Source organism: Lutra lutra, chromosome 4 (genome assembly GCF_902655055.1).
Source record: "Lutra lutra chromosome 4, mLutLut1.2, whole genome shotgun sequence".
NCBI classification, from domain to species: domain Eukaryota; kingdom Metazoa; phylum Chordata; class Mammalia; order Carnivora; family Mustelidae; genus Lutra; species Lutra lutra.
The window spans coordinates 35,849,067-36,305,590 of record NC_062281.1 but is presented as its reverse complement, the minus strand read 5'-3'; the positions used below and the strand labels follow the sequence as shown (position 1 = coordinate 36,305,590).

Below are 456,524 nucleotides of genomic sequence, written 5' to 3'. Positions count from 1 at the left end.
ATTTAGTAAGGGTTAACAGGCTGAGCTGTCCATAATTTTGAAGTATTTTGACCATGCCTTCTAGAGAACTCTTAAAAATGCCATCTATTTCTTGGAATAGTGCTGAGAAGAGAAGTCATGAAATAAGCCTCTCTAAGGCCCTTCTCCACTCTGAGCTGCCCTAGGGGGTTAGCTCCACACTATGGAATGTTCTCCAAATGGCCATTTTTTTTTTAAGCCCAGGGATGTCTGGGACCATGCATGGCACATTAGCACCGGGTATGGCAAGGTCCAGGACCTATCTAAGTCACGGTCAGCATTCAAGTGTAGAGAAACCTGTTTGACATGAATATACTATCGGTTATACCCTTGGCCGGAACATCTTTTCACTATGCAACCACCTTTCTATTTTAGGTGGATTTAGCTGATTTACTACTGCCTCAGAAAATACAGGTCTCAGTGTTCTTTCTCTTGTTTCTTCAGCCACCTCAAAACAAATTTCAACAGAGCGCCGGGCCGAGAGAGGCGTGTGAAGCATCTCCATTCCTTCCAAAGACAGTTCTCGTGATCTCTCTGCCTCAACTTAGGGGAACACTCAGAAATCCTCCTCAACCAGTGGGCCCCCTCCATTCCTCGACTAGGCTGTGAGGGGATCCAGCTGGGTTGGGTATTAGGACAATGCTCTGAAAATAGGAGTCTCGGTCTTGGCAATTTGCTGGAAATTGCCAGGTTGACCTCCAACAGGTGCGGGAGTGCAGGCTCCCGATCAGGTTGGCTAGCCACCTCACCGTTGGTGCCAGGAACGACAGGGGTGTTGTTCACGTTCAGTACTCATGAGTATCCATTGCTGGACCACAGGGACAGACTGAAGCAAGGCCAGATCCCCTGCAGGCCAACTTAATTCCTACAGGAGGTCAGATCAGCCCACGAGTCACCTACCGTGGCTGAACTTCAGTGCCTTTTTCCTGGATTGATGGAATTCCGTGCTGCAGGTGAGGCCAAGACAACGACCAAAAAAAAAAAAAAAAAAAAACAACCAAAAAACCAAAAAGCAACCCTCATCTGAATGTGCTTTGAGGCTGTGGAGTCTGCATCCTGTCATCTTGCTTCTCCAGACCGAGAGGGTGAGACGGGAGAAATGGATGTTCATTTGTCACTGAAGAGGAAGTTGCCTTCCATTGCACCCAATGTTCAGACCAGAGTTTGCAGCTGCAGTTGTGAGGAAGGAGGGGAGGTGAGAAGAAAGTGAAGGCCGACAAGGATGTGAGTGGAGAGAAGGAAGCCCAGGCGCAGGAAGAAGAGGAAGAAGAGAGGAAGGAAGCCCAAGGATGCTTTGGGACAGGGCTTTGGGCTCAGCACCGCCTCTGGGCTCCCCTCCCAAACCCTGGCTCCCGTGTCTCTAGGGCAGAAGCCACACCTGAGCAGGGGTGGGGGGTGTGTAGGCACCTGGACCCTCACTCAGGCAGACTCCCCCCGGGGCAGCAGTTTAAGCAGCAAACCCAAAGGTCCCAGACACCCACACGACACAATCAATGTGCTTGAATGCCAAGTTGTTGGTAGTTAGTTAAATTCTGGGGAATCAAAAGTTATATGTGGATTTTTGACTGCACAGGGGGTCTGTACCCCAAACCCTCTCATTGTTCAAAGTTTATCTGTATCTTATTAAATTCATTTGTAGAAGGGGTCCCCTGGGACAACAGAAGAGATGCAATAGCACCCTTAGCACCCCTCCTCCACCCTAAGCAAGGGTATGAACACTCGGCCACTCTGTATCGTCCTTCAAGTCATAAGCCACTTTATTCCAGTCCCTTGAACATCACAGACTGGCTTGATTTCAGACAGAACAGACTCCGTTTCCAGAGGTCCCGCACCACAGCAATGACAATGAACAGCCCGGCAAAGGAATGACCTAAACCTTTAGTCATTCAGCCTTCTGGGTGCTGCAGAGTCCCTTGGCCAAATTTAAGTGCATTGGATTAGACATGCAAAGCCCTTCCTGGGAAGGAGTAGAAGGAAAAAAATAACCATCGAGAAAATACAGACAGGGTCAGCGGTCGGCCAGGACAAAACTATTTGTGTTCGTCCCAGGCGTGTCGGCATTCATTAGCCATGGGTCTGGCTCTGTCTTCTCTCCTCAACAGCTGGAGCCCCTCTTCCTTGCTCCTCAATCTAGCTCTCAGTTCTAGGGAACTGTGTGAGTCTGGCTCAACAAGATGTCCTGACCGAGGGTAGAGCTTAGGCAGGCTTGCCCAAACATTAACTGACTCCCCTTCTAAGGGGAACTGGAAGGGGGAATTAGGTCTTCAGTCCAGAGCAGTGGTGGGAGGCAATGGGATGTACCACTGACCATGGCCAGCACCTCTGCTGGGCCCCTCACTCACCTCTTAGTTTAATTCCCTGGTTTTCAAACCCAGATCTTACCACTCGGCCCATGGAGGAATTTGGCAAGTCTCAGGACGGACCTGTTGTGAGGAACGGACACTCAGAGGAAGAGGAAGACGATTTTACCATGTTTAGGTCTCCAAATTTCATCCTGGCAAGTTGGTTCATTTTGGTCAACCATGGAAATTCAGATTTTTGCTACCACTTAAAAGGGACTCAAGTAATAAAGAAGAGTCTGGACTTGGAATGGGCTCAGCGTCATCTTCCTCATAGTTATGTTTGTCTTTCTGGGGGTTGTGGTCTACAGGGTGTAGCTTGGCTGCAGATAAACCCACTAGGGATCTCTCTGCCTCCTCCCTGGGCAGGTCCTCCCCATCTAGGTCCTTAAGTGCTTGGACTTCCCCAGGCCTACTACTTGTGAAACTATGACTGACTGACTTGTGATCAGCAATTTGTACTCTTAACTTTCAATTCCAATTAGTGTATGTGAGGTCACCAGCCAAAGAGTGACTCAAATTTGCGCTATCCCTTCTGGAAACAGAATTTGGCATTCAGAGAACATGGTGATGGGAAATACTTTTGGATTCCCCACCATGGGCCCTGGAAAGCACAGATACTCTGGGCCATGCCTTCTTCATGAAGAGTCAGCTCACTGCCCAACCTTGAACCCTCTGAAGAGCCCGGGGGGCATGGAAAGGTTAACACTGCAGATACAGCTCCTTACTCATCATGTGGATTAAATCATTGGGAAGTCCCAAGAATTTGTGTTTTTTTTTTTGTTGGGTTGACAGCATATTGATCTACTCAGAAAAACACCGGACTTCCAGTCTATTCCCATTGAGCTGCTGGGCTGAGTGGGCTAATGGTGACTTCACATCTCTTGTAAAGACGAACCTTCTGATGGCCAATGGACATGTCCCACTTAACCGTGCCCTACTTCTATCCTGTAGACACTACCACTCTGGAAATGCACTCAAAATTAAGGTTGGGCCCTAGTCATGGTGACTTTGTACTTCTCTGGAATATATAAAATATACCTGTTGACTGGTGCATTTGTGCAAAGACAGATATGACCTTAAAACAAGACACAGACATTCATTATAGTTGGCTTACTTCACATTAAGCTACTAAAAACAGTCTTCTGTAATAAGATTGTATTAGTGCTCACTAAACATGCATTTCATTTAAACAAGGCAAAACACTTAATTTGGTCTGCAATACCCAATATTTTATATACAGCAGTCTTTTTTTTTTTTTTTTTAATCACAATAGGCAACAAGATGGGTCTGGTTTTGTTAGATAAGTTACCATTTGTGTTTAATTTCCAAAGAAACTCATCTTAGCTCAACTAGTGTAAACCATGTGAAGAAACAGCTGAGCCATCTTTTTTCCTCTTCTCTATGAATTTACCTTGAAATGTTCACAGCTTAGACACTACAGCCTGCTGGGGAAGAGGGTGGAGTGGAGGCCTCCAGGCCCCTCTCAGAGCCCGGCCCCAGGGGGTCCCCTGTCCTGGGCAACCTGGGTGCCACCACCCAGAGGGCATGAGTGGCTCCAGACCCAGGTGGGGAGTTTTGTTTTTCAAACAAGCCCCTGGGAGCTGGCCATAGAATCCCGGGACTGGATTGCTTGGCCCTCTCTGGCCTCCCCGAGTCTTCGGTCTGAGAACAGAAACATTGGAATCAGAAGAAAAATAACAATAGGAATGATGAGACATCATAGAACGACGAACAGCACACAGTCCGTGCACGACGGCACGTCCATGCTCTCCACAAGCACGTTGGGGCTCTGGGCATTCCCACAACAGAGGAAGCTGAAGGCGGCACGGAGGAAGGTGCGTCTGACCGCACGGGGGGACAGCATCACCATCAATATTGTTTGGCAAAAAAAAAAAAAAAAAAAAAAAGTTTTGTTAAAAAGAAAGGTGGAAAGGGAACAAACACAAGCAGCAGCTCTACAATCCGTGGGGTGCGGAGCTCAGAACTGGCCAGCGCTGCTGGGGTCGCACTGCAGGAGGCGCACTATGGACGGGTCGCTCTTGGCCCCACGGATGAACTCCTCCAGGGACAGTTTTCCTAGAAAGCAAGAGGACAGGTGAGCTGGGGGCTGGTGGCAGCTACACGGATGTAAGGTCCCACCACGTCTAGGTGGCAGCAACCGCTCACCTTTTCCCTTCCCTCCTGCTCCCCCACCCCACCACCATGAGAGCCTGGGCCCAGCCAGCACCTAGGACAGCGGCCCCCAAGACAACACGCTGCTTCTGGGAGCCCCTGCTCACAGGGGTCAGATGGCCACACAGGACAGGTTCCCAGGAGGGGGCGGGCGGTTCTCACTCGGTGTTTGTGCAACAGATAGCTGACCTTTGCCTTTTTAAGAGAGCAGGCTGCACTCCTAAGGCACCACAGCCGTCACGGGGTTTCCCAGGAGCCTTCTGGCCTCTTTGCGGTAGCCTTAGCTTTGCAGCAAGAGTCCCTCTCCCTCCATGGGAGCAGAGGAGCCCACACAGATATCTGGGGGGAGGGCCCCTTCTTTTCGACATGTGAGGAGGCTGCCCCTCCCTCCAAAGTAAGAAAGTAATGAGGCTGAGGGGAGCCCTCAGGTCAATCCAAGCAGGCTGGAGGACACAGACTTGGCCCTCTGGGATCCCACTTTTATCCGTGGATCCCTTTCCTTGTTGAGTAAGCTGGGATATGTATGGGTCTCCCTTCTGGAAGGTCCCTTTGTCGTATAGATGGGGAAGGCAAAGCTTCTTCCCCTTTCCTGGTGCTTCCAGAAGGTCCCATTCTCAGGGGAAGCTGCTGGGGCAGCTCTAGATAGGAGCTCCCAGAGGGGACTTGCTCCCTTGGCCCCAGTTAACACTGAACTTCAAATAAATAATTTTTTGTTTCATTTAAGTGTATCGCAAATATTGCATAGGGAATACTTCTCTAAAGATCATTTGTTCTTCATCCAAAATTCAAAGTTGATTGGGCCTCCTATATTCCATCTGCGTCCCAACATCTAAGGTCCACTATTCTTTTTTTTTTTTTTTTTAAGATTTTATTTATTTCGGGGCGCCTGGGTGGCTCAGTGGGTTAAGCTTCTGCCTTCGGCTCAGGTCGTGATCTCAGGGTCCTGGGATCGAGTCCCGCATCAGGCTCTCTGCTCAGTGGAGAACCTGCTTCCTTCTCTATCTCTCTCTCTGCCTGCCTCTCTGCCTGCTTGTGATCTCTCTCTGTGAAATAAATAAATAAAATCTTTAAAAAAAAAAAGATTTTATTTATTTATTTGACAGAGATCACAAGTAGGCAGAGAAGCAGGAAGAGAGATAGGAGGTAGCAGGCTCCCTGCTGAGCAGAAAGGCCCATGCGGGGCTCCATCCCAGGACCCCGGGATCATGACCTGAGCTGAAGGCAGAGGCTTTAACCCGCTGAGCCACCCAGGCACCCCTAAGGTCCACTATTCTTGAGTTTGAAATCCAGCCTCCCTTTTCACTTCGGATTGTTTGGAGTCCCCTCCTTGGTTTTGAACTGTAGGGGGCACCCTCCGGGCAGAAAGTGCTGGCCACTTCAATCCCCTCCTCTCCTGGCCGACACTGGCTGGGGAAGACCACGTGGCTCCCGGAAACCCAACACCTCCAGGCATGCGCAGAAGAGCCCAAGCCCACGCCCTGGGCAGGCTGGGGTGAAAGCTGCCAGGGTCTGAGAGGAGTCACACCCAGTCCCTCTCTGCTTTCCGCGGAGCTGACCTGCCTGGCTCCAGCCTGCTGTGGTCTCGGCCTGTCCCCACCTTGGTCCCTCTCTGTCTTGCACCTCCAAGGAGCATGTGGGATGAGCCCCTTTCACAAAGACCTGTGAGCCAGGTCCTTGCGGCTAGTATCTTGTCCCTTAGTGGCATCTGCCTGCCTGAGTGGCCCCAGCCCCGCCCGCAGTCCCCACTCTGAGAGAAGCCAAGCCCCCACAGCCTCCTACCATCTCTGTTGGTGTCCATCTGGCGGAAGATCTTTTCTGTCCTTTTCTCTGGGGTTGACTCATCTTCAGGCATTTTCATTACAGAGGAAACCATCTTATAGATCGCCTAGGGACAGAAACGATGTGATAGTAAGACAGAAGTAAGCATAGTAAGACAGTAAGATAAGAAGAGCTTTATTATTAAACCTCCCAGAGAGAGGGGCGAAGGGAATGGCCCCGATGAGCCCAGGGAGCCAGTCCTGTTCCTGTTCATGTGCTGTAGAAAACCAGTGTGTGGTGACCAGCAAGGGAGGCCTGGCCAGTGGGGCTGGCTCCAGCTGTGAGAAGCCAGCAGGAAGGCTGTGTCGCCCCCTGTGTCTCAGACTGTCACGTGCATACAAATCCCCCGGGGATCTTGTGAAAATGCAGAATCTGATTGAGCAGGGTTGGAGGTGGGGGGTGGTCATGGGGCCTGGGATCCTGCATTTCTAATAAGCTTCTGTGTGAAGCTGCTGTTGCTCCTGAGAACCCCACTTCTAGCAGCAAGGCTGAGGGGGACATTCCTCAGGCCAGAAAGACAGGCCGGCATCTCTACCCAAGTCTCTCAAGGATTATAAGTGCCTGACGGTCTGCAAGTGTCTGCCTGCGCCTTCTCCCAGGCAGACATTACCAATCCATCCCGATGCTCCCCCACCCCCAACCCGCCAGGCCCGTAAATGCAGCAGTAGCCTCACACTGCTTCCCAGCATGTTCCCAGGCATCCCCAAGATGAAGCCGTATGCCATCCAAGTTCTGCACTAAATGATTATGCAACTCGAGGCTTGAGATAAATCGGGTACATCTTAACTCTGATGAGCAAAAACAGGGTTCTACTGAGTTTTTTAAGCAGTACTGAAACGGTCTCCCCCAATGCCAGGGACCCCCCACACTACTCAGTAAAGGCCCTGGAGGCCTGTTGTCAAATGTAGTTTGGTAAACGAATGTGTTCTGGGACACTTGGAAACAAAGGGACATGGAGGACTTGGATCAAAAAGGCCTTTCAACGTTCCTCCCTGCCTACTGTATCTCATTCTCTCATTCATACCGTAATGTTGTTCTTGGGGGTGGTGGTTCTCGTCCTGGATTCTCTACCTAAATGTTTTTAGGCAGTTGTGGGAGAGGTGTTCCTGAATCTCCTGGGTTTCAAGAGCTGTTCCTGAATCTGCTGGGTTTCATCTGCTTTTTAACTCAAAATAATCTTCCTGCTGAAGTGCCCATCGTGGGGCAGCCTGCCCTTGGCCCCCAAGATTGTTTGGTCTGTCAAAAGCTATGGGTGCTTCCCTTAGAAACGAGGCACACACTGTGGCAGACAGCTTCAGGGGCTTATGGATTTGGGGGCTCCCCCCCGAAGACCCCAGGTGAAGAAAATCCCTGATCTCAGTTTCCCCCCTCCCATAGCTCATGCATTCACCCCTTCCTTGGGTCATTCCCCAGCTATTTATTGACCAGCTATTACATGCCAGGCCTATCTGTCCCAGCCTGGCCCTCATGGGATCACTGTCAAGGCAAATGTAACAGGGGAGCCTTCTTTGCCGGGAGGATTAGAGCAGGCTTCCATGAGGAGTGAGGCCAGCAAAGAGACGAAGGAAGCGGAGAGCTCCCAGAGGAAAAGGACAGAGGGAAAGGCCTGCGTGGACCCCCAGGTAGGAGGAATGGTAAAAAGGTGGAGAGCATGAGCGCGGGGGAGCCTGCTACAAGATGTGGCCCCACAGCAGGTCAGGATGGACCCATGGGGCCCCTCAGGGAGCACGGGAAGGGATCTCTCATTCTCCAATAAGCCACAAAAAGATAGAAGTGATATGAATTTGGACTTACCTATTTGCATCTACTCCCCAAACCTCCCTCTTACTTCCAGGCAGCGGTATTCAGAGAATCAAAAAATTGTCATTCATCAGTTTTACTCATCAGTTATTTATTGAGTGTCTACTGTGTGCTAGGTGGCGGACAGTCAATTGTCAAAATGACCAATACGGTGTTTCTTATTCTATATCTCCCCAATCCTCTGCCAAAGTGCTTGGGAGACACTGTATTGGTGACCAAAAGCACCCCATTTTGTATGACCCTCATTTAGACGGGTACAGTGATTCCAGTGTGCCTTAATAATTCTTGGGGAAGCCTTCATCTACGCCACCTCTGGCTCCCGTGATGGCGAGGAACTCTAAGCCTCTAAGAGTTGGGTCTCATGAAATTCTCCTTCTTGGAATTCTGATGGGAAGTCAACTGTGTACTAACCCAGAGATTAATTCTCCTGGTTGAACAAATTAATTAAAGACCACGCAAACAGATGACTTTGTGTGAGAAAACGAGGCCCCTGCATTCAACCCAAAGTCTTCAAGAGATTTAGCCTTTAGCGCTCAGGCCAAAGAAGTGGGGTTGGGACAGAGAAATAAAGATGGGTTAATATAAAAATCAAAGAAAGTCAGGATGCCTTTACATGAGTTTATTTGCAAACAGGACTTCTGGAATGGGGCAAAGGCACAATGTCTGAGTGTATCACAGGGCTTAGGAGGAAGTGAGGGCTCACATTCCAGACAGCTCTTTCATAACTCTAGATTAGATTTTTTTCTGTTTAATGCGCATCAACTCACAGACAGGGATTAGTGAATTATTCACAAAACCAGGTCTATGACGTGTGTGGCACCAGAGCAGTGAGTGAAGAGCTGAGGTGACAAATCCAATGGTCCCAAGATGAGTAAGTAGATGGCAGCCTGGAAAAAACCACATTTGGGAAATTGTCCCATTGTCCCTTTGTCCCCTTACCACGGCATCAACAACCCAGAGCCGAATGCACTAGAACTTCAGAATCTAGGGCTCCCCAGCATGGGGAGAGAGAAGACACAAGGCCAGGCAGCCATCTGAAACAAATCATGTCTTTTATTAGCCCCAGTTCCCCGCCTTCCCCAAATTTAATGGGATTAAACCATGAAGAGGCCAGGCTACTTCCCTACTTATTTTTAGCAATGTCAATGAGAGCCCCAGCAGGGACATCCTGTTTTTAATTAAACTTGAAGAGCCTCATTCTTGAATCTGGGTAAACACAGAGCTAGAGGACACCCAAAAGCCCAGCTCTGGCTCTGCTCCTACATAGGCTTGGGATGGCGCCTGCCCTGTGGCTGGGGCTGTCTCTAGCTTCCTCATAGCCTATGTTTTTCTTTCTTTTTCCCTCTGAATGAACCACCTCTTGGGATGCTGGAAAAGGAGTCACATCTGCACTGATAAAAGTTGTAGAATGATCTCAGGGTAGGCACAGTTCCAAGAGTTAAAGCGCAACCTTCTCTCTGAAGGAAACCAGACCACTTGCTTTCACCAGAAGAGGGAGGGTCTCCTGACAGGACATCCAAGGCCCCATGACAACCAACCAAAGGCACAAGAGGTTAGGCAGTACAAGGTTGTGTTTAGATTCTAGATAAAGAAGAACACCCCGCATAGAAGGATATTGCCCACCAGGAAGTGAGGGTGGAGAGAGGCCATGAGGATCTTTCTTGGAAACACTTTTGAAATAGGATCGATGTCCGTGTTTCTGGAATGGTGTAAGTAGTTTCTTGTTTAGTGCTCAGAAGAATACATGCAGTCAGGAACTTTCCTAATGTTCTCCCCAAGGAGCTGTAGGTACTTTCCTGGGAGGGGAGGAGATGACAGGAGCCCTGCCCCCTTTCAACCAAAGCAGCTCCATTCTTACATTAGGTTTCATGGAAGACTTTGCCAGAAAAAAAGCAAACTCATCATTTCCCTTCCAAACTTGTCCACCCTGTGGTCAAGTCAGACATCTTTGGTGCCTCTCTGCCATCTATCTTCACTTCTAGCAGTCAGCAGACCCATTCAATCAGCCTCCTTCATATTTTCTGAAATCTGTCATTTCTCCTGCCATGGTCTTCTGTCAAGTCCATGGTGGTACTCATCATTTTTCGATAAGGACAGTTAATGTTCTTTTTCAATCTTACCCAAAGTGCAATGCAAAAGCAGCTTCAGATAGCCCCATCCAAAGGGCCCTTTTATTACTGTCCTAACAGACGTTCCAGAGCTGTTATATTATAGGCCTTCATGTGTGGGGGGTGAGGGGGGTAGGGATGAGTTTGATTGTGGAATGCCGACTTTGTGAAATACCAGAGCAACAGCTCAGTGAAGATGTCACAGAGAGTAGGACATAACAGGGGTGCATGGCTGGCTCGGTCGATGGGGTGTGCAGCCTTGATCTCTGGGTTGTGAGTTCCAGCCCCCCATGGGGTGTAGAGATTACTTAAAAATAAAGTCTTAAAAAAAAAAGTTGGACCTAATGAAGCTGGAGATCTGGAAGTCATCAGCTGTTTCCTCCATAAAGTGGGGTTACCAAGGTTGTTGTGAGGATTCAGTGAGAGGAGGCACGTGCCCCAGGTGAAACACTGTCCTGCAAAACGTCATGTCCATCCAGAAGCTGGCAGAGGAGAGAAGAACTGAGGTGACCTTCTTTGGAAAAAGGGTTTTTGCAGCTGTAATAAGGTTAAAATAAGATCAGGCTGGATTAGGACAGGCCCCAACCAATCCAGTGACTGGAGTTCATGTAAGAAGAAAGAAATCTGGACTCAGACTCACAGGGAGAGTATCGTGATTGATGGAGGCAGAGGCCAGAGTGACATGGCTGTGAGCCAGGCACACCGAGGGTTGTGTCACCACTGACGCTAGGAGAGAGGCATGTAACAGATGACCTCCCCTCCCGACCCCCAGGAGTCTCCAGAAGGAACCGACCTTGTCCACACCTTGATTTTGGACCTTTGGCCTCCAGAACTGAGACAGAATACATTTCTGCTGTGTGTCAAGCTGCCCAGTCGATGATAATTTGGGACGGCAGATCTAGGAGTCAGACACAGCGTGGAAAGCCCTTGGCATGGGGCTAGCCCTTGGCGAGCACTGAGGAGAGGAGACTTCTGCAGGAAACACGGGCTGTAGCTAGAACTCTGCTTGGGAGTGTCCATGTTCGGGTGGCAGAAGAAAGACGAGGAGGCCATGAAGGCTACGGGAAGGCCACAAATGCCACAGGGAGGGACCCGCCAGAGAGGGGTACCTCACTCACATCACCAGATGGCACACTCCATGCTAAGAGTTAAACCCTTGTCATAAAATTAATCCCCTAATAAGAGGGTAAATCAAACACAATGGTGCACACGAAGATTAGCTCTTCCAGAAAGTCAGTGGTCTAAGCAATGACTTTACAGCTGCCTCCAGGAGAAAAATTTTAAGTTGCATTCCCGGGTCACATCTGTGGTCCACGTTCAAAAATGGGAATTAGGCAAAGGTGTGGAGCTGAATTCCCGGGGGCCTATCAAAACGGATTAGAAGCTCTTGTCCCATCACCCACTCCCCCTGTCCCCGGAATCAAAAGAACCCAGTGTTTAAAGCCTCCAAGGAACATATTAAAATTGATAGAGAATCTATGGCGTCAACTTAGAAAGATGATCCGGAGAAAAAATGCAAGTGCCACTCAGGAAGTGGCTCTGAAAGAAGGTAAAGAAGTTTCTCTGGTCCTCAGTGGCACAGACACTCACAAGTGGGCTGGTGATCTTACCACCAGCTGGGACTAACCCATGCCTTTGTTTGGTGCCCCTGGGGCAGACATTTGCCTGGCCCCCACCGTCCCCTCCTTCCTCCTCATCCAGCCGCTGTGTAGGTATGTGAGCCTTTCATCACATGAGGGAATGAGAAAAAAATTTCTAATACTGCTAAAAAGAAACAGAAATGAAATCTTCCATGATGAGCTGCCAGGATGTGCCCAATCTCCTTCCCTCAGGTTGCACTCATTCCAAAATCCATGAAAAGGTAGATTAAAGGTCAGTCAGGACTGACATCCGCCCAGCCTTCATTTAAAATGCCAGTTATCCTGTGTCACAACGAGGAGGGCGAGTCTGATTCTAAGACAGTAATGATTTGAACACCAGTATTTTCGAAGCAATCATTAACATCCAAGTAATAAATATGCTAATTAGAAAATTTCCAACCTAGTTTTCAAAGTAAGTTTCCTGAGAACTGTTCTGGGTAACATGATGTCAGCCTGGGTATATCATCTCAGAAAGTCTCTAACTTGAACTTGAGAACCAGTCCAGCCTTGGGGCATTCCTGGTGCCAACCACATTCTCTTCTGGAAAGCTGATCATTCTTTCGTCAGAGTCCTGTGAGCATCAGAGTAGCCTGGAAGTTTTAGTTATTCCCAGATGGGCTGGTGTTTGGTAGGAAAGGTAAGAGATGAAGAAGGTCAGGAACTCCTAAAGTCATCTGTTCCAGAATATCTGTGAGTTCCCATCAATTGAGGGTTTCGTGGGGTTACCTCCCTCCTCTTTGTTAATATACATTTTATGACTAGGAGAATTCAACTTAAAAGTTTTTTTTTTTTTAAAGACTTATTTATTTATTTATTTGACAAAGAATGAGACCATGAGAGAGGGAACACAAGCAAGGCGAGTGAGAGAGGGAGAAGCAGGCTTCCCGCTGAGCAGGGAGCCCAACACGAGATCCCGAGCTCCGGGACCATGACCCAAGCCAAAGGCAGACAGACACCTAATGACTGAGCCACCCAGGTGCCCCTTAACTTAAACTTAATTGAAGATTCTATTACCTCGTCCTTTGGGAAACCATCTCCCTTGATTTAGCAGGAAAACATCCTGTCCTAGCTCTGGAAACTGCAATAGAATAATGGTAGCCAACATTTACCGAGCTCCCTCACAACCCAGGGAGTGTCCAAGCACTCATGGGCAAATCAGCAACGTCCCTTCCCCACTCCCTTGGCCCCTTCCTCAGACCCTGTGCTGGGACGGGTGTTTGGTGCAGACCTGTCTCCAGCTGGGCTGACAGGTGGCTACATGAGGCAGAAGGCTTCTCCCAGGTCTCAGGGCCCCCATCTGGAGGAGAGGATCTGCTGTAACAGGAGGAAAAGGTCAGAGCTGTAATCTGTCTGGCTTATGACTCCTGAGAGGCGGTTTTGACGCAATAATAAAATACTGGGCCTAAACCGTGTTCCTAAATTTGTCACTTGAAAAAAAACACGTGAACGTGAAAATGTTCATTTAAGGCTCTAAAAATAAATCTGCATATGGTTTTGTTTGTTCATCCAGATGTTGATAGAGCACAAAATTATTTTTTTAAAAAAGGAACATAACTGCATTTTGGCATATGTGGTAGACTGAATAACAGTCCCCCCAAAGATATGCAGGTTGTTACCCCCCGGAACCTGTGAAAATGTCACCTTACATGCTAAAAGCGTGATGGGAATTAAGTTAAAGACCTTGCGATCACAAGGTTCTCCTGGCAGGCAGCTCCCAATGTAATCGCAAGGGTCCTTCTGAATGGAAGAGAGAAGCAAAGGGAGATGCCCAGAGAAATGCTGGTATGAGAAGGACTCAATCCATCTAAGCTTGCTGACTCTGGACATGCAGGAAGGGGGCCACAAGTCAAGGAATGCTTCCAGAAACCAGGAATGGCAAGGAAACACATTTTCCCCTAAAACCTCCAGAAGGAATGCAACCTGTGGACACCTTGATTTTTAGTCCAGTAAAACTGAGTTCAGACCTCTGACCTGGAGAACTGTTAAAATAATAACTTTGTGTTGTTTTAAGCAACTAAGTTTACAGTAATCTGTTAGAGCAACAAAAGGAAACTCCCAGGGTGTTATGTTAGTATTGGAGTCTACAACAGAGACCAAAGCTCGGCCCATAAACAATATTATGTGATTGCCAACGCTAAACTCCGAGAAACAACCTCAGGGAAGAAAAACTGGAAAATTTACAGAATCCCACACTCCATTCTTGTCGAGCCTAATTATAAACTCGTTTGGACCCCAATCCACACCCTGACCCGTCTTTAGGGTCTGTCAGTGAACACCATGAATTTGCCTTTTATTAAACTGCTTGAATTTCTGAGTCTTGGAGGAACAGAAATTCACCCAAGAATTCACACGTTGGTGCCTGCCATCGAGTTGCAGGTTTTACTCACTTTAACAAATGGAAGCGTCCTTTGTGAATGATTCTGGGGCCCACATCTTGCCCCCGTCTCATCACCCCCTAACATAGATGTACCTAACACAAAGCAGAAACCTAAGGGACAGTTACTGGTCTGAAGTAGGCGCAGCTCTGCAGAGGTCCTTGCTGGAGGGCAGGAACCAGCTAGAACCAGCGCCCCCCTTCGCCCCCCGGCCCCGCAAGAACACGCACACTGGTACACGGCTTCCTGGGACAGGCCCAGCGCCCGGGAGTGCAGGCTGTCGCTTTCCGGGTGGGGAGAGAAAAGAGGAAACGAAAAGAACGGAAAGTCTGATAGTGTCCTCCACATTCCAGTTCACCCTGTCACCGCAACCCGGGGCTCAGCACAAGAATGAGGCAGAACCCGGAACTGTCCGTTTGCAAAGGAGCAGAACAGAATAACATAGCCCTTCGTAGGAAAATGATTCTAAATTTAATTGAATTTCTTTGGCAATTTGGAAACCGCCCCGGGGTGCTGCAGTGTTTCCTCCCCACGGTCATGAATATTAATCACCGGAGGGCAGGGCTGCAGGAAACAATTACGGAGACTTGAGGTTTCCATTTGCAGGCTCCTCAAAAACCCTGAGTACATAAGCATTTATTAAGGACTCTGAGTCCTTCCTGTGATGACCTGGAAACTTCCCCTGGGCCTGTGAACGGACTGAGCTACTTATGGGGGGGGGGGGAGGGCAGAAAATGTCTTGTGAAGCCGAATGGCCCTTCGTTTCTATGGTCCCTTTCTACATTTCGTGCAGAACACAGGGCAGGGACTCAGCAAGTGCCTACTAGAACCTTCTGTGCGTCCTCTGCCAAGTCCCCACCCACCCGTGCAAACCAAATTCCACAGCCTGGGGAGGGTGTCTGTGGTGCTGCCCACACTCTTTATTCCCGGGGCCAGCTACCTAGCCGGTGCTGAACTGTAGGTGTGAGCCAATGCTTGAATGGTCTGATGTTCAGAAGCCCAAGGGTTCTGGAGGGTTCTCCCTGACTGAGGGTCAACATCTTCATCAGTACTGTCCACCAAACCTCTGAGCAGGGGCAGCCAGGAGAACTGCGCAAAAATGTTCCACAGGAGAGAACACAGTGGCTAACAAATTTTTTCCCCCTTAAATCCCAATCAGGAAGTCATTCTCTTCAAAAGGAGAACAGAGTCACCCCGTTTCTCTGCAGTGGGGCAGAGGACATGGGGGCAGAGCGCAGCACTCCCCCACCCCCAAAAGGAGAGACAAAATAAAGCTAATTAAAACGAATCACCTTTGAAATTTAAATGTTTAATTAGCAAAGATGAAGAAAAACCGGAAAAGTGCAATGCCACGGCACCTCCTTCATTCACTCAAGCAGCGTGTTTGGGAAAATAGCTTGGCAGAGAGCATCCAGCACCTCAGAAATCAGTGCTCCTTCCCTTTGGCCCAGTAATTGTACTTTTAGGAACCCATTCTAAGGGGATAATGCTAAATATAGAAAAAGCAGCACGCACAAGAATGATCTGTTATTTTATACTTAAAAATTATAGTATCATGTATATTAATAAAACCTGGAAACAAGTTATATATCCAACAACAGAGGAAGAGAAAGTAAGTTGTACTGTATGACTATTACGCAGCTATTAAAATATCATTATTAAAGTTTTTATGACACGAGAAATGCTTGTATTATTACGTTTGAGTGAAAAATGGCAAGGAACAAAATTTCATATACTTTATGAAATCATTTAAATGACGGAAATAAGACCAGAAAATATTACTTTCTAATACTAGAAATTAATAGCAGTGATTCTCTTTGTATGTGGAGTGGGAATATGGAGAATTCTCTTTTGCTTTTGTATTTTTCTGTACTGCCCATATTTTTACCGTTGACATCATATTTTTATACATTTATCCTTGGGGGAGGGGAGAAATTCTTTATTCTTTTTTTTTTTTAAGATTTTATTTATTTGGCGCAGATTGAGAGAGAGAGAGAGAGAGAGCCCAAGCAGGGGGAGCAGCGGCAGAGGGAGAGGGAGAAGCAGGCTCCCCACTGAGCAGGGAGCCTGACAAGGGGCTCCATCCCAGGACCCTGGGATCATGACCAGAGCTGAGGGCAGATCTCTTAACCCACTGAGCCACCCCGGTGCCCCTGAAATCCTTTATTCTTGTTTAAGATCTTGGCTCTGACGGATTAATTTAACATACCACATTCAGATAGTCGTGGCTCAAGGGGAAGGAAGAGCCACAGAAAGAACTAGCGGGCAGATCTGGGAACCGGACTCCTGTTCCACCTCCAGCTCTGTGTGCACCTGTCCTTCTCACTGCCCTGGGGGGTCAGGCCCACTGCCCCAGGAGCAGACCCCAGGCCTCAGCTACAAGGGCTCGATGACAAGGCAGTCATGTGGGTCTCTTTCGGCTCTGACATTAGGCTTCTGCAACGGGCTCTCCCTGGTTCTTTCCTTGAAAGCAAATGCTCCTCTGACTCCACCCCCAATCTCACCAGCAGAGGACTGCTATCCAGTTTCCTTGTGTCCTACCCGCTCCCTCCCTTCCAGCAGCCCCACCTGTCCTCCCAGGGGCTGTAGATCTATCTCGGAACCTCAAAGCTCTGGAAGGAGTGCTGGCTTCTGAGATGAGCCCTCCAGGAAGCCAAATGCCCACTCTCTTGGACTGCTGTCTGCTTCCAGATGCTTCCTTCTTGTGCCCATTCTCCTGCCAAGATGGTGAGTGATGGCCAGCCCACCCACCTAGTCCTTTTTATTGCCTGCAGCTGAAGCTGTCCTGATCATCCCCTGAGCTGTGTCTCAGTCCCCCTAAGTTCCTCTCTGAGTCCCACTCACTGCCGATCAAGCTGGTGGTGGCACGACCACTTACGGCTCCTCGTGTCCCTTCCCCACCTTCCCTTGGGGTCTGACAAGGAAAATGTGGCCAACACCAGGGCCCCTTCACCTGGCCTGTTCAGGGTATTTACTCTCGGTGAGTGATCTGGGGAAATAAAATGGAGTGCTTCCTTGATTCTACAATGTTTGCGTTTCTGACGAGACAGAACCCAGCCCAGTCCCTGCCTTTATTCAAGAGTCTAAGAAAGTTGTCAATTAATGATAGTGGGGATGATGAGCTTTTCTGCTTTTCTGTATGCCTAGTACTGGCCTAAGCATTGAACAGGGACAGTCACACCTAATCTTAAACTAACCCCAAAACATGGGTGGCAGTTCCCTTTCACAGATTGAGGCTCACTTAGGTGAATTAAGTTGGTCAGAGTCATAGAGGTAGTAACTGAAAGGGGCAGGGTTTGAACCCCAGGTCAGAGACTTGATCATTAGATACCACTCCAGGGGATATAACCCCAAAGGCTCGAGGTCTGGGCAGGTCCCGGGGATGGGTGGATGGAGGGGCCACAGTGAGCAGAATTTGCTAAGGAATGTATGCCCATGTGTGGTGGTGGGTAGGGGGGGGAAGTCACCACAAAGCAATCAGGTAACTTAGGCCAAGCAAGAATGGGGACCCAGGGACGCCTGGGTGGCTCAGTTGGTTGGACGACTGCCTTCGGCTCAGGTCATGATCCCGGAATTCCGGGATTGAGTCCCACATCAGGCTCCCAGCTCCATGGGGAGTCTGCTTCTCCCTCTGACCTTCTCCTAGCTCATGCTCTCTCTCACTGTCTCTCTCTCAAATAAATAAATAAAATCTTTAAAAAAAAAAAAAAAAAGAATGGGGACCCAGTGTTGCCAGATCTGCGTTTCCAAGAGATGCCAAAAACTCTGCATGTTTATGTGTACTCTTCTGTTTGCAACTATGGGTTCAGCGTTTTCAAAAACTGTGCAGGCCAAACCAAGGCTGCACCTTGCCCCACGCTGGACGGATCCCCTGCGAGTTCTTACCTGGGACTCATGCCCTTGGCTTTGTAAGAGGGGAGGGCTACGTACCTGCACGATCTCTAGCATTTCCGCCTTGCTGATGTAGCCGTTCCCATCCAGGTCATACATGCTGAAGGCCCATTTCAGCTTCTGCTCCAGCTTCCCCCTTGATGTCACGCTCAAGGCTATGATGAATTCTCTAAAGTCTATCGTCCCATCGCCATTGGCGTCGAAGGTGCGGAAGACATGCTCTGCAAATTTGGAAGCATCCCCGTAAGGGAAAAAGTTCCCATAAATTTTCTTAAACTCTTCCATTGACAAGTGTCCACTGGGGCAGTCTCTCAAGAAGCCTTTATACCACTCCTGGATCTCGTGCTCCGTGAAGTCTGTGCTTTCCAGCAAATCCTGCATGACCTCTGGGCGCAGTTTGCTATTCTGTTTCCCCATCCTGGCAGCGAGGATTCAGCTGCAGAGACAGAAGAAGACACCTCGTTTTTAGACCTGTTCTTTGGAGGCACACTTTAGAATTTGTACCTGTTCCTCTGGGGAAAAGAAATGGACTCTTTGAGTCCATAACACGGTCTGGTTGTCCAATTCAGCCAAACAGAATGATAGAAAGACAGGCGGTCTGAAGATGTCAAGTGGAAATACCATGGACCAGAAAACGGATGCCTTCTCTGTACTGAGCCATGAGAAAACAAGGGATTCATCATGAAAGAAGAGGGAGAAAAGGAGGGAGGGGGAGAGTCAGAACCAGGGCCAGAGAAATGCGCTACTTAGTTCTGCCTCATCTATTTGCAAGAGGTCTAGCCTGACATTAAGATGACTGAGGCTGTAACACCCAATCCCAGTATTAGCAGGGAGAATTTAAGGAGGAGAACAGGAAGAGAGAGAGAGACAGAAGAGGTAATTTATGATTTATTGCTAGAATACGTCCAAGGAAAGTGCTGCTTGGGGACCTTCTGAATATTAAAAAACAGGTATGAGTAAGGACAATACAAATCCATCTAATACCATTAAACGCTACCAAGCTAGATGGGTTCTTTAAATTCACAAGGTCAATTCACTGTCAGCGTTGGGTTCAGATGGTAAAGATGAGGCTTCATAAATGGTTTACATGCGTGCTTACGGAAGAGGCCAAACTTTCCTTTTTAAATACAATCAACTTTACATTGTATTATAACAGTGGTACACTGTTCAAAACAAAGTAAGACAGCACAGCAATGCATAGAGAAAAAAAATAGAAACACTTCAAATCTTCACACTTAGAGATAACCTTGCGGGCATTTTGGTGTGTGTCCTTCCAGAATTTTTATAGGCATGCTTATGTGAAATGCTATTAACATGTTTTAGTATTTTTCACTTCAAAAAACCAAGAATATATACACTTTTTTTTTTTTTTTTTACCTATTTTTAAACTTAACATAGTGTGGGGAACAAAGGCAACTTCTGTTAGATGGAAAAAAAAAAAAAACCCTAGAATTATCATCTTCCTATTCACAGAGCCATCACCATTAAGTAGGTGAACACCAGGCACCAGGCATGTGTTGCATGCAGTGGATTCAAAGAAGAGTGAGATGTGGCCCCTCCATCTTCGGAGGCCCCCAGCTGTGTAAGTTCAGAAATGGTGGTGGCAGTGAGGGGACAGACAATACAACAGATATTCAGTTCATTGTTACCAGGGGAATGGATGTGGTACGATGAGAGTACATAGATAGGACACCCAAGCCAAAAGGCAGCATAGGTGCTATCAGGAAAGCCTTCCTGGAGGAGGTGGTATCTGAGATTTGTTCTTATTTCCAAAGTCTTATGATTTAAGCACTGTCAAGATAAGCCCCTTCTCATAAAGGGGGGCTCTACACTTTGCATTTTTCCGATACTGGAAAAAATCCTGAAAATAAAGCTTGGAAGATTATAGGCTATGTGAAAGACCACACATCCCCATTTTAATCATGATTTCCAATTTTCTTTGAGATTTTCTCTTGTGGTGTTTATTTAATGTCTGTCTCCATCTCTCTGCAGGGTCAGCCCCTTGAGACACAGTCTCTACTGGGACTACTTTTCCCCCTCTGGCTCCCACAAATAACATTTGGCGAGTCAATGATAAAAGCAATGACCCATGGACAGCTGAATCATCACAACATGGAAATCTGTAATAATCTTCCCAGAAAAGAAGTCTTTCCCCTACAGTGATGAGGCCCTGGACGTGCCGTAGGATTTATTTATCTTATAACTAGAAGTTTGTACCTTTGACCCCCTTTACCATGCCCGCCACCCGCTCCAACCCCCAGTTCGGAAATCTCTTCTATTGAATTGCCTGCAGCCCTGTCTTCTGCCCTCACTAAAAATAAATTCCTAGAGGGCAGTATTTGCATCTCACACTGCTCCAATATCTTGCATTATATCCAGAGTTCAAGAAATGCCAAGCAATCTTAGTAATTGGCAAGGTGACTGATTTTGTTTTCTGAGTATCGCCCTGGAGGCAGAGCAGGCTCCACCCCTGCTCCTACCCTGGGAGCCTCGGAAAGGGCAGGGAGAGCAGAGCACCCCGTCCTATGAGCAGGACCAACAGTGGCAGGGGCACGAAGAGCCCTCTTCGCGTGGAATCAGGCAAACACCGTTTTATGCAAGAGCAAGACTAAACTCCAGCTACAGATGAAGCACAATTTATAAATTGAAACTTCCAATAACTTTCCGTTCCCTCATGTGTCCCTTTTTTTTTTTTTTCTGGAGGGAGAAAAGCGAAGTTAGAAGGGCTGGTTTGTATTAGAATTTGAAAACGGTCATTTAGTTGCTAAGTTGGCAATTTGCCTGAGGCAGGAATTCAGAAACATGAGGTAATACATAATACATGGCTTTACAGAGCTCCGGGACATTTTTGTGAAATTTATAAGTAATTTCGGGTTTTCCTTTTTGGGGGCTCTTTAAAGTACAGCTCTTCGGTGTGGTGTTCAATCAAATCACCATCCCTGTACTTTGCTTCTGTGCAAATCACCGTGTGCCCAGCCTTAGGAAAAAAAAAATACCATTCTGCCATTTAAATATACTCTCTTAAAGAATGACTTCTTTTTTCTGGGTCTATACAACACCGTTTCTTCAAAATTAAGCTTAAGTTCCTTTCCCAATGTTTAAAAAGTGCTTCTCACTTATTAGCTGTTTTTGCACTTGAAAGAAATTGCCTCAACATTTTGGCTAAGTCTCCCACTGAGACTGATCTGTGTGTAGCTATTTTTCAGTAAACAGTAATTAAACCACATTTACAAATTCATTAGCACAGAAAGGCCATAACAAACAAGGCAGAAGAGCATGGCATAAGTGATTTGGGATGCCGGGTTTGCAACTGAGTCCAGAATTTGTTTCCATAGATAAGTACAAATACTTTACCAAGTATGATGTCTGAACTTGAGAAAACCATCTGGACTTGGTTAGACTGTACAACAGAAATCTCAGGGGACATATGATAGCATTTCTTTCCCTGGGGGAGGAGGGGAAAGATAGAGGAATGCCTGACAATACCTTTTTCTTTTGGATGACGGGAATTTCTGCCTGTTTGAGTTGAAAAGGGGATTAAAAATACCATCAGGAAACTGCTACGTTCATTAGCAGTCCAGAAAAAAATCGTCTGGAGACAAAAGTTGCACGTTGGGTCAAACCCTTTTCATTATTCCATTTGGTTAAGACATTAACTTTGTGCTAGTAGAATGTAGTGGGGGAAAAACTCAGGCTGTGGAATAAAAATGCTTGGGTTCAAAGCCTGGCTGAATTGCAGACTAGCTCTTGGGCAGTTAGGTAATTCACTGAACTTTTTAGTGCACCTCAGTTTTCTTATATATAAAATGAGTTCAGGGGTGCGAGTTTGTATTTCACTGATTTGAGAATTAAATGAGACCGTCATATCCATAAAGCTCTGGCGCTGAGCCTGGACCAGACGCCGTGGTAAATGAAAACTACATCTTGTCTTTGATGGTCCTTTATTCATTATTCTGTTGAGATTTCATGGCAACCCTGAGTGACAGACAGGGCAGCTTCCTCCATTTTAGAAGCAAAGAAATGAAATCTCAGGCCAAGCTACTTATCCAAAGTCACACAGCTTGGGAATGAGGCAGCCAAATGCTAAGTTCCGTTTGCACTTGGCTGTCCACTGGTTTTACCACTGTGTCGTACTAACTCCATGGACAAAGCACAGACAGGAGTTAAGACAACAGCTCCATAGGAAGTCAGAAAGAAGTAGTTAAGAGAGAGGAGACGACTTCCTATTAGCAGGCATTCGTTTCATAAAGAGGTGCCAGGTGTCTCCTAGGAGGGAGGCATGGCTGTCACATCAGGGAACAGACAAAACCCTAGTTCTCATGGAGCTGACTGTCTAGTGGCAAGAGACATACGATAAATAAGATAAATAAGGGAAATGTTGGAGGGAGTTGCTCCAAGGAGAAAAGTAAAGAAGGAAGGGGCTTGGGGAATGCCAGGAGTGGCTAGGTGGTATCGAAATGTTAACTAAGAAGCCAGGGAAGGGGTCGCCTGCATGGCTGAGTCGTTAAGTGTCTGCCTTCGGCTCAGGTCATGATCCCAGGGTTCTGGGATCGAGCCCTGCATCAGGCTACCTGCTCAGCAGGAAGCCTGCTTCTCCCTCTCCCATTCCCCATACTTGTGTTCCCTCTCTCACTGTCTCTCTCTCTTTCTGTCAAATAAATAAATAAAATCTTAAAAAAAAAAAAAAAAAAAAAGAAGCTAGGGCTGACCCCATTAAGAAAGTGACATTTGGAAAGGAAGAGAGGAGGTGAAAGAGGGAGCCTTGGAGATGACTGCAGAAGGCTATTCCAGGCCGGGAAAAACAGCAAACGAGAAGGGCCTAGACAGAGAGCAGGCTTAGTGTGTCAAGGATGCAGCTGGAGCAGAGGGTGGGAAGGAAAAAGGATGAGACTAGAACGGTAACAAGGGCCAGGTGACGTGGGACCCGCAGGAGATGCTAAGGGTGGTGGCTTCCACTCCAAGTAAGACAGAGCTATGGCAGGAGTTTGATTTCTATTCTAACAGGAACTCCCTGGCTGTTGCTTTGAGAGTAAACTAAAAGAAGGTAGCGCAGAGGCAGGGAGACAGTTGAGAAGCCACAGCAAGGACCCAGATAAGAGCCAATGGTGGCCAGGACCAGGGTGGCAGCAAGCAGAGAAGGTGATAAATGCTCGGATTCTGACTCAGCTTCAAGGGAGAGGTCATAGGATTGGTTGATGGTACGTGAACAAAGAGAATGGTCCAGCATACCCAAGGTTCTGGCCTAAGCAACTATAAGGATGAAGTTGACCTTGAAATGGGAAAAATGCAGAAGGAGGGCTCTGGGCTGAGGCAGGGGCATGCCTGTCCGTGTGTCTGGACAGGTATTCCTTCTGGGATGCCCAGCATATATCCAGGTGGAGATGTCAGATGGGAAGCTAGATGGCAACGTCTGGGGTTAGAGGAAAAGGTCAGAGAGAGAATCAATTCGGGAATCATCAGCATACAGCGGAATTTGTAGCCAACGACTGGATGGGAGTCCCAAGTCAGTGGCGGTAGGTAAACAAGAAAAGGGGACAAGTGAGCCCGTATCCGTTCTGACATGTAGACTTGGAGGAAGGAAAAGGACTTGGTAAGGGACAACGAGAAGGAGGCCAGTGAGGCAGCAGGAAACCAGAAAGCTGACTCTGCCTGCTTCTCAGCTATGTCCTCCGTGCCCAGCTCAGGGAGCACCTGGAAAGCATTCAGTGCAGAACAGAAGGAACTGTGGCTCTTGGTTCCCTCTCCAAGTGTCCCCACCACCTGCCCCGCATCTGTGGTGGATGCCATCTGCCACCCAGTTGCCCATTCCAAAGCCCGAGGAATCTTCTGTCATTCCTTTCACTTTTGTCACCAAATTTGTTTCAAATCCATTGACTTCTCAGCATCTCCATTGTCACCACCTTCGTCCAAACTGCTATCATCTCTGTCCAGGATTCTGGATTCCCTCTATCCAATGGGATATCCCGATCCCCCCACTCCCTACCACCACCATGCCCCAGTCTCTCCCCATGGCCCCCCAGAGTGACCTTTTAAAAACACACAATAGATAATGTCACTCCTCTGCCTAAAGCTCTAAGAAAATAAAATCCAGATTTCTCCATTGGGCCCCCAAGGCTCCGTGTGAGCTGCCCTGGGCCACCTCTAACTCATCTCTCAGTCCCTGTGCCCAGGTCCCCTGGCCTCCCACATAGCCCATCTTTTACCTCTAAGGACCTTTGCTTTAGGGCCTTGAATAAGACTTTTTTTTTTTTTAAAGATTTTATTTATTTATTTCACAGAGAGAGATCACAAGTAGGCAGAGAGGCAGGCAGAGAGAGAGAGAGAGAGAGAGAGAGGAGGAAGCAGGCTCTCCGCTGAGCAGAGAGCCTGATGGGGGACTCGATCCCAGGACCCTGAGATCATGACCTGAGCCGAAGGCAGCGGCTTAACCCACTGAGCCACCCAGGCGCCCTTGAATAAGACTTTTAAGTAGTAAGTATATCTCAACACTTTAGTTCATACACCTATATATATAAATTTTAAATATATATATGATATATAGAATATATGTTTACTAAATATATATATATAAAATATATATCCTATATCTTATAAACGTATAACTATTTATGTAATGATATATATTTATACATATTATTTTAAGCTGAATCTGTGCTGCATTTCATTAGAAATGCACCCTAACTCTGTGAGAATAGGCATTTTGTTACTCAGTAGTTTACTCTGGGATGGGCAGTGTGTGAAATTTCCCAACTTATTTGGGTCACATCCAGTCTCCCAGGGTCCAAAACATAAACCTAGGGTTAATACTGACCATAGATGAGAAAGGAAAAATATACAAGATGAGAAGGCACCAACCCACCAGCAAACAACGATGACCAGGAATCTAAAACATAAAGTCAACTTTCCTTTTAAAGCAAAGAGAAAAAGGAATAGCTCCTAACAACAAGTCCCCAAGGAAAGGAAATGGTGAGTAGTGGATGCTCTTTTGGAATCCAGGCGCTCCCTTCTTTATATCTTGCTTTTGGGATTCTTCGTCCAGTTCCACAAACTCTGTGAATTAATTCTTGAAAGCCCAGAGTGAGATTTTTCCAGAGAAAAGCCCAACTTACTCTGGAAAGCCTGGTTGACTTGAGAGAAGTCTCAATGCAAACTGCACCGAGGGCCCCTAAAATGGAATTTGCAAGATGCTAGCGGCTGAAGTCAGGTCGAGCGGCAACAAGGAACACAGACCCCACAGTGATTCCAGAAGTAGACCAGGTTGATTAAAATGTGTGCCTATGTGGACACGTGACCTTGTCCTCTGTGAGTTGCTTTGAATTTCTGACCGACCGAATGTCTACATTATGGAAATATAACCAGGAAAAGTTTCCTAAAATGTAAGGAAGGACATGGTAAGAATTATAGATGCATGGGAACATGTGTCCATTTGTGATGACATCAGATGTTGTGGCCATCTGAGTTTTGTAGGTGGCTAAGATCCAGCAAATTCATTTCCAGATCAGTTGTCCCTGATTGTCACTGAACAAAAAAGGGGGGGGGGGGAGGGGACTACAGAAAAATCTGAAGCTCATTCTGCTCCAGAAATTTCTTTTCAATGGAACTTGTCTCTTAGTGGGAGTTTAGGAAGAGAACTTAAAAATAAACTGACGTGTTTATATATAGTGCACAAATTAGGAAATAAAACAGTGGTTCATACAAGGAAGTATTAAAATATTAAAGAGGGAGAACAGAAGTCATATAACAATTTCACTAACTTCCTTTCCTGTTGCCCAAAGAATATTCTCTTCTCTGGCCTCTGGCAAGGGTAGCTGAGACTTACTTCCTACAAGTCTTGTGCCTCACAAAGGTGGCCTTGCTGACATTGCCTGGAGAATGGTTACCTTCCAGTGCTGCCCGAAGGCCACCGCATGCGGGGAGGCCTTCTTCCCCATGGGGGTGGGCAGGCAGACCCACACCTGTGACTGATTGCTGGTCACATGCCTGGGGCTTGCTTGCTCACCTTGCTGAGCGGTGACAGGGTCTGAGATGAGCACTGAACCCATAGCAAATGCAGCGAGCAGGGGACTCACTACTGACAGCCTTGTTCTCCTTGCTGCCTTTGCCAGGCTGTGTGGCAAAGCCCAGAAGACACAGCTGGTTCTCTCTGGGTGAGCAGGCCTTATGGTCTCTGAACTACCTGGGCTCTAGTTCTATGGGCTCTGCATTTCAGACTGCAGAGGGCCTGGTCTTGGGCTCTATCCCAAGTTCTACTTTCCATTATCACTGCCAATAAAACATATTTCTCATAGAATCTGAAAAGAACATTGTCAGACAACAATCCCCTCCCCCAAATGGAAATATCATTTTTGGTTTTGCTCTTTACCAAAGTGATACATCATTATTGTAAAAACTATAGTTGGTAAGAGAATGATACAGACATTAGATAGAGATATAGATACAGAAATTAGAACATGGACATTCCCCCCGTGATCCAACATTACTCTACAGAAGATAACCGCTCTTGTCAGTTTCATGTGTATATATCCTCTTAGGCATTTAAATGCACATAAATGAAATCTGTACCCTCCAACCACAAATGGGAATCACATGATACTATTCTTCAATCTTTATTTTCACTAGAAAGTGTGCTGTGGATATTCTTCCATGTTATATATATGGAGGTATCTCATCTTTTTAAATTGCTGAATTTTCATTGATTGATTCAATGGACAGTACTGAGTAATGACCTCTCCAAGCATCAAATTGGGTAACTGAGATGTTGCTAAAGTGAGGCTTACTTACAGTCCTTTGGTGTTCCATTGCATGGTATTCGTTTTAACTAATCCCTCTTGAGGGACGTTTAGGTTGATTCTGCTTTTCTTTTATTCTCTTGGCATTTCCCTTAGTCCTGCTTCCAGAATTCCCAGGATAATGCATATGGCAAAGAGGCTCTTGAGGTCTTCATTAAGTACCATGATCTCGGACCGCCCCTTCAAAATCCTCCAACATTTTCCTCTGGAGCCCTTACATCCTCACTGTGCATTTTGCAAGAGTTTACACATCAGCTAGGATTAGACTCGAAGAAGCATTGGAATTGGATTGGGAATTCCATCCCAGTCCCTCTGGGCTGCCTGTGTTACAGGCACACATGTAAGAGTGTAGCCTTTACTATGTCTAGCACCGAGGAGGGTACACTCAGCCTGTTCTCTCAAGAGTGCATGACTAAGAGCATGGAAATGCCCCTTCTCTAGGTTTGGCCTAAAGAGATCTTTTGTCCAAAGGGCACCATAAGTGCTCTGTTTTTCAATGGCCTGCCTGACCTTCATTCACACCCACTCCTCTCCCTGATGCTTCTCATGCAGCTCACGGCTGACTCCCCACCACTCCCTCCTGGATGGCCAGCAATTAGAGATGAACCAACACTGTATGCTTCACGCGCCCTAGTCAGTAAGTGGCCAGGGACTGGACTCAATGGTCACCTTTCAGGCCTGCAGAAACCACAAAGCTGTCTCAGAGATGGAAACTGCTGGCGTGCCTGAGGTTGAGGGCTTGCAGATATTCCCTTGTCATCAGACCTGCCTGGCTGGGCTGCTTCAGGCTGGGGACCAGGTCAGTGCTAGCTGCCATGGTGGAAAGAGGGGGGAATCTCTGGGGGGGAGCGGTCCTCAACACTCCTCCAGGGCTGTCATAGGCTAAGACCCTACCATGGCTGACTTCTGTGGAATTCTGATCGCCAGAAATGTCTACTTAACTAAAGGTGCTAAGTATTTGCTCATTTAAAAGATAGGTATTATTACCTTGGGTTTTGATCAAACAAAGAAGGAGAACAGTAAGCCATCATGGGCTGAAGAGGACAAACAGGTCAGCTATGGGGATCTAGGCCTCACCAGCTCACCAGCAGCCAGAAGTACCAGAGGAGCTCTATTCCCTGTTTTTAGACATCCCCTAGGGGCCACAGATGCATTTAATTAATTGCTACAAGCCCCTCCATAGAGTCTAAGAATAGTTCATCATTCTTCTTCTTCTTCTTTTTTTTTTATTCAGCAAACATGTGTTTAACATCTACTGTTTCCTGGCTTCGCATAAATATTCCTATTAAAAAAATAGTATCCTGCATGAGATAGGAAAAGGAAGGGAATCTGGGATTCGGGTTGGAGCACAAAGCAGTTTTCATGAATATTTTGTTTTCATGATGTTGGTATAGAGTTGGTGAGAGGGCTATCATACCTTGGTTTTACCGGAAGGACGAGGGGTGACTGTCAGGACAAAGGTGTGCAGCCTGTGACCACAGAGGGGCAGGATCGGAAGCACCCCTGCCATTCCCCAGCCCTCCTCACCCCTGCTCCATCACCTGGGGGGTTTGAAGGGCTGCTTCTGCTGGAATGTACCGATCGAGCACTTTCTACCCCGGCCAACATGGCTCAAGTATGAGTGTCCGTCCAACAAACGTCTGGGTGAGAAGACTAACAAGAAAACGATGAAATGGCATCTTTTTAGCTCTAGCTCCTTTTGTGCCCTCTAGCAGGATGTGGGGAAACAGAGTTGGATTTGCCCGCAGAAGAATGAAACAGAAAGCTTTATTATCGTACCGGGTTATGTGGAACTTGGGGAAGTCATTTGATCTCTCCCTTTGTCTCACTCTTCTCCAGAAAGTAAGCATAATGACACCTTTCTCCTAGTGCTCTCTGAAGGATTAAATGAGAAAAAGGAGTTCCAAGGAGCCGGGAAAAGCTCAACATCGTGTCTTGCATCCAACAGATGCTCAGGACACATCCACTATTAATCTAAATGAAATAAGGGTTCAGTGGGTTGTTTATAAAGATGAGCCTTCCAGTTTTGGGAACATTCTCCCCCTTGCTTTAATGGAGAATTAGGAAAAAAGAGACAACTGTCACATGAGGGAAGAAAATAAGAGAACGCCAGTAAGCTTCCAACCTGACTCCCTTCCCTGGGATCACTTGCCAAGTGTGACAGGCATTTGTAGATTTGTATGCAGAGAGAATTCCTGCCAGACCCCCATGGCTGACTGTTTTCCCTGCGTGGAAGTTATTATTCTAACCTGATATTAAGCAAGAGGTCCCATTAGAGAAGCAGCAGATGGACAGCAGGGCACTATTTCTTTCTCTGGTCTTCTGTCCTGAGGCTGGGGAGGGCTAAGTGGGGTTTGGGTAAAATCAGAGCAGACTCCAAGAAACCCCAGAGCTTTAGCCATCCAGCTCTGGAAAGGTACTAGTGCTATAAGGAGGACTCTAACCCAGGGTCTGGCTGGACAAGACTGGTATTTTCAGAACAAAGTGGATACATATTAGATACCACTAACAAACACAGGATATCAGTGATCACCTGAATCAGTTTTTCCTTACCTGGGGAAAGAAATGATTCTCAGTTTTTTTATTATTTTCTTAAGCCAGCTTTTCATAAGAAGATCAGAAGTAAACAAACAAACAAACAAACAAACAAACAAAACACACACACACACAAAAACAACCCACCCCAAACCTCCATTTATCATCGGGCGGGGGGGCGGGTAAAAAGAGCCACAGAGAAATCCTTATATCTCAAATTCATTTCTAATTATTGCCTAATTTCTTAATCCAGGCCTTTAGTCTCTCCTACCTGAGCTCAGAAATAGTAACTGCTCTCCATCTTTAAGACTCCATTTGATCATGTCATGTGTTCCTCAAAAAGCTTCCATGTTTCCTACTGATGATAGATTAAAGGCTAAACCCCATAGCCTGGCATTCTGCGTCCTTCAAGGTCACACCCAAACTCACAGGAATCACCTAATTCCTCACTCACCCCTGATTTGTGCATGTGCTTTTATTGCCATTCCAATCCTCACAATGGCCAATGAACAAAACTCATAAGAGAATAAACACAAAACCCTTTGTAAACATTGAGAGGTTTCCTAACAGTCAATAATATAACTGTGACTTTCTCCTTCTCTACCTGTTGACTCTTACTTGGTGTTTGGATGGAAGTTATTGCTTCTGCCACTCAGCTGCCCTTCTTCTTCTGAGTGAGCATTAAGCTACTCATGGAGTTTCATTGGTATTTTTCTAGAAAGCTCTGAGGAAGACATAGGTGTGTGAGGATGCTCAAGAAAAGATGGCTTCCTTCTTTGAGATGATTTCCCATTGACCATTGCTTGTGTCACTTTTAAGAATTCCATGAAGCAAGGACAGCGTGGATATTCATAGATTTTGGTGCTAAGGTGAATGGCAAGGTGGCTGGCAAGCATTCCTGGTGATTGTTCGGTTGGTAGTAACCAAAGCTACTGTGCATGGATTTCTCCTCAGTGATCTTTCTTCTACTAAAAATATCTGGGGAGCTGACACCTTCTTTGTCTAGGGCCAAAGTTCATCAGGAATTGTATTCGGTTTGGCTTTCTCCTCACATTTTGTTTTGCCTAGGAAGCCGAGTGCTCCTGGGATTTTCTGGATGGTAATATTGTCACTATAAGCCAGCAAAGGAAAAGACAAAGTCTCCCAGAATACAACAGACACTCTTTGGGCTGAGCTCCTTCCACGGGAGGGGCGACAAATCACAATGGTTAAGTACATGGGGGTTGGAATCAGAGGGCCCTCAGATCCAATCCCAGCAACAGGACGTACTAGTTGTATGACCCTTAGGGACTTCAGCTTCTTCATGTGTCATTCCCCTTAGCTGTAAATTGGGGTTTTTGTCAGGATCCAGTGACACAATGTAGCAGAGTTGGCACTTCCTAATATTTCTTCAACTCTTCCTCCTCCTCATCCTCTATCATCACCGTCATCATGTTATCATCTCTCTAACCATACATCCTATCTTCAAACTCTTTCCCTCCACTTCAGCTTCTCTGGTCTCTTTCCTCCAATACACAAGCCATGTTCCCTCATTAGGGTCTTGTCCATGCTGTTCTCTTGGCCTCAGATGTCCCTGTTTTCCTGCATCTTCGTGGTTCAGATGTTTCCTATAACCATGGCTTAAATGCCACCACCCTACATCCCATAGCTGGAATGCCTCCCCTCATCTCCTCATGGTTCTGATCTTCCCCTCACCCCCCACCGGATCCTCATGCCTCCTTCCTCACCTGCTTCAGATCTACTCCCATGTCCTCCTCTCCGCGGCGCCTTCCCTTACCTCCTAGTACAAATTTTAATACCTTCTGTTCTACTTTGCTGATTGCCTTAACACTTCGAACACACCATCACCTTAATTCTCACATATCTTATCTCAGTAGATCCTTGGAATAGTATGGGAAAAGAAAGGGCAAGGTGAATTGTCCCCACATTAAACCGAAGGCGAAGATTTAAAGGTTTTCCCAAGGTTACATGGCTACTGATGTTAAAGGGGGAATAGAGCACAGATCTTCGTACTTTATCCACAGTGCCTCACAGTGAAAAACAGAGCAGGGCCTCAGGGGGCATGTTGTCAAGTGTTTGAAGATGTGTGTATGTTTGTGTGCTTGAGAAAGAGCCTTCCTGTCTAGCTAGTCACACGCTGGTTACTATTTCCACTTCTTGTTAAGAAAAAAAATGGAAAAGGAAGCTTAATCTGAAAAGAGAGAAGGTGAAAATATATCTGCAAAATGAATAAAATACAAAAAATCTAAACAAAGGATTCCCTACTATCTCTGAAAGAGACGGTGTACAACCCTGTGTACAGTTTCTGTGTCTACGCAGGCAATCTCCTCCTTTAAAGGCCGTATGTGCCTGGGTGGGTTTATTCACTTATCAGCCTGTTACACCCACCTACCCCCTTCCCCACAGGAACCCCCTCACACTTCTGCTCCTTCTCAATTCCAGCCGGAACGGTTCATTTCTATTGAGCTGTCTTATCTTTTCTTGTCCTTATGTTACAGCAAACACTAGCCAAGACGGTAGTGATTTCCTGGCATCTCACTACCCGGGTTAGGGTCCACTGGAGTAATAAAAGGTGGTCTCTACCCCCTGCTAATGTGGCAAGGACAAGCCGAGGAGGCGTCCTGCATTCTATGTCGCCCAGGCACACACAGAGGGACCCACCCCAGGCATCCATGTCGCCCAACCACAGAATGTCCCAACATCATTAGAAGAAACTGTAAAGAAAATTACATCCTGCCTTTTCCTTAATGAGTTGACTTCTGGCCTTTTCTACTTAATCTCACAGTTCCAAAGGGCTTATTAGTACACGTAACTTAGTTGTTACAGTGTCAGCAAATAGGCCCCAGCGTGGAGCCACAGGCATGAGTTAAGGAGAGCAGACCTTCCCGCTGTCACGCATATAGTGTGTTTCTGTATCGTATCTGTGTCTTTCAGAAGCACCTTTATAATCATCTTACAAGGGACTGGAACTGACAACCTAAATCCTTCTCCTTGCTGGCAGATCCAAAGATTCAAATATGTTTACCCCAATAGGAAAACTTAGACTTTATGGATAGGATTGGAGCAAAAATGACTGTCCTAAAAAAAAAGTAATGAAAATCTGAAATGTATCCAAATAGCTTCATTGAAGAAAAAAGCAGTAAGAAAGTGTTGCATTCTATGTAACTATTCTGTTTGAATAATGGTGAAGATAAATTTGCCAAGACTCTCTCTCCCTTCATTAATGAATTATGATATGCAACAAAGTATGAAATGATAACCGAGTATTATTCCAATCCTCTGAGTCAATCACTTGTTTCTTTAAGAGCAGCATTTTCCATTATAAGAAAATTATGCAAAAAATCGGACAGAAAGTAATAATAAAGAACACAGAAGCACAGCGAGAGCACTAGAGTTGACCCACTTCAGTGATCAAAGCTGAACTGGATTCATTTTTACCTAAAAGCCAAAAATGAAAATTTAAAAATCGGCATTTGACCCGTGGTTTGCATGGAGTTTAAATCATTTCTTTCCTTTAGATCACAGGGCTTTCCATTTGCATTCCAAGGTGTACCTGTAAATATTTAAATCTGTCTGCAATAGATCAAATAATGGGATTGAAAGTGAGAACAAACACCACTCCTGGCATGAAACAGAGCTCAGTGGGATAGTGTACAGAGGCTTAAGGCAATGTCTTCATTCCAGGAGATGCCATTTCCCTTTGAATGATTTCCCAAGAATTTCCTAAGCACATGCTGAGTACCCAGGGTGGTGCAAGACGTGACAGTGGATTCAAAGCACAGACGGAGTCTAATGGCATGGCATGGCTAGGCAGACAGGTCGCTGGCCGGCCCCAGAGCCCACTGTTTCCCGTCACAGACATGGTCCCTACACTCCAGGAGCATCATCTAGGCAAGCCAACTAGGCGTTACCCAGGAAGCACTGCGGGTAGGAGTCCTTTCCACTGCGACATGGGGTTCAGGGCTGGTTAGAATGTTGGGATTTTGCCTAGAAGCCTACTCATTAAAAAAGGTGGCTTCCCAGTCCCAAGGGAACAAGGCAGTGCGCCAGGTGAGTACAAAGAGAAAGTGGTGCTCTGCTCTGGAACCTTCCAGGCCCCTCAGTCCTCAGACTCCCTCAAAAAACACGGAGGCGTGGAGGACACTACAAATTCTGTCTGTTTTCGTTTGTCACAAACACCAGAAGAAATATGATGACAATAAACTAATCCCTTCACAGATTTACAAGGACATGCTATCAGATCTGAATTATAGGAGCAGCCTGAGGATGAAGCTTGCATGAGAGCTCTGAATACAGCATCTCCGGGCCAAATTTTGTGCAATACCCGTTCCTCTCTGCTTGGGTAGGCACTGAAGAAGGGATGAATGACAATCCCCCCACCCGATACTTGGTACAGCAACAGTAAGGGGGAGAGGAGCCCTCCACACTACGGTGTTGGACAGGAAATCACAGAGGCAGCTTAGAGTCCTCACCTCACTCCTAAGAGAAGGTGGAAAAACCCTGAGATATAAAGATGACTTGGAGCAAGTCCCCCCGTGTGACTTCCAAGGAGAAAACAACTTGTTGGTGGAAGGACTGAAGACTGATCAAGGCTCAGTCCCTGCGCCATCATCCCATTTCCATCTCCTCTTTCTCCCTCCACAGCTCCCACTGTGCCTGGCATTCAGGGTCCTCATGATCCTGCTCAAGAACTCCAGCCCAATCCCTCTGCATCCATCCAGCTTTCTTTCTGACATCCTCCTTCTACCAGTGTTCACTAATGGGGGCAACACAGCTTGGTAGTTGGGAGGATGGCCTTTTTGGATAAACCTAGATAGGTACCCTGGCTCTGTCTCACCAGAATCTCTCTCACCCCGACCCCTTCTCAAAGCAAAAAAAAAAAAAAAAAAAACCACACAAAAAAACACAAAAAACAAAGCAAAACAAAGAAAAACAAAACCAGAAGAGAAAAAAAAATTTAGCTTCTTGAAACTGCAGCATTTTAAACATCTCCCTTTCGAAAAAGAATCGTGGCTTCACATTTGCATAATTCAAGGTTCACTTGGGTGTTTTTCGTAGTCAAAGAATTAGCCCCAAAGTAATACAGGGATCTCCGTCTCTAGCAAGACAGATAGTATTTGCAGATTTTCAAAAGACTTTTTTTTTTTTTTTTTTTTTTTAATCTTCTCCCTGTCAAGGTTTAAAGAAATCTACAGTGAGAGTTTCAGGCTGAGCAGGTACCCTGTCTCATTAGTTTATTTACCATAGATCTTCATTGTTCAGGTCAGGCTTGGTCCAGAAACTACCTGTGAGAATTTTTATTTACCATGTGTTCCTACTGCGATGGGACACACGCAGCCAGTGTTTCCTGGCCTTTTATAGGTCTTGGCACACACAGAAGATAAAGTCATGTGTGCAGCACCCTGGGGTAGGTGGGTGAGGGTGACAAAGGCTCTAGGAGGTCCGAGGACTCCTGCTACCTGGAGGGGGGTGTGTGAGACTTCTTGGTGCCACAGAATAATCATTGTGTAACATGGGTGTGGTGTCCTTTGCTCCTTTCACCCTGGAGTGTGTGCATGTGTGTGTGTGTGTGTTCGTATGCCAGGTGTCCGTGCAACGGTGCAATAGTGTCTTGCCAGCTCTGTGGGTTTGCTCTGCGTGTTTTACAGTCTCCTCAGTAAAACTTTTGGGGCGCCTGGTTGGCTCAGCTGGTGGAGCTTGTGACTCTTGATCTCTGGGTGATGATTTCGAGCCCCACATTGGGGGTAGCGATTACTTAAGTAAAAAAATAAATCTTTAAAAAAAACCCACCCAACCCTTCAGAGCTGCTCCTTTGTCCTCTGACATTCATTTTTAACAAGGTTTTTGACTGTTGATTAGAAAGAAGCCCTTAAAATAATTACATTATCCAGAAATAAGATCATGTGTCTTCTTTTAAAACCATTTTCTTGTTATAATCACTTCAATTGTTTCTAAATTAAGCCTTATGAATGGCTCAGCAGAATGGATGGTCTCCATGGGCAGAAATGCTTCCCAGAAGAACCAAGCCTTAGTGCTAGAGTGGACCTATGGCACGGGCCTCCAGCCTAAATCATCCACTCCGACCTGATCCGTGGAGCGGCCTGTCCCAGCAGTCTGGCTAATGATAAGGGGCACTTAGATTTCCCGAGGTCTGTATGTTTATAGTTCCCAGGGGGAAGGGGAGGGGACGGACAGAACAGGATTTGGGTATTTCCAGGTCTCGGTACAACATCGACTAACACTACCTCATGGAATGAAATGGTAGCCAACACACACCAGAGAGAAGTTTCACTCTCCCAACAAAGGCCATATGCAGTCCTCCTCCAGATGTTCCCATTCTAGAGACAGGGACGCTTGCACTCCCTCTGTAAAAATTCCCTTTCCTGTGTTAGCAACCAGATAGTGCTCCGCGGCAACTTCCTGTCGGAACCTCAGCCCTTCCTGCCTAGACGTGGATGGTGGGAAGTGAGCAGCCTCCTGTCTCATCTCTTGCCAGGCAATGAGGCAGGCCTGCCTCTTCAGAGAGGTGTTTGCATTTGGCCCCGGGAAATCTGAATGGTGAAGATGTCACCCTTCCATGCAGCGGGCTCTCTTAGTAGGGAAGGCAGGCTGGGCTTCTTCCTTTCTTTCTCCCTTCCACCCTTCCTCTTTCTTTCTTTCTTTTCCTCCCTCCACACTCCCTCCCTCTCTTCCTTCCTTTCTCTTTCTTTCCTTCCTTCCTTTCTCTTTCTTTCCTTCCTTCCTCCCTCCCTCCCTTCCTTCCTTATCAAAAATGAATTCAAATGCAGAAACAGCCAGAGTGTCATTACGCTTTTATGCTCTGTTAAAAGCCAAGGTGGCAACAAAGCAAAGCCCATCAACAGATCAATAAATAAACAAAAGGTAGAAGATACACACCAGGGACGCCTGGGTGGCTCAGTTGGTTAAGCAGCTGCCTTCGGCTCAGGTCATGATCCCAGCGTCCTGGGATTGAGTCCCACATCGGGCTCCTTGCTCGGCGGGGAGCCTGCTTCTCCCTCTGCCTCTGCCTGCCATTCTTTCTGCCTGTGCTTGCTCTCTCTTCCTCTCTCTCTGACAAATAAATAAAAAATCCTTAAAAAAAAAAAAAAAGAAGAAGAAGATACACACCACAACTATTATTCAGTCTTAATAAAGAATGAAGTTCTTATTCATGCTACACCATGGATAGACCTTGAAATATTATGCTAAGTGAAATAAGCCAGCCATAAAAGGACAAATATTGCATGAATAGTCAAATTCAGAGAGACAGAAAGTAGAATAGAGGTTACCAGTGTTAGGAAAAATGGAGTGAACAAGGAGTTAGTGCTTACTGTGTATACAGACTTTCTGCTTGAGGTGATGAAAAAGTTCTGGAGATGGGCTGTGGTGATGGTTACACAACACTGTAGATCTACTTAATGCCACTGAATTGGGCACCCAAAGATGGTTAAAATGAGAAATTTGATGTTATGTCTATTTTACCACAAGAAATAGAAAAAGAAATAAAAACAGAAAGAAAGAAAAGAAGAAGAAGAAGAAAGAAAGAACTATCCCGCGGTCCTGGATACCAACTCCATGGAAAAGAAGGGCCCCAGAATTCTGCCCTGACTTCCCATCATCCACATGTCCCTGAGGGCAGAGCTTTTCTGAGTGGCCAAGACAAGATCAAAGCTAAGGGAAACAATGCTCTTCACAGGACCTGGCAAAGAGCACTTATTAAAGCAGTCCCATTGACAAAATAATGACTCCATGATTGTTTCTGTTCATTCAAGGGGACAGCAGGCCCCAGAGGCAGAGAGGGGCAGGCAGGAGCCTGCTTTCAAAGGCTGCTTGGACCTTTGACCAAGTAGTCACCCAATAAGCCTGTGGTAGTCTCCAGCACATGATTTAGGATCATAGGTATTATTTATTTTTAAATAAAACTGTAAATTCTCTAGATGTTTCTGAAAAGAAGAAAAAAGGATGATTTCCATCAAACAATGGCATTTTTTGACTACTATAACTACAAAACTTAACTCCCTCATTTCTGCTCATGAAATATAAAGAGTTTCTGATTCTTTGTGCCATTATAAACAGATTTCCCCCTAAAATGTTTCTAGAATATGTTAATTTTTTTCGTCTCCTTAATAATCCTGGTTAAGAATATCATAACTGGTTATATATACATATATATATGTATATATATATATTTCTTTTATCCATGACATAAAGCAACTGCCAGCTATAATTCAGTGGAGTTAAAGAGAAAGAGCATAATTTACATCTGCATCTCTATTCCTAATAACAATTGTAAAAATAACTAAAATATTCTGGACCTTGTAGTCATGGAGACACTTCTATCTCCAAAGCGTAAAATATAATTTGTTGAGGAACGTCTAGTAAGACAGAATGAAAACTAACAGAGACAAGCAAACCTAATCAAAGTCTTTAAATTCTAGTTTCTTCTTCTTCAATTTGGATTAATTCCTAAGAATTTAGTGCCTGGAAGTAATCACAACAGAAAATACCTGGCAAATTTAAAAAGCTTCAGACTAATGAAAACAGAAAAAAGAAACCCACATGTCAGAAATCCAGAAACAGCAATCACATAACATGAAATCATTCTGCGTTCTTTCATCTGCAAATGGAGTTGTCTTACACTTTATTTTAAGCAAGTAAGGTATTTTGACCAGATTCCAATTCTGATGGACCCTGAAATGGGGAAGGAAAGCTATGTGATGAGTAATAGAGAAATAAGATGGAGCCCCTATTCTGCAAGAGCTAGCTGTCTAGTGTACCCACACACAATGAAAGCTGCATGTGTGTACCTTACAGGTAATTTAAAATATCCTAGTCATCACATTAAAAATTAAGAAGAAACAGGTAAATGGATTTTACTAATATATTTCATTTAGCCAAATGTATTCAAAACATCATTGCAACATGTAATTGACTTAAAATTTATTAATGAAGTATTTTACATCTCTCTTTTTTGGGTCGTTGTTCTAAATCTTTGAAACTCAATATGTATTTTGTACTGACAACCATCTCCATTTGGGCCCGCCACACTTCAGATGTGTAATAGCCACATGTAGTCAACGCTACTGTATTAGATGGAGAAGATGGCAGGAAGCATAGAAAATATGCAGGGCTCAAACACAAGACCAGCCTCACCAGGGCTATCTATAAGAGCCCTAAATAAAACATCTGCGGTGTCTTCAAAGAGGTGGTTGCATCTGAATTGAGTCTTGAGAGTCTTTAAGTTAGGAAATGGTCTACTCTGACTTGTACTGTATAAAGAGCTGACAGGTGGCCGAAGGGAAGATCAGATGGTTGGGACAAAGATAGGAGTCAACAGTCTAGACAAGAGATGCTGGGGACTAGGGCAAAGGTTAGGGTAGATTTAAAAGCTATTTTGGTGGGGCGCCTCAGTGGGATTAAGGCTCTGCCTTCAGCTCAGGTCCTGATCTCAGGGTCCTGGGATGGAGCCCTGCATCGTGCTCTCTGCTCAGCGGGGATCCTGCTTCCCCTCCTTCTCTCTGCCTGCCTCCTGGTGATCTCTCTCTGTTGCATAAGTAAATAATATCTTTGGGGGGGAAAAAAAGCTATTTTGGAGGTGGAATTAGGAGATACAGTGACTGACCAGAAATGACGAGACAGTGTTGAAGACATCTAACAAGGTTACCCAGCAACCATTTCTTTGAACTTCTCTGTTAACAGAAATGTGATTTTGTTCAGGTGTTTGGCATCTTCTCCAGTGCCTCTTTTGGGGGATGGGGGAGGTGGGAGGAAGATAAGAGGATTCCTAGACCCAGGAAGGTGGATCTTATCTAGCATAAGCCAATTACAGTCACTTTATTTATCATTGATTGGCTTAGGAAGGAACATGAAATCCAGTTTTGGTCAATGAGACTTGTAGATTAGTCTGCAAGGGTGAGGGTGGGATTCCCAGAGGGGCTTCTTAGATCTTAAGAACAAATACAAGGAAGACAGAGTATTCTTCTGACTCTAGTGTGGGGTGTGGTGAGGATGTAATGGCTGAAACTACTGCAGCCAGTGTCATCCTGAGCTGAGTCAACCAACACTGGAGAATGGCAGAGTGGGTATATGGACTCTTGATGACGTCATTCAACCATGGAATTACCCAACCTTGGAAATGCTCCACCTCTGGACTTCTTGTTTTATGAGAAAACATACGTATGGATTATTTCAGACATAAGGGAGTCATCACTTATTTGCAGATGAGAGCAAATATTCCTAACAGTTGGAAAAGGGAAGAATCTAGACAATGCCTCAGCCACTGGTAATAGCCATGTCTTTCCTCTGTGCAGCATGTTAGACAGGATGTGATAGTCCAAAAAAGACTGCTATCACTTCTTGAGCTTTTTCTACGTGTCAAAAACCGTTAAATGTTTTATATACAAAATCTCATTTACTTCCTCATTTTATCTCCTCATTTACAGAGCTGACAACAGCTCTCTGAGTGGGGTATTATCATCACCATTTAACAGATGAGGAAACTGATATTCAGAGGGGTTAAATTATAAAATCAAGGTCTCAACGTTAGTGACTTGAACCCAGGTATGTCTCTCTGTAAAGGTTATATCCTTTACCACCATAATATAATAGCACAGAGCAAATCCCTATGTTTACTGAACAAATGAACCAATCAACTGAACGAAATAAACACGCTCAAAGAGATTAACACCTTGCACAAAGGCACCCAGCTAAAGACAGGTCCATGACCTGACACAAGGCTTCCAACCCCAAAGTCATTGTCATTCCTACCACATTTTGTGACTATCATCTCTTCCCCAGCTTCACTGAGATATAATTGACAACCCATGGCTATCATTTATTTGGCACTTAGAGACCGCTTTGAATGGTTCCTGGAAATTTCTTTGTGTATGAGTCTTTTCTTTGCAACCAGATTAATCAATTCCTTTGGGTGGCACAGCTTTTCTTAGCTCTCATGGCAATCAGAATAATGTATTCTTTTTTTCCTAGCCAACAGCTTGATTTTAAAATACAGTATCTTTAATATACAGATCTATCATGGTTAGTATGACCCTAACTCCTGGTTTGCCCACAATCGTCTTGGTTTATACCTGTTGCCCCAGTTTTATTATTAATAGAGTAATATCAATACTCAGAAAAGTAATCCTGTTTGGACAATAAACTATATGGTCACTTTAATCACAGTAAACGAGAACTTATTTTGGTCTGTTCAGCTATGCTCTGTTAACCACGCCCAGCATAGCTGTTTTCGAATACAGATTGATCCAACAGTCATCAAGGTTCACAGTCAACACTGGAATACAGACATCTTTCATGCAGATGAAACCATACCTCCCCACCTCTTCTGTCCCTCACTTATCCCATTTCTCCTATCTCTCAAAATCTCTTCTGCTTTGTATCACGGGTTTCCCTTCCAGCAGCCTCTTTCCAGCCTGCATCTCACATTCTAAGGCTTGCCAGTAGAAATGGGGTAATAGGTTTGAAAAGTCAGGGAAATGCATTCTAAGAATCCTGTTACTGTCCAGCAGCTGTTTGTGGCTGAAATCTTTGCATCTAAAGATTGACACCCCTTTCTAAACAGTAAGATAGGAAAAAGCAAACCTTTAGTGGCTAACATCTACCTTTTAGCCTCTATATTGTATGTGAATATGTATATACTCTGGGAATGTGGGGTCATATGGTCAACTAGTATATATATATATAATATATATTTTTAAAATCTCTTATTTTTTATTTTTTTTTATTTATTTTTTTAAAAGATTTTATTTATTTATTTGACAGAGAGAGATCACAAGCAGGCAGAGAGGCAGGCAGAGAGAGAGGAGGAAGCAGGCTCCCTGCTGAGCAGAGAGCCCGATGCAGGGCTCGATCCCAGGACCCTGAGATCAAGACCTGAACCGAAGGCAGAGGCTTAACCCACTGAGCCACCCAGGCGCCCCAAAATCTCTTGTTTTTTAAATATGTCATCTAAACCAACAAAAATGTATCATGGTGGCAATAAGAGATTCCCAAAAAGTTAATGCTATTGTGAGCTCATCTTAAACTATTTTAGTTCTGGAATTAATTATGACTAATGAGGTGAGAATAAGAAGTAAAATAATTCTTTTTAAAAAATATTTATTTATTTATTTATTTATTTATTTATTTTATTTTTTTTTTTAAAGATTTTATTTATTTGACACACACAGAGAGAAATCACAAGCAGGCAGAGAGGCAGGCAGAGAGAGAGGAGGAAACAGGCTCCCTGCTCAGCAGAGAGCCCGATGTGGGGCTCGATCCCAGGACCCTGAGAACACGACCCGAGCCGAAGGCAGAGGCCTTAACCCACTGAGCCACCCAGGCGCCCCTATTTATTTATTTTAGAGAGAGAGCATTAGTGGGAGAGGCAGAGGGGGAGAGAGAGGGAGAGAGAATCTGAAACAGACTCCATGCTGAGTGCAGAGCCCAATACCAGGCCCGATCCCAGGACCCTGAGATCACAATCTGAGCCAAAACCAAGCATCAGATACCCAACCAACCATGCCACTCAGGCACCCCAAGACGCAAACTAATTCTTAAATACACTATGCATATTGAGGTATCTTGTCAGAGGGGATCTACCAGAGATTAAATTTTTGTTCTCCCTCTTTTTTATTAAGACAAATGGCAAAAATGAGATCCCAGTGGCCTCATTTAATAAATGTAGAGCTAGAGGCCTTGCTATCTATGGAGAGGAGTGTTTCAAGATCCTTTATTCTGACAATTTAATAAAAAATCTGGTTCACTGTATTAAAAACCTTGGCAAAGAGATTCCATGAGGTGGCAGATGCTTTAAGAGGCCTTGACACAGCACACGTGCAGCTCACTGACAGCCTAAGAAGTGGCTGTGTAGGGGAACTCTCTTGGTTGGGACATCCTCTTGCCTGACTTGTCTGCAGAACCAGCGAGGAGTCCCTGAAGCAATGAACGAGCAGAGACTGTCAGACTAGTAGGTCAGTGTCCAACATCACCACTGTGTGACAGTGAGAAGCAACTATGGGAAGACCAGTGAGACCTTAACAATTTAGGGTAGGAATGGAGAAGTCAGGGCCACTTCTGAACCGAATAAACCCCGGAAATTGCTGAACAATTGAAGGATCAGCTCAAGAGAGACATAGTAGCTTGCCTACTTGTATAGGATAATGAGAATTCTGAAAATTTAACTAAAAAATAAGAGTGTCATTTCATTTCCCCATGTTGTAGAATAGTTCCCCCAGTTGTAAATGCATCTGACAAGAGAATCTGGCTGGATGAGATTGTTCTGGTAAGAATCTGGCTCAAACAGGGCGCCTGGGTGGCTCAGTTGGTTAAGCAACTGCCTTCAGCTCAGGTCATGATCCTGGAGTCCCGGGATCGAGTCCCACATCAGGCTCCCAGCTCCACGGGGAGTCTGCTTCTCCCTCTGACCTTCTCCTCGCTCATGCTCTCTCTCACTGTCTCTCTCTTCTCTCAAATAAATAAATAAAATGTTAAAAAAAAAAAAAAAGAAAGAAAGAATCTGGCTCAAACATACACTATACATAGTGTGTTTTGTTTCATGGTTACTGAATTTATCTTACTAGAATCTCTGCTCTACTATGCACTGTGTATGTTATTGACTCTTATTCACCCTAACAATAAATTACACCACAGTACCCATGATAACTTCTGGAAGGATTCATGCCGTCAAAGGCAATAGTGTCCCCTTCTCACTTGCCTATGTCTCTGTCTTCTCTTTAAGATTTTATTATTCCTTTGCCAACAACATCTTTCCAATAAGCAAAATGATCTCATGCTGTAATCCTTTTTTCTTTCCTTGCTTGCTCCTGGGCTCCATGTCAATATTTACACATCAGCACTCACTCCTACTGTTTGCCTATGATAGCCTTCAGATCTTGTCCTCAACCTCTCATCAAATAACCTCAGATTTTCCATTATTTAATATCATCACACATAACATTTCCACTTTGACAGGAAAACAACTTTCCGAAGTCCAGTGCTAGTCTCTCTTTTTAAAAAAATTAGCTGAACACTCAACCATGGTGAACCATGAGAATGTTATCCAATGCTGTCTGCTAATTTCTCATTGTTCCCTCAATTTTCACTGTCTCTTGGAAGCCAGTAAAGAACACAGCCCAAGCTCAGAAGGCTGCTGGACCAACTGTTCAGAAGGGTTTGCCATCACTAACTCCTATGATTCCTCTTCCCAAAGAATCTAAGGAAAAAGGGGGAGAAGAAAGGTGAGAAGGAAAGTTGGCTGTTTTTCTTCCTTTCCTTAGCCTGATAAGTTATCTTGAATTCCAACAGTTCAAAAAACCTCATCTTCCCATGACATTATTTTTCATTGGTCCTCCATCACCCCCACTTTCAGATAGTCCCTGGTTTTTATCCATTCTATTCACCACAGACATCTGCTATCAATCCCAGAAGAGTTCATTTTATTGTTTCCCCTTTCTCCATCCATTGGCCACACTGCCTTCATTTCTTTCTAGAAAAATGCCCAGATACAATCAGCCTTCAACAGATACTGACAGAGTGAATGTGAACATAATTTCTTGTTTGCACTAGTGTATTCATTTCCTAACTAGTCTTCCCTCAAGGCTATTCCTCACACAGCTACCAGAGAGGCCATTTTTAAAAAAAAACTCACATCTCTCTATGCCACTTTGTTGCTTGCAAGCACCAACAACACCCCGTTGTCTTCAATGTCAAGTCTAACTTCTCGGTCTACATGACAAATTGCCTCAAAGTCTGGTCCCCACCTCTCTTTTCTAAAGCTTTTGACCCTCTCTTTACTCACTCCTGCTGCAGTCACAGAGAGGGGTAGGCTCTTCTTACATGGCCGCGAGTTCTTGCCCTCACTGCCCTTCCTCATACGGCCCCAGCTTCTACCAAATAAAGCCCCAATCAATGCTTAGTCTCTAGCTACAAATGATCACTCACTGAGCATGTTCTGGCTGTCAAATGCCATCTGAGCACATTATATACCATTCCAGTATTTCTTTTATTCTAGTCTATTATTATCCAATAATAACAATGAGAGTTGGGCATTAATTCATTCCCTAACTTGTGCATCCACTTGATAATGCCAAATCCAGGACTTAACCCCACCCCCCTGCCATCAAAGACCAGCTACTCTTACCCACCAAGTATACCATCTCCCACTCCACCCCACCCCATGGCCATTTGTCTCTAGCTAGTGCTCACCACATTATAGGAGAGCGGCTGTTGCTAGAGGAAAGTTCCCTGTGGGGATTGTGAACGCCTCAATAGCAAGGCTGGTAGTTCTGTATCTGTATACCTCTAATACTCAGCCTAATGCTCCACATAGGTTGTGCAAACCCCTTTCTATTAGGTAACTGAATTTGAGTCTATGCCTCCAGTAACAGGAAGAACTTCGATCCCAGTTGGATCAGATAGTTGAGCCACATGTAGATCTCAGAGCTCTTTTACCAGAAAGAGCAAATCCAGTGACTCAGTTGGATAAGGAAGTGAATCTCTACTTCCATCTCCAACCTACTCTGTAAATTATTATTTTGAATTCATCCAGAGGAACCTGGCATTGTAATATTCACGGCAGCTATCTGCAATTCGACCAGCCAGGCATACAAGCAGAAACCCCACATTTTCCAAAACAGCATTACTTAATCTGAAACGCTTTTTGGAAGACAAAAGAAGCATTCATAAAATGAAACAGTAGTGAATGTTGATAATGAGAAAGTTGTACAACAAAGTGTCTTGCTGATTTATACAGTGCTTCCATGCCAATTGCTAGAAGAAATTTTTATAAAGATTCTGTCTTCTAAGCCTCGGCAACATGCCAGAGAGGTTGTCAGTGTCTTTGAAGAGGAGGAAACTGAGGGAGAGGAGGTTGCGGGGAAGGAAGGAGAAAGAAGGGAGGGAGAGAGGCAGAGAGGGGAGATAGACTGGCTTGCCTTTAATCCCCTAGTACATAGGGGAAATTGTAAGCAGTAAAATGAAGAAAACAAGACCTTATTTTTCCCCCCTGGAAGGAGCACTCATCTGAATTCCAGACTGGTCTTGAGACTATCGCAGGGACCTGCATACTCTCAGGGCTGGGAGAGCAGTGTTTTCTTTTCCACTCTTACTTTACTTCGGTCGTACAACAAAGGTTTCTAAAGAACAAGCTAGACACACATCCCCAAAGAAGAACAGAAAAAGTCGCCAAAGTTTCAGGTTGCCAGACTGAATTTCCAAGGACAGCAATCTCTATTAATAATTTCCTTCCCCAGCTACCCCCAGAGCCTGACATGGGTAGCAGTATCTGATGCTCAGAATGCTGGATAAAAATGTATCATCAACAGCTCACATCAGAGGGGAGGCTGGCCTGGTCCCTGATGAAACACTGCCCCGAACTTAACTCTCCCTTAGCCATTCAATAAAGGGCGTTCACTCTTGCGTTCTGTCACTGGCCATACCAGACCCCAAGAGCTAAGTCAAGAGGGTAGACAGTAAACAAGCTGGCCCAAGGTCATGGCTCCAGTCCCACCAGCTTGGTTCGGACATGACTTTCTAAGAGCTGCGCACTGATAATATGAGATTAGGCCTGGTTAGAGAACTTGTCATCTCCTTTCCCCCGGCGGAACACCTCAGATACTGAAAATTTGTCATGCTAGGAACACACAGCCTGGATTTTCCACTCCTCCCACGCTGCTTGGCTAGCCTGGCTAGCAACAGACTTTATTTTTACAGTGCTTATCACCACAGCTTTACCTCCAGGCCAGGGGGCCCCGAAGCAGCTGGGAACAAGAGCCAGCTGGGGGCCCAGCTGAGAGCCAGCCACTTCGAGCCTTCCACACCAGGAGAAGAAAAGGACTGGCCAACGGCCATACCACTAAATATTCTGGGAAGGACAAATGACAACACGAGGGGGAAGGGAGCCTGTTCATCCTAAAGCAAAGGCAAACCGACACGTGGATTAGGGGTAGCTGAGGTTCTGGGAGAGCCCTGGACTGCCTTCTCCAGAGGCAGCAAACTCCTTGCTAATTCGGATAAATGAAGAAAGGCTGGTGTGCATGAGTGAAATTCCCAAACCATAGAGCACAGGCTGTTTCTTTCAAGTCCATAAAGCAACTCAACTTCATTTTAACCACGAGTTCCAATGTGAGGTGTGGCCGTGCCCTCTGCTACTGACTCTGACTCTCACCAGGCAGAAGCAGCAGGCATTGAAATGCGGTGGTTCGTGAAGTTAAGCCCTGCAGAGGTCTGATCCCGTGAAGATGGTAAAGATCATCCCTGATACTCTTGTTTGCCGTATTTATTTATCCGGGCTGGCCTTCCTTCAGAAGCATCACAGAGATAAACCCAGGGTCAGTTCAGTTCAAATGATCGCCAACTGCCAGTTCCCGGACGAGGTTTTTCCTTTACGGCTCGAAGCCTTGTGCTCCGTCCCTTCCTCATGGGAGCTGGGAAAAGTTTGAACAGATGTTCAGATCCAGGAGGAGCGACACTTTACTGCAGCTCTATTTACTTCCTCCAGCAGGATCCGTTTTCATTTCCTTGTGGACTAGAGAGAACAATTCTACCCGCCTGACGGCCACCTGGGGGAGGGGAAGCCTGGGATCCTGGTTCCCATAAAACATGATGCATTGAGAAAGGAGTGCAAGTGTGCCCCGAAACCACGCTTACCTCTGGCTTCTAGTTCCCAAAATGAGGTCAGCAAATCTGCTGCAGCAGTAGCTCAGTGTCTGGGTGCATTCGTGAGGCAGACGACCAGCGGGAACACGAGCTCATTTAGTGCACCTTGCGCCTATTTTATCACAGGCGGCCTCTCCAGCAGGAAGGGGTGTGGGAGTGTGCGGAGAACCTAGCTCTGACAGCGCTGCCCTTTGACATTTATTTTCCTTTAGTATTTACCCTGGGATTGACTGATGTTTGTTTTGGGCATTAGAATAAGAACTCTCCGTAAAATCTCTTGGATGAAAGTGCATTAACCAAACCACCCAATCAACAAATATTTATTGAACATGCCCAGGATGCGAGGTACTGAGAAAGGAAGGTGCGGCTCTGCCCTTCAAGACCTAATTTAGTTGCAGGTGGCAAAAATATTTATAGACACGGCCAGGTAGGGACTCTCAGTTGTCTCCCAACATCAATCTCTCCTTGGTCTTAGTAATAGAATTGCCCAAGCTGGGCACGTGGCTACAGACACGTGTTTCTTGGCTTATCTTCAGTCTGGTCATGAAACTAAGTTCTGGCCAGTGGATATGGGATGTGAGTAGACGTGAGATGTGCAATCGTTACAAGGAAGCCACTTGTTTACTTTTCCTACCCACCGCCCCCTCCCCAGGGTTTAGCATGTGTATGTGGGAGAGGGAGCTACATTCTAGCATCATGAGAATACAGTATGGTAGGGCAATGACATGGAAGGAGTTGGGCACCATATGACCCTGGGAGACCATCTCTGCTCCCTTGACAAAGCTGTAAAGGAAAAACCTCGTCCACTTGCATGCCACTAACTGGCAATTGGCAATTATGCCCTGATAATTTATCAGCTAGAAACAGAGAGAGAAAGAGAGACTCCTTCTGTCTTCTTGAAGCCACTGTTATTTGATCTCTGTTAAAGCAACTGAATCACTATCCCAACTAACATATATATATTTTCCCTAACAGATGAGGAATTTCTGGAAGCGTCTTTATTTCCCCAACCCCAACACGGAGCCCACATAGAATAAGTGCTCATCTCATATTTGTGCATGATGATACAGATACAGTTCATAAAAATCCCATTTTGCTCTTGTGAAAGACTTTAATACCATTATATGTATTATAAGAAAATAAAAAGATTACTTTGTAAGGACAACTCTAGAATGATGTCTAGCTTGACTTTTTAAGAGCACAACAAGAAAAGAAGACCCGGGGAACATAACATTAACCTGTTAATGTATGAAAGGTGAGGCTATTTCACAAGAGAATTTTATCAGATGACCAAAAGGTATAGAAAAGAATAAGAGAACAGATTAAGCATAGTCATATCAATTAGTACTGGTCTACAGACCCTGCTATCTGCACAAGGTCTACTTTTAATAAAAAATGGGAAACAGATGCCCAACAAGAGTGCTACAGAAAGGTACCTCGAATGGATCGGTGCTTCTTGCCTGTGACTTTGTTAAGTACTGTTTTAGAATCGCTTTACTCCCTATGAACTGTGTCGCCTTGGCAAATTCTTACTTCCTTTGAGCCTAATCTCCTCATCTCAACAATGGCAATACATGAAACCAACATTTATTGTATGTATATCTGGCACTGTTCTAGGCCACGTACCTGAGGCTGAAAGAAAAAACGACAACCAGCATGAGTAAGGAAATTATATGGTCTGTAAAAGGTGAGGAGTACTTACAGATAAAATGAGAGCCAAGGAGAGCAAGAAGACGGGTGGCAGCAATTTCAAGCATGGTGTTCACAACAGTGCACCATGAGCAATGACAGTGGCCCAGATTAGGGTAGTACCAGTACAAGTGGCAAGCTGTGGTTGAATTCTGGATCTGTTCTGTAGGTAAACAGGATTTTCAGACAAGGCTGTATGTGGGTTGTGAGAGGAGTGAGGAATCAAGGGTGACTCAGGTTTCAACTCAAGACAAACTGGAAGGATGTAGTTTTTAAGCAGTACAAGGAAAGGTGTAGGTAATCTGGTCCAGACCAGGAGTAGCCCCAAGGTGCCCAGGTATTTGGTGTAATACTATTCTGGGAGTTTTTGTGAGGGTGCTTTTGGATGAAATGAACATTTGAATCAGTAGCCATGGGTGGGCCTCACCCAATCAGCTGAAGGCCTGAACAGAACAGAAGGACTGACTCTTCCCCAAGTAAGAAAGAATTCCTCCTGCTTGACAGCCTTTGAACTGGGACATGGGATTTTTCCTGCATTTATACTCAAACTGAAACATCAGCTCTTCCTGGGTCTTGAGCCTGCTGGTTTTCAGACCAGAACTAAACCATTGACTCTCCTGGTTCTCAGCCTTTAGCCTCAGACTTGAACTAAACCATCATTCTCCTCCCTAGCTTGCCAACTCACCCTATAGACCTTGGGATTTGCCTGTATCCATAATCCTTATAGTAGAGAAACATCATCCATCCATCCCGTTGCTACATTCATCCATCCTATTGGTTCCATTTCTCTGGAGAACCTGATTAATGTGAGGTGCTAAATACCAAGGGGAAAGCCCAATAGGCAGTTGGATGTGAGTCTGGAATTTGGAACTAAGTTTAGGGCTGGTATTATATATTTGGGAATCAATGGCAGAGACAGTCTTTAAAGCCAGAAGACTGGGTGAGATGACTGAAGGAATAAATACTGATAGAAAAGAGGAACAGTTCCTGAGTCCTGGGTCTCTGCAATGTCTAAATATCAGGGACCTCAGCCACAGGGATTGAGAAGGAGTGGCCACGAAGACAGGAGGAAACCAAGGAAGCGTACTGTCTTGAAGCCAAGAAGAGAATCACATCAAGGAGGAAGGAGTGTTCTCTTCTACCAAATGTGGCCGATTGGTCACTGCCATTGGTAAATGCCACTGCATTTAGCAACTCAGTGGCCATCAGTTACCTTGACAAGAGACACAGCATCGGAGACATGGCATGGGGCCAATGCCTGGTGGAGTGGGTTTAGGAGTAAATACGAGAAGGGGAGTTGGAGATAGTGAGTATGAGCCGTCTTTAGAAGAGTTTTGTTCAACCTACTGAGTCTTCCCCGTGGTTTTGCAATGCAGACATTAATACCTCTGTCCTTCATGCAAGGAAACAGACGTTAAGAGAAAGTGAGAAACTTTATAAAACCACGTTTAGTCAGTGGCCAGGCCAGGATTCAATTCCAGGTTGTTCGAACTCGAAAATAGGGATTCTTCACCATGACAGTCTATTTATTGCCTCTGGTAATAGCCTGCTACTCATGAAGCCTGCCTCCCTCCGGGAGCTCAGGCCTGTAAGGCCTCCAGGGCAAATGGTGACTGTCCTGATTTCCAGGGGAGGTGGGAAGCTCCTGGCTGTGAGCAGTGTGCAAAGAGAGTTAGATCCTTCTCCATTCCCAACCTTTAGGAAGGCAGTGGACAATACAACATCCTTACGTGGACTTCTATAGACAGCACTCCGTGAAAATGGCCCTTACATCCCATCCAAGGAGAGGAACAGACAGTAAGCTACAAATTCTGTTTTCAGAGCAGGTGGGGTAGTGGAGACCAGTCCTGCCCTTTCTTGCCTAGCACGCTGGTATGGACCCAAGGGGCTTCAGAAATAGTTGCTGCTCCTACAGGTGCCACATGAAACAGAAGAGGACGCTGTTCTGGAGATGGGGGGCTGTGGGAAGAGGCTCAGGGCTAGCCTTGATAATGAGAACTCCTGGGGTCTCTGGCTACTGTCAAACCCCAACACGTACAAAAATCCAATATACCAAGATTAAATCAGGCTGCGATATGACAGATTCCTTCTAAAAACTGCACGATTTGTTTTTTTTCCCCTTAGTGAAAAGTAAGTAGCTCCTGGATTCTTTGTTCATGCTCAGCGTAAGATTTGAGTATAGAGCCGTATAGAAATTCCCTGAAGAGAAATGGGGTATATATGTGGGGGAGGGGTAAGAATTAGGAGAGAGCCCAGTGCTCCTGGTAAGACGACGATCCTGATATCTCGATTCCAGGGACAGCTAGAGTGAGCAGGTGAAGAGCTTAAGGAAACTCCCTCGGTTAAGACAGGACGGCCTGGAAACAGCCATTTCAATTAGTGCTAGACTGGCTTAAAATGAAGATTAAGAGGTCATTTCCAAACTTGAGGCTAATTTGCACAGCTCCTCTCATCGGCAGTGTGGCACTGCCGGTTCTCACCTACAGAGCTCCCCCAAAGCCTTGGGCACCCTTCCCATTCCCAGGGGACAACACTGATAATTCTTTCAGAAATGCCCTTTATGCTTTCCCACACACACCTACTTATTTTCAGTTACTAACTTCGATGGAGAGTGGGTTTATTTTGTTTTGTTCTGTTTTTCACAGAATAGCCCATAGGTAGTGCATTCCCTACACATCACAGAGGCATTCTCCACAGCTTTTCCGAGGTCTCCCCATCATTTCTGTGTTATGCCACAAACATTAGAAGCCTGGTCATCGGGAGAAAAATAAGCAGTAAATTCCATTTTAGGTTGGAACAAATGAACTTCATTCATAATCTTAAATTTTTTTTTTCTGGGTTATAGATATGATGCACGCTCCTCACTGGAAACAAATTCAGCCAACCCAGAAAAGCATAAAGGATAATGTGAAAAATTTCTAACAATCCCATCCTTCACAGAGAGTGATTAATAATTTATGTATATCCCTCCAGATTATTCTCTGTAATACATGTATGTTAGAGATCCCTGACCTTAACTTCTTAGACTTGTGTGAGAAAGCTTGTGGGCATGTAAGCAGATGCTTTTTTAAGGATAAGGGACTATAACTTCCATCAGTTTTCAAAAAAGCTCACCATAAATATAAATATGTATATACCTAAAAATATACAGGTATGCAAAGTATATATATGTATGTAAAATACATATATGACTATATAACATATAAAGCATAACATATATAAATATATATATATGCATTTACACATTCCTATTTAGTTCATAAAAATCTAATCATAACCTATATATAACCTTGCAACTCATTTTTTCCACTTATGGATATTTTTCCATTTTAGAAGTAGCTGTCGTTCCTGCTGTCATTTTATTATCACTTGGTTTTTCCCCCTTTAAGTGCCCAGATCTGGGACTTGGGGACAGAAAAATTTAGAGTGGACACCTGGCTCCACCATTTACAAGTTCCATTAAGTTTGGAAAGTTCCTCAGACTTTAGAAGTCAGTTTTGTCGTCTGTAAAATCAATCAGAATTATAATAGCATTAATGCAAGGAATAAATAATGAAATCTATTTTAGGCAGCTACCACTTGAAGTGTCTGGCACAGAGTAAATATTCAATAAATATTAGTGCTTTCGGGAGGTGGAATGCACTCGGTCCACGTTCTTGTCTCTGACAACATCTGGAGCAGGTTTTTTAAAGTCAGGATTTAGGATGACAATAAAGTGGATTACTGAGACTAAAACTGAAGGCACATTCTGGAATCAGATGGTATTATCCGTTCCGCAGAAGTAAGTTGGCAAGCAAATAATGATTTGTACAGCTGTAAATCTGCCAGGGGCTCAGGTGTCAGCCGTGATCAGCCTCCCAGCATGGCTAAAGGAATTGCCCGTGGACTGAGATGATTGGGACCTTCTGGGATCTTCCTCTTCTGTCATGCTGGGAAGGCCTTGATCTGCGCCACGTCTCCCCACTCCAATGGGCTTGTGCTGCACGTTCAGTGACAGTGCAGTGTCCTGCCTCATGTGTTAACATGCATGGCTTTGGCCTCCCAGAGCTCTCTGCCCTGCTCATGTCCACTCTTGACCTCTGGTGTGCCTGGCAGCTCCACGCCACGGCAGGCCGCCATGACCGCCTCTCACGGGGAACAACTAGTCGCTAGGCACATGCTAAGTACTTTGCACCTTAGATGGAGAGTCGCAGGCGCCCCCTAGAGCCCCAGTGCTTGTGAATGTAGCCCCCACAGCTTTTGATGCTGTGTAATGAGTTACATGTTACACCTGCAAGACTGTGGTGGAAAAGGAGAAAACACCAATTTGGTACCCACTGGAAGTGTCCCTTAGAGCAGACTCCACAGCAGGCTTTCTTCTCCTAGGAGGTCTCTCTGCTGCATGGTTGGTTCAAAGTCATGGTCCACCCCTGCAGACCAGAGCTGCAATGAACTCCTTGAGCTTTGGGGGAAGACCAATGAGAAAACCGATTAGAAAGGATGTATTACTTTGTGTGCGTCTGGCAGAATAATGGGCCCCAGAGATGTCAATGTCCTAATCTCTGAAACCTGGGAATTTGTTGCCTTACGTGGCAAAAGAGGTTTTGCACCTACAATTGAGTCAAGAATGGTGAGATGGGAAGGTTATCTTGGATTACCGAGGTGGGCCCAGTGTGGCCTCAAGGATGCTCATAAGCTGGAGGCAGGAGTAGCAGAGTTGGAGAGAAGTCAAGACAGAAGAAGCAGAGGTCAGGATGACACGGGCAACCTCTAGAAGCTAGAAAAGGCAAAGAAAGACCCTCCTCTACTGTCTCCGGAAGGCAGCTCTGTTCTGTTGACCCATTTTAGGCTTCTGATCTACAGAACTGTAAGATAATAAACGTGTCGTTCGGGCCACTACATTTGTGGGGATTTGTTACAGCAGTCACAGGAACTAATACAATGTCCATATCCCAAGTATCTTATAACAATATTGTCCAACATTAAACTCGAAGTCCTATACCAAATTTATTTGAATCCATAGGTTAATGTTTTCTGGTGCTTCAAAGAGCCCATCCATGATGTCCTAATTGATCTGGTTCTCCCTCTTCACAAAGAAAATGAATTATAATATATTACCCGTGAGCTTTTAACTGGACACTGACTGTAAACTCTACATATTTCCAAAATCTAGTAGTAGAAGGCCTCGGCATGCTATCCTCTAACTGAGATACACTCACTCACTGATCCACAGCTTTACAAATCTAAAACAGGCAGGCATGGTTGGAAGTGAATGCAATCCCCCCCACCTTTTTTTTTTTTTTTTGCTGAGACACTTGTGCACATTTTCAACATCCACCTATAATAGCAACTTTCATCAGGTTGATTGTATGAAGGTTAAAAGGTCTTCCTAATTTTGATTTAAATAAATGATTGAAGAAAAGAGTGTCCCTGTTTGTTTACAAATACAGATTTAGAAGCACTGTGAAATCTCAAACAAAATTAGCCACCAGGGAGGAAAGAAATCAAATAACCTAATTAACCAGGGCCGAGCCATTTACGTTCACAGGACTCAGGGTAATGCAGGCCAGCCGGACCGAACAGAGGAGAGACAAAACTGATGGAAGAACCAGCAGCCCAAGAGCAGAATTCAAAGAGCAGAGTGAAGATCATTAGCAGATTGATGAGGCTTTTGTTGTCCTGGTCACTGAACATGAAAAAGAGTCCGGTAGCTCTGGAAGGTTCCTAACCATCATCATTGATATTTGAATAAGCCAGGAAATGTCAGATTTCAGAAATGCATCCTTTGTGGCCATACACTTCAGAGAGTAGGCTTTGGTTTTTGGAAAACCTGCTGTGTAACCCTGTGCTCTCAAGGCAGACCCCACTATAATTGATGTTTCTGTGTAGATACAAGATTGCTTTGAAATAGCCAAAGCAACATCAGTTGGTTCTCTTGTATTATTCATTTCTCCAGTCAAGAGCTCCAAACAGCTATGTGCCTGGCACCCTAGACTAAGTCTCTTAAAGAAATCTCATCTAAAGCTGGCAATATACTGGTCAGCTTAAATTATTGTGATTACTTTCTTTTTCTGGATTCTCCCCATCATCTACAGTCTCCTTGTCAACTGCCTCCTTCTGATAGTAACAATTTATACTGAACAAATGATTAAAAACGCCAGAATCACTACACAAACACCTTGTTGCTTTCTTACAAAGAAGTAGGATGGCAAATAGTTGCTATTTCTTTACCAGGAAAAAATAAAGTTAGAGCAAGTGGCTTGTCTCTGTGTGCCAGCTGTCCTCTGGGACACCAGGGCCTCTTGACCCACTTGGCAAACAGCATGAACTTCCAAGTCTCTTTTGCGCTCCCAGAGCCCAGGGCAGAGACAGACACAGCCTAGATTTCCCAAAAGTCATGATTTCAAATAATTTTATTTTCAACACAGTGACTTGTTTAATCCTTACACAGGTTGAAGACTATTAATATAAATGTTTAAAAAACATGGGGTGCCTGGATGGCTCAGTGGGTTAAAGCCTCTGCCTTTGGCTCAGGTCATGATCCCAGGGTCCTGGGATCAAGCCCCGCAGCGGGCTCTCTGCTCAGCGGGGAGCCTGCTTCCTCCTCTCTCCCTGCCTGCCTCTCTGACTACTTGTAATCTCTATCAAATAAATAAATAAAATCTTAAAAAAAATAAAAAAACAGATAAAAATCTTTAGACTCTGTTACAATTCAGGGTTAAAATAATATGGTCACTGTATTTTTATACATTATCATGTGCATTAATAAGTTTTAAATTTAACTCCCCAAGTCAAGCATAACTTACAATGCACAAGAGTTCAAATGAATGAGTTTTCTTTCCTTGTCATCGCAGCCTGTGGACCTGATAATAGTCCCAATTCCTCCCTATCAAGTTGCTTGCCCTGCTTCTGCGCACCCTCTCCAAAAACTAAAAAATAAAAAGTGACTGCCATCGAATGAGTGCAGATGCGTGAACCCACAAGCGATAAGGAGCCCCCATCTCCTTGCACAGCAGTGCCACGATTAGGCTGTGTGTCTGATGTGACCCTTTGCACAGTTTTAGCAGCAATTAGTTTAGCATCATACTACCTCTATATGAGCAAGTCAAGGTGGGTCAGAATGGGAGAAAACACACAAAAATGCATCATTCCTGGGATGCAGTAAAGTACAGAAGAAAAACTTTACATTATTTGGGAACCTGCTGAAAATAAACACTACTCACTATAAAATAGGCAAAGAAAATAGTCCAGCTTGTTCCATCTCTCTTCTCCATTTAAACATGCAAAGCCTATGGTTATTTATTTAATTTTTCTGTGTTGAATGCAACTTTCTTTTTTTAAATTTGAATCCAATTAGCCAACATATAGTATATTATTAGCTTTTGAAGCCTATGGCTGTAAAACATACTTGGAGGTAGCCTTTACTGCGTATGCCTAGATTTTCAGAAAGGTTCAGACTAGATACAAAAGGGCCCAAGAGGACATTAACAGATGGATCTAATTCATAAGGGAATCATTTAGATTATATTTTATATTTGTGGAGTTTAATTATTGCAGACTACTTCCATGACTGTTTTGGAGTGGGATGCCAAGATTATTAAGAAGTCATTTTGGGTAGGTGGAAAAGAATGGCACCAAGTTGAGACCATAACTCACATCTCTTCATTCTTGGTCCTATTAACAAAATAATCTCAGAAAACACTTCCTCCATCAAGAATGGGTCAGTTGAATAGTTAACCCTGAACACCCAAGGCACTTTCTATGGCAGTAATTGGAGTTATAAATAGTAACTAGATTATTTCATTCATCCATTTAATGAATAATTTATTTGACAAATAAGCACTATTTGAGTCCCAACTATGTGCCAGAAAGAGGATCAAGACAGGCACGGGCCTGCCAGCCTCTAGTTAATAGCCTCATCTTATTCCTTCTGTGAATGGTAGGGAGCTGGAACGAGGCCATAGAGGGTTCTACACACCCCTGAGAGGGAGCAAAGGGTGTTAAGGCAAAAGCCTCAGGACTTAAGATGGTAAAAGAACCATAGGAGTTAGGTTCCAAGAAGAAAGGGTTCCATGGCCCAATTAGTTTGGGAAACACACCTTACCATATATTCCCCTTAGACATTTACAAGCAAATTAAAAGCACTGAAAAGTTTTTTAATTAAGAAGCATGCTAAATTTCTTTCACCTAGCAAGTACGTTTGTCATGGAACATCCCACAGAACCTGCCTTCTGTGGGTCCCACTGTGGGAAATGCTGAGAGGTCCACGGTCTTCGAGCAGAGTCAGAGTGCTCTGCTTTAGAAACCCCAGTCTTCTCTCAGTACACATGCTTGTCAGAAAGACCTGCTAAGACACTCAATTCCAGAACCTCCTTGGCTTTAACCAACTTTCAAAAGAGGCAGAGATCAAAGAAGCCTTGCTGGTTCCCAACAGAGGCTTTGGAAGCGTTTTCCTACAACCACCTCCTTCAGCCTCAGGCACCTTCCCTGGTTTCTGCATCAGGGATTTTGGGGGGCTTGGCTCTATAACCTCTGACTTTGGTAGATGTCCATCCTCTTTGACCCGAGTCTTGTCATAACCTCATTTGGCTTCCCAGTAGCTGTTCTCATTCTTTGGTCCAAGGACATAGCCTCACCCTGGACCCCGCAGCTTCACCCTGCAACTCTGCGGCCGAGGGGTCCTCTTATAAGGTTTTATTGCTTCTGAATCAACATACGGCTCACTACCTTAAGTCTAACCTTGTGCTGCCTTGTGAGAATGAGTTACCTTGAAGGCAAAGGTAATGGTCCACCCCATTTTAATCAAGAAAATTTCATAGTGATCTAGTTATCTTAGAAAGATTGAGGGGTGGGGCACTGAGGTACAATATATTATCTCATTTCAATGTCCCAACAAATGATGAGGTAGTTGCAATTTCTACCTATTTTCCAAATCAGGAAACTGATCATTTGAGAGATAGTAACTTGCCCGAGTTCACAGAACTTAAGTGATAGAGTCAGAATTGTTTGAACCCAGGCAGTCTGACCTCAGAGTGCACACTGCTTGGAATCAATAAGCTTCCCTTGATCCACCCCCCAGGGTCCCCAAATAAGGTCTACCTATTTACCTTCTGAAACCACTGCCCAGGAACATGGCACTCTTCTGCGGTCATGATCCTAAGGCAGCCTGGGTTCCCAACATCACCCCTCCTTCAGCAGTCTGGTCAGCACACCATCCCCTGGCTCTGTTCTCCTCTCCCTGTCCCTCTGTCAGAGCAATGTATTTCTACTAGAGTTAACTAGGAAACTACTCTGTACTCATGTTCCCTTTCTGGTAACTAAATGGTTTTAAACCAAGCTAAGTGTCCATGTCTCCAGAGACTGCATATGCAGGGTCTCTAATGGACACTTACCATTACTGGGTCAGGTTTCAACTTCAGCATCCCATGAATCCCTGTTTGCTTTGCATGGACTAATATTCTCAACCCCCCTGCACCTGAGCTTCCTGGAAGCTTTTTTTTTTTTTTTTTTTTTTTTTTAATAAGAAACCTATGCCATGGCCACACCCCAGACCAAAGGACCAAGAATCTCCAGGAGTGTGACCCTAGCACTGGCAGTTTAGGTAATTCTTATATGACATGAGAGTTGAATACTCCTGCCCCACATGTAGGGCTATGTTCTTTTTTTTTTTTAATATTTTATTTATTTGACAGAGAGAGATCACAAGTAGGCAGAGAGGCAGGCAGAGAGAGAGAGAGAGGGGAGGAAGCAGGCTCCCTGCCGAGCAGAGAGCCCAATGTGAGGCTCCATCCCAGGACCCTGAGATCATGACCTCAGCCGAAGGCAGAGGCTTAACCCACTGAGCCACCCAGGCGCCCTAGGGCTATGTTCTTAAGTGGAAACACGTTTTCTAAATTTGGGTCTTCGTACATCCCACAGTGCTGGTGAAAGATGATGATCTGCTTATCGGAGGAGGGAAGAGGGTTTAAGAGTCATAGGCCTAACTCTGATCACCACACACTATTGGGTCAGAATCCGCTCCTTTGGGATTTGGTTTTCTCATGAAATAATAAGGGATTAATACTAACTTACCTCGAAGGTGGGTAATGAGAAATGATTATTTCAGGTGGTCACCAGGTACTATTTAGGCCAAGTTAAAATGTGATTTTCCTCTTAAATATTACTAAGAAAGCCCCAGTAGCTGCACACGAGAACCGGACTTGATTGCAATGAAGCAGATGGCAGACTCACTAATCACCCGTAGATGGCTGCTGCTCTTTCCTCCCATTAATATCTGTCTTCTGGAGAGCAATTTGGGGAAATAAATCAAAAGGAAAGGACACAGGTTCTTTGGCACGCTCCCAGAAAACTGATGCCGTCTTGCTGACAAACTGTTTCCTGAAAACAGGTGTGCCCCGACTCAAAGAGCATGGGGCCCTACAATGAAAGAAAATACCCAAAGCATTCTTCCACTTTACAAAGTCTTCTTGAAATAGAAACTCCCCTTGTGCATAGGTAGTTAACTTATTACTCTTGGGGTGAAAAAAATCATTCCAAAACAGAGATGGAATGCTAAAACGATCACGTTAACCAGTGGGGAATTAGGATTTAGCTTATAAAACCTTTACAGGAACTCATGATATTTGAAGTGAGGTTTAATCCCATGAAGCTAGAAAAAGCTCGAAGAGAGAGAGATATATATTTAGGTTGCAAGACACAATTTTCAGGCCCTGCCAACCACCATCTCATGTCACAAGCGATGGGAGCATGGGCAGTGAGCCAGGGTGGAGGCTCTCACCGACACGGATATGAGGAGGCCCACCTGTGGCATATCAGCCTCCGTCTACAGCTCCTAAGAGGTCAGCACCAAGGTCAGCCTCCTTTGAATAAGAACCATCTAACACCAACTCCTCGTGTATTTATTATACCCTGAATCCTATGCACTAAAGAAGGCTTTCTAAGGAAGGCATGCTTTCCTTTCTAAGGCATTCCTTTCTAAGGAAGACAACAGGGCATGTTCCCTGCCCTCCACTCTCTTGTCAACTTCTTATGACCAGATATTCAAATCTAACAGCCTTGATCTTTTGGGAAGTGTCCCTAAAAAAGCAGAGGGGTAGGACTGCCAGATAAAATACGGGAAGCCCATTTAAATCAGAATTTCAGATAAATACTAATTCATGTTAGAACGTAAGTATGTCCTAAATACTTCATGGGATATACTTATAATGAAAAAAATTCTATGTTTATCTGAAATTCAAATTGAACTGGGTGTCTTGTATTTTTACTTGCTGAACTTGATAGCCCTACTTAAGAGATCTGTAGGCTCTGTTGTAAGCTTTGTGAGTTAGTCCCATCCTTAGGTTGCTCCTCACAAATAAGGAATTTGGAGTTGTTTCCTAGTTGTGGTAGTGATCTGGGCAGATGACTTTCTATTTGCGTCCAATCTTTTGTGACCAGTGGCATATATCCACAACAAGAGTTTTTAGTGATGTGAGTGATGCTAAGTGGCCATGCCGGGTTGAGAGTGCGGATTGTGACTTTATAAATTACCGATCCCTAAAGGCCAGGGTTGCTTGCAAGGCCTAAAGCAGTGCCGGTATTCTAGAATCACTTGTTAAATCCAAGGGCACAGCCATTTGCAACAACATGGATGGACCTAGAGGGTATTATGCTAAGTGACATAGGTCGGACTGAGAGAGACCAATACCATATGATTTCACTTAAAAGTGTCATTAAAAAAATCAAATGAATAAAACAAAAGGCAGAATCAGATCTACAAATACAGAGAACAACCTGATGGTTGCCAGAGGGGAGGTGGGGGTTGGATAAAATGGTGAAGGAGAGTGGGAGACACAGGCTTCCAGACAGAATGAGTAAGTCACGGGAATAAGAGCCATGGCATAAGGAATATTCAGTGGTATCGTAATAGTGATGGTTGGTGACAGATGGTAGCTACACTGTGAACACAGAATAATGCATCACTAAGATGTAAACCTGAAACTAATGTAACATCATATGTCAACTATACTCAAATAAAATAAGAATAAAAATAAATACATAAATACATAAATAAAACAAATAAATCCAAGGGCACAGAGCTTGCTTCCTCCTGCTATGTGCTGAGCAGCCACATGCTTGACTGAAATTCCTGGTGCTGGGCGGTCTGTCCACAGCAAGAGATCCTTGTAGACGGAGAAGACTAAGAGGTACTAGTGGTTGTCAAGGGTTAGCTGCCGAGAGTTAAGAATCACCTTGAAAATCTTGTAAAGAGGCAGATCCCAAGCCCCAGGCTTCTGGATTCCAATTCCAAAGTCCTCACTTGAGCTTCGAAGTCCTCACTGCAATTCGGACCCCATGCTGGGGCTTGTGTTTACACCTTGTGCCTCTTCCCCCAGGCTCCTGGGAAGATCCCAGCCAAGAGCCAGGTGCCCCCACCCACTGACCCAGCAGCTCAGATCCCATCGGGACTTTGAATAATGAGAGGACTTGAACTTCTCTTCCTGTGTCCTTTTCGTGCAACTATTTCTCTCCTTATGTCTCCAGGCCTGACTACCGCCAAGGCTGCCAAACACGTGGCCCTTTATGCCAGTTGCTTTATACCGTTAGCATTCCCGGACCTGGCTTTCCTATTAGCACAGCCTGGCATTTCACTGATGCTTGTTAAGGTAGCTCCTGGGTAATACACCTGGGGATGTCCTGCCTTACACGGTCCCACACCGAGCACCACACAGCTTCACTCTTAAAAACAAGCCCACTGCGATGCTGAGAAGTTGGGGGTGTGATGACGAGCCCTTTGAGTCAGGGTCTCCGTCTTAGCAGGTGAGGAGCGAGCCCACTGGGAGTGACATATTTCCCAGACTGTCTTGTGTTAGGAACAAATAGAAGGGCCCTAGGGAGATGTGTTTAGTGAGACTCTAAATTGGAGAGTGGATTGGCCCCAAAGACGAGAGATGGGTGATGGGGCGGAACAGAAATGACTGAGATGGAAGCAGTAAATGGCCTGCAATCTGAAGCAGATGCCGGCACCTATCTGGGGTAACTGTGGGCAAATGTGCTCCTTGAGTCTAATTTCAGAAAAGGTAAACCTAATCCCTCTTGGATTTCATTCATTCTTCCACCCGTTTGACAACTATTTATGGAACACCTGCTATGTGGATAGAATAACACATCTTGAAGTGAAAAGACTTGTATTAATTAACCAGAAATCGAGAGCCTACTTGCCCTGAAAATCAGTAGTTTTTTATTAAGTTACCAGAAATGGGAGGCGAGGCCCTCAGACTTCTGGGGAGGACTTCCAGGTGGTGAGTGAAGTCAGAGGCACTGGAGCAAGGAAGTTCTGCCAGGTAATCGTGTGAGAGGCAGAGCCCTGCAACAGAGGGGCTCCTGCTGTACCAGTTTCCAGCGAGCTACTGGAATCCAGTAGGGCTTGGAAGCCCCATTCTAAGCATCTGTGTTTTCACTTCCTGCAAAGTGAGGGCTCAACACAGGTAATGCTATTGAAAACAAGTGTAAGTGGATCTTTTCATGTAAACTGGCAAAGAAGACTGGTGTAGGTTTTAACTTGTGATTATAAAGAACCAGGAAGGATCCTTTATCAACACCTAAGGAATTGGGGAACCAGCATTTTTGCCAAAATAGTATCGTTCTAATTAGATCTGCATTCCCTGAACTGGCAAAGATCAAAGAAACTCATAATAAGACTGCCACTGAGCACAAAAGGATACAGCAGAGATTAGAGATTGTATTTGGATGAATCAATTATCTATAGCAACTATGAGAACCACCACCACCAGTACCCCCAAAAGGCCATGCCCCAGTTTGCCTTGGGTTTTTCCCCATGATGCTCCTCCTGCCTGAAACACCCTTTCCAAAGCTTCTCCTGACAATCAGGAGGTCAGTAGTCTTGTTTTCAGAAAAGAAATACAACACACCTGTTTCCAAGGTCAACATCAAGCTTGTTCATTCCCTTGTTCATTCATTGAGTTATTTTGTTCTTTGACCTGTACTGGGCACTTAATGGCATGTCAGCCCCTATGGGGTACATTGAGGATACAGACATGAAACAAAGCACCTCATTTATCCTCGGGGAGCATGAAGTTTAATGGAAGAGACAATAGAAAATTATACAACTATGTGGTTAGTGTTATAATAGCGGTTTGTATTACGCAAGAATACTGGGGAGGTTTGGAAGGCCTCTTCGGAAAGGCAGGGCTTGAGTGGAGTCCTAAAGGATCAGGAGGCACCTGTTGGAGAAAGATATTATGATCTATGATGGAATCAGCTCATGTGACCCATCTTCTTTCACTTTGCTCTCTGTATAAATGATCTCTCTGTATAAATGATCATATAAATGATCTATCATATATCTAACCAGGATACGAAGTGCTGTCTGAGGCCATGAAAGAAAGAGAAATGGCCTTGCAGAACAAAAGACACGTGCCCTGGTCTCAAGCGCTAACACACGGGGATAAACATTCTGCATGTTAATATAACTTCACTTTAGGATGGCAGCCTAAGCATGCAAGTTCATGTATTCCATCTCCCAAAGCTCCACGGAAATGGCAGAAAATATGTATGAGAAAGAATAATCTGTAACAGGGATGGAAATCAGAAAAGGTTACCATCTGTAGACAGAAATTCTTAAAAATTTCTGGAAAATAGTGAACAGACATGGTTGGATTGAGCCAACAAAAACCATCAGAGATTAGGTTTCAGAGAGAGATGATGTAGAGGTGAGAGCTATTCTTCCCAACAGAACCCCTCCGGAGAATGCAGGTCTGGAGCCACAGAAAGAAGGAGCAGACAGGGGAATTAATAGAAGGGCTCTGCAGAATGCTTTTCACCCCACCTTTTTGCACCCATCCCCAACTCTGCACGAAAGGGCAGTACACCTATGCAGTTCACTGCTCAAAACATAGTCTTGCTAGCTTGGGCACTTTGGACAGTCATAAGCTTGCCTACCTGCTTCTTATTCTCAAATGAGAATAATATTAATAATAATATTCATATTCATAAATATGACTGGTCCACTCAAAAGGCAACAGTTATTTAAGAAAAACCAAGGCATAAAAGAGAAGGATCCAGAAGAAAAACAGAACAACTGATGTCAAAGGAATTAGAGTTGAAACAGGACATAGAAGATAACTTTTTTTTTAAAGTGTTATTTCTGTTTTCAGGGAAATTTAGGAGAATATTGTATCCATAAAAAGGATATCCTTTTTATGTATCCTTTGAAAAAGGAGCCATTAAAAAAAAAGAAAAATTTTTCCTAAAACTAAAGATTTTAAAAAGACCCTGAGTAGAAAGGTTGAATTACTGACATGAAATGACACAAAAATAAATCTGAAATCTGGAAGACAAATTTGAGGAAATTCTTGGAATCCACATAAAAGAAAAAAGAGAAAGGGACGTCTCGGTGGCTCAGTTGGTTAAGCGTCTGCCTTCCGCTCAGGTCATGATCTCAGGGTCCCGGGATCAAGCCCCATGTTGGGCTCCCTACTCAGCTGGGAGTCTGCTTCCTCCTATTCCTCTGCCTCTCCCCCTGACTTCTCTGCTCTCTTTCTCAAATAAATTAATATATAAAATCCTAAAAAAGAAAAAGGAAAGAGAAAATATTAGAGAAAATTTAGGAACATAGAGGAGAAAGATCCAAGATCCAAGAGATCTAGTATCTTCTGGGGCTAAACGATATAATATTCTTCCAAATAAAAGCTATTGGAGGAGAAAACACAGATGATAGAGAAGATGAATATTTCAAAGAAATAACAGGATATTTTCCTGAGCTGAATAACCCTTGAATCTTCAGATTAAGACAGCTTGAAGGGGACTAATGAAAAAATGACATACCTAGACATTTCCCAGGAAATTTTATGATCTCCAGATACAAAGAGAAAATTCTAAAAGCTTAGGGAGGGAGTAAAAAAGCTACCTGTAAAGAAAATGGCAGTAGACTTTGCATCTGCTTTTCGGTTTGCTAGAACACATTGGAACAAAGCCCATAAAATTGTGATGGAAAGTTATTTTGAAGCTATATTTCAATTACAAGGGCAAAATGAAATCTATAAGGAGTTAGCCCTTCTGCTGTTTTGATGAAACAACTCAAAAATATACTCTAGAAAAACTGAAAATGAATCAAAGAAATAGGCAGACCTGGAAACAATGGAAATAATCCAGTTCTGATGGAAAGATATCTTAGCGGAACAGCCTATTTAGTCAGAATTAGGAAACAGGGCTGTGAAGAAATCTTCAACAAACAAAAGGTTTTCACGACCGACTGGATAGTTAAGAATCAAGAAGTAAATGATGACAGGCCATGTATGAACTTAATTTCTCCAAGTCAACCAGAGAAGAGAAAGAAAATGAGAAATGCTAGAAAGATAAATATCAATACAAGGGACTCACGGTCTCAATATGAAGCAAACTAAAATACAGTTTGTATTTAAACAATGGACTCTAAAAAACACTGGTGTCTGAAGCACGTGAAGATAAGCCTCTATGGTCAAGGTTAACAAATACAGTGAATCCCTCTAATCTCTGTGAGTTCTAGTTCACCGGGTAAAATAATTGCTTCCCTATTGTATGATTTACGAGTTTTTTAAAAGAAGTTTGTAAATTCATGGACTATGTTTCTTACAGACTATGCTTTTTTCTAGTTCTTTTTTTTTTCAGGATAGTACTCCTAAGGGTGGAATTAAGTTTCAAATGCTGGTTAAAAACCTTTTATTTCCCCAAAGGTTATCTTTGTTTGATTACTTATGGTCTTTTTTGATCTTCATGAGATGGTTAACTAAGCTTCAGTAACTGAAAATATAAACCTCTACCTATTAAGAAACAATTAGCCCAATCTCTTTGTATTTGATTGGTTTAAAATTTTTAAAAGATTTTATTTATTTATTTATTTGACACAGAGAGATCACAAGTAGGCAGAGAAGCAGGCATAGAGAGAGGAGGAAGCAGGCCCCCCCGCTAAGCAGAGAGCCCAGTGCGGGCTCGATCCCAGGACTCTGGGATCATTACCTGAGCTGACGGCAGAGGCTTTAACCCACTGAGCCACCCAGGGGCCCCAACTGATTTAAAATTTTTAACTGGCAATTCAATTTCATTGAAATCCAGTAATTCCTGCTTTAAAGAAATCAATACCTGAAGTTCAAATCCTCAGGTTCATTTTGGAGTTCTTTTTCTTCTGTTAAAGTAAAATGAATTATAATGCTTTTTATTTTATTTTATTTTTTAAAGATTTTATTTATTTATTTGACAGAGAGAGATCACAAGTAGACAAAGAGGCAGGCGGAGAGAGAGGAGGAAGCAGGCTCCCTGCTGAGCAGAAAGGCTGATGCGGGACCCAATCCCAAGACCCTGAGATCATGACAGGAGCCAAAGGCAGCGGCTTAACCCACTGAGCCACCCAGGCGCCCTATAATGCTTTTTAATTTGAAAATATTTAATTGTGCTTATTTTAGGCAGTAGAATATTAAGAGTGAGGTTTATTTTCTTCTTTATGTCCTTCTATATTGTCCAAGTGTTTTATCACAAACATGTATTGCTCAATACTTAAAAGTTACGTAAAATAAACATTAATAGAAGGTTAAGTATAAGACTATTTAAGTATATCACTGGGACCAGAAAGTCTCAGGTTCAATGGCTTTCTTTTGTCAAGCAAAGTGGCAAGCTGAATAATTATGCAAAAATTATACTGAATAAGATTTAAGTAGGTGGTTTGGGAAAACATGTTTCAACCCATCATCTCCACTGTGTCTGAAATCTCTGCATCATGGAATTCTGCATAAACGCTGCCCACTTGTAAACCTAAGAAACTTCCAGTTACTTGGGAACTTTTAATAGGGATTTTACTAACTGAAGAGTGTATATACAGGAGAAATTATAGGTTCATTTTAAACATTCTTAAAATGCACCTACTTAAAGAAAGTAAAATGGTGATTAGCAGGGCCTGAGATAAGGGGAGAATAGGGAGTTAGTCTACAATGGCTACAGAATTTCAATTTGGGAAGATGAAAGAGTTCTGGAGAGGTACGGTGTTGTGGGTTGCACAACACGAATGTGCTTAATGCCACCGAATTGTACTCTTAAAACTGTTAACATTTGGGCGCCTGGGTGGCTCAGTGGGTTAAGCCGCTGCCTTCGGCTCAGGTCATGATCTCAGGGTCCTGGGATCGAGTCCCGCATCGGGTTCTCTGTTCGGCAGAGATCCTGCTTCCCTCTCTCTCTCTCTGCCTGCCTCTCCATCTACTTGTGATCTCTCTCTGTCAAATAAATAAATAAAATCTTTAAAAAAAAAAAAAAAAAAAAAAAAAAAAAAAAAAAAAACTGTTAACATTTTTAGGTTAATTTTATGTTGTGTATTTTTTTTTAAAGATTTTATTTATTTATTTGACAGACAGAAATCACAAGTAGGCAGAGAGAGAGGAGGAAGCGGACTCCCCGCTGAGCAGAGAGCCCGATGCGGGGCTCGATCCCATGACCCTGGGATCATGACCTGAGCCCAAGGCAGAGGCTTTAACCCACTGAGCCACCCAGGCGCCCCTGTTATGTATATTTTATCACAATAAAAAAAAAAGTCCCTGTTTTTAAAGTCCAGACGTGATTTAATGTGATTTCAGTGAGAACTTTCCTTCTTTTTTTTTTTTCTTTTTTTATGCAGTATCTCAAAATCAGTACCTTTTTGTCAACCTGTAGCATAACAAAGTTTTGTGCCCTTGACCCTTTGGGAGTTTAACAAAGTAATCCTCCTGGCAAGGATGCCCTGTCAGAGCAGTAAGGCACCTTGGTCTGGGCTGTTTGGAAGGCCAGAGGAAGAAGTCAGTTCTTTTCAGAAGAGCAATGGACTGGGCTTTTAAAGTTGGACGTTAGCCAACATTTCTGGAGGTGACTATAGCAGATTTTAATAATAGTTATTTTTACAAAATGAAATTTGGACCAGGGGCTGCCTCTTTCTTAAATAGCTTCTATTCTGTGAAAACATCTTCTGGAGAAACCAGCAAATAATCTCATGAAAACCGTAACTTGCAGTTAAACTTCGGCTCAGTTTCTCTATAAAGAAAGTTCCCGAGAGAGTGAGGGGTTCGAGTTAACTGCCCCCAGTTCAGGGATCACCAAGGGTGCCATGGCCGTTCACGGCCAAATAGCCAGGAGGCAGCAAGGAGCAACTAGGTGTGCAATGGACTCAGGAAACAGAATTGATTTCCAAACAGGCACAACTGCCAACAGCAGGGGCAAGTCATGCTCTGGAAGCACAAAGCACAGCCGTTACTCTCTGTCCTCAATTGCGTTAAAAACCTTATGTGGTTGGACACTTCACAACTATATCACGGATTCAATTCCTGACAGCCACTGGACCTTGGGGACAATACCAACCTGCCGGGGGCCGTGGCAAAGTTATCAGCAGTATGACTCCGTCACATTTCACTGGAAGGATTAGCAAATGATGTTTTTGTTATTCTTTTATTGTGTGTGTATAAATATATGTAATATTTATATAAATATACATATAAAAAATATATATATAGTGCACAGCTCTGTATGTATAATTTACAATATTTTTCTTGAGAATGGGATATTTTGATTAAAAGCATTCTGATAGTGGGGTGCCTGGCTGGCTCAGTCAGTAGAGCATGGGATTCTTGATCTCAGTGAGTTCAAGCCCCATGTTGGGCATGACAAACCTACTTTAAAAAAAAAAAAAAAGGGAAAGCAAAAACAAAAAAAATTCTGATAGTTGCCAAACACATCAACTGATGGTCAGTTTTCAAAGAATAGATATAATGAAACATGCTTCCAACTAAACTTTACTGAATATAATTTAGTCTTTCATTGGTGACTCAATTAATTTTTTTTTAAAGATTTTATTTATTTATTTGACAGAGAGAGATCACAAGTAGACGGAGAGGCAGGCAGAGAGAGAGGAGGAAGCAGGCTCCCTGCCGAGCAGAGAGCCCAATGCGGGACTCGATCCTAGGACCCCGAGATCATGACCCGAGCCGAAGGCGGCGGCCTAACCCACTGAGCCACCCAGGCGCCCTGGTGACTCAATTAAAAAACATCAGAATAATGATGCAATATCCCACAGGTTTCATTATGAATATCAATTATCACTACAGTATAATTCTATGGAAAATGTTAGGAAGCTTCAATCTTTCATCTGGCTTGGGTTTTATGTGACTATGACTTTGCTAAAAACAGATTATAGTTTTAAAGCTATGACATTACATAGCTCTCCCTACAGGTATCACCCAGCTAATGGTAAAAGGACCACTCACACAGCATTGAAGGCAGAAGATAATTCATATTTCTTTTAATTTAAAAAGTTAGAACTTTCCTATGAGAAAATAGAGAAAAAGGAAATACTTAACACATACTGGGATTTTAAAATAAATTATATAAAGCAAAAGTAAACAGGGTTGTTAAAATACTGTAACACCATTTGACACATACATCACTTACTTACCTGTTCCCAAACTCACTAGCTTCCTGCTGTCTATCTGGTCAAATCCAGCTTACCTTAAATTGGTCAATTCTAGATCACCACAGACCCACCTCAGGTATTGTATGTTTGTTTTTTTTTTTCTTTTTCCAACCATTTTCTCAATCCCAGATGGGTGTCAATTTCTGTTACCAGGATGTACTCATGATGTTTGTTATTCATGGATGACCCTCTCACTTTTGTAGTCATGCCAAATATTCTCCATTTATTAAGACCCAGTTCAAAGCTTAATTCCTCCCTGAAGGAAGATGCCTTTCAATGTCACATATCATTCTAGGGTTAATTCTTCATTATTACCAGAGGTTTAATGAGTACATACAATGTGTTGCATGCTACAATAAGCATTATGAGAGGTTGTAACCTAGATACAGCTCTACAATTTGTTGTATGTTGTATGTTGTCTAGCCTCCCCAGTTGGACTATAACCGTTTCAAAGACTGGCTGGTCCTGTATTATGCTTGTAGTTCTGCTTAGCTGGGACACCTTGAATGAAGTGTGACATGTATTGATTATTGAAACATTTGGGTCATTGGACAACATCGGCCCAGTGTCAATGGTAAGCAAATGAGAGACAACTGGAGGAAACTTACCAGTCCTTGGACACAAAAGAGATCTTTCCATGGGTACGTGACAACAGGGCCCACTATATAGAATTAATAAATGGTGAATGAACAAATGAATGAGTGAAAAAAACAATTAACCTTCTAAAGGCATGGTGGGAAGACCATCAGGAGAGGGTGGCATTTTAGTGAGAAGACAATCAGAGGTATTGATATCTCTGCAGCAGAAGACACAGCAGGGTCTCTTTGAGTGAGGATATAAGGGTTATAGTTTGAGTATTCCCAGTGCTAGATTTCTGGAGCCACAAGCCAGTGGGACAGTTGCCATTTTGGCAGCTTTGTAAGAAGACTTTGCTGAATGAGCTTCATCGTACCTGGCCAAGAGGAATTCCCTAGCTTTACTGTAAACCATTAGAGCAGAAAAACAGGCTTAGAAGGATTGGAAATGAGCCAAAGGAGAGTGTCAAGAAGACAGCAGGGCCTAACAACAGAAAACTGGGCAGCAGATTAGCAGATTAGAGTAGGTGTGAGCGAGGGAGACAAAAGCAGGTAAGGAGGGCTTCACAGTGACCAGGGAAAAAGAACACAGGTACTACTGTCCACACAGCCTCTCCAGCGGAGAGGATCCTAGGTGGCAGAAGCAATGAGGGAGATTTTACTAAGGCAAACAGTCAAGTCTCAGAGTAGCCCAAATCTTCCAGAACCGGCAACAGCATTAATATGTAGGACACTGTTCTGAATTTACAAACAAGATGCCCATTTGTAATTTGGTAACTGAAATATATTTTCCTCTAGAAATTATTTTAATTAGGTTAGGTACTTTTCCCAAATCATAAAAACCTATTTAAGTTATATGTACCTGAAGTTTAATCCCTTATACAGGTATTTAAGTCATATCTAATTATCCCATATGTCCTAGCTACTCTGGCTGCTTAAGAAATAATGCCCAAACTGATGGACTTAAAACAACAACAATGTTTATTTTGTTCACGAATCTGCAATTTAGGGCAGGGCTCAGCAGCGATAGCTCATCTCTGGCCCACTTGGCATCAGGAGGGAGAGCAGGACTTAAGAATTAGGGCCTGGGATCCTCTGAAAGCTTCCCCACTCCTATCTCTGGTGGTTGGTGCTGGGTGTTGGCTGAAACACCTACATATGGCCCCTCCATATGGTCTGGACTTCCTCACAACATGGCAGCTGATTTCCAAGAGCAAATGTCACGTGTGAAAGAAAAAGAATAGCCCAGAGACAAAGAAATTGTATCTTTTTATGATCCAACCTTGGAAGTCATCTAGTATTGTTTCCACTGTGCTCTATCAGTTGGACCAATCACAAGCCTATGTAGGTTCAAGGGGAGGACAACAGACTCCTCCTCTTTATGGTGAGTGGCAAGATTCTAGAAGAGTATGTGGGAGCTGATATAATTATATGGCCAATTTTGGAGAGTACAATCTGCTACAATATATTAGGTATAAGGAAAATAAAATATATCTCAGCTTAAAAAGCAACAGAGCAGAGTGAGTAAAGAGCCAGGACTCTAGGCTCAGATACCTATATCTGAGCTCTGTTATATATCCTTGTGTAACACTGGGCTATCTACTTAAGCTCTCTGTACCTCAGTTTCCTCATTTGTAAAACTGGATGCTGAGAAGAAAAAATAGTTATTTTGAAAAGAGCTTAGAAATCTATCTAGCTCCCTAAATGTTTGCTACTATCGTAACACCAGGAAGATACCCAGCCCATTTTGGGCAGTGGTACTTCATAGTTTCTGGGGAAATGGTGGTGGTAGCAGCACTATCAGAGGAAGAAAATTAATGATAACAGTTCACATTATTGAACATCTAATACCCGTCACTTACCATGCCAAGTAAGCTGGCTTAACAACCAGTAAGGTAGGCACTGGTATTAGCCAGGTAAGAAAACCATGACTTAGGTAACTTGCCCTAAGTAACATCTGCAAGTTGTAGATGTAGGACTTTCCCCAGATTAGTTTAACTAGCTAGAAGTCTGAATTCCTGGACAATTGTGTGGAGTAGAACCTTTCTCCTAGGGGTGCCTGGATGACTCAGTTAAGTGCCCAACTCTTGATTTCAGTTCAGGTCATGATCTCAGAGTCACGAGATGGAGCTCCATGCCTGGCTCCACACTCGGTGGGGAGTCCGTGTGAGATTCTTCCCTCTGCCCCTCCTCCCACTCATGTTCTCTCTCTCTTTCTCTCTCTCTCAATAAATAGATAAACCTTAAAAAAAAAAATCTTTCTCCTAAATCTGATTTGCAGGTGAGCAAAAAATGAATGGTATTATGCCATTGGGAGTACTACGCCATTGGGATTTGGGATTATGTAGTAAACCTATCTTGACTGGATTAGTACAAGAAAGATAAGAGAGATACACAGTTGACCCTTGAACAACACGGGGTTTGAACCATGCATGTGTCCAATTACACATGGATTTTTTTCCTGATAAATACAGTATAGTACTGTAACTATTTTCTCTTCCTTATGATTTTCTTAATAACATTTTCTTTACTCTAGCTTGCTTTATTGTAAAAATACAGTGTATAATAATATAACATACAAAATATCTGTTAATTGACTGTTTATGGTATTGGTAAGGCTTATGGTTAATGGTAGGGTATTAGAAGTTAAGTTTCGGGGGAGTCAAAAGTTCCATATGGATTTCCTACTGCATGGGGGGCTGGCACCCCTAATCCCCATGTTGTTGAAGGGCCAACTGCACTTGGGCACTACTAATTTAAGGATTCCTTTCTTAAAATAAAATAGCTCTCCTTTCTTAAAATAAGATAGCATATTTGCCTAAAAGAAAATCATTCTTTAGGTCAGTTCCTACCAGTCTCATTTTTTGCTGATTTAGAAGACAGCCAGCCTTTGGCCTACTGAGAATAGGGCTAGGCATACTGATCTGGAATGCCTGACACTGATAAGAACAGATTGCTTACAAATCAGGCCGACTGTTCACCAGCTGAAGAATGCCCCTTTGAAGGTTTAATTTGGGTGTAAAATCTAATGGCTCCCAGTTGTTTGCTTGTCTCTTTTGTTTTGAATTATGTTTGTTTCTGTTTTTAAAAGTAATTCTCATTTTGGGGCGCCTGGGTGGCTCAGTGGGTTAAGCCTCTGCCTTCGGCTCAGGTCATGATCTCGGGGTCCTGGGATCGAGCCCCGCATCGGGCTCTCTGCTCCGCAGGGGGCCTGCTTCCTTCTCTCTCTGCCTACTTGTGATCTCTGTCTGCCAAATAAAGAAATAAAATCTTTAAAAAAAAAAAAAAAGTAATTCTCATTTTGTCTACACTGGCCAGCATAACCATGAGGAAGAAACTGTGGCTGTTGATAGACATAGGATCCCTAAAAGTGGACTGTAAGTTCCATGATGGTAGAGACCTTGCCTGTCTTGTTCACCATAGCATCCCTGGTGTCTGGGCTAATGCCTGGCACACAGTAGGTGTGCAAAGCTTGTTGAATGTATGGAAGACTCAGTGCTTGAGTAAAAGCTCAAGCAAACAAAAATCAGAAGTTCAAAAAATAAGCTGAGTTTTCTATGCCAGTGGCATATATCGCTCAAAACTATGTGAGGGAGGGGTCCCAAATGCTTCCTGTATTATGGAGATGCAGCAGCCAGTTAATAAATGTTTGGTTCCTGTGGCATCTGATGCCTGGGAAGGCATAAGATGGGATAAGTTTTGGTGGGATGCTATTTTTTATCCCCAAGGATGTTGTAAACATGGTCATCACAAAATTGGTTGTAGTTTTCGTTGTATGAATCACATGAAGGTCTGTGGGAGTCAGCTGAGCAGAGCCAAAGAATAGAACACTTCTCAACATTTGCCCCTAATGGATAGGGTTTAAGTTCATAAAAGTAAAAAAAAAAAAAAAAATCTGGAATCATCCTTTAAAAGATTCATCTTCGCACAAAAGCAATATGCAGCCTTAGCTTTTCCTACAGTCGTTGGGAGAGAATTCAGAAAATATGAATGATCCTTCCATTAGGACAAACAACAGCTGAGTATCGTTCAGATTAAGATATTTCTTTCCTGCAAATCAAATATAGAACTTTAATGTCAGCTGAGTATACTACCTTTGACATTAGTGTAAACTAAATTTTGAAGAGATGCTGTGTCTCTAATTAAAGGCATTTATAGAAATATGTCCCAAAAAACTAAGGTTCACTGCAGAGATAGAAAGAACAGACTGTCTTTAGTTTGAAGAACATGGCTCCAGCGAATTTAAATATTTATCATATAATTTTTATATAGAAGTTTTAATGAGCACTAACTTTTATGGCATCACTTCTGGAGACAATAAAAAAAAAAAACTATATTTTGGGATGCTATTTCTAGTCAGATTTCCATCATGGGGCAAGATTTAAATAACAGTTGATTTCATGAGGAGTAATGGCACATTCCTTTCTGAAGTGAAAATTTCAAACACCTGCCATCAAAGAGGCAAACAGTACAGCTGGGAGTCAGAGATTTTTAGACTTTTTCCAAGTTTCTTTATCAAGTTGCCTCTGAGACTCAAAACCCCCAAACCAGGTGTTCTCTTCTTGTCCAATGACTAAAATTTGTTTGAGAAAAATCCTCTCTCATAATTCCCCGAGAACACATGAAGGAAAATTGCTAAGCTTCCATTTCAAATGTTAGGGATTTGGATTGAGTTTAGACAACAGCTTGTACAAAATGTCATGGCTCCAATTCTCTTACGCTGAGACGGGGGATGCTGATGTAATAGAGCAGCTTTGGACAATCTAGAGGCAGGGTTGGAAAGGTAATGATACATGATGTCAGCCAACCAACTGCAAAGCTACCTAGTAGGTTGGAGAAGAATGGTAGGCAATATCTTCTGCAAATTCAAAGTTGACAGGAGAACAAGACAATGGCTTACACAGTCATGCTAAACAGTATCAATACCTCCTGTATTGTTCTCAAATAACCAATAAGTCAAATAGAATTCTGAGTTCAAATTACTTAGGAAGTGTCTCCATTCTCCATTTCATTTTGAATGTGGCCCATCCTGGGGACCTCTGGTAGATATATTAATAGGCTCTATCCTGAGTAACGAAGTTAATATTACAACTTACGGATTCACGCAAGTATGTGCTTTACATTACACTGGGAAGTTATGTAAGTTCTTGAATGATCTCACATAACATCCTGCATTCTTCATCTGAGTATTCCTGGCTTATTTTCTCTGAGTGGATAAAAGCCATTTTGTAACTAGCTTTAGTCTTACTTCTGTGGTCCATGGTTTTAACTTGCATAACTTACGTTAACACTCTAAGTCCTTCCTCTTCAATCCTTTCTAATGAGGTAAGAGTTTCCCAGTCCATGTAACATAAGAATGTTTATGGATTTCAAGGAGGAAAATGAACGAAAGTTATAGTTTGGTAGCTGTCTGGATATACCATTCCTTTTCACACAGAAATTCGAGAATACTGTGAAATTCACACATTCAGAGAATAAAATCAGATGTGGAACTGGACGTGGAAATGGTGGTGTTTTGTCCAATGCAGTTCTACGAACTTTCGGCATCACTTGCTTACCTATCATTTAATTCAGGGGTGGACAGAATTCAAGGGAATCCAGGAACTTGGATGGGAAAAATATGACACTTTCAGTTTTGCCAGTCTCAAACTGAAATTTAGTATTTCTTTTCATTAAAATGTAGGCTACAAACACAGTACCTGTGATTTTGTCACCAAGAGAAATCACGGATGTTCTCACACCACATTACAGTTGGTACAGACATTCCGAAATACCTTCTACCCTCATCACTACTTCAAAATGATGGTAGTTATACCTGCTGCTAGTTTGTATGATTTAAGAATAAATTATTAACAAAACACATATCACAATTTCAAAAAAAATCTGGTTAATGTATTTCAATAAAAGTGGTTTCCTCTGTAATCTTGCATACTTTAACATACATAAAAGCATCATTCTGAGAAGTCTATAGGCTTTCCCAGGTTGTCAAAGAAGCTCATGACATGAAAAAGGTTAAAAATCCCTGAACTTATACACAAAGCAACAACCAGGTTTCAAGCAAATCATTCCTCACTGCTATCTTTTGAAGCTGAAACAAACTTGACCTTGCAATCAGCACAGTCTAACTGCTGTAAGTAGATGACTCTGATGAGAGTCATTTTCTTTTTATTTTGCCACAAGGAAAAACCTGTAGATTCTAGAGCCTCTCTGAGATCATAGCATAGGGTGCTCTCTTCTAGTGATAAACTTTATCATTGACATTTTGTCATCAACGTGGACTTGTTCTCTTATATTTCACACTGCTGAAATCCAGTGTATTTTATAAGGGCACTGAATATAATCATTTTATGACTTTAATTTAAAATATCATAGAGGGAGATATATAGAAAATCTTTGCTGTATCTTTGCTATCTAAGCTATAATGATAATTACTTATTTTTCATAAAAAGAAGCAAACATCAAAGTAGTCTATCAAAGACAGAGTTTTTAAATGCAGTGCTAACGGTCCTATCCATGTTCATTTGAAATGCTGCAAATCAATTAAGATATTTCTAGGGGTGTTAAGAATGTGGTCTCTGAGTTCCTAGAATTATGAGATCAATTAAATGATGAGATGATGCCTCAGTAGATGTACCTTGATTGTAAGCACATTAGACTTTTTGGAAAATCCTCTGTGGGGTCTCTGGCCAAAAACAGATTTACCAAATGTCAGTCAATTCAATGAATATTCAGTCATTGAAAGTAACTGAAAAATTATTGATGCATCCACAATTTTTCACTTATCACTGAAACTAAACGCTATTCAAAATTCTTATCTTCAGAAGAAATATAAATGCAATCAGAATTCTAAAACTAATAAAGAACACAGAAACTAAGAACAATATATTCTTGCATTACCTTGAGATATAAGTCACATATCACAAAATACATATTCATATACACAGTGAAACCATTATTTTCTAGCCATCAAAATAGTAAGTATATTAAATGTGCTGCTCTAAAATTTTCCTATTTCTCCTGTTGAATTTGTAAGATTTAGAAACCTGATTATAAATGTAGGCTTCAATGAGCTTAAATGCCAGAGGTTTCCTCTGAATTATTAGCTTCAAAACTACCCAATCTATCCAATGATAGAAAAATCCAAAATTACTAAACTTGGGAAGAAAAGGAACTACAACAGTGCAAATAAAACAGTTTGCATTGTATACTGTGCTAGGAATAAGGAGATAAAAAGTCTTATTAATCACCATTACCAAATTATTCATTCAAGATCTGGAGCAAATTTCAGTGACTATTTATATCTGGATTTGAATTAAAGTAACATCTACTATTGTTTCCTTCTGTGGGCAAATTTCAGTTCCTAAATACGAGAACAGCCTGCATGACTCCTTAGTGAAGACTAACCAATGCCATTCTCTTCACAGCTGAGTTTTCAGAGGAAGATCCTGAAAACGGGCACTTTGCTCTAACAACCAAAGCCAACGACAGGCACACACACATAAGAGGTTCCTCCCCAACTTCCCTGGCATATTCCAGATTATTTTTCTCTAAACAGGAAGCTGTTGACAGTTTCCCTGGTATTTTCAGACTACCCTATTTACAAGAAAAAAATCCCAACTTTTGTTTCAAAGTATAATGTTCTTTCCCGCTGTGCCTATTGTTGCTAATTATGCATGCTGCAAACAAGATAGAAACCAAATTCCAAACTATTCTAGGCTGATTCAGAAGGGGTAACAATTGTAAAAAAGAAAAAAAAAAAGCAGTTAGTAACATATTGCAAGACTATGCTGGAGTCTTTAAACCCAAAACAATGCTGAAGGGAGGATTCCTGGAATTCGACAGGGAATGTTTGGCTCTGGCTGTAAAATCCGTATCTCTGAATAATGTCATGTTAGCAAGTGTTGAGCAAGAAAGGCGATTATATTTTAACTTACTTCGGAGAACATTAATCCAAATTTAACCGAATTCCAGAGACTCCGCACAAAATTAGCAACTAGAAGCTGCTTCACATTTTTTCCCCCTGGTACAACAATCATTGCTCATGACTATAAACTTGTAGGAGGTAAAAGGGGGGGGGGACCACAGTCATCTATAAAACATATAACTACTGTGTATAAAGCAGGCTAATTACCTCACACCAAAGAAGTGCAAGATTTAACAGTCCATGCTCTGCGGCCCCGGGGGAAGCAGGGGTGCGGCGGTAGGAGCAGCAGCAGGAGTAGAGCAAGCAGCAGCAGCAGCGGCCAGCATCCACCAGATTCTCCCAGGCCTTTGACTGTGTGGACTCAGCCACAGACTCTGCCTCCAGCTGACGTCAAAGTCCCTGTCACATGGCCAGATGAAAGCCAAGAGAGCATTGGTTGTCGTAGCAACCACAGACCGGCTCTGAAATTATTTCAATAGGTCATCTGTCACTGTAGGGTGTGTGTGTGTGTGTGTGTGTGCACGTGTGTGTGCGTGGTTGTACACATGCACCCCACAATCATCACGGACAGCTCCCCAACACCCTCAACCTCAGAGGCTGCGACTCAAACGTTGCCTACAACTTTCCTCTTTAAGACTTTGGTGTCTGTTCGTTATAGTTCCTTTGCAGGAAAATGCATCTGTCGCTCTGAAGTTGCCACTGGTCTCCTTATCACCAGAACGAAGCATGCGTGTCTCTCTCTGGAGCAGAAGGAGAGAAACTGAAAAATCCTGGGGGTGGGGGGCGGTAGTTTTCTGAGCTAATTAAAGCTATTTGTAAGCAAAGGGATAAAAACAGAAACTCAAGGGGAGTTAGAAGAAAAGATGTCTTGACCCCGCAAGAATCCACGTCGAGGTCCTGAGACCGCGCTAGCGATGGAAAGAAATAAAAGAAACACAGGCGTAGTGGCTCAGAGTCGGCTGAGAGGATCTAACGACCCCGACACGGAGTGGGATGGGGTGGGGGGAGCGGTGAGGGGAAGGGGGGATGAATGCCGGAGTCCCGCACTATAAAATGTCTATGCAAGAATGACGAGTAGTAAAACGGCACCACTTTAAAACGACCTCGTGAGTACATTTAGAACGCGTTTAGACCCTCATGTGGAGGTCACCCTACAGGGGCCAAATCCTCTCCTTCTAATGCTCCCAGGCACAGCCGTTTGGGGCTCTGGGCAGAGTAAATGGGGGACTGCCCCACAGACTGCCGACTGCAGTGACAGCCTAGAGCAGGGAATAAAGACACCGTCCTGCAGGGTCCTGCACATTTTCTAACTTCAGCTTCATTTCCTTCAGCACCATCCCCGCGTATTTCTAACTCAGCCCACGTGCTTATTTCCCAGGGTCTCCTCCCTCTCTATTAACAGGAAGTCAATTAAACAAAACGAAATGAAGGTATTCTGGAAAATACACGCAGAACATGTATACTCATTCAGAGGGCACAAGGGCTAAAAGGCAAGGGGAAAGAGCCTGCTCTCGGGACCCAAACGAAGGACCTTTCCATGCTAGTGTCATCAGGATCTCTATTCTGGCTCTTAAAAAAAAAAAGTTGCTCCAGGGTGCTCCAAAATATAAAAGGAAGCTAAACCACCTGAGCCACTTGAAAAGAAGGAAATCTCTTCATTGTCAGAAACTGCTTCTTGTTGAACAATAAGACCAATGTCCAAACCGTGGCTCTAAAATCCTCGTATTCCAGCTTCCTCTTCTTCCACTTCTGTACCAGCCCCAACTGGGAGAAAAGACAGATTTGCATCTGAACAGCTACCCTCCTGATGCTATTAGCTGTAGCAGGGCAAAAGTCAAATCAAGCTGCCATGCTACAGTGATTTCAGAGACCGAACAGGCGGGAATTTACCTGTCGGCACAACAACAAGGGGCTCATTGAACCCAATGTCCATCTAGATGGATGGGGAGGTCTCACCCGGGTCAGATTTCTGCAACAGCCACAATTCATCGTTTTGCAGTTTCTTCCAGCTATCGTTCTGGGTTTCTGTTCAGAAATGCATATCATAGTAATGCGTGGATGGGCAGAGAGGAGGGAAAGCAGGTCCTTCCAGACTTCCAGGGCCCCACCTCCCATGAGCTGCCTGCTTTAACACCTCTCGGACTCTAGATCCTTGGCTGCCTAACTCTTCCTCTTTCTGCAGCTCGAGCCTGAGGAAAGCTGCAGTACCCAGCTCTGCCGATAGGTGATGTCCTCTGAAACAAGAAGTTCTTGGTTCTGAAAATGCCGACAATTCAAGGGCTTTCATTTGAAATTTAGCAAAAATCTAACACCTTTTCGTTTTGAATTTTTGATCATTTTTAAGACTAGGTATACCTTACTATATATTGATTTGGGCTTAAACTCATTATAAGTTAGAATACTCAGTGGACTGACCTTCCAAATGAAAGGTAGATGCGCTTAAATCCTTCTTTCGGTAGAATGCTTGCCACCTGTTATCACTCATTTTCACTTTGCAAACTACCTAGGATTAGAAATTCTTCTTAGCTAAAGAAGCTACCAGTCACCTGCTGCGTTGAAATTGCGGTGATAATCTCTTTGGAGCCAAAAGTTTCTACCAATTTGGCTAATTAATCCAGATGTAGTTGAAAATATTATAGGAAATACAGAAAAGGGTTTCTCCATTCACAGCCCCCATCACATTGAGGGAATATATGTCCCTTTACTTTTTGAATGACAACTCATTTTTTTTAGGTGAAAATGATTCACTGAACTTAAAAATACCCATTCAAAAATAGTTCTGCACCGTAGTTTTCACTTGCTGTATGAACGTCAAGGCTGCCTATTATTAGTTTGACCACTTTCCCGGAAATAATTGATAAATACCAAAGAAGGAGTCTGACTCAGGTTCACACACCTAAAATAACAGGTAGTATGGGTCTCTGAGTAGAAAACTATAGACGGACTTTTATTTTATGTTTCTAGGTAAAAATGTTCCTGTCTCCCCATCTTAACATTAGTGGGAAGGCCGTGGAGCTATTTTTTGGAGACACTGGGTTCAAATCTCATCTGGGCAAGTTACTTCCATCCTCTGATCACCAGTGCCTACATCCTAAGATTGTTGTGAGGGTTATAAAGTTAACGTATTCTAAAATTCTGACTCCCTGCCATAGGTTAGATGGCTTAATGTGTATGTCATTTTGGGTTTGTCCTTCCTACTCTGATAAGTCTACAAAGACTTAGAGGCAAAAGACACACTCTTATTCATTTCTACAACTCACGAAGAGTGCTCAGTAAATGCTGAGTGTCTTAACTATTGGGAAATCACTGCTGAGCAACAGAAAGAAATGGTTCCTTTTTCTCCCCCCTAACAGAGAAGAGTGAGCCTCCCCTCAATGCCCCAAAAAGGCAAAGGAAGGAAAAATAAAAATAAAACTGTGGAGTTATCACAAAATTTTCTAGCAATGAAAGGGTTCAAATAAATTTCCCAAGTAAATCAAACTTATCTCTACTAAATCATGAATACTTCTCATGAGTGTTCATAAATTATATACTGATGTATTTTATGGCTATTACTGTTGATGTTGGATAATCTTTTATAGTAAGTGACATTAATTGAGCACTTAATACATGTGAAGCATTGTTTTAAGTGCTGCAGAGATATTAAATCATTCACTACAATAACCCTAGGAGGCAGGTGTTATTCTCTTTTTCACATTTCACAGCTGATGAACCCTAAGCATAGAGATGACAAGTACCTTGCCTACCTAGTACATGACAGAGCCAGGATCTATACCTGGAAAGCCTGGCTTCATAAATTCTGGGAAATAATTTACATTTGATGTATTTTTAGAAAGAACTGAATTGTTTCTTGTGTTTATTTTATACATGAGGATTGTTTTTATTTTCGATTTCTTATGAGGGAAAGAAGGCCAATTTATCTTTTCTGTATCTGAGAACTCTAATGATCTCAATCTAGTTTTGGCCTAATGAGTAATATGGCAAAAAAAAAAAAAAAAAATCTAATCAGGAAGATTTGAATCAAGGAAAATGGACAAAGTGCAAAGTAAAAATATCTGAATAAAACTGTGCCCAAATTATTATAGTTTTCACTGAAGCAACTCTTTGGATTGAACTCGCTTGGGTAACTTCTGTTGCTCATTATGATGGAGTTTCATGTGTTCAAGCCAATATTCTCACTGAGATAGCAATAAAAGCTGGAGTTAAAAAAAAAAAGTGGTTGGAAGGCATCAAAGAGCAGCAAAGGCAGAAAAATCCTTAAGTTCCAAGATCTCAGATAAAAGGAAAAATCTATTCATAGAAGCCCAACATTCTCCACATTATCTGTTGCTTTTCTCCTCAAATTATTTGATAATTCTTAAGTGGTGTGGGGCTTCTAGCACTCTCGGAGACTAGAGAGATAAAAATTAGGAGTACAAATATTTAAAAGCACAGAGGACTTTTGGGATTGAGATCCTGATTTTTAAAAAAAGGTATCAGAGAGAAGTGATACTAACTTCCTGAACTGTTTTCCCATTGAAGTATTTGCCAATTCCTAACTGATGTTAAGCAAAAGAACAAGAAGTAAAACATAAAACTGCAGCAAAGAGCATTAAAACATGAAGGGAGAGTTTAGCAGTCTTATAGTGCTGGGGAGATAAAAATTAGAGTTCAGGATTCTCCAAGGAGTTGGAACTGGTCAACACCCCGAGTTTTCAAGCCTCCTAACTCAAAGGCTGTGCCATGGAAGTAGTGGAAAACAGGAGATAGAGGCACCCTCACAAACACCAGGACCCATCCTAGAAATTTTACAATGCTTAGTTGGATCAAGGTAATTTGCCCCTATTCTAACTATCTTCTAGAAAAAAAAAATTAAAGATTTAAAGAAAGATGACAGCATATAGAACCTCTGTAATTTTTCACACACCACTTCCACTTCAATCCAAAATCATTAATCATGCCAAGAGATAGGTCTAACTGACCAAAATCCAAGAGGAAAAAATAGACAGTAGAGACAGATCCAACGGTGATTCCCCTTTTGTAGTTATCAGACAGGGAATTAAAAATAGCTGTAATTTTAATATGTTCAAGAAAATAAATGGCCAGAAGGATAATTCCACCTGTAAAAAAAATTAAATCCATGAAAAAGGAACATATTCCAATAAAGAACTGAAAAGTACAATAACTGAAATTAAGAACATAATAGATTGGTTCGAGAGTACGGAAGATATATCAAAAGAGAAAAATAGTGAAATGAAAGGTAGGTCAGCAGACACTATCTAGACTGAAGTATAAGAAGAAAAGAATGGGAAACACAGAAAACAATGTAAGAGACATGTGCGACATGATGAAAAGGCTAACATGTGCATTTGGAAGAGGAAAGAAGAGAAAAGAGGTAGGACAGAAACAATATTTGAAGAGAATTGGCTGAGACATTTCCAGAATTTACAAAACAACAGATTTAAGAAGCCCTATATAACCCAAACAGGATAACTAAAAGAAAATCACACATAAATACATAATGACCAACCTGCTGAAAGCTAAAGACAAAGACAAAATTTCTTAAAAGCAGTGAGACCATAAAGTCATATTAACTTTATAGGCAAAACAGAAAACTTTTTAATAGTAAAACTCAACAGTAAGACAAACAATCTAATTAGAGAATCAGCAAAAGACAAGAAGAGACATTTCCCCCAAGAATATATACAGATGACAAATAAGCACATGAAAAGATTTTCTAACATCATTAACCATTAGGGAAATGCAAGTTAAAAAAAAAAACAAAACCATAATGAGATATCACTACACAACTATCACACAACGACTAAAATAAAAAGTAGTGAGGATACTGAATGCTGGCAAGGATGCAAAGAAACTGAATCACTCATACATTGCTGGTGGGGTTGTAAAATGACACAGTCACTATGGTAAATGGTTTGGCAGTTTTCAAAAATATTACACAGGCAACTACCATATGACTCAGTAGTTGTACTCCTGGTATTTCAGAAAAATGAAGACTTAAGTTAAAAGCTTGTACACAAAAGTTTATAACTTTGTGATGGTCACTAATTGGAAATAATTCAGATGCTTTTTTTCATTTAAGATTTATTTATTTATCTGAGAGAGAGAGAGATCATGTGTCTGTGTGTGTGCACTCACCCAAGTCGGGGGAGGGGCAGAGGGAGAGAGAAATCTTCAAACAGACTCTGTGCTGACAACGGGGCCCAGTGTGGGGCTGGATCCCAAGACCCTGAGCTCATGACCTGAGCCAAAATCAAGAGTTACTGCTTAACAACCTGAGCCACCCAGGTGTCCCCAGATGCCTTCAATAGGTAAATGGATAAACAATTTTAGTATATCTACACCTTGAGATACTACTCAATACTAAAATGGAACAGACTACTGATACACACAAAAACCTGCGTGAATATCCAGGGAATTTTCCTGAGTGAAAAAACCAATCTCAAAAGGTCACATACTATATGATCCATTTATATAACATTATTGATATGGCAAAGTTATAGAAATGAAAAACAGATTGGTGGTTTCCAGAGATTAAACTGGCTATGGGTGGTAGAGAAGTGCTTACGTTGTAAAAATACAACATGAAGGATCCTTGTGGTGATGAAAATTCTACACCTTGACAACTTCTGTATCAATGTCAGTGTCCTGGTTCTAATATTGCACTATTGTTTTGCAAAATGTCACCTTTAAGGGAAAGTGATAAAAGATATTTGGATTCTCTCTGTATTGGTGCTTTCAATTGCATGTGAATCTACACTTAATGCAAAATAAAAGTTTAATTACATTTTTTAAATGACGATAACATGAGACATTTTCAGTCAAAAACTGAGGGAATTTGTTTCAAAAGAATTACAATAAATTTCTAAAGAGTTGTTTAGGGAGAAAGAAATAATCTCAGATGGAAACACAGAGATATAGAAAGGGCAATTGTTATATAGATAAATCTAAATGATTACTGACTTTCTAAAGTGATGTCTTGTGGGGCTTAAAATATATGTAGATTCAAAATATAGGGCTAAGTTAGCACAGAAGGTAAGAGAGGATAGATAGAATAAAGATGTTCTAAGATTCTTGTACTCTGATAAAAATACTAATTAATAAGTTTCTAATAAGGTAAGGATTCACAGTGCAATCCTTGTATCCACTAAAAGAATAAAAGAAAAATGCATAGCTAATAAACTAATAGATTAGAAAAATCATTTTTAAAATTACTCGATGCCCAAAAGAAGCAGGAAAGGAAGAAAGAAAAGAAAGAAAATAATAGGATAAATAGTAACATCAAAGATTTAATCTCAAACATAAATCATTACCAAAACTGATGAAATATTTTGGTTAAAAGACCACAAACGTCAGATTGTGTTAATAAGCAAATTCTAACTTTCCTGAATATAAGAAATGGGAAGTGATATACAAACTACCAAGCAAAAGCTGGTGTAGCTATATTACTATCAAGAAATAGTAGTTGATAGCCATACAAGCAAGAAATACTACTAGAGATATAGAGGAAAACTTCATAATTCACTTTTCTAAATATGTATATGCACTTAATAAAATAACATTAAGATAGAAGTAGAAAAAGCCATAATCATAGTACTGATTTATCATATCTTTCTCAATAACTCATAAAACAAATAGGAAAGAAAGGTAGAAATATAGAATATTTCAATGACAAATTAACCAACCTGGCTTAATTAACATATGAAGGATAATCTCAATTACAAAATACACATCTTTTTCCTCAAATCTATTTAACTATATTGACTACCTGCTGGGCCCTAGGAATGTCTCAACACATTGTAAATGATCAAAATCACAGAGTATATTCTTTGTACACAGTGGAGAAAAGCTAATAATCAATATTAGAAAGACAAATAGAAAACCTCTAAATGGAAACCAAGCAATACATTTCTAAGTAACCCACGCATTAAAAAGGTTACATTGCAATTTAGAAATATTTTGAACTGAGCAACAAAATACCATGCATCAAAACTTGCATGCACCAAACGCACTAATGGAAATGTGTAGATATGTTAAAACACACACACACACACACACACACACACACAAAGTTCTACTTTTAGAATGGCACTTCGAGGAACTCCATGGACCTGCTCCCCAGTGAAACAAGTATAACCAGTGAAAAATACTTTAAAATATCATGAAGTCTCTGAAAATCTTATTTACGACATACAGCCAACAAAGAAACATTTATTCAAGAAAATGTACTAAACTTGATAAGACATTGAGAGTCTGTGGCACTTGAGTCATGACCCACTTCCTCCCCAGTCCCTCAGCTCAGTTTGATGGAAGCTAAACTTGGGAAGTTGTGACCAATAAGATAGAGCTCCTTCTACCTCAATCAAAGGATATAGAGCCTCAATGGAAAAGGCAGGCCATCAGCATTTCTCTTATTCTGGTATTAATTCTTGATGAGTACAGCTAACAGGTTGGCTGCTCCCTTCCTCTACCTCAGCCCCACTCATGGAGAGAATAGGTTCTACTCCAGGTACAGTAGGTAAAAAAATAAAAATGCCAGGGCCTTATTGGTCTCAACCCAGTTCACTTGTAGGACAGAGAGTCTAAGTCAGAGGCTATCTGAGAAGCCCAGAAGCTACCACCATTGTCCAGTGACGAGAGTAGTTATTCAGAGTTTTTTTCAGAGGCAGTCCATAAGAATACTCTGACGATCTTCCCAAAGGAAATGACTTTATTTGAAATAGAGTGTGGGGAAGTTCAAGTTTAAGGGTGCTCTTGAAAACAATGGAGATTTGGGTGGTAAAAATTCATAGGAGGCTGAGAAAAGGGCAAAAGCTAACCTGCAGACCAGTAGTTTACCAGAAAGAACCAGCTAAGAGGCAGCTTAAAAAGAGCCCTCTTGGAGTCAGAACAAACCTCAAAGACTGACCTTAAAACCCCTTTGATGAATGTAACTGGATGATTATGGAGCAATTTATGCCCCAGAGCATCATAAGAAATACTAGCCCAATCAGCAAAAAATGAGTGAAGCCTAACAGTTGGGTGTGATACCAAATGTGACAGACAGCATAGCAGAGATCAGGGCAAGAGACAAGGAGAGCTGTACTAAAACTAGTCTTCCCAGGGTGACTGGGCAGTCACTGAAAACAGTGGTATGAATAGCACCTTTGTATTGTGCTCTAGGGTTTACTTTCATGATTCTATTTCATTTGACCCTGAACCAATACAAGCATTTAATTTTTTTAAAGATTTTATTTATTTATTTGTCAGAGAGAGAGCAAGCACAAGCAGGCAGAGTGGCAAAGGCAGAGGTGGCAGAGAGAGAAGCGGGCTCCCCACTGAGCAAGAAGCCCAATGTGGGACTCGATCCCAGGACCCCAGGATCATCACCTGAGCCGAAGGCAGCCCCTTAACAGACTGAGCCACCCAGGTGTGTCCCCCGCTTTTTTTAAAGATTTTATTTTTTTGAAGCATTTAATTTTTTAAAAGGCTGAATATCCACACCCTAAGTCTCTACCTCAAGTAGTTAGGGAGAAAAAGGGCAAAGTAAAACAAAGAAAGTAAAAGGAAGGAAATTATAGAGACAGCAGAAATTAATTCAGTTGAAAACAATGTGCAATAGAGAAAATGAGAAAGCCAGAGTTGATTCTTTAAACAAATTAATAGAATTTATAAGCACCTAGAAGTATGAGCAAGAAAAAAAAAATCACTAATATCTGTAATTTTTAATAAAGACATCATTATGGGTCCTACAGATGTTAAGAAATAATAGATTTCACAGGTTCTTGGACTAGAAGATATCTTAGTGGTCACCCAGTCCTATCTCTCTTCCAACCTGCTGCTAGAATGAGCTCTCCACTACAATATGTCAAGTCATCCATTGTAGGAATGTTCCAGCTGTTAGAAAGTTCTCCCTTATAATGACCCAAATGTCCCTTTCCTATCACTTCTACATTGCTCCTTGATGTTACAAAGAGTAAATAGAATCCTTTGGTTCACATTATGGCCCTTCAGAGATCTAAAGGAGCAGCTATTATGTCTGCAGCTGCTAGTTGTCCCCCAATATCCATTTTCTCCTTCATAGAAATAGAATCCTTAGCCGGGAAATGGCTGCCCAGAATAAAGACTTCTCCAACCTCCCTTGTAGCTCTGTGGCTTAAGGACAAGTGGATTGGATGTAAATAGATATGTCACATGTTGCTTCTAGGAACTTCCTTGAAAAAAATAAATAAGCAAACAAACTCATCTGAACCCTTAGACTTTTCTTTTTAATTCCGTTTACCATCCTACTGCTTGGGAGCATGGAGGCGATGGCCACCACTGTGAACCATGGGGAGGTGGGCTATATACCCTAGAGATGGATGGTGAAGTGAGCTGGAAGAAGCCTGGGTCCTGAAGCCTTCATGGAGAAAAGCTGCCGTTCTAGTTCTACATTACTTTTCTCTGGACTTGTGGCGGTTGAGGGGAGAAAGAGTGAGAAAGGGAAAGTCCCTAAAAACATTTTTTGGGAAGATTTTTTTTAAAGGTTTTATTTATTTATTTGACAGACAGAGATCACAAGTAGGCAGAGAGGCAGGCAGAGAGAGAGAGGAAGGGAAGCAGGCTCCCTGCTGAGCAGAGAGCCCGATGCGGGGCCCGATCCCAGGACCCTGGGATCATGACCTGAGCCAAAGGCAGCGGCTTTAACCCACTGAGCCACCCAAGCGCCCCATTTTGGGAAGATTTTATTTATTTATTTGTCAGACAGAGAGAGAGCACAAGCAGGGGGTGTGACAGGCAGAGGGAGAAACAGTCTCCCCTCTGAGCAAGGAGCCCAATGCAGGACCCCATCCTAGGACTCTGGGATCATGACCAAAGCTGAAGACAGACGCTTAATGAACTATCCTGGGAAGGGGACACCTTGTTTAAGCACCTGGCTGGCTCAGTCGATGGAGCATGTGACTCTTGACCTTGGGATCTTGAGTTTGAGCCCCATGCTGGATGTAGTGTTTATTTCAAAAAAAATTTTTTTTAAAAGTTGGGGATTTTGTGCAAGGAAGTGCTACATGTTAAATAAACTTGTGGAATTTCATGAAACTCCCAGGAATCCTTTAGAGAAGAAAACAAATTGTAATATATCCAAAAGCATTGCAGAAGAAGTCCTAGATAACAGCTCTTCATTTCTCCAAATAATGAAACTACTACTCTTTAGTTATAGTATTCATGAAGGACTCCTTAAAGTCTTTCTAGACACTGAGGAATCACATGGCTTGAAGATAAAGAAATAGGAGAAAAGAGAAAAGAGACAACAAAATCATTCAAAGAATAAAAATGGCGTTTTCTTTCACCCTGCCTGCCTTTTCATAGATTGAATGAGAGAAATAAATTCTTTTTTCAAAGAGAGAGAATTTCTCATAGCAAACTAACGATTTCGTTTTATGCAAAAACTGTCCACAAATCATCTTTATATTTAATTTCCCATACAAAAGAAAAGCTGCAAAATGCCACTTTTCCATCAGCAGCATCTAATACATTTAAAGCAAATGTTGTAGTAAGATCTTTGGTTTTGCTTTTTTAGAAAGATTGCTTTAGAACCATAACTCTTTCTTTGCTGTCAGACTGATACTGTTGCACATTTATAAGCCTGACTTTCACAAATCATCAAGGATTCTATTATTTCCTACTTCCAAGGGATAAGGAAATAAACCCAAAAGGAGTGAAGAATCTAGATGGTTTCTTTGTGGCGCCTGTTGAAAATGCAGTTCCTATCAACAAGAGGGAAGCAATCCTGAAATTCATCTTCAGCCTGAAGTCATACGTTTTGCTGAGTTTTTGTGCAAATTGTTGGCATCAAGGATTTTTGCCATGTTAGAATGGAAAGAGTATGAGCTTTGGGATCGGGTACACTCACTTAAATGTAGGCTTCCCCAATATGACTTTTTATCTCGTTGACTTTGGACAATTTACTTACCCTCTCTGAGCCTTGATTTTTTTTTTAATCTGTGAAATGTAAACATGAATAACTACCTTGCAAGGTGGTTATAAAGAATGATTTTCAAATAAGTAGTGCATCTGCTATAGTTCAAGAGACAAAGCTAATATTCACAATTAATTAAATAATAATTAACAGAGGTGCTTATTAAGGTCCAGTTTACCCTAAGTAGTGCTTTCTAAAAAAACTAATTTACTTAGAGTGTGACTTTCTGTTTTCATTGAATTCCTTAAAGAGTAAATTATGATAGTTCTTAATATCAGAACTATGAATCTCTATTTCTATAGCCTATATTTCTATTTAGTAGCATTTAATGACAGTTAAAACCACAGCAAAGAATCCTCTTTAGCCTATTAAATTATTTATTCCTCATAAAAGAGTGAAAATAGGACACTAGTTTATTAATTTGCCGATATTAGCTTCACTTCTAAAAATGCCATCCCAAAAAAAGCACATACCACATATTCCAAGAACTGCAAATTTATAGGTTTTTAAAAATGCTACTATAGAACAAATGTTCTAACACTATAAAATATGTGAATCTTGCCTTAATAAAATCAAATGTATCTAAATCTTAATGTAGCACAATAATTAATTAGAACATTTAGAGCATAACTACTTCCTCTGGTGCATATAAAACCTAATTCAATTACAGAAAAAAAATGATTGATTACAAGTTTTTAGAAAGACATTTTACTAAAGGAGGTATCCGTCTTCTTGACTATTGTCTTAATTATCAGACTGCTAATTTCACTTATTGTGTTTGGATAACATCATAGATTGATACGCTCCCTTTTCCCCACCCTCCGAGACCTCTCTCTTCTAATCCCAGGAGCATGTGAGTATGTTATTTTACATATTACAGGTGCATTAAGGTTGCCAATCAGCTAACCTTAAAATAGAAAGACTATTTTGGATTTCTCTGATGAACCCAATGTAATCACGAGGGTTCTTAAAAATGGAAGACGGGCAGAAAGATGGCAGCTTGTAAAAAGGTCTTGGCCCAATGTTGCTGGCTCTGAATACAGAGAGAGGATCCATGGGCCAAGTATGCAGGCAGCCTCTAGAAGCTGGTAAAGAAAAGGAAATTGCTGTCATCTGAATGTTCATGCTCCCCTAAAATCCATTTGTCAAGAACCTAACCCCCAATGTGATGGTATTAGGAGGCAGGGCCTTTGAGAGGTGATTGGGTCATGAGGATGAAGCCCTTATAGAAAGGGTCCAAAGAGCCCCATTGCCCCTTTAACCACCTAAAGATATAGCAAGAAGTGTGCAACCTTAGAAAAGGGCCCTCTCATGACCATTCTGGCACCCTGATCTTCGACTTCCAGCATCCAGATCTGGGAGAAATATATTTCTGTGCTCTATAAGCCACCCAGTTTCAGATATTTTTGTTATAGCATCCAGACTCACTAAAACAGAAGTGGACCCTGCTCATCCTGTTCTAGAATCTACACAAGGGATCACCGCTCTGTCTATACCTTGAGTGTACCCCAGTGAGACTCATTTCAGATTGCTGACCTCCAGAACTGTTAGACAACAAATTGGGAAAATTTGTTATAGCAGCAATGGGGTACTAATACAGGTGAGAAACTGTGCTGCGCACACCTTCTAAGCAAGACTTTACAGAGGAGATGAAGATGAGTGTAGACTCAAGGAGCTAGTAAGACAGAAAAAGGAAGAAAGCACATATCCCAAGAGAAGCAAAGCAAAGTGCCATGAGGCCTTAAGGGAGGGAAATGCCCCTCCCAACTGGAAGCAAACCCACTACTAGAAAACCTGCTGTAGTGTCTTGACAGCAATCTTCCCAGAAGGCAAAGGGTTGCCCTACTTGACTTTTGGTCATTCCATCAAGTCCTCTGATTCTAGAAATTCTATCTACAAAATGATTTGTGTTACAATAACACTATTTTCAAGAGCTGGCCTGAATGTGGCTCAGGTCAGAGAACATGCTGAATGGCAAGCAAGAAAAGAAACCAAGGGACCACACTGCTGTCTTGCTATCATCTTCAGTTAGGATCTGACCCAGAATTACAGGAAAGGGTACATTCTCCGACTGGCTGGGATGAGATGGTTCATGGCCAAAGCCATTCTGGATGGCTGTCCTATTGAACCCACCTTGAGGCTGTTTTAGTTTCCTGTACTCTTACCTGTGGGAAGCCACAGCATTGTCATATTGGTATCAACCAACCAACCAAAATATAGGTTCTCTCTCAAGAGGCACAGTGACCACTAAAAGGACACTGGGTGGAGATTCAGGAGATCCCCAAATCCCAGCCCCTCACCACCACCACCAAAACAGTCTGTGAGTCACGCTCCTCACCAAAGCTTTTAGGGCCTTGACTTTTTTTTACTTGTAAAATGGGATGTTTAATCAGTAAGTTTCCCATAATGTTAAGTTGCCAGTATCCCCAGAGCTCAGCCGTGGTATCAGCAACCTCATCAAGAAGAAGCAAGAGCCCACAGTGCCTAGATGCGCTTGTGCCCCCAGGGCTGGAAGGCGTTCAGAAACATTTGTGGAGCAACAAGACTTCATGCTCGCCTTTTCTCCAAACAACTTTTTGTAAGGGATTTTACTATGAAATCCTCCATTGCCAGTAGAGATTGCTGAAACAGGGATGGGAGAAGCAATGGTTGGGGTGGGGGTAGTGAGGGTAACCCTCACCCAAGGAGCAGAATCAGGAGTCAAGATGAAAGGAAAAATTCTGACAAAGTGATCCACTTGGGAATGAGTAACAGTGGGACCTTCCAAAAGAAGGAGAGGAGGGGTCTGGAGTCAGAGGCGCAAAGCAGGAGAACGCGGTTACAGCCTCTGAGCTCCCCTGGGGCCTCTCCAGTCCCTACAGTTCCTCCATGGGTTCCACTTTTTGCAGAGTCAGCTAGAGTGGGTGTTCCATCCTTTGAAAGCGAATGAGCTCTAATACAAATACAATCAGCACATCTTTGTCCTTCACTGAATTAGTGTCATTCATTTCTCAAAACTGGAAAAGACCCTGGAGATCATCGAGCTTGATTCATTCATTCATTTAAAAATCTTCAGCGAGTGCTTTCTGTGTGCCAGGCACTGTGCTAGGCCAGGGGAAATGCAGCAGTGAATAAGAAAGACACCAACCTTGGCCTCATGGAGTTGACAGCCATGAAGAATTACAACATTTCATAAATAGTTTGTGCAACAGAAGAGCTCCCTGGTGCTAGCCCAGGAGGACCTAACTCTGCCTGGGATTTCAGAGAGAAGCTCCCTGAGACCATGACCATAACCCATGAGTGAAAAAGAGAGGAGGGAGACAAGCCGAGGAATTATAAGACTTGAGAAAACAGTGAGTTTGAACCCTCAGGGCTGGGAGGTAACCTGGCATGTTAGAGGGGCTGAAAAGGGGCCAGGACGGCAGAATGCTGAGAGGATTGAGTGGCGCACCGGGAGTGAGCGACTGTGGAGCTGCGTGTGGGGGCTTCGTAAGCCAATATAGCAATGGAACTGAGCCCTTGCTCAAGGACACACAGCTGGTGGGTGAGGAGAGCAGCCTAAGTCATCTGAGCTCTAAGATAAAGATCAATTAACATTTTTAAAGTAATGTTCATTTAAAATTTCTTTTTTTTTTTTTAAGATTTTATTTTTTTCTGATTCTAAAGGCAGCACATGCTGATCATGGAACAAATGTGTCTTTTATTGGCACAAAGACCACTATGCAAATGGCCCTAGGTGGGCTCAGGACACACCTTGCATGATGTACAGTATCACATGACGAACCTCAGCAAATCCATCCTCCCCAGACCTCAGACATCTTCAGAATGTCTTTCATTATCAGATTTGTCCAGATTGAGCCACAGAAAAGTCGGCTGCTTGCCCATTTTTACTGCCTAAAACTGGAGACTTGAAGATCACCTAGTGAGTCTACTCAGAAAAGTATCTCCAAAAAACAACATCCACACATCTCTTCATTACTTCATGACCGGGTCTCCAGAAAATTCCTATCCATTTCAAAATTGGAAGATGGTATTTTAATCACCGCACCCCAGAAGCCATTTAGGACGCCCCTGCCTCATCCCCGCACTCCTGACAGCTCCTGTTCCTTGGTCAAACCTGAACTGCCTGCTTCTGATAAGGCTTCCTGTGCCAGCGCAGAAAACCCCTGTTCTTCCCTCTGCGGAGGTGCCCAGCAAACCTAATGGAACCAGCATTTTCCCCTTAGTTGACGTGGCTAGCAGACAAGCTGGGGAAGCCTGGGGAGCAGATAAAGTGCTCGATCAAGATGCCGTTTTCTTCACAGTTAATTGGTAGATCATTTTAGGAGTTCATGCCTTAGAATTTGTTCTTTCCCGATTGTCATTTTGTTTCCATGCCACCATGAAAAGAGTCTCTTTGCCCGTCCTAGTGGTTCCCAACCTAATAATAATTATGGTTTCAGCCTCTTGCCTTGAGCTTCTGACAGCATAAATAATGCAGGTGCACAGGAATAAAGTGTGGCTATGCTGGCTTTTGCTTCTTTAACCAATCTGCTACCCCTGCCCCCCCCCCAAAGTAAAGAGACTGAATTGATAGAAAGATGCATTTAGCGTCCAGCTGCCAAGAGGGCATGGCCAACAATGAGGATTTCAGAATAATAACCCTAAAGAGAGGAGCTTCAGAGTGTCCCATTCACTGTGGCTGGCGGGCCTCCTGAAAGAGGCATTGTCCCCAGCAGGTCAGGTGGAAGACCCCTCCCATGAATGCCGCATTCTGCGGAAACGCGAAGCCATCCATTTTTTTAAAAACCGTCTGACACCAGAAATTTCAAACGTGATTCGGTTCTCAGGGAGCAATATTATCCCCTCACAGGTGTGGAATAATCAGGCATCTAAGAACAGCAGTCTCTCCGAAAACAGCTGCAGACAGTATAAAGATACAATTCGTCCATTTTAAATCTGTGCGGTGGACTCCCCAGCTTAATGTTTGCATTCTGAGTGCTGTGGGAAGGCTGGGAAATCTGGCTTTCCAGCTGCTGGGAAGAGGAGGGGCCCTGAGAGGAGGGCTTTGCCCTGGGCTTAAATATAGTTTTTAAAGTGCTCAAGTATAAAAAGGATAAAACGTGACACAGAGAAAGGCTCAAAAATAAAACATTCCCCACCATTCCATTATGCTGCTCAAGACCTTTCCCCCATTTCCCTCCCGCCATGTTCTCTTCTAACCTTTAATTTGACAAATAAAAAAATAAACATAGAATTTGGGGGGTTTGTTTTACACTTGGCACTGTGCTAAGGGCTTTGTGTAAATTATCTGTTTGATCTTCACAATGGCTGCATGAGGTAAGAATCATTATTATGGGCTAGAGAAAACTCAGTCTTAGGAGAGTGGTCATCATTTGCTTGAGATGCCTGACCTAATTTGTAGAGTTAGACAATTTATGCCAGAGCTGGCACTCAAATCCAGAAGCCAAATGTTTTAGAAGCCAAAGGTTTTCCATTTTTTCCCATTCAATATGGGTTAATGAATACCTTTTACAAGCCTTCAAAGTCTCCATATTTATCCCTTCCAGTTGTTCTGCAAATGCCAACGAACAGATACGCACAGTATAGTTAACCATTCCCTGCTCTTGCAGAATTCAGTTACTTCTAGACTTTCCTTATCATAAATAGCAACAGACAAACGTCATACACTGACTTTTTTTCTTTGACTTGTATCCTTAAGAATGATTCTAATGAGAGCGATTACTAAGTGATGGTTATGAAAACTGTTGTGCCTGCTGATACTACTTCTCTTCAGACTTTTTTAAAAAAGATTTTTTAAAAATTTATTTTAGGAAGAGAGAGAGAGTGAGAGAGCATGAGTGGGAGGGGCAGAGGGAGAGGGAGAGAGAATCTCAAGCAGAATCCACGCTGAGCGCTGAGCCCAGTGCAGGGATCCGTCTTACAATCCTGAGATCATGACCGGAGCCGAAACCAAGAGTCAGTCACTTAACCAACTGCACCACCCAGGTGCCCCACTCTTCAGACTTTTAAGTAAACTGATGGTTTTAATTGCCACTAGCAAGAAGCAAATATACCACTTCTCCACAGCCTCATAAGCTCTGTACCAGATATACATGTATATGTATATATACATATATATATGTTTATATATATAAGTCAAATATAACATATACATAAATTCATATATATTTGTTTATTTGTTGTTTCTAGCTTAATAAATACCAAATAATAACTTGCCATCACTTGCATTTTTATCTCCTGAACTACTGGACAGGTTGAACATGTTTTCACATAAGTGTCTATCATTTGTATGTCCTTGTCTATTATATTTAGGACCTCTGTTTCTTGATTCACTGAGGCTCAGATTTCAACCCCTCACCAGACAGAGCTTTGCACATTCCAAAACAGATCTTTCTCTCCTCTAGTCCCAGTTTACCCTGGTGAGATGATGATGATGATGATGATGGTATCAGCTCAACGTTAATCTCACACCTAAGTCCCTGCCTTCCTCATGGGTTTTGTCCAAGCAAAGAAACACTACAAAAGGCATACAGAACCCTGTGCTATAAGGAGATTCAAGCAAAGAGCTCTAGAAGCTCAGGATAGGCATCTCCACCCATCAGAGTGTATACGGTTTCTTTGATCTCATAGTAACATTACAGTGGGAAATATACGTTGGCAACCTCTTTATTAATCCTATTCTCTCCACATCCAGGTATTTCCGGGGTTGTGAGCAAAAAACTCTTAATGTTTTCCAGGAGATAGGCCACCACATACTGGCTGGAAACTGGTTAGGCAGAGTTCTTGCCCCAACTCTGGAAATGAAGAGCTGTGAAGCTTTTTCTGAGACATTGCTTTCTGGGAGGATAAAAGTAATTCTTATCTCACAAGGCTGTGTAAGTACTAAATGACAAATATCTCTGTATCACCTGGCATCTCTATCAAAGCACAGGTCAATGTCAGCTGCCTCCCTCTAAAACCTTCCAAAGAAACAAGTTATAAAAGATAAACTACAGAATATATTGCTTGATTTTTTTGCAGTCAGATCCCAACCTTAAATATCAGATAAATGAAAGCTATTGAAAATGTAAAATATTTTGCAGGATGAAAAGCCATGTGAGCATCTCCTTATTCATGAAGTGGGGCTGCAGGGAGTGATACACTGGGTTGTTCTCTGTCAGGTTCATCTAGAACGCATTTCACCTCTGTGCAAAGGAGAGAGATGAGCTAGTCACTCGCCTATTTGCCCTTATTTCCATTCCTTCCCTTCTGTGCTCAGCTCTGTTCTGCAGGGAATGGACCCTACAAGCTCCACTCTCCAGAATCCTGCCAACTGATTTCCAGCTGGATCAGGGCAGTGGGAGACAGGAGAGTGGGGGAAGGGCGTGTGTCTGGAGGAGAGAAGCCATGTTCCCTTCTGCTTCCGGCTGAGGTCCAGAGGGGTGGGTGTGTTTTGATGGAGCCTGGGTCCAGGGGGTGCTGGCTGTTCCAGCAACATCAGGAGGTTTGGAAGCAGATGCAGACTCCAGTAGCTGCAATGAGTATGTGCCTGGACCCTGGGGCACCCCCGCTCGTATCTTCCGGTAGTAGCAGACTTACACTCTCATGTCTGAGTTAACCGCCTCCCCCTTTTTGTTCCTTCAGGCCTTACTTTTAAAATCAGTCCCCTCCTTTAAATCTCCTTTGTGTGACATACCTAACATAGTTTCTATTTTTCTAATTAAAACTGAACTGATGTAATTAGTCAAAAAGTGAACGAGAAATCCCTTTCTGAGGACTGGAATCATATTCAACCCAAACAAAGCCCATGAACTACGGTCTAATTGTTTTTATGAGCCTTGTGGGGATATAAAAATGACCTTTGATATTTTACGTTTCTGTAGAGTTCAAAAGTTTTCTGATGACAAATGGCACCTCCTCATAGAATGACAGGATATTTTTTGGCAAGTAGTTACTGTTTTAGGAAATTAAAATATATTAAGCATGTAAAATGCGAAAAAAAATTTTTTCCTGCTGTTAGCAAGGCCATGAAATTTTCTACGTAATCAAAAGAGAAGGAAAAGAGAGAGCTTGGAACTGGCTGAAAAACTAGCTCCTGGAACTTCCGTTTACCCTCAATGTTCTTTCTTCAAGTCTAGGTTTCTATATGTAAGGCCTTGCCATTGGCAAATACCATTCCAACCAACATCCTGAGTTTTGGTTCACCTTGTAATTTCAAGAGCTCTTTAGGACAAAGGTATTAACAATCTTTGTGGCCCATCCTGGAAAGACTTTGAACAAATACAAACGTAAAGATCATCAGTCTCCAGGCTTCTGAAGGTCAACAGCACAGAGAAAAATCATTTCTAGAAAGAAGAAGGAGCCAATGGGTATTTACACATCTGATAAGTCCTCAAAAATACTAGAAAATTCAAGACTGTACTCAGAATGTGTTGTTCTTAACTAGGGGTTAAGATCAGAATCCAGGAAAGCCCTAGAGAGAAGCCATAAACTTCTGAGTGTGGTGGAAGATGACAACCACCCACGGGCAGCACTGTGGGAGTAATTATATAGGACAATGCCAATGGAGTCAACTGAGAGAAAATTCTGGAAATTTCCCTCCGTCTGCCTTCCAAAATCCTAGGAAGCAAATTAAATGTAGCAGCTTACTTATTGATCTACATGGGGGCAGATTGCCTTTCAAATTTTTATTTCCTTTTGATCAGCTGTCAAAAGGAAACAGTGCAAATCCTACAATTATCTTGAACAAAATGTCATTTAATTGTCATGTAACTTCTATATCCAGTCAATTGTTTCTTTGTTCTGATCTCAAAAATAAGGAAAGGAAAAAAAAAAAACCTTCTGTAAGTAGAGCACGGAACCTATGCTCTGTTCTAACTATGATCTTGGCCTGTTCCCAGCCTCCATATAGAAGCTGGAGTAAGTTATTATTACTGGCAGTATTTCTTACTGATAAGTGCCAACTTCCCTATCTACTGAGCCCTCTCAGTTCCCACTGGCCTTTTGTACCATGGTCCTGATGGTGTCCAAGTCTGTGTCCATGAAGGAAACATTCTCATTATTCTCCCAGCATGACAACAGCTTCCAAATCACAAATAAAACCACCACACTGGGGTACGAATATGCGCAGATCCTGTTTTACCTTAATAACCCGCTATAACTCTCTTTTTATCCTCCTGCTTTATAGATATCCTTACTTTTTGTTGTTGTTGTTGTTGGTTGAGCCACTGTTCCTGCCACCTCTTCAGACTGTGAATTCATTAAATTTACTGCTCTCCTTCATCAATAAGACCAGCTGAAGAGGGCAAAGAACTGTGTTTCTCCCCTTCTTCCATTTGCCCAGCAGTGTGGAAGTCTTTTGTATTAACTTTTTTACTAAATCCTGACATGAATGCTGTGAGTTGAAAGTACTATCCCCTCTTACAGGTGACAAAATTGGAGATAATCAAATTGACGCAAGAGTAGAAGTAGAATGGGATGAACCCGGTATTTGAACCTGGGTCTGTTTGATCTGAAAATGCAAGCTCTTTTGAGTGTGCCAGCACTCTGGGAGTCAGGCTGATCAGAGGCCATCATCATTCCACACAAACTAATTGTAAAGCACATGATACTGAGAAGAAATCTGGATGTTCTTAACTACTGGCATCACTACACTGTGAACTTTGCTTCTAAAATGTGACCAGGAATCTTTCCCAAGAGGCAATTATATGGGCATTTTTTTTTCCTCCTCTGCTTTCTTTGTGAAGTGTCCCAGTGGGACTACACCCACAGATGGAGCTTGTAGAACTTGCTAGTCTTGTCCTACCCTATAGTGATTCCTCTGGGCTTGGAGGTCACCACTGTCTTCCAATAGCAAGCATTTTCCAGAAGGCCAGCCTCGGACTGCTTCCCTCATCTGCTGTCACCTCTGAGCAGAAGGATGGGTCATCCAATTAACCCAGCACACACAGTAAGGGTTCTCCTCCGTTTCCAGTGTGCTCAGGACAGGATGTGGGGCGTCATTGTCTGGAGGGTTTGTCCTTGAAGATCTACCATTCACTGCACTGACACAGGGAACAGCCTGAGGGCTAAGGAAGTGTGACAGCACCTATGAAGACAGGGAGGGGCAGCCCCAACTGTAGGGTTCTTGAGTAATCTTGTTGGATCTGGGCCACCTTAGAATGTAGCTAAGTGGAGAATAAGATAATCCTCAGGATGGGTTTTTCCACCATACCTGGGATAGTTCAAGAAAGAAGCTAAGGGTTATTCTGAACTAGACCTAGATCATACTTTGGCCTCCAAGCTAATTCAGACTCCCTGGAACCTCTGGAACTAAGTGGTGGGTTATCCTATAGCAGGATAATATGCCAAGTCATTTATTTCAGTTCTGACCTTGCTGTACTTTTCTACCTCTGTTAAAAAACAGTCAGCAGGGTCTGAGTTCCCTTGACTGAAGCAGGGATCCACAATCTTTCTGTAAAGAGCCAGATAGTAAATATTTTAGGCTTTTGCAGGCCTGTCTATCTTTGTTCAAATACTTAACACTGCTGTTAACAGCAAAAAAGCAGCCCTAGACAATAAATAATGGGCACAGTTGTGTTCTAATAAAACTTTACTTAAAAATTAAACAGGAGGCTGCCTGGATTTAGCCACAGGTCATAGATTTCTGACTCTTAACTAAAGAGGATTTAGACGTCAAGGCCAAAAGATGTTAACTAAAGACTATCTCCTTATAATTTTTTGTTTCCAGAAATTAAAGCTCATGGAAGTTTCTCAGGGGAAGGGAGAGAGGTTAGGGCTTCGGATGGCAGGAAATGCATCTAGTTATATTAATAAAATACTACCAAGATTCATGGGGTTCTGTAAGTAGCTAGGACCAGCACCTTCCCCAGGATTTGAAATAAATGGGGAATGAAAATAAAATAAATGCGCCCTTCCCCCAAGTATTCAAAATAAATGGGCCCACAGAGAGGACCATGAAGTGGTCCTGGGAAACAAGGTATTTATCTCTGGTAATCAGTTCCATGTGTACAAAGGGGCATAGTAGCAAACAACAACAATGACAAAACACTTCAGGAGAATATAGGAACTCAGTAATGAGCATTTCAGCCAAGACTACTTCACCATCCCCAGGATTTTTCTCTGCAAAAGACTTCCTGGGTCTTTCCACGATTCCTGGGTTGGAGGGTTACAAGGTATTTGGATGAGGGACACTCAAATATAACTGAGATTGAAATACTTAGACTTTTTTCATCACATGTAGTATAAAATCATCTGCTGATGCCCAGTAGAGCATATTACACCAGATAGAAGCTTGCTCAATTCTTTTACAAAAAACAGGGAGAGAAGGAGGGAAAGAGGGCAAAGGAGAGAGAGGAAGAAAGAGAGCAAGAGGGAGAGACAGGGATAAGCATGTAGATGCTTTGGAAGCTTTGGATAGATTGAATTTTAACCATAAAATAAGAAAAAGCATAAAGCAAGATGGCTCAGTAGTATAATTTCCTTTCAACTACTATTTATTATTCATAAAAATGCTAATTGGCAAGCAAACTTTTCATAACCTCATTTAGGAGGGTCTCTGTTTAACAGTTGAGCGGACATCAGGATACCCCATAAATCACCATGCCTTGGCTTTAAAAGCACTTCTGTGTGTAGAGTCATTATGGAAATATTCACAGAGAAATTTCAAGACAATCTAACTGCTCTTTGGAAGCACAAATAGCTATACAAGAAGTAAATTAAAGCTTAGTTCACTGCTTTATCAATGTATTAGTTTCCTGTGGCTGCTGTAACAACATTACCAAAATGTGGTGGCTTAAAACAACAGAAATGCATTTTCTTAGAGTTCTGAAGGCTACAGGACTGAAATATGCATGGCAGGCCAAAAGTAAGGTGCTGGCAGGGCCAAGCTCTCTATCCAAAAGCTCTAGAGGAGATTCTGTTCTTGCCTCTTAACAGTTTCTGGTGGCCGTCAGCTTCTTTGGCTTATGGCCCTCTCACTGAAGTCTCTGCCTCTGTGTCACCTTGCCTTCCCTTCTGTCTCTGTCAGATCCTCCTCTGCCTTTTGCTTAGAGGGACATTCATGATTGAAGTTAGGACCCACCCAGATAATCCAGGATAACAGCCCACCTCAAAACCCTTAACGTAATCACATCTGCGGGCACCTTTTTCCACATATGGTGAGACCTACAGGTGAGGACCTGACGTTCTGAGAAGGCACTACTCAATCTGTCTTAATTCTCGAACAAGTCACTAAGCCAACAGCATTTGAGATTGCGGCTTTTGCTTTGTCTCTGTGATCATGTGGACTGGCAAGAGACTTCCAAAAGACATAGACAGATAGCTATCCTTCAATCATCGCCACATCGGCCACTTCGAGGATCCACGCTGCATTCGACAGGAAAGGGGTGTCCTGGAATTGTGTGGTACAGTGGCTCCAAGTATTATATCAGACCGAAATGGTTTTCTGCCTGACCCAAACACCCAGAGTTGTATTGGGAAAGGAAGGATTCCTTAAAAATCAACCTCTGTGGGCGCCTGGGTGACTCAGTGGTTAAAGCCTCTGCCTTCAGCTCAGGTCATGGTCCTGGGGTCCTGGGATCGAGCCTCACGTCGGGCTCTCTGCTCAGCGGGGAGCCTGCCTCCTCGTCTCTCTCTCTCTCTCTCTCTGCCTGCTTGTGATCTGTCTGTCAAATAAATAAAAAATCTTTAAAAAAAAAAAATCAACCTCTGTGACCAAGAATATATGCCCCCGATCATCCTCTTTCTCATAATAACACACTACCAGCCACTACATTTTCCCTTTAATTCTCTTCTTTCTTCCCCAAAGATTTTATTTATTTATTTGAGAGGGAGAGAGTGAGAGCAGGAGTGTGGGATGGGGGCAGGGGGAGAGGGAGAAGCAGACTCCCCGCCTGAGCAGGGAGCCCAACACGGGTCTCCATCCCAAGACCCTGGGATCATGACCTGAAGTCAGAAGCTTGACTGACTGAGCCACCCATGTGCCCTTCCTTTAATTCTTAAACAAATTACGTTTCCTACTTCAACCCCTTGCATTCGCAACTTGAGAATTCTGTAGAATCCCTCAAGTGGGCACAGTTTATTTCCCCAAAGGAGATTTTATGATTTTTCTAAGTGAGGCATTGTGATAGGTGCTGGGAATGCACAGTTCAGTGGAGATGAAAGAGTAAGCCGGTCATTTACATATAATCTAGTGATGGAGCGCATTCAACCACCTCCCACTGCTTCCACTCTGGCCCAAGCCACCTCAGACTGTTTCTCACCTGGATCTCCGCAAAGTCTCCTACCAGCCTTTGTTTCCGCCCTTGCCCCCCCGCCCCGTTATGGACTGAAGGTCGTGTAGCCCGCCACCCTGCCCAAACTGGCACTTTGAAAGCCTGCCCCCTGATGGCATCAGGAAGCCCGGTGTCTGGGCGGTAATGAGGATGCGACGAGGTTGTGAGAGTGGAACCCTTGTGATGGCGTCAGGGCTCTTCTTAGACTCACAAGAGGCCTTGCTCCAGGTCTCTGGTCTCCACTGCGTCTGGGTAAGTCAGCAGTCCAAAAGCCTGGACAAGGGCTCTCCCCAGATCCCAGCCATGCTGGCACCCTGTTGGACTGTCAGCCTCCAGAACTATGAGAAAGAAATTCCTGTGGTTTATAAGCCACCCGGTCAGTCTATGGCCCTGGTTACAGCAGCCCGTTCGGTCTATTCTCTACAACAGCCAAAGCAGTCTTGTTGAAACAGAAGTCTGACCAAGTCATGTCCTCTGCACAGAACCTGCCAGGAACTTCCCATCTCACTTGGACTAAAAGTCATAAGCTTTGCAAGGCCCACAAGATTCTGCGTAGTCCGCCACTGCCAGCCCCACCCCCCACTGCTTCACCTGTCTGACCTCAGTTGCTTCCTCTCCTCCTAAACCCAGCGCAAAGCACAATCCTTCCTCAGGGCTTTTGTCCTTACTGTTCCCTCTGCAGCATGAACTCTGTCCCCAGACACCTGCAGGACTAGCCCTCTCACCTCCTGTAGGGGTTCATTCAAGCATCACACTCTCAGTGATGCTTTCTCTGATTACTGAATTAAAAATTACAATGTACTCCCTGGCACAAGCTGATTTCCTTCTCTCCCTTGTTTTCCCCCCATAACATTTATCATTATCTAACTTACTAAATGACTTATTCATTTTTAAATATGATGTATTTCCCCTACATATGATGTAAGTTTCATGAGAGCTGGGATTATTGACGGTTCTGTTCACTGCCTATCCTGTATGCCCACCACCTAGCACGGTGACTTCTAGTAAATGATGCACACATATTTGTTGGATCAAAGGGTGATGAATGGATGGACGGATGGATGAGAGGATGGATAAATGGAAATACGGGTGGATGAATGTGTGAATGTGTACACAGGGCATTATGGGAGTGAAAGACAAAGACACATGACCAGGCTTTGGGAAGGCAAATGCCCCCTTTACCCGGTCACACCCTTCATGAGTCAATCAGACAATGATTATGTCTCTCTCCCACTTTTACTCTTCATGACATTTTTAAGTGTTAATTTTCTTTTTCTCAAAGCTCATTTTCCAGATAGTATAATTATCACTGCAGAAAAGGTCAGCCTATGTATTGGGTCTCATATTTTAATAAAAGAAAAATGAGTAAGTCATCCCAACTCGAACAATTCCTTTAATATTTTGACAGAAGATAACCTCAAGGAATTTACAGAGAACCTCTCTGTATTACACAAGATTGTCACGGTCACCATCCATTTCATTTCACAGTGTTATAAAGACTCCACTATATTTTAAAGGTCTGGTTTTTATAAAGTTAACATTTTGTATATTTTTGGTATTAACTACTTTGTTATAAAACTTTGCTGTGTATGAGTCAGGGAATGACTTTCATCTGGCCCTATCTTTGTCTTGGTGGGCATATTCACCTAGGCTTTCCAGAAAATACTTTTTAATTAAAGAAGCAATTGAATTGTTGAAGATGTACCCTTCCCAGTACATTTTCCCATACATGGTATACACGCATGCACACACACGCACGCACATACACACGTGTGCACACTCACAGTGTAAAGTAGTTCTTTAAGCTCTGAATTAAAATTCTCATAATTCTGGATTGAAACAGCAATTGAAAATAGCAGATACTCTACTCTAGGCTGAATCATATCGACAACATATATGCTTTTATTTTTATTTATTTATTTATTTATTTATTTATTTATTTTAAAGATTTTATTTATTTATTTGACAGAGAGAGATCACAAGCAGGCAGAGAGGCAGGCAGAGAGAGGAGGAAGCAGGCTCCCTGCTGAGCAGAGAGCCCGATGCGGGGCTTGATCCCAGGACCCTGAGATCATGACCTGAGCCGAAGGCAGCGGCTCAACCCACTGAGCCACCCAGGCGCCCCAACAACATATATGCTTTTAAAGCAGGACACAGCAAACATCCCACCCTATATCCTCTGTTCTAATCCTTGCTTCTTCAGCCATTCTGCAATATTTTCTACTTCTATTCCAGTAGTATTAGTTGACAAAAAAGGTATTTTGTCACTATGTATCTTTTTTATTATTTCAACATTTTAACAGCATTAGGAAGAGCAAGTATTTACCCAGTCATATGTGGCTTTTTTTTTAACTAATAAATTTTTTAAAAATCTCTAAAGAGACTTTTAAATATTTGTCAGTAAATGTGGCAAACACTTAAAGTACTTTTGGGGAGCACCTGGCTGGTTCCGTGGTAGACAGAACTATGGGACTCTTACTCTTGGGGATCTAAGTTTGAGCACCACGTTGGGTGTAGAGATTTCTTTAAAAAAATCTTTACCCACCACCGGTGGGTAGGGGATTGTAAACTGTGGAAGCTTGTTTACATGTTCAGTTTGTAAGTGAATTGTTAATCACGATGGCTTCCTAATGTCCTTGAGCTTGTATTATAAGATACAATGGATACTTGGGTGACATTCATCATCAAGAATAGTGAAGGTAATTCACTTTGCAAAAATGTTTTGGCAACTTGTTAGCTTAGATGAGATTGTTTTCAGCATCAAACAAGGGCTGACAACAAGCATATACCAGGAGTAACGAAAGCATCAGCTCTTCTGTTTTCTGGGCTTGGTGTGTGCTTGCCTCATGAGTATTACCCCCACTGATCATTTCTTTGCAAGAAACATTTTAAGTTGCTTATCCACTCTGTCAGAGGAAGGAAGACAATGAAATCTATAAGTTCACCTCACCAGATCTAAATAAAGGGCACCATGAGGCCCTGGGCTGAAAGTGAACAAGCTAGCCAGGGAGTCGCTCTGACCCTCTGAGATGTGGGAAGCCCCTCAGTCCTCAGGAGACCGAACCTGGGAAAATGCGATGCAGGCTGCCCGGTGTACAAACCAATAGAAAGTGTCATGCTCAGTCCATAGTTAAAATGTTGGCAAAGCTTATTTTTTTTCTTTTTTCATTTCTTCTTTTTTTATTTTTTAGAAAAAAAAAAAATCTAAATTTTTTTTTTTTTTTTTTTTTTTTTGCAAGCAATGGATTATCTTGTATACTCTTGAGAGTATAATGGGCTGCCCATTTTAGAGGCCACTGGTCTAGTGGGAAGAGTGCTAGCCTTAGAGGGAAATTCCTCATTAGACTGCCAAGAGAATGGGCTGTGAACTAAAAAGCCATGCCAGTGAAAGAAATGAATGTTACTGTCAGGAAGATCTACCTGTGTCATTCGAATTTTCTTAACCTAAGTCCATTAACTTCTATGTACACATTCTCAAATTAATCTCCACTTCCCTAGAGAATCAGAATTTAATAACTCAATGGAGGAAACTTACCAAAGGATATTTGAAACTCTAAGTAGATCATTGCCCTTCTGTTCTCCTCCCCATTTTTATACCTATACATTTTCTTTAAAGAAAAACTGTGATGCATTAGACAGACTTGTTTTCCCCTTAAAGGTTGTTTGCTTGGTGGCTCAGTGTAGCCTATTTTATGAACCCTGAGAATCATCTCCTGAGAGTACAGATACCCCGCATCTTCCCTTCTGCTCCAGGAGTCAAACCCCACTGAGCCCTCAGCACAGGGAACTAAGAGGGAATTGCCATGTGCTCCTTCTGACCTCATCTAGAATATTCTGGATCCAGATGGCCAGTTGGGGATTACAGTGGGCTCTGCTCCCTTCATTTTAACCGGAACCCACAGGAACCCCAGTCCTTGTCAGGAAGTCCAAGTTTCTAATGATCCCAGAGGTATGAAGATTCTGCCTCTGCTGCTACTGTTCTCACAAAGCAGCCAGGATTCACAAGTGTCTCTTTAATTAGCAACAATGGAAACATTCTCCTTCATGTTCACCAGTACTGATCGAGTCCTCTCCAACAAACCAAATCTGCCTCTGGATTTTGCCAGGACTGTGTCATCAGCCTGACTTTTCACACCGGAGAGATTGAGGAGTGAGGAAAGAACATATGTTGAGTGGTTCCTGTGCCCCAGACTTCTCAGCCTGCTCTGCCTTTGAAGGCAGGTTCTGCATCGCTTTTAGGTACCCTGCCCTCAAGAGCAAAGGAATGCAAATCTTCCTTTTTCTACCCCCCTCTAGGGGAAAGAAACATTCCCCCTCTCCCCTTCTCCCTTTCTGCCACTTTGCAGGCCCATAGATCCTATGGGCCACCCTGCAGGATCCCAGATCCTATGGGATCTCTAATAGCCTGACCCTCGTGCCTAAGGCAGGGAGTTTAGATCCATACGTGTGACAAAACATCTTAACTTCTTCCTCTCTCATCAAAAGTACATGACATTTTATTCTCTTTATCTTGATTTCTACAATAATTGTTTTCCTTGTTTCCCAACCCATAGGAAGGTTTGACAATCAGAAACAATTTCGTTTTTATAATGAATGTAAAATGTTAGAATCTATACATGGGTGACCAATTCTATTGAATTTATGGCTCTATTTACAGTGAAAATAAAATCTAACACAGCCCCCAAAGAACAAGGCTGCCTCAGGTAGCAACTGCATCAAACGTGAAATATGAGACGTAGGTTATGTTTATTGTTTTAAAGGAACACCTGTCTCCAGGACCTACTCAACAACAGACTTGGTGGAGATTAATGAGGACGTTTCCTCATACAAACAGGGAAAACTCCAACATAAATATCGCGGGGTCTGACCTCCAGATTCCTTGAAGAGTCGAGACAACTGTGCTCCTGCCCACTCTGAGAAACTGGTCCCTGCCAGGGGTCTGAGTACATGGTGACTCATCGTTTACCCACCAGGTCTGCAATGCCAGCCCCTACCTGTCCCCCAGGGGTAAGTCTTTCACCATTGTTTTTAGAAAAGGGCCCTCCATGGCAAACCATTATGGAGTTTTCCACCACCCTGTGACCTCACACCAGGGGAGACCACAAGTTTCGTGGAAGCTTGCTTTTAAGATTTTTCCTGTGCCCTAGCTTGCACTCTGAGAACCTACCTGGGCCTCAGTTTCTTCATATGTCAGATGAAGGAGTCAGACTAGACAAGTGTGCTTCGGATTTTCATGTGTAAACAAACCACCTGGGGATCGCACAGAACCACAGATTCCAATACCATTGGTTCGGGGTGGGAGGTCCAGCAGGATCTCGGGGGATGGTACTGCTGTTCTCAGTCCATGGACACACTTTGAGTTCGATGACTTCTAAAGACTCTCCTAGTGCCACTGGGAGGTTTTCCTATTCAAAATGTAGTATTTTTTTCCTATTCAAAATGATGCAGAAAGTAAAGCAACAAATGTTGCAACATAATACAGAAAACAGAAAAACTGGATATCTAAAGACTGAAGTCTCTTAACTGTTACCCAGTTCAGCAGACTGTCCAGCCTGCTCTGGCCAGGACTACTAAGAGTTTTCAGTTTAACAAAGCATGTAGGACCTCAAATGTCTGCAGAGTTTGGGCTGAAAGGACTAGTTAGCAGAAGAGAAAAGCAACTGATCTCAATGAATTTGGTAGTGGTAAAGCCGGCACTCAGCTTTCTCGAACAGGGGAGAGCCTGGCTTCTGCTACTGGTGAGAATTTACAGGAAGTTAACCACCTGGGACAGATGACCACGGTTTCGTAACAACGCCAGGGAAAGCAAGTCATTCTTCCCTCCATAACTGACAAGAGAGAGGGAGAAAACAACTGCATTACTCGTGACTTCTGGGCAGAATTTGTAAATCCTGGAATGGTGCCAGGGCCCACAAGTTCAGAACTGGATGAGGGGAATAGAGGGAGTATGGAACCGAGGAAAGAGGGTGTGAAAGCGTGTGCAGGGTGCATTAGTTAGCACAAGTACTGCACAGCTGTCTCCAGCGTTCACCTGTCTCAAGTGTGAGGACATGCCAGGGTCCCCCTGCTGGGATGAGTACCACCCAGCTGCCCGGGAAAGGCCTGTAGGCTCAGCATGCCCAGAGCCTGAGCCAATGAGAGTCAGGCTTCAACTTCTGCTATAAACATCTTTTCTACTAGCAATGAGGCTTTTCTCTGACTCAGTGCACATAGCAGGTGTGGACAGGCCAACTGCCAGGCCCTTGGTTTCCCCGTTTCCTCAGTCCTCTCCTCATGCCAGCTGCAACTCCATGCTGGCCGTGCTTTAGGGACTGATCTGCCCTAACCCCGTCTTAAGGCCTTCCCCATCCTTCTGGACTAGCTGACTAATGCAATCAAGGGATCTAGATGCATGGGTAGCGTAAGTAATGACATTATCCCTTCTAGGAATAGCTTGCATTTGAACAAGGTCTTTGAATACCCCCAAGGAGTGACTCAGACCATAGAACACAATGAACAGGGAGTGACACGTGATGGCAGAAACTAATTGACTAACTCTATCTACCCATCCTACCTGAAGGATTGGGTTGATACTGGCCCAGGTTTTGGCCAAGGGTTTTGAGACAGTTCTTCTTTTCAATGTGGCTGGCTTTATCACTTCCATCTGTTGTTGATTAGAGAGGACTAGAGGTAGGTGACTGCACAGTTAAGTCACTGCTCAAAGCATCTGGAGGCCTGAGCCTTTGCCTCTGCTTCTCATCAGCTGTGAGATCCTGGACAAGTCAACTCACGTCTCACCAGCTGTGAGATCCTGGAAAAGTCAACTCACTTCTCACCAGCTGTGAGATCTTGGACAAGTCATCTTGCTTCTTTGTACCTGGTTCTCATCTCTAAAGGGAAGAGGCTGAACTACGTAAAAATTTTCCAAAAATTTTGTTCATTTTTATTTTTCTTGAGGAAAAACCCTTTCTTTAAAGGAAATCTTACACAGAAGTTCAATTCACAAAGCAGATCAAAGCACTGGGTTTGGTCAGGGGCTACCAGAGGCTTTGTAACAGATCTCAAAAACTTGCATAGCTTAATAATCCAATGCAGTAATTCCTGGTTAGCTTTCTATTTCATGATAATGCAGGGACCCATGTTCCTTCTCTCCTGTGGCTCTGCAATACTCCATGCAGTGGTTCTCAATTGGGGGTCATTTTGTCCACCCTCTTTCCCCTAACTGGGGGACATTTGGCAGTGTATGGAGACGTTTTTGATTGTTACAAGGAGAGGCAGGTGCTACAGGCTTTGAGAGAATAGAGGCCAGGCATGCTGCTAAACATTTTACAAGGCTCAGGACAGGCTTCCTTACCCAAGAATTCTTCAGCCCCAAATTCTAATAGTGCTGAGCTTAAGAAACCTCAGTGTAGGTCCTTGAATTCTATCCATTCAGCCAACAGATTGGGAAAGAGACCAGGAAACACCACATGGGAAGTTTTGATGGCCAGACCTTAAAAGGGGCGCACGTAACTTCTGCTGACATCTCATGAGCTAGAACTTAGCTATGTGGCCTCACTCTGTGTGTGTGTGCATGCAGGTGTGCGCATGTGTGCGGGTGGGTGGGAAGTGTGGGGGTGCAGCGTGGCAGAGATGTGACCTCTGACCGAGTAGCCACTTCCCAGAAACAAATCTATGCTACACAATTGGGGAGCATGAAGAGCTGGTGGGCAGCTACCAGTCTGCCCCCCAGAGTCTCCTTAGCTAAATACGCTTAGTAACAAAGAAGACAAATGATGGAATGGAATGAACTAAACAGGTAAGGCAGAATCACATAAAGCCTTGGTATCCAAAGGGTGGCAGCAGCTGGGAGTCTACAAAGGACTCCTTGGTGTTCATAAAAGCAAGGTGAGAGCAAGCCTACTCTAGCCAGAATCACATACAAAGTCTCAAACAAAGACATGGAAATCCACCTGAAAATAATAAATCCACGGAAATAATATAAACATTATTTATCCAATGTAGAACTGCATTTCACACTGAGAGGAGGAGGATGGGATATGGCTCTAGGAAGATTCTCTTTTTCTATTTGAAGAGAGAAGATGAACACAGTCAAATACAATAATGGGATAAGAAAGACACGGTGGTTTTAACCTATTTCCTCTCTCCAGACAGGACACAGCAATCATTCTTTTCCACAGTTACTATCACTAATCAGATAGTGGCCCAGTTTCAGAGGACACAGGCATTTAGGAATGCAAATGAAAGGATATACAAATGGTGTTAGGTTTTCATAGGAAAGCTCAGTGAAATAAGTCAAAGTATCTGAACCTAAACCTATTTCTGCTTCTGACAAGCAGTATTTGTGGGGAGATTCACTTCTTCTCCTGGGCTTGGTGTCCTCATTGGCAAAATGTGGAAACTGGCCTGAAGCAGTGGTTTGCAAACTGTGACCTGGGGAACCCCTTGGAGCTCAAATGGAGCAAGCCAATGGAAAGTAGATATTCATATTCAACTACGCTTTGTCTGTATACACACCACACTTCAATGTAATATTTTGTTTAAATAAAGGATTCTATGGCTAAACAACATTTGAAAACCCCCCAGCAGGTATCACTGTACATTTCCGATTCTAACATTCCATGACTAGTCCTCATGACTAGAACAATCTTAGTAAAAGCCTCTATTCATCCCGCAAGAAGACAATTTTTCACCCCTAAATTTTAAATTACCAGTAAGAAGGCAAGATTGGTTGGCCCTATCGCTTGATTCTCTATTATGTGTCTGTCAGGAAGTGTTTAAGTTTAAAAGTTAGTCTCATTCATGTAGAAGAATATACAATAAAATCCCTCATGGCCTGAAGAGAAGAATCTGGGTAAATTTCAAATAATTGTTGGTTAAATTGAATTTTATATATGAAATGTAGATAACCCTAATCTCAAAAATCTCTAATAAATTTGATTTTTGGTGTGACCTCTGATAGTTGTTCTCAAGCCCAGTACCTGCTATCCTCAACCACATTGCTTTGATAGGGTTAATAGATCCTTCCTCTAATACTAAGATGTGGGGGGACTCTCCACTGCCAATTGCTCCACTACAATGGGCTTTTTACAACACCCCAATACAACAATAATCTTGTTTTCCCATCAGGAATCAAGATCTGCTTCCATTCATGGTCACTATTCTTCCTGTGACTTTGAACCTGCATGCCCTGTGTCCTTGGTTGATGCCATTCCTGAGCTGTAAGCCCACTGAGAACAAAACAGAGCCCCCTCAGTATCTAGCATGGTTCTCTGCATATAATAGATACCCAATAAATAACCAAACATTAGTGTAAGATACATGTGACAAAGACCAGTAGGTATAAATCAAACTATTTAATTCTATTACTTACTAACATTTGGATATCTATGCAAGTCAATCATATCTTATTGTATAATCAAAATGTGCTTCTAGGAACTCTCCAACTGGAACCTTTATTCCAACTTTCAACAGCAAAAATCACTTCCTACTTTTTTTACTTGGGCACAACCATTGCCATTGGAGCTCCCACTGGTGTCCACCCCTTCTCATTACTGATAGGCATCACCATTCTCCTCCACAGACAAAGCACTGAGACTACAAATATTAATCTTGCTACCCTTAGCCAGCCCTCCAACCGTACCTGCAAAAAATACCAAAAAATAACCAAGTCTAGAGAGATCACTGTGGACCCACACTGAAACCCCCTGATCCCTGCTCCTAGAGCATACAACTAGCCCCTGTCTGGGTTATTACACAGTCTCACAAAACAGTGATGGAAAGTTCACTGGAATGCCAAGTGACCTGATAGAGGTGGCTAATGTTTTATGGGCTGGTAAAGGTCTCAAAACTGAAACACATCTTCTGTTGCAATTCTGCTTGCTGCTCTGACTCTTCTCTCTACACATGAACACCTCGAGGCAGGAATCATGTGTATCTTTTTCTGTCTTAGGTCCCAAGGTCCTAGCACAATGCCTAGCCCATGGTAATTGTTGAATGACTGGATGGATAAAAGGCATACAAAGTCATTTGGTGAGCCATTATTAATATGGTATATAGCCATTTTTGTTGTGATAACAATCTGAGTCTTTAACAGAGGTGAAAAAAGGGAATATATTTCAAAGTCACATAGCTTTCTGTGGTCATTACTATCTAAAAGTTTCCTTCCCCCAAATTTCAGAAACAGGGTGAATTTTGGAGAAGTTCACACTAAACGATCTAGGGAAAGATCAGTGTACTCAGATGTTTTGTAAGTCAAGTCAACCTGCATTCATTCATTGAAATAAAAATCTATCAGACTAACATTTGGCGCTTCATTGGAGGGTCAATGGATGGATCACCATGTTGTTTTGTGAATACATATTTTTTTTTTTTAAAAACACCACTCCACAGCACTTTTACAGGCTATGGGACACTGATAATATGAGAGCTGAGTGTAATAACTAATGCTCACAAGATTCCTAAATCAAGAAGTGATGCATAGGCCAGGCCCTTTTACTAAGGCAGGGATATACTTAAGTTTTCTTTTATCCAGAAAATGGTTCAGCATTTATAGGGTTATGTTTTAGCTATCTGTTCACCAGGCTATTGGGTAACACCTCCTGCATCAATGCTGGTAAAGAGAGTGCCACAGTAACAATGAGAGCTCAATTCAACAGGCCTTTACTGAGCACCAGCCAGAAGTCAGAAACCATCTCGGTGCTGGTGATGTCAAAGTGACTAAGATAATGTTCCTGCTTTCAAAGACCTCAGAGTCCAATGCTGAGGAAAGCTGTTTGTCGGACAGCTGGAATTCCATGCCAGGCCTGTGCTGACCAGTGGGGTGGAGGAAGAGCTGTCAGCATACAGGAGGGAGGGTGTAATTAATTTGGGGGCTGGGGTTGGAGAGGGTTTCTCAGAAGAAGCAGTATTTACACAATGAGAGATCACTTCATGAGTGTTGGAATCCATCATCAAAAAGGAGATAAAAAATGCTGGCAAGGATGTGGAGAAAAGGGAACCCTTGCCCACTGTTGGTGGGATTATAAACCCATGCAGCCACTACGGAAGCCTATGGAGGATCCTCAAAAAATTAAAAGTAGCATTATCATATGATCCAGCAATTTCATTCTCTGGGACTATATCCAAAGAAATTATATATAATGGAAAATTATTCAGCCATAGAAAGTGAGGACATTCTGTCATTTGTGGCAATATGGATAGATCTTGAGGGCACTATGCTAAGTGAAATAAGTCAGATGGAGAAAGACAAATACTATTTGATCTCACTTACATATAGAATCTAAAGAAGAAAAACAAAAAAACAAGAAGCCAGCAAAAAAAATCCAAACATAGAAAAAGAGATCAGATTTGTGGTTTCTAGAGGCAGGGAGTGGGAGGAGGGGGACTTTGAGGAATGTGGTCAAAAGGTACAGCCTTCCAGTTATAAGACAAATAAGTACTGGGATTACTAAGAATGTGAGGTACAGCATGGTGACGACAGCAAACACCACTATCGGCTACATGCGTAAGCTGTTAAGAGAGTAAATCCTAAGAGTTCTCATCACAAGGAAAAATTTTCTGTTCGTTTCCCCCTTTTTCTTTTTATCGTATCTACATAAGAGGATGGACGTTAACTAAACCTATGCGGTAATCATTTCACGATATATGTAAGTCAAAACCATCATGCTGCATGCTTTACACGTATACAGTGGTGTATGTCAATTCTATGTCAGTGAAATGGGAAAAAATAAAAGGACGTAGGGTTTAGCCAGGTTTTGGTAGAGGTCCTGGGTGGTTGGGGAGGGGAGAGAATCTAGACTTTGGGAACACTAAAAACTAAGGAACAGAAGAGAAGGGAAGGCTCTGTGTCCTGTTCATGGAATGATCATAAACCTTGTGCAGTTGCAGCCTGGCTATGAGGTAGGCTGGGGTGGGTAGGACAATGGGATGTAAGGCCCGAGAGATATTATAATGACGATGATAATAATATTATAATCGAAAAAACCACTTACTAAGATAACTGACCTTCTGTGGCAGCACCAAAAGGACATTTCCATAAGGAGAATGACCAGCTGCTCTTCCAAAGGGTGACTCAAGGGCCTTTATACTCGTCCCCCCACCAAATATCCATCGGAAAAAAACCACAATTAAAATAAAACATGCTTGTCCTGCAAACATGCATTCCAGAAAATTTCCCTAGCCTTCTTCTATGGCACTACCCCTAATTATGCAGAAATCCAGGAGCTGCCTTGGGGGGCTTCCATATTCCTCAAGGATGGGCAGAGTCAAGTCAAATGTATCTAGAATAACGTCAAACCCAGGAGGGGGCTTGCCCTCTTATTTCAGTCATGGCACCAAACCAAAGGTAGCTGGAGTAATAAGGGATACTGAGGTCACCGAGAAGAAAACTGCCTGAGAAGCTTGTCTTGGATTCCGTCTTGGAGGGCAGGGATCTTGTCAATTAGCTCCAGACTCCCCGTGGCACAAGCTGTATATATTGGCAGTAGAATAACTGAGAACCAATTGTGTCACCCCAGGCAGTGCTAAATTAGATGTACTGAGCATCTTCCGCAGCTATTAATAGTAAAGAGCCTGGAGCCATTAGAAATATGTCTGTGTCATAAGTAAATGAAGTGCTCTTAAATGTGTAAAACATCATTATCTGTCATCTATAGGCACCTAGATAGAAAAACACAGCTTAAGAGCGTCTTCAAACTGAATGAATATTCCCGTGAAGACTGTTTAAGTCTATAATAAACCAAAGACTGGAGGAAATCCTGGTCTGCTTCTAGACCATGGCTAAAAGAGAAGAAGCAAATGCAGAAAAAAAAAATATGAATGCAGAGAACCACAAACAAGTGACTGTATTAGTGACGATGCTTTAAAAAAATGAAGTCCAAGGCCAACTGATTAGGAATGTTTAAGCAAAAGTGTTGCTTAGCAGATTCTGTAAAGTGTAGCCTATAAACAGAAAATGCCTGGCAATTTAAGCTAACTATGGGCTTTTTGCTATATCCAAAGCTAACAGATTATAATATACCTAAAAGTAGGCACATGGTCACCTTAAACAAAATCAGATACCATGACATTGTAAGCCAACTTGGCCTATATCTTCTATGTCTTCTTTTTTTTTTTCATTTTTATTTGAGGGAAAAAAATGGGATCTTGCAAACAGTAGCCATAAAGCAAACAGGACAAATTATATATTTGCAAAGGAAATTGCAGGTCACAGTATTGATTAAAAAAAAAAAATCTAGCTACCCTTATAGAAGCAAATGTGCCTATCATTCACATCTATACATGTATAAATTGTGTTTGTGAAGAAGTCAAAAAAATTGTTGAGGTATTATTTAAACCATAAATATATTTTATTGTACCATTTATTGCTTATGGTAAAATGTCAGATGAGTGGATATAAAAAACCTAATCATTGATTATAGCACTTAAAGGTCTAGTCTTCAAAATTATGAAAATAATTTAAATATATAACAACAATATACTTTAGTATATTGTTTTAACGAGGTCACTAATGTCTTTTAAATATAAAATGGCATTAATGTTACCCAGTGACGAAGGTATTGGAATAATCAGAGCAGTGAAATCTAGTGACTAGGCTGATAGGCTACCATATTTTTATATTTTTAGTTCTATGTGTGTGTCTGACTACAGTCTCAGGTTCTAAAAAGGCATATTCAAATTTATTTCCAAATCATCATTTGTTTTCTCTTTTCTAATTTTAGTCTGCACAAATCCTTCCAGTTCACTCACGTCTCTGACACACAGTTGTGGACAAAGGGTTATTTCTGGTCAGTGTAATCAGATCAGCGGCCAGCCCTGAGGGGGGCTGTGGCCTGCAGCCAGCTAGACCCACAGGAAGGCGCTGCACACATAGTTCCATCCACAGCAGATACTGCTTCTTGCCTTCCCACAGCCACCCCTCCTCGTTTCTTCTACCACAGGGTTCCTCGATCACAGCACTGTTGGCATTTTGGCTAGATAATTCTGTTGAGGGCACTGCATTTAGTAACATCCCCAGCCTCAACCCATTTAATGCCAATAGCAAGTCTCTCCCCTAGCCCATAACCAAAAATGTCTCCAGATGTTACCAAATGCCCCTTGAGTTAGGAGTAGGATTGAGAAACCATCCTGGATGATAACCACTCTTCTTCCAGAACCCTGTTTATGATCTCATCCCCATCATTCTCTGATCATCTACTAGCTGTCAGGGAAGTGGCTTCTATTCCTAGCCAAAGAAGGCAAATCTTTACTGGTCTCAATCAATTATGGTGGTCCCAATCCCTTCTCAGCTCTTGGTTTACACAAGGACATGTGACACAACTCTGACCAAGGAGACAGATGCAGAAGTCTGCTGAGGGAACCCGGTGAGAGGATTTTTCACTCTTGGGTGTCTCTTGAGGGAAAACTACACACACACAAACACACACGCACACACATACGCATCCATGTGGACAGCCCTTTGGGCATACGACAAATAAAGGAAAATAAATAATAGAAATAATAGAGGGTGAAAAAAGGGGAGAAAGGTGTATATCGGTTTGCTTGGGCCTCCATAACAAAGTAGCACAGACTAAGTATCTTAAACAACAGAAATTTGTCTCCTGTTCTAGAGGCTAGAAGTCCAAGACATAGGTGTCAGTCAAGTGGTTTGCTCTGAGGCCTCTTTCCTTGGCTTACAGATGTCCATCTCCTCTGTCTTCACACAGTCTTTCCTCTCCATCTCTGTGTCCAAATTTCCCCTTAAGGACCCATTCTAATTATTTCATTTGAATTCCATTACCTCTGAAAAGAATTTGTCTCCATATACAGTCACATACTAGAGGTTAGAGCTTCAACATATGAATTGGGGGAGAGGGATGCAATTCATCCCAAAACAAGGGAAGAAGAAAAATGAGAAGGGGAGACAGATGACAAGAAGACAAAAAGAGAAAAGGGCATGTATCTGTTGGGAATTATTTCCTCTGCGGGTGATAGAAATTAGAAGTGTATTCAAATAAGACTGCTTTTCTCACTGATATTAAGTCTAAACACAGGTGGTCTGCTAACATTGGTTCAGTTGGTGAAAAAAAAAGTGTCAAGAAAGAGCAGGCTCTTTCACTCTTCAACTCTGCTACCTTTGGATTTGCATGCTATCACTTGTTGTCTCGTGGTCCCGAGATAGCTAGATAGCTATTACTACCGCAGACATCGTGTCTGCCCTCAAGGCAGGAAGACAGGAAAATAGCCCGTAACAACGATCTTCCTCTTATTCTTGTTCCTTTCTATAGACACAAAACCTGTCCGAGGAGCCCCCCTTATGTCTCATTGGCCATAACTGGGTCATGTGACCAGCCTTGGCTGCCAGGGAATCTGGCGGAGCAAGTATCTGGCTTTCTAGAAAGTTTTAACAGGCAGCAAGAAGCCGTGGGATTGAGATGGCTATTGGATTAGTCAATCAACCATGTTTATCCAGGGGAGGGAAGGAGAAAGGAAAGAATAGGAGGGGGCTGGAGGGAAGACAAGAAAAGAAGAGGGAAATTATCTACAAACATTATTAATTACTATATACAAAGAAGCTAAGTTTCCATACACAGCTCTCCCCCGGGTGTTCCCCTAGCCTGTTAATAGCTATTATAACACAAAACAGTTTACTTAAGCATTTCCATGATTTCCCATCCTTTGGCATAAACATATAAAATGTATTTAATCACTTCTTTTTTTTTTTTTTTAAGATTTTAGTTACTTATTTGACTGAGAGAGATCACAAGTAGGCAGAGAAGCAGGCAGAGAGAGGGGGGAAAGCAGGCTCCCCGCTGAGCAGAGAGCCCGATGCGGGACTCTATCCCAGGACCTTGGGATCATGACCTGAACCAAAGGCAGAGGCTTAACCCACTGAGCCATGCAGGTGCCCCTAATGACTGGTGCTTGATAAGGAGTCATAAGTGTACAATGAACTGCATATCTACTGTATGGAACATGGGACTCAGCACATAGTAGATACTTACTAAAGATCTGCTGAATAAATGAATTAAACCAATCCTGATCATTGTGAAAAGAGCTCATACTCCACAAGGGATCATTAGGATTTCTTTGTTGTGAAAACTGATTAGGAATGCAAATCCTCAAGCCTCACTCCAGACCTACTGAGTCAGAAGTAGGTAGTCAGTAATCTGGGTCTTAAACATTCTACAGGGGTGTGGATGCATGGTAAATTTTCTGAGCGCACACACATGCATACCGCGCATGCACACACACACACACACACACACACACACATCCCAGTAAACTAGCTCCGTCCTTCATAATTTTAGGGCCATGAATATTTTATTTACTACACTTACTCTTCTGTGTTACATTGATCATCTCAAGGCAACATTCTGTTCTAGGATCTTATTTAAATTTCTTCAATGTTATGAAATATTAAAACATAAAGAAAAGTACAGAGAAAATATAAAACACCCACGTACATACTCTTACGGTTTAACAACTGTTAACATGTGCCATAGTTGCCTGCATGTCTTTTTAAAGTTGTGAGGCCTGGCACTGTTTTCTCCTATCCTTCCAACCCTCTCCGACAGATGGTCTCTGTTCTTAAGCATCCTGACCTTTTCCTGTTGCTTCCTAAATCCTAGGCTAAGAGACGGCAAGCATGTGATGGGAATGCATGTTCTCCCTGGCATTCCCCCAGAGGCCTAATTACTAGCAATTTCCATCACCTGGACTTTCGTTACCCCTTCCCTTGGGTTCTGATGGTAGATGCTCAGACTGATTTTTTGTTCAGACACTTGTGAGGGAGGTTGACAGTGAGCTCAACTAGCAATATCACGTCCTTCTCGTCCTAGTGCAACTCTTAACTTCTTTTGCTTCTTCTTAAGTTCAAGAGTAATGTTCTAGAGCACCTGGGTAGCTTAGTCAGTTAAGCGGCTGCCTTCGGCTCAGGTCATGATCCCAGGGTCTTGGGATGATCCCACATCAGGCTCTCTGCTCGGCAGGGCACCTGCTTCTCCCTCTTCCTCTCCCTCTCCCTGCTGCTCTGCCTACTTGTGCTCTCTCCATTTCTTTATCAAATAAATAAATAAAGTCTTAAAAAAAAAAAGAGCAATGCTCTTTCACATGAGATCCACCACTGAGAGAGAAAAGAATGAAGTAAACTCAGACAATGGCAAAGATGCCGGGAGTAGTGAGTTCTAATTCTGGCAATATTGTGTGGGGTGCTGGTTCTCACTGCACCTTTTATTCCACTTAATGGAGGAAAGAAAACACTACTGATTCTGAAATATAGTTAGGTTTATAAAGTCCTCCCACACATACTTTGCCATGGGATGCTACCATTCAATGACAAAGGATATCCTTACAGAGTGTCTCGTTGCCCACTGTGTCACCAGCACCCAGCATGATGCTTGCTACACAGTGGGCCCCAGATAAGTGTGTGTTAAAGAGATGCACAACAGAAGGATGCCTAAGGTGACAGGTTAAGAATTTCCAGGAAGGAAGGCCCAGGGTGGCTATCTTGCTGGACTCGAGGCATTAGAATAGTGCTTTCTCAATGGAGCCAGTTGGCAAACTATTTGTTTCTTCCCTGCTCTAATTCCTCTTTTGAGAAAATCTTAATATGAAAACAATGTCAACTAAGTGAAATAAACAATGAACTTAATAACACACTTGATTTACATTCTAGTTCAAGTTCTTTATCTTGTTGCAGACCAGTAAAAAAGAGTTCTTGGATTGGATCTGCGGGGAACACACTTTGGGAGGCCTGGGCCAGAAGACCTAGCTTAGAGCTCCAAGTACTCTAGGAGCAGTTTTTACTTAATAGTAATTAATAGTTATGCGGAGGAAGTATGGATCAATATTACAGAATAGCTAAAACCTCCTTCCCACAAGCCACTGAAGTTTAAGAATGATATATTTCAAATAATCTTTAATTACAAAATCCTAGAATAATCTTTGTTTTGCTATTGAACAGGATAGAAGTCCTTCAAATGAGTAGTAAGGAAGGTGGCATTTGAAGGAAAGAAGACTTGGACATTTGTTGTCATGCTAAAAAGTTGGTTGACCCGATTCTACTTTCATATAGGTCTTCCTTCAACTTCCTCCTGCACCTAGCAACAACATGATCCTGGATTGTTCTGACTCTATTTGGATAAACTTGAATTGTTTTATAAAGATCCACTAGTGTCCAACAGTTACCAACACTTTCCAGCCTACTCTGGTGATGTCAGGATAGGAAGAGCCTAGGCTTGGGGGCCACATTTGGAAAATTATTCTTTTGGATACTCAACACAGTCCATCTGCAGGGGGCCTTCCATTTTATCCAAAGGCAGTACTTTTGCATACTTATCTTGGTAAAGACTTCAGGTTGCCTACCAAATGTCCACAATCTCTTTTTTCCCCCAACAGAATGTCAATTTTATTAAGAGCAATAACATACCTAGCTTCAAGAATACTGTATTTTTCAGGCTCCTTTCAGCTATGGATGTCCACGTGACACAGTTTTGTCAATGAAAGGTAAGTGGAAGTAACAGGTGGCACTTCTAGGAAAGCCTTTTAAAGGGGGTTGGCAAAAAAAAAAAAAAAAAAAGGAGGGGGTTGGCTTACTGTTGCTTTGTTGGTATTACCACCAACCAGTCTGTCCACCACAAATTGCCCATCTTCCTCCTTCTTGCCTGGAATGTGGATATGACAATAGGAGGGGCTTGGGTGACAAGCAAGTGCCAAAAATGCTTGAGTGGACAAAGGTCCTGGGTCCCTGATGACATCATAAACTGTCGTGCCAGCTCTGGACTGCCTACCTCTAGACCTCTGATTATGTGAAAAAAAGGAAAACCCCTGATTTATGTAAGCCATTGTTTGGGGATCTGTGTTATTTGTAGCCAATGAAATTCTTAAATAATGCACCTACCATTTTAAAGACCAGTGCTAGATGTGAAGACGCAAAATATAAGACATGTTTCCTACCCTCCTGGAGCTTATGGTACAGTTGTAGAGACAGGAAGTAGACACTGCTCCTGGATGAATGTGAGACACAAGAAGCCTGAAGGTTAACAGCAGCCAGAAAACCTTCCGGGCATTCTGAGAAACTGTTTTAGAAAGATTTAGATCAGGGAGTATTGGGGAGAGTGAGGTATAAGGTTGAATTTAGAAATCTTGAGATAAGAGATCCATTTCAGCTCATGAAAAACAGTGATCCTACATCCCTACAGAGGATGTTGGGAAATGTTCAGGTCTGTAATTGGGATATAAATAGAGAATCATCCATGGTACAGAAGAGAAATGAAAAGGAACATGCATTACCAAAGTCTAAGAAAGGCAATGTCTTAAGAAAGAAGAGAAATGATCCAAAGTTATATAAAGAGACTTTGGAAGTCAGGCAGTAACGCTGAGCGCGATGAGCCTATGATTTTGATGGGGGAGAGCACTAGTTTGCAAACATTTTAAGTCCATGGAGCCCTTATTTTAAGAAAACCATAAGAAAGCTAGCCAAAAATGGATCTATTCTAGCTAAATAAGTTAGAGAACCCAAAGGAGCAGCTAGCAACCTCCTTTCCCCTGTTGTATCCTGGGACCTCCACAGAAGACCAGCGAGCTACAGGGACCAACTTATGGGGGAGAAAATAAAGGTACAAGGGGAAAACGGAGTAGGCTAGATACCATGATATAATTCAGAGGTGAAGGAGCAGGAGAAAATTTGAGAAAAAGTATTGTTTGGGAATTTGAGACATCATGAACATGTCCTAAGTCTGCTGAGTTTATTAACTCTGATACTGACACAAGCAAGCTGTTAGACCTCTCAGAAGACCCATGTTCAAAATGCTCTCCAGACCTAAAAGCATTTGATTCTACGTCTGGGGAAATTATGTTTAGAAAAGAAGAAGTCATGGTTCCCAGATTCTGCGGGTTTGCACGAGGAGTCACACTGAAACGCTCCTCAAATTTTTAGCATTCAGTTTTTCTTTGTTCTTGGGAGTTAAGAAGTTTCTTTCACTGAATCCCTTCTCTACTTTCTGTACTTAAAGAATACGATCTATGATACTGACTTTGAATTTTTACACGTGTCTGACATTAACAAAGAAAAGATGATTAAATCCAGCCTGGAAAATGATGTTCTACAATATTGCTTCTAAAAATTGTAAGGCAAATGAGTAGGATTTAATATCTCCTTCAAAGTGTGCTGAGAATCTGTGACCACTCTGTTTTTTTCATGAGATAAAAAATTAGATGTTGATACTTGGCCTGAATATAAAGTTATTAATTTGTAAAGTGCCCTGTAATAATTTTTTTGTCAATTATTCATAATGTCACTCTATAAAAAGTCTTCATTTTCCTGCTCATTTTCCAGACAGGAAGCCAGAAAACATGCCAAGGTGAAATTCATTAACTATAGTTTAATGGTGCTAGCAAGTAGCTTGGCTTCATTAGCATAAGAACGGAAGTCTCCTGCATTCTAATCTTTCTAAAATTAGCCAACACAGCTACTACGATGGAAAGAACCATTCATTTCATAAACCTGCCCTGGACAGAATTATAAGTGAGCAGAGACAAGCTCATGCCAACTTTTATCTCTGCTGCTCTGACTGACAAGGAATATGAAAGGAAGAGCAAGAACAAAAGGACAAGCTTTGAGCAAGGCAATGTAGTCCATTCACATGAAAGACAGGGACCCTTTCTTGTAGCTCCCCAACTGCCCACATAATTCAGGACGTTCTTCTACATTCAGTAAAACTGATACAATTTTTAAAAAGAGATTTCATTTATTTATTTAGGGGAGAGAGAGGGAGCACAGACATGGGAGAGGGCAGAGAGAGAGGGAGAAGCAGGGGGGAGAAGCCTGATGATGCAGGGCTTGACCCCAGGACCCCGGGATCATGACTTGGGTAGAAGGCAGACACTTAACTGACTGAGCCACCCAGGCACCCCAAACTAATAAAAATTTAAAAAAATTTTTTTTCAGATGGTATTAATTCAAAGTACCTTCCCTATCTGATTAGCCATACCCTGTCACATCTGGAAAGGTCTTCAGACTGAGCATATACACAGTCTAGCTCTGACCAGTGTCACTCAGAGGGATCCATACTGCCCTTTGCAGTACATGTCACTTAAGAGGCCTTAGGCTTCAAAGAGCCAAAGGAGAGCCACAGGCCCTGGCGTCAGCCACCTGCCCTGCAGAGAAGACTCACTGTATCTGAAGTCTTAGGTCCTCTGGGCTATCTAATACCCGGACATTCTTCTCCTATGGGGCGTAACCCAAATGAGCCCTGAGTCAAAGCATTTCCAAGATATAGGGAGACAGCTCCCCACATACAGCCGGTACACACGAGCTGACCTGCTGTGTAAATGAACCTAACACAGAACAAATCGATTCCTGGGAGATCATATTTTCTGTAAGTCAATGAGAGAGAAGCACAAAGGGACACAGAGGCTGTGAGGGGAAAAAAAAAAATGCTACATACCTGTACTAAAGAAAACCCTGTATCAGGCTATTGTTTTAAATGGAAGGCCACTTAGGGAAGAAAAGCAATATGTGAACCCATAGGTTATTGGAGAACCCTTGAATGTTTTAACAAAATGAAACAAAACCACATCCTGAGCCATTAGAAGATAGAAGATAAAATGGTGAAAGAGTTGAAACAATTTCTACGTATGCTGTGTGTGTGTTTTCTCATCATGTAGCCTTCTATCTTCAAAGATGTGTGACGTAGAGAGTAGAAGATTTGTTATTCCGATTTTCTTCAAGTGAGGTCTTTGGGAGTTAGATAAATCGAAAAGTACAGAGTGTGACACCTTCAATGAAAGCAGCAGCGACAATAATCAGTCTAGGGCCAGGGTTAGAAAGCCATTTAATGAGTAGACCTAGCTCAACAGTTCTCCAAGCGCACCCTGCAGGGTGTTAACAGGGCTTACGTGAGAAAGGAAAAGCTCCATGGAAAACCAGGTGGTGGGTATTAGGGAGGGCACGGATTGCATGGAGCCCTGGGTGTGGTACAAAAACAATGAATACTGTTACGCTGAAAAGAAATAAAAAATTAAAAAAAAAAAAAAACTCTGCATTTAAGAAATACCAGATTAAAAGTTTTTTGGTTTTTCTTTTTTGTTTTTTTAACTTTAAAGCAATTCAGAGCCTTGTATACATGTTAACATGTGTAGCAAGTCTCAGAGAGGGAGATAAAACATGAAGCATTTCCCAAAGTTATTTGTAAAGCCCTTTAATTCCTGGAGAATCTGGTGGGATTAGTGTACCTTGGTTTACATTTTAGGAAATACTGAGCTAGATAAGACCTGTGAATTGAGATAAAGAAAGAAGGGAGTGAGGGAGAAAAGAAACGACAAACTGTGAAATCTTAGGTGATTTGAGGTCACATGAATCTTATAAATCACTGTCCAAGGTGTAAAAAGCAAGGGAAGTGTAGGGCATTCTAACTAAACTTTTAAAAAAATATAAATAATAGTTGTGATTTAAAAAAAAAAAAAAGTATTTATTGTTGTCACCCATTAGTCTATCATAGCTTTCTCTTCTAGCCCATTTATTTATTTATTTATTTATTTATTTATTTATTTATTTTAGATTTTATTTATTTATTTGACTGAGAGACAGCTAGAGAGGGAACACAAGCAGGGGGAGTGGGAGAGGGAGAAGCAGGCTTCCCACTGAGCAGGGAGCCCAATGTGGGGCTCCATCCCAGGACCCTGAGATCATGACCTGAGCTGAAGGCAGACACTTAACAACTGAGCCACCCAGGCGCCCCAGACCCATTTACTTTCGAAAATAAAACTAAATATAAACAAGCAACTAAAAACGGAAATAAAACACAAGGTGGCAAACCTTGTTTAGGTTATGAATAATCGATGTCATGGATTTGCCCCTGAGAATGCACTGGATCCCCCCACAGCCCAAGCACTCCCTCCATGTGTCAGCGAAGTGCAAACACCCACTAGTCTTCTCAGCGGTCACTCAGGACCTCCAGGCATCACCCGGGGCACCATACTCAACGCGGAGAGCGCACTGATTTATGGACTGCCTACAGCAGCGTTGTGGGGCTGGAGCATTGGTTTCCTCATGAATAAGTCAGTGTAAGCTCAGAGGACCTGAAATCACCTTTTCAAAGGACTCCTGGCTTCCCGACTTGAGTTCCTCCTCTACTGCTACTTCATACTGTGTTCTTTTTCTTACTCTCCTAACTCCTGTGCTCTACTCTGAACCTGTGGCCTCTGTGTTGCCCTTGGTCCTCCAGAGCTGGGATTTGTATTGGTCTTGGAACCTTGCTTTTCACTACTGGATGCCAGTGTGGCATGTCTCGTGATCCGGCTGACTGTGGAGAACCAACTCATGACATCAGCCCCTTTGCTAGAACGGGCTCCAGAACAACAGGAGTTTGAGACCCCAAGCCAGAGGGAGTGACTCCCTTCCGTCCAGTCTTCTCTTTGGGACAGATCTACCATTACACAGAACTTAATGGAACTATGGTTATAGGATGAAGGGTGGAGATTAGGAGTCTACAAGATTGAAGACCACATTTTGGAGCTGGCGCCTGATGGACTGGAGCAGTGTCCAGACACATAACAGCCAGAATAGAGGTCCTAAGCTCACAAACTTGTAAGAGCTTGGAGGCTGTGGCCATTTGGCATGTGTGCGCCTGGTCCAGCTCAATTGTTGTTGCTGAGTTGGAAAAATAAGCTAGCAAACATACCATGCCTGGTGTCCCCATTTTCAAAAGAAGTAAAAAAAAAAAGTCCAGATTTCTAGGTAAATTTTCTAAAATTTTGGATTGTGAATGGGCCACGTAAAACATATTTGTGGGCCAGTCTTCATCCTCCGATCTCGAACACTCAGTAGGAACCAAGCAAGCAATGTGAGAGGCCGCAGAGCGGAGCAGCGAAGACATAAAGCTTAGAGCCAGATTTCCCACGTCCAGATCCTGGCTTCCTCCCTCACTAGCTCTCCTGCAACCTCTCTTTGCCTCATTTTCTCCTCTGTAAAATGAAACTAATATCAGTCCCTACTAATAGGGTTTAATGAGCATTAAATGAATTAACATTCATAAAGTGCTTTTAATAGTATCAGGCATTTAGTAAAGGGTTAAATAAATGTTTATTTGAAAAGATCTAAAAAACATATCCCAGGAAAGCCTGCCGAGGCCAGCTCTGGAACCTCCCGGATGGCAGATACATTCAAATTTCTTACTCAGGCTTAAGCTCACCAGGATGGAAAGACATTTTGGAATAAAAGATTCGATAAAACAGGTGGAGATAAACAAGGGACCGTCAGGACGACATTTTTGGTGGCAGCAGACTATCCCAGTGCTAAAACCTAGTGGTGTTCTATGGAAATGAGAGGGGAGTTGATTTAAGAATGTATTTCTTACTGGTCTTAATAATCCTCCCCAAGACTTGGGCAGTTCTGAAAGAGAAAGCAAATGGTCTCTCCTGCACACAGGAAGAAACAAATAATTGCTGAAATGTTTGCATCTGGACTGCGCTCAGTTACTGTGTCTGCTTTGGGTGGGAGGCAGTGTAAAGTTAGGCCCAGTGGCTGGGGAGCTGGTGCTCGTCCTTGGCTAACAGGCAGAAAAGGAACAGCTGACTGTGAGATGGAAACTCATTCGCTTCCTCTCTTCTCAAGAGACAAGGACCGTCCATCTGTTAAAGCTTCCCAGGGGACCCCGACATCCCATTTAACCTCCTTTCCACCAACCCAGTGTGAAGTTAAGAAAACCAAACCCAATGGAAACACAGGCCCTTACACATCGGAAGTCATGGGAGAGGACTGGTTGACCTCCAGGTCACTACATGAGACACAAAGAAGCAAAAAGGGACTTTTAGGAAAAACTGCTGACTCGAGGACTGTAGTAAGTCAGAAGCCTAACATCTGCTTTGACCTAAGACCCAGCTTGAGCCCCACAAGATGAGAAATATAAAGTACATTAAAAAAAAAAAAGTTATCTTTAGTTCCTGCTTGTAGCTTAGAAAAAAGTGCAGAGGTCTCTCTGAGTGCTTGGAACTAGGGTGGCAGCTGCTGCTTGGGGGTCCCTCTGAAGTCTGACTTGGCGTGGACACCAGCTGCTGGCCCTGAGATGGGTGTTGCTGCCTGCGGACAAGGAGCCTCTCCTTTCAACAGAGCAACCGAGTCTCATGAGGACAAGAAGGGAGACACCCACTTCTAACCAAACGGTTTGGTTCCTTGCAATCCAAGACACCAGAAGTATTTGCAGTCTTGAAGCCTTTGGGCAGGAAGGCCTAGCCCTCACTTTTCTACTGCCCATTTCCTTTTTCTCCCCCCTTCCCTGCCACTCTACCTTCCCTCCCAGCCCCCAGCGTCCTATTCTATTTCTTATTTCTGAGTTCCTCCTCTCTCCAGTAAGCCTTTTCTTATTCTTGATGTTTCATTCAATCTAGCACAAGACCCGCAATCAATCAATAGTTTATTTAAATTCAAAACTGTATTTTACTCCTGAATAAACATAGTTTTTCCAGTCTGCCCCGAAAGAATACATGGGCCTTAAACACAGGGTTAACTGGCACAGCTATTATCCTGGAGTGTTAACAGTGTGTTTTGATACAGCTTCCTATGGCTTTTTAAAAAAATTTCACAAGATACTAGATTAAGCGGGGCACCTGAATCACTCTTTTAGGAATTTACAAGATTCATCCATTCACCTTACCACAGCAAACCTGTATGCGTACCTACATGTACCAAGCACTCTTAATATCCCTGACAGGATCCTGAGATCCATAATGTAGCCACTGAGCTGGTACAACTGGAAGGTTGGTATGCCCCACACAGACAAGCAGTGAGAGCGGGCTGGGCTAGAGGTAAGCCCAGAGTGCCTTGGAAGCATGGGTCCAAGCCTCCCAAGGAGCTTGTGGGGGATGAGGGGGAGAAGCTGGAGAAGACACCTGAAAACAATGTTCCAGTTGAGCATGGAAGATGAGTGACAGGCCAAGTCAGAGGGGACTGGCATCCCTAATAGAGAGAAGGGCAGGTGCAAAGTAATGGAAAGGGAATGTACAAGGCTTCGTGCAAGATCTTCTGGCTACTGAGTCTGGCTGAAGTGTGTGGGAAAGTGATGAGAAATGAAGCTGGACAGGTCTGAGTGAGTCAGCTCATGAAAGGAGACACTGAGGGAAGAGAATTTATAATGAAGGAGATGGGAGCCACTCAAACATTCTCCATCGTTCTGGAGGCAGTTAGAGGATGGATGGGAAGAGAACCAAATGACAGGCAAGTGCACATATTAAGAAATTATTTTTGTAATCTAGGTGAAATATAGTAAGGGTCAAAATGAAGGTGGTGGTGATGGGGATGAAACAGAGAGATGACTGAAGGAGACATATTTAGAAGCAATGAGGAACAATGACACTAGGCTAAGTGGCTGATTATATGTAAAAGGTCAAAGAGAAATTCAGAATGATCCTAACTGTTTGGCTTGATAATATGATAAAAACTTCTATTATTCCCCCATATCTGGCTTTTTTCTCCTTTAGGCACAGAGGAGGGTAATACCAAATGCTGTTAAGTAGGACCACATGATTAGGTCTAGACAATGGATTGTGAGAAGTGATCTATGTCATTTCTAAGACAGATTATTTGATTGCTAATGTGAGCTCCTCCAGCTTTATCTTTCCTTGGAAGCATATGCTGATAAGAAGTTTCCATAAGATGAGGAGCAGCCTGGGGGTGCCTGGGTGGCTCAGTGGGTTAAAGCCTCTGCCTTCAGCTCAGGTCACGATCTCAGGGTCCTGGGATCGAGCCCTATATCGGGCTCTCTGTTAAGCAGGGAGCCTGCTTCCCCCCCTCTCTCTGCCTCTCTGCCTGCTTGTGATCTCTCTCTCTGTCAAATAAATAAATAAAATCTTAAAAAAAAAAAAAGATGAGGAGCAGCCTGGAATACTGAGCCAACACATGAAGAGTCACTTGAACCCACAAGAGATTTCACATGGGTAGGAAAGAAACTTCAGCTGTGTTGAGCCACTGAGATTTGGGACTTTCTTTTTAATAACAGCATAATATAGTCTGTCTTGACAGATACAGTCAGCACTACTTAGAGGAATTGACATACTCAAGAAATGGATGCTCAGGTTTATTTTTAATTATATATATTTCATATTTAATTATTCTCTTTTTTTCTTGGTCTAGAGTTTTGTCAATTTTGATTATGTTTTTAAAAACCAGCTCTTAGTGGGGTACCTGGGTGGCTCAGTTGGTTAAGCATCTACCTTCCACTGGGGTCATGATCCCAGGGTCCTGGGAATGAGGGTCTGGCTCCCTGCTCAGTGGGGAGCCTGCTTCTCCCTCTCCCTCTGCCCCTCCCCACTCTTGCAAGCACTCTCTCTCCCCCACCCCGTGAATAAATAAATAAAATCTTAAAAAAAAGTTCTTAGTTTCATTGATCTTTTCTATTGTTTTTTAAATCTCAATTTCATTAATTTCCCTCCCAATCTTTTATTTCTTTTCCTTCTCTCAGTTCTTTTTCTAGTTCCTTGAGGTGTAAAGTTAGAGTGCTTATTTGAGAACTTTCCTGCTTCTTAATGCAAGCATTTATCACTATAAACATCTTCCTCCCAGAAGTGCTTCTGCTATATTTTTTCACTGTAAGGTGCTATGATGGGTAGAAGATATAATTCTTGCTCTTGGAGAACTTATAATCACTTAATGTCTCATAATTATATAACTGTCATTACCAAAAAAATTCCTTAAATTTGCAAAAGGGTTCATCACCAGGTTGCCCTTGAATATCAAACAAGACTGTTATGTTTCCTAATGCCACTAAGAATTCATTTATAGGCTTTTAACTACCACATCTGACAAAGAATTAGGAATTACTGTGAATTAAACTCCTTCAGAAACAAAGACAATGTTGCACAGATATTATAATGTATGTTAAATGTGAAACAAATTATAAAAATTCGTGTTAGGCACAGTTGTTCAGAAAGAGTTTTTATGTAAGTTAAAGTATATCTATATAGTAATTAATGCAGTACTATGCAATTATCACACTTTCTGGGACTTAGTGGATTTTCCCTAACCTAGTTATCCTTTTGAGGCCATAGGCACAAAGCCTATAACTTGGTAGCTGGTTCTAAATGAATAATGTTTTCTTAATTATGATCCATGAAGTCATTCTTAGGCTTGATCTTTCTTTTTAATTTTTTAACATTTTTTAAAAGACTTTATTCATTTATTTGATGGACAGAGATCACAAGTAGGCAGAGAGGCAGGCAGAGAGAGAAGGAAGCAAGCTCCCTGCTGAGCAGAGAGCCAATGCGGGGCTTGATCCCAGAACCCTGGGACCATGACCTGAGCCAAAGGCAGAGGCTTTAACCCACTGAGCCACCCAGGCGCCCTCTTTTTTATTTCTTTTAAAGATTTATTTATTTGAGAGGGAGAGCATGAGCAGGAGGGGCAGAGGGAGAGAGAATCCCAAGCCCAACTTGGCTCGATCCTATGACCCAGAGATCAGACCTGAGCTGAAACCAAGAGCCAGATACTCAACCAACTATACAGCCTAGGCACTCATAGGCTTGCTCTTTCTAAGTCTTGGACAAAAGTTAGAAAATGTTCAGCATGTGCTTCACTTTACTATGCTTTTCCTAAAAGTTATCTACTCAAATGACAAGCAAATATTAACTAGTGATTAACTTCTAATAGCATAATACAGAAGGACCACAATTTGCATAAATATTTTTAAAATGAGAAACACCCAAGTACAGCTTTGCACATTTCTCATAACTTCAACTACTGTGACTTAGTGTTTATTTTAACATTACTTTCCCCTGACAGGGACAAATAGAAAACCCTTTCAGTGTTTTGGAAGAGCCAAAGACCGGTCACATGTCTTGGTCCTGGCTCCCTGGGATTAATGCCACATGACTAAAAGAAAACTTTTTTGCCTTTCTCTGGTAGTTCATACTTTAAAAAAAAAAAAAAAGGCATTAATAATGGTAGATGTTTGTTAAGCATTTGCTATTTTTTAAGTACTCTGCTGAAAACTGTCCATATAATTTCATTAAATCTTTGCAACCGGATATGACAGGAGCTCCTGTTATGCTCACCTTATAGAGAGAAAGTGAATGTTCAGGAAGGAAGGTCAAGTCTATAAGTCCTCACAGCTGCTCAGCAGTGGTGTGGGGTTCAAATCCAAGAAGGCTGACCCTGGAGCCTGCTATTCTACCAGCTCATGCTTGGCTTCTCCAAACTTGTGCCAAGCTCCCCAACCCCTCACTCCAATAACCTTCTCATTGTCTTTCATCAAGGATGTGAGGTGTAACTTGGAAGAATGCAGCATCTCTGTCTCATTCGTGACTATTTTTTTTCTCAACTCCGAGGTTTTCTTTGACCAACCAGATTGATTCACTCAATCTGGATATTGGTTCTGTAACTGTAGGGATGAAGTTTCCTTCCATTTGTCAGCTTGGCCTCTGCCAAAGACTTGCTTTGAATTTTTAGAAAGATTGGATCTCCTCCCCTTTCTTTTGAAATGACTCAAAACTATGTTTCTCACTTGGGGGGGAAAAAAAACAGGCTTCCTCTATCATCTGCTTCTTCCCACCAGCCAGAAGGATTTAGGCTAGCATTACATTCTGCGGTGGATATTCTTAAAATAAATAGGGTATTGGAAATTAAGGGATGACACCTTAGGAGGGCAGGTTCCTTTTCCTCCATGAAAATGGAATTTTAAATTCCTTATCTGTCCACATATATTAATATCATGCCGGGTAGCCATTAAGTGCTTTAAAAAACACAATAACATTTTAAGGAGATAGAGGTAACTCTAACATGCAGGAGGACAGAGAACTGAACTACGTTAATCAGCAATCGGAACACCCCCTTAAATCAGCAGTATTATATAATTTTGAAAGCATTTTCATATACTGTAATCCCAATTAATCTCAATCAACACTATAAGAGACATAAAGCAAGTCTACTTACTGCCTTATGGTGGCTTAGGAAATATAGAACTTTTCAATTCAAGTCGCTTGCGAAGTCAATTCTAAACTTCAGTCTCTTTCCAAGAGGCTAACACAGTGAGTGAAAATGCATCTACTCTTTATACACGGATGTCAACAACCAAGAAGAAAACAGAACTATGACCAATAAGAACCACCATGCATATTAAGTGCTGGGATGCCAGTGCTGATTAGGGTCAAAGGTATTAATTATGAACACCTGATTGGAAGAGTGCACTCTCAGATGCTGGCGGAGGAAACGGGAGCAACCAGGAGACAGAGGGGAGCTAGGTATTTGAAGGTAACAAGAAACAGCTTCTTTATAAAGATTTGACAAAAACATCCATATTGTATATGACCTGATAGCATTGTTCTAAATTCCTCAAAGGACAAAGGGTGCTTGTAATCTTTATGACTCTGGAATGAATGGCTCTAAATGGAATTTGTTCATGGGTTTAATATGAAGATTGGTTAAAGTGATGTAACTCAATCTCTCCCAACAGCACGTGGGACTCAAGGAGTCAATGTGACAGGGGCTTCCGGTTTCTCCTTGGTCGTTGACAGGCCCATACACATGGCCATATAAGGATTATGTGCATTGATACTCCACACCCAGTGCTTGATTTTCCAGAATAAGAGAGATTCTGTAGAACAAAAGCTTACTTGTTCCTAATATCATCTTCCCCAGTGAAAATTTTGCCATTGTTGTCAATCAGACTTAAACGAATGAGAGTCCACCAAATATAACAGTTTGAATTTCCTTTCCTGTTGTGTTTGTTGGCACTTGGAGTGTCAAGGTCAAATCACTCTTCCTCCAACTTTGTGTTTATGTGAGGACCTCTCGAGGACTATTCCTAGCCTCTCTCCTCCCTGACTCACAATCCCAGGGGAGAAGCAGTTTTCTCGAATCAGAGCTTTGAAGATAAGAAGCAGGCATGCGTAGCCTCAGACCTTCCTTACTTTTTTTTTCTTTCTCTTTGGGGTATTAACTGCCTACAGGAAGTAAGCACTCCTGTATGCTCTCACTATATGGTTAGGGATGCAGGGCTCATCCCTGTGGGGATCTCTACCCACCCACCCCCAATAGTGGTGTGTATTTCTCCCATTAAGTTTGAATTCACAGGTTCTGATCTCCACTATGGTAGATGATAGACTTACTAAATTCTGGCAAAAGAGAAATTAAGATTTTCTCATCCAGGCTTATGGCTTTAAATAAAATCTATATACTGATAATCGCTATATTTATATCTCCAGCTTGGCCCCTCTCCCCTAAACTCCAGACCCATCTGTTCAAATGCCTGCTCATGCACTTTTGCGTGTTTTAGTATCTTAAATACAAACTCCATAAGGGAATGGGTTTTTTTGTGTTTTCCTCACTGCTCTATCTTCAGTAACTAACACAGTGCCTGGCACATTAGAAAAGCTCATTAATTATTTGTTGAATGATTAAATGACTGTGAAGTAATTTCTCAGAAATTTCTGAAGTAATTTCAAACTTAGAGAAGTAATTTTAAACCTTAATGGTTAAAACCTTGATTTCCTTGGACTTTTAACTCTCAAGTACAAGAGCTTTTTATTTGGGATCTTAATTCTGTTGGACTTTAACTTTGGAGTTTTCATTCGTAGACTTTTTCTCTGTGAAATTCACAATGGGAAAAAGTTTATACCAAATTGAAGGCATTGCCATATTGTTGGCATTTCGTTAATATTTATCTCAAAATTGTCATTTAATCTTCCTGCTAAATTTCTGATGAGTCTATTGTACAATGTGGCACAATTAGAGATGGATTTTCCAGCTTTGAGTAATTTAATTAATGCATCCCCTCTGAACTTAGCATCTACATTCATTGTTCACTCACACAATACAGTGTTGTCAATTCCTAGGGAGCCTGTGCTTATTCCTTTAAACTAGAGGGCAATTGCAAACTGGAGAGCTGAATGGCCCTGTGCAGTTTTTTCCCCTTATATGGTGTTTAAAATAAAGCGAAAACAAAGTTCTAGCTTTGCCCAAAAGAACCAAAAGATGCAGCAACATGGGGCCTCTTCCTCCAAGATTGTATTAGTGTTGCTTCCTTTAGAAGGGGCAGGTGGTCTCCGTTTTACAGTCTACCTCCCGACATTCACTTATGTCACCCATCTGGCTTTGGAGGCAAGACTGGTCCTGCTCTGAGCCTCTAGCTTTAGAGGTCTTCTTTTGGCTGTACTCCTCCTCATGAATCAAGGAGTCCAAGAGCCAAGGGCATGTGCCCACATCAACTTTGCACTGACCTTCCTCTAATTCTAGACTACCTTCCAGCCAAGGATCCTAGAATGTCCTGTCTGATGGGTCTGAGCCACTTCTAGGACCTGTGTGAGCCCTTGCCTGCGTTGGCCCTCCCAAGGGCAGACCAGCAGTGCTGCTGTGGTCATTAAGAGCAGGCAGGACAGCTCTTCGTGTGTGTCAGTGGGTGGGTAAGAAGATGGAGCTTAAAAATGCAGGACTGGAAAGTTCACATGGATGGTTGGCCCCCTGAAAGAAATCTGTGGCCTTGTCCCTGGAACCTGTGAATTTGTTACCTTACATGGCAAAAGGGACTTTACAGACATGAAGAGGTTAAGGATTTTAGGATGAAAAGATTATCCCGGGATAACTTGATGGGCCCAATGTAATCACACGAGTCCTTATAAGAGGGAGGCAGGAGAATCAGAGTCAGTGGTAGAACATGTGATGAAGACAAGAGCTTGGAATGATGAGACAAAGGGGGCCATGAGCCAAGGAATGTAGGCAGCTTCTAGAAGCTAAAAAAGGCAAGGGAATAGAGTGTCCCCTCAGGGCCTCCAGAAGGATGCAGCCCTGCTAAGACCTTGAGTTTAAATTTCTGACATTTGGAATGACAAGATAATGAACTGGCATTACTTCAAGCCCCTAAGCTTATGGCAACTGGTTACAGCAGTTCCAGGAGACTCATACAACAGACTCGCATGGGAGGCCTCTCATGAGGGTCCAGAAATGGGAAGGGAAGAGACAGTGAGGGGCTGTCAGGCTTCCACCTGTGCTCTCGCCTCAGGCAGCATCAAATACTAGTTTGTAGTGATATGGGCTCAAAAGATACTGTTTCCATGAAAGACTTAAACCATAGCCTACACATATATTTTAAGTTTTACATGTTATGTCTGTGCAGTGGCCAAAATGCCAGGTATTGTTAGCACAACAGTATTCAAGTAATCCATCCACTTATGTAGAAGTTACAAAATTATTCAGGATGGGCTCTAAGGAATAATTTCATCAAATCATGATAAACCAGATACAAAGAAGAAAAACATTTCATTGGGACTTTCATGCATCTTTTTGACAAGCTTCAAACCAAATATTCCTGTATCAAATTTCTCAAATATTTACTTACTTTATTTACTGTTCCCAGGAAACAGACATCATAATAGGTTATTCTACAGTTTAAAAATTAAGGAAATGAAAAACAGAAAATACACCAGGTCATCAACAAGGGCAGAATACTAATTCACCGGGAGAAAGGAGAGCTGTTTTTGATGTCCTGATCTTTTTAATTCAGACTCCTCAAATCCATATCCTTAAGGAAATTTTCCCCATCATAAATGTGATTACTTCAGTGGCTTAGGTCTACAGAACAATGATTGTTTTCCCTCCTAGAAAGCAGTGCTGGAAATAAGGGTTTGGGAGGATAGGTAGAAAAAAATACCTAATAAGAAAACATTTTCCCACAGTTTCTGCTTTAGCTCAGGAGATTCTCTTCAATTTTTATTTGGTTGTACATATATTTGCTATAAGTCACTTTGTTCACATAAAGTTCATAAGAAATAAACAAGAATCAAAGAATGATTGAGCTATACAAAGCTTTGACTTGGTCAAAGCCTTGACAATTTCTAGAAACTGTTGAAAGTCAAGGCATGTGCAAAAGTGCTTTCATGTGTCCTCTCTCTTTCTCTTCCTCCCTCCTTTTGGAGGGGAAACGCCTGGAGAAATAAGACTTTGTCCGTGTGTCTGTGTCTAAAGAGAGCTAAGTATAAAATGTAGAAGAGAAAATAAATAGGTAAAGAGTAGAAAGGGAACTTCAAGGTACAGTGCTCTGACCAAAAGAGGAAAAAAAATGAAGAAAGAAAAAAGTTTTCACAAGTTATCTAAAGAACATCTGGCAGAAATTGACCAGAAAATGCAATTTCAGATGAGTATTCGCTCAAGTCTGGAAGGAAACCAAAACCTTACTATAAATCTCCTAGTTGAGGTTTGAGAAGAATGGTATATGAGGCTGCATTTCGTGTACTTTGAGTGTAGTTTAATTCTTGGGTTTTTCCTAATTTCATCTCAGGAAAGGGTAATTAATCAATAGCATTCTTGTCTCAGCTTGAGCTTCTTGTCTTGGGGCTGACTCTATTCTCTTGAATGGATGGACCATACCCAGTCTCCTCCTCGTTCCTGTTCTCTTTTGGAAAGGATAGAAACAATTTCAGCACTCCCTTTTAGAGAGCACTATTTTTAAATAGAAAAATCTGGAAAAATACAAAGCAACACAGAAATTTTTCCTGATTGGCCTTTGTGGATCTGACTTGGTTCTTAATATACCCCTCTCCCCCCGCAAACAAAATTCTATGCTATCAGGACTCAGCAGCTTTTATGGGAGTCCAACGTAATGCATGTTGGACCCCAAAACCATGCACCCCTCCAACACACATACAACAGGGCTGTGACCATCTGTAGGCACTTACTTCAGCTGTGTGCCAGAGGAGTTGTTCCCAAACAGAGATATTTTAATCCTCTGGAATTCAGATTAAAAAAAAAATTTACTCTTCAAATATGATTGACCCTTGCACCTGTGTGGGTTTGCATCAGATCTGTATTATCATGAAGATCCTTCCCTCTCTTTATTAAGTGTGAAAGGATGCTAGAGAAAATCTAGACTTTTTTCTGTCTGATCGTATTAAATCCATTTTTCATGCCAAAGCCATGCATCAAGGAGGAGCTCACATGTTCAGAGCATGATCCCATTAGCAGCAAGTTTACTGAGGAATACCATTTCTTTGGCCCTTCAAGCTGCCCTCGAGTGTACCGAATCAGGGCTCACACCATGAATGAGATCCTGGGAGCCAAAAAAAAGGAGGCTCTCTACAAAGTCTCCCCCACCTTTCATGTAATGCTCTGCTTCTGCGAGCACCTCCATTTCCCTCCAGTATTCTCCACCACCACCCCCCTTTGTTTTCCTGCTCCTTTTTCTTATTCTAGTTCATTACTTTCCCTTCCACACTTTTCCTCTGCTATTCAGTCCCATTTTTTAAGCCAGCAAAATATCTTTGTTTCCTCCTTCCCGCTCCTTTGGGTCTCTTCCACAAAGGGAAGACTAGTCACTTCTGTACTTCATTCCAAACCAAAATAAAGTGAACAATCCCCAATGTGTTAGAATGGGTTCCCCAATATTTTCATTGAGAGGAATGACTTTTTCTGTCTTCCCAAGCTCTAAGTTCACTGGGGGAGGGACGTTGACGACAATGAAATCTCCAGGGCTCTGCCCCTCACCTTCACAGAGGTGTTTCCCAAAGTGTGGAGTGCATATCACTAGTGTTACTCAAGGCAATTTTAGATAGTGCAAGGTTATGGTAGATTTTGGTTGTCTGTTCGTAATGTGCATCATGCAAAATACAACTGGCATTTCAAATCTGTAACTTCACAGTTATTACTGCTTAGAGCAAATCTAAGTTCAAATATAAAAAGGGAGTGTTTTAAAGAAAGATATTAAGTAAGAAATAGTATAGATGGAATGTGGATATAGTAAAAATCATGAAGACGGGACACAGATGACTAAAGCTTGGGAAACTCTGTTTAATGGAAATGATTTGAAACCAAGAAGAACCGGGTATGATGTCAGCTTCTGGCCATACTTTGTCCTTCCTCGCAAAGCCCTGAGCTCAGGGCAGAGGGTGGAAATGCAGCTGTTACCAAGGCTGGGATTCACAATTTCACACCAGGGACCATACGAGAGAAACATTTCTGAACGGATAAATCAAATTCATATCCTGCTATAACCAAGGATAGTATTACCATTGACTTACAATTAGGAGCACTCTGATAAAATCCTTTCAGTTGAGAAGCTAAAAAGCCCAGAGAGGTCACATGATTTGGCTAGTTATCATCCCAGTGAAGAGTAGCAGAACTAGAACTCAAAGCCCAAAGTCTGCTCATTCTAAATCTTTCTATACTACATTCTTGTTGCCAGATGAGTCTTTCTGACACCCAAGTCTTACCTACTTCTGTTTCTATCTAGCTAGACTTAAGAGAGTAGCAGGAGGTAAAACCAGAGGGACAATACAAGGGGGCAGGGAAGACTCTACCAAGACTTGGCCAGTATGAAATCTTTTCCAGGATTCAGCCAAAAGGTAGAGCTAATAATTGTTATCTCCTCCAGGCAAAAGAGCCAGAGGAAGTGACATAAGAAAAGAACCGTCACTAGGACAGTCTGAAAATATTGCTATCGATAGAGTCCTCTTCACAGAGCCCTCTTTTAAAATGTTTTATTATGGAAAAAAAAGAAAAAAATAAAATGTTTTATCTTGGAATAATTTTAGTTTGCGGGAACGTTGCAAAAGTAGTACGTATAGATCATTCTCATATCCCTTACCCAACTATTGCTAACATTTTACACAACTATGGTGTAGCTATCAAAACTAAAATTCATATTGGTACAACACTATTAAGTAAACTACAGGCTTTATTTGGATTTCTTCAGGTTTTTTTTGTTTTGTTTTGTTTTTTCATTGTTTTGTTGTTGTTCTTCTAGGATACAGCTTAGGATACCATACAGCATTTGTCACGAGCTCTCCTGAGACTCCTCCAAGTTGGGACAGCTTCTGGTCTTGTTCTTCATGACTTTGACACTTTACAAGAGGCCAAGTATTGTACAAACTTTCCTTCAATTTCAGTTCATCTCATGATTAGACTGGGATCAGGGTTCTGGGGAAAGAAGTGCCGTTCTCATTTGCATCAAGGCAATGGATACATGATACCGGTATGATTATCAGCAGCGACATTAACCTTGATCACTTGTTTAAGGTGGTGTCTATAAGGCTTACCCAATGAAAATTTTCTCTCTTCCTTTCTGTGTTCTGTTTGTTAGAAGCATGTCATTAAGTCCAGCCTACACGCACAGAAAATTAAGCTCTACCTTCTGGATGAAGAATTATCAAAGAATCTGTGATGTACATCAAAACTACCACAGTCATTAGTAAATATTTGAGAGAAATACATTAAGGCTGTGCAAATATCCTCTTTGTCCTTAAATGTCTGCCGATTGACCTTGGATTCACCAGTGGATCTTGCCCACAGCAATTATTGTTGTGATGTCCCAATGATGATTTTCTATCGCCCACATTTCTTCTACATTTATAGTTTAGAATTCATGTTTAAAAAAATGCTCTTTCTATTCCATGTATTTATTTAATCATTTATTTATATCACTATGGACTCATGAATATTTATTTTATTCTTTCAGTTATAATCTAATATTATTATTACTTATTTTTTGCTCAAATTGTTCTAGCTTTGTCTATAGAGATCTTTGAGGTTGACTCCTGTATCCTTTTGACATGCTCTATCCTTTAAAAAAAAGAAAAAAAGAAAAAGGTTTTTTTAGCACTTTCAAACTTTCTAGCATTATAAGGTGCTCCACATTTATCTTGCATGTTCTCTGCCTTAGCTCTACAATCAGCCATTTTTCCAATGATCCCTGGTTTCTTTAATTGGAGAAAGGTATTTAGAAACCAAGATGTGGAAGCTGGGTGCATTCATTTCTACTGGGGTGTCATGCTTCCAGGCTCTCTCAATAGACAGAAAATACATGTACATATATGAACCCACATATACACACATATCAATATTAATTTCTATGTGTATTTGTTTCTATATATAAATATGTACATATGTGTTTATGAGTATATATACATGCCTACATACATATATGTGTATGTATTTGTGTAAATGTACTATAAATATATATATAGATATACATATTTCAGTATAAATATAAGATTATACTGAAATCCCCAGAAGTACTCTGAATATAACTGGCCTAATATTGACAACCAGTGTCAACCTAAAGGCTCCACCTTGTCTTTAAAGTCCTAGATTAGCAACTATTATGGGTTGAATTGTGTCCCCACAAAAGATACGTTGAAATCTGAAGCCACAGTACCTCAGAATGATCTAATTTGAAAATGGGGTTGTTGCAGACGTAATTAGTTAAGATGAGGTCATACTGGAATATCCTTAATCTAATATGACTAGAAAAGGAGAAGGTAGAGACACAAAAGAAAGACAGCTATGTGAAGACAGAAGTGGGGATTGGAGTTATAGTGTCACAAACCAAGGAACACCGGAGGATATCAGAGATGAAAGAGACAAGAAAGTATGCTTCCTTAAAGTCTCTAGAGGGGGCATGGTCCTACCAACACCTTGATGGCAGACTTCTAGCCTCCAGAACTGTAAGAGAGTAACTTTCTGTTGTTTTAAGTCACCAGTTTGTGATATTTTCTTATGGCAGCCCTAGGAAACTAATACAGCACCTATATATTTGACACTATTCCCCCCACTGGAATACTAGCTTTTCTTGTTTGTTTGTTATGTTAGTCCCCATACAGTACATCATTAGTTTTTGATGGAGTATTCCATGATTCATTGTTTGTGTATAACACCCAATGCTCCATGCAATACTATTTCTTACCCTTTATATTCTTATAACACACAGATTATCCACTTTACTCCAAAGGCTATCTCAGTTATGTCACATTTAAGACCATCTAGATGCTTCCTAGACCTCTGTCCTTGGTAGCAAAGATAGTATCTTATTTTTTGTTACATCGCTATCACCTGGTTCAGTGCCAGGTATAGGTGCTCACTAAATGTTTGCCACTTGAACACCTACAGGCCTCCTCTGTCTGTCAACCTATTAGAGTATCCAGGAGAGTCCTCTTTCTAATACCGCCCCCCCGACCTTTTTTCTTTTTGGCCTTAAGATTTACTAGGTAAGGTTCATTCATCTGTCATTCCTTCCTTTTTCCCTTCCCTCCTCCCTTCCTACTATCCTTCATTTCTACCTTTCTCCCTCCCTCCTACTGTCCCTACAACTACTGTCCCTACAAATATTCACTGAATACATACCATGCATAGACTAGTTTTAGACACTAGAGAATTAACAGTGAACAAAAGAGACAAAAATCCTTGCTGCCTTGGAGGCTTACATTCTAATGAGGGAGAAAAATCTACATTCTGAATGGCAAATTACCTATGTCTAAATGACATATAAGTAGTGGCACAGAATGATAGACTGTACTTTGGGAACGATTCCCATAGGTTACTTAGCCAGCTGTGCTCTGGTAGCTTCCTTCCCCAAACCAAAGCCCTTGGCTGAACAGCTGCACTGTTTTTACTCAATTTTTAAATTATTCTCTTCTCCCTAAGAAGGAGAGGGGGCTGAGGGAGAAGGGGAGAAAACAAACTGGCCAGAAAAAAGAGTAGAAAGGAAGGAATGAGAATATTGATTCTCCGACAATGTATTTTTTTTTCCATAAGGAAAATTTTTGTTTATTATGATGCAAAAGCAATAACTGTTACATCTGAGTCTGAAGAAATTTCTAAACATTTCCTAAATAATTCAGCAGCTTCAGGTGTACTGGGTCACATTACACAGTAAAAACCAGAATCCACACATCATTCAATTCTGAACAAACTGACACTTAGAGTTATCATTTTAGCCAACTCAACTTTCCTCTCATTTTATATGATTCCTTCCCCAAACTATGCCTAATGTTCCTACAATCTATTTTAACACCAACCCTTCCTGAGCTGTGTCAGGCCTTACCTATGCTAATGTCTTTGTTATAATTACATCATTAATTGAAAACACAACTGTATAACAATAGTGGCTAGACAGAACTGAGAGTTTGCTATGTGCCAGGAAGTGGTCTAGACACTCACCAACTTGATCCCACTTAGTCGCCACCACAATTCTATGAGACAAGTACGATCATTTTTCATTTCACAGATGAAGAGCTGGATGCTCAGAGAGGTAAAATCATTTGCTCTGAATCTCATAGTTAGTAAATGGCAGAGTCCAGACACAGATGTCAGTGTGTCAGATTTCCAAGTCCTGACCCTTCCTCCTATTTTTAGGGAACCCTCCCTCCCCAATGGGCGGCACCAGCTGGCCAGAGCTCCCACCCAACACAACCTTCAAACAAAATTCCTTCCATGAAAATGTTCTTCTCAACAAAGGACCCTCTTGCTGACCCTGTCCCTTTCAGCACATCATTGTGAGGATTTCTTTCTTTCTTTTTTTTTTTCTGAACTGCTCTGTCCCAGTGCTCTGTCTCCCCTGGTTACTGGGGTAACATATCTTGGGTAATATCTGCTGGATTTCCTATGGCCATGGCCTCTTTATCTTTCCCAGCACCTCTCAGCCTTCTAATTGTCTCCTTATTATTTAAGCCAGCATGAAGCAATTTTCCAAAACATCCAATTAGCAAGTGCACAGAAGGAACTGGGTCCATAATTAATTAGTGATTCTAGGACACAACAAAGCAAAAGTAAAGCCAAGGATGTGGAAAGCATTGAAAACTGAAACTACAGGAAGAAGAGACACATTCCAGGACCCTTCCCCACGAGGGGCAAAGAATCCAACAATCCGCTCACTAATTCAAATCCCCAAAGCCCCTCCATACATTTTGGGACTGAACAACATCAATCATTGGGTGACAGTCCTAAGTGGAACATCTCCCCCTCAGGATGAATAGCTACTTCTGTTTTTTAGCAGTGAACTGATTCTTTGCCCACTGTTTTCATGCGAGAAGGTTGGCCCCTCTTTCCTCCCACAATTGTTCAAGCCTCTTCAGAGACAGTCTTCCCTGCAAGATGGCCCCAACCACAGGATTTCTTGTTCATCAGCAGAACAGAGGCCAAGTTAGAACATCAGGATTTAAGAGTCCAAGCTAGGATGACTGTGGCAGCCGAGAAAGGGAAGACAGTAGAAGAATGCCAGGATCCTCAGATGTACAGTTACTATTCCAATTTGGAGAAGAAAGGAAGGCTTCGGTAGAAGTTTATCCAGATCAAATTTTCCCCAGACACCAACTCATTCTCAACACACTTGTGAAGTGTAAATGGCAGGGGAGTGCTAGAACTGCTATTAGTGAAAGAGTTACCTTTTCATCAGGAGGAAATATGATTTCTTTGGGTTTTTTGGGGGGTTACCTTTTTCTTAGAAGGAAATAAGGATTATCCTGTATGGTTTTTGGTTAATATGGACTGTCATTATTGCCTGGAAGGCCAGAGCCAACAAAATAAGAAGTCTGAACGGCATCGCAGCAATTTCCCACATCTCACAGGGATGACATCACCACCATCACATACTTGCCAGTAGGGAAAATTAGAAGACTTATATACTTATATAGAACACTAGAGTTGTAGGAATCTTTCACTACTTTTTCTTACCCATAGCCTAATTTCCTTTTGGCTCTAGACTGAACTAACACTAGCTTTCAGGGCTGATTTCTGTACTTATGGGACTATACCCCCAACCCACCCCACCAAGCCACAATCTAAGCACTTTGATTACTACCATGGCAATGAATACGAGCAAGGTTAGATGAAAGGAAAGTGAAAATAGACCCTAAGACCTTTATAAGACAGACTAGCTGCTGCCACTGCTGCTCAAAAGAGTAAATAACTATGATGCATGTTGCTAAGCAATGTTGCATTTTCAGTCCTTAATAACTCCATTAGTAACAAAGGATGACAAACTACATTTTGAGATTGATGAGATTCTTTACCTTGCTTCTGTGAATAATCAGCCTAAGCAACCATGGCTCCTAACACAAAGCAAAAATGGTTGTCCTTTGTCCCCTAGCTGGGATGCCTATTAGAACTCAGTGGCATATGTCCCTTCGGAAAGTCTAAGGGTTCTCTGCTAACTCATCTCCCGTGGTACTTTAAGTCTTAAAGAAAAAGAAATGAATTAATAAATAAGCACACATTCTTTCCCCAAAATGCTGCTTCTTGCTTATGATATATGTATATGTAATGAGTGCCTGAAAACTGTGAATTTTAAATACCATACCCTCAAAGGTTTGTAGTACAATGATTGTGCAAATTAACCATCCTTCTGATTCAAAGGTAGTGCTGTTTTGGGGATTCTATGTGAAGGTGACCAACTCTGCAGACCAGTCCCAGATCCTATGTTGATAACTACCTGTTGGTTTATAGATGCTAGAAAATTGCTCAAAATGAGCTGCCAACTAATGGCTTCTTGCCCCTTTCCTCCAGTTACCCAGAATTCCCAGTTACTAAGTAAGTATTAGAGATAGTCTGCAAGAAAGTAACCTCTTCGGCAGGATTCTACCTATGCAATTCTGGAACTTTTCATCTCCTTAGATAAGCAATGCTGCACAAGAGACACTATAATGTGAAAGAGCAGAGTCTCGAGCCAGACTTTCTAAGGTAAATCTCAACTACACAATTTTCCATTGAAGTGCCTTGGGCAAATTCACGTCTTCCTGCCTCTATCTGCAATGATTAAATAAGTTGATATATGCAAATACATGCAAAAATAATATGGTATATGTTTAAAACAGTGTCTTCTTCTGGCCCCTTTTGGCTCTGGAGCAGAGCTATATAAGCATTTGCAAGAATCTTCAAATACCTCCTTGAAACAGGCAAATACCTATTTGTAAAGGAGGAAAAAACTGACTCCAGAATGCAACCTTAGGATCTGTATTTGCTGCTTTTATATTTCAGAGGAAGTCACCGATCTAGAGAAGCTAGAAATTGCCAAAATTTGCATTCCTATAACATCAAACTGTTACTAATTATGGTTCTGGTCATATGCCATATGTTTCCCAGAAATAACAAATGTTCCATGGAAAAATAAGTGGCTAATAATGGTGGGAAACACATATAGTAAATGTTCTTGTTTTTCTTGGCTGTTAACTTGAAAATAATGAAATACTCAATGAAAAGTGTCCAACTGCAGTGACTTCTTACCACTTCAGAAAGATATTCTTGAGCTACTGAAAGTTAGAAATTTATGTTCAAATAGCATCATCAAATAATTTATTCTGAATCTCTTACCTTTTAAATTTTGAAAAATTTAATCTCCCAGGTGTCTTTCCCAGTAGAAATTACAGTGGTAGATGTTAAATTAACTCCAGGTGATTCTCATTTTCAGAAACACAATTTTAGACTAGTGAAGACTTTCAATGTGTCCCCTTGAGCGGCATGAAGAAAGTCTTTAAATATAGATTTGTTTTTGTGTGTTTTTTTCTTCTAGGAATACATTTCTCTCAATTTCTCAATATTGCTATTTAACAGGCTAAGTGTTTTAGACTTCTTTTAAACTCCTTTTATTTTACTTAAGTGAATATGAGTGCAATGAGTTTTTGCAACTACCCAGTGAAAGAAAATTAAATTACTGATCAAGTGCTCTTCACTTATAAAGGCCATACCAGCAGTAGGAAGAAGAGGGTGCATTTTATTTCAGTAGCTTTTACACTAAAGAGCAGAATTTTTTTTAATAAATCAGTCTGGTATTCTCATTCATTCCTATTTTCTGATATAAGTAAGGCGTGATAATCCTGCAGGTGCTAAAAATTTATCAAGATCTGATCCAAGCTACTTTGCAGACAGGTGCTATTACCTATAACATGATACTTCTACAAGTAATACGTGTGCTTACTAGGTGACAGGCGATGTCCAAGGCTAGAATTATAATGATGGAAAAAGCAGACGCAGGCCCTGTCCTCATGGAGCTTATATCTGGGGCAGTGCTATTTAAAGTGCTGTGGAGCACAGCGACCCCACGAACTATTCTTATCAGACTGCAATAGGGTTAGTATAGATATTGCACGTAATTGTTTAGACATTTTTCCAGTAGTTGGACATCACTGAAATACCCAAACGTGTGATCGAGTGAACTCATCTCACTGGATAGAGTACAGATGAGGTACATGCAGAACTGACATAATCAGTTTCCCACAGAGAGGTCCAAGTACTCATTGTAGATAAGAAGATATGTATTGTTATGTGACGGATTGGAAATTAAAAAAAAAGAAATCTAGCCCTCTCCAAGGATAGTTTGAAAAGCACTAGTCTAATGCTTTCTAAGCATTATGGGGAAGAGAGAAAGAGGGATGGAATGGAAGGAAGGAGAAAAGAAGAAAGGAAGAGAGAGAGACAGAGACAGGGTGGGGTGGAGAAAGGGAGAGAGTTTAATTCCAACTGAGAATATCTGGAAAGTTACATGAAAGAAATGATTCTTACGCATGAATTTGAATTTCAGAGGTTAGAGATCACAACATGAGAAGAGCTAAGAAGGCAGAAAAGGGCAAGGAGATGCTCGTTATGCTGGTCAGGCCGCCTGGTTCATGGCTGTCGGAGAGCGATATGGAGACAGGAGCAAACGGAGTTAAGATGATGAATCTGAAAAGTTGGGCTGTAGTCAGTTAGTAGAAAGCTTTGAGCACCAGGAAAAAGAATTAGAACTTTATTTTTGAGACAATGGTGGTTTTTAACTATGACTCAACATGACAGGGAAATAAAAGAATGACTGGTGTCATTTGAAGTATATGCAATATTTTGAGGCAGGAGGCATTAAGGTAAATAATAACAGTAAAATATAATTTTAATAAAAACTAGTTTCCCTAATAGTGCCAGATATTAGTCACATGTCTAAGTAAATTTATGCAATATTAAGTCTTCCCAGCACCACAGCATAGTAAAACACCACTGTAGAAGATCTAATCATGCATGATTGAAGTGATTTTCAAATGCCATTGCTTCACTTAACAGTGACAGAGAGAACGCACACTCTTCCCATTTTCAGAAACTTTGATTAAACCACAGATACTAAGGGAACATTAAACCACTATATTATTGTAATAACTTATACTTAAATGTCAAGTACCATCACCAAAGAACAAAAGAGTGGCACTTTTTTCTCTCTGTTGTTCTAAGCTTCCCATAAAACTACAATTGCACTCATTAAATGTGTCTCATTTAAGTTTCTCTGTGTCCCCAAAAGGCTATTAATTCTTTTTTTTTTAAGGCTATTAATTCTTGCAACTGATTGAGTTGGAGTCTTTTTAAGATTCCCATAAATGTATCTTAAAAAAAAAATAGGTGAGCCACTAAGTAAGTTTTAAACTTTGAGGATAAAATTTTATAACATTGTAACAAATAAAACAAGGCTCTCAAAGTATAGGCACCCTCGCCCCACAAGAAACTGTATTGCCATGTTAGGATTTCACATGTTTGACTGAGTAAAAATCTAATTAGTTACCCTTCTAAGTCTGGTTTCATAATATTATTTTTAATTGTGATGTAAGAACTATAGAATTATAAATATACCATCCTGTAAAACTGAAAGTTATGCATTTAGGATTGGACATGTTTGCAGTACAATCATAACACAAAGCTAGAACACAGTGCTGGGAGTCGCTGATTACATATACTAAGGCATTAGCAATACAAGAGATGACTGTCATGATGGTGGGATACTACTGGCACCAGAGTGCTCCCAAACATTCTCCACTGCATAGGACAGCCCCTTGTGACAGAATGATCTAGTCCAAAATGTCAACAGAGCTGCAGTTGAGAAACCCTGTACTAAAGGACCCAAGGATCCCACTAACATTTCCATTATTCTTCTTGGCATATCTGGAAATAATCACTTTGATTCATGCAATCTGAATATCAGAAATAAAGACATTTCCAGAGACTGAAACAGATTATTATTATGACTCCCTTGGCTCTAATGAACTCTCCTCTGATTTCTGCAAGCAAGACCTGAAGGTGACTCTCACAGGTGCCCTGGTTTAATTCCATTAATGGTGATACCTTATCTGCAGATATGGAAACACTGCCAATCAGGAAATCTTCAAGCAGAGCTTCAGAAAAGACTCAAACAAGGTTCCAGATATGTCTGTTTTTCTGAGTTGTAAGTCACTTATTATTTTAAGATACATCATCAATTAAATAACAGCTTTTGGGAATGTGACAATGAAATACCTTTCCTTAAATGTAAACATTGATTTTAAGATGTGTATGTTTTTTGGAGATGGTAAATGTGCAGAATCTACAAAGTATATTAAGTGTATAGTAAGACCTACCAAGCTCTGTGTTAAAACAAATAGATGCTGAAATACTCTCCTTCTTGGATCCTTCTCCATCAATGTTAGCTTCCATTGTTTTCATTTAAGTCTTTTTATTGCTCCCCTTGTCTCCTGCCCACCACTCCAAGACGAGGAGGTAAGGTGCAAGGTGGGCTGTGGTATCACTAAATCCTCAGAAACAAGTATACAAACCTCACAGCTTCCCTCTCTTATGTCCTCTCTTTAACTGAAATTAAATCTCCAAAATCTTTAACTGAATTAAGTGCCATGAAGAACACCTGTCTAAGCATGGTCTTCGTGCCGCTAGAACATATCACTTTACTTAACTAAACAAAGGAATCACTACACTTAGATGCAATACAATAAATATTTGAAATTATTTTTTAAATTTCACCTAAAGACTACCCACACCACTCATGAACAAACAATTCCATTAAGACCTATACATTTCCTTATTGGCATATTATCTGCTTGCTCCATTAGAATTTAGGATCCACGTGAAGAGGGATTTTGTCTTGTGTGCATTGGCTGAATGAGTGAATGAAAGAAAGGATGAATGAATATCATCTCCCAAAGAACACAGTCGTTATAAAGTCACAAGCTTCTTTTTTTTCACACTAGTGATAGAAGACAATAGGACTCATTCTGTTAGAAACTATTCATGTTCATTCATGTTCTACGAAGACTTTCATGATCTACCGCCGCCACTTTTCTAGCTTTCCCTCACATCATGTCCCTCTTGCTCTCCAGCAACACTGGCCTGGGTGCAGTTCCCAGTAAGTGCTATGTTCTCTGCTACCTCAGGTCCTCCCAGAACACTCTCCTCCATGCTCCCAACCTCTTCCAATTTCTTCAGGGAAGTCTTCTCTAATGACTACTTATCTAAATGTAGTACCTGTGTTTTATGGTCTCAGTTTCCCATGTTTGGTTTTTTCCCATCATAGTAGTGATCACATTGGTAATGTGCACAGTTATTTGATGACCATGTCCATCCCATCCCACAACACTCAACTGTAGGCAGAAACCCTGCCTGTCTTGTCCCCCATTAATATCACCATGATTTAACATAGTGCCTGTCATAGAGCAAGTATTCAATACGTATTTATTGGATGAATAAATGAATTATGTTTCTAGGAACATTATGTTATAGAATATACAAGTCCAGTTTGGATTGTATCATTCTCCACTAGGGCTCAAATTGGTATGTGCTTAATCAACACTTTTTGGTTAATTGCAATCATTTATCTACTGTCACTAAACAATCTGCTCCTAAGTCTATATGACACTAAGTCTACATGTCACAAAATTGCTAGAAATCAAGTGCTCTCTTTCTATTCTCCCCCCCCCCATACTAATAAGCACGTTGGTTTATTATTTTTTTCACTGAATTTATTGGCTATTTTTACATTAAGAACATGACTGTGTGGAAAATGGTTTTCAGGGAATCAATTATTTGGATGATCAGTATTTGTCTCTGAAAACATGTGGAAGCATACTTTAATTATCCGCGAGATATTTGGCATCTTGTGTTCTTAGCTTCTGAGATAATCTCTCCTCATGACTGTTCTTGAATGAAAGACATTCTGTTGACACAAGAGGTGTTTTTTTCTTGTTTTTTGGGTTTTTTTTGATAGAGGAGAATTTATAGGACATTGAAAATAAAGAGTGGTGAGCTCCCAGGCTAAAAGGATCAAAATCATATTTTTTAAGAGGAGAAGGAAAAGGGTCTTTAGTGCAGAAAACTATAGAAAAATAGAATTCCATGCAATGTCATGTAACTGAGACGGTAGTTACACAGGAAGCCTTGGGGAAGCTAAGGATTTCTTGAGGATCTAGATGGAATGACTCCAGCCTAAAGGAGCTAAAGAGAGAAACCCAGGTGACAGGAAATCAGAAATCATTGTAAACCTGGACTCTAGTCATAAACTTCACCTAAAAATAGTTTCTTTGTATATATCTTTCCTATCTATTGCTATCAAGATCTCTGTCACTAGGTAAGAGTATCTGAAATTCTTGAACAAGATTCCAGAAAGCACAGGAAATGGGAGAGTATTTGCTAACTTCAGCCATCCAGGTGGAAGGCCCCAGTTAGGAGGTTTAGTCTCCTCATCCCTGCTGTACCCACTTTGCTCTCAAGACAACAGTTGTTGAGCAGGAAGTGGCTCCTTCACTGCCTCAAGACTTTTCCTATCAATTTCTCATTCAAATTGTCCTTTTTTGATTCTTGAAGATGCCTTGAATGTGCGGCATGAGCTCCTACAGCCTAGCCTCTCTTTGCTCTACAAAAACCAGAGATGAAGTTGAGTGTAGCTGGGGCTCACTCACACAGAGAATCTACAATAGGGACCTGTCCCCATGATCACAGAAGAGAGACCTGCATGCTTGAGGAGGGGCAGGGACACCAGAAGCCAATAGCAGACATGTTGATTCTTTGCACCTCCAGGTCAATCGGAATGGTTCTTATATTAAATCTTAACTCATGCTTTCCTATCCTTTGGGCAAGAACACACATTTTCCTTATTTAGTTTGATGTCAGAAAGATCCAAGGAACTCATGCAATGGCTACTATCATGTTTATGGTTGTGATGATTATAAGTATTTCAACCAGATTATCACAAGAAGAAAGAGCCTCTAGGGCTGTCTGATCACTACCAACTTAAATGCACAATTCTATCTTGGTCTCCAGGAGAAATATATTGCGGTTTAGGCTCAGTTCTCAATGATATGAAGAAAAAAAAAGTTAGAGTTTGTTTAGCATGACTTCAAATATTTCATTACTGTCCTATGTATCTCATTAAAAGGACTGTCCTATCAGATTTGGAATACAGACTTTTTCACTTTCACTTTCTTGTTATATACAGATAAGTCATGTTGTTCATCTAATACCCAAACCAAAGAGACGTAATGGGGATAAACAAAGTGGGATGAAAAAGAGATGAGTCCACTTAAATTTCATTTTACATCAACTTATTTCCTTTCCCTGCCACATCACAAAAATACAAAATAAGGTTCTGTTCTCACCCACATTTACTTTATTTTTGCCATTTGTTCTTCATTTCAAACTACCTGGGCAAGTAAACGTTAGATTAATATTGATGCCTTGTTTACAAACAGCCATAGAAAAGTATTACCAGGGACTAAGCCATATTATTATCTTGCTTATAAATCTTATCTGGCTCTCATCTGGGACCATTAGTATATCTTGAAAAATTTCCAAGAACTTCATATACCAGTAGATTTCCCTTCCTGAAAAGCCAATTTCCTAAATATTCAATGAGATGGCTTTTGAGACCCACCCACATCAACAAATTAGGAAAGTAATGATGTTCCTATCTTAACAGGAAATCCACTACGCGGGTGCTGCTGCCCTAATTATACCATAATAGAATTTCAAAAGAATTGTTTCTGAATTTAAAAAAAAAATCCCATCTACTTGCTGTACAATATCGGCTTCAATTTTCCACACCAAAAGAGTAGATTTAGAAAGTAAGGAAGGGTACATATATATTGCTTTTTTTTTTTCCCCAGGAAGAAAGTCAGGTTTTTACCTTCGTGATCATGTCTCCTGTTTGTTTTTTTTTAAAGCAAATTTCTCACACTTAAATAAGGTTTCCATTTAATCAGAGTCACCACAGAAGAGAACAGATTTTTTCAAAAATGAGAACGTGTCATAGTTTTCTTGTCAGTAACATACAAATTCAGCAAGAATTAAAGTGGAAATAGATACCTTGTGGCCAAGGTTTAATGGCAGATTAATAAGCTAGCATTTGTTATTTACCAGACAGCAGACATAAACACGCAACAACCTAGCAGAGATGCAACATTTTTGCATTCTGAATCCTAACTTAATAATAATCACAATTTAAAACCCACACATTCGAGAGGTTAAAAAAGGGAACTCACAATGTACAGTCAGGCAGCGTCTCGGGTCACAGAGCCTTCCACAGGATCACGACAGATTTTATCACCAGCAGCTCAAGGGCCCTGCAACTGAGATCACTCATAATTAATGAATATTTTACTTGAACATTTGACAGTTCAGTAAGCATTATGTAAGGCCGTTACTTTTGTTTCTTCTGCAGTTGCCTTTGCAAACAGGAAACAGGAAACACACCTACAAGAACACTGACATATCTCAGCCTAATTGGTTTTTGGCTCAAAGTACCCAGGGAAAAATCTTCTATTACAGGGGTGCTAAGTATAGTCCCCAAAAGTATGGGACTTAAGTCCTAACCTTTCACAGTTTAAAATCTTCTAGATAGATGCTATGCAGGCCATTTATTACAGAGAGCGACAGGCTCTCTTAGTAACATTCAGACCTTATGACCTTAATCTGGGAAGGACTATAAATCTCAGAATAAACTCATGTATATACCAATATGTATGTGTACGAATACATATTATATATGTAATATACAGACAGGTTTGTGTATATTACATATATACACATAAATATGTACTATATTAATATATTATTTTAAAATATATAGATATATAAGTAATGTATTATTTTATTTTTTTAACATCTTAATTTTATTTTTTTTATGTTCCAAGATTCAATATTTATGCACCACACCCAGTGCTCCATGCAATATGTGCCGTGCCCTCCTTAATACCCACCTCCAGGCTCACCCATCCCCCCACCTCCCTCCCTTCCCAAACCCTCAATTTGTTTCTCAGACTCCACCATCTCTCATCTTTTATCTCTCCCTCCAATTCACCCCATTTCACTTTTCCTTTCCTTCTCCTAACGTCCTCTTTGTTATTCCTTATGCTCCACAAGTAAATGAAACCGTATGATAATTGACTCTCTCTGCTTGACTTATTTCACTCAGCATAATGTCTTCCAGTCCCATCCATACTGATAAAAAATGTGGGTATTTATTCTTTCTGATGGCTGCGTAATACTCCATTGTATATATGGACCATATCTTCTTTATCCATTTGTCTGTTGAAGGGCATCTTGGCTCTTTCCACAGTTTGGCAATTGTGGCCATTGCTGCTATGAACATTGGAGTACCTATGGGCCTTCTTTTCACTACATCTGTATCTTTGGGGTAAATACCCAGTAGTGCAATTGTAGGGTTATAGGGTAGCTCTATTTTAATTTTTTGAGGAATCTCCACACTGTTTTCCGAAGTAGCTGCACCAACTTGCATTCCCACCAACAGTGTAAGAGGCGTCCCCTTTCTCCACACCCCCTCTAACACTTGTTTCCTGTCCTTTTGATTTTGTCCATTCTAACTGGTGTAAGGTGGTATCTCCATGTGGTTTTGATTTGAATTTCCTTCATGGCTAGTGATGATGAACATTTTTCATGTGTCTGTCAGCCATTTGTATGTCATCTTTGGAGAAGTGTCTGTTCATGTCTTCTGCCCATTTTTTGACATGAATATCTGTTTTTTTGGGTGTTGAGTTTGAGATCTTGGATATCAGTCCTTTGTCTGTAGTGTCATTTGAGAATATCTTCTCCCATTCAGTGGGTTGCCTCTTTGTTTTGTTGACTGTTTCCTTTGCTGTGCAGAAGCTTTTGATCTTAATGAAGTCCCAAAAGTTCATTTTCACTTTTGTTTCCTTTGCCTTTGGAGACATGTCTTGAAAGAAGTTGCTGTGACTGATATCAAAGAGGTTACTGCCAATGTTCTCATCTAGAATTTTTATGTAATATATTATTTTAAATAACATATATATCTTCCTGGAACATATATGGAAACTATCATTCAGGAATCTTTTGGCTACAAATAACAGAAATCCCAACTCAAACTCACTTATTCAAATAAATAACAAAACAAGGAAATATTTTGGTTCATTGAGCTGGGGAAAAAATATCCTGATGTAGGGCTGGTTTTGGAAAACAGAGGTTCACTACATCATTTGATTCTCTGAAATTCCCTTGGCATAGGCATTCTCTGCAGAGCCATTTCCACTTCAGGCTGCCGCCCTTTGGTGCAAAAAATACTCCCTGTAGGGTGCCTGGGTGGCTCAGTGGGTTAAAGCCTCTGCCTTCAGCTCAGCTCATGATCCCAAGGTCCTAGGATCAAGCCCCACATCAGGCTCTCTGCTCAGCAGGAAGCCTGCTTCCTCCTCTCTCTCTGTCTGCCTCTCTGCCTACTTGTGATCTCTGTCTGTCAAATAAATAAAATCTTAAAAAAAAAAAAAACCCTCCCTGTAGCAGTTTAAGACTACATATGTGTCCCCCAAGAAGACAGTGTCAGCACTTAGGCAGTCCCAGGTTCTGAGGCCTCTCAGATTGCCCATCACTGAATCAGTCACTATACTTTGCTGAATCACTTTGAACTAATCAAGCCTTATCCCTGGAGGTGAGGGGAGGATCATTCCAAAGAAAAATCACATGGAAGGTCATTCAGGATACTGAGAGGAAGGGGAAGAGATTATTGTGGAGGAAATCAACCAATGTCCACCACAACTTCTGACAATAGTCTGAAGATAGGTATTTGAGGATGCTTATTCGTGAAAACACAAGTTCTTGCACTATTTAAAGATGTCAACAAGAGAATGAGCTGAGGTTCAAGAGATAGTGATTACCCAAATCTTTACATTCAGCTGGACTTCCTGTTAACATCGGATTTGCTCTCTAAGAAAATAGGTCAGAATATTTCCACTGGGGGTTTCTGGGTGGCTCAGCTGGTTAAGCCTCTGACTTCAGCTCAGGTCATGATCCCAGGGTCCTGGGATCAAGCCCCACATTGGACTCCCTGCTCAGCAGAGAGTCTGCTTCTCCCTCTCCCTCTGCCCCTCCTTCCTACTTATGTTCTCTCTCTCACTCTCAAATAAAGAAATTAATTAAATAAATCTTTTTAAAAACAGAATATTTCCACTGTGTTTATGAAATACAATTTATAGTTTATGAAATGTTCTTGCATTTGATCTTCCATTCTGACATCCAAACAAACAACCCTGCAGGGGGAAGGGGGTGGCGGTGTGTGTGTGTGGGGGGGGGACAGGCATTCCCACTGGAAGCTTAGAGGGTGGGGCAGACACTGCTGGTTACCAATCCAATGCCCTGTCTACTGTTTTCCCTTACAGAACCTTGGTTTTGTTCAGAGCAGCAATTTGCCCTGTAAAAACTACAGCTAAGGATGGGCAGGTGGCATAGTTTGGGCCCTGGCCACGTAAGCTTAAGTAACTATGTGGGGCTCCCGGAAAAGGTCCTTAAAAGAGCTCTCCACTCGCTTTTTGATCTTTGCCCTTCCTCTTCTTCATGCCTGAAACATTTATTCAATGCCAGAGATAAAGACATATTTGCAGTCATGATGTGACAAGCATGAAGACAAAAGCCACATGCTGTGAAGATTAAACTGAAAAAAAGCGCCAGTACACTGGCCCTGGTTTGCCTGCTCCTGGGCTGTTAAGTGAGAGAAAAAATAAAGAGGAAGAGAGGAGAGGAGAGGGGAGGGGAGGGGAAGGGAGAAGAGAGGAGAAAAGAGAAGAGAAGAGAAGAAAGAGAAGACAAGAGAAGAGAGAAAAAATAAAAGAAAAGAGAAAAGGAAAGGAAAGGAAAGAAAAAGGAAAAGAAAAGAGAAAAAAAAGACAAGACAAGAAAAGAAAAGAAACCCCTCTATTTGGCTAAGCTACTGTGGAATGATTCTTGTTACATGCAGCTGAACACACTTTGGCTACAAGGAGGTTTTGCAAACACGTAATGACAGATCAAGGCTTAAATCCCGGGCTCTTGACTCCTTGTCCAGCGACATTGCCAATGAACTGCAGGGCATCTGCAAAAACAGAATCTGTCCTCTGCATACCATACAAACAGGCATTTTAAATTTATGCTTTCTTTCTCAACAAATAGCTTCTTTAAATGATCTGAACTGCAGTTCAAATGGTGAGGACAGTTTCATTGTTTTTGTTTTTTTGGTTTCTTTAGCTTTTTAACATGTGACAAGCACTTGGAGAACTGCTAAGACACAAATGCCTTGGCTACTGTAAAGAAGCCCATCATTTGACCAAAATTTCTTTCAAAGCTGCCTAGGGAAGAACTGGCCATCTTCCCAAATCTTGCCATGTTGGACGTTTCTTAATGGACCTTCTCAGTCACTCGGGTATAAAAGACAAAAGAGGAGATTTGGTGTCTGGCTCCGCATGTGAGGAGCTTGGAAATCACCATTCTGTCCTAACAAGTAGAATTCAATAACTCTTCTTGGGTCTGTAAGAGAGGGAAGGACACAGGGAAAACCTCTGCCCCCAAGATTGGAAAGAGGAGCAGGGGAATACAGGGAGTCTTGGCTTCCCTGGGCAGTGACTTACCCACAGAAACTGCCATAGGAAGCAGATCTGAGTTGTCATTTCTGAATTGCTGCAATCTCTGTGGGGATAACTAAAGTGCCAGGGGAACCCATCAATAAAAAAGGGGGGTCCTCACAACACTGTGAGATATACTTCCAGGACATCTACCAGATTCCCACAGTCAGTGTCAGAGGAAAACCTCCTCCAGCTTTCAGAATGCAAAGAGGGAAAGGAACCATTTTGAAATATGCCAGAGTACTCTGTTCTTTTTTTTTTTTTTTTAAAGATTTTACTTATTTATTTGAGAGAGAGAATGAGAGAGAGAGAGAGAGAGAATGAGATGGGAGAAGGTCAGAGGGAGAAGCAGACTCCCAAATGAGTAGGAAGCCCGATGTGGGGCTCGATCCTAGGACTCCAGGGTCATGACCTGAGCCAAAGGCAGTTGCTTAACCAACTGAGCCACCCAGGGGCCCCAGAGCACTCTGTTCTTAACAAAACTTGCCCTCAGAGTAAACTAGTTAACTGGAACCTAACCTGCTGGAGTGTTATGAAGACCTAACTGATGTGGGGAAGGGAAATACTAGATCCAGTCTCCTCTAGCCTTCCACTGTGGGAGAAGGGAAATACTCAACTGCAGCCCACGCTAGCCATCCTGAGAAAAGGAGGAGAAAAAAAACTAGAACATTTTGAAGGTCACAGTCCAGAGACACGCGCTCACTAAAAGACTGAGACCTAATCATAGGACCTGCAGAGTACCTCCCCTCCCTGAAAATCTCACCACCAGGATACTAAAGATCTATTTATAGCAGTTCCTATCACCTGGTACATCATGTCTGGCTATCAGGAAAAAATTACAAGGCATACCAAAAGGAAAAAAAAAATCACAATTTGAAGAGATAGTGCAAGCAGCAGTACCAGTCAAGGGTGGGAAGATGGAATTAAAAGACAACAGAGCTCTCACAAAGGATGAAATAATTCACTGAGCCAAAAGTCAAGGAGGAGCCATACCCAGAGATCAATCCCAGAGGGATTGCAAAATGTTAAAACTTGTAGAAGAAAACATGAAGAACATGTTTTGGATCTCCAAATGGGAAAGGAGTTCTTAAGGCACAAAAGCACTAATCACAGAAGGAAAGACTGATAAAATTGCCCCATTATACTATTAAGATCTTTGTTTATAAAAATGTACAACAAAGAAAGCAGAAGGCATGCCAACATCTGAGACAAGTTTGCAACAAGTCAACAAAAGACCAGTATTCATATTATATAAAGATATGTTACAAATCAGAAAGAAAAAGACAACACAATAAAAAAATGAGCAACACATCTGACATGTTGTCACAAAAGAGAAAAACAAGAATAGTAAATGTACATGTAAAAATATGAGCAAACTCATTTGTAATCAGGAAAATGAAAATTAAACTGATGGTGAGAGTAGAAGTTGATAGAAGACTTGCAAACAATTTAACCTTAACTCATGAAGCTGAATGTTTATATGCCTTCCAACTGAATAAACCGACTCTTAGCGTATATTCTCTAGAGAAATTCTTATATGTTGACCCTGGAAGACACGCACAAAATGTTTATAACAACTTTCTTTATCATAACAAAATGCTGTATTTAACACAAATATCCTCAACTGTTAAGCAATTAAATAAACTGAGTTATATACATACAATGAAATACTAGACAACAAGGAACATCAATAAATCTGAGCTATAGGCAACAACTTGGGAGAACCTTAACAGCATAATGAATGACAAAAAGCAACTATGAAGTAACTACATACAGATAGAGACCTTCCCTCCCTCCCTCCCTCCCACCCTTCCTTCCTTCCTTCCCCCCTTCCTTCCTTTTTCTTTTTTTATAAATAAGACCGAAGAATAGCAAATGCAGACAATATTTTTGTTTAGGTAAGCCCATATGTGATATATATTTTACAGTTACATATCATTTTGTCACATGTGAAGATTTGTGTAAACAGCACTGCAGTCAAGATGCAAAACTACTTATCACCCGAATGTTTATTGCAGCAATGTCTACAATAGCCAAACTATGGAAAGAACCTAGATGTCCATCAACAGATGAATGGATAAAGAAGATGTGGTATATATACAATGGAATACTATGCAGCCATCAAAAGAAATGAAATCTTGCCATTTGCGATGACGTGGATGGAACTAGAGGGTATCATGCTTAGCGAAATAAGTCAATCAGAGAAAGACAACTATCATATGATCTCCCTGATATGAGGAAGTGGAGATGCAACATGGGGCGTTTGGGGGGTAGGAAAAGAATAAATGAAACAAGATGGGATCGGGAGAGAGACAAACCGTTAGTGACTCTTAATCTCACAAAACAAACTGAGGGTTGCTGGGGGGAGGGGGGTCGGGATAGGGTGGTGGGGTTATGGACATTGGGGAGGGTATGTGCTATGGTGAGTGCTGTGAAGTGTGTAAACCTGGCGATTCACAGACCTGTACCCCTGGGGATAAAAATACATTATACGTTTATAAAAAATAATAATAATAAAAATAAATAAATAAATAAATGATGCAAAACTACTTATCGGCACACAGAATTCCCTCCTACTACCATTTTACAGGTACACCCATCCCCTCTGCTCCCACCCCTTATCTCTGGAAATCACTAATCTGTTCGCCAGCTTTATAATTTTGTTATTTCTAGGATGTTAATAAGTGGAGTCATATAATATATGTGACTTTTTTATAATGTCCTTTTGATATGTGACCTTTTGATATTTAGAGGTCATATAATATGTGAACTTTTTTTTTTTTTTAAACTGAGCATAATGACCTTGAGATCCAAGACATTGCTTGTACCCATGTGGTTGTCTGTATCTGGTTTGCTCCCTTTTATGGCTGAACAGTATCTCATGGTTTGGAAGTACCATGGTTTGTTTAACCACTCACCTACTGCAGGGCATTTTGGTTGTTTTTGGGTTTTGGTTTATTGTAAACAAAGCTGTTAGGGAAAACTGTCCTTAGGTTTTTGTGTGGATATAAGTTACTTCTCTGGGATATATGCCCAGGATAGTGACTGCTGGGTCAGATGGTTCAGTTTGTTTAGTTTTTAAGAAACTGCCAAGCTATTTTCCAGAGTGGTTGTACCAGTTTAACCACCAGCAATGTATGAAAGATTCAGTTTTCTTTGCACCTTCCACGGAGGATTCCCATCTTTTATTCCTTGATCTAATCATTTGTCCATGACCCATATCAAAGCTCCCCTACAGGAATAGAAGGAGGGATCCTAGATTCCCTGAAGACTTTCTCTCTTTCCTTCTCTTTGATGCCTGCTGGCTTTGATATGTTTAGAATAGAGCAGGACTTCATAACCTGGGGCCTGACTTCAGGGGGTCAAAAGTTTCCCTGAAATTCTATACAAAGGTTTGTCTGCATGTATTTTTCTCTAGGGAATGAGTTTCTAGCTCAGAGAGATTCAGTTTTGCCACATCTTGGCCAGTATTTGGTATTATTGCTATTTATCTCAGGCTGTTCTAATAGATGGATAGTGGTATCTCATTATGGTCTTCCTTTGCATTTCCCTAGTAGTTAGTAATGCTAAATACCTTTTCATGTGTGTATCTGCCATCTGTACATCCTCTTCAGTGAAATGCCTCTATCTTTTGAACATTCTCTAGTGGAACATTTTTATCTGTTAAGTTTGGAGTTCTAGATATAGTGTAGGTATAAGTCCTTTATCAGGTACATGTTTTGTAAGCATTTTTCTCAGACTGTAGCTTGCCTTTTCCCATTTCTTGGTATATTCTTTCAAATTAATGTTTTCGTCCTCTTTGGCTACATATACAGTAGTGCGATTACTGGATTATAGGGTAGTTCTATTTTTAACTTTTTGAGGATTCTCCATGCTGTTTTCCACAGTGGCTGCACCACTTTGCACTCCCACCAACAGAGCATAAGAAGTTCCTTTTCCTTCACATCCTTGCTCACACTGTTTCCTGTGTTTTTTATTTTAGCAATGTTGACAGGTGTGAGGTGATAGCTCACCGTAGTTTTGATCTGCAGTTCCCTGATGAGTGATGTTCAGCATCTTTTCATATGTCTGCTGGCCATCTCTTTGTCTCCTTTTCATATAAATTTTTACAATAATCTTATCTGTATCTACAAAAAATGTTCTAAATTTTTAAAAGAATTTCATTAAACCCAAATATCAATTTGAATAAAATTGACATCTCTACTATGTTGAATCTTCCAATCTATGAATATAGTATGGATCTCCATTTATTTAGATGTTATTTGATTTCTTTCATCAGCATTTTGTAGTTTTCAGCATACAAATCCTATACGTGTTATGTTAGATTTACACTTAAGTATTTTATATGTTTTCAAGCTATTATAAATGATATTGTATATTTAATTTCAATACCCATGCACACACTGCTAGTATACAGAAATACAATTGATTTTCTTTTCTTTTTTTTTTTAAGATTTATTTATTTATTTGACAGACATCACAAGTAGGCAGAGAAGCAGACAGAGAGAGAGAGAGGAGGAAGCAGGCTCCCCGCTGAGCAGAGAGCCCAATGTGGGGCTCAATCCCAGGACCCTGGGATCATGACCTGAGCCGAAGGCAGAGGCTTTAACCCACTGAGCCCAGGCACCCCTACAATTGATTTTCTATGTTTATTTTATATCCTGCAACTTAGCTGAACTCACTTTTTAGTTCTGGGTTTTTTTTTTTTTTTTTGTAGATTCCACTGGATGTTTTTCATGCCATCTGCAAATTTTATTTCTTGCTTTCGGATCTATATGTCTTTATTTTCTCTTCTTATTTTATTGTACTGTGTAGAACTTCCAGTGGTATGTTGAATAGGAATAATGAGAAAGGATATCCTTGTCTTGCTCCTGATATTATGGGGAAAGGATTCAGTCTTTCACTATTAAGTATGCTGTTAGCTACAAGTGTTTGATATTCTTAAATCAATATTAAGAAGCTCCCCTCTATTCCTATTTTTCTGAGGCTTTTTTTTAAATCATGAATTACTGAATTTTGTTGAGTAATTTTTCTGCTTCAATTAGCATAATTGTGATTTTTTTCTTTAGACTATTTACACAGTGGAGTATACTGTTGATTTTCAAATACTTTTAAAATATTATTTATTTACTTGACAGAGACAGAGAGAGAGCACAAGCAGGGACAGTGGCAGGCAGAGGGAGAGGGAGAGGGAGAAGTAGGCTCTCCTCAGAGCAGTGGGCCTGACATGGGTCTTGTCTTGATCCCAGGACCCTGGGATCATGACCAGGGCTGAAGGCAGACACTTAACCAACTAACCCACCCAGGCACCCTCATTTTCAAATGCTGAATGAGCCTTGCATCTCCAGAATAAATTCCACATGGTCAGGATATATAATTATTTGTATATATTGCTGAGTGGTATTTGCTAATATTTTATTAGGGAGTTTTGCATATATCTTCATGAGAGCCATTAGTCTCTAGTTTTCTTATGTTGTACTGTCTTTTTCTAGTGTTGGTATCAGAGTAGCCTCATAAAATGAATTAGTAAGTGTTCTTCTATTTTCTGGAAGAGATTTATAGGGTTGATGTTATTCTTCTTTAAATATTTGGTAGAATTTCCCAGTGAAACCAACAGGGTCTGGAATTTTCTGTTTTGAAAGTTTCTAATTACTAATTAAATTTTCTTAGTTATAAGGCTATTCAAATTATCTGTCTTTAATTGTGTGAGTTGTGGTAGTTGTGCTTTTTGGGAAACTGATCCACTTCAAATAAGTCACGAAATTTATATGTGTAGAGTTGTTTGACATATTCCTTTATTATTATTTTTGATGTCTGTAGGTCTGTAGTGATGGTAAGTCTTTTTTATTCCAGATACTGGTAATTTATGTCTTCTCTCAGTGTGTAAGAGGGTTCTCAATTTTGTTGTTCTTTTCAAAGAATCAGTTTTGGGTTTAATCTATTCTCTCTATACTTTTTTTTTTTTTTCAATTTTATTGAGTTCTGCTCTTTATCATTACTTCCTTATGCTTGATTTAGGTCCATTTGCTCTTTTTTGCAAGTTTTTTTAAAAATAGTTTTAGTCGGGATGAGAATTTTGATTATTAATTTGGGATATTTCCTCTTTTCCATCATATTTAGTATTATAAAATTTCCTCTTAGAACTGCTTTAGCTGAACCTCACAAATTTTGATATGTTGTATTTTCGTTTTCATTTACTCCAATGTACTTTAAAAAATTCCCTTTTAATTCCTCTTTGACCCACAAATGGTTTTAGAAATTTGTTTCAGTTCCAACTATTGAGATTTTCCTGTCCTTTTTCCATTTTTGATTTCTAGTTTGATTCCATTGTAGTCAGAGAATACATTCTGTATGATTTTGATTCTTTTAAGTTGAGGTTTGTTTTATGGCTTATGGCCTATCCTGGCATATCTTTTGTGGTGCTTGAAAAGAATATCTTTTCTGCTGTTGCTGGGTAGATTCTATGAATGTAAATTAGATCTGGCTGATTGATAGTGTTGCTGTTCTCTGTACTTGCTGGTTTTCTGTCAGTTGTTCTATGAATTGTTAAAAGAAGTGTGTTGAGATTTCCAACTCTAATCATGGACTTGTCGATTCCTTCAGATTTATCAGTTTTTGTTTCACATAATTTGCTCTACTGTTTGGTACATATTTAGGATTTGCATGCAAAGTATTATGTTTGCTACATCTTTTTGGTGGATTGATCCTTTTATCATTATGTAGTGTCCCTCTGTCCTTGATCATTTTGTTTGTTCAGCAATCCTATCTGTTCTTAATATAGCTTCTCCTGCTTTCTTCTGATTAATGTTTGCATGATATATCTTTTTCAATCATTTTACTTTCATCCTCCTATACTGTATTTGACAGTAGTTTCTTGTAGATAGCATATTGTTGGGTCATTTTTTTAAAGTAAGTTCTACACCCAATGTGGGGCTTGAACTCACAAGAGTCACATGCTCTACCAGTTAAGTCAGCCAGGTGCCCTTCCTTGGATCTTTATAAAATCTATCATGTCAATCTCTGCATTATAATTTGTATACTTAGGTCATTTACACTTAATGTAATTACTGACATGCTTGGGTTATATTCTACCATTTTATTTTTTGTTTCCTATGTTCTTTATTTTCTCTTTCCTTATTTTCATTTTTCAGCCTTTTTGTGGATATTTGAATGTTTTTTAGAATTCAATTTTTATTTATCTTTAGTTCTTTCAGTATATCTCTTGGTATAGCTTTTTAATGGTTGCTCTTGATATTCCCTTAAATATGCATAACTTGCCACAGTCCACTGCTTTCAGTATTATATCACTCCACTTAGAATCCTTACCTCCCTTTACATCCTTTTACTCTTTCTCATTTATAAAATAACTTTCTTAAATATTTCCTTTATGTACATTGATAGTCACATCAGACAGTGTTATAGTTTTTGCTTCAATCATCTAATTTAGAAAACTTAAGAGAAGTAAAATTTATTTTATTTATCCCTATTTTTACTCTTTATTTTATTCTTTCTTCCATACTGATGTTCCCTCTTCCATCACTTCCTTTTTGTTTAGAGAAATTCTTTTAGCCATTTTTTAAAGATGAGCTTGTTGGTGACACATTTCTAGGTAGTCCTTCAGCTGAAAATGTCTTGATTTCCCCTTCATTTCTGAAGGATATTTTCAGTTTGGGCTGACAGTTCTTTTCTTTCAACATGTGAAAATTTCTGCCACTTACTTCTGGCCTCCATGCTTTTTGATGGGAAATTCACTGTCATTCTAATTGTTTTTGCCTTAAAAGAAAAGGTCTCATTTCTCTCTTGCTGCTTTAAAATCTTTTCTTTGACTTTATTTTTCAGAAGTTTGACTGAAATATGTCTTAGTGTGGATTTTTGAGGGTAATCCTGTTTGGGGTTATAATCCACTTTTTGACACTACAGGTCTCTTTCTTTTGCCAAACTTGAAAACTTTCAGCAATTGTTTCTTCAAATACTTTTTTTTAGCCTTGTCCTCCTTTTTCTCTCCTTCCAGGATGTTGATGATACATATGCTATACAATTTTTATATTCCCTTAGGTCCTGAAGGCCCTGTCATTTTTTTTTTTTCCTTTCTCCCTTCCTCCATTTTCAGTCTATTTTCTCCGTTGTTCAGATTGGGTAATTTCTGTTATTTTATCTGTAAGTTCACTGATTCTTTCCTCTGTTTCTTCCATTCCATTGTTGAGCCCACCCACTAAATATTTTTCACTTCATTTATTACATTTTTCAATTTCTAGGAAGCTGAAAAAGACAGAAAATTTTTAAAGAACACAAAAATCAAGCCAAAACATTTTTTTTTTTGAAGTTGCAAAAGGAAACAACTCTTTTCTGCTTCCTACGAAATGAATACATTGATGTACAGACAAGGAGTTCAATGTCCATGCAGATTGATAAGGTCTTGCTTTTATTCAACACCCCTCTTGAGAACATGTCCTGAGGGTTTCTCTCCAGAGCAATGTGGCTGTTCTGGGCATAAGTGACAGCCAGAGACAGGGCAGGCAGTTGAAGCAGGAACAAGCAATGCTTTAGTATTAAGCTGTAACATACTACAGTACTATGGTGATATAGAGCTTTCTTCCTCTGGCCTTTGCAATCCTAACTCTACCCCTTCTTATTTTAACCCTTTCCTCAGATCCTTTACTCTTTGCATGGATTTTTACATTTTTCTCTTCCCTGGCATCATCTTCCTCTAGCATCCTTCTTGTTTACCTGGTTTACCAACACTTTTTACCTGTTTTAACTTTTACCTGTTTACCAATACTTTTTGTGTGTATTATGACATTTTGTGCATGTGTTGACCCCCTGACCCAGCTCCTTGACTGGGGCTCTTGCCTGGCTAAACACCACCTACACATTTTAATGGGTTCACTTTACCAGTGCTTGTGGAATACAGATCTTTATTTCTTCTCTTCAAGGTGGGGGTGGGGGAAATTGAATTTCAAGGTCCAGAGCCTCCTCTCTCTAGGGGATGTTTCTATGAGATCACCAGCTGCTTCCTGTACATGCTCCTTCCATCCCAAGCCCAGCAAGTGGAGGCAGGAAGAGAAATGGGTGGGAGGACAAATTAACACTGAAAAGCTTGATAAATACTAATAGCAAATACTAAAAATAACTAGGCAGAAGTAGTCTACTTTTAGGAATTTCATTTGTGCCTTTGTACTGGGGACGAGGAGGAGGGAGAGAAAGAGGGCTGTGGAAAAGGGGCTGGAAATGTTAATGTTCTCTGGAGGTGGAGGCACTAAGAGTTTTCCTGGGCAGGCAGCACCACCCCAACCCCTCCCTGAAATAACTTTCTCAGCTTTCTCAGGCTTCCACAGTTCTGCAAATGGCTCCCTCCTTGTGCTGCAAATGGCATGCCTGTTCTTGACAGCAGAGAGGAAAAGCAGCTAAGAGGTTACAGGCTGCTTTGCTCCTCAACTTCATGCTCTCCCAGCTGTAGAATAGTCTGGCCATATTTTGACCTCAGCTCCCTAGAGTAGAGGGTGGTTGGGATCAGTACTGTGTCACTTGTATGTCTCTGAGTCCCTGGTATGCTGGGTGTGACATGACACATGGTGGATACAGGATCTCACAGACTAGGAATTCCACATGTTCCCCCAAAATGACTTTTATATAACATGAGGTAAATAAATGGTTCCCACTTGGATGAATTATATGCACTTTTGGGCTCTGCATCATATCTGTCCCATGCAATTAGCAAACAGGGAGTATCTTGAGCCTGAGTTTTCCCTCGTGTTCCCCTAATCCTTCCTCCATAATATGTACTCTCAATAGCACAATCAGACAGCAGAAAGAAATAAAAGCCTTCCTTCCTCTTCCCTACTCTCAAAATTTCCACATCTTTATCTCCCCCTCCTTCTTTCATGACTTGGATGAGGAGGGAGCATCCTCCATACAAAGGTTAATCCCTCCATTTATGTCCTGATTCTCCCCTTCAGCATCATCCACAGCTTACTCCATTCCTTAACCCCATCACCCCTCTTACATCTTCAGAATGCCACTACCCTGGGCTCTTCAGAGGCTGGAAAACAGCCCTGGCCTTTCTAATCCTGAAAACCTGTCTTCTATTTTGTTTTGTTTTGTTTTTTTACCATATCATATCTCCCTTCTGTTCTCCATCACAATTTCTAAAAGAGTCATCTACATGAATTATTTCCATCTCCCTTACTTTACTCCTTAACCCTTGTAACCAGACCTCCATCTGCTTTCTCAAAGGTTCCTAATGAGTTTCATGTTGCCAAATGCAATGGCCTTGACCTTTTTGTTTAGCTCTTTGGAAACCCACTCTAACCTTTGATTTTGTGATAGTACAATATCCTAGTTTTCCTGGGATCTATCTGTCTACTCCTAGGCTCTTCTACTATCTCCTCCTCTTCTGACCATTCCATAATTATAGGCCATCCCCATAGTCAAAGGTTGCCAGATTTAGCCAATAAAATACAGAACATTCTGTCAAATTTGAATTTTAAACCAACAACATATAAATGTTTTTTAGTATTGGTATGCTAAATATTGCATGGAATATTCTTATACTAAAACATGATTCTTTGTTGAACTGAAATTCAACCTTAACTGAGCATCCTATATTTTATCTGGCAACTCTACCATAGTTGTTTCTTCAACACTCATCTCCTCTCTCTAACTTCCTCCCTTAAGATGTTTTTGATGCCCAGGCTTCAAAGATTTTCTTTCATCATATAATTTCTAAACTTCCATCTCCAGCAGTTTCCTCCCTCTCTCTTTCTCTCTCTCTCTCTCTCTCGTGCACTCCTCTGTTTTCTCCTGGATATTTTATAATATATACAATTCATTTTATGTAAAACCAAACTTAGTATTTTTGACCCTAAAACCTACTTCTCTGCCTGGCTTCTCTATTTCTACTAATACCTTCTCTACCCTCTCAGTCACCTCAACTCCAAATCCAGAACCCCTTCCTAATCAAGTACCTGAATATTGGTTAATTTTACTACTCTCACTAGCACTCTCAGATCTGTCTTTCTTCTCATTCCCATGGATACAACTAACTAGAGGCCCATGTCATCTCTGGGGACTACAAGGCATACTAGGCTACTGAAATTGCCTTCTGATTAGTCCCCTTACTTCTATTTTCATCCACCCTCCATCTCTCCACACTCAGTTAACATCCTAACTAAAGCACAGGTATGGATATGCCATTTCCTTGATCAAGGAATTTTCTACTGGCTCCTGGTTAAAGTTCAAACTCCCTAGCCAGCATTCAGAGTCTTCCATAAGTTGACCTTTCTCTTCTTTATCTCCCTGTTGTCTCCTATATGCACCCCAATCTTAAGGCACATCAGAACACCATGTCTGAGGCTTTCCTATCCCTGCTCACACTCCAATTTATAAGTAGACTACTTTGAGGGTGACTCTTAAATTTCCTGCATATAGAGATGCTCACTAAATGCTTGTTGAATATGTGAAGTCAGTTATCCATATTAACAAAAATGAAGTAATTAAATCCAAAACCATTTATGTGATAATACTAATGAATGCATTTTTCAGCAAACCCATTTTTCCCTTCTACCAGTTATGGGAAATATCAAACTCTCATAAACATCTCATGCCTTGTGATGTCAAGTCACAACTAGACTCTCACAGAGGACCCAGAGGGGCACAGACAGACATAGATCTCACCCACTCTTTGCTGTCTCTCTTGATTTACTTTTTGATCTCTGATACCTTCCCCATTTCCCCCAGTTCTTACAAATGAAAGATTATAATATTTTCTGTAAATGTTCTTGAATTCTCTGTCACATAAATTTCCAAATGACTATATTCTAAACTGTTACCAACCCCACATACTGATCCAACAACATTTGATTGCTTTACAAATCTAAATCAGAGGTCCACATCAGGCTAGATCTTTTTTTTTTTTTAAATTTATTTGACAGAGAAAGATCACAAGTAGACAGAGAGGCAGGCAGAGAGAGAGAGGAGGAAGCAGGCTCTCTGCTGAGCAGAGAGCCCGACGTGGGACTCAATCCCAGGACCCTGAGATCACGACCTGAGCCGAAGGCAGTGGCTTAACCCACTGAGCCACCCAGGCGCCCCCACATCAGGCTAGATCTTAAATATGTTCAGGTTTGCAAACCATATGGTCTCTGTTGCAACTACTCAACTCTGGCATTGTGGCCCCAAAGTAGCCACTGATGACACAAAAACAAATGAACAGGTCTGTGTGCCAACAAAAGTTTACCTACAAAAACAGGCAGTTGGCCTGTGGGTCATTGTTTGATGATACCCCCCCACACACACCTCAATCACACTTCTGATGAACCATTTAGTTCATGTTTTCTTTCCAAACTGTATTTCACTGTGGTAATCTCTTAATTGGAAAGAAGCCTGGGATTTTACCTGATACAGCTTCCTCCCTCCCCACAATTATACTGAAACCAAACTCGAGACCCCAAAGTGGGTGGGGGAAATACAAAGTGGGAACCTGAAGCCAGCTCTGGGACTTTCTTCTCAGCCCAGTGGATATCACCCCAGGGTGAGGACAGGATGAGGCAAGTGGGGTGAATAGCATACCCTCTTTGGGCACAAATCTTAAAGAGGCACCAAAAAACCTCAGTAATCAAAATACATAATACTTTAATGCAATATTTTAAAAACCAAAAACATCCACAATGAACAAAGCATCAACATTTTAAGTAAAGACATGATCACTATTACTGATTTTTTTCTTTAGTCTCGGGCTCTAACATGGCTCTGCATAGCACTGTTTCTGATCCTATCTTTATTTAAAATGTTGATATTTTGTTCATCATGAATTTTTTGCATTAATTTTGATTTAAAACATAATGTATTCAACATTATTTATCTAGATTATGGAGTTTTACAATGCCCTCTTCAATTTTGTACCAAAGTGACTGCCATAGTCGCCTCCCTCCCCATCCCTTAGAATCAAGCCCATGTAGCCTTTTGCACTATCAAAGTCCATGCCCATTTCAGAGAATGATGTACATCTCTTTAATGTTACCTTTCAACTAGGTCATTCCTCTTGGCTGCTTTGATACCATTTTAGTTACTGGATCTGCCACATATACAGGTGGATTTGAAACATGTGGAAAACCTGGTACCAGACTCTAGAGTCACTATTTTTTTTTTAAAGATTTTATTTATTTATTTGACAGAGAAAGAGGGAACACAAGCAGGGGGAGCAGGAGAGGAAGAAGCAGGCTTCTTGCTGAGCAGGGAGCCTGATGTAGGGCTCGATCCCAGGACCCTGGGATCATGACCTGAGATGAAGGCAGTTGCTTAACGACTGAGCTACCCAGGCACCCCTCCAGAGGCACTTCTTAAGAGACATATTAAGATGACAGGGAACTAACACATACCAAGTGCCAAGTGGTACTGTGCTAATGAACTTTATATGCATCATTTCATTTAATCTTCATGACAATCTCATGAGGTTTGATTATATTCTTTTGTATTCATGATGAAACAGAGGCTCAGATAAAATGAGATTATAGAAAATGCTAAAGCCAGGCTGAAGCTTTCTGCTACCTCACATTATCTGTCATTCTGCACATGGTTAAGGTACTTTCATGCCTTCCTACCTTATATTTGCACAGAACCACTCTCATTTATAAAGAGCTTTCACATGCTTCATCTCATATGAGCTTTATTGTAATCGTAGGTGAAAATCTTATATTTTAAGGATATTTATTTATTTATTTAGAGAGAGCATGAGTCAGAGGGAGGGGGGCTGGAAGGACAGAGGGAGACAGAGACTCTCAAGCAGATATGGCGCTTGATCTCATGACCCCGAGATCATGATCTGAGCCAAAATCAAGAGTCAAGACACTGAACCGATTGAGTCACCCAGGTGCCCTGAAAATCTCATATTTTAGATGTGCTAGACATCAAATACATTATATGAGTGAGAACATATTCAGAAACATTAAGTGACATAACACAAGGTCATCAGCTAATAAGTGGCAAAACTAGAATTAAAACCCCAGATTCTCTGAGGTCTGGTGAGTTTTCATTATATCCTTCGTAATCCAGAGGAACACACCCAACATGGGTATCTTTGACCCAATGTTATCCATGTTCAGATCTCATGAGTAACCTAAGGAACAGTATCTGGGAAATAGGAAGAAATTAGCACATGTGGGAAGAAAGCTATAAAGTATGGAGTACTATCTATCCTGATGAGGAAGGTCTGGGTCTGAAAAAACAGAGGCATCAGAAACAGAGAAGTTTACCTATGTGCTCAGGGGTTTAAAGCAGTATAGGGGACATTAGGAGCCTCTGGAAGGATGGCACCATGAAGAGGCTCAGAAGGGCAACATCAACCTTCGCTGGCTTCTCCTCTGCCAAATGTCATTCCTCTTGGGCCTAGGAGCCATTGTAATTATAATCAAAGCAACTTCTTTTTTTTTTTTTTTAAGATATTATTTATTTATTTGACAGACAGAGATCACAAGTAGACAGAAAGGCAGGCGGGGCGGGGGTGGTGGCAGGCTCCCTGCTGAGCAGAGAGCCCAATGTGGGGCTCGATCCCAGGACCCTGAGACCATGACCTGAGCTGAAGGCAGAGGCTTAACCCACTGAGCCATCCAGGCACCACTCAAAGCAACTTCTGTTCAAATGCCCCAACCTTTCCAGATTCCACGCTACAAGAAAGCAAAGGAATAATTTCCAACTTTCAGTTGCTCCACATGCCACCATGATTTTGTGATCAAGAGGAGCATCACACAAGACACTGTGGAGACCATTCAGATGGGGGAGAAAAATCAGACCAAAGGGAGGACAGGATACAGGAGCAGAGGAGAGGGGCACAAGACATTAGGACATCATTTCCAACCCAAAGCTGGGGACAAAATGGCAGGCACTCCATTTTGGAAAGAAATCACATTTCATGTTACTCCAGGCAACTTCCAAGGAGGCATCAGCCCACATGAGAAGTCACACCTGATATTATATCTCTATAACAAGATGCACAACGGGCACTCTCAAGTGTTTAAAATACTTGAAAGTGCAAAGTTTCACAGTCAGTCACAAGTTCATAAGAGCTACATGCTTCTTTCATTGGGGAGAGGCTACACCGTGCTGGGATTCCAGAGGGCAACATGGCTTCCCCACTCTTCAAAATAGAACAGCTCAAACCATCCTCTGACAATTTTAACTTCAGAGGAACAGAAAACACCCCAGGCAGAGAGTGAAAGACCAATTTTGTAAACAGCAGGATGGCAAGGTATAAACAAGAATGGAAAGAAAACATTCAACTTAATAAAAAAAAAAAATTGCAATTGACAAGGATAATAAGATGGGAATAAATTCACTCTCAAATATCATGGAACAACAAAAGCTCAGAGAAGTGTTAAATCACAAGCCAGGCGGCTGGAGGAATTTACAAGGATCCATTCCCATCTGCCAACTCGTCCCTTTTGGCACCAGGCAGGATGGCACAGACTCCTCTTCCAGTTTCACAAGCTTGGGGGTTGTTTTTTGGTTTTGGTTTTTCCTTCCATGCAGCACAACCAGCATTTTCAAGGCTGGTGCAACTTTCCCAAGTCACATCTTTCTTATTCTCTGACCTCACAAACGAAGTTGCTTTGGAGAACCACACACCACAATATTTCCATCTTTCATTTGACTGAATCATGTTCTTGCATGCAAGGAAAATATGTTCACATATTTATATTAAATCATAGTAAATCTTTTATATAATCACTTGTGTTGTTGGAAGACGTAATGCAGCCAAACGCCAGCATCTTCCATCCTTTCAGCCATTCTACCAGTAATTAAGCGCTGAACACATACTCTCAACAGTGGCCTAGGGGTAAAAGAATGAGTTGGGTCCTGGCTTTAAGGACCACACAATCCAAGGAAGAGACAGACTCAAAAATAAATAATTCAGAGAAGGGGTGAAGCTCCCTTAACCCTCCTCTGATATTTTTTCCACTCCCCAGCAGTCTGCTTCCAAGCCAAATATGCCTCTGTAGGCCAAGTGATCAGAGGATTGAGTAGCTATGGCTAAGCAAGCACAGATAGATATTGAACAGACTCATGTTTTCCTGTGAGGAAAGGAGGTCCTTTCTAGAAAGTTCTCTTTCATCTTCCTCCACCTCCATCAATGCTTTGCTCTACAAACCTGTTCTCAACCTCAGACCTCCAAACTGCCTTGTTGGACTTACAATCTTCCCTAGCTCTAGTTATTATTATCGATGGCACCCGTGTCACGCATACTTATTATATGCCAAGAATGGCCCATATAGTAGCTTGTTGAACTTTCATAAAAACCTCAGGGTGGGCTTCGTTTTTGTTTGTTTGTTTTAAGACTTATTTTTAAGTAATCTCTATACCCAACGTGGGGCTCAAACTTACAGCCCTGAGATCAAGGGTCACACGCTCTACTGACTGAGCCAGCCAGGCATCTCTCAGGATGGGCTTTGCTATCCTGGTGTTACAGAGGACAGAAATGAACCTCAGAAAAATTTGGGGACTTGCACAAGGACATAAAACTGATCAGTAGAAAAACTGAGATTAGAAGGCAGGACTGTGTGATTAGACAGGTTCTTAAACAATGCACTAGTCTGCCTTGGCAGGCATGCGTAGTCCGACTCCCCTGCTAGGTTATTCACACTGTAAGGACAGAGGTTAGCACTTCCATTTTTTTAACAGTCCCTAGGCAGGGTGGGACTATGAGCAGGCAGAGTTAGGCATCTGCTTGTGTGATGTGATTTAAGGGAAGCTGGACAAGGATGAGTTAAAAATATATCCACCATTGCCCAGCACAATGCCTGGACTTTCACCACCGGAGGTACATTACTTTTGGCCTGAAGTTTTTCTGGTCTCCAGGGTTGCTTTATTAGAACATGATTGCCCTAAGAGGAGTCATACTCAGCTGAGATCTCAGTGAGGGTCAGGGCCTCAGAGCATGAGTCACAGGAGTAATGCCCAGAAAGGAGACTGGCAGCTCCAAGAGGGTACAGTGGTCCTGAGGGGACAACGGGAGGTTCTGAAGACAGGAGTGGGCATTTTGTTGGGCTGGGCCCCCAGCAAGGAGGGAGGCAAATGGAAGCTGTATAATTCCTTTGGTTTGAGGAAACACCATTTGATCAGGTCTAAGAGTTGCAGGCATGGGGCATGGTGGCCGGTGGGCATCAAACACTCAGGAACCCGCGCCTTGTGAAGTCATAAAAGACAAGGCAGTGGAATCCTTGCCCTCAAAGAGCTTATAGTCTCTCTGTGGAAGGTAACTGTCAATAGCAAACAATGGGTATGTAAGACAAGACAGGAATGACCAAGCACAGATATATACGTGTAACAGGAAACCGGGGAAAAGAAGATCTCAGTGTGGAAGAAGGCAGTTTCAGCTTCATTTGGGGTACATGGGGCCCCCAGAGCAGTACCAAATAAAGAGATTGAATGACTCGGCGAGAGCCTAGCTTATGCCAAAAGACCAAGTCGGCCACAACCAATTGCTACCTCACCCCTCCAAACCAGGAAGTCCGCCCCGGATTTGATCACCATGAGGCACAATGATGTTAGGATGATCTAGAAACAAAATCTGAAAACAGTTCTAATGTACAGAGATACTATTTAGAAAATATATTACTGCAAGTTAAGTCCAGCTTTTTAAATGAAAAGATCTAATGGTTGCTCCAATCGTAATAAATAAATCCAGAATTTCAGTAATAGGTGAAAGTATCAGATTTATATATTAAAACAGATGGCAAAGGCAAGTCTCAGTCTTTCTGAAACTGAGGGAAAGAGAGCGATGACCACCATGGGCCAACAACTTTGGCAAATCCCAAGACCTTCCACTGAATTCAGCTCTGATAAAGAACGGCTTTATCCTGTGACCTTCCAGCAAACGCCAAATGCTCTTCTTCTGGGCTTTCACTGAATACTTCCTTCACAAGCAGGAAAGGTTACTTCTATTTACTCTAACTTATTTGTTATTTTTTTTTTTAAAGATCCCTTTATTTAATTCTCACAAAGAAAACAACCCGAAGGAAGAAAGGAAGAAAGCAAGTAAACTTTGACCTTTCTATGCTAAATGAGTGATTTTTACCGATAGCTACAGGTGATTATGTTCTCACCCTGCTGAATCACACCCTTTGTATACCTATCCCAAGAGAAACCAAGAGCTACAGCCTAAGGCTTGCTTGTGAGCCAAGCAGTGAAAAGAAAACAAAAGAGGTAGAAAGACGTGAAAAAGAGGTAAAGGATGCGAGAAGAGAAACCACAAGAAATCCCTCCTCCTTCGAATTTCTTAACTGAATTATTGCAATATACATACTTCCTTTTCATTTCAGCTTGGTTGCTAATAAGCCTCCTATCCACAAATTGCCTGTTTTCAAGGCAGCTGCATATTGGAGACACAAGCAGCAAAGGTCTCTGGCTCAGTCTGCTAATAGGTTTGTATCGATCTCTGTGGAGATGCACAGACCCAGCAATCGCATGATACAAACCCGCAGTTAGAAACGGGATCTAACAAACGATACGTGTGCTTTATTTCCAGATGTAAGCAGCAACTTGGCAACTATTGCTCCAATGCCAAAAGGCTAGGATTTCTGGAACATTTAGTGTTACAAGGGGCAATCAGAAAAAAAAAAAAAAATTTTATTGTCCAAATTTCTGAAAATCTGGGTGGTGATTACAGCACTGGAGCAAAATGAAATACCAGTATTTCTGTATATAATATTTTATGAGAAAAGGATTCAGAATCCAGAAAAACGAAGTCAGGGAAAATGAATATTTAATATATTTAAAATACACAAATTTTAAGCATCATGTAAAGCGTAAAAATTACTACCTAAACAATATCAACCTATTAATAATTATTAGTAAACCAAATTTAAAAACATAAGTATTAAAAAACTACAGTCTCAAAAAAGATACAAATTAAGTCATGAAATGTTGAAAATGAGATCATATTATTTAAGCTTTCATGAGAGTTCTTAAAATGCAAAAATATTGTTGAAATTTTGTCCAAATTTCTTCACTGCTAATAAAAAAGAAAACACCAGTTAGGAAAATGTGATGTATTTATGAATGATCTCCAAATATATTTTTCTGGCTCCTTCAGCTTGAATAACTGGAACTCTCATTTGATAACTTTGAGGAATATTTTTAAATTTTGCAGAATATTTTAAAACATAATTATGTGGTGGGGGAGGGGGTGGGGATGAAATGTATTTATGTCCTTCAAGATGTAGTTTACTTGAAAATAAGAAGCCAGCCTTTGCAGTTTGTTCTCTTCTTCAGTTTGCTCATCTATGCCCAGCTGCTGGATCTGTTTCAAAACTCTCCTGTGGTAGTGGATATGTTCTAAGGCGATCCCCAACGAGCCAGGCCCTAGTGTTATCCTCTCCTCTAGGGAGAAGGCAGAGCCTGTGACTTGCTTCTAGCCGATGGACTATGGCAAATTCTACGGGAGAGTAGCTCCCTTGATAAGATTACATTATGCAAGTCTCCACCTTAATAGACTTGAGTAAGAGATTCTCCTGCGGGCTCTGAAGTCAGCTACCCTGAGAGAGGCAGGCAGCCCCATGGCTAGGAACTGTGAGCAACACCTAGGAGATGAGAGCACCCAGGTGACAGCAAGAAGACGGGGACCTCAATCCTCCAACCTTAACTGAATTCCACCAACAAGCACATGAACTTGGAAGAAAAAAGCTCCCAAAATGACCATAGCATAGTCAACCTCTTGATTATACCCTTATGAAACCTGGAGCAGAGGACCCATCCAGATTCCTGATCCAAAGAAACCGTGGGATAATAATTATGTGTTCAATATATAACTAATGCACAAATCATAATCCACTTGGAGCTCCAAAAACTGTTATTCTTGGGGAAAAAAAAAAGTTTGTGTTGCCAATTGTTATCTTCTTCCTCCACTTGGAGATAGCAGAAATATAGTAGAATGCTTTAGAGATATGTCTACCTTTATCTAATTCAAAATGTTAATGTGGAATATAATTCTCTGTGTAGGATTCTCAAAATATAAATTAGTTAAATTCAGTATTTTTCAACATGCTATTATTTTGGTACTTAGAAAATGGAGAGTACACTTCCAAACCAGTTTTTTTTTATGTGCACACTTATTTTTTTAAATAAATGTTTTATTTCAAACAGCTTTAGATTTGCAAAATTATCAGTATATGAAGAGTTCTTGTATATCCCTTACTCAGATTTTATCATTAACATCTTACATTACTATAGGACATTTTTTCACAATTAATGAACTAACACTGATATACTATTAACTAAACTCTATAGTTTATTCAGATTTCCTTGGTTTTTACCTAATGTCCTTTGTATGTTCAAGGATCCCATCCACAATGCCACATTTACAGTTAGTGGTCTTGTCTCCTTAGGCTTCTCTTGGTTGTGACTGCCAGTATTTTTAATGACCTTGGTAGTTTTGGGGAATAGTAGTCAGGTATTTTGTAGGATGTACCTGTACTGAAATTTGTCTTGTGTTTTTCTCATGAGGAGAGTAGGGTGAGGTGTTTTGGGGAAGAGGACCAGAGGTAAAGCATCAGTCTTATCACACCCTGTGAAGGACATAAGATGACCCATCACTGGGGATGTTAATCCGGACGACCTGGCTTGAGATAGTGTTTGTCAAGTTCCTCTGTGGTATGTGGCTCTTCTCCAGCCCCCATCCCACCCCTTTCCTACTGTACTCCTTGGAGGAAAATCGGGGTGTGCAACCCCCATGGGGAGTCATCCTTTACCTCCTGGAAAGCGGAGTAGCTACATGGAGTATTTGGAATTCTTCCACGTGGGAGATTTATCTATTCTCTTCATATGTATTTTTTTTTCTTAAGATTTCATTTATTTATTTGTCAGAGAGGCAGAGAGAGTACAGGCAGGCAGAATGGCAGGCAGAGGCAGAGGGAGAAGCAGGCTTTCCGCGGAGCAAGGAGCCTGATGTGGGACTCGATCCCAGGATGCTGGGATTATGACCTGAGCCAAAAGCAGCCGCTTAACCGACTGAGCCACCCAGGCGCCCCTATTCTCTTCATATATTGATCTAATTATTAATATCTGAATATATATTGATTTTATGCTTTGGGTTATGCCACTACTTTATTCTGTTGCTCGAAGTGTTGTGGCTTTGGTGGTTGGGAGTACTTTTGTTAACTCCTATGTCCTTGTGACATACTTTGTGTCACACTGTTGTGAGGTGTTTTTTGCTTTGTTTTGTTTTTCATTTTTCTTTTAGCATTACCTTACTTTCTGGTACTACAAGATTCTCCAGGCTCATTCTGTGTATTTCTTGCCTTAGTCCTAAATCAGCTATTTCTCCAAGAAGCTTGGGTTCCTTTTATTGGAAAATAGTATTAAAAGCAAGATTTGGGTGGTAGGTGTGTTTATTGCTACTGAGGTGTCATTGCTTCTAGGCCAAACCAATTTTTCAGTCTCTAGACATGGGACCTTGGAATGTTCCTATATGCATCATGTATTTTAATTTATTCAACATTTTTACAAAGATTACTATGTGTCAGGCATTATTTGAAGCCTTTTGCAAATATTAACACATTTAATCCTTGTAAAAACCTCTGATCAAGATAGGTAGTATTAGTAGTCCCATTTTATAAATGAAAAACCTGGGATACTGAGAGGTTTAAACATGAGGCCAAAGTCATACAGCTAGTAAGTGGCAGAACCAGGAAATGAACCCAAGCACCTTGTTCCAGATTTGGGGGAATAACCAGCACACCACATTGCCTCACAGTGGCAAGGACCTCATGGAGCAGCGGATTAATGGATGAATGAGTCCACCTACATTCTTCTCCAACCAATACCTATTATGTGCCCATTAGGTGCTAAATTCTGGGCTAGATGTTAATTGGCTTAATGCCATTTGAGATACTTTCTTGGGCTGCAGCCCAATTTAAAATGAAGGAAGAGGCTTTTGTAATGTCTCCTCCCCTGAGAGGACTCTGGCAGCTGCGAAGGATGAAGATGGTGAAATGAAACCACTCCACTCAGGGGCTGCAAATACACTTTCTTCAGCTATAGGTAATATCCCAGGGTGAAAGGCAGTGCCTGCTTTATTTCGTACCTTCCCAGTATCTTTTCCGCAAATGTTAAAGAAAAGGTTTATTATCTTTTCCTATATATGAAACACCCAGTCATGATGCCACCGTTCACTGATAAAATATTTGAAACTGTCTTTTGTGAAAATCATTGAACAAAACTGAGATTTCTATTGACAGCTGACTGAAAGAAAATTTTAAATGTACACTACTTTATGACAGTCACTAATGGGTGGTTCCCAGAGACCAAGCCGAGATAATCTGAAAGGAAACAGGCAAAATAACCATGCTGAATGGAAGTATCTGCAAGGATTACAATATTATTTTTCCCTGTACATTTAGTGGCAGAGCTCTGTGAAGCGTCTCATGGCTTTAGTTGCCAATAACAGGTTTTGGGAACGGGAAGACAGGAGAGATGGAGATGGGTTTGGCAGAAAGGACTCACCTAGAAAAGAAGGTGGAGGCTGACACAGTGGGGAATCTTGCACTGACCTCTTGCTGATATTTATAAATTCCTTGGAAGAGGACACGGATTCAAGGGAAGGGATAGTCAAGAATATGGACCTTCATTTTTCAGGTCAGAGCAAGGATCAAAAGAGCCATCTTCGAGATGTACCAAGGGTTAGGGGTATTCCAAAAAGAATTAGCAAACCCAGTGCCTTAATGCTACAATAAGAAATCACAATATAATAGGTCAATAAATGGGAATAATGTAGTGATTAGATTCATAGTTCAGGGGAAAGGAATAATCAAAGGGTTTAGTCTGTGAGGAGCCAACTGAGTTCGGCTGAGTGGGTTTGATTGGGAAGACTTCAAGGAGGGGGTGTGATGCCTTGAATCCCTTTGCCAATGGCCATGGGAGAGGGGTGGTCTCTCAGATTTTGTTTCTGGCATTTACAACCTCTCTCTGATTTAAAAAAAAAAAAAAAAAGTGCATTTGGGTATCTCTGGGGGTACCAGTATAGACAATGTAAGTAGTCCATCAGATATAGTTTCAAAACTATCAACAGGGTCAAAGCCCTCTTGGGAAACTCACATCAATTAATTCTTAAATATCAAAGTATCACTTTTATCAGGAATTGGGCAATTGTTTGGATTTCTAAATAGCATCCTTTTTTAATTTAAAATATTGTAATAATTCAAGGAAAAGGTGTTCCGACTGACATGTTAGAAAAAAAAAATATTCTACCAATTTCAGTGTATTTGATGATATACCAATCATTGCAAAATGTATCTGTCAATATACCAAGGACTCATATTCCTGCAAGCATTTAACAAACTATTGAATATACTTAAACCAGAACTAGGAGTTTTACCAAAGAGTTAATAGATTTGTCCTTTCGAACATAGACTAGAGGCAAAATATTTCAGTGTAAGGACCTCAAGCAGGTTATTAAACCTCTGGATGTTCCACAAATAATAGTTATAATGTTATTCTTAGTGCCAGCAATATAAGAATTCTGATCTAAGATAGGTTCTTAATGTTTTTCTTACATATAATAACCTACACACTTTAATAATACAGATATTTAGAAGAGACTTTGGTTTAATAACATGTAATCTTTCCAAGCATGATTTTTTTTTAAGATTTTATTTATTTATTTGACAGAGATTACAAGTAGGTAGAGAGGCAGGCGGGGTGAGGGGGATGTGGAAGCAGGCTCCCCACTGAGCAGAGACCCTGATGCGGGGCTCAATCCCAGGACCTTGAGATCATGACCTGAGCCAAAGGCAGAGGCTTAATCTACTGAGCCACCCAGGCACCTCTCCCAGCATGTTTTTTTTAACTGGAAATAAAAAATCTGTGAAATGGCTTTTATATATTTTCCTTTATCTCATAGTTACTTTGTTGACATACAAACAGATTACAACTGTAAAGGGGTATTTTATAGGTTTTCATTGTTAGGATGTGGAATCTAGTCAACATGAATTCACAGTGTTTTACATTTTGAAATATAGTTGACTCCATTTCAGACTTTCCGATTTTACTGAAACAACAACAACAAAGGACACTTGGTTACAATGGCAAGGTAGATAAATGAGCAGTTACTAGAGCTGACCTGGCATAGGACACCAACAGCTGTCGTTAGTATCAGAGTGGACAGGCCATTAAAGACCAAGCTTGTTGGAGGCATCTCAGTCAGTTGGGCTGAGACCAGGAGAAGAGAACATCACATGAAAGGTATCAAAAGCTCTGCTTATTCTCTAGGCCCCCAGACAACTTTCATTGATCTGCGCACAGGAGTACATTGAAACAGTCTGTCTTACCTAATTTTTCTCAGAGATTGCTAAAACAATGCTGGAGGTCGGGTGTGAAGGTAGATAGGAATGCAGCTGTAAATAATGAACAGGGTATAGAATCTATTTTTATATAATAGCAGCTTTCGTTGAGACATACATAAGGGAAATTTTGTAGATTACATACATATCTTGCTAATTTAAATGATCGCTTCAGGGAAACAAGGAGATAAGGTGCAAAGGACAGGAATTCCGGAGTCTAGTCCCGACTTGGCCATTACTAACAGTCGCTTACTATTACTAGGCCTCTTTATACAGAAAAGCACAAGTATTAACTCTAAAATCCCTTTCTGACATCCATTTCAAGTTGGCCCTTACTTTTCCTATAAGAGTTCCATCAGGAAGTTTATGGTTGATGAGCAAATAAATACAGATGTAGCCAAATTTGGTTTTTCAGAAGCTTGAAGTGAATCTTCTTTTAATTGTGTCAGTGCATGAAATAGTTACTTTATGTATTTGGGGTTGCATATACAAATTTCAAGGCTTATGATATGAATGTCAGAGAACATTCGGATAAAAACTGCTTTGAAATGTTTTAAGTGTTGTATGAGGATACTGTTCAGTTACCAACACCAGTATTTCTTTAACTATCTTATCCGTCAGCCCTAACATCCACTCACGTTAATGATGAATAAAATGGTTTCTGGTCTCAGTGTCGGTATCTAGTTTTTCAGATGCCAAAACATAGCATTTTCACTGAACAGTATATTGTGACATGAACTTGTAAATAGAATCAAATAGCTCTTTACATTTTCATTTTAATATGATTTAATAAGTCTAGTAATTTGAATATCAGAATCCAACCCTCATTTTCCTCAGGAAGTGGAAAAGGCTTAATATTTATTCATCTGGAAAAAAAAATGTGCCATGCTCCAAAACACAATTAAATTAGAAACAGATGATACTCATCCTCTCAGGGGCATTTAGCACACTCTAAATATATTCACAGCACAGTTGATCATTTATAAACACAGCTACCATCACGACCAGAGAGTCGTGTCTACTGCAGTTCATTCATGATCTAGAGTGAAAAGCCATGAATTCTGCGAGGCTGGAGGCCACCTCAAAACAACAGGCAATAGATATTGCTGTTTTACAAAATGCTTAATAAAAATATTTTTTAAAACATTCTATTCTCTTGTTTTCTACTTTTAGACTGAGTGCTTAAATGAGGATTAATCTAGTTCTCTCCACTTCAGTAAATATGTAAATCAAGCATGGAGGGAATACGCTTAATAGGATTCTAGTTTCCATGAAAGGATCATTGTTTGTGCCCTTGCTCCTCATAGCACAACTTCACTTACACAAGGTGCTGTCCAGAGCTCCTTTCAGAGGCCATGATTCATTCTGATGCCATGACTCTGTGACTCAAGTTGGGAGGAATGGATAGTATTCCCATTTCTTTCTTAAAGCTGGTCTTAAATTCAGAAGGCATGTTATGATTAAAAATAATAATAATAATAATAACAAAAAGAAACCAAATTCATTCCAGGGACGAGAGACAGTATAAATGGAGGTTATACAAATGTTTTTTTTCTAGCCAACTGGTCAGTCAGCAACATTTATAGAGAATCTACAAGGGCAGAGCCCAGATGGAATTACCATCTGCAATGTCCCATGTGGGAGAATCGTAGGCTGGGTCACAAGCAGAAAAATACAATCATCTGATAGCCATACTATGAGTTTATCCATTCCTTCAACAAACATTTACGGAGTATCCACCATGAGGCAGGGGCTAAGGGCTAGAAATGAATGCTATGACTTCACCTTTAAGATACTCACTTCTAGAGGGGAGAACCCGGCTAGTCACGCAGGATAGACAAGAAAACAAATAAAATAATCAAAATGTGAACAGCTGAATGACAGACTCACATAAACTTGAATTGCTGGTCTGAGTAACACCTGCACACACACCTTGCTCCTTCCCTTTCTGATGGTTTTTCTCATTACTGCCTGGTCATGAGTACTGTCATCACTTCATATCATATGTTTATTTGTTATTTTGGTTTTCTGCCTCCTTCCTTGAAAGCAAGAGATTTCTTTGGTTGACTGAGGTCAACCAGCCCCCAGAACAGGACTTAACAACAAGGAGGTGGTCCATAAACATTTATAAAGGAATATATAAGTAAATAATCATTATAGAAGTCATTCAAAAGAAGGTATGATTATCTGGAAAGTCGGGAGGCAGTGATATTGGGTGATTACAAAAGGGGAAAGGGGATTACATTTTGGCAAAGAAGAAGTTGAAAGTCGGTCGAGAGAAGTTTGCTGGGCAGGTCCTTAGGGACACCCAGCAATAGGTCCATGGAGTATGGGCAATTTTGTCTGCCCAGTGTCCTGACCTCCTGGAACAGTCTCCCAGTTCCCTGTGGCTTTAATAGGGCAGCTACTCCCAAACATCTACTCCTCTGACCAAGGGGGAGGACGCAAACCAAGCTAGGCCAGCTGGTTCTCCCTCCTGGGCCCTGAAACCTGGACAAGAACAAGGAGCAAAGGCAGCCATGCCAGCAGCATCTCAGAAGGATGGTTTCCGTGTTCCGGCTTCTGAGACCCCAATTGCCCTGGTTCCTGTCATCCCCAAAACCTGTTTGGTCAGCTCTTCCCTCAGCTCCTTAAGCTATTAATATCCTTCCAATTAACTTTTTTTACCCCCTCTGGCTCTGGTAGTCTCAGTTTATTTCTGATGATTACATTCAAAGCGCTCTGTGACCACAGCTGATTAAAAGATGAATGTGGTTTGGAAAGACTCAGAGTGAAGAATTTTTATTGAGCACTCACCATGGGCAGGTACAGCTCTTTATAGGAGTTAGCCAATTCAACCTCTACAACCATCTCCAAGAGTGCCTCTTCCCATTTAAAAACCGAGCCAAGCTCCCACTCTATACCAAGTGGCTGAGCCAGCATTTGACTCTACAGACCACAGTCTTAAGAGTTCCCCACTGTCCTCCTGGGAAACACAATTTTGAGTGTGCAATAAGTAACTAGAAATGCCACTGGTGTCATGGTCGGGTTAGGGGAATTCGGGTTAGGGGGTAGGTGGAGATGGGTATCCTTAGGGAGTGGGTAGAGTTAAGGGTAGTGGCACTGACTTCCATGCTTGTAATTCAGGACTCTGACATTCCGAATTGTGGTATGACTCTTTTTTCCTAAGTCATGTAAAGAATTAAGTAGTTTCCTAGTGAGAACTGCTAAAACAGGTGCCTAGAACAGGTGGTTCCAAAGTTTGAAAGACAGCTTAGCATAATTGCATATTTTTATTAATTAACCACCAGATACATGTAAGTCAGGAGAGGTCAGGTCTTCAGATCCAGAGTCATCAAAATGTGCTTCCTCCCTCATGGAACACAGTGGAAACTGCACTGCAGGGTGCATTTGCATCACTCATCCCACTGGAGCTTAGTGAAGTCTTGGCTCTACCCTATCTCCCCGGGATAGAGATCAAAAGAGCGGCCTCCAAACCATCCTCACTGGTACCAGTGTGTGGGAGTAGGATGGAACGAGGCCCTCTGTGGCCAGGTTATCAACTGCCTTGGCCATCACTTTGACTTCTTCAACTCCAGGGAAGTGGTGGCATTGCTGCTCCAGCAGCCTCTATTTCTCTCTCTTGCAAGGCTTGCACAACTCCTTTTGGGGGGATTTCACCAGTGATGTTGCCTTATGAACTAGAAACTCCTTATCAGTGTCACATAATGAGGAGGAGAAGACTGTGCCCCAACGCCACCGTTTCTGGCACTGCTGAGCCTGAGGCCAGCCTGGACTGTTCCACCAAATTTCCTTGTGAACCGCAAGGTCAGCTGGCCTATGGCAGATTAAGTACTGATGGTCTGTATTCCAAGGACCAGTGAACAAGCAAATCCATCCCAAGGTGAAAATTGCTGCCCGGTGGGGATTTGCACTCACAAGAACCTGGCTGATGACCTACAACAGTTCCCTTATCTTTGGTCTGGACGCAGAACCAAGACTCCTCCAATGGATGAAGGTCAGGCCTGTCGTCTCAAGGCTGGCCAGGTCATGTTGGCAGCCCTAAAGCAACCCCAAAGTGGAGAGTGTGTTTCTGAAGTCAGACACTCTACTAGAGAAAATCCAAGGAATTGCAGTGGAAAGCCAAAGAAATCTGGAGTCAGGACTCTAGTAAAATGTGTGCATGACTTTATGTTCTGAGCTATGAAATAGTCACAGACATTATTCAGCAAGAAATATGCACATGCATGACTTTTCTTATAGCAGATGCCTCGGGTGACAATAACCTTTCTTTTCTTCCTATCTCTCTCCCTTTCTTCCTTCCCCCCTTCCTCCCTTCCTTCCCTTTTTCCTCCCTTCTTTTTTCCTTCCTTCCTTCCTTTTTCTTTTTTTTTCTTTCTTTACTCTTCTTTCTTTCTTTCTTTTTCTTTCTTTCTCCCCTCTCTCCTCCTGTCTCTTCCATTTTCCTATTAGCATAACTACCTTCATTTATGGGTATAGGCATGTCCCAGTCATCTTGCAAAGCATTTTGCATACATTACCTCTTTTACTTCATATAACAATCTCAAAAAGGAGAAACTGTTGTTCTTATTTTACTGTGAGGAACAGAGGCTTGGGGACATGACAGCTGTACTAATGGGGTGTGACCCCATATCTGTCTCACTCACAGCCCTCTCACTCTCTACCCTGACTCAGAACCACTTGTGGTAAGGTGAATAATGGCCCTTCAAATATGTCCATGCCCTAATCCCCAGAACATGTAATGCTACCTTAAAAGGCAAATGTGACAATGCCACTATGGTTAAAGTAAGGACCTTGAGATGGGGAGATTACCCTGGATTATCCAGATGGGCCCAATATAGTCACAAGGATCCTTATAGAAAGGAGGCTGGGTGCCTGGGTGGCTCAGTTGGTTAAACAACTGCCTTTGGCTAGGTCATGATCCTAGAGTCCCGGGATTGAGTCCCATATCAGGCCCCCAGCTCCACAGAGAGTCTGTTTGCTCTCTCTCATGGTCTCTCTCTCAAATAAAGAAATAAAATCTTAAAAAAGAAAGAAAGAAAGGGGGCAGGAGTGTCAGAGTTAAGGCAGAAGGCAGTGGAAGCAGAGATTGGAATGATGCAGCCAGAAGCCAAGGAATGCTGGAAGCTTCTAGAAGCTGAAAATGGAAAGGAAATAGATTCTCCCCTCAGAGCCTCCAGAAGAAACCAGCCATTGACTTTAGTCCATTGAAACTAATTCAGACTTCCAAAACTGTAAGAGAAGAACTTCGTGTTGTTTTAGTCTAAGCTTGTAGCATTTTGTTATAGCAGCCATGTGAAACTGATGCAACCACCTTCTTACCCTGACACTTCTTTTCTATGCTGACCTCACCAGCACTCACCTTTGCTTCCCCCGCAACCTACACACTATATCCAAATGAGGGATTTAGAAGTAGTTCTCTCCTCGTCAACCCTGAACAACTTGCCCTGGGTGTTGGAGGACTCAAGGACCAGAAACTCTGTACCATGAGGATAGGAAATGCTTGCATGCAAGGGGTAGGATGTGCAGAAACAATTTAGGACAGTAGTAAGGACTACTGAAAAGGAGTTAAGAGTCATTAGCATATAGGTGATGGTTAAAATCAAACCATAGCTCGACCATGTAAGTACATGATAGTGACCTTGACTGAACTAGGAAGTGGAACAAGGGAATTAACTTTCCAAATAATAGGCCTTCCAGAGATACCATAGAAGGTTAAGAGAAAATGTGATCTAGAATATAATTTTTAAAAATTTAAAAATTTGAAAAATTTAAAAATTTACCTCAGCTAGGTCAGGAAGAGGATTATATCTCAGAGAGAAGCAAGACTCAAAGAAAGCTCTTGAGTCCTGTACTGGTACAGGGATACAAAAATGGTCATAGTTCCTGAGCTTAAGGAGATTACAGATAATTTCATCATAATGTAATGCATGGTGTGATAATGGTGTCAACAAGTGTACTCTGGGGGCACAGTGCAGGGGACAGTTAATCCAAAGGATAGACTGAAGAAAACTTTCCTGGAGGAAGTAATAACTCATTTGTAGAATGAGTAGGAGAGAGAGAAAGCAGGGGAGCATTCATGGTAGAGGAAATAGCACAAAGTCCTGGTGGGGGGGTGGTAGTTAAATCAATATGAGTGGATGAGTCTCCCCAGGAAGATTATGTATAGTGACAAGATCAGAGGAGCAAGGCCAGAACCCTAGAGAGGAATAAGTGTTGAAAAGAAGCCCACAAATAAGCCAAAAAAGACCAAGAGGATCTGGAGGGAAATCAAGAGAAAATGGTGTCATGGAACCCAAGAGGGTAGAGAGCTTTGGGAAGAGGGAGTTGAGGGAGATGAGTACTAAAAGGGTCAAGAGAAAACAAGAAGTGAGTTCTCTCAGAGCAGGCATTAGACAAGGAGAGTAAAACTGGATTGCAAAGGGCACAGGAAAGAAATGGAAGCTCCATGTTGAGACAACACTTTCAAGCATCTTGGTTGACAAGAGAATGAGAACCATGCCTCCTTGTCAGGTCTTTAAACTTTGGAGACAAAAATAGGTTTTACAAGCTGCCACTGAAATGAAGAGATAAGATTTAAACACACAAGGAGAAGATAAGAATCAACTTGGATCTTTCTCCTCAAACTTAAGACAAAGCTGAAGTGCGTGCAAGTACAAGAAGAGAGGGGCGAGCTGGCTGGAAAGAAGAAAGAGAAAAACATTTTAGAAGTAAAGAGACTATATATTAAAAAAAAAAAAACTTGTAAAAGAAGTCTCAAATTGAAGATCCCAAGAAGAATAAAACAGATCTGGAAGCAGATGAACGAGAGAAATGGAGGGTTGGGGAAAGAGTTAAAGATGCTTAGGCCAAAGGAGTGGATTCCACATCAAAGAAGCAAAATCAATAATAATTACACAAAATTTTATAAAAACTACAAGGTTAAAAAAGTAGAAATAGATGAAGAATTTCAGACAACTATGCTATAATGATAAAGTAGGAGATAAAGGACTATTCCAAAACCCAGTTTCCATGGTCATCCTGAATTCGGCAAACATTCACTGAGCACTGACAAAGTAGGAAAGGATTACATTTACTTAATAGCAATAAACACAAAAATAAAAGATTTTGCTCAAGAATTACATTAAAATGTTCTTTCATGAAACGAAGTGGCTGGATAAGATTTTGAGGGATCTAGTATAAAACTAAAGAGTTTAAAGTTTGCAACAGAATTCAAACAATTAAAAAGATAGAGAAAAATAAAGAACAAGAAAAAAGGAATGCTTAGTGGTGTCAAAAGCTGTTGCAAAGTCCACAGTATGAGTACTGAGAAGTGATCATCAAGAGGTCACTGATGACCTTGACAAAAGGTTTTGGGAGCTTTCAAGTTATACATATTTAGAGAATATTGTTAAGAAAAGATCAAAATTATAACATCAGGGTGGCAGGCAAACAGCATGATCCAACTCAGTGCTGTCATTTCTAATCACTTCTTAATAACCCTGAACAAGCAAAGAAATAATGGTAAAAATTCATAAGTAGCAATAGAAACACGCAATAAGTAATTGCATCCTGAAAATGTCTTAATAATGATAACATATAGTGTACCCATAAGCCTGAAGTTGAGGTCAGTTGATCACCCATGTCTCTCTGGCCTCACCTAAGGTCTGGGTCATCCCTGTATTCACTTCTGGATGTCAAATGATTGACTCTTGACATGTCCTTATTCATTCAAAGGATGGAGTAAAGTGTGCATGAGATGAATTATTAAACATCTTGTTAAGCCTGGTATCTATCAGTATTTGGATCTGATCAAGATTTGCAGATAGAGGGAGAAAGCACATTTTCACTGTTAGAGAAGGCAAGTTTTATCTCTTTCCCTGATGCCAGAAGAAAAATTCTTCTGTAACTGAGTGCTAGGTCATTGACTGGCTGTCAATAATGTTCTATGAATTAATGAAGGGCTAAGAAATAGGAGTGTAGCAATAATTAGCCCAAGTGTAGTGTAATGTAAATGTAATGTAAATTTCCATAATTGAATAAAGGTCTTTCCCACAGTTTTGGTGAGGGATGGACAGCTCTTTACCTGAACTCAATGTTCCGTTTTTGCAATGTCAGAGAAACTCACGGATTCAGATTAACTGAAAAGGAAACACATCTTAATTGATGAGATGCCTGAAATACAGACTAGTTTTAATGAGGCACGCCTTTGTAAGTCACACAGAAACTAATTGCGTACAAATCGGTGGCAAGCATTACTAAATAGGTTGTCTCCCTAACCCTTTCAGTGACTTAGATAATGGTTGTTTTTAATAAATTCTTTCTCTTTATTGCAAGTAGGAACTTTTAAAAGCTGTAAGTAGCTTAACTTTTCTCCTTAGCGCCATTCCAGTTGACAGAAAAATTTGCTGAGCAAATCCCTTCTTCTCAGTAAGAAAAATAAACTGCTCAACCTGGTCTAAACAGCTACAAATTCTGATTTAATGTGTAGTTTGTTAAAAATTAAATTGAGTGTACTTATCATTATATAGCATTACAGTCACATTGCATTAACAAATGGGGCAGAGAGAAACCAACATTGTAGAATGGCTACCATTTGGGACGTACTTTCCATTTGATGATGTCATTTGATCCTCATGACAACACCATGAGGTGGCTACCATTATCCCCATTTTACTGAAGCTGAAACTGAGAATCAGAGATGTGAAATAGTGGCCTTAAGATTAGACAGGTAGTAAGTGACAGTGGCCAGTGTGATCCTAGGGCAGTCTTACCGAAAGCCCATGAGTGCTTTCCTCATCATATGGTTAAAAAACAAAAGACCCGATTCTCTGGGAGCCAATTCATTGCAGAAGTGGAGCTTCTAGGAGAATGGTAGTCAGCATGCAGTTAGTGCCATCTTTTATCACTTATATTCTTTTCAAGGTTCAAGGTGCGCTCTTTGAACACATATCGACATCTTGAGCCTAGCAGATTTTGTTGCATTTGTAATTTTGAGAGGAAGACTACCTGGATGAATGTTCGGGAGGCTGGCATGTTGAAATGAATCTCAAATAATTCTAGAAAATGATTTATTAAAGCAGAGACAAAGGAAAATCAGTTGCCTTGGATTAGATAGGAAGGAGAAGCTCCTGACACTGAGACAAGATAAGCACTGAAATAAAACAAGGACATTTAGTGGCACCCTTGTGCGAAGATATATGTAACAATCAGTGATTCCCCCATCAGTCACATGGAGTACATAAGGAAAAGCAAAAGCATAGTCTATTTTGACTGACTCCAACATGACTCCCTCAAATGTTGACACGACTGATGAAAATGGAAATTGTTTTGTGTGATTTTGTGGGATGGTCTGTCATAAGGGGAGACACAGGAGAGGTTCAGGAAGACAAAAGTTTATTATACTCACAGGTCCTGAGGACAGGAAGTACACCACACCATACAGGCCACATGGGGGAAGCCTCGGGATAGTCAGGAGGCAAAAAACAAGAGTGAGGGGAAAGTCTAGGCCACAGTCTTTACTGGGACTTCCATGGGAAACGCAAGGCAGGGCAGGGGAAAAACAGTTTAGGATTGGCTAGTTTGAATAACTCCAGTGGGTTTGGGGCTATGGTGGTGGTCTTTCATTGCCTGGTACTAGGCCCTGGTGTGAGTAAGCAGGGGAAATGTTGGCTTGGTGTGAATGAGCTAGATGGAGGAGGCATGGCTCTAGATTGGTTAGTTTTCTTATCAAAGGCATGTTGTCCCTGAGTCCTTTGCTATGGCTAAGAACTGGTTAGCCTGGGGAGGGGCAGTGTCTCCCCAGCCAGAAAGGTTTTGAAGGTTTCAAAATATCATAATATATAGGAAATTAAAAATATAAACCATACACAAATATACCAAAAATAAGCACCAAATAATAGAATCTAGATAGAGCCCTGGCATCTGCTTAACCTTTAATATAACAGAGTCTACTGGTCCCCAGAGCCTGGACAAATAGCTGTACGCACAGCTGGTTTGGGGAAACTCACAGGACAAACACAGTACAATGACCACAGCTCTTAGGCCAACAGACAATCCCAATCCAGAATGAGACAAGCTGAAGGTTTGGATGAAAGATATTAAAAAGCATCACAACATACAGATAAACTGTACAGAAGCTAATTGGTCAGCTGCTGAATGGAAAACATACAAGGTCAAATTGTCTGGAAGTTAAAGGCACATCACACAGAACAGCTAAATCCACCGTTGCCACAGAGAACACATTTGGATGCCCACAGAGGCTACAGAAAAGAACCCACCACCAAAGTTATACATATTTAATGATAAAATTAAGGCTGCTTACAAATGTGTTTTTAAGAGAAGTACCAACTTTTTACCAACAAACAAAGCCAACACATTTAAGATTTTAATCCAGTCTGAACACATAGAAGGGAGAAATTCTACTGGATAAATTCCTTTCTATAGTTTGGCTATAATACATTTTAAGCCTTGAAAGTAGTCTATGCTTCTCTTCTATCAGAAATATAACATTCGTTCATTTACTATCTATATGAACTAATGTTTAAGATTATTCTGATGTATAACATAAACTTATGAACCAGACTGCAAAAATAGCATCTATGCATCCTTCCAACTGATACAACAAACAAGGGCTCACACTGGGCATTTTGTGGTGCCCTTGTCATGTGTGTGCACCTGCAAAGATGTTTACCAGCAAGTAGGGATGACAGCTTGACACAGAGTGTTGACTGAAAGCATCATTTCAGCCTAAGTATAGCAATTTCTCAAGTAAATCATCATTTGATGTCAATTCTTTTATAGTCATTAATTTATCACAAGCACAGGTCAAACCATTTCAAGTCAGACAAAGATATATTTCTTTTTACCGCAGGAAAGCCCCAAACAGAAAGTGAAAAATTGTTACTTATGTTCTTTTTCTTTTATCCCCAGGCATCTCAAGTCATAAGCTTGGGGAGGGAATGTAGTTAGCCATCACCTGAATGAGTCATCTTTGGGATATGGCTGTCTTTATAGAACAAGCTTTGTGGTGGTAGAATTCCAGTTTGTGTCAAGGGTATGACAACTACATTTGAAAGCAAGCAAATGTTTCACATAAAGGGGAGTGAAAAGGAGAGGCCCCAACTCTCACTTAACACCATTCATTTCAAACACTGCATATCCCTTACCTGAAGAATAGGAAAAGACCCACTCTTAGCACCAGAATTTGTGTTCAGCCTATGTACTTGCTAAACCACATGAGCTAATGAGGAGAGGGAGATGCACCGAAACCAAAAACCCATTTCCTGCTGGCCTCTTGCTAATCCAAGAATTCCACTGACAAGCTACCAGTGTCAATGCTGACCAGCTTAGCAACAAAAACCTTATCAAGGTATAGCCATTTTTCATATTAAACAATTTCAAACATTTATTTCTTACTTATGCTTGCCTGTAAGGACCACATAGTCCAACATGAAAGACAAAATCCAAACAAGGACAGTGTGAAAAATGGTCTTAGAGGTATTATTTATATACTGTAGGAACACAAGAGACAGACAACCTCTCTCTGGCATGTTGGAGAATAATAAGAAAAATGCAACGTAACAACTACCACCAACATTTACTGAGAACTGACTTTGGGTCAGGCACGATTCCAATGCTTTATATGTTTTACCTAACTTAATCCTTACAATTCAATGAGATAGAAACTAATAAAGCACAGCATTCATGAAATATTACCATGTGTGAGGCACTGTTCTACAGGCTTCTTCTTCAATAAACTCACAGCAGATCTGTACAGATCTTATGACCTCCATTTTCCAGGTGGAGAAACTGAGGCACTGAAGGGCTCATTAATTTTCTTAAGGCCATACAAATAGGAGGTGGTGAAGCCACCATTTGAAACCAGACAATCTGGCTCTGCTGCCGACACGCTCAACCACTAATACACGCAGCCTCACCCAATTACTCTCCCATGGTTACAGATAAAGAAATTAAGGTCCAACTGATGGATGGCTGGACTAGATAGAAAGTGTAAGTGGTCTGACTGCATAGTCTGCCTTCCCAAGCCTGGAAAGAGTCATCTGAGCTGATGCTGAAGGATGAGAATTTCACAAGATTGAGAGAAAAAGGAAAAGGTGTTCTCACAAGGGAAGAGTATGTGCGGAGAGTCATCCATCGTGGCAAGTTCTGACATGGAGAAGTGGTCTGGGATGGCTCAGTAACTACTCTGGGGTTGGCCCCACCGACCTGTTCTTGAAGGAGGTGACTTAGAGGAGACGCCACACCAAGGAGAAATGGGCACTGCGCAAGTAGAACATCCCTGCCACCAATCAAAGTGGCCATCCTGAAACTTTTGCAACAGCTGCTGTCATTTTTTGTAAATTCAACTTTCAACATAATCCAAAATGCCAGAAAACACTCATTTCCTATTTGCAGGAGGTTTCGCAGAGCTGATTATGAATAAAAACCGTCAAGCCCTGTTCCTTTTATCAGGAACCTCATTGACAGAGTCATTTACGTTTTATGAAGACAAATGAATGTGGGTATTCTGATTAGAAACAGAACAACATCAGCTCGTGAACCAGACTCTGAACATAACATCTGGGACATGACAGCTGTCAGAGGCGGATGCTGAAGACGCATCACAGAAGAAACAGCAACGCTAGGCACATCTGGTGAGTCCAACTGACAGAGGCAACTTGACCTGTGTTAGGGGACTCTAACAGTGAGCATCAGCCTGTCCCTCTCAACAACTGGACATTGATATTATTATCCTTCATTAGGGAGGATGGTCACCTTGGGGTGGAAGTGGGGGTGACAGATTGGACATGCAAGGTGGCTTCAGTCAGACCATTTCTTCCGACAAGTCTACCACCCACAACATTTTTTGAGACATTTTTCACTCACAGGCCAGCCTGCTTTTGAACTGGCTAGCTAACTGAACCAGAGACAAGTGCGTGAGCCAAAAGCAGGTTTTATAGGCTATCCTATTAGTAATCTGTACAATACAAGAGAGTGACACCATTAGATTTTTTCTGGAAAAGTTTAGGCAAGACATATAAAAAATAGTAGACCATAGAGTGGCAAAAAGGCAGAAAGACTGAGGAGTAAACTCATGTCAGGCAGCAGCAGGCACCGTGATTGATCTGGGTGGTGGGGAGGAGAATGAAGTTGGCCACAAGCAGCCTCTCATTATTTGAAGAAAGAGTCACTTACAGACAACAATGGCACATGCTGGCTTTCCTCCTGCTCCTATCCAGATCCACCCCACACCCTTCTATACCCCAGGAAGCTGATCTCTACAGAGTGCACCACCTGAGACGCCTTGCTCTCTGGCTTCCTGCTGAGCTGTGCCAGTTGGAGACATAGCAAGAGATTAAAGGTTGGGAGGAGAAAGAGTTTGGGGCATTTCTTCCTTTTTTCCTCCCTGCCTTGCATTGTGCTTCTGGCAGTGACACTGTCCTTCTACAAGTATGCCCCTGTGAGTGGCCCTTTCCATACCTGCAGTGCTGGCCAGCTCTGGCTTTTAGCTTTAGGCGCAAAGGTAAGTCTCACTGTTAGTCCCTGGCTGCTTCAGCACTTGCTTGGGCTCCTCTGCTCCTGCCCACCCATTTACAGACAATCCCTTCATTAAATTACTTTCAAATCCCAGCCTGGGAGCCTTTTCCTTCCATGGGGGCTGATTTGTGGAAGAACACAAAATAGAAAGCAGTAAGACAAGAATGAGTGGAATGAAGTCTGCTACGAGGTTCTTTACTCTTCCCTGCTGGGAAATAAACCCTTTCACCTAAGGTAAGCTGTTTAGACTCTGGAGAGCCTCAGGAATCCACAGGGCGGTCGGGCATCACCTACAAGCCTTTCCTCATTATGACAGTTGTTTAACCAGTGATATTTTTACATAAGCGTTTATTGAGCTTCTACTATATGCCAGGCATCATGCAAGGCTCTGGGGGACCAAGTGGCAAACAAAAAGGGCACAGTCTTTGCCCTTACAGATCTTACAGTGGTCGGGCAAGTAGGGAAGGCAGGGTTTGAAGTAGTCACGGAGCAGAGGGTAAACAAATAATCATGTAAGCAAGCTTATAATTACAAACCTTGATAAGTGACTCATTGGAAGCTAAGAGAATAATAGGCAGTCTCGTTTAGAAGATTGACTCTATTTAATGACTGGAGTTGTTTCATCTTATAGATGAAGAGATTGATAAAAAGTGAATATGAAGAAGACTGTGACATAAGCATGTTTTAGGTAAAAATGCCTGGGTTCATAGGGCAAAGCCATGTCCCCTCCAACACCTCCTTTTGATAAGTAGGTTATGTGGAGGACAAGTACTATGGTGACCAGGTTAGTGCAGACACCGTCCTCAGTCCCTGCTTCCAAAATTTCCTGTCACCAGAGAACGTGTCTCTAGATAGGCAAGAATTTTAGTGTTTGAAGAAGTGTGAAATGAGGCCAAAAGGGATGTCAGCCACCATATCTACCTTATCCACTGTTGTCTCAAAGCTGCATTGCTTGAGGTATGAGCGATCTGAGTTAATGAGTGACCTCATTATGGGGTATGAGTATTCTGAGTTAATGGGGTGGCAAACTTTTTCTTTTTAAAGATGTATTTATTTATTTGAAAAAGAGAGACCATGAGGTGGGGGACAGAGGGAGGGAGAGAGAGAGAGAGAATCTCGAGCAGATTCCCTGCTGAGCGGAAAGCCTGATGTAGGGCTCAATCCCAGGACCCTGAGATCATGATCTGAGCCAAAACCAAGAGTTGGAGCTTTAATGACTGAACCACCCTGGCACCCTGGTAGGGAGGGGTCAAAACTTCTGAGGGAAAAAGGAAGAAAGTCCTCTTCTTACTTTCTTTTGTTCCCCAATGTCTTGGATAACCAGCAGTAAAGATATGTCTTCAGTTTGCCTTCTTATGTGATAATCCATTAGTACAAAAAAAAAACATCAAATTTTGGGGGGTCTTATTTTGGGAATGGGCAATTTGAAATCTTTGATGTTTTTATACAATATTCATGTAATATTCAATTAATAATTACTGAGTTCCTATTAGGTGCAAGACCTTGTGCTTGTCTCAGGGTATATAGTAATGAGCTCGACCTACATGGTCCTTGCCTTTAAGGGATTTCTAGTGTGGCCAGAAAGACAGATAATTAGCAAGCAGTTGCAAAAAAAATTATAGTAAGTGTTACACAAGATACTTGTAGGACACTTAATAAAGATTAGAAAAGTCAAGGAAAGCTTTCCCAAGAAAATTGCCATTTTAAGTTAAGTACCTAAAGGATTTATAGCTGAACAGAAAGCTGTAGTAGGTGAGGGATTGAGACTGTTCCAGGCAAAAGAAACAGCTTCATGTGCAAAGGTACTGGGGTGAGACAGAGGTGCATAGGGATATTTACTGAAGGTCCCTATGGCTGTAGGAAGGGATGTAAAAAAAAGAGATGGGAGATAGGTTGAAGCTGTCATGACCATGCTTGGAAGCCCAGTTCAAGGTGTTGGCCTTTATCTTAAGATTATCATAACGATAGTAATTAAAGCCTGAATTGCAATTGTTTAACGAGAAGGTAGTGAAATAAGAATAGAGTCTGCAGAAGAACACTGGAGACGATTTAGTGGATTATCAAAGGAAGAAGAGCCCAGAAAGGCCTGTCTAAAGAGAATGGGAGGTACACATGGAGGCCACCCTGCACCTGAGTTCGTATGGCAGCTACCTGGCGGACCTCTGAGCCAGGCTGCCTGTCAGAAGGTCCTGGCTCCACTCGTAAATGACACGACCTTTAACAACTTACTTAACTTCTTTGGGCCTCAGTTTCCCTCATTTTAAAATGGTGGCAATAACATCTATAGAGCCCACTTCATAGAGCTGTTCTGAGGATTACGTGACTTAATATTTAGAAAGTGCTTAGAAGAGGGAATGGCTCTTACCAAGTGCCCCTCAGGTGTTAATTATCATTAACCATTCCTTATAGTGAAAACTTGCAGACTGTGAACAATTTGCTGAGTTCATTCAGCTCGCCAGCAGTGAGGTGTTCCAAGCAATGGAAGATATAAAGAACGGATTTCTTACTACCAATCTTGTATTAACTACTTACGTTCATAACTTCCCTCAAATAAAACTTGTACTGGAACAGAACTTTTATTTCACAAACAGCTTTCATTGTCTTTCATTTTCCCAGCAACCCTGTGAGCAAGAAGGCTTGTTTCCTCATCCAGAAGAACGAAAAATTACCCAAGAGAATACAGAATGTAAGAAGTAGAATCAGGGTTTGAACACCGGTTTTCTGGCTCAAGGTTCACTAACTGTTACAAGCCAGTCTCCCTTCCTCCTGTGCTTGGATGTACGTTTGGAGGTCCTGTCCCAGTAGCACTCCACCATGTTTCTAATCAGTTTCCAGATGGTTTTTACCTGCAACCACTCCTTCTGCTACCTAGCACTGTAGGGAAGCTTGTGGGTCAAATGATCTAGTACATAAATATTATTACTACTACAGCACTCTTGTCCTCAGTCTTCCCACCGGAGGGTAAGCTCCAATAGTCAATCCACATTTAGAAAGCATGAGAGAACTGATCAAACTCTGAGTTAACAGAGCATCCCTCCTTCACCTCCATTATTTCAATGAAATGATAGGAAAAAAAGAATGAAGGCAATCAAAACAGAGCAGGTGTTGCATTTTGTACTCTTTGGCATTTCAACTTAGTATCAGAAAATCCACCTTGTTATTACACACTTGTGCACATGTATGTGTTCAACTGAATGAGTCCTATGACTTAGGTTCAGGTAAAAAAAAATAGCGATGTAGATTCAGAACTCTGAAAAGGTAGATGGCTTCTTCCAATGCATCTGTGTTTATGGACACAACACTGAGTCAGAAAGGGTTATTCTGCAGCTCACATCATGTTCCAACCACCAGCCAGACTGCGAGGTGAGTCACCACCCCGTCAGGCACTTCCTCAGAGTTCCTCCACTCGGTTGTCTCCGGGCAACAAGGGGCTCTGAGCAGCACATAATTAAAGCCAGAGTAGTTGAAGAGGGAAAGGAGACTGATCATTAAGGTGTCAAGGAAGAGCCAGGTGGGAATGATGATGGATTGAAAACATGCATTTAGCCTTACGCTCTCCCCAAGCCCCACAAAAATGACAGTAAAAGGATTTTATTATAGGCCTAAACTCACAAGAACAAAGAAAATATGAAAAGAAACAAAAGCAATGAAATTTTGGAAGCTGGAAAGCAGATGGGTGAGTGGTAATTGACTCAACAAACCTGAAAATATGAACCCTGAGGCGGTAGTGGGAAAGACAAGAAGCAACCAGATTTACGCAACCCCCCAAATGGCCCAGGAATTGGCAGGACCAGGTATTTCTGGAAGAAGGAGTTGATATTGGGGCTAAAAGAAAGAGGATTAACTGAAAGTCTCCTTAAGAGACCACTGGATTCCCCAGATAACCTCCCTGTGCAGCAGGATAACTGTGTATTATAAATTTCATTATCTTCTCAATTCCTCATCTCTCCCTTTGGTGTGTCATTTTGTAGGTAAAATCACTAAAAACGGAGTATGCATCTCTGCCTCACTGATGTTGTGTTGGCCAATGCAGCAGGTTCTGAGTCTAAGCCTTAAAAGACATTGTATGCTGGCCCGTGTCCCTGCTGAACCTCTGACATGGCTGTGGGAAGGCTCTGCCCCCGGGAACTGCTGGTCCAAGAAGAATGAGACACACACACAATGGACCTGATCTAAGCCCACAGTCTGGATCCACGCCTAACCAAGCCCAGCTGGGCTGCAGTCCCGTGATCTGGAAGCAGGTGCTTGTTGCTGTGATAGGCCATTGATATTTTGTGGTTCTGTGTAGCCCAGCGTAGGTGACTGCGATGCAACAGGACTGCTCAAGTGGAATGCTGCCCTAACGAAGGTAAAGGATGTAGTGTTTGGCTTTGGAAAAGGTTACAGGTGGTCATATGGATAAATATACTAATATATTTATATATGGCAATATATCTATTTTGAGAGGCCAAGAAACGATGAGGAAAATACTGTAAAGGATAAAAAAATGGAGCACCATGTTTTGTAATTGAAACATTTGGTATAATTGTAACATATGGTAATTTGGAAGATAGAAAATACATCGAATGAACTCAAAGCCTTGAGCAAAGAGGTTTCCAGACAGGATATTAACAGGACCGAGCATCCTCAGCAACCTCAGGCCAAAGCACATAAGGAGGGGGCCCAGATGCAAGGATTTAGAGGCGAGGCCATGCTCTGTGAATGTATGGCAGCTGGATTCAGGGCACAAGACTGAGTGCGGACCCTACTCCTACCTCCCTCCATTGGGGCTTTGACGGTGTTTCCGAGCTTGATTTGGAAGCACTAGGTTTGAAAAGGCTCCTGTGTCTGCCACTGGGCACGACTGCAACATGCTGGAAGAGTGATTCCTCAAGCACATTATTCCTATCACATTTTACCATTTCTCCTGGTGCCTGGTACTCAGCAAATGTTTCTTGAACAAATAAATAAACAAACTGAAGCCACTTAACCCCCTGACTTCAATTCTCTTGGTCTTTTCCAATGTTAGGTTTCCACAATGGATACTTGTCCTAATTCTCTAGTTATAGTGTCCTATAGTGTCAAGTTATACTTGTCCTAATTCTCTAGTTATAGTGAGGCCTGGGAACTTCTGGGATCTGTTTGTTCAGCTTTACACTGTCCCTCAGGCATCTGCTGTAGGACCCAAGAGGTCTATCTCCCCCAAGCTGAATCCCTGCTTCTCCCAAAGTCAAGGCACCACAGCCACACTTGACGAAACAAAAGAGAAGAGAAAGAAATTGAGTTTATGTATTGTTTAAAGACCATTAGGTCTATTTCAACTACCAACGATTTTTTTTTTTTTCTTTTTTCGGTCATTACAGCAAAAAGGAGCAAGTTCTTCAGAGGGCAGTGTTAGATCCAGGTGCTTCTTAGCATCCCCGAAGATGCCAGGCAGGAGGTAAACAGGAAATGGCTGCTGTGTGGATGCAGCAGCAAGCCCCTGACAGCTGCCCCTCACGGCCCCCACCCCTGTGGCAGCTGTGGCCCCCGGGTGTTGTCCACACAAGAATGCAAATGCAAGCTACACGGGCCTCCAGATCTGTAAAATGAAACTACTAAAAAGCTCACATGTTCATGTACTCATCTCTTATGCTCCATGCTCATCACACTAGACCGGCTTACAAACTGCTTCTCTTCTCCCAGCTCAGGCATCTCTCTCTGATGCCAGCATCTCCCTTTCCCTGTGACCTCATCCTCCTTAGACGGGCAGAACCACACTTCCTTTTTACCTGCTGGTTTCCCTGGCTGCAGGCAGGGGGGCGGGGCCACACAGGCAACACCCACCAGACACACCTCATTCCCAGAGAAAGGGTCCCCGTGCTGACCCCTCCCTGAGCCCACTTAGCCCGCCCATCAGAGCTGTAGAGCACACCTGTTACCTGAGGCTCTGGCTGGGGACTCTTCAACAGCTCCATACCTGGTAGAGGAGAGGCAAAAGGAACCCAGGGAACAGGGGGAGGCATTTGACATGCATGGTGTGATGATGAGAGAGATGTACACGTGGGTGACCCTGAGAGGTTTCCTGGGGCTACTTTTTCCCCAGGGTGCTATGAGAGCCACGAGATGTCCACTTTGTCAAGATGAGAGAACCTGTCTCCATGGGGACTTACTTGCTGCCTGGCAGCTGAGCGCGCATGTGTAACAGAGGCGACCAGCGGGAGGCAACAGCCATCCTCTTCTTTCGAGAAATCACACCTTCTCTTTCCCAAGTTCCCTTCTGTCTTCCTTCTCTCCTTCATCCCCACAGGTTTCGAGGCGTTTGGGTGGCTTCACATCCTGGATCTCTCTAATGGGCCTGGATTCCTTCCAGGAGCCCCTCTGCAGCTGGCCAAGGACACAGATTCCGCGCTTAAGTGGAAGGGAGCTGTCAGGACAATCGTGCATTTGCATTTGGAAGAACCACAGCATCTCTTTCACAGTGAAGTAGATATGGGTGGGTGGTTGTCCCTCTGTCACCCACTTAATCTGTCACTACATGAAGAACAGCCACTACTGATGGTGACAGGGTCCTCAAACTGGGACTATCTGACTGCTGGCTCTTTTCCCAACCTAAAGAACATCATAGGAAGCATGAGGTTGCCACAGCCCCACTGAAGTTTTCATGACATAAACAAAGGGTCAGCTGATGGCTCTTAGGACCTTGCATTAATTCAGCTGTGCTTAATTCAGTGTCTGTCTTGTCTGCAGTCTGGGGAGACACTGAGTATACAGCAAAAATCTACCTCGCACTAAATAATTTGTAGAACAAAGAGGTCAGTGCAGCTATCACTTGCCCTTCTCAAGAGCCAAGGAAATCTTGCTATTTTGAAATGAAGGATCAGAGACCTCAGGAGGTCCCTCAATAAAAACCACTTTTGTGGAGGATGGGGCCCAGAATCTTGCTCATGAAAGGCACTCGATAAATGCATGCTGTTTCCGGTGAGCCAGAAGGAGATTAACGCAGGTTGTTTATGAAACGTTGATGTGAATTTCAGAGGGCGTAGCCATCTCTGCCTTACAGCATTGCAACTGGCTTACTTCTGCTTGGATGTGGAGGGCCTTGGAATAATCATACCTGGAGAACTTTTCTTAAATGCTTCCCTTGTACCTGCTCTTCTGTTCAAACACCTTCAATGGCTCCTTACTGCCAATCGATTTAAGCCCTGGCTACTCAAGGCATAATCTGATTCCACTGGCCCTGGGCTACCCATCTCGTCCTACTCCCTGCTTCTCCCTCATGTTCAGAGTCACATTAACAGTAGGCTAGCCAGATGTCCAGTGCAAAAAGGGTACACAGTGAAAGATCTTACTCTCAACAAACGCAAGCAAAATCTGCACTCTCAGTATGAAGCTGCTGGCATACAACAAAACAGGATTTGGCAGAGGCTGGGAGTCTGTTAGTTGGAGTAAAGGACAGAGAGATCCAGGAAGGGACAGTCTGAGAAGGGAAGGACAGTCTGAGTGTGGGAAGGGGGAAAAAGGGAGAGGTAACCCAGCAGATGCAAGGTGGAGAAGGAAGTCTTGGGAGAACAACCAGATCCTTTCAAATGAAATAATTCAGACTTTTTCTCCTTGTGCTTTTTGAAATGGTAGCTAAGAAGGATCCCTGGTATAGGTAATATGGCAGGCAGTGTGCTAAGTGACTTATCTATACAAGCTTGTTTAGTTCACACAAGCCTAGGAGGGAGACACTGCTGTTATCCCCAGTGGTTTAGTGGCTTATGCAAGGTCAAAGAGCTAGTGAAGGATGAAGTCAGGGCCAACTCCAGACTCCAAGCTGTTCTGCCTTTTCCATTCACCCTGTGTTGCTCACACACTGCTACAGATGGTAGAGGTAGAATTTTGTTTTGGAGAAGGCCAGAGAAGGGGGAAAAGGATCCACTGACATGCGGATGAAAATATAAAGGAAGGAGTAAAGAGTTATTAATAGGAAACTGACTTATGGCCTCCCTCACTAAATACATATTGAAAAAATACCCACATACCCTTTTTAAGAGGACATAAAATACGGACCTGCCCAGAGCAGACACACATTTTGAGATGCTGATGATGGTGCCTCCAACCCTTATGCCCTGGAAACACACACACTGAGCCTTTGCTCCCCCCACCCCCGCCGAGGGCCTTCCTATCCTCCCTCCTCACCCTGCCCCTTCCTGTCCCCTCTCCACTTCCTGCCTGTCAAAACCCTCGGTCATCCTAGGTCATGCAGATGCCACACTTTCTGTGCACTTTAGGCATGGCACCATTCCTACCAGGCCTCGTTTTATGGGTGTTAATAGACTCACCTTTTTTTTGGACAATTTTTTTTTTTAACACTCCTACTGTATAATAAAGAATTGGCCTTTGTCCCTGGTTCCTAAAAGGGATCCTCTCAACCCTTGGAATTTCCCAAGTGACAGGAATGTCCTTGTTGCTCTTGATGGTTCCTTGGACCATACCTGAGTTTATGCTACAAGGTGGCTAACGGTAGCCCCCAGGATAGTTTCTGGATGGAGGATGGCTATACTAGGAAAACCAACCATGTGAGCCTCTGGTTTCCTTGTCTTCGGGCTCAGCTCCCGATAGCAGTCTGACCTCCAGGGAGGGGAGGGAGGTTGGAGGTAGAGTTCAATCACCTAGCCAATAATTTAATCAATCATGCCTATGTATTGGAACTCCAATAAAAACTTGGCACACCGAAGCTCAGTTGAGTTTCCTGGTTGGCAATATGCATTATTGTGCCTGGAGGATGATGTACCTTGTTTGGGGGACCACCCAGACCTTACCCTGTGTATTCTTTCCTTTGACTCGTCCTCATTTGTATCTTTTATAATAAAACTCTGATCACAATGATAGCATTTTCCTGAGTCCTACATCATTCTAGCAAATTACTGGAACTGGAGAGGTAGGGGAAGCCCTACAGTTTTACCCAGTTAGTCAAATGTGCAGGTGGCCTGGGAATCCTAGAGCTTGTGCCTAGTGTCTGAAAAGAGGGTAGTCTAGTGGAGGCCTGAGCCCCTGCCCTGTGAGATCTGACCTAACTTCAGGTATTAATTAGTGTCCGAGTTGCACAGCAACTCCCAATAGATTCTGTAGACACATGGTAAGAAAGAGACACATACCTTGGCCCCCTTCACGGGGCTGAGGCTGGCCAGGATGGCAGACACTGACTAGGCATCAGTAATGTGAGGAAGCTTTGTTTGTTTGAAGTGAATTACAGGGCATGGTGGGGCCTATGGCAGAAGGAGCCCCAGCACCTAAGGACATCACACGAGGACTGTCTCTTATTCATCCATATTTGCAACAATTAGGATGATGACTTGGACATCTCAGGTGCTCATAATTATGCCTAATTAAAATCAATGGAATACAACAGCACTTTGTTCGGATCAGAACATTTTCTACCTTGAAAATTCCTAGATGAGTGACCCCCTCTGACCTGGCCAGGTGGGTTATGCCACATGGAAACTAGAGATATTCCCAGTCCTAAGGGCCTCCTCATTTGCCCTGACTCTCCTGGCTTGTCTGACCTCTGCTTTTAGTTTCCTATTCAACTCATCCCCCTACCACATCCCCCGCTTGTGCTCCTTCTCCCTCTCATCAAAGAAAAACATCCATCCTCACTTGGGAAGGAATAATCATCACCCTCCTTCAATCAAAGGGATGGCTAGTTGTTCTGCAGTAAAAATCAATAGGGATTTGGCTGTGAGAGGAGAAGAGAGGACAAGAGGAAGAAAGGGGAGAGCTGGGGTCAGAATTCTCCCCCGACCCACAGTGCTCTGGGAAGGCCCTACAAAGTGATCCAGTTAACACTTGAAATGAACCCTGCCTGCCACTCCCAGCAGCATAAATAGACGGGTACCCTCGAACTTGTGCTATAGGGAACAAAGAAATGAGAATCACCGTCATCATCAGTCTAAATAATCACTATGAGCCAGGCATGGTGCTAGAGTAATAATTAATGTTTTCATAAATGATTTTTCCAGGAAGACCTTGTTCTTGTAAGTGGCAAAGTGAAGACAGGAGTCTTATCTATGTAAAAGCCTATCTGTGACTTCAACAAGTCCTTGATTCTGTCTGAGCCTCAGTTCTTTATCTGCACAGTAGAGCTTAGACCCATATCCAAGGTCACGCAAACAGCCAGTAAAGGAGACCGGGCTAGCTTACTTGGATGATAGTTAAGAAATAATATGGACCATCAGTAAAATCCTAGTCTCATACCTAATCTCACAGAACTGAGCAAGGAAAATGACTGAAAAAAGAACCTGCTTTAAAAGGCTGAATATCCTTTTACCTAACCCACAACATCATGCCCAACCAGAAGGGTATAATCATGTCACAATTACACTTCGCTTTCATTCTTTAAACACATTTTACCCAAAGTTCATTGTGCAGCTTAATAAAATACAGAAATAACTGGGGAAATTTTAAATCTGAACAAATTTTTTAAATAAAAATTTCATGCTTCCCCCTACCCGAAGAAATAAATGAAAACAGGAAAGGCTTCTTCCTTAATGGATCTCAGAGATAAACATAGATACTATCATTAACCCACTGGGATTTATGAAAGTAATTTTGATTCTTGCATTATTGAAAGGGCTCTAGTTCTGGCATACTCTAAATTCTAATTAAACAAACAAGGAAAAAAGTTTTTAAAGTGAACAATGCAATCAAATATAGACATTCTATTTAGACACAGTAACGTTAGCATAACAAGTGAGTTAAAAAAAGAAAAGGGAAAATAATTATTAAACAGATGGGTGGTGAAAAGAAAAGTTTCTCTTCTTTTTTTACTGCACAGAGCCTTAATCTGAAGCCAAGCAGAGATGAAGATAAACAAGAAGTTGCCCTCCACGGCCAAAGAGCATAATACCCAGGAAGTCAGATGAAACCAGTCTAAAGAACTACCTGCAGTTAATATGAACTTAGCATCCTGATGCCAAATGAAATATTAAAGCTAGTTCCCTATTTTTAGGGCTTTGTATCTTGATGGTTGTATAATGAATCAGGATGTGTCTTGGCAAACTTGCCGGTAGCCTGGAGAATATTTGTTTTCTAACCAAAAATAGTTGGAGTCTCTTGAACTATGGGGTGGACATTAAGTGATCAGAGCACTTACATTGGACTTAACCGCTGAAGCAGAAAAATCGGTCAGGAGCTCAAGACTAAGGAAGGGCCTGACACCTTGCCTGACCATGCAAGAACCTGCTGGAACACAAAGACGGCCATGAAAAGTTCAGGCATCCCTTGGTTTATGGTGTGCGAAATCTGATTTTTACGGACCTCTGGAGAAAAACTGGGAGCTTTTCAGAGCCGAGAGCTTTAGCAGGCTGTTGGAGTGGACCCTCAGGCCGGAATGTAGCAGGCACCCCCACAGCCAAGACCTTACTTGGAACCTGGTCAACCCTTTCACGACCACCTGAAAGATGTGCATTTCTCCACTAGAAACACTTTTCTCCTTCTGTCACCGGACCTCAGCATTGCCCAGGATTCTTCACCTCTATCCCACAATGTCTCCAAACTCCAGTGCTACGATCCTACCTGGACAACTTTTACCTCTCTGTGCCTCAGTCCCCGCCCCCATAAAATGGGAGGATCGAGCCTATTGAATTCTGAAGTCCTTTCCAGTTCTAAAGGTGAAATCACAATGAGCAATTCTAGATTCCAAACCCCCCCCAAAATGAACTTTTTGGTCTTAGACAATCTTGGCCATGGGTGCTAGCCATCACCATGTTTTCATCTGGCCAAATCTCACAATTATGTTTACTCAGCCAAAGATGGAAAAACGGCCTCCCCAACAGCTCTTAGGAAGTTTATAACTCTGTCACCAGAATCTGATGTTTGTGGGAATTTACTTTCACAGCATAATTGGCCATATAAGGTGGAGCTTAGTTACACCACCACTGAACATAAGAAGCAGTCCAGTACAAGGAGTCCTTCTTGGAGCTCGTTCAGGGAGTTGGGTTGTTAAAGGACCAGCGGTAAGTTACATAGATATTTTACCAGCTGTTTACCATATGCCGGGACCTGTCCAGAGTCTCTGCCTGATTATTACACTGAAATCTCCTCTCAAACCTTTAAAATGGGTTATTATGCCCCATGTGCTCAAATAGATGAGAGAAATGGATACCAAGAGGATACATAATCCACCCAAAGACACTCAGAACTAGAATTAGAACCCAGACAATCTGGTTTCAGAACTAGCACATTTTTTTTTTTTTAAAGATTTTATTTATTTACTTGAGAGGGATCACAAGTAGGCAGAGAGGCAGGCAGAGAAAGAGAGGAGGAAGCAGGCTCCCTGCTGAGCAGAGAGAGTGATGTGGGGCTCCATCCCAAGACCCTGGGACATGACCTGAGCTGAAAGCAGAGGCTTTTTACCCACTGAGCCACCCAGGTGCCCCAAAACTAGCACATTTCAAACAAAGCTTCTTTTTTTTTTTTTAAAGATTTCATTTATTTATTTGACAGAGATCACAAGTAGGCAGAGAGGCAGGCAGAGAGAGAGGAGGGGAAGCAGGTTCCCTGCTGAGCAGAGAGCCTGACTGGGCTCATGACCTGAGCAGAAGGCAGAGGCTTTAACTCACTGAGCCACACAGGTGCCCCACAAAGCTTCTTTTTTTAAAAAAAATATTTATTTATTTGACAGAGAATGGGAACACAGGCAGGGGGAATGGAAGAGGGAGCAGCAGGCTCCCCACTGAGCAGGATGCCCGATGCAGGGCTCAATCCCAGGACCCCGGGATCATGACCTGAGCCGAAGGCAGAGCTTAATGACTGAGACACCCAGGCACCCCTCAAACAAAGCTTCTTTTTAAATACAGCAGTATGGCGTATGAGGGACAGCAGTCCCTTTATCTTCTAGTCTGCTTTTACTTAATTAAAAACTTTTTATTTGGAAACAATGCCAAAATATAGAAAAGTTGAAAAACAAGTTGAACACTTGACCGTAAGTTGCTAGTATTCTGCCCCATCACCTCCATGAAGACTAAGCTTTAGTGCATTTATATTGTAACCAAAACACAACTATCAAGAGCTGGAAATTAACACGAAAGTGTTATCATCTCATCCTCAAACCCCACCTCTGTTCACCCATTAGTCCCAATAATGCTGCTTCTAGCAAAAGGATCCAGTTCAAAAAGCTCATGTTGCATTTAATTCCTTTGCTATTACTTTCCTTGAAGCTGCAATTGCTGCTGCATTTTTTTTTAAGATTTTATTTATTTATTTGACACAGAGAGAGAGACAGCAAGAGAGGGAACACAAGCAGGGGAATGGGAGAGGGAGAACCAGGCTTCCAGCTGAGCAGCCCGACCTGAGCTGAAGGCAGACACTTAACAACTGAACCACCCAGGTGCCCCTGCTGCATCATTTTTCATGACCTTGGCATTTTTAGAAGATTACAGATCAGTTATTCCAAAGAAGGTCCCCAATTTGAGGTTTTCTGATGTAGTTTCATGACTGGATTTGGGTTCTGATCTCTGGCAGGAATATTGCAGAAATGATGCTGTATTCTTCTCACTACACTGATCAGGTGGCATGTAATTTTGACATGTCCCATTACTGGTGATGCTCACTGCGGGAACCTAGCTGCCATCAATGTAAACTACTAGTTTCTCCTTTGTAACTTATAAGTTTTCCATAAAAAGATCCTTTGAGACTGTCAACATCCCATTCCTCAATAAGCTTTAAGTTATGCATGTATGGATATGTTTGTATTAATGTGGACTCAAAGATTCTTGTTTTATTCACTGGGTTATAATCTGCACATTTTTTTTTTTTTTTAACGCTCAAAGTATCCCAGTGAGTAGGAGAACCCTTCAAGCCAGCGTCTGTATTCTATCATTCTTCAAGCACCCTCTGACTTTTTGGCATAATATGACGTTCCAGGCTCATCTTGTACTTTCCCTGCCAGAGTTCTGGAATCAGCCAGCTCTCCAAGGGGTCCCGGTTTCTTTCAGTGGAAAATGGTTTCTAGAAACCAATACGTGGCCACTGGGTGTGCTCACAACTATTGTTCCCTGCTGCCATTGCCTTCCCCGCCCCCAGTGTAGACATGCTTTTCACCCCTCTCCAGCTTCAATACCCCATACTGTGCAGACAGCCTTCTCATCCAACCTGAGCTCCAACATCCTGCCTGAGCCCCTTCAGCATCCCTCCTCTAATCCCATGATGCTCATCCCCACCATGCACACTAAATAAATACACACCTTGCTCAGCCCTATCTGATGGTTTTTGGACTGCACTGTTCAGGTAGAACAGAGGACAAGGACTTAGCTTGCCTTCAGATCACCTTGTTTACTAATTCATTCACAAGTCTCACCAAGAAGGAACACCAAAGAAACGCCACATTATTAATTTCCACATTCTTTATCTTTCCACTGAGATGCACCAGTACCCACCATACCATTCTGCTGCCTTAGCCTGGTCAGTGTCCAAAAGGTAATGGCAACACCAGAAGAACAAAACTTATTGAAATAACTGCTAGAAGACTTTTAAACATCAGAATTTATCTAAGGAAAACATGTTTCTTCACTTCTTTAAGAGCAGAATGCAGTAAAGCATGCTGTCCCTGACCCTTTTTTTGGTGGGGGTGGTGGCAGAATTAGCTCAATCACTTAAAGAAAAAAAGAAAAAGAAAAAGAAAATTCATTGAATGTACTAGCATAACTTTTTACACGTAGGAATACTGTGAGTATTGGGGGGAGGGAGATGGAAAACAGCATAGCATGGGACCTGCGGGTGTTCAATTCAGAGGGCATGCCACCCTTGCCACTGATCAGCTGAATGACCTTGGGTAAGTCACAGCACCTCTGTGTACTTCTGCTTCTCATTTATAAAATGAGAAAGTGCTAGAAAAGGACCAATGATAATCATAAATTGGATCATTTCACTTCTCTACTTTTTAATCACCCCCCACTACCAACCACTCCAAGGTTTCTGACTTTTCTAAATTCTTTACCTTGGCCTTCAGGATCCTTCATACCTCCTACCATATTTCACTTTTACCCCTTACCATATAATCTGATCACTTTGATATGATTCCTACCCTTTGAATATATTAAGCTCCTTCCCCCCCTCAGGGCTTTGCACTTACTGTTTCCTCTGCCTGAAATACTCAGTGACACTCAGATGTCAGCACAAATGTCACCTCCTCAATTAAAGGCATCTTCCTCTACCCCGGACACCCTTTATTATACCAGCCTGTTTTATTCTCACCACAGTCCTCGTCACCATCTTAAATTATCATACTTGTTGGTTTACTTAATTATTGTCTTTTGCTCTCAATAGGATACAAGAATATGAGTGCAGTAACTTTAATTGTATCCCCAGCACCTAGGACAGTGGTTGGCCCATAGTAGGTATGTATATAAGTTTGAATGGCATAAATGAATGAATAAATGGTAGTTGTGTCACATAATTTCATGAGAATTAAGTGAGATAATAAATGTAAAATATTTAGCATAGAACCTGGTACATAGTAAATCAACAATCTCTGGTATAATAAAAAAGAACTGGATACCAAGTCCTAGTTTTGGCTCTTCCTCCAGCTAGCAGGGTAACTTTGAGCGAGTTATAAATTCCCTAAGCCTTAGTTTACCATCTATAAATGCTGCAGGGTGGGTGAGCACGTCTCTGAGGTCTCTTCCAGGATTAAAATTCAGTGGTGTTGCCTGGCTCATGGTCAAAGTTTCCAGGGTTGCCCAATGGCAAGTTAATTCTTTGCTGGTAAAAACTGAACTACTGTTGCCTTAGCAGCATCTCAGAAAGGTTCATTTTAGTATTGCCTGGATATTCCAGTTTCCATTTGTTAACTATACTTTAGCTCAAGTTTACAAGGGGTTTCCAGGCAACTTTGCAGAGTTCTTGCATTTTCCACAGCCCCTCCACTCTTTCTCCCTTCCATAATTGCCAGACACAAAACAGAGGCTGGTTTTAGCGTAACAGTCATTTGGCCTGAACCATAGGAAAAGATTTATCAAAACAGGATCCAGGAAACTTTAAAAAGATCAGTAAAGATTGGTGTTTCACCCAGAGAGTCTTCATGGAATTTCTGAATCCTGGATAGAAATCTACAATCCTGGAGACATCAGTTTATCTCCAAAGAGAGAGCCTCCTAGAAACACTGTTAAAGTGGAGAACCAAACTGTGGGCTCATGCATTTTGGTACTCCCAGGAAAAGTGCGGAAGTCTATACTACCCGCACAAAAGCTCATGAAAATCTCCTCCATGACCCTGAATTCACCAGCTTAGCAATCATCCACTTTTGAAAACAGATCCAGGGCAACAAGGTTAAAAACAAAGCAATGCATCTGATAGACAAAGCTGTGTGGTGGCAGAGTCTGCCAAACCCAAGTTGGGAGCCTGCATTTGTCTTTTTACCTGGGTCGTCCAAAGAACATATGATCTACCTACTACATAAGATAAACACAAAAGAAAAAGGATAAGCATCTCTTTCCATTCAGCTTGCTCTCATTCCTTGATTTGTTTGCACCAATCGAGCCAATTTGGCTGCTGGTCTGTTTGGTAACTAACTAGCTTCAATCAAATCATTTTTAGTGCTTCCAACAGTCTGCTTCCCTGGTTTATACCTGGCAAATCTCCTTCCATTTAATCAACTTAACCAAAGGCAGTTTCCTTCCAGAACCAGACATGAAAAGAGTAGTTCCCTGTTCTTACTGCAAAATGTCACCTGAAGAAAGGACTCCTCTGATCTAACATTTCTGTTATATAATAATAGTCTCCCCCTCACCCTTTTCTCCTGAAACACATTTTAAAAATTATGGATTGAAGCCCTGCTACTCAAAGTCCCCAGACCAGCAGCAGTGGTGTTACCTTCAGGCTTGCTAGAAATGTGGAATCTCAGGCACTTCTCTAGATCTACTGAATTAGAACTCATATTTATAGGATCTCCAGGTAATTGACATGCACACTAAAGTCTGAGAAGGAATAGATTAGAATAATGCCTTTGAAGTATTTACTTCAAATGAAATAAACTTATTCGCAACCAATCCCTATTCATTTGGGAAGAAGGAGAAGAGATTATTAGAGGCTTGTTTATCATGGAGCGATAACTGACTGTTAACCTCATAAAGTCTTTTTGTGATATTATTTTGGTCTTTGAATTTATTTTTCCTTTTTATTTGGTAGGATTTCTCATAATCCTGGAGTAGGTTAAGAAAACCAGATGTACTAAGCAATATCAATGGTGTGCTAGTAAACTGGAAGGGAAATGTGCTGATTTGTACTGCTTGCCAATTTTCATGGTGTAAATACTCCATAATGAATTTCAAGCTACCAATGATTTAACAACTGTTAGGCAAAATTTCAGAAAATTTAAAAATTGGCTTTTACAAGCTGTTGTGAACTACAATGAACTATTCCAACACATTACTGAAAGACCCTCATAAAGGAAATTTATTACGTCATGGCCACTACTCACTCAACCCTATTCAAAATGAAATAACATCAGGTTAGACATCCTAAATATAAACTTTTCATTATGCCATGCCTCTGCTCCAGAACCTAAGAAGCTTCCCTAGTAATTATTTGGCATATATCTAATCTTATTTTCCCGTTTTTTAAAAATACTCTCATTCCTCATACTGTGTTTATCCCATTTCATTTTCTAGATCTCCTTAACATGCACCATATTTCCCACTTCTGTTTCCTGCAACCTGCCAATTCTTCAGGCCATGATTGAGGAAGCATGTCACTCCAGTTGTTATCATCTAACATTAAAGGACAGAACTGCCATAGGATAGAACTAGCAATGCAAATGGCAGATGAAGAGATGGACAGCATCTGGGTGTTGATAACATCTTCAAATTTCTGAATCAAACTTTGCTGAATTTCTCAGTCTTATGGACTTTCCATTATATTAACCAATAAATATCTAGGCTTTATGCCTGCAACTGAAAGGCAACCTAATGGTGGGCCTAGAAGAAAGTTCCTTGATGGAACAATAAGCCACATCACTGTGAAACCAAATAAAGCCATCATAAACACAACTTGTAATGGTTTCTACCAGCCCTATAATTCTAGGAAAAGAGAAACTATTTGGAAATATATTAGTTCAACTAAGGAGTTGATTATAATAACAATATGTTATAGTAGTTGATAGTCTCATTGAAACTTAGGTATGGAAAGGATCTGAATTGTCTTATAATTCTACTTCCTACCAAAGGCATCCATGACAGGTAATTAAATTACCAGTCTCTTAGAGTGAATGGGAATTCATGTCCTTCCGAGGCAGTACATTTCCATTACTTTAAATTCTTTGTGTTGAGCTAAAATATATATTTTTAACCCACTGAGCCACCCAGGAGCCCCTAAAATATATATTTTTGTAATTTCTAGTCACTAGTCATAATTCTCCTCTCTCAAAGCACACCCAAAAAGGCCTTGAGATATATGAAAATTTTGATCATGGCTCTCTTCTAAGTACTTTATTCTCCAGTTTCCAGACATCTTACCACTTCTTATCTACAGAAAGGACAGACCTGAAAGCATACCTCTAGACATGTCCCTACACATTGGTATCGGCTTGCATTAATCTATATTTTTTGTACAGAGTGTTTCCACCTAATACAAATCTACATTTTCTCCAACTTGACCACCAAGAATTTAATATTAGTAAAGGTGACACCAGTTGCTGCTACCAAATTTCAGTGGTTTAATCTAATAGTTTATTTCTTCCTCACAAAGATAAAAGGATTCTGATTGGTTATGATTCATCATCCAGGATCTTTCCCTCTCATGGCTCCACCAACTTCAACATCTGGCTTCCAAAACTACCATGGAAACAAAAAAGACATGGAGACTCTAGTAAAAGGTGTCGTTACGGACCACGTCTAGTTGACATCACTCCTGCTGCCATTCCACTGACCATAACCCAGTGATACACCATACCTGACTAAAAACACATACCTGAGAAATATAGTTAGCTGTGTGATCAGGAGAAAGAAGACAGAAGCTTGGTGAGCAGCCAATCTCTGTCACAAATACCATATGAAAACATCAAAACACTTATCTAAATATCTTGACATTAATAAAAATCCAAATTATTCATAAGGACAGTCAAGGACTCGACTAATTTTGAAAGAAGAAAAGGAGAGTCCTACAAGAAAAAGAATGGGGACCTATTTTTAAAATTTCATAAAAACAGAAAATATTTTGACATGAACAAGAATGCTTCCAAAGGTTTCCTCAAGAGTATATTAGTAAAATTCATTTCCTCTACAGCATAATAAAAGAACAACAGTAGGTCAAAAGTAAAAACATTTGTTTTTTTAAGAAGATTTTCAGTTGCCTGATCTGTAAAGAATAATAATGGTATGCTGTTATTCTCACATCATTATTAATACTCATTATTTAATAAAAGGAAAAACATCATAAAGGATAGATCTGACTATGTGAAAATTAAAGCTTCTGTATGTCAATAAACAGTGTAAAACTGAGAAAATATTTGAAATGATTGTGACAACGAGACAATATCTCTGGGATATAAAGAACTCTTGCAAATAATGAAATAATGAAAAATAAATTCTCTGATGGAAGAAATAAAGTAAGATTAGACAATTCACAAAATATAAATTATCAGTATAATAAAATAGTTTGACAGTAGCAATCAAAATTAAAAGGGGGAAGTTTTTCCTCATATTTTACAAATCAACTTAGTAAACCATTTTTTAAAGGTTAGTAAACCTGCTGACAAGAATGCTAAACCGGGGTGCCTGCATAGCTCAGTCGGTTAAATGTCTCCCTTTGGCTCAGGTCGTGATCTCAGGGAACTGGGGTGAGCCCTGCAGGGGACTCCCTGCTTAGCAGGCAGTCTACTTCTCCCTCTCCCATGCCCACCCCCATTCCTGCTCTCTCTCTTTCCCTGTCTTTCATATAAATGAATAAAATCTTTAAAACAAAACAAAACAATGTGCTAAACCATTCTCATTTAGAACTGTTTGACATAAGTATGAAGAGGCTTAAAACTGCTTTCTGATCCAGACATTTCAGATTTGGGAGCCTACCTTAAAGAATAATCAGAGATGGTCACAGAAATTCCCAAGTAAGGATGTTTATCATAGCATTATTTTTCATGGTGAAGTTAGCCAATGTTTCTAAAATTTGGTTAAATAAATTATGGCACATTTGTACAAGAGAATACAACACACCCACTTGAAGTCACACTTTTGAAAAATATTTAATAACCCTAAATACTGTGACATGGGAAAGCAAATTAGGAAACAAAATAATATATACTACATGATCCTAATTTTATAGAACATATGTGTTCAGTAGTATACAATAACATATCTATGATAAGAAGCAGTTGGAACACTTGATAAAGAGAGCTAGAGCTTGGTAAACCGCTGCTGAATATTTCTGGAACAAACTAAATCCTAATTATTTCTACTTCTTATTTATCTGTTGGTGATCACGTAGTGCTTACTTATGGTATGAACTTAAAATTTTTAAGCTTTGCCAGGGATCCATGCACAGTGTTATAAACCACAATAGAGACTACTGAAGCACTGTGCTGAATTCCCATTTCTCCAAGAGGAGGAGAGCAAACAGGGTTAAGAAATTCAAAGACATTTATTTGGAAACACCAAAGTGCTTCTTCCGTACCTTCAGAGGTGAAAACAATACAACTACAGGCCTGCTTCCTCTTTTGGAGAGGTCCATCTTCTTGAAGAACCCCTGCCTATATGGGGTGACAATCCTAGGGACCACTCTTAAATCCAAGCAGTCAGATATGATTACTTTCTCTTTGCCAAGGAGGAGGTCAAAATTTGGATTGGCTCTTTGAAGTTCCCCATTTATCGCTACTATAGACAGCCCACAGTGATGCTGCTAAAAGCCCACTCACTCCAGCACCAGGGCCTGCCAACTGGTGGGTGGTCCAGAACCAGGTTTATCAATGCCAGCAAGGCTGTGAAATCGAGGCCCACTCCACAGCCAGTAAGACAACTTGAGGTGAGGATTCGCTCCCACCCTCACTCTCTTGGACACTCCACTCCAAAACAGGCCTGGGGTCCCAGCATTAGAGCTGCTTGTGGGTACAGCGCTTACAATTTACACACACAAATGCACACATGCATACACACAGATATTTTCCGGTCAGACCCCTCTGCCAAGGCAGGTTATTCAGAGGAATTTTAACATCAGAACCTCCCTTCTAATATCTCCAACTTAGTATGGAATCCACATCACTAGCCAAGAGAAAGGGTTAGATCCTCAAAGGGAAATACAATATGGAAGGTTGCCCCTTAAGAGGCCTTATGCAAATCTGTCCAGCACTCTGCCCAGGAAACTTTCTGTTCTGCATAATAATGAGTTTTGGAGAACTTACAACCACATCTATCCATCCACAGAGCTCCAAGCCAGTTTTCTCGAAGCCCCAAATTCTCCTGTTATATTCAAGGAGTAGTGGGTGGGTATTTGCTTTATATCTACTAAAGCCCCCCACCCATGATGTGGGACTTCCCAGAATAAAGACAGATTGCTCCCAGACAAGGAAATCACAAAAGCTGGAAGGAGAAATAGTTAATAACCTCAAATGGCAGTTTGACTTGCTTAAAAGGAAAAAAATACATAGACTTAAGTTCCACTTCACCAGGCCCCCTGTATCTCACAACAACCTTTCTGGATCCAACAAGGAGATCAATACGTAATTTTTGTGGCTAATAGATTTTTTCCCCCTGCTGCAGTTTTAGCCATCTAGGACTAAGTTATGGTAAACAAAGGTCAACTCTTTGAAGTCAGTGATGGAGACCATCGAACTGCCTGGAGTTCTTCGCTGCTGAAGCTCAGTCTTTTCATCTGTCATATGAATCATAATGCCACCTGGCTCTCAGGGTGCCATGAATAGCGTGTGATGTAATTGACGCATGTGTGTGGGACACATGATAGTACACATGCACAATAATCTGGCACAAAGAAAGTGCTCAGAGTTTCCTTCCCCACTCCCCACACACCCTCCTACCCCTCCACACCTTCCTCATGTACAACAAAGAAAAACAAAACTAAAACACAAAATGCTAATCCAAATGGCATGCATGTGCTTTCTATATTGTGCCTTCAAACCCCATCAGTGATGTTCTGCCTCCAAATAAAATCTCAGCAAAACCCCAAAATGTCAACAGAACCGATGAGCCTGTTCCTAAAGCAGCTTGCTTAAAGCTCCATGGCCTCAAGTGAAAAACACCTGCTAGCAAAATGCAGTGTAAGTATCCCTGCAGACCCCAGGCTGTTTCTGGAATACAGTGCAGGACACTCTGTGCTGGGATTCTCCTAGGTTCACAAGAGGAAAAAAAAGCAGGTGGGAGCTTCCATTGGCTCAGTCATTTAAACCACCTTGGAATCTGGCAACGTCGGTGTTCTCTGCATGTGAGGAAAGCACCCAGGGCAAAGCTGAACACCACCTGTCTCCCTTAGATCTGGTGACATGCAGAACCATTTGTTCCTTGCTGTTCTCAGCACACAGCTAGAGATATTTTTAATTAAAAAAAAATAATATGGTGCCATCCAAATGATGTCTTCATTTTTATCTAAATCAAGCTCGGCAGGCCTATTCTCACACGAAGGGGAGAAAGCCCCCACCTGCGTTAGCTGCGGATACAGGGCTCAGGGTGGACAGAGAAGCCTGCGTGGTTTCTCCTACTGGAGAGTCCATCCTCCTGGCTCTGAGCAGCCTCAGTCAAAATCCCCCACACTTAGCCGTGGTGATGACACGATGTTAGCTACCATAAACTCACTTCCCAAAGCCCTTCAATACTTCTTGCATTTGACTGAGAGCTATAGGTTGGGGGAAGGTATTAATTACACTAATTATCATCTCTTTGAACCCAGGTATCCTGACTCCTGGCTGGGCCCACTGAGCCCCCCCACGACAGCCCAGGACCACTTCCACTTGGCAAAAGCAAACAAACAAACACCCCTTGTTTTAAGATAAATCAAAGAAGAACTTTTTTAATTTCTTCCGATGTGAAGCTTCACCCTCGATAACTACCACCAGTTAATGGATGATATTTCATTACATTTTGTGACCCATCTAGAATTTACCAAGCCCTTTCGCAAATTATATTAAATCAGATGAAATGCTGCTATCTGACATCTTTTGACTTAAAAAACAGCAATTTCATATGATTCAACCTAATACTGTATCACTTTCAACCTTCTGTAGGATAAATAGGTTCAAGCTCTTAGTTTTATTTCAGGTCTGGGAAATGTACAAAGCAGAAATAAATCTAATTACACGTGTGTGTTTATAGATAATAAAGCATCAATTATTTGACTTAGCCACTGAGATACAGCTCCTGACATGCTATCAGAATAATGACAGTATGTCAATAATAAGTAAATAAACAAATACAATTATAAACATTAAGCACCTTGCCTCCAACTTATTTCGTATTAGCTTTATTTTTCCAATCAGTTTTTCTCCTAGGTAATTTAGCTAACACAAACCGTCCCCAAGCAGGAGTCCCTATTTATTTCTGCCTGTACTCTGCAGATACTGAGAATGCAGGTGATAACAGCCTTCTGTATGACTCTTATTACTTATTCTTTTTTTTTTTTAAGATTTTATTTATTTATTTGACAGATCACAAGTAGGCAGGGAGGCAGGCAGAGAGAGGAGGAAGCAGGCTCTCCACGGAGCAGAGAGCCCGATGCGGGGCTCGATCCCAGGACCGTGGGATCATGACCTGAGCCAAAGGCAGAGGCTTTAACCCACTGAGCCACCCAGGCGCCCCTTATTACTTATTCTTAACAAGGAATATGGAGTTTGGTTCATTTATTCAAACTGCTTCTGTTGACTTCTACTTTTCTTTCCAAGCTTTTTTTAGTCACATGGATTCTTTCACTGCATTACTGTATTGCACTGTAACTGTATTGTAATAATGAATTTTTTCCTTGCAAACTTCCCATCACCGCTACTGCCTGGCCCCTCCGAGAGGAGAGATTTCCACCATTCAAAGAGACTGAGCATTTTGCAGAGTTGGTGTGGCCCCAACCAGTAAAGCTCTATCTGCCCCCAAATAGTTTTACAAGATAACCATATTTTAGCACTACGTTACTCCATATAGTGGTTAAGTTTCAGGGCTAAAACTTGACATGTGGTATAACATAAACCCAGCTCTTCTTAAGAAGGCATATTACAGAATTCTACTTCTGTCATTGTTGTATTAGGCTTATGCTTTTGTTTTTTGCTTTTTTTAAAAAATATTTTTTATTTTTTTATAAACATATAATGTATTTTTAGCCCCAAGGGTACAGGTCTGTGAATCGCCAGGTTTACACACTTCACAGCACTCACCATAGCACACACCCTCCCCAATGTCCATGACCCCACCACCCTCTCCAGACCCCCTGACCCCCAGCAACCTTCAATTTGTTTTGTGAGATTAAGAATCTTTGATGGTTTGTCTCCCTCCCAATCCCATCTTGTTTCATTTATTCTTTTCCTACCCCCCAAGCCCCCCATGTTGCATATCTCCACTTCCTCATATCAGGGAAATCATATGATAGTTGTCTTTCTCTGATTGACTTATTTCGCTAAGCATAATACCCTCTAGTTCCATCCACATCATCCCAAATGGGAAGATTTCATTTCTTTTGAAGGCTGCATAGTATTCCATTATATATATATATACCACATCTTCTTTATCCATTCATCTGTTGATGGACATGTTTTTTGCTTTTTAATTCAGAAGACATTCATAAATCCTCCATGTGGTATCAACTGTGCCTGTTATAGTGTTAAATTTCTCCCCCTGCTGAGGTCATTGCCCTGAAGTGTTCTAAAGATACAAAGCATAAGGCTTTGGTGTCTATCATGGTCTTTAACTTCCCCTGTCTTTGCAACATTGCCCCTTTCCTGAGAATACAAAGGTCACAGTGGTACTGGACCCACAGTGGGCACCAATCAAAGGCTTGTCTCCATCAAGTTGTTTACTTAGATGGCTGAATGAAAGATTAAGACCCCAGACAACTGATCTGGCCTCTTCCCTCTATTCTTCTCCACCTGGCTGCTGACCTAATTCCCATTATGCTCCCCTTCCCCTTCATCTTCTAGGTGCCATGTATGAGAAAGTTAGAAATGGTATGAGAAACTATGTAGTTGGGCCAGAAGACAGCCATTCCATCTTCTGTACTTGGGAGAGAGGACCCTTAGGGAAGATACTCAGATCCAAATAACCTTTCCAAGGTATTCTCATAGAATCCCCAGCAGGAATCCACTGATTCATGTAACGAAGAGGAAAATGCTGCTGAGGACAAAAACCCACGTGCAAAGTAAAACTTTAATTTCTGTAGAGCACTGGCAACAATGAAAACACAAGCCAGGGACCCGAACAGGATCAAGCACTTCCAGGGACAGAGATGGCAAGGCTGATGGAGGGCAGTGTCAGGAGACAGCACAGTGAGAAGAGGCCAGGATTAGGAGTCAGGCAGCCCTGGGCTCTAGACTGGGGCCCACTCATGGGCTGCACTAACCACCACATGGAGTTCATTCACCTCAGCTTCCTCATCTACAACTGGGACAAAACTATCGACTTCAAAATGTCATAGGAATGAAATGAGATTACCAAGGGACTGCTCCAGTAATGTGGGGTTAAATATCCATTCCCTTTTTTTCTCTTCTTTTCCTTGGCATGGAGTTGAGAAGAATAACATGGATCAGAACCTACTTTGCAACCTGAAAAGAACTTCTGCAGGAACAATGAACTTTGAAAGCTAATGTGAAATCTGCTACTCACTGAATTCATTTTCTTTCCAGAGCATTCAGCGCTAAGCACATTTTTCAAGCATCCCCAGTGTTTTTTCCCAACCTACTCAGTTTAGAAGTATTTCAGTGTTAAGTTTTGGAGGAAAGCACATGTAATTAATACTGAGAAAAAGTCTTGAAAGAAGAGCAAACCCTTTTCTCCATAATGAACATGGACTCCCCAGTACAAGTCAGCAGTCCTGAGCTAGACCACACTGGGAAACACTGTGACCCCAGAACCCCCATGTACTTTGTAGTGATCAGTGTTAGTGCTAGTAATCAGAATCAGCACTAGCCACCACCTCTCAGTCAGTTTGCTTGGTGACTGGCACAGGCAAGAAACAATGATAACTTCAAGAGCAACTGGGTGAGCTAGGGCGGAACAAAGAACTCCCAAAGCGCTCCATGAAAGAAGTTACTGATGATAGGGGAGGGAGACAAAATTTAGAGGTGCCCCAAAGCAGGAGAGGTTTGAGGAAGAGAGGGGCAGTGATGTGGTGGGGCAGGAGGCCAGGGCCAGCACCTAACCAGGACTATAAGAAAGAAAATTGGCAGAGAGAGCTTTCTGTTCCAGATATGTGACTAGGGACTTTTAAAATTATTATTAATATTAGACTTTATTTTTTAGAATAATTTTAATGCATAGGGGCGCCTGGGTGGCTCAGTGGGTTAAAGCCTCTGCCTTTGGCTCAGGTCATGATCTCAGGGTCCTGGGATTGAGCCCCACGTCGGGCTCTCTGCTCAGCGGGGAGCCTGCTTCCCCCCCCCACTCTCTGCCTGCCTCTCTGCTTACTTGTGATCTCTCTCTGTCAAATAAATAAATAAAATCTTTAAAAAAATAGTATAATTTTAGATGCATAAAAATTGAAGATTTATATATATACTGTACCCCTGTTATTAATATCTTATATTAGTATGGTTCATTTGTTACAGTGAATTAACCAGCATTACTCCATTATTATTAACTCAAGCCCATAATTTATTAAGATTTCCGTAGGTTTTTACTTCATGCCCCTTTTCTGCTCCAGCTAACACTTTACATTGAGTTGTTATGTCTCCTTAAGCTCCTCTTGGCTATGACAGTTTCTTAGACTTTCCTCGTTTTGCATGACCTTGACAGTTTTGAGGAATACTGGTCAGATATATTCTAAGACGGCCCTCTACTGTGATTTGTCTGATGTTTTGTCATGATTAGACTGGGGTTATAGGGTTTAGAGAGGATGATCAAAGAGATGAAAACGTACCACATACTATCAATGTTTTATGACTGTCGATGTTGACCTTGACCACCTGGCTGAAGTTGTATTTGTCAGGTTTCTCCACTATAAAGTTATTCTTCACCTACATTTCCATACTGTCCTCCTTGGAAGGAAGTCATCATGTTGTAGCCCACACTTAAGGGATGGGAAGTATTTTCCCCCCAGGAGAATTTCTAAGAACAAAACTAATATTTTATCCTAAAATATCTATGTGTGGGGTGCCTGGGTGGCTTAGCCTTTGGCTCAGGTCATGATCCCAGGGTCCTGGGATCAAGCCCTGCATCAGGCTTCTTGCTCAGTGGGGAGCCTGCTTCTCCTCTGCCTGTCATTTCCCCTGCTTGCTCTCTGTTTCTGTCTCTCTCACTCTCTCTCTCTGTCAAATAAATAAATAAATCTTAAAATAAAATAAATTAATAAATTATCTATGTGTTAATAGCCCCCAACTGGTATCTTTGAACACTTAAGAGAAGTCTACTGCCCACAAATGCCAGGTTTGAGAATTGTTTGGGGAAACCAAGGAAAAGGGGTAAGAAACTACATGTGGGTCCATACAGAGCAGACAGAGGAGAACAGATGAACCACATGAGCTCAGGAGCAACCAGAAATCAGAGCAAGAGTGGGCCATGAGACCATAAGCCTCCAGGATTTTAGAATACCTGGGATGGAATTCAAGTCCATTTTATGTATATCCAAAAGAACAAGTGACCCCAGGTGACATCTGAGTTACACATTTATCTGCGCTTCAAGTATTTTATCACTACTAAAAGACAGGCACTGCACTGGGTGTAAGGAGCTAGGGACACAGTGATGAACCAAAGACTGCTTCTTCTCTAAAGAGCCTTAAGGAAGGGGTACCTGGGTGGCTCAGTGGGTTAAAGCCTCTGCCTTCAGCTCAGGTCATGATCTCAGGGTCCTGGGATCGAGCCCCACATCGGGTCCTCTGCTCAGTGGGGAGTCGGCTTCTCCCTCTTTCTCTGCCTGCCTTTCTGCCTGCTTGTGATCTCTGTCAAATAAATAAATATCTTAAAAAAAAAAAAAAAGAGCCTTAAGGAAATCTGAATGCTACCAGCTTGATAATCCTCCCATTCATGCACTTGCTCAATTCTTCCATTGGCTTATTATCTTCACAATATGCCGGGTTCACTCAGAAGCATATCAAGAAGTGGCGGGGGCAAGAACTTTGGTCCTCCCTGCCCCAATTTCCCCCCATAGCCAACTCAAATATTTTTTAAAAGAGTGTTCTTTGATATAATTCATCACCATTTTATCAATTTTCTGCATCCTGTAAATAAAAGCATCTTTGGAAGATTTTTCTTTGGAAAATTTGGATAATTTTACGGATTTTGATAAACTAACAAAAACAATGTGTGCTTCCTTTACAAATTAACTTTCAAGACAAGTAAATCCGATCTCACTCCCCAGCCCCAGCAATAAGATTACTGCCCCCAACTCTCTACCATGTTGAAATTCTATAGCCACTACATGTGATATTGGAGGCAATATACAATTACGGTTTTCAATACATAAGGAAATGCAAACACAAAAATGATGGGCGATCACCCAAGATGTTGGATTTGTAAATCACATTCAGAAACAGGATTAGAACAACTGTGAGCCTGCCTGCTGAACCACAGCCTCTCCATTTTAAAATATTTAATAGCTTAATGTATATACGGACAGCTCAGGCACGTGAGATAATGCAAGGAGATGTACAATGACACTTTCTGCAAATGCTTTGTGTTCAAAACAGCAGCAGGAGATAAAGCCATTAAGGCCGTGCTGCCAAGGAGTGACTGCCATTCTGAAAAATCACACATGCGTTCAGGACAGAAAGGTTCATGGGCACGTCCCTTTGGCTGTACCACAAAGGACAGGTAGTGGAAAAATAGCACCTCCGGCCATAAGTTAATGCTAATATTTTGAAATAAACAAAATATGCATCTATGTAAGCTACAAATATAGATCCCATACATACCGAATCAGTGTAATTGACACCCGTACACACGGCGCCATAAGACATTTGAACAAGAGGAAATCTTGCATCATCTCAAGCCAGGGTTTTCAAATGCTTCTCAAGCATTCAAATGTAATATTATAAAAATAAATTTACCAAATTAGTTGAGTGGATGGCCCAGAGACCACCATCCCACCGGCTCTGAGAGACTCAGATAAACACTGAAAAACCATTTCTTTAATCCAATTTCCTTATTTTATAGGACTATTTGAAAATATGCCAAGATTAAGATAACAGTGTGTGAGCAGCAACTGAAATAAGTCAATCAGAGAAAGACAATTATCATATGATCTCACTGATATGAGGAATTTGAGAAATAAGACAGAGGAGCACAGGAGAAGGAAGGGAAAAATGAAACAAGATGAAACCAGACAGGGAGACAAACCATAAGAGACTCTTAATCTCAGGAAACAAACTGAAGGTTGCTGGAGGGGAGGGGGATGGGAGGGATGGGGTGGCTGGGAGATGGACATTGGGGAGGGTGTGTGCTATGGTGAGTGCTGTGAAGTGTGTAAGACCGATGATTCACAGACTTGTACCCCTGAAACAAATAATACATTACACGTTAATAAAAAAAAAAAAACTGTGTGAGCAGCAGTGATGTAGGTGTGTGTGTGTGTGTGTGTGTGTGTATGTGTGTTATTCACAGCCTTGAGCTTATATCTTCATGTTCCAAATGTTTATAATATCTGCTGAAGTTTTTCAAACTCAGGGCTGGATGGGAATCACCTGGACAGCTGACAAAACAGGTGTCTAAACCCTAACCCTGAATATGCTGATTCAAAAGTCAGAGTGTGGGGGGGCCTGGGTGGCTCAGTGGGTTAAGCCGCTGCCTTCGGCTCAGGTCATGATCTCAGAGTCCTGGGATCGAGTCCCGCATCGGGCTCTCTGCTCAGCAAGAAGCCTGCTTCCCTCTCTCTCTCTCTCTTCCTGCCTCTCCGTCTACTTGTGATCTCTCTCTGTCAAATAAATAAATAAAATCTTAAAAAAAAAAAGTCAGAGTGTGGTCATGGGTTTGCATTTCTAATCAGCCCCTAAGTACGGCTGGTGTTGCTGGTCTGGGACCCTCAGCTCGAGATCTGCATTAAAGGACAGTGTCCAGATATAGCGTTGCACTACTGGAAAATGAGGGCACCAAAAAAACCTCCCTTCCAAGCTCTCATCTTCAACACATTGAGGTACTTGCAAATATTTGCTGAACAAATGACCAATAAGTGAGACCTCTAGGATTTCAGGTTAGCAGCCACCACTGAGCAGCTCCATGACATTGAATACAACACTTCTCATCATTGAAAAAGTGCTCAGGTTGACCCTCCAAGGCCCTCCCATGAATATCCTCATTCCATTATGTTTTTCACACTTTCCAGGTTGTCTGTGTTCTCTGGCAAGTTTAAGGAAGGAGGCTCAAGCTGTATCTTCTATTATCTTTTACCTTACATCTTCTCTTTGTACCCCACATACACTCTCCACCTTGCTCCACCCTGTTGCAGGCCCTGCACAACTGACCTTTTGGACTAAACCAATGGGTTCCCTTATCCCCTGACTTCTGGTTGGGTTGTACCAATAGAAGGCACTGGCAGGAGGTTAGAGGTGGCAGAAGAGTGAGGTTTCCAGACTTCTCCCTACCAAAGTGCACTGAATGGACTGTGTTCGGTTACCAAAGGGCACAGCCCCTGTCAGGGGGCTATCTTCTGTCACCTACCCTCCCTGGGGGTCTGGTAACTCTCCATCCTCTCCCCTTCAGGACTAGCGGGAGTACGGCTCCCAGCTGTAGCTAGCCCTGGGCCACTGCTCTATCAATGGCTCCTATAAACACTACCCTCACATTAGAAAGTCATCATCTGATTAAATTCTCCTCAACTTACCAGTTCAAGGGCATCTTCTACTTCCTGCTAGGACCCTGACTGGGACACAAGCAGTGTACCAGCTGGGACCCTTGACTGCTGTCATGAGAGACCCTGGCATGGAGACCTACCTCTACCAATGACTTAGTCTCCCTGTGCTAGTCCCCACTTAGTAGAACTACCCACCCCTTCTCTTTCTCATGTAGGGATGAGAAGATAAAATAGCCTATCTGAAATCAGTTCACACTTTCAGAAACTCAAATGTTCATATCTAACTTAATTGTAGCGTTTGACGTATGCCAAGGCTTAAAAAGCCAAAGCTATATACAAAACAAACATCACGCATGGGGTTTTTTTTTACTTTATTTATCCGATTGTTTGCAAGTGTTTTGTAAGGAGATTGATTCTTTCATTAGCAGGATGCCCGTCATTCAATAAATGTTAGCTATTAGTCAACAATGTAAACTGAGCTCTACAATGTGCCAGGCACTGGGTCAGGCCCGGTGTCCATGAAGGCAGACAGAACTGTCTCCTCTCCTGCCCTCATGGAGATTACAGTCTGGCAAAAGAGGGAGATATTAAAAAACGAATTACAGAATTTATTCTTAGATTACTATTGTGATAAATACTGTGATAAATGCTATATAGGATCATTGCTAAGAGGACATCAGGCAAAAGGGACAAGATGGGAGGGAGGGTGCAGGGAGGGTAGCCTACACTTGCCAAAGAAATAGTAGTTTAAAGAAGAAAGACATAAGGAATGCAAGTTCTTTGAAAAGGACGAGGCAGGGAATTCAAAGAGGGAGAGAAGGAGAAACAACTGTCCAGCCTGAAACATTATTCAGCAAAGGTTATGGTGAAAAAAAAAAAAGACAAATATTGTGATTGTCACACGTGTTTTCGCACCCGGAGAACAAGTCTATTTTCTATTTTTGTCCTAAACTATTTCTATTCCATATTCACACTCTACTATGTTTAGATACCTCTGCTGAAAAAGTCAAAGTATTCTAAGAGAATGAGGAGACTTTTTACTTTCCTTTAGGACGTTTTGTTGGAATTGTCATTAAGTTTCTCCAAGAGTCATTCTAAGAGCTCAAATTACTTAAAAGGCACTAAAAAAATGAACCAGTTGGCAAATAAGCTGAATTTTTTAAGCAACAAGCTTGGCGTCAATGAGGGGATCTCAACATGGCCCTTTGGACACTAACCTGCTCTACACCTATTTCAAACAGACACCGCACTGAAGGCCACACGCATGTGAACACTCACAGGCAACACCACTGTCCTTCCAGGTCAATCTGCTCTGCCCTAAGTGTGTCTGAGTCTTCTCCTCTCAGGCTGTCCACACCCCCCCTCCCGCCTCCCGCCTCCCGCCCCCCGCCCTGCCCCGGCCTGCTCCAGTGCACACAGGTACAGGCCTTCCCATTTCCTAGATGACACATGGCGGTCCTCCTACACTATGATACCCACACTGCAATCCAGTCAGCCCTGGGCCATATGACATATTACTGATTTTCATGCAACTTACAGAAGGTCATGGTACTTAAGATGGTGTTCAATTATTTAAAAATAAGGCTAAAAAAGCTAGAGGCAAGTCATGGTAAATAGAGCAGGAAATGAGAAAGCCCAGGAGCTTTATCTTCTCTCTTCCTTCTCTCCCTGCTCTGGAGCTCGTCCTCAGCAAGCCCCTTGTTTTCCCTCCGTAGCTTTTTTGTCAAGAAGATGTGGGGCCCATATACAGAGCGACCAGAGGCCCAGGCAAATCCTCGGCCCCCTCCCCAGAGAAATGCATACACATGCATGTCAGACTGCACCAGCTGATTGTTTGAGCTCAGAAAATATGGTCACTGTACTCATATGTAACTATGTTTACCTCTTTTTCTCTTTTGTGAATTTAGACAGATCCTATTATCATAACCTCTTCCGAATGGTTCCTCCAGGCTCCCAGCCATTATTACCATCCTCATTCTTATTTCCAACAATTATTAAGACTCGGGTCCTGCCCTAAGTGCTTTATATCAATTGTATTTCATCTTCTCATGAATTCCTTAAGGTGAATATTAGTGTTTTCCGTGTTCACCAATGAGGAAGCTAAAGCTTTATATGGTTAAGCTGCTTGTCCAAGGTCGCCTAAAAAGTGGAAGACCTGGGATGTCAGTCCATGTCTGTTTAATTCCACTCACCTATCTCCACATTGTAATGATATTTGTTAAACTAGAACTTAACCCTCTAACTGAAGCATGTATCGTGCACTGGTGTTCGCGGGGTGGGGCGTTGTTTTTATGGTAGTCTCTGCTAAACATTCATGACTGTAAGCTCGGAGAGGGCAGGTATCCTGTTTATCATACTTACAATGGTATTCCCAGAACCTTAGCTCACGGGACTTTGTACACAGAATGTGTTCAGCAAACGCCTGCTGAAGAGAAGAAGAGAGAGAAGAAGGGAAGAAGGAGGAAGGAGGTACATACAGAAGAAGGCAGGCAGGCAGGTAGGCTTTCGAGATGAAAAAGTATATTTCATAAAGAAGCAGACAGAAACGTGTAACTCTCGGAAGCTCAACTCTTGGATGTAAATTCTGTGGCCCCTTATGAAATAAGGACGCGTTTTTATATTGTACAGGCAGAGAAAGGAGTAATGAACAAGACTAGGAACAAAATATTTGCCAGGTAGTAAATACGGCATTCAGATCAATCTGTTCGGATCACACAGAAATGGGGAAAACCCCAGGGAAGTATAATGGAGCAGGCAGAAGATCCCAGGAGCCGGGGTACACAATGACTGGTGGAGGGACACTGGGAGCAACCCTAAGGGGCTGGGAAGTAACCAGGAGAGTATCTTTCAGATAGCACTTGTTCTCAAAATTTTTCTCTTTTTGCTAAAACCAAACAATATTCAGAAGGCCACCTGCACTCCAAAGTATGGAGAAGAAGGAATCTGACACCAAGAACGATGTAAGCGACATTCAGTGCACAGATACTTCCTGCAGGTCTACCATGTACAGATGCCAGAGATGGACGGAAGGATAAAGACAGCGTTTCTACTCTTCTGCAGCTTACAATACATCCGCAAATCGGCATGAGAATACCAGGAAGTGATGAGTCTGTGCATAGAATTAAAATAGCTCTCCCAGAGCCTACAGCAAATCAACAACTAAACGTGAGCAATATCGGAATGGGAGAAGAGCTCTGCAAGAAACCACGCTACCGACTTTAAAATAACAAACTTAAAACCGGGAAGTCATTCTGAGTTTCCTCAGTAAAGCCAAAAGCTACAATCTACGCTTCTTCCCTGAATGTATAGACAGACTCCTCCTTCCAGAATGCTGCAATAAGCGTACTGAATTGGATGACAGCAGCTCAAATCGATGTGAGACAGAGCAAGGTGAGCAAACAGGAAGGAGTGAATGGAACTCAGTCTATCTCAGTGTTGAGGATAGACTCTGCGGGCCTTGGTCAGCTCTCTTTCCAGGAACTAACCTATTTTCCCAGCCAGTCTAAATGTCACGGAAGACCCTGCTAGCTTCAAGGAGTGGTGAAAATCAGAAACTCAGCCAACAAAGCCTTTGCATTACATCAGAGCCTGAGGGCCCATAGGAGCTCACACTGAGCACAGGGGTGGTAGAGACACAACCTTCAACAAAAACTTGGCAGCTATGAGGAGCAAGACACAGCACTGGGCTGAAGCCAGAGCAGTAGGAGTGTCAGTCTGAGGGTTCCTGGGAGCCCCCGACAGAGGCCAGGAAAACAAAAGGGCAGAACCTAGAACACTCAGACAGTAGCCTTGCTCCCTCACCAAAGGAAAAATACCACAATCCCAAATCTGCTGCTCCCTCTCCATCCCTCCACCATCAGAACATTACTCTGCATTAGCCAAATCCACTCCCAGGGAAGCGCCAGTGGGGACATATGAGAAGCTGCATCACAGTTACCCTGCGTCTTCTGGCTCGGGTGCCATTTTATAGAACCAGGGACATCGTGCTTGATTTTTGGCCCCAATTATGTCACAGTGCCAGGTAACGAGAAGTCTGGGTGCATTCTGTAGGCATAGGAGAGCCACTGAAGGTTTTCGACAGTGGAGAGACCAGCTCCGTGCTCTGCAGGAGAGAGATGGATTGGCAAAGGCAGGGTGTTGAGATACAAGAGAAAAGCGACCAGGATGGCAACTTCAGGAAGTAATGAAAAATGAGGAACAGCTGAAAGCCCTGGGAACAAGAAGACTGAGGGGACACAACACAGTCCCCTTCAAATACTTCAAGGGCTCCAATCTAAAGAGGGATTTAAGATTCCCTGTAAGAACTCAAATGGAAATTAAAGAGTTGGACTGAAGAACGGACATACATTTCACCTGAAGACCAAACAAAAGTCATTTCTGGTGACTAATGCTGAGCAAAAATAGAACAGGTTCCCCACAGTGGCTGTGACTCAAGGGAGGTATTCAAGAACAGTCCAGATCACATGACCACGAGCAGCCCTGTTCATTTAAAGCTTTCTTATTTCATGATTTTCTCCTATCATGTCCAAGGTCCTTCCAAGCCTATCAAACCCTACCCACCCTAAGTTCCATTTCCAAGTCGTTCCTGGCCCTTCCATAATCATCTCTCCCTTTTCTGAATAAAGTACTGGTCACCTCACACCACTTGCCTGGGAGATAAGCAGGAGCAACCTTGTGATATTGTTTCCATTGCAATTACTTATTTCTTGCATATCAGTAACCTCTGTAGTCAGACGATAGCCGCTTGAAGGCAATAACCTCAGCTTATATTTCTAGAACCGGCCCTGCGCCTTGCACATAGTAAATGCCCAAGACTTCTCCGTGCCTACTCTGTAAAACTGTGGAACTCAGTATACATTTCTTGTGTGCATTCATTCAAAAAACCCTGTGGGCCCTTTCAGACGTGTGATCCTGATTATTTTATTTCCTGATTAGACTCAGTTATATTTTAGTTTTATTGAGCTAAATTTTTCTTCCAACTAAAATAGTATTCTTCCACAGCATATTTTTAGAGAAGGGAAAAAAAGATTGACGCTTTTAATTAAAAACATTTCTAACCTTTTTTTCCATCACAAAATAAAAGGAATGTTTCAGCAACAGAAAATGTCATCCAGAAAACCAGCCACTTATGAAAGGATTAATTTTTCTCATGGTTGAATTAAACAAGTGCAATTAACACTACTGATTTATTCTCCCACACAGAGGCTGCCTTTGTGAATATTTGAATTCAAGGCCAATAACAAATTAAGGTGACTTTCAAATTGAATGACCATAATGAAATTTTTAGCCCTTTTGTGTCCTCACATGGCTACATTTGGTGAATGTGGGTCCTCCAAGGACTCTAACCCATTTATGTGAACATTTCTTTTTCCAAACACATCCTTCAATGCATACATATTTCCACTATTGGAAGATAGTCCACCACCTTATTTTTTTGGATAAAGAACCAGCTTAATTCCAAAGCCTAAAAAGCTAAAACTGCTTTAAGATACTGCTTTTGCACAGTCACCATGAACTCATCATATACCAAGTCCTTTTGCTCCTTTGGGATTAAGGCAAATTGAATGGGAAACACCACAGACCCACTTTATGTGTTGTAAACCACTGTGTGTGTAGTTAGGTTTCTTATAAAAGCTTATAGTCTTGAAAATCCCTACAATTTCTTTATACATAAAAAATTCCACATACCGTTTCCATGTGATATATTTTCTAACTAGCATATGTTGGAAACTGTAATGGGCTCAGTAGACATATACTCTTCCTTCTATCTTGCCTGACCCTACTGGGCAAGCAGCATATCAACACTTCCATTTTTAAAGAAGAAACAAACCACGGTGTGAAGAGTTCTAAACCCCCAAAATATCCAGATTTCACCAGACAAATACACTTCTGAGATATAGGCTGGACACTTCTTAGAGCTTATTCCCCCCTTTGAGCACACTGACCACAGAGGTTCACCTGACTCTGGGGTCCTGTCTCCCTGCACCAGGAAGCTAGGCATGCTGCATTCTAATTGATGGGCAATTTTCCTCCTCATCCCCATTCCTGGCCTTCTCGGAGGATCTGCCAAAGGTTTATTTCCTAGTATGGAACCAGTGTCTCCTTTTCTTTAGGAAAAGTTGGTTCCAACTACCTCCGCTATCTACCCTCAGAACTCCACCTTCATACCAAGGCCTGAAGGAAGCCAGAAATAGGAAGACTCGAACTCCCTCTGTCCCCTAGCTAATGAATTTGGGGGGAAGTACAGGGCCTGGAGGGGCAGGGGGATGGACATTGAGGAGAGGGTAGATTGTAGGCAATCTGAATTTTCACCCATATCCTATTCAACAGGAGCTTATGTTAAATTCATCATGCAACTAGGGCTACCCAATAAGCTTGTCTTTGGGAAAGAATAACTAACAAACCAAAACCATGGGGTTGGGTTTATCTGCTGTGGATATTTTCCACTGGCCCCTTCAAATCCACTATCTATTCTTCTCCACTCTGCCCTGTACCCTAGAAGGTTAAATTTTATGGAATGTAGCAATGGGCTCCTTGCCTTCTCTTTTGAGTTTTGCTTGGGATCTGCTAATAGAAGGCCCTGGCAGATGATGAGTAGGAAAGAAAAGAGAAGTTGAAGGGTTTACTCCTGCAGCCTTCTTCCTGATGGCTGGATGTGTTCCTCTGCCAAAAGCATAGCCCCTGCCAGTGGCTTCTCCCACATCTAAGCCTGGTTCCCTCCCTATGCTCCTTCTGGCCAAAGGGTAATAATGGCTCCCCAGGGTGCTTTCTTTGTTCTTTGCTGGTTTCCCCTAAGCACGCCTGCACTTTTATAAATAGGTTTTTCCTTAAACTGTCACAACTACCCTACTTGAGTGTGCCATCCATTTCCTGCCTGGACTCTGTAACATCACTTTCAAGCCAACATTGCCTTGAAATGCCTCCACCTGAGGTTTCTACAAACCATGAGCACCAAAGGAACAGGTGAGAGGAAAGAAATCAAGTGGTTATACATTATTTATAAAAATGACTCATTTCTTATTCTTTGGACAGTTCTCTGTTTCTAGTTATTTAACATTTCTAAAGATTGTGATGCCAAAAAAACTCTGCACAATTAAAACATCATATACCACAATTTTAAGCTCTGCATCCATTAAACCAAGTTTCTGCTCGTAAGACTAATGATAGAGATAGAGCTCTCTGCCAGCATATGGTTTTGTGACATAGTCTTAATAAATATCAGCATACCGCATATATCATTTTGACAGCCAATAGCATTATTTAGAGAAGAAATGGTCAAAGCCTTTAAGAATAAAAACCTGCTCTACAGGAAGCTCTTAAGGGAAAGGAGTTTGGAATTTAATACAGAAATTGTTCAGCTATTACTAAATGACTCAAAAACAACTCTCAGAAACCTGGGAGATGGACAAGTACTGAAGCACGTTCTTTCCATCAGTGGAAAGGGCTTGAAGGACTCTCTAAATAACATCTGCTCTCCCCCATATTTGAAACTAAAGACAAGCCAGAAGCTATCAAGTATAACTTCAGCCATGCAGAACCGATCTGAAGAAAACAGAGCAGAGTAACATTCTCTTGATTAACTTTCCTTTAAGAGCAAAGTTAAAGAGTGCTGATAAACAAGCACTTGACTTTGAAATCACAGAAAATGGCATTTTACGATTGACTCTGTGACTCTCCGAGACTAGTCCACTGAGGGGGTTCCCGCCAACAGCTCAGATCACATCTCTGTGATGCAGTTTCTCATCTCTGCTGAGAGCTCAGGAGTCCCACATTCTTTGGGACTGGAAGACCTCAAATGGACACCAGTCATCCAAGTAACCTGTGACAGTGGACACCAGAGTCAAGGACAATGATTTTATGGAAGCTGAAGGGCCTATGTAGCTGAAGGAACTATCCAGAAACTATCTACTTTATTAGAGCATGAAATATCTCTTAACAAGGTCAGTCCCATGCTCCCTTTAATCCAGCATTCTGCCACTCCCTGAGAACTGTTTCCATTTCTGATTGATCAAAGATCGTATCATCTGCTATCCTGCCCTTAAAAATAATCAAGTAGGGGCACCTGACTGGCTCAGTCAGTTAAGTGTCTGACTCTTGATTCTGGTTTAGGTCATGATCTCAGGGTTGTGAGATGGAGCCATGCATTTGGTTCCACACTGGGTGTGAAGAATGCCTAAGATTGATTCTCTCTCCCTCTCCCTCTGCCTTCACTGCTCACCACTTACACTCACATGCATTCTCCCTCTCTCTCAAAAAAAGAAAAATATCAAGGAGACGAATTGGACAACAACAAAAAACAACCTTGTAGCTTCCCTCATGTAGTCAGATGTTCTAATCCGGTGTCCTGGGGAGGGTGGGTCCAACTCCTTTAGGTGAAGCAAGTCCTTTTTCTCCTTTATACCATCCCACTTTACTTATCTACATGACCCATCTGGCCCTGTCAGAAGTGGTGTTCTAGATTCATTCCTAGGAACACTTAAAGATATAACTAAAGAGAGGGGAAGATGAACTGAAAGGATGGGGTTGGGGACAGAATCCTGTAGGTGCTGTGATGGTTTTAAAATATGTTGGCAAATTCCAAAGAGAAATTGAGAAAACAATCCTATTTACAATGGCACTAAGAATAATAAAATGCCTAGGAATAAACTTAACCAAGGAGGTGAAGGACTTGCACTCTGAAAATTATAAAACTTTGATGAAAGAATTTGAAGACAACACAAACAAATGGAAAGGCATTTGGTGCTCACGGTTTAGAACAAATACTGTAAACGTGTCCACACTACCCAAAGCAAGTTATACATTTAATGCAATCCCTATCAAAATACCAACAGCATTTCTCACAGAACTAGAATGGACAATCCTAAAATTTGTATGGAACCAAAAAAGATCCTGAACAACCAAAGCAATCTTGAAAAAGAAAAATAAAGCTGGCGATATGACCATTCCAGATTTCAAGTTACGCTACAAAGCTGCAGTAATCAAAACAGTATAGGACTGACACAAAAATAGACACAGAGATCAACAGAAAAGGAAAGAAAGCCCCAAAATACCCCCACTATTATATGGATAATTAATTTTCAATGAAGGAGGCAAGAATATGCAATGAGAAAAAGACAGTCTTTTCAACAAATGGTGTTGGGAAAACTGGACAGCTACATGCTAAAGAATGAAATTAGACCATTTTCTTATACCACACACAAAAACAAGCCCAAAATGCATTAAGGACCTGCATGTGAGACTTGAAACCATAAAAATCTTAGAAGAGAACACAGGTAGTAAAGTCTCTGACATTGACTATAACTGTAACAAGATTTTTCTAGATATGTCTCCTGAGGCAAGGGAAACAAAAGTAAAAATAAACTATTGGGACTACATCAAAATAAAAAGCTTCTGCTTTTTATTGAAGGAAGCAATCAACAAAATTAAAACGCAACTTAGAGAATGGGAGAAAATATTTACAAATGACATATCTAATAAAGGGTAGGTATTCAAAATATATATAAAATGTATACAATTCAACACCCCAAAACCAAATAATCCAATTAAAAATGGGCAGAAATCATGAACAGACATTTCCCCAAAGGAGACAAGCTGCTCAATGTCACTCATCATCAGGGAAATACAAATCAAAACTACAATGAGATACCACCTCACACCTGTCAGAATGGCTAAAATCACAACACAAGAAAGAAGTGTTGGCAATAATGTGGGAATAAAAAAGGAACTCTCATGTACTGTTGGTGGGAATGCAAACTAGTGGAAAACATTTCCGTTGTAGAAAACAGTACAGAGGTACTTTAAAAAATTAGAGATAGAACCCCCTATGATCCAGTAACCCCATCACTGAACATGAAAACACTAATTCGAAAGGGATATATGCACCTCTATGTTTATTGCAGCATTATTTACAATAGACAAATTACAAAGCAGTCCAGGTGTCCATTGAGAGATGAATGGATAAACACACACACACACACACACACACACACACACATACACATAAACACACACTGGGATATTACCTAGCCATAAAAAAGAATGAAATCTTGACATTTGCAACAACGTGGATGGAGCCAGAGAGTATACTGGTAAGTGAAATAAGTCAATCAGAGAAAAACAAATACCATATGATTTCACTCATTGGTGGAATTTAAGAAACCAAACAAATGAAAAAAGTGGGGTTGGGGAAAGGAGAGGCAAACCAAAAAACAGACTTTAAACTACAGAGAAGGAACAGAGAGTTCCCAGAGGAAAGGTGGGTTGGGGGATGGGTGAAATAGGTGATGGGGATTAAAGAGTATACTTATCATCATGAGCACTGAGCCATGTAGAGAACTGTTGAGTCACTATATTATAATCCTGAAATTAATATAACACTGTATGCTAACTATCCTGGAATTTAAAAAAAAATATTTTAGTAATAAACAAAACACATTGTCAAATGCTGTGACACTCTCCCATCTAGAAGTAGAGTTGAATTCCTTTCCTCTTAAATATGGGATGGCTTAAGTTACCCATGTACTGAATAAAATATGGTGGAAGCCATGCTGGTAATATAGGTCAAAAGGATGATAGAGCCTCTGCTTGGCACTCTCTCTCTCTTACTCAGGCTGTTTGCTTTTGGAACTCATCCACTAGGCTGCATGGAAGCCAGGCAGCCATGGAGAGACCCCTGTGAAGAGGAACCAGGACTCTCCACTCCAAACTTCTGGCTACTCCACCCTTCCAACCAAACCCCATAGCCAGAACCCACTTGCTAGCCATATGAGTGCATCTTTGAAGTGAATCCTTCTCCCATCAGGTGACCTCCCACCACCCCTCCACTCCCCAGCAGATGCTGCATGGAGCAGAGATGGGTCTTCCCAGCCCAGCTCAAACTGAAGATTCATGAGGTATATATAAATGATTGCTGTGATATGTCCCCAAGTTTGGGGGAGATTTTTTATGCAGCAATAGATAACCAGAACAGATGCTTAGACTCAAACTTTTACTGGTAATTCCAATATAAAACTTGTTAAATATGTTCTCATCTAGTGAGAGGACAGAGAAATGAGGGATGAGGCAGATTCTATAACTGTCATATTTCTTAAAACCATGAGAACCTAAATATAATGAAAAAAAAAAAGCACCTGTGACCTTTTACAGTTTGACACTTTACTCACTTTCAAGGGCTAGAAAAATTAGAAGAGGAGAGGTGTTCAACATTAATGTTGCTAGGGCTGGAGAAGCAGACCGAGTGGGCATGCCAATCCCTGTCCTTTCACTTTAAGATCCCTCAAACAGTTCCTTTTTCTTCCCAAGCTGCTTATTTTCACTGGCAAGATTATTTATAGTCAACCCTTCTTCCTGGAAGGACATCAGATCAAATTTCCAAAAACACTCATTCAATAACATGCAAGAGGTAAGGGTTGAAGCTCTGAAGATTGAGGGGCTGTTTTCCTGAAAACTATTCTGCATACCCCTGTCACATGAAGTTCCTGACATTTGTCCATCAGCATGTCTTCCTCTCCTTCAATAACAAATGATCACCTCTTTTTATTTACTGTATTAAATCTAATTGTCTTTGTCCATCTTTTGTGGTACTATGGTTTCACCTTAAGTATTAAATTCTTTCCCAGTGTGCCTTGGTTATTCCCTCCTCTAAGCTTTGATTCATAGCCCTTTATCTACGTCTTTATCAGTCAACCATCTTTCAAAGGCATGTTCAAGCCTCATATCAATTTTTAAATAAAGAAAAAAATTCCCTAAACACAGCAGGTGACCACAATCCCTCTCCTTCCTTCTTTATTTTTTTAATATTTTTTAAAAATTTATTTATTTGACAGAGAGAGAGATCACAAGTAGTCAGGGAGGTAGGCAGAATGGGGACAGTGGGGTGGGGGGAGCAGGCTCCCCACTGAGCAGAGAGCCTGATGTGGGGCTCAGTCCCAGGACCCTGAGATCATGACCTGAGCTGAAGGCAGAAACTTAACCTACTGAGCCATCCAGGTGCCCAGGCACCCCAATCCCTCTCCCTCTTTGAATTCTTATAGCACTCAGAGTCCACATTGCTCTGACACATGAGCAGATCTGCCCATTCCCTTCCACTGTTTATAGGTCCTTCAGGGGCAGGACCATGTCTTCAGGGTCTTTGAATTCCTCCCCTCTACTCCAAACATACTCAGAGCCTCATTTGGCGTCTTGAATACCTTCTTTGCTAAATTGCTGCTTATTAGATTAGGTAAAAGAACTAGATAATGTGGCAAATAGCTTACAAAACTCCTTCTAGGAATATTTTTATTATAACCACAGCCTACTCTTAAAGAATGAATCTTTAGTTATACAATTTTGAGTCTGAGCCAGCCAGTTAGGGTCAGTCAGTCAGTCAGTTTCTGGGGGAAATGGGGATGCCCTCAACAGCGAGGTGGTGGCCCAGGTGTTGCTAGACATGCCCAAGAAACCCCTCAATCCTACCAGCATCAAATGGGCAGGATCTTTAAGATTATCTAGCACAGAAATGTTATCTTGTGTTTATGATGTATGAAGAAACTGTGGAAATTAATGTCAACCTCATTTTACAGATGAAACCTCATTTTATAGTCTCCAAGTAAGACTTGGGGAGGATAAGTAATAGGCCCCAAAGCAGCTGGTTATCAGCATGAACTTGATCTCAGGTCTGTGGACTCCTTTTCCAGTATTCTTTCCAAAACCAAAACCAGGAGGACGGTTGCCTTTTCTCAATGAATATTCCTCTTTGAAGAGTAAACTAGTGTTTTAAGCGAACATCTGAATGATGGCTTTAAAGTCACTTTTTACTATGTAGGGTGACCTTAATTGCTAGACATTTTCTTCTTAAGCACAACAAAGGAAAAATCTATTTTATCCCCTCTGACTGAGAAAGATGTGTTCAGGTACCTGACTTGCAAGCAATTTTTCCAAAGCAGAAGGGGTCTTTTCTGAGCACTGCATCACACACTGTCTCTAGGCTAAAAGCAATGAATTACACCATGTAATTGGTATATCTAAAAGAAAGATACAGCAATCCCTATCAAAATACCATCAATTTTTTCAAAGAAATGGAACAAATAATCCTAAAATTTATATGGAACCAGAAAAGACCCTGAATAGCCAGAGGAATATTGAAAAAGAAAAACCAAAGTTGGTGTCACCACAATTCCAGACTTCAAGCTCTATTTCAAAGTTGGAATCATCAAGACAGTATGGTACTGGCACAAAAACAGACACATAGATCAATGGAACAGAACAGAGAGCCCAGAAATGGACCCTCAACTCCATGGTCAACTCATCTTCGACAAAGCAGGAAAGAATGTCCAATGGAAAAAAGACATTCGCTTCAACAAATGGTTGCTGGGAAAATCAGACATCCACATGCAGAAGAATGAAACTGGACCATTTCCTCACACCACACACAAAAATAGACTCCAAATGGATGAAAGACTTCAATGTGAGACAGGAATCCATCCAAATCCTTGAGGAGAACACAGGCAGCAACCTCTTTGACTTCAGCCACAGCAACTCCTTCTAGAGACATCGCCAAAGACAAGGGAAGCAAGGGCAAAAATGAACTATTGGGACTTCATCAAGATCCAAAGCTTTTGCACAGCAAAGGAAACAGTCCACAAAACCAACAGACAACTGACAGAATGGGAGAAGATATTTGCAAATGGCATATCAGATAAAGGGCTAGTATCCAAAATCTATAAAGAACTTACCAAACTCAACACCCAAAGAACAAATAATCCAATCAAGAAATGGGCAGAAGACATGAACAGACATTTCTGTAAAGAAAACATCCAAATGGCCAACAGACACACGAAAAATTGTTCAACATTCACTTGGCATCAGGGAAATACAAATCAAAACCACAGTGCGATACCAACTTACACCAGTCAGAATGGCTAAAATTAACAAGTCAGGAAATGACAGATGTTGGTGAGGATGCAGAGAAAGGGGAACCCTCCTACATGGGAATGCAAGCTGGTGCAGCCACTCTGGAAAACAGTATGGCAGTTCCTCAAAAAGTTGAAAATAGAGCTATCCTATGACCCAGCAATCACCCTACTGGGTATTTACTCCAATGATCCAAATGTAGTGATTCAAAGGGGCACATGCACCCCAATGTTTATAGCAGCAATGTCCACAAAGCCAAACTCTGAAAAGAACCTAGATGTCCATCAAGAGATGAATGGATAAAGAGGATGTGGTATATGCATATATATATAATGGAATACTATTCCATATAATAATACTATTCCAATTATATAATGGAATAGCAGCCATCAAAAATGAAATCTTGCCACTTGCAATGACATGGATGGAACTAGAGGGTATTAGGCTAAGCGAAATAAGCCAATCAGAGAAAGACAACTATCATATGATCTCTCTGATATGAGAAATTTGAGAGGCAGGGTGGGGGGCAGGGAGGGAAAAAAATGAAACAAGATGGGATGGGTGGGGAAACAAACCATAAGAGACTCTTAATCTCAGAAAACAAACTGAGAGTTGCCGGGGGTGGGGCGGGAGGGATAGGGTGTCTGGGTTATGGATGTTGGGGAGGGTATGTGCTATGGTGAGTGCTGTGAAATGTGTAAGACTGATGATTCACAAACCTGAAGCAAATAATACATTATATGTTAGAAAGAAAAAGAAGGAAGGAAGGAAGGAAAGAAAGAGAGAGAGAGTGTGTGAGAAAGGAAGGAAGGAAGGGAGAGAGAGAAAGAGGAAGGAAGAAAGCAAGCCCATGCCTTAAAAACCAAGAACATAAACTAGATGTGTGCATTGATATGAGAAATTGATAAAAGCAACTTAAACTATGAACCCTATTCCCTAAGAGGCTCAACAATTGCTCCCTATCAGTATACTAGCAAATCCTTATTTACCACATTTTATATTCCCAATTCTAAGATGAATTACATCTTTCTACTGACCTTGTCAAAATAGGCCTTTCTCATAACAAGAAGTAATAAAAGCAACTCCACGGTCTAGATCAATAAGATCAGACAGGTGGGCTGACAGAGACAGTAGCAGAAAGTCCCCAAGTGATTTTTAATTTGATCCAGACATAGATCTCTAGATCATATATATGTTAAAACTGAATGAGTACAATAGAGTAGCTAAGGACCCATACTCTACAGCCAGACCGTGTAATTCAAATCCCAGCTTGGTTACTTAACATTGAGAAATTTACTTAAAATACTTTCTAGTTCAGTCTCTTCATCTAAACACAGAGTTTATAATATTTGCTAATTCATAGGCTGTTGTAGGCATTCAGTGACAATACATGCCAGGGACTTAGAACAGTGCCTGGCCTCTAGTAAACATTCACAAATATTAGCTGTTCCTATTATCTGTGACAGGGACAAGATTATTGATATGTGAGTACGTATAGTTTTCCCCTTTCTTTCCCTTCCTGCTTCTGAGAAGGGTATCTTTCTTGCTTGTCGGGTCAGCTCTAGAGTGTTCTCTTGCTGTGTGAAGTCTGAGTCTGGGTTTGAGGAAATCTACCAGAAAACATTTAGACTGTATTACTTGGGGGAGGTTCTAGGTAACAGAAAGGGTTATGTGCAGGGCGTGTGGGCTTTTGCGGAGATGGGTGAATGCTTGATCTAGATGATAGGCGTCAACAGAAAGGGAACAGAGAAGACTTTAGAAATATGGTAGCAATGTGAAGAGAGAAGGAAAGGCTTCTAGCAACTGCACCGTGTCATAGAATTGAAAAAGACATGTACGTTTTCATGGTTGTTTTTTTTTTTTAAAGATTTATTTATTTATTTTAGTGGGGGAGGGGCAGAGGGAGAGGGAGACTCTCAAGCAGGCTCCACGCTAAGCATGGAGCCAGACACGGGGCTTGATCTCAAGACCCTGAGATCATGACCTAAGCTGAAATCAAAAGTCAGACGCTTAATAGACTGAGCCACCCAGGTGCCCCAAGACACTGTAGTTTTAAGAAACACCATTTAAGTTTTTCAAGAAATACAACAAAGATAGGAATTAATTTTCTGTAATTGCTTTCAGTTGTTGGATGTTGTTCTGTGAATGTGATGTTGTACTGAGACTGGACCTCATGAGAACCTAGATTTTATATGTATAACAAGTTCTACAGAGATAACAGTTTGGAGCACATGGTTTCAGGCGGAAAACAAGAGCAGATTAACACAATGTGGTAAACATCATGAGTAGAGCACACAGCTTTCAAAAGGAACTAAAATATTCCCTACGTGTATTCACTATAGCCCTTTAAAAAATATTTTGGCAATAGGTATCCAGAGCCATAAAAATATCTGTCTCCTTTTCATGCAAGGCTAATTCATCCTAAAGGAAAAAAGTTTGGTATACAAGATGCTCATGGCAACATTATTTATAAGAGTAGAAAATGGAAACAACCAGCAAATTAACCATAATAGAGCATGTTGATTGAATAGAAAGGTATGACTTGTTCAAAATGGTAATACTGAAACTTAGAAAAAAATGTTATGACATAACATTAAATTATAAAAACTCAGAATAGTAATGCTAATCCTGGAGCTATCTACATCCAGCTTAAAGGACACAGAAAATAACACTGCTCTTAGAATTACGGGGGATAGCTCTGTTTGCTGATGCGCTCTAGCCATCCCAGCTTCTCCAAGCTTTCATAAGCCCTTTATTTTCTTCAGACTAAATGACTTTATAAAAGTAACCCTCATTCAACTGGACTACTATCGGCAACTGCCTACCCAACTTAAAGAGACCTGAGCCTCACCCCTCTAGCTCTCCTTAATTCTAGTACAAGAAGAACAAGAAAGAGAGGAAGGAAGGAAGGATAGAAAGAAAGAGAGAGAAAGAAGCGAACGAGCGAGAGAGAGAGAGAGAGAAAGAAGAGGGATGGAGGGAGTGGGGAGGGAAGGGAGGCAGAGGGAAGGAGAGAGAAAGCAAGCTTTTGTACTTATTCTTTTGGTTTTAAAGCTTTTTAAATTTCACATTCTCTGACAACGGGATTCAGAGGGTAAATAAAGCCTTTCAAAACACATTTCTTGAAATAACTGTCCCAGCATGCCTGAAACAGCAAGTAGAGAACCAGGAACAATGCTTTTTTTGAGAGCCTGTGTGATCCCTTCCGCACAGTCTGTAGGATTACACCTAGTTTTTTATTTAAGGAACTTGCAAAATAGGTGGAAACATCTTAACACCACTCATTCATCCACTCATTCATTCCACAAGTGAGCACCAACTATGTTGCAGATACCATTTTGGGGACAGGTTATGTCACAGTCCCAGTTTGCAAAAGATGATGAAACAAGTAATTCACAGAAAATGTGAAGGGTGAAAGTATAGGGAGACCAAGGAAGCACAGCTAACCCAGGTTTGAGGAAGCCAAGGCAGAGATAACATGCTCCCTTAGTTCAAATTCTAATAAATTCATGTAGGAAAAATGAGGAATCAGGCCAATTCAAACTGTATTTGCGTTTCTAAGTCATATTCTCTTAGACTGTCCTGGCATTCGGGTGTCAGTAATAGACACCATAAAAGTAATTTGTGGAACCAATTTCCCTCGGCAAATAGCAGATGAACTAACATTCTCCAGCTGTCCAAAGTAGGCCAGGCCCTCAAACCCACTTCCATTCTTTCCATTTTGCTTTTCTCTGTCCTGGATGAAAATATTCTTTCTCTCCATCTGGCTCTGTGAATGACAGTAGTAGGAAGTAGTTTATTTTGGTTTTAGGAAATAGAGAATATATTTTGTTATTTTTTTAAAGGTGGGAGAGAGCATGCCGGATCATATTCTTTTGCTGACACTGTATAGACAACATTATTTTATGGAAAAGATTCATCTTCTCCAATGTGATTGTCCTGAGTAACCTCAGTGTGATAAGTCAGAGAAACCACACATTGACACAGTCTTGTCACAACTGCTATAAATTATCAGGTGCTCCCAAATCTCTCACGGAAAAACCACTAATGCTACTTGTTCCCATGAGACCAAGACCCTTAGAGCTTCACATAGGATGAGAATTCAAGAAGAAAGGGATTCAACACTGATCTATCTGCATTGCAATCCTACTAATACAAAACCCCTAACCTTGAAATATTCTTACTTTGGCCTTTTTAGGAAAGAAAAAAAAATTTTTAAACATGTAGAAGCTTGCAAAAGTTATCTATTTACCATAAACAGTACTAACTTGTGTGCCTGAGTTCTCTCCTCAGGCTTGTAAGAGCCAAGGAAGTTCAGGGAGGGCCAAGAAGGGCAAAGGTTTGGATGCCAACCAAGAAAAAGACAGGGCCAAAGAGACAGGGAAAGAAGAGCTCAGCAACCCATCAATAGCAAAGGGGTCAGGTAGAGAGGGGGTGCCATAGAGAAGAGAAAACAAAGGAGAATGGAATAAATCTGGAGATGCTTTTTTATAGGTTGTCTGTGGACAAAGAGGGAACCACAGAGAACCCGAACCAATTCAGAAGGCACTGTCAGTACATTAAAACACGTGCTATGTGTCTGACCTCTCACTGCTCACCACCTAGGGCAAATGGGCTCTCTTAAAGCAGCAGTGTCTCCCTGGGACCTTGCCATACTATTTGTTAAAAATTCCAGCACAGCTAGGTTTTGTTCTGGCACTGGAGTAAATAAACCTGTTTCTTTGGTTGAGTACCAGCTGAACTACCTGGTTTCATTTTGGGGCCATGTTGCATGAAAAATACATTATTAAAAGTGCATGTGGCAAGACACTCACCCCATGGAAGTCATGTGAGAAGTGAGCCATCTGATCAAAGAGCATGGGCTATGACCCATCCTGATGGAAGGATAGATAGATTGTTGGTATTACGCAAATGTTCAATGGGCTTGTTCTTTCTCTTTCTCCCCCACTTCCTCCTTCCCTCCCTCAATTCTAATCACATAGAATTCAATTATGATAAGGAATGTTGTATAACCTTTTCCCAAGATCAAGTGAATTAATGAATTTCCATTAATGCCAAAAAATATTGAAAGACATATGGACAACCAATGCATTATGGATTGATGAAGAACACCAGGCTACCAAGGAGCTCAACCTTCCATTTTGTGGCTGTCAACCATGCTGCTCCATGTCATAATAATATGAATGACCAACATCCCAGCCTTGCCACTTATCAGCTGGCTAAATTTGGACAAGGTAATTCTCATCTGTGTCTACATTGTAAACAGTATTAATAACTGGCTGTGATGAGAATTAAAGGTTAAAAAACATATAAAGTGCTCCAGGTGGGTCCTGGCACAGTGCCATTACGCTGTGTGACTCTAAGGGTAACCTTCCCAAGGCTGTCTATGTGGAAGGTTCCCGTGGGAGTTGTGCCATGCCCCAGCTTGGTACAGAACAAGTGCTCACTCAATATTTGGTTTTCTTATCATTTACTAAGTCCTTATTATGAACTGAGTCATGCTGAGCAATTTTCAAGGATTTTCTTGCTTGATTTGCAAAATAACCCTATGAGGCGAGTACTCTTATTAGTTCCATTTTAGAAATGAAGAAACTGAAGTACAGAAAGTTTAAGTAACTTGACCAACATAAGTCAAGCATCAGGATTCAGACTCTGATGGCATAACTCCAGCTCAGGTCCTCACTGGCCACATTATCTAGCATTGTCACTAGTAGGGATAGGCCAAAGGGACTTGGGTTAAGTCAACTAATTAATACAATTAATCCACAAGCATACTCTATAGAGAAAATGGTAACAAATCACTCCTTTCATTTCCAGAATGTGCAGTTCAGGCTAATTAGCTATTGCTACCACTTTTTCCCTGATGCTGTGAAGAACTGGAGTACCACAGCCAAAATTAACAAACATAATCACTTAGAAAACCAAAGCTGGTGGCGTCACAATTCTGGACCTCAAGCTCTATTTCAAAGGTGGAATCATCAAGACAGTATGGTACTGGCACAAAAACAGACACATAGATCAATGGAACAGAACAGAGAGCCCAGAAATGGACCCTCAACTCCATGGTCAACTCATCTTCGACAAAGCAGGAAAGAATGTCCAGTGGAAAAAAGACATTCGCTTCAACAAATGGTTGCTGGGAAAATCAGACATCCACATGCAGAAGAATGAAACTGGACCATTTCCTCACACCACACACAAAAATAGACTCCAAATGGATGAAAGACTTCAATGTGAGACAGGAATCCATCCAAATCCTTGAGGAGAACACAGGCAGCAACCTCTTTGACTTCAGCCACAGCAACTCCTTCTAGAGACATCGCCAAAGACAAGGGAAGCAAGGGCAAAATGAACTATTGGGACTTCATCAAGATCCAAAGCTTTTGCACAGCAAAGGAAACAGTCCACAAAACCAACAGACAACTGACAGAATGGAAGAAGATATTCACAAATGACATATCAGATAAAGGGCTAGTAACCAAAATCTGTAAAGAACTTACCAAACTCAATACCCAAAGAACAAATAATCCAATCAAGAAATGGGCAGAAGACATGAACAGACATTTCTGTAAAGAAGACATCCAAATGGCCAACAGACACATGAAAAAGTGCTCCACATCACTCTGCATCAGGAAAATACAAATCAAAACCACAATGAGATATCACCTCACACCAGCCAGAATGGCTAAAATTAACAAGTCAGGAAATGACAGATGTTGGTGAGGATGCAGAGAAGGGGACCCCTCCTACGTGGGAATGCAAGCTGGTGTGGCCACTCTGGAAAACAGTATGGCAGTTCCTCAGAAAGTTGAAAATAGAGCTACCCTATGACCCCGCAATTGCACTACTGGGTATTTACTCCAATGATCCAAATGTAGTGATTCAAAGGGCCTCATGCACCCCAATGTTTATATCAGCAATGTCCACAATAGCTAAATTATGGAAAGAGCCTTGGTGTCCATCAACAGATGAATGGATAAATAAGATGTGGTATATATGTACAATGGAATACTGTGCAGAGATCAAAAATGAAATCTTGCATGGCTAAAATTAACAAGTCAGGAAATGACAGATGCTGGCGAGGATGCAGAGAAAGGGGAACCCTCCTACACTGTTGGTGGGAATGCAAGCTGGTGCAACCACTCTGGAAAACAGCATGGAGGTTCCTCAAAATGTTGAAAATAGAACTACCCTATGACCCAGCAATAGCACTGCTGGGTATTTACCCTAAAGATTAAAACGTAGTGACCCGAAGGGGCACGTGCACCCGAATGTTTATAGCAGCAATGTCTACAATAGCCAAACTATGGAAAGAACCTAGATGTCCATCTACAGACGAATGGATAAAGAAGATGTGGTATATATACACAATGGAATACTATGCAGCCATCAAAAGAAATGAAATCTTGCCATTTGCGACGACGTGGATGGAACTAGAGGGTATCATGCTTAGTGAAATAAGTCAATCGGAGAAAGACAACTATCATATGATCTCCCTGATATGAGGGAGAGGAGATGCAACATGGGGGGTTGAGGGGGTAGGAGAAGAGTAAATGAAACAAGATGGGATTGGGAGGGAGACAAACCATAAGTGACTCTTAATCTCACAAAACAAACTGAGGGTTGATGGGGGGAGGGGGTTGGGAGAGGGGGGTGGGGTTATGGATATTGGGGATGGTATGTGCTATGGTGAGTGCTGTGAAGTGTGTAAACCTGGCGAATCGCAGACCTGTACCCTTGGGGATAAAAATATATGTTTATAAAGCTGTAAAAAAAAAATGAAATCTTGCCATTTGCAATGGACATGGATGGAACTAGAAGGTATTATGCTAAGAGAAATAAGTCAATCAGAGAAAGACAATTACCATATGATCTCACTAATATGAGGAATTTGAGAAACAAGACAGAAGATCATAGGGGAAGGGAGGGAAAGATGAAATAAGATGAAACCAGACAGGGAGACAAACCATAAAAGACTCTTAATCTCAGGAAACAAACTGAGGGTTGCTGGAGTGGACAGGGGTGGGAGGGATGGGGTGTTTGGGGGACAGACATTGGGGAGGGTATGTTCTATGGTGAGCATTGTAAATTGTGTAAGACTGATGAATCACAGATCTGTACCCGTGAAACAAATAATATATTATATGTTAATTAAAAAAAAAAAGATCATCACTTGTCCAAAGTCAGCAATGATCTTCCTGTGCCCATGTTCCTAATGAGGGCACTTGTCATTAGCTAAATAAGCAAACCTCTAAAAATCACTTTCTATTAAGAAAGGTCAATACAAATGCATCTACTAATTGGCTGATGAATTCATGTCCCAGAAAGCCTAAGGAATCTCCATTGTCCATGGAAGGCCAGAATTTCAGCCTCAGCTCTTTCGACCATCCCTTTGTGTCCAGGGAGTAACACTGAGTTAGGATACTATTTTAAACTAACAAATATCAGTTACGCATGCAAAAAGGGGCAGGTCTGATACAGAATGGAGAAGGGGAAACTGAAGCTATTCTAAGTCCCCCCTCATGTCCCTTCACTATACTTTGCTCTCTTGTATACCAACTCTCTAGGCATTTGACTGCTTGCACTTTTACAAACTAAAAGGACACAGACTTCTGGAGGCTATATGGTAGAACCGTCTCTGGAACCAGACAAACCAGGTTGAAATCTTGGCTCTACCACCTCCCATGGTGTGATTTGTCCCATGAGTCCTCTGAGCTTCAGTTTCCTTATCTATACAGTGGGGACATGAACAGTGTATCTACCTTGTGGGATTGATAAAAAGATTAAATGCAAGTCAACTCCCAGAACTCCATGAATAAAAGCTCCAATTAAGAACTCTGGATTGATTGAAAGTGATGACTTATTTTTTGTTAATTTTCAAGGACATAGACATTCAAATGAATATTATGCTCTTCTAAGCAATCATCTCAAGGAATCTCTAGGCAGCAATTGTTTCCTCTAAAGTTTCCTTTTCTTAATACATTTCTGGAACTTCACCTTTGGAACTGCCACTAGCATGAGTATCGGTAATGACAAATCTCTTTGCAGATGTATTATGACCAGAATGGTCATTCAGAGCCAAGTGCAGTATTGAGAAGAGGAACATCTTTTTGGCCAAACATAGGCCAAAGGAATGACTGTAAAGTCCCAACCTAGTCCCCGTACATATGCTTAGCTCTATCTGCTTCAATCACTCCCCCATCCTATGCACTCAAGGTTCCTCATTCCCTGAACAAGTAGAACCTTTCCTGCTCCCGGAGTTCTGTGCAGGCTACTCCTCTTAAATGGAATGGCACAGCCTTTACTCGCTAGTCCTCCCAAAGACATCCAACTTAACCACCCCACCCAAGCCATGCCAACCCTTCTACCAGCAGTTAAGAACACAGAGGTGATTGAATATTCTTTCCTGCTTTGTCTCAGATTAGTTGGCCATATGGTTGAGGGTCCATTTCTGCATTCTCTGTTCTGTTCCATTGATCAACGTATCTGTTTTTGTGCCAGTACCATACTGTCTTGATGATTATAGGTTGAAGTCAAGAATTGTGATGCCTCCAGCTTTGGTTTTCTTTATCAACATTACTTTGGCTATTTGGGGTCTTTTCTAGTTCCATACAAATCCTCAGAATTGCTTGTTCCAACTCTGTGAAAACTGCTGTCTCTTCCACAAATGGTGTTGGGGAAACTGGACAGCAACTTGCAAAAGAATGAAACTGGACTGCTTTTTTACACCATGCACAAAAATAACTTTAAAGTAGATGAAAGGTCTGAAGGTGAGACAGGAATCCATCAAAATCCTAGAGGAGAACACAGCCTCTTTGACCCTGACTGCCGCAACTTATTAGACACAACTCCAGAGGCAAGGGAAACAAAGGCAAAAATGAACCACTGAGACTTCATCAAGATAAAAAGCTTCTGCACAGTAAAGAAAACAATCAGCAAACTTAAAAGGCAACCTATGGAATAGGAGAAGATATTTGTAAATGACATATCAGATAAAGGGCTAGTATTCAAAAAGTTCTATAAAGAACTTATCAAACTATCCCAAAAACAAAAACCCAGTCAAAAAATGGGCAGAAGGGGCGCCTGGGTGGCTCAGTGGGTTAAGCTGCTGCCTTCGGCTCAGGTCATGATCCCAGGTCCTGGGTTCGAGCCCCGAGTCGGGCTTTCTGCTCAGCAGGGAGCCTGCTTCCTCCTCTCTCTCTGCCTGCCTCTCTGCCTGCTTGTGATTTCTCTCTGTCAAGTAAATAAATAAAATCTTTTAAAAAAAAAATGGGCAGAAGACATGGCTAACAGACACATGGGACAGACAAACGGCTATCAGACACATGAAAAAATGCTCAACATCACTCATCATCAGGGAAATTAACAACTCAGGAACCAATGGATGTTGGTGAGATGCAGAAAAAGGGGAACCCTCTTATACTGTTGACTGGAATGCAAACTGGTGCAGCCACTCTGGAAAACAGTATGGAGGCTCCTTATAAAGTCAAAAATAGAACTACCCTATGACCCAGCAATTGTACTACTAGGTATTTATCCAAAGGCTACAAAAATAGTGATTGAAAGGGACACCTGCACCATAGTATTTGTATCAGCAATGTCCAATAGCCAAAACATGGAAAGAGCCTAAATGTCCATCAACAGATGAATGGATAAAGAGGATGTGGTTATTACATACAATAGAATATCACTCAGCCATCAAAAAGAATGAAATCTTTCCATCTGCAACAACATGGATAAAACTAGAATGTACTATGCTAAGTAAAATAAGTCAGCTAGAAAAAGACCAAATACAATATGATTTCAGTCATATGTGAAATTTAAGAAACAAAACTAATGAACATAGGGGAAAGGAAAGAAAAATAAAATAAGAGAAAAACAGAGGGAGGCAAACCACAAGAGGCTCTTTACTATAGAGAACAAACAGGGTTGCTGGAGGGGAGGTGGGTGGGGTGAAGGGATAACTGGGTGATGCGGATTAAGGAAGGCACGTGATGTAATAAGCACTGAGTGTTACATGCAACTGATGAATCACTAAATACTACCTCTGAAACTAATAATACACTATATGTTAACAAAAATTTAAATGAAATCTTAAAAGAAGAGGAACACAGGGGTGAGAAGCCAAAGACAAGGACTCAAGACAGTCCTTGTCTTTGCAGCAGATAAGGCAGTAATGCGCAGGCCCAGGTCTGAACTCCGCCTCTGTGGCATGGTCACAAGCTGTGACTTAGATGAATTACTTCACTTTCCAATGCCCAGCTTCCTCATTAGTGAAATAAGATAAAAAGCAGGAGCTCCTTCAAAGGTAATTTTGGAGATCATGTAAAGCACCTAGAACAGTATCTAGCAAATGTTTAATAAAGAAGAAATGTGCAAAGAAGTTAAATAACGAACTCAAATTGGGCACCTAGCTAAGAGATGCTTAGATCTAGCATCTAAGATCTAGCATCTCTTAGCTAGGTGCCCAATTTGAGTTCGTTATTTAACTTCTTCACATCTCAATTTCTTGCCTTTAAATGAGGATAAGAAAAGTAGCACAATTTCATATGGTTGCTGAGGATTAAACAAAATAATGTATGTAATTTGCCTTGTATATCATATATAGAGCTTGGTATATATAGGATTTCAACAAAATAGTAGTTTTTTCTTAAAGTTATTTCTTTTGAACTCCGTTACACTTTATTTATATCTCTGTTCTGGAATATATCAAATTACATTATAGAAGTCTAGACTGAGAACTCTTTGAGAACAAGAACTTTGTCATTATTCTTCTGAAAAAGGGGAAAACCAGTTCAGCTGGCCATATGATGTGAGGGGGGTTGAAAATTGAAACAGAAACCACAACTTGCAAAATTGTACTATGACTCACGAAAATAGAAAAATTGTACCAAACCATGACACGCAAGACAAACTAAATTCAGACTCTTTAACACCAGCCCATTCAGACCCACAGTTGTTCTAAAGAAGACCACAGACAAACTGGTCTAAGAGTAATTCCCCACAAAGTCCAATGTCTGAAAGACCACTGACGGTTTCAGCAATTTCGTACTTCATAAATTCTTTTTTTTATTTTTTATTTTTTTTAAAGATTTTATTTATTTATCTGACAGAGAGAGATCACAAGTAGGCAGAGAGGAAGGCAGAGAGAGAGGAGGAAGCAGGCTCCCTGCTGAGCAGAGAACCCGATGCGGGACTCGATCCCAGGACCCTGAGATCATGACCTGAGCCGAAGGCAGCGGCTTAACCCACTGAGCCACCCAGGCGCCCCAATCGTACTTCATAAATTCTAATGTCTAGCCAAGACCATTCTGTGACTAATGCCAGTTTTACAAACTCTGTAGATAATTCTTCCTTAAAATCCATCTCCACCCTGTTGAAATGCCCCCAAACCCTCCATGGTATATGCTCTCCCTTGCAGCCTCAAGCGAATAAATAAACCGAAGTCCGTTTGACTACGGTGTGTCCCTGGTAGTCTTTGTTTGGTGGACTCCAACAAACCTTAGCACGCCAGGGACTTGGCATGGCACCTGGTACAGAGCAGGCATTCCGTCAATTGTGTCTTGAACAAAAGAAGGCAGTAATGAGACTCTTACTTTTATAAGTTAAGGGTTCAGAAGATAGTTTTAAACAGAGCATTTCAAAAATATTAGGAGCCACGTCAAGCAGCCTCAAGGGGATGATGTATATAATTTTCCAAGCTATAGATCTTAATGAGCCATTGCTGAAAATATGTGATCAGGAATGCTGGTTAGAAGCCAGTCTTGCACTGTGCTCTTATGCACATCAAGTATCATCCCTGCTTGATAGAAAATGATAAATTAATCGAGGACACAAGGTGAACAGGCAAGTGGACATGGTCTGTGTTCCTACAGTACCGGGCACAGGGCCTTGCCCACAGCAGTTGCTCATGGAAATTTATTCATTGGTTACTGACAGACATTTTACTCTGCAGGTGATAAGTGGCTGAGAGCTTCTATGCAGAGGCAGATCCTGATAAACACGATGGTTTAGGAAGCTTCCTTTCCAGGAGCAAGTTAATACTACGAGCTGGCAGCCTTGCCGGAGGTTATCGCAATAACCAGGCCATTAGAAAGGTCCTTGCTCTTTGAGATAACAGTGGAAAGGAAATGAATCTCTTTTGCAAAGCTTAGCACCATGGTGACTAGCTGATTTTGAGGGAGCGTGGAAGGTACCAGAAGGTACCAGAGTTAAAGAAAGATGCATCAATGTTTACCACCACGGGATCATTGGAAAACGATCCTGATGGAGACAGAAATAGCTGCGAGGTTGGAAGTGACCTTGATATCTGTGCTAATGCCTGTTACTACAGATTCGGGTTCTTTAAGTAAATAGCATAGACTTGCACTAACCACTTCCTACCTGCTCTACCACCCTGCACAGGTCAGATCAATAAGGGCAAATACATCTTTGTATCCACTTAGAGTAACTATCAGCAGCCCATTGATTCTAACTACTCAAAGCAATGACATTCCCTTTGTAAGGCATGATTGACAGATTTTTTTTTCTTTAGTTTTGCTCAAAATGGCAATTAAACTCATTTAAGCTATGAAAGACCCTTGAACTTAAAGCCAGTCGACTTCTAGAATAAATAGCTTATGACGATTTTTTTAAACCTTTTTCTTTAACATCTTCATAATTTAAACAGATCAGCCACTGTGGCAGAAGACAAAACCAGGCCAGACATTTTTTGAAACTAAGGAAACAGGAAAGACAGTTGAGACTGATACTAGCAACTAACTAACCAAGATATGTAAGTAAATACTATTCTCAAAGAGCGTGATTTTATTTTTTTCTGGAGCCTTTTAGATAAAGGTAGCCCTGCCAAGAATTCATCACAGATTTGGAAAGAAAAGGTGGGGTTATATAGAAAAAAAATTTACAGTGACTAGAGGAGACTGATAGGCTGTCACTGCATCACATTTAAAGATTTGATATGAAGCATTAAAGAGAAATAGCCCACAAGGAAAAGGAAAATCAAATATGAATTTCTTTTCCCAATAACGCAATTTTCTGGGCACCGCTGACTTGTCACTCACTAAAAACCCTCAGCTAAAGAAAACATTTTCAGGTCCTTTTTCTGAAATTGCTGCAACCGGTCTATTTTCAGCTCTCTGAGCCTCCCAGAAAAAAAAAAAAATCCTTAAATGATCTTGGGTCCAGGTTTAGTTCAAGCTGCCAGAAGCTTTTAAGATGATTTTGCTACTGGATTTATTAAACAATTAAAAATCTAAAAAAAAGAGATGGTTTTGCTACTTTGCTTTTGTTTGATTTTCAACTCATGTTCTGACTGAAGGTATATATGGGCTAGAATGAATGCTTTTCCCCCAAAAATGAGCCTTTCTGCCACTTGGTTATCTGGGTCTGTTCTCATTAAATAATTCATGCACAAATAATCAATGAACAACTGGAAAAGATTATTTGGTAATTTCAGTTAGCCTCAACAGAAACAAGCCATTGAAACAATAAAAGCATATAGTAGTCTCCCTTTATCTGTTGGGACCATGTTCCAAGGCCCCCAGTGGATGCCTGAAACTGCGGGTAATACAAACCCTACATATACCATGTTTTTTCCTGCACATACACACCTATGATCAAGTTCAATTTATAAACTAGGCACAGTAAGAGATTAACAGTAACTAATAATAAAATAGAACAATTATAACAATATACTGCAGTATAAGCTACGTTAACGTGGTCTCCCAAACTATGTTACTGGACTCATCCTTCTTGTGATGATGTGAGATGACAGAATGTCTGTGTGATAAGTTGAAATGACATGAACGACACAGGCACTGTGATGCACTACCTGATGATATTCAGAAGGAACATACATCGTCAGCCTGTGGACCACAGTTGACAGCAGGACACTGAAACCATGGAAAACAAAATCATGGATAAGAGGGAACTACAGGGGACGCCTGGGTGGCTCAGTTGGTTAAGCAGCTGCCTTCGGCTCAGGTCATGATCCCAGCGTCCTGGGATCGAGTCCCACATCGGGCTCCTTGCTCATCGGGGAGCCTGCTTCTCCCTCTGCCTCTGCCTGCCATTCTGTCTGCCTGTGCTTGCTCTCTCTCCCTCTCTCTCTCTCTGACAAATAAATAAATAAATAAAATCTTTAAAAAAAAAAAAAAGAGGGAACTACAGTACCTGTTATAATGACCATTTCTAACTCTGAAAATGGCAGTTGGGACAACCAATAACACGAGTTATGCTGGTCACCCTCCATCAGGACCCCTGGAGATCAAAATGAGGTTCCCATTATGTTAAAGGTCAAATGTTTCTCACCACAACATGTTTCTCACCACATAGTGAGGCTAAGAAAACTTTAGAAAACAGAGTTGTTATGTGCTAAAACTTCAGAACAAGCAAGGGGAGTAGTAAGTTTGTAAAGTGTTAAGAGTGGCTTTACAGAAAATTAATTTGTTCATGAATTTGATGCATCCACTTTTCATTTTCTCCAAACTTAATGTTACAAGTAATCATTTTGGGGCTCAATGGCAGTGGACCATTTTGCTAGTTATTCCCCATCCGCCCATCCGCCCCCCCGCCCCCGCTTCAATACCCCCCACCATATTCTACCTCTCCTGCCCAGGGCCGGAGGACAGGAGGGTTGTGATCACCTAGACTCCCTGGGCTTCAAGCTTCCTGTTGGGTTTGACTACTGGGGGGCACCAGTCAAATATGGAAAGGTGGGAGAAAAGCAGTGTGGTGCTATTTTTCCTATTTTCTCTCCGTTTTACTGCAGTGTCTAGCAAGAGTTCTCTCCCTGTGCAGCTTTGGCTTCCATTGAGTGACCCTTCCTCCATAATTATAGCCCTCACTGGACTCCACCATCTGTTCCTCTTGTCCCTTCAGCCTGGGCAATGGCATCCCCTTTGCTGTTAGTTCCTGGGAGCTGAACCACCCCTTGTTTTTCCTTTAACATAGCCCACAGGTTTGCAACAGCCCCGTCATTAAACTCTCTTCATTCAAACCCTTGGAGGTAAATTCTGTTTCCTGCCAAGATCCCAGTGCAGCCACTGTGCAAAATAAATACAGAAGTGTTTGTGTCCTGGCTGAGGATGGTGTGCAAACACAAAAGAAGACTAGTATCTGTGAAAAACATGCATGAGCAGAACAAACCTCTACCCAGCTGTCTACCGGGGCAAATGTCAAGCTTAATGTCAAAACCAGCAACATATACCTTATAGTCCTCCTTTCTAACTTCTCCTTTTTTGAAATGAGGGGGAAAAATATAACATTTTCATCTTCACTATCAAAATATTCCCACTAGATAAATCCCGGGAAAGCCAGTTCGGAAGACTAGAGATTCTCCATAAGTCACATGGATGTCTGAAAAAGATGAGCTTTTATTCCATTCCTGTTCTTTTGCAATTAGAAAAAGAACATTGTCTGAATTTTTTTCTTGGGTGTCCAGAATTCACCTTTCAATGCCTTTCAAACACTAGGGTCAATTAACAGAATAGGAAAAAAATTTAAAGCACTGTTTTATCCAAATCGTACAAGGTGGTGTATGGCACTCAAAATCCATTATCTGTTCTAAGACTATATCTCAGATGGCACTCCTTTTTCTTCAGTCTGGATATTCCTTTATTTAGCTGGAGACTGCCATTCTCTTTATCTCATTAACCCAGCAAAGAGGTATTTGTTGAATTTGCAACAGGCTGATAAACTATACAGTTTCCAAGACTAAATGTAATGTTTTTATTGGATCCTCTTTTTTTTTTAATTTTATTAAGCTATGGGTTCCTAATGACATAAGAACTATGGATTAAGAAGCAGAGCAGACATTTTAACTCAGGCACAGTGAACTAATCAGGCCATCTCTTCTGCATTTTGCTTTACACAGTGCTGGTTCTCACTTCCACCTCTTTCTAAATCCATTCTCCAGACCCATTCTCCACCCATAGTCCCTCCTCTGTGCCCAAGAACAATGTTGCCCATCCCCTGCCTTCTGGTTCCTTGTGGAGTTCTGCCAATGGGAGATACAAGCAAGAGACCAGGGCAGAGGTGAGAAAGACCCGGATGTCCCTGCTCCATGTCCTCTGTACGTTGGAGTCCCACAGTTCTGGCAGTGGCTGGCTCTCCAGTGCATACCCTGACCACTGCTCCACCTGAGCAGGCCCTGCTCTTCTTGGCCCCATCCCCAAGACAGTAGAAGCTTCTCATTACTAAGCATTCCTGGTTGTCTTAATATCCCTTATGTGCTCCTTTCACTCTGTCTATACCTCTTTTGCCCAATTCTCTTCAGAGTCCTGCAGTATATGCCTTCTGTTTCCTGCTGGGTCCCTGACCAACAGGAGCATGACTTGGAAGGAAAAGCACAAGGTTTCCTCAGGCAAGGGGAGGTCCCCCTACCCACATTCCCTACTCCCCCCTACCCATCCCCACCACATGCTTCTGAACCCCAGGATTAAAAATGCAGATCTGAGGAGAAGCTGGGAAACCAATCACAGATCCAAGGAGACAAAGGAGGTAGGATGACAAAATGGACCATGGAATGGAATGTCCTAGACTGAAGAGGAAAAGGATGTTAGTGTAAAAGCTGGTAAAATTGGAATAAAGTCTGTACCTTAGTATTATTGCTGGTATTAATTTCTTAATTTTGACACATATATTCCGGTTACTTAAGAAGTTAACATTAGGGGAAGCTAGGTGAAGGAAATAAAAGAAATTTCTGTACTATCTTGGCAACTTTTCTATGAATATAAAATTATTCCAAAAGAACATGTTTATTGAAAAGGAAAAAAAAGCAGATTCCCAGACCCTGCACCAGACCTCTGAATCACAATTTCAGTAGCAGGTACTTTAGCAGGTGGTTTGAGGACTGAACCTTGAAAAGCACCACCCCTAAAGAACTTGGAAACTATTAGTTCTGGTTGAGATAAGGCTGGAAAGAATTGTTTGCTGATGCTAAATTACAACATAATTACTTGACTATTTAAAGAAAAGAGCCAATTGAAGCTTTGTCAAAGTTCACCTTCTATCCCAGTTAATTAGAATGATTCATCCCTCGACCAATCTCTGCATTTAGTTTCTGGCATAAAAACACTTGAAAAGGTACAGGTAATTATAGAACCAAACAAAGAAAGTGACAGTAGAGTTCTTCCACGTCCTCCTCCCTCTGAGATCGAGGTTTTTTTTGCAATGTGTGTCCTTTCTATTTCTCCCAACTGAGTTTCCAAGAGGGCAGGGCCTCCCAAACAGACTGTGAGTGGTCTTCTTCATCTTTCCCATGGTGGGCTTCTCCAGGCTGATTTCAAGCTCTTCAAGGCAGGGCCTATAACTACAGCATCTTCTGTGTTTTTCTATAGCTCAGTTCAGTATTCTTCACCCATTACATTCATAGACTTCCCCACTCATCCACATCACTATTTATTTTAGATAGCCTGTAATTCTTATATTCAACATTTTCTACTCCATTGGAGTTTGTAAGATGGGGATAGGTAGAGGTGAAAATGTTAATTATGTTATTATTATTTGTTAATTTGCAAAAATGTTAATCGAGCCAGGCACTATTCCAGGCCCTGGAAATTTAACAATGAATAAAAAAATTTCCACCTTCAGGGAGCTTGAAGTCAGATCAGGGGGACAGATGACTAAACAGGTAAGTTCCAAACAAGCCATGGGTTCTCCCTTCCCATCCTCACGCTTCGCTCACTATGACAGGGCAGATGGAATCTGACTTAGGAACAGGAAGAACTGATTTTAAAGGAGACATACTCTTTCTCACTTTCAATCCCCTCATTCAAAAAAAAAAAAAAAAAAAGAAAGAAAGAAAAGAAAAGAAAAAAGAAAAAAAGATGGAAATAAAAAAAAAAATCTCTCTGCTGTGAAGTGTGTAAACCTGGCAATTCACAGACCTGTACCCCTGGGCAAATAATATATGTTTATAAAAAATAAAAAAATTTTTTAAAAATCTCTCTTTGCCTTTATATGGTTGTTACATAGCTCAAATAACAACGGATGTATATGGGCTCTGAATATTGCAAAGTGTTACAAAAAATGTCAAGCAATGCAAACTAATGACTTAAAAAGCCCCTGTCCACTAACTCTAAGGCAAAAAGATAATGGTCCCGTGGCCTTTCCATTAACCAGAAATTTCAGACAGTAAGATTTTATAAAAAGCAATCCTTTCAAAGATCTAAACTCTGTTGCTTTGGAGTTAGTGATTAGTGAGAATTAGATTAACATCAAAGAACTCTATCAGAGGGAAGAAGTATCCTGTGGAGAAAGCAGGCCTGCCATTCTATTCATGGTACACCCATTTTTGCTTCACTCTCCCTGAACAAACAGGAGGGCTGAGTTACTTTGACGCTTCTCTAAAATTGAAAGGGGTTTCTCAGCCAGAGCCATTCACATTTCTATTTTACTTAAAAAGAAGCTTCCAGATCAGCGACGAAAGAAAATCTGCTAAAGTCAGTGCGAGCACATATAACCTGTGAGCAGTTTTCAGCAGATATCTTATCAAAGATTATGGTTGAGAGAAATTTTGAAAATCAGATTTGCTGTTGCTGATAAATATAGTGTCTATTCTCAGCTTCTAAGGTAGAAAGTGTTCCGCTGGAGCAGTTTACCATCTTTTTCTCTGCCTGAAGAAGTCGATGAGCTCTAAGGGCTCTCTGGATACCATGGTAACCGCATGATTCTGATCAAGTCTGCGGCGTCTGAGGTACAGGTTAAGGAACCTTACAATGCTACCTAGGAAAATCTGCATTAGAGACACTGCTGGTGTGTTTGAACTGGACATCTGACACACCGCGGCAGGTGCACATATGGCCACGAGCCTCCACTGCATCCCAGCGCTGGACCAGCGTGCAGGTAACCTAGTGACTGGAGGACACCACTGCAAAGAACTCAGAGTGGGCATGGCGCCCAGGCAGCAGCAAGTTCATTATAAAATATACAAGAGTATATAGGACTATCTTGTAAAGTTTTAGCTTTTATTCCAAATTGGAATTTTATTCTCTAGCTTTTGCTGTGACTTCAGGTGTGGAAGTCTTTCATGGGGATGACTTTGGCTAAATAGAAACCGAAGAAGTAGTTAAATAGAGCAGGGGGGACAGTAAGAAGATCAGAAAGAAGCTGAAGTCGTTCCTGTGGGACTTCAAATGCACTTAGCCGGAAAAATCATGAAAAGGAAAATGAAAACTATTGGCTTCTATAAAGAAACAGCATTTTTAGCTTTACCGGTGAGGAGAAATCACATCCGGCGCGTGGGACTCTCTGAAGTCTACCTAGACTGTCTCCCTGGTGATGCTTTCCCTTTCCCCAACAGGAATGAACAAATATCAGATGACAGAGATTTCCTCACTGCAGCACACAGTGTGCATGCTCACGCCCTCAGATTAGACCAGGAATCACTTTGGGGCTCACCAGAGACATAAACCAATGAGCACTTCAATCATTTCCATATGTGTGAAAGAAATTTGATCATTGACCCCCAACTGATCTTCACAAAACCCATGAGTGAGCTGAATTTCTTCAGGAAATATTTAGGAAGCACATGCTAGAGCATCAGAATGAACCAAGAGCTAAAAGAGACATAAAAAGAAACACCAGGCCTGGCCCCGTTTTACCCTCTGGTTGAAGAGATAAGATAAGAGATAGACTTGCAGGAAATAGGTAGCATTTTGCTCTATCTCTCCCACCCCTTAATACTCTCCATGTCTTTGTTGACCTCATGGAGTCCTTCCATCCACCCACCATGTCCATTAATCACTTCCTCCACCTTCATGATCCTTCCCACCCCTCTCCACCTACACACACCCCTTGGGCTCCTTTCCTTCTAGGAATAATCTGATGCTTATGATCTCTCCATAGAACCCTCAGTATGTTTGTCCTCTTCTCTTTTTAACCCTGGATTCATCCTGTATTCTGTGTTCTCTGCTCCAACACTCAACACTCCTAGAGAAAAACCACATAATCACATACATTGTTTGAGGAAGCCATGCAGAAAGGACTACTGGAGAATGTTAGTTTCCCAATTAGAAGGTAAGTTCTTTGAGGGAAGGAGGTATGTCTCATGCTGTTTTGGGAAACCTGAGGGCACCCTATCAGACTTAATAATCCTTATTGCAAAGCAGTTAATACCAAAACCAAAAACTTCGGGAAAAAAAAATACAGTCCATACTCATTAGACAGATAAACTGATTTTTTTTTAACTTTCACACGTGGTTTATGTGAAAATAAACACAGCTATTCCAAAATAAAGCATTCAGTAAAGTAGCTTTAGAAGGTAGTCATACTTTAAAAACAGCTGGTAAAAGTTATTCTGTGGATTTCAGTCAGTCTGCAAAGAGTTATAAAGCTCTCCAAACTTATTTTATGATTCAGAATAGTTTCTAATGTAAGCGCATTCTTCTTGCTAATTAAAGCAACGTAGTTAAGATCTCACTTACTACCGCTCTCATACTACATGGAAACCACCTCTAAAACTTCACCAAATAGGAGCCATCCTTGGTCATACCTGTATTTCTCCAGGGAAAAAAATGGAAGCATCTTTCCATGTCAACCAGAAAGGTAAATATCAAAGGAATCCTGAACTAGCTCATTGCAGGGAGAAGAGAACCAGGATGCCATCCAGGGCAAGAGCCACTGTAGGCATTAAGTTTCCGTGTGACATTGCTTATGAACATGAGGCCCCAAGGAGCCTTGCATACTTGAGCCCACACTGGAAATGTAAAATGTTCTCCCCTCACACCAGTGGCAAAGCTGACTCAGAGTTGGGTAGGGGGTCACTGCTTTGCCAAGCCAACTGCACCGCAGACCACGACCCTCATACCCAACTTGCAGGAAGAAACCCAAATGTTGCCTGATTCTCTTAACAAATGTAATAATATCCGACAAGAGACTCAGTGGACAGCACGCGATGTCATTTCCTCTAATTAAGGAATGCTCGAGAAAAACCAAAATAGCCACAAAGCACTGTCAGCAAAGTAATCAGCAGCGACAATTAGCTGTCAGCTCACAAGCCTGAGCTGAGCCTTGTGTAGGGAGCTGGGCTTGTTGTGGGTTTCCAAATCGGCCTGACAGCAGGAGTCAAAGATGATAAGGCTGCGGAGAGCGGCCAGAGCCTGCTGCATACCAGTGGGTGAGGGGAGTAGTAGCAGCTTGTTCGTTGGTTGGTGGGTTGCTATGTGGCAGTGGAGGGGACCCTAGGAAGAATCCTATGGGGGCTTCCAAAGTAGCTTGAAGTCTGCTGGCTACAGCCCATGCTGCATTCGCCACGAATCACCCTTCTCTACCTGGGACAATACTACCCAGTCTTTACAACATATACACAGTTTGTCTGCACCTCCTTTGTGAGGAATTCACAACTTCAGCACGTGCAAACTCTCCCTTTTCTCAACTCCCATAGCCAATGACTAACTATACTACAAGGTCATTAACAGCAGGAGTTGAGAAATGTATATAAAGAAACAAATATAACACAACAGCATCATTCTACAGAATTATACTGAGAGAGAGAGAGAGAGAGAGTGTGTGTGTGTGTGTGTGTGTAACACACACATATGTATATAACAATTATCAGGAGAAACACCATGCTCTTCTCCCCAGGGCACATAAGACCAAACCCTTTGTCTTCTTAAAACTACTGGAAGGTGACAGCTTCCCTTTGCTTTATCCCTTCACCCCTCCTCCAGGAAGTAACTTGTCAAGGGGTTGAGACTGAGGGAAAGGACTTGGAGGTCTGGGCACCCTCCCTTCAACTTCTGGCCTTAGCAGTATTTATTTTTCTTTCCCATGAATGGCTATTTCAGCAGCAAAAGTAATAGGAGGCCTGATAACAACTGACCGTGACCATAATTTAAGCTCCTTCTCCAATCCAGCATCCCTGGGAATAAAGCCGACGTTTAGCTCCCTGTCTGGAGTCTGCATTCAGTTCCCCACCCATAGCAAACCCAGCAGCAGTGTGCCCAACTCCAAAGATCCATTTCCCAGACTCCCTTGCAGCTAAGGGTGACCACTGACATTAAAGCAGAATTTAGTGGCCTCGGGCAACTGAGACTACTCTTTGCCTGGGTTGGCTCAGCAAGGAGGCATGTCCTTGTGCCTTTCTCTATCTACATGCTGAGAACACACACACATGATGGTACCACATTGAAAAAATTATGTTAAAGCAATGTAATAATATCACCAGAACTCTCTGACTTCATGTCAGAGACATGGAAAGACAAGGAAAGGGAAAAGGAAAGCAGGCACTATATTCTAGCGATCATGGCTGGCTTTTTTATGGTATCAAAGGAAAGAGGACAACTTAAGAATTGGGATAAGTGTAAAATTAACTTTTATAGAAAGTTGAGGAAAAATAAAAAAAATCAGAATTCTGACAGCATATTCCCATCATTTCATCACAAGGTACTCAAAGTTGGGAAGATTTGAAAGCTGAGGGCTCTTGGCAAGGACCTTCACAGAGGGATGTGTCCTTGCTGGAACCCTTCAGGTCAGGTTTTGAAGCATCAATAGAGGCTTCATGAAGGAACTTCTTTCTTAAACTGAAGAGAGGAAGGCCAAAGTGCCCCTATGAAACCAGCTTCATAGGTCTAAAAAGTACCTTTATAAGAAGAAGCAACAGAAAAATCCTTGCTACAAGAAAAAGTCAAGGTTTTTGAGGGCTAGGAACCAAAACTCAAGAAAGCTTTTGAAAATAAGAAGATTTTAAGTATGCATATCAATGATCATTGTTCAATTAAATTCAGTAACTTAATTAGAAAATTCATTTAAATGCCTTAATTTTATGCATTATGTCCCAGTTTATTCTTAAGGTAGGACTACCTTCACAATATTTTGACTTTGAAGGATTTTAATCTCATTATTAAAAGCACAGTTGGCTAAAAGGGAAAAGAAACAGCGATTTTGTAAAACACCACTTCTCAAAGATCCAAGGGCATAAGAAGCCCTCCGAATCTTGCTAAAATGTAGGTTCTCATTCATGGGGTCTGAATGGGATGTGCACTCCGCATTTCTAACCGGTTCTCAGGGGCTGCCGCTGCCGCTGGTCCCCAGACCACCCCTGGAGTAGCAAGGATACAGAAGGTTAAGTGTATCCAAGCCCTAAGTCGACGTGACTGCCTGGCATGCTGGGGAATCAAGATGCATCTGGAATCACGACACTGCACTCCTAAGTGCCGTGGCCATCTGGTCTTCTTCAGGACACTGTACCTCACACCGCTTTTCTGAGACACTGCAAACCTCCGCAGTGCCTGCTTGCAGTCTCTTTCTTGTTTTCTTTTCCCGGGCCTCCCTTTCTCCTCTCCTTCTCATGAAGGCAACGAGGGCAGGGAGAGGCCACAGTCAAGCTATTCTATTATGCAGTTCCTGCCCACGTAGGCAGTCACTTCCTGAGAAAGAAAAAAGAAGAATGCCAACCCAAGAGAAGAAGAAAATTTAAAGCCTCTCAGTTTTCCCATTAAGTTTTGGATTGTGGTTTTATTGCCTTCTTTTGATTCGGCTTTTATCCATTTTGGACTGGATTTACAACCCAAATCTCCGTTTAAGACCAGAGACTCTTAAAAAGCTACAACATCGTTCTGCATCCACTGAAGATACACAAAGCCACAGAAAAAGCTGTCTAATCAACAGAAGCATAATTTGCCCTGAGCCGGTCAGAGAGCTAAGGTCACAAGACAACCAGGTGAACTAATTTAGAGAACAGCATGGATCTCCAAGGCTGATGGGACACCCAGACTGTGACCTTTGACAGAGTATCATAGGAAGGAGAGGCCATCATAAAAGCAGGGAAAAAGAAAACAGCCACCATATTGATGAATCTTATGGCGCTAGTGTGTACTAGCGTGACAGTATGGAATCCCCGAGACCCTCTCTCCAGCTTCTTTCCCCATAGGTTTCCAGTGCTACTCCTGAGAAGGACTGTCAGGGACTGAAGAGTGATCCTTTAGAAGGACACAGGCCAGAAACCCATCCACTTCCCATAATTCTGTTCCACATTAAGCAAGAGCTTTAAACCACTGGGAGAGGAGCAGAAAACCATCCCACTCCCAAGATTCAAGCAAAGATCCACTGATTCTTGAGAAGGGCAGAAGCAAAAGCTATCTGCCCTGATGGAAAGACAACAAACTCTCAGACCCAGAGTCCGGTAATGACATGAAGAAGAGGTCCGCTAGCTACACCCCCCACCAGGAAGGGGCAGGAAAGTCTCTCTCCCCAAGATACCCGCAGACACAAGGCAGAGATGGACCACCAGAAAGAGGAACAGGAACAGGGACAAAGACCAGGTCCCGAGGTGTAGACACACAAGGCCTGCCCAAGACTGAGGCTGGACTAGGAAAACGGACAACTCCACCACCACAGTCCCTGCATTACTCTGAGCACAGAGCAAGAATGGTCTACTTCTAGATGAGCACCAACGTGGAGAGAGATCCCTTCAGCGGAGCAGGTATGGCCAGTCTGCTGAAAGCCGAGGATAGAGTTTGACAGTGAGAAAGACCCTCTGGCACACCTGCCACACTAATACAAGGTAACTACAGGTTACCACTGAAGAATGCTGGCGTCTGGTGGGCTGAGGGTAACTCCAGCAGCCGGGAGCCCAATCCCACCCTACTAACTCCCTACTAACTACTTACTGATCTTGTCATCTGCTAACAAGATTAACATGACCCCTCACATCAATCACCTTACAAAAGAAGAAGTGTGCCATTTCTGGATAGCAATATTATTTACTACTTTTCTAAAAGCAATGTCCAACATTCAACCAAAATTATGACATATTTTTAAAACTAAGGAAAATCAACCCACCGTCAAGACAGAGCAACTAGACAGAGATGATTCAGATTTTGGAACACTCAGACTGAGATTTTAATATAGCTATGATTAATATGTAAAAGGTGCTCATGGAAAAGAAGAATAAATGCAAAAAAAGATGGAAAAAATCAGGAGAGACATGGAAACTTTAGGAAACAAAGAGAAATTCTAGAAATAAAAAATGCCTATCAGAAGTAAAGGTTTCATTTGATAGGACACATTTAAAGAATCAGTGAACTTTCAGATTGATCAATAGAAATTATCTAAAGAGAAATGAGAATTTTTTTTAAGTATCCGAGAACTATAGAGCAATATCATATAGTCTGATATGCACTTAATTAGAGCACCGGAGGAGAGAAAGAAAGAGTGCCAAGGTAATTAAAGAGGACAAAGTATAGCTTTTTTAACACATAGTGCTGGAAAACCTAGATGTCCATATAAAAAAGTGAACTGTGACTTTTACCTCACACCAGATACAAAAATTACCTCAAAATATATCATATAACTAAATGTAAAATTTAAAACTATATAATCTCTACCAAAAAAAAGTACGTATTTGTAGTCCTGGTTTTAGGAAGGATTTCTTAGGACACAAAACTGATACTCATAAAAGAAAAAAAAGGATAAGTTGAACTTCATGAAAATTAAAAAGTTCTGCCCCTTTTTTTTTTTAAAGATTTTATTTATTTATTTGACAGAGAGAAATCACAAGTAAGCAGAGAGGCAGGCAGAGAGAGAGGAGGAAGCAGGCTCCCTGCTGAGCAGAAAGCCCGATGTGGGGCTCGAACCCAGGACCTGGGATCATGACCTGAGCCGAAGGCAGCGGCTTAACCCACTGAGCCACCCAGGCGCCCCAAGTTCTGCCCTTTTAATGACAATTTTAAGAATATGAAAAAAAAAATGCCACAGATTGGGAAAAGGTATTTGCAAGCACATATTTGATAAAGGGCTGGTATCCCCAATATATTCAATTAAAGATCTGTAACAGAAAGATAGGTAATATAAGTTTAAAAATGAGTGAATGATTTGAACAGACACTTCACCAAAGAAGATATACAGATGGTAAAGAAACATGTGAAAAGGTACTTAACATCTAAGGGAAATGAGAATGAAAGCTACAATGAGGTACCACTGTATACCAACTCAAATTTCTAAAAGTACAAAGACTGATTAATACCAAGTGCTGGGAGGCTGTGGAGCAAGTAACATGTTAATATATTGCTGACTGGAATGCAAAATGACACAGTCACTTTTGAAACAGCCAGAGGGATTGTTCTCAAATAATACTAAACGTACAATTGCCATACTTACCTTATGACCCAATAATCTGACTGCTAGTAACTTAACCAAGAAAAGTGAAAACATAAATCTATACAAAGACCGATTAACTAATGATCACAGTAGCTTTATTCAGATAGCCAAAAACTATAAATAACCCAAGTGTTCATCAATTGGTGAATGGATAAACACATTGTGGTACATCCACACAGTGAATTCCACTCAGCAATAAAAAAGAATGAACTACCAATACAGGCAAAAACACGTATGAATCTCAAAATCCTATGCTAAGTGAAAGAAGTCTGAAATGGAAGTCTATATACTCTATGACTTCATTTACGTATATGAAAAAAGAAAAATTCTGGGACAGAAATCAGATCAGTAATTGTCAAGGGCAGCAAGTAGGGAAAGTAGATCTTCTGTGAACAATACTCTTCCAGGTGTAGAAGACCGTGGTAGTGGCTGTGGTGGTAGTTACATGACTGTATACATTTGTTGAAACTTATCAAACCATAAACTTCAACAGAGTGAATTTTACCATGTATTAATTATTCCTCAGGAAGCCTAACCAAAATAAATAAATAGATAAATAGTACTTCGGCCAAATGATGGTGCTTGGTCAAGTGTGTATCCACATGGAAAAAATTAATCTTGACCCTCTACTTCACATGATACACAATAAAATCAATTTCAGATGTATTATAGATCAAAATATAAAAGTAGAATGATATAGCTTTCAGAAGGAAATGGAAAATATCTTTCTGATCTTGGAATAAGGCCAAGATTTCTTAAATAGGACACAATAGTGCCAACCACAAAGGAAAACAAAAAACAAAAAAACAAATACTTTGTACCATTTTAAAGGAATTTCTGTTCATTAAAAAGAGAGTGAAAGATGAACCACAGGAAAAAGAGGAGATATTTACAACACATATATCCTAGCAAAAGCTCAAATCCAGAGTACATATTATTAAAAATGTCTACAATTTTAAAAAAAGATAATTCAATAAGACAACTCAATTTTTAAAAAAAAAAACCAGAGTAATCACCTCAATTTTTTTTTAAGATTTGAAAAGGACTTTCATAAAACAAGATATATGAACAGTCAATTAACATATGAAAATGTACTTCACTTTACTGGTCTATAGGGAAATATAAATTAAAACTACAATATGATATTACACACCCACCAGTAGAGCTTAAATAAAAAGCAACCAATCAAACTAACAAAAACAGAAAATATCTTGTATTGGGAAAATATGGAAAATCGGAACCATCACATATTCCTGACTCGCATGTAAATTTTTAAATCAATGCAACCGTTTTGAAAAATTCTTTGATAGAGTCTGCTAATGCTGAACATATACCTACTCCAAGACCAGAAATACCCCTCCTGCAAACAAAGCCAACAGAAATGTGTGTATGTAGCCAAAACCATAACTTACCAAAACTGACTCAAGAAGAAATAGAAAATCTAAATAAGTCAGAAATCCAAACTAGGTGAAAATTCTTCCCTCAAGGAAAACACCACACCCAAACTGTTTTGGTGTCAAGTTTCATCACACATCGAAGTAGCCAGTAATTCTAGTATTTTGAAAACCATTCCTGATAGTGAAAATACTAGACAGGAAAATTTTAGCCAATCTCAGGACTATAGTTTAGCAAACTACATCTCACTGAGTATAGAAAGGGTACATATCATTAGCAATGCATGATAGCTTAACATTAGAAAATCAATTAATGGAGGAGGGGGGATAAATTACCATGAACAAAATATTTATCAAAGGATAAAAATCACTTGATCACTTCAGTAGATTAGAAAAACATTCAATAAAATTCAATGTACAGGTAAACTAATTTACTTTTAACAAACCAGGAGTAGGAAAGAAATTTCTTAATCTGATAAAGAATATTGGTAAAGTACCACCATCAAAAATGATGTACCATAATTGGTTTGATACAATTTAACTACTGTTGGATGTTTAGATTCTCTCCTTTTTGTTTCATTCAGCTACTGTAATTTATGCTGCCATAAGCACCTTTGTGCATGTTGATAAAATTGCCAGACCTCTCTGTGCCTCTACTTCCTCATTAACAAGATGGAAATAAGGCAACACCTGACTCATAGGGCTATTCCAAGGATTAAATAAGATGTTGAATTTAGGTCTTAGGGAGTCTTGGGAGAGAAGTGTGGCTTATAAATCTGAAAGCTCTTGTTCTATATTTACCTGGTGGAAGATTTCTCAAAGCACGCTGTAGGCTCAAGTCAGAAGAAGTCACTCTGTCAAAAACAAAGAAAGTTATTGTGTTAGATTATCAGGAACTAAGGATATAATATCTGAGGAATGCAACCAGTGATGGGAACTATCGCTTACTCCAGGATTCCCCTGCATCATTTGATAACTTCTGCCCACCCCAATTTCCTTCCCTCGAATCAAGTGAGAATGGCTACTACCATGCTCTTGTCATCTGCTCTTGACCTACAGCCTTCAATTTTTGCATGGCAGCCAGAATGGCAATTCCAAAGTTTGAGGACACAGACTACACTCCTCCTGAAACCCCTTCCATAACTTCCTCTTATACTTGGGCAACCTTCTTGTCATGTCCTATAGAGCCCTTCATCATCTGAGGCCCACCTACATCTCTAGATTTGTTTCTCATCTCCAGACCACTGTCCATGCTCCAGCTACCCTATACCTCCTTCAGCTTCTCCTTCCTTGCCACTTTCCTGCTTTCATACACAATGTTCTCTCGCTCTGCCAAGATTATCGCCCCCTCCCACTCACCTCCACTTGACTATTTCCTACTTGTCCTTCCATTCTTCACTCAAGTGTCACTTCCTCAGTCAGCCATCTGCTCCCCTCGACCATCTTAAGTTCCTCTCTTTACACTTCCAAAGAAGCCAGCACTTTTCTGTAACATCACGCATGCAACTCATAATTCAGTAGACCTTGTCTTCCCTGGGATCCCAGGGATCATGACTGTTTTGCTCACAGCTATATCCTTATGCCTCGCCCAGCCCTGGTCTCACAGTAAAACTTAATAAATATTTATACAGTAAAAGAATTTCTAAACCCATTCCTCACTCCTTAGCTTTCTAACTCATCTTTTGATTCATGCTGCTCATTTAACAGACTTCCTACTTTCCTACCACATATCATTGATTGTTAAGATTCTCTGATGGTAAGAGACAATGCTGTTTTATATAACAACAAGGAAGGAAGAAAATCAGCTGCACATTAAACTGTGACACACTACAATTTAGGACTTTTATTTCACACTTATTGAAAGAGACCTACTGGACTTATGCAAAGCCTGGGTTTAACATATCCTTAAAAGAGGAAAACACGAAAAAGTGAGTGGAATAAATTGGTTAGGGATGCAAATTTACTTTAGTTTAGGTATTCACATTCAGAAGCCATTCTTCGACTCACATTTGACACAATATCCAGGGAGTGCATTTTCCCACATAATATTGTCCTCTCTGCCACTAAGAGCTTTAGTAATATAGCACATCCTAAAAGAGTGTTCAAGGATTGTATTCGGGATTTTTTTCTAAGCTTCTAATACTTATCCACAAGCGCTGGCAAGAAAATCTTACTAATAGATGGCAGAAGATTGCAGTCAACACCTGCGACTTACATTCCTTTCCCAGATGGTCATCAAATGGATTGCTGACTGAAGCAATAAGGGTTTCAGTTGTTGTCACACTACCGGAACTAGCAAGTTCACACATGCCCAGGCAATGCAGCTACAGCACAACCACCACCCGACTAGCTGCAACAAAAGATGCTTCTGGTTGTAGGCACATTCTGGTATCAGAGTACCAAAATGTGAGAAAGATAAAACTTGAGAATCAATGAAATATGAGAAGTTATAAAAGACTCTTCAGAGAACTCAGGAAAGTTCTTAAAAGGAAGAACGTAAATTCTTTCTCTCTCTTCCTCTCTCTCTCTCTTTTATGCGCACATACACACACACACACACACACACACACACACACAGTCAAAAGTATGACCAGAAATTTTGAGTGGTCACACACTGAAGTAAGGAGATGAGTGCTCGAGGCACTGGGCTAAAGGGGAGGGGAGGGATAAATTTAAACCCCCTCCTCCAGCCAGGCCCTGGCCCAGGGGCTTCCACCCTGGAGCAAGAAGGCATTTCCTGACTTTCCACTAGCCCAGCCACACCCTCACGGACAGAGTCCTCCTCAAGGTACGTCTTCTCTCTAATGACTTTTTAATATATTAAAATACCTCTTCTTCTTCTTCTTTTGTGCTTCTTATTCTGTGTGTATGATTAAAAAATAGAAGAGAGAGATCTACCCACTTGGACTTTTAGCTCTATAATACAGTGTTGTTAACTATAGGCACAATGTGGTACAGCAGATCTCTAGAACTTGTAACTAAAACTTACATTCATTGAATAGCAACTTTCCTTTTCCACTTCCCTGAGCCCCTGGCAGCCATCACTCTACCTTCTGCTCTATGAGTGTGAATACTTTAGATACTTCTTACAAGTGGAATCATGAAGGGCTGGCTGGTTCATCCATGCTGTTGCAAATGACAGGATTTCCTTTTTTAAGGCTGAATACTATTCCATTGTCTGAATACACCACGTAAAATACCATTTTTAAGAACATCATTTTTAAGTAAAAGGAAATTTCTTAGAAATGTGCCATCACATTAGAGTAGAGCAGACTACAGTTCCCTCATCCGCAGTCCAGCATTCCAGGGTCTTGGAGTCTCAATTTACGAATGCTCAACCACGGCAGGGAAAAGGAGCAGAAAAGAGATACCACCGGAAAAGCCAGTAGGCCTCTCTGTTCATCAGTTTCCTCATCTGTAAAACAGTTATATTCAGGGTCCCAGAAAGAAAGAGATTACAACTCAAATAGGAGTTTTAATGAAAGGGATTATTTACAAGGCATGGACAGGGTTAAGGAAACTGCCAAGGAATGGTGAAGCGGGTACCTCCCAGTGGCCAAATCCAGGAAGAAGCCACAGGCCAGATAAACCCATCGATGTGATCCTTGGAGATTATGGTCCCAGGGCTCGGAACAATGTGAAAGAGGGGGAAGACTAGATCTGGGAAGACAGGGAAGACCCAGCACACAACATCTCTGAGTTCCCATAAAATTCCAATATTCTATGACTCTTTGGATATAGATTTAAGCTTTGCTATAGCAAGGAAAAAAAAAACTCTGTTTACTCCAAGGATTTGAGGATAATCCACTAGGATGCATTTTCTCATCATTCTGTGTGATTAGCTCAGCTAACAGAACTCATTTGTTGCTCTTGGAGACAGCTCAGGTTGAGAACATCACACTTAAGCGGTCCCTCTTTGCCTTTAACCGAACTCTTACAAAGGTGGCAGGATTTTGCTTTGAGCTAGTAATTAATGTTTCCCCCTCCTTGTCTTATCCCCTGAGACCCTCCCCTTTTCCAGAAGGAGGATCCTATGGTGTCCACAACCTCACAGAAGAGATGCTCAGGCAGGAGCAGAGAAAAAGGTTTTGGCTTTTGAAACCCCAGCACTTAGTCTAACACAGACAACAAAGCCAGAGCAAGGCTTAGCACCTGCTCCCACGTGCTCCCCGCCCAACCCCACACCCAGATGATTATTTTGCTGGGGGAATGTGTAGAGAGAAAGGACTGAGCGGACATTACGTTTCACGAGCACAAGGCTCCCAAATTCTTTCCCCACAAGCTGAGACAGTAAACAGCAAGTTTCCCTCTTCTCCCTCAAACTCATTTTCAAATCTCCCATGCGTTCCCGTCTGGGCCCTGCTCCAGGGACCACCTCGCCTACCCCATGCCCTCCCTCCAGTGGCAGCAAAGTCTACAGGCCTCAGGAGTCACAGGGGTGCTCAGTCCTAGGACACTTGTGTGAGATTTTTAATTTCAAGAATCAAGGATCTTTTCAAAAATTTCGTTTTGATAAATGGTTGCTTCTGGAGAAGTTCCTAGTATCATCTGTTCCAAGGGCTCACGCAAAGGGGCCAACCAGTTTCTAGCAACTCTCCTTTCCTGAACTTGGAGGCAATGCCGAGCTCCAAGTCCATGGGGTTTGGCTGTAACTATTCTGCAGACATCCAGCAGGGCAGCGCTGGCCATTAGAGAGATGTCCCGCAGTGCTGTGAAAGCTCTCTCAGAAGAGAGGGGAGTCACACTGGGTTAGAATGAAAACCCATTCGGGAAAAAAAACAAAAATAAGTTGCTGAGTAAAACGTCGTTTCTCCTTTCAAAGGAGATAGGTTATTTCCAGGTGGCTTCATAATGTGAAAAAACACTAACTTCTGGCAAAAAAACTAAAAAGAAGAGGGAGGCTGCCATTCTGCCCATTTGGAAGGGGGAGTCTGGGAGGGCTGGAGAGTTCAACAATTATCTGGATGACTACGGCCAAATTCTTTAACCTCTCTGTGTCTCATTTTTCTCATGTGCAAAAATGCCACGGTTTAGATTAAGATAGTTACTGAGGTCCCTTCCAACTCTCAGAATATATGACTGTCAAGCAGGAAAGGAACTTTCCAGTTCAGAATCCCAGGATTTGCTATTGAAAAATGAAGCCAAGAAAGAAGACAGAACTGCCATTATCAGCCGGTGGGGCTGTAGTCTGACAAATAACAGAAAAGAAACGTTCTATGGATCCCGTCACTCGACATGTTATAGCTGCGTTCCCACCCTGGATGATACCACACGAATGGGCCATTCCATGCATCTCAAGAATGCTCCGACCATATTAGGAATTCTCCTAAGTGGCTCCTCTGTGACATTACACAGTGCTGGTCCTGACATGGCCATTTCAGTCAGCTTCAGACTGAATTCTAGATGAAAATATTACAGTTGGATGATTTGTCAAGTGCTAAGTCTAATCCTTGCAGCTCTTTTTCCAGAGTCCTTAAAAAGAAGAGTGCCAGATGTTATACTTGTATATTTAATGGGAAGCTGAATGGGAAGCAAACAAAACACAGCAAGCTTAGTGGTAATATGTAACTGTTTTTGAAAACCCACCATCAAAACATACCAAAAATAACATATTTTTCAAAAACAGTGACAAAGTCAAATATCTCTCAAATACAAAAAAATAAGTCTGTCATCAGCCATTTGGAATAAAATCAATCTGTCGGTTGTAAACTGTAAGTTCTCCTTTATAAGTAGTTTACATGCTTCTAACTCTCTCAATAAATACCATGTTAATACATCAAAAATATTCAAGGAGAATTTCATCAGTGTCAGAAGACACTAACTAATCAGTTACTTGGGTAACAACAGGCTGATCTCCCATAAGCACTAGCTCTTATCAGGGATAAATATAACTCAACCTCTATTGCCCCAAACTGTTCCCCTCTTGCTATCCCTTTCCACTTACCACACAAGCCAGGAACCTGAACATTATTTAACACTCCTCCTCTCGTCAATAACCAAATTCTATAGATTGTGCCTGCTGAGCATCTCGGTCCCCTGTTCTCTATCCTTATTGCCACTGCCTAGGTCAAGCCTTAATCCCCACCTACTGGACAGTTTCAAGGTCTTTTAGCCTTCAATGACTTCAGTTGATTCATCCATCCTTGACATTTATCTTTTCCAAATACATATTCGATATGTCATTCCCCTAATCATACTCACTCCTTAATGGGTTACTTATAGGAAGAATTTAAATTTCAACATGGTGTCCCTCCTCATACCCCATGTTTCAGCCTGTCACACTGTTTACAGTTTTCCACTGAGTGATATCCAGGTCTCTGTGTTCTCTAACCAACCAACCCCTCCCCATCCCACCTCCAAAAGGGTCCATCTAGCAACTCTGGTTTTTTCAAGATGGAAACTCCTCCCTGGGCCAAGGCAGTCTGTCCCCTGCCTCTCCCTTCACTTGACACTACCCTCCTTCTGCACTGCTCAGCCCCAGTTGTACCAGCCCTCTGCAGGGTCTGCTTCCCTCCCCCGGGCAGCCATCGGCATATGCAGTATACCCTTTTCTAACTACTCTACACTTGCATAACTTGAACTCTTTCTTTGGGTTTCAAGTTCAATGTGACTCTCTCTGAGAGGCCTTCCCTGACCTCCCAAAAGAAAATCTTGTTCTTCTGCTACGTACTTTGTAGGCTACGATTTTTTTCCCTTATGGCACTTAAGCATAGCTGATGGTTATGTTCATTATCGCAGTTCTTACTACTGTGAAGTAGAGATGGTCAGGTCCAAAATTTATTCCCAGGGGCTACCACAGTGCCTAGCACATAAAAACGTTTTTCAACAATTCACAGTACTGCCAGCTTCACTTACTTTGCAAAATTTCCTCCCATTCCTCTCCAAGCCTCCATAGCTTCAAGCTACTGGGTTGGGTGGGCTATAAGGAGGATCCCTGGCCTTTCTAAAGGCTTAGGGCCAACTTCCAAACCACCTACCTTTCCTCCCACCTCTCCTTGACCCCAGCCCATTAACTCATCTCAGATTCTTCATCACTCAATTGTAAAAAGCAAGGAGCAGACTTGGCAAAGATGGAAATTTCTTTAGAGAATTGGAGAGAAAGAAGAAACTGAGTAGGGAAAATCAAAATTCTCTGAGGAAGAGAAGGAGTGGAATTCCAAATATTGGTTACACACACATACATACACACACGCACAGAGGCAGAGAGACTGCAAGACGAAAAGAGGTAGAAGAGACACAATGGATCAAATGGCTTCTGGATCCAAATCCTGCTTAAAAACATTTCAACATGGGCTGTATATTAGGTGATTTTGGAATTACTGTTAATTGTCTTGGGTATAATCGTGACACTGCAGTTACGTAGATTAACGTCCCTATTCTCAGGAGAAGCATGTGAAAGTATCTAAGAGTGGAGTATCATGATGTTCTTAACCTATATTCAAGGGGGTCAGGAAAAGAATGTGGACATTTATAGATCAATCTTGCTTAAACACAAACCTAATCCAGTGTGTGTATCTATGGAACAAGCAAGAGAGAGAAAGCATACAGAGCGAAATGAAAAATTGTGACTACGTACTGTTCTGTCAACTATTCTGTAGGTTAATTTTAAAAATAAAAAAGAATGAAAAATAAATAAGTAATAAGTAAGGAAATAAAGTCCCTTGTACATGAGCACTGAATATTCTCTTTTGAAGCTCTAACTGCATTGACCTAAGGGGGAACAATGTCCACAGCCCTTCATAGAGAAAGGAATTGTTCATTAACCCTTCAGAGAACCCAGCCTTCTGATGGAAGAGTAACAGCATCTGGGCAGTGCCAGTAGGAGGACAGGCCTGGGAGGGATTAAACTAATCTCTTCAGCATTTCCTGATGGCTTCAGCACAATGGCCCCAGCACAAGGCAGTCTCATTTCTGTGAAATTCCTTTTTTTTTTTTTTTTAAATTTATGTGAGAGAGAGAATGAGAGAACATGAGAGGGGGGAGGGTCAGAGGGAGAAGCAGACTCCCTGCTGAGCAGGGAGCCTGATGTGGGACTCAGTCCTGGGACTCCAGGATCATAACCTGAGCCAAAGGCAGTCACTTAACCAACTGAGCTACCCAGGAACACTCATTTCTGTGAACTTCTTTGCTTTTATACAGCCCCTCCTCATAAATGACGGGAGATTCAACATGAGTATAAATGAAGCCCTAATCCTCCAGGTACTTATTCTAACAGTGACTACTTAATTTATTATTCAAGTGAAGATTCTTTGGAGAGTGAAAGGGGATGCTAACCAGGCAGGATGCTAGGACAGACCCAGGAAAACTGGAACTGTCTCAGGAATATTTGGATATATGGTCATCCTATTTATCTTCCATGAGTAGGTATATGAGACAAATACATAAATGATGGCAATAGCAATATTAATTTAACCATAAAACAAAGTAACACAAAGCAACTGCCATCCACAAATTGCTTGGGAGTTCAAAGGCAGGGATAAAGTAGTTCCTTCGGAGGAATCAGAAAGAAATTCATGAAGAAGCAGCATTTTAATTTTTTTTTTTCAGCATAACAGTATTCATTATTTTTGCACCACACCCAGTGCTCCATGCAATCCGTGCCCTCTACAATACCCACCACCTGGCGCCCCCAACCTCCCACCCCCCACCCCTTCAAAATTCTCAGATCGTTTTTCAGAGTCCACAGTCTCTCATGGTTCACCTCCCCTTCCAATTTCCCTCAACTCCCTTCTCCTCTCCATCTCCCCTTGTCCTCCATGCTATTTGTTATGCTCCACAAATAAGTGAAACCATATGATAATTGACTCTCTCTGCTTGACTTATTTCACTCAGCATAATCTCTTCCAGTCCCGTCCATGTTGCTACAAAACTTGGGTATTCATCCTTTCTTTTTTCTTTTTCTTTTTCTTTTTTTTTTTTTTTTACAGCTTGATAAACATATATTTTTATCCCCAGGGGTATAGGTCTGCGAATCGCCAGGTTGACACACTTCACAGCACTCACCATAGCACATATCCTCCCCAATATCCATAACCCCACCCCCCTCTCCCAACCCCCTCCCCCTATCAACCCTCAGTTTGTTTTGTGAGATTAAGAGTCACTTATGGTTTGTCTCCCTCCCAATCCCATCTTGTTTCATTTACTCTTCTCCTACCCCCTCAACCCCCCATGTTGCATCTCCTCTCCCTCATATCAGGGAGATCATATGATAGTTGTCTTTCTCCGATTGACTTATTTCGCTAAGCATGATACCCTCTAGTTCCATCCACGTTGTCGCAAATGACAAGATTTCATTTCTTTTGATGGCTGCATAGTATTCCATTGTGTATATATACCACATCTTCTTTATCCATTCGTCTGTAGATGGACATCTAGGTTCTTTCCATAGTTTGGCTATTGTAGACATTGCTGCTATAAACATTCGGGTGCACGTGCCCCTTCGGATCACTACGTTTGTATCTTTAGGGTAAATACCCAGCAGTGCAATTGCAGGGTCATAGGGTAGTTCTATTTTCAACATTTTGAGGAACCTCCATGCTGTTTTCCAGAGTGGTTGCACCAGCTTGCATTCCCACCAACAGTGTAGGAGGGTTCCCCTTTCTCCGCATCCTCGCCAGCATCTGTCATTTCCTGACTTGTTAATTTTAGCCATTCTGACTGGTGTGAGGTGATATCTCATGGTGGTTTTGATTTGTATTTCCCTGATGCCGAGTGATATGGAGCACTTTTTCATGTGTCTGTTGGCCATCTGGATGTCGTCTTTGCAGAAATGTCTGTTCATGTCCTCTGCCCATTTCTTGATTGGATTATTTGTTCTTTGGGTGTTGAGTTTGCTAAGTTCTTTATAGATTTTGGACACTAGCCCTTTATCTGATATGTCATTTGCAAATATCTTCTCCCATTCTGTCAGTTGTCTTTTGGTTTTGTTAACTGTTTCCTTTGCTGTGCAAAAGCTTTTGATCTTGATAAAATCCCAAAAGTTCATTTTTGCCCTTGCTTCCCTAAGAAGCAGCATTTTAAGTTGGTCTTTAAAACAATCATTGTATTTCTGTACATAGAAATGGAAGGGAAGGTCATTCCAGATGAATAATGTGAGCAAAGGCCAAAGTAGGAAAGCATGAGGGTATACCAGAGAAATGGAAGCAACCTAATATAGCTGATCTGAAGAGATGTCCATAGGAAAGACAGGCAATAAGCCTGGAGAGGTAAATTGAAACCACAATGAAATGTGTGTACTCAGTCCACCAGGCAACAGAGAATCACTGAGGGTTTCTGAGAGGGACAGTAATAAGGATGTGGAGGGCCTTGAACATCAAGCTAAAGACTTACGGCCAGAAAATCAGATAGATCTTCTACTGAACAGTCTTCTACAATAAGAACACCCTTAAGTGTAAACCCATGTTAGCCAGTCTATACACATGAATGATATAAACCAAAAGAAAACTGCCACAGACACTGATATTATAAGCTTCTTAAAACCACCTTTAGGGACGCCTGGGTGGCTCAGTTGGTTAAGCAGCTGCCTTCGGCTCAGGTCATGATCCCAGCGTCCTGGGATCGAGTCCCACATCGGGCTCCTTGCTTGGCGGGGAGCCTGCTTCTCCCTCTGCCTCTGCCTGCCATTCTGTCCGCCTGTGCTCGCTCTCTCTCCCTCTCTCTCTGACAAATAAAAAAAAAAAAAAAACCTTTATTCTCTCTTGTAGGTGGTTCTGTTTTTGTCTGCTGGGTCAAGTTCTACTTCTGTCAAATTTTCTCAGGAGTCCTGCTGCCTGAAAGCCACAGAAACAGAAATGAGAGTTAAAATGTTCAGAACTGTCCAAGCTCAAGAAGATGAAAACCAAAAACACAGCACTTGAGTTAAAGGAAAAGCAGTTACCAAAAGAGGAGGGATGTGATAAGTTTCCTTTGAAGGTGGGAAATTACATTTTGAAGGCAAAAGTTAATTTAATGCAAGTTCTTCTACCCCACACACACAAAAAAAGCCTGAGGTGATCTCATATTTAATAAAATTAATTAAATTTTCCCAAAGGTTAATTTATAGACATTTATTGGATTACACAGAGAATTTCACAGGGGAATAATTAAAAGACTATGTTTCAACTGTTTTCAATTTTATCCCAGATATTGGACTAGACAAGAGAACATGCCTCAAAGAAGAATACGTCACTCCAGAAAAAACTATTAATATCAAATCTTTCTGGAAAAGGTGAACAACACTGGCAAAGCAATCTCATTTCCAGAGAGAATGGCCCAACAGGAAGCCAGTGCTCTGGTCCCTAAATACAAAGCTTAGAATATTTGTAAATAGAAAAGCACATATTCCGTTTCTATAGAGCATGTGCCCTATTCAAAAACTATTCCCTGGTCAGTTTAGGCCATAAATGAATGATAAAAAGGCTGATCTAGAAAGTAATTCTCGAATTTTCAATCCATGGAATTTTATTTCTATAGGAACATCCAGGGAGTAAAGAGGAGCCAACTTTAAAAGGCTGCCACTGGGCTTTGAGCTTTCCAAAAGAGAATTGCAACTAAACGCAGCCCATCATATGTGCCTACATTCACAAGTCACACATGCATATACACCTGTGGAGGATGAAAGGGGATGACTTCATCATTCTGAAATCTGATAAACAAAATAGAATCAAATGTTTTTCTTGTCTCTCCTATATGAACTATACCACTGGGTGACCAAAAAATAGAGGAAGAGAAACAATTCTTTACAAAGTATTCCCTCTGATAAATGGGGGGGGGGGGGGAGTCTAAACTAGAATATCACCATTTTACTGATCCTAGTAAGTAAGTAAATCTGAGCACTGAGCATTAACGATTGTTAGCGAAACAAGTATTACATGCTTCCTGATGGAAGAACACTCCTCTAATATTGCCCCCAAAATTGTCTGTGCATCTGATCAAACCTGGAAATCCAGCTACCACATTGCAGGAAGTAGAGAAGACAGAGGAACACAGTGAAATGTACCAGGACTATGCAATCAGCAAAATCCAGACTCTGAAAAACTCTATAGGCCAGAGGGCAGGATTCATCCACACCTAAACTATTCAAAAAAGAAAAAGATGGGAGCGGAAATCTGTATAGGAAGAAAGGTGCATCCATTTTTTAAATGTGTGAATATTTTTAAAAAGTATTATCTAGGGATACACGTTTGGGTGATTACTGTAAGTCTGATCACTTATGAAGGAAAGTGGAGGGTCTGTGATTGAGAATGGGCACATGGAAGAAAACTCTGGAGTAGGTGGCAAATTTCTATCTCCTGACCGGCATGGTCATTACAAATATTTTTGCCTTATGGACATTTATTAAGTTATATATTTGATTTGGAAGGGGGGAGTATATTTCTGTGCTTTGTTTTTAGAATGAAGTTGATTAAATTTAAAAATAAGAAATTTCCAGTAAACTCACTGGAAGCATGAAAAAGCCTCAAAAGAACCACCCAATATTTTCCAAATTTGGGGGAGGCATGATGGGTAAATAAGGCAATAATGATTCCTATTGGGGCTAACATACTGTCAGTACATTTCTACAATCAATAGTAGAAAAAAAAATCAACTAAAAAGGAATATAGTTCAACTAGAAAAAATTGAAAAAAAAAATACATTCACTTATACATAGAACTCTGTGGCCTCTCCCCTCCCAAGGAACCTCCCTGTGATTCCCAAAATTGTTGTAGCCCATCTTCCATGTACAAGAAGGGATGGTATAACAATCCAGAGGCAAGCCCTATATAAGAATCGCAATTTAGAATACTAGCATTTTGGAACAAAATTAGCCTTTTCTGCTAATTTTCTCTCTCTGAGAAATAGCTTCTGCTATTTACCCTTGAAAACCAGTTCCTAGGCTCTTGTGGAGGTAGGACTCCTAGCCTTGGAGACTGTTGACCACATGACCTGAACTGCCTACGATAAACTGTGTCCTTTGACCCACCCAGCTATAAAATCAGGTAAATGCAGACACACTGGCACCAAGTGGAAGGGATATGTAAGATGGGTCTGTAGCATGTCCTAAAGGTACAAATAAGTTGCATGATTAGACGACTCTGATTTGACAGTCCCACCGATTGTGGCTACATTGCTTTCTCTCAACCCACACATATGACCTCATGAGGAATGCCCTGTAACCAACTGATGGTGGATAAAAAGACTCAGTCATGTTTTACACATGATTCTCCATTATAGATCAGCACTTTGTAGAAGTATGCGGGGGGTGGGGGGTGGCCAAAAAATACTGGAGCAAGAAACTCCCCCCAATTGGTAGAACTCCTACAGTATATCTGGATATCCACTTTTTCTAGACTGAAAGATGGCCAGAAGTACAAGTCTATACTAACTCATAAATAGTGGTTAATGATTTGGCCAGATGGTCAGAGGATTAGAAAGAAGAGAATTAAAACATTGACCAGAAAGAGGACTGAGGAATGGGTATATGAATGACCCTTTGGAATGCGCCAAGGGTATGAAGCATTCATATCTCATGTGCATTCTCTCCTACAGAGCAGGCAGGTAGACAAGGGAACACATTCTGAGGATGTCAGTCTGCCTTCTTTTCTCAGCCACCCCAGTGCTCTATCCAAGTGCTTCTCTTTCGAGTATCCATGGCAGCAACCAAGCAGGTTATGTAGGCATAGGCTCACCAAGGCCAATCTGGCTCCCAACATTACTGAGTGCTCAACCCTCCAAGAGCAGAAGCCAACAATGAGCCCTGATAGATGAGCTAGCCATCTGATGGGGGTGGATTTACACTGGTTCCCTTCCATCACGGAGGGGCCAAAGATCTGTCTTCACTGGAATAAACACAAAAACATTCTGCATATGGATTTGCCTTTTGCAAGTACCACCAACCACATACTCAGCAATGCCTTGTTTTCCATCATAGTCGCCCTCACATTTCTTCTGGCCAAGGCAGTTTCTCAATGAAGGAAGTAGAGCAACTGACTATGAACACATAATTCTATGGTCTTGCCACATACTCCACTGTTCAGGAGCAGCTGGCATAAAAGAGTGGTGGCAGCACCTAGTGAAGGCTTAATTATATCACTCACTGGGAGATAACACCTTGAAACCCTACGGCACTACCTTACACGATGCAGTATACACTGCGAGTCAACACCCCACAGGGGACATTAGTTCTTCCCTAACTAGAATACGTAAGTCTGGGAACCAAAGGTTAAAGTTGGAGAATCTGCTCCTACTATTACATCTAATAATCTAATCACAACAATTTTGTTCCTTGGCCCTGAGATTTGGGGGTCTGCTAGTTTAGAATTATTAGTTCTCAAGGGAAAATGTTTCCATTGTAGGCACAAGAATGGTTCCACTGCACTCAAATTTGAGACTGCCCCGGTTGTTTTAGACTCCTTGTGCCATTGAACCAGTGGACAAAGAAAGGTTTTACTATATGAACTGGGGTGATTGGTCTCAATTATCAAGATGAAATAGGCTGGATGCTGAACAATACAGGCATGTCTGTAATCCAGAGGATTCTCTGGGGTTCCATTTATTACCTCTATGTCTAGTAGTAAAGTTAATAGAAGATTTTACCAGACCAATAAAGGAGGGATGTCTAAGGACAGATCCTGCAGGAATAAAGATTTGTGTCAACCCATCGGAAAAAGAATTTTTACAAAGCAAAGGGCTAGTTAAGGAGAAAGAAACATGGAAATGGATAAGGAAAGAAGGAAAATATATAGCTATAGCTATAGACCAATATATGTAGATCCTATATCTGTATGCAGATAGATATAGATATATACATATATATTAATTATGGCTTAGGATCAGTTACAGAAGTGAGAACTGTAGCAACTACATGTGTTTTCTTTCTTGTTCTTCATGTTCATATTTGTATATAGAAATCATCTTACCCTTTTTCCTTTTCCCTATGTCATGTAAGGAATGTTGTTTGATAGTTCACTGTACAATTGAGCTTTCCAGGTTATAAAGTAAGTAGGATTTGGGTCTATGAACAAAATTAACACCACCCCAGTATGGATACACTGACCGTAAACTTAGTATCTCCCTTATCAGGGAAAGAGTGAGTATGCTTTCAGTTATGAAAGGGATAGTACCATCCACAGTAGCATTATAATCCTGCTGTTGTTATTTTCTAAGGTGTGGGCAGAAGGCTGTGTATGGCTCAGAAGAGATGGAGGGGTGGCCTGTGCCTCACAGTTCCCACTCTTGCTCAACTCCACATTCTCTCTTCTCCACACCATCCTCCCCTGACGGCACACCACATTTCTTAGACTAACTCACCAACTGACTTCCTGTTGGGTTCTTTCAGTTGGGACCCTAGCAGGAGAATGGAAAACAAGAAGAAGGGAGAAGCAATGGCAGTAGCCATGATGACACCATGGCTGGCTCACGTGGGTGCCTGGGCTCCTGCACAGCCATTTTGGTTCTAACAGCAGAAGTGAACTATAAGCCAACTATATACAGGGACTATCTTATATTTCTGTGTTCCTTATGGTGCCTGCCCTAAGGCAAAAAACTCATAGTAGGTACATGGTTGTTTTGGTTTTGTTGTGGGGGCGGTAAAAAACACAAAGCATGAAATTTACCATCTTAAGCATTTTTAAGTACACAGTTCAATAATGTGAAGTATATTCACATCGTGAAACCAATCTCCAGAAAGTTTTCATTTTGCAAATCTGAAATTCTATACCCGCTAAATAACAAATCCCTTTTCCTGCTCCCCACAACCTATGGGAACCACCACCGTATACTTCCTCTTTCTATGAATTTGACTGCTTTAGATAAGTAGTCACATGATTTTTAATTCTTTTTTTAAAACTGACATAATTGTAAAATCTCAGAGTTGAGATTCACCCCCATGCATGGATCCTGCTTTTTTTACTTTAAATGCACTAACCTCTATTTTTTGATCAACAGATCTCTGCTGGAAGAATCCCAGTGACAGTTTTTAAGTGCCGAGCCACACTATGGGTGAGCACTTCTTGTGATTTAAAAAAAAAAAAAAAACAAAAAAAAAAAGTTCTTTACATTAACCTAAAATGTTGAACTTCTGCTCTTTGATCCAGAACAGAGCATGTTCCCTCCATCTTCCAAAGCTGACATGTTTTTGTGCTATTTTACAAACATCTTTTTAGCAGGTATGTTTTAGCCTGCCATGAGACAGCAAGATTTGCATAAAGGCAGGAGGAGAGTATCAACTACTGTTAATATCCAACACCCAGCAACAGCGTAGCCTATAGCCAGAGGAAAGGCAGCAGAATTCAAGAAACTAATTAAACAGAGAATCCGGCTTGTTCCTGAGGTCTGTTGCACACCCAGACCTTTAAAAATAAACATTCCACCACATGTTCACAAGATTTACTGACAGTTTCCCATTAGGTGGCTACTTAGCAATTTAATAAACCAAAAGATTCTCTCCCAGGTAGTCATAATATCTACCACGATGCAAGGATGAAAACTGTCGCTAATGAAATTTCCCTGACAAAAACCCATCAATTTTCAAAATGATGTCTGAAGTTTCAGAGGCAAGATCTCATTTTTGCAGTGTTGCTAGAAACATTCATGGCAATCCTTCCCTGAATAATTCGCACAATACATTATTTATTTATACCACACATTTATACTGTTGCTATAGAAGCATAACCCAAAAACAACAATAATGAAGAATTTGAAGAACACAGACACTGTGATGAAACATCCCTGGTGGAAGATCAGAGGCTGGACCAGCCTCGTGTGAGAACGTGACTACATGATACCACTGCCCCTGTGGCATGTGCTGTCCGCCTTGGACAACCTGTCCTCACCCTCTTCACCTTCATCGTTGTTAAATGCACTCAATAGGGCTTTGAAAAGAAGCATTTGATGTTACTTTATTTATTTATTTATTTATTTTTAAAGATTTTATTTATTTATTTGGCAGAGAGAGAGAGAAAGATCACAATTAGGCAGAGAGGCAGGCAAAGAGAGAGAGGGAAATAGGCTCCCGCTGAGCAGAGAGCCCGATGCGGGGCTCGATCCCAGGACCCTGAGATCATGACCTGAGCCAAAGGCAGAGGCTTAACCCACCGAGCCACCCAGGTGCCCCTTAATGTTACTTTAAAAGAAAAGTGTAAAAATAAGTAAAATCCAGGAAATAATAATTTATAAAGAATAAATGTAAATTACAAATAAACAGGTGGGGAAAATAGCTCGCTTGTAATCAAGGAAGTGCCAATCAAAAGAACAGGAGACACGGGGGGTGGGGGTGGGAGGTTGGGGGAACCAGGTGGTGGGTATTAGAGAGGGCACGGATTGCATGGAGCACTGGGTGTAGAGCAAAAACAATGAATACTGTTATGCTGAAAAGAAATTAAAAAATTAAAAAAAAAAAGAACAGGAGACACTACTTTTGTCTCAACAAGTGAGGATAGGCGAAAACACTCGCAGTGGTGCAGGTGGACGTCATTGGTACAACCTTTTAGAAGAATAATTTGCTAATAAATAACAGCAATCTGTAGAAGATTTACATATTTTGGTCCAAAAATATTATTTCTTGGAATACAGCCTAAAGAAATGATTTTTTTTAAATGAGCTATAGAGCACAATATAGGGAATATGGTCAATAATGTTATAATGACTATGTATGATGACAGAGGGTAATGAGACTTATCGTGGCTATCACTTCATAATACATAAAAATACTGAATCACTACGTTATACACCTGAAATATGTAATATTGTACATCAATAATACTTCAATAAAACAATAAATCAATTAAAAATTAACAGAACACATTAAAAATGAGTATAAGAGTTTCATAATTTATAATAATAAAAAATTGAAAACACCAAATATCAAGCCATGGATGATAGAGTCGATAAACTATGGCTTACCCAGAAAATCAAATTCTGTGCAACCATTTATAAAAGCAAACATTATGCAGTATTTACTATGTGGCAGGCTTTATTCCAAGGAACATGTAAATGCATTAACTCATTTCATCTTTACTATAATTTTATGATGTAAGTACTAGTATTGTCCCCATTTTACAGAGACAAAGTTAAGGCACAGAAGTTTAAGTACCGGGGTGTCTGGGTGGCTCAGTCGGTTAAGCCTCTGCCATCAGATCAGGTCATGGTCCTAGGGTCCTAGGATGGAGCCCCACATCCAGCTCCCTGCTCAGCAGGTAGCCTGTCCCCGCCCCTGGCCACCTCTCTACCTACTTGTGATCTCTGTCTGTCAAATAAATAAATAAAATCTACAAAAAAAAAAAAAGAAGAAGTTTAAGTACCTTGCCAAGACTACTAGATTAGATAATGTTGAGCCAGTTTTCAAACTCAGACAGTCCAGTCTGATCCCAGACTCTATACTCTTAACCATCATACCATTATATTACAGAAGAATATTTAAAATCTCAAAATATACTTGTAGTAATTTTTTAAATGTGACCAAATTGTTGTGTATATGTACATGTATGTGTGTGTGTAAAACCATCCATATCCACACCAAAATGTCCACAGCCGTTGTTGGAATTAGGAGCATTTTTTTACTTTCTTCTATTTTTTTCAATTTTATGTTTTACAATGAACATATATTAATTACATTTATAATTAAATTATAAACATGCTCTCAGTACCATCGCTTAAGTATTCCTGATACTTATTCCTGCCTTCAGCCCAGATTTTCAAGAGGACGTGATTTTTAACATGACTACTTACATGAATAACGTGAAGTGTTTCACACCTGTTTACCTCCTACTTGACCATGAGATGCTGTTGTTGTTGTTGTTGTTAAATCTTCACAAAAACTAAAGAATAAGGTAACCTGACCTCAACTGAGAGCACTTTGTAAATAACCTCTAATATCAGTAAAAGATTTTTATTATTTCAATACCTAAAGTTTCAAAGCACCCAACCTCTGCCCAAATAAAGTCTCTTTATTCCCCACTTTTACTCCCTAAGTGATCTGTGTTTAAATATCTGTGCAGATATTTAACTTCACAAACAAAATTCCCAGGCTGGTGAGGACAGCATTGTTTACTCTAGAGTGTTCTACCCCGTGACTCACCGGGATTTCCTGACGGCCTTTGCCTTACTGTACTATGCTGACCCCAGAGCTCCTCCATGCTAATTCCTGACTGAATCACTTTTCAGATTTAAATTGCCCCAGGAAAAGGGTGAGTGAGATGTGACAGAAATTAAACCAGCACCTTCCCACACACACACACTCTGCCCACACTGTATGGGAAGGAAACAATGGCCTGTGGGTCCGTGGCACTCAGGCAGTAATTCCATTCTCTCAAAGAATAGTCCCTGCCCTGGATAAGGGATGTTTACTGCCTGATACTCTGTGTGGGGCTTGCAGAATCTTTAAGAAAATAAGGGGCGCCTGGGTGGCTCAGTCAGTTGGGTGTCTGCCTTTGGCTCAGGCCGTGATCCGAAGGTCCTGGGATCCAGCCCCATATAGGCTTCCTGCTTGGCGGGGAGCCTGCCTCTCCCTCTCCAGCTCCCCTGTGCTTGTGTTCCCTCTCTCCCTGTCTCTCTGTTATAAATAAATAAAGTCTTAAAAAAAAAGAAAGAAAGAAAGAAAGAAAGAAGGCGAACCCATGAGCCTGCAAAAGCAGCTGCATCAACTTTCACCAAGATCAAGTCTGAGAACTACCTGGGCAATTTTCACCACTGGGCATTTGGTGGCCTTCTTTGTTCTCATGGCAGTAAAAACCCCTGAAAGCCCTCAAGTACACAGGCTCCCGATTCTGCGGTACTAACCAGATAGCACATAAATACTATTTGTATTTGCGGTGTATTCATATTCATTAATAACCCATTCCTCAATTTTCTCACAATCACTTTAGCAATGTTGCTGACACCCGCTCATGGGCCCCAAAGCCACAATGACTATAATGGGCAGAATTCTAGATGGCCCCCAAGATCCCCACCCCCAGGAGTACACATCTTGTATAATTCCCTCTCCTTGAGTGTGGGTAGAACCTGTAGATATAATGACATGGCCACTTCCTCAATGAGGTTACATTACATAGCCAGTGGCAATGGGAGAGCCACTTTGTCCTGGCCAGCCGAGAGATGGGGAGTCAGAAGGATGCCCTCCAGCTGGCCTGAAGAAAGCAAACACCTGTGCGGCAAACTACCAATGGGAACCTCTTGGCAAGGAACTAAAGATGGCATCTGGGAGCTGAGCGTGATCTCAGCCAATCGCTAGCAAGAAAACAGAGACTTCAGTCCTCCAGCTTCAAGGAAATGAATCCTGCCAACAACCAGTGAGCAGGGAAGATGACCCCAAGCCTCCGAGATCACAGACCCTGTGGCCACCTTAACTTGACCCTGGGCAGAGGACCCCAGCTAGTCTGGGCTCAACTCCCGAACCCCAGGAATTGTGAGATAATCAATCTGTGCTGTTTGAAGCCCGGGCTCTTAAATTGCGATAATCTGCCATAGAGCAATAGAAAACTCATACATGACCCCCTGTGACCTTGTCAGAATGCACGTGCCGCTCATATTCTTTCTCAGATTTCCGCTCTTCTGAAGGAATTCCCGTCTATGACATTCACCCCCAACGAGAGTAATAACCGATATTTGTACAACCGCTTGGAAATTATTTAACTTTCAGATCAATCTCATCTGAGTTTTATATCATTAATCTGAGCGAGTTCATGTGGTAGTGATTAGGAACAAAGATGCAGGGGCCACAGGCTGTCTGGACTTGACTCTCTCTTCTGCCACTTACTCACTGCATGGGCTCACACCAGTTCCGCAATCTCTCTGTGCCTCAGTTTCCTTACCTGTAAAACACGGATGTGATCATCCCCACCTCCTAGAGGCTTGTGAGGATTCAATGATTTTACATAAAGTCTAGCTCCTGGTAAGCACAGGCTAAGTGTTTAGTGTGACTGCTTTCAACGGCAGTATCTAAACACACAAACACACTAACTAGAGCGAAGTTAGCTTTGTTCACTTTCCAATAAGAGACGCTGCAGGAAATGCAGCCTCGGGTTTTAAGAGGTTCTGCAACGGTGAGCTTGTGTGTTCTCCTGGAGAAAGGTAACCCAAAGCAGGGAAAGAATGGGCCTCCACTCTCCCTCTAGTTGATGTCCTGAGTAGAATGGGGAAAGCACAGGCAAGAAGGAAGGAGCCTTTCTGTCCACCCCAAAAAGGACCATGGATCCGGGGGCAAGCAGGAGTGTGATGGCTTCCTTAGGTAGCCTTGTAAAGAAAACCCTGGTTTCAACAGAATTCTGGATTTGAGATGAGAAACAGACACAAGTGGGTTCCCACCACTACAACGACTCACATGGCCCATGCCACACACATCCTGGAGCCCAGGTGAGCTGCCTGTGGTTTGATGCCATGTTCATCAGCTCCAACAGGTGTTCCTTCCAAGTGGCTATGGTAATAGTGCAACCATTGAAAACACCTTCCCTAAATTCTTCTGGCCAGCTGGAGAGGGCACAGGAGGGCTACCATATCCATGGGTGACAAAGACAGTAGTGGCCTTGTCAGTGGGACTGCTCAAGGGGTACCCACCTTCATACCACAGAGATAGACTTGTAGGACACTTTCTAGTTCAATGAGTACCCAAGAGTATTAAAGGTATGTTTTCCCAGTGTGGCCTTTGTCCCATTAAAAAACCACCAACCAAAAACCTACTTAGGCCTCATCTGTTTTACTAGTTTATCAACTTAAGTTTTAAAGTAGTATTGGCATGTGTGTGTTGAGGGCCGTGTATGAGCATCTAATTCTCTCTCTGTTTGTGTGTGTGTGTAATAAATCTCCCCTCTTTTGTGTTCAGCCCTCACCTGTGTAGCCCTCATGCCACACAGAGAGGCATGCCCAATGTCCCCTTTCTATCCTTTTGGTACCTCCCCATCAACCTCCTCCCCCACCACAAAGTTTTCCATTGATAAAGCCAATGGAAAACTATAGCTAAAAGTACTTTGCCTTAGCTCCCAGTTGCACAAAGGCATATTGGTTTGTTTCAGAAAGTATACCTTAATTTAAACTGGAAGATATCCTAAGAGATCCAAAAAAGAGGCAAGAAAGTTCAAATGTCTGCAAGATGTGTGCAATGAGCACACAGGAACAGTGTAACCTCAGTTAAAATGAGCAAGCCTAGATGCCTTGCCTTTCAAAACACTGTGCAGACCTAACAAAACAGCCCAACAAAAATCTTGCAAGTGGACCATGTACGGCCTGGAGCCACTACTTTGTCTGACCCCTGACTTAGATAAAGAGTAGGAGGCCCTTGCAAAGGCCAGTTTGATACAGGGAATGCACACCTCCAGGCGAAGACATGTGGAGCTCAAAGAGAAAGTCATAGCAACTTGAACTTTCTGAAAATTGCCACCCAAGATGATTTGCGAGCTCTAAATTCTCCACTTGGCCCAGCCTAGACGGCCAATGGAAGGCTGGAATAACAAACCCATCTAAACCCAAAAGGCCACAATCAAGAGGAAATGCCTCAGCTGCTGGCACCCAATTAGCACTGAGATCTTGATAAAAGAAAAACATTTCCTCTTTCTAATTAAAAAATCCGACCACCTCCTATGGTAGGGTGGGTTTCAAACCACTTAGTAGCAAGCTCCACTAATCAAGGCATTCCCTATTGGTGGGTCTGTAAAACAGTCTTTTCCCTGGGAGGAATTCCCTGCTAACATCCCTAGAGAACACACTCTGCTTTAGCAAAGCTTTGTCTAGGCCTGCTAGTACATAGAGTTCTCAGAGAGTAGCGTCTGTTCGTTGTACATGTAACAGAATGACAAAACAGAAAATTTCCTCTCAGTTTAGAGATGAGAAACCCAGGACAGATTTTCAAAGTTAGTGTCCCAGGACTACTTAGAAGACACAGAGCCCTCAGCTACAACAAGAATATCAAAGTCAGAGATGAGAGAAAAGCAACTGAGGAAAGGACTTGTAAGCAGGTTGTATCTGGAGAAAGCAGTACACTGACCTGTGGGAAGGGGTGGGGTGTCTATACTCACTCCAAGCTTCGTAAAGGGAAATTCAATGGGGCTACTCAAGAGATTGACATGTGACTCCCACATTAGAGAAGTCACAGGGAACTGAAAATGCTGGTGGGGGAGGGAGGGGTGAAGGTAGACCGGAGCTGCCAGGATGAGTTCAAGGAGAGGCAGCTGTGTTGGAATCTGGGCGGCCTCAGCTCATCCACACAGAGGATGCCTGTGTGTTTCCCATGACAAGATGGAGATGGGGCCACTCACAGGAGTGCTGGTAGGAGGTCATATTAGGTCTTGTCTTATAGGGTCTCCTGGATACTTGATGAAAGCTGGGGGTGACTCCAGGGTTTTTGGGATGAAGAAGGAGCACATGAAGGGCCAGAATAGAGAGTACACCATCTGCATCAAGGCAGCTACAGATGAAAGGGTCCCAGTGATTAGGCAAACGGGGTGCTACTCGGGAGTGAGGGAGTGGAGAGGTCCTAAAAAAAAAAAATCCACAGAAACAGCCAGGAGAAAAAAAAAGTTGGCCTTAATCCCCTGCCAGGGTCGCAATATAAAGCTACCTAACAGCAGTGATAGCAAGTAAAAACCTGGTGGCTCCCTTTATCTTTTTGTCCCAACAGGAAGGACTTGGACTTGGTCACAGGGATGGGCAGAAGAAGTGAACCCAAGTGAAGCAGGCAACCACATTCCTTCTCCACGTGCCCTAGGAAAATACCCGCTACAAACAAAACGCCACTCCAACAAAAATATCTCCTGATATTTATCTTAGATTTGCTGTCATCAGTGTGTCGAGAGCAAAATAGGAACACACAAGGAAGTCACATCAGTCATACCTGCTTATTCTTATTTTAACTTTACTTAGATAACTATAGGCATTTAACTGGATTCCCCAATTAGTATATGGCTCATGTGAGTTCTTTACCCATTTCCATTTGAGGATAATATTTTACTGAAATTTAAGCTTTGGAAACTCTTCTTTAGCAAGAAAGGGTTTAGAGCTCTGGGTTTTGTTTAGCTGGGGTTTTTCGGTGTTCTTCCTTCCTGCTGGTTTCTATAATTGTTCCCATAGAGTGACAGCCATCGTGCCCTTCTACCAGACACAAGGACTGGCACTGCCCATTAAAACACAAATAGGCTGTCAGGTTGAAAATCTGGATGTGAGCAAAGTGCTATAAAAATAATTGAAGGCTGAGAAGTAGGGGGCTTGGAAAAGGAAAAGTCAGGAGAGTTGAGACCATGAGGAACTAACATGAAATTGGGGCTGAGAGCATGAAAGACAAAATGTGAGAAGGTTAGCAAGCAGCTGTTACCACCATTATATCACAGAAAATGGAAAAAAGAAGAAGAAAAAGGAAAAGGCTACATATGTTGTACTAAATCAGGCTGAAGTTAGAAGTAGGGATTGGAAGAAGATTTCGAAATCACTCATTTTCATTGCTTTTCCTGTTCCCACCTGAAGGAAAAAGTGAGGCCAGAAAGAAGACATCTGGAAGCTACGCCTCAGCTCTAGGACTCTGCTTACATCTCTACTGGGAAGAAAAACAATTTGAGCATTTGTCCAAAGAGGCTAGTTTGCCTCAAAGGATGGAAACTAAAATGTTCCCAGACTCCCTGAGCACCAACACTTGACATTTCCACATATTTTCACTTACTTGCAGCCAGTTATGGCCTTCATTTCAAGCAGAACATGTGAAAAAAATGGCATGGGAAAATTGCTACGTGAGTTATTTAAAAATAATTATTTTTTTTAAAGAATTTAAGTGTCTTAAATTGGATAATTTGGTCTGATAAAATACGAGAAGAGACAGAAAAATTTAAGAAGATGCTGGAGAGGCTATGAAGTTATTATTTACAACTTTCAATCGTGAATAAACCAATGGGGGAAAAAAATAGTTCATCCTTGCTAGGGAAGCTGGGGATACGTAGACATGGGTCCAGGGAGAGAGGAACATTTGGGAAGTTGCTCCTGTAGACTGAGGGGGAAAGCTGGCAGAACTTCTAGTGGCCTAGGAAGGTGTTATAACCTCGGTGAAATGTAGACTGGGGGTATTATGTGCCTACCTTGCCACTCTCACCAAGGTGAGAATGAAATCAGAAAATTCTCACATTTTATCCTTTGTTACATAACTTACTATATACGGTTATTATATATAGCATTGCTACATACATTATATTATAGCATTATTTTATATATATATATAATGTTTTACAAATAAAATGTGATTTGTGTAAAAAACTAAAAGTACTGGCTCATGATAAACATTTCAAATTTAGCTATTCTTGTCATCATTATCATTATCAATAAGGTTCAGCTATCCAGTTGATACTTAAACCTCCTCTATACCCCTGGCTTTTAAACACTTCTGACCACAACCCATGTAGGGAAAAAAAAAAAAAAATCATGGAGACTCAGTATGCCCATAGATAGTATCTGAAGCAAATACTTTTACAATATGATATCTTTTCTTAATATACCAGTATACTCTGGTATTTTCCATTCCATTTCCTTCCATTTATCAAATGCTGGTCATGGCCCCCAAACTGATACTATTCTCATGAACTAGGTACAGTTTAAACAAGTGCATTGCACCATTCCTGCCAACCATTTCTAGGAACTCATGAAAGACACTTAGTTGAGTTCACTAATGTTGACTGAGCCTAAAATGTGGTAAGCACCGTGCAAAACATCAAATGCTTAGATAAGTCTCAAATTACATAGTCGGTGCCTAAAAATGTCTTTGCAATACATGAGAAAAAAATACACTGGATCCCTCATAAATAAGCAATGCGGATATTAATTTTGCTATTACAGACCATTCATTATCTTACTTTAGACCCTGTCCTCCAATTACATTAAAATAATTCGGTGTTGGGTGGATTTTCCCTGATGTTGCACCAAGTACCTACAAACTCCACTTTACCAATTGGGAACAATCCTCCCAGAACTTAAGTGGATTCTCCTAAAAAAATGTAAACTTAGTCTGGTACCACAATGATAGTGCTCTTCCCTCTCTCTGACCTCCCTCTATCTGTTTAAGTTTCTCTGTCAGAATCACATACTCGTAAGTATCTCCCTTACATGTTCTTTAGCAATGTTCACAAATGAGAAGAGTAAAAGTAATGCATTCCCCTGCTGGCAAGTTTTCCAGGTAGATAAATACTGAACCTCTAGCCATATCATCATCATCATCATCATCATCATCATCATTATTTTTATTATTACAGCTTTGTGCTACTTCATCTCACAATGAGTATTTTTTAAATGTTACAGAGGTCATATCTGATGGCATTAATTAATTAGCTGATACTTGAAATGACTCTTAAGCAGCACTGTCCAATACAACCTTCTTTGACGATGGGTTCTATATCCCGCACTATCCGATACATGTACTAGCCATACATGGCATTCAGCCCTTCAAATGTGGCTAATGCAATTGAAGAAATAAATTTTTAGTTTTGTTTTATTTTAATTACTATAAATTTAAACAGTTGCATGTGGCTAGTAGCTAATATTTCAGTTCATATCTAGAGTATTTATCATGGGATATACAATGATCCTGATGATAAAGAAAATAATAATAAAAGGAGCCATTTACTGAGAATTTATCAGGACCAGGCAGTAGCCTAAGCATTTTTTATTTTTTTTAAGATTTTATTTATTTGACAGACAGAGATCACAAGTAGACAGAGAGACAGGCAGAGGGGGGGAGGAAGCAGGCTCCCTGCTGAGCAGAGAGCCGGATGCAGGACTCGATCCCAGGATCCTGAGATCATGACCTGAGCCAAAGGCAGAGGTTTAACCCACTGAGCCACCCAGGCGCCCCCTAAGCCATTTTTACATACATTATATAGTTTGCTTCTCACAACAGTTCTACCTGGTGGGTACCATCATTATTTTTTGTGGTTTGGTAGAAGAAAATGAGATCATATAGCTGGTAATCCATGGAGCTGAGGTTCCAACCTGGTCTGGCCCCAGAGCTGAACTTTTTACAATATCCAATGGCCATGTGTTGACTTTCATTTCAATTGATAGAAAAAAGAGCTGTACATGAGACTTAAGAATAAATGACTTTTGCTCTATCCTTTAAAAAACTCCCCTCTACTTAGTACCCAAGACTGGCCTCGAAAGAAAGAAAAAGTCTATGACTGAGGACTCTTCTAGTTTTAAAACAAATGTCTCTGTGATTTAAATAAAAGGTTTGACAAACTGAGGGTATTGGAGGGGAGAGGGTGGGGGGTTGGGTAAGCCTGGTGGTGGGTATTAAGGAGGGCATGTATTACATGGAGCACTGGGTGTGGTACATAAACAATGAATCTTGGAACACTGGGGTGGGGAGAACCTCTTCAAAGTCAACACTCAAAAAAAACAGATAATCGGGTCAAAAAATGGGCAAAAGATATGAACAGATACTTCTCCAAGGAAGACATACAAATGGCTAACAGACACATGAAAAAATGTTCATCATCACTAGCCATCAGGGAGATTCAAATCAAAACCACATTGAGATACCACCTTTACAGCAGTTAGAATGGCCAAAATCAACAACACAGTAAACAACAAGTGTTGGAGAGGATGTGGAGAAAGGGGAACCCTCTTACGCTGTTGTGGGAATGCCAGTTGGTGCAGCCACTTTGGAAAACAGTGTGGAGATTCCTTAAGAAATTAAAAATAGAGCTACCCTATGACCCTACAATTGCACTACTGGATATTTACCCCAAAGATACTGATATAGCGAAAAGAAGGGCCATCTGTACCCCAATGTTCATAGCAGCAATGGCCACAGTCGCTGAACTGTGGAAAGAGCCAAGATGCCCTTCAACAGACAAATGGATAAAGAAGATATGGTCCCTATATGCAAAGGAATATTATGCCTCCATCAGAAAGGATGAATACTCAACTTTTATATCAACATGGATGGGACTGGAGGAGATTATGCTGAGTGAAATAAGTCAAGCAGAGAGTCAATTATCCTATGGTTTCAATTACTTGTAGAGCATGAAGAATAACATGGAGGACATTAGGAGAAAGAAAGGAAAAGTGAATTGGGGGAAATCAGAGGGGGAGATGAAGAATGAGAGACTGTGGACACTGAGAAACAAACAGAGGTTTTGGAAGGGAGAGAGATGGGGGGTTAGGTAAGGCTGGTGGTGGGTATTAAGAAGGGCATGCATTGCATGGAGCACTGGGTGTGGTGCATAAACAATGAATCTTGGAACACTGGAAAAATAAAATATAAATAAATAAATAAAAGGTTTGAAATCAAGAAGTAAGTTGGAATTCAAACTTTGTTTATGGTTTGGAGAATCTCTGTCCACATGAAGATATGACACTATTTTTACATTTACTTGAGATTTATTCTTGCCTACTTCTGAGAGGATTTGGGGGGGGGCTTATAGATTAAACTGTGCTTGAGATATTTAAGGATCATAAAAAGCAGAGATCATTTGGGAAAAAATTAATGTAAAAAGGTTTTTAAGCACCCAATTTCTGAGAGAGAGGATTACTTAAAGCTTTCCAAATAAAGCAAATAATTAATAAAACAACAATAATTAATAAAAATGTGGGACATTAGGTTGTACACAAAATCTGTTGTTCCCTGATTTTTTTCTTGACAAGAAATCATATTGATGTGTAGTGTTTATTAAGGATACAGGACACTCAAGCAATTCCTATCTCTCCTCCTCTATAAAAGCAGACAATATTGCAGGAAAACTTAAGTCAGTAAAGGCAATTTTCTGGGAAGTCCTACAGCCCAGCAGCTCATCGTTTGAGCACATGGAAGTGTCCTTTTGCCCATCCAGCATGAACACAGATGTGGCTTCCCTGTTCAGTCCCCTCTGAATGGCCTATGCTGTGCATTGTTGCTGCTGACCACTCAGACAGTGGACTGGGTGGGGGGAACTGGGCACTTGGCTCTACAAGTATGCTCTACAAGCACAGGAAAACTGGGCACTTGGCTCTACAAGTATGCTCTCTCAAGCAAACATGGGAAATCTTTGTAACTGAAGAACTCTCTGTTGTCATTTACTTGCAGTTGAGCTGCGTGCGTGATGGAGAGACAGAGACAGACTGACATTTCGTTAAATGTTTTAAATTTGTTTATGGGTTTTGTCTCCTTATGTACTTTCTTCTCCCTATTTAGAGAAGAGAAATAATCAAACATGCACACGTTCTTCTTTGGAACATTTACTTTTTAAGGGGATTTTTCTAAGGAGAGACAACTGTCTTTATCAGGTCAGACAGTTAAAAGGACTGAGTTGCCTCTTACCTTCGGTACATAGCTGCCTCTTACTCACCTTGGTCCTCCCTACATTCCCTTGAGCTGGTGGTGGAAGGAACGTTAGGTTAAGAAGAATAAAAGGGTACAAAGCCTTTAACATCCTTAATGTACCTCCAATTCCACAGAGAGAGAAAAGGAAACAGGTTTCTAGTTTGTATGCATACAATGTGTGAGCTGCTTTACATGCTTTAATTTAATCCCACGGATCCATCAATTGGGGATGATCTTTACCTCCATTTTGCAGACAGAAAACACCGCACTAAGTCTTACACCCAAGATCTCACAGGTGTCAAAGCTAGAATCAAAACCCAGATTGTCTACCCCACATCTCATGACCAAAGCGAATAGACTATTAGTCCCCGAAGGGAAAGATCACATCTATATTGAATATGCACATCTATATTGAATACACACAAAGATTGGCTGACTAGTCAGCTGGCTAAACGTTCCTTATCTTCACTTCTCTGGTTACACCACAATCATGCTCTAAATTGGAAACTTGAAAAAAGAGAAATTCAGAAACATTTCAAATCGTTGCTAAGAAATCACCCCTCCCTCAGAACACGTACAAAGCCTCAACAGTCTTCTTTTGTTCTAAGTAAACTGGGATTCACCAGTCTTCTCCATTCATTCTTCCATCCCATTCTTATTAATTCCACTCAAGATATTTTTCAGTACAATGTGAGCAACTATGGAAATATACATTCTAATTAATTATGAAAGAGTGGGTGAATTGCTGTTCTCTTATAAATGGGGTTGAGAGTTTCAAAAACTAATGAATGTTAACAAGAAGGAAAATAGATTAAGAACCTAAATGTTGAGGGGCTCCTGGGTGGCTCAGTGGGTTAAAGCCTCTGCCTTCTGCTCAGGTCATGATCCCAGTGTCCTGGGATTGAGCCTGGCATCGGGCTCTCTGCTCAGTGGGGAGCCTGCTTCCTCCTCTCTCTCTGCCTGCCTCTGCCTACTTGTGATCTCTGTCTGTCAAATAAAAAAATAAAATCTTAAAAAAAAAAAGAACCTAAATGTTGCTATTATCCCATTTATTTGTTTTAATTTTCATTTTTAGAGCTGTTTTAGGTACAGAGTTCCCATATATTCTCCCTCCCCCACCCCACACAGTTTCTGCTACTATTAACATTTTACATCAGTGGCATACATTTGCTACAACTGAAGTACCAATATTGATAAATTACTTTTAACTAAAATATATGGTTAACACTAGATTAACTCTTTGTATTATACATTCTATGGGTTTTGACAACTGTATAATGACAAATGTATAATGTATCCACCATTATAGTATACAGAATAGTTTCACTGCCTGACTTCAAATGTTCGATCTCCCTCTCCCCAAACCCTTGGCAAGCACTGATCTTTTTACTGTCTCTATACTCTGGCCTTTTCCAGAACATCAAATAGTTGGAATCACAGAACAGCTAGCCTTTTCAGATTGGCTTTGTTCACTTAGCAATATGCGTTGAAGGCTCCTCTGATATTTTTCTGTCTTCATAGCTCATTTCTTTTAATCACTCAATAATATTCCATTGAATGGGTATACCACAGTTTGTTTATTGAGCTATTGAAGGACAGCTTGGTTGCTTTCAAGTTTGGACAATTATACATAAAGCTGCTATAAACATTCATCTGCAGGTTTTTGTGTGAACATATGTTTTCAAATTGTTTGGGTAAATACCAAGGAATGTGATTGCTAGATCATATGGCAAGAGTATGTTTAGTTTTCTAAGAAAGTGCCAAGGTACCTCCCAAAAGGTATCTATTTTACATTCCAGCAAGCAATGAACGAGAATTCCTGTTGCTCCATATCTTTACCAGCATTTGGTGGTGTCAGTGTTTTGAATTTTGGGTGTATAATGGTATCTCATTGTTGTGTTAATCTGCAATTCCTGTGACATATGATGTTGTGCATACCTTCATATACTTATTTGCCATCTGTGTATCTCCTTTGGTGAAGTGACGGTTAGATATTGTGCCCATTTTTAATTGTTTGTTTTCTCATTGTTGAATTTTAAAAACTTATGCTCACTTTTTTCATTATTTTAAACACAGAAAACTTCCTCTCTATTCCATAATTTTTTTTCTTCCTTTTGTCAGTTAGGTATTATAACTCAGCTGCAGTAGACTTTCCAAATGCTGCTGAGTGCTACGTTGGCATCAGGGTTAACAATTTTACTCAACGGCACTGTACTCCAAAGGTCAATAGGGATAAGACAATTGGAAGAAATAATGGAACCACCTCAATGAGGTCTTGAAGAGTCCTGGCCCAATGACCAAGCCATCCCAAACACAGAAGCTGAAAACCACGGTGTGTCAAGCAGACTCCAAACCACAGTGTATCAGGTTAGCACATTGTTACATTAGTTCAATATTTTTTAAACATGAGACTCCTGGAAGATATCATTTCTCTAGGGTGTTCATTCTGAACAATAATGAGGAGCTATTTTGAAAAAGGAATTTCAACAAAAATTTAAGTAACGCAGGTCTTCACATGGGCAGAAGAATGAACATTTCTAAACTTGCTGCACAGAATTATATCCATCAGAATTTTCCTATCTAGAATGAAACTGAATTTAGTGTTCTTTGGACTTTTATCAGCAGCAAGGTAAACAGGAAGAATCTCTCAGAAGTGCTTTATGTAGTTACACAAAGAACTATGTTTTAAGCATTTTATGGTTGGCAGCTTAAGATAATTTTTTCTTAAATTTTAAAGGAAAGGATTTCTTGGTTCTTCTGACAGGTTGATAACATGTACCACAGATCTCAGTAATTACAGCAGATAAATCCTGATGAAGCAGTTGAGAAGATTACAGCCTAAGAATATCGGAAAAGAAAAGGGAAAACACTCCCACTGGGTTATGTCCTTTTTATCTAACACATTTGGCCTAAAAAATTACAGACTGCAACCCTCTATTCATAGGCTCCTTCTTGACTACCTTAAGTAGAAAGCCCACCTGCCATGACAACCTTTTGATATCAACTGTGAAGGCATTTTGCTTTCTCTCACACAGTGCTTCTGAGAGCTTCCACATGCATTACCTCAGAAGGTTAGGAGGACTTGAGGGAGTTAAAGCCACACATAATCCAGGAACTCTTTTTTACTGAAATGCTCCTGTCTCTGACCTCACATGCTAACACTTTCCAAAATGGACAAAGCTGAAGCTCACCTCTTTGTTCTACCACATTTAGAACTGAACAGGTGTTGGCAACCATCTCCTGTAAAGGGCCAGATAGTAGTAAATGGTTTAGGCTTTGCAGGCCATAGTCTCTTTCACAACTACTCAGCTCTGCAGCTGTAACATGAAAGCAGCCATAAACAAGGACACACAAAGGAGTTAATGTGACCATGTTCCCACAAAACTTCATTTATGGACACTGAAATTTGAATTTCATATAATTTTCATATGTTATGAAATAGTACTTTTCTTCTGCTTTTTTTCCAGTCATTTAAAAATGTAAAAACCATTCTTAACCTTAAAGGCCATACAAAAATAAACACTGAGTCAGACTTAGTCCACAGGTTTGCCTTAGAAGAAATCTCAAATCGTTAGACAGTCATAGCACAAACCAGAGCCAGATGCTTCTATTGTATTACCTGTGGAATCCTAGGAGACAAGATTCCAATTTACAAATACAAAGAACCCTATGCTCTGGAAATATTTAGCACCTACATTTGAAAAGATCCTATATATGTTATAATCTCATTTTATATGTGCTATGAAATTCAAACCTAATGAAGAAATCTAGATTCATTTAAAACCTCATTTAATACACCCTCTCAAAAATTGGGAAAGTTTAAAATGTTAAATATTTAAATACCAATATTAAATATGGGGGCACTGGGATGGCTCTGTCAGTTAAGCAGCTGACTCTTGATTGCAGCTCAGGTCATGATCTCAGGGTCCTGGGATCAAGCCCTGCATCAGGCTCTGCACTCAGTGGAGAGTCTGTTCAAAGATTCTCTCCCTCTGCCCCTCCCCACACTTGCATTCACTCCCCCTCTCTCTCTAAAATAAATAAATAAATCTTTAAAAAATTTTAGCATTAAATATTTTAAATACTTAAAGTTGGGATATTTTAAAATATTATCTCCATTCTTAGCTGTCTATTTAAAGTAGCATTTTCGAAGTTAAATATGAAGAGATGTGCTAATGAGTAACACTGATCGACCACTTAACTGTACAGCAGGCACTGGAGTAAGCACTGGATTAATTCATTCAATCCTCACAGCAACTCTAGGGGCTGATCACTGTTATCCTCATTTTACAGTGGAGGAAAGTGAGGCACAAAATTAGTGAGCAGTGGAGCCATGATCTAAACCCAGACGGTCTGGCCCCGAAGTCAGCATTGTCATCCACCTGGCAACACTGACATGGGTCAGATCACTTAAGCGCCATTTCCCTTTGACTTTGAATCAGTAATCTCTTAAGATGTGAATGGTTTCTCATCTCTCTAGGTGTTTATAGATTACTTTTACTGCCTCCAGACTACATTTGGACTCTAGTTGCAACATCAACCCTTCTCTGGGTCTCCAGCATGCCAGCCTGCCATGCGAATTTTAAACGTGTCAGCCTCTACAATCACATGAGCCAATAACTGAAAATAAATCTTTCTCTCTATATATATACTTATATTTTTTCTTATTTTTATTTATACACACACACACACACATATGCATATACATATATACATATCCTATTGGTTCTGTTTCTCTAAAGAACCCTGATTGGGCAAAAAATGTAAAGCTCACCGACCGTTGAGATGCGGACAAAGGGAGCTCTCCCACACTGCTGGTGTGTGTCATCTGTACAACCACTATGGGGTGCAATCAACTGCTGTCTAGTGAAGAGAAAAGTGCATTCATCCTGTGACCCAACCCCAGAAGAGAAACCAAATGGCACAGCAGAGCCAGACTCACTGGGAATCACTGCTGAAATGACAAAAATAACTCCCAAGTTTCCTAAGAATGATTGCACTTAGTGTGAAAGTTTCAAAACTATCTCAAATCATTCAAGAAAGACAGACCTAAGTCACACCCATTCACAATAAGCTATAAAAGCCAATGGAATCATGCCCTACCATATCTGGACTCCATGGCACCCATGGATTACCAGCCACCCACACCCCAGAGCGAAGAGACAACATTAATGACAGAAAGAGAAGAAAGCCGCTAGAGCAGTGTCTGTGTATCGTAAATGCTTAATAAACATTAGCTATCATTAAGGATATAAAAATACACATTGCATTGTTTTCATTTTAAGTGACTTATTTAAAAAAACACCTGCCTTCTCCCTGGCATTTGTACCCCCACCGCTATGGTGAGGCCAAGTAAGCCCTTTTGATAGAATCACCCCATTCTGCTAAGCCACAGCTGGTTGATTCTTTTATCACCAAATTAATGAAGAGTGGGAAGTGGTCAATCATCAGTCAGTCAGCCGGTGTGTGAACTATACCATCTTTCTCTGAAACACACAGCACACCATTATGTGTAAGTTCACAATGAATGGCTGACAGAACAAAAGTAAAAGAAAATCTAATTTCTCCTCCAGCTTTCTTATTGCTTTCTTTTTATTCCCTAGTAGATCTTGGTGAACACCAAACTATTATTAGAACCTCATTTTTTCCCCACCCCCTATTGTTGTAAATCAAAACAGAGCCCTTCAAAATCAGCACAGGGAGCACATGACAGGCACAGAACAAACACTCGGAGGTGAGTTTCAGTTTAGCCTTAGTTATCTTTTGGGACCAGATTAATATGAAGAATATACATTTTTGGAAATTATTTTGGCATTTTTCCAGGAGATCAGTTTCCCATTTTTAAAGCCTTAACATTTTGCACACCTTTTAAATAAGCAATTCCACTTTGTAGAAATTACCCAAAAGGAAAAGTAACATCATTTTCTAAAATTTCCTCAAAGAATTTATTCAACTTCTCTAGGGAGAACTGTAAGGCTTGTGCTTGTGTTTGTGTTTGTGTTTGTTTGTTTGTTTTAAGAGCACAAGCTTTAGGTGAAATAATCCCGAATCAGAACTCTAAGGCTGCTCCCTTAAGAGCTACATAACCTTGAGGAGTCACCTTCTTTGACTGTCAGCTTTGAGATCTGTGAAATGGGAATAATACGCACACACACACACACACCACCCCCCAGGAGGATTTCGTACCAATCCAAAGAGATAAAATTCGTCACAGCTTGCATACCTACATTTCACCACCAATAAGTGCAGTAAGTGTGGATAAGCGAGTGAATAATCAAACAAACAATCCGAGTCTCTATGCAGGGCTGGTTGGTCATGGTGAGGAAGGCAGACTGTTTCATGGGCCAGAGTCCTCCACCTTGACCTCAGACTCCAAGGCTGAAGGAAACCACAAAGAAGCTAGGTTCCTCTGCCCTCCATCTCTATTGTACCAAAGACCTGTTCCCTTGTCCCACCTGGCTGATAAGGCTTAAAGACTCTTTAAAGAAAGAACCCTAATTGGTGTAAGGTGGTATCTCAATTTGGTTTTAATTTGAATCTCCCCAATGGCTAGTGATGATGAACATTTTTTCATGTGTCTGATAGCCATTTGTAAGTCTTCATTGGAGAAGTGTCTGTTCATATCTTCTGCCCATTTTTTTAATATGTTTGTCTGTTTTGTGTGTGTTGAGTTTGAGGAGTTCTTTATAGATCCTGGATATCAACTTTTTGTCTGTACTGTCATTTGCAAATATCTTCTCCCATTCCATGGGTTGCCTCTTTGTTTTGTTGACTGTTTCCTTTGCTGTGCAGAAGCTTTTGATTTTGATGAAGTCCCAAAAGTTCATTTTCGCTTTTGTTTCCTTTGCCTTTGGAGACATATCTTGAAAGAAGTTGCTGTGGCTGATATCGAAGAGGTTACTGCTTATATTCTCCTCTAGGATTCTGATGGATTCCTGTCTCACGTTGAGGTCTTTTATCCATTTTGAGTTTATTTTTGTGTACGGTGTAAGAGAATGGTCGAGTTTCATTCTTCTACATATAGCGGTCCAGTTTTCCCAGCACCATTTATTGAAGAGACTGTCTTTTTTCCACTGTATATTTTTTCCTGTTTTGTCGAAGATTATTTGACCATAGAGTTGAAGGTCCACATCTGGGCTCTCTACTCTGTTCCACTGGTCTATGTGTCTGTTTTTATGCCAGTACCATGCTGTCTTGGTTATCACAGCTTTGTAGTAAAGCTTGAAATCAGGTAACGTGATGCCCCCAGTTTTATTTTTGTTTTTCAACATTTCCTTAGCAATTCGGGGTCTCTTCTGATTCCATACAAATTTTTGGATTATTTGCTCTAGCTCTTTGAAAAATACTGGTGGAATTTTGATCGGAATGGCATTAAAAGTATAGATTGCTCTAGGCAGTATAGACATTTTAACAATGGCCAAAATTAGCAAGACAGGAAACAACATGTGTTGGAGGGGATGTGGAGAAAGGTGAACCCTCTTACACTGTTGGTGGGAATGCAAGGTGGTACAGCCACTTTGGAGAACAGTGTGGAGATTCCTCAAGAAATTAAAAATAGAGCTTGCTATGACCCTACAATTGCACTACTGGGTATTTACCCCAAAGATACAGATGTAGTGAAAAGAAGGGCCATCTGTACCCCAATGTTTATAGCAGCAATGGCCACGGTCGCCAAACTGTGGAAAGAACCAAGATGCCCTTCAACAGACGAATGGATAAGGAAGATGTGGTCCATATACACTATGGGGTATTATGTCTCCATCAGAAAGGATGAATACCCAACTTTTGTATCAACATGGACAGGACTGGAAGAGATTATGCTGAGTGAAATAAGTCAAGCAGAGAGAGTCAATTATCATATGGTTTCACTTATTTGTGGAGCATAACAAATAGCATGGAGGACAAGGGGAGTTAGAGAGGAGAAGGGAGTTGAGGGAAATTGGAAGGGGAGGTGAACCATGAGAGACTATGGACTCTGAAAAACAATCTGAGGGTTTTGAAGGGGCGGGGGGTGGGAGGTTGGGGGAACCAGGTGGTGGGTATTGGAGAGGGCACGGATTGCATGGAGCACTGGGTGTGGTGCAAAAACAATGAATACTGTTACGCTGAAAATAAATTTAAAAAAATTTTTTTTAATTTAAAAAAATTTTTTAAAAAAAGAAAGAACCCTAATATTACATACCTACTGTTGCCAGGCCCTTGGCAAACAGCTCTTTGTTGGCAAAGAGCTAAGCAAACCTTGGTTAACAAGATCAATGTGACTCTCATGGAGCAACATTATTTCTTAAACATTAGGTGAAGATAGGATTTGTATTTCTTAAACATTAGGTGAAGATAGGATTTGTATCACTGGCTATTCACGCTTAGAAACAATAGCAAGGGCTACGGAGCCATCAGTTCAAGTGTTTAGTTTTGAGGCACAAACTTTGAATTTATTGAGAAGAAAAGAGAGTGTGGCTGTAGTCATTCACTAAGAGCCCTGACAACTGTCCTTCAAAGACCCCCTACAACCCTTAGGATCAAGTGAAATCTCAGGACATGACCTGCAGTTCCTTGGTAATCTGCCCTGATTACTCCTTTGGCTTCATCTGTGGGCATCCTGTAGTAGAGACCAGCAGGAAATCTTTAACTCCTCTATCCCTCCCTGCTCCCTCTTGCCTCTGGGCCTTTGCACATGTTTTGTAGGGTGCCAAGTTCTTTCTACAAATAACCGCATTGACTCCTTGCAACAAGCTTTTGAGGTGGCCAGAAGCTGCCATGCTGTTGGCAGAAATAAGACTCAGAGTTACTATCCCTCACAGGCAGAAGATAAAAGTCACCTCTGGTAAAGGAAAGAACATAGCAGTTATCTTCATGGAGATGGTTTGCAGAGCTGGGTTTTCAGCAGCATGCTGTGTGACCACCAAAGATCCATGAAGGTTCCCTCCTGCCCTTGATACCACTGGACCAAAATGAGGATCCCACCCTGTCCCTCCAGTTTCTCCACCTTGCCCTAGTTTCCTAAAAGAGGGCTTTACATCTTTATGACAATGTTCACTATGCCCTGCTGATCTGGTGCAGCTAGGTACAAACTCTAAATGAACACTATCTGGAGTTTAAATGTACCGTCTTGAAAATAGTCCCCAGTGAGCTTATATCTGACCACTCACATTTCAGAGTAACCTCAGGATGTGAAATCAAAGCCCAACCCCAGGTGCCCTTGAGATCTGACCACCCAGGTAACTGGCATCCAAGACAGCTCCCATCTCTAGCATTTACACCTTTGTGTCATTCTGTCCTACATTAGACATGGTTGGTCACCATTTGTCTCTGTGACCACTAAGTGATGGAATATCCCTTCTGAGATGAGATTATAAAGGACTACAGCTTCCATCTGGGGCTCTCTCCTCTTGGATCACTCATTCTGGAGGAAGCCATATCATATCATGAGCAGCCCTATGGAGAGGCTCATCACGGAAGGAACTGAGCCTGCTGCAAGTTAAGTGACCTTCTCATGGTCTATCCAACTATGAAGGGATAAAAATCAGGATTTGAACACAGTTGTGCCTGAGTCCAGAGCCAGTGTTTTCAAACCACAGTAATATATACTGCTTCCATTTCCTCTTTACCATCCCTGAGTCTGGGATCGGAGCCCTGCCACAATGCTCCCAGATGATTCCTATAGAGCTCTGTATTTCCTCCATCACACCCTGTCCTTATTACACTGTATTTTGATTTTCTGTTTAAGACTCCATCTTCCTAGACTCTTAATATCACAAAACAAACTGAGGGTTGCCGGGGGTGGGGGGGTAGGGTAAGAGTGGTTGGGTTATGGACATTGGGGAAGGTATGTGCTATGGTGAGTGCTGTGAAATGTGTAAACCTGGTGATTCACAGACCTGTATCCCTGGGGCTAATAATACATTATATGTTAATTTTAAAAAGTTAAAAATTAAAAAAAAAAAAAAGACTCCATCTTTCTCACATGAAACTACAAATTCCTGGAAGGTGAGATCCTATGTTCACACATCCATTCGCATGAATGGATGTTCATGCATCCATTTGACAAATGTTTATTGCTGGGCACTGGGAATATAATGACCAACCTAAATAGATAAGACTCCAGCCCGGGACAACCTCAAGTCTAGTGGAACAGACAAGCATCCATCAAATAAATATAAAATTGTAACTGCAAAGTGCTACCCAGGGGCTCTGGGAAGCATTTGACCTAGTCAGGAAGGGCAAAGAGAACTTTGATGTGGCTGCTAGAAATGAGGCTGAAGTGGGGTAACCACAGTGGTTATCCAGGGAAAAGGAAGGTGGGACCCTCCAGCAGTGCAAACACACTATCCAAGTTCCCTAGGGGGAGGAGGGAGGAAGGCAGGTTTGGCCAACCTAAAGGAGGCCAGTGGGCAGGAGCACAGAAGCGTAGGGTGAGGCGCCCAGAGGGAAAGGAGGCTGGAAGAAGTTGATGGAGCCAACCACGCATTGCCACCCTGCAGACCACACTCAAGTGCTTAACCTGTCCCTACAAGCAAGGGGAGCAGTACCACAGGGTGGGACTACAAGGGTAGCAAGATCATACTTGTGGTTTAAGTCACTCTGGGTACACTGCAGGGAGGGATAGTCTGGAAGAAGGCTGGAGTGGGGCTGGACAGATCACTAGGACACACTTGCAATGGCCCACTGAGAATTGAAAAGAATGTGTTCATGTTGGACCCCTGATGCCTTCCATAGTGTGTAACATGGAGTCAGCCCTCCAGAAGTAACAAATGAAGTGAAGTACATACTGAAATGAGCGAACGGTAATCTGCTATCAGTAGAACAAGAGAAAGAAGAGCACAGAAGATCCCTTCAGTGTCTCAGAGGTCCCAGGAATCTCCCCAGCCTCAAAAGGGAAGAAACAAGGTTCACAACACCGACAGGTAGGAAAGACTTGCGAAGCTCGCCTCATGCAATGTGTCAGCCCTGGTATATCAATTTCTTCTTCCAAAACTTATTACATGGAAGCCATGCCTCCTGGTTACACCTAAAATAAGAAACGAATAGAAGATTGTTTGAGACATGAGACACAGCCTGGGTGATATATGAGCCAGTCTAAAATCCTATGAGTGTCTGTCACTCACTCCAGAATCTGTTTTTTTAGAGATGAAACCGGATGGTGCCAGGCAACTCCGCAGTTTACAGAGTTTTGTGACTACTTTGCTAATTTTATCCAAATCACAGCAAAATGAAAAGAGAATAAGCTTTAGAAGTTTTGTTTTTATTTTTTCCTTTGAAGCTGAATATCCCACCTTCATATATATATATTTTAAAATATAGGGATTAACAAATATTTTTATATTCATATATGAAAATATATATATACATATATATGTACATATATATGTATATACACACACACACACACACACACACACACACATATATATATATATGTATATATATATATATATATATATATATACATATATATATATATATGAGTCTTGACCCCTAAAGGGTCCCTCATCTGTTGAGTAGGCTGAAGGGTTTAATTTTACAGATTACAAGATTACAGGAGGTTGGATTAAGGAGATTCACTTTCCATGGGAAAAAGGAAAGACAGAGAGAGAAAGATCTATAAGGGGATGATGGGGTGGTAGAAGGAATGGGAAGAGATCTAGGCACTGATAAGCTAAAATCAGAGACTTAGGTGAAATGTTTAATGGGGATTTTTTTTTTTTTAAGTGGAAAAAACCTATAGGGTATATGATAAAATTCCCCACCCCAACCTCAAACTTCATCAAGAAATCATTGGTAAGGGACGCCTGGGTGGCTCAGTTGGTTAAGCAGCTGCCTTCGGCTCAGGTCATGATCCCAGCGTCCTGGGATCGAGTCCCACATCGGGCTCCTTGCTTGGCAGCGAGCCTGCTTCTCCCTCTGCCTCTGCCTGCCACTCTGTCTGCCTGTGCTCACTCTCGCTTCTCTCTCTATGACAAATAAATAAATAAAATCTTTAAAAAAAAAAAAAAAAGAAATCATCGGTAAAATCTAAGTGGATTCTGTGGAGGGAGTGCCAAGTGCTAAGTCCAGCTATATGAATGGTCTGAGGCAAGACAGGGGCTGCCCTGGGACAGCAGCAATATGGCTTATTCTCCCTGAAAGAAGCAGTGAATTATCTAGTTGGTGGCTGGGCAGCAATGGCCCCATGTGCTCTGCCTCTCTCCTCTCCGCAGACATGCAAGCCCACAGACTGTACCTTGTCCAGGCTTCTTGTCTCTGCCTTTGAGGTACCCACATTCTCATTCTACCACTGCCTGGCTGATCCAGGGGAAGGAATCCACAAGCCCACCCAGCCTCACATTTAATGCCTGATAAAAGCTACATTAAAGAATGTGGCTTTAGACATGAGACTGAGTGGTTTTGTAGATACACACACACATACATACACATAAATACATACTTAGTCCAAACCACTCAAGAGACCATTTTTAAAGATGAAACAAAACATAAGACCATTATACACATAATTCTATAATGTAATACCCAATATATGTTATAAATATATACAATTTTATAATATATATAATTTATATGTAATATTTTTCATCTGTCTGGTTCCTATAGTTCTGAACTCAAGCAGGAGAAAAGGATGTTATTTATAGAATCCCTTCACTTATGACCTCAACATCTGTATGTATACTGAAGAAGGTTTGCCAGAATATACAGATAGATATTTAATAGAAGTTATCTCTGTATAAGTAAGTTTGATTATGTTTTATGGTTTTCCTATTAGAAACATGTCTTGCTAAAATGTCCAAACTCCAGCCACTACTTAAAAATAACTCTTTCGAGAAAAAAAAAATAATAACTCTTTCGTTTTACATTTCTGTCTGTCTTAATGAGATAGGATTTAAATTCAAGTCAAATCTTACACTGATCTGCTGTTCTTCTCAGTTTAGGATAAAATTACTTCTTTTGACTCTGCTCCCTCCACATTTAGTTCTCAGAGGCATCTAACACGTACCCTCTGACTTTCTTCTCTCTTATCCCATCCCAGTGGTGAAGCATTAAGGGAAAAAGAGTTTTTAACAGTGATAACCTACTTACATTCAGGGTAGTTTTGCTGCACGAAGCACTAGGTATTCACCAAGTTCTTACAGCCTGAACTTTTAATATAATAAAGTATTTGATGGAGACTGGATCAGAAGATACATAGTTTATGGGCAATTTAAAGTCCATTATTGCTCATAAGTATTCAATAAATATTGGCTGATGACCATTCAAAAATGCATTCTAGATCACACTAAGAAAGATGATTTCCGGCTTAGGGACCTCAGTGTTAGGGACTTCAAATGGCCAGCAAGTTCTCCTTTTATGATATGCCATCTTTAACTTTGAAAGCAGCTAAAAGAATGAGGACAAAGGTCAAATGATGTGATTGGAAAGGGAGGTGAGCAAGATTTACTGTTACTCACTGCTAAGGGACACTGTAACCTCCAGGCACTGTAGATACAGCCTTTCTTTTCTTTTCTTTCCTTTTCTTTCAACTACAGCAATGCAATGCTAGTTTTTACTGACGACCAAATCCTTAAAACTTTACCAAATCTCCTGAGATTCACAGTGGCTTACCCATTAAATTTCTGGATCAGTGAGTGAGACAGATACAGCACGAAAAACCAGAAAAAGAAGAAATGGAATTTCTCGACCTACCTACACCTGTGCCTATGGCCAACATCCATGTTTCCTCAACAAAGAAAGGGATTACCTGTCTCAAATAGTCAAATGAATTAAGTCAGCCACTAAAATTGTTAGAACTTGGGCCTCTGCTAAGAGCAGCTCTGTTCCATTTTGCCATACACGTTTCCATACTTACACGGCATTTCCTCTCACTCCTGCCAATAACACAGCTACACAGAGCTTCCTAATTCATTCTAAGACATTCTCCACGCTGTCAGGCATCCATGCTTTCCCTGTGGCAGAATAATGACCCCAGACAAGGCTCTAATCAATCCTAAGAACATGTGGCTATGTTGCCTCACACAGCAAAGAACTTCGCAGATGTAATAAGGTTAACAACCTTGAGATAGATGGATTACACCCTAGATTGTCCGGTAGGTGCAACCTCATCACATGAGTCTAGGCAACCAAATAGATGTCAGCATGGGGACACTATTGGCTGTTGCTGGCTCTGAGGACAGAGGAAGGAGATCAGGAGCCAAGGAATGCAGCCTGTTTTAGCTGGAAAAGGCAGAGAAATGCATTGTCCCCTAGAGCTTCCACAGAGAAATACACCCTGCCAACACCTTGATTTTAGCCCATTAAGACCCATGGCAGACTTTCCATCTATAGAATAATAAATAAGTTTCTATTGTTTAAGCTACCAAGTTTGTGGGAATTTATTACAGAAAATACAGTCCTGTATGTATTCTTGCTACTTAGAACATTCTTCCCTGCCTTGACTATCTGGTCAATATTTTATTCCTTTAGGTCTCTGTTCAGATATCACCTTCTCTAAGAGGACTTCCCAAGGGCCACTATTCTATCAGGTTCTATAGGTTACTCCACCCTCTTGGTTCCCAAATCTCTTTATATTCCCCCAGGGAGGCCCACTGTGATTACTGTTATAAACAGAACTCCGTCATCTGCCTATACTATCTTTCCTTGGGGGCAGAAACCAGGTGTTCTCATCTAAGCACCGAGTCTATCTTGCACATAACAGAAACTCCATGGTATATGAATGAATGTTTAAAAAAATTGAGGTTACAGGCTTCTAAAAGAAGTCAAGGCAAATATGAAAAGAAATCAGGCTATAACAATGTAAAAACATTAGTAAAATATCAAAATATGATCTAAACATCCACTTTTCTAAGTTTATAATCTGCCATGAATCACTGCTACACTAGTGTTCACATTTAGGGGGAAAAATGAATGAGCATTTAATGAACTCTTACAAATTACCATCCTGATAAATTTAACTATTGAGTAGGAGGGAAAAATTCTCTTTTCTGTGATAAGCCTTGCACTCTCCACCTCTAGTCGTGGGTAATAGATTTGGGGCTCCTAGTGCCCTTTCCCTCACCTTTAGGGTGTGGTTTGACAATGTAGGGTCTCCTGGAGGACTTGTTACAACATGTTGTCCGGGCCCTACCCCCAGACCCTCAGGGCATATGATTCAGCAGGTCTGGAATAGGGCTGTGAAGTTTCGTGTCTAACAAATTGCCAGTGATTTGGAAGATGCCAGCAAGAACTCTGAGAACCACTTGAGAACTTTGAGAACCACTGATCTAGGGCAAGGCTTACCCCAGGCCTCTGGTTCAGACGACCCTGGCTTCTCTGTACAGTCAAAGGAGACCTCACTTCTGCATCCAGGCACTGGCCAGCATCCCTTAGCCTAAGCCCCAGGTAAAATTATTTCTTTCCTCCCCTTCCCAAGCACAGGGAGATCTGTCTTTTGGAAATGAACTCTTTTCAGCTTCAGTTTCCCCAGCACTAATCCTTTCCCTTTGACATTGCAACACCTCTCCCTTTCCCTTTGACATTGCAACACCTCTCCCTGGACTGGATCCCAGAGGCTGATCATTAGAACAGACCAGCCATGGCATTCAGGTCCTGGGAAGCAGTGAGTTACCAGAGAACCCAGGGAATCTAACAGCCTAGAGAGCGGATCTGATGAGATCACATTATAATTGGGCAACCGTGTCCTGAATGCTTTAGGCTTAACTCAATCAGAAGGAAAATATTAACTGCTTTACATAGAAATCAAACGTTTCTAAATGGGTGAACCATTTACATAGAAATAAAACATTTCTAAATGGGTGAACTGTTTCTAAAATAGAGCTAAAAATTCCCTCCCAATTCTGCATGGTCTAGCGGTATTATTTACATCTGGAAACAAGGCAAGAGTAATCTATCTCCTCATTTCTCACTGCTTAGTCTGCCTGGGCTCTTTCAGACTCAAGAGGGTCCAACTCCTCCCCCAAAAAGGCACCCCACACACTTACAATTCATTCCTCCTGCTTTCCCCCTGCCCCAAGCAAAGAAACAAACAAAAACAGTGAGATAAAGCAGAGGTTCTGAGAAAGAACACGAAACATCATCCCAAAGATCATGGGGGGTTGAGCCTAGCCAGAGCACAATTACCTGCAGGACAGGCAGAGGGTAAGCCAAACTCTCTCTGAGACTTCTCCTTACCAATGGCTCCCCACGGTGGGTGGATAAAGATCTTTTATGGCTCTGATGGACATCCAAGTACTTCATGACTGTGTCAGTAGGGCTACCCCTCCAGCCCTAGACCACTGACATGAGGCCTTAGACATAAGGGACCTGGGCATCAAAGCAAAAGAGTTCAAATTTCACTACATTCCAAAGTGCAAGAAATTATTTCTCAAACTGGCTGCTATGTGTTAGCATCTATCCAGCACTGATCTGGGCAAGCAAGCCTTACTTCCTGGGAATTAAACCTGAAACGGACGGGCCTTACAACTTTCAGGCCTCTGAGGACTGAATACTTAACAGCTGCCTTCCAGCCCCACTCTCCATGAGTGAAGTAAGAAATGTGAATTATTGCTGCTGATTCCCAATAGTCCTGAATTCATAAAACTGAACTTTTCAGTCATTTGAATAATATTTTTAAACGTATTCAACATTACATTCAAATTCCCTTCCCAGGATGGTGTTTTCATTCCAGACCAGCCGCCACCGACCTCCACAGTCGGCAGAATTTTCAGACATGCATAAATATAAGTGCACACACAGCCATTTACCCCAGTGAAATTTCGCGTACACGGAGAGGTTATTTTTAGTTAAGGAGCCCAGTCAAAACTTTGTATCAAGCAAAATCAAGCAAGAGTGAAATTGGTAGACAAAGTGATGATGTTCTTTTTTTTTTTTCATCTATTTTTATATTCTTTTCTAGACATTTCTAGACATGAGTCAAGAGCCGTAAATGCCTTAATGGAGACAGTTTTGATGATAATGGTGGCAACATCAGTAGTCAAGTTATTTCCTGTTTTGTTCAATATAAAATCCAAATGCAGACAAGATCACATCTATCTAGATAATTGTCACTTTCCAAACATGTCAGAGGAAGTTAGTTTGCTTATTTGGAAAAGGGAAAAAACAAAGCGATCATCAGATACATAAGTAGTTAAACAAAAATTATTGATCATCCGCTAGAATGCATACTTGCTAATGGCTGAGACTTGGTATGTATTTTTGATGCTACAGCCCTAGCACCACCAACAACTGGCATGTAGTAAGTGCTCAATAAAATCCAAGCTTACTCACTCCAGTGTGGCTAACTAGTCAATATGGTATAGCTTAACAATCAGCTATTGCCATAATAATGCTGTGTGGCAAACAACCACAGATCATACAATACTAAGCATTTCTTTCTTGCTCACCCATCTGTCAGCTGGTTAGAGTTTAGCTAATCTAGGTTGGATTCAGCTGGGTTCTAGTCAGCTCTACATGTCTGTCATCCTCTTTGGGACCAACAGCAGCTGAGTCATGATCTTCCAGAGAGAGAGGAAAGGAGTACAAGACACCAAGCCAAACCACCTGCTCCTTTCAAGCTTCTGTTTTTGTGTCTGCTAATATCCCACCAGCCAAAGTAGGTCACACGGCCACACCCAGCATCTCGGAGATGAGGAAGGGTACTCCTTCCATGGAGGTACTGGAGAGAGGCAGCAAATGTCTCCCACAGACCAGCATTTCCAAAACTTGAATAAGGTTCTTTCCTTTTATTTTATTTTAAGATTTTATTTATTTATTTGACAGACAGAGATCACAAGTAGGCAGAGAGGCAGGCAGAGAGAGGGAAGAGGAAGCAGGCTCCCCACTGAGCAGAGAGCCCGATGAGGGGCTCGATCCCAGAATCCTGTGATCATGACCTGAGCCGAAGGCAGAGGCTTTAACCCACTGAGCCACCCAGGCGCCCCTCTTTCCTTTTATTTTAAATAAAACAAAATTTCTCAGTGACCTCTAGAGCTGGCCAGTTATTTTTATTATAATCCACTTAAATATATAGAAATATAAAATGACTTAAATATATCCTGCACTGGTAAGTCTTTTGCCACTATTAAAGCAAATGGGCAAACTAAACCCAGACAAAACTGCCAAGCCAATAAAATTCAAAATACCATCAGTGCATGTAAAGGATTACATTGTTTCATTGAAACTAAATTGCTGCTTTCAATTGGACTATGGTGCTGTCTCCTAGGGTCCAGTTTCCATTGCGTTCATCACGTCTACCCTGCTACAAACCATAGGAAGACCCCATTTCCCTAATGCTTTTCTCTCTTCTAAAAACTGCACCCGGTGATATCATTTGGTCTGTACTTGGTGCAAACACATTATTTTTGTATTAAGCCAGCTTCTATTTTCTTCTCCTGAGACCATGACAATTAATGAATTTCTGTTTGGAGCCAATGCTTCAGAAAACCCACTGCACCAAAAATAAGAGAAGGATTAATGCTTGTGGTATTAAGTATCACCACGTGATCCAGAATGAGTAGATAAATGGCCATATTTTTTAGACTATTATTTAAATGCAACTTCAGAATTTTTAACCACTCATGGGAAAGCCAGAGAGAAACACAGACCTCAGGCAGAGAAAGACCACCATTTCCAATCTACAGCTTTCTCTCCACAGTGTGTCATAAAGCACACCCTGTATTCCAGGATCCACAACTTCATCTCTTGCCTCTCTACTGCTCATTCAAAGTTACCAACATGTCCACCACAACCCTAAGCCATGCTTTAAAAGCTCGTAAGTATTCTTGGTAGATTATCTAAGACTAAATAGCCAGAAGGATTAGGAAGAAGGAGGCCTGAGAAATACACTGTCATTTCGTCATCACGGGTAGACAGCTGTCAATGTCTGCCTTCCCAGCATCCACCGGAACTAGCCGCAGCCCCTGCTTGCGGTCTGGGTGGGCCTTCCGGTAAGGTGATAGGCAAAATGACCCAGCCAACTTGTTCTTCCAGGAACTTGAATCTCCAGGGAAAGAATGTCCGGATGGAAACAACTGTAGCTGATTCATCCTGATGTAAGTCCTGAAAAGTCTATCACTTACTTGCCCAATATTCAGAGCCCCAAAGCTGCTCAGCTTCCTCTCTGAGGCCAACTTATACACCATTCATGCTTTTCCTTCAATTTCAGAAGTTGCAGGATAGCCTTCCAGTGGATTCCTTTTTGGCTGAAGTAACCAGAGTTGGTTTCTGTACCCCAACTGATAAATATTCTGACATGAATTTCTAAACATAAACAATCTCAAACAAGGCAATGATTACACGAACAAATGCAACTGTGTTTGCCTTTAGGTTCCCAAAACAGAAGTGATCTCATCTCCAAATGCTGTTTATGCTGTATATTCAGCTGCTGCAGCCCTGGGATTAACTCTTCTTCTTCCATCTTCCAGCCCCCGAGCTCTAGGAACTCCACTGACAGAAGACAGCACTGACAAAGGTCACTCACCCACACTGTCAGGGTTCAGGGCAAGGGCCACTGGATACTTGTGTGAAACAGATTTATGCTCCTCTAACCCACTCGCAGACCCCTCAAATGATGCACTGGGGCAAGGAGAGCTGGAAAAGAACCAGTGGATGGCTTGCCACACCTCCAGGGCACAACTAGATTCAAGTCTTCAAACTCACCTAATACCTGCTGAATCACTTTATATTCTTTCGTTCTTTGTATGAACATTGCTCCTCCCTTCCTGACACACTCTGGAGCCCTTTCTACTTCTACAGTTGATGCAGGTCAAAAACAAACACCATTCCACAGACAGAGAGGCCCTTTGGGATCGGGACTAAATCTCACTGACTTTCAAAACCTCAAGGCCAAACACAGTGTCTGCATGAAGTACCTGCTCAGTGAACTTGTTCATTTTGCAGGATGAGTGAACCAATTAATCAATCCCAGAATATACACAGGCACTTCTGGATCACCACTGCCACTATCCTCCTCCCTCCCCGCACCCCTTCCCTTCCTCCTCTTATATCTCCTCCTCCTCATCATCATCCTCATAGCAAACATTGACACAGCACCTACTCTGTGCCAGGCTCTGTTCTCAGAATCTATGTGTATTAACATTCAATCTTATAACAGCCCTAGGAGGTAGTCACTATCATCATCCCAATTTTACAAATTAAGAAATAGTCTAGAGATGTTAGGTAACTTGCCCAAGTTCACCCAGGTAGAAAGTAGGAGAATTCAAAAGAGGCTATCTGGCCACAGAGTCTCTGCTCTCGACTATTATACTGCACTATTATGACAAGAATATGCCAGGTCAAGTCCACTTCAATGCCTGAAGAGGGGAGATCCTGCCTTTATCCCCCACAGCACTTGCTACAGCAGATGCCAACTAAATGGCTCAAGATGGACATGATTCATTCCTATTCCTTCCAACACCTGCTACAAAGGGACTCAAGAAACAGTGAAGGAAAATCAATTACGCATTTGTTATAAATATATTGTATCCTGAATACCTCAGATGCTTACCCAATCTTATATTCATAAATTATAGTTATTAACCAAGTCCACTGAGAGACACTTAATGAAATGTAACACACATTAGGCCAAGCTGAAGGTACTCTTGGAACAACTTACTTTTGGATGGCATGAGATTTATCATCTTTAATTTTGTATCTAAAAACAGACAAAAGGAAGAAGATACACATACTGCACCTCAAAAGTATGATGATTTTGAGAAGGAAAGGCTTTTCATAAATTATGGTTTGATGGGGATTGAAACAGAAACTTCAATATCACTTACTGTCATTAATACTGCAACTAACCAAGAGTCACCTGGGTGGCTCAGTCAGTTAAGTGTTAGACTCTTGATTTCAGCTTAGGTCATGATCTTGGGGTTGTAAGATTGAAACCCACATCAGGCTCTCTGCTGAGTGTGGAGCCTGTTTGAGATTCTCTCTTCCCTCTGTCCTTCCCCCTGTGCATGCGCTTTCCCTCCCTCTCTCTCAAATAAATGAATAAATATTTTTTTAAAAAGGGGGGGCGGGGTGTGGGAGGTGCCTGGATGGCTCAGTCGTTAAGCATCTGCCTTTCGCTCAGGTCATGATCTCATGGTCCTGGGATCAAGTCCCTCATTAGGCTTCCTGCTCATCGGGGAGCCGGCTTCTCCCTCCTCCTCTGCCCCTTCCCCTGCTCCAGTGTACATGCGCACACGCTCTCTCTGTGTCTCAAATAAAATCTTTAAAAAAGAAATACTACAACTAACCAATTAAAGGAAAAGCTAAATCAACAGCATCCAGCACAAGTAAACAGACACATTTAAGAGATTAATCCTAAGATATTTCAACTTGGCAAAGTTAGCAGAGTTGGCCCTTAAGAGCAAAACAAAAGGCAAAGAGTTCTTTTAAGTGTTCCCTAGAAACAAAATATCAAGATTAAAAACAATTTCTAAATATTTTATTTTATCCCTTGCATGAAATACCAGAAAGAACCTGTACTTCATTGCTTGTGAAATGGAATTCAACAACTTAGGAGTTTTATCTCCCTCAGTTGGCCCATCCTAGTACATAGCCGAACACCTGCACAGCTGCTCGAGCCAGCAGAGATACAGAGAAGGGAAAAATACATACATACATGTATATGCCTTAGCCAGCCAGCCACTGTCTATGACAACTAAGCCAAGTTCGTTGCTTATTGACGCTATGATATGTACAAGATTACCTGCCAAACAGGAACACACCCTTTCTGTCATGAATGTTTGAGCCAGTGTGCCAAGTTAACTGGTGGCAGTGGGACGTGCCCTTGCACAGCGGCCAGCGGACAGAATGATTCCTTTCACAGAAGTTCACACTTTATTGTTTGGGGCTGTGTTCTTCTGTCCCCGTGTCCTCATCAGCTCATGTGCCCACCCATTCAACCAGCATTTATGGAAGACCTGCTTCAGTGTGACATTTCTTCAGCTGAACCCAGCCTCTGATAAAACATCAGATACAACAATTCTTCTCAGCCTTGCAATCAAGAAACTGCAGGCAGTGGACTCCACAGCCCTGGAAACAATGAGAAAGCTAACAAGCAGAAGGGGTTTTGGGGCCTGAAGGGGGAGTGGAAAAAAAAAAAAAAAAGAAGAAAGAAACAGTTGGAAAGATGCTCTCCAGTCCCAAAATAGAAATGCTGAGAGGTCGCCGCAGATTTCAATCTGCTAATCTGCAGAGTCACATTACTTTATTCTGATATGAATCAGTGAGGCATTGTTTCATATCCGCCATGCATTTCCACTGCCCCAAACACAGGCACCGCCTCCTGAGGAAGCCTGTCTGCAGGCTACCTGTTACCCCCTGGGAAATGAGGGGGGGCGGGGCTGTGGACAGCGCCAGGGACCACACAAGCCCCTGCCCAGCTACTGGCCAAGGGCCAGGGAATGTTTGGTTCAGACCTGTGGGAAGCTATTCCTCCATGTTCAAATGCATAAACACAGTGCTGAGGGCTCTCAAGTGATTAAATGGGAAACACCAAGGGCAGGGGAGGGACACTGAGCCTTTTGGAACTCAGATTCTGCCTATATTACCTGCACCCTGACACTTGCTCATCCCCAGTCTCAAACTCCCCCGGGACTACAGGAGTTACCTACTGGACTCTAATATTAAAAACATCACCACCACCCTCCCTCAAAAAAACAAAAAAGAAAAGCAAAGAAACAATCCAGGACCTTTCCACCCAAATGCATTTCCAAGTAGATAGTGCCGTGGGGTTTTTTCTTGACAATTTTAAATAATTTCATGACTATATATGGCTCTCAATTATTCATAGGATGTTAAATAAGTCTCTAGAAAGCCCACCAGGATTCTTTGAGCTATTAGTTTCACTTACTTTCCTGTACCCAACATGCAGTTGCTAACAAGTAGAAAGAGTCATTTTTCTTCGCACTCCTTTTCCCTGAATGGTCAGGCCAATAAATACTGAAATGATCAACATGTGGGCGCCACAGAGAAGTCCAAAAAGAAACATGGCAGGTCACGTAATCTGGAATTATCATGAGGACATAGAACTAGAAATAATTCTTGCCTTATGAAGGCCAACTCCCTCCTCAGTCCTCCTAAAATGGATGCTATGGATTGGGTGGTGGTTTCCTAGGACCTTATTCATTTGCTATGAAGATCAGTTTAGCTTTTTGCCTAAAATGAGAGAAGGTTTGTCTCTCTAATACCACCTTGCCATTAATTAGAGCTTTGTTCAGTAGTTCTAGATCTTTACTGAGCTACTCTGTGAATGGCATGGCTCTGGACCTGGAGGACACAGCACAAACAAGACACGGCTCTACCCTTGTGGGGTTCTGGGCATAGCTGGAGGGGCAATCATTAATTACATCAATAGCTACTTAATTACAACTGTGATGTAGTTTTTAAAGAATATAATTTGTGAAAAACATTTCAAGACTTAGAGTTAGGGAGGAGAGGGAAAGTCAGCAGTGAGGGTTAATGTCTCACTGTGGGCCATGTCTGAAAAGGAGCGTTCTACCTAATTCTTATTTATTCTCTGAGAAAGTGACTTGAGTTTTATGTCACAGTCACAAGTCACCTGTGCGAGATGCATAAAATGATGCTAAATCAAAATATTGAAGAAAAGTCTCCAATGTTGCACATTTCAGAGAGTCTTTCTGTGCACAGCCCCAAATTATGAAGGAGGCATTTGGCCTGAGGCTTGTCCTTGATGTCATCCTTCTGTAGCTTCTGTCAACACCAAATTTCCATGCCCTCTGAGCTCCTCCAAGCTCTACCCCTCTCCATCCGTCACAGGACACTGACTCCTAAGCTCATTTCTACTAATTCCAGCAGAAACAGTAACTGATAATGTAGGTATTGAGTGACAATGGCCTGGGTCTGAATTATTTGCATTTTAAAGGAAGATTCCAGGAGACTAAGAGAAATCTTTCAGATTCTAGAAATTAAAATGGAAAAAATGATGTTTGCTTGACCCAACAAATCCTGCCTTGGGTAGAGTCCTCCAAACTGTTTGTGCAATCCTAATGCCTGGGAAGAAATGGGTCCACTCCCTGAGTTCTCCCTCGCATACATGCAAACTGCCAATTCTTTTTTTCTTTTTTGTTTTTTAAAGATTTTATTTATTTGAGATAGAGAGAGGATGAGAGAGAGAAAGAGCATGAGAGGAGAGAGGTCAGCGGGAGAAGCAGACTCCCTGTCAAGCACGGAGTGCGGTGTGGGACTTCATCCCAGGACTCCAGGATCATGACCTGAGCTGAAGGCATTCGCTTAACCAACTGAGCCACCCAGGTGCCCCAAACTCTCATTTCTATTTGGGCTTATTTCTAACACAATAGACCCCGGAACAACTAAGGGACAGGAAAACATGTGAAGCCTGCTTTTCTTTCTTTCTTTCTTTCTTTCTTTCTTTCTTTCTTTCTTTCTTTCTTTCTTTCTTCCTTCCTTCCTTCCTTCCTTCCTTCCTTCCTTCCTTCCTTCCTTCTTCCTTCCTTCCTTCTTTCTTTCTTTCTTTCTTTCTTTCTTTCTTTCTTTCTTTAAGTCCAAAACTTTATTTCAAAAATCCTCATAAGCAAAAGTAAGTTGGGGAAAAAGAATTCATAGCATACATGACAAAATACCAATTTAAAAAAGGGAAAGTAGGAAAAGGGGCCAAGGGTATGAAAAGAATGCAGAGGAGAAAGAATAGCAATTGATCAATAAGTATCTTAAAAGATGCTCATTCTCAGTATTGATTTTAAAATAACTTAAACCATGACACATCCGTACAATGGAATACTCAGCAGTAAAAAGAAATGGAATGCAGTACCAATATACACAATCATTTGGATCAATCTCCAGAGAATTACATTGAGTGAAAAAAGCTAATACCAAAAAGTTGAATGCCTTGATTGCATTTGCGTAACATTCTTTTGTTTGTTTGTTTTACTGAGAAGTAATTCACATACCACACATTTCACCCAGAATGTACAAGTCAATGGGTTTTGTGTTTTTTAATATACTCACCGTTTTGCTGCTATTACCACAACCTAATTTGAGAACATTTCACCACGCCAAAAAGAAACGCTACCTATTAGCAGTCCCTCCAAATTACCACCTCCCCCTTTTCCCAAGCCTTAGGCAACCCCCAGTGTACTTTCTAGTCTACCCCCAGTCTGTCTTTCTGTGTTTGCCTACTCTGGATATTTCTTATAAATGGAATCATGCAACACGCAGTCTCTTGTGATTGGCTTCTTTCACGTGGCATATTGTCAAGCTTCCCCATTCCGTGGCATGCATCAGTGCTGCATTCCTTTTTATTGCCATTCCAAAATATGGTAGGGAATCAATGACTAATTCTCCAATTTTCAGATTCTTTGATTCTCTGATCCCAACTGGGTATCCTACAGCTCAGTTCAATTCTGACACTAGCTGCCCAGAGGTAACGTCAGACTCTACAGGTAGGTACATATGTATGTTTATTTATTAATTTTTTTTTAACTCTAGTATAATTAACAGAAAGTGTTATAGTAGCTTCAGGTGTATAGTGATTCGACAGTTCTCTACGTGACTCAGTGCCCATCACCATACATATACGTACTCTTAATCCCCTTCACCTATTTCACCCATCCCTCCATCCTCCTCCCATCTGGGAACTAATATCTTCCCTATATTTTTTCGTTTGTCTCTTTTTCATGTGAAGCCATTTTAAAATAAAAACTGAATCTAAATCGGCAGTCGGTCAGTACACCAAACTTAGATCACAGATCGTTGGGGGGAAAAAAACCAAACATATCCAAACATTTAACTCTATGACTTTTTTCTCATCCTTTAACTGTGTGCTTTTAAGTGATACAGAATCATTCTTGTCCCAAACACACACACACACACACACACACACACACACACACACACACACACAACTGTCCTTATACGACCTTGATATAATTTCCTTTTAACAAGGACTTTCCAGGAAGAGAATCTAGTAAGTACCACTATCTTTTCGAATCTTCACAACCGCCTCCTGATACCATAGGACACTGGTATTTTGAATTGCAAAATAATATAAACCAGATTTTAAAAGTTAATCATACACCTTTTCCATAGCCTAAGCTGTATCATTTGTACCCTCTCCTCCTAATCAGAGGAATTTGTAGCTCAGGACCTTATTCCACATGTTGTGTTACCCTATCTAACGATCCTGCAATAGGAACCAGGGGCCCAATGAAAAGGGAACAGAAATACAGAATATCACATCTAGCAAAAGACTTCCCCTTTCATGTTATACTGGGTCCCTTTGCTCCTGCCCTTCTATCTTTTCTCATCTGATAATATTCGTTTCTATCTGGCTTCACGATGCCAGAGTCCTTCCCATCATACCCATCACATCTGCTCTGTTCTGGAGAATTGCATTTACATTTCCAGTCCTCCAGTTTTGCCAGCCTTGTTCTATATAACTGGCTTTATTTTCTGGTGTTTCACCCACAAACCCACCTGAGAACTAATTTTGTGATCTACCATGATCCAATGCCCAAAATGTTTAAAGGAGAGAGAAATGCTACTTTGTGCTTGTAAATGAGCACTGGAGAAGTACATCAGGTTCATTAAGAGGCGGGACACCAAGTGACAGGTGCCAGACCCAAGAGTGATCAGGGAGATCTCGTGTTCCAGCTTAAACCCACTGCCAGAAAAAAATCCACTCCTTCCATGGCCTACAATTGCTGGGTGACATGGTCTTTACCTTCATGTCCAGCCTCAGTTCACATCCTATACCATTTCTCTCTTCGTGTTCAAGCCACTCTGGCCTCTCTCCTATACCCTCACATAAGCCAAGCTGTATTTTGCCTCAGGGCCTTAGCACTTGCTGTTTTCTCTGTCTAGGATGTTCTTCCCACCACTTGTCAAAAGGCTAAAGCTGCTTTTGTCTTGGATCTCAGCCTAACAGTTATCTTCAAGTCCCCAGAGGGGCCTTCCTTAGCTACCCGATCTAAAATCACCTCCCTATGCCAGCCCTGTTACTCTCAATTCCGTCATCTTGTTGCTGAATTTCCTTTAGTATACTTAGTATTTCTGAAATAATCTAGCTTTTTTCCATAGTAGCTGTCCAAGAAATATTTGCATGATAAGATAATTAATTACTAAATTAACTTATGTTTCTGCTCTTTGTATGTCTCTCTCCCTTGGTCCATGAAAATAGTCAAGCCAAACTCTCTTGGAAAAATCTTGCTTTTCACAGTTCAAAGTGAAGCTTCTAGCAAGATATTTTCCTTTCTGATGTTTTTTCCCTAAAACCTGAGTTCATTGAAGATATTAGCTAAGTGCCCTTAAAGACAACAAAGGGATATGGGTAAAAATTAACTGACATTGGCAAAAGAGATGGAGTGGGGCAGTGACAGCCGACCTGCCACTGACGATTCATATTCCTTTTCCACAAAAGAACTGTGGAATAATAGAACTGATGCTGGGAAGTATCTGCTTAGCCAAGGACACATTTCCCAGTTCCCCCATGCACGTAGGTGAGGCCATAGCAATGGTTCTCATCAATGGAAAGTGAGAGGAAGTGTTGTGTGTCCCGTCTGGCCAAGGGTTCCATCCTCCATATTCTTTTCATCCTTCCACATGGTGCGAAGCAAAGGACTTTGAGTCCCTGAAAGACGGTGAATTTGTAAGATGGAAACAGCCCAGGGCCCTGAGTCAGTGCCTAGAGGGGAGCTGTCCATCCAGACTATCCGCATTCAACAGTGCATGAGGAAATACATTTATTATGTTAAACAGAGGCTCATGGGTGTGTTTCAACAGTTGTCCATCATGGCCAGTATAAGTCAGGTGGGGCTGGGAGACAAAATAAGAGGGAGGGACCTTACCACCCCCTCATGACAATGTCCTAAGGATGTGGCAAAGTGTGTATGTGGGGGGGGGGGGGGGGGGCGCGTGTTATGGCAAGAAATCTGAACTCTATGCCCAGATCCCTCTATTTGCAGTTAGAGGCCATTTATTTGTATTCCAAGTACCTTAACCATAAGCCTTCTCCATTCTGGTACAACCCTGATAAGGAAAAGGGTCTCTAGAACAGCTGAGATTATATTTTCAGTAGTCCAGAAGATGAGCGCTCCAAGTCGAATTTAAATTAATTTTTTTAAATAATCATGTAATATTTCTTACTTGTCTACATTTTTGGGCTGAAATTTCTACCAGCTACATTAGTTGAATAAACTAATAGAGATTAGCAACCCCACAGTCACAAAGGCCAAAAAGCAAAAACAAAACACTCTTAACCAAAAAAAGTATAAAATTTATGGAATTCAGCTAATCATCACTCATCCGAGGCCACAGCAGGAATTATCTGCTGACTGGGGCAAGCCTGTGCAAGATGGCGATGAAGGAAGATCCTGAACTCACCTCCTTCCACAGACACACCAAATCCTCAGATATACATGGAACAGTTTCCTCCAGGAAAAGACCTGATAACTAGCTGAGCAGCTGCTTCCCATCAGTGAATAAGAAAAGAGCCACATGGAGGTAGGGAGGATAGGCTGAGACTTGGTACCACCAAAAACTCCACCCACGGTGAAGCAACCCACAGTCAGGAGGGAACTCAAAACCCGGAGCTATTCCCTAAGAAATCAAGTTTACACCCCAACATGAGGCACTCCAGTGTTTAAGACCTGAACCTGAAAGAGACAATCCTGCAAATATCTGGCTTTGAAAACCAATGGAGCGCCCATCCACAAGACCAAAGGGCTATAGCCAACAAATCTTCTTAAAAGGCTTGCGTGGCCTCACTCACCCCAGGGCCCAGGGCAGGAGCAGCCATCTGAAATACAAGCAGACTTCACCTCAAAGAGATTCACTTGCTAATCTGAGAGCCTCTGCCTGAGGGGACAAGAACTACTAGGATACCCTGCGGGATGGAGGTGCTGGTGAGCGCCATTTTTTCCTGCTCTCCTTCTCCCTTGCTAAAGCCAGTGGGGGCTTTTTTTCTATTTTTTTTTTTTTTTAACTCCAGACTTTCTGTTTTCCTTGGCAGAAAATTAATTATCTAATAAATATATATTGCCATCTTAACCTTCCAAGGAGCAGGTGCCACCTCTTTTTTTTTTTATTTTTCCTTGGAAGGTGCCATCTTCATGTTCTCCCTCTGACACGCTCTGCAGCACCAGGATCTCCTAGAGTGGAGCTTTTGGACACATCTAGGTCCCAGTTTTTGCAGCTGCAGCCAAGGGGACACCCTTTGATTGCCTGGCTGTGGAGTCTGGCAGGGTTGGGGGGATGACTTGTGTCCCTGGGTCCCATGGGAGTATAACAATGGGAATGAGTGCTTGGCAGGCTACCACCCCCAGGGCACCACACAGAGAGCAGCCTGAAACACACTCCTGGTCTGTGAAAGAAGCCTAGTTGCTTGTCTTGGAGCTTCAGCCTGAGGGGCACCTTCGGGATCAGCACACATCCGGAGGCTACCGAGGAGCTCTCACGGAATGCACACTGGCAGATGCCATCTTTGTGCTCTCCCTCTGTCTTCCTACAGCTCACAGGTGTCTCTCAGAAAGGTGCTTATAGAGACGCCTGGGTGGCTCGGTTGGTTAAGCAGCTGCTTTCAGCTCAGGTCATGATCCCAGGGTCCGGGGATTGAGTCCCACATCAGGCTCCTTACTTGGTGGGGAGCCTGAACTCTTTCTCCCTCTGCCTGCTTGTGCCTTCTCTCTGTCTCTGTCAAATAAATAAATAAAAACTTTAAAAAAAATAAAGAAATAAAGAAAGGTGCTTATATACACATTTGGAGCCCTTATTTTTATGACTGTAGCCTAGGGGACACCTCCAAATCACCTGGTCAGGTGGCCCTACAGGACTGTACATATTTGCATACTTTAAAAGCCATTGTCTGAGGATCTGACTTCCAATAGGCCTGAATCTAAGTACTGACCAAGGTCCTCCCTTTGGGATGTGGTCAGGTTTTGGCACATCCTCAAAAAATGGGAGCTATTAAAAATAAAATAGACTGCTTAGACAATCACAAAGATTCAAGAAATAACCAAGAGCTAGAACAGAGTTGAAAAATAAAGTTCACTGCCTCATGAGACCACTCCTTCAAGACTGGGAAAGGGGGCTGTTTCATCTGATACATAGAAACAAACAGAGGGAGTCAAGCAAAAAAAGTAAACAGAGGAGCATGCTCCAAATGAAAAAAAAAAAATTAAAAATCTCAGGAAAAAAACCTTTACAAAATGGAGAGAAGTAATTTGCCTGATAAAGAGTTGAAAGTTATGGTCATAAAGATATTCACCAACTTGGGAGAATGGTGGAATAAGTATATTGATGTTTTGATGTTTTTTAAACACCTTTATCTGTATTACTGACACACACTACTCAATTACCTAATAAATATGTATTGAACACCTCCTATGCGCCAAGCACTTTCCTATAAGCTTGAGATACATCAGACAAAGCTAACAAAAACACCACCCCCACAAAGCTTAGATTCATATGGTAGTAAATATATATAGTTCATTATTTTTAGAATAAACTGAGTTGATATATAGAACTGATAAGATGATAAGACTTGGTTAGATTGGTAGTAACTTTCTAATATTACATAAAAATAATCCATGTTATTTTTTAATTGTTAAGTAAAAGCTCTAACTGCCAAATGAAATGCACTATTTTTTATTTAATGTGCAAACAAAAACCAAATAGTGGTCCTTAGAAGCCAACATTAAGAAAAGTTGACCCAGACAATATAAACTGTTGCTGCTGTTAGGTAAAATAAAAATAAAATATATAAAGGGAAGGACATTTTGAGGACAGTTTTGATGGGAAAAAAAAATAACCAAACAAAAAATCTTTGATATAAAAAGTCAGCTAAGAAATGCAGTTCTGAGGGAGTTTGAAAGTCCAGTGTCAGTTAAGAATACTTAATGCCAAGACCCTACATCCACTCAGAAAGTCCATAGAAAAATAAGCCAACCTTTCCAGAAGGCCCAATGTCATGGATCATCTCCACAGACCACTCACAAAAGAAGGGAAGGGAAATTAAAGTCAAATCAAAAGAGCCCCAGAGTCAGAGCACAGCAGCCTCCAAATTAAGACTGTGTCTGACTCATAAGAACAGAAGTGCTTGCTCTAGGGCTCAGGTTTGAAATAATTGCCTTTTGTTATCCTTCCCACCTTTACTTCATTTCTACTCCCAACAGAGAGAGCCCTTTTCTCCTTCCCTCTTATATTCCTACTCTCATTCACTCAGGTGGTTACAATAGCAATCTTACATTTTTTAAATACACCTAAATCCACAATCCAACAAGATCCCCATCCTGAGACCAAATCCAGATTTCCAGATCGACATGTCCACTTGAATGCCTCACATGTACATGTAACATCTAAAACTGAGGCCATTATCTTCCCCCACCCAGCCTGTACCTCCTTCGGATGTATCTCATCAGTAGCCTCTCTATCCACCCAGAAACCTGCAGTCAACCTTGATATTTCCCCTCTTTCATTTCCACTTACATAAAATCAATCCCCAATTTAAACAATTCTTCCTCTGAAATTCCCCTAACATCTGCCCACTTCTCTTCATCTCCACTTACCCAATAGAGGCCAAAATTGCTTAACCCTGACCACACCCTAGGTGGCCCGTGCTCCAGGGACAAAAATCCAAAATCATTTCCCAAGCCTATACTGCCCTACACTCTTCTAGCTTCATAATGCTCTGTCCCAATCTTTTTCAGGTTTCTGGAAGGTACCCATTTTCTTGTCATCTCAAGCATCACATATGAGGCTCCTGCTGTATTCATTTCTCTCCTGTGACCATTTTCCCATTGGCCAACTCTCATCTGTCTCAGCTCCCTGCCCTCTCAACACACATCAGGTGAGGTCTCTATACTATGCTTCCATTGCACACTGTTCTTTTCCTCCCTCCCACTTATTATAATAAATATAATCCATTTATTATGTAATTATTTGTTCATTGTCTGTTTTCCTTGATAGAAAATTTCAAAAGGGAAGAAATAACCATGTCTGTCTTGATCCCTGTTGACACATACTGGAAACGTAATAGGCAGTTGAAGAACAGATAACCTCATTTCCACTCACTCTGTAGGATTCTCTCAGCTCTGAACCTCCACTCTTGGCTCAGCCTGGCCCCTGTGATGGCATTAGCCCACCCTCGGCACTCCATCAGTAATAAATTAAAACAGATCCTCCCTGAATCCTTACAAATTAATCCAGAATCACTCACCACCCTGCACATAACTGCAGATCATGAGTCTGTTCCCTCATTTTGATGTCCATCTCCTGAAAGGTGGTTTACATGTAATCCATGTACACAAAGTCAGTGTTAAGGTAAGATAAACCTCCTAACTCACAATTATGCTTGATAACTATATGGTATTGCCCAGTGTCAGTCAAGAAGACATTTTAATACATTACCCAAGTCATTAAGCTTATTATTCATAAAGGTTAAGTGGCTTGTTCAAGATCTCAAAGTTAGTGATGGAGCTGGTACTGGAGTCCAGTTTCCTAGACTCCCTGCCCATGGCTCCTGACAACTGGTTGAGTCAGCCCTGTGCTGAGATCTGGGGGAAAGAAGTTGACCCAAGAAACAGCATCCAGAGTAAAGGCCCACATCACATCCATGGCCATAACTCAAATTTTAGTGGTATCTAAGGAAGGGGACTTAGGTATAAAAGATATGGGTAAAGGGATTCCTTTCTTACACCATCATCTTCTCCTCCTTGTCCTTCAACACCTTGTTCAAATATAACTTCCTTCTCTGAACACTCCCTGGACTAACTATGGGGCCCCATTCAGCAAACAACATTGACTGGGTTCCCTGCCCCTTGCCAGGACCCAAGAAAACAAAAAGATCAGGAGACCTGGCCCTCCAGAGCCTGTTGGTGTCCACCAGAGCTTGTCCAATTCTGCTCCAGTACACATCTCACTGAGGACGAATATTTGCTTATCTCCATCACTGAACTGAAAGGGTTTCAAGGCTAAGGACTTCATCTCTCCCCCAGAATGCCTCCCTCCCATTCTGAGTTCAGAAGTGTCACAAAAGAAAAGAGATGAAGGAGAAAGGGCAATAGTCAGAGGTGAGTTTCATGGTTTCACATCAAACCACTGGAACCAGGACACTGACCACACTGACCACTAGTTTCCTCCATTGTAGGTTTGACTTTGTGCACAGACATTTTTTTTAAATTTTATTTTTTTATAAACATATATTTTTATCCCCAGGGGTACAGGTCTGTGAATCGCCAGGTTTACACACTTCACAGCACTCACCATAGCACATACCCTCCCCAATATCCATAACCCCCCCCCTCTCCCAACCCCCCTCCCCCCATCAACCCTCAGTTTGTTTTGTGAGATTAAGAGTCACTTATGGTTTGTCTCCCTCCCAATCCCATCTTGTTTCATTTACTCTTCTCCTACCCCCTTAACCCCCCATGTTGCATCTCCTCTCCCTCATATCAGGGAGATCATATGACAGTTGTCTTTCTCCGATTGACTTATTTCGCTAAGCATGATACCCTCTAGTTCCATCCACGTCGTCGCAAATGGCAAGATTTCATTTCTTTTGATGGCTGCATAGTATTCCATTGTGTATATATACCACATCTTCTTTATCCATTCGTCTATTGATGGACATCTAGGTTCTTTCCATAGTTTGGCTATTGTAGACATTGCTGCTATAAACATTCAGGTGTGCACAGACATTTTAAACAAACGCCTAACTTCCTATTCCTTGGTAAGTTCCCTGAGGGTAAGAACCCTATCGATCTAATTGCTAGAACCACAGTTTATCTACCTTGCTCAAAGGCCACAATGTTCCCCGCATTTTGCAGAACTTAATGGAATTCTAACCCACACGTTAGGAACAAATTACTAGCATAATATGCATTCATGCGATATGAAATTACAGCAGGAAGCACCAAGCCCACAAAAATGAGCTGTTGCACGAAGCAAGATCATCTGCTTTTGCATATTAATGTTTTAAAATGTTGGGACTTCTTGTTCATTCATTTTGACATCTGCAAGTGCTTGCTGGCAGAAGAAGCAATAGTAGTCACCTAACCTAATTCCATTCATTAAATTAACCTCTTTCTTTAATATTTGGAAAATATCAATCTTTGAGGCTGGGGAAAAGAAAAGTCCAATTCATGAAATCAACATTCTGAGGAAACCTACCCTGGGATTCACGGCTGTAAAAAATATATATATTTTAGCAGTTCAGCCACCGACAACTCCATTTTTGTTGTAAATGCCCACCAACAAAGCCTTCTGAATGCTGTGGAAGCTAGCAGGTGCCAAGAGCATGCTAAATCACATTTGCCTGGGTCCCAAGAAGAAGCCCTAAAAAAAGATAAAGATACATTCTATGTCCCTGACTCAAATCCTAACCAAAAAACAGCAATGTTGTGGTCTTAAGTTGTTGACCAAGTAGCCTCCGCCCACTTGAGATGACCTCAGTCTGCCTGAGTTGGAAAACCCTTTTTCTTATAGGATGAGTGATTTTCTAGCCAAAGGAAGGTTTGACATTACAGACAGAGATGAAATAACTCACACTTATTATACTCTTATGTTAAATTTAAGATTAAATTTTGTAATCATCAGGATACTCTGGATGCATATGACATTTAACTGTTCATAAAACAAGAACATCTGACATTTAAAAATCTGATGGATTTTCTTCGTAATTTCAATTTAAAATGTACATGACTTTAGACTTAACAGCCTGAAGATGAATGTATATCATTTAATTTACCATTTATGCATTTATTTAATAATTACTAGGCACATTCTTTGTACCCAGAACTTGAAGAATACAAAGGAGTTAATATAGCATTTTAGGGCTTCAAAGGGCCCTGTTCTAAAGAAGTCTATGTACTCGTGTTATGGGTTGAATTGTATACCCCCAAAACTTCCTATGTTGAAGTCCTAACACCCAGCATCTCATAAAGCGATCTTATTAAACAGAATCATTGCAGCTGTAATTCAAGTAGGATGAGGTCATGCTAGAATAGGGTGGGTCCCTGACCCATGTGACTGGTGTTCTTCTAAAAAGGGTAGCACCTCGGGGCACCTGGGTGGCTCAGTGGGTTAAGCCTCTGCCTTTGGCTCAGGTCATGATCTCAGGGTCCTTGGATCGAGCCCCGCATCGGGCTCTCTGCTCAGCAGGGAGACTGCTTCCTCCTCCTTCTCTCTGCCTGCCTCTCTACCTACTTCTGATCTCTGTCAAATAAATAAATTAAATCCTTAAAAAAAAGAAAAGGGTAGCAGCTTAACCTCTGATTTCTGGGCTCCAGAGCTATGAGATATTAATTTCTGTTGTTTGAAGTCACCCTATTCATGGTACTTTGTTAGGGCAGCCCAAGCAAAGAAATACAACTGGTTCTTGACCCCTTGTCTCTTAGTTCCAACCCAGAGTTCTCTATCCTGCTCTGTGATGCTGAGGTGGGGACCGCAACATTTATGTCATTTACTCCCTTGTCAGCTGGCATCCTCTAAGGCTGTGCCAACACAAGGCCCTAGAGAGAGAGTGGAAGGTAAGAGGAGGGAGAAAGGACTTCTTTCTGGTGTCAACTTTCTGCCAGTATCATACCAACGACAGCACTAGTTGGCTTAGGTCCCCAGCTTTTCTCTACCCTTCCAACACCAGCCATCCCCAGACCCCCTCAGATGTGTTGGCAGCTGGGCCACACCCACCTGGCAGTCGGAGTACCCATCTCTTCGGGCCCTAGCGTGCTCTTGGGTCTTCTCAAGAGATCCTGGCTAATTTAGCTTACAATCCCCACGAAGAGACAAATATATAAGGAGTCAAAAATATAAGCAAGTCAAGATTTACCATAAATAGTGTTAGTAATGGTACAAGTAAACATTCTCAATTTGATGTTGCTGAGAATATAAATGAATTCATATTTTCTGCAGGGGAGTTTGGCAGAATAAATCAAAAGATAAAATATACACAGCTTGAGCCCCAAAATCCCACTCCCAGAAATCCATCCTAAGAAACTAATCAGATAAATCCTCAAGATTTATATACAAAGATGCCCATTGCAATGTTGCTTATAATAGTAAAAAAAAAAAAAATCTAAAACAAAAATACCTAACAACAAAGAACTTGTCAGTTAAATTACATAATACCTGTGTGCATACATGCACACACACACATAGCGTATCCTGGGTAACTGTTAAAATTATGTAGCTCTGTATTTCTCAACATGAAAATACAGCCCCACTACAGACTGTTAAGTGACAAAAGCAGATTTCCAGACACTAGTTATAGCATGAAAACAAAATATGGAAATTAATGGTAATTATTTTGTACCCAATGATTACAAACAGTAATTATTTCTGGGTAATAGGAATTTAGGTGATCAGGCAAAGTGGCCATTGCTGGGGGCAAAGGGAAGTGTTCTATTAATGATAATCACAGGAATACTTAGAACACTGCTTTAATATCAATACATAAATTTTTAAGAGACCCAAATAAATAAATTTCAAGTGTTTAGGAAAAAAAGTAATCACCCTGCATTTCTATTATTTAATCCTAATTTACAAGTGTATGCATTCTTTGATTTTTCTCTCTTCTATTATTTCTCTGTTACTTTCATTTTTCAAAGTGATCCTAGGAAACAGCAAAAACATAATTAGCTCATTCATACGCTAGTTCTTTAATGATGTGTTTAATTTGTCAACCAAAGGGGAACTGGAGAGCAGTCCCTATGGCGGAGAGTCAAAACCGCCTTAAATACTTTAGCAACTACTGTTTATACAGCTAACAGCATATCTGCAGCTTGCAAAGAAACAAAGAAACAATGGAATTACCTCCTGAAACACAAACTCCTCATGCAATGCAAGAAACATCCATCCTTGTCCAGCCACATGGACAATGGAATCTAGAAAAGAAAGATGACTACTGCACCCAAAATGCAAAAATGGGTATCAAAGTCCAGTGAGTGCTTTTGCTCCTGCCCTGGGCGTCTGCAGCTCACAGGCTGCCACTTCCCAGTCCCATGAATCTTCAGAACAGGCAAGAGCGACTGCTTGCTGGGAAAAGACCACCACCCTCTTACGTGAGCCCTCATCCTCACTCCTTAATACAATTTCACTCACAAACCCCAAGTGCATACTAGAAACCTAAAAATAACATTGCTCATTGGAATTTAAAGGCTCAAAACTGAAAATTTCCCAGGCTTCACTCCAGTAATATTGAAAATGCAGATTCTTTTTTCTACACCAACAGAAGCTTGGGGAATTGGGACTGAAGGCAGTGAGGTCCAGGAATCCATCTGCTCCATGCTATCCTGGGGAGAAGCAGTCACTGCTATTTTGGAAGTTTCAAAACGCTTGGCAAGAGTCTCATAAAAGGACACAATGAATGCTAACACAATACCAGAGAAATATCCAGGAATTGAAAACCACAAACCAGGTAGAATGATCCAGGAATCTTCAAGTCACCTGGAACAACACTGGCAAATCAAAGATATAGCAACTCACAAAAATGAGTTTTAACTAGCACCCTTTTTCCTGGTGGTAGTTCACTGACCATATAGAAGATTAAATTACAGCTTAAGTTCATTATTTTCCCCATCATAATTTACACCGTCAACCAAAGTTGTTTTTTTTTTTTTTAAGATTTTATTTATTTATTTGACAGAGAGATCACAAGCAGGTAGAGAGGCAGGCAGAGAGAGAGGAGGAAGCAGGCTCCCCGCCGAGCAGAGAGCCCGATGCGGGACTCGATCCCAGGACCCTGAGATCATGACCTGAGCCGAAGGCAGCGGCTCAACCCACTGAGCCACCCAGGCGCCCCAAAGTTGTTTTTTTTAATATTGTAATTTTGTTTTTTTTTTTCAGTGTTCCAAGATTCATTGTTTATGCACCACACCCAGAGCTCCATGCAATACGTGCCCTCCTTAATACCCACCACCAGGCTCACCCAACCCCCACTCCCCTCTCCCCTCCAAAACCCTCAGTTTGTTTCTCAGAGTCCACAGTCTCTCATGGTTTTTCTCCCCCTCTGATTTCCCCCAACTCACTTCTCCTCTCCTTCTCCCAATGTCCTCTGTGTTATTCCTTACACTCCACAAGTAAGTGGAACCATACAATAAAGTTTTCTTAATATCTCCTATGTTTAAAGCACCATGGTAGGGCTTTGTCTCAAGAAATCTTGCCTTACAGTTTAGTCAAGGGGGAAAGAAGTTATAAAAACTGTGCAATAAGTTAAGAAAATAATCAAAAGGCATAAATATTACAAAGGAAGGAGTAAAACTTCATTAGCAGATGATATTATTATGTATCGAGAAAATCCAAAGGAACTTATCTATAAACAACTATTAACATAATATGTGACTTAAGGGTAGGAAACAAGATACAAAATTAGTTATAAAAACCAGTTGTGTTTCTATATACTATAAATCAATCAGAAAAAGGTATTTTAAAAATAATACCATTCATATCGACATAAAAAAAATGAGATACATAGGACTAAGTTTAACAAGATACATGCAACAATTCTACGCTGAAAACATTGCTGAGACAATGAAAGAAAACCTAAGTAAATGGAGAGATATACCATAGGCATGGATTGTTAAGACACCAATTCTCCCAAATTTACCTGAAAAAAATTTACATTCAACAAAGTCCCAGGTAAAATCCCAGCAGGTTTTTTTTGGGGGGAGTGGTAGAAATTGATGAACTCATTCTGAAATTTATATGGGAATTCAAAGCCAGGAAAATTTTGAAAAAGAAAAACAAAGGTGGTAGGTTTAAAATCTCAGACTTTAGACTTACCATAAAACTACAGTAATTAAGACAATAGTCAAAAACCTTCAACAGGCACTTTAAAAGAGAAAATATCCAAATAGACAATAAGTATATGAAAATGTGTTCAACAGCATTATTCATCATGGAATTAAAACCACACGCCTCATTAAAATCACAATGAGATACCACTACACATACAATAGACTAAAAAGATGTATACCATCAAATGATAGCAAGAATGTCAATAAACTCTCATGCATTTCTGGTGAGAATGGAAAATGGCACAACTCCTTGGAAACTGATGGTTTCCATTAATGTTAAACATATGCCTACCCTATAACCTAGCAATCCATTCCTAGTACATGTGCAAGAAAAAGAAAGATTTTCTCAAGAATGTTTATAGCATCTTCTTATAATTGTGAAAAACTGGAAACAATCCAAGTCTCTACCAGCAGGAGAATGTATAAACAAACTGTTATATATTCATACAAGGGAATTCTACACAGCAATTTAAAAAAAAAAAGAAGAAGAAGAACAAACTATTTTTTTAAAAGGCTTTATTTGACAGAGAGAGAGACAACGAGAGTAGGACACAAGCAGGGGGAATGGGAGAGGGAAAGCGGGTGGTTCTCAAAGCAGGGCTCGATCCCAGGATCCTGGGATCATGACCTGAGCCAAAGGCAGACACTTAAAGATGGAGTCACCCAGGCACCCCAAAAAGAGCAAACTGTTGATAGATACATAGCGTGGATGAAACTCAAAAACATGATGTTGAGCAAAAGTAGCCAGATGCGAAAAGAATATACATTGTATAATACCATTAATTTGAAATTCAAAAACATAAAAACGAATCTATGGTGGTAGAAATCAGGACAGTCATTAATTACCTTTGGGAGCTGATAGCAGTTATTAACTGGGAAGGAGCATGAGGGGACTTTCTGCAGTGCTGGAAATTTTGTGTCTTGATCTGAGCAGTTGTTGCAAAGGAATAGGCATATGTAAAAAAGCATCAAGTTGTACAATTAAAATTTTTACATTTACTATATGTAAATGATATCTCAATATAAAAGAAAGTACAGAAATAACCAGATGGTAGGAGGAGAAAGTTCCAGAAAGGATGTGCCTCTAAGAGGCTATTGGAATGGTGAAATTTCTTGCCAATAGTGAAGGATGGGGAGAAGGCAGGGATCAGTTAAAATGACCCTTGAGAGAGGGAAAAGATTTGAATCTAAATAAATGTAGTGTGAAGGCAAGAGAAGGTAAAGAATATTACAGGAGAGAAAACATTACACATTGCTATGGTCTGAGAGTTTATATTTTCCCCCAAGTTCATTTGTTGAAATCCTAGCCTGCCATGTAGTGAGACAGGGAGGCGGGACCTTTAGGAGATGCTTAGGTCATGAACGTGAGCCCCAGCAGATGCGATCAGTGCTCTTAGAAAAGGGTCCCTAGAGCGGCCCTCCGCCCCTTCCACCATTCGAGGACACAGCGAGGAGGCCATCTGAGGAAGCACGCTCTCCGCACACCCTGAATCTGCTGGCACCCACGCTCTTGGACTTCCAGCCTCGTATTTATTATGAGAAACAAATGTTTGTGGTCTCTAAGCCACTCAGTTTATAGTATTTTGTTACGATAGCCCAAGCTGAGAATGACACACATTAAGTCATGAAAATCTGAACTGAGATAGATTTAACAGGAACAGAAGAGACGTGAGTAATATTACAGAGCCAGAGTGGGGCTGACTTGCCGACTCAAAAAACGGACACCAGAGCTCAGAAGCGAGGTCAGAGCTAAAGACGGCTGGGGAGTCCTCCTCAGGGTGGTGACGTGCTGCACTTGGCTAATAAATATTGGTTGGGAGGATGAACAAATGGACAGACAGAACAGTAGGCAGGAGAGGGAAGAAGTTTGAATCAGATTATCAAGAGAAATGTATCAGGTTTAGCCATATAAAACGGCTGGTATTTTACCATTTTTTTGACCTTCTAAAAACTGCAGTTTCAGGGACACCTCGGTGGCTCAGTTGGTTAAGTGTCTGTCTTTGGCTCAAGTCATGATCCCAGGGTCCTGGGATCGAGTTCCACATTGGGCTCCTTGCTCAGCAAGGAGTCTGCTTCTCTCCCTCCCTCTGCCTGTCCCCCTGCTTGTGTTCTCTCTCTCTGGCAAATAAATAAATACAATCTAAAAAAGAACAAATGGGGGCGCCTGGGTGGCTCAGTGGGTTAAGCCGTTGCCTTCGGCTCAGGTCATGATCTCAGGGTCCTGGGATCGAGTCCCGCATCGGGCTCTCTGCTCGGCAGGGAGCCTGCTTCCCTCTCTCTCTCTCTGCCTGCCTCTCTGTCTACTTGTGATCTCTCTCTGTCAAATCAATAAATAAAATCTTTAAAAAAAATAAAAAATAAAAAAGAACAAATGAAGGAAAGAAAGAAAGAAAGTTAGTTGTTGAACATTTAAAAAAAAAACAACTGCAGTTTCATCTGACTCAGTCTTAGATAAGGAAAAAATTGGAGTCAAGGGTAACTCTTTGAGCCACTCCTCCATTTAGGAAGAAGAAGAAAAGTCAGAGAAAGCGCAGACAAGGAAACACATAACAATGAAAATAAGAATAAAAGACTCTATGCATTTGGGGAAATGTATTGCCTTAATTTTAAAATGTCCGATTAGAAAAAAACCCTTGCCTAATGACATGAACTGACAATTTGCAGAAGATACACAAAGCCAAAATGCATATAAGAAATGTTCATCACAACAGAGAAATAGCATTAAAACCATGGGTGACCATTCCAATGATTTTTTTTTTTAATAATAGTAATATCTTGCAAGGCTTTAGGAAAACATTCTCACACATTTCTTTCAAAAGTATAAATTCATACAGACTTTCTAGAGAGCAACATATCTGTATATATAAAATTCTCTAAATTTTTCTTATCTTGTGACTCAGTCATTTCACTTCTAGGAATTTGCCCTAGAAATGTATTATGTGCATAATAAAAAAGGCACATAAAGATATATGTAGAAAGATGCTTACCATATCTTATTTATATAAAGTAACCTAAATGTTCAATAATAACTTACATGCCTAATGAAGAATTTAAGAATATTATACAGTTACTTTTTTAATCACCCTTTTATAATGATATTTAATGATGCAGGAGAAAGCTCACCATAAATCTAATCTTCAAAATAACATTTTGAAATTGTCCCCTTTTTGATGAGGAGGAAAATAAAGGTATCAATAAAAAGAATACCCAAAAGAAAATACACCCAAATCCACACATGGCAGGATTATAGTACATGTGTATTTCTGCTCTTTTTGCTTTCTTTTTTGTTTGTAACAACAGCAAGGACTGCCTACAATTTTAAAACAAACTAAACATTATTTATTTAAAAAAAATACATTGCTCTCAGGTTGTCAGGCAGCACTCAAGGCAACCGAAAAGGTATGTGTGAGCCACTTGCACATCTCTTTAAAGGAATGCACAGAGATAGGTCCAACTTTCTAAGGGCACACAGACCTTTCTAGAACTCTAGGAGGAGTCCTAATAATGTGCCTACACAGTCATTTGTCTTTGCTTTTGTTTTGCATTAGAAAGCTATTTCAGCAGCAACAGGTCAAAACTACAGTCTCCACCACCATTTCTTCTCCATCCTACATTGTCTCACAGCAGGTGGCACTGGAGTGCCCTGGGCATTCCTGGGATCTGGATAAAAGAAAGTTAAGTTGGGATACATTCAGTTTGAAGCTTCACAGGACATGTTAATGAGACTTCTGATCATTCCATGTATAGTTGAGTTACTGTTTGATGTCCCAGGGTAGATACTGGTTTTCAGGAACGTTCCTACCACCCACTGTGCTGAGTCACCCAGTGTCATTTCATAAAGGTACAAGGTCAGAGGAGATGAATGTGTCCTAAAGTGCCCAGCATTGGAAGTGTGTGGGTAGTAGAAGAGAAATGAGGTTTGAAACGCACAGAGCCAGAAGCTCATCTCTGGGAACGAAGTTCCAACTACAGCAGACAGTTAGTTCTCATTAAGATTCGCCCTCATTTTTCAGGACTCTGTCTCACTGGAGAAGTACCAAGACAGAGGGTAAACTATTAAACAGATTCAGGGGGAGAAAATGGCACCAGAAGTACAGTGTGGTGTCCGTGGGCTGCTTCTCTCGTTTTGACCCACTTATTGGGACAAATTCCTGTTCTAATCTGTAAATTTCTCCCTGCCTTTACTACCTCTGCAGTTCCTGACCTTGGTGTGACAACAGATTCTGAAGCCTTAACAGTCAGACCTAATTTCCTGTTTGTCACATTTACTTCCTTTGAGATCTAAATCGTTGTGCCCAAAGCTAGACTGGTGAATTGTATCCTTTCTCATTGGTCTCTTGAGTCTCAGGAATTAGACGTGGCCTTCAAACCTGATTGAACTTTATCAGCAGCGGTCATGGCAGTTCCTTAAGAGTTCCTCAACCTCTTCCTGTGGGCATACTGACTTCCACAGAATATTTATTATTTATGTGTATACAGATCTAGGCCTATTTCTACAAAGGACTTGAAGAAGCTTATAAAAAATACACACAATAAACTAGAACAAGGTTTTTTAATCAGCTATGGACATACAAGCTGTGTATTTTATTTTACCCCTTCACCATTCCATATCCATGTCTTTTTTCCACAGGCCATAGGATGGCTGCTGTATCCCTATATATCTCAGTTCCATTCCAGGCAAAGGAAGAAGGGAAAGATACAGCACCATAGACTCTGCTCAGACTTTTGGTTAGAACTGAGTCCCATGACCACCTTTAGCTAGTTAGGTAGCCTGAGAAATTGAGTTTTTAACTGAGCCCATTGCTGCCCTGAACAAAATCAGGTTCTGCTAGTAAGAAAAAAAGGGGGGGAGGGGGACACATAGCAAGTAGGCAACTGAGAGCAAGTGCCCCATCAAGAAACCAGGTACAAACTGGGTAGATGTTACCAGAAGTATGTGTGGTCTAAAAAGTTTGTCCTTATTTGTCTGTGAACATTTTTATAACATTATATGGTTATACAATCCTATATGATTATGTAAGTCTCCTAAAAACTAAAAATGTAATAACCTAGATAATTACTTATAGAACATCTAGGGATTCCCATTTTCTTCTTTGTTTCTCTCCTCTGAAAGTTTCCCCTCCTTATTTAAACCAATAATAAAATCTTAATGATAAATTTAACAGAAATTTGGCAATGTGTATCAAGACTCAAGAAAATGTTCCTGTTTTGATTCACAATTAGGGTTGCCAGATTTAGCAAATAAAAAAAATTGTGGATACCCAGTTAAATTTTAATTTCAAATAAAAATGGACACTTTTTAGTATAAGTATGTACCAAATGTCGCATGGGACATACTAATACTAAAAAACTATTCTTGGTTTACCTGAAATTCCACTGTGGCTGGGAATCCTATTTTTTACATGATATCCCTACCCATATTACTACCCTAAGACTTCATCCTAAGGAAATAACACAAAAGAAAGGACAAGAGTCCTGCAGTGACAAAATAGTGGAAAACTGGAAACAAAGTAAATGCCCTCAAAGAAAAGCAAATAAATTGTGGTCATTCTAATCTATGGAATAGCATTCAGAAAAACCAAGCAATTAAGTTATTAAAAAGTATAGAAGAATATGCAAGCTTTGTGTATGCCATAATTAAAATTCTAAAAATGCATATGAACAGTAGAAAGACCAAAAAGGAGTCAAGAAATAAAAAGGTTGTGTTTATTAGGGAAGATTTGAGAGGTTTTTCCTCCTCAACTTTTGAAATATCTTTATAATCTTTTATAAATTATAAAATCTTTATAAATATCTTTTAATATCATAAAATAGTCTGCTAAGAGAACACTAGTGAATTATCAAGTGAAGCTGAGTGAACAGATAGGTTTGCAGATGAGGAAAATCAGTCTCATTTTTCTCAGGAAGGTGCTGAACCACCAGCCTTCCAGGTCATTGCTTTGCTGTGTCCAACAGAATGCCTCCCTGCAAATAAGACCTAGGGGTTGGAGCAGAGAAACGGAGTAAGATTTCAGCGGCCATGTAGCATTTGCCACATTTCAAGGGCATTAAACTCAATAATCCAAGTGAGAAAGGTCCACAGCTATGAGAGAAATAGAAGCTCAAGATGACTTGCCAGGGAGAACGCATCCTCTCCCAAGAGAGGAGAATCAAGGGAACAGACACGAAATAATACCTGCTTCATCTAAGAGGCTTTGTGTTGAATAAGTGCTCTTTGATTGTATCTCTGAGCATGTCCCACTAATGCTGGGGAACAGGTGACTGCAAGTCTGTACAACGAATGGCATGCCTTCATCTTTCAAGGACACACACTTCAAGCTGTTTTTCTAAAGGTGATGATGGATTTGTGCAATCACCTACGCCCTCCACCTGGCTGTGCCTGTGGCCCACCTGCAGGCCACATCCATCCAGCTGGCCAGGAGGGAGAATTCGGGGAACAGAGTGAAGCAATGCTAAACCAGCTTCCACCAACACCCTCCTTCCCTGAGCTAGCATGTCAGGTCTTTTAATCAACAGCCGCTCACAGCATTCCTGAACTTGAGTAATGCTTCCCTGTCTCTCTGAGGGCAGCTGTTCCTCCAGGGCAACTGTCCTACGATGCCTTAGCACTCTCTGGGTGAAAGATTTATTCTGACGGTGTGCATGAGATTGAGAGAGTAATTTCGCAGCTGCCTGGAGAAGAGTCTGCTACGGTGGTGGCCCCATCCAATGGTTCTTCTATAGCCACAAGACAGTTCCAGGTTATGGATGCTGGATTGTCTCCATGAATGTGGATGTGGAAAGGAAATTTTTCAAGGCTGGGCCATGAAAGGAAAGAAGACAGAAAGACGGGAAGAAATCTAGGTACTGGTGGTACTAAGGGCCTCTGAGAGCCTTTGGAAGGTAAATGGTAAGACAGACCTAGTAATAAGCCTACAAAAATAAATCAAAAGAAAGCTAAGAGAAAGAGAGTGAGAAGTAATATGCTTAAGAATCGGTCAACAAAACTTCAATTACATTTTAGGCCAGGTTTTAGAATCCCTGCCCTGTCCTTTCCCCTTCTCAAGAAATCTGATCCTGCCCACAAAACTCAGTGGACCTCAGCAGGGCTCACCAGCCATTCTCTTCCGCTACTACTGCTTGGGCCAGGAGTACTGAGCAAACTTGAAGGGGACCTACACGTTGGGGGGCTAGATGTCAATGGAATTCACGGTCTCTGGAATTTGACCTCTTCCTCAGTCTTCTGGGCTGGCTTCCCTCCTCTTCCCCACCTCTAGATGTCAGAGTATCCCAGAGATTAGTCCTGGGCCTCCTCTGCCTGGTAAGCACAATTTCTCTAGGTGATCTCAGATGCAGCCACGGTCCAAATTAGCTCCCAAATTCTAATGACCAGTCCGCACCTCTACCATGCTTCAGATTTAAACAACCAAGGAGCTGCTTGACATCTCTATTTGGATGCCTAGCAGGCATCTCACAACTGAACATGTCCAGAACATAAATTTAATTTCTCCCCTCAGTCCTGTTCCTTTCCCAGTCTTCCCATGACAGCAAATGTCAATTCTAGGCAGTTGGTTCCTCCAGAAAAACACTTGATTTATCTCTTTCTCAACACCCCACAGCCAGCTCACCTGCAAATCCTGTAAGGTCCCCAAATGGCCAGCTCTCACCAACTCCACCACCACCAGCCTGGCCCAAGACACCATCTTGTCTCCCGGGGGTTAGTGCCACAAGCAGCCTCCTACCTGGTCTCCTTGCTTCCACCCTACCCCTCCTGCATTCTGTTTTACACACAGCCACCAGAGTGATCTTTAAAAATGTGGACCAGATCATGGTGCTCAAACTTAAGACTCTTCCAATGGCTTTCCATTTCACTTAGAAAAACTCTGAACTCTTCTGACTAAACTACAGGTCCCTGCATGAGCTGAAGCACCCCTCATCTCCCACCACTTGATCCTCGTTCATATGCTCCCATCACTAGGGCTTCTCGCTCTTCCTTTTACCCACTGCTTTCATTCCTGACTCTGGGTCTTCATGCAACGCTGCTTCCTTTGCCTGGACTCGAGTCTCCCAGATCTCCACATTGCCAGCTCCGCTCCTCCCTCAGGTCCGTTCAAATACTACCGTCACTAGTTTCTTTACGTGCCCCAACACCCCCATCTCTATCACTCTCTATCCCATCATCTTATTTTATTTTTATTCATTCATCTAGATCTGAAAGTGCATTGTTCATTCACTTGTTTGCCAGTTTATCTGATGACTGAACCTCCTGATGGGAGCAAGACTTGTAGCAGGCCCTAGAGCACCGGTAGGCACTCCTTAATACTTGTTAAAGGAAGGCAGGTGAGTGTCAGAACCTGTAGATGGTCAGCAGTGACTTCCAGACCTCATGGCTCACCCAAACTCAAGCCTGGGGGCCTCACTAAGGAGGCCAAGAGGAAAAGACTCAAAGTTGAAGGAAGCCAGGCGCCTCCTTGGGGCTAGAGACTATGGGCATAGGCCTTGGCTTGAGCTTGGGTTTCTAGTCGTCTCCCTTCAGCAGCTCTCAGGTAGGTAGGCTGGTCGCATTTCAAGGCCTGTGTGTGAACCCATCTGTTGTATCCTTTCCTCTTGTACTGGAGCTAGGTTCAGGTAGCATCTGTTTCAAGCATGCACATGTGGCGCTGAGTACCAGCTTAGAGCAGAGCCTGCAGGGTCCCCCCACCTGTTACTTGTTCCTTTTCGAGCCCTAACACAGGTCAGTCACCTTGGGGAAGTGACAAGGACAGAGAGGATCCTCTGCACAACTGTAGGGTGTCTCCATTTTACAGGGAGAGACACTGTGACCCAGAGGTGTAGGCGTCTTTCTCACGACAGCCAGCAAGTCCCTGGCAAAGTCAGAATTTCAAGATAGGAAGGATCAACTCTCACTCTCACGAGAGATGATCTCTATACCTACTACATGGAACACGCTCTTTTGAAGACAATCACAGCGTGACAGCCTTCACTCTCCACAAGGGGCAGGGGGGATAGAAACAACTCTGCCAACCAGAACGCGATTTTCACGAAATAACGCTTTTAAGTTAGAACTGTGCCTTTCTTTCAAAGGTTCTGAGCGTAACAGCCAAAAGCCCTATCTCTAGCAACAACTGCTGCTGTTTTTTTTTTTTTAAAGATTTTATTTATTTATTTGACAGAGAGAGATCACAAGCAGGCAGAGAGGCAGGCAGAGAGAGAGGAGGAAGCAAGCTCCCTGCTGAGCAGAAAGCCGGATGCAGGGCTCGATCCCAGGACTCTGAGATCATGACCTGAGCCGAAGGCAGCGGCTTAACCCACTGAGCCACCCAGGCGCCCCAACTGCTGCTGTTTTAACAGTCCTTTCCTCACATACCTCCTACAGCTAATCACTTGACAGCTTCATATGATCATTAACTGCAAAGCATCATTAATAAGTTGGATGACTTTCCCTTCGCACATCTGAACATATGAAAGCAATCTGCCAACATTTAAGGAAATCCCGTCATGCCATGAGGCATTAAATCATATTTAAGGAAGTGAGAAATTAAGACACAAGGATAATGGCAAACTTGCCCAAATATTATAACACACCTCCCGCGAAGTGCCATGGCGAGGAGGCAGGCCCACCGTTCCTCCGCCACCAAGTGTTCAGGCCTTGTCAAACAAGGGCAAAGACCTGATCGCACACACACAGCCACTCCACAGCACTTCTCGAGCCTTTTAAATAAAAATAGATCCCTGCTGCCACCCACCTTCGTTTAAAAAAAAAAAAATCCGCCCAGGAAACATAATTCATCTCTCTTCCAATGACTTCACACAAAAGAGTAACGGCCCCGTGTGTTGTCAGCAGCCAACCGTGTTTGCTATTTTCACTTCTCACCTAAGAGCCCCATTATTCTGAACAATCCCAAGCGAATACCTTTATTTAAACCACCCCTGGCCGACCTTTATTGCCTAATACTAGGTTCGTCTTGACAGCTTCCTATAAGCATTCATTTCGAGACTAGCCTGCAGAATTATCCAAAAACAATGTACCATGTCACACCATGGTATTCTTTCGTGTAGCACAAATGGAGGGAGGAGGCAAGCCGAGTATTTCACTCAGGATTTTAAGGGTTGGATCCTGAGTATATTATTGTTCTGTTCCTGTCAGAGTTGGTTACGAAACTTCAGGGGACCTGAACCCCACTGGATTAAAGTATTCTTGGTAAAGTTTGGGTGCTGAGAGGGAATTTTCATAGCTGTTCCCACGAATCAAAGAGAAAGCCTTGGAAGTTTCATTTTACTTGGAAGGAAGATTCTCAAATAAAAGCATGTACTCTGGGGAGCCTCTGGGGGACACTAAAATTCTGTGATGACTCCGTATAGTGGGCATGAAGAGCTTGGGGCCCCCACAGAAACTGCAATTACAAGGAGACATCAGGACTGGCTTGTGTTGTACCCAACCAATGGTTCTTCAGTTAATTTCCTACCAGAGGGCTCTGAGGGACTCCAGCTAGTCTAGGTCTCCAGCCCACTCATTAGGCAATAAGGCCAAGCTTCTAAGAGCATACTGAGGCCTAAGGGTTTGATATATGGGACAAGTTTTGGTGCTAGAGAGAGTCCGAAGAACGAATTCTTTTTGTGGTTTGGTTTGGTGTTTTCTCTAGAAAGTATGATGCTTAGACCATGTGCAGCGTAATTATCTGTGGCATTTGTTAAATATTCAGATTTGTGGGCCCCATCCTTATGTTTTGACTCTGTCCTGGTATCTGTATTTTATGTAAGCTCCCCAGGTTTGAGAACCACTCCCTTAAGAATAGAAGTAATAAGGGGGGTCTTTTATGACCCCTTCTCTTGGTTTGTCTCTTATTGGAAAAAAAAAAAAAGTAGACCAAAATATTCATGCTTTCAATAATGTTAGAAAATGTACCATTTACCATAATGTCAATAAATCACATGAATACAATATGGCCAGACTACAGGTGGGTCTGCTTAGAATTCAAATGCACTGGCACATTATTTTTGAGGTTCAGTCTCTAATGAGTCCTCTGGTATTTACCACCTCAACAAAGCCCCTCTCCTACAGAAAACTAGTCTTTAATAGTACTAGTGTCATACTGACAAAAACAAGGCTGGACCTTGGCACAGACAGTCCCTGGGCTTAAAAACAAGTTAGTCCATTTGCACCACTGACTGATTGAATGTTAAAAAGCATTCAGATAATGAGAAGGTAAAAGCCCATTAGTTTCCTACACATACACACTCTTTCTCCTCTTCCAAGTTAGCATTCTTTTTTTATTAAGATTTTATTTGTTCATTTGAGACAGAGAGATACAGAGAGAGAGAGAGTCTGAGCAGGGGGAGAGGCAGGGGGAGAAGGAGAAGCAGACTCCCTGCTGAGCCGAAAGGCTGAACAACACAGGGCTCGATCACAGAACCCTGACATCATGACCTCAGCTAAAGGCAGACACTTAACCATCTGAGCCATCCAGGTGTGCCTACACTCCTTTTCTACGAACTCTCCCACTGGCTCAGCCAGCCAGCTGAAGTACTGCCCACATACCTTAAGCTAGACATCATACTGGTATTTAAAGATGATTGCCTTTTCATCATAAGAAAAACAAAGATAGAACATCGTCTGAAGCTGAATGTTTATGTTGTCCCCAAATTCCTATGTTGAAGCCCTAACCACAATGTGATGTAATTAGAGGTGGGTCATTTGCAAGGGGATTAGGCTTAGATTCGGTCCAGAGGGTGGAGCCCTTATAATGGGATTAGTACCCTCAGAAGAGAGTAAGAGAGTTTCTCTCTCCCTTCATGCACCACAGGTGGGTGGGTGGTTGTACGCACACACACACACACACACACACACACACACACACACACAGAAAAGGCCCTGTGAGCACAGAGCTCAAGGCCACCTGCAAGCCAGAGAGTGGCTCCCGTCCGTCAGACAGCACAACAGAGGTCATCTTGATCTTGGACTTCCCAACCTCCAGAACTGGGAAAAAAGAGATATCTGTTGTTTAAGTAACCCACTCTTACAACTCTAACAAACAAAGTGGTTTATTATAGTAGCCCCAGCTAAGACAAATCATTTAATAAACATATTTTAAAAAATGAAAGAGGTCAGCTGCGAGTCCCTTTACAAGGCCCTGGAGAAACGCTCAGCTGGGCATGGCTGGTGCTTTCACCAACACCAAGCCTAGTGGAAGCCAGCAGTTGCCAGTCCAGTCCCAGAAAAACAAGAATTTGGTCTGTTGGTGGGAATGTGAGCTAGGAGTGGCCGGTGGTCTTAACACATGTGATCCTGGCCTACTGCTTGGCCCTCCGGCAATCACATAAAGAAAGGAACAGGATGAGCATTGCATCTAAACTGCCTTCCCAAATCTGGCTTCATAACCCACCACTCTGCATTCCCTTGCTGAAGATACTTACTGATGCTGCCACTGCTAAGTTAGCTAATTGTGTTTCACTTCTAAGAGGGCAAAAAGGAATAAAGAGGCATCAGCATTTGTCCTAGGACTCTGTCTCCTTATGCTGATTATTTTCAAATAACAGCCCTTGAGAAACCAGTAACTTGGGGAGTAAACCTCTCTTTGGAGATATGATTGATACACGTGCTCTCTGTCCCGGACAGAAATTGATCAAAATTAAAAGGCCTCTTTAAATTCCTGTTTCTGCCCAAATCCTTCACCAACTAAAATGGATGTAGAGGATCCCCCTTCGCACAACATCCTTTCCAAATGTTCTAAAATATGCAATCTCCATAAATGCCCCACAAGGAAAAACATCCCTATGTGTTACTGAATATTCGAAATTACTATTTCCTCAATCATTGCTAGAATCATTGTTCTTTTTTCTCATGGGAGGCATCACTAAAGAAATCTCCAGATTAAAAAAATAAAAAATGAGAAGAGAGAGTTTTCAAGATAACACACGGTTCAATACAAGCCTGTTCTGTTCAGAAGACTTTCTGGCAAAAGAAACCGAGAGCTCCCTCCCAACAGGGTGCATTTGTAATGGGGCTGCAAATTCATGGGAGCATTTGGCCTGCCTCTCCATAGCTGGCGGAGGCCCTTCTACCACAGCTCTGATTCAAATCACTCTGCAGCCCATGGGTGAATAATGCAATAAAGGACTCCGAACAAAAACAAGAATTACTACTGAGACGGGCACCTCTCCTTCCCCTCCTTCCAAAGCGCAAAAGAAAAATCAATGTATTTCACTCCTTGTGTTTATGAACAATGATTCTTTTTCTTCTGGTGCATAAGGATTGAAAAACCAGCTTCAGGAGGCAAGACTCTCAAGAAAAAAAAAAATACAACCTGAGTGTCTCCCCTGCCGGTGAGTTCATAAAGCCTGACTCAACCCTAAAATGGCAATGGCACAACTTTGATTCTGAAATGGTCTAATTAAATCTACAGACCCAAGCCAAGAAGATACTTTCCTTCAATTGAAACAATCCATGAATAGTATTTCAAACCAGCTCAGCACGGTTTGGACTTATGGGCACCATTCTGGAGCCCCTTAAAAGTCTTCCCATAAGCAGTCACAGTATGACAGCTGCAACCATGAAAATCAAAGGTGTAGTTAGTGTCCCTGCGGACGGGGACAGGGACCCTTTCTATGCAGCAGTTTAGATGCCAACTGAGTGATCCCACATAAAGCTAAAAGATTCCTTTATTCCTTTCATCTTTACTTAACTTTTTTTAAATCAAATAATACAAGTATATTGTTTTCAAAAGCCAAATCGCACTGTAGGGTTCGAAGAAAAATGAGCATACTGGTTACCCCACCCCGTCCCACCTCCCCATCCCATTCCCCACAGGTAACTCCCAACTCTTTTTAGCAATCTCCTACCATTATAACCTCCATGTTTCCGTATTAGAGGTTTTATTGCTATTTCTTGTTTACTCTTTCCATGTGGATGTTATCTACTACATCTGTCAAAGATCAGAATCTAGCAGTTACATTAGTCCTCCCGTTCATATGACTATGAACCCAGACTGCCTTGGTTGAAATCCTGCCTCCAGCAGCTACCAGCTATGTGGCCTTGTACATCATTTTCCATAACTGTAAAATGAAAACTGTATCCACACCCACTTCATGGATTGCTGTGAGGGTTAAATGAATAATTACGTGCAAACTCTGAGAAAGAATACCTGGTATAGAATGAGGCTCTCTAAGTGCGCAATCAGAATAGATTTCCTTTCTTGCTCATCCTCTTTTCTTTGTCTCATTTTTCCTTTCTTTAATGTTCTGTATAACTTTCACTACTGTGTCCTGAAAACTCCCACAGTTCTCCAAAATTCCTCTCATTGCATTTATTACACTAAGTAGTATTCATTTGCTTTCCTCAAAGGCATCCCTCATGGAGGGCTCCATCCTCCTGTTACAATCTGTCCAAGCTCCACAGGCCTGATGCCTACTTTAAATCAAGTATTCCCTTCTCTTTCTGCTGTGTGGGTCTTAACCTGATCCCAAGTCCCACGGGATCCCAGGTCCCTCCGTCTTGATTTATACTCCTTCATTGATGGTGCACATCCTACAGCATATTCCTAAGTCAAGATACATAGGAGTTAAATACCTTCAGTCGCATAACTTTGGAAAGGCTTTTATTCTACCTTTACATTTGCCTAAAGTTCTGCAAAAGTACAGAATTCTAAGTGGAAATAACTTTCCTTCAAAACATGGAGGGCAATGCTCCAGTCAATTCTAGCTTCCAGGGTTTCTGTTGAAAAGTCTAGTTCCCCTCTGGTAACTGATTTCTTCTTGCCTCTGATAGTTCCTAAGATTTTTCTTCATTCCTGGTATAACATTTCATGATGATATTCATCTCTTGTACTGAGCACCCAGCAGGCCCTTTAATCTTGGAAACTCCTATCCTTAAGGGAATTTTCTTGTTGTTGTTGTTGTTGTTGTTGTTTTTCTTTTCTGATTTCCTTCATGTTCTTTTGGAATTGTTATCAGCTGGATGTTGACCTCCTGGACTTTCTTCCGTTACTCTGCTTTTCTCTCCTGTTAACCCATCTCTTGGTCCTTCTGCTGCACCTTCTCAGTTCTTCAACCTTACTATCCAACCTTTCATTTTTACTTCTGCTCTCATAGTTCTAATTTCTAATAACTTCTCTTGTTTTATCAATATCCCTTTCTTGTTAATAACAGAGTGGTCTAGTTTAAGAAGTGTAATAGCATCTCTTACCTTCCTAGAGATACTATAATAAGTTACTTTTAATGTTCTCTTCTGTTGTTTTCATTATTTTTCTTCTAGATTCCTCTTTTTTCCTTTTCATTTTTATCTCCATTTTTCATGAAGAGACTCACCTCAACTATCCAGTGAGGCTTTGCTCTCTGGCCATATTTAAGACAAAAAGAGAAATGAAAGTTCTGGGAGAGTGAGTAGAACTTATTAATGAGTGACTGGCAGGAACCTGTCACATTGCTGGGACAATTACAGATGTCTGTATGTTTATCTTTGCTAGTCAACTTCCCAGTCAAGATATCCTTCCATCTCCTGTAGTGCCTGTGCACGCACATGTCTATAGTAGGTAAGGAGGGAGGGAGTCTCACCCCAGATTTTCACTGAACTCAGAGTTTCTCAACCGCAGCTCTATTGACATTTGGGGGCAGATAATTCTTTGTTGTGGGGGCAGTGCTGTGTACTATAGAATACTTAGCAGAATCTCTGGCATCTACCCACTAGATGCCAGTAACAAATTCCCACCAAGCTGCAACAACAAAAAATGTCTCCAAGTATTGCCAAGTATCTGTTGACTTTCCCTACAGTCTGGGAGCTCCCGAGTTCACCTCTCTAGGCATAAACCTATCCATGCAGAGTGGAGGAAGCATTCTTGTCTAGCATCACAACTGGAAGGAAGGATATCCTTTTTATTTTTATTTTTTAATATTTTATTTATTTATTTGACAGAGAGAGATCACAAGTAGGCAGAGGCAGGCAGAGAGAGAAGGGAAGCAGGCTCCCCGCCGAGCAGAGAGCCTGACTTGGGGCTCGATCCCAGCACCCTGAAATCATGACCTGAGCCTAAGGCAGAGGCCCAACCCACTGAGCCACCCAGGTGCCCCGGGAATCCTTTTTAAAATAACATTCCCATTAGCCCAATCTCCAGAGGTATATCTAGTGCCACCAATGTCTGAGTTTGTCACATGAAGCAGCTTGCTTATTATTGGCCATAGCAGGAAAAAGCTAAAACCCAAATAAGTTACTCATCAATCCATCTACTTTCTAGATCTCAAAATTTTGTTAGGGTCTCTTTATACAGTCATTTCCTTCCCTATTTTGTTTATCCACATGAGTTAATGCTGTGTAATCCTTTCTCTGATGTTTTAGTGGTATTAAGGATGGGGGAGAGTAAACCTTACATAATATACATTGCATTTGGGCACCATGTTTAACCTGAAACCTCTCAATTCTTTAATTCTCAAATCCTGGTAAATGAAGAAAGTTAACAACTCTCCCAGCAGCAAGGTACATCACCTAAGCATCTCTCGTGACTGTACCAGAGTGTACAGGTCTTTGGTGTACATTTTGTCAAAATCCCAGAGCTGAGGGTTAGAAAAACATATGAAACAAAAAACATTGCACTTAGACCAAACCAGGACCAAATCTCATCCTAACCCAAGCCTGGTGAAGCCTGGGTTATTTTGAAATTGAGCAATCAACTTAATCTATCAATAAATCTAATATAACCACTATCTCTTTCATATTAAAGATGAAATTCTGTATCTCAGAAAGACACACCTGGAACATCATCAGACCTCAAAAGTCAGATGGCCCCTAGAACTACATTTGTCCTCCTGAATCCATCTACTTCTTTCCATGCCCACAACTACCAGCATCCTGCACCAAAGCCACCATTCATCACTTACCCAGACTCCTGTCTAATCTGCCTGCCACTGTGCAATCCAGTCCAGTCTATCCTCTATCACAGTAATCTTTTCAAAGAGCTAATATGTTCATTTTATATACCCCTAACCCAACCGCACCTTAAAATTCAGTGACTTCCCAGTGCTGTTGGGAGGGCAACTGAAATCTTTTTCACAGGCCTAACACACCCCACAAGGCTTGTCCCTGCCCACCTCTCTAATCTCCTGTCCTGATGTGCTTCCTCTTGCTTCTCTTACTCCAGTCACATTAACTGGCCTTTTTCTAGGCTCCTCCCATCGTTGGCCTTCATCTGTACTATTCTTTCTTTCTGGAATGCCTGGAATTCCTGGAATGCTATTTACCACACAGCTCCTTTAACTAGTTATTTCCAACCCATCCATCAAATTTCAACTTATCCGTAGAGTCAAGAGCCTACCCTAACTCTATACCCAGAGAGTTCCTTTTATTTGACCTAAGACTTGTCATTTTTTGTCATCACATAGAATTCCTCATGTCTTTGTGTGTCACTTTGATTCATGCTCCTCTGCTCCTCTGCTGGACTCTAACTAGGAGAGAGGGGACTATGCCTGTCTCACTCATTGCTCTGTCCTCAGAGCCTTGTACCTTGCCAGACATTTAGGAGACACAAACAACTTACCACTTGTATAAATTAATGAGTTCACTAAGTTCCCATGAGTTAAAGAATTACCCTGTGTGCTCTAGAGAAAAACCACTCTTTAGTACTTCATGAGTGACTCCTCAGTATGATTGGTAATTGTGGTTGGGTAAAAGGAAATGCATTTTTATCATAAAGGGTATGATCTAATAAGTTGAGAGAGTTCAGCCAGAGATTATTAAATGCCAAGGTATTCATTCCCTCCTATCTGTATTATTGGGTAACAAAGTGTCCTACTAAAAATACTTGCATCTCCCCAGCCTCTCTTACAGACCAATACAATTAGTGAGATTTAAAAAACCAAAACAAACAAAACTAAAATGGAGGGTACGGCTTTGAGTGTTGATTCAGCTGGAAGTTATGGCTCTATGCATCTTTGCTCCATCTTTCTATCTGGAGCATGGATGTGATGGCTCCAGCTCCAGCAGCCATTTTGAACTATAAGGCTATCTAATTTTTTTCTTCTAGCTTTATTGAGAAGTAACTGACATATAACACTGTATAAGATTGAGGTATAAAACATGATAATTCTATATATATATATATGATTATCACAATAAGGTTAGTTAATATATCCAACGCTTCACAGAATTATGATTTAATATGTGCATGGTGAGAATTTTAAGATTTACTCTCTCAGCAACTTCCAAATACACAATACGGTATCATCAACTATAGTAACCATGCTGCAGATTAGTTCTCCAGAACTTACTCATCTTATAACTAGAAGTTTATACTCTTTGACTACTTTTACCCAATTCCTGCACCCCTGGCAACCACCAATTTATGCTTTTGAGTTCAGTTTGCATTTAGATTCCATACAAGTGAGATCATACAGTATTTGTCTTTTTGTATCTGACTTATTTCATTTACCATAATTCCCTTAAGGTTTATCCATGTCATTGCAAATGGCAAGATTTCCTTCTTTTTTATGGCTATATATAGAATATGTATTATATACACACACACATATAGTATAAATATATATGCATATAGTGTGTGTGTATATATATATATATATATATATATATATAGTCATTTTCAGTCTTGGTTATTATAAATAATGTGGCAATGAACTTGGGGATACAGATATCTATTTGAGATCTGATTTCATCTCCTTTAGATATTTACCAAGAAGCAGAATTGCTGGACCACATGGTAGTTATATTTTTAATATTTTAATAATCCTGTTTTCCATAATGGCTGAATTAATTTACATTCCCACCAGCAGTGCACAAGGGTACTTTTTTCTCTGCATCCTCATTAGCACTTGTCATCTTCTGCCTTTTTGAGAATAGCCATTCTAACAGGTGTGAGGTGGTATCACATTGTGTTTTTGATTTGCATTTTTCTGGTGAGTGATGTTGAGTATCTTCTCATGTACTCGTTGGCCATTTGTATATCTTCTTTGGAAAACTATCTATTCAGGTCCTTTGCCCATTTTTATGATTATTTTTAGAGAGAACAAGCACATGTGAGCATGGGCTGGGGAGGGGCAAAGAGAAAGAAAATCTTAAGCAGACTCCATTCCCAGCACAGAGCCCAACAAGAGGCATGACCTTGACATCATGGCCTGAGCTGAAATCAAGAGTTGGATGCTTAACTGACTGAGTCACTCAAGCACCCCTTTAAATTATTGTATTTATTATTTTGCTATTGAGTTGCGTCAGTTCCTTATATATGTGGATATTAATCATTTACCAGATATATGATTTGCATATATTTTCTCCCATATAAGTCCATCTCAAGAACAGAAATGTGCAGAAAACTCGAAGAGTCCTGAATCCCAAGGACCAAGACACAGCCACACCTTCCCTGGTCTACTTCCCAATATTTATTATTAGAAAAAAATAATAAATCCTTATTTTTTAAGCCCCTGAAAATCAGCTCTGTTCCCAGCAACCAAACATAATTCCTAACTAATATGATAGTTAATAAAAAGACACAAATCATGCCCCTAAATGCCTCACAGATTCCTGAGGATAAAATAGATGGCCTAGAGCCACAAGAAATCATAGGTAATTAACTCCAAGCAAATTCCTAAGGCAACTGTTTTTAATTGAACCAAGTAATTTGATCATCTATAAAGTTTCCTGTGATGGACCTCATACCACCCACTTTGAGATGGAAAAGGCATTTCCTACTGCATTTCCAAAATTATCAATCATACCCGAAAAGAGTCATTCTTAAAATACAGAACTTGAGTAATGCTCAGATTGGTTAATAATCTCAACATTAGCCATAGAGTTATAATGTTTAAATTCTATGAAGAGTACAAAGGAACTTGCAAATTAATTTATATGATGTCAGCTCAATTTTAAAAGGGAAGTGAGAGGGGGTACCTGGCTGGCTCAGTCAGCAGAGTCTGCAACTCTTAATCTTGGGGGTCATGAGATTGAGCCCCACAAGGGGTGTAGAAATTACTCAAAAATAAAATCTTTGGGGGTGCCTGTGTGGCTCAGTTGGTTAAGCATCTGACTCTTGGTTTCAGCTTAGGTCATGATCTCAGGGTCCTGGGATCGAGCCCCATATCAGGCTCTGCACTGTGCACGGAGTCTGCTTATGATTCTCTCCCTCCCTCTTCCAAGCCCACATACTAGTGCGCGCGCTCTCTCTCTCTCTCTCTCTCTCAAAAAAAAAAAAAATCAAAAAATAAATAAAAGTGAAATGAAGTGAGAGAGAGCACCGATAGCATGGATCAAACACTCAGCCAGATGCGTTGTGTAAACTGCGTCATGTGAACCTCACTAAAGGTACTATGCATGGTAGACATGCTAGTCTTTATAAACAAGGAAACTAAATCAGAAAAGGTACGTGACTTGACCAAGGCTTCTCAAATGAGATTTAATCTCATTTGGGATTTACTCTAAAATGGGATTTAAACACAATAGCCCCCTCTGTGCACAGGGGATACATTCCAAGCCACCCAGTGATACCTGAAACTGAGGAGGGGACGGAGCCCTACATAGGCTGTTTTCTCCTATACGTACATACCTATGACACAGTTTACAAAGGACACACAGTAAGAGATTAACAACAATAATAGAATAATTATACCAAAACGCTGTAATAAAAGTCATGCAAATGCGGTCTCTCTCACAGTGTCTCATTATGTACTCACCCTCCTTCTTGGAGGTGGTGTGAGAGGATAAAATGCCGACGTGACAAGATGAAGTGACATGAAAGACGAGTGACGCAGGCCCTGTGACTTAGCGTTATGCTACTACTGACTGGCTGACGATTGGTCAGAAGGAGGCGCATTCAATTCTGTGCAGTTGTCCCCAGGGAAACTGAAACCTCCGGAAGTGGGAAGCAAAACTGCCTCGAGCGAAACCTCAGATAAGGGGGGACTCCAGGTACTTCTGACTCCACGTCCTGTACCAACCATTTTCACTACCCCATCCTGCCTTGTGATATTTTAATTTATAATAGGAAGTAAATGTTTGATCATTGTCCCACTTCCTAGGAAGGAGCTCTTAAAAGCCTTGGAATTTTCTAAGTATTGAGAGCATAGGGATGTCTTTTGTTATGTTAAAGAGGTGACTTTTGGAAAGCCCCTAGGTCATCTCGGGATGAGGGCTCATCACCACCAAAGGAACCAACTCTGTGATTAAAAGGGTAGAACTCAGTCCCACTCCAGACCTCTGGGAAATGGAGGAGGCTGAAGATTGAGTTCGGTGGCCAGTGACTTAATTATTCATGGCTATATAAGGAAGCCTCCATAAAAAACAAAGGATGGAGTTCAGAGACTTTCTGGGTTCATGAACACATGGAGATGCGGAGAGAGTGACATCTTGGAAATGCATGGAAGCTCTGAGTCCCTCGCCACATACCTTGCCCTATGGATCTCTTCCATCTGGTTGTTTCTGAGTTATCTCCTTTTATAATAAACTGGGGATCTAGAGAGTAAAATGTTTCTCTGAGTTCTATCAGCCACTCTAGCAAATTCATTGAACCCAAGGAAAGGGTTGTTAGAACCTCTGATTTACAGCTGGTCAGTCAAATGTGCAAATGACAGCCTGAACTTGTGATTGGCATCTGAATGGAGAGGGCAGACTTCAGGACTAAGCTCTTAGCCTGTGGGATCAGTCACTATCTCCAGTTAGGTAATGTCAGAATTGAGTTAATTGCTTGTTAGTGTCGGGGGGAAAGGGGGGGGGGACACTGGAGTTGGTATCAGAATTGAAGCCTGAAAACCAGCAATTATTATCATGAGTGTGTGGTTGACTTCACCAAGCCCTGTTAATGAGCAAATGCTCTTCTTCACGGGATTAATCAGCAAGAAGTTCTTGTGGATTGAATTGTGTCCTCCATAAGATATGAAGATATAAAGTCCTAACTCCTAGTACCTGTGAATGCGACGTTATTTGGAAATGAGGTCTATGTGGGTGAAATCAAGTTATGGTCAGGTCATAATGGACTAGGGAGGGCCTTAATTCAATGACTGGTATCCTTAGCAGAGGAAAATCTGGACACAGAAACACACTAAGAGAGGAACATCATATGAAGCCAGAGACCAAGATTAGACTGATGTGTCCAAAAGCCAAGAATGCAAAGGATTGTGGGCAACCACCAGAAGCTCAAAGAGGCAAGGAAGGATTCTTCCCAGGGCCTTCAGAGGGAGCATGGCCTTGCCAACACCCTGGTTTCAGATTTTCAACCTCCAGAACTATTAAGAGAATAAAATTCTGTTGTTTTAAGCGATGCAGCTCGTGGTGATTTGTTATAGCAGCCCTAGGAAAATGATATAGAAGCTGACCCTGACTTTGAGCTGTTTTGGCCTCAGCAGGACCATATGTTTGGTTGAGTATAAAGTTATGTCTGTGTCATGTGATCTGGGAGTGAGGCACTGGTCAGATGGAGCTGGGAATGTGTCTAGTATTTCCTTCTGCCCAGTCCAGGAAGGCCCTGAGGATGAGAGAGGTGGAAAGGAACAGGTGGAAGGAGGGGGCAGAACCAGTGTGGTAGGTGGCTAGGACTTAAAAACCAAGATGGGCCAGGGAGATGTGAACGAAAAAAAGTATTCAGGATGGATTCAGAAGCCTTCCTTATTGGACCTGAATACTTGAAGGATCTCAATTTTTCTGCTCACCTATATTAGGGCCACGAAAGGCAAGCCAACTTAGTCCTGTGTTTAGATTTTGAACATGTGTTAGGTTCAGACCAGCTAAAACCCAATGAATCGTGGCTGGCTCCAATTTTATATTTCATCTAATGCCAAAAATGCTGTTTCTGGGTTCATTAAAGGGTTCAATCGACTGAAGCAAATGCTTAAAAATCACTGGGGAGATAATTACTCAAAATGTATACCCTGAAATATGAAATCACCAATGATACAAACTCCAGCCAAGAAAATACTCTTGTTAAAATGAAACTAAGTTTTGAGGATCAAGACAGAGGATCCTATGGGAAGGGAGGGGAAAATGAGACAAGACAAAACCAGAGAGGGAGACAAACCATAAGAGACTCTTAATCTCAGGAAAAAAACTGAGGGTTGCTGGACTGGAGAGGGGTGGAGGGGATGGGGTGGTTGGGAGATAGATATTAGGGAGGGTGTGTGCTATGGTGAGAGCTGTAAATTGTGTAAGACTGATGACTCACAGACTTGTACCCCTGAAACAAACAATACATTATATGTTAATTTAAAAAAAGTGAAACTTTGATTTTTATTTTATTTTTATTAGGGGATAATGGAACTGAATGGTATCTCAAACTTGTTTTTCACTCTTAGGCTTGTTTCATGGTGGAAGGACCCATTTCTAGATCGTTTCTAGGAAAAAAATAAATATTTCAAAGATAATAATTCTAACAGTTACAACATTCTCTTAGACCAGTCACCTTTCAATGAAGCCAAAGAGGTGAAATAAATAAATCTTGCCAAAACCTGCCTTTTATTAGGGTGACCAACTCATCCCAATGTGCCTGGAAGCGTCCTGGGTTTCGCACTGAAGGGCCCACATCCCAGAAAACCCACAGTCCTGGGCAAAGCAGGACAGTTTGTCACCCTACCTCTAATAAATGAGAAATGGTCACGTGATCAAGCACTGCACGGCAGGAGACCGATGCAAAGACCCAAAACATATATTCAAAGAAGAATCTTAGGAGTCAAATAGGTCCAAGATATGAATCCAAAATGAGGCAAACAGGTTAAAAATCAAAGGTCACTTTTCAAGTGGACTCACAGTGGTAACCTCTCACTTTCCACTCTCCCTTCAATCAGCCCTCACTATTCCAGGGCTCAGCCTGGGCCCTCTTTTTCCATCTTTCCATGATTTTTCCATGAGCTCACAGCTCATCCCATCCACCGCAAGATCTAACACCACCCCTAGACTGACAACCCCCAAGTCTCTCCAGCATTTATGCCTCTCCGGGTCCATACATCCAAATGGTGACTTCACGTCCCCTCTTGGGTCTACATGTATGAGTTTGCGGAGTCTGCCATAACCAAGCATTATAGTCGGAGGGGCTTATACCACACATAGTGATTTCCACACAATTCTAGAGGCTTGAAGTCCAAGATTGAGGTATAAGCAGGGTTTTTCTTTTAAGGCCTCTCCCCTTGACTAGTAGATGGCCAGCTCTCTTCTCTCTATGTCTTCACATCATCTTCCATCTGTGTGAGTCCGTGTCTGAAACTCTTCTGACAAGAACCCCACTATCGGATTAGGGCTCTAATCCTTTCCCCCGGCTCCATGACTACTCCTGCCCTTCTCAAGCCACCGTCATATTTGGGGTTACAACAAAACCTAGGGAGCCTCCTCACTTCAGCTTCTACTCCCTACAGTCCATTCTTATCAAAAGCAACCATTGCTCACATGTAAAAAAGAACATGCCACTTTCCCACCTAAAGCTCGTGGGTGGCTTCCCATTGCCCTTAGAACAAATCCAAACCCACTACCCTGGCCTATAAGCCCCTGTATGCCTGGGCAGCCTTGCCGTAAGCATTTTTCTTTTGCCTTCTAGGGGAAACCCAATGACACTCATCGAGCTCATTCACATCTCTAGGCTTCTGCACTGCCTGTGCCTCCATATGGAACGTTCTTCCCTCCCATTCTCCTGACATGTTTCTTTTTGTTATTAACAATTCAATTTGAATCCTCTTTCCTCACAGAGGATTTCCCTGACCGTTCAACAACATAGGATCCCACTGTCATTCTAGTCTCTATGAGTAGATATAATTCTACTTTAATTCTATTTTCTTGAGAGCAGAACCCTCACTTGCCTTTTGCGTCTCCATATTCCTGAGCCTAAAAGAGTGGATGGCACAGAGCAGGTGCTTGGTAACTATTTGTTATTTCTATGGAAACGGATTAGTTGCATGCCTGAGGCAGGGGTGCTCCCTCTTCTCCAGGATGAGCTGGGAAAAGACACACAAGATACAATGGGTTACTTCCCTGGCGACTTCTGAGGAATAGGACCACAGTCCTGAAAACATGGGCACAGCCAGAAGTCACGGATGTATAGGGATTTGAGAAGGCTGGCGGTTCCCAGAGAACTGACCTATGCTTCGTAGTCTCAATTCCCCTAAGTCATAGCCTGATGAGTAATGTCTAAGACACTACAAAAGGGACAATGAAGCATTAGGGACCGCAAAGGAACTAGGACAGGAGACAAAAATGAAGAAAGGCAAACAATGCGCCCATTTACCACATCTACCATTCATAGCACACTTGATAGTCTGTGCCTACTGCCCAGGGTTCATAGTCACAACCAAGGGGACCCCACACCAAGCTCCAAACCCAAGGGTGCTCAGGTAAGGAGGCGATTTTATGATCTCTTGCTATTGCGTTTGTGCCCACTGTGGCTCATCACCAAACATGTTTATTCCATATCTATTACTCCTGATGAGGTCAACAGACACAGATGCTGTTTCAACTGAGGTTGGGTGAGTTATGAAGGCCAAGGCCAGGAGTTCAGGATGCCTGCATGAGGCTGGAGAGAGCTTATTTGTTAGTACCCCCTCTGTGGCAAGAATCAATAACTTCTTTTCAAAGTACCTCCTTATTCTGGATTCTCATCAACTTCTCCCACCACTTTAACCGGGGAAACCTTGGTCCTCCTGCTGTCTGCCCTGACAGCACCTGTCTGATCTCGGGACAAAACACAATCTGTCCCTCTGGCACGTACATAAGCCATTATGGTCAAATCTGAAATGATGGCATAATAAATCGTTACTCTTTCTCTCATTCTTCTTGGACTCTCCTACTCTCACCCCACTCCGGCCCCCCAACCAGCCAACACGATTCAGAATGTACCGCAAAGGCAGGGCTACAAAGCAGGCCACACAGCACAGTTTCAGAGCACACTGTTCACGGGATGTGAATGGCGCTTTCCACAGAGCCTGAGTAGCACCCTGGCAAAGGCGTGCGGCAGAGAAGGTACCAGAAGTGTGGTCTGCGCTTGGGCTACGAGTCACAGGAGGAGCACAGATACATCTAAGAAGATCTGCCTCAGGACTAGGTCAGAAGAAGACCAAGAGTGAGAAAGAAGACTGGGATGACCTCTATGTGTCCTTCCGCATCATTGGAGACTGACCTGCATGTACTAAACAGCTAGGGCTCTCTTGTCCCCTGGCTTCAAGATGGATTCAGGCAGTGGGAAGCACAGCAGGAGACTGGAGTTCAGAATGAGAGGGAGATCAGGGTATTTCTCCTCCCCAGCTGACAGAGACAGTTTGGTATGTCTCTGTCCAAGACCTTGCCTCCCACCCCGCCTCCCTCTCCGCAGCTACTGTTTTCTCTGCTCCCAGGACAATTCCTTCCCTTAGCCCTTTAGGGCCTGAGGATTCTCAGAGCTCCCAGTAGCTGTTGGCCCTGAGGCACTTTGTCATCCCTCAATGGCTTCCCTTAAGCTCGCTGACATCCTATAAATAATTCCTTAATTATGCTCTCTTCCATCACCCCTTTTATATGTTCATTTACTCAGTGATCATTAATTGAGTCACTCTGCAAAAGAAGTAAAGATGAATAAAACTGGTCCTTTCCTGGAGAGGATTTTCAGTATACCTGGTATCCTGGGCATCTTTCTTCTTCTTCTGACACCAGACCCTGCCCTTCCAGTGAGGAATTCATCCCAAACACTTAATTTTCCCCTAGATGCCTTAACACTTAAACATATTAACTAGTTTTAAAATAAGTTTTAAAATGGGGCACCTGGGTGCTCTGTCAGTTAAGAGTCTTCCTTTGGCTCACATCATGATCCCAGAGTCCTGGAATTGAGCCCCACCTCGGGCTCCCTCCTCCACAGGAAGCCTGCTTCTCCCCTCTGCCCTTTTCCTTGCTCATGCTCTCTTTCTCTCAAATAAGTAAATAAAATCTTAAAATAAGTTTAAAAAAAAAAAGGTAAGTCCTCATCAAAAGACAGTAAGTCTATATTAAGATACAGAACTGGTCATTGAAATATGATTTAATGCTTAAGCCCATTTGCAGTAACAGATGCGCCCATGCACATGAAGACTGGGATGTTCTCTTAAAACTGGAGGCACTCGGAAAATAATAAAAAGTAATTATAGGGGCGCCTGGGTGGCTCAGTGGGTTAAAGCCTCTGCCTTCGGCTCAGGTCATGATCCCGGGGTCTTGGGATGGAGCCCCGCATCGGGCTCTCTGCTCAGCGGGGAGCCTGCTTCTTCCTCTCTCTCTCTCTGCCTGCCTCTCCGCCTACTTGTGATATCTCTCTCTGTCAAATAAATAAATAAATAAAATTTTAAAAAAAAGTAATTATAGCAGTAACTCACATAAAGCTTTGCTTTATTAATTTGAAATCTAGTTTATAAAACACTCTCAAAGAAATGCAGTCATAAAGCTTTCAAGAAAACACCCAAACTGGAAGCTCTAAAATCTTATGTAGTAGGAAAACAGCTATGAGGAGAGGACCAGCTTTAAGGAAGAGATTAAGAAAGATTTGAGATTTGCATCTCCACTGTTTGTAAATTCTAACTTTTTCTGGAAGTACTTAGAAACAATTTGTTTCTTAAGGAGTTTACTTTTCTCTATGCAATGTTACTTGCCCTCTTGATTTCCTAAAGTTAGGTCCACAATTGCATTAGTCCAAAGTGTTAAACAAACAGCCACCCCAATTCTAGCCCAGCTTTTATCTAAATAATCAAATTTCCAAGTCTAACATCAAGATTTTGTGCACATAATAAATGGCTATGTCAGAGGGTGATATTTGGGCTGATGTTATCATTAATAAAAAATCAGAAATAGGGCTCTGTCAAAAGGAAGAGCAAAAATTTATTTGACCTTTCTATTTAGCACTCAGTGAAAAAAAACCAAAAAACAAAAAACAAACCTACACTTTTCTCAGCTTAATGCAACCTGAAAATTCAGAAATAAAATCAAAATTACTGTTATATTTCCCATTTATCAACACCTACCAGAAAAAGTTCTCATTAGCATACATGGCACACCAAAGCAAGATGAACAAGCTTCCTTCGGATAAGAAAACCAAATACATTGCAAATTTCTTCCTCCAACAGGAGCTTTTCATAACTAAATTCTAAATTCAAGACTCACCAAAATACAAGATGGTACTTCCAGATATTTTTATTAATATGATATTAATTCTGAAAATCCCACAACAGCCAGTTTTCATAATTTTAAAGAATCGAAGTCATTTTTATGTGATGTCTTGAAGGTTTTTTCAGTGCTTCCCAAAGAAGTGAATTTGTTAAACCGAAGCCCAGTCCTGGAGGGCTCTGCCTTTGGGAGACCAGAGAAAGAAAGCAAAGCTGAAACTACAGGAGCATCACTGGGAAATTGTCAAGAAAATTGCCCCAAACTGCAAATGCTTAAGGACTCAAACAGGTATTTGTGCCCATGTGTTAATAGCAACACTATTCCCAATAGCCGGAAGGTGAGTAAACTGTGTCCATTGACAGATGAAGAGATAAACAAAACATGCTATATACCACAATGGACTAGTAATCAGCCTTAAAAAGGAAAAAAATAATTCTAACACATGTATGATACGCAGAAACCTCGAAGAGATTAATGCTAAGTGAAATGTACCAGTCACAAAGGGCAAATACTGTATGATTCCACCTATGCTAGGGACCTAAAGTAGCCACATTCAGAGACAGAAAACAGAATGGTGACTGCCAGGGCCTGTGGGGGGTGGAGAGGAGGGAATAAGAAGTTATTTAGTGAGTATGGAGTTTCAGTTGGAAAAGATGTAAAAGTTTTAGAGGTGGATGGTGGTGATGGTTGCACAGTACGTGAATATTACTTAATACCCTGAATTGTAGGGATGCGTGGTGTCATGATCCTGGAGTCCCAGGATGGAGTCCCATATTAGGCTCCCTGCTCAGTGGGGAGTCAGTCCACTTCTCCTTCTGACCCTCCCCCCTCTTATGCGCTCTCTCTCTCTCATTCTCTTTCTCAAATAAATAAATAAAATCTTTAGAAACGAATACCACCAAACTGTATACTCAGAAATGGTTAAATGACACATTGTACGCCATGTATATTTCACCACTACCAACCCCCAAAAGAGCAAATGCTTACAGGGGCAGACAAGCCTGGCAGGGAGAGGGGAGTAAAGCGGCGTGGAGTCTGTAACAGCAGGAAGGGTGGAGACTGGAGAACAAGAGTGGGCATTCGTGTCCTCTCTAAAAAGACCAGGCATGGCTGAAGTCACTGAGGGCTGCCGTGTAGGAACTGGATCTTGTATTAGAGGCAGATGTTATGATTTTTCAAGAAGTCTGAAATCTACATTTTTATGAGACCTCCTCTATTTTCTTTTTTTTTTTTTTAAAGATTTTATTTATTTATTTGACAGAGAGAGATCTCAAGTAGGCGGAGAAGCAGGCAGAGAGAGAGAGGGAAGCAGGCTTCTTGCCGAGCAGAGAGCCCGATGTGGGACTCGATCCCAGGACCCCGAGATCATGACCCGAGCCGAAGGCAGCGGCTTAACCTACTGAGCCACCCAGGCGCCCCAAGACCTCCTCTATTTTCTTTTTGAAGTTGGCCACCAGTGTTCCAAATTCCAAAAACACTACAGGTCAAATAAGGCACGTGAGCAAGAGCATACAGCTCTCGATCTAGACGGTGAGTTGCAGCGGTGTCTTCAGGCATGAAGGCCCCACGATGGAGGGCAGCAAGTTGAGTCCTGAACAGCATCAGCCTGGACAGAGAAATTATTCCCAGCCTGTGCCGCCAGCCTTGCCATTGAATATAGAGCACGCAAGTATATCACAACCGTAAGCTTATGCTAGGAAGCTACAAACAAGTGGAAATGGGGTGTTTTGTGTGCGTTTAGCTCTGCTTTTGTTTATCTTAAATGACAGCCTTTAGAATTCTTGCACATGTAAGAACAGGCTGGTCGTGCGTTGGCCGGTTTAACAGATTCCCATGTTAGTCTCAGATAAGAAATGGATGTTCCACTGAAGAGTCGGTAGAATAAAAATGTGAGCAGCATCTACACAAATCACACGAAGGACAGCTTAGTAGTATGAACCCCCCCTAACTCTTGCAAATGGGGCTGTGGGAACCTGAATTTTAAAACAAAATCAGTGTTGGGATGCCTAGGTGGCTCAGTGGGTTAAGAGTCTGCCTTTAGCTCAGATCGAGCCCCAAATTGGGAACTCAGCCAGGAATCTGCTTCTCCCTCTGCCTACCGCTCCTCCTGCTTGTGCTCTCTCTCTGACAAATAAATAACATTTAAAAAAAAAAAATCAATGTTTTAATTTTCTATCTCACAAACTTGGGAGACAGGGGTGATAATTTCAAAATAATGAAACGTCTTAGAATAAACTAACATTTAGTATTTAGAGTCATTACTTTAAAAATGTGACTCTGGAACCGAACTGATAGCCCTTAAAATGCATCCTCTGTTCTTCAAAATAATGACTTTTGTTTTTTTGTGTCTCTCCTGTTATTCTATTCTACAGATGAAGCAAAGAATGTCTTCAGCGTAAAAGTGTAATTTGAATCAACTGATCGCTGGACAGTAATAGTCAATTAAATTTAACAAGTGTTTAGTGCCCTTTTTATGTGGTTCTGCCTCCAGCAAAGCCTTTAATGCTCCCCTGACCAGATGTGGCCTCACCCTCCTTCCGCCTCACGGCTTCTCTATGTAACTACCATCCCTACCTCCCAGCTCAGGATTTAAGGCAAATCTGTTTACATCAGTCTGCTCAGACTGCCATAACGGAATACCACTGGCTGGGTGACTTAAAGATATTTATTTTCTCACAGTTCTGGGAGCTGGAAGTCCAAGATCAAGGTGCCATTCATTTTTTCCTGGCGAGGTGCTCTTCCTGGCTTACAGAAGGCCACCTTTTCACCGTGTCCTCACATGACCTTTTCTCTGTGCATGTGAAGAGACAGATCCCTGGTGTCTCTTCCTCTTCTCATAATGATACAATCAGATTAGAGCTCCACCCTTATTTATGGCCTCATTTAACCTTAATTATCTCCCTAAAAAAAAACAATCTTTAAATACAGTCTCTCTGGGGATTAAGGTTCAAAATATGAATTTGGGAAGGGTGGGGCACACAATTCAGTCTATGGCACCATCTAAGTGTGAATATACTATAAAGAAAACCGTATAATTAGAAGTTTCCAGTAAATATCTTTAAAGTTTCCATTTGCAAATAATAATACTCATTTCCTGGTTTTATCAGAGGCTTAGCCATGGGAAAGACATAAGGTGAATGCCACACTCCCCACTTATATTGCACAATTCATCTTTGAAGGGGCAGGACAATGCTAGGGTTCAGCAGAGAGAGGTCCATCACACACTACTGATGAGGAAAACCCTCAAGTTTCCAAAGGCAATATTGCAGAATGTTTAAGGGAGTAGGCTCTGGAGACAACCTTGGGTTGTATTCACCAATGGGCTGTGTGACTTTGGGCAGATGGGTTACCCTCTCTGAGCATCTGATGCCTCATCTTTGCTTTTTGGACCAGCCTTTGTACAGGGAAGGGATGAGACTGATTTAGCTGATACTATTAAGGAAACCAAGGGCAGTAAAGAGGTGGATAGCCTGGGAGGTAACTAGACTTCTGCTTAATTAAAAGTAATGAATCTCCAATATGGTATCATGCCAGGGGGTCCTTCCTGGGGTCATTCAAATTACACTCAGTGGGAAACAGTCCTACTGCTCAGAATGGTCACCACTGTTTTTGAACAACAAAGTACACAGAAGCAAGACAAGACCCTTTTCTTGAGGATGTGTAGTGATTTCTCATATTTTGTGACCAAACAGCATTTTTTAGAAGACTCCTCCACATTTGAGAAACTGCCCACCTTATGAGTTCTCATCTCCCCAAGATGGAGGTCAGGCATTTGCCTACCCAGCCTACCTTGCACCTGAGGGGCAGGCATGTGACCTGGGCTCTACCAATCAGCAGCATCCATGTAAATATCAGAAGAGTGAGGTTACAGAAGGAGGTCCTGGGGCACCTGGGTGGCTCAGTGAGTTTAGCATCTGCCTTCATCTCAGGTAATGATCTTGGGGTCCTGGGATTGGCCCTGCATTAGCCTCTCCACTCAGTGGGAAATCAGCCTGTTTCTCTACTCATCCCCCCTGCTCGCGTACTTGCTCTCTCCCTCAGATAAATAAATGAAAATCTTAAAAAAATAAAAAAAAAAAATTAAAAATCTTTAAAAAATAAAGAAAGAGAGGTACCATGTGGAATTCATACTGGTAGGGTTTGGTGAAGTATGGCAGAGAGATACCTGGTTTGCAGACATGACAGTGATGGGATTTCTGGGAGCCCACCAGAAAGAACTCACTCTATGATATGAGCAGAGAGTTCTATATTCTTTGGTAGCCCCCCAGGGTGTCCACAGGAGCCACGGGTGGTATAACTTGGGTAGTGTTCCTGGCTGCATGGCCTCCAAGTCCAATTCTGATCCTCCCAGAAATTCTTCAAATTCCTTAATACCCTTAAAAAAAAAAAAAAAAAAAAACAAACAAAAAAAACCTCCCTTTCTGTGCAAACTAGCCAAAGAACCTCAAACCAGCATAAAACCACATAATAGTTGCACAATTAAATGAAAGTCAAGAGAAAAGAAATTCATGTTGGCATAGGCGTGGGCTTTCTAAATCCTATAACTATAAAATTTTAAATAAGCAAAAGAAATTAGGCAACTGTCTGCAAAGCTTTGATCAGCAAAAGAAGCTGATTGTTTGTTGCAAAGGACAGCTGGGACCACTGAAGTATATACCGTAAGCAAAGAGAGGGCAAGTTTATCAGTGTTACATCTACACACACACCCACCCCTACCCCTAAACTAATGCTCAAGACCTGAGGTTTCATAGATTCAACCTATATCTGTGAGCATGAGAACTTGCTATTTTGACCTCCCCTCCCTTGAGGTTTTGATTTATGAGAGTTAAAAAGAAAGCAATTATTTCCCAGTGGGTGTTAGGATCACTGATATATAAACAAGGCAATTTAATCATTACCTAGATAAACTGAGTCTTAAATCGTGGCTCTGAGAACGGTTTACATAAAATCTTTATGTATTTCACCAAAGTCATTTCAGGGCCAGGATAACTTAGGCTTTAAACAGAGGGCACCTAACAAAAGCCTTTCAGGTCTTATCCCCATACTTGATAAAAACTGAAGACAAAGCCATCCTATAATTAGCTTTCCCCAAAACACACACATCTTAACAACAACTTCCTTTGGCTTAATAGCATCATCTTTAAGGATTAATGACCTAGCAAACAGAAAATCTAGACCTTTCTAACCACGTTGGATTTCCTAGGATTTGGGGATTTATCACATACAAATAAGATAAGGTCAGTGACCCAGACTGCTTACCCTGAGTCCCAAAACCTTGACTATAGGTTTCCCGTTATTTGTAACAAACCCGAACATATTCCAAGGTGGACATGGGTTATCTTTGCTTGGGCAGCCTCCATTCCCATTTCTTCTGAGTATTAATATCTCAATTGTCTCTGGAGACCATACACTCCCCCATTCCCAGGCCATGTGCTTTAACAAGAAGGTGGTTTAATCCTTCTCCCGGGGTCAGCATGACCCAGGATTGACCAATCAGCCTGGCTGCCATGTTTGGTTGAAAGACTGGCATGTAACCAATTCAGGGCAATGAGACTCGAGAATTTTGTTGAAACTATAGGGAAAGAGAAGCTGCTTGCTGGGGTGTCTTGTCCAGTAAGACTGGAGTTCTGATGTCATGAACCGAGGGCCTGCTTGATGATGGACCAACGCAGGAAAATGCTGGGCAAGAAGATGGCAAGAGATAGATAATCTGAGGCTATTACTCGAGACCTGGATCAGCCACACCTTTGCCTTTACAGTTACAAGAACTGATTAATTTGTTTTCTAAGTCCCTTTGAATTAGGTTCTTTCTTTTGCAACCTGAGAGCCAAAACAGATACAGAGTCATTTAAGCTGAGACTTTATAAAGGTAGCAGAAGTGTTAGAATAGTTGGCTTTCAATATTAAAGTATAAAATGAGCTTATGCCACAGACGCTAAATCCCCACCATGAACAACTTTGCATTCCAGCATGTGCTGCCTTACCCACAATCCCCTGCTCAGGGAAATGGTGCAAAAGAAGCCTGTGCATGAGGCAGTCCACCAATGGACCTGGGGTGAACAACCAACCCAAAAGCAGCTAATTCCTTTGCTGGCCAGGCTCCAATGGCGGTGGGGCCTCGTTCCATGAGCTGGACCAATAGGAAACCCTCACTTATGAGTTCAAGCTAGGAAATACTGAGGTCTCAGCCGGTGGCCTTATGGGTTGGCCATTCAGGGGCCACATGTAAAATGAAGCAGCTAAAGAAGGGAGGAGAGAAAAAGAGAGAACAATTGAGCAGAGACCCCATGACCTCTGAGAAAGACACTGACTCCCTTCCCAATTTTCCAGACCTATGTTTTGGCCACCATGAGACCAAGCTCTGCTTTGTTTGACAGGCACAGAATCCTTTCAAGGGGCAGAGCAGTACAGGGATTAGAGAGTATGGCTCCCAAGTGACAACCTGGGTGTGAGCCTTGACTCCTGCTACCAACCCACATGCCTGAGGTTACATTCTCTACATCTGCTCCTCCTCAGTAGAATAGGGATAATAACACCCTGCCTCCCGGGGTAGGGGAGAAGAGTCCCTGTGACAATCCATTCAGAATAGCGTAATTATAGTTGTGGTGATTGTCACAACGAGCCCCTTATGGTTGAATTAGTTGGAGTGATGTCCCCATCCTTGACCATCGAGAGGGCCCCACTAAAGCAACAACTGACTAAATGATTAACTTAAATATGAACATATTTCTCCACAACATATATAGAACTGTCAATGTCCAGATAAAACTACAGTGTAAAATCTTCTTTAATAGGGGAAAACCTTAGCCATGGGGAGCACACTATAGTGCTGAATCCGGTAACACTTGAAAGAGGGTATGATGCCCTCATCCTCGTTCTGTATTACGCCCTGTTCCTCCTGGGTTCCCACACTGACCCCTGAGTACTAGTTACTTCTGTACACCCCAGGGCTGACAGGCCAACCCCTGAGACTTCTCCTCTCTGTCTGCAACTGCCCAAAGCTTAGCCTCCTCTTCAACTGAAGTCTCCAGCTCTAGCTCTTTTGACAGAAAATTATTCTGGTGAGGCAGGTGCTGGGGGCGCCATGTGTGTGCCCCGCAGAAGAGGCAGGTGCTGTGAGAAACAGGAGACATTGGGCCTGAAGGAAACAGCTAAGGAAAATCCAGAAGCCTTCTCTCATGACTCAAACCACTATACTGTGATTACTTCCTGTTTTGAGCAGCCCCTCCCCTTCTGAGGTTGGAAAAAAAATCACCTCGAAGCTGAGGCTTTTACTCTTAACTGTCCTGTCCCCTTCTGCAAAAGCTACACAGATGACTGTACCGACTCCATCCCTCTCCAAAAAAATACTGTTCAATCGTTCTGAATGGTTGATGCATGCTTTCAAAGCCTTAAAACAAAACAGTTGGTAAAGAAAGATGATATAAATCACCTTTCAAAGATCCTTTTGATTTAGAAAAAAAAAAAAAATCAGTTTCCACAGGGCGGAAAAAAAAATCCACACAAATATTCTTCAAATCTGTTCTCCAAAGCATGTATGAAGAATAAGAGGCAGACACAGGAGTCCTGAGAAAGGAACAGAAGTTTGATTTCTTAAGGAAAAAACAAGAGCCTTTCACGACGACTCTGGTGTGTTTGGTTTTGCATTCTTTGCTAAAAGGCAATCATCAAAGAATTAAACCTATATTTTCTGGGTCTTTCTCCCTCCCTTCTTTTGGTAGAATCAGGATATGCGTTTTTGAGTACAACTGCTATTCTAAAAACCAGAGAACCACCGTATTCTTACAGCTACCCAAGAGCGCCAGGGGAGAGACGAGCAAAACACGTCATGCACACTCCAGAATTTTACGCAAGATGACATTCCCACGTGGGAATAAGCCACCTTTTGACTTCACAGTCAGCCCTTGAATTACAAGCTGATCAGGCCACATTTCTGATTAAGTTCCAACCTGGAATGCTTAGAATCTAGAATGTCTTCTCCCCTAACAACAATGTTCTAAGCACTATGTCACCCTAAAAGAGCCATCCTAGCCCCAGAATTCCTAAGGAATCGCATAGTTTTGTCCTGTGGGTCCTGCACAGTCCAGACACAACTCGTGATCTTCCTTTACGAAAATGCATTCTGAGTTCCAAATAAGACATAGTGTTTCAGGGCTTCTGACCTTACAGGACTGTCACCAGTGCCAAGACATCAGTGGTGGCCAAGGCCTGCCCCCCTTCCTCTCACCCCACCCACACTGACCAGTGAAGGGCACCAAGACGGGTATGGGCAGAAGGAGGAGGGGTCCTTCTTGTCCCACCTCCTGGTCCCCACTTGGCCAACAGCAGAGAAGGCAAAAAGCAAGAACTTGAGGCCAGCAGGGTGGACGCCAGGGCCGCAGCGCACAGGAACTGGGGGGAGGGAAGGAAAATTCTCTGAGGCTTGGGCTGGCCCATTCCCCCAGCCAGCTGGGGACTGCCTGTGCTCTTAGCTTTCATTTCCACTGTTGGTTGCTAAGTGCTATACATAATGCAAAAGTAAATAGTTACACAGCGCAGTTTGGAAGACACAAAAACATACATCAATCAGCCAAGAAAAAAAAAAAAACTCTCAAAGTTTCTAGGTTTATTTTAGATCCCAGTTAGCCAAATGAGTAACCTAAATGCCCAAAGGAAGAGATGCCAGTGCATTCAGTGAATGCACTGAAAAGTGCATTCAGAAATGGGAGACACTGATACTGCCGGTCTCTGGCTCGTCTTAGCTTGTAAAATATGCATCGGGCCAGTCCTCAGGTGTTCTAAGCACCTCGCAGCAGTGCTTTGAATAAGGGCCTGGCATCCAACACACTCCCCAGACTCACTGCATAGAAAACATCATCCCCTGTTGTAAGGTTTCAAGACATTAGAGTGAGCACAACACAAAGTAGTGACATCCTTAAGTGAAGGAGTCAACTTAACAGAAGGAATGAAAACAATGGTAACGGGGGCGCCTGGGTGGCTCAGTGGGTTAAGCCGCTGCCTTCGGCTCAGGTCATGGTCTCAGGGTCCTGGGATAGAGCCCCGCATCGGGCTCTCTGCTCAGCGGGGAGCCTGCTTCCTCCTCTCTCTCTGCCTGCCTCTCTGCCTGCTTGTGATCTCTCTGTCAGATAAATAAATAAAATCTTTAAAAAAAAAAAAAAGAAAACAATGCTAACGTAGTAAGTGTATATCCACGAGGAGAGTAAAAAGGGTTTTATTCACCTTCTACTTCCTAGATCCGGCAGAATGCCTTGAACACAGCAGATACACAACAAATGTTTACTAAATTAATAATAATAATAATAATACTCCCAGAAGAGTGCCTATTTCTAGGCAAGACTATCCTTGTGACCTCCAGAAAGTCCCTACGTGATGATCAAACTTGAAGTTTCAAAGATACATTTAACAGTATAAAAGGGAATCAGAAGAACAACAGAACAACAGATAGCGTGAGAGAAAATAACGAACGGTCAGATGGAAAAGCATGAGTAACCCTGAGAGACTCACTGAGATTTGCTCGCTTCTTCACCTCTACAATGAGATTACATCTGTGGCCCCACCACCTCGTGGCAACGAGGCAGAGACAGATGAACAGACACACTCCAGGCTTCCCAGACCACACGGACAAGCTGCAAGGGGATATCCATGTTACAGGGCAAAATCTGAGCCTGACGCAACCAAGTTATTCTCAGTGTAACCAACTCATTCCAGGCAAATGCAAAATCGTCCTTCCCTTGGAAAAGACCCTTCTGATTACAATGCCATGCGTTTATAGTTGGGGGGGGGGAAAAAAAAGCACAAATAAGAAAAGTCACTTGTTTTATGGAAAAGTTAAAAAACAAAACAAAACAAAAAAAACACCAGGAGGCACCTTGGTGGCTCAGTTGGTTAGGCATCCCACTCTTGATTTCAGGTCAGGTCATGATCTCAGGGTCGTGGGATCGAGCCCCACATCAGGCTTTCTGCTCAGCAGGGAGTCTGCTTGAGATTCTCTCTCTCCCTCCTCCCATCCCTTCCCCCACTCACAAGCTCTCCCTCAAATAAATAAATCTTAAAAAAAAAAACCCACCATTTAGCAAAGTGTGCTGGGACAATTGGTTGGCAAGTTAAAAGAGAAAAATAATCAGTTTACCTCCTCACTTCCTCCCTGCTCTACACCAAAATTAATTATAATTTGTGTTAAATAATAATATGGGGTTTTTAATGTGAAGAATTCTTCAAAACCAGAGAAAGCAGAGCTGATCACTAATGAAGCCCTATGAAAAAATGGAGCAGGCTGTCCTATCACTGGAAGAAATCAGAGTGAAATATTTGCCCACTTAACCACTGAAAACTGTATCAATTGTACAAGCAATTCACTAGGGAAATAACTAGCAAATGTGCCCAAAGATATTTTATTACATATTATTAAAGACCTTATACCCATGAGGTATATTTTAAGTGAAAACCAAAGCAAGCTTACAGAAAAATGTGTATAATATGCCTGTTTTGATAATAAAAAGTGAGCCCCCTTTGATCTTTAAAAAGACTGGATGCTCAAACAACGAGAAAGATGGGGAAACACACCTTAGGCCTTTAACACTGGCCACCAGGGAGGCATAGGAGTAAAGACAGGCCAGGAAAGCCCTTAATGCATCTTTGTCCTGAATTATAATTTGGAAAAAAAAATTATGTCTGATGCAAAAAAACATCTAAAGGCAAAGAACATAGACTAGAAAATTAGGAAAAGAAGAAAGACAGCTAGTATACAATCTGAAAAAGAACTGTTCAGCCCCACTAGTTATCAAAGAAGTAGAAGGGCAAATAAAGTATTTGGGGGACCAAATTAGAAAAAGAATTTCAAAGTGATGATATTCAAGGTAAGAGACAGATGAAACCAACACAGTCATACAGCATGAACGCCTTAAATTTCCAAATTAATTTCCAAATTTCCATTTAGAAAGCAAATGGCAAAATGAGTCAAGAATTTTTAATAAAAGTTCAAACATCCAACCTAGTAAATCCACTAGGAATACATCATAGGCTATAATCTCATATAGAGAAAAAGGTTTTGTACAAAAAAAATAGCAGAAGAAATTATTTAAAATTTTGACCAAATGACCCATAATGGAATGGCTAAGTGAACTGAGGTATATCCATTTGATGAAATATTGTATGCCCAATTAAGCATTATCTACAAAGAATATATAACGAAATATAAAATCTTCACAGAATTAAAAACTTCCATTTCTTTTACTCTCAATATTTTACTTCTGATGCAAACACGGGAGGTTTTTTTTTTTTTTCCATAGCACCCAATTCCCCAACTCTCCAGATTCAATTCTGATGCTAACAACCCAGAGTCAGCGCAGCCCCCACAGACTGAGGGCTCAGTCCCACAAGACTGCCCCCCCAATTCAAATGCCAGTTGCAAATCTCAGATACTTGTACTTCTGACCAATTGGCTAAAAACCAGGGATTCCCATGACACCCTCCTCGGATTCAATAACTCGCCAGGACAGCTCAAAGAACTCAGGAAAACAGTTTGCTTGCTTGATTATTGGTTTATTATGAAAGGATATGGCTCAGGAACAGCCAGATGGAAAAGATGCCTAGAACAAGGTATGGGGGGAGGGGTGTGGAGCTTCCATGGCTTCTCTGGGCAAGCCACCTGACCTGTGCTTTGATGCACTCAGCCACCCGGAAGCTCTCTGAACCCCACTGTTTAGGCTTTTTTCTAGGTTTTTATTTTTATTCCAGTTAGTTAACATACAGTGTAGTATTAGTTTCAGGTGTACACTATAGGGATTCAACACTTTCATACGACAACTGTTGCTTATTACACATGCCCTCCTTAATCCCCACCCCATATTTTACCCATCCCCCTACCCACCTCCCCTCTGGTAACCATCAGTTTGTTCTCCATAGTTAAGAGTTTGTTTCTTGGGGTGCCTGGGTAGCTCAGTGGGTTAAAGCCTCGAGTCCCATCGAGCCCCATCGAGCCCTGCATCATCGAGCCCTGCATCGGGCTCTCTGCTCAGCAGGGAGCCTACTTCCCTTCCTCTCTCTCTCTGCCTGCCTCTCTGCCTACTTATGATCTCTGTCTGCCAAATAGATAAATAAAATTAAAAAAAAAAAAAAGAGCCTGTTTCTTGGCCTCTCTTTTTTGTTCCTTTTCTCCTTTGCTTTGTTTCTTAAATTCCACATATGAGTGAAATCATATGGTATTTTATGGAGGCTCTACAATTATGTAGACACAGTTGATTAAATCATTGGCCACTGGTGATTGAATTTCATCTCCAGCCCCTTTTCCCTTCCTGGGGGTAGAGGACAGACCTGAAAGTTTCAACCCTCTAATCACATGGTTGGTTCCTTTGGCAACGTGCCCCTCTCTTCCTAGAGTCACCCCTTTAGCATAAATGCAGATGTGGTTGAAAGGAGTTTAATTATATGATAAAGGACACTCTTCCTACTCCTATCACTCAGAAATTCCAAGGGTTTTCAAGGAGCTCTGTGCCAGGAACTGGGGACAGAGACCTAATATATATTTCCTATTATATCACAATATCACAGCTCAGGGTATACTGTTAAATGAAAAACTAATTTTAAAATTATATAAAAAATGACTAACATTACTAAGAAAAATATTTCTTCATAAAAATCATGAAAGGAAATATTCCAAATATTAACAGTGTTTGCCTTTGAATATTTGGATTATGGTAACATTTTTTTCTTCTTTCTAATTTTCTGTAGTATGCAAATCTTACTTCATGATAATGCCTTACTTTTATAATGGTAGGGTTGAAGGTATGGAGGGAACAGTGGCCAAGGTCTGTGGAACATATTCTTTAAATGACTGCTTTTAAAAAATCTAAAGCAGTCTCCCCGTTGCTCTCTCAAGAAACTTCCAAGGCCAGAACTGACTTCTGATTTCACTGTTTGTCCTTCGGCCTGGCTTGGAAGTGGCTGTCATGTCTTCCAAAGGGGTAAAGTGGTGGGAACTCAACATCACAGGCTTCCCACATCCCAATTCACCCCTTCCAACAAATCAGAGCACAAAACCCCATCAAAGAGCTCTTCTTGCAAATGTTCTATTAGAAATTTTAGATCACATGTCTAAAGAAATGTGTGTGTGTGTGTGTGTGTTTGTTCGTCTGTCTGTCCATCTATATGCTTCCTCCTCCTTTCTCTATCCTCAAAAGCAGCAAAAGAAATCCAGGACAATGATGCAGCAATTGACTTATTTATCAAATGCTAAATCTCAGTGATAATGGATAAATCTATTCATCTAAATAGAATAACACTGCAAAAGTGTGAGAACCAAAGGAACCTCAGCCAGGACCATACCCCAATATTAAACAATTTTAAATAATAATGGACTAAAGTCCATCTCTCCTCTCACATTTGCCATACAATCCAAATTAATAATCTCAGATCCCTACTGCACTATTTCAGGCCCTATCCCCAATACTGAGTCAGGCTAAATATTTCCCCTTGGGGTGCATTAAATGGTCTGATAAACACTCTTAGTGCATGGTACTTCAGAGATACGCATCACATGTATCTTTATATAAAACTAATGAAACAATCGGAGCCTGGCTAAGTTTGTAAAGCATACAACTCTTGATCTTCATCTCAGGGTTGTGAGTTCAAGCCCTCCATGGGGTATAGAGATGACTTAAAAAATAAAAATCTTAAAAAAATACTGAAAGAAAAATTCCAAATATTAATTCCAATTGATAAAAGAAAATGTTAGTAAAAAATGTTAGGGAAAAAAAACTTTAGTGAAAAAAAGAATGTTCTGGCAAGTTTACCTCCTTCGTAAATTCAAGTATTTACAGTAGTTTGTGTGACATTATTTCTTCTGAATGGTGGTGTACTTGACCTTTGTTATAAAAGAACACCCACGCCGGCAGCATGATTTCTGTACAGCATGATTTCTGTACATGATGTTGCACCTCGCGCTCGCCTGTGTTAGCCCACTTAACCTTCTCAACCCTGACAACAACCCCACAACGCATGACCACGGTCGCCCCTGTTGTTCCTTAAAGGTGCAAATTCCGGGAGGTCGCGCACTTGAAAGTGACCACATGAAGACTGAAGGTAGCCAGGCTAGTCCGGCTCCAGAGTGGACATGCTCCTGCTTCTGCAGAACTAGACAGTGCACCCACATTCTTTTTAACTTACACCAAAAATCTCTCCTGCCCAAGCCCCACTTAGATAATTTGTAAGAAAAACAACTGGTATCAACTACCTGAGCAAACAGACAATTAGTACCGATTTCGTAATTCCGAATGAAGAAGGGACTGAATTACTCCATCACTTCTCAGAAAGTTCCAGTCCCCAGAGCAGCACCAGAGGAAGTTATACAGGGCCTTCCAGTAATGGGAAGAGAAGAAATAAACCAATTAAATGGTCTGGTGGAGAAAAGGAGAGGTATAAAAGGGCCTAAAAATAGTTTCCATCTTATCTCTGCTGTAATAACAGCAGATTAGCATGCATTCTCTTGGAAATGTCACCTAGGCAACCAGAAATACAAAGACGAAGATGTTCGGGAAAATATATGTATATAAACCTATTTCTGCCATCTTTGAACATAAGTGATCACCATTGCAAGAAGGACAATAACTAGACTATGTATGGAAAGAGAAAAAAGGCAAGTACAGAAGAAAGTTGCATAAGTAAGTATCCAGTATAAAGTAGGTTAATAAGATATAAAGGTAGGTCTTTCTACAAGAAGCCCTAAACCATTGCCTCAAATTTGGGCCAAAAAACTACTAGTAATGCTAAACGTATTTTTCCTACATTTTTTAAATGTCATGTTTTAAATAAGCCCAAGGCAGACTAATATGAAAGAAGGTAGGCTGACAAATTTTAAAATAACATTTGGAAAACTATCTTTTTGGGGGGGGGGGGCGCTATCTTAAGCTCCACTTAACTAGAGTGACTCTATGTCCCTGTTCGCCTAAAACAGTCCCTGTTTGTGCCTCTTGTGTTGCTGTAATTATTAAAAAGCAATACTCCTCTTTCACTTTCTTTTTTTAAAGATATTTGCATTAATCACTTTTCTTTTTTTTAAAGATTTTATTTATTTATTTGACAGAGAGATCACAAGTAGACAGAGAAGCAGGCAGCGAGAGAGGGAGAAGCAGGTTCCCCACTGAACAGAAATCCCAATGTGGGTCTCGAAACCCGGACCCTGAGATCATGACCTGAGCAGAAGGCACAGGCTTAACTAAGCCACCCAGGTGACCCTCCTCTTTCACTTTCAAAAGTATCTCAGTGTGCACAATAACTTACAGGGTTCCCTTACATTTAACCAAGATGTATTTCTTGACCAATTAACAACACGCTAGCAACTAGGTTGAGAACTTAGATTAGTTCAAAAAAATTCTACAAGCTAGAATCCCTGACTTCCAGAATGCTGCAATCTGACTGCAAAGACAGAAATAAGACCCCAAACAATATTGAAGCAGTAAAAAATTGATCATCGTTCCCAGAGCCCAGGCTGTTAAGTGCAGCAGTTCAGATCCCAGACAAAGTAGACTGTGGATCCGCCTGAGTGTGATACTCCGTAGAAATTGTGCTAAAAGCCACCATGCTTCTTGAGCGCTTACTGTATACCAGGCACTGTGCTAGGCATAATGCACGGGTGATCTCACTCCAGACTCAGAACAACCCTAGAAGGGAACTGTCCTTATGCTCATTCTCTAGAATCGTCCACGTGTTACCAGAGAATTAAAATGCCTGACTCCAAAGCGCATGCTCCCCGCCAACGCGGGTTGGTGCGCACGGCTTCTTGTTGGCGCAGCCTGACCCAGGCCTGGCGCCACAGTTAGGAGAGCTCTCAGCTTCTCTTTCGGCTCTGTAGCAGCACAAGGTGTGCTCCAACCCTGGCAGAGGGCGGCTCAATCAGCCAGGGCCCGGGTAGGAAACAGGGGGGTGTTTTTCATCCTACTGAGGAGTCCTCCTATTGGAGAGGCTACAGAGAAAAGAGTAAGGAAGGGTTTAGTAAAGCAGCAGGAAGCCATTACCATCCCCAGGCCTCCATGTGTGGGGTTGGGGGTGGGTGGAGGCATAAAGGAATTCCGAAGAAGGTGGCTAGATGGAGAAGGTGCCTGGCAGGAGCTATGGCCTTCAGCGCACAGAGGAAGCCAACCTGTAGCATGCAACCCAGCAGAGGGAACAGGGGACACAAACACCCTCCCCCACTCTCCCTCTACTCCCCCAGTGGTGGGCTGGACCCACCCACTGCTGGCCAAATTGTATCAGAAATCAAAGACAAAGATGGCCCCTGATGCTTCTCCAGGACACAGAGCAGGTGGATGAGGGAGGGTAGAGGACACAGAAGAGCCAACAAGAGGTGCCCAGCCTGCTCGCTGTGTCCTTGCCCTCCCCCCCGCCCCGCATAAGTGTGTGCTCCCAACTGAGGCAGAGTAAACTGGAAAGTGCTACCTTAGCAAGAAGATGTCATCCTCAGCCTAGGTGTGAGACCAGAGCCAGTTCACAGCCAAGTGTCCTTTGTAGTTAAACTTGGCCCTGTGCTTAGAAGGGCCCCACACTTGGTCTAATGCTCTGCTGACACCATTTTGAAATTTTTGAAAAAAATTTTTTAAGACTTTATTTATTTATTTGAAAGAGAGCAAGTGAGCGAGCATAAGCAAGGGGAGGGGCAGAGGGAGAGGGAGAAGCAGACTCCCCACGGAGCAAGGAGGGTGACTCGATTCCAGGACCCTGGGATCATGACCCCAGCCAAAGACAGATGCCAAACTAAGCCACTCGGGCACCCCAAAATTCTTGATAATTTTTAAACAAGGGCCCACAGTTTTTTCATTTTGTACTGGGCCTCACAAATTAAGTAGCTGGTCTTGGGCAAGGCAAACCATTTCTTGAGCCAGTGAGACTAAATTCTGGTAAGTATCACAAGATTCCAAGTATCTTATTCAAAGCAAACAGACCCAAAGTTAATATTAACCAGAGTCACAGTGATACAGCAGAATATATAGCATAATAAAGTGAGGGGACACTTTACCTTTTTTTTTTCTTTCCTCTTTCTCTTTTGAAGTCAAACAGCAAAGTGGCTGAGAAACCAAACTCAGCTACCCCCTGGAGAGAAACGGGAACTTAATTACGAAGGCCTTTCCACAGCACAGAGGGAATGGATTTTGGCTCTTACCCAGTTAACGAGATCAACGCAGACAACCAAGCAGAATAATTTATGTCCTGGGTGGCCTCTCTGATGTCCCCCATTGGATGGGATATGGTCTTCAAATTAGCCAGGTAATTGCGAAAGCTACCCCTGACCTTGCCTTGTGGGCCCCGCGTACTTGGCTCCAGTCTGGGGCAAGGTATTGAAAACACATGCATAGAAGCCTCGTCGATGGGCCAGCAACACTTACAAACCGTATTTCTAAGCTGATGCTTTTCAAAAGCCTAGAAACTGAAGCCTACACTGCTGCTGTTTCCCTTTCCCAAGAGACCCCAAAATCCTTAGCCTTCTCGGAGTAATTACCATAGTGAGAGTGTATGCCCAGGTGTGAAGCCAAAACAGGGCCCATCTCTTTTCGTTTCCTCCAAGGCCACAGGGCAAAGCAAAGCACAAAAAATTTCCATCCGAGGCAGGGATCAAACTGGTTTTTTTTTTTTAGCCTCTTTCACTCATCCCTCCGTGTCAGAAATAAGGCACGGTAGATTTTAAGCGTTTTGTTGTTTAAAGTTAGAATAAAACTTCAATAGATCAAATCAGAAGGATTTACCAAATGTCAACTGTGTCAAGGAATCTGGAATCCAGGAGGTACATCAAATCAAGGGGCATCATGACAGAACCAGAAGATTAAAGGTTCCAGTGTACCCTCATGAGCACTGTACTGGGTGGTGTACAGGTGTACAAGTACAGCCCTGTACTTGGTGGCCCCCCCAAAAGACATCCACTGCCTAACCCTGGGAACAGGTGAATGTGATCTTATTTGGCAAAATGATCTTTGCCAAGGTCATTAAGTTAAGGATCTTAAAATAAAATAACTCAGATAACCCAGGTGAACCCTAAAGCAAATGCTAACTGTCCTTATAAGAGACACCCCAAGAGGGGAGGCCACATGATCACCAAGGCAGAGATGGGTGCATATCAGCCTTGAGCCCAGAAATGCCCCCAGCCCCCAGCCGCTGGACCAGGCAAGCAAAAATTCAACCCTCCAAAGCCTCTGGAGGCTTGGCCATGCTCATACCTTGATTCTGGACTTCTGGCCTCCAGAACGGTGAGAACACACATTTCTGTTATTTTAAGCCACCGAGTTTGTGGTAAGTTGTTACAGAGGCCACAGGAAACTAACATAAACCCTCAGCCACATGGCTCACCCCTGGCCTCAGCTTCACAGCCTCCAGGCATGGAAAATATGAGGCCCTCCAATGCAACAGGGGCTGACTTCTGACCCCAGAATAGGTCTTTTCCCTGATGCAATGCTTCGTGTGTTTGTAGACCACAGTAATTGGGTTCCCACAGAGTTTTTTCTGTCTAGAGAGCCTTTCAGTCATGCCTTGGGGGAGGTGGGCTCCCCACACATGAGACACTGCTTTCTGCATTCATTCCCTCCTGCCAAAATAGCACAGAGAGAAATACCATCTCCCTTGTTCTGGACACTCTTCTAACATCGCCCAAAGTCTCATTAATGTTTAAGCAGCCAAGTTACATCGTCTAGTCCTTTGGAGCTTTCCACTAAAAGCAAAACAAAACAAATTTCTTTCTCACATGTGTTTCAAGGACATAGTATCACCCCCACCAATTACATAGAAAAGATTTTTTTGATCTTAATATAATCATTCAGCTATGAAACATACATATGAAATACATGTTGGCCTTTGTTGGGGAAAAGGGGAAATTCTGAGCAGTCACTTACTGTACATTTTGACAACCAAGCAAAGTTTGTACAAATCAGATTATTCCCAAAGAATCAAAACACACAGGTTTGGGGAAAATCAAACATTCCAGATCTGACTGGATGTATAGTGGAAATGTTTCTGGCTGGGTTTGAATCCCAGCCCCACAACTTATTGGTGACCTCGGGTAGGTCATTCAACCTCCTGATGCCTCAGTTCCCTCACCTGTGAAATAAGGATCATCAGAGCCCTCCCTCTTCCTGCTGAAGCCTCTCTGCTTTTCTCCCTATATCCAGCCTCCTCCCTCAGCCCTGGGAGGCTGATTTCTACCTACAATTGAACCCTTATATCAGCAAGTTTTCTTGCCCTCTGGCTTCTAGATAGGTTGGACAATTGGGAGGCACCAGGAGAAATCAAAGAGGGGAAAAAAGAGCGGTTGGGGACTCACTTACCTGCATGCCTCTGTGCCAGGCCACAGTTTGGCAGAAGCTGCGTTCCTCTACTAAAGAGCCATTCCAGAAACTTCTCTCTCACCTCACCCTCTCAGGGCTGGTGTAGTGAAGACCAAAAGGCATTGCTGGCCACCCTTGGTGATTTCCCTTCAGGCTGCCCACATCTTTGTAAATAGTCCCTTCACTAAACTTTCTTCAGTTAGACCCTAGGAGTGTGTCATTGGCCTGCTTGTGGGACCCCGGCAGAAACCCTCTAAAAGATTTCTCAGAATCAATTCAGTTAATGTCAGAACATGCCATGTTCACAGAAAGAGCATCAGGGCATCTGCAATCATGGTTGTCATTATTAGCAACAGCAGTCCACTTGTCTGTGCCATCCTTGGTCAGGAGATAGCTCGGCGCTACATTTACCTTTCCTCCCCAAGGCCAATACCATTTAGTGTGGCAATAAATATAATATCCTCGGTTGTACACACATGGAGAAAACCATTAGGTTCTCTTTCATCTGAATAATTAAAATAACCCCCTAACCCTTCCACTGTCTTTCCTTTCTTCACTCTCTCTGTTGTGAGGGAGTGATCATGCCAGCACCACAGGGCAACAAACACTCAAAAGTTCCTCTGGATGAAATTCAGATTCTACTACTGTCCTTCCCAATTTGATCCCAATCTACTTTTGAGACTACATTAAACATTTCACACCCACTAGGATGGCTATTATATTTAAAAAAAAAAAAAAAAAAGACCTTAAAATAACCAGTGTTGGCAAGGATATGGAGGAATTGGAGCCCGTGTGCATTGTTGATGGGCATGTGAAATGGTGGCTGCTGTAGGAAACAGTACAGCAGTTTCTCCAAAAATTAAACAAAATTACCATATGATCCAGCAAAATTCCACTTCTGGGCACATCCCCAAAAGGACTGAAAGCAGGGACTCGAACAGATATGCGTACATCGATGTTCACAGCAGCATTATTCACGCTAGCCAAAAGGGGGAAGCAACTGGAGCTTGCTGACTAATGAATGGATAAACAAAACGTGGTGTAGACACACAATATCGTATTATTCAGCTTCAAAAGGGAAGGTCATTTGGGCACATACTACAACATGAGTGAGTTGGGAAGACAATACACTAAGTGACATAAACCAGTCACAGAATGACAAATATTGTATGATTCCACTCAACACAAGGTACCTAGAGTAGTCAAAGTCCTACAGACAGAAAGAGGAATGAATGATGATTGCTGGGGGCTGGGGGTGGGGAGGGGGACGGAGAGTTTTTGTATACTGGGTATAGAGTTTTTGTTTGGAAAGATGCAAAAGTTCTGGAGATGGATGGTGGTGAGAGGGGCACAACAACATGAATGTCCTTAATGCCACAGAACTTGACGCTTAAAGATGGTTCACATGGTATATGTTGTATTATTTGTATTTAACTGCAATAAGAAAAAATAGCATATTCAGGAAGCACTTATTGCTTGCCTATCACACAAAGCACTGTGATGGGGATGCATCGGAAAACAAATGGGGAGTCACTGTCCCCATCGAGGGGGCTCTGCTCCTTCACCTCCCCCCACATCGCGCTCATTCCAGTCAACCTGTCCTCTAATTATGTCTTGCACTTTCTCATGGAATATAAATTTCTTAAAGGTAGGGGACTAGATCTTATTCATCTTACATCACTAGAACTTAACACATGCTGAACATGTGGAAACTGCTAAAAAATCTTGGTTGAAAATGTAAGTAAAAATCCAGCCAACGAAGTCTATGTCTTCCTTTTCCTCATTTCTTCTAGCCCGCCAATACTTAGCATTTCTTGAAGTTAGTTAGCTATATTTTCAGATAGAAGAGATTAGAACTTTTTACTAAGCTCATTTTAAATTGTTCTGTTCACAGGGCACCTGGCTGGCTCAGTTGGCAGAAACTCTTAATCTCAGGGTCAAGAGTTCAAGCCCTACGTTGGGCATGGAGCCTACTTAAAAAAAAAAAAAAAAAAAATTTGTTCTGTTCACAAATAATTCTACTAAGCATATAAATTGTGGGTTTCAAATTAAAACTCCACTCTTCCCTAGCCATGTGTCCTTGGGCATGTTACAGAGTGTCACTGAACCTATTTCCCTCCTCTATGAGGGCGAATGTTAGCAGTACTATGGCAGACATCTGTTGCTTTGCAATCCATCATCCATTGGCCCGTCTCCCGGTGACAGTGTAACAGTGTTCTCCAACAGTGTTCTCCTAGAGAACTACCCTGCTCCCTACCCCTTTGCCTATGGCTCAGGGTTAAAACCTGATCAAGCCCAAGTTCCGCTGATGTGTGGCACTGCAGCCACGGGAAGAGGTGCCAGACCCGATCAAAGCAAATAAAGCCATAGCACTGCAAGAAATGCTGGGATAGATTCTCTCCCTTTCAGGCTGGATTTAAGCCCATAATGAAATGGAACCTAAAAATGGTGTCAACTTCAAGAAGGAAACCAAGAAATATGGAGAGAGAAGTCAGGCCGTGGTAATGATGCTTAAGGCCTAGATCAAGCCACACCTGAAGTATCTTCCCCTGGACTGAGGAGTTATAAAAGCCAAAATAATGTTCTTTTTTTTTTTTTTTTACTTGAAATTATCTTACACTTGCAACAGAATTGAGTCCTAAGTATAATAAGTATCTCCTGAAAAAATTATTACAAAGTTTAAATGGGATCCTTATGTACATACACAGTACACACTGGATAAATGGAAGCTACTAATGTTAATGGTAGTAAAAATTAACCAGTATGGTATGGTAGTGGTAAAAATTTCCTGGCTTCTTCTTAGGTTGACTTTTAACTCATGTGTTTTCTCCCTGATTTCTGCCTTCATTATCCTTCCATGATACTCTCTTTCGTGGTGATAAAAACAAAAGGATAGTAAGAATAAAAATTGTAGGCCCCCACTTCCTAATCCCATGCCCTGACAGACATCACTAATTGATCACAGAGTTCTTTCCTGCTGAGCCTGGATCCAACTTTTTGGGTGGATTCCTATTCCACCCAGCTCTCCAGGTGGCCACTACCACTCAATCAAAGATGACATGAAAAATGAAACCAGTGGGGGTGCCTGGGTGGCCCAGTTATTAAGCGCCTGCCTTCGGCTCAGGTCATGATCCCAGGGTCCTGGGATCAAGCCCCACATCGGGCTCCCTGCTCAGCAGGAAGCCTGCTTCCCTCTCCCACTCCCCCTGCTTGTGTTCCCTCACTTGCTATGTCTCTCTGTCAAATAAACAAGTAAAATCTTGAAGAAAAAAAAGAAAGAAAAGAAACCAATGGTCTCAGCTCCAGAATAGTAGTTGGCGACATTTTCCTATAAAGAACTGGGTAGTAAGTATCTTAGTCATGGTCTCCATTACATAGTCTTTTTCGAATTTTGATTTATTTTGTTTACAACCCTTACAAAATGTAAAAAGCATTTTTGTTTCTTCAGCTATATGAAACTCCCTGTTCTGGAGCCTTGAAATCAGACTCTGAGATGGTCCCTGAGAATGGGGCACCATCTTAGCTCCCTCTGCACTGGCTCCTGAGAACCCAATAATGGAATGCTTGGAAACACTGCCTCAGACAGAAATGCATCTACAGAACATACTGAATTGACTGAAATGTAACAATGTAACAGAGGAGCTTTGATGGCAACATAGTTCCTGTCCTCTTAATACCAATTCCAGGACAAACTGAAATCCCTGATCCAGGGGAAGCCACAATCCCAGGACCATCTACAAAGCCCCTGTATGTGGTTAACATTCACCTCTGCCTTCAGAACCAAAGTCACTGCACAACCTCTTCAAAGAGCTGGATCTCCACCCCTCCCAGCCCAAGAGATGCCCCACCTTTCTATCAGGGAAAGAAGGGAAGAGTTCAAATCACTACACTTCCCCATTATTAGTCTGACCCTTTACAGTTTAAAGGGTCTGAAATGGTTCCAAGATAGTATGCCACATTACTTTTGACCAACTTCTGGTTCCTTAGTATCTCGCAGAGTTTTTTATTGTACAGTATTATACTAAAGATTGGTTTGGTCTTTCTATTATTCTGCATGTTTCTGGTTTTAGTGAAAAGGACTGAACTTTGCTTGACGTTCGTTTATTAATTTGACAAACATTTACTGACACAATCCATCTCTCAGGCACTTGCAGGTGAGGAAGACTGGTACACAAATGACAATGCAGGGCGCTGGGAGGGGTATGCATGGGGTACTATGGTCACAGGAAGCAAGAGCAGCTCAGTTAGCTGGGGGCACGGGCGGGGGGGGGGGGTTGCCAAGAGGTCTATCAGTAGGCACTGTCGCTGCTGATGAATAGGGAAAAATCACAGGAGTCACCCAGCCGAGGAAGGGTGGGAGGAGCTGAAAAGGAGAGGCTCTGGAGATGGGGCTGGGGAGGAAACGAGGGTGAGGTCATGAAATTCCCTGGAGTCCCAACTCTACCCTGAAAGCCACGGAAAACCTCTGAAGGAAATGAAGCAGCGTGACCGGTGTAGATTTTTGTTTTCCAAACAAGCAATTTATTGGCACTTTGGAGAATGGGCTGGAGCAAGAGCATCCTGATTGAGAGCAAGCCCAGTAAGAAGGCAACTGGAGCAATTCAGGCAAGTGATACCAACATGAACTACACCAGTGACAGTAGCCACTGTGAGAAGGGTTAATAAACCACAACAACAGTGATAACAGCTCACATTTCTGCAGCCCTTATTAATGACAAGGCACTGTGGGAAGTGCTTTCTATGTATTGATTCATGTTATCTTCACAACAAACCTGAGATACATTTGGTACAGATTATCAACCTCATGCCACAGATCAGGAAACAAGATCAGTTAAGTATGGAGCCCAAGGTCACGGGGCTACTCGGGTCCCAGCCAGAACGGTTTGGCTGCTCAGCCCATGCTCCTCACAGCCCCCTCACCTAGCACACTTAGAGAGAGGCAGAGGGTCGGTCCTCAGGACTGGTGCTGACTGGTTGAAATGGGGGAAACTCCAGAGGTAATTTCCAAGGGTCTGGCTTAGGCACCTGAATGAACATTTGGGTTTCAGTTTCTTGAGCCTCCCCCTCTGAAGGAAGCCCCTCCCCAGATCTGTATTAGCTCCCAGTGGTCGCCCTCCCATACACCCACACTCCCACCATCACACTACCTCCTTCTTCTCTGCAATCCCTGCACCCTGCATTTGACCCGAAAACACTGGCATCTCCCAGACAGAGCAGAAAACCTCACAAGCATTGCCAATTGGGTCTGAGAAACCTGGCCCTAGAATCCTGCCCTTGATAATACAGCTGCTTAAGTCTGTTATTTTTAAATCAGACAAAGCTAGGAAAACTTTGAGCAAGCTTGTGTGGTTTCCTTCTCAGCAAGCGAGACCTTGGCAGCCCCGCTTCTGTGTTTCACACCAGCCGCCCTGCGAACAGAACCATCATTTGGGGCCCGCGTTCAATGGCAGAAGCACACTTGACCGGCCTGGCCTGCAGCTTCAGACAGACCCGCAGGAAGAAAGTGGCCCCGGCGGGAGGAAGATCTTCCGAGAGCCAAATGGCTGGCTTTCTTTGGGCTTGAAAGTTAAAGCAAGCATCTGCAGCAAGAAACTTGTGTATTTCCTGCGGACAGGGAGACCTCCTGCCCCTCCCGGGCCGATACAACCCACTTTGCACATCCTGCTTCTCTGGGAGCTAAAAATAAATCGGTATGCACTGAAAAACACTCAGACACATCTCCCCAGCACACCCCTTCCCGAGTCCCTGACGGCAAGAGACGCAAATCTTTCAGGTTCTGAGTCCCAAATGCATGCTACTTCCTCCTCTGGGTTCAACCACCACCCTCGGTGGCTCCGAAAGTCCCCTCCCCTGAGCCCCACTCCCCACACACACCTCCTGCAGCCTCTCGGGGGCCGACTCTGCAGGCCCTGGAACCTGCAGTGCCCTCGACCCCAGCCCCCGCCCCGAAGGTTTGCTCCAGAGGTCCCCGGGCCACCAGGCGCACGAACGCCCCCTTCCGACCCAGCGCGCCCCCATCCTGCCGGCCCCGCGCCGCGCGCGTCGGTGTGCAAAGTTGCTCTCTCCCTTCCTGCCACCCATCCTCGGAGTCTTTGGCTTTGTTTTCTTTTCCCTACGAGGCACTGAGGGCAGGACCAGGAAACTGACCGGGTGAGCTGCCCCGGGAATGGCTGCGGGGACCGGGTCCCCAGGACCGCGCGGCTCCTCGCGCCCACCCCTGCGCCCGCCCGGCCCCGAGCGCGCGGGTCCCCTCTTCAGCAGCCGCTCCCGGCGCCACCGGCCCCCGCACACCCGCCCTGGCTGCGACTCAGATGTACCCTGGATCCGGAGAATCGGAGGGAAGGCGCTGCGACTCACCGCCTCGGCCGCTCCCGGCGTCTGTGTCGCCGCCGGAGAGGCGGCAGCAGCAGCGGCGGCGGCAGCGCCTTCCCTCCGCCCGCCTCCCCCTGGACAGTACCGCCGCCCGCCGCGCCCCCCTCCCCTGCCTCGCGCGGTGTCTCGGTCCCGCCGCCGCCGACCCCTCTCCCCACTGCGACCCCGCCGGCAGCCTGTCTCCCGGGTGGGCTGGACTGCGGGAATGCAGGGGGGGTCGGGGACCGGCGGAGGCGCGCGGTTTGCAGGTGCGGTGAACGCCCCGCCTGTTTGCCTGTTCGGGTGCGGCCGCCGGCCTTATCCCTATGGTACCCGCTTAGTCCTAGCGGTGGCCCAGGGTTCTAGCCAGGCTGCACTCGTACTTTCCCAGGGGTGCCATTTGTTTGCCTGTTTGGGTCGCAGGAGGTGAGATTCAACCTACAGCACCTTCTTCTAGGCTTTGATTAGGACGAGCCTGGGGGTCTCTGAAGCAGGAACGTTCAAAGGAACCTTGGAAGGACAGGCCCAGGAGGTGGGAGGGGGCTGTTCTTGACTAACCAATATTTTCTCCACCTGGAGCCTTCTGTGAACAGCCTGGAACAAAAAACTCGGGAGGAGGACATTCCCACTGGAGAACGTCTCCAGAGCTTCCATCTCAACTGCCGGTGATGAGAAGCAAATGTCTTGTCAATTCGTGCCACCCATCTTTATGGATGGCTGCCAACATATGTTCCTGTCTTGCTGTTTTGGCCACTCATGACCTCTTAAAAAGCCACTGTTAACTTCTTGTACTTGTCAACCCCAGGGACATTGCCAGAACCCACAGAAGGGCTCGAGAGCAACCAAAATCCATTGATTAAAAATCTTGCTGTTTGGAAAATACCAGAAAGGCCCCATGTCAAGCCTTAAAGGCATCGTGACTTATCCATGCTTCTTACAATAACAAAATCTTCTAATATGACTAGTTATAGAAATGACAGTTACCTTGAGTGTCCAACCCCCCACCCACACGGATTGGAAAATCAAGTAAAAGTTTCACCTAACCAAAACCACTCTTTTGTTTTGCCTTTAATCTCCACATCATTTACCCAGTCAGGCAATGCTTGAAAAACAAAAGTCATCTGAGAGGCTGTTAAACCATTATTGCATACTAAAACCTTTTCTTAAATTAGCAGATTAGCCCAGTGGCTTGCCTCCCTAGATACAAATTGGAATCACCTAGGAAGTTGGATTTTTGCTCTTTCTTCTTGTTAGGCCTGTGCCCCACTCCCCACCCCCACCAGGAGATTCTGATTTAACTGGTCAGGGGCACACCCTTACTTAGGGATTTTTTACTTTGGCCCCTGGAGGCTCTGTGGTGCGGCCAAGGTTAGCAACCCCAGGATTAGCCAATCATCAAACAGGGCCTGAGGGAATGAGATGCAAAATAAGGAAGTTTTGATGCAGAGAAAGGTCTGAGCAGGCTTGCAAAACTTAGATGTCCCTAAGGCATTAAAAAGGAGGGACAAAGAAGTAATTTAGACCGAGGTGTACAATAGCAAAGGAGGGAAGGCATCTTGCCCTAAAGAGGGCAGTCTCATTTTCCACGTGGGGAATGCAGATCTGGTGTGGTCGTCGCGTTGAATTTGTTCCATTTTGTTTATTCCGGAGAAGCCAGAAATCCACATTTAATGTGAACCTTCTCATTTTAAAAATGTTGGTTACTAAGTTTTAAAATCTTAAATGCTCTATACGCCAAGAAAGAAGAGTTTGTAGGTCATAAGGGACCCCCAGGTCATCAGTGTGTCAGCTGTTCTGAGCTCTGGGCTTGCAGGCTGCAGGGAAGAACTAGGGTCAGTTGGAGACAGCGGTGGGAAGGCTGAAGTGCTTGGAGACAACATTGTCTCTGAGATAGTGATTTAAAAATCCCCTTTATTTTAGGGGGAACCCTCCTACACTGTTGTTAGGAATGCAAGCTGGTGCAGCCACTCTGGAAAAAAGTATGGGGGGTTCCCCAAAAAGTTGAAAATAGAGCTACCCTATGACCCAGCAATTGCACTACTGAGTATTTACCCTAAAAATACAAATGTAGTGATCCGAAGGGACACGTGCCCCCGAATGTTTATAGCAGCAATGTCCACAATAGCCAAACTATGGAAAGAACCTAGATGTCCATCAACAGATGAATGGATAAAGAAGATGTGGTATGTATCTACAATGGTATACTATGCAGACATCAAAAAAAACCTGAAATCTTGCCATTTGCAATGATGTGGATGGAACTAGAGGGTATTATAAGTCAATAAGAGAAAGACAATTATAATATGATCTCTCTGATATGAGGAATTTGAGAGGCAGGGTGGGAGGTCATGGGGGGGAAGGGAGGGAACAAGTGAAACAAGATGGGACCGGGAGGGAGACAAACCATAAGAGACTCTTAATCTCCGGAAACAAACTGAGGGTTGCTGGGGCAGGGGTGGGAGGAGGGATAGGGAGGCTGAGTGATGGACATGGGGGAGGGTTTGTGCTATGGTGAGTGCTGTGAATTGTATAAGACTGATGATTCACAGACCTGTATCCCTGGGGCAAATAATACATTATATATTAATTTTTAAAAGTTTTTTTAATTAATATATAATGTATTATTAGCCCAGGGGTACAGATCTGTGAATCACCATGTTTACACACTTAACAGAAAAAAAGTTTTTAAAAATGAAAAAAAAAGCTTTATTTTTTAATATTGCTTTAATCTCTGCTTTGAAAAAAGAGTTCCTTTGAGATACCACTCATATAGCATACAACTCACCCATTTAAAATAAACAATTTAATGTTTTTTAGTGTACAACTCACCGCTTGTACAACTATCACCACAATCAATTTTAGAACTGACTTTGATCACCCCAAAAAGAAATGCTATACCTATTAACACTCATTCTCTTCTTTCTCCCAGGCACCAGTCCCTGGCAACTGCTAATGTACTTTCTAGCTTTGTAGATTTGACTACTGTGACTGGTTTCTTTCATTATTATTAGCATAATGTTTTATTTAATATTTATTAAACATTAATAAATATTAAATTTAATTAATTAAATATGAGATTATATTTAATTTAAATTTTTAATTTTTTAATTTTAAATTTTTAAATTTTAAATTTAAATTATATATAAATTATTAAATATTTATTTAATATTTTCAAGGTTCATTTTCAAGTCCATGTCATCAGGACTTCATTCCTTTTTAGGAACAAATGATAGCCCCTGGCATGGATATAGGATCATATTTTGCTCATCCATGTATCAGCTGATGGACATTAGGCCTGTTTCCACTTGGCGGTGGTTAGAAAGAATGTTGCTGTGAATATTCATGTATAGGTTTTTATGTAGACATACGTTTTTTGTTTTTTTTTTAAAGATTTTATTTATTTATTTGACAGAGAGAGATCACAAGTAGGCTGAGAGGCAGGCAGAGAGAGAGAGGTGGAAGCAGGTTCCCTGCTGAGCAGAGAGCCCAACTCGGGGCTCGATCCCAGGACCCTGAGATCATGACCTGAGCTGAAGGCAGAGGCTTTAACCCACTGAGCCACCCAGGTGCCCCTAGATATATGTTTTTATTTCTCTGGAGTATATATCTAGTGCTAGAATTCCTGGGTCACATGGTAACTCTATGTTTAACATTTTAAGGAACTGCCACTCTGTTCCCAAAATAGCAGCACCATTTTATAGTCTCACCAGTCATGTGTGAGGGCTTCATTTTATCCCTGTCCTTGACGACACTTGTTATTTGCCACTTTTTAAGTCATACTATCTTAGTGGGTGTGAAGGTGTATCTCACTGTAGTTTTGATTTGCATTTTCCTAATGGCTAATCATGTGCCTTTCAAAGAGTCATATACAATACAATTTTAAAGGACTAGCTCTGCAAATGTTGGTAAATACATGGTACTATCACTCCAAAAGTGTTGTTACCCCTTGTAGTCAAACCCCCTCACCCCGCAACCCTAACCTCTGGCCGTCAATGATGCATTCTTTGCCTCTACAGTTTGTCTCTTTAAGAATGTCGTATCAGTGAAATCATATGGTCTGTAGCCTTTCAAGTCTGGTTTCCTTCAGTTAGCATAAGGCAAGTGAGATTCATCTGTGTTGTTGAGTATGTCTGTGGTTTATTCCTTTTATTGTTTGAATGTGCCACAGGTTGTTTATTCATTCACCAGTTGAAGGAAGTTTAAGTTATTTCCAGTTTGGGACAATCACAAATAGAGCTACGGTAATACAGGCCTATGGGTTTTTGTGCGAATGCAAATTATCATTTCACTTAGGTAAATACAGAGGACTGGGATTGCTGGATCCTGTGATAAGGTATGTTTACCTATTTAAGAAACTGCCCATATTATATGGTGCGCCTAAAACTGTATAGTGTTACATGTCAATTACACCTCAATAAAAAAATTAAAAGAAACTGCCAAACTGCTTTTGAAATTGCACTCCTAACAGCACTATATGAGCATTCCAGTTGTTTTGCATCCATTCCATTTGACATTGCTAGGTTTTTGTTGCTTTGTTTTGCTTCAAGTCATTTTAAATGGCCTATAACAGCTTTAATTTGTATTTCCCTAATAACTAATGATGTTGAGCATTTTTTATGTGCGTATATATCACCTATTTAATTCCACTGAACTCTATTTTAAAATTTTTCTTATTTCTTTTTTTTTTAAACATTTTATTTATTTGAAAGAGAGACAGTGAGAGAGGGCATGAGAGGGGAGAAGGTCAGAGGGAGAAGCAGGCTCCCAATGGAGAAGGGAGCCTATTGCAGGATGCGATCCCAGCATTCTGAGATCATGACCTGAGCTGAAGGCAGTGGCTTAACCGACTGAGCCACCCAGGCACCCAAAAAATTTTTCTTATTTCTCAATTGGTTCATTTGCTTGCTTATTGTTGAGTTTTAAGTGTCCTTTATATAAATTGGATATAAAACCTTTATCAGTTATGTGATTTACAAGTATTTTTCTCCCTATATGAGGCATGTCTTTTCATTTTCTTACCGTGATCCTTCATAAAGCAGAAGTTTTGATTTTGATGAAATTGAATTTATCAATTTTTCCTCTATGTAATATCCTCATGGTACCATATTTAACTCTACCTAATTCCATGTCACATAGGTCATCTCCTGAAAGGTTTATTGTTTTACATTTTATATTTAGGTCTATGATCTACTATGAGTTCAGGTTTGCATGAGGTATAAGGTATGAGCTAAGGTTCTTTTTGTTCATGGATATCCAATTACTCCAACAGCATTTACTGAAAAGACTATTTTCTCCATTTAATCATCTTGCAGCTTTGTCAAATATCAACTGACCCTATTTGTGTGGATGTATTTCTAGACTCACTGTTCTGTTACAATGATCTGTGTGTCTGTCCTTTTGCCAGTACCGCACTGTCTTGATCACTGTAGGTTTCTACTGAGTCTTGAAATCAAGCAGGGCCAGTCTTCCAACTTTTTTCTTCTTTTCCAACATTATCTTGACTGTTCTAGCTCCTTTTCCTTCCCAAATACACTTCAGAATCATCTTGTCAATATCTACTAAATTTCTACTGATATTTTGTAATGGCACTGAATCTATAGACCAATCTGGGGAGGATTAGTGTTGTAACAGTGTTCAGTTTTATAATCCATGAACATGATGAATATCTCCATTTAAATCCTCTTTGATTTCTTTTATCAGTGTTTTGTAGTTTTGAACATAAAGATCCTGCACATTTTTGTCAGTCTTATAACTCTGTATTTTTTTTAACTCTGTATTTTTTTTAACTAGGTGCTATTGAAAATGTAAACTTCAATTCCCAATTATTGATGGCTTATACATAGAAATATGATTGATTTTTGTATATTAACCTTATAAATTGTGATCTTGATAAACTAACTCACTAGTGCTAGGAAATTTTTGTGGATTCCTTGGGATTTTCTATGAAGACAGTCATGGCACTGGTGAACAGAAAATTTTATATCTTCCTTTTCAATCAAAATACCTTTTGTTTATTTTTCTTGTCTTACTGAACTTGCTAGAACATCCAGTTCTATGTTGAATGGAAGTGGCAGGAGAAGACATCTTTGCCATGTTCCCAATCTTAAGGGGAAAGTATTTAGTTGGATGAGGAGAGTACTTTGAGTACATCCAGTTCTATGTTGAATGGAAGTGGCAGGAGAAGACATCTTTGCCATGTTCCCAATCTTAAGGGGAAAGTATTTAGTTGGATGAGGAGGGTACTTTGAGTTGTCTCCCTCAGAGGGAGTAAAGGGTGTATTCCCTATGTATTTTAGATTCTGTATTCTTTAAAAGCACCCACCATACCCTCTCCTAAGGTGATTCTGCTGTTCACATACATTTGAAGATGTATAGTCTAGAAGATAAATTTATTCCCTTCTGGTTTTTAATTTCCATGAGACAAGCTCCTTTATTTAATGACAAATACTTACTCCATATTTTCTATATGCTAGGCACAATTTTAAGCCCCTGCTTACAGAAATTCAAGCTCAGTATGTGTTCTCACCAACCTTTAAGTCTAGTGGGAAAGACACACATAATTACATACATGTAATGTGAATGTTCTGTGCACTCACTTTACTCACTCTTGGTTTTCTAGATCCTTGAAGAAGGAGGGACGTCTGCCTACTGAGTTTTTACTGAAGCCACTGTGCCTTAGATCAAAGCTATATTCCTCATAGAGACCTAAATACCAGTCTTTTCTGTATTTTGCCCACAGAGCTTTCCTCTTGGTTATGGAGTCTCAGAATGTGTGGGCTCCCTTTGAGACAATTTGAGCCTATCATCTTAAGTAAGATTTAAAAATTTCTCCTCTGATATCTTTTTTTCACTCTTCAATGCACAAGCTCTATAAAATTAGCTTATTTCTTGTAAAGGTCTCTGTCTTCATCTCCAATCAGGGATGATCATATCCTCACACCTCACATGTAGATCATGTTTTTTCCCTCCTACATGTATATTTAATAATATAGTCTTCATTTAATTATAGCTCATGCCCACTAGCTGAGGATATGCTGACATACTGCACCAAAAATCACAATATCAGTGTGGGGGCTTGAGGAGAAAAGAGTTTTTGTTCAAATGGATTATCTTCTACTGTTCACACAGTACTTCTCTTGATCTCCAAAGTACATCTGTGGGAAAGCAGACTCACAACTTTTGATGGTGTTAGCTGACTATCATTTATTTTCTAAATGTCCTCATTAATCATGATTTTCCAAAATAAATCATTTCCATCAATTAGTACATTTAATCATAATAATTTTGCTTAATCTGAAAGGGTTTCATAGCAGACAGAGTGAGACGTCCCCAAAGTTTGAAGAAAATGTTATAGGAGAAAATTGTGCAATTGAGAAAACTTTATGCATTCACTTTTCTTATGGTTAGGAAAAGACTCATTTTTCACATTTAATGGGAACATACTTTAACCCAGTCATTTATTGGGAAGCCTCTTTTGTGCCAAGCATGAGGGGGTTACACAGATATATAAGTTAGCTTCCCTATCATCAGGAAACTCTGTTTAATAGAGGGAAAAGACACATAAACAGATGGTGACATTGCAAGATTGGGTACACTACGGTCAGGGAAGGACAGGCTTCTGTGGGAGTTCAAAAGAAGGGTCTCTAATCCAGACCCACAATGAGCAAACATACCTAAATTCTAAAACAAAACTGGCTAACATTCACTATTGCTATGTGCTAGGGACTCTTAAGCACATGGCACATATCAGCTCATTTAATCTTCACCAAATACCCCACCATTACCCCACTATCAAATGAGGCCTTTTGCAAAATTAGTAATTTGCCCAATGCTACACAGTTCTGAAGACACAAGTTTAGAATCCAGAATAAGGTCATGACACACAATAATGGCCCCTTAAAGATATCCATGTCCTAACTCCCATGATCTGAGTATTTTATACCCTACATAGCAAAGGGGAATTAAGGTTTCAGGTGGAATTAAGATTGCTGACCCATTGGCCTTATGTAGAGAGATTACACTAGGTTATCCAGATGGACGAATGCAATCCCGAGGGTCCTTAGAAGTAGAAGAGGAAAGCAGAAGAAGAGGTGGGGGGGGAGGGTAGTGATATGAACTACAGAAAGCAGAAAGAGATGCAGCATTGCTGGCTTCGAAGTTGGAGAAAGGGAACCCAGAGTCAAGAAATGTGGTCAGCATCTAGAAGCTAAAAAAGCCAAGGAAACTTTTCTTCTAGAGTCTCCAGAAAGGAAAACAGTATACTAACACCTTGATTTTAACCCAGCGAGACCCATTTCAGACTTCAGAACTCCAGAACTATAAGATAATAAATTTGCATTTTTTAAGCAATAAGTTTATGGTAATTTATTACAGATGTAATACAAAGACCAACTCTTTCTCATTTCAAAGCACAAGGCCTTGCTTCTAGAACCCTCTTTCTGAGTTCTAAGTTAGAATACTATAAGCCGGGCACCTGGGTGGCTCAGTCGGTTGACTGTCTGCCTTTGGCTCAGGTCATGATCCCAGGGCCTTGGAGTCCAGCCCTGTGTCGGGCCCCCTGCTCAGTGAAAAGCCTGCTTCTCCTTTTCCCACTCCCTCTGATTGTGCACTCTCTCCCTTTCTCTTTCTCTGTCAAATAAATAAAATACTTAAAAAAAAAAAAGAAGAAGAAGACTGAAACCAATATTTTTGCATGCATAGTTTGAAATATTGGGTCTTGAATTCCTTACCTATAGATCCTATGAGCCATACATAGATATATTTGCAAAATATGTTTATGATTATGTTGAAGGCCAAGACCGTATCATGAACATGTTTAAAGAAACGGAAACAGAGAAAATTATATCTAATTATGCAGGTAGAAAAGTTGCCTGCTGGGTACTGGGGCAGCATATTAAAGTTTAGGAGTGAATTAAAATAAATGGAGTGGCTGTAAAATGCTCTGAATTACATTCAAAAAGATAATTATTAAATTCAACTTTATGTTACATTCTGCCTCTAACTGGTTTGGGTATTTCTAATAATTTCTTTCAAACCAAAGAGAACCAGGTCTCCCTTCTTACCCTGTGATTCAAATACCAATGTCTTCACAGACCTCATTTTTTATTTCCCTTTAAAAAAGCAGCCCTATCCAAACCCTCATCCACCATAAGGCGACCAAGAAACATTTCATTTTTCCCTTGACTGATATTAAGAACTTTTACATCCAGAGGTGATTCAGAAATACTGCTATTGATTAATCTGTACATGGTTTTAGAGGTTGAATTCCTGCTATAGCAAATTCCAGGGTAATTAAGATGGTCTGATGATAAGACTCGTCCATCTAGGAGCCCATTTATTTCAAGAAAAATTTTTTCTAAAGATCTTATTTATTTATTTGAGAGAGAGAGGGAGAGAGTGCATGAGCGGGATGGGGGGAGGCAAAGGGAGAAGGAGAAGCAGACTCCCTGCTGAGCAGGGAGCCCGATGGATGCCACGCAGGGCTCAATCCCAGGACCAGAGCTCATGACCTGAACCAAAGGCAGACACTTAACCAACTGAGCCACCCAGGTGCCCTGTTTCAAGAAATTCTAAATAAAATAATTTGGAATTTGGTGACAATGGGAGTTGATCAATATTTTTCATGTCTTTGTGATCTGACACAGCCACAGAGATCTGACACAGAGATACAAAATTGGGGATTAAAGATCCTGATATGTCTAGGATTCTCTTATTCCATCGATCTATACAGTCTCTACTGCTGGTGCTGCCATTCATACTAAAATACCTTTGGTTCTGGTTCTAGTACACTATTAAGGGCAGTAGTGGGTTCATGCCCATGAAATCCACCATCACCAAGAAGCAGCTGGCCTAATAGAACATTGGTTCTATTTCCTTGTCTATTTCCTTCTATTACCCTTGTCCTACAACAGAGGTACCAGTTGGGAGACAACACTGAACGGATAAGGCAAGATGCAGTTAAGCCTGGGTGGCTCAGTGGGTTAAAGCCTCTGCCTTCGGCTCAGGTTATGATCCCAGGGTCCTGGGATTGAGCCCCGCATCGGGCTCTCTGCTCACCAGGGAGCCTGCTTCCCTTCCTCTCTCTCTGCCTGCCTCTCTGCCTATTTGTGATCTCTGTCTGTCAAATAAATAAATAAAATCTTTAAAAAAAAAAAGATGCAGTTACGCTTTAACAGCGAAGATAAAGCAATGTTTCCTCAATAAGCAGAGTATATTGTTCCAGGAAGCAAGAGGTAGAAGTGAGAGTAGCCTCTCTCACTATTACACGTAATAATTCCCTTCAGAATTTTTGCTTCCCCTGCAACTTTGAACTCCACTGGTTTGGAGGTTAAGAGAGAAATGTTTCCATCATGAGACAACAACGAAATTTCCAGTGAACCAGAAGCTGAAATGCAACTTAACCATTCTGGATTCCTTGTACTTCTGAGCTAATAGACAAAGAATAGGATTACCCTTCTATTTTTTTTTAATTTTATTTATTTATTTGTCAGAGAGAGAGGGAGAGGAGCAAGGGAGCACAGGCAGACAGAGTGGCAGGCAGAGGCAGAGGGAGAAGCAGGCTCTCTCCGCTGAGCAAGGAGCCTGATGTGGGACTCGATTCCAGGACGCTGGATCATGACCTGAGCCGAAGGCAGCCGCTTAACCAACTGAGCCACCCAGGCATCCCTAGGATTACCCTTCTAGCTGGTGGGACTAATGCCCACTACCAAAGGTGACTAGATTGCTACCCAATGAGAGTGAAGAGGATTATATCTGGAACCCAAGGAGTTCTCTGAGGTGCTTCTTAATACTCACATATCCAAGAGTAAAAGATAATGAAAATTTACAAAAAAAAAAAAAAACATCAGGGCTACTGAGGATGCAGACCCATTGGGAATGAAAATTTGAGTCACACTTTCAAGTAGAAAACTCCAATCAACTGAGATTCTGGCTAAGGACAAAGAAAACATGGAACGGTAGGGGGAGAAGGAAGACCAACAGCTTCTTGTGGCCATTTATAGATATGAGGACTCTAACAGTTAAGCATACTTCCTTCCTCTCTTGTTATGTGTATTTTGTGTGTGATGTATATGTATATATTTGTGTGTATATATGGGTGTGTATACATACTAATATAGGTAATAATATAATATCTACTATAATAGTATATATGCTAGTTATTAGTTAATTATTAGGGTGTGTGCATGTGTGTATATTTTATAATTCTCTCTACTCCTCTCCTTTCCCTTATTATTATATACAAAGATTGACAGTGTTAATTAACTTTATGATTCACCTTTAGGTAAAAAAATACTCAGTCGGCACTGCGACTCTATTTCAGAAGTAATTAATGTAGCCTAGAGATATCTACCAAGATTGTCTCATAAAGATTTATTCAATAACTTCTGAAATTTTTTATTTCTTCATTTTGAGGAGAAGATGAGAAATGTTTTTAGTTGTACAAAAATTAGTTGCCCTTTGCTAGGTGATAGCATAAAGAAGTCTTTGTTATTCTTTTTTTTTTTTTTTAAAGATTTTATTTATTTCTTTGACACAGAGAGAGACAGATCACAAGTAGGCAGAGAGGCAGGCAGAGAGAGAGTGAGAAGCAGGCTCCCCGCTGAGCAGAGAGCCCGATGTGGGGCTCGATCCCAGGACTCTGAGATCATGACCTGAGCTGAAGGCAGAGGCTTAAACCACTGAGCCACCCAGGCGCCCCACTTTTTTTTTTTTTTTAAAGATTATTTATTTATTTATTTGACAGACAGAGATCACAAGTAGGCAGAGAGGCAGAGAGAGAGAGGAAGGGAAGCAGGCTCCCTGGTGAGCAGAGAGCCCGATGCGGGGCTCGATCCCAGGACCCTGGGATCATGACCCGAGCCGAAGGCAGAGGCCTTAACCCACTGAGCCACCCAGGCGCCCCAAGAAGTCTTTGTTATTCTATGGAAGTTTAAAATGTGTTGTAAGGTCATCATGAATGCTGAGTAATTAAGGGATGAACTGCGTCAGTCATTAAATTTTTGTGTATTTGCTGTTGTTGGGTGGAGTGTTCTATAAATGTCAATTTCATCAAGTTGATACTGTCATTTGAGCCCTCCATCTCTTTGATGAATTTCTGCCTACTTGCCTATTCTGTTAATTACAAGAGCAGTGTTGAAATCTCCAGCATAGAGTATACAGAGAGTGGGTTAAAATTGAGAGACAATAGTTTAATAACTGACACAGTTTATCCTTTTGGCTACTCTCTCCTCCAAGCTAAAGAAAGAGAGAGGTTTGAAAGAAAAGGAGGGAGTCAAGCGCTTCTAATGCTCCAGAGACATTAAATAAGATGAAGCCCATGAAAAGCTCATTTGTCCAGAGGCCTTCTAGTGAAGTGGGTAAGGCAGAAGTTGGATTGTATTTGATTGTATTGGACTGAGTTGGATTTGTTTGATTGTATTGATTTGACTTGATTAAGAACTAAACAAAAGGTGAGAAATTAATGGGAAGTGGGTATCATATCAACTAAACTTTGGAGGGTGTTAGCAGCAAAGTGAAGAGGATAGAGGTTGGAAAAGCAAAGGGACTAACCTTTGTCAAGAGTTCCCTGGGGGCTAAGAGGTTTGGTAAATTCTGTGTGTACTTTATTTTATTGCATCCTTATAGCAGTCCAGTAAGATAATATTGTCCCCATTTTATAGATGGACAGAGTGAGGATTAGAAAGATTAAGAAACTTTCTAGAAGTCACACAACTAGATGGGGCACCCGGGTGGCTCAGTAGGTTAAGCATCTGCCTTCAGCTCAGGTCATGTTCCAGGAGTCCTGGGGTCAAGCCCCACAGCAGTCTCCCTGCTCACCAGAGAGTCTGTTTCTTCTTCCCCTGCCCCTTCCCTGCTCGTGCTCTCTCTCTCTCTCTCAAATAAATAAAAACAAAAATCTTTAAAAGTCACACAATTAGGAAGACAGGGCGCTAGCTTGATAAACAAGAAACACCGGCACTATAACCCACATGGAATGTTTTGGCCACTCAGCCCTTCTGCTGCTGACAACCTTGAACTGCAATAGGGAAACTGCACGTTCTCTACTTTCATCCTGTAGACTTCAGGTAACCCATGAGTGGACATGTGGCCTAGGCTTCAATCAATACAGCACGTATCACCGCATTCTCTTTGCCATCATTTTTGGACAATAACCCAAGGACTGGCATGAATGGGGCAATGACCCAAATCCTTCAAAATCTAGGCCTATAGACACAATTCCGGAATTTTCTCTTGAACTGTCAGGAAAGCAGCTACTCTGTTTGGAGGTAAGATTAGAACTGAGAAGCTGTTCTGAGTTCTACAGTCATCTTGCCCACCCCTTCCCCCCGCCTCCACTGAGAAGAGAGCCTAGCAGAGAATGAAACCAGCACTGCAGTGAGATGGACAGAAACCAGGTTCTGGTGACATTATCTGAGCCACTGAATCCAGCTGCCCCTTGGTTAGACAACCCTAGATCTTCAACCATCTCCAAAAATTCCCTTTCTAGTTAGGCTGGTTATAATTGATTTTTGTCTCAACCTCAGCTTCTACTGGAAAGAATCCTAATGGATATAAAGTTTCTCTCTCTGGATAGGGATGACTTGAACACTTTTGTAGGTTGAAAGGAGGCTAGTTGAGAAGAAAATTATTGGGAGGATTATAACATAAGAGAAGTAAATAACAGAGTTTCTTTAACTGAGATAGTACACATCATCTTATATTTTATTCCTGTTACATGTACACCCCTATTACTCTCCAGAGAAAGAGCCTTTGAGACAAAGTAGGAACTCAATATCTCAAAGAGTGATTATATGCCATCCCCTTTATTTATACAGCTAGTTCCTACTATGTCTTCAAGAATTAGCTCAGTGGTGTCAAATTCTAGAAAGGTGTCCTCTTAATTCTTCCTCAGCCTTATCCCACCCCCAAACTAAATTAGGGGCCTCTCTTTGACATCCCATAATGTCTCCTGCATACTTTTAACAACCATCACGTGGTCACTTGATTGCTAGGACCATGAAGGGCACCCCCTGACTGGTAAGCTCCATTGAACCATGAGGGAGGCAGGATGAAGAGGGAAGCAAGACCTGAGAAGGAATGAGTTACCTTCTACTCTCTCAGACACCCTCTATTCAACCCTCTGTATGCTAATGAAAGAGTCTGTAATTTACAGCTCTGATATAATGGAAAACATTAGAACAGACTGACTTTTGTGTAATGTCTACAATGTGCTTTATTAACAGCCTTTTTGGTCTGGCTATACTTACCAAGCTTTGAGGCTGAAGGGAAAATAAATTGCACATAATTTACATAAAGTTAGAGGCTTTGGAAGAACCATTTTCATCTGACTACAGGGGGTCCTGTGGAAGGAGAGAACAGGCACATAGGTGTAATTACTTTACTTTTAGGCTCCCCATATATTTCACGGGGAAAAAAAGCCTCCAGCATTTCTGAGTTCTCACTTTTACCTGGTATGCTGCTGAAACTCAAAACTGACTAGAGAAGGAAGGGGTCCACACCTTTCTTTGTCTGCAGGTTGTCCTTTCAACAAATCCCCTGATTTTCACTAGATGGAAGAGAGAAGACACAAAATTGAAGCAGCCATGGAAGGACAGTGAGATGGGATGCAGGCAAAAGCTTTTCCTGGACCATATTAGAATTTCATTGAGTAAACTTGAAAATTATACATTTTTAAAAAGTATTTTATCTCCGTCTAGCCAGTCCATACAAGGACGAGGAGGAACCCTCAACAATGTATTCAGTAAGTTGCCTTCAACTTGACTCTTTCCTCAAATCAGTCTAGGTTATCATTTACTGCCATCAGCATAGAGTTTGAGAAACGGAGAAGGTGTGCAACACACAACAGAATGCGACACAAAGTGACATAGGAAATTGGCTTTGTGAATTATCAAGGGTGAGCCGTGGTTCTGGTTGTTCTGCTAAAGTATACTCTTCAGAAATCCTTCACTGAGATAGACACACAAAGAAAGATTAACCACAATGCCATCTCTCTCTTAGCCCAGGTTCTCCAGAAAGATGAGCCGAAGGCAAGAGTTAAGGTAGGGATGTTTTCTTTAAGATGTGTGAGCCTAGGGCGCCTGGGTGGCTCAGTGGGTTAGGCCGCTGCCTTCGGCTCAGGTCATGATCTCAGGGTCCTGGGATCGAATCCCGCATCGGGCTCTCTGCTCAGCAGGAAGCCTGCTTCCCTCTCTCTCTCTCTCTGCCTGCCTCTCTGTCTACTTGTGATCTCTCTCTGTCAAATAAATAAATAAAATCTTAAAAAAAAAAAAAAAAAAGATGTGTGAGCCTAGCAGGAGGTGAGGGGGAAGAAAAGTGGAAGTGAGACACCGAAAGATATAAAGAGGTGTGTGATTTGTGACTATGCTGGCTGGTCCTTTAATGAGTCGCAGAGACAGGTTGTGGGTCATTGAGCACATTCACTTGCTGGGGCTGTGGGACTTTTCTAGAAGGGCTACAAAGAGGGACAATACATCATTAAAGTCTATAGAAGAAAGAAAGAAAATGGAATTTATCTGCCCAGTCTACTCCCGTCTCACATTTCCTATTAGTTAAGGTCGATCCCATGGAGAACTAATTTCCCTACACTGTCCTGTGTCATCCGAACCACCACTGGGCCTTGCTTGCTGCACTTGCAGGATGGAACACCGTCCAGCGCTAGAAGTGGAAGGAGTGACTCAGTACCGATGAGATCTGTGTGTAAGAGTGTAAGGTATATTGTTCGTAAAGCCTGGGGTTTCAGACTGGGGAACCCTGCACAAGGTCTCCTGACTTTCCAATAAGATGTGCCCCCGGCGGGGTGCCTGGGTGGCTCAGTGGATTAAAGCCTCTGCCCTCGGCTCAGGTATGATCTCAGGGTCCTGGGACCGAGCCCCACATCGGGCTCTCTGCTCTGCGGGGAGCCTGCTTCCTCCTCTCTCTCTGCCTGCCTCTCTGCCTGCTTGTGGTCTCTCTCTATCAAATAAATAAATAAAATCTTAAAAAAAAAAAGATGTGCCCCCGGCAATTAAGGAGTGTCCTTGTTGTGCTGAGCGCTGGGTATATATGGAAGTGCTGAAGCACTATATGGTACACCTGAAACCAATAAAACACTCTATGTTAACTACCGGGAATTGAAATTAACACTTAAAAAAAAAAAAAAAAGCCATGTCCCTGATCAAGCTGCATCAGGGCAGTTCAAGTTGGAAAGCATGCCAATCGATAATCAAATTTGATTAAATTAAGATCTGTGGAGGATATGAAGATGTTTATAACTCAATCCTTTCTCTTAAAATACCCAAATATACACAGAGATCAGAGTTCTGGGCTAGTAAGGCTGTTGGAATAGCCAGGGCAGGGTACCCAAGAAGAGGTAGACTGGGGAGGGGCACCAGAATCATGCATAAGAATTCACCGCACCTCCTTGGCCAAGCATTGATATATTAGTTATGTATTTTGCCAAACACCAAAACTTAAGCAGCTTAAGACACAATATTTTCATCACCTTGCAGTTTCTGTGGCCCAGGAATCCATTTATGGAACATCCTTCAGGATTTTCACAAGACTGCAATCAGCCAGAGTAACGAGGCAGGATCCATTTCCAAATTCACTTACCTGGCAGTTGGCAAGATTCAGTCTCTCAAGGGCTGTTGGGCGGAGGGCCTCATTCCTCGTTGGCTGTTGGCTTGAGGTTGCCCTCAGTTCCTTGCCACACAGGCCTCTCCAATACAGCAGCCTGTTCATCAAAGTCAGCAAATCTGGAGCAAGACACAAATCACATATGCTGTAACCTAATCACAGAACTGATGTACCAAACCTTTGTTATAATATACTGGCTAGAAGCAAGTCCCCAGGTGCAGCCCACACTCAAGGGGAGAGGATTACATAAGGGCTTAAATACCAGGAGGTGGTAGACCATTGAGGGCCATCTTAGAATTCAGCCCTCCGCAATCAGATTGCACTCAGGCAAGATTGGAGGGCCCTGAAGAGACTGACACTAGGGGGCGCCTCGAAGGCTAAATTTGGATTAAGTGTCTCCTTTAGGCTCAGATCCTGATCCCAGGGTCCTGGAATCCATGGCTCCCCGCTGGGTAAGGTGTCTGCTTGTCCCTCTCCTGCCACTCCCCAACGTGTGTCCCTCTCCCCTCTCCACTCATGCTCTCTCTCTCAAATAAATACATAAAATCTTAAAAAAAGAGAGAGAGAGAGAGAGAGAGAGAGAGAAAGACTGACCCCAAAGGGGCTGACAACTGGGAAAGCCCCAAATATTTAGAAAGTAAACAACACATTTGTAAATAGGCCCTGGGGAGGATATCACAAAGAAAATCGAAAAATATTTTAAACAGAATGATAGTGAAAATGCAACATATGAGAATTTGTGAGCTGTATTGAAAGACATAATTAAAGGAAAGTTATAACCTTAAATGTTTATGTGAGAGAATAAGAAAAGATCAAAATCCATGACATAATTGACACCTAAAGAAGATAGAAGAGGATGTACAAATTAAACCTAAAATAAATAGAAGAACAAACATAAACACACCACAGAAATTTTTTTCAAAAAAGAAAGAAAAAGAAATATGGAAAATTAATAAAACCAAAAATTGATTCCTTGAAGAGATCACAACTGATAAACCCTTAGCAAATCCTAATCAAGAGAAAATCCAAATTACCAATATCAGGATTGAAAAAAGGGACAGTACTAGAAGAGCCACAACATTACAAGTATGTGAAGAGAATAATATCAATAATTCTATGCCAACGAGTTCGATAATTTAGATTAAAGGGGCACATTCCTTTAAAAACTCAATTTACCAAGTAATGAATTGGCACACAGCAGAGGCTTCCTTGGCCCCTGTTTTGGCACAAGATCTTAAACAGGGAAGGAAGAATTACAAGAAATGCTAAAGGAAGCTCTTCAGAATAAAAGGAAATGACACCATATGGTAACTCAGATCGACAGGAAAGAATGAAAAGCATCAAAAATGGTAGTATGTGGAGGAATAAAACTGTATGTTTTTCTTTCTCTTCTCTTAATTTGTCTGAAATTCATTCAACTTTTTGAGACAAAAAGTATAGCATTATGCTGTTACATTTATAATATATACAGGTATTATGTTATTTCATTTATAAGAAATGTCCAGAATAGGCAAATCCATAGAGACAAAAAGTAGGTGAGTAGTTTGGGGGGCTGGGCTGGGGAGAACAGGGAATGGAGAGTGATCCCTAATGGGTATGGGGTTTCTTTTTGGACTGATGAAAATGCTCTGGAATTAAATCATGGTGATGGTTGCATAATTTTTTTTAATATAATAAAAGAAAACATTGAATTGTATATTTTAAAAGAGTGATTTTTTTTTTAAATTTAAATTCAATTAGCCAACATATGATACACCATTAGTTTTTGGTGTAGTGTTCAATGACTCATTAGTTGCCTATAACACCCCGTGCTCATCAATCACATCTTGTACCCTCCTTAATGCCCATCCCCCAGTTACTCCATTCCTCCCCACCCCGACCCTTACCACAACCCTCAGTTTGTTTTTTGGAATCAAGAGTCTCTCATGGTTTGGCTCCCTCTCTGATTTTTTTCCCCATTCAGTTTTTCCTATACAAGGGTGAATTTTATGGTATGTGAACTGTATCTCAAAAAATGTTTGGAGAGGTAATACTATGGTAAAAATAGCAAAAAAGGTGGTGGGAAATGCAACTGTACTACTGAAAAATTTCTACGTCTTTCTTGAAGTATTCAATAAAAAACCTAAGAGGATTGTGATCAGTTAAAGATGTATGATATAATCCCTGGAGCAACCAATAGAAAATAAATAAAAAGACTTATAGTTGAAAGAGCCAAGGTGAAAAGCTTCTGCTTCCAGTCATGATAGAGTAACAAGGGCTGGCCTTAATCTTCCTTTGTGGGAAAAATGAAGAAAATACATGAAATAACTGTGTTCTGACATGGGACAACAGGTAACACAAGACAGTGACCCATGAGAGGAGAAAAACAGACAACTGGGCACTGGAATTTCCCCAGCTTTTTGCCTGAAGGCAATTCCGTGGCCACAGGTATAGATAGGGGGAATCAAATAGAGACTGGTGACCTCACAGAAATAAAAATATAGACATTAGAGTTTAGGGAGACCAAGGCAGCTAGAAGTTGGGGGCCAGGCATCTAGATTGGAGGGGACCATGTAAGAAGACAGAATTTTGCACACTGGTCTCCTTGAGTCTTTCATGAGTGCTGGATTAGGCATACGTAGAGTGAAATTTCACAAAGTGAGGCCAAACATGATCAGAGCTGTAAATATAAAATTCCCCAGAGCTCACACATGGTAGGAAGAGAAAAGTTCTGACCAGCTAGGGTGGAGGGTCCTCAGTGATCTCTCAGTGAATTACCAAACACCACAAAATATGATCTCAACTACAGCAACTTCCTTAATGAGTAAACCTTAAACATACAACACAAGAAATAATATTGATGCAAACCATTTCCACTTTAGGAAGCTTGATCTTTCTTCTTTTCTAGAGAAAAGAAATTCACACATTGTTGGTGGGAATGTAAAAAATGGTAACGCCACTTCGTAAAACAGTTGGGTGGTTTCTTATAAAACTAAACCTATTTTTTTCACATAGCCTAGCAATCATACTCCTTGGTATCTAACCAAAGGAGCTGAAAACTTATATCCCTGAAGAAACCTGCGTGCAAGTGTTTACAGCAGTTTCATTCACAATTGCCAAAACTTGGAAGCAACCTAGATGTCCTTCAGAAGGTGAATGGATGAACAGTTACATCCAAACAACAGAATCTTTTTTTTTTTTAAAGATTTTATTCATTTATTTGACAGAGATCACAAGTAGTCAGAGAGGCAGGCAGAGAGAGTGGGGGGAAGCAGGCTCCCCACTGAGCAAAGAGCCCGATGCGGGGCTCGATCCCAGCACCCTGGGATCACGACCCGAGCAGAAGGCAGAGGCTTTAACCCACTGAGCCACCCAGGCACCCCCAAACAACAGAATCTTAACAGCACTGAAAAGACATGAGCTATAAGGGGCGCCTGGGTGGCTCAGTGGGTTAAAGCCTCTGCATTCGGCTCAGGTCATGATCCCAGGGCCCTGGGATCGAGCCCCGCATCGGGCTCTCTGCTCACCGGGGAGCCTGCTTCCCTTCCTCTCTCTTTCTGCCTGCCTCTCTGCCTACTTGTGATCTCTGTCAAATAATAAATAAAATCTTTAAAAAAAAAAAAAGACATGAGCTATCAATCCATAAAAAGACAGAGGAACCTTAAATGCACACTACTAAATGAAAGAAGCCAGTCAGAAATGGCTACATATTATATGATTCCAACTATTAGACATTCTGGAAAAAGCAAAACAATGGAAACAGTATCAGATCAGTGCTATCAGGGGCTAGGCGGGGTGAGGTCAGACAGAGTAGGAGGAATAGGGAGGGCACAGAAGATTTTTAGGGCAATGAAAATACTCTGTATGCTACTGTAACTGTGGATACATGTCATCATATATCTAACCAAACCCACGAAATGTACACCAGGACAGAACCCTAACATAAAGTATAGATTTGGAGTGATAATGATGTGTCAATGTACAATCTGTTATAACAAATGTATCACTCTGGGGGAGGGTGTACATAAATGAGGGAGGCATGTAGGTATGGAGACAGGCACTAAATGAGAAATCTCTGTACCTTCCACTCAAATTTTGCCCCGAACCTACTGCTCTAAAAAACAAAATATAATTTTAAAAAGCTCACATATTCTCTGACCTAACAATTGTGTTAAGAATTTACCTCACAGACATACCGATGTACACAAACAAACATTGTCAAGGAATTTTACTGTAATATTTGTATAGCAAAAGAGCGTGGAAACTTCTTAGTATCCATCAACGTAGGGTTGATCACATTACTTATGCTAGGTCCTATGGTAGAATACAAAGCAATCATTTAATAGAATAAGGCATGATGGAAAACAGTACTGCAGTTCCTCAAAAATTAAACATAGAATTGCCATACTATCCAGCAATTCCATTTCTGGGTATATATATATAGAAGAACTGAAGCAGGGACTCAAATTGATACTTGCACACTCATGGTAACAGTGGTGTTATTTCAAGTGGCCAAAAAGTGGAAGCAACCCAAGTGTTTGTGGTCAGATGAATGGATACACAAAATGGGGTCTATACATACAATGGAATATTATTCAGCCTGAAAGAGGAAGGGAATATGGATACACACTGCAACACTGACGAACCTTGAAAACATTATTCTAAGTCAAAGAAGCCAGCCATGAAAGGACAAATACTGCACGATTCCACCTGGATGAGAGATCTAGAGTTGTTAAATTCTTAGAGACAAAAACTAGAACAGTGGTAGCTGGGGGTTAGGGGGAGGAGAGAATGGGGAGCTGATGCTTAATGGATGTGGGATTTCAGTTTGGGAAAATGAAAAAGTCTGAAGATAGATGATGGTGTTGGTTGTATAACAGTGTGAATGTACTTCATGCCACCGCAATGTATATTTAGGAATTGTTAAAGTGGTACATTTTAGGTTATGTATATTTTGCCACAATAAAAAAAATGACTCCAAAATGAAATAATTTAATAGTGCAATTCTAAGTTCAGAGACAGAGAAGAAAAAGAGGAAGAAGAAGATGAAGAAGAAGGGGAGGAGAAGGAGACGGAGAAGGAGAAGAAGGGGGGTGGGAGGGATGGGGTGGCAGGGTGATGGACACTGGGGAGGGTATGTGCTATGGTGAGCACTGTGAATTATGTAAGCCTGATGATTCACAGACCTGTACCCCTGGGACAAATAATACATTAGTATGTTAATTTTTTTAAAAAAGGAAGAAGGAGAAGAAGGAGACAGAGATAAAGAAGTGGAAGAGGAGGGAAATGGAGGGGGAGAGGAAAGAGGAAGACGAGGAGGAGGGGGAGGAGAAAAGGAGAAGGAAAAGGAGATGGAGAAGGAGGAGAAGAAGAAGGAGACAATCCTGTGTGAACTGGTCATGAGCAATGATGAGTATTTTAAATGAAAAAAGCGAGGGCAAAACAATATGAGTAACATGATACTATTAGTAGAACAAACACACAAACACAAATATTCTTATGTGTGTGTATGTATATCTGTTAATAAGAGCTATTTATAAATACAAAATAAAAACACACCTACGTGACTAAATCTGATGGAATATTCGTGAAAGGATGCACAGGGAGCTTGTAGAGTCAGGACTCTGGTGTGGAGAACTGATTGGCTCACAGCCATGGTATCAGAAAAGTAATTTTTTTTTTAAAGATTGTATTTATTTATTTGTCAGAGAGAGAGAGGGAGAGCAAGCGAGCACAGGCAGACAGAATGGCAGGCAGAGGCAGAGGGAGAAGCAGGCGCCCTGACGAGCAAGGAGCCCGATGTGGGACTCGATCCCAGGACGCTGGGATCATGACCTGAACCGAAGGCAGCTGCCCAACCAACTGAGACACCCAGGCGTCCCAGAAAAGTAATTTTTAAATATGTATCCTTTTCCAATCCTTTGCATTTTGGATCACGGGCCTGTGTTAGTCACTCAAACCTTCTAAAAATATGTTTTTAGTAAGAATTTGCGCAGTGCCTCTACAGGGCGCATGGCATTTGGTAAGGCAGAAAGGAAACACATCAGCCCCGCTGATGAAATACATTGTAGGAAGAGGCAGAGATGGAAACTTCCGTGTTGTTTCAGAAGCAAGGCCAACAAAGCATTCGGGCTCCCTGAGGATGACCAAGGAGGCACAGGGGACGGTCCCATGGGTGGTGGGATTGACTGGGACCTGGCTGTCAGGGACCAGCAGACTGGAGTTTATGTAGGGGGCAGAGCAGAATCCCAAGGAAGACTCTGACGAGGGCACAAGACAAAGCACAGGGGAGGGAAGGAAGAGACATCAGGCAGCAGCACACGTGGGCTTAACCTCCAGGGTGCGAGTGGGCAATTCCCTGGGATCTGGCAAGTTGACAGATTGAAGGTTGACAGGTTGAAGATAACCTGGGGAGGACAGACAGTGAGGGTAGCAGAACTCTGCAGAGCCAGAGAAGGAGGTAAGAACAGGGGATCAGGGAGATCCAAGGGCCAGACCTCATAGGGAGGAAGGGGGTGGTTGATCACATGCAGCTGCTGGTTTTGAAAGCTTGGCCATGCCTCAGATTCACCTAGAGAATGTTTTTCTTCTTAAAAAATACTGAGTCCTACTTCCTATACTAAATCTACAGAATTTGGAAGTGGAGTGGACGGAGAGGCAGTAAAAATATAGATACTGATACCATCTCCACCACTAGCCCCCTAGTCCAGACCATCATCTCCTGCCCAGAATGTGGCACATGTACATACTGGGCTCCCGCTCCATCCTGTCCCCTCTCCTATAGTCTATGCTCCTCTTCAGAGGAATCTTTGAAAATCCAACATTAGATCTTGTCAGTCATCTGCTCAAAACTTTCAATGCCTTCCTGTCTTACTCAGTGTAAGATTCTAAATCCTTCTGATAGCCTAAAGGTCTCTCCTAATCTCTGCCCAGACTCCAGCTCCCTCCTCTCACCTCCTGAGTCTCCCTCTACCCTGACTCACTACCCCAACTCACTCACTGTCAGTCACTACTGGCCTCAATTGCTGTTTCTGGAAGAAGAACAGAATAAAACAAGTATGTACTTATCTCAGGACCTTTGCACATACTCTTCCTTCTGCTTAATGGCTCTTTACCCAGATATCCCCCCAGACACACACGTATCTTATTCTCTCACTTCCTTCAGGCCTCTGCTCATAGGTCACCTTATCAGAGAGGTCTTCTGTGACCATCTGTCTAAAATAACATGTCCCCATTCCCACCATCTCTGTGACCCTCACCCCACCTTATTTTTTTATAGCACTTGTGCCCGTCTGACATATCATATACTTATGTTTCTATTTATCACATATCAATGACCCTCACTCTTCTTTATTTTTTTTTCATAGCACTTGTGACGATCTGATAGATTATATATTCATGTATCTGTCTTGTGTGTGAGCTCCATGGGAGCCACGTTTTTTGGTTCACTGCTATATCCCCATGTTTAGAGAACCTGTTAGCACTAGTACATATTAGAGACATAATAAACATTTTTTAATAAATGATATTATTTATAAGCTCTCCCAGGTGAGTCTCCCATAGCCACCCTGGTGTGCAACTACTGGTGGCAACAAATATGAAGTCAATTCTCAAATACTCAAATGTGGATTTGGCACAGCATTTCTCTCAACTACCACTGCTTTCATGGGCATCTAGGGAACAGATATCACCCCCCAAGACTCTCCTTTTAAAGCTATGCCTGGGGTAGGGAACAGAACTTCTACTCATTTTGTTCCCTGTCTGTTCTCAGAGGCAACCATACCCCACCCCACCCCTTCCCATCTTCGTGGAAACAAGACCGCATCACTGAAGCCCTTGTGAAGGGAGATGCGCTAACTCCTCACAGGAGTCACAAAGCCTAAGGAATTCAGAACTTGCTGAGTGCTATTTTCTGCGGTTGTGAAGTTTATCTTTTGGATTTTAATTTTCCAATTTGATAGTCTCAGTACTTAAATCACATATCAGAAGTAACACAACAAAGAATAGAATCATGTTGAATAGGGGTTGTGTGGGTGGCTCAGTGGGTTGGGCTTCTGACCCTCCTGGCTTTGGCTCAGATCATGATGTCAGGGTTGGGCTCCTTGCTCAACAGAGAGTCTGCTTGGGATTCTCTCCTCCTTTCTCTCCCTCTGCTCCTCCCCCAGCTTGCAATCTCTCTCTAATAAATAAATAATCTTTCTTTTAAAAAAATCATGCTGAACAGCAGTTAAAGGGACAACCAGATAATTAATATTTTCTGTGTATTAGAACCTCATCACTTGTAAGAAGTTTCCACATATCTTATCCCACATTAAACCTCTCAATAGCCCTGTGATGGAGATAGTGCTGGCCTCAAGGTCCCTATTTTGTAGATGAGGAAGCTGGAGGTCATAAAATTTGGTTTCTTGCCAAGTAAAAAATGAGTCAAAGACTTTGATGGCTCACCAAAGAAGATACACAGATGGCAAATAGCATATGAAAAGATGCTCCATGTCATAGGTCATCAGGGAAATGTAAATTAAAACAACAATGAGATATCACTACACACCTATCAGAATGGCCAACACTCAGAACAATGACATCGAATGGCTATTGAGAATGTGGAGAAACAAAAAAAAAAAAAAAAAAAAAAAGAATGTGGAGAAACAGGAACTCTCATTCACTGTTGATGAGTGTTTGAGAACGACAAAACTGTACAACCACTCTGGAAAACAGTAGTTTTGTAGAAAACTAAACATACTCCTATCATATGATCAAGAAATCACATTCTTGGTATTTACCCAATGGATCTGAAAACATGTCCGCTCCAAAACCAGCACACAGATGTGTATAGCAGTTTTCTTCATTATTGTCAAAACTTAGAAGTGGCCAAGATGTCCTTCAGTTGGTGAAAGGGTAAATAAACAGTGGTACATCCAGACCGTGGAATATTATCCAGCAGTGAAAAGTAACGAGCTGTCAAGCCATGAAAAGATATGGAGAACCTTAAATACACACTATTAAGTGAGAGAGGCCAATCTGAAAAGGCTGCATGTCGTATGCATATGATACAGTCCAACTATAAGACATTCTGGAAAAGGTAAAACTATGGAAACAGTAACAATACTACTGTTACTGTTAGCAGGGAGGGAGGGATCAATGGGTGCAGCACAGAGGCTTTTTAGGGCAGTAAAAATATTCTGTATGACACTATAATGATACTTGTCATTATACATTTATCCAAAACCCATAGAATTTACAACAGCAAGAGAGAACTCTAATATGAACTACAGATTTGGGGTGATTATGATATGTCCATGAAGGTCCATCAACTGTAACAAATGTACCACTCGGATGGGTGATGTTGATAATGTGGGACACTATGCATGTGGTAGAAGAAGGAATATATGGGAACTCTCTGTACCTCCTTGTCAATTTTACTGTGAACCTAAACCTGCTCTTAAAAACTAGTCTTTTGGGGGCACTTAGGTGGCTCAGTGGGTTAAAGCCTCTGCCTTCAGCTCAGGTCATGATCCCAGGGTCCTGGGATAGAGCCCTGCATTGGTCTCTCTGCTCAGCAGGGAGCCTGCTTGCTCCTCTCTCTCTGCCTGCTTCTCTGCCTACTTGTGATCTCCGTCTGTCAAATAAACAAATAAAATCCTTATAAAAGAAAGAAAAACAACTAGTCTTTTTTAGGAAAATTAGTTTAAAAAAAAAAGTTGGTTGCCTTTTCCAAAATGACACTGCCAGTGAATGGTAGTATTATGCCTAAAACCCTTCCGTTTCCAAATCCCAATCTATTTCCACTGCACCATTTAATCAGATTGAGAAGAATTAACTTGAATCTATGTCTCACACACCATTTACTACCATGTCATTACCATTATGACCACTATACCTAATATCTGTGGAATGTTTACTCTGTGCTAGCCTCATGGTAAGTGTTGTTTACACAAATTATTCAATGTAAGTCTCATAACAATTCAAAAAGGAGGCATCATTATTACTTTAATTCTCAAAAAGGAATTGGAGGCCAAGAGGTGGAAGAACTCTTGCCCATGTAACAAAGCCAGGTAAAAGTGGGTTTTAAACTAAATTCCGGCTAATTCCAAAAGCAGGGTTTTAACTACAACCTCATATTTTCTTTACTAAAAAGGCAGTGTTATAAAGATGAAATATTCATGTCACTAAGGTTCATGTCCTCATCTTCTCTTTTCTATACTGTAAAAACATCCGTCCCTCCCCCAAATTTCTCCATATCGAAGTCTTAACTATCTCCCTTTCACCAAGTCTTTCCCCATACTAAATTCTAAATAATCTTCCTAAAAGACAAATGGGCAAAAACAATCTCTTATTTGAAAATCTCCACTGATTCCAGGGAGCCTAAATTTTAGCTTAAGTCATGCTCTTATGGTTATGTGACTGAGCCCTGCTTTGGGCTCCATGCCCAATGCAGGGTCTGTTTATCCCTCTCCCTCTGCTTCGCTCCCCCACGCCCACTCTCTCTCTCTCTCTCACATAAATAAGTAAATACATACATACATGCATACATAAATACATAAAATCTTAAAAAAAGGAAAAGGAAAGAAAAGAAAATCTCCACTGGTTCCAAATTACTTCAATGACAAGGGTTAAACTCTATGTCATTTCATTAGATGCCTTTCATGAATGAGTCCTAACTCGTTCTTCCAAGTTCATTCCTGCAGTTTCACTCTGCTCAATGTAGGTTATATTCCAAGAAGTCCCCAGACTTCTCTGTGCCTTTTTACACAATGCTCTTTCTGCATGTGATACTTCTACTGTCTTCTTCTGGAAGACTTGTACTCACCTGCACTAGTAGGTAGAGATTAGATTGTGCTATAGAAACAAACACACTCTCAGTGACATAAAAGGTTTTTTTTCTCACTCATCATGAGTCAGCGGGGGGTTCTGTTGAGTCTTCCTTACTCAGGAACCCAGGCTTATTGAAAAGCCCCTATTTAGAGTGTTGTCAGACCCTAATGAAGGAAAAAGGGGAAAAACAGAGAGCAAGCAAGCCCCAAATCATCCATTGTTTAAAGCTTCCATTCAGAAATAGCATACATCAATTCCAATCACTTTCATTGATCAAAGTAAGTCACAAGCATGGGTTCAGGCAAGGAGTCAGCAGATAAGGATTTAATTAGGTTTGGAATATTCCAGAAGAGTGTAATGGAGAAAGAGTTAAGGATGGAGTATTTAAAATGATGGGCCGTGGTGCCTGAACTGGATAAGGAGATAAGGGAAGTCATAATGTGTTTGATAGTGGTGAGGTCAATGAGTTAGAGATTTCTGTAAGACTGAAGCTGAATGGTCTCTGGAGGAATTTCATGTTTATTGGGAAAGATACATAAACAGGCTGGGGGAGGGGCCACATAATTCAACCCACAATAACTATTAATTTTCTTGTATAAATTCATATGTATTTTAAATTTTTTTATTTTTCCCCAACTCAGTTGTAAGCCCCATGAGAGCAGAGACCTTGTCTGTCTTTCTAACTATTATATCCACAATGACTAGAACAAAGCCCAGCACACAGTAGCTGGTCAGCAAAAAGCTGATAATGAATGAGTGAATGAGTGAATGGATGGATGAGTAGTAGGTTTCTTCTACTTCCACAGGACTCCTGAGAAAAGTTGGAAATGACCAAGTCACCCTGCATAATACATCAACTCCAAAGATCATACCGTCACTTTCCTCCCTCCCTGTATGCCTGCACTTTTCTTCCATGGAGAAGTGGAGCTTATTTCTCCTTCTTTTGAATCTAAGCATCCTCTAGGACTTCTCTGATCAATAGAATCCAATAGAAATACAATCTGGGATCTCTTGGCCCAGGCTTTAAGAAAACTACAAGCTTCTCTTTCCTTCCTCTTGGAACTCAGCAACGATGATGTAAAAACAAGCCACATGGAAGAGAATTCAAGTCCTTTCTATGGCAGCTCTGGTCTAGGCACCCTCTGCCCACCAGCATCAACTGCCAGTCATTTGAATGAATATTCCAGTCCAGTGTACCCTCTGCAGTCCCACATAACATCACACAGAACAAAACAACCTCTCTGCTAAGATAATGGACCAACAAAATTGCAGAAAATAATCCAATAGTGGTTGCCTTAAGCCACTAAGTTTGGTGGTGATTTGTTACCCAGTGACAGATAACTGAAACAGAAATCAGCACCTACACGTGTGATGCTGCGGTAAGAAAAACATAAAACATGGAGGACCGATTTGGGGAGCAAATGGTGGCAGGAAGCCTGGAGATCCTCAAGAAGGCTATTGATGAAGGCTGGCAGAGCTAGTGAGGAGATCCCTATTGGATACTAGAGCAAAGGGAATACAATTTATATACCAGGAGAAATTTTACTGAAACCATCACCTGTGTATACATCACAAATGGAAATGGTGTCTCACAAACCTATAGATCTGGCTAAGAAGATTGCCAGGCAAAATGCTGAAAGTGCCATTTGGCTTCTCTTAGCTTGCTAGGCTATGACAAAACACAAGAAGAAAGGAATGAGCTAGATAAAGAACTATTTGAGTAGAATTTGGAGGAAATACAAAGGGTACAGGGAAATCTTCAAGGTAGCAAATGTTCTCCAAAGTAGGAAGTGGCCTTGAGGCAAAGCTCAAATCTAGGGTGTTATCAATAAAACATGGCTTCAGTGTGAGATTCAGATCAAAGGTGCAAGATCTTTTGCAAAGACAGAATGTTTTAAGTTGGTGTCTAAGAGACCCTTAGGCCATACAAAAATATTTCTAAATATCTTAAGGGCATGATTTGTAGATCCCCAGCAACAGAACTTCTAAGAATATTAAGGCTGTTATAGCAACTTTGATGCGAGTGTATACCTAGTAAACTAGTAAAGATAAATAATAATGTTAACAATCCAGTGGAAATGCGGCTCCAGGGAGACATATCATTGACAATGCTATAGAATTGTTTCAAGCTTTCTAGAAAGCAGTCTGGCAATAGGTAACAAAATGTTCCTTTTTTCCAAATAGTTTTTCTTTAGGAATATTGACCTAAGGAAATGGCCCAAAAGAGATAATTTTTAAAAAGCCATTGGTCTATGGGGCGCCTGGGTGGCTCAGTGGGTTAAGCCTCTGCCTTTGGCTCAGGTCATGATCTCAGGGTCCTGGAATTGAGTCCTGCATCGGGCTCTCTGCTTGGCAGGGAGCCTGCTTCCTCCTCTCTCTCTCTTTCTCTCTCTCTCTTCTTGTCTCTCTGCCTACTTGTGATCTCTCTCTGTCAAATAAATAAATAAAATCTTAAAAAAAAAAAGCCATTGGTCTAAACAAGCCTTCATGGTCATATTATTTATAATAAAAAGAAACTGGAAACAATCCCAATGTCCAAAAATAGAGATTTGAATGTGCAAACTGTGGTATATTTACATGACAGGCTGCTCTATAATCATTAAAAAGACAAGTTTATGGATTGTGTTGACTTGAGGTGATATGGGCTTGAAATATCATTAGTAAAAGAGCAAAGTATGAAGTGGTAAGTGCATGTTATTTCAATTCCCTAAAAATAAGTACCATCTATGTATTTTTAATAAAATAAAGAAAATGTGTATACAACAACTTAATGTTTAGTATGCTTTAAAATTGAAGTACTTGATATTCCAGTTTGAAAGAATAAAGTAGATACTGTGAAGAATTACCTGAAAAAAGTTAAGGAAACTAGAACAGACACATTTGTGTGCAGGGTGTGTTTATTAAGAAGAGCTGACAAGGACTTACCATGTTCACAGCCCTGAGCTAGGCATAGCAAGTAGAACAAAGGAAGAGTAGGATATAGTCCCCAGGCTCAATAAACATTCAAAAACCAAAAAGAACACAATAGATTACAGTGTAGATGAGTTTTTTGGGTTCAATTCTGTGAAAAAAAACCAAAGGGGTTTTTTGAAACTCTGTTTTACAAAAACTAGAATTCTGTGAGACGTTTTGCAAATGGAATTAGGCTTTAGACACTTTTGTTAAATTGTTAATTTTTAAACTACTGTTCTGTTTTTAAAATGCTCTTTTAAAACATTTACACATTATGGAGAAGAACAAAAAAGAGAGTAAAATAAAAGCATGTCACCTAAAATTGATCCCATTCCTGAGAAATCATTGTTTATACTTTGTAAATATCATTTTAGCCAGGTTCACTTAGTCAGGGTCCAACCAGGAAAGCAGAACCAGTAGGAGATATATTTTTATAGACTTATTGCAAGGAACTGGTTTACATAATTGTGGGGGCCAACTAGACAAGTCCAAAATCCATAGGACAGACCATCAGGAAGGACAGAATGGAAACCGAAGGCACAGGCGGAAGCTGGACACAGACAGAATTACTTCTTCAGGGAAACGTCAGCTGTGCTCTTAGAATCAGATCCACCCACATTATCTAGGAAAATCTCCCTTACTTCAAGCCAACTGATCATGGGTTTTAATCACATCTTAAAACACTTATACAGCAACACTCAGATTAGTATTTGATTGAATAACTGAAGAGTTTGGGCTCGTCAAGTTGACATGTCAAAAAACGATCACAGTCCACCCCTTGTCTATGTGGCATCCATACACATTCCCTTAAATCACACTCAACCTCTAAATAAAGGCAAAAACAAAGTCGTATTTTTGCTTAACATGATATAACTACCCTGTATACAACCGAGATCTCACTAACCCTTTCCCCAGAAGGAGATGCAAAGTTCTTAGGTGTTGTTTACTTTTCTCCTTTGTTATCCTGTAACTTAAATACCATCATATAAAATTAACAACTACTGGGGCACCCAGGTGGCTCAGTCAGTTGGGTATCTGCCTTTGGCTTGGGTCATGATCTCAGGGTCCTGGGATGGAGGCCTGCATGGGGCTCTCTGCACAACAGGGAGCCTGCTTCTCTCTCTCTCTGCTTGCCCTCCCCCTGCTTGGACTCTCTTGCTATCTGACAAATAAATATATAAAAATCTTAAAATTAACAACTACAGATACATACTATGTTAGATGATAAGGGAATAAGAATGGGAAGGAAGCAAGTATTTCCTTAATATATATTTATATAAAAATAAGGAATAAATATTCATAACAATTAGACCTCATTTCTGTAACTGGGCACCTGGTCATAGTATTTATTTTATTTTTTTTTTAAAGATTTCATTTATTTATTTGTCAGAGAGAGAGAGGGAGAGAGAGCAAGCACAGGCAGACAGAATGGCAGGCAGAGGCAGAGGGAGAAGCAGGCTCCCTGATGAGCAAGGAACCCGATGTGGGACTCGATCCCAGAACGCTGGGATCATGACCTGAGCCGAAGGCAGCTACCCAACCAACTGAGCCACCCAGGCGTCCCTGGTCATAGTATTTATAACTATATTCTTCTGCTTCCCATTCCACATCCTCTTTGCCCTCAGCAAGCACCTCCGCTGGCCATGCTCCTTTACCTGGTGGGGTGACCCAAGACTTCATTCCTAAAGAGCCTGGAGCATGAGCAGTCTAGCCCAAATTCAGTTGTTGTAATTCCTTTGACTTTAATCACAGAGTCACACAAAGAGGCATCTTTGAGGGATCACCTATATTCCAGGCATAATCCTCCCTACCTCCATTGTATAGTGGTGTTCAGTTTCTCCTTGGTAATCAGTATCAGTTACTCCAGCCAGTATAGTTAACTTTCTTTGTCTGAGGATAGATGCATGAATATCCCAAAGTAACCAGGTGACAGTCTCAACTTCCAGGTCAATGGAACAGTTGTTGTTTCTGTTTGTGGAAGTATTTCTCCCTTTGGAACTCAGATATCTAGACCAGCAGAAGCTAAGGACCCAGAGATAGAAAGCAAAAATTGTACTGATGTATCACCAGCCACTCCCAATCCTACGCTTTAATCAAAGGCTGATGAATCCTGGCTACAGGAGAAATAGTTGCATATATTGGACACTGATAGAGAGCATAGGATACATAGCAGCCTGATTTAGGTCACCTCAGAGACCATTCCGAAGTCTTTCCCTAATATCAAAATTGAATGTTCTGGAGCTTCAGAAACTTCTCTCTCCAGAGAAACAGAAATGATTCTCTGTAAACACTTTCCCTTCCTCTCTCCTAATGCCCTCCCCTTCACTTTCTTCAGGCAGCTACTATCACATCTACTGGGGGAAGCAGCCTGGAAGTCATTCTTTACAAAGAGTCTGTCTAAATACTCAATTGTACATTTTCAGTTGAAGGTTCCATGCTTCACAATTTTGGTTTTTGATGCATATCATTTTCTCTTTTGTGGTACAAAAAAAATGTGGTACAATTTCCTCTGCCCCTTTAAACAATGTTTTGATTCTAATGGGTAAGCTAAGTGCTGGCAGAATTAACTGGTTTTGCATCACAAGAAGCTACAATACCTCTTAACTAAGTGGTATTCAGTAAAGAGAAAGAAAAGGAGAAACATGTGGTGTAGCCCCACTATGGGAGAGGGTGCGAATGGGCCAAACTTCTAAGGTTCAGAGGTCCTACTTCCTAGTTATCTATGTCCCACTCATCACCTCTTGAAATATCTACTCTTTTGTGTTTCCAAATCCTTATAATCAGCTTTTGTTGGTAGAAATTGTATTATGAATTCATATCTTTAATTCCTTAGTTCTTCAACTAGATGAGTTCATAGGACCTAAAAGATCGACTTTAATAAAGTCTGAAGATGTGAGATGGAGGGTAAAGAGGAAGTAAGAGACCATGGGGCAGCTCTCCCAGAGAACAGGGATGCAGAAAGCCTTAGCACCACTAAAGGCCTGAAAGAACACTGTGTCCAATACTCTGAATAGAGTTAGTGTGGAGGATTCTTTGTTGGGCCTCAACTGGTCCCATAGAATTAACAAGGCATCATGTTGTTGGGGGAGCAGGGTTCCTGTGACTGGACTTGTTTGTACCAGAATCACTTGAGGCAGAGCTTTTAAACCTTACACACACACACACACACACACACACACACACACACACACACACACCAGTGATTCTAGAATGGATCCTGGTATAGAAGGAGGACAAGACAGGTTTGAAAACCTCCCTAGGTTATTCTGCTATATGACTTGATCCATGACCCCGTTATTTCCCTGGCTTAACATGAAAAGCCACAGGAAACACTTTTTTCTTCCTCACCCACAAATGCTGCTTCCCTTTGTGCCACTTACCCCAGTAAGCACAATTCAAACTGGTTTAAGACTAGGGAATGTAGTGGCTCACTTTTGTGTGGTTTCAGGTACAGCTTGATCCGAGACTCAAACGGTATCACCAGGACAGGATTTCTCCATTTCCTTAGCCTTAGTTTCAACATCTGACCCCATGTGGTCATGGACAACTGCAGCAGTACCAGCCACTACATCCTCTCTCCTTCATGTCCATCAAGAAGAGAATTAAGAGTCTCCCAGGATTCCTGGTAACTGTATCTTTGCACATCATTGGCTCATTCCTGAACAGATCACTGTGGCCAAGAGAATGTGATATGCTGCTTAGCCAATCAGGGCCCACCTCTAGACCTGGGGTTTAAAGTCTGTCACATCCAAGCCACAAAGCTGGGGATGGGTGCTGGGCACAAAACAGTGGTAGCCACTGCTCTCGTAATCTGCAGCTAATCAGAGCAAGCATCTCACGAATCACTCTGAATGTTGCTGGATCGACCCCACCTGGGGGTTTTGTATAATGTGCCATTCCTTTGACACATATGTGCAAGACTGACAAAGACATATGTTAAGGAGACCTGTTCCTTGACCTCAAGCAGCTTATGACAATCCAGTCAATGAACAAATGTTTTAATTTTAGAAAAGAAAAGAAGAACACCTGGTCTATATAACCAGATATCTCCTTTCTCGGACTTCAACCCTTACTGACCCAACAAAGTTCTGAAAGTAAGAGATTATTAAAAATGGTTCATTTTCTTCGAGTAGGCATTTAAAACCTCATTCATTTCAAATGTTCCCTCTAAGGGGCGCCTGGGTGGCTCAGTGGGTTAAGCCGCTGCCTTCGGCTCAGGTCATGATCTCGGAGTCCTGGGATCGAGTCCCGCATCGGGCTCTCTGCTCAGCAGGGAGCCTGCTTCCTCCTGTCTCTCTGCCTGCCTCTCTGCCTGCTTGTGATCTCTCTCTGTCAAATAAATAAATAAAATCTTAAAAAAAAAAAATGTTCCCTCTAAGACTGCCAGCTGTTAAAAATTGTATAAGCTGTCTCCACAGAGCCATCTAATGCACTCATTTTCATTTGGGGACATCTACTGACAAGAGCAATGAGCAACAGATAAGGAGACAGATGACCTGGGTCCTACCTACTTCTCAGCCATCACTAGTGATGGGATGCTGGGTAAGTGGCTTTGTTCCTTAAATAAGAAAGGGCTTTTTAAACTTTGCTATGACATGGAAATCAAGGGAATATTGTTCCTGTTAAGTAACTAACCTTTCAAAGTTTACAAAAAGAAGCTTTCACTTTCAGGAAAATAAAGATACCACCAACAGATATATACTGAGCACCCACTACGTGCCAGGCACAGTGCTAGGCTCTAGGGATAGAATAATACAAAAGGCCCAGCTCTTTGGAGTGCCTGGGTGACTCAGTCTGTTAAGTGTCTGCCTTTGGCTCAGGTCATGATCCCAGGGTCCTGGGATCAGGTTCCACAACAGGCTCCTTGCTCAGTGGGGAGCCTGCTTCTCCTTCTTCCTCTGCCTGCTGCTCCCCCTGCTTGTGCTCACTCACTCTCTGTCAAATAAATAAATAAAATCTTCTTTTAAAAATTATAATAACAAAAGGCCCAGCTCTTACCATGTTAGTCAGGGAGACCTAAATAAACAGTTACAGTGCCATGTGCTTTCTGCTGTAACTGGACTATGCATGGGCTGCCATCTGAATTGAAAGGCTGGGCATGAGTGTTGGTGGTTAAGGGCTGAGTTTTGCACATTAGCAAGGCAGCAAGGAACGGGGATTAGGGTTAGATAAGCATTTGGGGCAGAGGGAAAAACACATACCCAAGCAGGAAGCATAATGTATATGCTCCATACCCTGTTTGCCCCTCCAGAGGCACTGTCCATCCCTGTCCACTTTGCTCTGTGCCCCAGAATTGGCCTCTGTGGAATGCATCTCTGGAGCTCCCTTGCCTTCTGGCTTCTAACTGGATTCAGCCAATGAGATACACTGGGTGGAGAATGGAAGGAAGTGAGAGACAAAGTTCCGATGTGTGTCCCCCGGCTCCCTCTCTGAGGTACAGGGAGGCCACAGCTCCAGCACCCTAGGCTGACCCCCCTTACTCTAGATCCTGGGGGCAGCTTCCTCACTTGCCTCTTTAGATCTAGAGGTGGTAATGACCTTCCATTCTTGTTTCCCTTAACCCTGTCCGCACCTTTGTAAAAAGCCTAGTAAACTTTTCAGTTACCTCTTTTGTGTGTATCATCTGACTCCTGCCAGGACCCTGACTGATACATGTGTGGATTATGTAGAAATTGCAGGGCTGGAACATAGAGTGTATGTCTGCATAGGGCAAGACTGATGAGGGCAGAAAGTTGGCAGGAACCAGGTCCTTGAGGGCCTTGGATTCTCTGTGAGGAATGAGTAAAGATTTTACCATGAAGGTAAGAGGAAGCCAGTCTTTTAATCATTAGATTACATTTAAAAAGTCATTAGTAGTCATTATGGATAATATATGTACTACATATAATTCAGAAGCAGCTCCTTGCATGCTATCAGGCCTTAGGAGAAATGGAGCATGGAACATCAGTGATCATGCAGCTGCCCAGGGTGGGATAGGTTCAGTCGAAGGTGAGCAATCCTTTGTATGATAGAAGTGGTATATCCAGGATCAAACACAAGCAGGGCCAGAAGTTACAAGTAAGCAACAGATGCAGAAGGCCCCAAATCCCTCTACTTTAACTCATATTTATAGCTACATCAGGGCAGAAGGGAGGCTTATTATCAGCTGAAAGAGGAGGAAAATAAGATGATCCTTGTTCATGGATGGGTTGCCTTGTGTTGTGGATGGCATTGTGTCCCACAAAAATTCATATGTTGAAGCTCTTCCAATTTGATGGTATTTTAGAATGAGGCCTTTGGGAGGTAATTAGGCTTAGAAGAGATCATGAGTCAGGACCCCCATGATGGGATTAGTGCCCTTAAAAGAAGAGACCTCAGAGAGCTTCCTTCTTCTCTCTCTCTCTCTACCATGTGAGGACACAGCAAGGAGGTGGCTGTCTGCAATCCTGAAAGAGGGACTTCACCAGAACCTAATCATACTGGCACCCTGGTCTGAGACTTCTATCCTCCAAAACTATAAAATCTGTTATTCAAGCCACCCACTTTTGTGATTTTTTTTATGACAAACCTAGCAGCTGTTGTTAATTCACGACATCAATTAGTAATGACTCTGAAAGGTAGGGGAGTCCTCCATTGTCAGCATTCCAAATGTGATATCTAGTCATTCACTGTGTGTGGAAAAGAGAAATGAACTGATGTAAGATTATATACAGACTCAGAGGGAGTGGCAATAGCTTGGCTGGTTGGTCAGGGAACTGGAAAAAGAAAATTGGAATACCAGGGTCAAAAAGATCTGAGTAAGAGACATTTGGACTTATGATAGTTGGCAAAAAATATCGTTGTGTCAAATGCTAACACCTGACAGAGATCATCCACAATGGCAGAGGTAGTAAACCCCAAGTAGACAGAATGACTGACCAGTTGGCATCAGCCCATCTGAGATAATATAGGTGATATTAGTATCACCTATTCTACTGCTGACATCGTGGGCTCATGGATGATAGACCTGGTGGTAGGGATGAAGGTTATGTCCAACAGCATGATTTCCATTCATCCAAGCGTATCCAGCTACTGCCACTGCTAAATGTCTAACATCCCAGCAACAGAGCTAAGAACCTGGCATTATACCATCTCTTGCAGAGATCAACTATTTTCACCCTTCAAGAGGCAGCAATGTATGTCTGAGATCAATACATATTTTGAACGTAAGGTTGTCTTTCCTTCCTGCAGGGCCTTGGCCCAAAACCACCAAAGATTTGCAGAGTGTTCGATTTACCTATGTGGAATGAAATAACATTGTCTTAGACTGAGAGACTCACTCTCCAGGAAAGAAGTGGTGTAATGGGAACAAGATCATGGCAACCATTGGTCCTATTAGATTGCACACCACTAGAAGCCATCATCCTGACAGCAACAGAACAGTCTCTTACAGACATAACTGAGGTGCCAATTCAGAGATGATAAACTGAAGGGGTTGGGTGCCATTGCAAATGAAATGACCATCGTGTAGATTACATGGGTTCAAGAGACAAGGGATGATGTAGGAATAACCCCACTTATCCTCACTCCTTAGAAACAAGACCAACCAGAATCTTGTGAAAGCTGCTTTGAAGTGGGGCAAAGTTACTATAAGTAAGAAGTCAGTATGAATGGCACAAGGGTGGGCTGCAATGGATTCTGTGGTACTCCACCCAGATCTCCCCTTGGGAGATGCACATATTCCTTCCAGCTGCTAATATCAGCTGCTGACAGGAGGAGTCAAGATGGCGGAGAAGTAGCAGGCTGAGACTACTTCAGGTAGCAGGAGATCAGCTAGATAGCTTATCTAAAGATTGCAAACACCTACAAATCCAACGGAAGATCGAAGAGAAGAAGAACAGCAATTCTAGAAACAGAAAATCAACCACTTTCTGAAAGGTAGGACTGGCGGAGAAGTGAATCCAACGCAAAAGGAGAATAGACCGCGGTGGGAGGGGCCAGCTCCTGGCAAGCAGCGGAGCAACGGAGCACAAAATCAGGACTTTTAAAAGTCTGTTCCGCTGAGGGACATCGCTCCAGAGGCTAAACCAGGGTGAAGCCCACGCGGGGTCAGTGTGGCCTCAGGTCCCGCAGGGTCACAGAAGGATCAGGGGTGTCTGAGTGTCGCAGAGCTTACAGGTATTAGAACGGGGAAGCCGGCTACAGACACAGAGCCGAGGAGTGAGCTCTCAGCTCGGGGTTACCTTGAACCGGTCGCAGGCTCGGTCAGCTTGGAGCGCGGCCGGAGGCCAGGCAGATGGGAGTAGATGGGAACGAGAAAAACATGCAGCCAAGAATACTATATCCAGCTAGGCTATCATTGAAAATAGAAGGAGAGATTAAAAGTTTCCAGGACAAACAAAAACTGAAAGAATTTGCAAACACCAAACCAGCTCTACAGGAAATATTGAAAGGGGTCCTCTAAGCAAAGAGAGAGCCTAAAAGTAGTAGATCAGAAAGGAACAGAGACAATATACAGTAACAGTCACCTTACAAGCAATACAATGGCACTAAATTCATATCTCTCAATAGTTACCCTGAATGTTAATGGGCTAAATGCCCCCAATCAAAAGACACAGGGTAGGGGTGCCTGGGTGGCTCAGTGGGTTAAAGCCTCTGCCTTCGGCCCAGGTCATGATCCCAGGGTCCTGGGATCGAGCCCCACATTGGGCTCTCTGCTCAGCAGAGAGCCTGCTTCCCCTCCTTTTCTTTCTACCTGCCTCTCTCCCTGCTTGTGATCTTTGTCTGTCAAATAAATAAATAAAAATCTTAAAAAAAAAGATACAGGGTATCAGAATGGATAAAAAAACAAAACCCATCTATATGTTGCCTACAAGAAACTCATTTTAAACCCGAAGACACCTCCAGATTTAAAGTGAGGGGATGGAAAACAATTTACCATGCTAATGGACATCAGAAGAAAGCAGGAGTGGCAATCTGTATATCAGATCAATTAGATTTCAAGCCAAAGACTATAATAAGAGATGAGGAAGGACACTATATCATACTCAAAGGATCTGTCCAACAAGAAGATCTAACAATTTTAAATATCTATGCCCCTAACGTGGGAGTGGCCAACTATATAAACCAATTAATAACAAAATCAAAGAAACACATCAACAATAATACAATAATAGTAGGGGATTTTAACACTCCCCTCACTGAAATAGACATATCATCCAAGCAAAAGATCAACAAGGATATAAAGGCCTTGAATGACACATTGGACCAGATGGACATCACAGATATATTCAGAACATTTCATCCCAAAGCAACAGAATACACATTCTTCTCTAGTGTACATGGAACATTCTCCAGAATAGATCACATCCTGGGTCCTAAATCAGGTCTCAACCAGTATCAAAAGATTGGGATCATTCCCTGCATATTTTTATACCACAATGCTCTGAAGCTAGAACTCAATCACAAGAGGAAATTTGGAAAGAACCCAAATACATGGAGACTAAATAGCATCCTTCTAAAGAATGAATGGGTCAACCAGGAAATTAAAGAAGAATTGAAAAAATTCATGGAAACAAATGATAATGAAAACACAACGGTTCAAAATCTGTGGGACACAACAAAGGCAGTCCTGAGAGGAAAATATATAGCGGTACAAGCCTTTCTCAAGAAACAAGAAAGGTCTCAGGTACACAACCTAACCCTACACCTAAAGGAGCTGGAGAAAGAACAAGAAAGAAACCCTATACCCAGCAGGAGAAGAGAAATCATAAAGATCAGAGCAGAAATCAATGAAATAGAAAACAAAAAAACAATAGAACAAATCAACGAAACTAGGAGCTGGTTCTTTGAAAGAATTAATAAGATTGATAAACCCCTGGCCAGACTTCTCAAAAAGAAAAGAGAAAGGACCCAAATAAATAAAATCATGAATGAAAGAGGAGAGATCACAAGGAACACCAAAGAAATACAGACAATTATAAGAACATACTATGAGCAACTCTACGCCAACAAATTTGACAATCTGGAAGAAATGGATGCATTCCTAGAGACATATAAACTACCACAACTGAACCAGGAAGAAATAGAAAGCCTCAACAGACCCATAAGCAGTAAGGAGATTGAAATAGTCATCAAAAATCTCCAAACAAACAAAAGCCCAGGGCCAGACAGCTTCCTGGGAGAATTCTACCAAACATTTAAAGAAGAACTAATTCCTATTCTCCTGAAACTGTTCCAAAAAAACAGAAACGGAAGGAAAACTTCCAAACTCATTTTATGAGGCCAGCATCACCTTGATCCCAAAACCAGACAAGGATCCCATCAAAAAAGAGAACTACAGACCAATATCCTTAATGAACATAGATGCAAAAATTCTCACCAAAATACTAGCCAATAGGATTCAACAGTACACAAAAAGGATTATTCACCACGACCAAGTGGGATTTATTCCAGGGCTGCTAGTTTGGTTCAACATCCGCAAATCAATGTGATACAATACATTACTAAAAAAAAAGAACAAGAACCATATGATACTCTCAATAGATGCTGAAAAAGCATTTGACAAAGTACAGCATCCCTTCCTGATCAAAACTCTTCAAAGTGTAGGGATAGAGGGCACACACCTCAATGTTATCAAAGCCATCTATGAAAAACCCACCGCAAATATCATTCTCAATGGAGAAAAACTGAAAGCTTTTCCGCTAAGGTCAGGAACACGGCAGGGATGTCCGTTATCACCACTGCTATTCAACATAATACTAGAAGTCCTAGCCTCAGCAATCAGAAAACAAAAGGAAATTAAACACATCCAAATCGACAAAGAAGAAGTCAAACTATCACTCTTCGCAGATGATATGATACTTTATGTGAGAAACCCAAAAGACTCCACTCCAAAACTGCTAGAACTTGTACAGGAATTCAGTAAAGTGTCAGGATATAAAATCAATGCACAGAAATCAGTTGCATTTCTCTACACCAACAAGAAGACAGAAGAAAGAGAAATTAAGGAGTCAATCCATTTACAATTGCACCCAAAACTATAAGATACCTAGGAATAAACCTAACCAAAGAGGCTAAGAATCTATACTCAGAAAACTATAAAGTACTCGTGAAAGAAACTGAGGAAGACACAAAGAAATGGAAAAATGTTCCATGCTCCTGGATTGGGAGAATAAATATTGTGAAAATGTCTATGCTACCTAAAGCAATCTACACATTTAATGCAATTCCTATCAAAATACAATCCATTTTTTTTTTCAAAGAAATGGAACAAATAATCCTAAAATTTATATGGAACCAGAAAAGACCTCGAATAGCCAAAGGAATATTGAAAAAGAAAGCCAAAGTTGGTGGCATCACAACTCCGGACTTCAAGCTCTATTACAAAGCTGTCATCATCAAGACAGCATGGTACTGGCACAAAAACAGACACATAGATCAATGGAACAGAATAGAGAGCCCAGAAATAGACCCTCAACTCTATGGTCAACTAATCTTCGACAAAGCAGGAAAGAATGTCCAATGGAAAAAAGACAGCCTCTTCAATAAATGGTGTTGGGAAAATTGGACAGCCACATGTAGAAAGATGAAATTGGACCATTTCCTTATACCACACACGAAAATAGACTCAAAATGGATGAAGGACCTCAATGTCAGAAAGGAATCCATCAAAATCCTTGAGGAGAACACAGGCAGCAACCTCTTCAACCTCAGCTGCAGCAACATCTTCCCAGGAACATTGCCAAAGGCAAGGGAAGCAAGAGCAAAAATGAACTATTGGGATTTTATCAAGATCAAAAGCTTTTGCACAGCAAAGGAAACAGTTAACAAAACCAAAAGAAAACTGACAGAATGGGAGAAGATATTTGCAAAGACATATCAGATAAAGGGCTAGTGTCCAAAATCTATAAAGAACTTAGCAAACTCAACACCTAAAGAACAAATAATCCAATCAAGAAATGGGCAGAAGGGGCGCCTGGGTGGCTCAGTGGGTTAAGCTGCTGCCTTCGGCTCGGGTCATGATCTCAGGATCCTGGGGTCGAGTCCCGCATTGGGCTCTCTGCTCAGCAGGGAGCCTGCTTCCCTCTCTCTCTCTCTGCCTGCCTCTCCATCTACTTGTGATCTCTCTCTGTCAAATAAATAAATAAATAAATCTTTAAAAAAAAAAAAAAAGAAATGGGCAGAAGACATGAACAGACATTTCTGCAAAGAAGACATTCAGATGGCCAACAGACACATGAAAAAGTGCTCCATATCACTCGGCATCAGGGAAATACAAATCAAAACCACAATGAGATATCACCTCACACCAGTCAGAATGGCTAAAATTAACAAGTCAGGAAATGACAAATGCTGGTGAGGATGCGGAGAAAGGGCAACCCTCCTACACTGTTGGTGGGAATGCAAGCTGGTGCAACCACTCTGGAAAACAGCATGGAGGTTCCTCAAAATGTTGAAAATAGAACTACCCTATGACCCAGCAATTGCACTACTAGGTATTTACCCTAAAGATCAAACGTAGTGATCCGAAGGGACACGTGCACCTGAATGTTTATAGCAGCAATGTCTACAATAGCCAAACTATGGAAAGAACCTAGATGTCCATCAACAGATGAATGGATAAAGAAGATGTGGTATATATACACAATGGAATACTGTGCAGCCATCAAAAGAAATGAAATCTTGCCATTTGCGACAACGTGGATGGAACTAGAGGGTATCATGTTTAGCGAAATAAGTCAATCGGAGAAAGACAACTATCATATGATCTCCCTGATATGAGGAAGTGGAGATGCAACATGGGGGGTTAAGGGCGTAGGAGAAGAATAAATGAAACAAGATGGGATTAGGAGGGAGACAAACCATAAGTGACTCTTAATCTCACAAAACAGAGAGTTGCTGGGGGGAGGGGGTTGGGAGAAGGGGGTGAGGTTATGGACATTGGGGAGGGTATGTGCTATGGTGAGTGCTATGAAGTGTGTAAACCTGGTGATTCACAGACCTGGGGATAAAAATATATGTCTATAAAAAATAAAAATAAATTTAAAAATATATATATCAGCTGCTGACAACTTACAGCTGTGCCCCTCACAGAACGTTGTCCTCAGCCACAAGACTACACATTGCCCAGAGCTATGACCCTTTCCAGAGGGCAGCCCCCAGCTATGACTGGTTGACTCAGGATTATGAAGACCAGATTCCTTTAGAATGAGCTAAAGCCTCAGTCTCAACCATGTTCCTGGTTAGTTTCTCACTCTGACCCACTCTGCCTTCTTTGTGTCCTTGTAAGTGTATGTCCCAAGAGCACATCCCTTGCCTTCTGCATATAACTCTCTGTCTCAGAATCTGTTTCCAAGGGAACCCAATATAAGATCTAAAACTTCTATTCACTCTAACAAAGTAAACACAATGGAAAAGAAAACAAGAAATTACTTTAATTTTAGGTTAGTTACTAGGTGCAATTAGACTTCTCTTTTGAAATTAGGAAACTTTTTTTTTTTTTAAGAAATATTGTGCATAGTGACTGGCATTCTCATAGTCACCCATCGTTTTTTTGGCATGTTAGACACTGATGAATGTCATTCAAGCCACTCCATCTATAGTATTTTGTAATGGCGGCCTAGGCAAACTAATAAAGGCAGCCCAGAAACTAGGGTGAGGTGCTATCAGGAATATCTCATTGTGGAAAAGAAGTCTTGTGTCAAGCCAGCAGAGAGAAAAGAAGGTTGAAAATTTTGTAACCCACATGGGTTTTATTGTATTAAATTCAGCCTACTGTTTATCACTACTAGAAAGTTATTTTGTGACTGCTTCTTCCCTTGAGGGTTTTGCAGTGGCAAATGAGAGTCATGATAGACTAGGTTATACTGTGGCAATAAGTGTCTCTAAATACCTCAGTGGCTTGCAATGACAAAGATTTGTCTCTCCCTTATTCTACTTATCAAGTTAGGGTCAGCTTCTGCTCTGATCCAGTTAATTTCACTTTGGGACTTAAGGTAATGGAGAAGTCTTCTTGTGGAATTGTGGGCCACACATACTGATTTATAGCTTCTACTCAGAAATGGCCTCTATTGGGCCAAAACAAGTCAGGCAGCCACTTCTGAGTACAATAGGGTAGTGATGGGTAATCTTCCCATAGACAGAGACACCACAGAGAGAAGCACCAAAATTACAGGTAAACAGTAATACAGTCTACCACAGTGAGGTGGGTTTTTTTTCTCCTTAAAGAGTGGTCCAGGGGTACCTGGGTGGCTCAGTGGGTTAAAGCCTCTGCCTTCGGCTCAGGTCATGATTCCAGGGTCCTGGGATCAAGCCCTGCATTGGGCTCTCTGCTCAGCAGGGAGCCTGTTTTCCCCTCTCTCTCTGCCTGCCTCTCTGCCTACTTGTGGTCTCTCTTTCTGTCTGTCAAATAAATAAATAAAATCTTAAAAAAAAAAAAAAAGACTGGTCCATATGCATGGAAATCCAATCAAAGTGGACCCATAACTATAGTGGTCTTTGCATTTCTATATTCCTGGGATTTAAAGTTTAATAACATCTGTATCTTTGGGGTAAATACCCAGTAGTGCAATTGCAGGGTCATAGGGTAGCTCTATTTTTAATTTTTCAAGGAATCTCCACACTGTTTTCCAAAATGACAGCACCAACTTTCATTCCCACTAACAGTATAAGAGGGTTCCCCTTTCTCCACATCTTCTCCAACACTTGTTGTTTCCTATCCTGTTAATTTTGGCCATTCTGGTGTAAGGTGGTATCTCAATGTAGTTTTGATTTGATTTTCCCTGATGGCTAATGATGATGAATATTTTTTCATGTGTCTGTTAGCCATTTGTATGTCTTCAGAAAGGATGAATACCCAACTTTTGTATCAACATGGATGGGACTGGAGGAGATTATGCTGTGAAATAAGTCAAGCAGAGAGAGTCAATTAACATATGGTTTCACTTACTTATGGAGCATAAGGAATAGCATGGAGGACATTAGGAGAAGGAAAGGAAAAGTAAATTGGGGTAAATCAGAGGGAGAGATGAAGCATGAGAGACTGTGGACTCTGAGAAACAAACGGAGGGTTTTGGAGGGGAGGAAGGTGGGGGATGGGTGAGCCTGGTGGTGGGTATTATGGAAGGCAAGTATTGCATGGAGCACTGGGTGTGGTGCATAAACAATGAATCTTGGAACACTGAAAAAAATAAAATTGGGGGCGCCTGGGTGGCTCAGTGGGTTAAAGCCTCTGCCTTCGGCTCGGGTCATGATCCCAGGGTCCTAGGATCGAGCCCCACATCGGGCTGTCTGCTCTGCAGGGAGCCTGCTTCCTCTTCTCTCTCTCTCTGCCTGCCTCTCTGCCTACTTGTGATCTCTGTCTGTCAAATAAATAAATAAAATATTAAAAAAATAATAATAAAAAATAAAATTAAATTAAGATGTTAAAAAAATAAAGATTAACAACATAAAACATTTAATAAAAAAGATGCCATGTATTTTGAATGTTATTGACATCCTATGAGATCATTCTCATAAAAAATAATTATTTTATTGTTTTAAACTTTATTGTTTAAACATTTTGCTATTTCTATCATCAGAAAATTAGAATCTCAAAATCCATAATGTAAGAGGACAAATTAGACAGGCATATATCTAATTTGTAAATACATGAAGGGAGGGAAGTAAAGAGAGGGAGGGAAAGAAGGAGGAGAGTGTGAAAGGCCTCACTAGAAATCCAGCACCATATGTAATACTAGAAAGTCCTAATATGACCTGGGAGTTCTGCAAGGAATCACCATGGACAGTTCCCATGGTGTGTGTCTGCTGTGGATAAAGTGACTAGACTTCTTACTGCTAAGAGGTGTGGAGTTCTGGAGTAAACAGCCAGGCTTATCACCTTTCCAAATAAGATGACCATTTGAGTCTTGTAAAGTCATCTAATAATCCAAATATGCTTGGGATTAAAAACAGGGTATATTCAAGTCATAAGCATTTTGGTAGGGTCATAGACATCTCTGTATCTTCAGATATCAGAGAAATGCCTGAAAGGTGATCCTGATAAGGAAGAAGAAAATAAAAAAGATCTTTGTTTGTGATCCTCTCTTGGCTGTGTCTCTGGGATCAAGACATGAGAATCAGCCCTTTGAGTTAATCCAAAACTAACCCAACTTTGTGGAGTTGCATAACCCGGTTTAGCTAAGTTAGTGGTCTTTGGGGTCAAGCATACCTGAATCAGAATCCTATCTTTGCCTCACACCAGCCATGTGACCTAGAGCAACTTAACCTCTCTGAACCTTGGATTCTTCATCTGTAATATGGGGATAATAATCTGAATTATTTATATGGTTGTGATGAAGATTAAATGAAACACATGTAACACTCCTGGCACATGACAAGTCCTTACTCAGGTGTAGCTATCATTAGTCATCATAATCATTAGCTTTATCATCTTCATCATGATAAGCCAATCTATATAATTAGGGAGGTAGACTTCTACCTCAATCATAAAACATTCCACAGGCTGAGGAGGTAATGTTTGTTCCCACAACTATGTTCATAGTGTAATTACATGTTCTAGATTTCTTATTTCAAAAACATTACAATCTATCTCATTAATAAACTGATTAGTGATTTAATGCTTTGTTTTTAATGGTTTTTAAAATCTGATTATTATATCCTAATTGTTTTTCCCATTAAATTTAGCATCAGCCACAGCACCACAAAAATGAGTGCCTTCATAATTGAACGATTTCCATTCTCATTGAGACGAATCTGAAGTTTGTGATTTCATGAACTGAAATGATTTCTTTGTCTTTATTCAGAAAGAGAAAACATCTGCTCTCTAATAATAATGTCATGGGAAATTACTACAGAAATCAGTCATTTTGTACTTCCTCCTTGGGTAAATTTGCAAACTTCATAGCTTTGTAGGGTTATTTCAAGAGAAAAGAGAAAATTAAATCTATCCAAAAATGCTGCCTTCTAAACCTAATTGCTACCAAGCTATTTTCTTCCCATATTCAGACTGTTACTGGGTGAAGCACAATTTGTGGGGTGGCATTTTTGGGGGAAGGCACAATAAAGAAAATTAATTATAGAGCTCCAGAGCTCATCTGCCCAAGCAGAAGTAAGATATACATTAATAAGCGACTAACTAGAACCCACACAAATCTGAATATTTCCCTTCCTAAGAATGAATTCTTCTTAGGTGCTTTGATAGCCATGGACTGTATGATTGTAATATAGACAATAAATGGGCAGGCATGTTAGGCTTTAAAATGCCATTCTATGTCAGTTCTCTGGCCATTTCACCAAGAGTTTAATTTAATCTGAAATTTATTTTCTGTGCAAAAACATTTTTTATTTTCTTACCTGAGAAGACAAAAGTTGGAGATGCTTTCCTTTTGAGCTCATCTCCCTTCCCATAATACCCAAAGAGACTGCTATCTGTAAATGGCTCAAGAAAAAGAGAATAGAAGTAGAAAACAAAAATCCTAGAACACAGTGAAAAAAAAGCACAAATTTTAGAAACTGTGATTTACTTACTTGTGAATTTATCATTTTTAAAACAAATAACCAATACTGGAAAGAAGATTGAGAAATAGGTACCATATTCCACTGTTGGTAAAGCTATGAACTGATACAAACCCCTTGAAAAGTTGGTACCTCATCTCCAAAACAAAGAATGTAAGAATCTTAGACTATGTGCTCTAGAGTTGGAAGCCTGCCTTCTAGTCCTTACCATTACATGCTGTGTGACTGGATAAGTCTCTTGGGTTTCCTGAACCTCATTCTCCTCATCTATAAACACTAGAAGAATAATACTGTCAACCTCTTAGGTCTGTCATGAAAGTCAATTGAGATAATAACTGTAAAATATTTATTACAGAGTATATTCATTTTCTATTGCTGCAAAACAATTTACCACAAAATCTGTAGTTTATAACTATATATATTTCTTATATCACAGTTTTTGTGGGGTGCAAGTCTGCATATGGCTTGCTGGGCCCTCTGCAAGGCTGCAGTCAAAGTGTCTGCTGGAGCTGTATTTTCATCTGAAGGCTTGATGGCAGATGTAATTGGCTCTTGGGTGAAAGCCATCCTCATCTCCTAACAGTTGCCCTCAACTCCTTGCTACGTGGGCCTTCTAACATGAACACTTTTTCAAATCTAGCAAGGGAGAAAATCCCTAGAATGAGTCTTCTGGAGAAACTGAGCCTTATATAATGTAAGATAATTACATCCTATCAATTTTGTCATATTCTACCAATTAAAAGTAAGTTAGGTCCTGTTCATATGCAAGGTGAGGAAAATAACCCAAAGCCATGAATACCATGAGTTGGGGATTAGGAATGCCATCTTAGAGTCTATTTCCCACAGAGAGACATATTAAATATTAGCTATTGCATATAATAAGAAATACGGCACAAAATTATTTATGACATAGAAAAATGTGAAACAACTTAAATGGCCACCATTTATGGAAATGCAAGGTCAATGTGGCTGAAGCATACTGTGTGAAATGCAGGGGGACAATGGAATTACCAAATCAGAAGGAGAAGGTCAAAATTTTCCTGGCTTAGCTACAGAACTCCCTCAACAGAACAGTACAAGTGAACCCAACACAAGGAGTGGGGATACGTAGAATTTTTCAAAGTGATACAAAGTATTTCTTTAGCCATAAACATAATTCTGGGGAGGATGGGATTATTTATAGAATGTTTAAAAATTATATAAGGTATTTCATTAGCCATAAACATAATTTTTATCAGTCATAGCAGAATTTGGGTCTAAATCACTGGTTGTAAACAGAGGAGAAAGTTTATAAAGAGAAACAGTAAAATATAATAAGTTAAGGTTCTGTTAGGCGTCAGGAGGGACAGTCTTCTTAACAATGCTCTGTCCCAAAGGTATTTTATCTTGCCAAAGATGATAGGATCAGTGTCTTGAGAGAGCAAAAAATAAACAGAGCTTGGCCTTGTGTTTTGGCTTTATTTTAACCATGATACAAAGGGAAACAGAGAACTAGTGTTACATACCAGAAATTAAAACATAGTTTTAAGAGTGTTAGAACAAGAAACTTCATTTTTGGCTCTAAAAGAATTTAAACTCTTGAGGGTTTAAGTTCAGTTATATCTGACCAGGCTAATATATATAGTTTATGAACCATTATTACTCTAGTCATGTTTTGTGACTTCTCATAATTTCCTAAAACATACTTCATGATCCTTGAGGGGCACAAACACATGGTAAATTTACATAGTAGATGGGTAATGACAGGTTCTTGTAATAAAATAATTTGACATCAAGCATTTACCATGCCACTTTATGGATAGCAAAGAACTTCACCACCTAGAGCAGTAAAGTTTGAGACCTTGTCTCCCTTAATTATTCATTCTATAACTAATCCAAAATCAATGAATAAATATTTAGTTCCCGAAGGCCAAAAATATACTGAATCCTCTGACCTCTTATCAGCAAATAGAAAAGAAAAAAATTTACAGGCAGTGTTGGAATAAAAATTTCAAATGTTTTCTTCAGAGTTTCCCTATTGAAACTGATTTCCTTCTTAAAGGAAGATTTGTATTTCTGATTCTGCTTCTTCTTTCTCAAAGAGAGAACTTGTGTTACTCTGTTTTCAGAGAAGACCAACATGCCAACAGACTTATGAGGAAAAGTACCCAGAATAAACTGTAGGAATATGACCAGACGGGTGGGAATAAGAACACAGATTTCTAGTCAGAGGTCAGTAGATCTGAGATTCTGCATGTCTAACAAGCTCCCAGGTGATACCTACAGAGTGGGTATGAGAACCCCACTCAGAATAAGAAAGGTATAACTAGTGTGAGGCCAGGTTGACCTAAGTGACCCAGCATAGCCCACTGTGGTCAGAAATGTAAGCAGGACCAGAAGGAACTAGGAAACCAGTGCAGATGTTAACCTTATAGTCAAGTGAATAAGGCAGGTCTACTAGAGCAGAGCATCCCTACAAGTGTACCCCAAGACACTGACCCTTCAATCTTCCAGGGGCTGGAGCCCTGAACTCATCACCCTCATACCCTGAAGCCTCCACTGGGGCTCCAAGTCTTGACAATTTGTCACAGAGCGTAACAAAAATGTCATTTTTTCAGTGTGCCATAATGGGTAAAAAGCTGGGAAACACTGTTTTGGAGTTCTGAAGTCTGAAGATTTAGCTTTCATGAACTGGTACCTAAGAAAAAGTCTTCAGAGGCCAAATTGTGGAAGAAAATGTGAGCAAAAGAAAGCTCAACATGGAAAAACCCAGAGACCAAGAAAAGGCAAGGCCAAATGGTTGCATAAGAATGCAGTGTGAAAAAATGCTCATTTTTTCAACATCACTCATCAGGAAAATACAAATTGAAACTACAATGAGATACCTCACACCTCACATCTGTCAGAATGGCTAAAATTAACAAGTCAGGAAAGAATGGATGTGGGTGAGGTGAGGAAGGTTCCTTCCCTTTCTAGGGGAACCTTCTCTCTTTGTTGGTAGGAATGCAAGCTGGTGCACCCACTCTGGGAAACAGTATGGAGGTTCCTCAAAAAGTCATCTGGGTGATCAGAAGAGACCCCGAATTGCTAAGGAAATGTTGAAAAAGAAAAACAAACCTGGGGGCATCATGTTACTTGATTTCAAGCTTCACTACAAAGCTGTGATCACCAAGACAACACGGTACTGGCATAAATACAGACACATAGACCAGTGGAACAGAGTAGAGAGCCCAGATATGGACCTTCAACTCTATGGTCAAATAATCTTCGACAAAGCAGGAAAAAATATACAGTGGAAAAAAGACAGTCTCTTCAATAAATGGTGCTGGGAAAATTAGACAGCTATATGTAGAAGAATGAAACTCAACTATTCTCTTATATCGTACACAAAGATAAACTTGAAATGGATAAAAGACCTCAACGTGAGACAGGAATCCATCAGAATCCTAGAGGATAACATAGGTAGTAACCTCTTTGATATCAGCCACAGCAACTTCTTTTAAGATATGTCTCCAAAGGCAAAGGAAACAAAAGCGAAAATGAACTTTTGGGACTTCATCAAGATCAAAAGCTTCTGCACAGCAAAGGAAACAGTCAACAAAACAAAGAGGCAACCCACAGAATGGGAGAAGATATTCACAAATAACAGTATAGACAAAAGGTTGATATTCAGGATCTACAAAGAACTTCTTAAACTCAACACACACAAAACAGATAATCATGTCAAAAAATGGGCAGAAGACATGAACAGACACTTCTCCAATGAAGACATACAAATGGCTATCAGACACATGAAAAAGTGTTCATCATCACTAGCCATCAGGGAGATTCAAATTAAAACCACATTGAGATACCACCTTATACCAGTTAGAATGGCCAAAATTAGCAAGACAGGAAACAATGTGTGTTGGAGAGGATGTGGAGAAAGGGGAACCCTCTTACACTGTTGGTGAGAAATTAAGGAGAAGAAAGAGAAATTAAGGAGTCCATCCCATTTACAATTGCACCCAAAACCATAAGATACCTAGGAATAAACCTAACCAAAGAAGCAAAGAATCTGTACTCAGAAAACTATAAAGTGCTCATGAAAGAAATTGAGGAAGACACAAAGAAATGGAAAAACATTCCATGCTCATGGATTGGAAGAACAAATATTGTGAAAATGTCTATGCTCCCTAGAGCAATCTACACATTAAATGCAATCACTATCAAAGTACCATCAACTTTTTTTAAAGAAATGGAACAAATAATCCTAAAATTTATATGGGACCAGAAAAGACCCCGAATAGCCAGAGGAATGTTGAAAGAGAAAACTAAAGCTGGTAGTATTCACAATTCCATACTTCAAGCTCTATTACAAAGCTGTAATCATCAAGACAGTATAGTACGGGCACAAAAACAGGGACATAAGTTAATGGAACAGAATAGAGAACCCAGAAATGGACCCTCAACTCTATGGTCAACTCATCTTTGACAAAGCTGGAAAGTGTCCAATGGGAAAAAGAACATCTCTTCACCAAATAGTGTTGGGAAAATTGGACAGCCACATGCAGAAGAATTAAAATGGACCCTTTCCTTATACCACATACAAAATAGACTCAAAATGGATGAAGGACCTCAATGTGAGACAGGAATCCATCAAAATCCTTGAGAACACAGGCAGAAACCTCTTTGACCTCAGCCACAGCAACTTCTTCCTAGAAACATTGCCAACGATAAGGGAAGCAAGGGCAAAAATGAACTATTGGGACTTCATCAAGATCCAAAGCTTTTGCACAGCAAAGGAAACAGTCCACAAAACCAACAGACAACTGACAGAATGGGAGAAGATATTTGCAAATGGCATATCAATTAAAGGATTAGTATCCAAAATCTAAAAAGAACTTATCAAACTCAACACCCAAAGAACAAATAATCCAATCAAGAAATGGGCAGAAGACATGAAAAAGAAGACATCTAAATGGCCAACAGACACATGAGAAAATGGTCAGCATTACTTGGCAGACACATCACTCAGAAATACAAATCAAAACTACAGTGAGATATCACCTCACACCAGTCAGAATAGCTAAAATTAACAAGTCAGGAAATGACAGATGTTGGCAAGGATGTGGAGAAAGGGGAACCCTCCTACACTGTTGATGGGAAGGCAAGCCACCCTGGAAAACAGTATGGAGATTCCTCAAAAAGTTGAAAATAGAGTTACCCTATGACCCAGCAATTGCACTACTGGGTATTTACCCCAACGATATAAATGTTGTGATTCAAAGGGGCACATGCCCCTTTGTTTATAACAGCAATGTTCACAATAGCCAAACTATGGAAAGAACCTAGATGTCCATCAACAATGAATGGATAAAGAAGATGTATTTATATACAATGGAATACTATGCAGCCATCAAAAAATGAAATCTTGCCATTTGCAATGACATGGATAGAACTAGAGGTTATTACGCTATGTGAAATGAATCAATCAGAGAAAGAAAATTATGTTATGATCTCTCTAATAGGAGGAATTTGAGAGGCAGGGCAGGACTTCATGAGAGGAAGGAAAGGAAACATGAATCAAGATGCGACCGGGGTGAGGAGACAAGCCATAAGAGACTTTTAATCTCAGGAAACAAACTGAGGGCTGCTGTGGGCGGGATTGGTGGGGAGTGATAGGGGTGGCTGGGTGTTGGACATTGGGGAGGGTATGTGCTATGGTGAGTGTTGTGAATTGTGTAAGACTGATGATTCACAGACCTATACCCCTGAAACAAATAATACATTATGTATTAATTTAAAAAAAAAACTTCTAACTTGATTTACCATTAAATATACCAAATACACTCCCCTCATCCAGTTCAAATCTATTTTCTTGCAGTGGAAAAAAGCAGTGTGTTTGGTTTTGTCTCACGATCATCACAGTTGTTCATGCTGGGCACTGAGCAACTCTGGGGAAGGGAAGAGTGTCACCACACATAACCATAGACTTTCCCATGATTTTCACAAAGAAGCTGTTTGGTGGGGGCACTTCTGTCTTCCTCTCTACCTCTCTTCTTGCTCCAGCTTGCCTGTGTCAGAACAGGGGGAAGGAAGTATGGAAAGGGACAGAAAATTTCTTCCCAAAACTGGTAACCTCCTTCAGGGAGATTTGTACCTCCTAGTTTGGCAGAGGTCTAAAGCTGGCTCCTTCTTTTTGTGGGCTCTTCTGAAGATTTGGGGAGGAGTACTCCAACAGCCACTCCAGTTGCAATATCATGATGTGGACAATGCCAGCTTTCTTCTCTCTGGCAGCTTTCAATCACTTTTAGCTTTGACTCTCCTGGAGGTCAGCCCCACACCTACTTTCACAGTGAAGAGTGCCCTTCCTTTGCTCTTGGTTAGGATTCAGACAGATCCAGGCCAGCTCTTTCTCTCCTATCTGTGGGAATTCCTGCAAGTCCTGCCCAGCACAACCACCTCAATTTTGCCGCCACAGCTCCAGAGTTCTCAGCTGTGAGTACAGATCGCCTGTCACCCCTCCACCTGCCATGTTTCTCAACTGCAGGGGAACATTCATCAAGCTCTCCAAGGGATCCTACAGAAGCTCCCTCACTCGGCCCAAGATGGAAGTAGTCCTCATCCCTCCCTGGAGAGTGGTGGAACTCACAACAGAACAACATTTCTCTCCAAAGAAATCCACCCACGTTCTCTCTTTGTTCCACTCCAACCCCTATTCAGAGCCTCAATGTGGCCAAAGGGCCCAAGCACTGTGGAATAGTTCTGCACAATGTCATGTGTACATTCTGCATCTGGGGGATTAGTCTCACATGCATTTTTGTATCTGATGGCCATTGTATTCTGGTCTTTTAAAATTAAGCCACAGTTGCAGTCCTTCCCCTTCTACTAGTAACAAAAGCAATAAAACTAAACTGTCAGGGAAAACCACAGTTCTCCTTTCAGATTTAATAGGACGGGCAACAGCAGAGTTCTCTGGGTAACAAACAAGTGCCTTGTAGGCACTGCTGGGCAGCCAAGCTGAAGGTCAGCCTGGGACTCCCTCAGACAGCAGCTCCTCCAGAGGCAGGCCACCTTCTGGTCCCGTCTGTGATGCTGTGGTTCTTTACATCAAGCTGGCAATTGCCCCGGGGCTAACGAACCAAGTATTAACACATCAAGTTAAAAAAACACCCTGTGAGTGACAGACACAAACCCCAACGCATTTGGCTTGAGATGAAAGTGGATTTCTTATAATTACATTTTTTTTTACAATTTTATTTCACATTTCGAGAAGGCCCACTCAGACTCTCCTGCTAGCCAAAGAACTATCTCCAAGAAGTGCCTCTTCTCTGGGAGGTCCAAATTTCAGTGTACTGAGGGCTCCAACGATGCCCTTCATGCTCCAAACGCTGTGGCCAACTGTCTGGGAGGAAACTGAGCTTGCAAAGCAAAATTACCCACTGTTCTTGATTATAAGGAGGATGTAGAGGAAGGAAGGAGATCCGTCCATGCCACTGGACAATGGACTAGAAAACTTAATGTCCGAGTCTTCATCTGCCTGCCCTGAAGGGTTCTAATAAACTTGGGGTCCCAGCATGTATTTAACTGTGCCGTAGTTCAGTCCAGACTGGAATCCGAAGTCTGGCTCCTTGAAGAACTCATGGGCTGTTTGGGGTATTAATTTGCATGAGCTGGTGGACCTAAGGGGCATGTGTGTGTATATGTGTGCGTGTGCATGTTTGCACAGGCCTACCCAAACCCTAGAGGAACCATTTTCACAAGGGGGTTTGTGAGACACCAGGCACACCCAGTACTCCTCTCACAGGGCACCACTGAAAGGGTCTTGGTGAATGGAGGGTGGGGGTGGGAGGAGAGGGTAGAGAGAAGGTGTGGTGGATGCCCGTGGGGGCGGAGCCTGACAGACTGGCGTGAGAGCCGCAGGAGGCCCTTGTCAGCCTCTCAACCCACCAAGGTCTGGTGTATTTCACCGAGACAGGTAAGGGCAAGAGCTGGGAATTTGGGATACCGATTATGGTGGGTTTTAGTTATGCCCACAGCTGATTCAGCCTTGATCTGCCAACACTGAACCAAGAAGGAGCCGTTTACAAGATGGGGGCATTTGCAGTAACAGTCAAGCCTGGATGTAGCAGGACTCGTGTTGCATGGATCTGGGCTTCTTCTGGGGCAAATTGTGGCCTGGAAACAAGTCCGCCTTGGAGTGCACAAGACATACCTCCAGATTCTCTTTAAGCATGCAGAAAATCAGACTGAGTAGATCTGGGGCTTAAGCATCTGCCAGCAGCTCAGCAGCCCTCAGCTGCTTCTGGAGACAGTGAACCAAGCCACAAGCTTCGACAAACACTGCCTCACAGTAGCAAGCCAACAGGCTTGTACACAGAGCCGAGAGTTGGGGACACTGTCACTTCCACCATGAAACTGAAGGCTGGAAACAAATGAGCACACCGTGACTGCCAGGATTCTCTGTCCTCATGCCTCCCCTTACACAAGTTGCCCTTGGTAGCAGGAATAACCTTTGAAGGCGGTCGTGCTGCTTTGAGGCTCAAAGGTGACAAAAGTGCCATCTGGCTGCCCAGGGAAGAGTTGGCCTTTTAATACAGGAACTTTTCACCCAAGGGCATCTGCCATCCCCCCACGTAATCATACGTGGATTAGAAAGAGAGCAGTAGCGAAAGGATCCTTGAACAAATGAATGAGGCAGATAGCGAGGTGCCGTTGTTTTGCTCCGAGGGCTGGAGTAGAGAACATGTGTTGAGCTGCCCAGCAACAGGGAAGATACGAGGAACCATCCCTAGTGATGGAGACTTCAGCGCAATTGTTCCCAAGAGCTTGTGAGAGAGAACTGAATGTTCAAGAAGCCGAGCCTCTGAGATCGCAGAGCCCCGGGACCAAATCTGGGGTGGTGTGGGGCAGGGCTCTCTAGAAAACATTGTTACCGCATTAAGAGGCTTGGGATCTGCTTTGGCTTGGGCAGGAGCCCAAGTGCATGAAGAGGCGGGAGGAGGAAGAGGAAGGCAGGCTGATGAGAGAGCCAGGCAGAGCCTAGGGAGCACTCAGGGCTGGGCAGGAGCCAGAGCGATAGCCCAGCAGGCAGGCCTCGCTGAAATCCCACGCTCAGCCAGCAGCTGGCATGTTCTGTGTGCAACATGTCTGAGTGTATTGCCTTTAACTTTCCTGCTGTTACTTGGCTAATACCCCAACATCCTCTGAGAGCAATAAATTACCAGTTTCACTCCATTCCATAGTCTGGTTGTCCTCAAACATGTATTTGTGTCAGAATCACCCAGGGGGTGATGAAAACTCTAATCTATGGGTCCCAACCCAGGGCTTCTGACTCAGGAAACTCGGGACAGGGCCCGAGAACCTGCATTCTCACAAGCTCCCAGCTGCTGCTGCTGCTGGTGTTGGCACCACTTTAAGAACCACTGATAGAGCCCATCCTTCCCTCTAACAGGTGAAAAGGGGAGGATGGGAGGAAGCTGGGCTGGGAAGAAGGAAGAGGCCTGATAAGAGGCAATATGTGCCCATACAGGTGGGGCAAGTTCATCCATGGATACTGGGATCTCAGCGGCCATGGAAAAGTTAAGAATATATTTTTTAAAAAGTTTGTAACAGGTGATTGATGGCATAAATTTCATATGCAGAATTTACCATGGTGGTTTGAAAGCAAATACCTTGGAGAGGAAAATAATACCCAAAGAAGTTATCAGTCATTTACACTTTACTCTGAACAAGTTCTAAAATTCATATCTTTATATAAAATTATCATCTGCAAAAGAGAGAGCTTTACCTCTTCCCTTCCAGTTTGGATGCCTTTTATTTCTTCTTCTTGCCTAATTATGCTGGCTAGAATTTCCAGTACTACACTGAATAGCAGTGGTGACAGTGGGCCTCCTCGTCTCATCCCCAAGCTTGGGGGAAAGCTTTCTGTTGAATGTGAGGTTAGCTTTGGCAAAGTTCATAGCTGAAAATCTGGAGGGTGAGGAGGAGTAAAAGGACATGAAGAGTGAAAACAGCCTGTCTTTTTTAAATTTTTCATTTTTATCTAATTTTGCCCATGGCTGGCCTGAGGCTGGAAGTTTTAAAAGCCAAGTTACCAAGCTGCATTGAAAGTTAAAAGTGAAGACCTAGGTCTGGTTGCAGTGACTGTTCTACCTTGCAATAGCTGTGGGACCTTAGGTAAGGTTCTTGACTCTTCTGGGCTTTAGTCCCCTTCTCTAGAGAACAAGCCTACACTAGATGATCACATAGCATTCCGAGAATAACACAGCTTTAAGGAGGGCCTGGCTTGACCACAGGAGAGTCAGTGATCACTTTAAATCATTTAACAGGGAAAGCCCTGTTAAAAGTCAGGACCAGCTTAGCCACATCTGGGACCTGACCCCCTCCCCAGTCTCCTGGAGCTCTCTTCTTTCCACCCTCAGCTCAGATCTGGGTTCCTCTTAATTCTCTGCAGTGAAACGCAATCCCTACTCTGCAACTCCTTTAAACCTTGGATCAATATGCATTCCCATTTCGCAGATAGAAAAACTGAGGTTCGGTGGGGTGTAAGCCATTCACCCAAGGTCACATGGCTAAGAAATGGTAGAGTTGAGACTTCTCCCACCCCATTTTCCTATCTGACTCAAGTATTTCATCTTTTTGCTTTACAGTTGTCTGGGACTCCCAACCCAGCACTGTTTTCAGTGTGCCACACAGAGAGATGTGGTCTCTAGAGTCGTGGTCTCTGTACCTGCAGTCTGTCCACTGGAGTTTCTGCCCCTCCTCCCACTCTCTGCTCAGTTATCGAACCCTGAACCAGGCAAGGGGCCTTCTTTACCACCTGCCCTTCCCCCGCAGCCGCTCAGCATGAGCACACACTTCCACACCCACCATGCGCTGTTTGTGAAAGTGTGGGCTACAGGGTGGAAATGGGCCCTGTCATTTATTCCCATTGTAGGAGATTTGAATATTAGCTAAATCACAACAGGAAACCAACCACTCAGGAGTAATGCAATCAAACACTTTGCTCAGTCCTAACCTATCTGCAGAAGGGAAACCGATCCCAGCTGTCTCTAAGTCTGAAGGAATCGCTGAGCCCTTTGTATTCCAGGCACGAACACCTCATGTACTATTTTCAGGGCAAAAGTTCTTGTTTGAACATTAAGCCTTTCTAACTTGGTCTCGGTTAAAATGCACTAATGCAGAGATCCCACTCGCAGTAACCCCTCCTCGGGAAGAGGGTACAGTCCTAAGATGAGGAGCAGGCAGGGCACCCCAGAACAGACCTCTGGAGTGCCTTGGACACTGTCTTCTCTGACCTCACTGCCATGGAGGTGGAGGGGTGTGGCCTCAGGGAGAGGCCACAAGGAAGGCGGCTGACTGCTCACAGGTACCCTGTGTCCTCAGCCAAAACGTGGAAGAGCCAGGCTGTACCAGGGCTGGGTGGCCAGAAACGTTTGTGAAGGATGCCGGAATTGCTGAGAAATGGATCCGGCTGTCTTACATTCTTATACATTTCGTACAGGATGTAATCACAGGATGTAATCACCATTCCTATGGGCAAGGAATACAGGATGAGAGGGAAGAGATAATGCTCTTATTCTGAACTGTTTTAAAGAGGGAAGGTTGTTTCTGATAAGATGCATTTGTTATAAGTAATAGAAGCCATGGGTAAGAATGGCTTAGGGAATCTTGGTATTTATTATCTTACAGAACAGAAAATGGGAGGTAGGAGTTACCACAGCTGATCTATGTGACCATATCATCAAAACCCAGGTATCTTTTTCTTTTTGCCTTCACTATCATCAACATCTTAGCTTTTTTGTTCTTGCTCATGTATGTTGCCTCATGATCACAAAGTAGCTGCCACTGTAGCAAAGGCTACACCCTCACACAACAGTTTGAAGGCAGGACACAAAAGGAGTATTCCTGGCAGAGATTTTCATTTCACAAGCCTCACTTTTGAAGCAGAGAGGAAAAAATATTTCTCTGTAAGACCTAACAGGCTTTACTCTATGTTTCATTAGTCAGACTGGACCACTTAGCCACTTCTAGCTATAAGGGCATCTGGGAAAGCAAGTACGTAGCTTTCCCAGCTTCTTTTGTTGGAAGTGGGCAAGGGTTGGGTATGGCTTTGGAGTAGACAGCTAAGAGTATCTGCCATAGGAAGAAATAGAAGTGTGGCCAGAAATAAAAACAAAAAATTTTCACTTAAGTCCAAAGAAAAAGTTTTAGAATGTATCCACCATTTTATTTTATTTTATTTATTTTTTTTTAAAGATTTTATTTATTTATTTGACAGAGAGAGATCACAAGCAGGCAGAGAGGCAGGCAGAGAGAGAGGAGGAAGCAGGCTCCCTGCCGAGCAGAGAGCCTGATGCGGGGCTCGATCGCAGGACCCTGAAATCATGACCTGAGCCGAAGGCAGCGGCTTAACCCACTGAGCCACCCAGGCGCCCCTGTATCCACCATTTTAGTTAAAAAAAAAAAGTATGTAAATGTCTGTATTATTTAAAAGAAAAAAAGACAGACCTGGCTGTATATGTGTATTTTACTTCCATACACAGTTAAAAGAAAAAAGAAAAGTGAAACAGGCACCTGGGTGGCTTGGTGGGTTGAATATATGACTCTTGGTTTTGGCTCCGGTCACGATCATCATGATCTCATGGGTGGTGAGATTGAGGCTCGTGTCCAGCAGGCTAGACACTCAGCAGGGTATCTGCTTGAAGATTCTCTCCCTCTGCCCCTCCCCCACTGTGTTCTCTCTCAAATAAACAAATCTTTAAAAGAAAAGTGAGGCAAGTTCAGAATTCTATATTCCTCTGACCCAATTTATCCTAGAGAAAATCTTGGATATGTATAAAGTTGTATATATACATATATATATATGTATATATGTATATATACACACACATATATACATATATGGATGTTCATCACCTATTTTTTTTTAAGATTTTATTTATTTATTTATTTGTCAGAGAGAGAGAGAGAGAGAGAGAGCACAAGCAGGCAGAGGCAGGGAGAGAAGCAGGCTCCCCGCTGATCAAGGAGCCCGATGTGGGACCCGATCCCAGGACCCAGGGATCACAACCTGAGCCGAAGGCAGTGGCTTAACCAACTGAGCCACCCAGGTGTCCCATTCACCACCTATGTTTATAAGAGCAAGAAGCTGGAACAACCAAGCAACCCTACTTCACACTGCTCTCCACTGGCATTGGCACCAAAGTCAATTACAAATTGGCCTGGAAAGGAGCACGGACCTCTCCCTTTGTGTTCTTCTTTGTGTGGTTCATATCCCAACATGGGCAAGGTTGTGTGAAACCGCTCTTTCAAGGTCTGCTTTCCCCCTTGTTCTACCTGATAGGGTTTGTGTAGTGGCTTCTGTGCTATATTCAGAATCTCTGCCCAACCCATCACTTGGGTCAAAACCATCAGATCTGTCCCCTCCTGGCCCCAGGGCCAATTCTCTCCCAGAAGTCCCCATGCTAAGAAACTTCACCCTATGAGCGAGTCATGACCCAGCTATGCCTAAGTCCCAGTGGTGGGCCTTAAGGCTCAAACTGAGCTCCCTAGAGCCAATGATAACCAGTCTGACTCCCACCTGATGCAGGGAGGGACTTTTAAGGCAGAAAAGCATCAACTCTCTACCCTGAAGCTCTCACTCTAGTCGGGGGAACAACAGGACCAGATCCACTGGGACTGAAGGTTCTCCTTAGAGCAGTGATACATTGTGGCTCTAAAGCTACTTGACTTTGCTACTTACAGAACCAAATAGGAATCACTCATTCAGAGGGCTTTTGATGTGTTTGTTAGCCTTAAAAGGCTAATGAGAACAACATAGCATATTAAACCTATACAGATAATTAAGGTGAGCCGAATTTCCCTTATTGCTAATGTTGCAGGAAGGGCAAAACTATCTTATTTGTTAAGGAAACACAAAAAGTCGATTTCCTCGCCAACTAAGATGCTAGATACTAAGACCACTTATAAATTTATGCTAAAAATTCGAACGACCAATCTGTGCGAGAGAACGGAAACCTGTACAGTGATGAAATTTTTCAAGGAGGCACAGCAAGGAGCCAATAGCTCAGCCTTCGAGGAACTACTGACTTTAAGGTCATCTAAGCTAATGGAAATGTTCCGGGCCTACCATTGGAATTTTAATGGCAAACAGAAGCTTTGAGATAATAGCTTTAATTATGGAGTGTTTACTATGTGCTGGGCGCTATTTTAAGTGTCCCGCATATTTGTACAATAGCAGAAGAAGTCCACACGGCTGTTCTTCCTAGTTGCATATTTAACTTGCGGAAGTCATCCAGCCAGTAAATGGTAGAGTCAGGATTTGAACCCAAATCGTTTGGCCCTAAAGCCTGTGCTCTTCCACATCTCAGCATAGCAAAATCCCACATTTTGAGGTACTTCCTGTGGTGTGTAAGTCAATCAACTGAGTCAAGATAGATTTAGTATTCATAGGATGGAGTATCATTTAATGATCCCCTAGCTCTTAAGAAACCTGCTCCCCACATTTAAATTGTGAAACTATTCTGCCTTGAACATAGATATCTCCATCTCCCTCCTCAGACTGAGGCAGACGGGAGCTTCAGGGATCCAGGGCCAAAGGAGCTGGCATGATCCATTCTGGTACAACAGACGAGAGCTAGTACTTTCCCCTCCACCCCTAGATCTTCCCAGAATAGTCCAGAGGGTAAGTATTATCTTTCTGCCATTTCTGACCCTCCCCTCTCTGCCACCCCTACCCCAAACTGATGGATAAGCAAATAACAAAATCACAGGCAAGTCTGTGACAAGTTCAGGGCTCCTGATGCTTCATAAAAATTTGTAGTTTTGTCAGTGGCTTCATGAGTGCTCAGCATCTGTCTATGGAAAGAAGCTTTCCCTCTTTCTGTTGGTACCAAAACGCAGGGCTTCCCTATGGGAGTGTCACCTAGACTTTCGTTTCTTAACAGTCAGCCAGAGGTGAAATTCCCCAAGGGAGTTTGTGCTGAGCAGGAATTTCTTCTGTGTGTCCAGAGCCACCCCCGCTCCCAGTCCAGCAGCCCCAGCTCACCCTTAAACAGAACGATTCTTCTTTAAATTCCACCTCCTTAACTCTCACAGTGAAGGAGCAGCCTCGGAGCCAGGAGAGACCAGTGGTTCAAGGGCTCCATCATGAGGAAGTCAGGAAATGAGACCTCTGGCAAAACCACCACCACCTGCAGGAAGTCAAGAACAGGAGGCCAATGGAGCTGCCAGGTCACAGTTGTCTAGCAAGAAAGGGGACTTGGCACCGTGTCCCCCACCCCACCTCCCACGCAGTCACTTCTTCTTCCCCTGACCTCGGGGAAGGCTGGGGGCCCCTAACAGTCTTCTTTGGCTTTCTCCTGACCCACGCAGGACATGTGGGGGCTGGAAACTGAGCTCTACATTGGTAGCAGCTGGCAAGATTCCTGAAGCTATTCCTCCCTTGTAGAAAATGAGATGGAATTAGCTTTGCTAACTTCCCATCAGCCCTGCCCGCCCAATCCCACACTGATTGCAACAGGGCTGCCTGCCAGCTGCCAGAGGGATGTAAGCGGAGTCTGACCTTCACCTCCACGGGCTTCTTGCTCCTAGAGCCTGAGCAGCACCTGTGGCTGCTGACTCTCAGCTCAGGCCACACAGCCCTTTGAAGTGGTTTGGGGCCCACTAACCCCTGGAACCTGGTACTCTGTGTCCATCAGAGCTGCAGTGATGTCTTGATCAGGAGATTCTAGGGAAAGCATGAACTTTGGTATTCAGCAGAACTGGAACGGAATTCTGGCTTTATCTGTACCACTTTAAGCAAGGAGTCGGTCAGGAATAAGCCCTCTCTGAAAGTCACCTTGAAAATAGAGGAAATAACATTTTTCTTTGCTTATGATTGTACTCCGCTGTGCTCCATGAGGCAGACGTCGTGTCTGTGTTTTCATGGTTTGATCTCCAGCACCTCCAGCAGTGTCTGGCACTTAGGATACACTCATTAAATATTTGTGGAGGGAAGGAGGAAAAAATGCCTTTCCAACAGGATTCAGAGCATTAAATGACATGGTCTATGTGAAGCATAGGGGGCATGTGTGCTCTGTAAATGATGGTTTCTAGCTAACAGCTTATGCTGATTACAGGAAACCAGGGTTCAGGATTCAACTAGCTATGACTGCCATTCATTCATTCATTCATTCGGGAAATATTGAGAAACTCCTGTGTGCCATGTGGGAGACACATGTAAAGAGTGCTGTTCTCACCTGAAAGGGGTTCAATTAAATGTTAATACATCGTGCACCAGTTATGGAGAGCTATGAGCACACGGAGAAAGGACGTTCCCAATGGATGAGCAGGGACGAGCCAGTAAAAAAGGCAGGTGCAGAGGAAAAAATCTGGGAAGGGAAAGATCCTCTGTGTCAAACTCTGTGGCCCATCGATGAAGCTGAGTCTCTGGAGATAAGGACAATTGTAGCACACACAGGAGATGTGTTTGGAATACATTTTCTCAGAAATGTAAAGGCTGATTGTATCTGGATACTGCCTTCGGTGGGTTCGACTTGCTTTTAGAGAGCCGCATGAAGGATGGTGCGAGTCCTCTGAGATCTGGGGTGTTGGGAATTAGAGGCGAGTGCTGCTCTAGCGTCTGAAATTTAAATAAATTGCAGCAAGTGTATCTTTTTTTGTTACCACTTTACAATCTGACTTCTGAGAAGGACTGCTTGGGAAGCTCTGATCTGGACAGCTCTTAACGTTTTAGACAGTAGAGATATGATTTAAGGTTTCCAAAATTGCACCTCTGATGTCTTCAAACATTATCACCACTCTAGCCAGGCCACAGCAGGTTAGCTCTCTCCCCACTCCGTGAAGTGTTGCTTAACACAATTCCCAGCAAGCTCTGGGGGATGACACATGAAGCTCTAAATTGACACCTGCTGATGGAGTGTGTCGGAGAGAGAATTGAGTTCTAGGGGATGATATCCCTTGAAAAATCTTGAATACCACCAGCAGTAGCTGTAGAAATTTGGGTGCATTCAGTGAAAAGATGATGAGATTTAAAGTCATAATCCCTGCCTCTTTTACCAGTTGCATGGCCTTGGGCAAGTAACGTGGCTTATCTGAGCTTTTTGGCCCTTTACCAATATTATGGGGACAGAGCAATTTCTCATAAAACTAGTAGACCAAAGAAGTGGTTAGAATAACAAGTTTGCAAGGTCACCTTATAAGCACTGAAGGATGTACAAATGCTTATTATTTTACTGGGAATTAAATTTTCCTTGCAGAATTTGGACACTCTTATTAATGACGAAAGGATATCAAGAACATACCCCTTGACCCTTACTCAGGCAAACTGGAGAATGCTCGTTTTCTAGGATGTGGTAACACGCTAACCTGGAGAGATGAACAGAGCAGATGTGGCTGTGAGAAAGGTCACAGAAAACAAGGACGGCTGTTTTTCTTATTGCTGGATGACCATGCAGGCCAGGCACACCCCTTCATGTGCAACAACGCTGCTCTTCTAAGACTCACATGTCAGCCGTACCTCCCCTCTCCTACTCTTCACCTTGCCCTCTAAACAGCACTTGAGTTTCACTGAAGACCTCACCTGGCTCTCAGGGTCCGCCCAAGGAGCAAACTCAGGGCTCCCAGCTCTTTGATACATGCCTGAACACTCTGGTTCTTTCTAATCAGTTTATATCCAGGAGCCAATTTTTGTTTTACCCAGGGTCCTTTTGGTTGCAAATCAGGAATACTCTTACTCAAAAAGCACACACACAAAATGATGCAGCTATGATATAGTTTATTTCAATACACTAATCAAAAAAAAACAAAAAACAAAAAACAAAAAACTTATTTCTTTGGAAAAAAACCCTGAATCCTAAATAGTCAGGATTGGCTTGATGGGCCATAATGTATTTAAGCAAAAAGACTTAGGTACACCACACCTAATAAGGCTCTCTACATACACAGTAGATACCGAGTAATTTTGCTAAACTACCCTACATTTGGAAAAATCAAGACATATTTATAAAAGTCAAATGCACAAGTTAACAATCTTGTGAACTTAGGAAGCCTGAATTGTTATATTTTTCTCTGTATGAAAAACAAACAAGCAAAAAACCATCCATTCTCTACCTTTCCATTTTCACCCATATTTTCCTTAACAGAATTAAGCCCCAAATTTGAAGGCTTAAATCCTTTCTTCCTAAGGCCCTAGGAATATCGAGTTTTCCTGCAAACTTGTAATTGTCTAAAAAGGACATTATTTAAAGGGTGGGAAAAACAAAAATACACAGATTTCCCTTCTGTGCCACTCATATAGATTCCGCCAAGCAATTGTTCCTGAGTTGGCTGCCAATTCACTCAATTTAGTGGAAAAACATAAACCTGATTATAGGACTAAGCTGGCTTTCATTCAGCCCAAGAGCAGATTTCTTTATCACTGAAAATCAGTTAGTGACATTTAGCCCTTAGCTTAATCTGTACAAATGCAATTTGGGGATTCCATGACACTGATGTTAGCATGTTTAAAGGTAAAATGCAAAATTCTGAATATCAAATAAAGTATTTTTTAAATACACAAACTGGTATGATTTCTCAATACAGTTGACCCTTGAACAACATGGGTTTGACCTGCATGGGTCCACTTAGACATGCAGATTTTTTTCAATAGGGGACAGTACTGTATTTTCTCTTCCTTACAACTTTCTTAATAACATTTTATTCTAACTTACTTTATTGTAAAATGCAGTATATCATATATATTACACACAAAACACATGTGAATTGACTGT

The 456,524-nt window shown here is 41.7% G+C and overlaps 1 protein-coding gene and 2 long non-coding RNA genes across 9 annotated transcripts; 2 read left to right on the top strand and 1 right to left on the bottom strand.

Moving 5' to 3' along the window:
* Positions 1-1,751: 1,751 nt before the first annotated feature.
* NCALD (neurocalcin delta) lies at positions 1,752-390,012 on the bottom strand. Of its 7 annotated transcripts, none has more exons than XM_047725827.1 (7): positions 389,962-390,012; positions 269,137-269,189; positions 179,512-179,560; positions 152,895-152,981; positions 18,204-18,600; positions 6,312-6,417; positions 1,752-4,436 (listed from the first exon to the last, which is right to left on the bottom strand). In XM_047725827.1, the coding sequence occupies exons 5-7, from the start codon at positions 18,579-18,581 to the stop codon at positions 4,339-4,341; spliced, it is 582 nt and encodes a 193-aa protein (XP_047581783.1). In that variant the 5' UTR covers positions 18,582-18,600; positions 152,895-152,981; positions 179,512-179,560; positions 269,137-269,189; positions 389,962-390,012; the 3' UTR covers positions 1,752-4,338. The 7 variants fall into 7 exon arrangements, with proteins under 7 accessions (XP_047581783.1, XP_047581782.1, XP_047581780.1 ...); XM_047725826.1 differs by lacking the exon at positions 389,962-390,012 and adding an exon at positions 389,922-389,942; XM_047725824.1 differs by lacking the exon at positions 389,962-390,012 and adding an exon at positions 381,312-381,385.
* LOC125097798 (uncharacterized) lies at positions 206,800-213,062 on the top strand. Its single transcript, XR_007126620.1, has 3 exons — positions 206,800-207,057; positions 210,368-210,438; positions 212,710-213,062. It is a non-coding gene; the product is annotated as an uncharacterized LOC125097798 (long non-coding RNA).
* On the top strand, positions 271,062-279,600 carry LOC125097797 (uncharacterized). Its single transcript, XR_007126619.1, has 3 exons — positions 271,062-271,123; positions 276,475-276,534; positions 279,039-279,600. It is a non-coding gene; the product is annotated as an uncharacterized LOC125097797 (long non-coding RNA).
* Positions 390,013-456,524: the final 66,512 nt, after the last annotated feature.

Coding starts and splice junctions, on each gene's coding strand:
- NCALD (XM_047725827.1), bottom strand. CDS start 18,581: ATGGGGAAACAGAATAGCAAACTGCGCCCAGAGGTCATGCAGGATTTG. Junction 6,418..18,203: donor AAATGCTAGAGATCGTGCAG/GTACGTAGCCCT, acceptor TTCTGTCCCTAG/GCGATCTATAAGATGGTTTC. Junction 4,437..6,311: donor GATGGACACCAACAGAGATG/GTAGGAGGCTGT, acceptor CTTGCTTTCTAG/GAAAACTGTCCCTGGAGGAG.